Source organism: Lissotriton helveticus, chromosome 8 (assembly GCF_964261635.1).
Source record: "Lissotriton helveticus chromosome 8, aLisHel1.1, whole genome shotgun sequence".
NCBI lineage: Eukaryota > Metazoa > Chordata > Amphibia > Caudata > Salamandridae > Lissotriton > Lissotriton helveticus.
Window position 1 is genome coordinate 1646999924 of NC_136069.1, and position 576716 is coordinate 1647576639.

Genomic DNA, 576716 nt, shown 5'->3' on the forward strand with positions numbered 1-576716 from the left:
AAGCCAGGCAGAGTGCTCAGGCCTGCTCCCAGTTTGCCTTGCTTTCATCCATTATGCCCAGGGGTACTCAGTGGTTCATGGACCAAGTCTTTCTGTGGGGTGTCTTGAATTTAAACATCATTGAGGGCATGGATGGCATTGGATTGTGCTGATTTTTGTCTGTTTTTCGACTTTTTTGGGTGTTGTTGGGGCCTGGGCATGTGGGTGGGTGCCATTTTGAGGCCTGGTCCAGGCAGGGCCTGTCCATGTGGTGGGGGTCAGGGGGCCATTTTGAAGCCAGGCAGTGTGCTCAGGCCTGCACCCAGCCTGCCCTGCTTTCACCCATTATGCCCAGGGGTAGTGAGTGTTGCGTGGACCAAGTCTTTCTGTGGGGTGTCTTGAATTTAAACATCATTGAGGGCATGGATGGCATTGGATTGTGGTGATTTTTGTGTGGTTTTCGACTTTTTTGGGTGTTGTTGGGGCCTGACCATGTGGGAGGGGGCCATTTTGAGGCATGGTCCAGGCAGGGCCTGGCCAAGTGGCTGGGGGACAAGGGGGCCAGGCAGTGTGCTTTGAGCCATAGGCCTGCACCCAGCCTGCCCTGCTTTTACCCATTATGCCCAGTGGTAGTGAGTGGTGCATGGACCAAGTCTTTCTGTGGGGTGTCTTGAATTTAAACATCATTGAGGGCATGGATGGTATTGGATTGTGGTGATTTATGTGTGTTTTTTGACTTTTTGGAGTGTTGTTGGGGCCTGCCCATGTGGGTGGGGGCCATTTTGAGGCCTAGTCCAGGCAGGGCCTGGCCATGTGGCTGGGGGACAAGGGGCCATTTTGAAGCCAGGCAGTGTGCTTTGAGCCATAGGCCTGCACCCAGTCTGCCCTGCTTTCACCCATTATGCCCAGGGGTAGTGAGTGGTGCATGGACCAAGTCTTTCTGTGGGGTGTCTTGAATTTAAAAATCATTGAGGGCATGGATGGCAGTGGATTGTGCTGATTTTTGTGTGTTTTCCGACTTTTTTGGGTGTTGTTGGGGCCTGGCCATGTGGGTGGAGGCCATTTTGAGGCCTGGTCCAGGCAGGGCCAGGCCATGTGGTGGGGGTCAAGGGGCCATTTTGAAGCCAGGCAGTGTGCTTTGAGCCATAGGCCTGCACCCAGCCTGCCCTGCTTTCACCCATTATGCCCAGGGTAGTGAGTGGTGCACGTACCAAGTCTTTCTGTGGGGTGTCTTGAATTTAAACATCATTGAGGGCATGGATGGCATTGGATTGTGCTGATTTTTGTGTGTTTTTCGACTTTTTTGGGTGTTGTTGGGGCCTGGCCATGTGGGTGGGGGCCATTTTGAAGCCTGGTCCAGGCAGGGCCTGGCCATGTGGTGGGGGTCAAGGGGCCATTTTGAAGCCAGGCAGTGTGCTCAGGCCTGCACACAGTTTGCCTTTCTTTCATCCATTATGCCCAGGGGTACTCAGTGGTCCATGGACCAAGTCTTTCTGTGGGGTGTCTTGAATTTAAACATCATTGAGGGCATGGATGGCATTGGATTGTGGTGATTTCTTGTGTGTTTTTTTACTTTTTGGGGTGTTGTTCGCGCCTGGCCATGTGGGTGGGGGTCATTTTGAGGCCTGGTCCAGGAAGGGCCTGGCCATGTGGCTGGGGGACAAGGGGCCATTTAGAAGCCAGGCAGTGTGCTTTGAGCCATAGGCCTGCACCCAGCCTGCCCTGCGTTCACCCATTATGCCCAGGGGTAGTGAGTGGTTCATAGACTAAGTCTTTCTGTGGGGTGTCTTGAATTTAAACATCATTGAGGACATGGATGGCATTGGATTGTGGTGATTTTTGTGTGTTTTTCGACTTTTTGGGGTGTTGTTGGGGCCTGGCCATGTGGGTGGGGGCCGTTTTGAGACCTGGTCCAGGCAGGGCCTGGCCATGTGGCTGGGGGACAAGGGGCCATTTTGAAGCCAGGCAGTGTGCTTTGAGCCATAGGCCTGCACCCAGCCTGCCCTGCTTTCACCCATTATGCCCAGGGGTAGTGAGTGGTGCGTGGACCAAGTCTTTCTGTGGGGTGTCTTGAATTTAAACATCATTGAGGGCATGGATGGCATTGGATTGTGCTGATTTCTGTGTGTTTTTTCAATTTTTTGGGTGTTGTTGGGGCCTGGCCATATGGGTGGGTGCCATTTTGAGGCCAGGTCAAGGCAGGGCCTGGCCATGTGGTGGGGGTCAAGGGGCCATATTGAAGCCAGGCAGTGTGCTCAGGCCTGCACCCATCTTGCCTTGCTTTCATCCATTATGCCCAGGTGTACTCAGTGGTCCATGGACCACGTCTTTCTGTGGGGTGGCTTGAATTTAAACATCATTGAGGGCATGGATGGCATTGGATTGTGGTGATTTTTGTCTGTTTTTCGACTTTTTGGGATGTTGTTGGGGCCTGGCCATGTGGGTGGGGGCCATTTTGAGGCCTGGTCCAGGCAGGGCCAGGCAATGTGGTGGGGGTCAAGGGGCCATTTTAAAGCCAGGCAGTGTGCTTTGAGCCATAGGCCTGCACCCAGCCTGCCCTGCTTTCACCCATTATGCCCAGGGGTAGTGAGTGGTGCACGGACCAAGTCTTTCTGTGGGGTGTCTTGAATTTAAAAATCATTGAGGACATGGATGGCATTGGATTGTGCTGATGTTTGTGTGCTTTCCGACTTTTTTGGGTGTTGTTGGGGCCTGGCCATGTGGGTGGAGGCCATTTTGAGGCCTGGTCCAGGTAGGGCCAGGCCATGTGGTGGGGGTCAAAGGGCAATTTTGAAGCCAGGCAGTGTGCTTTGAGCCATAGGCCTGCACCCAGCCTGCCATGCTTTCACCCATTATGCCCAAGGGTAGTGAGTGGTGCACGGACCAAGTCTTTCTGTGGGGTGTCTTGAATTTAAACATCATTGAGGGCATGGGTGGCATTGGATTGTGCTGATTTTTGTGTGTTTTTCGACTTCTTTGGGTGTTGTTGGGACCTGGCCATGTGGGTGGGGGCCATTTTGAAGCATGGTCCAGGCAGGGCCTGGCCATGTGGTGGGGGTCAAGGGGCCATTTTGAAGCCAGGCAGTGTGCTCAGGCCTGCGCCCAGTTTGCCTTTCTTTTATCCATTATGCCCAGGGGTACTCAGTGGTCCATGGACCAAGTCTTTCTGTGGGGTGTCTTGAATTTAAACATCATTGAGGGCATGGATGGCATTGGATTGCGGTGATTGTTGTGTGTTTTTTTACTTTTTGGGGTGTTGTTGGGGCCTGGCCATGTGGGTGGGGGTCATTTTGAGGCCTGGTCCAGGAAGGGCCTGGCCATGTGGCTGGGGGACAAGGGGCCATTTTGAAGCCAGGCAGTGTGCTTTGGGCCATAGGCCTGCACCCAGCCTGCCCTGCTTTCACCCATTATGCCCAGGGGTAGTGAGTGGTTCATGGACCAAGTCTTTCTGTGGGGTGTCTTGAATTTAAACATCATTGAGGGCATGGATGGCATTGGATTGTGGTGATTTCTGTGTGTTTTTCGACTTTTTAGGGTGTTGTTGGGGCCTGGCAATGTGGGTGGGGGCCATTTTGAGACCTGGTCCAGGCAGGGCCTGGCCATGTGGCTGAGGGACAAGGGGACATTTTGAAGCCAGGCAGTGTGCTTTGAGCCATAGGCCTGCACCCAGCCTGCCCTGCTTTCACCCATTATGCCCAGGAGTAGTGAGTGGTGCATGGACAAAGTCTTTCTGTGGGGTGTCTTGAATTTAAACATCATTGAGGGCATGGATTTCATTGGATTGTTCTAATTTTTGTGTGTTTTTCGTCTTTTTTGAGTGTTTTTGGGGCCTGGCCATGTGGGTGGGGTCCATTTTGAGGCCTGGTCCAGTCAGGGCCTCACCATGTGGTGGGGGTCAAGGGGGCATTTTGAAGCCAGGCAGTGTGCTTTGAGCCATAGGCCTGCACCCAGCCTCCCTGCTTTCACCCGTTATGCCCAGGGGTAGTGAGTGGTGCATGGACCAAGTCTTTCTGTGGGGTGTCTTGAATTTAAACATCATTGAGGTCATGGATGGCATTGGATTGTGCTGATTTCTGTGTGTTTTTCGACTTTTTAGGGTGTTGTTGGGGCCTGGCAATGTGGGTGGGGGCCATTTTGAGACCTGGCCCAGGCAGGGCCTGGCCATGTGGCTGAGGGACAAGGGGACATTTTGAAGCCAGGCAGTGTGCTTTGAGCCATAGGCCTGCACCCAGCCTGCCCTGCTTTCACCCATTATGCCCAGGGGTAGTGAGTGGTGCATGGACCAAGTCTTTCTGTGGGGTGTCTTGAATTTAAACATCATTGAGGGCATGGATGGCATTGGATTGTGCTGATTTCTGTGTGTTTTTTCAATTTTTTGGGTGTTGTTTGGGCCTGGCCATATGGGTGGGTGCCATTTTGAGGCCAGGTCCAGGCAGGGCCTGGCCATGTGGTGGGGGTCAAGGGGCCATATTGAAGCCAGGCAGTGTGCTCAGGCCTGCACCCATCTTGCCTTGCTTTCATCCATTATGCCCAGGTGTACTCAGTGGTCCATGGACCACGTCTTTCTGTGGGGTGGCTTGAATTTAAACATCATTGAGGGCATGGATGGCATTGGATTGTGGTGATTTTTGTCTGTTTTTCGACTTTTTGGGATGTTGTTGGGGCCTGGCCATGTGGGTGGGGGCCATTTTGAGGCCTGGTCCAGGCAGGGCCAGGCCATGTGGTGGGGGTCAAGGGGCCATTTTAAAGCCAGGCAGTGTGCTTTGAGCCATAGGCCTGCACCCAGCCTGCCCTGCTTTCACCCATTATGCCCAGGGGTAGTGAGTGGTGCACGGACCAAGTCTTTCTGTGGGGTGTCTTGAATTTAAAAATCATTGAGGACATGGATGGCATTGGATTGTGCTGATGTTTGTGTGCTTTCCGACTTTTTTGGGTGTTGTTGGGGCCTGGCCATGTGGGTGGAGGCCATTTTGAGGCCTGGTCCAGGTAGGGCCAGGCCATGTGGTGGGGGTCAAGGGGCCATTTTGAAGCCAGGCAGTGTGCTTTGAGCCATAGGCCTGCACCCAGCCTGCCATGCTTTCACCCATTATGCCCAGGGGTAGTGAGTGGTGCACGGACCAAGTCTTTCTGTGGGGTGTCTTGAATTTAAACATCATTGAGGGCATGGGTGGCATTGGATTGTGCTGATTTTTGTGTGTTTTTCGACTTCTTTGGGTGTTGTTGGGACCTGGCCATGTGGGTGGGGGCCATTTTGAAGCATGGTCCAGGCAGGGCCTGGCCATGTGGTGGAGGTCAAGGGGCCATTTTGAAGCCAGGCAGTGTGCTCAGGCCTGCGCCCAGTTTGCCTTTCTTTTATCCATTATGCCCAGGGGTACTCAGTGGTCCATGGACCAAGTCTTTCTGTGGGGTGTCTTGAATTTAAACATCATTGAGGGCATGGATGGCATTGGATTGCGGTGATTTTTGTGTGTTTTTTTACTTTTTGGGGTGTTGTTGGGGCCTGGCCATGTGGGTGGGGGTCATTTTGAGGCCTGGTCCAGGAAGGGCCTGGCCATGTGGCTGGGGGACAAGGGGCCATTTTGAAGCCAGGCAGTGTGCTTTGGGCCATAGGCCTGCACCCAGCCTGCCCTGCTTTCACCCATTATGCCCAGGGGTAGTGAGTGGTTCATGGACCAAGTCTTTCTGTGGGGTGTCTTGAATTTAAACATCATTGAGGGCATGGATGGCATTGGATTGTGGTGATTTCTGTGTGTTTTTCGACTTTTTAGGGTGTTGTTGGGGCCTGGCAATGTGGGTGGGGGCCATTTTGAGACTTGGTCCAGGCAGGGCCTGGCCATGTGGCTGAGGGACAAGGGGACATTTTGAAGCCAGGCAGTGTGCTTTGAGCCATAGGCCTGCACCCAGCCTGCCCTGCTTTCACCCATTATGCCCAGGAGTAGTGAGTGGTGCATGGACAAAGTCTTTCTGTGGGGTGTCTTGAATTTAAACATCATTGAGGGCATGGATTTCATTGGATTGTTCTAATTTTTGTGTGTTTTTCGTCTTTTTTGAGTGTTTTTGGGGCCTGGCCATGTGGGTGGGGTCCATTTTGAGGCCTGGTCCAGGCAGGGCCTGGCCATGTGGTGGGGGTCAAGGGGGCATTTTGAAGCCAGGCAGTGTGCTTTGAGCCATAGGCCTGCACCCAGCCTCCCTGCTTTCACCCGTTATGCCCAGCGGTAGTGAGTGGTGCATGGACCAAGTCTTTCTGTGGGGTGTCTTGAATTTAAACATCATTGAGGTCATGGATGGCATTGGATTGTGCTGATTTCTGTGTGTTTTTCGACTTTTTAGGGTGTTGTTGGGGCCTGGCAATGTGGGTGGGGGCCATTTTGAGACCTGGCCCAGGCAGGGCCTGGCCATGTGGCTGAGGGACAAGGGGACATTTTGAAGCCAGGCAGTGTGCTTTGAGCCATAGGCCTGCACCCAGCCTGCCCTGCTTTCACCCATTATGCCCAGGGGTAGTGAGTGGTGCATGGACCAAGTCTTTCTGTGGGGTGTCTTGAATTTAAACATCATTGAGGGCATGGATGGCATTGGATTGTGCTGATTTTTGTTTTTTTTTTTTACTTTTTTGGGTGTTGTTGGGGCCTGGCCATGTGGGTGGGTGCCATTTTGAGGCCTGGTCCAGCCAGGGCCTGGCCATGTGGTGGGAGTCAAGGGGCCATTTTGAAGCCAGGCCGTGTGCTCAGGCCTGCACCCAGCTTGCCTTGCTTTTATCTATTATGCCCAGGTGTACTCAGTGGTCCATGGACCAAGTCTTTCTGTGGGGTGCCTTGAATTTAAACATCATTGAGGGCATGGATGGCATTGGATTGTGGGGATTTTTGTGTGTTTTTCGACTTTTTGGGATGTTGTTGGGGCCAGGCCATGTGGGTGGGGGCCATTTCGAGGCCTGGTCCAGGCAGGGCCTGGCCATGTGTCTGGGGGACAAGGGGCCATTTTGAAGCCAGGCAGTGTGCTTTGAGCTATAGACCTGCACCCAGCCTGCCCTGCTTTCACCCATTATGCCCAGGGGTAGTGAGTGGTGCACGGACCAAGTCTTTCTGTGGGGTGTCTTGAATTTAAACATCATTGAGCGCATGGGTGGCATTGGATTGTGCTGATTTTTGTGTGTTTTTCGACTTTTTTGGGTGTTGTTGGGACCTGGCCATGTGGGTGGGGGCCATTTTGAAGCATGGTCCAGGCAGGGCCTGGCCATGTGGTGCGGGTCAAGGGGCCATTTTGAAGCCAGGCAGTGTGCTCAGGCCTGCACCCAGTTTGCCTTTCTTTCATCCATTATGCCCAGGGGTACTCAGGAGTCCATGGACCAAGTCTTTCTGTGGGGTGTCTTGAATTTAAACATCATTGAGGGCATGGATGGCATTGGATTGTGGTGATTTTTGTGTTTTTTTTTTACTTTTTGGGGTGTTGTTGGGGCCTGGCCATGTGGGCGGGGGTCATTTTGAGGCCTGGTCCAGGAAGGGCCTGGCCATGTGGCTGGGGGACAAGGGGCCATTTTGAAGCCAGGCAGTGTGCTTTGGGCCATAGGCCTGCACCCAGCCTGCCCTGCTTTCACCCATTATGCCCAGGGGTAGTGAGTGGTTCATGGACCAATTCTTTCTGTGGGGTGTCTTGAAGGTAAACATCATTGAGGGCATGGATGGCATTGGATTGTGCTGATTTTTGTCTGTTTTTTTACTTTTTAGGGTGTTGTTGGGGCCTGGCAATGTGGGTGGGGGCCATTTTGAGACCTTGTCCAGGCAGGGCCTGGCCATGTGGCTGGAGGACAAGGGGACATTTTGAAGCCAGGCAGTGTGCTTTGAGCCATAGGCCTGCACCCAGCCTGCCCTGCTTTCACCCATTATGCCCAGGAGTAGTGAGTGGTGCATGGACAAAGTCTTTCTGTGGGGTGTCTTGAATTTAAACATCATTGAGGGCATGGATTTCATTGGATTGTTCTAATTTTTGTGTGTTTTTCGTCTTTTTTGAGTGTTTTTGGGGCCTGGCCATGTGGGTGGGGTCCATTTTGAGGCCTGGTCCAGGCAGGGCCTGGCCATGTGGTGGGGGTCAAGGGGCCATTTTGAAGCCAGGCAGTGTGCTTTCAGCCATAGGCCTGCACCCAGCCTCCCTGCTTTCACCCGTTATGCCCAGGGGTAGTGAGTGGTGCATGGACCAAGTCTTTCTGTCGGGTGTCTTGAATTTAAACATCATTGAGGGCATGGATGGCATTGGATTGTGCTGATTTTTGTGTGGTTTTTTTTACTTTTTTGGGTGTTGTTGGGGCCTGGCCATGTGGGTGGGTGCCATTTTGAGGCCTGGTCCAGGCAGGGCCTGGCCATGTGGTGGGGGTCAAGGGGCCATTTTGAAGCCAGGCAGTGTGCTCAGGCCTGCACCCAGCTTGCCTTGCTTTCATCCATTATGCCCAGGTGTACTCAGTGGTCCATGGACCAAGTCTTTCTGTGGGGTGCCTTGAATTTAAACATCACTGAGGGCATGGATAGCATTGGATTGTGGTGATTTTTGTGTGTTTTTCGACTTTTTGGGATGTTGTTGGGGCCAGGCCATGTGGGTGGGGGCCATTTCGAGACCTGGTCCAGGCAGGGCCTGGCCATGTGGCTGGGGGACAAGGGGCCATTTTGAAGCCAGTGTGCAGTGTGCTTTGAGCTATAGGCCTTCACCCAGCCTGCCCTGCTTTCACCCATTATGCCCAGGGGTAGTGAGTGGTGCATGGACCAAGGCTTTGTGTGGGGCCTTTTGAATTTAAACATCATTGAGGGCATGGATGGCATTGGATTGTGCTGATTTTTGTGTGTTTTTCGACTTTTTGGGGTGTTTAACTGATGTTCCTCTGGCTTCCTTTGCTTTTAGGTGCACAAGAGAACCACCAGTGCCAGGAAGAAGTCCTGCAGCGGTGTGTGCAGCACAAAGTCACGTGACGTCACGTGTGGCCACAGACAACTCTGCAACTGTGGCCTGCTGTTCTGACATCTGAAGAAGATGGGCCCAAAGAAAGGTGGCCGTAGCTCCTCTACAAAGAAAGTTGCCAGTGCCACTGCCAGTAAGAAGGAGCAGAAGAAGCAAGTGGTGCCACTTACCAAGGAGACTGGTGTCCCCACTGACACTTTTTTGGGGAAAAAAAAACAACGCCTGCAGCAGCGGGGTCCACCTGGTACCAAGCTGGGAGCAGCACCTCCACTTCATTAGGCTCAGTGCCACCACGCAAGGTTAGGTCCAAGCCCATCAGTGCTGCAGAGGCAGCCACTGTCATTGCTCAATGACCGTCGACCAGTGATGTTGGCTCATCACAAGAAAGTAGCACCCAATCAACGCAGGGTGTAACTCAGCTGCCGAGTGTTCAACAACCACAGCCGCAACGACAACCACAGGTGCAACTAGTACAAGCACAAGTACATGGGCAAGGAGAGGCGCAAGTACATGCGCAAGGAGAGGCGCAAGGAGAGGCGCAAGGAGAGGTGCATGGAGAGTCGCATGGAGAGGCGCATGGAGCAGAGCAACTAGAGATGCATGGAGCGGCACAACTGCCCACAATGCTTGTTCCTCCAGAAGTAGGGGCACTTCAGGAAATCGAGATTCAAGCAAAGGTATTATCCGAAGAAGCCATTCCTCCTGAGGATGATCCATTGTCTTCCAGATCCCCAGCAACAAAAAGGTCAAGATGGGCTACTACAAGTTCTTCTTCAAGCCCCCTTCTTTCTGATGATCTTGTTCTTGATTGGAACCCACCAATGCAGTCTGAGAGGGAGGCACGCCATGAGCCGACAAAGGTAGCTAAGCCTAAAAGGAAGGTACCCGCAAGGCTTTCAGTTATGGGTGATGACGACGAACAAGAAGTGGTGTATTATTCTGCTGATGATGAACAGTCTGACGACAACCCAGTCATCACAGTCGTCACTCCAGCCCCAGCGGGCATGCAGCAGACAGACATTTTTACCCTATCCCGAATGGCTGCTGAGCGGGATGTGGGCGGCATGGCACTGGTACCACCACCAACACAGTTAACTACAACCTCAACACGACCTACAGCTTCCATATTTTCTCGTCAGAAGGGCCAGAATGGACCTCCATCTAGCTCGACCTCCATTACCTCAAGTACTGGTGCTGTAAGTGCACAACAGAGTCAAATTCAGCCACGCCCATCCTCCACTTCATCTGACTTGAAACTGAAAGTAGCACCTCCACCACCAGCAGACATTTCCAGTCCCCAGTTTGGGACTTCTTTAGTGTTAGCAAAAAGGCAGAAAACATGGTCGTTTGTTTGATTTGTAAAACAGTAGTTAGTCGGGGTAAGCTTGGTACCAACTATGGTACCGGAGGCCAGAGAGGTCATCTCCAAAAACACCACACTATCCAGTGGGAGGCACACCGAAGGACGATCCGGGAACGGGAAGCCAAAAGTAGAACTGATCCAAATGTATCCATTCACATTGCATCTGATGATGACAAGGGGCTGATCGTGCAGGGGGGAAGTCAAGAACCGACCGACATTTTTTCTGGTACACCCAGTACCCCTGGCAGCAGCACTGCAGTGGTAGCGCCCACACCCTCTACCCCTGCAACATGTATGAGGCACACTAAGAGTCTGGGAGAGACATCAATGCAAAAAAGTACATCAATGAGCCTAACTGATTTGAAGAAGTCTGCATCATCATCATCACGTAAAACGGTCCAGACCACCATTAGCAGAATGTTTTGTTCGGATGCGCCATTTGAACGCAACCACCCAACGGCACGTCTGTATAACGCAAAGCTGGCTAAAAAGATAGCGTTGGACCTTCTCCCTCTTTCTTTCGTGGAACGGGTGGGTTTTCGAGAATTTGTTGCAACAGTCTGCCCTAAATGGAAGGTTCCTAGCCAGTCCTATTTTTCCAGAGTTGCTGTTCCAGCACTACATGAAGATGTGCTGGAGGTGATTGGCGCAGCTATTCAGAAGAGTGCTGTTCACACTATTCACCTGACAACAGTCATGTGGACCAGTTGCCAAGCCCTTGATTACATGTGCATCACTGCACACTGGGTCTCTTTTGCAGGGGTTAAAGACACGTTAAAAGCAGGTGTTGACACAGACACAGTTTTTCAAGCTACTCGGAAACATGCAACAGTAGCCATGTTTGCCATGGAGACAACTCATACTGTACCTAACCTTTTAGATGAGTTTGACAGGAAGGTCTATGAATGGCTGCATCCAAGACATCGCATGATTGGTTATGTTTCCACGGATAATGGCAGTAATATAGTTAAGGCCATGTCTGATGGTGGCTATTTCAGAGTGCGGTGTTTGGCGCACAGTATTAATATTGTTGTGCAAGATTTCTTGAAAAAAGAAATCACAGTCAGCAAGTTACTGACCACCTGCTGAAGAATCTGCACATATTTCAGCCATTCTTTTAAGGCTCGGAAGAAGCTGATGAGCATGCAACATGAACATAGACTGCCAGTCAAAGGACTCATCCAGGAGGTGGCAACACGTTGGAACTCAACCTTTACATGCTTGAGCATCTGTCTGAGCAGTGGGGGTTAATCAATGAGTATGTCTAAAAACTGGGTTCTACTATGAAAGACATGAGGCTAGAGTTGGAGGAATGCAAGCTAGTTGCAAGCCTGACAGACATGCTTCGTCCTTTTGAGGTCTTCACGAGTGAAGTCAGCAGGGAGGACTGTTCTTTGGGCAAAGCTATCCTATTGTTGCGCATGCTAGAGCACCAACTGAAGGGGGTGTCTTCAACGTTCCGAGATGATGCTGAAAAGCAAGACGCATTTCATTTGGCAGAGAAGTTATTAAGCCGCTTAGTTGACAATGAAAGGCTTAAAAAAATGCATACAGAACAACATTTGTGCCACTATTCTGGATCCACGGTACAAAAAGGCAGTGGCCAGCAAAGCATTCATTCCTTTTAATGAAGAATATGTTTCAAAGTAAAAACATTGGCTAGCTCGGTCAGCCACTCGGTTAGAAAAAGAGCGGCAGAATATTGAAGGAGCCGGCAGAAGTACTACTGAAGCAGCAGGCCATCCGGCGTCAAATTTCACTTCTGAATCTGTGGCCGAAGGGAGTCACTTTCCCTCACAGCCGTTAACGACACCAGCAACCGTATCATCATCCTCACCTGCACCAGGCCCAGCCATAATATTGTCTGAAGCGGATTGGCTAACTCATCAAGGGTTTGCTCGTTCCAGTGATGCAAAGGCCACAGATGGTACGCAAAGTGGAGCAGCCCTGGAGAACCTTGAGTCGATGGTGCAGGCCTATCTGGATGACCCAACAGAGGTCTTTGTTAATCAGAACCCATTGCTGTATTGGTATAGGAAAAGGCCTCTATGGGGACTGATCACCAACCTGGCTCTAAATTATTTGTCTTGCCCACTTGCATGCATGTCTTCTGAACGTGTTTTCAGTGCTGCTGGTGCCATTGTAACTTCAAAAAGGACCCGCCTCTCTGCCAAAATGTGGAGAGGTTAACACTGATCAAGATGAATCAGCATTTCATACCACCAGATTACAAAATACGTGAATGTACGCAGGAAGAAGAGGACACAGACTTAGGTGACGGAAGTTCTTCTCTGTTAGCTGACCTACTCCCTTCTCAATTCATAGAGTTTGAGGATGAGCTCTACTTCCCTGACACCGAGGCCTGAAAATGACATCCTTCTTTTTCGTCCTAATTCACTTTTATTCCTGTGTGTCTTTCTTTGTTTTGCAACTTTTACCACAACAAAACTCTAATCACCTAATCACAACAAGTCCATCAGCAGCACTATGTTCATCTTATATCCTTACTGATTTGAAGGTGCCGCAGTCTGCATTCCTGAGGTTCACAAGTTCACGACTCAATCATGCTCCTCTATCCTCCTCCTCCAAACTCCCCCTATCCATTTCCCTCAAGGCAGATAGCTGGATTACGCAGAATAAAGAAACTTTGTCTTCGAAGACGAGTCCCCTCAAGTGGGACTGGAATTAATGACTACATGCTTGCTGATTGCTGACCGTTACTTCTGAAATTGACAGGAGAGGCTGCCCTGTGGGCCCTCACTTTCAGAAGAAGATGCGGACAAAAAGTGGAACAGGTAATGAATAATGAGAAGTAGATGGCATGCAGTGGACAGCAATGGCTGTCTGGCTCTGATGAAAGCAATTGCTGTTTGTTTGTTGTGCATGACATGAATCATATGTCTTCTGTTAATATTTAATCTTTTACACACTAAATGTAACTTAAGTCTACTCTGCTTTTTATACCTTGTTTAATTCAAATTGTACTTCAACTGCAGGGGCCACTACGTTGCATTTTCCAATATGCAAAATGTCCTAGGACTTACTGTTTGCCAATATACCATGATGATTGATTACATAATATATCTTTTTTCTTTATAATCACTCACTGGGATGGATGGATCATCAGCGTAGGTTTACGGAAGAACTATGGCCAATTTGTGAGTGGCAAAGAGGTAAACCAGTCTGCAACAACTACTACAGCAGAACTACATGTCTGTCTAGTTGTGCTATGGAGTGGTCGAGGCAGTGCAGTGTTTTTATGCCAGGCAGAGTCCAGACAGCAGTTCATGTAAAATTGGGGCTATGTGGCTTGCTGCATACAATTAGATATGCTTTGTCTGTCTGTGACAAAGAGCCTAGGTATGCTATATCAGGTTGCTTCACTCAGTGGTGCCTGCCTTGACCTTCTGCATGGCCCTGCCACAAGCATGGACCAAAAATACGTTCCGCTAGCGAAATTTGCTGTTTTTCTGCGGCAAATTCGCAATGATCTCTTTGCTTATATGATGGATGACTTTAGGTGCTTTGTTGTGATAGATTGAGTGAACAACAGCGATAGTCCGCCCATGATTAACACAGCAGAAAGAAAATTATGAACATAGGGAGTGAGTGTGGTAACCATAATTGCCGGAGGAAGGGACTTGACTTGATATAATTGTCAACTATACAATACATACACAATATATGCTGTGCTTGTGAAGTAAACTACTGTACTGTTACTTTAGGCAAGGGAGAGTTTCTGAACAATCGCAACTTGTAGTATTTGGATTTCCTTTGCTCTACTACTCTGGCACGAACATGCTGTTCGAACAAAGTAACACTGTTCATGCACTGAGCGTCTGCTCTACATACACCTCTGCTATGTATGAGGAAGAAGATACCATCCAGGCTTCCAAAGTAAACGTCTATCATTCTTCTTAATGTCTCAACTGTAACAACTTTACTTTTTCTCAACAACCAAATAACACCCTTTTCATTTTATTTGGTAAACCACCGTCTTGACTTGCATTTGAGTTTCACCCAAATGATATATTGCAATGCACAACACACATGAATTTTCTGATTCACCCACACAGGCAGTCATTTTTTCTTTCTCCTCCGACTATCCTTGCTTCAAGCAGTCATGCATCCGATTCCTTCCTATCAGACACCTCTGCCTGCATTGAAAAACACGTATCATTCTTTACAGTCATAAATATTACGACTCGCTCGTCCTTCCATTGACCCTAAGTTCTTTCCCTTTTCGTTCATCACATCCCTCAAGTTCATCTGATATGACTTGGCTTCACGATAAAAGTTTCCCAGCTTATTTGAAGTCAAATAGAGGGGGCCATTGCTTACTCGAGAACTACCGCCGCTAATGCTATTGCTAAGTCAAGGATGACTGTCTTCTCCGTGATTGGCTAAAATATAGTTCTAAATTAGTAACTGTTCTTAACAGTACAGTGTACTTGTAGTAGTGTAGTAGTGTACTGTCTACTGTCATCATACACTCCTTTGCGAGCCTACTCTAAAATGTCAATAAGTAAGGAGTATAATAATAACTTAGCAACGTCCACCACTGCTGAGCCATCACCCTCAGCTCCTCCTGGTGGCACTTGTGGCGCCGCCGCATCCGCCCCTCGAGTGGACCCTGCTGGCCCCAGCTGACCCCGCATCTGATGTTGTAACGTCTAGAAAATACAAGTCATATTTTTAGATGCTATACACCACCCCCTATATCGTCTTGTAATGGAAGAGAAAATGTTAAACCGTTTTTAATTATTGGGACTGAAAAGAAGTCACGATTTTGGGGAGGGTGTTAACTTATATGCTTAGCCATAACATGCAACTCTTTTTGGCACAACTGATGAATGCCTTGCTCTTTAACATGCAACATTTTTATAATTACAGACAGAACCAACTACTCCTCATCACCACCAGGAGGACTTGAAGTTACAACAAGGTGAGGGCTCCCGAGTCCCGCACAGTTACTTCTGACTGAGGTATGTAGAAAGTCAAACTGCACCTATCATCAACAATGTCCTATTTCTCTTGTCCATACTTCTGTATGTGCAGAATAGTCCCTGAAACACTAGCGGTAAGGTATGTGCTACTATCAAATCAAAAAGCCAACTACTAGCTTATTCTTGGTGGACATTGACATTTTGTTGTTGGAAATTGTCAAAGCACGAACATTAAGAAGACTGGAATAGACGGCAAGGGCAACCCAGAGGACTGCACTGAGTGCCTCTAGAGCTATTGCTGGATCAGAGTTGTGTTTAACACCGTTTGCCGACTGGGCAAGCTTAGCTACCTACACAGACTGACTCATAATAATAGTAATAGTAGTAGCACAGAGAGTGATGGTAAAGAGGCAGGATAAGATTGTAGAAAAAGTCTACAAGAAGATCAAAGACTATTTTGTAAAAAATAGAATTAGAAAACAGTTTGGAATGAATAGGAGCTGTAAAAGTTAGGGAATCATAATTATATTAACAACAGAACAACTTACTGGGGCCAGCAGAAGAGCCTGCAGAGGACCGTTCCTGCCCACTCTGTTCCGCCGGAGTCTGGGGTGTTGCTGTCTTCTTGCCCCTGGGAGGTGCTGATGATCATGAAGTAAACACAAACATGGATGATTGTTTTTTTGAAATATTTGATTTCTTTGACCACAATCTAAAATGATCTTGGTGAAACAAATTAGCAACAATTGCACTACATGTATAGACCTATCTGATCTGGTCAACTAGGAGGATACTAGTACAGTATTGCTGGATTCGCAGACCGTGTACTTGGAAAGTTATGTAAATCACTAACTAAACCACCAACAAAAAGGTTCTACTACGACTGCCAGCACTCAGCAGCTCGCGACGTGACAGACACAGTCCGTCATCATGATTGCAGACCACTGAAAAATGTCCTACTACTAATAACAAGTCATAATATACTCAACCTATCAAACCATCACTATCTCTTCTTCTTAGTGGCAGCAGGAGTACAAAGGAAGGACTAGACTTGAGTCTCTCTAGCATGACGCAGTTCTGTAAAGTAATACACTCATACATATTCAGGCCAAATGAGCACAAAGTTGCAAACAAGTAAGCATAGTAGCAACGCCACTGAGGATGTGATGGAGCGAGATAGAAAACAGAATTCTGTTTAAACTCGTGAAGTCACATTTTCATAACATAAATAATAATATTAACGTTTTGTGGTTTGTTTTGCTAATACAACCTAGATTAAACTTTACACATGGGGTTGGTAACATGTGTGCTCATAAACGTGCATAAATGTTGCATCTTTTTGTTCGTGCAAGAATAATAAAATAATTTGTCGTTTTCGTTTTTGTCATACTAAACTGCAGCAGATTTTAAAAGAGCATGTGCTTATTTTGCTTTCCTTGTCTATGTGATGTCATTTCCACTATTCTAGGTGCACATAAGGTTTCATGGATTCATGAAGACTGGTAGATATAAAATGCTGCTTATATGTTGCTTGGTGCTAGGTAAGGTTAGACTAATTGGGTGGGTTAATCAATTAGTAAATGAAGGGTGGATACAGAATAAATGACAATTCTTTCATTAATACATTCCTTGTGTTTGTTTTATACTAGAAAATTAAGTTGCCTGCTTTTGGGCCTAGTTTGCTCGAGTTTGCTAAACGATGAATTTAATTCTGCAAGGAGCACGAGATGTCTCTGAGAAAGAAAAAAAACTTTCCATCAAAGTTGCATTCATTCAGCAAAGATGATGTGCTGTCATTATTCTGGCGGACGTGGCCAAGGTCAGAAACCGGTAGAAAAGACTTTTGCTATGTTGGCATCCGCGGAAGTGCAATGGAGTCAGTATGAATCCTTGTTCTAAAATGTTGCAAACCAAGGATGTGTTGGAACTCGAACAAGAAAGACAATGGTCCAAAAGAATATGACCGAATGGAAGTTTTGAAATGTAGGTGACATGTCACTTGTCACCCTTCGTCCAATAAGATCTCGTCATTTGCAGAAAATTTTCCTTTACTTAGATTAGCTAGCATAGAAAGGTATAAAAAGTCCATGCCCTGGGGATGGGCTGGCTGCTGCTTTCTGACTTTCCGATGAGGGCGTTATGCTGATGGACATTGCGTGGAGCACGTAAGAACCCTCAAAGAACTTTACTTTATTTCCATTCTCAAAATGTCATCAACAGATAGTGCTTGCCATCCGACAATACTATTCCTGATCATATCTGCAATTTCTGGTTTTAAACCATAAACAAATCTGTAGACGAAATGACTCATATCTTTTTCATCTAATTTTTCATAGCCACTGTATTGTTTAAAAATCAACAGTAACCTTTCATAAAACGAATGAACTGATTCTTTTGTTTCCTGATTTGTTCTTTCTATTTTAACCCAATCAACTTCTTTTGGTGGAATTTTGTTTTTCATCCAAACAATCACTTTTTCATAAAAATCCATTACAAGAGGATTTGGAGCACCTGTTTCCTTAACCCTCTCAGGTTCCGTTTTTGGCCAGCTTATGGATATTTTACATTCTGTCCAAAGATCTGATGGGACAACTATGTCAAAAAATCCATCCAGATCAATCCACAGAACTTTTGAGACTTTGATAAATCTATCCACTTGCCTATACCACTCCACTGGCTTTTCCCTCAGTTTTGGAAAATCATTTGTGAACAGTAGTATGTCCTGTCTTGACCATGGGACATGAACATATCCTCCACCTGCAATCTCTCTCATTGGAAATTGTTTTGACAATTTTTCCAATTTCTCATCTTCCTTCTTTTTAGTCAATTTTACTCTCCATTTATTCAGTTCTCCTAGTTTTTTAATGTACACAATCAGATCCTTTATGTGCATTATTCTTCCCATTGAGTTTAAACTTTCAATGTCACTTTCTGAAAAGTCTAATCTGTAATGTTTTGCAAAATTCTTCTGCCTGCTCACATCAATTTCAAGTTCAGCTGCCAGTTCTTCCAACTGATCATATTTATTCTTCGTTTTCCATTGCATACTCTTGCAAATGAACAGTAGTTCATCATCTCGATAATAATTTAGACTGTCAGGACCAATGGTGCCAATTATTAATTCCTCAATATTTGCTTTTAGTTTTGCGACATCAAGTTTAGGTTTGGTCACTCTAACTTCAGGACTCTCAGCATCAGATTCTGCACCCATCGGTGTTTTTGGAGATAAATCCTCATTAAAAGTTAAATCAGGCATTCTAGATTTTGAAGAGTTTATTTCAGATAAATCTGAATAAAATTTCTCAGCAACCTTTTGGATTTCTGTATTTAAAGGAACAGTTAACCCTGACTTATTAGTTTCTCTATGCTCAAAAACAGGCTGAACAGGACCAATAGTTACTGGAACTGTCACAGCTTCCATGCTTTTTGTTATTTGTCGAATTAATTCTTCTTTTGATCTTAAATACTCAGAAGAATCAACAGTCTCAACATTTCTTGTTTCTCTTACATAATTTTTTGGAGCTTCCCTTGCTCTTGGAGTCGCTGAAAAATATCTACCCTCATTACGGACATTTTCAAATTCTGGTCTTTTTGGAGTCTCAACAATTTCACAATTATTTGGATAGAGTCTCGGAGCTTCATTCATTGGAGGTGCACTCGGTGAAGTTTCAGTAGAAACCACCGGGGTAGACCATGACCTAGGAGGTCTGAAAGGCTGATTCCTTTTATCTGTAGTGTATATTTCTTCTAAAACTGCATCTTCCGATTCACTTTCCAAAGGAGCACTATTTCTTTTTTCAGTTTCTTTTCCAGTAGGAGACCCTGAAACCATTTCTCTAATTACAAAAAGTCCCTCACTCATGTTTCCCTGTCTCCACATTCGCATCCTGTCTTCATGTGTCTCTCTCTTCCAAATTGGAGGTTTAGAAGATCTTTTAATTCCACTTGCTTCCCTTTGTAATTGGTACATTTCATCTTCCCACTCAACTAAAGCCTCAAATTGAGTTGGTCTCGGCTTGGGTTTAAGAGCATTCATTTTCTCTCACAAATTTCTCAAAACCTTTACATTAAATGAACCATCATCAGGCCAGACTAAAACACCATCATCCTTTGTATATTGTTTCCAAGCGTCAAACCACAATACCGTATGATAACCATATTCACCTTCCATATACGCTGCAGGTGTTTTATACTTATGAAGTAATTTACCGCCTCGCGTTTCAATTTTCTTGTCAGGCGATATAAAATTTTTAAGTTTCTGAAACAACGTTGGCTTTTTCTCAACGTGTATAAAATGATAACTCATCTTTACGAGCTATTTCCAATTAATAAAATCGTTTGTAAAATATTTCCGGGATGTTCCGCTAAAACAACCAATCCGTGCGCGAAACACACCAACAAGCCAATGAGGGTTGAGCTACGTCAATTTTCTGCTCAACTAATCAAAATGAAGATTTTCTGAGGAACCAATCGGCTTACAGTTCGTCAGAGACTCAAGAACCAATCAGAGCACGGCTTGTGACGTATGTCACCCAATCCCAGCGCGGCTCTGTGACGTACACAGTAGCTGCGGTTTCTCACTTCTCACTCCTTGCGCTTACCCCTCCTTCACAAAATCTTTTCACAGCGCCATTTTGAAAACACTTTTTCTGTTAAAATTAATCTTTAACAATGACAATAAAGACTCATCTGACTGTTTCTCTAATTAGGATAGTTTGCATGCATTCAAGTATTCACAACCTGGAATAGTCGACGCTATTCTCATAGAATAATTTTCACTCGTCAGTAGAGCAACTTTTACTCTACCCTTCTATCGAGTAAAATATGAACTCATTTCCCTCTGAACCCACAACTAAGTGACTGTTCGAAAGTTCCACTTGAACATACCTTACAAAACAATCACGCACTTTCACACGGAAAAATTCCCTAATTTCAAACACACATGAAATCCGTACAGGACTCTCACCTGTTTATAGAAATCATGTACCGTTAGCAAAATAATGCCGTTATCCGTACAGGACTCTCACCTGTTTCTAGATATAAAATATGTACCCTTACAGGACTCTCACCTGTTTATAGGTAAACATATACCGACGTTACTCTACCCTTCACTCAAGCTCGAATATAACTAATACTCTTATCACAGTGAGTTTTACAACAGGCGCTTTGTCCCTATTCTCATGCTGCTCTAATTTCTTAGAAAACCCTCACTATACAAGATTCACGCCTAGCCCTAAAACTGTGTTGCACGACCACAACAACTGTGTTGCACGACCACAACACGTGATACACGACGATATCACTTGTGATACACGACGATATCACAAACAGATCAGATGTCTTGCGTGACTACCTTCTCATCACACAATCTGTACCGGTACAATTTACACATAGCACGAAAACTAACTCAACATATGTTAAACATCGATCCTATTTCTATACCATAACATATCAATAACACCTTAGTTACCCCTAGCAACGCCTTGGTTACCCTTAGCAACCATCAATTTCTGCTACCAGAAGAGTATCGAAAAGCAGAAGTTAAGCTCTGAAGTAAGGAACAGAAGTCCAGATTCTGGGAAGTTGGAGGTAATTGAAGAGGAGGAGGAAGACGAATTGCCGAGTACCAGTGCTGGAAGACAAAGTGTTCCTGAAGGAGTGAAACTGCCGAATAGAGAAGTTCCTGAGTCAATAATTGAAGTTTCAGACAGTGATACTGGAGAAAGTGATGTGGATGCTGAAAACAGAAGTCCAAAGAAAAGATCTTGGAAGTCTGAGTTGAAAACTTCAGAACCAAAGAAAAGGTTTGTGAAGAAAGCAGATTACTGGCCTGGTGGAAGATTGAGAGTTAGGTTGATAAAGAAACCGAAGGACCAGGTGGAAGAAATCAGTAGTCAAAAGGATTCTGAGAAGGAAGTTGGAGTTGGAAGGAAAATTGAAGTTATAACGAGAAAAGGGAAGAGGATTGTAAGGCCAAATCAAAAGTACAAATCGCCTGAGTGGACTTATCTAGTAATTCCACCTGTTATTGATATTTACGATAGTAGTCAAGAAGAAGAAGAAATTGAAGAAATCAGTGACAATGATTAGAGTACAGAAATTTTAATTGGGTTTTAGTTTTGGCAAAAGGCTGAAGAAATCTTGTTAGGTGACACAAGGTCGAAGAAAAGTTGTTTAGTTGAAGAAAATTCACTTGTGACATAAGGTCGAAGAAATACTGTTAGGGTACTTTTAAAAAAAAAACAAAAAAAAAAAAAAATATTTTAAAAGGGGGGTGTAAATAAATAATTCTTTTATTCTTTTAGTTAAATTTTAAAATAGTTTTGTTGAATTTTTTCTTTTTAAGGCAAAACTAATCAAAGATGCCTTACGTTATGGAACAAAGTACTTCGAGATGTTCCATTTTTAGGAGATGCTGTAAGATGACTCTGGTGTGTCTGCTCATTGTAATTCTGCTCTGGGTAGTTTTAGCTGTTATTATTCCATTTGAATATAACAAAGATTCTCACAAAGTTAACATGACAAGCAAAGCTTCAGTTAGTCAAAACAAAATTAGTGCAACTGGCAAAGTTATTGATCATCAGCCTAATATTCATCAGGATAATTCTATTAGTGATTTTTCAAGCAATACATTCACTAAGCTTTTGAGTGAATACGTCAAGGTAATGGACGCAAAAGACTGCTATGTCTGTGTCAAGTTACCGGCTTCCGTTTCTGAGGGAGTGACATACAATATGCTTCCTCTTACATATGGTGTAACGTGCAGTGTGTTAGCTAGTCTGTTCTATCAGACTGGACGCTTAGAATACTATTATTCAGATTTTGACGAGATTTTTGCTAATTTAAAAATTGAAGGTGCTTTGAATAAGCATAAGAGAGCCAAACAGATGAGGGAATTTTTCCTTGTTACTAATGAACTTACCTATGAGTACGCTTACAAAAATAATTTAACTTGCAAATTAAGTGCTGAGGGAAAGAAGTTTTTGAACCTGGTTGAAGAAAGGAGAGCAATTTACAAAAGAAATGAGATAGTCAAGCAGACTGAATCCAGGTTCTGGCAGAAAGAAGATGGGAAGGTTAATGGCAGAATGCTTGATAATGTTGCAATTCACATAGACAAACCAGTTAGTGGTAAGCTTTGTATTAGAAGAGACAATACACTTTTTGATAACTACTTTGTGGGTGCGAGTAATTGTGAAGATACTTATCAGATGATGGGAGGTTGGGGATTCAAAGGTGGAAAGGATCCAATTTTCCCTGGGATATATTTTGTGTGTGGTGACAAAGCTTATTATAACCTTCCGGACCATTGGTACGGAACCTGTTATGTTGGGATTGTGTTTCCTAAGATATTTCATGTTGACAGAGATTCAGAGGGTTTGTTTAAAATTCATAACCATGTAAATAGAGTTAAAAGAGAATCTTTTACAGAAGTGATGGGAGATATTTTTCAAGCAGTAATACCTATTGTGGGTATTACCCTGAACTCAGGTAGGATCAGAAAATTGTCCACAATTGTTGACAGATTGTCAACAGACACAGCTGATGGTTTCCAATTAGTGAACGTTGAGGTCATTGCAATTAGATCCATGGTAATTCAAGATCGCCTTGCTTTAGACATACTCCTGGCAAAAGAGGGAGGAGTCTGTGGCATATTACATGTGCAACATTGTTGCACCTATATCCCTGATGAAAGTAAGAACCTTGAGATGTACATTAAAAACATCACAGAGATGCATTCAGAAATAATTCCGTTAGAAGAAGAAGATTTTTCAGAAAAACTTTCAAAAAGATTCCAATCAATCAAAAATTGGTTTCATGACATTGGAAGTTCAGTTCTTGGCAAGATATTGGCACCTTTGATTGTGATAATATTCATTTTTATTTTGACAAAAATTGGTTGTTTGTTGCATAAGAGAAAGAGACAAATGAAAGAGAAGAAAAGAATTTATAAACTCAAAAAGGAAGAGGAGAGGGAGATTGAGTTGCAGGAATTACACCGAGCTCGTTACGATAATTGTAAGGATTTTGCAGAAACAGACTTTTAGAAATACTGACACAAATGAATTTGAATCATTTTCCAGACAAGTTTAAATTTCCAAATTTTGGGTGATGGTGTGGTGATTTGTTAATCACCAGATGAGGGAGTTGATGGAGCGAGATAGAAAACAGAATTCTGTTTAAACTCGTGAAGTCACATTTCCATAACATAAATAATAATATTAACGTTTTGTGGTTTGTTTTGCTGATACAACCTAGATTAAACTTTACACATGGGGTTGGTAACATGTGTGCTCATAAACGTGCATAAATGTTGCATCTTTTTGTTCGTGCAAGAATAATAAAATAATTTGACGTTTTCGTTTTTGTCATACTAAACTGCAGCAGATTTTAAAAGAGCATGTGCTTATTTTGCTTTCCTTGTCTATGTGATGTCATTTCCACTATTCTAGGTGCACATAAGGTTTCATGGATTCATGAAGACTGGTAGATATAAAATGCTGCTTATATGTTGCTTGGTGCTAGGTAACGTTAGACTAATTGGGTGGGTTAATCAATTAGTAAATGAAGGGTGGATACAGAATAAATGACAATTCTTACATTAATACTTTCCTTGTGTTTGTTTTATACTAGAAAATTAAGTTGCCTGCTTTTGGGCCTAGTTTGCTCGAGTTTGCTAAACGATGAATTTAATTCTGCAAGGAGCACGAGATGTCTCTGAGAAAGAAAAAAAACTTTCCATCAAAGTTGCATTCATTCAGCAAAGATGATGTGCTGTCATTATTCTGGCGGACGTGGCCAAGGTCAGAAACCGGTAGAAAAGACTTTTGCTATGTTGGCATCCGCGGAAGTGCAATGGAGTCAGTATGAATCCTTGTTCTAAAATGTTGCAAACCAAGGATGTGTTGGAACTCGTACAAGAAAGACAATGGTCCCAAAGAATATGACCGAATGGAAGTTTTGAAATGTAGGTGACATGTCACTTGTCACCCTTCGTCCAATAAGATCTCGTCATTTGCAGAAAATTTTCCTTTACTTAGATTAGCTAGCATAGAAAGTTATATAAAAAGTCCATGCCCTGGGGATGGGCTGGCTGCTGCTTTCTGACTTTCCGATGAGGGCGTTATGCTGATGGACATTGCGTGGAGCACGTAAGAACCCTCAAAGAACTTTACTTTATTTCCATTTTATTTAGCTCAGTTAGGGACTTAGGTTTTAGAAATGCTAAACTTATATCTCTTTGCTTAAACTGTATTTTTCATGATACCTTGCAAATATGCTTACTATATTGCTAATAAAATTGCATTTATAAATTTATATTTTGACTTAACTACAATTAGTTAATAAAATCTTACTTTTGAAACAAGCTGGTCTTGGTTATTCAGAAGCGTAGGTTACTATTTAGCTAGATGCCATCGCCATGGTGGTCATTTAAATAGTTAGGTTTTGTTCTAATGACGTCAACATTTACTGCGGTTGTATATAATGTGTATATAGAGTTGTAAATAAGGTGTATATAGATTTAATTTGATCACCTGATTCAGTAGGTCAAATATGTCATGTTTGATTAATGGGTCCATGAGTTAGAATAGTATTTTACGTAACCGGTTATAGAGTTGGGTAGCGTTGGTTATGGCATATTTCCTATAGGCCGCTGGATCAGATGCGAGCACCTGCAATCACAGAAGCTATTTAAACATTATTTTACCTGCAATGTAATCGAATAGGCAGCATTCTTGCTCTTCGTGAAAAACATATATTAGCAATACAACACAGAGCAGAAGAAAACAAAGTAGTTATTAAAGAGCTACTCACCAAGGCCAGGGTTCTCCATGCCTAGCAGGTCGAGCAGGACCTGCTCCCGGTCGAGGACGTCGGCCCACCGGTGCGTCGCTTGGTCATAGGTGCGCCGGACCCCCGACTCCCTACGCATGGCCCGGCACACCTTATCCCATCGCTGGCGGCGCTCCCGGAGGCCATACCCTTGACCGGGCCTGCCCCCTGCTGCCACGGTATTAGGGAGGTGGCGCAGAACAAAAAATATAGGAGCGGCCACCTTCACCGCAGAGAAAATCTCCCTGGCCACTACATCCTCCCCCCTCAATCGCCCGCATGGGAGCCGGTACGGGGTGCAGGACCCTTCCCGTTGCTCTTCCCGGCTCCCTTTGCCAGGGTCCTGGACAGCTGAAAAAAAAAATAGGAAAGAATAGGAAAAAAGTAAAGAAAAGAAAAGAGTTAAAAAGAGTAGCTTTAAAAAGTAACCAAAAGTAGAAAAAAACACAAAATATAGATGTAGAAAACGAGAGGGCTAGATAATGAGTAAAAAAGATTAAAAAAAAGTTCAAAGAAACAAAGGATTGCAAAGATTAGGGGAGGATTGAAAAAGCATGCCCAGAACCATAGCAATGAATGAAAAACAAGATGGCCGCGCCCATTTAGGACTGCGTGGGTAAGTTTGCGCGATATTTCCCCCGCGAGCACGCAAAAACACATGCGAACACATAATCACGCCCCGTGCACAACGTGAGCATGCAAATAGCGACCGAAAACAGAAATACGCAACACCAACAAGATGGCCGCGCCCATGTACAACCGCATGGGTAACTTCGCGGTCGATGCGCTGCAAGCGTCCTGCAAACACGCAAAAAGCCACGCAAACATGCAAATAGACCCACCAACGTGCAAAAAATAATCCGCTAATTTGCACGAATTCGCGGATTTTGCAGATTGCGAATTCGCTTTCGCATGAATTCGCGCACATTTCGCCCATGTTCTGGCACCGTCTCACTCTCCTCCCCTACTTATTCTGCGATCATCAGCATGGTCATGTCTGCCCTATTTTGAAAGGGTTGCAATCTGCTGAAATGGAATACCATCTTTGGAATGCTGGGTGTGCCATGGTCTACCCAGTAAGTAACTTCACCCTTGTTCTCCAGAATGGGGTAGGGCCAGTCTATTTGTCCTATGGGGCCCTTGGAGACAAAGGCTTTAACACCCACACCAACTGTCCTGGATTGTTCTCAATCATAGTAGCCTTCTGGTCATACTAAAGCTTTATAAGCTCTTGCCTGGCCACCACTTTACCACTTGCACTCTTCATATAGTCTGCCATGTAGGACTGAAGGACTCGCACATAATCCAGATATCTGGTCTGGGGTGTTTAAGAGACATCTACCACGCTTCTCTAACCAAACTCAATGTCCCTCTTACAAGACGGCCAAACAGTAACTCACAGGGGCTAAATCTAACCCTTCAGTGGCACCTCTCTTTAAGCAAACAGCAGACATGGGGGGAGAACATACCATCTCCTCCTTTGTCAGATAAACTCATGATCATGCCCTTCAGGGTCTTATTGAATTTCTCCACCAGACCATTGGTCTGGGATGATGTGGGGTGGGGAATTTTTAAGTAACACCACATTCGTCTCACATCGCCTTAAGGTAGCCAGACACAAAATGAGCCCCCTTGTCTGAGACAACTCCATTGGAAAAGCCCTCTATGGTTAAGATACCAAATAGGGCTCTGCCACTGTGGTAGCAGTGACCATCACCATTGTTATTTCTTCTGGGTGTTTGGTGGCTACCACCAAGATATATCTGTACCATAGGCAGTTGGTGGATCTAGGGGACCAACAATGTCACCCTCTAAAAGGGAGTCCTAACCAATGGTGGAGGCATCAAGGGAGCCTTTGGCTGTCTCCCTGTCTTGTGACTGGCTTGACTGGTGACAAAGGCAAAAACAACAGGTGATGGACAGAATGCAGAACAATGCCATACATTCACCCCAGTACAGAGATCTGGGCCTAGATCAGTCTTCACCCTGTGCCCCATGGGAACAGTTCAGCCCGAAGTGCCAAGCCAGGTCCTCCCTGGACTGGAAACAAGCATCCAAGGACGGGTTTTGGGCTTTCAGCCCTCCTCAGCCTGGGTAGCTTGATTCCAGTGGCATGGAGAGCACGGGACTCACGTCTGAGGATACACGTCCCACTCGGGGTGACAATTGCAAAAACAACAGGTGATGGACAGAATGTAGAACAATGCCATACATTCACCCCAGTGCAGAGATCTGGGCCTAGATCCATCGTTTTTTTGCTCACCATGCCATTCCAGTCTGAACCCAGCCATATGCAAATCAGTCTTGACCCTGTGCCCCATGGGAACAGTCCAGCCCAAACTGCCAAGCCAGGTCCTCCCTGGACTGGAAACAAGCATCCAAGGACCGGTTTCGGGCTTTCAGCCCTCCTCAGCCTGGATAGCTTGATTTCAGAGGCATGGAGAGCACGGGACTCACGTCTGAGCATACCCGTCCCACTCGGGGTGACAATTGCAAAAACAACAGGTGATGGACAGAATGCAGAACAATGCCATACATTCACCCCAGTACAGAGATCTGGGCCTAGATCCATGAATGATGTAATATGTGACGTCATCAGCAGTGCATTGCAGGGGAGCGAGTTATAGTTAGCTCAACTAACTATAACAGCAGAATTTCAATGGTTTTGTATGAGTGAAATGTCAAACTAACTATAACGTCCCTGAAAACGATGTTTTTTTCAGTGAATTTCAATTGGTATTTAAATGCTAATTTCTAATTATAATCTTCTTGAAACCGATAGTTTTTTCAGTGATTTTAAATTATCACTCCATTCTAATCCTAGTGAAAGCAGCCAATATCCCCAGTTATCCAAGAATAGCTTCCACAAAAAAAATTGCCACAAATGAAAGCATCAATTAAAGGTAATAATATGCAGAATAGACATTCCCATGTAAAAATAACACAAAAACACCACTTTCCGATATTTTCAACAAGCAGCCAAATCTGGGGTCCGATCCAAAAACAGGCAATAAGCCGTGTTTGCTGTAGGAATCTAAGATTTGCCTTTTACTGGTGTAAACCAGGATGTCTACCTACAATGTGAAAGGGAGCCCAGCCCAGTATCACATCTGAAGACCAACATATGTCATTGAGTTACTGATCATGCAGCTCAGACACCCATGAAGGCCACAACACCCACTGCCACCAGCCTCAGGACATCCCCCCCGGACCACCGCCCTCCCTACTACCACCGAGGCAGCGCAGATCAGGACAGCGGACCATCCAAAAATGGCATGGTCCCTCAGCCACACAATACTTGAATGTTGGCAGATATGGCAACCAAGTATGTTGTTGTATTTCTATCTAGGACCCTAATTCGATATTCCCAATTTATGCCCTTGTATGGCTATAATAAATAATATCCTTATAAAGGCATAAGAAACATATCCATATTTAGTCCTAGCCCACCGAGTCCAAATTAAACAAGGCTACTTCCCCAGACTCCTAGAAAGTACAACGCGTTCTTTAAACAAACCAAACCTCCAGCAACCTGAGAATTCCCCATGCTTCTGTTTTGATTTGTCCTAGAACTCCTGCGAGTCCTAAAAGAATGGCCAGTTCTTAGTGACATCTTTTATTGACGTCTTATGTCCAACCTTACGTCAAACCCGGCACCTTTCAGGTATAAATATACCAACGTTGCCTTAAGCAAAGACACAGTGGTTTGGAGCAGAGCGGCTATCTACTTGCCCGAGAGCCCAGCTGATGCGAGAGCCCACGGACGCCGCCCCTCCCTTTTGACGTACTGAGAAAGACGCTGTCTTTTTCTCCAGCCAAGAAAATCCAGCTCCGGTGTTTCCAGCCGCCCTCGCGGGTTGCTGGGATATCGAGTCCTGAGTGAGAGATACCAGACCTCCTGCATTCTATTACCCAGGTACGGAGCTGACTAAACCCTTAAAGAGAATTCTTGATTCAGATTCTTGGCAAAACCAACTTAACTTAAACTGCTACTTACTTACTCCTTCCCACGTATTAGGTTTAGGTCAGGTACACCGGGGTAGGCTTATTTAGAAGCACCAGTTGAGTACGTTAGTCAATGTTTTTATGTATGTATATATTTTATCTATTTTAAAGTATCATATGGCTAAGAAACCATATCAATGCTGTGACAGTATTATTTTATAATACTCCTTTTACTGTACGCACTTTACTTTACTATAAGTATTGCAATTGTGGCAATTCATTTCTCTTGCATGAGAAAGAAGACTGCTCAATAAATAACACCTTTTATTGAAAACGCCCGTCTCTCTATTTCTCTGCACTCTGGTGAAACTAAGTATGCACGATTGACTGAGTACACTAGCTGTCTATTGTTTTCACACGACTCTAGAGATACACTCTTATTCTGAGGAAGCAAAGTTGTCATGTTATATGGTTGTCAGAAGCTAATCCCTTCTTGTCTATCCAGGGAAGTTAAACTCCTCCTTGTTTATTCGAGAACGTTTCTAGTGACCTCTGAGCTAGCTGGCAAAACTAATTAAGTCTAATGTAGTCAGTAGAGACCTAGTCGACCTCAGTCCTACGTCTACACTGCTGTTTATATTATTCCAATGCGCAGAGCCTATTGAGAATATAGGAACTACACTACAATGTGTGAAGGACGCAACTCACCCATCAATAATAATAATGCACACTATACCATGTGTAACGGTGATGTGCTGGACATACCTCAATATGCAGAGCACAGACATCTCCATGTGTACATATACTGCTGGTGCTTGTATTGTTGTAGACAATAGATGCAACCATGTTACCTCAGGCAGTGGGGAAGATCTCGCTTATGTAGCTGTGTTGTCCTCCCCTGGAAGCGGAAGTGCAGTGGGCTGGTCCAATGTACACCACTCAAGCGTAGGAGTATGAATAAGTAAGTTGGGTCTCTGGGCGTAGTTCGCTTCTGTGAAGGCCAACGAGTCTGCCAGAGCAGCGGGTCTCACCCTGCCACATGGCTGCCGCCATGACCGTGGGCCTCCTCGACACAGGCCCCCTGTGAACCCAGCGGTACAGCACCGCTGACTTATGTCTGTACAGACTACTACCTTTGATCTACACTGCGGACAGCAGGCCTCACAATTCAGCTGGAGTAGCGATTGCAGATGATGTAGTCCAGTATGCAAAACACATTGCTCCCAGTGCTGCCACCGGACCACGTATCATCGCAGGATGCACACACACTGAATGCTTTAGGTGCCACTAACTCACTGCACCATAAGTGAATGCCATGTGGCCTTTATTAAGGCAGAAATCAATTGACAAAAGATATTGCTCCCCGTGCGCCCCCCCGGACAACGCATTATCGCAGGGTACATACACGCTGAGCACCAAAGGTACTACTATCTCAGTGCACCAGAAGTCAGTGCCACATGGCCTTATTAAGGCAGAATTCAATAGACACAAGACAGTACTCTGAGTGCGGCCCCCACGGACCACGCATCATCGCAGAGTATACATGGTGAGCGCCAAAGGTACTACTAACTCAGTGCACCATAAGTCATCACCACGTTGCCTTATTAAGGTAGAATTCAATAGACACAAGACATTGCCCCGAGTGCAGCCCCCCCGACCACGCATCATCGCAGGGTACTCTCACGCTGAGCGCCAAAGGTACTACTAACTCAGTGCGCCATGTGGCCTTATTAAGGCAGAATTCAATAGACAAAAGACATTGAAAACAGAGAGGATCACGTTTGGAAATAGATTTCATACTAAGTCAAACCAGGTTCAGAAAATTGTAAAAAACATTGGTAAATTCTGAAAACAGGGGGTGACAATATACCCATGCCACTATTTGCATTCAAGAGAGGACAAAATATAAAGGACCAACTTGTACATACAAGACCTAAAAACAGAACACCGAGACAAGTTGGCACCCTGTGGGGCCTCCCACCGGTAGAAGGCCACCATCCTTGTGGCATGTGTTCTGCCTGTCCTCAAACTTGTAAATCGACGATGGTGGACATTGGCACAAATAGACCGTGGCAGCAGCGGAAATTTACGAATTGTAATAGTGAGAACATCATATATCTCATTACATGTCCATGCCGCAAAAGGTAAGTTGGCATGACCACGAGAAAAATAAAGATTCGAATCTCCGAACATAAGAGCACTGTACGATGTCGCAAACAAGTGACACGGTTGACATCGCACTTCTTGGAGGTCAGCCATGGTCCAGATGATTTTATTTGGACAGTCCTTGAACAGCCCACCATTCCTGTTTTGTGTTCCGATGAGAGCAAATTCCTGTTTAAGCTCAAACAAAAGTGGGTTTACAAGCTAAAGAGTGACAAAGATGGTTTGAATGAACCTATACCTTGGATGGACTATAGTTACAAGGACCAGTTGTTCAATGTGTTTGTACATCATCATTTCATTTGATGAGTGTTATGAACAGATCCCCCTGACGAAGATCGAGAAGGGTCATGTCATATAAATGCTGATGCTTTTAATGGTTGTACTTCCTGATTTGTGGTAATGAATTTGTTGCTGTCACCTTACACAATCTTGGTGTCACGCCTGCCAGCTCTCCAGAGAACACGCAGACAACGCAAGGCCAATCCAAGATGGCCACGCGATACTGCGCATGTGCGAGGGGATCGGGCAGGACACTAAAGCCTGACCTCCCCGCTACTCGGAGCTTCGCGCTCTAGTTTCTCATCGCTAAGTGCGGCGCGTCACTTCCGCCTCACCCCGTCTCGTTCACTTTGTTTCCTGTCATGGTTCATGATTGTTCGGATCCACGTTCGTAGCCTAATTTCCAACCTGTTGCTTGCAGTACTATATTTGCGCTATATGCTGAAGCGCTTCTGTGCTTTCCAGAGCCTCGTTGATTTAGAGGCTTATACTCGGTATTCCGCCTTGCCCTTCTTGCGGTATTTTACGAGTCCCCCTTTTTGTTTGAAGCACTATTGTCCCCTGTGCCGGCAGTCTTCTCTCCAAGTTCCTGTTGGGGGCCCCTTGCCTACACTCTTGCGGATCCGCCTTTTGGCCGGACTACGGTTCCGCCAGACGGCCGGCCTTGCGGGGTGTGGGTTTCTGGTGCCTACTGTTGAATTCTGGGAGTTGTGGTCCGCCTGGTGGAACATTCCCTTTACTGATTTGAGTTTGCTGGATTTCCTGGATGCTGGCATTCGTTACAGTGCAGGGGAAAAGATGACCTGGTAACGCGCTTATAGCGCACTCTTATCATTTAAAACATTTCCTCTGTAAGGGTTTTGTTGATCCTTATGCATTTGCTTACTGCTTTTCCAGACACAATATATGCGGTGAATCTATATGTTCTATTATTCAACCACGTGGTTCAGCCCGTTGTATTTCAGGGGTAAGACAAGAACTGGACTATATCATTTCTCATGGGCGTTTATTATACCCTGTAGTTACATGCTTTCATCCATAACAGGCATCCCGTGGTACTTAGACACTGTGATTCAGATTGATCCTTAGAAACCCCGGTTCCCCCTTGTCTTTACCAGGTAATAGGCAATATTTATAGAGTATAATAAGAAATGCTTGTTGCTTGTTGTTGTACTAATTAACCATTCCTTTTAGCACCAGCTTCCTCCAGAGAGAGACCTGTCCAAGAAGTCCAGTGTTTCTTCCCCCTCTTACCTTGTTGTGTTCCCTCCTTTCCCTCCAGAACACCATTGCGTTCTAGTGTTTGATAGCCGCAATAGGTGTGGGGGGGACGGGTTGGGTTAGACTTCGGTTCCTGGCACTCCTGCGGAAACTGCCTTGGCTCCTTACACTTGGTGATACTTCTCTAATTTTTGTATTAGACTAGTTTCCTTGCCCTCAGGTTAACTAGACAAGGATGACCCAGGGTATGACCCTCAAATAAGCAGTCCTAAATAAGCTCTTCTACTGGCTTCTTATGTGGTTTGATGGCTGAGACATATTGGTTCTAATGCTGATTGACAGCGAGCGGTTGGTGCTCCTTTTACGACTTTGCTTGTCTCGCCAACTGCCCATATCAAACTATAAAGTTAATACGAGAATTTAGACATCTTTTCTCTTATATACCATCGTTTGTATATGTAAAATAAAAAACACATATACCTCGGGGTTGTCTATTTTCATATAAATTTCATTGCATCTTGACATTTATCTAATAATAAGAGTAACCTTTTGCGTCTATAAGTATTATTCGGTGCTTCTAACAGTCGAGAGTCATCGGTATCGACACCTTTACCTTTCAAAGCACGCATGGTGATGTGGACTACATTTCCCTTACACTTTTAGATTACGTGGCCAAATATCGAAATGCCTTAGATCACGTGACGAATCACCAGGACTCACTGATGCATTCAAATATAACATTCAAGAAAATGTATGACTAAATGCCCGCATTTCATGACAGAATTTAAGAATTTAAGATTGGTTCTGACAAATGTGGGCGCGTCATTAGATTTATTTCCTTCAGACTACAATTCCCATTAACGCATGATTGGCTCACGTGTCCGGAAATGTTTTCACAAATTTGCCACTCACAAGCCGTTCGGTGCCTCCCCAGTCAGCGCAGACGGACGCTGCGAGACACCGACGGACAGGTATGAGCTGCAGCCGCTTTTTGTTTAGTTACACGACCCCCAACATCTATGGGTACTCCGGGTAGCTTTGGCGGTCAGCCGTTTTATATATGAGCTTTGTACCGGGCTTTGGAAATACTACGCACTGGTGGTAGTTAGAACGCTGACTTAGTTCTGTAAGATCGGAGTGTCTTGGGCACATTGCATATACAGGACATAGTACAAATGATGCCTTGTGATTAGTTCTGTACAAGGCACATGTTTTTATTGTGGTACAGAGATTTAAGAGTACAGATGCACGGAGTGTTTTGTACCAGAGAGGAGTCTGACATTTAGCTTTTGCTAATTGAAATTGTGTGACTCGTTTCGTGGAATATTCTTTGAATAAACATGTTTCCAATGGAATCAGCCTAGACGGGGATTCACTAAATCATTGTTTTAAAAAAATATATATATATCGAGCTCAGTTAAGGGCATCGCCAGGGTAATTTCAATTTTTGGACTTAATGAATTATTGAATGTCTTTAGGTTGTTTCTAATTAGAGCGGTGCTCCTCTATACCTGAGCTGCAGCCAGGTGGGGTGAAGCGCTATCCTCACAACGATTTGGTGAGTGTTTATTTAGATTTATAACAATGACCATTTGACTAATTTGGAAATGGCATATTTATCACATCGCAATGTATTGTGATGTGTTTTTAATGTGTTTTATTTTCTCCTCACTTCTTTACCTCGGACATGACGCTACAACAGGATTGTGGTGGATTATTTAGCCTGTAATTTCAGGTGATATGAGTCTCTTTTTTTCTTGTTACTATTTCACTATACAGCAGTAGCAACAACCTAGGTCCTGACTGTAAAAGGTGAGGCAGGTTTCAGTCGATAAATAACTAAGTATTGCCCGGCGTTAATCGCCTCTTATACCATTCGAAATTATCAAACAAAGAGGCAGGCGCTGGAGACTGGAAGGCAGGAAACAGAGGTTTATTCCGACGGAGCAGAACACGTCAACTCAGACAACAGGGTATCTTCTCGAGGTGCTCTAACCGCATCTCTGAGGCCTGGCCTCTTATACACAAGTTTATGACTTTATTGCATGAAACACATTCCTGTCAATGCTTTGAAGTACGGAAAGACATCTTTGAAATCCCCGCTTCATGCCCGTTCCCACACACATTTACAGTAGAAGTCCCCACCCCGATCTCAGCAGGTGATGACTGTCGCGCAGCTGGATATTCCGCCGATTCCCGGAATGTGTGCGGCTGATCGGATCTCACGGGGTGGGGGGTTTCGATTAGTCTTAGATCCTTTGAAGAGGGGCAGTTGCCTACTGTATGGGCAATAAACTGCATCCGCAGGGCTAGGTGACGGCCTGGGATCGGGGCCTGGGATCGGGCCGGACAATCGGGCACAGAGGATGGGGGTCCATCAAAGGATGTGTGCATCAAAGGGACGGAGGGAGTTGTTGGCCGTGTACGGGATGTGGTTCCGAGGCAGGGTCGCCCTGAAAGAGGTGGTTTATGGCCCGAGCGTGTGAGAGCGGGGGCTGTCAATGCGCGGGGAATGTTTGCGAGGTCGAGAGAGAAAGAGAGAAAGACGCGCTGGCTATCGGCAGTGGGCAGAGAGGCCATGGCATTCAAAATGGCTGCTGTTTACGCGCACATATGAGCCTGAAAGGGACAAGATGCCGCCGATAATGTTTAAGTCGCAGTCTAGATTTTAACAGTCCTCCCTTTTCAACATATCTAGCCAGCTTGTCAGTCTATGTTGATCCCCATCATGCTACGGATCTCTACATCATACAATGCTCTCATGCGTTCAGTTTCAAAGTCCAGAGTCTTAGGGCAGATGCAGTGGGCGCAAAGTGAGCACAGGGGTGGCAAGCCTTGAATACCCAGGCAGAATCCACATATTACAATAATCGGTATCAAGATGATCATGAACAACCTCCACCCCCAGTCTTTTACAGTATTCCAAAACCAACTCCCAAGCGACCATTCTTCTTGTTCCTGATGAACTTCTGAGGAGAGTCTATGGAGATGTTCAATTGCCTTGTAGACTGAGGGCGAATTGTCTGGTATGAAGGTGCAGCAGCTGGACCCGATGATACGGCATGCTCCTCCACGATCCGCTAGAACCACATCCAGAACAAGGAGTTCTGAAGGGCCACCAGGCGGACCGCCTGGAGCTCGGCTGTATTGTTTGTGAGGATGCCAGCTGTAATGTTCATTATCGTTTCGACTGCCTGGGTCAAATGTCGGATGGCACGGCTGTTCGCCATCGGGCCCCAGAGAGGAACAAGTCCCTTTATTGCATCCAGGAATTGTGCTCCGGTAGAGTCGGCTTGTTCAATGTCTCTCACTCGTTTTTGTCGGTGATGGTTTGCTGGAGCCACATAGGTGGGAGGAAGGATGAAGGCAATGTAGCAGCTACCTCTCCAACCCTTTGGGAGCCAAGTGTAGGCTTTTGTACCACAGACAAAGTACATGTTCGGAGAGGTGACGAAAGAGGGTGGATCTGTTGAGTCCAAAGTTCTAGTGATGCGGCAAGTGCTGTGGCCCACCAACTGCGTCCCGAGACCTTCCATGAATACAAGGCCCAAGATGTTGACGACAGATAGGGCTACAGTCAGGGTGGCAGCTGCTCGTTTTTGGAGGTAAGAGAAGGTGGGTCTGGCTGGGTTGTTGAACACCTGCATTTCAATCCGTTCTTCGGCCGGAATGTCGATGTGAACGGCGGTATTGGTTGTCAGCGGGCAGAAGGGAGCAGCAGTTCTTCCCGTTTTGTTCAGCCAGACTCCATTATAAAAGTGCGACATGGTTTTTCCAGAGGTGGCATTATCTCTGTAACTCTCTTGCAAGAGGATCAGCCAAGCAAGGCAGGAACCATGGACAGAGAAAGGTGAAGGGATGAAGGGGATGGAATGTCCAGTGGCATGTGGCAACAGCCCACAGATCCAGCAATTTGTGGCATTGGTGGCAAGGTTGTGTTGATGTAGCAACTGCACGAAAGAGTTGTTCCAAAACTCCTTACGTCTCTCTCGGAGTTGAGGTGAAAGAGAGATCAAATGGTGTTCTTTCATGGTGGTAGGCTGTGCAGTGGTTAGAAATACCTCACGAGCTGGTGCACTTTCTTCCACGATCCAGAGGGTGGTCACGAGGAGGAGGCAAAAGAGAAGGGTGATAAAGAGTGCAATAGTCTTTGCGCTGTGTAACCTGTCAGTCTTTGGGTTTCTGTAGTGGGTCTTTGGATATCCGGTTGCTTCCGTCATCTTCGTGTCGGGCGCTTCCATCATTTTCAAGGGGCTCGGTAGCGGGCAGAACCACAAACTTCGTTTGGCTTCTCTCCTGGCAGCCTTAGTAGTGTTTGGCCACCGCTCTGAGAATTGTAACTTAGTCATTGGTCTGCTTAGCCGAAGCTCCCTCCTTTCGTCGCAGGTTATACCCCTCTCTGGATGGCACAGTGGGATCAGGAAATTCTGCTAATTCAAGTGTCTCTGTATCAGGGTAACAGCTCAGGGATGGTCGGTCTTTGTTCAGGAGCTCTTCTTGGGTAGCCACGTCTTCGGTCGTCATCAGTGTTGAGGAGATTTTCTTGCAGTGGTGTGCGTGCATCCAATTCCGTTTCCCTTCCACTCGAAGAGCTGTTCGGGTGGTGATCAAGACTTGCCAGGGGCCTGTCCACCGAGGTTCCAGACTCTTTGCTCGCTGGAAATTCCGGATTAAGACGAAATCACCGGGTTGGATGTCGTGTCCGAGGCCCCTGGAAGTGTCGGGGATGGCCTGCAGCACCTGTTGATGGATAATAGACAGTGTTTTAGTCAAATTGTAAAGATAGTCAGACATGAGGATGTCTGGGACGTCATGAATGGAGGTCGGTTTCGGTGCAGACCAGATGCTCATAGGCCTGCCAAAAACGACCTCGTAAGGGGTCAAGTGGTGTTTGGTGGGGGTGGAATGCATTGACAGCAATGCCAATGGGAGAGTGTCTGGCCATTTCAGTCCTGTGGTGGCCACTATCTTTGCTAGTTTGAGCTTCAGTGTGGCATTATGTCGCTCAACCAGCCCAGCAGATTGGGGGTGGAAGACTGCGTGGAACATTTGTTATACACCCAACCCCTTCAAGATGAGTTGGATGACCTCGGCTACGAAGTGGGGGCCATTGTCGCTCCACAAAATTCGACAAAGGCCGTAGCGAGGGAAGAATTCTTTCAGTAGGACCTTCGCAGTAGCAATGGCACTGTTGGCGCGAGTTGGATAGGCTTCCACCCACTTGCTAAATGCGCACACGCCAGCAAGTACATATTTCAAGACCTTGGCATCTTTCTAGTTGGATGTAGTCCATCTGCAGGACTTCAAATGGATGATTGGGGACCCCAAACCCTCCCCGGGGTACGACAGTTCCTTTCCCAGGGTTGTGTTGCAGGCATATCAGGCATTGTTGGACTAGGCGTTTGGCTGAGTCTGTGATCTTGTCATTGTGCCAAACTTTGGAGACAAGTTCGGCCATAGGGGCAGATCCTATATGTGCAGGGGAGTGTGCCATGGTCAGTATGGGGATCAAGTATGAGTTGGGCAGCAACCATTTGTTCGTGTCTTTTGTCCGCCAGCAGCCTTCATCGTCTTTCAGTCCCACCCGTGCCCATTCAGTCAGTTCATGGGGTGAGCTCGCCATCTGGATGTCCCTAATAGTTTCCCTAGCGTCCTTCCATTTTTCTGTTTGTGACCTGGTCACATATATGCGTGTCGTTGTCCTATTCTCAGCTGTGGCCTGGGCAGTGATGTCGGCCAGTGCATTCCCCTGCCCAATGATGTCCGTAACCTTTTTGTGTGCCTGGCACTTGATTACAGCCAGTTGTTTGGGGAGGAGGACTGCTTCAGTCAGAGCGGAGACTAGATCTCCGTGTAGGATAGGTGTGCAGTGTGAGGTCAGGAATCCCCTCTCCTTCCACAAGAGCCCAAAATTATGAACCACCCCGAAGGCGTACTGGCTGTCTGTGTAAATGTTCACTGTTGACCCGGTTGCTAGGATACATGCTCGTGTGAGGGCAATCACTTCCGCTGCCTGTGCAGAACGTTGTGTGATGCGGGCTGTCTCAACTACAGTTCGGGCTGTGGTAACTGCATAAGCGGCTGAGGTAGTGCCATCGGGGAGTTTGATACAGGAGCCATCTACCCATAGCTCTCCATCAGGATCTGGAAAAGCAGTATCTCGGAGATCAACTCTGCTCCGGGTCTGTTCGTCCGTGAGGGTCACACAGTCATGTATCGGGGGCACGTTGGGGTCGTTCTCAGGTAGGGGCAACAAAGTGGCTGGATTCAGTGTGGTGCATCTTTTCAGAGTGATATGGGGTGCAAGCAGAGTCAGTTCGTACCCAGTCAGTCGTGCACTAGTCAGATGCTGCGTCTTAGTCTGGTTTAGGAGGGTGTCAACCGCATGGGGCACTAACACTGTAAGGGAATTCGAGAGTACGATCCCCTCACTCTGTCGGATAGAGATAGCCGCGGCAGCTACAGCTCGAAGGCAGGCAGGCAAAGCTCTGGCTACAGGGTCAAGAGTGGCAGAGAAGTAGCACATGGGCGGTGCTTGGGGCCAATGGACTGAGTCAGGACAGACAAAGCGCACCCCTCCCTTTCGTGAGTGTAGAGGGAGAAGGGCTTTGTGTAATCAGGGGTTCCTAAGACTGGTGCGGAACAAAGGGCGTCTCGTAGTTCTTTGAAGGAGGATTGGCACTCGGGGGTCCAAGGGAGCGGGAATGGGACATCTTTAGCCAGCAGGGAAAGTAGCGGTTTCACAATGAGGCTGAAATTTGGTAACCACTATCGACAGAAGGAGGTGAGGCCTACTAGGGAGCGGACTTGTTTCTGTGTCTTAGGGACAGGGGTGTCTAGGATGGTCTGAATTCGGTCGGGCGTAAGCTTCCTCCCGTCTTTGGACAAGAGGTGGCCTAGGTAAGTGACCTGGGGTTGGCAGAATTGTGACTTCTTTTTGGAGACCTTGTGGCCATTCTCCGCGAGGAAGTGCAGGAGTTGGATGGTGGCAGTGACTGCAAGTGAAGTGGTGTCGGCCGCCAAAAGGATATCATCGACGTACTGTATCAACACCACTCCATCCGGTAACTGGACTGCGACAAGCTGTCTCTTGAGGGCCTGGCTGTAGATGCTGGGACTTTCAGTGTAGCCTTGGGGTGCTCTACAAAATCTATATGAGCGGGATTTTAGGGTGAAGCCGAAAAGGTAGCGGCTGTCTGGGTGGATAAGGATGGAGAAGAAGGCGTTCTTGAGGTCGATCACCGTGAAGGTGGTAGCAGTGGAAGGAGTCAGAGTCAGAATGGTGGTGATGTCTGAGACTACGGGGTACTGAGGTACAACTACTTTCTTGATCTCTCGCAGGTCGATGATGAAGCGGTACGCTTTTTCATCTCCCTCACCCTGCTTCTTTACAATGGGTAGGATAGGGCTGTTGCAAACATTGCCAACTACTTCCTCTTCCACTCCTGCATCTATCAGGGACTGGATGATCTTTACCAATGCCTTCTTGCCCTCAGGCGATATCCGATATTGTGGAAGTTTCGGGAGCACTGCGTCCTGTCGAACAGTTATGTGTACCGGGTCTATCATCATGCGTCCTACGTCCGAATCAGTCTTTGCCCATAGGTACAGAGGTAGAGTGTCGAGTAGGGACAAGTCAGCGTCAGTGATGGAAAACATGCGTGGAGTGGGACAGGATCTGAGCAGAGTCGGGTTGTCGTACAGAATGACTCGAACCCCATCATGTGAACACCTAATAGTAGCTCGGAAATGCTTCAATAAGTCAAGTCCCATAATAGCATCGGGGGTGTTGGATGAAAGTAAAAACATGGTGTCAGTGGTGTTATTTTCCAAGTCAAAGGAGATCATTGCGGACAAGGTGTTAGTGGAGGGCGTTCCATCAAAACCTATCGATGTTACATGTGAGCCAGACAAGGGTGCCCTCGGAATCAGTCGTTTAGATAACGCGCTGCGTGTTGCGCCAGTGTCTACCAAAAATGGAGACTTCGTACCCAGGACCTTAGCGGTGACATAAGGACCTTGCTGGTCAACATGGAGCTCGACTGGATCCCTCCCTTGCCCTTGGCGGTCCTATGCGAAGTCGCGGGCATTGTCGTAGTCAGACTGTTGGTACTGGTTCTGCCGGGGACGGTCAAACGTATTCGGTCTGCCTGGCCTGTCGTTGTTGGTGTCGTTAGTGTTCCCTAGTCCCTGTCCTCTATTTCTTGGTTCGCTTGCTACGTCTCTCATGTCCCTATTTTTGATTGCTTCTAGCCGGACCGGACACTGGGATTTCCAATGACCAAATCCTTTGCAAAACGCACACTGGTTCTCGTCGATGTCTGTTCGTGGAGTGTAGGGTGCGGGTGTACGGTCTCTAGGGGGTGGATTTCTAGGAGCATTCGATTGGTAGCTTCCTTTGTACTGTTCTCTTCCACTAGTCACCCCTTGCAACTGAGCAATCATCACCCTTTCCTTCAGGTCCTTTTTTTTTTTCTCAGTCACCCTATCGTTCTCATTCTTTTGATGCTCGTAGTACTGGGCCATCTGAAGGATAGCCGCGGGTTTGGAGGCTGCCCAGCTACTCTCGCTAGTCTGTAGTTTCTGTGAGACCTCCTGCGACAGACCTTTGACATAATTCTGGACAAACAGATAATGTCCGGTTGCAGTGGTCATGTCCTGGCCGCTGTAATCGGAGAACACCGTTTCAAACCGGGAAAAATATTCTGATACGTCTTCCTGGGGTTTCTGGCGGCAGGCCGTTACTATCGACCAATCCACTTTCTTTTCCGGGATCAGGGTTTTCAATTTCTGGACGATCTTGTCTGGGAGGTCCAGAATCGATTTTAAAGGTTTCTGCCCAGGCTCTCGTTGCCTATCTATGCCATCGAGTTGTGACCAGGTATGTCCGAACAGCTCAAGGTGGTCGACTTTCCGGATTTGCTTCCACACATCAGCTGGCAGGCATAGCCCGAAAAACAAATCGATGTCCGCTAGGGTCATAATCGTCGAACCCAAGGCTGTGCCTAATTCAGTATAAAAGGCGGTGGGGTTCTTTCGTAAATCAGGCAAAGATTTTCGGAACGTCAAAATGTCTTGCCGATCCCATGGTTGGTAGACCCAGTTATAAACAACTCTCCCTCTAGAATCTTGGTGGTTAATGTCATCATGTGTTCCCTGTCCTCTTGGGGGAACCCAGTAGGGAGCGGCCTCCTTTATAGGCATCATTGTATTAGCTTTTTCTGTTTGGGGTTTGGTCGCTACAGGAGTCGCAGCGCTAGTTTCTGGTCTCTGTTCAGTGAGGTGGCGGAAGACTTCAAGCGTACGCATGATGAGGTTCGTCACATCACACTCGCCTTCATCCCCAATGTCAACTTTCCTATAGAGAGTCATTAACCTCTCAGGACCTTCATCTTGGTACCGATCCTCCTAGGCATTGAGGGTGTGATAACAAAGTCACACAACAAAGTGTCGTCTGTGGCTATTGGCATATGAAGTGTACATATCTGTTACGTATTCCTCGCTCTCTTTTCGTTCCACCAGTGTCTTCACTATCTTATCGATCCCTATTCGTTTATCTTTGCTCAACCAGTTCATTCTAGTGTAATCTTTCCTTCTAGTTTCAGGGTCATCTAGTGCTACTGCTTGTGCTGCATTGAGTACAAAGGGTTTGTCCGGCGCGGAGGCCGTGAGGACCGAGGTCTTGGCACTATTCTCACCCGTACTTGCGGGCTGCGGGTGTTGTACTAAGGTTTGGGAAGGGGCGTATGGGGGAGGCATGTAGATGATTGGGGGACCTAGTAATAAATCATCGTTCGCTCGTTGTTTCGAGGGTATCTCAGGGTAGAGCATAGAGGGTGTCCTGACGGGACACTGGCCCGATGTTTCGGACTCTTGCTTCTGTTTGACTTTCTCCCTCTCCTTTATCTCTTCCTCTAACTTTCTGGCAGCTAGGTGAGCTGCTTTTCGTAGCTCTTTCTCTAATTTGACTTCGTTTCTCTTTTTCCGTTGTTCTGCTTCTTTGCGCCACATGCCGAGGCTGTCGAGCATAGTGGGCGTTGCCTTATTGTTACGAAGGGCTGTTTCCAACACGTTTACTTTATCATCATCAAAGGATCCTATCAGTGGCCACTGACTTTCCTGATCCTTTCTTGTATATTTATGCCATAGTTTACTATAAGCTATGGCGACTAGTCCGTATTTAGTGAACATGTCCTTATTAGGGGTGCCTTCCAGTGGAGCTGGATGGTTCATCTCTAATAAGCGGTCCGGGTTGAACCAACTACTAATCAGTGGGGAGAAGATAGGCATGACAGATTACAGAGGGGGACAAAGGGCCGCACTACCTATCTTTTCACTACTTGCAAAGACTAGACAGAATATTTCTATTCTACGTTATTTGCAAACAGAGAATACCTCAAAAAGAACCAGCTTTGAACAACCAATGTTCGAACAATCAATCAGTCAGTGGGGAGAAAAATAGGCACGACAGATTACAGCGGGGGACAAAGGTCCGCGTTACCTACCCTTCACTATCTGCAAAGGGAGAGAGAATATTTCTATTCTCCCCCGTTTGCAGGCAGAGAATATCTCAAAAACAATCAGAGAGCAATACTAGTATTTTCAGACAGTCAGACAATTATTTCGCAATTTGTCGTGTTTACACGACCTTACCCGGACCGCAAGGATGGTTTCTCGTCTTCCGCTTCCAGCGCCCGCTCGTCCCCTATTCTCCGTAATCGCTGCGGCACTCCTGATGGTTCCCAGTCAGGACCGTAGATCACTCGAGAGAGGTCTGTTCGGAACCGGTGAAGTTCAGATGATCGGCTGCCAGACGAGGGTCTATCGGGCAGGTGCACTTCCCGATCGTTGCAGTCGTTCACTCTGTCGTCAGGACCTCTCCCACTGGATCCACGTGTCGCTGATGGGCCCCATGTTTGGGTCGCCAATTGTAAAAGGTGAGGCAGGTTTCAGTCGATAAATAACCAAGTATTGCCCGGCGTTAATCGCCTCTTATACCATTCGAAATTATCAAACAAAGAGGCAGGCACTGGGGACTGGAAGGCAGGAAACAGAGGTTTATTCCGACGGAGCAGAACACGTCAACTCAGACAACAGGGTATCTTCTCGAGGTGCTCTAACCGCATCTCTGAGGCCTGGCCTCATATACACAAGTTTATGACTTTATTGTATGAAACACATTCCTTTCAATGCTTTGAAGTACGGAAAGACATCTTTGAAATCCCCGCTTCATGCCCGTTCCCACACACATTTACAGTAGAAGTCCCCACCCCGATCTCAGCAGGTGATGACTGTCGTGCAGCTGGATATTCCGCCGATTCCCGGAATGTGTGCGGCTGATCGGATCTCACGGGGTGGGGGGGTTTCGATTAGTCTTAGATCCTTTGAAGAGGGGCAGCTGCCTACTGTATGGGCAATAAACTGCATCCGCAGGGCTAGGTGACGGCCTGGGATCGGGGCCTGGGATCGGGCCGGACAATCGGGCACAGAGGATGGGGGTCCATCAAAGGATGTGTGCATCAAAGGGACGGAGGGAGGGGTTGGCCGGGTACGGGATGTGGTTCCGAGGCAGGGTCACGCTGAAAGAGGTGGTTTATGGCCCGAGCGTGTGAGAGCGGGGGCTGTCAATGCGCGGGGAATGTTTGCGAGGTCAAGAGAGAAAGACGCGCTGGCTATCGGCAGTGGGCAGAGAGGCCATGGCATTCAAAATGGCTGCTGTTTACGCGCACATATGAGCCTGAAAGGGACAAGATGGCGCCGATAATGTTTAAGTCGCAGTCTAGATTTTAACATGACGAAAGCATAGGCACATAAGCCTTTTATGCAGAAACATGTTGACCTTTATTACTGAACAGATATTTTGTTAAATCTGTTGTTCCTTTTTCACTTAGTTTTAGACTTGGACGAGCTGAGAGAAAACATTAAAGATAAGACTTCTACCCAGCTCTATCCAATTTTATCATATCACCACTGGGTTGTCACAGTCACTATTACACCTTTAGACTGTGGACATATTTACTCCTGGGTAAGGAGTCCCCAGATGATGTAAAAAGGGTGGTACAGATCGGCAACTGATGGGTAAACTTCATCTGCCCTTGGGGTTTCTTAGCCCTCATGTATTGAATTTTGCACAATTGAGCACTGGGGTTCCACACAAATTTCATTAATACAAAAAATGGGTTTTGATCGAGGATAAATTGTGAGTTGAGTTTGTTTCCTTTTGTTGACCACTAGATACTTGTTGTTGTTGATGATACCTTTTGTGTGCCACCTAGCTACTGGCGTTTCCAAAATCTTAATAGGGACATTTGGGTCTTTACATTCCAGGCAGTTAGCCCTACCTCCATTCTGATTGCTTGAATCATGGTACTATTTGGTAAAGACAGTAGCATTTTAAAAATCTTTCCTTCTTCATGATACCACTCCCTTTTGCCACTCAAATAGAGCACTTCTGTCTCATACAGAACTTGCGGGGGATCATAGCTTCAAATGCATTTAACATGGGTCTATGTGACATGTCGCTGTATTCTTTATTACGTTTTTTCAGGCCACAGACTGACGAGAAGGCTTTTGCAGCTTGTGCCTCCAAATGGGTGCCCCACTTCATTGCACTATCAAACCAAAGGCCTAGGTATTTATATTCACTTACTATTTCTAATTTATCTTGTCCTAAAAACAATTAAAATTTTACTTTTAGATCTCTTCCCAAATTCTAAGACCTTTGTTTTTTCCATATTAACGGTTAAAAGCTTTTTATCAAAGGAATTTTTAAAACATTTGTTTTGGAGTCCCATTTCAGTTTGGTCAAGGATCACAAGGTCGTCAGCATATAAAAGACAAGGCACTTTATTTCTATTCATACACGGACTTGCACTTCTTTGTATTTCTAGCGCTGCTGGGAGATCTGCTAGAAAAATTGAAAAAAGCAGGGGTGCCAAAATGCACCCCTATGTCTAAGGCCATTCTTTACCGGTATTTTCTGAGTTAGTGACCCCTTTGTATCTCTAATTAATTGGGTCTATTTGCCACTGTGCAGCTCTTTTAAAATATTCAGATTACCCTCCGGTATTCCATATTTTTCCAGGACTTCCCAGAGGCTATTACGGTCCATAGAATCAAAAGCCGCCCGGAAATCGACAAAGCAGCAGAACAGTTTACCATTTTGCTCTATCGATTTCCTGGGCAATGCCCATAGGGCAAAGCAATGGTCTATAGTCGAGTGACTAATAATTGCACCCTTCAAATTTGTGGAAACCTTCCCTAGTTCTAAGATTACTAAAAACATCTTAGAGAAGAATTCTGCCCACCAGGTCTGATTTGAGTTTATTATCAGGGCTGGTAGGTTGTCTGGGCCTGCTGCTCTTGTTAAGTTCAAAGTCCTTTTTGTACTAAGCACATTAACTATTGAGCAATCTGAGTTTAAGTTCTCTACTAGGCCTCTCCAATCCCTTGATCTCTCCTCTCCAATTTCCTTCCCCAGGGAATACAATTCCTGTAGGTAATCTTCCCAGGCCCCCTCTTCCACTACACAGTTCATTGGGGTAACAGAAGGTTCTGTAGCTGATTTTATTAGCATCCAGAACTGACAGATATTCTTAGATTCTAGTGCCTCCAATACTTTTCCCCAGCTTGTTTCTTTATGGGCCCTTTTAGCATTACTGAGTAGTGAGGTATATTCTCTCTTTATTTTTGCGAGATTTTCAGCCCTAGCCTGGTAAATATTTTTGTGTAGACTACACACTTCTCTCCTTAGTTCTCTTTTCTTATTTAAGCAATCTATATTAAACCAATTTCCTTGTTTGGCCTGCATCCTTTCTTTATCCGTGGGTGCCCTTGCATCTTTTCTTAATTCTATACTTATACATTTAGCTACTTGATCTATTTTATCAACATACCATGATAATTTTTGGCAGCTCACAAATCCTAGCTTAATGCTTCATTGCAGTCTAGTTAACCTATCTATAAATACATCGATAACTGAGTAGTTATCCGCTTTGGATAATCCATCTCTTGTAAGATGACTTTGTCGCAGACAGCCTCTGGGGATATTACCAACTCTAATTTTATTAAATTATGGTCACTACATTCTGAAGGGCTAATCCTAAAATCTGTTACTAGTTCAAAGTTCCATGTCAGCATGAAATTGTAATCAACAGGGCAATTTTGAGTTCCATATTTGAATGTTTTCTTTGCCGGGCAGTCTTGAGCTAGCCTGGCATTTAAGCAGAAAAGACTTTTTGACGCTAGATAATTTCCCAGCTTAGCAGCATCAGTCGGTATTATATTTTCAGAAAACACTGCTTTTCTATGTCATATGTATCCAAAATTTCTGTGTACTGAAGATCTAACAATTTCGGGTTTAATTTCTGGCTAAGATCTCCCACCAGCAACATTAAATCAGTCCCATACTTATCACACAATGAATCCAAATCATTCTTAAAATGTCCCAGTTCGACCCCATATTCTTCCTGTGAGCCCCATTGCATGAAAACATTTAGGATCAACATATTTTCAAATTTTTTGTCGGCAAACGTTGTCAATATCCTACAGCCCAAAAGCCACTTACACGTCACAAGTAACTGGGATACCATAATCACTAAGTTTGTAGATAGTAAAATCAATAAGCCACCTGCAGCGCAGCCAGAACTAGATTTTATTGCTGGACTATGGATTTGTCGAAACCCTTCAACTACAGGGGGCTTTCCACAAAGCCAGGTCTCTTGTATACAGATGAGCTTGTTGTTTTTCGTGAGATTTTTAAAAGAATTCCTGCTTTAGCTGTGTTCCAAGACCATTTATAGTCCAAGAGACCAATTTTATGCCATGTAGCTGCCCCGTTACCTATTCCACATCACTCAGTGGCCCGTTACATTTGGTTCCCTCCATATAACGCTGAGAAGGGCCTGCAGGGTTTGTGCTATAGCTCCAGTTCTTCCAGGCTTTCATCAGGCCTGAGTTATTTATTACTATATTGAAGTTTTCGAACACTTGGTCCACTTCCCTTCCTGGTAGCTTCTCTTGTCTCTTTCCCAGACCCGCATGGAAATGTAGGAAGGTTTTCTGTTGCGGAGCATTATATTCTGGTACAACCTCTTCTTTGGGCACTAGCCTGATCCCTTCTTTACGTATCTCCTTCTCTGCATTTATTATTGCCATTTTAACCAGGTCAGAATAGAGCTGTACCCTAGTAAACTCCTTACCATCACAAGATGCTTGGAATCCCACCTGCCGAAGATCTTTAGATCCAATTCCTTTTAGATTTGGGCAGTGGGCAAATGAGTTAAGAAGGTGGGATCTATTTAGATAAGAACTCTTTTTCATTTTTTTCCCACTCTGAAGTGCTGGGTTTTTCAGAACCGGTAACCCATCGGTGCCAGGGACAACACCCAAAGACTTCGGGTACTTCCTGTTTCAGACTACAGAAACTCAGAGTCTTCTAGGTGAAGTCAAAGATCGAATTTATTGCCTGCAACCAAGTAACAGGTATCCTAGAAGTACAACACGGTGTATATTCTCAGGAGACTGCTCAAACTTACAAAACCAGCCTTCTCTTTTTATACAAAATATTCAGCTTTAGGCAAACATTCTTTAAATTTCAGTTGACCATTCACATGTTTTCACTACAAAGGAAAAGCAGAGTCATGATGACAAGCCCATATTTCAGTGTGTTCAGCTCACAATAAATTATCCGGCAAGGCCCAGTATTTTCATCAGATATCGACAGACCCCCAATAAAAACGGGCACCTCCTCCTCGTAAAGCAAGTCATAAAGTAGGAAACAGGGACAGGTGTGTGCAAGATTAGGCGTGGTTTGTGTGCGATGAAAAGGTTTATGACATGTTGTGCCTTGATGCTATCTCGTTCGGCCACTGGGAGAGGAACTGACCAAACAGGTTTGGCTTTGGGCAGTGGAGTCAGCTTGCCCAGGTCACAGAGAAGCATGGAAAGGTGTACGTGTCCTTCAGAATCGTGTTTAACCTTTAGTCATCTGCCTATGTGAGGGCAACTCACAAAATGGCTGCCATACACAAAATGGAAGCCGAGGGTTCAGGACGAAAACTATGATTTCAGAGTGAAATCGTCACTCGGTCATGACGAAAATGCTTGTGCATAGTTTACTAGCCATTCTCGGTCTTCTGATATCAAATTCGTCATGTTACGATGATGTCTGTAACACGGGTCCAGAATTTTCAGTACCACAGACCCTCCTTTTGCCCTTACACAGGCAATAAACCTATACTCACGCTAATCTGAGTCCAGGTCTATGTTCCTAAAGTCATTGAGATGTTGCTGTAGCATCATCCTATTACTTAGCTCGTCCCTTGATACAGGTTTCCTTACACACGATGTAGCACAGAGGCCACATATTGCAGGAGCACACTGTACGCACAGACAGAACAGGAAAAGGATGGCTAAGATCACCCCAACGACCATCAGAATTTTCCATCTCCAGGCGGATATCAGTTCCCAGAACCATCCCATCAACGACCAGTCTCCTTTATCCACATGAATAGATTCGGAAATCTTGTGCAGTTTGGAGATGGCCTGGTACACTGTTGGAGCGTTATCTGGAATGAAAACACAGCAACTCGATTGGATCAATTTGCATACCCCACCTCGGTCTGCAAGTATGACGTCTAACGCGACCCTGTTCTGTAGGGTCATAAGACGATCCGACTGGAGCTTAGCAGTCAGGTTACTAAGGGCACCAGCAGTTTCAATTACGGTGGATTCAACCACCCTTTTCAATTGCCTTATGTTCCTGCTGTTAACCATTGGTCCCCAGAACGGCAGAAAACCCTTTACGAAGTCCCCAAAGTCTTGTCCTGCAGTGTCTTCTTTACTGAAGACACCTCTAACTATCCTTGTCTTATGGTAATCTGCCGCAGCTGTGTAGGTGGGAGGCAACAGGAACGAAACAAAACATGTGCCCGAGAAGTCAGGGGGCAACCATGTATAGGCTCTATCATGGCAGATGAAATAGGTACCCTTAGCTGCTAGGAATGAAGGGGAAGTCTGAGACGCAAACACATATGTTTCAGTACAGATACTCTTCCCCAGCTGAGCTCTGGGATTCTTGCCAGTACCTTGCAGACATAAGTGACCCTGATGGGGTACAATCCAAATCGGGGAAGATCTCTTAGCTTGCTGTTTCTCACTCAAAGTAGCTCCATATCCGGTCACGTTCCATCCTATATATACTAGTGTCTCATCACTCGGGATAGTCTCGTATGAAATATCTTCCTTAATCATGTCTACTATCCCTTTAACTAGAGCACTATTCTTAGGATTGTCTGTTACGGAGCGTAGGGGGTAGACTTCATGTGCGTAGATGAACATCGTTCTGTATGCCCACACAGAACCATTATGGCTGAATGGCAGGACCAGATAAGGAATACCTTTATCCGTGGTGTGAGGCATAAGACCACACACCCAACAGTTAGTTGTGTTCATTACTAGTTGGTGTTGGTGCAAAAGCTGAACGAAGGAGTTATTAATAAACTCTAATCTCCTAGCGGATTCATGTTCAGGAAGTGGTTGAAAAGAATGTGAGGAAACAGTAGGAGGAGGTATGGGTGATGTAGTGGGTACACAAATGTCACTTGAAACGAGAATAAAGCATATCCTATAAAAAACATCATTACACTTAATAACATGAAAATACATTGTATCAAAAAAGCTTTTCTTGGTCATCATTCTACATATTCTGGTTTTAAAGTTCGTAGTATTGGCAGGTCTCTCCATCTCGAAAAACTCCATCCTCTCTAAAATGCTGCTCGCGATGGTTGGGTGTTCTATGCTAAGGAATGCTTCTGTCAGTCCAGGGCAACTCCCTTAGACCAACCAGAACTGTCGACCTAACGTCTTCAGCTGCACCCCAAAGACTTTGGGCAACCGCGACCCTACAGCGGAACCCGGATGGTGGTTCGAAAAACAAAAATAAAAAAGTTTCTCAGATGGGAGAGCTGCACTTTCAAAAATAGCAAAGAAAAGGCAATTTTTATTAGTTCATAATTCTCGGCCTCAGACTATATCTTTTCTTTCCCGGTATTGTCTGGTCTCGGAAAAGGAGTTCAGGTTCACTCGTGTCCAATCGAATTGATGGTGGTACAGTCTGTTGCAAAGGTACCCTCTTGCAGTGTACACCGTGGATCCAGTGCTTCTTTCCTTCCACTCGAACAGCTGATCTCGTTGACCAAAGGACGAGGTGTGGGCCGGTCCACCGGGGCTGGTCGTTCTTTGTTCGCTGAAAGTTTTTCACCAGCACCCAGGATCCAAGGACGATTGGATGTCCTGGAGTTTCAGAGACCTGAGGCAGAGTATCGTGAACCTGTTGGTGTAAAACACGCAATTTAGCCGTCAATTCATATAAATAGTCAAGCAGTACAGGGTGTTCGATTTCACTGAATTTTGTCGGCCTTGGCACTCCCCATATATTGGCCGGGCGGCCAAATACTATCTCGTATGGACTAAGTCCCACTCGCGAATGCACAGTCATTCTGGTTGATAGGAGTGCTAAAGGCAGAGCGTCAGGCCATTTAAGACCAGAGCTCGTGTGAATTTTGGCCAGTTTAAGTTTTAACGTGCCATTGTAGCATTCTACTAGTCCAGCTGATTGGGGGTGATTTGCAGCGTGAAATTTCTGTTGGATGCCTAGCCCTTCACATACTTTCTTCATCACTTGACTCACAAATTCACTTCCATTGTCGCTCCAGACCATTCTCGGCATTCCAAATCTAGGGAAGAATTATTACACAAGGGATTTAGCTGTGGATAAGGCAGTATTGTCTTTTAGGGGGTATGCTTCTATCCATCTTGAAAAGGCACAGACAACAACGAGTACGTATTTCAAATTGTTGCACCTTTCCATGTGGATGAAATCTAGCTGCAAAACCTCGAACGGATACGTAGGAGGCGCAAAATGACCAGCTGGAGTTGGGGTTCCCCTACCAGGATTGTATTTCAGACACACCATGCAATTCTTGACAACGTTCTCTGCACTCTTAAGGATTCCAGCATTTTGCCATACTGGGGCCAACAACTTACAAATCCTTTTCACACTGATATGAGCCATTCCATGAGCCATTGTAACGACTGCAAGCACATACGCATCGGGTAACAACCATCTCTGATGCTGTGACAATTCAATCCAGCAACCATTTGCATCCAGTTTACCCGTACTTTCTCTCCACACACTCAACTCTTTCTCTGTAGCTTCAGCTTAAATAGACTTCACACTCTCTATCGTATCTTCACACATTCCAACGTCACCAATCCATCTTGCAGGGCCCGCAACATACATTTGACTCATCACATTCCTCGCTGTTTCTTTTGCGACTTCTTCAGCAAATGCATTACCACGACCAACATCATCCGTCACCTTCTTATGTGCACGGCATTTCACAATCGCGACTTGCAACGGCAACGTAAGTGACTCAAGGAGCTCATTCACCAACTGACCATGCTGTATCTTAGCTCCATGCGAAGTCAGAAATCCACGTTCTTTCCACAATCGTCCAAAACTGTGAGCCACACCAAACGCATACTGGCTGTCGGTATAGATGGTCACTTTCATTCCTTTCGACAACACACATGCTCTCTTAAGTGCAATCAACTCTGCTGCTTGAGCTGAATTATGTGGGATACGTGCAGTTTAAACAATCGTATGCAAAGTTGTAACAGCATATGCTGCAGTCGTGTCACCATTCGGAAGCTTGAAGCATGAACCATCCACCCATAAGGTACCATCACACTTTACAAGAGGAGTGTCCCTCAAATCTATCCTCCCTTTCGTTTCTTCTTCTGTTCTGAGAAAACAATCATGCTGTTCTGAAGCATCTAACTCTGCTACAATTGGCAACAACGTAGCTGGGTTAAGCGTGTTGCATCTTTTTATGTGTACATGACTTGCTAAAAGTGTCAACTCGTAACCTGACAACCGAGCACTAGTTAAGTGCTGTGTCTTGGTCCTGTTTAACAACGTGTCTACTGCATGTGGAACCATCACAATCAATGTATTATTCATCACTAAACCAGAAGACTGTTGAATAGAAACAGCTGCTGCTGCTGTGGCTCTTAAACAACTCGGCAATGCTTTAGCTACCGGATCCAAAGTCGACGAAAAATACGCACATGGACGCTGCTTGTCTCCGAACAACTGTGTCAACACCGACAATGCACAACCTTCTTTCTCATGGACATACAATGTAAAGGGCTTACTGTAGTCGGGGGTACCCAACACAGGAGCCGAACATAATGCATCGCGCAATTCAGAAAAACTTTTCTGACACTCTTCAGACCATGGAATGGGATTCGGTGTATCTTTACAAGTTAATGTTACCAAAGGTTTTGCCAGCAAAGAAAAATTTGGTATCCATTGTCTGCAGTATGATGTAATACCTAGGAAAGCACACACTTCTCTCTGTGTCCTTGGCACACTCAATTTCGCTATTGCTTGAATTCTTTCTGGGGTCAGTTTCCTTCCCTCCTTCGATAAGAGATGACCTAAGTAGGTCACTTCCTGTCGACAATATTGCAATTTAGAGAGAGACACTTTGTGATACAAATCAGACAAATGACGCAACAACGACAACGTGGCTTCTTTACAGATCTCTCTAGTATCTGCAGCAATAAGCAAATCATCAACGTACAGGATAAGGGTAGCGCCATCAGGTAAAACAATCGTATCAAGCTGTGTTTTTAAAGCCTGACTATATATCGATGGACTTTCACAGTAGGCCTGAGGAGCGCGTTTGAAGCGGAAGCTCCGTCCTCCTAAACTGAAGCCAAAAATATCCCTACTCTCCTCTGCAATCGGGATGCTGAAGAAAGCATTCTTCAAGTCAATCACCGAGAACCATGTTGCAGAAGCTGGAATCATAGTCAGTAGGGCAGTGATATCTGGAACAACTGGAAATTGTGGCACAACTATCTTATTGACCTCTTTAAGATCAATCACGAATCTGTACACAGGTGGCTGAGTAGGGTCAGTATGCTTCAAAACAGGCAGAACCGGACTATTGCAAACGTTACCTCTTGTCTCTTCAATTACATCTTTTGCAATCAAATCGTAAATGATCGCTAGCAACGCTTTTTCACCTTCACTAGAAATCTTGTATTGGGGAATTCGTGGCATTTTAACATCGGCTTTCAATGTCACAACATATGTCACAATGTATTTCCAAAAGACCCACATCATTAGGACCAGTAGCCCAAAGAGCCAGGAAGAGATGACAATTCTGTCGGAAGTTTGTCCTTCGATAAATACATTAGAGAAACCACTTTCTTACCCAGTGTAAGTTGTAGTCCCGAGGGAGAACAGTACAAAGTCGCATACAATCTTTTCAACAGATCCAATCCCAACAAGTTCTCACCACAACCTGTCATTAGAATAAGGGGTGCTTCGAATTCGCAAGGACCAACAGAAAGGGAAATAGGACTAGAAACTGGGTTCCTAACCGGGGCACCAGAAAAACCTACTGAAACAATCGTTTCGCCAGACAAAGGTGCGCCAGGGAGTTTAGAGTGCATAATAGAACTCTTTGTAGCACCAGTATCCAACAGAAAAGGCTCTGACACACCTGATGTAATCACCTCAACATAAGGCCCACTCTGATCTACTGGAACTGAAACAACTCCCCCTCTTTGTCTACGGCTGTCCTAGCAATCATTACCTTCCATATTTTCATCTTCTGCATAGTAGTCATCAGCATAGTAGTGAGCCGTCCTACCAGACGCGTTATTCTGCTGATCAAAACTATTCATTGAATTTTGAGGTGGAAGGGAACGTGTGTTCTGGGGAAAATTTCCACGTCCTCTACCTCTAGGCGCTTGTTGAACACCACGACCTCTTACACCAGAAGCACCATTTTTACACTGTAACAAGACAGGACAACTATACTTGAAATGACCCGCTTCCTTACAATACAAACACTGATTGGGACCTACAGGAACACGTGGTTGAGTATACTCGACTCTTTGCGGATCCTCTGATAATATTGAGGTTGCTGATAGTTATTCTGACCACCACCACCTCGTGGCGGATACGCTTGCTGTAACAGAACCTTCGTCTTTAACTCTTTAGTTTTCTTCTCTGCTCTATCTTTCTCATCTTTATCTCAATTTTCATAATACTGTGCGGTAGCCAATATCTGTGCTGAAGAGGAAACGGCCCAAGAACTCTCTGAATCCTTTAACTTCTTACATAACTCGGGAAGCAAATTATGTACGAACTTGTCAACGAACAACCGTTGACCACCGTCTGTACTCATATCTTGACCACTGTGGTCGACAAACGTTTCTTCAAAACCTGGTGAAGAAATCTGACACTGTTTCATCTTTCTTCTGCTTACACGCAGACAGTTTATCCCAATTCACACGCATCGCAGGCATTAAAGTTTTCATGTAATTAATGATCCTACCAGTGAGATCTGCTACTAAAGGCTCGGGTTTAGCACCACCAACTTGTCGGCCATCTGCAGCAGTAATATTAGCCCATGAGTCACCTAACTCTTGATCATGATCTGCATGGCGAATCTTTCCCCATAAAGGCTGCGGAACAACATTCCCAAAAAACATATCGATATTGGCTAAATTCATGATGCACCAACCTGCAGTCTGCGATAACTCCTTGTAATACCCTGCAGGATTTTTACGGGGATCAGGCAATGTCTGTTTAAGAGCCAAGACTTCAGCTCGCTTCCATGGAACATGTACCCAAACACGCTGAAAATAAAATGGAATAGCATCAATATGAAGAGCGGCATCAGCATGCACTGCTTCCTTCCATACCGGAGGAACTTCTCTCATAGGGTACTGTCTTACCTTCTTCTTAACAGAGGAATCAAACTCAAACAAGGACCGAGAAACACCTTCAGTCCTGAGCGACAACAACGTCGCAACTGCTTTCTTAACATCTGAACCCACAATCGTGCCTTTTGAAAACTCGAACCGTACACGACTCAACTCGGGCGGATTAGGCTCCAAATCATTATCCTCTAAATCCTCACACAGAAAAACACACATTTTCTCAAAAACGTATCTCTGCTTTGGTGCTTCCCACTGATGGAAGACATCCATAACAGACTCTAGGTCATAACCCGTTGAGTCAGTAACCCATTTACGTGCCAAATAATTCAACGTTTCCTTCTCCCTAGAATCAGGCAGTTGGCTACGCAACTGTGTACGCTCTAAGGTAGGGGGCGTACTTGTCGCCCCAAAGAAAGGATGTAGAAGACTAGTGACAGTGCTAGTCACTCTTTGTCGAACAGAGGGAGAAGTGGATGAAAAGACAAGCGGAAAAGCAGGGTGAGGGAAGGCAGGTGCAGAGGCAGTGTCAGAAGGAATACCAGAAATTGGAGTCGATATAGTAGTCAAAGTTGTAGGAAGTAAAGGTAAAGCAGATGTCAAAGTCGGTGGCCCTTGAGGAGGCTGCACCGGAGGAATAGGAGCCACCTGGAGAACAGCTGGTGGCTGTGGAGGAGCAGGAGGCACAACAACTAAAGGTTGCGCAACTAAAGGTTGCGGAGGTGCCGTAGCATTCTGCGCATAGGGGGTGGCGAACTCAATAAATGCGACATTAGGGGTTCTTTTTCAAGTTCTTTTGCTGCGTCTTGCTGAGGAGGCGGAAAAATTGGATAGCATTTATCGATTACCATTTTACGTTGCCTGTGCAACTGCTCACTCATCTGTTCCTCTTCATTATCTTTAAACTGCATAGCAGCCTGCATTATCGAGATACCCCTTTTCTCTCTTATTTCTCTTCGCTAATTTAATTTCCCTCTGTTTGGCTTCCTTACGCCATAGGCGGAAAGAGTCAAACATCGCCAGCCGGGCTTTCTTCTTGAAAAGTTTGACCTCGAGGTTATCTAGTATTTCCGTGTCAAAGCTACCATATTGGGGCCATTTTAAAACACCATCCTTTCTGGTGTATAGGATCCATGCTTCATTGTATGTGATGGGGCCTACTCCATGTTTCACATACAATTCATAGGTTGGAGTTCCAATCGGAGGAACCGGACACGAGTCCTCCAATCGGGAATCCCTATTATTACAACCAAGACAAAACAAATTTCAAAGTCTGCTATGACCAGGCATCTTCGCTCTCTAGTCTAGCTTCAAACTTCAAAGGATTATCGAATACGATATTCTCGTGAATACACGAGTCCTTCGGATTTGGTACTTGCAAGTTGCAAATCAAAGATCCCGAAGGGATACCCAAACTAAGAACCAAACTAAGGACTGGGAGACGCTCCACTTATACTTAACTGAGGTATCGATGACGTCACCAGAAGACTTGTCTATCGTTTCGCTCTACCAAACGTCAAGGGTCCAAAACAGGGCGATAGTCAGGGCAGCAGTCCTTCGTAGCCGTCGGGAAGCGGGGAACCTCGCAGCAAACACTTTTGGACCACGTCGATATGCAGGGGTCGATGAAGTGGCGGCCTTCCTCCAGAATTTTCACACGAAGCTCCTCACGAACCTCAGGCTTGGACCGGTACCGCTGAAATCGCTCCACGTTGGGCGCCAACTGAAGTGCTGGGTTTTTCAGAACCGGTACCGAACCGGTAACCCAGCGGTGCCAGGTACAACACCAAAAGACTTCGGGTACTTCCTATTTCAGACTACAGAAACTCAGAGTCTTCTAGGTGAAGTCAAAGATCGAATTTATTGGCTGCAACCAAGTAACAGGTATCCTAGAAGTACAACACGGTGTATATTCTCAGGAGACTGCTCAAACTTACAAAGCCAGCCTTCTCTTTTTGTACAAAATATTCAGCTTTAGGCAAACATTCTTTAAATTTCAGTTGACCATTCACATGTTTTCACTACAAAGGAAAAGCAGAGTCATGATGACAAGCCGATATTTCAGTTTGGTCAGCCCACAATAAATTATCCGGCAAGGCCCAGTATTTTCATCAGACCCCCAATAAAAATGGGCACCTCCTCCTCGTAAAGCAAGTCATAAAGTAGGAATCAGGGACAGGTGTGTGCAAGATTAGGCGTGATTTGTGTGCGATGAAAAGGTTTATGACATGTTGTGCCTTGATGCTATCTCGTTCGGCCACTGGGAGAGGAACTGACCAAACAGGTTTGGCCTTGGGCAGTGGAGTCAGCTTGCCCAGGTCACAGAGAAGCATGGAAAGGTGTACGTGTCCTTCAGAATCGTGTTTAACATTTAGTCATCTGCCTATGTGAGGGCAACTCACAAAATGGCTGTCGTACACAAAATGGAAGCCGAGGGTTCAGGACGAAAACTATGATTTAAGAGTGAAATCGTCACTCGGGCATGACGAAAATGCTTGTGCATAATGTACTAGCCATTCTCGGTCTTCTGATATCAAATTCGTCATGTTACGATGATGTCTGTAACACGGGTCCAGAATTTTCAGTACCACAACTCCTTCCCATTTTCACTTGTTTGAGGAAAAGCCACTTAATCCCCTTATCCTCCTCTCCTTCCAGTCTAGGTCCCCTCAGTGGCAGTTGAGTATTATTTCTAGCCCCTTCCTCCAAGCTAATAACTTATCTTTAGGGGAAACCATAAGACCAGGTTTTCTTGCTACCTTGAGAGGCATATGATTTATATTTTTTAACTTCTTATCCTGGTGGTTTTGCTTCCTATTACAGATCTCCTTTTTTACTAGCATCCCTGCTGATTTCTCTGCACTTATTCTTCTTGTTTCTCCCTCCATTTTAAGGGGTTCAAACTTATGTACTTGTTCAAGTACTCCTATTACTTCCTTTTGCTCCCTTCTCTTTTTCATTGCTCTTGATTTACCCTTTCCTTGTGCATCACTTCCTACCAATCTCACTCGTTTTGACAAACCATAACTTATATAATCACCCCTTTTTTTACCAACATCGGCCATCTTGAAACATAAACTTCATGATTGGTAGTTGGTGATTCATCATCATGGTTAGCCATCAGGGGATCAACATTTCCAACATTCTCCTCCGCTTCCCTCACTGGGGCTATAATTACAGGGTCCGAGACAGGTCTTTTTTGCCCCCTAATGCCATGTAATTCTCCCTCAGTTTTGAAGAGGTGCATTTTCTGAGTTTTTAAAATGTCATGGTTTAACATAGTCACTTCCAACAAGCTATGGAGTAATTTTTGCAGCATTAACATTAACTCCAGCATTGAAAAAGCAGGGGGTTCCGAAGATTCCATATTTATCTCTAAGGATTGATTTTCACCGTTAGTATCGCCAATATTGTCCATATGCAGGGGTCCCTTGGCTCCGTGTAAAACTGGACTTTCTATTCCATTTAATCTTCCATCTGAGGTTTGGGCTACTACTTCTTTTTGCCTTAAACCCGGGGTTTCTGCTTCATCGGACATCTGTAATAACAGTTGCGGAGATGAGGAAAGTCGAGGTGACATTATTGCCCCCTTATGTCCTATCAACGACTGTACCGATTGATTAGCCAGATTTACAGAGTCTACCGTGCATTCATCAAAGATTATGGAGGAGCCCCCTTTCCATGATTCATCCCCTTCTTCTCTAGCCGGGGATTTAGCGGGGGGAAAAGACCCTTTTAAAGTGCTTTCCCACAAAGTCTTTGAGGGAGTTTGTTGCTGTACCTCCGTTACTTCCTGCTTGTGGTGGTTCCGTAGAGACATTTCCTTTTTTCCTTTGTACATTTTTAGATTTTGGCTCTGGCCCTGGGCAAATCAGATTCTCCCCTGAGATTTTTTGCTCTCCTGCAGTAGCCTTTTCTTTCTGTACTGGTCCCAATGCACTTTTATTTCTCCGAGGGGCCATTTAAACACTTTGGATTATACTTTTCATACAGTTTTAATAATCACGCAGTATTATCCCCAAGACCTACCCCCAGTTTATCAAACACCGTCCTCAGGACGGGGGGGGGCGGGGGAGGGGGGTGATAACCACTTAATGTTAGAAGATAAAAAAAAGTGTAATTTGCCTTAAGCTTGTACTTATACCACGCACCGTGCCCCTCTTAACCCTAATTTCCAGTACGGCAAACAGTAAACAGAGTTCCTCCTTAAGCACCCTCACTAAATAGCTACTGCGAGATTGGTGCAGGAATAGGATTATGTGGAGTTAAATTGAGTCAAATTGAGCCTCTTCCTCCTACTTGCTCCTATCACGCTGTTGTCACTTCCCCTCAGCTGCGCTTGAGCCACGCACTCTCCTCTCCCCCTCCCACCTTACTTCATGCCCACTGAGCTACCGCCTCCCTGGGCAGGCGCTCAAGCCAGGGCTCACTCTGCGCTCGAATAGCTCGATGTTCGGGCTTCTTTGGGGGAGAGAGGGTGGGCAGCGGCAGCAGGTAGCAGGCAGGGCGCCCTCTCTTCAAATGGAGGATAAAAAGCACTCACCGAGGATTTCTTTGGCAGACACACATGGCAGCTCCGAACTCCAGATGTCAGCTCCAGGCTCAGGCGCTCGCTCTTGCCTTGCCTCGTCAATCTGCTGCAACAGCAACAGCACGTCACGGGTCACGGAGTCACAGTCTCAGGGCAGGTGTGTTGGGGTGATATTTTTGGCAGCTGCCAGGTTTTAGGGCTCGGGTGGGGAGTCAGGGTAGTTTTAAGGGCTGCAGCGAGGTAGATTGCAGGGCTGGGATATCAGGTGCTAGGGTGTACGTCAGTCGGCTGGGGTGTGCATTTTACTGTGCATATTCCTTTAGCAATCATGCCTTTACAATGAGATTTCTTGTAAAGGCATGCATGGTAAAGACAAAGTCATGGTTCAGACCAAGTTGTTTAGGCATGTGTGGTTAAGGCCTGCATGTTTGTATTGATCCAGCGCTCTGAATGAAAAACTGTCTCACCAACGCTACCTATGACCACAATACTCACCATTAATCATGAATCACTTACAAAGGCCCATAAAGCAACGAGACAATCTTTGAGCAACTGAATCATGTGACCTAATTAATCAGAACTATTCACAAACTATTTACATATTTATATACAACTGCAGTTTAACTTTTCTTACCATGGTTTTTAAATATATATCATTTTAATTAGGCCACTAAGGCGAATGGATCAACTAATGGAAACTAGACCATGAATAAACAAGACCAGCTTGTCTTTTCAAATCTAAATTCATTAACTTTATTATTTCAAGTTAAAGCATTTACGATAATAAATCTTTATTTTATAAGTAAATAAGAAAGCAGCATTTTAATAAGGAAATGATTTATTAGACTGACATTCTCAAGGCAAACTCAGAAAGCATGACTATTAGCAAAATAACAGTTTCCATTCCCTAAATCTATTTCCCTGACTATTCTCACTTCACCTAGAAAGGAAAAATCAATTAAAGTCTGCTGTCCTTACATGAGCCAGAAGTCCGACAGCATGTCACGTCAATCAGGAATCGGAAAGTGAGAAGCGCCCTCCTGCATAATATCAGGTTTTATACCTTTCTGTCTAGCTAAACTTTCTACATTTTACATACTTTCTTAGAAATCCAGACTTCTTATTGGCTGTTTTATGTCAGTCCACGATAATGTAGTTAGGTCATCTCCATTTCTAGACCAAATTCAGGCTTTTACATAAGCCCTATTGTCCTTTGCTTTTGTGTCATTCAACTTCCTCAAAAGAGATACTTTTCTCTCAAGTTACAGTCTATGACTTCCTAACCTTGGCAGTCACATTGGTTTCCTGTCCTGGAGCCTTTTTCTCCAAGAGCACATTCAGCACAACTAATAAGCTGCTTTTTCTGTCAAAGATGTCAACTTGGTAAAAGTCTCCACATCTGCGCATGTGCAAGGCTCCACTCTGGACAAGTTTTCGCAACTGCATCTCTGTCAGCCATTTCTTTGCTTCAATCTTAGGCCTCACTTGGAAACTATTATTCAAACAAACACAAGACATCAATTAATTAAAGAATTGAGACCCATTCTGTTACCCACCCCCTTTGCTAATTTAAAAACCCGTTAATTTATGTTACCTAGCTGAGCACACAAAAGCAGCGTTTATATTTAACTTTCTTCTTTTGGACTGCAAGAATTCTTCACGAGCTTTTGTCACAGAAAAGACATAACATAAGCACACAAATAAGCACATGCCATTTATTAAACAGCGGCATTTAATACTGACAAAGACAATAGACAAGGTTAGTTTATTATTTAATTCGCGTTTGCAACATAGAGCACATTAGTTAATCCCGCGTGTTCTGATAAATGCATTTTAAAACTAAGTTGATTAATAATTTCACCACATGCTTGTTAATTCAGTTACATTTATTATGGGAGATTAACTTTGCAAGTTTGAACAAAATTTTGTTCATCACCTTGCTCCATCAGTATCATGCAACTTCTCTGTTGGCGCTCGGCTGCAGTTTGAGTGTCGATGCTGGCAGAGAGGATAGGAATGGGCTTTATCTTGCAGATACAGCGCATTCCTGCCCTTTTCTTTTGAGGTAGGACAGTGCATCTAGAAGCCTTGCGTTGCTGCCCTAAGCCAAAATATTTTAAATATGGCCCTGGATCTTTCTACTGTGAACTCAGGTAAGGTGGCTAGTCAAAGTGACCTTTCTCCATTTCAACATTCACAGTGCCAAGATGAACAATATACGTTTTCTAGACAATGACATCATAATTTGCAATGTAGTTTCAGGGTACATTTTTCTACTGTGCGATATTTGACATGAGGAACAAAGTTCACCATTTTAAGTATGAACACTAGGAAACAGTCTCAATTACTCATGTTAAACTTAATAAGGTTTAATATGCTATTTACAAATCTGGTGCATAGCTTTGGGAATCCTAATTAAACGTAGCTGATGAATGCAAGTCTAATGACAATTAGTGCATTTCAGAATGTATAAAACACTGAGGAGCTTTACAATTATCAGCCAGTGAGCAACTTCTTGTAGCTGAAGACCAACGTTTGAGTGCCGCACTTCCATCTCACCTACATACATTGTGGGTGAGTTCTGCAAACTTGTCTGTTTATTTATTAACATACCATGAATCAGATTTACTATGAGTGGTTGCAAAAAGCAATCACAAATTGCTTCCCAACTTTTCCCAACTGCTACTTTTTTACTAGTAATTTGTTGGCTATAAAATATAACAAATCACGACCTGACTAATTGATATTCTTTGGCAGATCACAATTTGCAACTCCCTGTGATTGACTACTATCACTGGGATGGTGGCCTTCAAGGGACAATACACCACAGTCACTGTCCCTGTGACTGTATTTCAAAATGGAAAGATTGTTTTTTAAAGCAACCTGACCAGGACTGTTTTAAAAAAAAAAAACAACATAAAACAGATATGTTCTGTTTTAAAAATTCAATGAGAGCAGGCAGTCATCCTCTGGATCTCCACGAACCCCCCCCCCCGAAGCTTTCCCCTATATTCCTTTCATATTGGAAGCCTGTACTATTCAACCGGAATTACCATCATAAATGAGTTAGTTAAGTTGCTGAATCATAATCTGGAAGGTACACCTCTACCATCCCCTTCATCTGCGATTCGAGAAAGATTTTCTAAATCACAAAATGTGCTCAGTGCATGTGTGAATGTGTTTTTCCATTCACAAAGACTGTATTTGACCTAAATGGAGGGTTTGCAACTGCAAACACCATCTGTGCATCTCACTCCATTAAAGTTCCTTAAATGACTTGTTCATAGCGAGTGGAGTTTGAGTCATATTTAGTTGAGTGCAGAAGTCTCTAGGAATCGGAGCAAGATTTAAGGAATCCATATACCACGAGACAACATATTTTTCTAATACTGTCTTGGAAAGATGCCCACGAAAAGAGGGGCAGCATGTGTTTTCATTCAGCGCTTTAGCCTGCTGAAGCATCAGAGTGCTGCAGATTCCTCAACTACCTTCTTTATGGTTTTTCATAGGTTTGATGGATTATAATAAAGAATTATTTAGTTAGCCTGTGAGGCATGTGATATAATGGGGTCTGTGGCATAAAAAAAGAATATACATATATTTTTTTGAGAAATGTATTCATGCCTTTGGTACTGACCTTTGTCTAAATATGCTCTGTGATGGAAAAACATGGTCAGAGCTAAGCATGATGTTACTATTATATATTAACAATATATTAATTAGTACATATGGACAATCCTGCTCTCTCCCTTTCATGCAGTTCAGTTGAACAAGTTGCCTTGTTGCGTCACAGTGCGTGATAGGTTAGTAAATCCAGTCCGCATCGCTGCTAGAGCGATTCCCCTGCTGTGCTGGACAGCAATAAAAACGGGTGTGGTCATGACCGTCATGAGCACAGGAGCACTGTACTGCATGACGAGCTGAGTTCGTCATGAGCATGGAAGGGGTTCCTGTCATTATATTCCCTTCAACAGTGTGCAAGAACTGGTCGATCGGCTGTACTCAGTTTGCTGGTGAATTTCCCACCCACCTATCGTTGTGAGTTTGACCTGCAGCTCACTTACAAATGGCTGCAGCACCCTCTCTGTCCAGAGTGGTCTCATTGTGGCCGAAGCCCTGTCACTTGAAAGTGTGTCATCTGCAGGTGCTTGTGGGTGGCTGCATGGCATTATGAGGCTCTGCATTGTCAGGGAAGTGAAAAGAACTCTGCTGCGTCACCAGTGAAGTCCTGCATTGCTACGTAACCAACAACAAGGCATTCTAGAATGTTCCTCAGTTTGATGATGTCATTTGGGTTTGTAAAATACTATGAGATCATTCACTGGATGAACTCTATGAGTCTGAGGTTCTGCATGTTTTACAGATCCAATGTCACCGCTTTATTTGTGCCTGCACTGAGAACATCCTTAAAAAGGTTGAAAAGCTCGGTGTGTTGAGCGCCTGATTTAGGAGTTCGTGTGTAACATTTAAGTCATTAAGTCATTTCCAGTATGAATACATTGAACACAAATGTTTACTTTAACAAGCTTAACCAACAATTTAAGTGCAAATATGTACTATGCTCTGTATATGTTTTGTATTCTGAAATATCAAATGTATGGCTTTTGTCATGACATTAGTGCAGTTGTTTGACAACCTACAATTAACTGTAAATGGCATTATACATTTTTTTATAGCATTTTCATTTGCGTTTTTGAAAATACATTGCAAAATAAACTATGCTCCTACAGGCATTAGCTTACAATTAAGCCACCGTTACAAGACATGCAGGTGTGCAGATCATGGGCTGCACCCTTATAAAATTCTTACACATTTTCCTAAAAATATATAAAATAAATTAGTTTATTTAGAGATACGATCGTACCTTTAAACAAATTGGTGTATTTAAATCTGAGCTGTCTGTCCCAGGCTGCCTGCCCTGCCTCGCTCTGCAGCAGGATACGGAAGCCAGGGAGTAAATCAACTTTCTGCAATGTGACACAGGACGCTGGACTAAAGCCCTTCATTGCCACTGCTTCATTGCCTTCGTGGTCTAGGGTGGTGTGTCCTGTAGACCAGTGATCAGGGTTTCCAGGCAAGGATCTCACCCTTTCCCATTTGTCACACTGTGGGACTGGATTCAAGCACCTGTGATTTGACGCTTTCTCCTCGGTAATGCTGTTATAATGCTAATATTGAGTCATGTATGTTGTGCTGAGATGCCTGATCATGCTAACCTCCCCCGCTGTGTCACCCCACCCCTGGCTGCAGGCTGCTAGCCCCTTTAGAAGTGGAGCTGGTGTATTGTTCCACTGCAAAAATGATCCAGAAAATGAGTATAGTTTTTGTTCACTTCGATGTTGATACAAATATCCAAGTCAATAGCAAAGGGAGAAATATGTTCTTATAGTAAAGACAGTAACATGCTGAATGACATTAAAACTGGCCTCATCTTCATGCCGTTAACATTAATGCAAAAAACATGGATTTATTTCAGAACAATGAATGTTGAAAATATTAAGGTAATGCATGTCAGCAACTTATTTTTTCTTTTATTTACACGTTTACTTAATCTTGCGTTCGCCGATAGTGTCACTTATTTCATCATGTTGTATTTCTGAATGTTTTAAATCATCTTGGGCCAGATGGATGACCCTTCCAATTCCGTTTTTTTGCGACTCTCAATATGTGACTTGCAAAATGGAATGTTCATCAGTATCCCAGACACTGTTTGCAAAACCCAATGGGGTTGCACTCGACCTGTCTCATTAATATTCATAAAGCAAGTCTCAATTTGCGACCCCATTGCGAATGGCCAGCACTCAGGGATGGTGGCCTGTCAGTGACTGCTTTTTAAATAAAGCAGTTTTTTTATTTTTTAAAGGGGACAACTTCCCATTTGCGAGTGGATTACCATCATTTTTTTAACTAGTAGGTAAACTGCAAGTGTTTTGTGACCGCAATTGCAGTCGCAAAACAATCGGACATAGAAGCGTAACCCGGTATTAGAAAGGGACGCCCTTGGCACACTCATTCCTAATAGGGCGTCTCCAACCCTATTTTGCGAGTCGGTAATATGGTAGCGAGTTGCAAAATATGGTTTGTAAATTGCACAGACCTATTTTGCAGTTACAAACTGGTCGATTTCCAGTTCCCGGTCATACATCTGGCCCCTTCTTATTCCTATATAGTGCGTACTTTGAGTCAAACCTGGTTTTTATGAGGAGTTTTGACTGTCTCTGAGGGTGAAAGCAAAGCAAAGTGTCTGTCAGTAAGTAAACCTCTCTGTAGAGTACATGGAACAATGGTCATGTAGTCCATTTGCAATTGGAATTCTGTGTAAATGTATGTGAGGGGGTACAGAGATGTCAAAATATTTACAAGGTAAATAGAAAAGGAAATAAAGTGCCTAAATGTGCATGAGTAAACGTATATTCGGGGGTGGTGAAGTGAGGGAGATGCAAGGAAGTGCTTTTGGGGGAGTGTGAAAAGAGGGTACTGAAGTGGAAAGAGACAAGGTTGAAGATTTGAAGAAGGACAAGATGTGCAGAGAAAGAGGGTATACATATCTAACATAAAGCACACATACATGAAGGCCACAGGCCTCAAGCATAATAATTCAGTCTCAAACTTTCCGAATTGAAATGAAATTAAATGAAAATTATATTTGTAAAGTGCTTTACTACCCTTGGGTGTCTAGGCTCTAGTGCTTCTAGATGAAACAGAGCAGATCTAGAAAAATGAATTTCTAGATGGTGAATAGCCACGTTTTTAAGGCTTTGCGGAAAGAGAGCAAGTCTGGCTTGCATTTTAGGTCGGCTGGAATCGAGTTCCAAAGTTAGCTGTACAGGGGATTAAGGACCACCGCATTTGGCTTTCTTGAATCTAGGAACCCCCAGATTAAGAGCAGCTGCTGGCCTAAGTGTTCTGCTGGGGATGTACCACTGGAATCTTTGTTTAATATATTTAGGTCCCATATCATGTGAAGCCTTAAAGGCAATTCAGAGGACTTTAAAATCGCTTCGTTTTGGACAGGAAGACAATGTGGCTGGGCTAGTCCCTTCGCCACAGATTGATACTTGAGAATTCCTAAGATCAGGCGCATGGCGGTATGCTCGAGAACCTTGAAGCTTATATAAGCCTTTCTTCTGGATGTTGGTAAATAAAGCACTGCAATAATCCAACTATGACAGGATAAGTGTGGTGACCACTTGAAACATTTCCTGTGGTAAATATTTAACTTAAATAGCTAACAGTCATAGACAAGGTCAATCATATTCCCTTTTACGGCGGCACTGTACAATTTAAGCATTACAGTAAACGTTGAAAATAATATTATGCAGCAGTTTTTATTGTGTTTAATATTTCAAGACTATACGTTCCCACTGATTTATTATCTTTGAGATCCTGAAATATTTTTTCTGACTTATGTTGGACTTTGGGTTCTGTCATGTCTATTGTAGACACCATGGTATGCACCATTCTACTCGGGTGCCCTTTCTTTAACAAATTCACAGTCACGCTAGTACTATACCCTGCACGTTGGGTGGTGACTTGACTCTTTGTAAATCTTCTCCAATGGTAGTTTTAAATATTGTACTTCTTAATAGAATGTTATTATTATCTTCTTGGCTTGCAGCCCTGAAGAAGTCAAATGGCATGATATGAATGCCAGACGAAACACGTGTTGGCTGCTACAATTACAATATTGACTGATGGGAGAAGTATGAAATAAAATTGGAACTATGCTGTAACCAACAACATACCTCGGTGTCTCAGTTGGAGTGACTCTTGTCTTAATGGATGAAATTTGGATATAATCAGTCAATCGGAAAGTCTTGGACAATTAATTGAGAATTGGATTGATACTTTTTTGTTATATATATATTGTGGATATTTCGAGTGCTCAGCAAGGAATTGTTTAGACTGAAATATTTTCTATACATTATGGTTTTCGCCATGTGTGTGTTGTGTAAACAATTTCTCCTAATTGAGTAAGGGTCTAGGCTTTTGCCACCTAAGTATTCATTCACCCACTCTGTCACTGAGACCTCCTTCCACCACTGCAGCTTTTTACGAAACAGGCTGGGAGAACACCAAGATGGGATCCCAAGAAGGGGTATCTTTGTCACTTGGTGCGTTATGCCTCGATTTGTGGACTGCTCCTGTGTGGAGCAAATCGCTATAAGTCTTCTTATGCAGTTAAAGCATTTAAATGGTTGTCGAGAGTGTGGTTCCAAGATGTCAATGGTTTTTCCAACAAGAACTGGCTGAAAGGGAGTGAATCATTTTGCCACTCTTTGTATGTAGGATGCTGATGTCAGTAATTCTAATGGGCAACTAAGCTATTAATAAGTGACCATGTGTTATGATTCTGGGGTTATCTCATTTGTTTTTGTGCCATTTATCCTATATACTGATATTTATTTTGGGCCCACCAAGCAAGAACTGACACTCCAGATGCATAGCTAAACTTCTTCTGAACTAAAATCCCCAATAGTATGCCTTTTTATATTGGTGGTAGTCACTAGTTTCATAATTGACACTTATAATGATTTTAGTATAAACATCACACATAGGAATGCAAAACCAGTTTATCTTATGTGGAATTAAGAATTTGAGTTGCTTTAAATAGCTTATCTAATTATTCAGTGATTGAGACCAATTGACTAGTGTCCCAATGAGAACACATACAAATGCCGTAACATTCCTCTTAGAGGATCTGTCTGACCTTAAAGGCATTCCTAGATTAGGGTAAACATGGGCCAGATGTTTGGTTGATGTTTGCAGTCGCAAGCGGGAAATCTGCCTTTAGACCGCAAAAATGGGCCTTGGCATGCACCAGCGCTATTTAGCGAGTCGGCGACTCACAAAATAGCGCTTGAGACTCTCGCTATTAGGAAGGGGCCTCCCTTCCCAATAGCAAGTCACAATGGAATGTACCATTGTTTTGCGACAACCTGCCTGCTCGTAAAGAATGAAATATAAAAGTTTATTTTTTCTTATTTAAATGCATCTCGTTTTCCTTTAGGGAGAATGGGATGCATTTTTTTTAAAACTGCGTTATCAAAAAAGCAGTCACAGACATGGTGGCCTACTGACCCCAGCGGGGCACCATCTCCGTGAGTGTTGGCTGTTCCTAATGGGGTCGCCAATAGCACCTGCCTCATGAATAATAATGAGGGAGGCACTTTGCTACCCCATTAGGAATGGCTAACAGTGTCTGAGACACTGTTGTAAATTGCATTTTGCGAGTTGCAAATTGCGGGTCGCAAAGCGGCGCAATTTGCAAGTCGCAAAATGTTAGGGTCATACATTTGGCCCTATGCCTCTACCAAGACTTAGCGATATTGTGTGCATTAGAGGTCACACCTCCTCATTTCTCTATTTAGTTCAAACTGGAGTCATTTGCTATAGTGCTTTGAGGGTGCTATTGATGTCCTGAGGTGCACATATTTCCTTGACTTTTAAAGTAAAACTGACCGTTTGTCAGTACTGGAAATAGCGCTACCTGAAACAAACACTCAAAGGTTTTTCCTCACAGCACTTTGTGATAAAACAGTGTGTGGACTACCAAAGGTACTACCAAGAACTGAGTATTTAGTGCCTGTAATGAAAGACAACAAAAATGCAAAGCGTCCCCCTAGGAATTGTTTCACAACTATTTAAATTTTCTAATCAGTCACAAAAGTGATCATACATTAACCAATGCAAGGGAATTACAGTTTTGTACTGTTATTTATTATTATTATTTATGGATGCAACATGGCAACACAAATACTAGTAGATTTGCAGACCTAATTCCAAGTAGTATATAACACCTTTTGCTTTTTGTATGGGGAATCAAAACACCATACATAACAGAACTTTCAAATCATAATACATCAATTTAAAGATCATGCAAGATTCATGTATGAGCAAAATGACATTGGGCGTCGACGTTTCGGTCCACCGTCGGTCTACACAATCCACAGGACAATCATCAGGACGAAAAAGTGGCACATATATATCAGTCACTTCCAGCCGGAAGTTGATAAGCTCCAAAGGACACAAATGTCCCAAAGTAGATTTGCTGAATAGAGTTCATCATCTACATTTCATAATTCAGACCAGTATCCTGTATCAATAGCAGGACTCTTGTTAAGCGTATTAATCACTTAGTTCAGGAACCCATGACGTTAGCTTCCCAATCACCCGACTCGAAAGGTCCGAGTGTAATGGAAGACAACATAAGCCTTTATAGTGCCACGCTGGACTCGTTCTCATGTACAACACTTGATAGAAATGAAGAAGATAAACTTTCCACCCTGACTGAATTTAAAAAGACAGTGTCCTGGAGTTAGAAACTGAGTTTCTGTTTAACACAGGGCGACTAAGGTACACACAAGAAGTTTTCCTGTGCTAACCCTCTGGTAGCTTGGCACAGAGCAGTCAGGTTACACTAAAGAGGCAATATGTAAAGTTTCTGTGCAACAATACACACACTAACACAATGAAAACACCACAGGTGACTCCACTCCAGGTTAGATAATTAGACAATAATGTTATTAATCAATCAAGACTAAAACATTAAACATTCATTAAGAAGAATTTGATAAATAAATCTCAGATGAATAAAAGTGTCAGCTGTGCTTAGAAGCAATATGACGCTTATTGGGAGTTATCTGGTTGTGCTGGACTGGGGCACTACTTCTGTTCCTGCAACAGGGTTGATGAGTCGGTTCTGCTGTATAGTGACTGGAGATGCGTCAATTTCTCTGGAGCAAGTATATGGGTCCACTTCCAGTGGACCAGGCACTGGAGCAGGTTCTGAGACTGTGATGTCACTGAGTCTTAAGAAACTGGAGGCAAGCCAACAAGCCCTTGTAGTTCACTCTGGATTCAAGGCAGAGACCAGCTCTCCCTCAGCAGGGTCAGAGGCAGCAAGGCAGCACAACATATAAGCAATCCTGCAACGCCAGCATTCCACCAGAGTGATAGTCCTTGTAGCAGCACAGCACCCCTTCTGACAGAGGTTCTTTACATGTCCAAAAGTGTTTGATTTGGTGGGGCAACAGACCTAGTACTTATACCCAGTGGTGCCGTTGAGGTGGCTTCAAAGAAGGGTTTTTGAAGTGCACAGAAGTCCTTTCTTCCAAGCCCTGGCTCCAGACTATCTGTAGGGAATATTTAGTCCTCCATGTATGCTGCAGGCACACAGAGCTTTTAGAGCAGAGAAATGCCAACTTTCCAAAAGTTTGAAAAGACTAGGGAGTTAGGCCCTTCGGGAATTTGGTCTAGGCTGAGCCATATATCATCAATAAACAAAACAATTGACTGTACCACTACTATTTTAAGCTCACATTATTCTCGCTTATTGGTCAAACACACCTGATTCTTGTTTGTACCGGTATTTTATTTATAACATTTGCTTTGACATTTTTAAAAAGTTAATGTATACCAACATTTATATATGAAAAGGAAAAAAATTATCTATTTTGTGTAGCATTTGCAGACACATGTACAATTATTTACAACACTAACTGAAATCCACATTATCAATGAGACATACTCCACATAGTACATTATAAGTACAAAAAAACAAAGTTTTTTACACAAGAAAAAGACTTTACACAATAACACATTTTTTACACACAAAAAACATTAATTACTTATCATGAATTATCACTGAATAAATCAACATCCAAATGACAACAACTTTTGCAATTTGACCAAAGAACCTCAAATTTTCCTAAAGCCAAAGATTATTTTCCTTATACTGTTATACTTATACTTTGTTGTGCCAACGCGTTTCGAATCTAGAGAACCAAATACCCATATTGTTATCAGGGCTTCCTTGGTTTTCTGGGTGTAGTGCAAACAAATCTTCTTTTGTTTGAACTTCGAATGATAATTCCAGGCTCTACTCACATTCTAACATGCCTTTGTGTTTTATTCTGCTGGATTTGCATCAAATTGTTGAGGGCGCTTTATATAATCCTCAGATTTGTTATCTCCTTTACCGAGCTTTAGACCACTGTTTAGTTTTTCGAATTTGGCTTTCTTCCTTAAACTGTGTACCTTACAGGTTGTCGTGCTACGCGCATTCGACTTATGGCCACCTATTTCCAGCGCGTTTAATTATCTTTAACACGTTTCCCTTTCTGATAACGCTCCACGGAGAGTTCTCAAAAGCGCCGCTGGTGCTCGTAGTTTTTTCGTACTTCATTTCCTGCATCTCGGATTTCACAGCAATGTATCGGCTTCTCAAAGGATTAAGGCCGACCAAAAGTGGCATTTCTAAAATAGTATTGTTAAATCCAACTTTACAAGTAAAGAGGATCTATCATTACCATTCCAAATATATAAAAAATGAAATAGCTACTCCTTCTCAATCAGGACTTACAGCTTAAAAGTGTAATACTGAATTCCCAGTGTTAACCTATAGAAAGACCAGGCCTCACAGTTTCGAAAAATGAATATGTTTTTCACTACCATGACATGCTAAACTTTAAAAGCTATTTTAAAAAAAAGTTTTATATAGCACAAACTTCGCCCAAATTGGCTATCAGAGCACTTTACATAGCATCAGTTGCATCACAAGAGGACACATTCATTTTTTGTGAGGCACAGGGAGATTAAGTGAGTTGCCCAGAATCAAGGGGATGTTCAGCCTCATTGCCGAGACTCGAACCCAGTTCCCTAGATTTGAGGTCAACCACCCTAGTGTTAGGCCAACTCCTCTCCCCACATCTCCTACCTTTTACAGCACCCTGCCCTGTGAGCCACCTACGGCCTTCCTTAGGGGGGACATGTGTCATACAACATGAGTTTAAGGCATGTAAAGAGGTTTTAAGTGGCAAGTCGAAATGGCAGTAAACTGCAAATACAGGCCCTCCAGTGACAGGTCTGACACAAGTTTGAACGGCTACTTGTGTGGGTGGTACAATCAGTGTAGCATTTAATTAACAGGCTTTGGGTACATGCTATACCACTCAATTGAATTAAAAATACCAATTATTAATAAACCAATGTTACCATGTTTAGTGGAGAAGCACAAGCACATTAGTACTGGTCAGCAGTGGCAAAGTGCTCAGAGTCGTAAGTCAAACAAAATGAATCAGCAAAAAGAGGAAGTAAGCAGGCAAAAAGTTTGAGGAAAGACCACCCTTTGGCTGACAGGTCTAACACCTGGCTTCTGCTTGCAGAATGCTTTTCAAACCCTAGAAGTGCATGAGGGGTAAAAAGCCAGGAAGTAGGGGAGACATCAGCCCCCACAGAAGCGCTCACATGTTCATATCCTTATGGAGGTGGTGAAGAACTATGGACAGATTTAACAAATGTAGATGGTCCCATAGATGCAGTCAGCAAGTGCACAGAAGTAAGTAGAATTAATGCACAAGATTTCACAAAAACTAGGTAGCACTGCAACTCTGTCAAATCATACTAATACATCATATTAAGTCCTTTCATTTGTAACATTCAAATTAAATACACATTTATAAAATAGCACATGGTCTAGAATTGTATATGAGACCTGTTGATCTGCTCCACATACATTACGTTAGGATTGACAGCAGGTCGTATCCAAACTCAATAAAGTCTTCAAAATGAGTGCTTCTAAGGGAAAGAACCAATACTGTCTGACATCCATTGACATTTATTTCTTACAGATGTGATAAGCTTAGGAAAATGCTCTGAATGAAATCACATTTTCTTAGAAAAAGTTCTTGATTTGGGGTTTCTCTCATCACCGAAGAATAGCTTGTTTCCTGACCAAAGGCAAGCCTTCAGCCTCAGCTTGGTGGACAGATTTATCATTCTTCTTCAAAGACTAAACCTTCTTGACTCACCCTAGTTTCTAACTCTAGCAGACCACGTACATGTATACACTAGCTTCACCTTCGTCATTGGGCCAGCTGAAGAACCACCCATAGATCCTCTCATTGACATCAGGTGAGGAGTTATTTACTGTTACTTTTGAACCAGTAGATTTAAATATTTCCTCAGGCTTCTTCATTTACTGAAGCATAAGGCTGTCGCCTGCGGACTTTGGGCTGTGAATAAGAGATCCACTTCCCAAGTTTTTTGTCATGGTCAGTGGCATAGGTGGCAAGCCCATTTCTGCCGGCCACCAGATGCGGATGCCGGCGGAAGAGCCTTGCCGAAGAACAACACTCCTGTCTTCTCTGCATTAGGTTTAAGTTTATTATTATTCATCCACTGGGCGATGTATCTCCGGCAATCCTTAAACCTAGAGAAGGAGTCCACCGACTGGTCCATAAAAGAAAACATCAGCTGGGTGTTGTTGGCGTATGATATTGCCTTCACACACCAGTTAGCTATAAGCATGTACAGAGGAGCCAGATATATGTTAAAAAGAAGTGGGCTCAAGGCCGACCCTTGTGGTATCCCACACCATAGTTGTTTGGGTTCCGACTGGTAGGGTTGAAGGGCGGCCTCCTGCATGCGATTTGTATGAAAGGACTTCAGCCAGGTGAGTACAACTCCTCCAATTCATGTTGCATGGAGTCTCTGTACGAGGATTAGGTAGTCCACCATGTCGACGCTGCGGATAGGTCCAACAGCACCAGCATAGGTAATGCTCCCACATCCACAGTCATTCTTACTGACTCTGCCACTTCCAACAGTGCAGTTTTGTTACTGAAGCCAGTCCGAAATCCAGACTGGGTCTCATGTAAAATATTGTGGCTGTCAATAAAGTTAGCTACCTAACACTGTACCATTTTTTGCAAGCATTTTTAAGTTTGGGCGATAGTTGTTTATTTCCTCTGGATCTACATTGGGTTTATTCCTGAGGGGGAGTAACACTGCATGTTTCTATGTATCGGGGAAGATACCTGTAGCAAGTGATGAGTTCCATAAATGAATCAAGGCATGGTTTGCTGAGTGGGCCAAAACCTTCCACAGATTAGCTGTGCATGGGTCCTCAGGGGATCCTGACCTACATCTCAAGATTTCTGTCAGAGATTCCTGAGGGGAAATAGGAAGGAATTCCGAGAAGTGTATTCGGACACACAACTACCACTCTTTTCAGTTTTTTCTGTCTCTACCGCTATCGTGAATGTATTGTAAACCTTCTAAATTTTACTATCGAAGAAGTCTGATAGCTTTGCACACAGAGAAGGGGACGGTTGTATATTGGTATATGGTGCTCCAGTTTCAGTCTGCACTTTGAGATATGATTATCCAACGGAAAATGCTCTATGAGAGTGACCCCAAGATACAAATTGTATGTACCTGCTCAACGGAAATTCCTGCTAATGTTGGGTTGGTTATGGTTGTCAAGTGAGGGTTAAGCACCATATATTTCATTTCTCTACATTGATTTCTAAACCTTTAAGCTTGTAGAAACTACTAAACCGGTCTAACATATGCTGTATCCCCATCCGGGATTAGGACAGGAGGAGCATATCATCTGAAAACATTACTGCTGGCAACATCATATTAGCTAGTCTTAGGGCATCACTCTGACTAAGATAAACTATCAGGTCATTGACATACAGTGTAAATAGGGTTGGGGCAAGAACACAGCCCTTCCTCACCCCTCTATTGACAAGGAAAGGCTCTGTTACTTCAACCAACTGCCCTAAACCTTATGATCATTGCAAGCAGGTAATCCAAGACCCCCATCTTAGCTAACACTAGCCATAATGTGGCCTTGTGGATCAAATCAAAAGCCCAAAATTGGTCTAAAAAACACATAAAAATGGCCTCCCTCAAGGACCATGTTTTTCCAAATGTATGGTGGTACAATGCATTCTGTTGGAATGCATGCCTTTATCACACAATAATGAATATGACTTTGCCACACATGCTTTTACAATGCATTTCATTGTGAAGGCATGTGAGTTAAAGGCCTATATGTGATAAAGGTTTTCCCTGACCTCTGCTCTCAAACTAGTCCCTGGCACCAATCCAGCCCTTGTTAAAAATCCTAACCCCTGCCCTGAGCTCTAATTGTACATCGGTAGTGCACCCACCGGCCCCAGCCCTATTTAAATATACCTGACCATTGTCCTGACCCCTGAAACTAGACTCCAGCCTGAGCTCCCCACCCCAGGCCCTTTTAAAAAATACCTAACCCCTGCCTGAACCCTAAAATCGGACCCCACCACCTCCAGGATCTTTTTAGTAAAAACACTCCTAGTCAAAAGACCTAAAGCTGTGCCCCCTCTCCAGGCCCAAACATCTTTAGCTCTACTAGAGTATGAGGCAGCTCTTCTTAGGCGACAGTGCAGGTGCTCCCTATGTTAAATTGTTGTACTAATTGGTGACTCCATGATTGGGTTATTTGATTGTCTTGTCAGACCCTTGTACAGTGCACCATGTGTGCTCTGGGCTTGTAAATCAAATGCTGCTAGTGGGCTTGCAATTGCAAACACAACAATGATGGACAGAATGTGGATCAATGTCACACATTCACCCCAGTCCAAAGATCTGGGCCCAAATCCATCGTTTTTCCAATCCACACCACCCTGGGTTAGACAATGGCGATATGCAAATCAGCGCTGACCCTGTGCCCCATGGGAACAGTCCAGTCCGAACTACAAAAGCCATGTCCTTCCCAGAACGGAATCAAGCATCCGAGGACCGGCCCGGTTTCGAGGTAACACCTCTCATCAGCCCGGCTAGCTTGACTCCAGTGGTGTGGAGTGCCTGGGACTCACGTCTGAGCATCCCCAGTACACTTAGAGCGGTAATTGCAAACACAACAATGATGGACAGAATGTGGATCAATGTCACACATTCACCCCAGTCCAAAGATCTGGGCCCAAATCCATCGTTTTTCCAATCCACACCACCCTGGGTTAGACAATGGCGATATGCAAATCAGCGCTGACCCTGTGCCCCATGGGAACAGTCCAGTCCGAACTACAAAAGCCATGTCCTTCCCACACCACTGGAGTCAAGCTAGCCGGGCTGATGAGAGGTGTTACCTCGAAACCGGGCCGGTCCTCGGATGCTTGATTCCGTTCTGGGAAGGACATGGCTTTTGTAGTTCGGACTGGACTGGTCCCATGGGGCACAGGGTCAGCGCTGATTTGCATATCGCCATTGTCTAACCCAGGGTGGTGTGGAGTGGAAAAACGATGGATTTGGACCCAGGTCTTTGGACTGGGGTGAATGTGTGACATTGATCCACATTCTGTCCATCACTGTTGTGTTTGCAATTACCGCTAGTGGGCTTGCAGCACTGGTTGTGCCACACACAGAAGCAGCTTGTAAAGTGTATCTCAGTCCTGCCATTGCAGAGCGTCTAGTACAAGTACCTGTGCAGTCTACAACTGCCATGTGGACTTGGTAAGTGCACGCACTTGCCAGTTCCTAAACCTTCCCTTTTCTTCATATCAGACACCCCTAAGGTAGGGCCAAGTGCAGGGTGCATTGTAAGTATAAGGTATGCCATGCCCTGATGTGTGTGGCATGTCCTAATAGTGAATTATAGCCATTTGCGTTTTTCACTATTGCAAGGCTACCTGTTCCCCGTAGGCCGGAATAGGCAGTTTGCTTTTAACATCTTATAATGCTAACTGACTCAGGGAACTAGGTAGAAATTCGCGTTTAGGGGCCCATTAGGATGACGGACGGACTTTGTCCGCCCGCCATCCCATCGTAGAAAGGGACCACCCGCCAAAGGGGCGGGGGTCCCGTTGGGGAAATTAGGATGCCCCCCCCACAGTGGCGGGCGCATCCTGTATTGTTAACATTGCGGCGGGCGGTGCTGAAAGCACCGCCTGCTGCAATGCTAAGAATACATGCTGTGCATTTCAAAGCACAAGGTGACAGGCACCGCGTGGTGCCTGCCACGTTGTTCTTTGAAATGCAGGGGGGTACCATAGGAACCCCCCATGTGCACCCCCACCCCCTGGAATTCCTGGGGGCCCGCAACTGGCCTCGCATTTAGCCTCCACATGCCTTTCCGTGGCGGCAACGCCGCCACGGAAAGGCAATCCCCAGCACACATTTTAAGATGGCTGTCACCGCCACCATATTGCAGCCTTTTCTGCCCCGGTCGCAAGGCGACCGGGGCAGAAATGCGTCTGAAGGTCTTTCCGTTCGCCGCGGACCCCCCAGCCATAATAATATGGCGGGGGATCATTCCAGCAAGGATAGCGGGCGGATGGCCCCCACCAGGCTGGGGGTGGCTACTGCCGGCCTGGCGGGGGCGATCCGCACACCATGCTAATGGACCCCTTAGTGTGCCTGAACTCAGAATGATAAAATACATATTTTAGTGAAGTTGGTTTTAACATTCTGTGTTGGAAAATACCACTTTTAGAAAGTAGGTATTTTCTTGCCTAACTATCCAAGCCTGCCTCTGCTAGGTTGTGTATTCCTTGTCTGGAGATTGGGTTACAGGGGCTGGGGGATTCCACTACAAAACCAAAGGGGACGATGGACGGAGTGTTGAACATTGCAAGCACTCACCCCCAGTCAATTGATCTGTTTTCAATCCATCATCATTGTTTAGCTCACTCCGCCACCCCAGTTCAGACATGGCTATATGCAAATCAGTCTGACCATGTTCCTCATGGGAACAGGCCAGCCCTAACTGCCAAGCCATGTCTTCCCTGGACCGGAAACAAGCATCCTGGGACCTGTTTCTGGCTAATCAGCCATCATCAGCCAGGCTGGCTTGAATCCAGTGGCAAAGTGAGCAAGGGACCCACGTCTGGTCATACCCTGCCAACTTAGGGGGAACAAAGCAAAACAAAAGGGGATGATGGACAGAGTGTTGAACATTGCAAGCACTCCCCCCAGTCAACTGATCTGGGTTTAATCCATGGAAACTATGGAATTTGGCCCATCAACTGTTGTTTTTGCTTTTGTCACCCCGAGTGGGACGGTTATGCTCAGACATGAGTCCCGTGCTCTCCATGCCACTGGAATCAAGCTATCCTGGTTGATGAGGGCTGAAAGCCCAAAACCGGTCCTCGGATGCATGTTTCCAGTCCACGGAGGACCTGGCTTGGCAGCTCAGGCTGGACTGTTCCCAGAGGCACAGGGTCAAGACAGATTTGCATATGGCTAGGTTCAAACTGGAATGGCATCGTGAGCAAAAAAACAATAGATTTAGGCCCAGATCTCTGTACTGGAGTGAATGTATGAAAGTTTTCTGCATTCTGTCGATCAACTGTTGTTTTTGCATTTGTCACCTCAATTGGGACGGGTGTGCTCAGAAGTGAGTACCGTGCTCTCCATGCCACCGGAATCAAGCTATCCTGACGGATGAGGAAAGCCCGAAACTGGTCCTAGGATGCTTGTTTCCAGTCCAGGGAGGTCCTGGCTTGGCAGTTCGGGCTGGACTGTTCCCATGAGGCACAGGGTCAATACTGATTTGCATATGGCTAGGTTCAAACTGGAATGGAATGGTGAGCAAAAAAATGATGGATTTAGGCCCAGATCTCTGTACTGGGGTGAATGTATGACTCTGTTCAGCATTCTGTCCATCAACTGTTGTTTTTTGCTTTTTCAAACCTGGCGGGCATTCCACGAGACAGGGCGAGTCAGCACAAGGCTGAATAGAGAGATCTGCATCTAGATGGGTGGAAGGAGTTGCACCTGGGACCTTAATAGGGATGTTCTTTCCCTCCACAATGCTGGCTCCACCTCCTGTGGTTTGTCTCATGTCCCTGGCCTACATAACCCAGAGTTGGTAGTGCCCATCTGGTGTGGAGAATGCTGACCTCTCTTTGGCCCCATCAGTCAAGGCAATCTGCCAGTACCCAGTCGTCAAATCAAACGTGCTGAGGTACCGTGCTGCCTCTAACCAATCAATGAGCTCATCAGCTCTGGGGATGGGGTGTGCATGAATTGAGTCCTCAGTAGTCTACACAGAACAAGAGCTCGTGAGTGGCACCAGGCACAGCAGCATTTGGGGGCCAAGACCACTGGGCTGACCCAAGGACTGTTGGAGGACTCAATCAGCCCTAAGAAAAACATATTGGAGACCTCCTTCTTGATGTAAGCTCTGACCATTTCAGTCACTCTGTAAGCCTTGTGCTTCACAGGAGGACTGTCCCCAGTGTCCACATCATGGACGCGCCACTCAGTGACACCAGGAACCAGGGAAAACAAATCAGAGAATTGCCCCAACAGTTGGCGACAATCTTGCTGCTGTTCAGGGGTCAGTGTGGCAGAGAGGCTCATAACATCCACTGACCCATCTTGCTCTGTTGCAGACAGGAGGTCAGGAAGAGGCTCGGTCCCCTCCTCCATTCCATCATCTGTCACTAGGAGCATGCCTACTTCAGACCTTTCTAAGTGGGGCTTTAGGCGGTTAACATGCAGGACCCGCAAAGGGTTTCTAGGAGACCGCAAGTTCACCAAATAGGCGACTTCACTCTTGCGTTCCACCACCTCAAATGGTCCGGTCCACATGTCCTGGAGCGCACAAGGCTGCACAGGGAAGTGACCCAAACTTTCTGTCCAGGTTGAAGCTCAATCAGAGTGGCATTCTGATCGTACCACCGCTTCCTTTCCTCCTGGCTGGCTTCCATGTTTGCCTAAGCGAGTTATCTGAATCAACGAGTCTGGTTCCATAAGGCCAGCATGTAACTGTATACATCCTGAGGAGGTTTCCTGGGAGATTGCTCCCAGCCTTCCTTGACCAGACTCAAAGGTCCTCTTAGCGGGTGTCCACACAGCAGTTCAAAGGGGCTGAACCCTGGGGGCTTGTGTGGCACCACACAGTAAGCAAAAAGAAGGCAAGGCAAGAGGACATCCCATTTATGCTCATAGGTTCCTCAAGACTAAGAATCATGCCTTTAAAGGTCCGGTTGAATCTCTCAACCAGCCCATTACCTTTGGGGTGGTAAGGATTGGTGAACTTGTATGTAACACCACACTCCTTCCACAGGGACTTCATATAATGAGATATGAAGTTGGTACCACGGTTCAAATCCACCTCTCTGGAACCCCCTCAAGAGAAAATCGGTGCACGTCTCACCACAGGGACCGTCACTGTCCTAAGCTGGATGGCTTCCAGGTACCGGGTAGCATGGTCTACCAAGACCAGGATAAACCTGTTTCCCATGGCTGTCTTGGGGTCCAGTGGCCCCACAATGTCAATGCCCAGGGACTACAGGGAAAGGCTGGAGAGGAGCCTTTTGCTTCCTTCCACTTTTTCCACTTGCCTGGCAAGTTTGACATGTCCTACAATGAGTGTCGGAACTTGTCCTCATCCGGGGCCAATACAAGTGGGTAACAAGCATTTCAAAGGTCTTGTCCTGCCCCAGATGTCCAGCTAAAGGCACATCATGAGCCAAACCCAGTAGGAAGGCTCTGAAGTGCTGGGGTACCACCAGCACATGGACTGACCCAGGCTCAGCAGCCTTAGACTCGCTATACAGGAGGTCATTCTCCCAGTAGATCCAATGTGATCCAGACTGATCACCTGCTGCCTGGTTTGTGGCCTGTCACTGCAAACCCTCAAGAGAAGGGCACTTCCTCTATTCTGCACAAAATTCCTCCATGGTGGGTCCTTCTTCTTGCTGCCAATGGGTCAGCTCAGGTAGGTCCACCAGTTCAGCAATTTGTTCCCCTGTGTGTTCCAGGGCATTCCCCTCAAGGTCTGCCTCCTCCTGGACCGTGGGAACAATGGGGGCTAGTTTCCCGTGCCCGACCTCTTCTCTTTAAGGCAGGTACCTGGGCCATACTTGCAGGCTCCAGGATCTCTTGCACACCCTTACTGGCTGCCATAGACCATGTGGTCACACACGCCCACTCAGGCAGCCCCGACATCTCCAAATGAGCCTTCTTCTCCACCTTATCCCAAGGGGAGCTTTCCAAATCATTGCCCTACAGACAATCAACAGGCATTGGTGGCCTCACAGCTCCTTGAAGAGTACCAGAGACCCCCCCACCCCCACTCAAAGGGAACATGAGCCTCATTGCAGCGGCTCTCTCTGTTGTCAGCGGCAACAACTGGGAAGAATGCATTGGGGACCACCTGCTCTTCAGTCACCAAGTGATACCTGACAGCTGCCACACTGGCTCCGGTGTCTCTAAGAACCTCCACTCAATGGCCATTGATGGTCACCCACTGCCTGTATTTTTTAGTGTTGTGTTGTCTTTATGGTCTTGTGATTAGTCTATATAAAGAATACTTATTTTTATAAAACCGGTGTTGTGTCCATCTGCAGTGTTTTCACTGTATTACTGTATGTGTTCACAAATGCTTAACACACTGCCTCTGAGAAAAGCCTGTCTGCTCGTGCCAAGCTACCAATGGGTGAGCAGGGGTTATCCAGTAGTGTAACCCCCTTTCCCTGACTTAGAAGTAAGGGTCCCTATTTGGTCAAATGTGTATACAATTGCCAACGAGGGACCCCCAGTTCTAACACGTGTGCTCTACAAATCCTTGATTGATTCATTCATTAATTGACCAGCATATGCCCATACCGGTATACACCTGTTACAACGCATTTTTTACTCCGCACTACCATTACAACGCGACTTTTACTCCGCATACCGTTACAACGCATTGCGCTGGGGGGCGCTGTAGGATAGGGAATAAGTTTAATTTTCTATCCAACACCTTCCCTAGTGTCCACGGGGACTGGTGTTGGAATAGAAAATTATACTTACCACTATCCAGCGCCCCAAGGCGCTATGCGTTGTAACGGTATGCGGAGTAAAAGTCGCGTTGTAATGGTCTGCGGAGTAATAGTATGCGTTATAACGTCATACATCCGCCCATACCACCATTGCAACATATATGCCTTCATCATTCATACCTTAACAATGTTAATTTGTTGTAAAGGCATGCATAGTAAAGGCATATGCGTTGTAAAAACATGTGTTGTAATGGCTATGTGTGGTAACAGTGCAAGAACAGTAATGCATGTGTGGTAAAAGTACTGCATGCTTACATCTGAGTTGTAATGGCTATTCCACTGCTTTTCCAAAATAACATCTAGAGCAGGAATACCTGTTCGATAGTAGAAGGGCCATCACAGAAACCAGCCGAAGCTGGGTGAGTATGTCATTGTCCCCCAACCGGTCTTGTAGTCTGTCTAAAATAATTATGAAAAACAGCTTTTGAGTACAGTCAATAATGCTGATAGGCTTATAGTAAGCAGGTGAGACAGCAGAGCCCTTTTTGTAGATAGGGACGATCTGTGCTCCTAGCTAAGATGTTGGAGTGCGGGTCCCAACAATAATGAAGTTAAGGTATAGTTTGAAATGTGGGCAATAAACATCAATCTCACATAGAAACAAATCAATCCATAGTGATTTTCTGTGCACAACCATCTTAATGTGTGCACATATTACTGGACATGTAATAATCAAGTACTCTAGACAGGCTTTAGGTTTTTTGATGCTGTATACTTTAGATCCCAGCTCAACATATGTATGGAAATATTCGCCCACTGAGTCTCCCGTTAAGTATAAACCTGAAAAATGATCTATCCAGTCAGTGGCTGCAATAATATACTCTATCGGGCAGTAACCCTCCTTATTCCCCGAAGCTACTATCTTCCACAAAGTACATTGGTCACCCTCTTTTGCAGCAACCAATCAGTTCTTATCCTGCCTTCGGTCCCACTCCTTTTTTGCTTCTGAAATACTGTTCCTGTGTGCCTCCCTCCTTAGTGAAATCAGACTTTTGTACTGGTATTTTATGGAAATAATTAGGTCTGACTTAGCAGCTCTATATTATCGATTAAATTAGGTGGGTGAAATACTCCTGCCAACCACAGGTTTACTTTCCCTAGTAAAAATATTCCACAAGTCCTCAAACAAAAGCTTATGGGAGTCCCATATCAACACCAGAGGGGACGCGCTTGGTGCTAGAGTCAAATCCAAACTAAGCAAGAATTTCCGGGTTGCCTCCAATACCCTGTAAATCGAATCAACTAGCTTTGGTGATTGTGCCAAAGTGCACCATTTACCCTAGAAAACAATTGCAACCTGCTATTCAAGAGGATCAGCAGGGAGCCATACTGCAAAACGACTTGGATACTGGGGACACTGTGGTACTTATACTACTTGATTTGAGTGCCGCTTTTGACACAGTATCTCACACCGTGTTACTGAAAGCCTTGCAATCACCGGGTGTTGTTGGTTCTGCACTCAATTGGATTGTTGATTTTTTGGCAGACCGTTCGTTCAAGGTCTTTTCTCCCACGGCCACTTCTAAAACCCACTTATCACCTTATGGGGTACCTCAGGCCTCCGTTCCCAGCCCTTTATTGTTTAATGTTTATGCCAGGACTCTGGCGGCTATTGCTGAAGATGCTGGGTTGTCTCTATTCTCCTAAGCCGACGACACCCAGATAATCTACTCTCTTTCTGCTGAAAGGGCGTGTAAGTCATCATCTCTACAGTCTGGGTTGAGGAATATGGCATGTTGGATGCAAGCCAACTTGCCTAAGCTTAACGGCGAAAAGACAGAAGTGTTGATATTAAGGAAGAATAGAGGGCCCGATTCACAGAACTAACTTAAGACAAAATCCTAAACTTACTACTTTTGGTATTCAAAGAATGCACTTACTACTTTTGGTATTCAGAGAATGCACTTACTACATTTGGTATACAATTGCTCTTGGTCTGACACATTTGGCCTCTGCCCAATGTCCCAAGGAAAAAATATTGGTGTCATTGTGGACAACTCTCTTTCATTGGCCCTCAGATCAATAGAACGGTGTCCACCTGCTTCAGGACCATCAGTACTCTTAGGAACATTTTGCAATCTATTTCCTTCTCTTCTCGAAAGCAGGCAGTCATTGCCCTAGTGTTTTCTAGGCTAGATTGTTGTAATGCCCTCTATCTAGTACATAATGCTGGAGAAAGACTGGTGATGGACCTTCCTAAATACCACACAGTCTCATCCACTGTTAGTGAGTTACAATGGCTTCCTTAAAAACAGGGAATCCTGTTTAAGACTTTCTTTCTTACTCACAAGGCTTTCTACACTCTAGGTTCAGAAGATATTAAAGGTCTCTTCTGTCGTTATGTCCCTACCAAGCTGCTAAGATCAGCAAATAAAAATCTGTTGGTAGTCCCCAGGTTTAAGAGCGTCATATGCGGAGCAGAGCCATCTCTGTCGCTGCCACAAGGCTCTGGATTTCCCTCCCCGCTGTAATTTTGGGACAAGAGTCTCTCTCTCTTTTCTGCAAGGCTCTAAATACCTGGCTCTTCACCAGTCTATCAGTATGAGCCCCACAGGTACCATTGTATGAAGGCCCTTCCGCCGCGCCTTGACACCTCCGGGCAATGTTTGCGTTTTACAAGGCTAATATTCATTCATTCAGATATAAAAATAGGGCCGTCAGGCCCACTCTTCAGTTCACTTTCTGGACCTTCTTGGCTGCACTTGTAAGAACTACTTTGCTGCCTGGAGCCTGCCTTGAACCATGAGAGGACAGTAAGCATGAGCGTAAAATCCGTTCCGCTCGCGGATTTTGCGGATTTTCGGCAAATTCGCAATCCGCGAACTCTCGCGAACTTGCCGAAAATTCGTAAAATCCGTGCGAAGCGGATTTTTTGCTTGGTCGTACTTGCCAACTAGAATACTATACAATTTCGCGGGAGTAAACACTTGCGAACTTGTGAACACGTAGATGCGGCGGGCAGCGACAATCTCGCAAAATCAGGCAGCATAAACCTTGAAAATTATGATTTTTATCAGAATAACTCCTCAGGTTGACATTTGCCTGCACTTTTTCTTTGCAAGGAGTCCATTTTGAGGGGGGGGGGAAGGAAGTGCCCCACAGTCTCCAACTTCCTGTTCCTGTCCAGCAGGCTCCTCCCACTGCTTTCTTCATGTGCTGGTCACTTTGATTTGGATCTTGACCTGGAAAGATTACTTTTTGTGGATGCTGCTGGATCTTTTCCAATCTACAAGAGGTAGTGACAGAAGCTCCCACCCCTATGGGATGGACGGATCACCATCTTATTACACTGAGAGTTCCGGCACCTCAACGTCAGATTAAACCTGAATCCTCACAGCGTCTAAAAAGACCCTGGCACAAACTCTCCCCCCTCGCCTTACATGAAACTCTGGGAGAATTCCAATACGATGCTAACCAGAATATAGACGCGACCTATACCTCGTTTACCAACTGGATCAGTAATGGCCTCGACACTCTCATTCCGGCTAAACTGACTAAAGGGCGCAACACACCCTCTAACCCGTGGTACGACGACACCCTTAGGGCTATGCGCAAGGAGTGTAAAAAAGCCGAACGCCGATGGAGGAAACACTATGACAACCAGGATAAGACAAATTATCTATCCACCCTTAAAACCTACCATAAAGCTATTAGATCATCCCGTGCTTCTTTTTACTCCAACAAAATAAACTCCAACGCGAACCCTTCTAAAATCATATTCAAATTAGTGAAAGAGCTTCAAAACCCTAGGGCACCCCCACCAAAAATCTCTTCTCATGAGCAATGTGAGCAGCTCGCTGTATATTTCATTGAAAAAGTCCAGAAAATTTATGCGACCTTCCCACAGACCGCTCCTCTCTATGAAGTCCCTAAGACCACAGCCCCTCACATCTTACCTCTGTCCCAAATTTCTGCCATCACTGCAGCAGACCTGCTCAGACTAGGAAAGAAAGTGAAGTCCGGCTCCCCAGCTGACCCCATGAGTCCTTCTCATTTCCTGGACTCGATGGACTTTTTTCTATCCCCCTTGCTGAAAATTCTCAACCTTTCCTTCTCTACAGGACTTGTGCCCATAGCCTGGAAACAAGCATGGGTTTCACCGATAATTAAGAAACCTTCCCTCGACCCCTCTAAACCAGAAAACTTCCGGCCTATATCCCTTCTTCCCTGGGTCTCCAAAATAGCTGAAACACATGCTAATAACATCCTATCGAAACATGTGGAAAGTCATGGAATCTTGGACCCCTCCCAAAATGGCTTCCGTGCAGGTCATAGTACGGAGTCTGCCCTGCTAGCCACTACGGAGCATCTCCGGGCGATTCTAGATGCCGGTCATAGTGCTGCGCTGATTCTTCTTGACCTCAGCGCAGCCTTTGACACGGTATCCCACGACATCCTTCTGAAACGTCTGGAGACAACCGGTGTGACTGGCCTCGCTCTTGCATGGTTCCAATCCTTCCTTAAGGATAGATCCTTCAAGGTCTCGGCTCCTCCTTTTCTCTCTAAACCCCATCCCATCGCTCAAGGTGTCCCCCAGGGATCAGCGTTGAGCCCCTCACTCTTTAATCTATACGTCCAGCCACTCACGGACGTGGCTAGAGAGTGGGGACTCACGCTGGTCTCTTACGCTGATGACACCCAGCTGGTGGTCACCCTCTCGGAAAGCCCGTCTCTCGCAGCATCCAGGTTTAAAGAGGGTATGACTGCAGTGGCCCGCTGGATGACGGACAACCACCTCCAACTCAATGCCGGAAAAACCGAGGTTCTCCTCCTAGGCCGGAACAACAGCCTCTGGAACGAGCACTGGTGGCCGTCATCCCTAGGCGCCACTCCACTCCCCAAAAACTGTGTCAAAAACCTGGGAGTCTGGGTGGATGCCAACCTGGGCTTCCAATCCCACACTAAAAAGGTGGCAGCCACCTGTATAGGCCTTTTAAGAAATCTCAGACCCATACTTGGGCTCTTCGATTCTAAGGCCCGCCAGCTTATCATCCAGGCCACCATTTTATCGCGCCTGGACTATGTCAACGTTCTCCTTCTAGGAGCCAACAAAGCGGAAACAGCAAGGTTCCAACGCATTCAAAATGCGGCAGCGAGAACGCTGGTTGGACTCCCACGCAGATGCTCAGCCAGAGCTACCATCCGTAAGCTCCATTGGCTGCCGGTGGAACACCGAGTTAAATTCAAGGCCTTAGCCACAATCTTTAAAATCGTCAAACAAGGAAACCCCCCTCTACTTCGTAGCCTTGTCCAACCTTACGTTCCTGGTCGTGCTTTGCGCTCTACCAATCAACTCCTTCTCACAATCCCCAGGATTCGACTCTGTCGATCTGGAGGCCGCTCCTTTAGCGTCCTTGGCCCTAAACTATGGAATGATCTCCCCTTTAGCATTCGTTCCATAGACTCCCTCCCAGCCTTCCGTAAGGCAATCAAGACTCACCTATTCCCCACTTCCTAGTCTCCTCCCCCTCCCCCCCTTTTCCTCTGTTTGCGCGCCTGTCTCTTAGCGCCGGGACACCCCTTTGCCGGGGTAGCTGTTGCGCTTCACCAAATCTAGAAATGAAATGAAATGAAATGAAAAAATATTTGGATTTTTGCAAAACTGAAAGCACTCAGCAGGTGCAAAAGTTCAATCTTATCATTAGTAACCATTCCTTGTAGTGCTTCCTGAGGGGCCCCTTCAGAGTTCAGTTGCCTACTTGCAACTATTCTATGACCCTGCTCTGACCCTCACAGCAGGCTCAGAGAATACCTACAAGTAGGCCACAAAGGTCCTGTGAAAAAAAAATGCACCTTAACAGAAAGCAAATTACAGATAAGGAAGCAGGTGCCAGCCAGACTGAAAGTTTAAATTCAGTGACACATTAATCAACCCCAAATTAATTCATGTCAGTTGAAGCAGGGCAGGTGTGCTTGCTTTTTTTCACCCCCATAATCTACAGTGATAAACCAACCAGAGGGTGGCAGTGATGTACCAGAGGGTGGCATGAGTGTACCAGAGGGTGGCAGTGGTGAAACAGAGGGTGCTGTGAACCTGTGATGATGAACCAGATGTAGAAACAACATAGTCGCGGCCGTTGCGAGCCGACAAGTAAGTTCGCAATTGCGAACTGGTACACAACCCTCACGAACTGGCAGAAACCCTTGTGAACACAAAAAAAAAAATCCGCAAATTCGTGAGAGTTCGCGGATTTTGCGGATTGCGAATCCGTAAATACGCAAGTTCGCGGATTGCCAATTCGCAAAATCCGCCCATGCTTAGAGGACAGTCCTGATGTTTGAGCCCTGTATCTTCACCTGAACCCAGGTCTACTAGAGTACTCAAAGGACGTGTTTGAAGGCCTTCCATACAGAGCAACAGAGACAGAAAAGGCTCAGATAATCTTGGCCACACACCTGGACTTAGCCCATATAAGTCCTGAACCTGAAGTGGTGTTCCACCAGTCCTGGACACTTGATTGTGGTGCTAAAGGTGTCCAGATAGCTAAATTCCAAAACATAGCAAAAACTTGTCATGAGGCCTGAGGTAAGACCAGGGCCAATCTGTTTGTCGATCTGCCTAAAGATCCTTGCTGGGCGGCCTGACTTCATGGCTGCTCCCCCTACGTTCTTTTTCACAGAAGCAAATCCTATTCAGTGATCCTTCTCCACTGTAACTTCAATGGATGCAGGGTGTGAGCGAGGGTAAAGGAGACGGAGCACAGGTGCCTGTAAGGTTGGTGAACGTTCAGGCAGTGGTTGTTGTATGCTGGTTCTTGGTCATGGAGGGCCTTTTAAGCAGATTCTCAGTGTTCGTCCTGTGTGGTAGGATGCAATCCATTTGAGGGTGTCTTCTTGGATCCCGATGTGGTGTGGTGGGATACAGTGTCGAACACTGCCAACAGGATGAGGAAGATCAAGGCCTATGTGTCTCCCAGGTCAAGTACGGTTCTAATGCCATCAGTGACCACAATCAGGTTGGTCTCGTGCTGTGGAAAAGTCAACAGTAATTGAACAAAATAAGTCTGAACTTAAACTAACTGACTTACAGGTGACATAATCTCAACTACAGGCAGCATGATGAGCACAAAAACAGATTACATGTAACAGAATAGTATGGCAGAGTCTGGGAGACCTACTGAGACAGTGCTGGTGGAGCGGATCAGGGATCTGCTAAATGGGTTTGCGCTGCAGCCTCCATTAAGTAGGTCCTGAGAGGGGGGCAGGGCGCTGGGTGGCAGGAGTGACGGTCGGGCAGGAAAGGAGCAAGTTTAATTGTGAGCTGGATCTTAAATAATAGTGAGGTACTGGAAATGAAAAGTCAACAGAAACTGAACAGATAAGGCTGAACTTAAACTGATTAACTTACAGGATTCAGAAGCTCAATTACAGGCAGCGGCGAAGGATAGTAAATGAAAAGTCAACATAGATTGAACAAAATAAGTCTGAACTTAAACTAACTGACTTAGAGGAGACATAAACTCAATTACAGGCAGCACAATGAGCACAATAACAGATTACAGGCAGCAGAATATTGTGGCAGACTCCAGGAGACTTGCTGAGTCAATGCTGGAGGAGTGGATCAGAGATCTCCTTAATGGGGTCGACCTGTGTCCTCCATCAAGTAGATCCCAGAGGGGGCGCAGTGCTGGGTGACACTGGTGTGGAAAACAGGTGGGACAGAAGCAAGTTGTGTGGTAGGTTGTATTCTAAATAACGGTGCAGTCCAGGAAATGAAAAGTCGATAGACATTAAACAAATATGGCTCAACTTAAACTCACTAATTTATAGGAAACAAAAACTCACTTACAGGCAGCGATGCGCAACAGAAAACGAAAACGCAAATGTAATCGAACTAAATAAGTCTGAACTTTAACTGACTAACAGGTGACAGAGACTTCATTACACGCACAGTGAGCACAATAACAAATTACAGGCAGCTGAATATTAAGGCAGAGTGTAAGAGATCCTTTAGGTGCTAGTTTTTACTACAACCATGAAAAATTCATAACTCCGGTTCTACTGATTGGATTTTTGTCATTTTGTTGTCAAATTATTTACTAAAATGTACCCTTTTTTAAGAATTGGTGTGGATTTTTTACTTGTCTTCTGTTTTCACTTTATTACTGTTTGAGTGCTGCATAAATACTTTAAACATTACCTCTACATTAACCCTGACTGCTTTTTGTACCAAGCTACCCTGGGATTGTGGCTGTTTTTTAACAAATGGTTCACAACCCAGTTAAACACCAACCCAATTATAAGACACAATTGAACTGATAACAATATTAAAAATCATACTTTAATCAATTTTCCAAAACAAATGAGGTTGATAAAAAGGATTTAAGTGGGTACTAGGGGAGAACAGAGACTAGAAATGTTTCATCTAGGTCTTCAGCTGTTTTAGAGTTCAGAATGGAGGTACAATGCTTTGAAAATGTCGTCAATGATGTAGGGTCAGGTAGTAGCTTCCAGGCAAACCGAGACACAGGGAAACCAATCAAAAAACTAAAGGATTTGTTAAATATGTGGGAGAGTTGTAAGTATTCATTGATACATGAGTTAGGTGTGTATTGTAAACCTAGTTGAAACCAGTAGCACAATGTACATGGTCAAAGGCAAAGATACAGTCAATTAGTGATATGAGGGGTAGCCAGATTATGAGAGTGGATGTGGATTGTTACCCTGTATTGATGTGGTGTTGTTTAATAAGGTGTGTCTTCAAATCTTTCTGAAATTGAAGCATGGCAAGGCAGGCAAGACGACCACTGCAAGGGACACATACCCACTTTTAAGCCCCTGGCCAAGGTGGAGGGAGGTACTTATATTAGATCCTCCCCACCTTGGGGAAGCCAGTCACTATGAAACAACATCTACACTTCGCACCAATGCCACTTTATTTTGTAATTCTCAAAACATTCACAAACATAGGGAGCGATAAAAGATAATAGCACCCTTCTGTCCTTAGGGAAGGCAGCGAGGGAATGAACTAGCGCCCCTCATTGTTGCAATGAAGGGCATTTGTTTTTCTAAGAAATAGCAATTACAGCAGAAATAGCATGTTTCATATTGAAATTCTAATTTCTCAACATAAGGATGTAGAGAGTGACGGAAAGTGATAGTTTGGAAAGGGTTCAAAGACTCATAGGTAGAGCTAGAGTAGCATGAAGACAGAAAGAGAGACATGAAACAGGGAACTGGGACAGAGGAACTCAGAGAGAGGAACAGAACAAAGTCAGATCGACACAGATATAATCCAGAGAATAAATAAACTGAGACAGGGTGAAAGTAACATAGACAGTGACAAGGTCAAGGAAACTGCAGGAAAGAAAGGAACAGAGAAAGAGGAAGAGAGACAGGGACAGGTGAGCAAGAACAGCGAGACAGGGACAGAAGCAGAACTACTGGGAAAGTGGTACCAGGAAGAACCAAAGGAAACGTGACAGAGTACAGGACTTGAAAACAGGAATAGAGCAACATATATATATATATTAGGATATTTGTACTGTATTATTAATCAGCATTTAGGCTGTATGGATGATTTCAATGTTTGGAAAATTTGATTGGCGACATTTGCACATGGCTCTATGATTACTTAGAAATGTGCAATTTGCACCTATCAGTCATTTTGACGCATATGTTTACAAAAATTATTTGCGTATTTGCACATATTTATTGGTGGTACTTATGTCAAATCGAGCGATATTTGCACATGGATCTATGTTTACCAAGAAATGCCTCATTTGCACATATTAGTCATTATGACGTATATGTTTACAAATATTTGGCGGAATTTGCACATATTTATCAGTTGTATTTATACAGAAATTGAGCTACATTTGCACATTGATCTATGTTGCCAACAGCAATTCTATTCGTACAGTTTTGATTTTTGAACAGTGTATGTTTATAAATGAGTGCATGATCTGCACTTCTTGTCGGTATTTATAGAGTAATTGGAGGAGGGACCCTATAAGTTTCTTTTTTGAAATTGTGGCTTTTAAAGAAATTTTGCATTTAAGCATGTAATTTTGACTTTGATACATTTAGTCTTTTATTGTTTGCCATTTGCACGATATCATATCTTAATAACTACTAGCTGTACCCTGCCACACGTTGCTGTGGCTCAGGCTGGTTAAATTGAAGAGAAAGCAAAGAGTAAGTGCACATTTCTAATACGTTTAATTTCACAATGCTTGTGGGCCCACAATATGTTTTTGTGACTATTGGCATGTTGTGTATATATAAACACGGGCTAATGTTGCAAAGTGAACCAACTCCTCCCCGCTCCCTCCACCCACTTCACGGTCTGCCATGCTGACACCAGCTGTTCATCCTAATATATGTAGACTATTGTCTCCATTCATCCTTTCTGAATGTTACAAAGTGAACCAACTCCTCCCCGCTCCCTCCACCCACTTCACGGTCTGCCATGCTGACACCAGCTGTTCATCCTAATATATGTAGACTATTGTCTCCATGCATCCTTTCTGAATGTTACAAAGTGAACCAACTCCTCCCCCCTCCCTCCACCCACTTCCCGGTCTGCCATCCTGACACCAACTGTCCATCCATACTAATATAATAAAGAGAGAGCCCAAACCTTTGAGGCGGGTAATCTCAGGAACAACAGCACCAATCACAACACCCAGTACAGCAATGGAAAGGGCAGTTGCAGCAGAAGGACATAGGCTATGCAGACGCCCACCATACACATTTAAAAGGTAAAAGAACCATGCCAGCAAAGTAGTCCCTTGTGGGCGTGTCTGTGTTGTGCTGTGGGCGTGTGCTGGGGGCGTGCCAAATGCTAGGGGCGTGTGATACGTTCCGCCCTTCATGCCATGTCTCATATCGTGTGCTAATCCCACCCTGCTCCCTTTAAATACCCCTGCACCCCATAATCATAACCCACCCTTACTCATTAAAATACCCCAACACTCTTAAACACTAACCCATCTTAACCCTATAAATATACCCTGCACCCCAAAACCCAAACCTATCCCTAAACCCTAAAAATACCCCTGTACCCCAAAACCCAAACCTAGCCCTGAACCCTATAAATACCCCTGTACCTCAAAACACAAACCTACCCCTGCACCCTAAAAATACCCCTGTACCCCAAAACCCAAACCTAGCCCTGAACCCTAAAAATACCACTGTACCCCAAAACCCAAACCTACCCCTGAACCCTAATATACCCCTGTACCCCAAAACCAAGACCTAGCCCTGAACCATTAAAACAACCCTGAACCCCAAAAGTCAAACCTACCACATAACCCTAAAAATACCCCTGTACCCCAAAACCCAAACCTAGCCCTGAACCCTTAACACACCCCTGTACCCCAAAACCCAAACCTAACCCTGAACCCTAAAAATAACCCTGTACCCTAAAACCCATACCTATCCCTAAACCCTAAAACTAGCCCTGTACCCCATAACCCAAAACTATATGTGAACCCTTAAAATACCCAAACACCCCAAAACATATACCTCAGTACCCCAAAACATATACCCCTATACCCATACTTACCTTATCCAAAGATTTAAAAAAACATGCTTTTACCATTCATGCAATTACAACGAATTTCGTTATAAATGTATGCGTGGTAAAAGCATATAAAATGTAATGCCATGCGTTATAATGGCATTGCGGAGTCATGGTACTTTCGTAATGAAAGTATGCAGAGTGATGGTATGCAGAAAGAAAGTTGCGGAATAATGGGTGTTTACCCTCCCCCGGTAAGCACGTTGGTGGCACGGCGGCCCACATCTCCAGCAACATACTCATATTTTTTCACCACCCATTTGAAAAATGCACAGGTCTCTCTCATTGATGGCCAGCACCGACATACACTTTTAGACACACCTCTCGCCACAAGTTCTAGAATTGCGAACTTTAGAGCTGGGGAGCTACGTTCGAATCTCGGCATCAGCTCAACATCCTGTGATTCCAGGCAAATCGCTTTGTCTCCCAGTGCCTACCATAAATGAATGTGTTCTTCTGTAATGTAAATTGTGCTCATGCTATGTTGTCGAGTTCGCGCTATATAATATTGCAAGAAAAAATAAAGTAGGGTAACTCGAGTTCACACACTACTGAACGCGCACTCTTAAGTGCATCAGCAGTGCACTGTGAATCGGAGGGCTTCACAGGCCTGTCACAGATAAGAAATGCTATCTAAACGAAATCCTACAAAACAATATACTACTGGCCGGCAGCAATTCATACCCGGACAACGTCGGGACCGGCTGCTAGTCCTAATATATGTAGACTATTGTCTCTATGCGTCCCTTGTAGTTGTTGCACAGCAACAAAAGCGATAGGGTTTGTTCATCCTTTTGATTAAAAACACGCGCCTATTCGAATGCAACGTTGTGTATATATAAATACATGCTAATGTTGCAAAGTGAACCAACTCCTCCCCCTCCCTCCACCCACTTCCTGGTCTGCCATCCTGACGCCAACTGTCCATCCTAATATATGTAGACTATTGTCTCTCTGCGTCCATTCTTAATGTTGCAAAGTAAACCAACTCCTCCCCCCTCCCTTCACCCACTTCCCGGTCTGTTCATCCTGACACCAACTGTCCATCCTAATATATGTAGACTATTGCCTCTATGCGTCCCTTGTAGTTTTTGCGCAGCAACCAAATTCTTTAGGGTCTGTTCTTCCTTTCGATTAAAAACATGCGCGTATTGGACACGCGCGTATTTTAATACCACGTTGTGTATATATAAACACACGCTTATTCGAATCCCACGTTGTGTCAAAATTTCAAATCAATCGTTGAAGAACTTTTGGAGATTTAAGATTTTGAACAAACGAACATTGACTTTTTTATGTGTCTGTTCGGGCTTTCGATTAAAAACACGCATGTATTTGACACGCGCGTATTGGAATCCAACGTTGTGTATGTAAAAACACGCCCCTATTCGAATCCAATGTTGTGTAAAAATTTCAAAGCAATCAGTGAAGAACTTTCGGAGATTTGCGGTTTTGAACAAACAAACATTTACATTTTTATTTATATTGAAGAAGATGTCATGTTTTAAGATGATTGGGAAAACAGACTGACCAATGCTTGACACAGGTATTTTACGCATAGTATTTTGTCTATGTTGGTCTTAACACTTGCTGTGCACTCAGCATATTTAAAAATATGGCGGGCCGAATTTGGCTATCTGTAAGCAGGTGCATTTTGCCCGAAACGCGTCAGATTGCAGCGCTGTAAAAAAAATCTTACCAGTGCCTTATATCTGGGATTCGTGTTGTCTCTAGTCGCCTGCTTGTGCGAGGAAGTGCAGAGAAGGCATGTTTGGTGTATATATATACTACTAATGTACTAGTTGTCGTGCATGTAAATTTGGTCTCAATGTAACTCATTACTCCACTCCATTTAATTCATGCGAGGTACCCATTAGAGGAAACTTCAACTGCAAAACAGAATTTGCAGTATATGTTCTCACATGCACCTGTGGCTTAAATTATGTCGGAAGTACAAGGCTTCAGGTGCATGTGAAAATATTAAAACATCTAAGAGCCATACTCCATAGTGATCCTAATTATCCAGTGGCTCGTCACTTTAAAGATTTTCATAACAAAGATGTGACTTACCTAAAATACTATGTGATAGGAGCTATTCCTAAACTCAAAAGAGGAGGTAACCGCGAGCGTTTATTAAGACAACTTGAGACCAAAATGATTTTAGAGTTCGACAGCAAATGGCCAAATGGATTGAACAATACAGCGGAATTGCATAGCTTTTTATAATAATTTTAATTTTGTATAATATTTTATATTGTTTTAAGCTATGTAATTCAATTAACTCTTAGCTGATTCGCAAATACCTAGCCACATAATACATTTGTGTATTTGTTGGTTTTGCCCTACATACTACATTTCACAAATATATGATATCCCAATAAATAGGTTCCCTAATATTGAGGTTAATAAAATGTAGATAGTATAACAGGGGGACAATACTATGCAATATTAATGTGAGTGTCATAACTTCTCTGGCTTTTATGATATGTGTATATATATATATATATATATATATATATATATATATACATATTTATTTATTTATTTATATATATGTAAATATTTATATCTGTGTACTACGTTCATGCAACCATAATGTCTTTACTTTGATATCAACTTGTATATAATATGAAATGAAATTTTATGGAAATGTTATTGTCTTTCACTTTTTTATACAACATAATAGTTTGTAAATATTCTCACTTTTTAAAAATCTTTTTCATCAATATTGCTGTTTTGATGAATTTTAGAAGCTTATTTATATGATTTTAGCAAATCCATTTCAGGGCTCTGATATGGATTATTGTTATAAATATCGATGCACTTCTTGAATCAAACAGTTATTTATATCACTTCTTCTTCTTTGCACAATATTTGCACAAATTTGCACAGCTTTCTGCACTTTAAAATGGGTTGCTGGTTTGCTCAGTTTTGCACTTTGTTTGATTATATAATACAATATATATTACCTACTGGCGGTCGCCAGTAGGTAGTTATAGTTAGGATTGATTTCCATAGGGAAATCGCAACATTCTATTGGGAATAACTTTGGCGCCGGTTGAGGAATTTACCTGAATTTTTCAGCAACTTTGCCTCGCGGCGCTCCGGTCCTTCTCTGAAAGTTTGGGGGGGATTCGTCAAGCGGGGGCTGAGATAAAAGGGGGGTCCCAAAACGTGTTTTCCCCATGTTAATTTTCATAGGGCGGTCGGTCGCACTTTTAGCTCGAACGGCTGAATGGATTTTCACCAAACTTGGCAAAATTGTAGGGACTGGTAGCCCGATGTGCCTTTGCTATGTCTCAAGATATGTGCTCCAGAGGATTTTGAGTAATTTAGGTTCAAAAAAATTTATATATCTATAGCCGCGCCCTGGTACGCGCACCGGGGAGCGCTCCGGGCGCGCCACGCGACTTGCGTACAGAAAGCTGATTGGCTCTCGGGTGTCTGTAAACATTCTAAACAGTCCGGAGCGGCCGCCATCTTGTGTCTCGGTAGGATCGAGACACAAGAGGTGGTAAAAACAAAGGGGGAAATAACCAAAAGGGGGCAGGGTAGACCCTCCCTGACCCCCTAGGTTTGATGTGGGGGCCATAAAAGGGTCCCTCGGGTAAAAAAATGTTTTTTTAATTTTTTTCGGTTTTCGCGGGGGGGAGCGCCCAGTACGCGCACCGGGGAGCGTACCACAGGGAAAACCCAGTGAAAGAGTAAAATAATAATTTAAAGTGCTTAGAGGTAGGGTAGCTCTGAATAGAGTTGTTGTGTTGTGTGGGTGATTTAAGTACCAACATGTAGGTACCAATGCAGAGTCTTAAATTCAATGTACACCTTTTTTTATGTAGATATCTAGCATGTTGTTATAGAAGTTATTGTGGTATATGGAATCCATACCATAGTCTGTCAGGAAAGCAGAAACATATATTGGAAAATACCAAGGCAGTTTGAGGAAAAAGTGCCATCAATTGTTCAAAGGTGTCCTTTAAAAGCATTTCCAGACCTACCCCAGTCAAAGTGCCTAAGTCATTTCCACCACAGTGCAGAATTATGAGGTTAGGGTGTGGCAAATGCAAAAAGGTTTTCACCAATGGTATCAATTGGTGACATCTCAATCCTCTCTGGCCAATCCATTTAATGTTCACATTTGGTAAATCAAGGTTGTGAAAATGTCTGGTAGCTCCATACCTTTGAGCCCAGTGGATATAGCTATGTCCAATAATCCAGACAGAATACATGGTAGAGGAGGTTCTGGTGCAGTCAGATGAAGCGTAGGAATAAAATGGCAGTTGGAACAGTAGGAGTTTGCAAAAAAAAAAACCTGTGGAGTTTCAGTGCTCTTGAATCACAAGCAATGATTGGTAGATTGAGATAGTTGAAAACTGTAAGTTAGGGTGCATGGTTGTGTTCTGTGTAAGAAGTAATTTGAATGGTTAAAAAAAAAGTCATTTTAAGAAACATTGCACCAGATAACCTGGTGTATTCACAGGTCAAACATCCTTGCTGAGGTGATTTGCAACATTGTAGAATAAACTTTTAAACCTGAGAGCTCAGTGAGGAGGGAGTTGCTATGGTAACAGGCAGAAAGGGCTGAGGGGGGGAAGGGTGTTGGTTTGAAAATACAGAGGGAAGAGTTTTGATTGGTTACCATGAGCAATATGTGGGTAGAATTAGAGGTTTTCTGTGCCATTAATGGTTGCAGTGCCTGGAGAATATACCTTTTGCTCTGCTAAAGAAATATTGGTGTGTGTATCTGACACTGTTGTGAATCTCCTAAAGCATTTGTAAAGGTGAGTTATGATTCATTTTGATAGAGAGTTCAGATTAAGAAGCACATAGGACCTGTGTTGTGTTCCTAAAATGGTAATTGAAAAACGATTTTAGTGCAAATCAATGGGTTTTAGTAGTGAAAATGAATGCTTATATATGAAGCACATAGGACCTGTGTTGTGTTCCTAAAATGGTAATTGAAATACGATTTTAGTGCAAATCAATGGGTTTTAGTAGTGAAAATGAATGCTTGTATATAGGATCTGTGCAGTGTTTCTAAAATGTTAATTGAAAAACGATTTTAGTGCAAAACAATGGGTTTTAGTAGTGAAAATGAATGCTTGTAAATAGGATCTGTGCTCTGTTCATAACATATTAAATAAAAAACGATTTTAGGGTAAAGTAATGGCTTTCAGTAGTGAAAATGAATCCTTGTACATAGGACCTGTGTTCTGTACATGCGTCACTTTTTAAATATGGCGCAAAAAGGTACATGTTTTATGCCGCCGATCCGTCACAAAAAGTGACGCATTAGCAGTGCAAAACTGACGCAGGGCCTCATAAATGAGGGTCATCTTTTTTTGCACACTACTCCAGTTTAGTCCTGTCCATTGCACTCTTGGACACAAGCCTCACCTTTTGTGCTCCCCTGGACAGGCTTCATCTCATCTGTACTCCTGCTTAGGTGTCAGAATCCTATCACATGGGGAAAGCCCTATGTGAAAGCGTTTGCCTCAGTCTTATCCCTGCTGTCATGCAGGTGCAAGATTTTGACGTAACAGTGTCCTAAAAGTGACGCAGTGAAATCTCATATATTTCACTGCGTCATTATTACGAGGCTTTTTGTGGACAAATGACCCCTCTGTGTACATTACACTTGAAAGAGGTATAATGTGGCGCAGAGGTTTAAAAAATTTACGCATCTACCTACAGGGAGCGTACCGGGGAGCGTAGCATAGGGAAAATCCCGTTCATTCACTGCGTCACCTCTACGACCCTTTCTTGCGTCAATATACCCATTTTGCATACATTACATCTGACGTAGGTATAATGTGGCGCAGGGGTTTACAAAGTGACGCATCTACCTAGATGCGTCACTTTGTAAATATGACTGAATAAGGTGCATTTTTAACAGTACTGGTGCATCACAAAAAGTGACGCACCGGTGGCGTAAAAGTGACGCATGGCCTCATAAATCAGGCCTTCAGTCTTCTACTCATGCGTCATATTAAATATATGACGTATTATGTCGCAAGTACTTTTAGATACGTCAGTATTTCAGACGTATCTGTAAGCGCAAAAGTGATGCATTGCTGGAGTCTGTCACAAAAATGATGCAACTCCAGGAATGCATCCTTTCACATGGGGCCAGGCCCCATGTGAAAGGGCCTGCATCAGTCTTACGCCTGCTGTGAAACAGGCGCAAGATTTGGACGCAACAGCGTCATAAAAGTGACGTAGTGATATCTCATAGATTTTACTGCGTCACCTCTACGACCCTTTCTTGCGTCAATACGTCCCTTTTGCATACATTACACCTGACATAGGTATAATGTAGCGCAGGGGTTTACAAAGTGAAGCATCTACCTAGATGTGTCACTTTGTAAATATGACTGAATAAGGTGCATTTTTAATAGCACTGGTGCGTCACAAAAAGTGACGCACCGGTGGCGTAAAAGTGACGCATGGCCTCATAAATGAGGCCTTCAGTTTTCTACTCATGCGTCATATTAAATATATGACGTATTATGTCGCAAGTACTTTTAGATATATCAGTATTTCAGACGTATCTGTAAGCGCAAAAGTGATGCATTGCTGGAGAGTGTCACAAAAATGATGCAACTCCAGCAATGCATCTTTTTTTATCCTTCCACACCCCCGTTCCTTTTCTACATTTTGTTTGAATAACCACATTCCCCATGTTCACTCTCCTTTTCCTTACTTTCGTTCCCAACACTCACCTTCTTTCAGTCCCCCTACTTCACTTCCTTTCTCCTCTCATACTTTTCTGTTCTTTCTTACTCATTTTCCTTTCATTTATCAATGCACTCCACTTCACTTACTCTTTTTCATTTTTTTAAGAATATAGCTCTTTGATGAGAATTGGAGGTAGTTCTGAAAATAACTTTTTTTTTTCTTCTTTTCTTTTTTTAGAACTACAACAAAAACAGGGAATGGAAACTGCTCAACAGGAGCAAAAAAAAAAAAAAAAATAAAAATTAGGGCTGGTAACGGCAGTGATGGTTCTCCAATGCTCGAACCATGAGCAGAACACTTTGCTCCCCACAGGAAATTAGCTGATCACAGTATCTGCATTTAAGGGCGCCTTTGTTAAATGCAGGCTGAATGTTCAGAACCTGCTCTTGTGATCTGCCCCTCACCGATGGTGTTCGTCCTCCGGTTGATGTAGAGGCCCCATCACTGGGAACCTTTTGTGCCAGAGCCCTGACACTTTCCCGGGCAAAATTCTGGGGGTGCCTTCTCTCCACATGGCAAATCATTGTGGAGTTTCCAAAAGAATATTTTTTATTGGGGTTACCCCGTGACAGGACTGTGTGACAGATCCTGCACTCCACTTTTGGAGCATTTACCTTCTTCTGGTCATGAGGTATGGAAAAAAAATTCCAGATGAAATGTTCTTTGTATTTTGGCTGAGGAGGCTCTTCATCGATGAATTCATTGGAGTCATCTTCACTGCTGGATGGTCTGGCAGCCATGATAATCCAAGATATCCAACAAAGAACCGACAGCAAAACAGGCAGGTCTTTCAGTCACAAAAGTGAAAGAAGAAGTGAAGGAAATGGGTGGGGATTTCATTCTTTATAAAAAAAATGTTAGCAACCAAGGAAAAGTGTTATTTTCAGGTCACATGACCCGACGCGCTTACGCTACGCGCCCCGGGGTGCGCCCGTAGTCGCGCTCCGGGGCGCGCCCGCCAGCGCTTATCGTAAGCGCATCAAAACGTTGCGCGATCGAATGCGCTCGTGTGATTCCGGGTGCGCTTACGCTGTGCGTCATATGACGCATCATGCGTATACACGATACGTCACGATGTTGTTTTCGTTCGCAAAAATAGCGCTAACGGGGCGCTCCCCGGTACGCGCCCCGGGGCAAAAAATTTTTTTTAAAAATAAATAAATTACATAATTATACAATATAAAATTCATTATAAAAAATATTACTTTTCATACCTATAGAGATTTGCTTTTTAAAAACCAATGAAATTCACTGAAAAAACCATAGGTTTCACACCAGTTATAGTTAGGAATTAGCATTTAATAAACCTATTAAATTCACTGCAAAAACATAGGTTTTACACCAGTTATAGTTAGCTGGAAGTTTTACTCGCATAAAACCATTGAAATTCACACGTTATAGTTAGTTGGACTCACTATAACTTGCGCGTGCAATGCACTGCTGATGACGTCACATATTACATCACTCATGACATGGTCAGTGACATCACTCATGACATCACTGATGACACCATCCTGTGAATGTGTGTCTTTTTAAAAACATAAATATGTGTTATATATGTATATGTAAAAGTTGATGGAAGAATAAATGTTTAAATAAGTGTTTACATGGATGTTTTTCGAAAAAAAAAATTGATTGGTTAACTGGTTTATTAAGTGTATCTTCGTGAATACATATATTAGAGAGTAATGTTTAAATATTTAAATATATGTATTAGTGTTTCATAAGTGGGTGCATGGGTTGGTGAGTAGCTACATGTGTATGTATATGGGTTATTAGATGTTTTTTAGTATCAGTATGAGTGTCTGTATGGTTTGGTGGTAGATGCATGAATCACTGACTCTCTGTATCTGTTTCGAAGACAGCATATGTGCAGGACTATATGGGTGAATGAGTGTGTATATGTGTGTGTTAGTAAGTGAATGACTGTCTCACTAGTGTCTTTACCAGTAACTACATATGTTTTAATCTAGTATATGTGAATATTTATGTACATAAGTGAGTATATGTGAGAGTTAGAGATTGTAAGAGTTCCTGTTTAAATAAGTATGTTTTTCTATAAGTGATTGTTTAAGAGAGTAAGTATGTGTAAGTTTCCATAGAAGTAAGGTGGTAGTGTGTGTATAGATAGCTATATATGCAAATAAATAGATGTTCAATAGTTTACTTGCATGTGTGAGTATGTGTGAGAGTAACTTTTGTATGACCCGCTACCTCGAAGACAACAACATCCTAGACCCTTCCCAATCCGGTTTCCGCAGCAACCACAGCACCGAGACCGCCCTCATCACCGCCAAAGGCAAAGAAAATTGTACTTAGTCCTCAGATTTTGTGACAAAAAGCATTCCTTGATATTTGTGTCGACTACAGCCTTAGATCTACACTGTGGACAGCTGAGTTCACAACTTGAATTCAGCTTTGCATCTACACTACAGACAGCATTGAAGTTAGCCTTGATTTATGTAAGGTAGAGACAATGGTACTCTATGTACTCAGACTTTGTAAAAATAAGTGACAAAAATGATTTGTCGGTATCTGTGCTGACTACTGCCTTCGAACTACAGTGCGGTCAGTAGAGTTTAGAACTTGATACCAGTTTCGCATCAGCACTACAGACAACGTTGAATTCAGTCCCGATTTATTTAAGGCAAAGACAATTGTACTCAGTCCTCAGATTTTGTGACAAAAAGCATTCCTCGATGTTTGTGTCGACTTCTGCCTTAGATCTACACTGCGGAAAGCAAGGTTCACAACTTGAATTCAGCTTTGCATCTACACTACGGACAGTAGGGAATTCAGCCTTGATTTATTTAATGCAGAAACATTTGTACTGTATGTGTTCAGATTTTGTTAAAATAATTGACAGGGTTCACAACTTGAATTCAGCTTTGGATTTATACTACGGACAGCATGAAATTCAGCCTTGATTTTTTTAAGGTAGATATATTTGTACTTTATGTCCTCAGATTTTGTTAAAGGATACGACAAAAATATTTTCTTGATGTCTGTGCTGACAACTGCCTTTGATCTACATTGTGAGGGCTCATGATTCAGGTGGAATGATGATTGCACATGACACATTCCAGTAGGCAAGAGACATTGTACCAGTGCGACTCGCCCGAACCACGAATCACCACAGGGTGCGCACACGCTGAGTTCTTCAGGTACCACTAACTCACTGCACCACAAATCATCTCCCTATGGCCTTATTAAAGCAGAATTCACTAGACAAATAACATTGCTCTCAGTGTGGTTTGCCCAGACCACTCATCATCGCAGGTTACGTACATGCTCAGTACCAAAGGTATTACTAACTCAGTGCACCATAATTCGTCGCCACGTGGCCGTATTCAGGCAGAATTCAACAGACAAAAGACATTGGTCCGAATGCGGCCCCCCGGACCATGTATTATCGCAGGGTATGTACAAGCTCAGCGCCAAAGGTATTACTAACTCAGTGCACCACTAATCATCACAAAGAAGAGTGAACAGTTTTATATCAGCAATGAGGCATACTATCACTTTTTAATGGAATTCATGCAGAACTCAATCAACAAAAGACATCACTCCAATTACTGGGCCTCCCCCCTGACCACTCATCATCGCAGCATACGAACACGCTAAGCGCCAAAGGTACAACAAACTCAGTGCACTAAATATCATCGCCACGTGGCCTTACTAAGGCAGAATTCACAAGACAAAAAACATTACTATCATTAGGGTCTGCCTGGACCACACATCATCGCAGGCTCCACAGACCCTTGTTGTTTCAGGTGCCACTAACTCAGTGCACCACTTATCATAACTGGCTGCACACACGCTAAATTACCAATACTGTGCAGCACTACTCAACCCACCTGGCCGTGAGTTCTTGCTAACCGATGCCTCCTGCCTACACTGCTGTCATCAGAGCTCACAATTAAATAGACTGTTGATTCGTCATTTGCAGAGTACAATACCAAACTAAGTATAACACCTATCAAAAGCTATACAATATCCCTTTAGTATGCTTCCTTCAAAAACGTGTTTTATATCACTTATAGATTTAGTTGAATAATAACATTCACACTGCAAGTGCAAAGGCACACTTAATGACAGTCTACACTGCAGACAGCACAGGTCACAGTTTGAACTATAATGTCCCTGCAAACATACATATTTTGACAATGTATTCCATACATGTTTCATCTGGTATTTCAATCGTGATTACACATGATGCAGTCCAGCCTATAATCTACACTGCGGACAGCAGGGTTTACAACTTGAATGCATCTACACTACAGACAGTAGGGAATTCAGCCTTGATTTACTTAATGCAGAGACAATTATACTGTAAGTATTCGGATTTTGTTACAATAAGTGAAAAAATGCATTCTTCTATAACTGGGCTAACTACTGCCTTCCATGTACACTGCGGACAGTAGGGTTCACAACTTGAATTCAGCTTTGGATCTACACTACAGACAGCATTAAATTCAGCCTCGATTTATTTAAGGCAGAGACAAAAAATACTCCTGTGGCACTGCTAGTATGCGCAAGCACCTTCAATCCCTGCATCCCGTGAACTATGCTCACAAAGAATGTAGAAGACTGTACCAAAATGTACCTCTACCACCTGCAATACCAAATACCTCTGGGGCATCACCTTCAACATTGCCACCAGACATACTTCCCCATTTTGTGAAAGTTAGGATGCACTGCGTGAAGTGCAATTGTTTAATTTGTTATGGGGAGCAATCAGTACCTTTTTTGCAGAGCAATTGATAACCATCGATGGTAGTTTTTTTCCCCTCAAAGTTCATGCAGTCCAGTATGCAACAGTCAATGCTTTCAGTACAGCCTGTTCAGACCAAGCATCAACGCATGGTGAGCACACGCTAAACACCAGACATACCACTAACTCAGTACACCATAAAAATTTGCCACGTGACCTTTGATAAGTCAAAATTCAGTAGTTAAACATTACTCCCAGTGCGGCCTGTTCGATTTTTGTTTTACCATATTTATATAGCACAAACTCTACCCAAAACTATATCAGCAATTTACATGAGCACTGTATTTACAGTAAATTGTCAGTCACGCGTAGATTATGTCATTTCTCTACAATAACAGGATGTGGACGCGTCTCCGAGCCTCGAACACTGATTTCCAGCACCAAGTTCAACAGTATACCCGAATGACCACATACGTATATATATTAGCTGCCTTCATGTGCCAAAAAGTGCAACCTAAAGCTTTCATAGCCCTGTATTACTGCAACTACAACACTCCACTGAATGTACAACACACATTCATATTCGCAGAAATGCGTCATATCCACCATCTTTTATGTGTGCAACTATGGATGAATATAGGATTAGTGATTCCCCGTACCTGACTTGTTGGCCATGTTGTGGGACTGTACAGACATAATGACACATTTACGTGTAAGACCCGGGTGACGGCAGCACTACAACACAGACATCCGAATCACTTTATTTCTCATATAGCTCACTATGGACCCACGCCCATAGCTCCGGAAATATCGTTCACAGCCTCGCGCAGCACTGCCATATGTCAGTCCAGCCCACTCCGCTTACGCTTCCAGGACAAAACAACAATGCTTCATGGCCCAGATTTGCATTGTAGTGATTTCTTAGTTCCAGGTCTAGTTGTCAGAATGGCACACACTCACTCTCTCATGGCTGGTATACACCCACACCACACCCATCCAGCACATGCGTCACAACACACGTGACCCTACCAGTAAAAAAGACGGGCGCACATGCTCTACGCCATTTTAGAGTTGCATCCATCGCAAGCTCTGTGATGGCCCGTCCTGGTGGTTCGGACGCCGCATGTAGGCCTGAACTACCAAACAGGGGGGCCCACTATCACGTGCGTGGCCTCCTTGGTCACTGAGTTATTGGTACCGCAAGGACTGAGCAGGTGAGGAACCTGCGATGAAGATAGGTGCACGAGTATGTCCTTTGCCATAGTGATATCAAGACTCAGCACCAAATGTGAGACTTCTTGGTGGCAGAGAGGGACTGCATGATGTAGAACGTACCCTGTCCACAAAAAGGTGAGCAGTGAGGCCTGGGTGAGCAGCGGAGGGAGTAGATGGGGTGTAGCAGACTGGATACAGAAAGGTGATGCAGCGATTTAGGCGTACGCACTCCTATATACCATATCATATTGCATTTGTATTTTTTTTTCAATAGCAGGAAAGTTTTTATAGTCGGTCAAAAGTCCGTCCCTTGTGATAATTAAAACCACGTGGATCACTGCGCACCACTTGTTTTCTATAACCAGATTGAAAACATTACTACTCTACTAATTCTTCATAAATCGAAGCCCATTAAACAAGTTGGAACTGTACAAATAGTTGTATTTTTAATGCGGGAGGTAAGGTGTGTGAAAGGGCAATGTTGTTCTACTCCACATTAACACCTTGGATGCTAGGCTGATTCCTCTCCTATGCTGACATTTACAGAATCCCATTGTTCATGACAAGGTCAGCTCGTCATAAGCACAGCTCCAGTGTACTGCATGACAAGCTGACCTTGTCATTAGCATGGAAGTTTAAGATAGTAACAATTACCAATCATAACATTTTCTCTTACTAACTTTTAGATGTAGAGCTTCAAGGTGCACTATGTCCCGGCGTGTGGTGGAAGACACATACCGGTGACAGAAAGGTGAGCTGCGAATATTCTTTTCAGTCAGTCTCTCACTTCTTCTCTTTTGATAAAGAAATGAGGCACAAGCTTATCTTCCTTTTTATCTAACAGGTTGTGTTTCACAAATTGCCATTCCCCCTCCTCAACACCTCCAAAGCTCAACATTTGAGTATTCTGCGATGATGCATGGCCATCGTAACAACGGATAAGACGGCTGCTTCATCACCTGGTGGACCCTCTTTGAATCACGCCAATGGCACAATGTGAGCAAAGTAGCTTGTTTCTGAAGCAACGAGAAGTCACCTGTGGGCAGAGAGACTGGATAGTGTGCAGCAAGTTGACTGCGTATGATTGTACAATTACCTCCGGGCAGTGGGAGTGGATAGGTTGCCACAATGTGGCTGCACAAGAAAGGTAACTCACCTCCGGACACTGGGAGTCAATGGGGTGCAACAGTCTGGGTACGCAGTAGTGAGAACTCACCGCTATGCAAAAGAGCGCACAGACACCTCCTTGCAGTAGAAGTTGATATAATACAGTATCCTGAGTGTCCAAAGGCATAACACAGAAATATACGTGTGCAGTTGCATGTACTCTGCTATTACTAACTCTATACTATCTTTCACATCACTAAACTTGAGGGTGAACTATGAACTGGCACGTGCTTGGACGCACAATGGAGGCAAAAAGGTGAGCTACGAAGATTTTCTCCAGTATCAACACTACCTCTCCTGCTCCATCTATTACTTTCTCTCTCTCACACTTTCAATGTCATTTTTTTCTCTCTTTCTCTCTCTCCCTCTCTCTTATATTGTTTCTCTTTTTAAATTATGGACTCTGCTGTCCACTCTGCATATAAATAAATCAAGGCTGAATTTAATACAGTCTATAGTATAGAACCAAAGCAGACTTCAAGTACTGAGCTCTGCTGAAAACGGTGTTTCCAAAAGGTAAGCAGAGCGGCCTAGATACACAATGCCACCAATTAAATGTGCTACAAATAAATGATATTGTCCTGCATAATGACGTGATCTCTCACCTAATTCTGTCTCATCTCTGAATCATTTTAAAGACCTGCTGGACCATACTGCAGATCTCACCCAGCAGGCACTTCCCTACAGACACTTCTTCAGCTCGGGCCTATGAGAGGGGTGGGATGTTTCAGGCACACTGCACACGTGCGAATAAGCAATATTGTCAAGGTAGATATATTTGTACTTTATGTCCTCCGATTTTGTTAAAGGATACGACAAAAATATTTTCTTGATGTCTGTGCTGACAACTGCCTTTGATCTACATTGTGAGGGCTCATGATTCAGGTGGAATGATGATTGCACATGACACATTCCAGTAGGCAAGAGACATTGTACCAGTGCGACTCGCCCGAACCACGAATCACCACAGGGTGCGCACACGCTGAGTTCTTCAGGTACCACTAACTCACTGCACCACAAATCATCTCCCTATGGCCTTATTAAAGCAGAATTCACTAGACAAATAACATTGCTCTCAGTGCGGTTTGCCCAGACCACTCATCATCGCAGGTTACGTACATGCTCAGTACCAAAGGTATTACTAACTCAGTGCACCATAATTCGTCGCCACGTGGCCGTATTCAGGCAGAATTCAACAGACAAAAGACATTGGTCTGAATGCGGCCCCCCGGACCATGCATTATCGCAGGGTATGTACAAGCTCAGCGCCAAAGGTATTACTAACTCAGTGCACCACTAATCATCACAAAGAAGAGTGAACAGTTTTATATCAGCAATGAGGCATACTATCACTTTTTAATGGAATTCATGCAGAATTCAATCAACAAAAGACATCACTCCAATTACTGGGCCTCCCCCCTGACCACTCATCATCGCAGCATACGAACACGCTAAGCGCCAAAGGTACAACAAACTCAGTGCGCTAAATACCATCGCCACGTGGCCTTACTAAGGCAGAATTCACAAGACAAAAAACATTACTATCATTAGGGTCTGCCTGGACCACACATCATCGCAGGCTCCACAGACCCTTGTTGTTTCAGGTGCCACTAACTCAGTGCACCACTTATCATAACTGGCTGCACACACGCTAAATTACCAATACTGTGCAGCACTACTCAACCCACCTGGCCGTGAGTTCTTGCTAACCGATGCCTCCTGCCTACACTGCTGTCATCAGAGCTCACAATTAAATAGACTGTTGATTCGTTATTTGCAGAGTACAATACCAAACTAAGTATAACACCTATCAAAAGCTATACAATATCCCTTTAGTATGCTTCCTTCAAAAACGTGTTTTATATCACTTATAGATTTAGTTGAATATTAAAATTCACACTGCAAGTGCAAAGGCACACTTAATGACAGTCTACACTGCAGACAGCACAGGTCACAGTTTGAACTATAATGTCCCTGCAAACATACATATTTTGACAATGTATTCCATACATGTTTCATCTGGTATTTCAATCGTGATTACACATGATGCAGTCCAGCCTATAATCTACACTGCGGACAGCAGGGTTTACAACTTGAATGCATCTACACTACAGACAGTAGGGAATTCAGCCATGATTTACTTAATGCAGAGACAATTATACTGTAAGTATTCAGATTTTGTTACAATAAGTGAAAAAATGCATTCTTCTATAACTGGGCTAACTACTGCCTTCCATGTACACTGCGGACAGTAGGGTTCACAACTTGAATTCAGCTTTGGATCTACACTACAGACAGCATTAAATTCAGCCTCGATTTATTTAAGGCAGAGACAAAAAATACTCCTGTGGCACTGCTAGTATGCGCAAGCACCTTCAATCCCTGCATCCCGTGAACTATGCTCACAAAGAATGTAGAAGACTGTACCAAAATGTACCTCTACCACCTGCAATACCAAATACCTCTGGGGCATCACCTTCAACATCGCCACCAGACATACTTCCCCATTTTGTGAAAGTTAGGATGCACTGCGTGAAGTGCAATTGTTTAATTTGTTATGGGGAGCAATCAGTACCTTTTTTGCAGAGCAATTGATAACCATCGATGGTAGTTTTTTTCCCCTCAAAGTTCATGCAGTCCAGTATGCAACAGTCAATGCTTTCAGTACAGCCTGTTCAGACCACGCATCAACGCATGGTGAGCACACGCTAAACACCAGACATACCACTAACTCAGTACACCATAAAAATTTGCCACGTGACCTTTGATAAGTCAAAATTCAGTAGTTAAACATTACTCCCAGTGCGGCCTGTTCGATTTTTGTTTTATTTATTTATTTATTTTATTTTAGGTTTTTATAGAGCGCGTAGTCACCCTCGAGTATCCCAGCGCTGAAACCTCGTACTCCTACAGGGGGGGGGGCAAGGGAAACTTCAAGTAGATCGAGGAAAGAGGAGGGTTTTGAGGGACTTCCTAAGTCTTAGGAGGTTAGGTTCCGCTCTAAGGCTCGGGGGAAGAGCGTTCCATTTTCTGGCCGTGTTTACCGAGAATCTGCGACCGCCAAAGCGGGCTTTCTTCACCCTAGGGACAACGATAAGGTTTCCCTGTTCAGACCGGAGCGCTCTCGGTGGTCTGTAAGGGGTGATCCACGTGCTCAGAATGGGGGGGCCGGCGTTGTGCAGGGTCTTGTGGGCTAGGCAGAGGGCCTTGAATGCGACTCTCTCCCTCACAGGGAGCCAATGAAGTTTTCTCAACGCTGGTTTGGCCGATGTTCTTGATGGGGTGTTTGTGAGCAGGCGGGCTGCGGCATTTTGGGTTTTTTGTAAGATCTGGTAGGTGGCTTCCGGCGCACCGAGGTAAATAGCGTTGCTGTAGTCTAGCCTTGCTAGCACTAGACCTTGAATTAGCAGGAGACGAGACTGGAATGGTAGTAGGGGAAGTACCTTTCTGCATGATCTCAGAAGCCCGTAGCAGATGCCGGCAGTTTTCCTCGCCTGAGTTCTGAAGGTGAGGTCTGTCTCCAACCACACTCCCAGACTCTTGACCTCTGTTTTGGGGGAGGGGGGTCACCCATACAGGCGGGCCAGATGTCAGGTGGGAGACTCAAGGTTTTGTGGCCAAGGAGCAGGATCTCTGTTTTTGACCCGTTGAGCTTTAGGTCAGAGTCGCTCATCCATTGGTGGACGGTGGAGAGACAGTCACGCAGGTTGGAGGGTTTTAGCTTGGGGTGTGAGAGAGTCACCACCAGCTGGGTGTCGTCAGCATAGCTGACGATCGTGACTCCGAATGGGGCGACCAGCTCCTCCAGTGGGGCCATATACACGTTGAAAAGCGTGGGGCTCAGTGAAGAGCCCTGTGGCACTCCACACCGGAGGGGGATTGGGGGGGAGCGGGTTTCTCCTTCCCAAACTTGGAAGGAGCGTTGAGAGAGGAAGGATGTAAGCCATCTCAGCGCACTGTCTTGTATGCCTGTGTTGTCTAGGCGCTGGGCTAGGACCTGATGGTTGACAGTATCGAATGCCACGCTGAGGTCCAGGAGGACCACTGCCACTGATCCTCCTGTGTCAATGATTTCCCTCGCTTTTTCTACGGCCGCTAGGAGGGCGGTGTCTGTCCCCTGACCTGGTCTGAAGCCGGTTTGGGAGTTTTTTAAGAGAAGGTTTGCCTCCAAGAAGTGGGACAGCTGTTTATTTGCAAGTTTCTCTGCGACCTTCCCTATCCAGGGGAGGAGCGAGATGGGTCTGTAGTTGGACAAGTCCGTGGGGTCTAGTGATGGCTTCTTCAATATACCTTTGACCACGGCCTCCTTCCAGCTTTGGGGGACTTCTCCTTGGGTAAACGAGGTGTTGATTAGGGCCGTGAGTCTAGCTACAATAGTCCGGGCGATGTTTTTTGTGAACCGAACGGGCACTGAGTCGCTGGGAGCGCCACTTTTCGTGGCTGCTAGGGTGGTTGCCACTTCTTCTTCCGTAAAAGGTCCGAATGAAGCTAAACTGGGGAGTTCGGAGGAGTCGGTGGGATTTTTTGACGTGAGGGTACAATCCTTTGCTAATCCGCGGGTGGCCTGATTGGTGACGGGTAGGGAGGAAAGGATTTTCTTTATTTTATTATCAAAGAAATTAGCCAAGTTGGCGCATTTCTCCTCGGCTGCTTTAGGGTCCAGGGATATCTGCGGGGGAGCTGGGACATGGAGAAGCTCTTTAAGGATGGAAAAAGTCTCCTTCGCAGAACACGCGGAGTTCTTTATTTTTTCCTCAAAGAAGGAGCTTTTTACGCTGTGGAGGGCTTGTTTGTATGCCTTCATGGCTGTTTGGTAGGCGTTTTTGTTCGTCGCCGTTTTATTTTTTCTCCAAGTCCGCTCCGTCTTTTTGCACTCCTTCCTGAGGATGTTCAGGGCTGGAGTGTACCAAGGGGCATGGTTAATCCTTTTTACATGCTTGAGGGCGCATGTTAGTGGGGCGAGGCTGTCTAGGGGGTTGGTGAGCCAGCTGTTGAACTCCCTATCGGCGGTGTTAGGGTCAATGGAAAGGGGACCGTCGGATTCCCTCAGCTTCACTTCCCATTCTTCTGGTCTTAGCTTGTTCCAACGTCTGGTTAGAATCTTGGTTTTCTGTTTAGGAACCGTGGCGGGCTGAAAGGGCCAGTGCATGGGGACCAGAAAGTGGTCGGTCCATGGAAGAGGGGTAGGATCTTGTGTTTGAAGATTTTTAATGTTAGAGAAGACTGGGTCTAGGAGATGCCCTTTCTCGTGCGTGGGTTTCGAGTTCAGGAGCAGGAGGTCAGCTGACATGAGGTCTGCTTGGAGATTGACGGCCGTGTTGTCTGCCTTGTCTAGAAAGTGAAGATTCAAGTCCCCTAGAAGGAGGAAGTTGGGCGTTTCTAGAGTTTTTAAAAGGATGTGGTCCATCAGCGTGCTAGGGAAATCACCTGTCGCGCCTGGTGGTCGATATACCAGCAGACCCGACAGTGAAGTGGTGGGGGAGATCTGGAGGGAGAAATTCCCGTTTTCACAGTCCTTTACCGTGCCCTCGTTGATCTTGCAGCTGAAATTGCTTTTATAGAGAATGGCGAGCCCGCCACCTCTTCCAACTGGTCTATCGAGGCAACAGATTTGATAGCCGGGGGGGGTTGCGTTGACCAGGTCCGAACCGTTGCTGGGGGTCAGCCAGGTTTCGGTTAAGAATAGGGCATCTAGCGAGAGGGTTTGAGTGAGGAGGTTGATCTCGTGCGAGTGTTTTGCTAGCGACCTGCAATTCAGAAGGCCCAGTCGAAGCATATGGCAAGGTTCCGTGGCTTTGTGGGTGTCGCAAAGGGGACATCCTGTGAACGGGGTGTCATCCTTGAGAATGAGGTCGCACTGAGGGTTTTTCTTAGTGTTCCAAAGGCGGAGGGTATCCGGAGAGTAGAATAGGTGGGACTGTGATTTGGGCATAGTGACTGGTCCTAGGGCCGGCTGGGCCCGGACGGGCCCAGACGGGCTTGCCTTTGGCGCGCTTTCGGCGCGCCCGCTGCGCCCGTCCGCTGCGCGTCCGGTGATTGCACATTTTTTATGGGTGGGGAAGGGGCGGGTGGGCGTGGCCTCGGGGTAGGCGTGGCCTGACTACCTCGCCGTCAATGGCGGCACAATTGTTTGTCTCCGCTTCCTACGTTGCAGCGAAAGGGTCGCTGTTCAGGGCTTCAATCGCCTGTGTTCCGTGAAGGCAGGGGGTGAGTGAAGTTTAAAAATGCAAAGAATGCGCAAGGTGAAAATACAAGAATACAATTTTAAAAACAAGAGGTCTCCCGGCTTTCCGCCTCAGGAGAATTACAAGGTCTGCTTGGTAGCGCTGAAGGCAGCGTATTTATACTGTGGAGGGCGGGTGGGCGTGGCCTCGGGGTAGGCGTGGCCTGACTACCTCGCCGTCAATGGCGGCACAATTGTTTGTCTCCGCTTCCTACGTTGCAGCGAAAGGGTCGCTGTTCAGGGCTTCAATCACCTGTGTTCCGTGAAGGCAGGGGGTGAGTGAAGTTTAAAAATGCAAAGAATGCGCAAGGTGAAAATACAAGAATACAATTTTAAAAACAAGAGGTCTCCCGGCTTTCCGCCTCAGGAGAATTACAAGGTCTGCTTGGTAGCGCTGAAGGCAGCGTATTTATACTGTGGAGGGCGGGTGGGCGTGGCCTCGGGGTAGGCGTGGCCTGACTACCTCGCCGTCAATGGCGGCACAATTGTTTGTCTCCGCTTCCTACGTTGCAGCGAAAGGGTCGCTGTTCAGGGCTTCAATCGCCTGTGTTCCGTGAAGGCAGGGGGTGAGTGAAGTTTAAAAATGCAAAGAATGCGCAAGGTGAAAATACAAGAATACAATTTTAAAAACAAGAGGTCTCCCGGCTTTCCGCCTCAGGAGAATTACAAGGTCTGCTTTATAGCGCTGAAGGCAGCGTATTTATACTGTGGAGGGCGGGTGGGCGTGGCCTCGGGGTAGGCGTGGCCTGACTACCTCGCCGTCAATGGCGGCACAATTGTTTGTCTCCGCTTCCTACGTTGCAGCGAAAGGGTCGCTGTTCAGGGCTTCAATCGCCTGTGTTCCGTGAAGGCAGGGGGTGAGTGAAGTTTAAAAATGCAAAGGATGCGCAAGGTGAAAATACAAGAATACAATTTTAAAAACAAGAGGTCTCCCGGCTTTCCGCCTCAGGAGAATTACAAGGTCTGCTTGGTAGCGCTGAAGGCAGCGTATTTATACTGTGGAGGGCGGGTGGGCGTGGCCTCGGGGTAGGCGTGGCCTGACTACCTCGCCGTCAATGGCGGCACAATTGTTTGTCTCCGCTTCCTACGTTGCAGCGAAAGGGTCGCTGTTCAGGGCTTCAATCGCCTGTGTTCCGTGAAGGCAGGGGGTGAGTGAAGTTTAAAAATGCAAAGAATGCGCAAGGTGAAAATACAAGAATACAATTTTAAAAACAAGAGGTCTCCCGGCTTTCCGCCTCAGGAGAATTACAAGGTCTGCTTGGTAGCGCTGAAGGCAGCGTATTTATACTGTGGAGGGCGGGTGGGCGTGGCCTCGGGGTAGGCGTGGCCTGACTACCTCGCCGTCAATGGCGGCACAATTGTTTGTCTCCGCTTCCTACGTTGCAGCGAAAGGGTCGCTGTTCAGGGCTTCAATCGCCTGTGTTCCGTGAAGGCAGGGGGAGAGTGAAGTTTAAAAATGCAAAGAATGCGCAAGGTGTAAATACAAGAATACAATTTTAAAAACAAGAGGTCTCCCGGCTTTCCGCCTCAGGAGAATTACAAGAATTTATATAGCACAAACTCTACCCAAAACTATATCAGCAATTTACATGAGCACTGTATTTACAGTAAATTGTCAGTCACGCGTAGATTAAGTCATTTCTCTACAATAACAGGATGTGGACGCGTCCCCGAGCCTCGAACACTGATTTCCAGCACCAAGTTCAACAGTATACCCGAATGACCACATACGTATATATATTAGCTGCCTTCATGTGCCAAAAAGTGCAACCTAAAGCTTTCATAGCCCTGTATTACTGCAACTACAACACTCTACTGAATGTACAACACACATTCATATTCGCAGAAATGCGTCATGTCCACCATCTTTTATGTGTGCAACTATGGATGAATATAGGATTAGTGATTCCCCGTACCTGACTTGTTGGCCATGTTGTGGGACTGTACAGACATAATGACACATTTACGTGTAAGACCCGGGTGACGGCAGCACTACAACACAGACATCCGAATCACTTTATTTCTCATATAGCTCACTATGGACCCACGCCCATAGCTCCGGAATTATCGTTCACAGCCTCGCGCAGCACTGCCATATGTCAGTCCAGCCCACTCCGCTTACACTTCCAGGACAAAACAACAATGCTTCATGGCCCAGATTTGCATTGTAGTGATTTCTTAGTTCCAGGTCTAGTTGTCAGAATGGCACACACTCACTCTCTCATGGCTGGTATACACCCACACCACACCCATCCAGCACATGCGTCACAACACACGTGACGCTACCAGTAAAAAAGACTGGCGCACATGCTCTACGCCATTTTAGAGTTGCATCCATCGCAAGCTCTGTGATGGCCCGTCCTGGTGGTTCGGACGCCGCATGTAGGCCTGAACTACCAAACAGGGGGGCCCACTATCACGTGCGTGGCCTCCTTGGTCACTGAGTTAGTGGTACCGCAAGGACTGAGCAGGTGAGGAACCTGCGATGAAGATAGGTGCACGAGTATGTCCTTTGCCATAGTGATATCAAGACTCAGCACCAAATGTGAGACTTCTTGGTGGCAGAGAGGGACTGTATGATGTAGAACGTACCCTGTCCACAAAAAGGTGAGCAGTGAGGCCTGGGTGCGCAGCGGAGGGAGTAGATGGGGTGTAGCAGACTGGATACAGAAAGGTGATGCAGCGATTTAGGCGTACGCACTCCTATATACCATATCATATTGCATAGTGCGTCCCTTGTGATAATTAAAACCACGTGGATCACTGCGCACCACTTGTTTTCTATAACCAGATTGAAAACATTACTACTCTACTAATTCTTCATAAATCGAAGCCCATTAAACAAGTTGGAACTGTACAAATAGTTGTATTTTTAATGCGGGAGGTAAGGTGTGTGAAAGGGCAATGTTGTTCTACTCCACATTAACACCTTGGATGCTAGGCTGATTCCTCTCCTATGCTGACATTTACAGAATCCCATTGTTCATGACAAGGTCAGCTCGTCATAAGCACAGCTCCAGTGTACTGCATGACGAGCTGACCTTGTCATTAGCATGGAAGTTTAAGATAGTAACAATTACCAATCATAACATTTTCTCTTACTAACTTTTAGATGTAGAGCTTCAAGGTGCACTATGTCCCGGCGTGTGGTGGAAGACACATACCGGTGACAGAAAGGTGAGCTGCGAATATTCTTTTCAGTCAGTCTCTCACTTCTTCTCTTTTGATAAAGAAATGAGGCACAAGCTTATCTTCCTTTTTATCTAACAGGTTGTGTTTCACAAATTGCCGTTCCCCCTCCTCAACACCTCCAAAGCTCAACATTTGAGTATTCTGCGATGATGCATGGCCATCGTAACAACGGATAAGACGGCTGCTTCATCACCTGGTGGACCCTCTTTGAATCACGCCAATGGCACAAGGTGAGCAAAGTAGCTTGTTTCTGAAGCAACGAGAAGTCACCTGTGGGCAGAGAGACTGGATAGTGTGCAGCAAGTTGACTGCGTATGATTGTACAATTTCCTCCGGGCAGTGGGAGTGGATAGGTTGCCACAATGTGGCTGCACAAGAAAGGGAACTCACCTCCGGACACTGGGAGTCAATGGGGTGCAACAGTCTGGGTACGCAGTAGTGAGAACTCACCGCTATGCAAAAGAGCACACAGACACCTCCTTGCAGTAGAAGTTGATATAATACAGTATCCTGAGTGTCCAAAGGCATAACACAGAAATATACGTGTGCAGTTGCATGTACTCTGCTATTACTAACTCTGTACTATCTTTCACATCACTAAACTTGAGGGTGAACTATGAACTGGCACGTGCTTGGACGCACAATGGAGGCAAAAAGGTGAGCTACGAAGATTTTCTCCAGTATCAACACTACCTCTCCTGCTCCATCTATTACTTTCTCTCTCTCACACTTTCAATGTCATTTTTTTCTCTCTTTCTCTCTCTCCCTCTCTCTTATATTGTTTCTCTTTTTAAATTATGGACTCTGTTGTCCACTCTGCATATAAATAAATCAAGGCTGAATTTAATACAGTCTATAGTATAGAACCAAAGCAGACTTCAAGTACTGAGCTCTGCTGAAAACGGTGTTTCCAAAAGGTAAGCAGAGCGGCCTAGATACACAATGCCTCCAATTAAATGTGCTACAAATAAATGATATTGTCCTGCATAATGACGTGATCTCTCACCTAATTCTGTCTCATCTCTGAATCATTTTAAAGACCTGCTGGACCATACTGCAGATCTCACCCAGCAGGCACTTCCCTACAGACACTTCTTCAGCTCGGGCCTATGAGAGGGGTGGGATGTATCAGGCACACTGCACACGTGCGAATAAGCAATATTGTCAAGTGTTATGTTAATTTGTGATCTTTGACCTCACTCAGTCACATCTCTGTCTCATTTTAAATACCATCTATACCATGAAATAGGCCTAAGCCTTCAAGCAGCGCTACCCTACAGACTCCTGTTGAGTGTGATTCTGTTGGAGGGGTAGGGTGCACTACCCTGAGTGTGCATGTGAGAAAAAACGATCTGGCCTTTCATAAAGATGTAATCTCTCACCTCATTCAATCACATTGATCTAATGTTAAAGACTTTTGTTCATTTTTGTTTTGCAGGTTACCTACGCTCCTACCATTGGAGTCCCTCTCAAATTTCGTTAATTATACTGTTATGTTAAAGGTGCGTTTCTATTTATTGTTTTAATAAAAGTTAATTTAAAAAAAAACTGAGTACATACGTCTTCTTTTTCTGTCAACATTTCACTAATATTTAGTGTGATATTCATATGCTTAGAGAAGATTTAAAAATTAAAAAGTAGAAATGATGTTTATAACTAGAAGTATAATACTGAGGCTAACTCTTTACCAGCTCTTTAACAGAGTCTGTAGCTGCGATTAACGGTTCCTATGGAAAATTTTAAAAAGTCCAGCACACTTGCTGTTTGGATTAGCAACATTGCATGGTGAAGATGTGACCTGTGTGCTCAGTTAAGTGTTTCATGAACTGTGTCTATGGTAACAGGCAGTAAGCAGTTTGCGGGTAGGGTTGAAAGATACTGGCTGTACAGAAGCCGTTATATTTACCTAGGATCTTCTACATGACAGGGGGGAAAGCACAGAACACTATGTACATTACGGGGAGACGACAGAACACTATTGGGCCTATGCATCAACAATCGGTAAAACAAATCCTTATTTGTGATAAATAAGGAATCGCAAATAAGGATTCGTTTTCCGCGATGCATCAACATATTCGGTATTTATCACTGAATCGCTAAAATATACCGATACCACGATAGCGAGAGTGCAAAATAAAGATTAGCAAATACCGAATTAGCAAATACCGAATCGGTATTTGCGAGTACGGTATTAGCGGATTCTCAAAAAAAGAGTCACATTGGAAGCAGGTTGATGACATCACGGAAGTCATCCAGCCCATGCTTCATTCAGTGCCCTGAGGAGCTCAGAGGAGGAGGCAGAGCACAGGAGCTGAGGTGAGAAACACTTATCCCACAAACCAGCAACACCACTCCAATCCAGGATGCAGAAGGATGCACCCCAAAACACAGACATGCCCAGAAAGATGAAAAGGAAGTTGTCTGACAAGGAACTGGAACTTCGGACTGAGGGGGTGAGCAGCAAGCATGACAGGCTCTTTGGTAAGCTGTCACTAAAGGTGCCTGAGGTGGAGAAGCACAAGATCTGGCTGCGCATCAAGGAGAGGGTGAATGCGGTTGGAGTGTAGCACAGCAGCATAGACGACCTGAAGAAGAGGTGGTATAACCTCAGAAAAAGGGCAAAGGAGAGGATTGCTGAAAGGGTGAATGATGCAGCTGCCACAGGAGGGGGGACATCCACAGTTCCTTCCAACACTGCCCTTAAGGACCTCATCGAGGGTACCATTGAGCCTGAGGCAGTAGTGGGGGTCACCCAATTTGACACTTCCGGCGCTGCACCAGAAGAACAAGGTAATAGGCATGCCTGTGCTTATAGGCAGCGTGTTGTCTACCCATGTCCATCCCCCCAGGCCAATCACAGTTCTCAGGTAGAAGTGCCTAACGCATATACCCTCACCCAAGTGTTGCATCATGGGAGTTGTAGTCATGTCATCCATGTGTGTATGAATGATCCCCAATGTAAAAGAAATGAGACCAGCAGCACAGGGCCAACAGTCTGTCCAAATATGTAATTCATGAGTCAAAAGTATGGAAAATGATTAACATTTACATTCAGAAAAAATTATAACAATGCACTGTTTCACACACAGATGCATCACCCCTGGACTCTGATGACAGCGAACGCCTCATCATATCAGAAACACTGGCAGAGACCAATGGAGAGACTCCGCAGGGAGGTCATTTCATAACACCACCACCACCCCCACCATCATCACCACCACGGACAACACCACCAAGATGTAGGGCAATTGCCCCCTCCCTGCAGGTGATGGAGATGGAGCAGAGGACAGCAGCCACAAATGTTCCACAACAGTCAATTGTCACACCGCCAGCTCAAACACCAGCACGTGTCCGAGTCAGATAGCGGCGCAGGCCCCTGTGAAGACTTGCAGAGGATCTGAAGATCCTGCACACGGCTATGGTGTGGTTGAGTCACAGGTGCTGCGTGTTCAGCGCCTGCACGGGAGACACATGGGAGCAATTAACATTAACATGACAAAATTGGCTAGCAAAATGAGCACCATGACAGGCGCTGTGCGTGAAATGACAACAGCAGCTGCTGAGGGTAACATAGACATCAAACTGTGCCTACATGAGCTATCCCGTGCCGTCCTAGCAGGGCAACACAGCGAGCGCAGGAAGCATCGCCAGACCATGCTCCGTTCCAATGCATCCATTAGGGCCATCACAAAGCTCTGCAACTGCACAGCTGTACTTTCACGGAGATCTGTGTCACTGCAGGTCGACCTGGGCCATTACTGTGGTGATGTGGCCAAGGCCTTGAGCCTAGTGACCACTGCAGTGGAGCATCTGCATCCTGGGACTTTTAGTGCCAGCAATTTGGGAGTGGAGGAGGGGAGTGAGGTGGCATCAAGCGTCAGCAGCGTCTCTGTGCTGGATCCCAGAGATAGGAGGCGCAGTTGGCGCAGCTCCACAGCCACTGACACACAGCGTGGTGATGTGGAGGAGTCATGCAACAGGAGGCTGGGGGTACGTGGAAGGTGCAAATAGCCATGACCTACCAGCTATTGGCCATGTTGCTGTAACCATGGGCTACCTACATTACTTCAAGATACTCCCGTGATGACAACGGATATGTATCGTTAACAATGTTTTGAGTCTGCGTCATGTAGACGTATCCTTCATATTCACCTGACAAGTGCTCATGTGTATTAAACATTTGCACACCATATTATGCAGTGATGGCTCATTCTTACCTGTCTCTGAAGTGATGTTGTGTGATGTATGTCTGCCTCCTTTGACCTTCAGCTGTGTTAGGCATGTGTGCCTGTCGATGTTGTGGGGGGGTTGCTGTGCATGAAAGTTGTCATCTCCGTCCACCTCTATTGGTATCCCCCTTTTTGAGTCAATCTTGTGCAGCATGGCACACACCGCTATTATCCGGCAGCAGATTACGGGCCATACTGCAATGCACCTCCTGTCGTGTGTAGGATCCAGAAGCAACTCTCAGGATGTCAAAGGTTCGCTCTACCACATTCCTGGTACTGATCATTTTAACGCTGTCCTTGTTAAATAGGCCCCCAATATCACGAGAAATACAGCGATAATTTATGTTCGCAAGTGAAAAGCTTGTTAATATAAGTCTGTGGACTTAACATCTCAATCCACCTTGCATATTAAACATGCTTAAGTCTACTTCAGAACGGATGTTAGGATCCAACATAAACCGCAATTACCAAGAGTTTTGCTATCGGTCCTCAAATCCAGGGGCGCCTTGTAAATACAACTCTGTTGTCATACCTCCCTCTTCCATGTTATATTGTCATAGGAACACCTACCTTGCCACTGGGAATGTCTACATTGCAACTCATTGGAGATACGAGGCGAGCCGTTAGCAAACCGGCTGCTAACATGCGTCAAAGCCCAGTAAATAGAGGATATCATTTTCACAGCATTTTTGGCTTTTTAAAAAAAATTGCGGCAAATGGCACTCGATAATATGTCCTCAAATTTGCTATGACAGACCGGGAACCTGGAATCCCGCCCTGCCATAGCAAACAGCACTGTTCCTGGGGTAGGCACCCCAAGACACATTAGGAGCCGCTCCTGGGGGGTGGTGTTCCCCAAGGGGTTTCGAATGCTCCTGAATGGAGACCACGAGGCCCCCTCCCAAAATATAAAAAGACCCTAGAGTTGGTAATCCCAGGGCTTAGATGGACCTTTGAACTCCCTCACCCATTTATTTTATAGCACCAAGGAATGGCAGTCCCCAGGTTACAGGGCCCCACTGAACCCCTATCAAAAATATTATTTTAGACCCCGGGATTTGGCCCTCCCAAGTAGCTAATTTTTAAGGCAGATCCATGCACTCAGCGCACATTTTTCTGTTTTAAAAAAAAAAAGAAATTGGGGGGCCCTAGGGGTCTTGGTGGGACCCCCTAAGCAGGTCTAGAGGGTCAAAATATTTAAAAGTTTTGAACACTTGTTCCACTAATTTCTAGATTCTCGCTTCTACCGAGGCACAAAATGGCTGCCAACACTTCCTTGTTTCGAATGTTGACAACCACTTGACAGCCAACTAGCATTCAGCAGTGTGATCGGGACGCTGTGCTTAGAGTGCACGCCGGATACGTGGATCCACCGAGGCCATAGTTATATATATACTTTTAATTGTAATTTTCTAAGGAACTACTGAATGGATTTACACCATTTAAGCAAAAGGCACTAGTCTGAAACAAGGACTACCCCTTTGCCAAATGTGGTGTAATTCCATTCAGCAGTTCCAGCTGTAGCCGCCATGAACGGTTCCATTGGAAAATTGCATGGGGAAAACACATTTTGGACCCCCTTTTTTCTCGGCCCCGCTTCACAAATCACCCCGAGACTTTCAGGATAGGACTGGACCGGTACAACCCCACCAATTTTGAAAATATTGCGAAGATTCGTCAACCGGTGCCAAAGGTATTCCAAATAGAATGTTGCGGATTTCCTATGGAAAATAGGTCCTAACTATAACTACCTACTGGTGACCGCCAGTAGGTAATATATATCCCCTTACTCTGAACACTTAGCACACTAGGGAACCAAACTAGTGTCCGTATTGACAAAATTCCTGCCCCTGTCACATATACTTTTCCCAACACCTTGAAAACTTCACCCCTCCCAAATGCCTCCTCTCGCTCCAGAAGATTTAAGGATTATCTGTCATCAAGTGCGATCCTTGATCCACTCATATCCTATTCCCTCCCTCTTGGCCCTGACAAGTCCCTACGAGGTCAAATCTAAACTATCCATGCTAACCCTGACAGAGAACCTGTCTACAATCCCAGTACTATAAACAGCGAAAACGTCAAGTGGGTTATCATCCTCCAGACCCCTACATCCCAATTGACTGACCAACTGAAATGCGTACTTCTCAATTGGAGATCAGCTAGTAAACAAGCCACCGATATCTATCGTCTCATCCTGACTAACGAATTTGATATCATTATCCCCACAGAAACTTGGCTAAATTGTTCTTCCTCGCCTACCCATGACCTTCTAGTCTCACCTAGTTATGACATAATTTGTATGAACAGATGCTTGAAACAGGGTGGAGGAATAGCCTGCATACACAGAAACACACTATTGGTCTCACAATAAGAAACCCCCACTCCGATTGCCTGTGAATATCCATGCATCGCCATATCATGCAAAACCCACCACGTCTGTGAAATACTTACATTCTAGCAGCCCCCGGGAGACAATCTTCCCTTAATTGAGCACTTAATGGAAATCATCTCTTCCAATGACTACCCTCTAGTGTCCCAAATCTTTCTGGGAGACTTTAACTTACACCGGTCTAACCCATATGATCATGTAGTGATTTGTCTCAAATCCTTCCTTTTGGATCAAGAACTGTCACAATTCTGTGATAGCTCAACTCACAACAAGGATGAAACTCTGAACCTCATAATAGCTAAAGGTAACACCATCTCACTGGATACCATTACCCCCATGCAATTGGTCTGACCGATACTGCACCCTCTTCTTCCGCAACAGGAAGGTGTCAGTAAAGGGGATTCAACCTATGAAAACGGAGCAATGGAAAAGGAACCTCCGAAATATAAACACTAAAGAACTACCTAATCATTGTAAAAAAAGACTTGTCTCCCCAAGCAGACTTCAAGGATGTTCATATCCTCACTGATTTTTATAATTCCTCTATTTCTGGTGTCATAGATGCCGTAAACCCTTTGCAGCATAAAAATGCCACCTAGAAAATTTCCAAACCTTGATTCAACTTCAACTTAAACTTGGAACGCCGTAAACTGAGGGCAGCCAAAAGATCATGGAGATCCATCCCATCCACCAAGCATTTGAACCTTTTTAGAGCTAGTTGGATGAGAGGCAACATATATATACACACAGTTGTACACATTCAATAATACAATGCTAGTTTTGTGCTGTTTCCTATCTTTTATTTCCAGATGTACTTGGTATGCAATTGATGGGACCAGCCAACACGTTTCGCCCAAACATGGGCTTCTTCAGGGCTTTAGTAGCATACAATGTGGGCATAATTTAGAATGTTTGAAAAAGACCACATAGATATGTTACATATGTAACAGCAAAATTTAAGCAAACACCAAAGACACATAGACAAGATGAGAAGTTAGCGCACAGATAGTACAGGTAACATACCTTATACGAGAATGATTCTCAGAAAGAGCAAGATACCTGCAGATAAATAAGTAATACCATAAGCCAGAGGAGGCAATCTAATGGTAATTCTTAGTGCACTGCATATTGAACCCTAGTGGAGTGATCACAGTAGTGTATTTATTAGCTAAGACAAGGGCGAGTATTAGTCATGTGATAATCAACTTTAGAAGAATAGAGAATACGCATTATTCACGGAGGAACACTTTCATTGCCGCAAGGTGAATACTTGCTATAAAAACAGAGTACTAACAACAAAGTTACGTGATGATGTGCATCTACGGCGCCCCTTATCAAGGGTGTGCTGTTTTGAAGAACATAATATATAGAAAGAGCACCAAAGTGCACCATCGTGAGGCGAGTACTTTTAGGCAGCATGGTATGCAGCAAACAACATTGCAACAAAAGAGGAGCACGCGCATTAACGCAAGGTGAATATTTACTAAAAAAGTAGACTAATAACTACAGATATCAAAATTACGATGTGCATCCATGTGTCCGTTGTCAAGGGTGTGCCTTTACAAAAAAATATGTTCATAAAAACGGGCGCCAAAGGATTAACAACATGAGGCAAGTAATATTAGGCAGCATGGTATGCGGCAAACGAGATTTAAACAAAAATGGTATGACATGAATTAATAAGCCTAAAAGTCCATTAGATGCGATGCACATGGAAACCAGCACGGCCCACAATAAGCCTTACTGTATTTCAAAAGCAGTTGCAAAATAAAACAGAGCCGTGGCCGGAACGCGTCCTGCAGCCAGCGGGTCTAGTGAAAGCTTCAAATGCTGGCCCGCGTTTATAAAGTGCCGGCAAACTCGGCTGTACACGGAAGGACTACAACCTCACTTCCGGGTTAAGCCCGGACCACGTGTATACCAGTAGCTAATGAGCAAGTAAATGGGCGACTAGAATGCGAGTGAATGTGAAAATCAAGTGAATGCGTGACTAGACTGCGCAAAACGAGGTAGTAAATGCGTTACTTCCGGGGTGTGAATAATTACGGACGGCTAGAGCACGTAATGCTCTGTGATGAGAATAATAAACTTTTCAAGAAAAAAAGAACGAGAACCCGGCTTCCAATGCAAATGCGTGATTGGGGTATGGTTCGAACTCGGACCGAAAGAGAGACAACACCCGTAACCGAAAATGATGTGTTACCAAGAAGGATGTGTTGTGCTTTCAACATGCAATAGTATGAGCGCAAAAGCAAAGAGGACAGAGACCACCGCTAACCAATTACAAATGCAATTACTAGTGCATAAAATTCACTAAGTGATCTGTAGAAAAGAAAGGGAACAGTGCAGAAAGGGAGAGAACAGAAAAGAACAGCATTTTAAGATGTATAGATCATATAAACATAAATGCAGCATTTGGAAGCGGTGTACAAATAAAAATATGTGCGGCAATATAGTTACAGTGCCTCTCCCCATATTAAAAAATGCCTCAAACAAATAATGGCAGAAAGTTAAAAATACTCTCAAAACAGCTGCAAATCAAATTAGAGAGTGCATTATGCAAGTCAAGAGAAACACAAGAATAGTTGAGACACACATTCAGAATGTACAACATTGTACTGAAAAAGAGTTCAATCATGAAGGTTAAATGACAACGAACCACATGTTAATACTCTCAGACCAGCTGCAAAACAAATTGAAGAGAGCATACTGCAAAATAAATCAAGAGAAACTCAGAAATAGTTGAGACACACATGAACTCACATGTTCAATCATGAGGGTCAAATGACAAAGAGCCACATGTTAATGGAGAAGACCCTCAGAGTTGTATAGCAGCCAAGAAGATAGAATGACAGCAAGCCACAATTTACATATAACACTACAATGAGCGGCACAGATTTACTATCTGGTACTATTGAGATGAGATGAATGGAATCGGTCATTTGGTGTACTATATAGGTAAAATTGATAGCACCAGGCACAGTAACAGACAGACAGTAACAGACAAATGGGTCTGTAAACAGATTTGGCAATTATAGTTATAAAAAAAAGTGCATCTCCCTGTCTTCATTGAGACCCAGAATTGAGGAGAGTAATGTACATATCCATCTGGCTTCTAGTTGTTTCAGTGTCAGTGCCCTGTTCCCGCCTCGTTGGTTGTTCCTAAAAGTGTCTATGCCATGGAAATGGAAACATGCCCTATCCACACCCCTCAAGCAATCGAGTGATGCAATGGCGTAAGATGTGCCCCCATTGAGTGCAGCTCTGCGGTATTCCTGAATGCGATTTTTTAGTTGCATGGTTGTGCTCCCGACATAGATCTTCTCACAACCACAGATGATGACATAAACAACAAAACTGGTCAGACAGTTAATGAATTGTCGAATACTGTGTTGAGTGTTTGTGTTGTATCTGAATGTCGTGGTTCTGCTGCAACCGAGTTGGCAGATGTTGCAAGTGCTACATGTTTAAAAGCCCTTGGGTTTTGTTAGCCAGCTTCGTTGTTGGGGAGCCCTCGGTAAGGTGTAGCTGGGGCAAAGAACATCTCTCATAGTTTTGCTTCTTCTAAAGGTCATTGAGGATCGATCAGAGATCATGTGGTTGGCCCCTATGTACCCATTTAAGCAATGCCCAGTGTTTGGCCAATGATTTAAAGACTTCGTGATTTAGTGTGGAATAGGTGGTAATAAACAAGAGTCTCTGGGCTTCTTGGTCCCGTTTCTTATTTCCCTTTCTTAAGATCTCTTCTCTTTTAATGGTCTTGACCCTGTTGTTAGCTACCTTGAGTGTGTGTGAATCATACCCTCTTCTCTTGAGTCTATCAGTAGCTATGCTGGACTGTAAAGTGAAGTTAGCCTCCTCACTGCAGTTTTTATGAATTTCTAGCAGCTCACCAAAGGGACGGTGGATGGGTGCTGGTGTAGTGTAAGATACTGTTGACAGCTGTTTCTTTCCTATGAAGTGTGCTATGAATGGCCTTACCCTGTACATATAGTTCCAAATCAATGAATTGTTTCTTTGTTTGAGACATTTGTAAGGTAAAAGAGACATTGAGAGTGTTATTGTTCAGAGAATTGAAGTAATCTTTCAATTCCGAGCCAAAGCCTGTCCAGATGATGATGACATCATCAATATAGCGACCCCAGAATTTGACATGTCTTGTCCATTCTGAGGCCGCTCTGGACCCCGCATGGGTACGCTCCACCCACCCCATAAATAGGTTGGCGTATGATTGCGCACATTTAGTTCCCATGGCGGTCCCCTGCTGCTGTTTGTACCATATGGTGTTAAACATGAAGAAGTTATTGTCAAGAATGAGGTCTATCATATCTTGTAACATCTGGTTGTGATCATGTAGGCTGGCATGTCTGGTGGAGAGATAGAAGTCCACCGCCTGATCCCCAAGGTCTCTTTTGATACAGGTATACAAGGATTCTACATGCAGGGTGGCAAACCACATATTATCCTCTCAATCTAAGTCAATGAGTTTGTTGAGTAAGTCTGTACTGTCCCTGATGTATGATGGTAAGTTGGTGACTTGTGGTTGCAAGAAGATATCCACAAACTTAGCAAGGGCCTCATTTATTGAACCAATTCCCGAGATAATTGGTCACCCTGGAGGGAAAGGCATGTTTTTGTGTATCTTCGGGATAAGATATATGCACGGATACCTGAGGTTACTGATGGACATATATTTTTGCTCTGTGTCACATAGGAGACCAACCTCTCAGCTATCAGGAATTCTTACAACAAAAAAATCAAGACTGCTAAAGCCAATTTCTTCAGATCCCAACCTAATCAAGCTAACAAGCTCCCTAAGAAACTTTTTGAACTCATTAAATAACAATCTTTCAAGGCACCCAACTGCCATGACCTTGGTGACGGCTCTAGATAAATCAATCTCTTTCTCAGCCCCGTACACTAACTTGTTTCAGGTCCAGGGAGGACCTGGATTGGCTGTTCGGTCTGGACTGTTCCCATGAGGCACAGTATCAACACTGATTTGCATATGGCTAGGTCCAAACTGGGGTGGTGTAGTGGGCAAAAAACAATGGATTAGACCCAGATCTCTTGACTGAGGGAGAATGTTTGAATCATTCAGCATTCCATCCATCGTTTTTTGCAGATACACTTTCCACCCTAAGTGGGATGGGTATGCCCAGACATGGGTCCCTTGCTCACTGTGCCACTGGATTCAAGCTAGCCTGGCTGATAAAGGGTGAAATACCCTGAAACCGGTCCCAGGAGGCTTGTTTCTGGTCCATGGAGGACCTGGCTTGGCAGTTCGGTCTGGACTGTTCCCAGGAGGCACAGGGTCAAGACTGATTTGCATATGGCTAGTTCCAAACTAGGGTGGCGTAGTGGGAAAAAGAATAATGGATTTGACCAAGATCTCTTGACTGGGGGAGAATGTTTGAATCATTCAGCATTCCGTCCATCATTTGTTGCAGTTACACTTTTTGCAATAAGTGGGATGGGTATGTCCAGACGTGGGTGTCTTGCTCACTGTGCCACTAGATTCAAGCTAGCTTGGCTGATGAAGGGTGACATACCTTGAAACCGTTCCCAGGATGATGGTTTCCAGTCCAGGGAGGACCTGACTTGGCAGTTCGGTCTGTACTGTCGCCATGAGGCACAGGGTCAAGACTGATTTGCATATGGCTAGTTCCAAACTAGGGTGGCGCGGTGGGCTAAAGAACGATGGATTTGACCCAGATCTCTTGACGGGGGAGAGTGTTTGAATCATTCAGCCTTCCGTCCATCATTTGTTGTAGTTACACTTAACCCCTTTACAGCATAAACATACCTCTTACAAAATTTCCAAACCTTGGTTCAAATGCAACCTAAACTCATAACGCAATAAATTGAGGGTAGCCGAAAGATCATGGAGATCCATGCCATCCACCAAACATTTAAACCTTTTTATTTTTTTATTTTATTGCAGAGTTTTATATAGCGCGAACTAGACCCAAACCGAATCAGGTATTACAGCGCTTTACATCGCACCAGTTACGTTACATGTTACGTTACATGAGGACACACATTCATTTTTAGGCACGGAGAGATTAAGTGATATGCCCAGAATCACAGGAGGTTTTTGGCGTCGTTACCGGACTCGAACCCAGTTCTCCAGGTCTGAGGTTGAGCCCCCTAACCTTGTTAGAGCTATCAGGAATTCTTACAACAAAAAAATTCAAGACTGCTAAAGTCAACTTCTTCAGATCCCAACTTAATCAAGCTTACAACTGCCCTAAGATACTTTCTGAACTCATTAAACAACAATCGGTCAAGGCACCAAGCCGCCGTGACCTTGGTGACGGCTCTCCTACATGTGATGATTTAGCTGCCTTCTTCTCCCACAAAACAAATAGCATCAATATAGACATTGAATCAAATAGCGCTCTTCTTTCAATAATTTAAAACTATAGCCCCATCTACCCACCAAGAGCCACTCAACCAGCCTAGTTTAAGCCTCAAAAACAATGCATCTGGGCATACATTTACTCACCTCAGTGGAAGTGACATCTATAACACTCATCTAGCAATCAGTCTATCTAACCACTTCTTCCACCTCCCATCTTCAAGGAAATAAATGCCTCCATCCTCTCCTTATGGTCCAAGATCGTCACTGCTTTACTAGTGCAAGGCATGATGCCAAACTGTCTAAAAGCAGCCCAGGCTTCCCCCATTCTAAAAAACATAATGCAGACAACTTCAATCTGAAGAACTTTTATCCCATTTCCAACACCCCCATTCTGGCAAAACTTCTTGAAAAATGCTCACACATCGAGAAATTCCAATTGTTGGATCATCATCAATATGGTTTAAGGAGAGGGCACAAAAATAAAAAATAAAAAAAAGGAATCACCCATCAACAATCTCTCACCAAGTCATCAACCAACTTGCATACAAACACACCACAAACAAACCTCTAACCACATATGGCCACACATTTTATTAGTTGGTGCCAAACAAGATTCATAACTTCACAGGCAAAAGGAAACATGGACAGAGGGCCAGATTCACAAAAGTAATCTGAGACAAAATCATAGTTTTTTTACTTTCAGTATTCACAAAGGGCATTTAGGAGTAGTAAAGTTAGGATTTTGTCTCAGTTAAAATCCTAACTTTACTACTCCTAATTGCCCTTTGTGAATACCGAAAGTCGTAAAGGTAGGATTTTGTCTCAGATTACTTTTGTGAATTGTGCCCTACGTTTTTCAACCTGTTAAGTATCTGCTTTCCACAGTATTATAGTGATAGCAAACGGATGTGAAGTAAACCAGGCAGAAATTGTTTTCATGCATCTTTAGCCCACTCTCTGTGCTAATCCAATTCTTTCCAAGTTATTAATGTAAGGTGGAATGTGTCCAAGGATGCCTCGATGTCTAGAATCCTAGAACTGAGTGGGTAGACATACTTTTGAAACTATCAATCAATCAATCAATCAAATATTTGTAGAGCGCGCTACATACCTGTGAGGGTCTCAAGGAGCTGAGAGGGGGCTGCAGCTACTCGAAGAGCCAGGTCTTGAGCAGTCGTCTGAAGGTCAGCAGGTCCTCGGTCTGATGTAGGCCGGTAGGGAGAGTGTTCCAGGTCTTGGCGGCGAGGTAGGAGAAGGATCTGCCAACGATGGTGGTTTTCCGGATGCGTTGAACTGTGGCGAGGATGAGGTTGGCTGAGCGGAGGCTGCGGGTGGGAGTGTAGAAGCTGAGTCAACCGTTAAGGTATGCTGGTTCGGCATTGTGTAGCGCTTTGTGTGCATGGATGAGGAGTTTGAAGGTGATCCTCTTGTTTACGGGGAGCCAATGCAGGTCTCTCAGGTGGGGTGTGATGTGGTTGCGTCGGGGGACGTCTAGGACCAGTCGTGCGTAGGCGTTCTGGATGCGTTGGAGCCGTTTCAGGAGCTTGGTTGTTGTTCCTGCGTAGAGGGCATTCCCGTAATCCAGTCTGTTGGTGACGAGGGCCTGGGTGACGGTTTTCCTCATGTCGGAGGGGATCCACTTGAAAATCCTGCGGAGCATACGGAGGGTGTTGAAGCAGGAAGTGGAGACAGCGTTGACCTGCTTAGACCTGGAGAGGGCAGAGTCGAGGATGACCCCCATATTGCGTGCGTGGTCGGTGGGTTCTGGGGGTGTTCCTAGCGATGTTGGCCACCAGGAGTCGTCTCTGACTGAGGGGGTAGAGCCAAGGATGAGGTCCTCCATCTTGTCTGAATTCAGCTTCAGTCTGCTCTCCTTCATCCATTCGGCGATGGCCTTCATTCCTCTGTGGAGGTTGGTTTTGGTGGTGCGGGGGTCTTTGGTGAGGGAGATGATCAGCTGTGTGTCGTCGGCATAGGAAATGATGTTGAGGCTGTGCTGTCTGGCGACGTGGGCGAGTGGTGCCATGTAGATGTTGAACAGTGTCGGGCTGAGGGATGACTAAGTTTAAAATGCTAGGAAAGACTGTCCTAAGTTCCCTAAAGATTACTTCAAAATCTGCTACAGGCTTTGCCACACAAGGAACTCCATGATAATGAGCCCTAGATCTGTTCGAAGTTATGTGCAGTGTGGTAACTACAAACAAAAAGGGATACACTGTTCCACAGAAAGGGACAAGAAATTGGAGTAACCAGGCGGAAAAGATACGGTAGGAGGGGGGAAGGGGGGAATCCCCCTTTCAGAACAAAAACCCTCACACACCCAGCAAGCTAGGTGTCATACTTCATCATCTGGGTTCTGCTCCTCGTCAGACTGGCGCTGCAATGTCTGACGGGCACCCGTAAAGGGGCTCTTTATCGGAGATCTTTTGTTCCTGCCAGTTGGTGCATGTGGGTATGAGGGTGTTAGGTGGAGTGTAGACGTGAAGTGGTGCAAGATTAAAAAAGGTTGGTGAGTCCACGACAATTGTATTGGTGTGGTACACTACCTTGATAAAAACAGTGAGGTGACAGAGCACGCTGGTGCGAAGATCCAGTGGTGTCTATCTTACCTAAAGGTCGACATGGACATGTTTCATGCTTATGAAGCAATTCGTCAGGACCTACAATTAAAATTAGAAATGAGTTCTACACAGTCGGGAAGGGGAATACTACCTTCCTCTGGAAGTAGGACTACAGGCCGGATGGTCCTGCTCAGTCCAAATGGGACCTAAGAAAGGGCGACAAAAGGGAAAACAGTAAACCCATAGGAACGCACTTATAGAAGACTTAGGTCACAACCGCCTGGTATACACTATCTTTGGCTCCATGTCGGGGTGTGTGGATACCCCAGCCTATGCCGTGAAATACATAGAAGTATAAGAGTGATAAAAACAATGCTGCAGAAAATGGGAGACTTAAGCAGAGGCTCAGGAATCTTGCTACGAGTAACCGTGTCACAAGAGTGCACTCCGATGTAAATACTGTGCCAACAGATTAAAATGGGAGTTAAAATTAACATCCTGTATTACAATGCCTCACCCTATTGAGACCGACAATGGCTTCTCCGGTCTTCTCTGGCAATATGGCACCAGTAGTTGGTACCCTGGAGTGAAAGGGAAGACAATGTCAGGAAGAGCAGTAACGGGGATCCACAAACTAGTTAGCAGGCCTCCGGATCAGGGGCCAAACTGTGAGACCCATGCCGCGGCTCAATTATTTTCACAAGCCTCTAGTCAGGAGACTGACGGATCACTCGCCAGCCATGTGTTCCTGGGGGACGCGCGCGGCCACGGGATTCCCACGCCACACGTCCCCACCGATCTGGAAAGGTCAGTGAACCGGCGGCGCCGGGCCCCCCGTAGGCCGCACTGCCTACCCCAGGCGCATCACAGGAGACGATAGTTCCCTGGTCATGCTGTATGGATCGAATAAAGGAGGCCCGCACATTGGAAGTACTCAGAATGGCACCCAGGATGCTGAGAGCCTACGATTGAAAAAGCTCCTTGAGTGAGATCAGCCATAGTGGAGCCTCTTACCTGTCCGTAGAACGGATCGCGCGTAACAGTGTGGTGACTGTAATTCACTTGTCATATGGCGAACATATCATCCACCATGTTCTGGCAGCAGTTAAATGTGTCAAGCAGGCCATAGACAAGTCCAAGAGTTTCTCCTCACAATGAAACAATTTGAAAGTCTGCTTGCCTTGTGAAGTAGTGGCCCATAGAAGATATGTCTAAATATAGTAATTGAAAGGTATATTCTAGGGAAGCTCTACATTAGTCAATTTCTCAATACTTCATTTTTGTATGTTACATGGTCAAGGAAGCTGGCAAACATAGTCCTGCCAGAGACGGGCACTGGGGGCAGTAATATCAACTCTCCTGCCTTTTTCCATGCTTAGAGCAGCATTAACAACTCAGTTGAGTCTTCGTTCTTGTTGCATGAACGCAGTCAGAAAAATACCAATCATGCAGCCTTGGAAAGTTCTCCACAGCAGATGGACAGCAGATCTACTTAGGCGCTAGACTTTTGACTTTAAAGTAAACAACCTGTGCATTCTACATTGCCAACTTTATCAGGTGGTCAAACAACTTGTGGTATATGGCTGAATACCTTGTCACTCTTATCCAATCCACCCATATACTTGTTGTTATCAAGTGTACAGATGGGTTTGTGAACTTTAGCCAACTGACCACAAACAGCAATGGGAGAAATGCTCTCACCATGGACCACATACATATTCAGCCTATCAGAAATTTTCACAGCAATCAGTTATTTGGAAAGCAATGCAAAGCTTTTGCCTTTGTGGAGCTCCTTGTAAACAGTTTATTTAAGGAGTCTTTTGCAGTAACAGTGAACTGTACAACTTGCCACTGTTATCCACATAAAGGATATAACATTTATGAAGGAGTGATTGGCCAAACTCCCATACAAACCCTGCCATGATACCAAGGGGGTCATTAGGATGGTGGGCGGACTTTGCCCACCCTCCATCCTCCCGGGGGTTGGGACCGCATTGCCGCCACGGAAAGGCATCAGATTGGGCCCATACTAATATGGCTAGCGGTGTCAAACAGACACCTCCACCATATTAAACCTTTTCCGCGGCGGACGGTATTTCCATCCGTCGCGGACCCCCAGCCATCCTAATGTGGCGGGGGGTCATTTCAGTGCGGATGGTGGGTGGATTGCCCCCACCAGGCCGGCGGAGGCTACCGCCAACCTGGCGGGGACAATCCGCCCGAGATGCGCACTGAAATGACCAACCACAATCATTAGGATGGCTGGGGGGTCCGCGGTGTGGAAGGAGCACCCTAAAGGATTTAGAGTAAATAATTTCTCTGTATACATTCTCAGGCTGCATACATTATCAAAAGTACTCTCACAGCATATACATTTTGATGCCATAACATCTTCTTTTACTCTGCATGTACTACCTGATTAGTAGAAACAGTTTGTACAGTATTAAGGACTTATCAATGGCTACATACTTTCTAGGAGTTTAAATCTCTGGAAACCTGCCAGATAAAAATTCCATGACGGGCCAAATTATGAACAACCTGTTGGTGGCTCCAGAGCAATGCAGAAGAAGTATAATTGAATATAGTATATGCTGCAACGGCAAAAACCTAACTGCAGTCATGATCGGCATGAAGCTCGATGTTACCCAAACCATGTGAGTAGACCAGGTGGACGGTATGCTTAGTTTCTGCACTATCCCTATTTTGATCATGATGCCCAGAAATGTTTTCAAAGTAAACACAAAGGGATGATAGACAGAGAGCTGAAACTTTCCAGGCACTCACCCCCAGTGGCCGATCTGTGTTAAATCCATCAAGTCCCCAGTGAAGTGGGAGTCCATAGGCGTGCCCTAGAATGAGGCCAGAGAGTGCCCCATGTGCCCTTGGGAACTGTTTTGCTGGTGCAAAACATGTCAGTATTGTCTTTACATCCAGTATTTGCAGTGAAAAGGGGAGTGTAGAGCTTCACTAAATCGGGGGGATGCCACTGCACTTAGCTACTCTCTGGTTTGCTACCTGGCTACTGTAGCTCTGCTACACAGATTGTGCTTGTGGAGGGACATCACAACTGCCATGACCATGTTTTTTTAAATCACTGGCAGACAAGTCATCAGATAGCACTCTGTCGACTGCAATATCGCTTTCATATTCTGCTTCTTTTTCCTTTTCTTCTTATGCTATTGCAATATCTGCTCCTGCCTCAACCCTGCCTCAAGCTGCCAAACCATCTTTAGAGCTAGACTGGAGCCTTGGCAGTTGTCTCCATTGAATATCTTAAACCTGTCTTAAACCTCCCTTCTGAAATACTTTATCATATATAGAAGGCAGATTTATGCAAAAAAATGGGTGGGTGGGAGTGTATGTGAGAATGTGAGAGAAGCAAAATGGAAAATCAAAATAGCACTTTGCTTATTTATGCAGCAATGTGAAGATCTCCAAAGACACAAAAAAAGACAACAAAACATGATGCAATGCAGAGAGAAAAGTTGTTTCACTGTGTCACTAGGGGAGGGCATAACTGTGCCATATCTTCCAAAAACTGTGCAGGTCTGCTCTCTGCATATTCTGGTGCACTGTGCGCAATACTGTGCCAACGCAGACATCCTTGAGCCATAGTGCAAGGGTGTCAGTATCATTGTCCGGATAGTTTTTGTGCAAGAAAGGGCCTATTCCAGGATTAACAAAATACCCCATTGAGGCCTTTTCCTCTATGTATGGGTGCTGCATATTTAAAGACAAAAGAGCAAGGAGAAGATATTTCTCCTTGTTATGCCATTCTCAGGGAGGAAATGGGTTTTGGCACAAATCCATGTCTAGACGTTTTTATAGATACAGCTTTGTGTCAAAAACCATGGGTGGACACGCAGGAAAACGTAGGAATCACCCATGAAATGCCTGCAATACAAAAAGTGAACCATTGCATCACAATGCACTGTGTAGCCATTTTATTTTACAAAGCAACACAAATAGCCATTTGCTTTGCTCTGTAAAATCCGTGCAAGGATATTCCATCAGGAATACATTATAAAAGTAATGCGAAAATGAAGCACAATTGCTGAAATTCTGTCCATTACTTATTTTAGTGAAACCAAAAGCCATAACTAAAAAGTAGCATCACATTGTTTTGAATTTGAAAATACAAGCTGAACATGTTTTTTGTACAGTAAAGAAGGCAACGGTAGTGTTAATACCAGGGAAATCAACATTAGCAACATGCCCTTTATAATTGTGCCATACACTCCAAGGTGAACTACTGAATTAGAGCCATTTTTCCCCGTGGCAGTCCAATCATGCCGCAGAGGATACCAAACTTTTTTTAAATAAATGTTGCCCTCTGGGGTATTGGCTAGTGTTAGACCTGGCACCATTGTTGTGGGTCTCCCTTCCCTTTTTTGCTGTTGCCTCATGTGGCGACCCTCCGAATAGCACAATGGGAGTACTACATGTCCATTAGACTGTTTTGCTGGGAGGATTGTGATGGCTAGCAACAATAGCAAGGAGATCTTTGCCATTGTTAAGAGCTTCTTATCACCATGTGCGGAGCAAAGGACTCTTCCGGTCTCTCAACAATGGTGCGAGGAGCTGTCCACCTTCTTTGTCGATAAGAAATCAAGGATTCATGACAGTGTGGGCTCACATTGCAGTGAATTGGAGATCCCTTTGGTGGTGTCTTCCCCCATTTCCAGCGCTCCTACCCCTTGGTTCACATCATTTACGCCTGCTGTTGAGTCCGACATTCTGGCCATTCTTAGATCTCTTAAGTCTGGCTTGCCTACTGATCCCTGCCCGGCTCCTGTATTAGCTGGGGTGGCCGAGGAGGTTTGCCCTGAAGTAGAGTTGATTGTCAATCTCTCCCTTCAGACTGCCACGGTTCCCGTGCGATGGAAAAAGGCTAAACTGTTACCCCTTCTCAAGAAACCTTTGCTGGACCCCTTGGATCCAGCAAATTATCGGACCATTTCTCTTTTACCAGCCTTGGCCAAGGTTTGTGAGAAGGTGGTTTTTCGGCAGCTCGAGACCTTTGTCGAATCATCGGGTGCTTTACACCCAGCCCAGTCTGGGTTTAGAGCTGCTTATCGCACGGAGAACGCTTTGGTGGAGATGCCGGAGGCGATCAGGGAGTGCCTGGATGGGGGCGGCAGGGCGGCCCTGATTTTACTTGACATCTCTGCCACCTTCGATACGGTGCCACACCAGTTGCTCCTTGCCCGGTTATATTCTATCCGCATTACGGGCCTGACTTGGGAGTAGGTCAAATCTTTTCTGGATGCTCGGACGCAGCAGGGTTGCATGGCTCCTTGTTTATCCTCTGTCAGGAAACTCTCTACGGGGGTGCCACAGGGCTCTACTCTGAGCCCTCTGCTTTTCAATGTTTATTTGACCCCTTTGATTTATCTGGCAGAGGAGCTTTAAGCAAAAATTATAGCGTTTGCGGACGACACCCAGTTGTTATTTATCTGGAGGGGCTCAAATCTGGACACTAACATCGCCCAGACGTGCCTAGATTCCGTATTTCATTGCCTTGCCCAGTCCTCTTTGAAGTGCAATAAGGATAAATCAGAGGTACTCTTGTATGGCCAGTTCCCTCCGGCCTTCAGACATTCTCTGTGGCCCCCCGATTTCCCTTCCCTTAACTCTGAGGGAGGCCCGGCAAAGAACTTAGGGGAATGCTTCAGTGAGGATCTCCGGTTCGCTGACCATGTCAAAAAACTGACTGGTGTCTCCTTTGGCACCCTCAAGGCCCTTAGAAAGATCTTTCCCTTGCTCCCTAGAGAGGCCAAAGAGATGGTAGCCTGTGCTTTGATTCTCCCCCGTCTTGATTATGCCAATGCTCTGTTCATTGGCATTCCTGGGTATTTGCTGAAAAAACTCCAAATTAATCAGAATGCTGTAGCCAGACTCCTTTTTAACATCTCTAGGAGATCTAGTGATCTGCACTGGTTGCCTGTGGCCCAGCGAGTACAATTTAAAGCCCTTACCCCTGCGCACAGGGCCCTTCATGTCCACGGTCCTATGTATCTCAGGAGGCGTTTCGCTCTGTATGTACCCAATCTATTTCTGTAGTCTGCTTCTTTACATCAGATGTTAATTCGGACTTTCTGCAGAGCCCGCTTGGGAGGCCAGTCTCTCTCTGGTAAAACAGCAGCGGCCTGAAATTCGCTCCCCGCGGATCTTCAGCTCACTCAAGACTTCCAACTCTTTAAAAAACGCTTAAAGACGCATCTGTTCAGTCAGCTCCTCTAATTGGTTTCCATCTGCTCCACCCTAGTTCACTCCCGCGCCAGGACACCCCACAGTATTAGTGCGCGCTACAAGTTCTTTATAACATATAACATAACATCTGTTTTTGCTGGTTTTAGATGCTTTGGGCACTGTGCTACTGCTATTCAGTGCCACAGTGCAAGTGCTCCCTATGGTAAATTGATGTACGGATTAGTGACTCCATGATTGGCTGGTTTGTTTACTTGTCAGACCCTAGTACAGTGCACTGCGTGTGCCCAGGGCTGGAAAATAAGCTGCTGTTGGTGAGCTTGCAGCACTGGTTGTTCCACCCACAGAAGCAGCATGTAAAGTGTGTCTCAGGCCTGCCATTGCAGAGCCTGTGTGCAGGTTGGTACTGCCTTGTTGACTGGGCAAGTGCACCCATTTGCTAGTCCCTAAACCTTCCCTTTTCTGCATATAATTCACCCCTATGGTAGGCCCAAGGGCAGGGTGCATTGTAGGTAAAAGGTAGGACATGCCCTGATGTGTGTGGCATGCCCTGATAGTGAATTACAGCCATTTTCGTTTTTCACTATTTCAAGGCTGTTTCCCTTAGGCCAGAATGGGCAGTTTGATTATATCATCTTATAATCCTAACTGACTCAGGGAACTAGGTAGAAATTTGAGTTTAGTATGCCTGAACTTAGAACGATAAAATACATCTTTTAGTGAAGTTGGTTTTAACATTCTGTGTTTGATAATACCACTTTTAGAAAGTAGGTATTTGCTTTGCTAACTGTCCAAGCCTGCCTCTGCTAGTTGTGTATCCCTTGTATGGAGTTCGAGTGACAGGGGCTGGGCGATTCAAGGACACAGGGTGAGTCAGCACAGGGCTGAATACAGCTATCTGCATGTAGATGGGTAGGAGGAGTTGCACCTGGGTCTAAATAGAGCTGTGCCTGCCTTCCACAATGCTGGCTCCACCTCCTGTGGAGCGTCTGATGTCTCTGGCCCACACTGTCAAAGGAAAGAAGGAGTCTTGTCAACAAAGTACTCCAGGACTGCACAGAACTGGTTTGGACTGGGCACAGGACTCTCTGCCTTTAGAGGATAACCGATTTGCTAGTATAAATATGGGGACCCAGAACTTTAGATCACTTTTGGGAAACAAGAAGAACCTTTGCAAACTGAAGCAGGAGACTATCCCTAAGCTGAGTGCTATTTGCGGGATTGGCCTGCAGTGGTTGCCTAACTGCCAAAGAAAGGAGAAAGGCAACCCCACTGGAAGCAATGGAGAGTACTCACATGCTTCTGTCCTCTGCGGCTTGTGGGTGTTTGTGGCATAAGTGCATCTCGCAGCATGCTGATGTAACAGATGGGTGGAAGCAGAAGCTCTCTCACTTCATTCTTACCCATGGGATTTAAAAAAGGATGCAGGCACCAAAGGTTGCTTTTAAACCCTCCCTAGGCTCAGCCATCAGCTGCATTAAAAAGATAGTGGAGGCATCGACTGACTCCTGCACTAAACGGGTGAGCTGTGGATATATAAAGGCTTAAGAGGAAGGTAGATTCTAGCATACTGATGGAATTCAACAATAACTCAGACACCTGCTTCATTTTATTTGGTATTTTTTCAAGTCATGTGAAATGCAAGAGTAAAACCGAGGGCTCCCAAGGACTAATGAAAGATAGGATCATGTTTAACCTGACTAAGTGACTGTTCTGTGAAATCTTGTTATGTTACTCGTTATTTTATTATTCCAAGTATGTATGTTTGATGTGTTATCTTATTTTTATTTGCTATGTGCTTACAGTTGTGGAGGTCAATTTTCATACTGTAGCCCACTCTATAAAATGTAAAAGTGACTGGGGATTCTAGGTTAGCAACCTCAATACTGTAATCCTTCAATTCTTGACATTAAATGAATTTCTTATGGAAATAATTACATGTGAGGTCAGATGAGTCAGTGTCGCACTTTTTTTCAAATGGTTTCTCTATTTTGGGGAGCATTCCATATATGACAATCATGAATTATAATAGTATATTCAGGTTTCAAGCTGAGTTCAGGATCTGACACATTTACTTTGCCTAAACTCAGCACCTCGGTTTACACTAACAATTTTTTGCTAAACAACAATTCCTTAAAAAACAAATCAGTGGTTATGTGAACGTTAACTGGAGCTTGATTTGTTATCCTTTGCTGCAAAGAAAGATATAATAAATGTGTTGGTGAATATCTACAATCATATATTTCAATACTTGCTCAGTAAGAGTCATAATTCAGATGTGTAAGACTAATGTTTTTCAAATGACAACCTTTTTGTATCTAAAATGGAGTTGTGTCTAATGAATGCACCTTCATGTCACTTTCTTTTTCAGAGCTTGAGATCATGCTGGTGGCCACAGTGTTTTTGGGCATCAACTCAACTGACGACCAGGTCACAGAATTCATCCTATATGGCTTTCCGGGTTTCGAGCAATGGCAGCACTGGTTGTCTATTCCTCTGGTTCTTCTTCTTCTATTAGGAGTAATCGGCAATGTAACAATTATAATACCAATATACAGAGAGCAGAGTCTTCATGAGCCAATGTGTTACTTCCTCTGTATGCTCTCTGTTTTTGATCTGGCTTTAAGCATGGTCGTCGCACCTAAGGTTCTAGCCATCCTTTGGTTTAATGCACGCTCAATTAACAGGGCAGGATGCTTCACTCAAAAGTTCTTTGCTCATGTGTTTTTATCGATTGAGTCGGGTATCCTTGTTGCCATGGGCTTTGACCGCTTCTGTGCAATCTGCAATCCACTGAGGTATACTACAATTCTCAATAACAAGCTTGTTGTCACATTTATGGTGGGAATCACTGTGAGGTCCATCTCCGTTGTGTTGCCAGAGGCCATTCTTTCTGCCCGGTTAAATTATTGCTCTAACTACATTATCAAATACCCCTATTGTAACACTATAGCTGTATTAAAGCTAGCCTGTGAGGACACAAGGTTGAATAGAGTGTACCAAATGGCCGCAGGTAATTCACTGCTAGTGACAGACTTGATGTTGATCTTCTTGTCCTACAGCCTGATCCTGCATGCAGTGTTGAAGCTCAAAGCAAAAGGAGCAATTATCAAAGCTTTGGGAACATGTGGCTCCCACCTCATAGTTGTTTTCATTTTATATTCAATTATAATTGTGTTAGCAATTTCACACACCTCAACCAATGAAATCATGGCCCGCAATGCAGTCATCCTTAATGTGTTCATCTTCAATGTGCCACCAGCCTTGAATCCTATTGTATATGGGGTTAAAAACAAAGACATCAACCTTGGCATCAGAAAGCAGTTCAGATGTTAATGTAGATCTAGATTTAGTATGTTTTTTTGTCAGGGTTGCATCAGGTATACTTGTTACCATAGCTTTTGACAGCTTCTTTGCAATCTGCAGTCCTCTGAGGTATAGCACAATTCTCAGTAACAAGCTGATGCTCACATTTGTGGTGGACATCACTATGAGGTCTGTGTTCGTCATGCTGCTGATGCCTTTGCTTGATGCCCGGGTTAAATTACTGATCAAAGGACATTGTCATATATCTCTTTTGTAACAATCTGGCTGTAACAAAAATAGCCTGTGATAACATATGCTTGAATACAGTGTACACAAATGGTCTTGTGTAATTCAGTGCTAGCCATAGACCTTAAGTTCATCATCTTCTCATACTGTCTGATCTAGACCTGGGTGGCAAACTTTGCTCCGTTCACGGAGTTTGCGGAGTTTTCTGCACTTTTTCACGGAGTGCAGAAAATTCCGCTTCGCGATGTGCAGCAAAGTTTTTTTCCCCCACACGCAAATGCTAAGTTTGCGGGTGCGAGCTGTTGCTCGGGTAGAATTTTTACCCGAGCAGCAGGAATATCAGCACAAACTGCAGTTCGCACTGCACTCCCCCACTCGCTGAACTTCGCTGAGTTTTTTTGTAACTTCGTGGAGTTCGGCGTAGCAAAACTCCATGAACTACGCCCAGGCCTAGTCTGATCCTGAGTGCCGTGTTGATTGTCAATAAGCAAGGAGCAATTACCAAGGCTTTTGGAACATGTAGCTCCCACCGCATAATTGTTTTAATTTTATTAACAATGATAATTGTATTAGCAATTAAGCACTCCTCAGAAAGTGAAATTATGGCCCACAAGGCAGCTATCCTCAATGTATTCCTTTTCAATGTGCAACCAGCCTTGAATCCATTTGTACACAGGTTTAGAAACAAAGACATCAACTTTTGCATAAGAAAACATTTCAGCTGTGTATGTAGGCCTAGGTTTAATATGATTTTGTGTCAGGTTTCAAGACTTTTGTGGCACAGCCCCAATGCTAAAATCAATATCGGCATTTACTAAGCCATGCAAAGCTAGTTTGTGTGGCTCTGTGTGGTTTAGTAAATAAAAAGTAATTGTATACAGCACAGTGCTGCCTTTAGTTACTTTGCATCATGTGGGTAATACATGGGTGGAGCATTGTACAATGATCCACTCATATATTTTGAGACAAACCCATACTTGCAAAGACTTGTAAACCTGGGTTTGTGCCAATATGGTGCACCTACACGACAGAGGCATAGCAAGGAGAACTAATTGTATTTCTCTGTGTAAATTCTGCCTACACAGGCTCCTTTGCACCTTGGTACAAGTGTGCATGCTTCGGAGCTAGGATGCACTGTGTGTGCCAGCACTAGGAGACAGCAGAAATGCTCCATATCTGTGTACGTATGGAGGATTTCTGCTCACTGCCTTTCATGCATCCCTTGCTGCACTGTGTTACATGAAATAGTAGTTAAGGGCACCCTAGTCAATATATCCATCCATGGAAGTTACATGCCTATTGATTCCGATAGATTTATTGTTTTGGCACAAGTGTGATTCTGATAGGGCTCCCCTCATGTTGGCCACAGGAAGACCCTAATACTGCAGCTAACTCCTAGGAATTTGACAATGAAATTTAGTTCTGAAAGAGTCACTTGACATGATTGTTGTTTTGGGTCAATCCAGTGTCATAAGAGACGCTGATCCACACTTAAGGGTAATCAGTTTTATAAACAGGTTTCTGGCAGGGTAGGGTAGGGTGATTAGAAATATGTATAATATTATGTAATTTGGATAACATTGTTCAATCTTCATGCAGAATGTGCTCCACAAATTTAATTTTCAAAACGTGCCTCAAACATTTATCGTTTGGTTGATATTGGAAAGTTATAGATGGTACTGTTTATTCTACACCTACATCTATATAAGCCTCTTGAGTACAATAAACAATGCACAGTTTCCTGAAGCTAAATTTCCGTTCATTTTTATTGTAATTGTGTTAGAATGTTTTGTCGGTACGCTTTAAAAATGGGAGAGTAAGCCGTAGAGCAGTTGTTAATTCGATGATTTTGTTCAGCTGAAAACCTTGACCAAATTGCACAAATGACTACTTGATGAATTTACAATGATGTCTAGTTCTCAGAAATGTATTTTTTTCTGGTTTCACCTATCAATGTCATACCTACTTTACCAACATCTTGCTAGCATGTAGAAACCTCAAAATAGTAATTATCAACTACTCCATTCTAACATGCAAAAATAATGACAACATATATTTTTTCATTCTCTGCTTGTTTTAGAAAGTGGGTAAAGAGAAATGTTAACAAAACCAATCTTTCAGTGATGCTGTTTTATGGAAAGAAAACCTCACACCATCTTACACAGCATATTTTCTGAATTTTGACTAGTTTTTCAGACCACTCCAAGGGGCATCAAAGACTCTGCATACAGTTTTATAATTCCCAAGATCTGAATAAAAAAGAAAGAAAATGTGGTCTGTAATATCATTTATGTTATCAATTATGCAGAGTTTAGCGTCTAGTATTCCAACCCACCACAAATAGGATTACCACTTATGGAGTGGATCTTAGCACTTTAGTTGTTTTCCTGATTGAGAAAGACAAGGAAAGTTAAAGTGGAGAGGAGATGCTTTTTAATCTAGCTTTCCTTCCAGATATGATGACTTCCATTCCATCCTAATATCATTAAAGCCAGAAGTGGTTCATTCATGATTTAAAGCCATTCATGCAGGTAAAGAGGATATCATATGAATCAAGAGCCTCAGTTGAGTTGACAATAGAAACACTGATGTACCATTAGATTGAGCAGAACAGTGAGTAGAAGAACTCTAGATTAACACGATAAGCAATTTGACCTGGAAAGACATAGGACCATTTAAGGGTGGTCTTAGGTTGGTTTACAAGATATTTTTAGTGTTGGAAAGTGGATAAATAGTAGGTGGGGGAATTCACCTTCAGCCAATTATTATGCTACAATTACTAATAGGTCCAATCAAATATCAATACATTAATCCTTGCTCAACCTTTGTAGCTTAGCAGTTGACCATTAAGGCTTAATTTTGTAGTGTGGTTTAAGGCCTACTGTGCATGCATGTTATGTTAGCATGGCTTGTTAGAAGTTTAAACGCCATTTTACATTTTTGCTGCTTTGCCCACAACACTGCATTGGCTGTTTTTGCAAGTTAAGCTTTCACGAAGGTCTAACACATGAGAAAAGGTTTTTGTTCTCGACTTCCCTAGACTTTGATCATGCCCATAGTCTGCACAGTTAGTGCTGAACACGTCAAGGTTATGAAAACATGAATGCTGTTTTTCGGCATGTTCGAGTAACGTTTTTTAGACACAACAATTTGGCAGCTGCAAGCCAAGTGAGATTCTGGCGCCTTTATTATACACACACTCGCCATGATTATACACACTTGGAAGATTCCAGGGATGCAGAGAGACTTGCTGATCCAGATGTAATTCACCCTTACTGAGCGGACAGGTAATGAGGTCCCACCAATATTAAGCCCAAGAGACCTTCTGTGGTTTTTAATACATAGTTCATATATTGGGAGGGTGTTTAAACTAGGCGCTATAGGACCTATTTACGCTAGCATTATAATATGCTTTCTCCTTTTGTGTTTTATGGAATTGTAACCATGCTGATCATATTATTGTTAATCATATGTCTGCTCATGTTGGCTAAAATACTGCGTATGAGATCATGTTGTTAAAATAAATATTTTAACCTTACCGTGTCTCTTCTTTACTCCTGTTGTGGACTGGTATAAGAGTATAACAAAAGAGTGTTCTCACTTCCCACCATTCCTGAGATTGCACTAAGTCGAATGTTCTAAGTTGTCTAATCATTGGTTGCTTTGCTATAGGACGAAGAGCTAATGTGACAATGAGGCTAGCTGGTTGGGGTTCTCTGGGTTTCTGGCACACCACAATTCACTAATGTTCTGGGTCTCTGTGCACTGTTCTGTGTAGGAACAGAATCCTTGCTACAATTTAGGAGACAGATAAGTGTAAAGCCTTTAAAATAAACACAACGGTAAATAGGTAAAAGACTCAGCACAATAAAAATCTCACACCAATTTATAGAAATCGAGAATATTTTTATCTTTAAAACAACACCAAAATGACAATTATCTATTGTAGGGAACCGGAGATTTGAATTTTTAACGTTTACATAAAAAAATGTGCTTTTTTAGCGCCAAAAAGCTAAAAGTGCCACTCATGGACATTTGGTCACACTGGACTAGGTCAATGTTTTAAGCTGACCACGATGGACAGTGGGTTGGACAGGTTGAGCACTAGGTCCTGGTCAAAGGATTACCTTCAGACATAGTCTTTTATTTATTTGAGCTTTCCGATCATCGACAGACTTGTCGGCGGGTTCTCATGCTTCTCGGTACCAAAGTTCAATTCGACAATGGTGGCCTGCTGTAGCTCAATGCTCAAGAGAGCTTCTGGAAGTGTTTGTCCTCGACTTCGATAGCGAGCAGCTCCAGTGCTCTTAGCATGACAATCCAGTGCTGTCAGGCTCATTGAAGATTCTACAATGGCAGCTTTACTCTTGATGTTGAGCCGGCTTCCTCCTGGAGCTTTTCGGCAACATTTTGAGATCTTGCTTGTTGTTGATTTCCCTGGGGGAAAATAAGGGTCCAGTGGCACCATCCAAGAATTCAGAGTCTGGATTGCCACTTGGTGGCTACGACTTAATTTCCCACAATGAACCTACACAGTCCAGGAAAAATCCTGTTGCCACTGGCCATCTAGTGTGATCCTGTCTTTGGCTTTGCTATTAACTTCTTCCATCTCTGTTGCTGATCAGGAAGTCCAGACGTTTTCCTTGGAGTCAGCCACATTCCTTTCATTTTGAGGAGCCTTGTAAGTACTGCAGGTGCAATCTTTATAAAGTGCAGCAGTCAGCCGAGGGGATCAAGGCGCTAGAGATCAGGGGTCCATACCCTGGAATTTAGAGCGGGCTAAACACTTCCGCAAGCTGCTAGACGGTAAAGAGCCAACTTTTTAGAGCCTTTCTAAAGGGGAGCAGAGGGGGATGGATCTAAGAGCAAAGGGCAGGGAGTTCCAGAGCTTACTAGCTGCCACTGAATATGCTCTGTCCCGCCATTTCTTCTTCTTAGTTCTAGGTACCACCAGTTGCATTTGGAGGGAGGAGCTCAATGGGCTGGTAGAGTAATGCCACTTGAACATAGTCTTCAATGTCAACGGATAGGAAGCATGCAACAACTTAAGGACCATACAGAGTGATTTGAAGCTTATGTGTTGTTCAATGGGGAGCGAGTGCAGGACCTCCAGTCCCTTCCTGGCAGATTGTTCCCTAGGAATGTCCAAAATTACCCTTGCCAATGCATTCTGCATTACCTGTAGTTTGTGCTGCAGGTTCTTGTTTGCGGACAGGTATAATGTATTACAATTATCCAGTCTGGACATTACTAAGGGCAGTGCAACCTGGATCCGAGCTGGTCGCTGGATAAAAGGAAATATTTTTTTTTACATCCTTATAAATCAGGAGCATGTTGAGACGGTACAATCCATTTGGATGTTAAAGTTAAGCTCGGTATCCAGCAGGACTCCGAGGTTCTTAGCCTTTCTGCTCGGGGTAGGACAGCATCCCTTGGACTGAGGCCAGCAACTGCTATTCCACTTGGATGGCCCTGATCCAAATATCATCACTTCGGTTTTATCACCATTAAGCTTCAAAATATTAGTTGACATCCATTCTGTCATTCCGGTCATACATCCAAGAATATGTTCTGAACACGCGCTTGGCCTTTTAGGGATCGTAACCATAATCTGCGTGTCATCTGCATATAACACCACCTCCAATCCAAATGAGTGAAAGCCTTCTATGGTGCAGTCCAATCAATCAATCAGGTTTGGTAAAGCAAAGCTACTCACCCATGACGGTCTCAAGGCACTAGGGGGAAGGGGGGTGGCTCCGTTGAGTGCTGGAGTTGTCCGAAGAGCCAGGTCTTGAGGTCCTTCCTAAACTTGAGCAGTGGAAGGACAGGCCAGAGGTGGACAGGGAGGTCATTCCCGGCCTTGCTTGTGGGGTAGGAGGAGGACTTTCCTCACGTTCTGGTCTTATATAGATGCGTGGGATAGTGGCCAGAGAGAGGTCAGCTGATTGGAGGTGTCTTTTGGGTGCGTGTAAGGTCAGTCGTTTTTTTAGGTATGCTGGTCCATAGTGGTGGAGGGCCTTGTATGCGTGAGTGAGGAGCTAGAAGGTTATTCTTTTTTCAATGGGAAGCCAGTGGAGATCACGGAGGTGTTGGGCGATGTGGTTGTGACAGGGGATTTCCAGGGTCAGTTTTGCTGCGGCATTCTGGTCGGTCTGGAGTTTGTGAAGTAGTTTCTTTTTTGATTCTGGCATAGAGAGCGTTGCCGTAGTCCAGTCTGTCACTGATGAGGGGGTGTGTGCCCTTTTTACTGGATTCGGAGAGGATGCAGAAGGTGTTGAAGCAGGTTGAGGAGATGGTGTAGATCTGGCAGTTCATCATGAGCGATGATTCTAGTATGATGCAGAGATTTTGTGCATGATCTGTCGGGTGGGTTGGATTTCTGAGGGGGCCACCAAGGTATCATCCCACGCACTGGGGGAAGAGCCAAGGATGAGGACTTCTGTTTCTCTGAGTTGAGTTTCAGGCAGCTCTTCTTCATCCAGGTGATGACAGCTGTCATCCCTTCTTGGAAATTGTGTCTGGTGATGTTGGGATCTTTGGTGAGGGAGAGGATGAGCTGGGTGTCATTGGCATAGGAGACAATGTTGAACCCATGGTTTCTGATGATGGTCACTAAGGGGGCCATGCAGATGTTGAATAGGGTGTGGCTGAGGGAGGATCCCTGTTGTACTCCACATCTGGTGTCTTTTGGTTCCAAGAGGTAGAGCTGGAGTCTGACTCATAGAGTTCTGCCTGTGAGAAATGACAATATCCAGTCAAAGGCCTTCCTGTGGGTGCTGGCGACGTGGAGCCTGGTGGCTAGTGTGTGGTGGGAGACAGTGTCGAAGGCACCTGAGAGGTCCAGGAGGATAGGGGCTGACATTTGGCCCCGGTCTACGAGGGAGAAGAGCCGATATCATCGGTGGCAGCGAGTAGGGCAGTCTCTGTGCTGCGGTTGATGCAGAATTCAGATTAAGAGATGTCCAGGTATTTTTTGGCTTCGATGAAGTTTGCTAGCTGGGTGTTTATGGCCTTATAGATGACCTTGGCTGCAAATGGAAGCAGGGATATGGGCCTGAAGTTCTTGAGGTCCGTCAGGTCTGCGGATGGTTCAGTTAGCATGGGGTTGAGTTTGGCATGTTTCCAGTCATTGGGGAATATGGTGGTTATGAGGGAGAAGTTGATCGTCCTGTGTAGTTTGGGTGCAATGGCTGTGGCAGGTCTGTGGAAGATGTGCAGTGGGCAGGGGTCTGAGAGTGCTCCAGAGTGGATGCTCTTCATGGTCTTTAAGGTGTCTTCTGTCATGAGCAGGGATGAAGTGAGCAGGGTCTTTTGGGTGGCGTGGCTGGGAGTAGTAGCTGGAGTGGTGTGGAGGTGGCGGTTGTCGAAGTTGTCATATATAAGCATGGGCGTAAAATCCGCTCCGATCGCGGATTTTTCGGATTTTCGGCAAATTCGCAATCCGCGAACTCTCGCGAATTTGTCGAAAATCCGTGAATCCGCTCGCGGTGGATTTTTTGCTTGGTTGCGGCGCGCGGCGTGGTGCACGGCGTTCACTTTCCGTCATTTTAGCGTTTGCCGAGTTGTTTTTCTTTGCGAGTGACGCGCCATTTTAGATCTTGCTGCGTGTTCCCGCGGGAGTTTGTCGCCCGCGAATACGTACTCGCGGCTTGCCACCTTGCACAGCACACCTCGCGAGAGTTCGCAATTGCGAACACGTAGTTGCGGCGGAAAGGAACAATCTCGCACTTGCGAAATAGAGATTTTGCAATTTCGCACAAGAAAATCACCAGCAAACAGGATAAACCTTCAGAAAATTATGATTTTTATCAGAATCACTCCTCAGGTTGACATTTGCATGGCCTTTTTTTTTGCAAGGAGTCCATTTTGGGGGGGGGAGGAAGGAAGTGCCCCACAGACTCCAACTTCCTGTTCCTGTCCAGCAGGCTCCTCCCAGTGCTTTGTCCATCTCCTGGTCACTTTCATTTGGATCTGGAGCTGGAAGGATTACTTTTTGTGGGTGCTGCTGGATATTTGGATTTGAGGCCTTTTTGACTGTCTTTGGATCACTTTTGGATTAGAAATCAACTTTCACAAGTAAGTTTGTTTGGGGCATTACAGTTGCTGCAAGTACAATTTTGGAACTTTTTCAGAAAATTAAATAAATTATATTGTGGGTAGCCACAGTATCCAGTAGGACCAGGGTTGGTTATGGGTGCATGATACAACTGTTTTGTTGAATTTAAACACCATTGAGGCCATGGATGGGCTGGGATTGTGCAGATTTTATTGTTTTTTGTCGTTTTTTTGGGCCTGCTGGTGTGGCCCTTTGCCCAGGGGTGGTGAGTGTTGCATGGGCCTAGTCTTTCTGTGGGGTGTCTTCTTGAATTTAAACATAATTGAGGCCATGGATGGGCTAGGATTGTGCTTATTTTATTGTTTTTTGTCGTTTTTGGGGGGCTGCTGGTGTGGCCTTTTGCTTGCCCAGGGGTGGTGGTGGTGCATGGACTGAGTGTGCCTGTGGTGTGGTCTCACTCTCTTTGATGTAAACATCATGGATGGCATTGGATTGTGGTGATTTCTGGCTGTTTTTCTGTTTTTTTGGGGTGTACTGTTGATGTGGTCTGGCCATGTGGGTGGTGGTGGTGGCCATCTTGAGTGCTGGCTGGTACAGGCAACATGTGCTTGGGGTGTAAGGGGGCCATTTTGAGGAGAGGCAGTGTCTGAGGCCTGCACTTATTTTGCCTACTTTTCATCCCTTATGCCCAGGGGTAGTGAGTGTTGCATGGGCCTAGTGTTTCTGAGGGGTGTCTTCTTGAATTTAAACACCATTGAGGCCATGGATGGGCTGGGATTGTGCAGATTTTATTGTTTTTTGTCGTTTTTTTGGGCCTGCTGGTGTGGCCCTTTGCCCAGGGGTGGTGAGTGTTGCATGGGCCTAGTCTTTCTGTGGGGTGTCTTCTTGAATTTAAACACCATTGAGGCCATGGATGGGCTGGGATTGTGCAGATTTTATTGGTTTTTGTCGTTTTTTTGGGCCTGCTGGTGTGGCCCTTTGCCCAGGGGTGGTGAGTGTTGCATGGGCCTAGTCTTTCTGCGGGGTGTCTTCTTGAATTTAAACATAATTGAGGCCATGGATGGGCTGGGATTGTGCTAATTTTATTGTTTTTTGTCGTTTTTGGGGGGCTGCTGGTGTGGCCTTTTGCTTGCCCAGGGGTGGTGGTGGTGCATGGACTGAGTGTGCCTGTGGTGTGGTCTCACTCTCTTTGATGTAAACATCATGGATGGCATTGGATTGTGGTGATTTCTGGCTGTTTTTCTGTTTTTTGGGGGTGTACTGTTGATGTGGACTGGCCATGTGGGTGGTGGTGGTGGCCATCTTGAGTGCTGGCTGGTACAGGCAACATGTGCTTGGGGTGTAAGGGGGCCATTTTGAGGAGAGGCAGTGTCTGAGGCCTGCACTTATTTTGCCTACTTTTCATCCCTTATGCCCAGGGGTAGTGAGTGTTGCATGGGCCTAGTGTTTCTGAGGGGTGTCTTCTTGAATTTAAACACCATTGAGGCCATGGATGGGCTGGGATTGTGCAGATTTTATTGTTTTTAGTCGTTTTTCTGGGCCTGCTGGTGTGGCCCTTTGCCCAGGGGTGGTGAGTGTTGCATGGGCCTAGTCTTTCTGTGGGGTGTCTTCTTGAATTTAAACATAATTGAGGCCATGGATGGGTTGGGATTGTGCTTATTTTATTGTTTTTTGTCGTTTTTGGGGGGCTGCTGGTGTGGCCTTTTGCTTGCCCAGGGGTGGTGGTGGTGCATGGACTGAGTGTGCCTGTGGTGTGGTCTCACTCTCTTTGATGTAAACATCATGGATGGCATTGGATTGTGGTGATTTCTGGCTGTTTTTCTGTTTTTTGGGGGTGTACTGTTGATGTGGACTGGCCATGTGGGTGGTGGTGGTGGCCATCTTGAGTGCTGGCTGGTACAGGCAACATGTGCTTGGGGTGTAAGGGGGCCATTTTGAGGAGAGGCAGTGTCTGAGGCCTGCACTTATTTTGCCTACTTTTCATCCCTTATGCCCAGGGGTAGTGAGTGTTGCATGGGCCTAGTGTTTCTGAGGGGTGTCTTCTTGAATTTAAACACCATTGAGGCCATGGATGGGCTGGGATTGTGCAGATTTTATTGTTTTTTGTCGTTTTTTTGGGCCTGCTGGTGTGGCCCTTTGCCCAGGGGTGGTGAGTGTTGCATGGGCCTAGTCTTTCTGTGGGGTGTCTTCTTGAATTTAAACACCATTGAGGCCATGGATGGGCTGGGATTGTGCAGATTTTATTGGTTTTTGTCGTTTTTTTGGGCCTGCTGGTGTGGCCCTTTGCCCAGGGGTGGTGAGTGTTGCATGGGCCTAGTCTTTCTGTGGGGTGTCTTCTTGAATTTAAACATAATTGAGGCCATGGATGGGCTGGGATTGTGCTTATTTTATTGTTTTTTGTCGTTTTTGGGGGGCTGCTGGTGTGGCCTTTTGCTTGCCCAGGGGTGGTGGTGGTGCATGGACTGAGTGTGCCTGTGGTGTGGTCTCACTCTCTTTGATGTAAACATCATGGATGGCATTGGATTGTGGTGATTTCTGGCTGTTTTTCTGTTTTTTGGGGGTGTACTGTTGATGTGGACTGGCCATGTGGGTGGTGGTGGTGGCCATCTTGAGTGCTGGCTGGTACAGGCAACATGTGCTTGGGGTGTAAGGGGGCCATTTTGAGGAGAGGCAGTGTCTGAGGCCTGCACTTATTTTGCCTACTTTTCATCCCTTATGCCCAGGGGTAGTGAGTGTTGCATACTTGCATGTCCCTAGTCTTTCTGTGGGGTGTCTTCAATGTAAACATCATGGATGGCATGGGATTGTGCTCATTTTTCTGTGTTTTGTCGATTTTTTGGGGTGTATAACTGAACTGATGTTCCTCTGTCTTCCATTGCTTTTAGGTGCACAAGAAGACTCAATAGAACCACCAGTGCCAGGAAGAAGTCCTGCAGCGGTGTGTGCAGCATAACGTCACGCGACGTCACGTCACTCTGGACACAGAACCCTCTGCAACTCGTGCAACTGCTGCCTGCTGACCTGCTCTGAAGAAGATGGCCCCAAAAAAAGTAACCCGTAGCTCCTCTAGCAAGAAAGGTGCCAGTAAGGAGCAGAAGAAGCAAGTTACCAAGGACACTGGTGTGCCGCCCGCCCCTTTTTTTGGGAGTAAAAAAAAAAGTATGCCTGCAGCAGCTGCAGCGGGATCTGCTGGGGACCAAGCTGGCAGCAGCACCCCCGCTCCATTGGGCTCAGTGCCACCACCACCACCACGACAACTTAAGTCCAAGCCCTTGAGTGCTGCAGAGGCAGCCAGTATACTTCTTCAATCACCATCGACCAGTGATGTTGGCTCATCGCAAGAAAGCAGCAGCAATGTCCCTCAATCAACACAGGTTGTTGTAGCTCATCTGACGAGTGTTGAACAACCACAGCCGCAACAACAATCACATGTGCAAGTACAAGCCCAAGTACATGTGGAAGGAGAGGCAGCGCAAGGAGATGCGCAAGCAGAGGTGCATGGAGGGTCACAACAAGTGCCCACAATAGTTGTTCCTCCCGAAGTAGGGGCACATCAGGAAATCGACAATCAAGGCGAGGTATCATTTGAGGAAGCCACTCCTCCTGATGATCCTTCATTGTCTTCCACACCCCTAGCAAGGAAGAGATCAAGGGTGGTGTCTACATCCTCTTCAAGCACACCTCCTTCTGATGATACGGATCAAACTTGGGAACAAACAAAGGTAGTTAAGCGTAAAAGGAAGCTCGTCCAAAGTCTCAGAGTTATGGAGTGTGATGAGTCTCAACAAGAAGTGGCGGATACTGCTGCTGATGAAGACTCTGCCAACGACGACCCAGTCATCATAAAGGTCACTGCAGCCCCAGCGGGCATGCAGCAAACAGACATTTTGACCCTAGCCCGAAGAGCTGCTGAGCGTGATGATGATGTTGTCGATGAGGAGGCAGTGGAAACACCACAATCATTGGAGTTAAGTAGTACACCAACTCGTCCCGCTTCCATATTTCTTTCTGGCAAGAAGAGACCTCCGTCAATCTCGACCTTAATTAGTGGCGGTGAAAGTGCAAAACGTACAAAAGTTGGGCAATCCACATCCTCCACTTCATCTGGCATTAGCTTCATGACCACCACCACCAGTATCGCCGCCTCCTCCATGTCCCACAGACACTTCAAGTCCCCAGTTTGGGACTTCTTTACTGTTTGTCCAAAAAATCAAAAGTTTGCCATTTGTACCATTTGTAAGCAAGCAGTTAGTCGTGGTAAGCCAGGTACCAACTATGGTACCGGAGGCCAGAGAGGTCATCTTAGGAGACAGCACACTGTCAAATGGTTTGCGCACCTAGATGCGATCAAGAAAGGCCAAATTCAAGGAAACGTTGATGTTTCATCTGATGATGACGAGCAGGAAGAAGACGTGTCAAACACTTCCCTTACACCCAGTACCCCTGTCAGCAGCACACCCAATGTGAGGCACACTAAGAGTGTTGGAGCGAGTGAGACACCAACGCACAAAAGTTCACCAGCGAGCAAAATTGGGTCAACGAAGTCATTATCAGCCCGTAAATGCTTGGTCCAGGGCAACATTAGAACAATGCTTACTTCAGACGTGCCATATGAACGCAACCACCCACTGACGCGTCTGTATAACACTAAGCTGGCTAAAATGCTAGCTGTGGACCTTCTACCTTTTTCTTTTGTAGAAGCGGTAGGTTTTCTTGAATTAGTGGCAACGCTCTGCCCTAAATGGAAGGTTCCGAGCCGGTTCTATTTTGCCAGAGTTGCGGTTCCAGCACTACATGAAGATGTGCTGCAGGCGATTGGGGCAGCTTTGCAGAAGAGTGCTGTTCACACAATACATCTGACAACAGACATGTGGACCAGTGGCCCAGGCGATGATTACATGTGCATCACTGCACACTGGGTCTCTTTTTCAGGTGTTATAGCAAAGCTAAACGCAGGTGTTGACCCGGACCAAGTTTTCAAAGCTGCTCGGAAACATGCAACACTAGCCATGTTTGGCTTGGAGAAAAGTCACACAGCAGAAAACCTTTTGGAAGAGTTTGACAAAAAGGTCTTGACAATGCTATCCCCCCTAAAACGCAAGATTGGTTATGTTTCCACGGATAATGGCGCCAATGTAGTTAAGGCCATGTTGAAGGGTGACCATGTTAGAGTGCCGTGTTTGGCGCACTGTATCAACCTGGTAGTTCAAAAATTCTTGAGTGATAAAGAGAGTCCAGCGTTCGAGGTAATGGCCACCTGCCGCAAAATGTGCAACCATTTCAGCCATTCTTTTAAGGCCCGGAAGCATCTGCGGAGACTGCTACTTGAACGTGGAATGCCAGTGAAAGCACTCATCCAGGAGGTGGCAACACGTTGGAACTCAACCTTCTACATGCTTGAGCGTCTGTATGAGCAGTATACGGTACTCGATCACTATTTCTTGACAGAGGCTACATCTCAGAAGGAGGACCTGCGGATGAGTAAGGCGCAATGGGCCATAGTTAAAAGCCTGACAGACATGCTTCGTCCTTTTGAGTTCTTCACGCGTGCAGTCAGCCAGGAGGACTGTAATTTGGGAAAAGCTATCCCATTGTTGTGCATACTGGAGCACCAACTGATGGCGGTTTCTTCTGAGTTTCAAAAAGATGAAAAAAAAAAACCCATTTCATTTTGTCTGAGAAAATATTACATCGCCTACGTGGTGATGAACGTCTTAAAAACATCAACTCAGATCAGCATTACATTTGTGCTACTATTCTGGATCCACGCTACAAAAAGGCGCTGGCAGACAACGCATTCTTTCCTTTCGCTGATGCAGATGTTCAAAAGTACAAACATTGGTTAGCCTGGTCAGCCAAGAGGTTTGAAAAAGAACGGCAGGTTATTGAAGGAGAAGCCAGTACATCAGCATCAGCATCAGCAGGCCATCCGCAGTCACAAGAATCCACTTCTGCACCTGTGGCTGGGGCACAAGTGACCTCTCAGCCGTTAAAGACACCGGCAACTGGATCATCTGCACCACACACAATGACAACACTAACAGTGGCTGGGGAGGAGGATTGGCTAAGTTTGATGGGGTATGGTTCTCGAAAAAATGTCACAGGCACAGCAAAAAGTAAGCAAAGTGGAGGAACAGTTGATGACCTTGAGTCGATGGTGCAGGACTATCTGAATGACTCAACAGTGGTCTTTCTTAATGAGGAGCCATTGCAGTATTGGCATGGCAAAAAACAATTGTGGCCACAGCTCTACAACCTGGCTATAAACTATTTGTCTTGCCCACTCGCAAGTGTGTCTTCTGAACGTGTTTTCAGTGCTGCTGGTGGCATTGTAACTCCCAAACGGAGCCGCCTCTCGCCCAAAAATGTGGAGCGGCTGACAATGATCAAGATGAATCAGCACCTCATACCACCAGATTACAAAGTACGAGAAAGCACGCCGCATGAAGACGAGGAGGACAGCAACGTAGATGAGGGGATTTTTTATCTGTTCGGTGCCACTGACCTCATCCAGCCTGAATTCGCAGAGTATGATGACGAAATCTTGTTCTTATTCCCTGACACCGAGCCCTGAAAATGAGACAATCAATCAAGAACTTTCTTTTTCGTCCTTATTCACTTTTATTCCTGTGTGCTTTGTGTCTCTCTTTCTTTGTTTTGCACAGTTAATTTAATTCAAACTTTAATCACCTAATCCCAAAAACAAGACCATCATCAGAACTGTCTTCACTTGTTTGCTTATTGATTTGAAGGTGCCGCAGTCTACATTCCTCAGGTTCACAAGTTCTGAAGAACATGCTCCTCTATCCTCCTCCTCCAGACTGCGATTTCCCTCCAAGCAGAGTGCTGGATTACGCACAATGAAGAAAGACTCAGCACTTGTGGGGGTGTTGTACTTCTTTGCGGGTGAGTTGACGGTTTTGGGCCCATTGCTGTGAAGCTCTAATAATGGACAAAAGTGTTTTGGACCAAATATGAGGTGGAAATTTCTTGCCGTTTTTGCTGACTTGCTTGCCTTTGAGGTGCTCTTTGGCGGGGTTCCGGGGGTTTGTGTGTAATTTTTGGTGTCTGTCGAAGCACTGCTGCGACAGTCTAATCTTGATTGCATTTGCTTTTCAGGAAATCCGTGGTGGAAAACAGGAGTTATGATGATTGATGATGATGACGACCTAGCTGCACAGCGCCGCGTTTGGACCGAAGGCCGAGAGACATTGTAAGTATGAGATTTAGCTTTTCCGCTGTTTGGGGGTGTTGTGTCGGGTGTTTTTTTGCGGGTGGGTTGGCGGGTCTTGCCTGGGGCATTCCTGGGAAGGTCTAATACCGGATACAAGTGTTTTGGACAAAATCCATAAGGAACAGCCTTTTTTTTGCCATTTCTTCAGACATCTTGCTCAATGTAGCGTTTTGGGGGGCTTCCTGCTGTTCGTGGGTGGGTTGCGGCCGGGGTCTCTGTCGAAGCACTGCTGCGACAGTCTAATCTTGATTGCATTTGCTTTTCAGGAAATCCGTGGTGGAAAACAGGAGTTATGATGATTGATGATGACCTAGCTGCACAGCGCGTTACTTTGGACCGAAGGCCGAGAGATATTGTAAGTATGAGATTTAGCTTTTTCGCTGTTTGGGGGTGTTGTCGCGTGTTTTTTTGCGGGTGGGTTGGCGGGTCTTGGCTGGGGCATTCCTGGGAAGGTCTAATGCCGGATAGAAGTGTTTTGGACAAAATCCTTAAGGAAAAGCCTTTTTTTTGCCATTTCTTCAGACATCTTGCTCAATGTAGCGTTTTGGGTTGCTTCCTGCTGTTCGTGGGTGGGTTGCGGCCGGGGTCTCTGTCGAAGCACTGCTGCGACAGTCTAATCTTGATTGCATTTGCTTTTCAGGAAATCCGTGGTGGAAAACAGGAGTTATGATGATTGATGATGATGACGACCTAGCTGCACAGCGCCGCGTTTGGACCGAAGGCCGAGAGACATTGTAAGTATGAGATTTAGCTTTTTCGCTGTTTGGTGGTGTTGTGTCGGGTGTTTTTTTGCGGGTGGGTTGGCGGGTCTTGCCTGGGGCATTCCTGGGAAGGTCTAATACCGGCTAGAAGTTTGTTGGACAAAATCCATAAGGAAACACCAGTTTTGGCACTTTTTGTAAGTTAGGGTTCGTTAGGGTTAGCCCTAGCAGCAGGATTGCATGTGTTTAGGGGGGTTCTATTGCAACGCGGTTCTGTTGTTGTAGAGCACTGTTGGAGCGATGCTGGCTATGGATACTTTTGCTTGCAGGCAAGTGGTTTGAATACAATCCACGGTCTGTATTTGGGTCTACTGTTACTTTCAAAGTACGTTTTGTAACCATTTTTCTGCTAGGCATCGTTTTTGGAGATATGATTGGGTTCTTCTACATTTTTGCGACTGGCTTTAGTAAGGGTCTTGGTGGGAGCATTGCTGGGAAGGTCAAATTTTGTTCTAAAACACAGTAGTACACCCACCTTGAGGGGAAAGATCCGCTATAATATTTTGGCCATACTTATTGATCCTTAAAAAGGTGACTCAGACAGAGCACGCAATTTCAAAAATATTGTACTGTCTATTAGGGAAATCAAAGTGTCACTTTTTGAACCACACAGCGTACATACCTTTTATTTATTTATCAGTGGTATTGTAATAGCACTTCCTGTTTTCCGTTCAATAATTACAGGCCGGGTTTCAGTCAACATCCGCCAGGCAGGCAGTGGACAGGGTGTCTCTTCTGTCAGTGGTCACCACCACATTGATGGACGAAGCGTCAGCTGGAATGGAGGAGTGCCGCCAATAAGAGGAATTGTTTGCTGCATGCAACTTACTTACCAATTTCAACAGGACAACTCCAACAACATACGCAATACAGATACAGTATCCATTGTTGTCTTTTATTCTATGAGTGTGACTGCATGTGCTTACCTTTAGTTTGTAACCAAAGATTGTCTGTAAACTCTGTATCTTCAATTATTGTTTGTCCATGCTCTGCTTTTTTTTTCTTCTCTCAACAAAACCTACCCAAAAAGAAACCCCCATTCCCATCCATTTTACAAACCCTAACCCTCTTCCCCCGGGCTGTGTTGTTTTGCTTGATGTCTGACTAAAATGACATCAATAATTCCACACACTTGCTGGGGAGGATAAGGTGATAGCAGCAACAGGCTGGTGAAGGAATACGAGGATATCTTCTAGACTTACTCAGCTTCAGTACTATATCTTCTAGTAGTAGTAGCCAATGTCAAATAAATTCAACGCAAGTACTAGTTATACTTGCAATACTTTACCATTTGTTAGGCTACATTATGGCACTGTTCTAGTGTACTGTCACCTGCTATTTTCTCGATCGTACCGTAACCGTTGTAATGCTACAGTAAGGAGTACAAACAAGGTTTCGTTTTCTTTTTTTCCATAGGCATGCAACTGCCACTGTGTCACACCACTAGTACCACCGCAATGAGGAAATGTCACCCGCCCAGGAATGACAACGTTAATCCCCATTTCACCTGGAGCCAGCCCTGGGCCTAGCCCTAATTTCTAACACAAATTACAGGTAAGATAAGCGTTTGGTGGGAGGTAGTATAATGGAGTATTATTTCGGAGTAGACAAGAGATTGACGGTTGTACTACTAAAGTCCTACGACTGTTCAGGAAAACAAAGTTACTGTTACACCCCCGCCCCCCACCCACCAGACTGAAAAGCAGTAAAAAACAGGTATGGTCAGATAAAGTTGAAAAATATATTTATTTATCCCTAACAAAATAATCTCCCTCACCCACCCTAACCCCAACGATTGTCTCTGAAACGTCCCAAAACGATCCCAACTCCCAAATCCCACCCCCCAAAAGTCTATAAAAAAAGGGCAAGGGACACTCCACTACTGGAGGGTGCTGGTGCTGGTGCATGATGCGGCATGGGCATCATACTCCTTGCGGAGGGTGGCAAGCTCGGAGCGGAGGCCCTTAACCAAGGTCTTATACCTCAGGACCTCCTGCTCCAGGTTGGACATGCGGACTCGTAGGCGGCGTTGGCGTTCCTTGCAGCTCCTGTGGGGGGCAGCTGGTATTTCGGTTGCTTGGCGGTGGCGGTCGGCTTTCTTAGCCCGGCTCGGTCCCGCTGGCTTAGTCACGGAGGAGGATGCAGTGGTCACAGTCGAAGATGTTGCCCCGCTCGACTGCGTGTCCTCCTCCTCCTCCAGGGCCACCAGCCGCCGATACTCGGCGACTGTGGCCTCCAGCCTCCGTTGCCGGGCCAATCTAGCCTGCTCCCTCCTTGTTGTTGATTTGGAAGGAGCAACTATATGAAGAAAGAAAGACATAGTCTGTAACCAATGCTCCTTATTAATAACACAAAGTGATTGAGCCGAAAGTTGGGTCACAGAGTACAAGTAGCAAATTGAAAGCACAGTACATAACTATTGAGGACAGTATCTATGTAACCTCCCACTTCTGCATCCTTGCTCTAACAGTATTGGTAGTTTAATGAACTAATTCTACGACCACTATGGACTTCCATTACAGTCGACTATGACAGTACACCAGTCTTATTCTTCTTCTTCTCTCTTGTTTAGGGAAATGGGTACGTTATCTTATGCAAGCCGGCAGAATGACATGGACACAGCACAGTGAAGTTGCACCCGAGAAAAAAAGTTGCACACCATGATGATGGAGACAGACTTGCGTTACTGTACCGGTCCAGTACATGCAGGTGGTGAAGCTATTACTTTTCTATTACGGGTGGCACTGAGAATACTCTGTTACAAGGGCTACTGCTTAATTAATTTACCTTTCACCCTACAGTGCAAATGAGTACTAGAAAAGGAAACTGAAGAAGCTAACTAATTTGATTATCTATCACTTCACATGGGACGTATTTAATGACAGATGAGATGACTTTAGGTGCTTTGCTTAATATTGAGTGAACAGTGATACACCCACACATGAATGACGTACTACAAGTAAACTAAAGTTATTAAGAGAGGTACGGAGTGTCCACCGTAATAACCAGATATATGCTGTGAATGCAAACGCAATACAAAGTACTGCTACTATTCATGGTAGTATTGGACACATTTACAATTTCTTTTCCTTGCCTTCCCTGCACTGGGACGGACGTGCGGGTGCGGTGGTACATGCTCTTCAAGGTAACACTTACTTCACCTGGCGACCATCTACTCTCTCTAGATACACATGTGCTATGTAAGAGTCAGAGAATACCATGCTCCAGGCATCCATTCAGTCAAAGTATACGCACACATACAGTTTCTGTTTCACCCACCCAGGCTGCTGTCCTTCCACCCATCCTTGCTTCATCATTGACCCAGCCATGCACCATACCATATTCTTTCCTTCCCAGCCACCTCTGGGTCCAAGCAAACACATATCGTTCTTCTTTGCCAGCCATCATACAAGTTCGCGTCCCACTTACTTACACCCTTCTTTCGCTTTTCGTTCATCCCATCCATCACGTTCGTCTAAGAACTTATTGGGATTCTTCTCACCAAAAACTTCACAGCTAAGTCGAAGTACATTTCGAGGAGGCTACTACCTGGTTGATTTGTAATTGTAATACACCCGTGCAGAAAGCACACTATGCAGTCTTCAATCTCAATAAGTAAGGAATATATAGCTTACCTGTTTCCGCCACCACCGTTTGATCCCCCACAGGAACGGCCACCAGCTCTTCTAACGCCGCCTCCTCCCCAGAGGCCTCCGAGTCCAAGTCCAACACAGCCACCTCCGCGCTGGCCCCGTCACCAGATGTTACACCTACAAAGTACATTTAAGAATGTTAGAATACACCACTCACTACTATATAATATTTGGTCTAGGAGAAATGTTAAAAAAACAGAATACAATGTAATAATTTGTGACTGTCTACTCCATAGTAAAAATGTCCCATTTTCCAGGGAAGGCTGTTGTCTTGCTTCACTTTTATGCACAACTGATGAATGCTTGCTTTTGATTTTTAACACGCACCACTTTTTCTCCTAACAGACAGAAGCTTGACTCCTGAGTCCTAAGAACACGACCAGGATCAAGTTCAAACTAGGTGAGAGTTCGGCTCGACCACAAGAAATGTGTCCAATTAATCGTCAGCACTAACCACTTTTCCGTTTACAGTTAAATAGTTTTATGACAAAGTAGATTTTAATAAATGTGTTTACTTTTAATAAAGCTTTTACACTTAAATAGACTCTGTGGTTTTTGTTCCTCTAGACTAGAGTGGATGAGCTAAAGGTTTTGGAATTTTTGCAAGCATGAGTGCCTCTGACACTTCTTGACTGTGCTGTGACTCCGTAGTACTACTCTCTTGTCCTGCGTACGATAATCTAGAGATCATTGGGGATCTATAATCGGTGACTTCGGGAGCTGAATGACTCTGCCACACTATCTAGTCAGTAAGGAGACAGTGCATAGAGGTATTGCTGAATATAATGGGAGTCCAATGGAATTGCCAAATGTCCAATCTTAGTTAGCTACACAGACAGACTAATAGGAATAGTCTAGTAATACCACAGGGAGTCATATTCGAGGCAGGATACGAATTTATATCCAGTCTACAAGAAGATCAAAGACGATTTAGAAAAAATCGAATGAGGAACGCTAGGAAAAAATATGTACTGTTTATTAAAATGTAAACTTACTGGGGCCAGCAAAGGAGCCCTCGCCTGCCCGATCCTGGCCTGCATCCTCAGCACCCTCCTCCTGTGTCCTCTTGCCCTTGGGGGGAGCTGATGTACAACATGAAAGAAAGAAAAACCAGAAAACATGGATGAGATTTTTCAACCAAATCAAACATTTCAAAAGAACAATAACAACATATTTTGGAAAAATAGCAAATAGATAGACAACTATTCCACGGGATCTATCTCATGTGGTATACTACGTTATTCGTATTGCCTGATTTGCGGAACGTTGACTTAGAAAGTTCCTATGTAACTCAATAAACAGACTACTAAAGAGGTTTGCCTAGGCCTGGCACTGCAGGCAGCAGTGCGCAACACGTGACAGACAAAGTCCATCCTGCTTGCAGATCAGTGAATACTCAAACTATCAATCCACCCGCCACCACCGCCACTATTTCTTCTGATAGCCATGTGACTGTCTAAAGGAAGGACTGGACTTCAGTCTGTTGGGGCTGATTTATAAGTCCCTTGCGGAAGTTGCGGCTGATTTTCCTCCATTGTTGCGTGCCTTTTCTGACGCAGCGGCAGAACAAAAGACTCGCCATGGTGTTGGTGCGGCGTATATATAAAAAAAAAAAACACATATGGGCATATGGGCGATGCATCACGTTGTAAAGCCCTGCGCCATCAGGGGGCGTTCCGGCGCAAGGGAGGGCGTACCTGCGCAGGAACGAATCCTAAAAGTGGCTGAGGGAAATCTACAAGATGTCAATCAGTCATTTTTAGGACAATGATGCATGACTCAAACCCTGCGCGCTTGAAGCCGACGTACGGCTTGATGCAGCATTGGGGAGATAGGGTACCCCAGAGCATTGCTGGAGCTGCGCCATCGTTGGCACGCAACTCCAGCAATGCGCTGCCTTTACGGCACAGATGCGTAAGGCTTCTGTGACGTTTTGGGCCAATGGGTGGTGGTGGCATGGCACACAATTACTGCCGCATCCCTGCTACTTTGCAGGGATGCGCCGGTAATTGAAAATATGACCCTTACTGTCTAGCATTACGCAGTTCTTTTCTTTACAGTACAGTCATACATAATTTCTCAGGCCAATGAAATGCTTCTGAACACAACATACAAAACAAAGAAGCATAGTAGCAAGCAAGGCTACTGAGAAGGAGAGCAGTGCACCTGAAAATGAAATGCATAGAAGATTTTGAAATATAATTTACCTCAATGTAATCGGCAGCATTATTGCTCTTGGTAAAGAACAAAGATTTGCAAATAACAGAGCAGGATAAAACAGAGTAGTAAATGTACTACTACTACTACTCACCAAGCCCGGGGACCTCTACGCCGAGCGCGTCCAGCAAGTCCCGCTCCCGGTCCATGACATCGGTCCAGCGGTGGGTGGCCTGGTTATATGTGCGCCGGACCCCAGAGATCTTGTACATGGCCCGGCACACCTTCTCCCACCGCTGGCGGCGCTCCCGGATGCCATAGCCGGTCGCGATCTTGCCGCCTCCCAGGATCGTCTTGGGGAGGCGGCGCTGGACGTGGAAGATCAGTGCCGCCACTTCCTCCGCGCTGAAGATCTCCCTCGGGACCACTTGCTCCCCCCTTAAACGTCCGCACGGGAGCCGGGCACGGGGTGCGGGACCCTTCCCCTTCTCAGGGTGCTTCCCGGCTCCCTTTACCATGGTCTGGGCAGAAATAAACTTAAATGATAAAGAAGAAATAGAATAGTGAAGAAGAAAAGAAAAGAGTTTAAAAAAGTAGTTTAAAAGTAAATAAAAGCTGCAGAAAACACAAAAATATAGAGCTAGAAAAATAGAGGGTTAGATAATAAGTAAAATTAGATCAAAAAAACTTCAAACAAGCAAAGGATGGCAGAGATTGAGAGAGGATACAGAAAGCATGCCCAGAACCATAGCAATGAATGAGAAACAAGATGGCCGCGCCCGTTCACGACCGCGTGGGTAAGTTCGCGCGAGATTTTCCTTGCGAGTACGCGCGAAATTGTACTAGCGAGCAGCACACTTTGCGAGGTTACACATAGCGGGCGGAAACGGAATTACGTCACGCCAACAAGATGGCCGCGCCCGTGTACGACCGATAGGGTAACTTGGCAAACGAATAGCTAGAAGCGCCTCGCGAACACGTGCAAGATCACGCGAACATACACGTCGCAACAAAAACAATTTTGTATTCGCACGTATTCGCGGCTTCCGAAATCGATCTCGCACGGATTCGCGCCCCAAAAAACGCGCGAAATTGCAAAAAAAACGATTTTAGCTAAAATGAAAGCAATGAGCAGGTGCAAAAGTTCAAACTTAACATTAGTAACATTCAAGGTAGTGCTTCCTGATGGGCCCCTCCAGAGTTTGCAACTATTCTATGACCCTGCTATGACCCAAACAGCAGGCTCATAGAATAGCACCATAAAGGTCCTGTAAAAAAAAAATTTCACTGCAACAAAAAGCAAATTACAGATAAGGAAGGAAGCAGGTGCCAGCCAGACTGGAACTTTCAAAATTACTGACACATTAATGAAACACAAATTAATTGATGGCAGTTGAAGAAGGGCAGGTGTGCTTGCTTTTTTCAACCACCATAATCTACAGTGATAAATAAACCTAATAGGTGCCAGTGAGGATGTACTAGAGGGTGGCATGGGTGTCCCAGAGGGTGGCAGTGGTGAAACAGAGGGTGCTGTGAACCTGTGATGATAAACCAGACGTAGAAACAACATAGTCGCGGCCGTTGCAAGCCGAAAAGTAAGTTCGCAATTGCGAACTTGTCCCAAAATCGGCGCGAACACGCGCCAACACAAAAAACGGAAAAATCCGCAAATCCGCTAGAGTTCGCGGATCTTCGCGGATTGCGAATCCGTAAATCCGCAATTTCGCGTACGCGAGATCCGCTAGATCCGCCCATGCTTAGTCATATATCATCCTAATCTTGAGGTGACAAAACGTGCTAAGTCTATTGGCAGATGTCTTGAGAGGGTGGGACATCTGTTGTTTTGCTGCAGGGTTTGGCAAATTCTTTGATGATGGAGAAGTGTTCTTTGGTTTTGTAAGCATTGGCGAGGATTCAGTTTTGGAGGAATTTCTTCTTTGTGTATTTGATGAGTTGGTTGTGTGCTGTGGTGGCTGCTCTGTAGGTGGTGCATGTTTCTAGGATTTTGTTGTTTGTCCAAGTCATCGACAGGAGAGCTTGGATTCTTGTAGTGCAGGAGTGAACTTGCTTGCTTTCTTGATGTATCATACTGTGGATTTATTGAGGTGGATGAGTGTGTTGATGCAGTTTGTGATCTAGCTCTAGAGGTAGCGTGCCCCGGCGTTAGCGTCTGATGTCATCGGTGGATGGTTGCTGATGAAGTCTGAGGTGAGATGGTCTTTGGTGACTTTGTTCCAGCTTCTACTAGGAGGCAGCGGGCCTGCTTGTATATGGTGAGTTTTCTGAAGAGAGAACTGGATGCAGTGATTGTCGTTCCAGAGGAGTTCCATGGTTTCGCTGTAGGAGATGCTGTTTCCTTCTGTGAAGACAGGGTTGAGTGTGTGTACCATTGCCTTTGGGATGCGATGGCAAGTTGCTTCATTCCTATGTTAGCAAGGTTCTTTGGGAGGGCGGTGGTGTTGGGGTCATCATGGTTGTCCAGACGGAAGTTTAGGTCTCCAAGTAGGATATAGTCTGTGGAGGCGAGGACGTTGGGTGCAATAAGGTCGGCAATGGTGTTGGTCAAGGGAGCGCAGGGATGGGCTTCCTGTACATGGATGTTTCACAAAGAGTAGTTTTTGGTTTGGTCTGTATTTAGAGATGCTCCATGAGAGTCGTAGTGTCATTCAGGCTGGTAGTTGTCACGCAGAAGTTGCTGTTGAGGATGATGGCGATTCCTCCTCCTAGGCAGGTGGGGTAGTCTTCCTGCAGGATCTTGTATCCGTCGGGAATGACTGTGGCAATGTCAGGTGCTGAGTTGACGTTGATCCAGGCTTCTTTGAGGATTGAGACATTGGACATTTGGGTTTTGAGGAGGTCCCAGATTTCTATGGCAGCCAGCACTTATTGGTGGAGTTGCACTGCAGGAGAGCAGCCAAACTGACCAGGTCAGTGGCCTACATCAAGTCCAAGGGTCTAGGAGAGCAGTCTTTCTTCTGCTGATATTCCAGACAGTGTTCGGAGGAGCTCCTGCATCTCTCCCATATTTATCCTGCATTCTGGATGTGCAAGGGGGAGGGACACTAAAACCAATAGGGGTAAAGTTACCTCCCTCTGCAATGGCCACTGCCTGCAAAGTGTGGCATAATTGGGACCCAGAAGGCACTGCTATCCAAAAAGCAAAATGGAGAAAATCTCTCCTTGCTGTGTGTGCCTGTGTAACCCAGCCCAAAGGTGTTGCTAACAACTGACTATACTCCTCTTCAATGCCCTCTCCTAATCTAATCAGGGGAGCTCCCATCCGGCCGGTGGTCAAGGAAGTGGTGTCTGGCCTGGGTCATATGACATCTGTTCTCCTGACTTTAAAGTTTAGCTTATTTCCCTAGCCCACTTCTTCTCCCTGGCTTCTCCAGGAAGCAATCTCCTTCAACCAAATGGTTGTTTTGTTTCAGCCCCAGGCCTCTCCAGAACTATGCAGGAATCAGCTTTATTCAGGCTGTCAAAGGTTGGTCAATCAGAAGAGGCTGAAACAGGGTTCCTTTATGTAATATCGGGATAGTAAGTTTTAAAACGTGTTTCCTGTAATAGTTACAATAAATCTAACCATGGCAAGTTGCTGGATTTAATGTGATCATTAATTTGATAGTTTGCTGGCTAGCTTCGAAGCAAAGACAGACTTTATTAAGTTCAATAAGGCCTTCCACATGTTAGCCAATAGGGCTAGCAGCACTACAATAAGGAAAAACAACATTGGCTGTTTTTCCTTACTAGTGCACATAAAACATATTTTATATTATCTGTGCTTTTTCTAACTATGCACTCTACCATTGGGGCATATAGGGCAGACCTTAAGGGTGACTTATAAGTAATAAAAAGGTTGTTTTGGAAGTTATTTTAATCCCAAAGTTGGATGTATACATAGTTTTATTTTAAAACAAGACTGCAAGGCATACATGGATTTAAAATGACATCACACACAGCAGTAGTGTATACTTATGTACATTCATCCCACTGGGGTCTCTAAACCTAGATGTTCTAACATACAGTAGGGACAGGTTTTCTTTGCTAATTAGAATTATACTAATTACTATATACTTTTAGAGGACAGAACGCTGGCCATAAGCCTGTTTAGCAGAACCCAGGGCACTTTAAGAGTCAGTAACTACCAGCACCAGTCAAAAAAATGGAGGTGATCAGGGCAAAAATAATTACTTTTCTACATGCCGCCACATGAAAGGTGATGGGCAACTAACTTAAAACCTAGAGGTCCTCATCATTTAGGTCTGTGTTCCAATGTGAAGTATATACCCTGTAGGGAAATGGACAAAGCCAACACAAGGAGATGATGGACGGAGCGCTAAAACATTCCAGACACTCATCCACAGTCACAGATCTCGGTTAAATCCATCATTGTTGTTTAGCTCACTTCACCACCCCAGTTCAGACTCAAGCCTGGTCGTCACTGGACAGGAAACAAGCATCCTGAGATGAGTTTTGGGGTAAAACCCCTCATCAGCCAGGCTAGCATGAATCCAGTGACAAAGTGAACACAGGACCCACATCTGGGCATACCCTGCCATTTTAGGGGTGAAAAAAGCAAACACAAGTAGAAGATGGGCAGAGCACTGAAACTTTTCAGACACCCACCCCCAGTCACCTGGTCAGACTACCTGTGAAACTTAATTTTGACATGTAGTCTGCCACCAGTGTCAATTCCATGGACACACCAAGTGGTCAGAAAGAACAGCCCAGTAACCAGCTCCAAAACGTGTCTGCAGCCTTTCTGCTGCTGGTCTGTCAACTTGGGTTAGAGTATTACTACCTCCACATACCCCTCTTGCGCATTGGTGTCGAGGTGTTTTGGCATCGTCTCACTCTCCTCCTCTACTTATTCTGCGATCACAGCATGGTCATGTCTGCCCTGTCTTGAGTGTGCCAAGGTCCACCCAGTAAGTAACCTCACCTTGTTCTCCAGAAAGGGTTGGACCAGTCTATTTGTCCTGTGAGGCCCTTGTATCCAAAGGCTTTAACACCCACACCAACTGTCCTGGATGGTTCTCAATCATAGTAGCCTTCTGGTCACGCCAAAGCTTAATGATCTCTTGTCTGGCCTCCACTTACTACTTGCACTCTTTATATAGTCTGCCATGTAGGACTGAAGGTCTCGCACATAATCCAGACATCTGGTCTGGGATCTTACAGAGACGTCTCCCAAGCTTCTCTAACCAAACTCAATGGCCCTCATACAAAACGGCCAAACAGTAACTCACAGGGGCTAAATCCAACCCTTCTGTGGTACCTCTATTTAAGCAAACAGCATGGGGGGAGAACATACCATCTCTTCCTAAGTTTGTCAAATAAACTCATAAGCATGCCCTTCAGGGTCTTATTGAATCTCTCCACCAGACCATTGGTCTGAGATTATATGGGGTGGGGAATTTATAAGTAACACCACATTCGTCTCACATCGCCTTATGGTAGCCAGACACAAAATGAGTCCCCTTATCTGAGAAAACTCCTTTGGGGAAGCCCACTTTGGTTAAGACACCAAGTAGGGCTCTGCCACTGTGGTAGCAGTGACCATCACCACTGTTATTTCTTCTGAGTTTTTAGTGGCTACCACCAAGATATATCTGTTCCCAGAGGCAGTTGGTAGATCTAGGGGACCAACAATGTCAATATTCACCCTCTAAAAGGGAGCCCTAACCAGTGGCAGAGGCATCAAGGGAGCCTTTGGCTTGCTCCCTGCCTTGTGACTGTCTTGACTGCTGCCACAGGAGCAGCAAAACAGCTTTACCTTGTCAGACCTAAGGGCCAATAGAGCTGGTTGACCATTCCATTCTAGATCTTGGGCTATATGAAATGTTCAGCTAAGGAGATTGTCATGAACCAATCTGTGGATAAATGTTCTGTTCTTCTTTGGGACCACCACTCTAATCGTTGCCCCTGATTTGCGGTCTTTGGCCTCACTATAGAGGACTCCATACTATCAATACTGACATTACCTTTCTCTTGCCTGGAGGAAGTCTGCCTTACAGTGGTGGCAGGTGGTTGAAAATGGTGGTGGTGGTCATCCACTGCCTTTGGTCAGCCACATATTCCCTCATCGACATTAAGCTATCCACCCAACTTGTGTATACCCAGCCACTCACATTTACTCAGCCACTCAGTCAACCCCTGCAATCCCTGACTCATCCATTTACACAAATGCACACAGCCTCACCCATCCAGTATCCAGCAGTTTCAGTAATAACATTTACACTTGAATATGTTTTTTAAATGTTTGTTTTATTTGACCTGGTGATTACATCTGTTTATTGTAGTCACATGTAGTCATTAATCTGCAGAAGAAATAAAATGAGCAGCACTCGCATGATAATGAACTGAAACCATTGCTGCCTTTGAGATACACAAGCTCCTAGAGAGGCAGGGAAGTACTGGATGGGAGAGCTGAGAGAACAGATTTTTCGTAGTTTCTGTAAATAGAATGAGTTCCAACTTACTCGTGTGTGCTCATCGTCCTTGGCATATTTACGGCTTGAGTTCATATAAGATCACACACTCTTGTCTCCTAGACATGCACTGAATCAATGCTATTTTTTGAGCTATATTCCTCTGCCACAACTCTTTCCTGCTTCCTGGGATGCTCACATGCTCTTAATAAAATGTGACCTCAGGTAAAATGCTTTTAAACCCGTCCATTTCCATTTCATCATAGAGTTGGATGTAGTCAATAAGGCTGGCTGATTACACCCCACCTTTTGAGCTAATTGGAACGGGTGGAGTATTAGTAGCTGAGTAACATGCAGTCTTTTGAAGCCTGGGCTGGATAGAAAAATTCTCAAAGCTGTTTTCTATCAGCGCTCTTGGTGAAGGAGGCGATAAGTCAGGAACATTGCTGCATTACGTGAAAACATAAGGACTGTGAGTGATCAAACCCTTTCAGCCCTGCTGTGCAGCTTCAGTCATATACTTGCACAGGGAAATATGGCTTTTGAAAGTGTAAGAGTGAAGGAAACTGTTGTGAATAAAATGTTTTATTTTCAAAATGTATTTAAATAACTTCTTTATAGGAGAGAGCACAACATGGGTGATGTACAGCCCCTTAGTCCTTAAACATCGGCTGCCCCTGCTGCCTTAGGCCCTCAAGAGTGGGACAATCGCTTTGTCACTGGCAAATCTCCTCTATGGCGGTCCACTGGCTGCCTGCATCTCTGCCAAATCAGGCAAATCTTACAGTGGTGGAATCCAATCCCCCCTTCTGGTACCAGATTCTCCCGCTCAGGGTTGAATTCCTTCTAAACATCTTGAGGTACTTGGGCTGGCTCACCAGATACTTTGCAATTTCTCTTGCTCTTGGAGACTTGCCGCATTGTTCCAGTGTCCAAGTGGTCATTACTCCCCCGATGTGCAGCCAGAGCACTTGTCCTAACAAAAACCCACTCACGGAGGTCCAGTGTCTGAGAATGGCCTGCCTTTTCCCCCTGACAACTCAGAAGCGTCAAGAGTATTCCCCAGTAGACACTCCACTGGGGGAGGCAGAAGACACAACTTAATGTTATGTATTTTAGTATTTATTTTGTATGTATGTGTTGTATGTTTTTTTGTATGAGAATTGTTTGTATTTTAATATATGTGTTAAATGTTTTGTAGTTATTTTCTTTTTATTTGACTTCTGCGTTTTTATTTTCATAGCAGGATGTGGGTTTATAGGGGAGTAGGGTGGGAAGTAATTTATTTATATTAAATGTATTGATTATTTATTTATTTATTCATATTTCTTTAATTGAGATGTTATAACGTTAAATGTGTAAATTAATTAATGAATGATTTGATAAAAAAAATGGTTGATAATTAATTTAAATGAATGAATTGGTAATTAATTATGATAATTGTGTACATAATTTTAAATTTTTTATAGGTGTTAAGAGTGGGAAGTAATTTATTTTTAATTGATGAATTAATAATTGGCTGTTAATTATTTTTAATTAATTGATTGCTAATTATTTATGGTAATTGAGTAATTCATTCTAGGTGTGTGTTGTGGTTTTTATTGGTGTTAAGGGTGGAAAGTAATGTCATTTTAATTGATGAATTAATAGTTGGATGTTAAATAATTAATTGGTTATTAATTATGGTAATTGTGTAATTAATTTTAGGTGTTTGCTCTGGTGTTTTTAGGAGGAAAGGGGGACAGTCATTTGTATTTAACTCATTAATATATAGTATATCATTAATGTTAACTATTTAGTTTGTATTTTGGGTTTTTGTTTAAATTGTTGTTTGTTCTTTTTACTTTTAAAGGGGTAAAGGGTGGGTATTAAATACATTTTGATTACTTTACTATTAGCTGTTAAAAATAATAGTTTTTAGTTTATAAATACGTTTTTATTTTATATTATTTTTTTAGAGTTTAATTGAGATGTGTGTTGTGAATATCACAGTGTTATAGTGTGGTAGTCAATTAATGGTTATGCACTTCTTTATTAATAATAGTTTTTTAAATTGATTATTAATTATGTAAATTGTTGAGAAAAAATAATTAGAAATGTTGAAGAGTTTTGTTAATGGTGTGGTTTTATAGGGTAGGTAATATAATAAATGCATTTATGTATTAGTTAACATTTGTTTGTAAATATTTTGAAGTTTAAAACAATTTTTATTTTATACATTTATTATTTTATATTATATAGTATTTATTGTTTTTTCACGTTATTACCATTATACCATTTTACTATTACTATTATTATTAAATGTGTATATAATTTACTATATTTTATTTTTATTTTCTAAATATTGTTTATTTTTTATGAGTTTTTATAATTTGTAATGTTTTTTTGCTTTAACTGTTTGAGTTTGAATAGCATTTTGAGTCTCTTTGCTATCCAACACTTTCCATACCGTTGCACTCACTGGAGCGGGAATAATAACTCTTACCCCTCCACTATCTAACACTTTTACTACTGTTGCACTCACTAGAGTGGGAAGAGACATTTTTACCTCTCAACTATCCAACACTTTCCCTACTGTTGCATTCACTGGAGTGGGGATATAAATTGTTACCCTTCTGCTACCTAACAGTTATTCTACTGTTGCATTCATTGGAGTGGGAATAGCAATTGTTACCCCTCCACGGTCCAACACTTTTACTACTGTTGCACGATTTGGAGTGGTAATAGTAGTTTTTTCCCCTCCCCTATCCAAAATTTTCCCTACTGTTGGTCTCACTGGAGTAGGAATAGTCTTTTTTACCCCTCTGCTATCCAACACTTTCCAGACTGTTTTTTTTTTTAAGCTTGGGTGGAGGTCGCACAAATATAAGTCCAAAACTAGCAAGGTATTTTTTTGAAAGTCCTTTTCTTTATTTATACAAAAATGTATTGAGTGCAATAGTCCATTGATTTCATTATATACAAGAAAAAGTTGATCAGCCAACGCGTTTCTCTCCCGTACAGGGAGCTTCCTCAGGGCTGAAAGTCAAACATAAACATACATAATATAAGTCACACATATAAAAAGACACATGTATCAAGTGTGTACTATCAGGGTAAAAACATACAGGACCATAGTTACAATGCAGAGCAGAGCACAACTTAATCCATATTGTCATCCTTAATAGGTAATTCTATCAACATATCAATGTACATCTATACCACATTTTTCTATTGTAGTTACTTTCTCCCTGTATTCTCAATCTAGCCAATAGGGGAGTAAAAAAGAGATACAGGGGACGTGCAAAAAAAGGGGGGAGGCAGAAAAGAAGGAAAGAGAGTGTATATAATAGGACATATAATAAAATAAGATTGAATCAAAATGGGAAAGAAGGGGAATGGACAATAACAAAAATTACTTTTTATTCCATTTTTTTCCATTTTTATTTTTAATATTTGCCAGATAAAGGCATAGGTCACCTATTTCCTAATGGGGAATTAGTCTCAATTTGATATTGTACCAGTTTAACCCCTTCGATGCTCATGACGGAACGGTTCCGTCATGAGCGTCGGTTGGCCTGTGCTCATGACGGAACCGTTCCGTCATGAGCCGTTAGGCTTATTAGAACTTCAGCACAGCGCAAAAATTCGCGCCGCGCTGAAGGTGTTAACAATTGAACTGCTATTAAAGACGAGATTTTAAATGTCACTTTCCAGACTGTTGCGCTCACTGGAGTGGGAATATATATTTTTTCAGCTGCTAGCCAACACTTTCAGTACTGTTGCTCTCACTGGAGTGGGAATAGTAATTGTTACCCCTCTGCTATCCAACACTTTCCTTACTGTTGCACTCACTGGAGTGGGAATAGTAATTGTTACCTCTCTGGTATTGGTGTCTCTATTCTTTCAAAATTGTAGTCTGTATTTTAGAATGGGTGTATCAAAGGTTTTATTAAGGTATGAGGAGGTGCATCAGAGTTTCACGTGGATGATGTCATCAGTGATGTCATTTGAGATGTCATCAGTGATGTCATTGGTGATGCCACTGACCATGTCATGAATGATGTAATATGTGACGTCATCAGCAGTGCATTGCAGGGGAGTGAGTTATAGTTAACTCAACTAACTATAACAGCAGAATTGCAATAGTTTTGTATGAGTGAACTGTTCAACTAACTATACCGTCCCTGCAACCTATGTTTTTTTTTGTGAATTTCAAAGGTTTTTTAAATGCTACTTTGTAACTATACCGTCCCTGAAACCTATGGTTTTTTCAGTGAATTTCAATAGTTTTTATAAATGCTATTTTTTAGTTATAATCTTCTTTAAACCTTTAGTTTTTTCAGTGATTTTAAATTATCACTCCATTCTCAACCTAGTGAAAACAGCCAATATCCCCAGTTTTCCAGCAATAGCTTCCACAAAAAAATCACCACAAATGAGAGCAGTAACTAACAGTAAATTATGCAGAGTAGACGTTTCTGTGAAAAAGAACACAAAAACACTACTTCCCAATATTTTCAACGAGCAGCTAAATCTGGGGTGTGATCCTAAAACAGGCAATAAGCAGTGTTCGCAGTATGAATCTATCATTTGCCTTTTACTGGTGTAAACCAGGACAACTACATGTAATGTTAAAGGGGGCCCAGCCCAGAATCACACCTGAAGACCAACATATGTCATTGAGTTACTGATCATCCAGCTCAGACACCCATGAAGGCCACAATACCCACTGCCACCAGCCTCAGGACATCCCCCTGGACCACCCCACTCCCTACTACCACCGAGCCAGCACAGATCAGGACAGTGGACCTTCCAAAAATGGCATGGTCACTTAGCCACACAATACTTGAATGTTGGCAGATATGGCAACCAAGTATGTTTTAAGGACGCAACTCACCCATCAATAATAATAATGCACACAATATCAAGTGTATCGGTGATGTGCTGGACAAATCTCGCTATTCAGAGCACAGACATCCCCATGTGTACATATACTTCTGTGCTTATAGTGTTGTGGACAATAGATGCAACCATGTTACCTCAGGCAGATCTCGGTCATGTAGCTCTGTTGTCCCCCCTGGAAGCAGAAGTGCAGTGGGCTGGTCCAACGTACACCACTCCAGCGCAGGAGTATGAATAAATAAGCTGGGGCTCTGGGCATGGTTTACTTGTGAAGGTCAATGAGTCTGCCAGAGCGGCGGGCCTCACCCTGCCACATGGCTGCCGCCATGACCGTGGGCATCCTTGACACAGGACCCCTGTGAACCCAGCGGCACAGCACTGCAGACTTATGTCTGTACAGACTACTGCCTTCTATCTCCACTGCGGACAGCAGGCCTCACAATTCAGATGGAGTAGCGAATGCAGATGACGTAGTCCAGTACGCAAGACACATTGCTCCCAGTGAGGCCCAGCTGGACCACGCATCATCGTAGGGTGCACACACGCTGAGTGCTTCAGGTGCCTCTAACTCACTGCACCATAAGTCATCGCCATGTGGCCTTATAAAGGCAGAATTCAATAGACAAAAGATATTGCTCCCAGTGCGGCCACCCCAATAACACATGGCTCAGCTATTGAACTATGCTGGGCCAAACAAATAACATAAATATACAAATAGCATAATACAGTGTGTTTGCTTCAAGGAGGGCCGCCACTACTGCACATAATGCCTCTATTGTAGTCACAGAGGATCCGGTAGCTCAACGGAGCCCGGGGGTATACATTTGAGCGTTCACATTTAATATAACAGATCGCCTTAGGTCACAGACTATATTAGTGCAAACCATTGATAAGACTATCAAATCCAAACAGCGAGACATAGTCTGGGAGCATGGGCCCAATATGCTAATGTGCAACAAATGATGCATCCAACGTTCTACGAAAGATTCTGGTTAAGTCATAGGAGGTGGGGAGTAGACAAAGGATACAGATAGGATCAGTAGTTCCACCACAATGTGTGTGTGGTACTGTTGCAGCAGTAGCCAAAGTGAGGTGATCATGCAAGCCTCGTTATTCATCTGCCAAGTCATCAACAGTCAGAGGCGTCACCGAGGGAAACAAGTTGATACTATGTTCAGAGTCCGATTGTATGGTGCTGTTCTCCGATGATCGCGTGTATTTAACAAGGACCCCCTGAAGATACGGATACCATAGTTCCAAGGCCAGGGAATAAAGGTTTGTGACAAAAAACAACCTAGGCAACTATACTAAAACAATGTAATAGACATATGGACAAATGGCTACAAATTATTAAGAAAATATCTGTTTTATTATAAATTCCGCAAGGACACAGCATGTAACATGATTAAAAAGAAAACAATGAACATGTATAAAAATATTTATCACATAAAGTAAATTAAAAAATTCATACATTCGAGACAATTATTGTAAACATATACTGAACAAATTAAGAGACTAAAAGTGGCAAGTTAGGGTCTCAAGACTTATGTGTTAAATATTTTTATACATGTTCATTGTTTTCTTTTTAATCATGTTACATGCTGTGTCCTTGCGGAATTTATAATAAAACAGATATTTTCTTAATAATTTGTAGCCATTTGTCCATATGTCTATTACATTGTTTTAGTATAGTTGCCTAGGTTGTTTTTTGTCAAAAAGCTGTTCTCCGATGAGTCAGTCACAATCTTAAGGTTGTCGTCACAAAAGGAGTTAGCTACTGCCAGCGCCTCGGACCTGCCAGACATCACTTGTTCGTGGGTAGGGCCAGTGTTGGCTGAGCCGTGCTTGGAGGCTAGACGAGGACCGCAGCCCTTCGTTCCTGTGTGATTGTGACGTACAGAGCCTGACGATTCTCCTTGGCTCGAGTCAAAGTTTATCACCTCCAACGATTACTCTGCATCATTCGGGCTGTAGGTTTTCCGGTCATGCATAATTTTTTAACTAGGCCGGAAACAGTAAGGCATATTTGAGTTGGGCTGGTCGCACTTTTTCTTCACCGCTTGGAAGGAAGAGCGCTGGTGCTGTGGCACTACTGTATAGTCACGGTGGAGCGAGATTCAATTATTTTCAAACTGGATCTGTGTTCGTTCTCTTGCTTTTTGTAATAGAACATCTAGGTCTCTGTAGTTCAGTATTTTAACAATTAAGGGTCACAGAGGTGCCCCCTCACGAGGCGCCCCAGTAGGAATTCGATGAGCCCTCACACACAAAAGTATGGCGACAAGCCCTCCATGGCCACGTGTTCTCCGAACCAGGCCTCCATGAAATCAGCAGCTTTGGGACCTTCGCTTCGCTCTGGAAGGCGTATGACGTCTATATTATTCCATCGGTTCCTGCCTTCTGCATCTTCAATCCTGTCCTGTAGTCCGTGAACTAGTTGTTTGAGGTCCGTGATCAGTTTAGTGTGTTCTGTGACTCTGGGTTCTATGCCCGCCAGGGTCATTTCATGTGCATGGTTTGTGTTGGCGAGCTTTGCATGGTCTGCCCAGAGAAGTGTAAAACCAGTTGTAAGGGTTCCGATCTGTTGTTCTATAGGTTTACAATAGTCTCTGACTTCCTGTAGGATCAGGTCAAGTTTATCAGGGGGAGCCTTGAGGGTCCCGGAGGAGGAGGAGGTGCCGGGAGAGAGGGGTCTGTCAGTAGTTACCGGCACATCCGTGGAGCCCCCTGTAATGGGATTATTGTCCATAGTCTTCCCTTTAGCCTCCCCATGGCGCCCACAAATGCACACCGAATGTGCGCTGTACAAGCATTGCGGTGGACAGAGGGGCACCATGCAGTGTGACTCGAGCCCAATCAGTGCGTACCACAGAGCGACTGTACCAGTGGATGTGCGACCTATCCACAAGAGGGCCGAGAGCACAGGGAATTTTGTCTTAGTATGTCGATAACAGATGTAGCTGTTGTCGTCCCGGCCCAGTACACCGTGGGGCATTTCAGACAGAATAAACCCTGATGCACCGCCACTCAGCCAATACCTTCACACGTACTTCTTCCCAGCACACAGGTCCACGTATTGAGCGGAGGCTCACGACAACAGATTCCACACAGTTCCAGCTGCAGATCAGTGGCAGGCACGAGCAGGGTAAGGGGGAAGGCTCCCAGGTCAACCAAGTACTATGCGCCTCCCATCGCATCCAGAACTATGGAGGTAGTCAGACATGTCATCCATCAGCATGGCCCCCCTCACCATCCAGGGGTCCCCAGAGTGTGCTCCAGTAAGTTGCCCAGCGTGACCCACGGGTCACAAACACCCCCACACCCCCTTCACAGACACTCCAGGGAGGCAGCACAGTCCATCTGTGCACAGTGCTGGCCAAGTACAGGACACGTGTGGTTAAATGCAGGATCTTATCACCATGTCCACAACGCACTCTGTAGGTAAGCAGGGGGGTGCTCAGCATGCCCAGTACATGGCGCAATACAGCAGCACTCACCTGGGGGCCCAGGGTCCGTGTCCTCAAAAGGTATCCAGGCTGTTTACGATCCAGTCTGAGCCCCCGATGATGCAGCCACTCCCGCCCACGCTCCACTCCAGCAGACACGCAGGGGTCCAGCAGTTGGATTAGGCCTCAGCCACACGGGGCGGCACCGTCAGAGGCAGGCAAAAGTCACTCAGCCACGGTCCCCCCGGCCTCGGGGGCGAGCAGGTTGCAGCAGCCCCTAGGAGCTACAGGCCTGGGGCCGCGTTCGGACCACCGCTCTGGGGCTACGGCTCGGGCCACCAGTGACTCAGGAGCTGCCCCGCGATCAGGCCTCCAGTTGGCCCTGGCAACACCACCCATCCAGGAGAGCGCTAAGAGTAGTCTGTGGCAATTTATTTATTTATTTATGCGTTTTTATATAGCGCAGACTTTACCCGAAGGCGTCAGAGCGCTTCACAATAGGAACAGAAAATTACAAATGAACAAAAATTACAAAAGCAGACAATAAGTTACATGAGGTAAAAGTGACAATTGTGAGCAAACAAAATACATGAGGTAGTAAACAGTGCAATACAGGAGGAAAGAGTGACAAGTGTGCAGGTTACAAGAGAAAACAAAGTACAATTAGAGGTATAATACTGCAATATATGCTAGACACAGAGGCACAAGAACAAACGTTACGTAGGCAATGGTGGCACTTGTGCAAGTATCAAAAACAAACAACATGTGAGAGGTAGCAAACAGTGTGTTACAAGAGAAAAGTGATGTGTGCAAGTTACAAAAGGGTACCATACACAGGTACAAGTATAATACTGCAAAAAATGGTAAACACTCAAACAACAAGAACACACTGGGAAGGCATTTCCATAGTCATGGAGAATAGTTTTCAGTGATGGGAGGTCTTCCTTCAGATAATACAGAGGGCGTGAATTACTTTAGGGGGTGTTTTTGGAGGTGGAGAACTTTGAGGTCCGTTTTGAAGACCTGGGAGGAGGTGGTGGTCCGGAGCTGAGGCGGAAGTGAGTTCCATATATCTCACCGCGTTGCCTGAAAAGGATTGGACCATCGATCTTTCCTTCTTGAAAGTGGGAGGTTCAAGCAGTAGATTTTCCGCATTACGTGAAGGTCTAGAGCCTCCAGAGAGTTTCAGCTTGTTCGCCAGGTAGCGAGGAGAGGAGGAGTGCAAGGCTTTGTGGGTAATACAGGCAGTCTTGTAGATAGCTCTAGCCTCAATGGGAAGCCAGCGGATGGTGGATAACATCGGTGTGATGTGGTCGCTTCTTTTGGCCCCATAAATGAAACGAGCTGCTGAATGGAGAACAGATCTAAGGGGGGCAAGTGGGATTTGGGGAGGCCAGTAAGAAGAGAATCGCAGTAGTCCAGTCTGGAGAGGACCAGCGATTGCACCAGGGTTTTAAGGTCCTGCTCCGGGAAAAAGCGACTAATTCCCCAAAGAAGGCACAATTGGTATCGAGCAGACTTTGCAATGGAATTGATGTGGGAGATTAGATTGAGTTTTTTGTCGAGTATGACACCAGGGGATTTTGCGCTGTCAACAATGATGGCCTTATTGTTAAGTAGATTCATCTGATCCATCCATGATTGAACCGGGGGAGGAGAGAGTGAGGAGGAGAGGAGGAGGAATTCAGTTTTGAAGGGATTCAGAATCAGTTGATGAGTTGACATCCAGTTTTGAATGGAATCGAGAGTGGAGCTTAGGATGGAGAGATCGTGAGTAGAGGCGACCTTGAGGTAGATTTGAGTGTCATCTGCATAGTGATGATAGTGGATCCTGGATTTACTTATGAGATTTCCCAGTGGTTCTAAATAGAGATTGAACAAAGTGGGTGCAAGTATAGAGCCTTGCGGAACACCTTGACCTACCGCCACAGGAGATGAAAGTCTGTTCCCTATTTTGATCATTTGGGATCTATCTGAGAGGAAGGAGGCAAACCATCTAAGCACAGTGCCCTCTAAGCCCATTCTCTGTTGAAGAGTGTTGAGGAGGGTGTTGTGATTGACAGTGTCAAAGGCTGCATAAAGGTCAAGGAGAATTAGAAGACAGGACCCCCCCGAATCGAGTATCCTCAGCGCGTCATCAACCACTTGCAGTAGGGCTGTTTCAGTGCTGCAGTTTTGGATGAAGCCGGACTGACAATTGTCAAGAAGATCATTCTCCTTGATATGACGAGAGAGTTGTTTCGCTACACATCTTTCTGTGATCTTTGCAAGAAAGGGTAGATTACTGATGGGGCGGAAGTTGTTGAGGTCTTTCGCATCAGCAGTGGGTTTTTTAAGCAGAGGGGTGACCTGCCAAATTTTGAAGGAGACAGGAAGGGAGCCTTGACAAAGGGAGAGGTCGACCAGAGTGGTCCAAAAGGAAAGGGAATGGGTGTAGAAGTCAATGGCAATGGCACTGGGGATGGGGTCCAGAGAATGGTTGGAGGGCTTTGTTTTGCGGATGCACTTGAGGAGGTCATCTTCAGAGATGGGGTCAAAGTTCTGCCAAATGGCTGAGGATTTGCACTCCTCTGGAGGGGTAGGATGAGCGGCCTGATCCTCAAGTGATTTCACTTTTTCATCGAAGAATATAGCGAATTACGCTGCTTGCTTTGTAGAATCCTCCAACTTGGAGGTTGGGGGGGAGCAGTTAGGAATCTTGATGAGATCGAATAGTTTTTTGGGTCTATTTTTGGCTGAGTCAAGAAGGGTTTTGAAGTGCAATGCTTTCCCAAGGAAGATGTGCTTGTGGTACTTGGATCTTGCTGAGCGAAGCGTGGCCAAATTATCTGTGGAGGGCACTTGCCTCCATTGTTTCTCCAGGAGTCTTAGCTGCTTCCTTTCTTCATGGAGGGATTTGTTAAACCAAGGAGCTGAGGGAGTGGGCCTTATCTTTTTGCTTTTGAGTGGAGCGACGTTATTGATTTCGGCTGCAAGGACTGTGAGGCATTGGGAGGTGAGTTCGTCAACATCTAGGTTCGGGTCTAGCCTTGGAAGTGATAACAAAGCTGATTCACAGAGGGGTCCGACATCAATATTTTTCGCATCACGGAACCAGGAGGTAGCCCTCTTAGGTTAACCAAGGGTTATAGAGTGTGATAGGTGAAGAGAGAATGGGATGAGGAGGTTGTCAGACCAGTCTACTTGAATGGGAGTAGTGATAGAGACTAGAGCATGCCTGCTTTAGAAATAACAAGGTCCAGGATTGAGCCCTTAGAGTGTGTTGGTTCTGTGCAGTGTTGGATAAGATCATTTGCAGAGAGGAAGGTGGCCAGCGAGTTCGCCAAAGAGTCATGCGGTATGCCCCAGTGGAGATTGAAGTCACCCACGAAGGTCTGATTGTCACTTTGCGAATATTGGTTCGCTGATGAAGTCAGTGAGTTCCTCCATAAATAAAGGGCCACTACCAGGCGGGCGGTAAATGACATGGGATCTGAGGGGTGAGCGGTGGTGCAATTGAAGCTCAAGAGAAAGGCATTCAATGGTGTGGAAGGAGCTGATAGGAGAAGCCTTAAGTTGAAGGGAGTTTCTAAAGATGACTGCAACACCTCCCCCAATGTTGTCAGTTCTGTCATTCCTAAAGATCGAATAGCCTGTGGGTAATAGGAGATCAAACATAGAGTGAGAGGTATCTTTGAACCAGGTCTCTGTGAGGAAGAGCATGTCAATATTGTGAAAGGTGATGATATCGGAGATTTCAAGTTTGTGTTTTACTGCAGATCTGCAGTTGTGGAGCAGACGGCGCAGCTCTGTCAAGACTATTTTGGTGATGGGGGCACTTGGGCTCTGAAGGGTGATCGGGATATTGTACTTATGCAGGGGTGCTCGGGAGGGTTTAGGTGGATGCCTGGTTCTGACAGAGGAGATTGTCGGAATAGTGTAGATAGTAGGGTTACTAGGGGATGCAGGTTGAAGAAGGGTAGCCTTTAAGGGCTTGTGTGAGTTAACGAAGGTTGCGGACGACAGGTTGAGCTTGGCTGTATTGGGGTGAGTGGGCGGGGTGCATCTCATTGGAAGTTGGGAAGGGGTAGAGGTGCATGGAGCGGTGGAAATCTTGGAGCTTAAAAGTGAAATGGCAGCTACAAACTGGGAGATGGAGGAGATAAGAGAGTCTAGCTTATTTTCCAGAGAGAGTAAGGCAGAGCATGGAAGGTTGGGTGGCTCGATGGAAACAGGAGGGGGTGGAATTGGTGGTGAAAAGCAGGGAGAGGTGGGGGACAGGAGGTGAGTTGGGGTATGGGGTTCAAGAGTGGGGAGAGGTGGAGGTTGAGAGCGGGAGTTGGTGAATCGGAGGTGAAGGGAGAGTTGTCTTTGTTGGCGTTGCAATAGGGAGAGGAATTCAGGACATATTTAGGGGGAGATGGGTGCGGAACAAGGCGGTAAGGTGTAAGGAGAGAGGAGGACTGTGTGGAGTCATGGGAATGTAGGAGGTTTGGGAGGAAAAGAGGCGAGGTGGTTGTAGAGGTTCTGTCAGCTAGGAGAGGTGGCTGTGAGGGAACGGGCATCTGGTAGAGTGAGGGGGGTTGAGAGAAAGGGGAGTTGAGGAAAGGAAGTGGTTCTGCTGGGCCCGAGGGAGGGAAATGGAAAGGGTTACCAAGGGAGGAAAGGGAGTGGTACAGCATTGCTGAAGGAGTGGGAGGGATGAGAGAGATGCAGTGGGTTTGTGGAGAAATCGGGGTAAATAACGAGGGGAGGAGGGGGTAGAAAAGAGGGGGGAGGGAGGAATAAGGGGAGCATAGGGAAAGTTAACTGTGGGAGAAGGTTCGAGGAGAGGTGGACTAAAAAGGGGAGTGACAGGAAGTAATATGGGGGAGGAGAAGAGATTGGAGAACCGGGATGGTGCAGAATGGACGAGGAACGTATTAGCTAGAGGTAAGGCTGAAGTGATGCGGGGAGGGGTAAACTGTGAGGGGGAGGAATAGTAGAGGAGGTCATAGGGGAGGGGGAGCGAAGAGGGCCTACCTGTGCTTCTTGAGAGTGCAGCCCATTGGAGTGTAGGGGGGTCAGGGGAGGAAAGAGGGAGTAATGGGTGGAGCTAGAGGGAGAGTCAGGGGGAAACCCGGTCGCAGAGAAGGGGAGTAGAGAGGGAAAGAGGTGGTCAAAGAGCGAGAGACAGGTGTCTTTGCCTTGGATCATGACAGTACCATTGTTATAGAGTGAGATAGTGAGGTGGCCGTTGAAACACGCAGAGGGGGAAATTTTTAGTTGTTTCCCATGAGGGATAGAGGAGGAGGAAGTGACGTTAAGGGAATTGTATAAGCTGGTGGACCAAGAGGGGGTGTCGTGAGTGAAGAAAATTAAGTCGTTTTTGAGCCTCCCAAAGCGGGAATCCGGGAAATGTTGAATAGTGTTATGCGTCAAACGTTTTATTGCAGCTTTCGTTTGGTTGGGAGGATAATTGATTTTGTAGCAATTACTTCCATCCTTGACTCGAGTTGTGATCATGTTGGGAAAGTGAGGCGGAGGAGGGTAGGGGGAAATGAGAAGGGTGTCACTAGGAGTGCGCCAGAGAGGAGAAGTAAAAGGGCAAAGAGGGGGCACATATTCCAGACGCTGGGTGAAAATATCAGAACTAATGTGCCGTCCGGGAAGTGACGTGGGTATTTGTTGGGCCTTTCATCTAGGAATACATGATGCCACCTGGCACTAGATACTATTTACAAGGGAATCGTTTACATATGATAGGACCAACTGGACCACTTTCAGAACCTTCACAAAGCAAATATAGTTGAAGTAGAACAGAATATAAATGAACACCCAGTGACCATTGGTGAACACTGTACTTAACACCAGCCTGTTAACAGAACCACATTTGGCACCAACCGCATTGTACGCCCATGATCTCAACCGACTACTATTGGACCCTAAGCTCCTGAGAATCACTAACGTTAGGGTGGAGCAAAATCTGACTAGCAAAATCTAAATATGTACAACAACCTCGTCATCTTAAGACCACCTGTAGAGGAATTCAAAACAGTGTGCGTAAATCATATTACATGAAAAACAATTCCTAATTCCACATATACGTACAAGGGCCTGGTGCCCTACAAACCTTGCAGTCTCCCTGGCCAACTGGCCCTGAATCCATAGTGTCAATGTCGCTGCCAATGCAGCAGGATTCCTAACTCAATTAGAACTGTCCCCAAGGATAAAGTTGCCTAAATGGCACTACTAGCCGCGCATCTGTAAAAAGGCCTAAACGGTGCAGCTGGCACTACTTGCAGCGCAGCTGTAAAAAGGCCTAAACGGTGCAGCTGGCACTACTTGCTGCGCAGCTGTAAAAAGGCCTAAACGGTGCAGCTGGCACTACTTGCTGCGCAGCTGTAAAGGGCCTAAACGGTGCAGCTGGCACTACTTGCTGCGCAGCTGTAAGGCCTAAACGGTGTAGCTGGCACTACTTGCTGTGCAGCTGTAGCTTAAGTATTTCATGAGCGCCTCTTCCAATGGTTTATTAGGAAATTAAATTAAAATTGCACTGTAAGATGTATCATTTAACCCAAATTCCACAAGCGTTGCAGTGAAAGACGCCAAAACGCTGGAGAAAGTCAGGTGTGTTACTTTGCTTGCCGGCTTGGTGCATTTGAGGGGTGAATAAATTTGAATTTTACCACTTTCGACAATTTGCTTTTGAAGCAGAAGGCTGGGCTGGAGGGAGTGAAATTTGGGAGACAAAAACACAGTTTGAGGTGACCTTGAACAACAATCTGAAAGGAAACCGAGAGGGATGGAAAAACCCACTGGAAGGGGGGGGCGGCCTGGGGCAGTGGTGGGGTCCTTCCCCTTTTGGTGATCCCTTCTCTTGAGCTTTCGTCCAATATCGTTTTTCCCGAGTTTCGTTTTCTTCCTCACGTGGCCAATTTTCGTTTCTCCTTCTTCTCCCTGTTATCACTGGGGGTGGGGGAGGGGTGGGAGCGGTGCACATCTCCTAGGCTGCTACTAACGTGGGTCGTCTATAAAGCGCCTACAGCAGCGCTTGCTGTGACAGAGGTGTCAGCGGGGGGGCATCGCGCACAAATGGATAAACGTCACTCGGGGAGAGGGCTGCTTCTGTGTCTGTCCGAACCAGGGGCTGGGCTCACTCCATGCCCTGGCAGAAATCATGGGCCCGCAGGGGCGCTGCGCCCACCAAGCTCCCTACTCCGAGCGGGGTCCCTGGTGAGCTGTAATCCAAGCAGTTATCCTTGCGCTGGGGCTTCCAGACGCTTGACAGATTCCTTGTTGAGCGGCGAGAGTGGGCAAACGTCCAGAGAAGCACTCACAGGGGGTTGTGACAGCGGGCACCACGCCGCGCTGCCCCCAATCACGTTTATGAAGGGTGTCCTCCATGCACAGTGTGAGGGACCGTCTCCACTGGAAGTGCGCACCTCCCAGTAGGGCACAACACTTGGTGTCTCCCACAGCACTCGAGCACCGCCGCACTCCACTGCTCCGTGTCTTCGTGTGCAGTCAATCCCAGTCGCCTGTCAGACACTACCTCCAGGCACGGCGCGGATTCCATGGGTTGAGACCAGAGACGCCCCAGCCCACATGAGAAGCAGCACAGCAGTATCGGCGGCGGCAAGGCAGTCAGGCTGCAGAGGTGGTGGACCCCCGATGAAGTGGCACGCCAGCCAATCCCCAGCTCCGATCAAGGTCGGATCAGCGGTCTCTCATCGCAGGCACTTGATGGCTGTAGGGCTGCCACGAGAGCTCAGGTACTAGGCCTGTGACCGGCGATACTTCAGGATCCGCAGGGCCTGGAGCCTCACAGAACCGCGTCTGCCATCTTAGGCGGTTAGCCATGCCCCCCACCTCCTTGATATATTGATGGTTGATATTTTGACTAGAAAGTATTCATAACACATTACTGTGGAGACACTATTAGGTGCAAGACAGCCCAGTGAGGTGATAGCTGTCACACTCGCCTATCTGACTTCAGACCCTCACTCTGGGCCTACCTCTTTGTTGTATACAAGCTTCAGGGCACACACAGGATTATTGTGTGAACGGGGTGGTGGTCAAACCACTGTATCTTGCAACTGTGAACTCAGGTAGAGGCTATTTAAAGTTATCTTTCTCGGTCTCAACATTTACAGGGCAAATATGATGAACAATATTATTTTTCTAGACAGTGGCATCACAATTTACAATGTAGATGAAGGGTCTATTTTTCTCACGTGCAAAATTTGATTTCTGGAACAAAGATCACCATTTTGTGTATGATCACTAGGAAACAATCTCAGTTACTCATTTTGAAATTAATAAGGTTAAATATACATTTTACAAATCTAGGATATAGCTTTGGGATTACACTAATTAGAACTGGCTAATGAATGCAGGTCTGGTGATAATTAGCACATTTAAGAATGTAATAAATACTGCAGAGCTTAAACATTATCTGTGAATGGGCAACTTTTTGTAGCTGAAGGCCATCCTGAGAGTGCCGCACTTCTATTCTTACTACAGAAATTTTGGGTGAGTTCTGCAAACTTGTCTGTTTATTTATTAAGACACCATGAGCCAAATATACAATAATAGTGGTTGCAAGAAGCAAATGCAATTGATCTTACCAACTTTTCACAACGGCTACTTTTTTATTATAAAATGTTGGTTAAAAAAATAACAAATCACAGGGGTTAAAGAACGACCTGCATACGTATTTTTCTTTGGCAGATCACAATTCGCAACCCCCTGTGATGGAGTACAGTCACTGGAATGGTGGCCCTCGAGGGATAGTGCGCCACTGTCCCGGTGATTGTATTTCAACATTAAAAGATTTCTTTTTAAAACGTTCCAAACCTGGACTACTTTGTTAGAAAAAGAAAAATAAACAAATAGTTAGCCTTTTTTTTAAAAACGTCAATGAGATCAGGCAATCTCCTCTGGACGTTTACCCAATGGAGTCTGTGGCAATACAACATAAATGTATATATTTGTTCAACAAATGCAAAATGCATTACATCCTCAGCTTGCCTTAGGTGCTGACCTTTGTCTAAATATGTTCAGTTAAGGAAGAACACAGTCAGAGTTAATCATAATGTTCCCATTGGAATACCTGTTTATGATAGGATGCTATACACTTGGGCTCAGATTAAATAATCTTCTGCATCGTGGTTGCAGCACGTTTTATGGTGCAGTCACAGCACAAAACGCTAGTTGATATTTACAAAGCCTTGGGTGGCTTTGTAAAAACAGCATAAAAACTCAACGAGGGCTGATCCAATAAGGTCTGATACATGGGGTGGGATCAATATCACAACTGCCCATCTATAGTGTACCCCACACGGCCAATGATAAGCAACAATTTGAAAAACCACAACATGCACATTAATCCAGTGTGTTAGAGAATGTATCTCATTTCATATTTCATCGCCTGACTCTTGATTAAATTTTCCGATTTATATGATAATCTTATCCCTTTGGTACAAGACAACATGAATATGTACAACAAATAACACAAATCTGCATCAATCAAACGATACATGAAACGAATTTGCAAGCTGTGTGCAGATCCAGCCATTACTCAATGTTCGTGTTGCTTCTGTTAAAGAGAGCAGTGCTCCTGGAGCTGCTGGAGTCTTGGCGGCACTCGCAGCAGGCTTTGGTTCCGTGTGTATCCTGGCGCCTAGACAGACAGACATGGCGCTACCCTCACTATCCTTATATGTGATTCCGATTAGACATTTTTGGATTAAACCGGGTGTTGGTGGGAAATGTAGTTAACAAAGCCCCGTAGCTAATATGTTATATAAAGCCTCATAGCAAAGCGGGGAAGGAATATACTCTGACGCCTTATTGGAACTGTTATGGGAAATTGTGCAGCAGGATGTATAAAGGTTACAGGAAGTTACTTTTGGGGCATACATACAGATACCCTGCAAATCCTGTTCAGGAATAGACACATAACATCGGATAAATATAATAAACATTTTAGAAAACAGTCGAAAGCTCTGACTGTTCATTCAGACTGCCTCTCCGCGTGCCAAATACGAGTCTTCCCCATTTTTAGATTGCACTTGTTGCAGTACAGTCCCTTTTAAATCTCCCACATCATGATTCCTTTCTAAGACAAAATTGTGTCAGTGGCTTCGTCATATTTCGACACCGTATCCATGATTTGTGTCGACTAATTCTTTGGCAGAATACTTTATTAGTTTTGCCCACATATGCCTTTCCACGTGGACATTTTACACCTTAAATCACAATTTTGGATTTGCAATTAATAAATTCCTTATGCTGAATGGAAATGTTGTTATACACAAACGCTGTTCCTTCTATAGTAGACACACACTCCACACTTATGGTGCCCCATAACTGGTGGTGAACCCGTAGCTGTTCATAAAAATGTTTGTGGACATTAGATCTCTGTGTTAGAATGGAGAAGTTTGTCTCTGAGGTTTTTATTTCTCTTAAGTGCAAATAGTCTCATCTCACTCACAGGATTAAGAAAGGAAACAACTCGCCAGTGCTTTCGTATTGTCTTTTGACATCTGATGTAGCAGTGTTAAAAGTGGTAACACATACTAGACAGTCTGTCGTTTGTTTTTTCTTTGGTTCTAGTAGCGCGTCTCTCAGGGTAGGGAGGAGTACTGTCCATCTTGCAGCTTTTGGATCAGCCTATTGGCATTGTCAAAGTAGTTCAATTTCTTAATGCAATTCCTTCGGAAATGAAGAAATTGACTATAAGTTAGATTGTCCTTTAAGTTAAGTTGATGATGCCTTTTATAGTGAAGGAAAGTATTCCTATCAGTCTCTTTTGTATGTAAGGTGGTATAGATCCTACCCTCTTCATGGTTGATTGTAAGATCCAGGAAATTAATAGCCTCTTTGCTCCATTGTGGGGTGAATTTGATGTCATTTGTGAGGTTACTTAACCCCCTAGAGTTGATGGACTTCAAAGCGCTATATCATAAAAACATCAACATAAAAAAACACACACACATTTGTCCTCATATCTGACCATAAACATCACTGCCAGCTAAGGGGCAAATAGACATCCAATTGCGTCCCTTTAACCTGCATATAACATGTTTTATTAAAGCAGAAGAAATTCCATTTTAGGCATATGTACAACAGTTCTAACATAAACCATGTTGGATAGCAGTGAGGCCTTTGCCTGGCTTCTAGGAAACATGATATGGCTTCAGGTCCTGCATCTTGAGGGATATTTGTGTACAGGCTTGAGATGACACATGTCACAAATGCATCAACTTGAGGGTCAAACATCATCTGGTCAGTGGTATTTTTTAGATAACTGTATGTCTGGAAACAACTTTTTAAAAACACGTCCACGAAACTTACAAAATTGAGTAATTGCTGGATCTGGACACAACCTTGTAAAATCATTTCATGTTTTGTTTGATTGATGTTGATTTGTGTTATTTGTTGTACATATTCATATTGTCTGGACCAAACGAGTAAGATCATCATATAAATCGGAAAATATAACCGAGTCAGGTGATGAAATATGAAATGAGCTAAATTCTCTAACACACTGGATTAATGTGCATGTTGTGTTTTTTCAATTGTTGCTTATCAATGGCTGTGTGGGGTACTCTATAGATTGTGCTTTGTAAAAACAGCAGCGCCTTGTGTTGTATTGAGTTACACTGCAGCCTTGGGTAGGTCTGGAGAATGGGCATTCCCATACCTCCACCCATTTATTTTGATGCAAACCAGTTTTACTAAATGAAATAGACCTGCATGTGCCCCAAAATGCTGCATTTACCTGAGATAGGTGTAACAAAAAGAAATAACTTAATTTCTACTTGTTAGTTCCTCTTTCCAAGTGTGCTGTAATCTGCAGTACAACTGTGAATATGACAATGTAACAATTAGAGCTCAAATGAAAATACAATTTAGTATACGTCGACATTACTGATTCATCCAAATTAAAATACATTCCAATGAGTTTCACTCATGTCTTTCATCCTTTTGGAGCTGTGTTTTTCTGACTGACTGAACAAGGCAGGAGTTCTCTTAACATTTTCTATATCTAACTTCACTGGTGAAAGTAAGTGGACTCAGTGTGGGATTATAGTATTTTGGAGCAGAAGAATATTATTAGACAATCACTGTCAGGTTGGAACATAAAATAACTCCCTGAAACCTGTAAACAATATAATCTGTTTTTTAGCAGTCCAAATAAGTGTGAGTGTTTTTCTGTCATATATTGAGAACATGGCACTATTCATGCCAGAATTGTAGGATGAAACATACTTTTGTGCACTGGCACCTGGGATCAAAACATATACCCACTGGGAAGGACATAGCGGGCAGAGCAAAACAATGAACCAATTACCTTTATCACTTACATGAATGAGGCTTCAAGGTAAATATAATATTAGGGATCATGGAGTAAAAATAGATGCTAAAACCAGAAACAGGTGTAGACATATTACAAATCTGCACACCGCATATGTACACTAATTGGTCACATAAAACAGATGCATGACTTTCTTTTTCAATGCACGCCCTTCCTACACAATTTTCACATACACAGGCATCTAATGCACTGTAAACTCCCATGAAAGAAGGTCTTAATCCAAAACGCTGCAACAAGTCTCTGGCATTTTCCCATGATGCATTTTGAATAAATCCTACTATGCAATATAAATTATTTGTTTGCTGAACCCAATAAGCTGGTATAGAAGTATATTATAGCCAAAACAGTTATATAATACATATGCACACTCTGTGAGTATTTGAGCTTTCTGGTGTGGAACATGAGCTCATGTACTTTGTAGAATCAGTCAGACAGGGGTGAAAATCCAATGCGTGCACAATATTTGGGAACCTACAATTCCCATGAAAACCTGCTTTCTTCTTCCTTATCACTGCTGTATCAGTGGGAAAATGACCAAGGCCCAGATTCTCGAAGCCCTTGTGTTGCCATTGTTGTACGCAAGGTGGTGCAAGGACTTCAACGAGATGTAGTAAGCCACGCACGGCCCACCTTGTGTGGCCCTTCCTGGCTTAGTAAATCTAGAGTAATGCAAGTCGCTGCTTTGCGCTACTTTGTGCTGGGAAGGTGTTATATCGGTGGAGAGTGGGTTTCCCAATGATCCACCTATGCTTTTTAATGCATTTCCAGATGTATTAAGACAAGTAAAACTTGGAATGCATCGAGATTGTGTGCCATCCAAGTAGAGGCAAAACGAGGAGAAATATCTTTATTTCTCCTCATTTTTTCCCTCTTTCTATGTGTGCTGTATTCTGAAACAAACATAGAGTAAAAACGTTCTAGGGATTGTGTTTTGGTGGGAAGGTGTTCCTTTCTGCTCAAAAACAATCCTGCCTGTAACACAAGGGTGCCTGCGTCTGCACTAGACAGCACAGAGTACAACAGCGCAGAGGGCAGGAATGAGGCATAAATGAGTAAATATTGAACATTTCTGCTCTCTCCCTTTCAAGCAGCACAGCAAGTTGTCTTGCAGTGTTTGATGGTGTGAAAGGTTTGTAAATCTGTCCCAAACATGCCCAGAATTTGGAAGCATGGCAATCAGGTTTTCATTGAAAGATGGCTGAGATATCCCTGTAACCAAAGGCCATTGACCCTTGACATCAGCTAAAACCTTCACTAAATGAGGTGCGGGGGTGTACATTTCTACATGTTTGCATTTCAACATTATTTTATCTAACAAGTAAACCATGTTTCTTTTTCTAATCAAAACACCTTCAATTCCTGCTCTGATATGTCCAGTAAGGAAATTATTCGCTTTCATTTATGCTGCCTACGATGATCTCCTTGCCACATTAATGTCATTAATGACAGACTGACTACTATTGGTCCACTCATATGTGTCCTTCTCCTGATATGATAACTGCCAACCAAGGCTTTTACTCTGAATTTCCCATTAGTTCATTGGAGAGATACTGGAGCCAGAATTGATGATTAAGGTAAATCACAGTTTCAATATTGGGGAATAATCTCCAAGACCCAGAATTCCCAGCTTCCTTTACACTGACATTTAGTAGCTGCTCTGGGAAGGTGGTATGTATCCACAGGGGGGATAGTGTGGGTTGAGGGAATGACAGGATGTTGGTAGGTTGTTTGTGGGTGGAAAGGATGTGGTATCATTAGGGGGAGCATTGTCTGCCACCATGGTGTTAGAGAGTTTGCACAGAGGTCTGGCTGTTACTCTGCCTCAACTGCCTGTCCCTCTTTCTTTCTGCGTTTTTACTGGGTTTACATCCGCACCCAGTAAAACCAGGTTGGTATTTCCAGACCTGGTAATATCGGTTCCCGAAACACTGAACCAGTCATAACTGCTTGGCTCAGTTTCCCTAAGAAAGATGAGTGGCAGAATTCAAGCCAGAGTTTCCCAGAATTACTCTAGGGGCCTGATTATGAGCCAAAGTATTATTTATCACCCAAGATAAATAACACCTATTATCAATTCCTAGGGAATAACATGCAGATTCTGATGTTTAACTGACCGAAATCAACATGATACAGTAAATACCATATGTTTCTCCCTGTAAGGTTTTGGCAGGTTTGACCTGCCACAATTATTGAAGGTTGAGTTGTATAACACATCCAAAAATTATGAAATGCTTTAAATACCTTCAAACTCGTAATTAGGGTGCTTGAGTAAACCTGAGTTTACAAATGGGCTGGAATATTACCAGGAACTCCTACTCAGGCCATAGGTGGAATGCCACAAATCATAATGAATTTTCAAGTCCTAAACTAATTGTGACTACCTTAAAAATGTACATCATTTCATTGCTTCCACATTACATCCTATTATTTTATGTTTATTTACAGAATATCAGTCACAGGGAAAAAGGATGGATGTCACTCTACCATCATTTTAACTTTTGGCCAGTATGAAGGCCACTCACAAGTACATAACTGTTAACCTGCTTTTCTTTTTATGGAGCTTCAATACCAGCTTAAGTTGCTTCAGTGAAGGTCTTAAATCCTAACCCAAATTGTTTGATATATAGACTTTTACCCAGAAGTCCTCCATCACTAAACATTCCCACCAATAATGCCACATATTTGTGGAGATTTCTTATTAACAAAATATTTGAAATAGCTTTATGTACTTGATGTGAATGATTGGCATTAAGGCCTTTGTAGCAAACCATTATGATGTCTGCATTACATGACAGTGACTTGGTTACACTATAATCTCTCTATCAATCTAATGGCCTTTGGTGTAGTTCTAACAACTCAGTTAGTCTGCATTCTCCAGAATGACATCTGAGGTTCAAAAGCTGTACACAGGTCTGAAAAACACGTACCTATTCTCATAGTGCACATAATATCCTGTCTACTTTTAATATTTTAGACATGTAAAGATGCCTGGGTGATAATGTGTTTATGCCCGTAATGAAACCATCATATGTAGGAGAATGACCTCAGTGAATATGCCATATATCAGAGAAAGAAACACAAATCAATCACTTTGTATGCTCCCATATAAATGTCCAGGAATTTCAAGGTAGGTAAAGTCTTGTCCCCACTTCAGCATGAATGATGGTCTTCTTAGAAACATTGCTACACCAAATCTAGAGTGCCTAAAGGGGTTTTTTTTACACTGGAGAAATATACGTGAATGGCCTCCTGCTTCTGTGTTTGACATGAATGCCTCATATAGACGCAATGTTGGGCTTAGCACAACCCACATCATTTCTGTGACCTAGGCATGTGGACAAACAGTAGCCTTTGAACCTAAGACAATATATAATGTGTAATCAAAGCAGGGGCAAACAACCTTTAGCCATATATTGCAATTTTAAGGTAGCCAGATTACACCAAATAGTGGCATCAGAATACTTTGAAATGGTGAACATATTTTAGCAACTATGATAGATGATCTTAACCAGGGCCACAATTCTGATTCGAGACATGATGCTAATTTAAAGTTTCCTTTCCAAAGTCGTCATTCTGCTCCCTCAATTATAGGTGGGCAACCAGAGAGTTTCCACCGACAGAAACATTTGACCAATATGCCCGCCCACCTATTACTGGTGTGGCAGCCATCACTAGATCTCCCTCCCCAGGACCACCATGTCTCATATACATCATTAAGCACTGGGAGAAAACACCTGCCTGCTTAGGCCATTGTTTGTTTTACACAAACAAACCCATTCTCTGAGAGCTTCTCCATGTAAAAGAATTAGAAATCGACTAAAAGCAACACAGTGGCCACAACATTTTGCTGAGTCAAGATTGGAACCCCCAGTGTGTTGGATCCAATGTAGGCTTAATGATCCCTACCAAACAGACAGAGATCTCTAAATCAGAATCAGGTAGACCGTCCTCTACTGGAGGATTGAAGGCCCAAATCTCTGGTGCACTAGTGTGCTCACCACTCTACTGCTCTTTTTGAATGGCCCCTATTCTCAGGACCTTTTGTGAATATCATCCTCTTTGTAAACACTGCATTTTTTTTTCTAAGTGGCATTTGAAACAGTAAATGGTAACTTCATTCTAGTGTGTGACAAAGTCCTTGGGCAGTGGGTAAGTGAAAAGCGTGAAAACATGTATCTATTCAATGCCTTACTCTGTTGAGGCATTCGTGTACCAACATTTGACTTGCCTTTCATAAATGAACAAGATTTCATCGACATATAGGCAATATATTGTCTACTTGATCTTTTACTTGCACTCCTCTATCTCCAAATATCTTACCCATACTGCATAGCACAAGTTCTGTGTCAAGTCCCCATACATGTCAGTCATCTCTATGCTATGCCCTGGTTCAATGTACAGTAGAGCAGCCCTCCAACTGAATTATTATTTATTATTTATTTTATTTTATTATTTAGAAGTTTTCTATAGCGCTAACAAGACCCGAAGGTATCAGAGCGCTTCACAGTAGAGGGCATGAAAAAGAGAACAACATGAAACAAACCCAATAAAAGCAATCGGCGAGAGACAATTTGGAAAGAAGAAAAGTTTTGGACAGCAGGGCTTCTCAGTACTGGATTCAACAATACCGCATGGATTCTGAGACGTTTGCAGCTCCAAGTTATCCATAACCAAGGGAGCGGATAAGGCACAAGGATTTAAGTTGGCTCTTGAATTCTGCATAGGACGGTAGAGTTCTGATGTGCGGGGGGATGGCGTTCCATATTTTGGGGGCATTTCCTGAGAAAGAGCAGTCCGCAGTTCTCTTCCTTCTGGTTTTTGGTAGGATGAGCAGCAGGGAATTAGAGCTTTTTAAATTTCTGGCTTGGCCTGCTTTTTTGAGCTTGTTAGCCAGGTATTCCGGTTTGCCGGTGTGGAGGGCCTTGTGGGTTAGGCAGGCCGTTCTGAAGGTACTTCGCATTTCCACAGGGAGCCATTCGAGTTCTTTGAGAGCCGGGGAGATGTGGTCATATTTTTTGCAGCCTGTGATCATTCTCGCTGCCGCGTGAAGTGTTGTTTTTAGTGGAGCCAGGTGCGATTTGGGGATGCCTGTTAGAATTGAGTTCCCATAGTCCAGTCTTGATAGAACTAGAGATTGCGTGGCTAGTTTGAGGTCCTTGTTGGGAATGTAAGGTTTAATTTTGTTCAAAAGTCTGAGGTTGAAGAATGCGCTTTTCGCCGAGTTCTTAATGTGGTTTGTCAGGGTTAGTTTGGGGTCTAAGGTGAAGCCCAGGGATTTAACGAGTCGGCTAGCGTGAGGTTACCTTTGAGAGCATCAATCAACTTTAGCCACTCTGTGATTTGAGGGTTATCTTCTTTGTTTGAGATGAGGAGTGTTTCTGTCTTGTCAGGGTTGAGTTTCAAGTGATTCTTTGTCAGCCAGTCTTGAACTTCATTTAGGACATCGTTGAGTCTCTGGATGTCTTTGAGAGAGGAGGTTTCCAGGTAAATCTGCGTGTCATCCGCGTAGAGGTGGAAGTGGATGTTGACGTTCCTGAGTAACTTGGCGAGTGGTTCCATGTAGATGTTAAAGAGCTGGGGGGAGAGCACTGATCCTTGAGGGACACCCTTGTTGACTTGCTGGGTAACGGAGGTGAAGTTCTTGATTTTTATTAGTTGCGAACGGTTGTGTAAAAAGGAGGAAAACCACTTGAGAACTACCTCGCCAAGGCCGGCTCTTTCTTGAAGAGTCATGATGAGTAGCTTGTGGTCCACCGTGTCAAACGCTGCTGAGAGATCAAGGAGTATGAGGAGGCAGCACTTGTCAGCGTCAAGAGATCCATGGATGTCGTCTATGATGTTCAGCATCGCGGTTTCAGTGCTGCGGCCTTGTCTGAAGCCAGATTGGAGGGGGTCCAGGAGATTGATGTTGTCCAGATGTTGCGTCAGTTGCAGGAGTACACAGCGTTTAAGTGTTTTCGAGAGTAAAGGGAGGTTGGATATCGGTCTGAAATTGTTCAAGTCAGTTGAGTCGAGACCGGGTTTTTTCAGAAGAGGAGTGACTTGTCCCATTTTTAGACAATCGGGGACCACACCGCTTTGTAAGGAGCTGTTTATGATTCTTCCCCAGATGGGCGCTAAGGAAAGCTTCATTTGTTTGATTAAAGATGGGGGAATGGGGTCTGAGATGTGTGCCGAAGGTTTGGAGGTCGAGATCAGCGCGATTATCTCGGTTTCCTGGACGGGGCGAAAGCTTAGCCAGGGGGAGGGAAAGGAGTCGGATGGGCGATTTGTGTAAGTAGCAAAAATAACTCTGCAGATGACATCTTTGCAATGTTTCAGTATGGCAAATACCTTCTGAATATCTACATTAACAATTATGTATTATGCAAAAGCCACATCAACGTGTTGTATATTTGATATTTTTTGTACTCTCTCAAAAGACTATGCAGATATCATTTTTCCCTAACAACATTTGAGAAATAGATAAAACATTTTGGCTGTGCAAGTGTAGGGGATTAGTAGGTGCACTCTCTCCATCTTTAGAAAGAGTATTCTTTGGTCAGGCTACCCATAGATTGCAACCACTGCTAAGTGCCTGCCTTCCATGTGTGATCTGTCTAGCCCATGGTATGTTAAGCAATTTGAAGTCTCTAGCCCATGGGTCATCAAACTAGGGCGTAAGCATGGGCGCATCTAGCGGATCTCGCGTACGCGAACTTGCGGATTTACGGATTCGCAATCCGCGAAGATCCGCGAACTCTAGCGGATTTTCACGTTTTTTGTGTTGGCGCGTGTTCGCGGCGATTTTGGGACAAGTTCGCAATTGCGAACTTACTTTTCGGCTCGCAACGGCCGCGACTATGTTGTTTCTACGTCTGGTTTATCATCACAGGTTCACAGCACCCTCTGTTTCACCACTGCCACCCTCTGGGACACCCATGCCACCCTCTGGTACATCCTCACTGCCACCCATTAGGTTTATTTATCACTGTAGATTATGGTGGTTGAAAAAAGCAAGCACACCTGCCCTTCTTCAACTGCCATCAATTAATTTGTGTTTCATTAATGTGTCAGTAATTTTGAAAGTTCCAGTCTGGCTGGCACCTGCTTCCTTCCTTATCTGTAATTTGCTTTTTGTTGCAGTGAAAAAATTTTTTCACAGGACCTTTATGGTCTACTTGTAGCTATTCTATGAGCCTGCTGTTTGGGTCATAGCAGGGTCATAGAATAGTTGCAAACTCTGGAGGGGCCCATCAGGAAGCACTACCTTGAATGTTACTAATGTTAAGTTTGAACTTTTGCACCTGCTCATTGCTTTCAGTTTAGCTAAAATCGTTTTTTTCTGCAATTTCGCGCATTTTTTGGGGCGCGAATCCGTGCGAGATCGATTTCGGAAGCAGCGAATACGTGCGAATACAAAATTGTTTTTTTTGCAAAGTGTATGTTCGCGTGATCTTGCGCGTGTTCGCGAGGCGCTTCTAGCTATACGTTTGCCAAGTTACCCTATCGGTCGTACACGGGCGCGGCCATCTTGTTGGCGTGACGTAATTCCGTTTCCGCCCGCTATGTGTAATCTCGCAAAGTGTGCTGCTCGCTAGTACAATTTCGCGCGTACTCGCAAGGAAAATCTCGCGCGAACTTACCCACGCGGTCGTGAACGGGCGCGGCCATCTTGTTTCTCATTCATTGCTATGGTTCGGGGCATGCTTTCTCTATCCTCTCTCAATCTCTGCCATCCTTTGCTTGTTTGAAGTTTTTTTGATCTAATTTTACTTATTATCTATCCCTCTATTTTTCTAGCTCTATATTTTTGTGTTTTCTGCAGCTTTTAGTTACTTTTAAACTACTTTTTTAAACTCTTTTCTTTTTTTCTTCACTATTCTATTTCTTGTTTATCATTTAACTCTATTTCTGCCCAGACCATGGTAAAGGGAGCCGGGAAGCACCCTGAGAAGGGGAAGGGTCCCGCACCCCGTGCCCGGCTCCCGTGCGGGCGTTTAAGGGGGGAGCAAGTGGTCCCGAGGGAGATCTTCAGCGCGGAGGAAGTGGCGGCACTGATCTTCCACGTCCAGCGCCGCCTCCCCAAGACGATCCTGGGAGGCGGCAAGATCGCGACTGGCTATGGCATCCGGGAGCGTCGCAAGCGGTGGGAGAAGGTGTGCCGGGCCATGTACAAGATCTCTGGGGTCCGGCGCACATATAACCAGGCCACCCACCGCTGGACCGATGTCATGGACCGGGAGCGGGACTTGCTGGACGCGCTCGGCGTAGAGGTCCCCGGGCTTGGTGAGTAGTAGTAGTAGTACATTTACTACTCTGTTTTATCCTGCTCTGTTATTTGCAAATCTTTGTTCTTTACCAAGAGCAATAATGCTGCCGATTACATTGAGGTAAATTATATTTCAAAATCTTCTATGCATTTCAGGTGCACTGCTCTCCTTCTCAGTAGCCTTGCTTGCTACTATGCTTCTTTGTTTTGTATGTTGTGTTCAGAAGCATTTCATTGGCCTGAGAAATTATGTATGAGTGTAGTGTAAAGAAAAGAACTGCATAATGCTAGACAGTAAGGGTCATATTTTCAATTACCGGCGCATCCCTGCAAAGTAGCAGGGATGCGGCAGTAATTGTGTGCCATGCCACCACCACCCATTGGCCCAAAACGTCACAGAAGCCTTACGCATCTGTGCCGTAAAGGCAGCGCATTGCTGGAGTTGCGTGCCAACAATGGCGCAGCTCCAGCAATGCTCTGGGGTACCCTATCTCCCCAATGCTGCATCAAGCTGTACGTCGGCTTCAAGCGCGCAGGGTTTGAGTCATGCATCATTGTCCTAAAAGTGACTGATTGACATCTTGTAGATTTCCCTCAGCCACTTTTAGGATTCGTTCCTGCGCAGGTACGCCCTCCCTTGCGCCGGAACGCCCCCTGATGGCGCAGGGCTTTACAACGTGATGCATCGCCCATATGCCCATATGTGGTTTTTTTTAATATATACGCCGCACCAACACCATGGCGAGTCTTTTGTTCTGCCGCTTTGTCACAAAAGGCACGCAACAATGGAGGAAAATGAGCCGCAACTTCCGCAAGGGACTTCTAAATCAGCCCCAACAGACTGAAGTCCAGTCCTTCCTTTAGACACATGGCTATAAGAAGAAATAGTGGCGGTGGTGGCGGGTGGATTGATAGTTTGAGTATTCACTGATCTGCAAGCAGGATGGACTTTGTCTGTCACTTCGCGTGCTGCGCACTGATGCCTGCAGTGCCAGGCCTAGGCAAACCTCTTTAGTAGTCTGTTTATTGAGTTACATAGGAACTTTCTAAGTCAACGTTCCGCAAATCAGGCAATACGAATAACGTAGTATACCACATGAGATAGATCCCGTGGAATAGTGGTCTATCTATTTGCTATTTTTCCAAAATATTTTGTTATTGTTCTTTTGAAATGTTTGATTTGGTTGAAAAATCTCATCCATGTTTTCTGGTTTTTCTTTCTTTCATGTTGTACATCAGCTCCCCCCAAGGGCAAGAGGACACAGGAGGAGGGTGCTGAGGATGCAGGCCAGGATCGGGCAGGCGAGGGCTCCTTTGCTGGCCCCAGTAAGTTTACATTTTAATAAACAGTACCTATTTTTTCCTAGCGTTCCTCATTCGATTTTTTCTAAATCGTCTTTGATCTTCTTGTAGACTGGATATAAATTCTTATCCTGCCTCGAATATGACTCCCTGTGGTATTACTAGACTATTCTTATTAGTCTGTCTGTGTAGCTAACTAAGATTGGACATTTGGCAATTCCATTGGACTCCCATTATATTCAGCAATACCTCTATGCACTGTCTCCTTACTGACTAGATAGTGTGGCAGAGTCATTCAGCTCCCGAAGTCACCGATTATAGATCCCCAATGATCTCTAGATTATCGTACGCAGGACAAGAGAGTAGTACGGAGTCACAGCACAGTCAAGAAGTGTCAGAGGCACTCATGCTTGCAAAAATTCCAAAACCTTTAGCTCATCCACTCTAGTCTAGAGGAAAAAAAAACACAGAGTCTATTTAAGTTTAAAAGCTTTATTAAAAGTAAACACATTTATTAAAATCTACTTTGTCATAAAACTATTTAACTGAAAACGGAAAAGTGGTTAGTGCTGACGATTAATTGGACACATTTCTTGTGGTCGAGCCGAGCTCTCACCTTGTTTGAACTTGATCCTGGTCGTGTTCTTAGGAGTCAAGCTTCTGTCTGTTAGGAGAAAAAGTGGTGCGTGTTAAAAATCAAAAGCAAGCATTCATCAGTTGTGCATAAAAGTGCAGCAAGACAACAGCCTTCCCTGGAAAATGGGACATTTTTACTATGGAGTAGACAGTCACAAATTATTACATTGTATTCTGTTTTTTTAACATTTCTCCTAGACCAAATATTATATAGTAGTGAGTGGTGTTGTATTCTAACATTCTTAAATGTACTTTGTAGGTGTAACATCTGGTGACGGGGCCAGCGCGGAGGTGGCTGTGTTGGGCGAGGACTCGGAGGCCTCTGGGGAGGAGGCGGTGCAAGAGCCGGCGGACGGTCCTGTGGGGGATCAAACGGTGGTGGCGGAAACAGGTAAGCTATATATTCCTTACTTATTGAGATTGAAGACTGCATAGTGTGCTTTCTGCACGGGTGTATTACAATTACAAATCAACCAGGTAGTAGCCTCCTCGAAATGTACTTCGACTTAGCTGTGAAGTTTTTGGTGAGAAGAATCCCAATAAGTTCTTAGACGAACGTGATGGATGGGATGAACGAAAAGCGAAAGAAGGGTGTAAGTAAGTGGGACGCGAACTTGTATGATGGCTGGCAAAGAAGAACGATATGTGTTTGCTTGGCCCCCGAGGTGGCTGGGAAGGAAAGAATATGGTATGGTGCATGGCTGGGTCAATGATGAAGCAAGGATGGGTGGAAGGACAGCAGCCTGGGTGGGTGAAACAGAAACTGTATGTGTGCGTATACTTTGACTGAATGGATGCCTGGAGCATGGTATTCTCTGACTCTTAGATAGCACATGTGTATCTAGAGAGAGTAGATGGTCGCCAGGTGAAGTAAGTGTTACCTTGAAGAGCATGTACCACCGCACCCGCACGTCCGTTCCAGTGCAGGGAAGGCAAGGAAAAGAAATTGTAAATGTGTCCAATACTACCATGAATAGTAGCAGTACTTTGTATTGCGTTTGCAATCACAGCATATATCTGGTTATTACGGTGGACACTCCGTACCTCTCTTAATAACTTTAGTTTACTTGTAGTACGTCATTCATGTGTGGGTGTATCACTGTTCACTCAATATTAAGCAAAGCACCTAAAGTCATCTCATCTGTCATTAAATACGTCCCATGTGAAGTGATAGATAATCAAATTAGTTAGCTTCTTCATTTTCCTTTTCTAGTACTCATTTGCACTGTAGGGTGAAAGGTAAATTAATTAAGCAGTAGCCCTTGTAACAGAGTATTCTCAGTGCCACCCGTAATAGAAAAGTAATAGCTTCACCACCTGCATGTACTGGACCGGTACAGTAACGCAAGTCTGTCTCACTCATCATGGTGTGCAACTTTTTTTCTCGGGTGCAGTTCACTGTGCTGTCCATGTCATTCTGCCGGCTTGCATAAGATAACGTACCAATTTCCCTAAACAAGAGAGAAGAAGAAGAATAAGACTGGTGTACTGTCATAGTCGACTGTAATGGAAGTCCATAGTGGTCGTAGAATTTGTTCATTAAACTACCACTAATGTTAGAGCAAGGATGCAGAAGTGGGAGGTTACATAGATACTGTCCTCAATAGTTATGTACTGTGCTTTCAATTTGCTACTTGTACTCTGTGACCCAACTTTCGGCTCAATCACTTTGTGTTATTAATAAGGAGCATTGGTTACAGACTATGTCTTTCTTTCTTCATATAGTTGCTCCTTCCAAATCAACAACAAGGAGGGAGCAGGCTAGATTGGCCCGGCAACGGAGGCTGGAGGCCACAGTCGCCAAATATCGGCGGCTGGTGGCCCTGGAGGAGGAGGAGGACACGCAGTCGAGCGGGGCAACAACGACATCCTCGACTGTGACCACTGCATCCTCCTCCGTGACTAAGCCAGCGGGACCGAGCCGGGCTAAGAAAGACGACCGCCACCGCCAAGCAACCGAAATACCAGCTGCCCCCCACAGGAGCTGCAAGGACCGCCAACGCCGCCTACGAGTCCGCATGTCCAACCTGGAGCAGGAGGTCCTCAAGTATAAGAACTTGGTTAAGGGCCTCCGCTCCGAGCTTGCCACCCTCCGCAAGGAGTATGATGCCCATGCCGCATCATGCACCAGCACCAGCACCCTCCAGTAGTGGAGTGTCCCTTGCCCTTTTTTTATAGACTTTTGGGGGGTGGGATTTGGGAGTTGGGATCGTTTTGGGACGTTTCAAAGACAATCGTTGGGGTTAGGGTGGGTGAGGGAGATTATTTTGTTAGGGCTAAATAAATATATTTTTAAACTTTATCTGACCATACCTGTTTTTTACTGCTTTTCAGTCTGGTGGGTGGGGGGCGGGGGTGTAACAGTAACTTTGTTTTCCTGAACAGTCGTAGGACTTTAGTAGTACAACCGTCAATCTCTTGTCTACTCCGAAATAATACTCCATTATACTACCTCCCACCAAACGCTTATCTTACCTGTAATTTGTGTTAGAAATTAGGGCTAGGCCCAGGGCTGGCTCCAGGTGAAATGGGGATTAACGTTGTCAATCCTGGGCGGGTGACATTTCCTCATTGCGGTGGTACTAGTGGTGTGACACAGTGGCAGTTGCATGCCTATGGAAAAAAAGAAAACGAAACCTTGTTTGTCCTCCTTACTGTAGCATTACAACGGTTACGGTACGATCGAGAAAATAGCAGGTGACAGTACACTAGAACAGTGCCATAATGTAGCCTAACAAATGGTAAAGTATTTGCCTGCAAGTATAACTAGTACTTGCGTTGAATTTATTTGACATTGGCTACTACTACTAGAAGATATAGTACTGAAGCTGAGTAAGTCTAGTAGATATCCTCATATTCCTTCACCAGCCTGTTGCTATGACCTTATCCTCCCCAGCAAGTGTGTGGAATTATTGATGTCATTTTAGTCAGACATCAAGCAAAACAACACAGCCCGGGGGAAGAGGGTTAGGGTTTGTAAAATGGATGGGAATGGGGGTTTCTTTTTGGGTAGGTTTTGTTGAGAGAAGAAAAAAAAAAGCAGAGCATGGACAAACAATAATTGAAGATACAGACAATCTTTGGTTACAAACTAAAGGTAAGCACATGCAGTCACACTCATAGAATAAAAGACAACAATGGATACTGTATCTGTATTGCGTATGTTGTTGGAGTTGTCCTGTTGAATTTGGTAAGTAAGTTGCATGCAGCAAACAATTCCTCTTATTGGCGGCACTCCTCCATTCCAGCTGACGCTTCGTCCATCAATGTGGTGACAGAAGACACCCTGTCCACTGCCTGCCTGGCGGATGTTGACTGAAACCCGGCCTGTAATTATTGAACGGAAAACAGGAAGTGCTATTACAATACCACTGATAAATAAATAAAAGGTATGTACGCTGTGTGGTTCAAAAAGTGACACTTTGATTTCCCTAATAGACAGTACAATATTTTTGAAATTGCGTGCTCTGTCTGAGTCACCTTTTTAAGGATCAATAAGTATGGCCAAAATATTATAGCGGATCTTTCCCCTCAAGGTAGGTGTACTACTGTGTTTTAGAACAAAATTTGACCTTCCCAGCAATGCTCCCACCAAGACCCTTACTAAAGCCAGTCGCAAAAATGTAGAAGAACCCCAATCATATCTCCAAAAACGATGCCTAGCAGAAAAATGGTTAAAAAACGTACTTTGAAAGTAACAGTAGGCCCAAATACAGACCGTGGATTGTATTCAAACCACTTGCAAGCAAGCAAAAGTATCCATAGCCAGCATCGCTCCAACAGTGCTCTACAACAATAGAACTGCGTTGCAATAGAACCCCCCGAAACACATGCAATCCTGCTGCTAGGCCTAACCCTAATGAACCCTAACTTACAAAAAGTGCCAAAACTTGTGTTTCCTTATGGATTTTGTCCAACAAACTTCTAGCCGGTATTAGACCTTCCCAGGAATGCCCCAGGCAAGACCCGCCAACCCACCCGCAAAAAAACACCCGACACAACACCCCCAAACAGCGAAAAAGCTAAATCTCATACTTACAATGTCTCTCGGCCTTCGGTCCAAACGCGGCGCTGTGCAGCTTGGTCATCATCATCATCAATCATCATAACTCCTGTTTTCCACCACGGATTTCCTGAAAAGCAAATACAATCAAGATTAGACTGTCGCAGCAGTGCTTCGACAGAGACCCCGGCCGCAACCCACCCACGAACAGCAGGAAGCCCCCCAAAACGCTACATTGAGCAAGATGTCAGAAGAAATAGCAAAAAAAAGGCTGTTCCTTATGGATTTTGTCCAAAACACTTCTATCCGGTATTAGACCTTCCCAGGAATGCCCCAGGCAAGACCCGCCAACCCACCCGCAAAAAAACACCCGACAACACCCCCAAACAGCGAAAAAGCTAAATCTCATACTTACAATGTCTCTCGGCCTTCGGTCCAAACGCGGCGCTGTGCAGCTAGGTCATCATCATCATCAATCATCATAACTCCTGTTTTCCACCACGGATTTCCTGAAAAGCAAATGCAATCAAGATTAGACTGTCGCAGCAGTGCTTCGACAGAGACCCCGGCCGCAACCCACCCACGAACAGCAGGAAGCCCCCCAAAACGCTACATTGAACAAGATGTCAGAAGAAATAGCAAAAAAAAGGCTGTTCCTTATGGATTTTGTCCAAAACACTTCTATCCGGTATTAGACCTTCCCAGGAATGCCCCAGGCAAGACCCGCCAACCCACCCGCAAAAAACCACCCGACAACACCCCCAAACAGCGAAAAAGCTAAATCTCATACTTACAATATCTCTCGGCCTTCGTTCCAAATGCGGCGCTGTTCAGCTAGGTCATCATCATCAATCATCATAACTCCTGTTTTCCACCACGGATTTCCTGAAAAGCAAATGCAATCAAGATTAGACTGTCGCAGCAGTGCTTCGACAGACACCAAAAATTACCCACAAACACCCGGAACCCCGCCAAAGAGCACCTCAAAGGCAAGCAAGTCAACAAAAACGGCAAGAAATTTCCACCTCATATTTGGTCCAAAACACTTTTGTCCATTATTAGAGCTTCACAGCAATGGGCCCAAATCCGTCAACTCACCCGCAAAGAAGTACAACACCCCCACAAGTGCTGAGTCTTTCTTCATTGCAGTGAAGTAGTGTGGCTCACTGGTTAGAGGCGGCAGACCCGAGAGCAGAGGACGGCCCGGGACCAGGGTTCGATTCCCGGCGCGGCAGGTTTCTGGACCAGGGTCAGCAGACTTGATAATTCTCTCGCCTCGGTGCCCACTCTGATCAGCGTTCACACTCGGCAACTCTGGGCATTAGCTTGCCTCATCTTCACTAACGGCCCCACCAGACCGCCGGGGATGCCTGGTCTCACCCTGGAGATACCCATTAAGGGACCATCTCTCAGGGAAGCCAGGAAGGGTTTCGCAGCGGTCGAAGCGCCTTGGGACCCTACGGGTAAGTAGTGCGCTATATAAATGCCTATACATTTACATTTACATTTACATTCATTGGGCGTAATCCAGCACTCTGCTTGGAGGGAAATCGCAGTCTGGAGGAGGAGGATAGAGGAGCATGTTCTTCAGAACTTGTGAACCTGAGGAATGTAGACTGCGGCACCTTCAAATCAATAAGCAAACAAGTGAAGACAGTTCTGATGATGGTCTTGTTTTTGGGATTAGGTGATTAAAGTTTGAATTAAATTAACTGTGCAAAACAAAGAAAGAGAGACACAAAGCACACAGGAATAAAAGTGAATAAGGACGAAAAAGAAAGTTCTTGATTGATTGTCTCATTTTCAGGGCTCGGTGTCAGGGAATAAGAACAAGATTTCGTCATCATACTCTGCGAATTCAGGCTGGATGAGGTCAGTGCCACCGAACAGAGAAAAAATCCCCTCATCTACGTTGCTGTCCTCCTCGTCTTCATGCGGCGTGCTTTCTCGTACTTTGTAATCTGGTGGTATGAGGTGCTGATTCATCTTGATCATTGTCAGCCGCTCCACATTTTTGGGCGAGAGGCGGCTCCGTTTGGGAGTTTCAATGCCACCAGCAGCACTGAAAACACGTTCAGAAGACACACTTGCGAGTGGGCAAGACAAATAGTTTATAGCCAGGTTGAAGAGCTGTGGCCACAATTGTTTTTTGCCATGCCAATACTGCAATGGCTCATCATTAAGGAAGACCTCTGTTGAGTCATTCAGATAGTCCTGCACCATCGACTCAAGGTCATCAACGGTTCCTCAACTTTGCTTACTTTTTGCTGTGCCTGTGACATTTTTTCGAGAACCATACCCCATCAAACTTAGCCAATCCTCCTCCGCAGCCACTGTTAGTGTTGTCATTGTGTGTGGTGCAGATGATCCAGTTGCCGGTGTCTTTAACGGCTGAGAGGTCACTTGTGCCCCAGCCACAGGTGCAGAAGTGGATTCTTGTGACTGCGGATGGCCTGCTGATGCTGATGCTGATGTACTGGCTTCTCCTTCAATAACCTGCCGTTCTTTTTCAAACCTCTTGGCTGACCAGGCTAACCAATGTTTGTACTTTTGAACATCTGCATCAGCAAAAGGAAAGAATGCTTCGCCTGCCAGCGCCTTTTTGTAGCGTGGATCCAGAATAGTAGCACAAATGTAATGCTGATCTGACTTGATGTTTTGAAGACGTTCATCACCACGTAGGCGATCTAATAATTTCTCAGATAAAATGAAATGTTTTTTTTTTTTTCATCTTTTTCAAACTCAGAAGACACCGCCTTCAGTTGGTGCTCCAGCATGCACAACAATGGGATAGCTTTTCCCAAATTACAGTCCTCCTGGCTGACTGCACGCGTGAAGAACTCAAAAGGACGAAGCATGTCTGTCAGGCTTTTAACTATGTCCCATTGCGCCGCACTCATCCGCAGGTCCTCCTTCTGAGATGTAGCCTCTGTGAAGAAATAGTGATCGAGTACCGTATACTGCTCATACAGACGCTCAAGCATGTAGAAGGTTGAGTTCCAACGTGTTGCCACCTCCTGGATGAGTGCTTTCACTGGCATTCTACGTTGAAGTAGCAGTCTCCGCAGATGCTTCCGGGCCTTAAAAGAATGGCTGAAATGGTTGCACATTTTGCGGCAGGTGGCCATTACCTCGAACGCTGGACTCTGTTTATCACTCAAGAATTTTTGAACTACCAGGTTGATACAGTGCGCCAAACACGGCACTCTAACATGGTCACCCATGAACATGGCCTTAACTACATTGGCGCCATTATCCGTGGAAACATAACCAATCTTGCGTTTTAGGGGGGATAGCATTGTCAAGACCTTTTTGTTAAACTCTTCCAAAAGGTTTTCTGCTGTGTGACTTTTCTCCAAGCCAAACATGGCTAGTGTTGCATGTTTCCGAGCAGCTTTGAAGACTTGGTCCGGGTCAACACCTGCGTTTAGCTTTGCTTTAACACCTGAAAAAGAGACCCAGTGTGCAGTGATGCACATGTAATCATCGCCTGGGCCACTGGTCCACATGTCTGTTGTCAGATGTATTGTGTGAACAGCACTCTTCTGCAAAGCTGCCCCAATCGCCTGCAGCACATCTTCATGTAGTGCTGGAACCGCAACTCTGGCAAAATAGAACCGGCTCGGAACCTTCCATTTAGGGCAGAGCGTTGCCACTAATTCAAGAAAACCTACCGCTTCTACAAAAGAAAAAGGTAGAAGGTCCACAGCTAGCATTTTAGCCAGCTTAGTGTTATACAGACGCGTCAGTGGGTGGTTGCGTTCATATGGCACGTGTGAAGTAAGCATTGTTCTAATGTTGCCCTGGACCAAGCATTTACGGGCTGATAATTACTTCGTTGACCCAATTTTGCTCGCTGGTGAACTTTTGTGCGTTGGTGTCTCACTCGCTCCAACACTCTTAGTGTGCCTCACATTGGGTGTGCTGCTGACAGGGGTACTGGGTGTAAGGGAAGTCTTTGACACGTCTTCTTCCTCCTCGTCATCATCAGATGAAACATCAACGTTTCCTTGAATTTGCCCTTTCTTGATCGCATCTAGGTGCGCAAACCATCTGACAGTGTGCTTTCTCTCAAGATGACCTCTCTGGCCGCCGGTACCATAGTTGGTACCTGACTTACCACGACTAACTGCAAGCTTACAAAGGGTACAAATGGCAAACTTTGGATTTTTTGGACAAACAGTAAAGAAGTCCCAAACTGGGGACTTGAAGTGTCTGTGGGACCTGGAGGAGGCGGCGATACTGGTGGTGGTGGTCATGAAGCTAATGCCAGATGAAGTGGAGGATCTGGATTGCCCAACTTTTGTACGTTTTGCACTTTCACCGCCACTAATTAAGGTCGAGGTTGACGGAGGTCTCTTCTTGCCAGAAAGAAATATGGAAGCGGGACGAGTTGGTGTACTACTTAACTCCAATGATTGTGGTGTTTCCACTGCCTCCTCATCGACAACATCATCATCATCATCATCACGCGCAGCAGCTCTTCGGGCTAGGGTCAAAATGTCTGTTTGCTGCATGCCCGCTGGGGCTGCAGTGACCTTTATGATGACTGGGTCGTCGTTGGCAGAGTCTTCATCAGCAGCAGTATCCGCCACTTCTTGTTGAGCCTCATCACACTCCATAACTCTGAGACTTTGGACGAGCTTCCTTTTACGCTTAACTACCTTTGTTGGATCATGGTGTGCCTCACTCTCAGACGGCTGTGGTGCTGGTTCCCAAGTTTGATCCGTATCATCAGAAGGAGGTGTGCTTGAAGAGGATGTAGACACCACCCTTGATCTCTTCCTTGCTAGGGGTGCGGAAGACAATGAAGGATCATCAGGAGGAGTGGCTTCCTCAAATGATACCTCGCCTTGATTGTCGATTTCCTGATGTGCCCCTACTTCGGGAGGAACAACTATTGTGGGCACTTGTTGTGACCCTCCATGCACCTCTGCTTGCGCATCTCCTTGCGCTGCCTCTCCTTCCACATGTACTTGGGATTGTACTTGCACATGTGATTGTTGTTGCGGCTGTGGTTGTTCAACACTCGTCAGATGAGCTACAACAACCTGTGTTGATTGAGGGACATTGCTGCTGCTTTCTTGCGATGAGCCAACATCACTGGTCGATGGTGATTGAAGAAGTATACTGGCTGCCTCTGCAGCACTCAAGGGCTTGGACTTAAGTTGGCGTGGTGGTGGTGGTGGCACTGAGCCCAATGGAGCGGGGGTGCTGCTGCCAGCTTGGTCCCCAGCAGATCCCGCTGCAGCTGCTGCAGGCATACTTTTTTTTTTACTCCCAAAAAAAGGGGCGGGCGGCACACCAGTGTCCTTGGTAACTTGCTTCTTCTGCTCCTTACTGGCACCTTTCTTGCTAGAGGAGCTACGGGTTACTTTTTTTGGGGCCATCTTCTTCAGAGCAGGTCAGCAGGCAGCAGTTGCACGAGTTGCAGAGGGTTCTGTGTCCAGACGTGACGTCGCGTGACGTTATGCTGCACACACCGCTGCAGGACTTCTTCCTGGCACTGGTGGTTCTATTGAGTCTTCTTGTGCACCTAAAAGCAATGGAAGACAGAGGAACATCAGTTCAGTTATACACCCCAAAAAATCGACAAAACACAGAAAAATGAGCACAATCCCATGCCATCCATGATGTTTACATTGAAGACACCCCACAGAAAGACTAGGGACATGCAAGTATGCAACACTCACTACCCCTGGGCATAAGGGATGAAAAGTAGGCAAAATAAGTGCAGGCCTCAGACACTGCCTCTCCTCAAAATGGCCCCCTTACACCCCAAGCACATGTTGCCTGTACCAGCCAGCACTCAAGATGGCCACCACCACCACCCACATGGCCAGTCCACATCAACAGTACACCCCCAAAAAACCGAAAAACAGCCAGAAATCACCACAATCCAATGCCATCCATGATGTTTACATCAAAGAGAGTGAGACCACACCACAGGCACACTCAGTCCATGCACCACCACCACCCCTGGGCAAGCAAAAGGCCACACCAGCAGCCCCCCAAAAACGACAAAAAACAATAAAATAAGCACAATCCCAGCCCATCCATGGCCTCAATTATGTTTAAATTCAAGAAGACACCCCACAGAAAGACTAGGCCCATGCAACACTCACCACCCCTGGGCAAAGGGCCACACCAGCAGGCCCAAAAAAACGACAAAAAACAATAAAATCTGCACAATCCCAGCCCATCCATGGCCTCAATGGTGTTTAAATTCAAGAAGACACCCCTCAGAAACACTAGGCCCATGCAACACTCACTACCCCTGGGCATAAGGGATGAAAAGTAGGCAAAATAAGTGCAGGCCTCAGACACTGCCTCTCCTCAAAATGGCCCCCTTACACCCCAAGCACATGTTGCCTGTACCAGCCAGCACTCAAGATGGCCACCACCACCACCCACATGGCCAGTCCACATCAACAGTACACCCCCAAAAAACAGAAAAACAGCCAGAAATCACCACAATCCAATGCCATCCATGATGTTTACATCAAAGAGAGTGAGACCACACCACAGGCACACTCAGTCCATGCACCACCACCACCCCTGGGCAAGCAAAAGGCCACACCAGCAGCCCCCCAAAAACGACAAAAAACAATAAAATAAGCACAATCCCAGCCCATCCATGGCCTCAATTATGTTTAAATTCAAGAAGACACCCCACAGAAAGACTAGGCCCATGCAACACTCACCACCCCTGGGCAAAGGGCCACACCAGCAGGCCCAAAAAAACGACAAAAAACAATAAAACCTGCACAATCCCAGCCCATCCATGGCCTCAATGGTGTTTAAATTCAAGAAGACACCCCTCAGAAACACTAGGCCCATGCAACACTCACTACCCCTGGGCATAAGGGATGAAAAGTAGGCAAAATAAGTGCAGGCCTCAGACACTGCCTCTCCTCAAAATGGCCCCCTTACACCCCAAGCACATGTTGCCTGTACCAGCCAGCACTCAAGATGGCCACCACCACCACCCATATGGCCAGTCCACATCAACAGTACACCCCCAAAAAACAGAAAAACAGCCAGAAATCACCACAATCCAATGCCATCCATGATGTTTACATCAAAGAGAGTGAGACCACACCACAGGCACACTCAGTCCATGCACCACCACCACCCCTGGGCAAGCAAAAGGCCACACCAGCAGCCCCCCCAAAAACGACAAAAAACAATAAAATAAGCACAATCCCAGCCCATCCATGGCCTCAATTATGTTTAAATTCAAGAAGACACCCCACAGAAAGACTAGGCCCATGCAACACTCACCACCCCTGGGCAAAGGGCCACACCAGCAGGCCCAAAAAAACAACAAAAAACAATAAAATCTGCACAATCCCAGCCCATCCATGGCCTCAATGGTGTGTAAATTCAAGAAGACACCCCTCAGAAACACTAGGCCCATGCAACACTCACTACCCCTGGGCATAAGGGATGAAAAGTAGGCAAAATAAGTGCAGGCCTCAGACACTGCCTCTCCTCAAAATGGCCCCCTTACACCCCAAGCACATGTTGCCTGTACCAGCCAGCACTCAAGATGGCCACCACCACCACCCACATGGCCAGTCCACATCAACAGTACACCCACAAAAAACAGAAAAACAGCCAGAAATCACCACAATCCAATGCCATCCATGATGTTTACATCAAAGAGAGTGAGACCACACCACAGGCACACTCAGTCCATGCACCACCACCACCCCTGGGCAAGCAAAAGGCCACACCAGCAGCCCCCCAAAAACGACAAAAAACAATAAAATAAGCACAATCCCAGCCCATCCATGGCCTCAATTATGTTTAAATTCAAGAAGACACCCCACAGAAAGACTAGGCCCATGCAACACTCACCACCCCTGGGCAAAGGGCCACACCAGCAGGCCCAAAAAAACGACAAAAAACAATAAAATCTGCACAATCCCAGCCCATCCATGGCCTCAATGGTGTTTAAATTCAAGAAGACACCCCTCAGAAACACTAGGCCCATGCAACACTCACTACCCCTGGGCATAAGGGATGAAAAGTAGGCAAAATAAGTGCAGGCCTCAGACACTGCCTCTCCTCAAAATGGCCCCCTTACACCCCAAGCACATGTTGCCTGTACCAGCCAGCACTCAAGATGGCCACCACCACCACCCACATGGCCAGTCCACATCAACAGTACACCCCCAAAAAACAGAAAAACAGCCAGAAATCACCACATTCCAATGCCATCCATGATGTTTACATCAAAGAGAGTGAGACCACACCACAGGCACACTCAGTCCATGCACCACCACCACCCCATGGCAAGCAAAAGGCCACACCAGCAGCCCCCCAAAAACGACAAAAAACAATAAAATAAGCACAATCCCAGCCCATCCATGGCCTCAATTATGTTTAAATTCAAGAAGACACCCCACAGAAAGACTAGGCCCATGCAACACTCACCACCCCTGGGCAAAGGGCCACACCAGCAGGCCCAAAAAAACGACAAAAAACAATAAAATCTGCACAATCCCAGCCCATCCATGGCCTCAATGGTGTTTAAATTCAACAAAACAGTTGTATCATGCACCCATAACCAACCCTGGTCCTACTGGATACTGTGGCTACCCACAATATAATTTATTTAATTTTCTGAAAAAGTTCCAAAATTGTACTTGCAGCAACTGTAATGCCCCAAACAAACTTACTTGTGAAAGTTGATTTCTAATCCAAAAGTGATCCAAAGACAGTCAAAAAGGCCTCAAATCCAAATATCCAGCAGCACCCACAAAAAGTAATCCTTCCAGCTCCAGATCCAAATGAAAGTGACCAGGAGATGGACAAAGCACTGGGAGGAGCCTGCTGGACAGGAACAGGAAGTTGGAGACTGTGGGGCACTTCCTTCCTCCCCCCCCCCCCAAAATGGACTCCTTGCAAAAAAAAAGGCCATGCAAATGTCAACCTGAGGAGTGATTCTGATAAAAATCATAATTTTCTGAAGGTTTATCCTGTTTGCTGGTGATTTTCTTGTGCGAAATTGCAAAATCTCTATTTCGCAAGTGCGAGATTGTTCCTTTCCGCCGCAACTACGTGTTCGCAATTGCGAACTCTCGCGAGGTGTGCTGTGCAAGGTGGCAAGCCGCGAGTACGTATTCGCGGGCGACAAACTCCCGCGGGAACACGCAGCAAGATCTAAAATGGCGCGTCACTCGCAAAGAAAAACAACTCGGCAAACGCTAAAATGACGGAAAGTGAACGCCGTGCACCACGCCGCGCGCCGCAACCAAGCAAAAAATCCGCCGCGAGCGGATTCACGGATTTTCGACAAATTCGCGAGCGTTCGCGGATTGCGAATTTGCCGAAAATCCGAAAAATCCGCGAGCGGAGCGGATTTTACGCCCATGCTTAGGCGTAGCCCTTCTAGAGGAGCTACAAGTGATTCAAGGGGGGGCGCCGAGCTCTGGTCAAAAGAAGCATTATGCTGATAACAGTGCTTTGTTTTCACTAGAAAAGCATGAGCAGCAATGAGCCGTTCTGTAATGTTGTAACAAACTACAGGAGTTTAACCCTTAAACCACGTTGAGATTAGGGTAGGTACATGAGAATCAACAAACAATATCTCAACTGGTATTATTCGGTAAGACAATTAGAACATGTATGCATCAAGCATTACGTGAATGGAGACAAGGAGACTCAAAGAGTAATTTTTAGAAAGGTGCTCAAGGCATCATATAATTAAAGAGAACAATAAATACAGTTGTAGCAGCACTGTATGAAAGCAATTATAAAACAACCCGAATTGTACTTGGTTCTCTAAGTGTGTAGGTGACACAAGAAGTGGTCTCGCAAGTGACAATTGTGATCAGCAAGAACGGCGCAAGGTGAAAAGATGCTTGTATATTTACAGTGTATTACATAAACAATGTGGCTCAGAACAATGGTTTGTAATATGGTTTTTCAAGGATTAGCAGAGCCTTGCTGCCGAGCGGTCGGCAGCAAGGCTCTTTCCGCTCTGTAATGTGCCATCACTAACATTTTGCCATTTTTATCCTGGCTAGGAGTAGGTGCCAAAACTAAGGGAAAGGACTCCAGAAATTGTTCAACCACCAACCCCATTTCTAATAACACTATGGATACTGTTACACGTTAGTAAGGCCTTCCTGACCGGAATAGTATGTTTGGCAATCATGTATTTGAGAGCATTTTTTAAACTGTAACAGATCTAGACATATTTAACCATTGCGAGCTTAATAGAATAATTGTGTAAATTGTTTTCGGGGGGGCCACAATTGTTTTTTCACTGGGTGGTCACGACATTATAAAGTTTGAAGACCACTGCTCTAGCATATGTGAGCAATGCATGAAGAAAATCATGAGCAATTCCTGCCCCAGATACACATCTGTATGCCGTAAAATTTAGTACCATGTTGACCCCAGGTGGAATGTTGAGTCAAACCAAGGGGCCACTTTCAAATGGAAACAATTAGCAACAAACTAAAGGTTGATTTCTGTCCTTCTTTGAGAGGTCACCAGTTCCAAACTGCGCTTATTTCATCAGTCTTTATCACTCGTCTTTTGTTCTGGGACCTGAAGTTCTTTTACTAAATACATCTATTTCTTCACATTGCAAAACATTGTTCAGCACTCATTCCGTCTTTGGGAAATTTAAATGTGAATATGTTTCCAGACCATTCTTAATGTCATGTAAATGTCTAAGGGCCAGATGTAGGTAATCCCCAATTACCGATTCTTAAATACCAAATCATGCCGATTCGGTATTTAAGAACTGGCAATCGGGATGTAGGTATATTTACCGAATCAATTACCGAATCGGTAGGATTCGGTAATTACCGAATCGGTATTTACCGATTCGGTAATTGCCATTGATTCCCATGGGCCTTGAGGCCCATAGGAATCAAATTATAAAATTAATCAAATTATAAAATTATAAAATTATAAAATTGTCATCACTATGAAATTCTGTTAGGCCAGAGTTTAAATAGGAAGAGTCATTTTTGTTTTTCCATTAACTTTGGTGCCATTTGGCAACTCTTCAAAAACATGTATTAAAAAAATTATCTACTCCAACTTCCAACTAGAGAGTTTGAGGGTGATCAGTGAAGCAGAGTCACCATTGGCCACTCTTCAGTCCACCCTCAACTACAGGGGCACTCCTCCTGGAGGTCATAACCGGCCTAAAGTAAGTAAAGGAAGCCCAGGGGGACATTAAAAGAAGAGCTGAACTTTTGGAGGGGCATTTTCATTTGGATGACTGAGCCTCGTGTGGGTAGTATGAGTGGGGACTGTTCGGATAGGGGTACATTTTTTATTTGTTTTGTGGGTCCCTTATGTTTAGGGTTTAGAATAGCTAGGGAAGGGATCAGAGTTTGGGATTCATATTTTTTGAGTTTATAGAGGGGTGTGGGTGCTTGGTTTTATTTTGTATAAAATAAATATTTTTCATTGGTAACATAATAATAATAATAACAACAATAATAATAGTAATAATATTTGCTGTTGGTGGTATACTCATTTCAAAGAATCCTTGTGCGTTCTCAGGTGATTTTGCCGTGTGAAAAATGCTGACCCCCTGCTAGGATTTGATGAAACATCTTTGAGAGAAAACATGCATCCATGATTCTCTCATAGAAGTTAAACAAGGTGCTACAAAAGCTGATATACAAGCACATTTTCAATACATTTACAAGGTCTTACTCTGCCATGTGAGAATAAAATCTAATATTCTGAGTAAAACATGATCTTCCAATAACAGAGGCAGCCTCTCAGTCGGTTCATCAGTGTTCTATTGCAGTTTTCCACACTGTTCAAACAACAAGGCCAACAGCCTGGTCTGGTTGCTCAGTGGACTAATGTGCCCACAGGAGGCCCTGTGTTTGACCTCATGGTCACAGGTACAAATCCCAGCAGGTCCACTCAGGTTTTCATCCATTTAAAGGTTGATGAAGTGAGTACCATTGGGTAACAAACATGTTTTTCAGCACCAAGACGCCTAAGGGTGAGCACGTGCTTTACAAATACACATGTTATGTTAACAACTAGAGTGCTCACGTTCTGTGGCAGGCCTTTCCTGAGTAGCAGATTGAAGTCAATGAGCCTTGAGATATCAATGCAGGCATGAAACTATGTACTTTCCTTTACCCCCTAATACGCCCTTGCCCCCTTAGTCCATACCTTCATCGTCTGTTACATTGCTGCCATGACCCTCCTGCCTTCACTGGTCATCAGCCTGCTGCCCATGCTTCTCATTAGCTCTTGTTAAAGCGACAGCTGATAAACAGGCAGTTAGGTGGCAATCTGCTGCTTGTGTAGAAAGTACATGTTTCAGTGTGCATATCAGAAGGTTTTACTGAAATGGATGAGGAAGATATTTAAGAATTAGAAAATATCTCCTAATTTTTGTTTTTTATAGCCCTAACCATACTTTCTATGAGAGAATGGCCCCTTCATTTTGTTCAACGTTTTTAAAGCCTTGAGTCTAGCAAGATGTCTTCAGCAGTGCCAAAACCTTTGTTTAAACACTGTATGGGGCTGCAGTAGAACACTGGGGAATCAACTTGCAAGCTGCTGCTGGAAGTACACATTTTACTCAGCATGCAACACTTTATTCTCACAAGGCTGAGGAATATATATAGAATGATAGATAGGTAACTGAATTACTGGGATGTTTTTCACCAACGGGTTCTGAGCGACGTCAAATAGTCAACAAGAGTGAAGTTTTTGGGGGGAGTTTGGGGGAGCACGATTTCGACCCGAAGGTATCAGAATGCTTTACATGAACACCAGTTGTGTTACAGACAGACGCATTCACTTTGGGGGAATTACGCTATTTCCCCAGAATTACAGGACGTTAAGTGTATCTGCTGAAACACTGACCCGGTTCCCCAGCTTCAAGGTGAACCTCTCTTGCCATTAAGACACATCCGCTTGAGTTGTCTATGATGTCACTCAAAACCTTGAGGAAATAAAATCATGTTTGATGTTAGGTATGGCCCTTCCTGTATACCAGCCTCCATCAGGATGCCACACTGAACCTGCTACAAACATCTCTGGAAGCGACCACTTGAAACTACAACATACCTAGGGCATTTATCCTACAATGTGCCAATGTATCCCTCAAAGACAACTTCTTTGCGTTCAAGGGCGACCGTTTGTTACAAAACATGCAGCACCTCGATGGCAGCATCTTTGCACCAAGCATGGCCGGTTCATATGTGTTTGATTTTGAAAAGAAACAACCTTAACCGAGACATGCCCTTTAAAGAAAACATCAAAGTTTACAAGAGATGCATTGATGACATATTCATGGTTTGGGAGGGCCAAGATGAGACTCTATAAACATTCCTCACTTGGATCAATAGGCATGATCAGAATTCTCCCACACTGTGGATAGGAAAACCATCACGTTCCTTGATTTAGACATCACAGCAGAGAGGGGACATTTAAGAATGAAGACCCACTGCAAATCCACAGCCAGTAACTCACTGCTCCGGTTCAACAGCTTCCACCCGAGGCCACTATGCGAAAATCTGACCATTTGAACAGTACCTACACTTTGCTGGAACTGTAGTGACATCACAGACTACAAATAACAAGCGACCTCCCGGACGTCAAAATTAAAAGAACGTGGGTACCATGAAAAAGTAGTCCGCAATGCCAAAAAACATGCCAGAAACCAGAATAGAGAAGAATTACTGAAAGTAATGGTACGGGCACCATCCCCTATACCATTCACATGTGTGACTACGTATAACACCATCTCGAATCAGGTATCAAAGATCACACAAAAACATTGGAGAATTTTGGGAACAGGGAAACTCAATTGGGAAAAAGCTATGTTTTCCTATAAAAGAGCACAGAGCTTCAAGGACAACTTAGGCTCTAACCATCCATGAGCAAAGGAACACCCCACACGAACGGTCCTAAAAGCATTGGGTTACCCAACGTGACTGGTCCTTGTCCCTGTGGAAACTACAGTGTATGCCAGCTGACTAAATCAGTGAAATGTCAAAATTTAGAACCTGGTAAAACATGACAGATAATCAAACACACCAATTGCAACTCCAGCAACGTGATCTATTTGATCACTTGCCCTTGGGGTCTCCGATAAGTCGGCATTACTACTCGAAAAATCAAAGTCCGCATTTGTGAACACCGTAGCAACACAGATGCAAACGGAGCACAACCAGGATGACAGACCACTACCTTGAAACAACGACTTAAGTTGGATGGTAATTGAACAGCTGGATACCAACATCCCTAATCTCCATAACCAACTCCTTGAAAAGGAACAACACTGGGTATACCGCTTGTCCACCAATAAGAAGGGCCTCAATGATAACATACCTTGGAATGCACTCAATAATCTCTATAAAGCTTGTGGCAACACCATACAGACATGCATGACGTACCTGGTGTTACATACATTAAATTGTATGCCTTGCAAGCCCATTTCAGCTATGGGAAATGAACTAGACTTACCACTCTATTTCGATCACCTCTGACCTTTCACCACCAATTATATCCCAGGTCGCAGCAGCCACAGATGACCGATTTTCAGTTTTTTGTTCACCCAATGTCACTTCCAGATATGTAAGACATAGTAATCCATTCACTGGAGAGCAATTGCCAACATTGCCAGATTGATCCCGTGTCTGTTACACCATCACTCCCAGGTCGGCTAGCCCACTCGCTGGAGAGCAATTTCTAAGATTGCAAGACTGACTCCCGTGTCTGTCACACAATATTAATAATTATTATTTTTTCCATAACTGAGAACAAAATTCTCTTCCTGATTTGTGGCTTATTTTTAATATCTACCAAGGCCCAAATTCCATCAGCCTCTGATAATATGCGTGGTTTCTGCATAGTGCACCTGTTTGTAAATGCAAGCCACACCTCTGCTTGCCGTGATAGTAAATTCACACCCGCTCTAGTGCTCCCCATGGATGCACGCCGCCACGCGGGTCCCGTGACTTATGTGTAGGGTGCGGCCACTCCCCCGACCATTGGGGAGATAAGGATACACACCTGCGCGCAGGGCGTGGTCACTCCCCTGACTTCAGGCAATACAGCTTTAAACAACAGAATGTCACTGTACTTCGATACCATCAGGATCCCGAGTAGGACCGCAGTAGGTATCAAGGACGGGTGGACATCCTTAACGAAGTGCGTACTCTAACGGCCACATGCATCAACCTATTTAGGAAGTGCAAACGGTGCGAATCGGTAAATTTGTCCGTTTGCGATTCCTAAATAAGTTTTTGGGATGCATCATACATTTTTGAGAAAATCGCTATTTTTAGCGATTTCTAAAAATGCGATTGCTTTTAAGGAATCGCAAATTTGCGATTCCTTAAAAGCAATGCATGATTGTTTTTCAAACTTGCGAATTAGCAATTAGGGGGTGCAAATTACCACGAGGTTGAACCTCGTGGTAATTTGCGAAAAGTTATGAAAATGCTCAAAAATGAATTTTTTAAACTTTCATGTTACAGACACACATGTCCTTAGGACATGTGTGTGTTTGTGAAACATGCACTTTAAAATACATTTCAGGGGTGCAGGGGGGGTCCTTTGGACCCCCCTCTACACCCTTGGAATGCATTAACAAATTGTGAATCGCATTTTCAAATTCGCAATTTGTAACTGCCTTCCCATTGACTCCTATGGGCCTTTTGGCCCATAGGAATCAATGGGAATTGCGAAATCGCTATTTAGAATTCGCATAATCCTTGTGATTCAGTAAAAATTGCGATTTTCACCGAATCGCAAAAATGATGCGAATAAATTAATGCATCCCATTTTGCGATTCCTTATTTGCGATTCCCTATTTTTCGCAAATAAGGAATCGCAAAATGTCCCGAGGATGCATGTGGCCGTAAGCTCCTTCTGAGATTTCCTATTGTCCTTATTTTCCTACGACCAATCCCGTGACCGGAGGGCTCATTCTTTTCATATTTCTCTTGCCCGCGGTGTGTGAGTACAGGCGTATGCCCCCTCTTGGATCAGTTTGAGCTACTTAACCTCTGTTTCCCTTGTCAGCAACATTTTTTACCCTTTTTTGCTTTTTATAATCAAGTGCCTAGTTATGATATATCTAATTCCTAACAACTGCAGCAACCTTCAAGTTAGGGCTTAATAGGCAAATGTTTTACCTACTTGCACTCTGATGCATGTAACAATAGGTCACTACGTGTTTGTTTGGCCTGACTCTCACCGGGGTCAGCTGCCATCCCTTGTGTATATCTCTTCACAAGGTGGCATGCTCGTGTGTACTACCCAGTTTGTGTGAATATGCATACTAAAAGTGCATTCATGCATGCCCGTGTGTGAAGGTGTGTAGAGTAGATCACCACCTCGATCTGGATGGCTGCACTTGAATGATGACCGCCAGCATAAATTCACAGTCCACAGCGGGTGCCTGCACCTCCACCATTACACCCGATTTTATGTTTTCTTTGTAAGGTCCTTTTTTCATGTTGTGCTTGGTTGTTCAAGATAAAATTCCTGACGGTGGGAACCATAAGTACGGTAACTTCACTGAATCACAGCACACCTTAAAATGTGTGCTGATTTTCACATTTTGATCACTTGATTCGGTCCTGAAGAAAGCCTCTGCACCCTTGACGAGGCTGAACCATGTCGACCACTTAAAGTGAGATAAGGAAGACTAATTTTATCTTTCCAGTATCCCCACTCTTTTTTAACCATGCCCCAGAAACTCAAGAATAAAGGTAGTTATTGCGTATTCTAGAGGTACTTTTAAAACACTTCCAGCACCCCCTGTTTTCGCGCACTCACCTCAAAAAACAAAACCCGCCCGCTGTAGTTCAGGCGTCGCAGCACAGCTGGGTTGCACTCGGCAGCCTAGCTGGGAACAAAATGACTAAGCATACCACCAACTAGGTTGGTGGGTTGGGGTTCTTTTAAAAAAACAACAGCTTTTTTTCATTCCTGTGTATGACAGTTTGCCATCCTTATATTTGGATCCCCTACTGGGTCCGTCAAAGTTGTTGTTTATTATCATGCATTTCTATTTGTACCCATAATCAATCTAACTGCAGCATTCAGGGAGGCCCATAGTGGGGCCAGGGTATATTTGGGGAGGCCACAGACAATGGCACTGCCATAGTCTAGCCTCAGCAAAACAAGTGCTTGATCCACCTTCTTGTATTCATCTTGTGGGAGGAATGGTTTGAGAATCCTAAGTATCCTCATCTGGTGGTTAGCACCCTTGCAAGCTTTACTAATATCATACTTCATGTTCAAGTGCATGTTCAGGGTGATTCCGAGAGATGTGGCTGAGTCAATAATATGAGGAGAGCAGTTGAAGGCGGTGAGGAATGTCATCCAGTGTCTATCTTGGGGGTGTGACTAGGCAGAGATATGAGAAGGAAATCCATTTTGGAGGTGTTGAGCAGGAGGTGGTTCTCCATTAACCAGTTTTGAGTATTCGGCAGGGTAGAATTCAGTGCAGTGAAATCTTCAGAAGAGGTGATTTTCAGGTAAAGTTGCATGTCATCTGCATACATGTCAAAAAGGGTGTCTGTGAAATTTAGTGCATTTGCTGATGGTTCCATGAATATGTTAAAGAGTATGGGAGATAAGACAGACCCTTGTGGGGACCCCCATGGAAACTGTAGAGGGCTGGGATAAGGAATGATTCACGTTGATTCTTTGGGCTCTGTTGTGCAGGAAGGATGAAGACCATTGCAATACCAGATTGGAAATGCCCATCCTGTGCTCAAGAATGGATAAGAGGATGTAGTGATTAACAGTGTCAAATACAGAAGAAAGGTCAAGGAGGATCCAGAGGCAGGATTCGTGATGTGACACAGTGTTGAAGGCTGCTAATAAATTCAGCAACACCAGCAGCACAGCCTGATTGTTGCCAAGAGAATTTCTGATGTAATCTATTACCACCATCAGAGCTGACTCAGTACTGTGCATAGGTCTAAAACCGGACTATGAAGGGTCCAGGCAGCCACACGTCTCTATGTGATCTGTAAGTTTCTTATTGATATAACCATCCAATAGTTTGTTCATCAAGAAGGAAGATGGGTTGATAGTTTGACAAATTGGATGCTGGGAGGTTCACCTTCTTGCGGATTGTGATTACCTGTGCGTTCTTCCGCTCGCGTGTAAGTTGACCTTCACTCATTGATAGAATTAATATCGAGCAGATGGATGGGGCTAGCAGCATAGAAAGAAGCGAGGAAATTCTTGCTGAAAAAAAGGCATTATCCTTAGAAGATGGGGGGGCACATGGATATTTCTTTCGAGATGCCAGTAGCTCCAGTAAATGTATTAATATCAGGTTGATTTTTTCTTCAAAATGGTTAGCGATATCATCACATGATGTTTGGAAGGGGTGTAGTTGGCACTGGCAATGGGGTTAGTGAAGGATTTAAGAACTTTGTAGAGTTCTTTGGTAGAGTTCCCTGCCTGACTAAGTTGGGAGGTGATGTGAGGTTTCTGATCTTTTTTTATATTCTTATGATAGAGCGCTAGTGCAATTTTGTAGGTTTCCTTCTTGTTCAGGGAATTATACTATCGCCAATGTATCTCCAATTGTTTGCACCTTGCCTTCTCCTTGCGCAGTTCAGGTGAGTACCAAGATGCATTCCGTCACTGAGTGTCTTTGTATTATTGTTTTAAAGGGGCAAGGATGTCAGTAGCTGATTTTGGAGCACTATGATAGTCGTCTAATCTTAAATTAATATCTCCCGACTCCTATACCATGGGGGCCATAAACTCTTTCCTGAAGGGGTCCCGAGTAATTTTGTGCCACTGTCTCCTAAAACTATGAGTGGTCTTGTTGGGGGTAAAAGCCATCTGAGTGCCAAAGATCTGAAAAGTCAATCAGGGAGTGGTCAGACCATACAACCGAGCGGTTAGCCTCGGTGTGGAGGCAGGAGGAGTTAGTCAGAATAAGATCCAGCGTGGCCCTCAGAATGGGTGGACCCATCATTAATCTTTTCCAGGCCTAGAGAGGACAAATCTGAAAGGAACTGAACAGAATCTGTATTAAAGCTATTTTTGCTATGAATAATAAAAACACCTAATAGAACAAAACGTTTAAAGGAAATAGTGTAGATGGCAATCTGTTGCATTAATTTGAGAGTGAAGTCAGAAAGGGGTGCTGGGAGCAATACACAAGGGTGTCTTCACAACAATCATTGGGCGAGAGTTCCATTTTAAAAATGCAGACCTGTCTCTTATCTTCCAAGCAATTATCAATCATGGATACTTTCAAAGATTCTTTGTAGATAATCGCAATGACTCCCACCATTCTAGCCTCCCTGTCAATCCTTAGAATGCGGTACTTCTCAAGGAGAACCAAGGCAATGGAGGTGGTGGCAGATTTAAGCCATGTCTCGGTAAGGAATCCAAGATCTGTGGATTCCGAGATAAGCTTGTCCCCTAGTTCAATATCATGGTTAGGCAAAGATCTCACATTGCCCAAAAAACACTTCCAGGAATGTGCAGGATTGAGGGGAGGAATGTTAGACTTATCTAATGCAAAATGTAGCTGAACTGTGTGAGGAAAGGACTGGGTTTTTGCCTCCTGCTTCAATGTAAGACTCTGAAAATTCCAATGTATACAGGCAAATGGGCCTTCAAGAGTGCGAAAGGCACTAACCTAGTCACAGAAGTCCAAGGCGCCTAACTTACTTCCAAAAAGTCTAACCTCTGTAAGTCACTTAGCCATGTACAACCATCTCAGTGATGTGTCAATGACTGGAGCAAAAGATGCAGGGGTCCAGGCTCCTGGTGACGGCTGGGCGCGGACCAACGCAGATGGGTATGCCTTTGGAGCTCCGGCGGGGCGCCCATTGCACGTCAGCAGTGCTATGCTGTTTAGGTACAAGACCAAAAGAGCATGTAGACTGCCAACTCCTGCAGCCCAGTCAAAACCAGAAGTGGAGGTTTGCTCATTCTTGCTCTCTCTCTCCACTCAAACGTAGATTCCAGTGGTGAAAAAAGATACTGCGTAACAACATAAGTCAGTCCACTCAGAAACAGATGAGGCTTCCTCAGATGAGGAGCTCAGGTGAGAAAGATTGGCTAGGAAACTTAACTTAGAAACTCAGTTCCTGGAAATAGAAAGGCAAAGGAAAGAGATGGGCCTAGGGCCTATGTCTGGTGGCAGCATACAAATAAGTAGAGTGAAGGTTCTTATGACTCAAAACTCCCCCACTGAGTTTGTCTATGAATATGCAAATGGTTATGGCATCATCACATGATTCACTGCATTTGAGAGAGCCAGTGTAGCCAGAAAAGTAGCTAGAAAAATCAGGGTCTCTCTCTTGTGGGTACTGATCTCAGGAAAGTGCAGGGGTGGTTTCCTGATACTGAATGAGAAAGAAGCTGAGTGCTATGACCTCATGTAGGACACCCTGATTGAGGTCTTTGGACTCACAACTGAACAATAAAGAATAAGATTCAGGGAGACTCGAAAAACCCAAAGTCAGTCCTGAGAGGAATTTGTTGACTTTCAGTAAAAGCACTAGGTGTTTGGTTAATAGGTGAAAATGTGAAAATGTGAACAACAATGAAGGGTTTACCATTCAATTATGAAGGAGCATCTTTTAAGTAATTGTTACAAAGAGAAGTTACATCAGCATCGGGTAGACCTAGGTCCACTCTCTACTCTGGAGTTGGGGAAGAAGGCAGACCATTGGGTCATAACGAGGGTGACTAAAACTACCACTGGTAGGGGTGACCAAAAGAAAGAGGCCAAAAAGATACCCCAAGGGAAATATGGAGACGTAAAAGACAAAAAAAGAAATGAGTCTTCTTCACGGCCCCTAAAATCTGTTCAGGAGGGTGGGCCCAGAAACTCTTCATAGTCCAAGGTTGGGTACCAGGGAAAAACTATGATACCAAAAAGGCTTAGTTTCATGACTGTAAGGCCCTTACACACCAAACTGGAGACCCTAGCTGTAAAACAAGTATGCCTCTAGCACACCTGCAGTAAATTCACATGTGAGTCTCCAGATGGGATCGCAGGTGAGCCCTGCCCATGTCAAGGTGTTCAGTGAGGCAACTCTAGTCTCAGAGGGAGGGATGGATGCAGCTACCCTGGCTGTCTGGCCCAGCAACCTGTAGAGAGACAGACAAGAGCCAAATATCGATGGGATTAGGGTGTAAGCCCTGAGGGACACTGGTGCCAGCATCACCATTGTGACGGAGCAACTGGCATCCCCAAATCTATATCTCCTTGGAAAGATTGATACAGTCCTCAACACTGCTAATCAGGCTAATGAGAATCCAATGACTTTGGTGACCTTAGATTGGGGAGGTGAAACTGGCCTCAAAAGGGTAGTTGTGCTCTGCTATCCCTGTACAGTGTCTGCTTTGAAATGAGTCCTCAGCATGAGCTGAGGTCAAAACGAAAACCCATGCAGCAAATTCCGGAAAACCTGAATGGTTGTGTGTAAAAACAAGAACACAGAGTGTTGGATACTGAAATTAGGTACCAGCTTACAAGAGAAAGGGCAACAAGTCAGTCTGGGAAGCCAGCTTCAATTCAGACACAGATCAAGTTCCCTCTCCTCAGGGAGAAAACGTGTCAGCGCCAGAGGGAACTGAGCCCCAGGAGCTTCAGCCTTACACGGCGGAGCTCTTAGGCCCAGTGGAACCCTCTACAGAGGACCCGTGCCAGGAGCAGAGAACCTGTCCCACTCTTGAAAGCCTGAAGCAGCAGTCTGATGATCAGGAAAAGGGAAAAGTCAGTGCTTCCCACAGGACCTATTGTGAGAAGGAACTCCTATACACTGAGGCCAGAGACCCCACACCTGGTGCCACTACCTCTGCTACGCCTGCTGCCAAGGCTCTCTTTTGAGTACCAAACCAGGCAGGTGGCAGGCGCCTGTTTTGGAGTCCTGAAAGTCCTCCGCAAAACCCTGGATATGCTACCGACGGCTGCCAGGAAGACAATGGTCCATGCCCTAGTAACATCGCGCCTGGATTATGGTAACATTCTTTATCTGGGGGCCACGGCAAAGTGTATGCTCCATCTTCAGGGGGTGCAGAACGCAGCAGCATGTCTGGTTCTTATGCGCCCGAGGAGGGCTTCGGCAAAGGTTGCGCGGGCTGCACTCTACTGGCTGCCGATAAGGGAGAGAGTCCTGTTTGAGGCAATGTGTGTTTGCCCCCGCATCCTGCAGGGGACTGCCCCCTTCTATTTGTCGGAGCTACTCACCCCCTATGGTCCTACTCGCCAACTAAGATCATGTGGGATGGGTTTGGTGTGTGTTCCTGCGACCAAGAGAGTCAGGATGGGTGGACGCTCGTTCCGCCTGTTGGCTGTCCAGCACTGGAACAAACTTCCCGAGCACCTCCGGATGGAGGATCGAGAGAGCTTTTTGAGGAAAGATTTGAAGACTTATGTTTTCCCCCGGGATAATTAGGAAGAAGGCGGTCGGGTGGATTTCTTGCAGTGACACCGCAGCGCGGGGACACACTGGCCGAGTGTAACCATGCACTTTATAAAAGTTTTAGTTTAGTTTTTAGTTTAGTTTATTTTATTTGCATAGTTAATCAAAACCATTGCAATAAAAAATCAAAATATAAAATTAAACTGCATGCTTGATAAAAACAGCGTATCGTAATCACAATTTCTCAATTCATTTTAAAATCTCAAAGATGCATCCTATTAAATTTGCCTTTAAAATAGGTACAATTTTGTTTTATAATGTGGTCTAAAAACATTTTGGATTCAAGTTATGTCATTTTCTTTTCCAGTGCCTTCATACTTCCTGTTAAATTGGCCTTGGCAATAGATACAGTTTTGTTTTATAGTGCTGTCTGAAAAACATTTAAAATTCAATTTTTGGCATTTTCTTTTCAACTGCCTTCATAAATTTCACAAAACTGCTGTTCAACTGTGGGTCCTGGGATGCAAAGCAGGGGATAACTGCCTTCCTTCGTGAGCGTATCCCTCGTTGATTGAAGTGGTGTTTCAGCAGATGTTTTCGTTCATCCAACAGTTTATCACAGGAGCATAACAAATGCAGCATATCCTCCGGCACTAAACCACATAACCGGCAGAGGGAGCCTGCTTTGTCTTTTAGCCACTGTGGGAAGTGTAGAATGCAGGGTAGCAGGCCCAACCTATACCTTAAAAAACACATTTTAGTGGTTTTAGCGTAACCTACCCAAAGTAACTCTGTGCTGCTAGTGCTGAGTAAGAGTTCAGGGTCATCCAGCCAGGTGTTCTTTTTGAAAGGGCTGCCTTATCTTCAACCCACGATAGATGTTTGATTGTTTTCTTGACCAGATTTTTGAGCGTTGTATGATTTGTTGAGGTATCCCAAAGATGCTTTAAGCCCGTATTTGCCAGGCTGCTTTTAAGATACTTGGCAGCTGGTGAGGAAGGGTGTTGCTCTAGCTCCATCGATAGATACTCATTTAGGGTTCCTTGTTTGAATTTCCTTACTTTGTCCCAGACAGTAATGTGGGCCCCCTGTCTTGCCAGGAGCTGTTGTTGAACACCGAACTCTAACCTAATTTGTGCTGGGGAGGTTCGTTTAGGCGGACTAAAAATAATTCTGTATGCAGCTATAATTGTGTTGTCGAGGAACTTTGCGTCTCTACCTCTTAGTACCTCACTCCCATAGGTGATTGTTGACAGGAGTTTAGCACGAATTACTTGTACTAGAGGTAGAAGGGAGGGCCCAGAGAGTTTGCTGTTTAATGTTTTTAAAGAGATTGACAGAGCAAGCCCTTTACCTCTGATGCTCGTTTTCTGTGCAGTAAACTGTCTGCTGTTGTCAATCTTTACTCCTAGGTGTTTGTACACCGACACATCATCAATTTGTGTGTTGTTCCAATACCACAACATCGATTTTTTTCTTGTTCATACTGATAGACATTGACTGTGTTTTCTCCAAGTTTATAGTCCGCTCATTTGCATCAGAATAGCCATGTGTTGTATTCACAAGGTGTTGTAGCCCTACCTTTGTGTGACTTATTAGGAATATATCGTCTGTGTATAAAAGACACAGTAATTGGAGCCCTCCAAGCTTAGGGGCATGAGAGTTTCAGCTGTTTAGGATTGGTACAAGATCTCCTAAAACAGATTAAATAGTGTGGGAGCCAAGACGCATCCCTGTTTGAGGCCTTTATTGGTTTGTATGCGCCTTGACAGGAGTGATCCATCCCCCAGCTTTATCTGAACCCAGGTCTCTGTATGAAGGTTAATCAGCAGGTCTAGCTGAGACCTCGGTATCCCCCAACCATTCAGTTTGGACCATAAAATGTTCCCATTTATATGGTCAAAGGCAGCCTTGTAGTCTATAAAACAGAAATGGATGGGTATTTTGTTTGATTCGGCCTGGTCTATTAACATACCCAACTAATTTGGCGAAACCTGTCTGGTTGACCGGAATTAATGATTTCTCTGCGGCCCATGCCTGTAATTCATCCAAGAGTATACCTGAAAAATACTTTTCCTCGTTATCAATTAGGGCCACCAATCGGTAATTTTGTGGGAGAACCTTGTCTCCTGCCTTAAAAATTGGAGAGATAATAGAGCCCTTCCAGGAGCCTGGCAGGCTGTTGAAATATCTGATTTCCAAAAAAAGGGGGTTGAGTGCCGCTGCCCAACCATTTGCATCTTGTTTGTAAAGAATGGGCGGGGTTCCATTCGGTCCAGGGGCTCCCTCTCTTCTTCCTTTCTTGATTTGGCGCTTGATAATGCTTTGTAAACTTGTCAGTTTGTCAGTTAAAACTGGATTCTGACCATCTTGGATGCTGGTGCACTTTTGGGGTGGCTGTGCTTTATATTCTATAAAATTAGCCATCACACGATCTGGTTTTAACCCAGGTTGTTACACGTAACCTGATTGAAGTGATTTCCAAGATAGCTTGCCCAAGCTTCTTCTGTGATATTGGATGAAATATTGGATGAAACTCCATCATGCATCGGTCTTAAGAAGGAGTTTATGGTTTTCCAAAATTTTGCCCCATCACTCCGTTTGGTGTCAGAGTGTAGTCTTGCCCATATGTTATCCTCAACAGATCTATTAGCTTCCAATTTTAGTTTTTTCAGCGTTGCTTTCAGTTTCCGTAAATGATCGTGCTTCCCTATATCCATGGGGTTCTGCTGAAGTTCTCTCATCATGTGGTCAATTGATTTTTTTGTGCCCCTGATTTTCTCTTTATACTCTCGCGTAAACTGTTCCATGCTGCCGCGTCCCAGTTTGACATATGTCTTAGGTCTTTTAGCTTAGATGGACATTGTTTTTGAGAATTGTTCCCATTTCGCAATTTCACTAGATCCAGTACCGGCCCAGAAGTGCTGTTTTTCCCTTCCTATTATGGTTTCATCAGTTGCTGCCGAGTATTTGATTTTTTTTTAAGTTAATAGTATAGACCGACTCTTTTGGTGCTGTGGGTAACTCAAATTTGGGCTTCACAATCTTCAGGGTGATTTCTTGGGGACAGTGGTCACTGTCTGTTTTTTCACCTATCTGAAATGAGGTTGTGTATTGAAAAAAAGGTCACGAGATGAAGGTGTAATCCAGTATAGAACTGGTTCTTGTCGAGTGAAATGTTGTGGCCGGGGGGCTATCTCCGGCAAACCTTCCATTTAGTGCTCTGATGTTGAAATGTTCCAGATCTTCTAATATCTGTTTTTCTAGTTTTGTTTGTTTGGATACTTGTGGCTTACCTTGTGATGGAATATCCCAAGTTGAATTTTGAATTATGATCTCATCATCTGATGTAGTTCCCATGAGGTTGAGATTAAAGTCCCCGGTGAGCACGAGGTTTGTTGTTGGTCTTTCCCTTATGCACTGTTCCAGGAAGTTACATAATTCCTTGGCTGCCTTTGTTTTCTTTTTAGGATGGACATAGGCGTTTGTCAAGTAAAGTCAGTTTCAATATTTCCTGGTTTTAATTGCAACAAAGGAAAGTTTACTGCCAATGACGCTAAAGAAGATGGTCCAACTATTTAGAAATCGCAAAATGGTATGTATCAAGAAATTAGCTATTTTTTAGCGATTCCTTAAAATTCCTTAATTGCGATTAGCAAATTGCTAATCGCAATTAAGGAATAATTTTCCATTCATTTCTATGGGCCAGGAGGCCCATAGGAATGAAGGGGAAATTTGCGATTCGCAATTTGCTAATCGCAAATATTTTCAAGGTTGCAGGGGTGTCCAAAGGACACCCTGTTGCACCCCTGAAATCTGCATGGGTGCACATGTCTGTGCGTCACATGGCACTTTGAAAAATGAAAAAAAAAATATTGTGGAAGGAATTCGCAACTTACCACGAACTAGAAGTTGGTGGTAATTTGCGATTCCTTAAGGCCAATTTGCGAAAAATGTTGCCTTCTTACATTGCATTTAAGGAATCGCAGAATTTGCGATTCCTTAAATGCAATCGCAAAATAAGGAATTGCAAAATTTGCGATTCCTTATTTTGCTAGCAAATTCCCTTGATACATACTATTAGGCCAAATTGCATTCGCAAACCGAATTTCGGCGTTTGCGAAGTCAATTTGGCTTCATACATATGGCCCATAGACTCAACTCCTCGTCTTACTAGTATTTTTGCCTGATTGGCATTAAGTTCCTTCGCATCACTTGTTATTTGACCGGGTATATGTTGATTTGGTACAGATAGTTTAGCCAGTTGGTGGTTCTCTCCGAGCCAAGGGGGGTAGCACGTGGATTCCGTGTTTTTTGCGGGTGCTGATATTTCTTCTCTCTGATTAGCCCATGTGTATACGATGGAGTCACTTGAGTGATGGTAGCCAGTTGGCTGTCCGTAATTGGTTTGCTCTTTTGTAGCATTTTCGGCTCCAGTTTATTCCTAGAACTTTTACCCGGAATGTGTTCTTGTTTGATTGCTTGAATGGGATTAGAACAAGTCATCGTGTTACTCTTTAGTAGTCGATTCTGATCGAGTTCAGGAGATGCTTTACTGTCCCCGGGTGGCTGGGGGCATATAATTGACCTGTCTTGTAATGGGGTTCTCCCAAAGAGATGCATAAATCCTATGCGGTTAGAATTTGTTTTCTGTTTTCTGCCTTTACGTATTTTTGCTCGTCTTTCTTTAGCGTTCATTTTTTGGTCTGTGTTGACTTCTGCCAAGGCTTCTGGTAGTAGAGCACCTAACGTTCCAGTTTCACTGGCCTCTGTTCTTTTAGGCGTATGGGATAGGATGTTTTTTGTTTTGGAATATCCTTGCTTATTAGTTTCCAGTGTTTCTTGAGACTTTTGTTTCTTTTCGAAAAAGGCCATCAGAATGTTGGATTTGTAGACACTGTGGGGGCCTTTTAAGTTGTATTCACAGATCGCTCAGTATTGCTGGAAGTGAAGACAGTTTATCAATAATTGGGCCGCATCCACATCCGCCTCTGTCGCTCCTGTTTACGTCTTGTGATTGATCAAGCTTGTTTTGAAGAAGTGTGTTTAATGTGCCCAGATTCCCATCGATGGCAACCACAAATACAGCCAATGTGTCTAATAGCGTTAATTGAGTGTCCATCTTGTCTGATTGGTATTGAAGGGCCTCTACCAGGAGTTGTATTGTTTTTACCAGACTGGGCCAAGCACTTTCGTGCTTTGTAATTTTTGGGGTTTCTTCTTGGCTTCCTGGAGTTGTTGTAGCGTTTTGGACTCCCTTAGGTGCGACCAGCCCCTCCGCTTGTTGTTCCGGAATACCTTCAGTTGTCTTGATCAGTGTATTTGCAATCAGCCCGCTTCTGCTCTTATCTTGGGAGTATGCTGCAAGGAGATCTTCCCACTCTTTCTTTCCCAGGTATGAGGATATTTCTATCACCTCTGAAGAAGGAGTTGTTGGCCTGTCTGCTTTGTCTATCTTTCTTCCAAACCTCGACGTTGTATTATAGTCAATCCCTTGTGCATTATGTGGTGTAGCTAGAGCTGCCAAAGAGAGTTCTTTTTCTTCCCGGTGCTCCTTTGCGGCCACGTCCTTATTTTTGGTATCGTTGAAGTGCTTTGTTGCCTCTTGACTTCTTTGTTCACAGATCATCAATGCGTCAGTTGCGATGCGCGTACTAATTGTGTTTTCCTCACAAAGATGACTGCTGATCCCAGCAGTATCGCAGATGTTTGTTTGACTGTCTTCTAATTTGTCTACTGACAGCTCTATTGCATCGTTGGGCCTGTGTACTTGAATAAGGTTGGTTTCTATTACAACTTTTCTTCCAACTTTTTTCCCAATGGTTCTAGTATCCTGGGTCATCCAGCTTTTGTTATGCTGAGGGGTTGATGTTATTTGCGGTAAGCTTCTAGCTATCGGGCTAGGGCTTTCCTTGATGTTGTTGTTACTCTGTACACCAATGAGCTGTAACGGCTGCAATGGTTCGAGAGGTGACTGAAGGTCTGGCAATTCATTAGTGTTTGAAAGTAAGGTGCCCCCAGCGTTTTTTAAGAAGAAGAACTTTGTGTAAATTTTAGGCTGGAACAAGGTTTGGAAGTTTTTTGTTTTGTTGTTATTTTCTGTTGTTAATGTTTGCTCGCTTCTTGAGCTGTTTGTATCTGATTTGCCCGTTGTTAAGTCAATTAGGGAGCAGTCGCTCTGTATTTCTGGCCTGGTTTTACAAGGTGGTTCATCCCTGGTCCCGTCCAGCATTTTGGAGGTTCTTTTGCGTTTTTTTAAGCCCCCTTTTCTCGTCGGACCTCCTCGGACGCACCCTGACCTCATGCTGCGCTAGGCAGACCTTGGGATGGCAAGGTCTGAAGGACCAGTGGTTAGAAGACAGCCAAGATGTTACACAGATGCCCACACAAGTTGTTGTGCCCCTTTGCCCTAGCCGTTTCGCTACTGCTGCCGCTGCTGCTCCCCAAGAAAACCACAGCAACCACTGTATCCAAGGTTATCACAGAGAGCCAAGAGAGATAAGCTAGACTGCTGTCAGAAACCTGGAGGCTACTCTGAGGCGCAACACAGCTGCGTGTGGCTGCATGTGGCTCTGTTTTTGCTTGGGAAGAAATGTTTAGCGGCTCAGGCTCCGGCCGTGTTTAAGCAGTGTTTTTGGGCTGTGCCCGGCCACATGAGTAATGTTTGGTGGCTCCAGCCACAGGGTAATTAGACCGGCGGCTCTGGCCACGTCAGAAAGAGTCTCAGCGGCTCCAGTAGCACAAGAAGCTGTCTCGCAACTGCTCCGGGCGCAAGGAAAGATGCCCAGCGGCTCGGCTGCTAAAAGACAAACAGGGGCACTGGCCGCACCGAAAAGTCAGCCAGCGGGTCCAGCCGCACCATAAATATAAATGTGCTTAATATTATTATATTATGTCTACAAGAGTGGTAGTGCCTCAGTAGATTAGAGACTTTCTCCTAACATTGGCCAATGAAAGTTACCTAGCTGGGCATCTTGGCCAGACAAAAACTTGGAGATGGTTAGTCAACCATTTCTACTGGCCAGAAATTCCAAAAAGGTGATGGAATTTAGCAACTCATGTGCCACCTGTCAAGCCATTGGTACGAGAGGTGGCCATATAAATTCCCCTTTAAATCCTGTTCCAGTGGTTGGGGTACCCTTTAAGAGGTTTGTATTCCACATTGTTGACCGCCTTGACCTTCAAACAGCAGCAGGGAGACAATTTGGAAATTCCCCAAAGGACCACCACTGCCCCTGCAATGGCGAATGCTCTCCTTGGAAATTTTACCAGGGATGGGTTTCCTAAGGAGGTAGTATCAGACTGAGGTACAAACACAATGTCTGTATACTTAAAACACATGTGGAATGAGTGTGGGGTGAACTATAGGTTCCCTATACCATACCATCCTCAGACAGATGGGTTTGTTGAAATTATTAAAAATACACTAAAAGGTGTGATTGGTGCGTTCCATGAACAACTCAGAAGGATAAGGGATGTCTAACTACCATGCCTGCTTTTTTGCTTACACAGAGGTGCCACAATCGGGAGTATGGTTATCCCTATTTGAACTTGTCAGTTAGTCAGTCAAAATAGCTTTATTCAAGATAAACTCATAAAAGCAAGAACAAAACATCCATAATTCAAACAGAATTACAAAATTACATGATTCTAAGTAAAAATGTGCATAGTTAAAATGATTAATTAAAGAAAACAAGTTCAAGCAAATGGAAGAATTAGAAATTCAATTTGATAAATTACAATAAATAAAGTATTTAATATAAAGATAAAAGTAATAAAATCAATTTATAGACAGTCAATACATGGTCAAGCTCGATCATTTATCTTTGTTATTCTAAAACAATCAATTGTCCCCGATTTGAGTTTTGCCTTAGCACCCACACCAATCCCAAGTATTTGGTTACCGCTATTGAGATAAATGGCAGGGTACTGGTACATATCAGCCTTTCGGCTTCAGAGCTTGTATTAGTACTCAGTAACTTGCACATTGGTGTAAGCCAGACACGCCTTGGGGTTACATAAGCAGGGCAGATAAAAAGAAAGTGTGCAAGAGTTTCCTTTTGGTTCCCACAAGCCTGGCACATGTTAGTACTTGTGTCAGACCACCTAAAGGTTAATTAATGCCTTCATGGGTAATGAACCAGCTCTAAGCTGAAAGTAGAGCGTCCTGTCCCCAGGCTTGGTAATAGTATCCCAGATGGATTCAAACCTGGGTGCAAGTTTTGCCCCCAGGAAAACCCCCGCCATGGTGGATGAGTCAGTATCGCTCCAGGCCTGATAAGCAGTCTGTTCCCAGTATTTTTCCTTCAATAGATTCTTGGACAGGAATGAGGCTTACGCTGGGTTATCCCATAGCATTTGCATGCCTAGAGCTACCAAACAATGGGCCCGATTCACAGAATGAACTTAAGATTCAATCCTAAACTTACTACTATTTTGGTATTCACAGAATGCACTTACTACTTTTTGCATTCACAGAATGAACTTACTACTTTTGGTATTCACAGAAGTTAGGATTTTTTCTTAAGTTTGTCTTAAGACAGACTTAAGACAAATTTAAGACAGACTTAAGACAGACTTAAGTTAGGATTTTGTCTTAAGTCTGTCTTAAGTCTGTCTTAAGTCTGTCTTAAATTTGTCTTAGGACAAACTTAAGACAAAATCTTAACTTCTGTGAATACCAAAAGTAGTAAGTGCATTTTGTGAATATCAAAATAGTAGTAAGTTTAGTATTGAGTCTTAAGTTCATTCTGTGAATCGGGCCCTGTTTCTAAGATGACTAAGCCACCGAATCTTGTGGAAGGAATCTGATTTTATGACATCTATAAACATTGCAGCATATGTGGAAAGCTCAGGTGTCGACCACAGCCTGCGCCAGTATAAAATAGGGCGTAGCTTGGCGACATCGCAATAGCTTTCTTGCCCAAGTCGTATCATAACGGCAGTAAGGGTGTACTCTGAGGGAGACTAATGATGTTGCGGAGGAACTTATTTTCAGAGAGTGTCAGTGGTGCCATCTTCTCAAACCCCCATAATTCTGCGCCATATAGCACGGAGCTAACAGCTTTGGATTCGTAGACTTGAAGGACAGGCTTGATTGGTTTAGTCAGTGACTTTTTGTGCTCCAAGCTTAAAGCTCCTGCAATTTGCCGATGTTTAAGAGCAGCTATATCTATATGATGATCTCATTTAAGATCCTTTCCCAAGTGGACACCCAAATAAGTAAAATCCTTGAACAGTTCGAGTGGTTTCCCGTTCATATAAACTTTCCCCTTAAAAGTAGGATGCAGATTTAAAGTCATCAATTTGGTTTTGGTCACGTTAACTTCTAGGCCTCGCGCAGAGCAGAACTCTTCAAAAATTACTAGGGCGCTCTGGAGGCCACTTGAAGTTTTAGAAATAATTAGCGTGTCATCCGCAAACATTAAAATCGGAACCTTTACACCAGCTAGCGTAGGGCATCTGTATTTACTGGTGACAAACAATCAACTATTCCATTAATGTACAAAAAGAATAGGGTTGGGGCAATGGCGCAGCCTTTCCTTACACCACGCTCAACCGGAAATTGGGTGGTGACCCTGCCCTTGCCTCCCCATTGGATTTTGGCATAGCTGGCCTCGTGTAGCCTCATTACCATAGTTAAAATCTCATCAGAGAGACCTAATTTCTTTAGTGTCACCCATAGCTGTGCACGGGGAACACAGCTACAAATGCTACATGCAGGTCGACAAAGGCAGCATAAAGGCTGCCTTTGCGCAGGGTCACAATCTTCCAATGAAGAAGAGTAAAATGAAAGACTTGATTGATGGTAATGATATATTTGCGGAAACCCGCTTGAAAGGGGGACAGTACATTGTTCTCCCTGATCCAGTCTAAAATTTTATTCAGGGTCATCCTCCCGATTATCTTTTGAATTGTATCTATCAGACTGGTAGGTCTGTAGTTTCCAGGTTGTGTCTTATCGCCCTTTTTATACACTGGAATTATCACCGCCCCTTTCCAGGAAGCCGGGACCAGGGCATCTTGCACTGTAGCATTTGCCAGCAACTGTATGTATCTGCCCCCCCCCAAGTCTTCTCATAAAGAAAGACATCGGTGGGGACGCCATCTGGCCCCAGAGCTCTACCTCCTGCCACAGCATTAAGAGCTATTAAAACATCATTGCTGCTAAAAGCATCATCTTTATAAAATACAAATCTTAAATCTTCCATTTGATTTTCTGAAGGGTTGCGCGCATACTGTGGTCTAAAATAATTAACCCACCCTTCCTGTGAAACATAGTTTTCAGGATGTTCAGATGGGCCCCCTCAACCCCACTTAATAATATTCCAGAATAATCTGGAATTATTTTTGTCACTTGCTTCTTTGAGCTCCTGCCATCAGAGCTCATCCCATAAACTCTTGGCTTTGAGGATAGCTCTTTTGTACTCCTTTCTGCCTAGGTGGACAGCATCCAAATTGCCAGCCCTGATAGCGTTGCCCAAGGCGATTCTAGCTCTCCTACAATCATCATTGTACCACCTTAACGGTTTCGGGGGAGCTAAATTCTTAGTTTTGGTGGGCACTAGGAAATGAGCACTAATACACTTGAACAGGCTGTCATGAATTGGAGTTACACAACTCAGGTTAGTTCCAGGGGTATTTACATGTTCTAGGGCCAGCAAAGCACTATCAACCTCCTCAGCTATTTTATTCTAGACCTCCAGCTTGGAAACTACGTGTGACCAATTAAGACACCGCATATCATTGGTAGAAACAATATTTGGGGGACAAAGCTCAACCCGATCAGCCTGAGGTTGGTCCCACTTTCACCAGTCATGAGTGACACACAGGAGGTTATGGTCACTTTCCATGCAGTCTTTAACCATCATATCAGCGATCGTATGCCAGAGCTTCAGGCTACAAAGGACATAATCAATTCTGCTTTTGCCCATTATTAAATGTATCAGTCCCAGACCTATCTTTCTGAGTCCTGCCAATGAGTGCCCTAAGTCCCCTTTCATAGGAGACCGTGTTAATCTGAATGACTACCTCTGTCCACTTCTTAACAGGCTCAAGTTCTACTTTGGGTACCCCCCAATGACTATCTTTGTCACCAGCAAGGTGCCAGTCGGGAGCTACCAAGGGCTCAAAGGTTGAGTTTATATCACCTGCAACAATAACATTACTGTCTAGTGAGTGGAGCTCAATGAGGGAGTCCAGGGCCGCTATGACCAGGGCCGCTATGACCTGGGACTTACCCCCTCGAACCCCCCTCACATAAACATTAAGAACATCCCATGGGGCCCAAGTCCAATCTTAAAACTTGAATATCATTACTCGCTGAGGATAATTCTTTGATAGTTAAGGGGAGTTGTTGTCGCACCCAAATGGTTAACCCACCCACTGGGCGCCGCTTGACCCCTTTAATTGCAGGAACAAAAAAGTATAAATAGACAGGGCAAACATGTGGTTGAGATAACCAGTTCTCCTGGAAAAGACAGACATCAAAATCACTAAAGAATGTTAACCATTCCGGTGATGATGTTTTAGTGCCCAGGCCTGCTATATTCCATGAAATTAGTGCCCCCCCCTTGAGATCACAACCTGTAGGTAGTGAAATATTGACATCATTCATAGGATTTACCCTAGACCGACTATTTGATCCTGGATTAAGGGGAATACTTGACTGTATTACACTGGAGAACCTACTCTGGCTAGAAACAGTAGAGGGGCATGTATTATCACTTAGCAAACAGTCAGCCTAGAATTTGGGCAATCGCCAGGGGAGCAACCGGACCCTTTGCAAGATATAATTTCAGTGTTGTAAACAACCATATCAACATTACCAGTTTGGTCCTCTGCACTAAACTGGTCATTGGTCTTTTATCGAAGATATTTGTTTCAATATCAGGTCCTCCCCTGACAAGGTCCCCTACCAGACAGAGTTATGGCAAGAACATCTGGGAGTCAGTCAATGTTTTCCAGACCAGAGCCTCCAGTATTATCCCGCGGTTTCTGCCCAAAAAATAAGTAGTCCTGGGGAATTGAAGGAAGTTTCCTCCGCTGGATACAGGAATGGGCTGGTGGGCTGGTTCTGAATTCCAGAGCAAATACGTTTTCGGCAAGTGACTCTGTCCGTAAAGTCAATTCAATACAGACATATTGGTCAGTATCAGAGGTTAGCCTAGTTGCCTTGCTGATGTCATCCCTAATTACTGATCGTCAACCTCTGACCAACCTGTTACTTTCATAAGCAAGAGGCTTCTAGCCAGAGACCAGCATTGGAGTGCCGTAGAGAGGGAAGCCTTTGCCTTGTTTGGTCCCTGAAGAAGCTGAGACCATACCTGTTTGGTTCTCACCTTTTTGTCAAAACTGACCTCAGAAAACTCAGATAGCTCTTGAAGATGAAAGACGAAAACTCAAATTATAAGGTGGTCCATATCCCTACAGGGAAAGGACTTTACGGTGGAACACAGACCTGGGATTGACAATGCCAGTGCACATGACCTATCCAGGTTCTTCCACTTAGAAGATGAAGACTCTCTACGGAAAGGTTTGTCTCCTCCTCTTTCGCCTGGAGGGGTCATGTAGGAAAGTGCCTCTTTTGACATTGTTAGCGCCCACTTTGTGCTTGATGAATTATGTGATTTCGAACTATAAATGCACTGGCTCCCTGCTAACCAGATTTCTAGTCCCAGATCTCTTTCCTAAACACTGTACTAAGTATGGGCGAAATTTGCGAATTCGCGGTACGCAAATTCATGAGAAAGCGAATTCGCAAATTTGTGCAAATTTGCCAAATGTTTTGGGGCATGCTCGCGGGGCGCTTTGCGTGTTCGAGGGGCTCTTGCAGCGCACTGACCGTGAAGTTACCCATGCGGTCGTACATGGGCGCGGCCCTCTTGTTCACGTTGCATATTTCTGTTTCCGGGCGCGAGTTGCATGTTTGCGTTGTGCGCGGGGCGCAATTCTGTGGTCGCGAGTGTTTTTGCTCGCTCGCGGCGGAACTATCGCGCGAACTTACCCGCGTGGTCCTCAATGGGCGCGGCCATCTTGTTTTTCATTCATTGCTATGGTTCTTGGCATGCTTTTTCAATCCTCCCGTAATCTTTGCAATCCTTTGTTTCTTTGAACTTTTTTAAAATCTTTTTTACTCATTATCTATCCCTATATTTCTCTACATCTATATTTTGTGTTTTTTTCAACTTTTTGTTACTTTAAAAACTACTTTTTTTACCTCTTTTATTTTATTCACTTTTTCCCTATTCTTTCCTATTTTTTATTTACTTTCCAGTCCAGGACCATGGCAAAGGGAGCAGGGAAGAACAGTGACACCAAGGGAAGGGGTCCCGCACCCCATACCCGGCTCCCTTGGGGGCGATTGAGGGGGGAGCAAGTAGTAGCCCGGGAGATCTTCAGCGCGGTGGAGGTGGCCGCACTGATTTTTTATGTCCGGCGCCACCTCCCCAAGACCGTCGCAGCAGGCGGCAGGCCCAGTGCCGGGTACGGGCTCCGGGATTATCAAAAGCTGTGGGGGAAGGTGTGCCGGGCCATGTATCAGCAGACTGGGGTGCGTCGCACCTACAGCCAGGCGACGCACCGGTGGTCCGACGTCCTGGACCAGGAACATGACCTGCTCGACCTGCTAGGCTCCGCGATCCCTGGGCTTGGTGAGTATTAGTAGCTATTTAATCACTACTCTGTTTTCTCGTGCTCTATGTTATCATGTTGCAAATGTTTGTTTTTTCCGAAGAGCAAGAATGCTGCCGATTACATTGTAGGTAAATTATGTTTCAAAATCTTCTGTGATTGCATTGCAGGTACACTGCTCACCTGATCACTGGCGGGGCTACTATGCTTACTTGTTTTCAATTTTTTGCTCATATGGCCTCAGTGATTATGTATGAGTGCACTTTACAGAACTGCTACATTGCAGGTAAATTATGTTTCAAAAGCTTCTGTGATTGCAGGTGCTCGCCTGCTCAGTGGCGGTGCTACTATGCTTACTTGTTTTCAATTTTGTGCTCATTTGGCCTGGGTGATGATTATGTATCAGTGTACTTTACAGAACTGCGTAATGCTAGAAGACATTAGAAACTCAAGTCCAGTCCTTCCTTTGTACTCCTGCCACTAAGTAGAGATAGTGGTGGTGGTCATGACGGACTGTGTCTGTCACTTTGCGTGCTGCGGAGTGCTGCCTGCCAGTCCTAGTAGAAGTAACCTTTTGTAGTTGGTTTAGTGAGTTACATAACTTTCCAAGTAGACGGTCCGCGAATCCAGGAATACTATATCCTAAGTGGAACACATCAGATATGGGTCAATAAATTTAGTGCAATTGTTGTCTTTTTCCCCGAAATAATTTGTTATTGTTTTTTTTAAATGTTTGTTTTGGTTGACAACAATCATCCATGTTTGTGTCTTTCTTTCATGTTGTTCATCAGCTCCCCCCAGGGGCAAGTGGACAGAGGAGGAGGTAGCGGCGCCAGCAGCAAAGGAACAGGAAGGCCAGGATAGGTTCGCCGATGGCTCCTCTGCTGGCCCCAGTAAGTTTTCCTGTTAATATTATTAATTATACTTCCCTATCTTTTACAGCACCTATTTATTCCGAACCTTCCACATGATTCTATTTTTTCCTAAATCGTCTTTGATCTTCTTGTAGACTGTTTCTAAATTCTTATCCTGCCTCTACTATGACTCTCTGTGCTACTACTAGATTATTATTAGTCTGTCTGTGTAGCTAGCTAAGCTTGCACAGTTGGCAAAAGGTGTTAAACAAAACTCCTATCCAGCAATAGCTCTAGGCACTGAGTGCAGTCCTCTGGGTTGTCCATGATGTCTATTGAAGTCTTCTAAATGTTTATGCTTTGACAATTCCCAACAAGAAAATGTCAATGTCTACCAAGAATAAGATAATAGTTTACTTTTTGATTGGATAGGAGGACAATCCATACTACTACTGTTGCAGGGACTATTCTGTACAAACAGAACTATGCACAAGACATAAGGCATCGGGTATAAATTAAAATAGGTGCAGTTAGACTTTCCACATACCTCAGTCATAACAGAAGTTGAACCCTCAATCTCCTTACTGACTAGCTAGTGTTTCAGAGTCAATATTTAGCTCCCGAATGCAGCGATGATTGATCCCCAATGATTATATAACCCAGGACAAAAGACTACGGAGTCAGAGTCCCGACCTCTCTGAGCCACGGACTCATTCTTGCAAATTGCAAACCCTTTCGCTCACTCACTCATGACCAAAAACCACAGAGTCTATGTAAGTTTTAAAGCTTTATTAAAAGTAAAAACATTTATTAAAATCAACTTCATCATATAAGATAAACGGTGAAGGATTCAAAACTGAAAAGTGGCTGATTTCACACATTAATTGTGGGAGAGCCCTCACCTGGTTGGAACTTCAAGTCTTCTTTGTGGGGATGAATCGTTGCTGACTCCATCCAAGTGATGATGATCTGATCTTGCTCTTGTTCTTAGTAGGGAAGCTTCTGTCTGTTATGAGAAAAATGGTGCGTGTAAAAAGCAAGCATTCGTCAATTGTGCCAAAAAGTGTAGCAAGACATATTACGGCGAAGCATCAATAAAAACACCCTTCCCTGAAGAAAGGGAAATTTGTAGTTTAGAGACTAGAGAGTCACAAATTATTAAATTTGTTTATGTAGTACTAGTAACATTTTTTCATTCCTAGACAAAATAGGGAGTGGTGTATATGGCATCTAAGAATATGAAATGTATTTTCTAGGCGGACCATCGGCGCAGCCATCCACTGGTGCCGGGGCCAGCGCGGAGGTGGGCACTCCTGGGGTGGAGGCGGTGCAACAGCCATCGGTAACTGCTGTGGGGGATGCCACACGAGTGGCGGGCAGTGGTAAGCTATTATATTCCTTATTTATTGAGATTGCAGAGTGCAGAGTGTCCTCTCTGCACGGGTGTATATGTTGTACAGTACAAGTACACTTTACTGTTAAGAAGACTTACAAATTTAGAACTAAGTTTTTGTCAACCAGGTAGAAGACATTCACCCTTGACTTCGCATTAGCAATAGCATTAGCGGCAGGAGTGGACGAGTAACCAAAGGCCTCCTCTAAATTTGACTTCAACTCAGCTGTGAAAGTTTTATCGAGAAGCCAAGTCAGATCAGAGATGAACTTGATGGATGGAATGAACGAAAAGGGAAAGAAGGGTGTAAGGAAGGATTAGCGAGTTGAAAGTAATGACTGGCAAAGAATGATAGGTGCTTTTGAATGCTGCCCGAGGTGGCTGGGAATATGATGCATGGCTGGTTGAAGGCTGAAGCAAGGATGGGTGGAAGGAGAAAGGGAAGAGGACTGCCTGGGTGGGAGAAACAGAAACTGTATGTGTGCGCAATATATCCTTTGGTTCAAATTCAAATGCAAGTCAAGCACAGATGCATGGCTGGCGGTTTCCAAAATAAAATAAAAAGTTATTTTTTCCGTGAGAAAAACTAAGGTTTGTCCAGTTGAGACATTAAGAAGAATGATTGACATTTACTTTGAATGGATGGATGCCTGGATCATGGTACTATCTTACTCATAGATAGCATAGGTGTATGTAGACAGAGTAGACAGTCATTGGATGAAGTATGTGTTACTTTGAAGAGCATGTAACACCGTACCCGCACGTCCGTTCCAGTGTAGCAAAGGCGAGGAAAAGAAGTTGTAATTTTTCAGAATACTATCATGACTAGTAACAGTAGTTTGCAAGCACAGCATATGTCCTGCGATTATGGGGGCCAATCACTACCTCTGTTACTAATTTTATTACAACTCTGTCATTCATGTGTGGCCTATCAGTGTTCACTCAATAAAAAACAAAGCACCTAAAGTCATCCTATTTGTAAGCAAATATCCTGTGAAGGGATAGATAATCATATTATTTATCTTCTTCATTTTCCTTTTCTAGTAGTCATTGGCACTGCAGGGTGAAAGTTAAATTAATTAAGCAGTAGCCCTTGTAACAGAGTATGGCCAGTGCCACCCGTAATTGAAAAGTAAGAGCTTCACCACCTGCATGTACTAGAGTGGTACAGTAACGCAAGTCTGTGTCATCATGGCTTGCGTCTGTTTTTCTCGGGTGCAAGTTGACTACGCTGGCATTATGTCGGCTTCCATAAGTTTACGTACCAATTTCGCTAAACAAGAGAGAAGAAGAAGAAGAAGAAGACTGGTGTACTGTCTGAGTCTAATGTAGTGAGTCCATAAAGTGCTAGTAGAATTTATTCCTGAAACTCCCACTAATGTTAGAGCAGAGGCCGACAAAGTGGAAGGTTAGATAGATACAGGCCACAAATGTTATGTACTGTGCTTGCAAGTTGCTAGTGCTACTGTGACACAACTTTCTGCTGAATTATTTTGTGTTAATCTTAAAGAGCATTGGTTACAATATGTTTTTCTTTCTTGATATAGATGCTCCTTCCAAACTAACATGGAAGGAGCTGGCTAGACGGGCCCGGCAAAGGATGCTGGAGGCGGTTGTCGCCGAATATCGGCGGCTGGTGGCCCAGGAGGAGGACACGCAGTCTCAGTCCACAACATCCACCACGACAGCTGCATCCTCCTCTGCGCACCCTGGGTCGGCCAGTTAGCGCAAGCCTCCAGCGGTACGGAGCCGTGGTACCGCAGCCACCCGCAACCGCCAAGCAGCCAAAAAATCAGCTGCCCCCCACAGCAGGTGCAAGGCACGCATCCACCGCCTAACCCTCAGGGTGTCCAACCTTGAGCAGGAGTTGGAGAGAGTTAAAACCCTGCTCAAGAACCTCCGAAGGGAGCAACCGGACCACCTGGGCAAAGGACACCGCCGGCGGCAGTAGAGGAGGAGAGACTGTCCCTTGCCCCTTCTTTAAAGACTTTTGGGGGGGTGGGAATCGGGAGTTGGGTTTTTTGGACTTTGGGGACTTTTTATTTCACTGACATTCTTTGGGGTTAGGGAGGGGGATGGGTCGGGTCTTGCGGGATAGTTTATTTTTGTTAGGGATAAAAATTATTATTTACTTTCAACTTAAACATAGCATACGCATTTTTACTGTTTTGGTGGGGAGGCGGGGGGGGGGTTAACTGTACGTTTGTTTTCCTGAAACTTAACTGGCTGCTTGATTCAAATTGTCTAAGTAATCGCCCAAATGTTTACAAAAGTAAGTGCCACTCACAGATTTAGTAAATTCAATTGTCCTACTACTTTACTAGTACTACCGTCAGTCTCTCCTCTCTCCTCCTACTCCATTATTCTTCCTCCCCCCAAAGGCTTATCTTTTGTGATTCGTGTTTGAGAATAGGGCTAGGCACAGGGCTGGCTGCATGGCAAATGGCGATTAAGCTTGGCAATCCTGGGCGGATGACATGGCATCGTTGTGGTGGTAGTAGTGGTATTACACAGTGGCAGTAGCAGCATATGAAAAAAAAGAAAATGAAACCTTGAGTGGCCTGAGTGGAGAATTAGAACAGTACGATAGATAGCACAGTACACAAGAACAGTGCCATAATTTAGCCAAACAAACGCTAAAGTATTCAAAGTATAACTACTAGTTGCGTGGATTTTGGCATTGGCTACTATAAGAAATAGTACTGAAGGTGAAGGACACAGCAGCGTAATCATTTGCCACGTGTAGGAGGAGGATGTTCTTGATGATCAATCCAGTTGATGGCGCCCATAAAAATCAGATTTGATTTGCAAATAGTCATGGGTCTGTGTCAAGCTAAGAATATTTCCTCGGATTCCTTCACCAGCCTTGAAATTGATTTTCTGTTGCTTTGACCTTATCCTCCCCAGCAAGTGTGTGGAATTATTGTTGTCATTTAGTAACACCTCAATGAAAACCACACAGCCCGGGAGAAGAGGGTTAGGGTTTGAAAATTGGATGGGAATGGGGTTTTTTGGGAAAGGTTTGTGGAAAGAGGAAAAAAAAACACAGCATGGACAAACAACAAATGAAGATAAACAAATCTTTGCATACGAAGATATCCATAAATCTTTTAAGGGACATAAAGGAAGTGCATGCACTACTGCATGCATGAAGTTGATTGCTAAATGGATGGTTAGGTTACTTAAACTAACTAGTACTTTCTACAACTTACTAACTATGAAGAAACAATGTGACAGTACAGGGCTGCAGTAATTACGCCATTTCACTTGCCTATCTACCCTCAGAGAGAATAAACAACACTTAGTACATGAAATTACTTTTAAAAATAGCAAAGAAAAACGTATACAATGGCTGGAGGGATGAATTTGAAGCAGAGAGCAAACAAATGCACGGAGTCACACTCATAAAAGTTCACAACAATAACATTATTTAAAAGATAAGGAGAAGTGAAGAGTATACTGTAACTGTATGTTGTAGTTGTCCTGTTGAATTTAGGAAGTTGCGTGCATCCAGCCATTCCTCCTATTCGCGGTACTCCTCCATTCCATCTGACGCTCTGGCGATCAATCTTGGTGACCAGACACACTGTCCACTGCCTGCCTGGCGGATGCGGAATTGCGGATCGCTAATGGTAAGCCTGAGTTCATTGTTTTTCCAATCGCACAGGGTAAAAGCCGGCCTGTAATTGTTGATGGAAAAACAGGAAGTGATATTAAAACACCACGGAGAAAAAAAATATAAGGTACGCTGTGTTGTGCAAAAATAACACTTTCAGTTTCACAGAGGCAACAGTATTACATACAAGCATCATTTCGAAAGTGCGTACTCTGAGACTCCTTTTCAAGGATAGTAATTAGTAAGTATGGGCAAATTGTGCGGATCTGCAGTCCGCGAATTTGTGCGAAATCGCAAAAAAAAGGCGAATTTGTGGATTTTCCCGCAAACTTGCGGATTTTTTTGCGATTTGCATAACTATTACTGGAGTACTTTCTACTGGCTAATCCAGTAAGTGCTACCTCGTCGGGTAAATGTGTAGTGTTTTCCTACACTACAGCTGCGTAAAGTGCCAGAATGCGATAACGCATTACCGGCAATGTTAGCCTAGGGGCCGAAATGCACCTTAGAAACAGGGACAAATTCCCCTTTCCCCTCAACCTAGGACCAAACTGCTACTTTAGAACAAAATTAGACCTTCCCAGCAGTGCTCCCGGGCCCCTAAACCCAGTCTCAAAAATCTACAACACCCCCAAGTAGCCCCCCAAAAACATGCAATACTGCTACCTCGTAGAGGCCTAAGTTAAAATTGTGCCAAAACGCACTCTGAAACTAGGACCAAAACACCCCTTTTCCACCATGAATTTTCTTCAAACCACTTGCAATCAAAATTAGACCTTCCCAGCAATGCTCCCAGACCCCTACACCCACTCCCAAAAATATAGAACACCCCCAAGTAGCCCCCCAAAAACCTGCAATACTGCGACCTTGTAGGCCTCCAATGTAAGCCAATGGCAATAGTGCACCTGAGAAATAGGGCCAAATTCCCCTTTCCCCTCAACCTAGGACCAAACTGCTATTTTAGAACAAAATTAGACCTTCCCAGCAGTGCTCCCAGACCCCTAAACCCACTCCCAAAAATCTAAAACACCCCCAAGTAGCCCCCCAAAAACATGCAATACTGCGACCTTGTAGGGCTCCAATGTAAGCCAATGGCAAAATTGCACCTCAGAAACAGGGCCAAATTCCCTTTCCCCTGAACATAGGACCAAACTGCTATTTTAGAACAAAATTAGACCTTCCCAGCAGTGCTCCCAGACCCCTAACCCAGTCCCAACAATCTACAACACCCCCAAGTAGCCCCCCAAAAACATGCAATACTGCTACCTCGCAGAGGCCTAAGTTAAAATCGTGCCAAAACGCACTCTGAAACTAGGCCCAAAAGACCCTTTTTCCACCATGGATTTTCTTCAAACCACTTGCAATCAAAATTAGACCTTCCCAGCAATGCTCCCAGACCCCTAAACCCACTCCCAAAAATCTAGAACACCCCAAGTAGCCCCCCAAAAACATGCAATACTGCGACCTTGTAGGCCTCCAATTTAAGCCAATGGCAAAATTGCACCTCAGAAACAGGGCCAAATTCCCCTTTCCCCTCAACCTAGGACCAAACTGCTATTTTAGAACAAAATTAGACCTTCCCAGCAGTGCTCCCAGACCCCTAAATCCAGTCCCAAAAGAAGATATTTGTTTCAATATCAGGTCCTCCCCTGACAAGGTCCCCTACCAGACAGAGTTATGGCAAGAACATCTGGGAGTCAGTCAATGTTTTCCAGACCATAGCCTCCAGTATTATCCCGCGGTTTCTGCCAAAAAATGAGTAGTCCTGGGGAATTGAAGGAAGTTTCCTCCGCTGGATACAGGAATGGGCTGGTGGGCTGGTTCTGAATTCCAGAGCAAATACGTTTTCGGCAAGTGACTCTGTCCGTAAAGTCAATTCAATACAGACATATTGGTCAGTATCAGAGGTTAGCCTAGTTGCCTTGCTGATGTCATCCTCCGCTGGATACAGGAATGGGCTGGTGGGCTGGTTCTGAATTCCAGAGCAAATACGTTTTCGGCAAGTGACTCTGTCCGTAAAGTCAATTCAATACAGACATATTGGTCAGTATCAGAGGTTAGCCTAGTTGCCTTGCTGATGTCATCCCTAATTACTGATCGGCAACCTCTGACCAACCTGTTACTTTCATAAGCAAGAGGCTTCTAGCCAGAGACCAGCATTGGAGTGCCGTAGAGAGGGAAGCCTTTGCCTTGTTTGGTCCCTGAAGAAGCTGAGACCATACCTGTTTGGTTCTCACCTTTTTGTCAAAATTTACCTCTGAAAACTCGGATAGCTCTTGAAGATGAAAGACGAAAACTCAAATTATTAGGTGGTCCATATCCCTACAGGGAAAGGACTTTACGGTGGAACACGGACCTGGGATTGACAATGTCAGTGCACATGACCTATCCAGGTTCTTCCACTTAGAAGATGAAGACTCTCTACGGAAAGGTTTGTCTCCTCCTCTTTCGCCTGGAGGGGTCATGTAGGAAAGTGCCTCTTTTGACATTGTTAGCGCCCACTTTTTGCTTGATGAATTATGTGATTTCGAACTATAAATGCACTGGCTCCCTGCTAACCAGATTTCTAGTCCCAGATCTCTTTCCTAAACACTGTACTAAATATGGGCGAAATTTGCGAATTCGCGGTACGCAAATTCATGAGAAAGCGAATTCGCAAATTTGTGCGAATTTGCCAAATTTTTTGGGGCGTGCTCGCGGGGCGCTTTGCGAGTTCGCAGGGCTCTTGCAGCGCACCGACCGCGAAGTTACCCATGCGGTCGTACATGGGCGCGGCCATCTGGTTCGCATTGCGTATTTCTGTTTCCGGGCGCGAGTTGCATGCTCGCGTTGTGCGTGGGGCACAATTACGTGGTCGCGAGTGTTTTTGCTCACTTGCGCCGGAACTATCGCGCAAACTTACCCACGCGGTCCTCAATGGGCGCGGCCATCTTGTTTTTCATTCATTGCTATGGTTCTTGGCATGCTTTTTCAATCCTCCTGTAATCTTTGCAATCCTTTGTTTCTTTGAACTTTTTTTTAATCTTTTTTACTCATTATCTATCCCTCTATTTCTCTACATCTATATTTTGTGTTTTTTTCAACTTTTTGTTACTTTTTTTACCTCTTTTATTTTATTCACTTTTTCCCTATTCTTTCCTATTTTTTATTTAACTTTCCAGTCCAGGACCATGGCAAAGGGAGCCGGGAAGAACAGTGACACCAAGGGAAGGGGTCCCGCACCCCATACCCGGCTCCCTTGGGGGCGATTGAGGGGGGAGCAAGTAGTAGCCCGGGAGATCTTCAGCGCGGTGGAGGTGGCCGCACTGATTTTTTAATGTCCAGCGCCACCTCCCCAAGACCGTCGCAGCAGGAGGCAGGCCCAGTGCAGGGTACGGGCTCCGGGAGTATCAAAAGCTGTGGGGGAAGGTGTGCCGGGCCATGTATCGGCAGACTGGGGTTCGTCGCACCTACAGCCAGGCGACGCACCGGTGGTCCGACGTCCTGGACCAGGAACATGTCCTGCTCGACCTGCTAGGCGCCGCGATCCCTGGGCTTGGTGAGTACTAGTAGCTATTTAATCACTACTCTGTTTTCTCCTGCTCTATGTTATCATATTGCAAATGTTTTTTTTTTTTCGAAGAGCAAGAATGCTGCCGATTACATTGTAGGTAAATTATGTTTCAAAATCTTCTGTGATTGCATTGCAGGTACACTGCTCACCTGCTCACTGGCGGGGCTACTATGCTTACTTGTTTTAAATTTTTTGCTCATTTGGCCTCAGTGATTATGTATGAGTGTACTTTACAGAACTGCCACATTGCAGGTAAATTATGTTTCAAAAGCGTCTGTGATTGCAGGTGCTCGCCTGCTCAGTGGCGGTGCTACTATGCTTACTTGTTCTCAATTTTGTGCTCCTTTGGCCTGGGTGATGATTATGTATCAGTGTACTTTACAGAACTGCGTAATGCTAGACTACATTAGAGACTCAAGTCCAGTCCTTCCTTTGTACTCCTGCCACTAAGTAGCGATAGTGGTGGTGGTCATGATGGACTGTGTCTGTCACTTTGCGTGCTGCGGAGTGGTGCCTGCCAGTCCTAGTAGAAGTAACCTTTTGTAGTTGGTTTAGTGAGTTACATAACTTTCCAAGTAGACGGTCCGCGAATCCAGGAATACTATATCCTAAGTGGAACACATCAGATATGGGTCAATAAATTTAGTGCAATTGTTGTCTTTTTCCCCGAAATAATTTGTTATTGTTTTTTTTAAATGTTTCATTTGGTTGACAACAATCATCCATGTTTGTGTCTTTCTTTCATGTTGTACATCAGCTCCCCCCAGGGGCAAGTGGACAGGGGAGGAGGTAGCGGCGCCAGCAGAATAGGAACAGGAAGGCCAGGATAGGTTCGCCGAGGGCTCCTCTGCTGGCCCCAGTAAGTTTTCCTGTTAATATTATTAATTATACTTCCCTATCTTTTACAGCACCTATTTATTCTGAACGTTCCTCATAATTCTATTTTTTCCTAAATTGTCTTTGATCTTCTTGTAGACTGTTTCTAAATTCTTATCCTGCCTCTAATATGACTCTCTGTGCTACTACTAGATTATTATTAGTCTGTCTGTGTAGCTAGCCAAGCTTGCACAGTTGGCAAAAGGTGTTAAACAAAACTCCTATTGAGCAATAGCTCTAGGCACTGAGTGCAGTCCTCTGGGTTGTCCATAATGTCTATTGAAGTCTTCTAAAAGTTTATGCTTTGACAATTCCCACAAGAAAATGTCAATGGCCACCAAGAATAAGATAATAGTTTACTTTTTGATTGGATAGGAGGACAATCCATACTTCTACTGTTCCAGGGACTATTCTGTACAAACAGAACTATGCACAAGAAATAGGGCATCGGGTATAAATTAAAATAGGCGCAGTTAGACTTTCCACATACCTCAGTCATAACAGAAGTTGAACCCCCAATCTCCTTACTGACTAGCTAGTGTGTCAGAGTCATTATTTAGCTCCCGAATGCAATGATGATTGATCCCCAATGATTATATAACCCAGGACAAAAGACTACGGAGTCAGAGTCCCGACCTCTCTGAGCCACGGACTCATGCTTGTAAATTGCAAACCCTTTCGCTCACTCACTCATGACCAAAAACCACAGAGTCTATGTAAGTTTTAAAGCTTTATTAAAAGTAAAAACATTTATTAAAATCAACTTCATCATATAAGATAAACAGTGAAGGATTCAAAACTGAAAAGTGGCTGATTTCACACATTAATTGTGGGAGAGCCCTCACCTGGTTGGAACTTCAAGTCTTCTTTGTGGGGATGAATCGTTGCTGACTCCATCCAAGTGATGATGATCTGATCTTGCTCTTGTTCTCAGTAGGGAAGCTTCTGTCTGTTATGAGAAAAATGGTGCATGTAAAAAGCAAGCATTCATCAGTTGTGCCAAAAAGTGTAGCAAGACATATTACGGCTAAGCATAAATAAAAGACACCCTTCCCTGAAGAAAGGGAAATTTGTAGTTTAGAGACTAGAGAGTCACAAATTATTAAATTTGTTTATGTAGTACTAGTAATTTTTTTTCATTCCTAGACAAAATAGGGAGTGGTGTATATGGCATCTAAGAATATGAAATGTATTTTCTAGGCGGACCATCGGCGCAGCCATCCACCGGTGCCGGGGCCAGCGCGGAGGTGGGCACTCCTGGGGTGGAGGGGGTGCAACAGCCATCGGTAACTGCTGTGGGGGATGCCACGCGAGTGGCGGGCAGTGGTAAGCTATTATATTCCTTACTTATTGAGATTGCAGAGTGCAGAGTGTGCTCTCTGCACGGGTGTATATCTTGTACAGTACAAGTACACTTTACTGTTAAGAAGACTTACAAATTTAGAACTAAGTTTTTGTCAACCAGGTAGAAGACATTCACCCTTGACTTCGAATTAGCAATAGCATTAGCAGCAGGAGTGGACGAGTAACCAATGGCCTCCTCTAAATTTGACTTCAACTCAGCTGTGAAAGTTTTATCGAGAAGCCAAGTCAGATCAGAGATGAACTTGATGGATGGAATGAACGAAAAGGGAAAGAAGGGTGTAAGGAAGGATGAGCGAGTTGAAAGTAATGACTGGCAAAGAATGATAGGTGCTTTTGAATGCTGCCCGAGGTGGCTGGGAATATGATGCATGGCTGGTTGAAGGCTGAAGCAAGGATGGGTAGATGGAGAAAGGGAAGAGGACTGCCTGGGTGGGAGAAACAGAAACTGTATGTGTGCGCAATATATCCTTTTGGTTCAAATTCAAATGCAAGTCAAGCACAGATGCATGGCTGGCGGTTTCCAAAATAAAATAAAAAGGTATTTTTTCTGTGAGAAAAAATAAGGTTTGTCCAGTTGAGACATTAAGAAGTATGATTGACATTTACTTTGAATGGATGGATGCCTGGATCATGGTACTATCTTACTCATAGATAGCATAGGTGTATGTAGACAGAGTAGACAGTCACTGGATGAAGTAAGTGTTACTTTGAAGAGCATGTCACACCGCACCCGCACGTCCGTTCCAGTGTAGCAAAGGCGAGGAAAAGAAGTTGTAATTTTTCAGAATACTATCATGACTAGTAACAGTAGTTTGCAAGCACAGCATATATCCTGCGATTATGGGGACCACTCACTACCTCTGTTACTAATTTTATTACAACTCTGTCATTCATGTGTGGCCTATCAGTGTTCACTCAATAAAAAACAAAGCACCTAAAGTCATCCTATATGTAAGCAAATATCCTGTGAAGGGATAGATAATCATAATATTTATCTTCTTCATTTTCCTTTTCTAGTAGTCATTGGCACTGCAGGGTGAAAGTTAAATTAATTAAGCAGTAGCCCTTGTAGCAGAGTATGGCCAGTGCCACCCGTAATAGAAAAGTAAGAGCTTCACCACCTGCATGTACTAGAGTGGTACAGTAACGCAAGTCTGTGTCATCATGGCTTGCGTCTGTTTTTCTCGGGTGCAAGTTGACTACGCTGGCATTATGTCGGCTTCCATAAGTTTACGTACCAATTTCGCTAAACAAGAGAGAAGAAGAAGAAGAAGAAGAAGACTGGTGTACTGTCTGAGTCTAATGTAGTGAGTCCATATAGTGCTAGTAGAATTTATTCCTGAAACTCCCACTAATGTTAGAGCAGAGGCCGACGAAGTGGGAGGTTAGATAGATACAGGCCACAAATGTTATGTACTGTGCTTGCAAGTTGCTAGTGCTACTGTGACACAACTTTCTGCTGAATTATTTTGTGTTAATCTTAAAGAGCATTGGTTACAGTATGTTTTTCTTTCTTGATATAGATGCTCCTTCCAAACTAACATGGAAGGAGCTGGCTAGACGGGCCCGGCAAAGGATGCTGGAGGTGGTTGTCGCCGAATATCGGCGGCTGGTGGCCCAGGAGGAGGACACGCAGTCTCAGTCCACAACATCCACCACGACAGCTGCATCCTCCTCTGCGCACCCTGGGTCGGCCAGTTAGCGCAAGCCTCCAGCGGTACGGAGCCGTGGTACCGCAGCCACCCGCAACCGCCAAGCAGCCAAAGAATCAGCTGCCCCCCACAGCAGGTGCAAGGCACGCATCCACCGCCTAACCCTCAGGGTGTCCAACCTTGAGCAGGAGTTGGAGAGAGTTAAAACCCTGCTCAAGAACCTCCGCAGGGAGCAACCGGACCACCTGGGCAAAGGACACCGCCGGCGGCAGTAGAGGAGGAGAGACTGTCCCTTGCCCCTTCTTTAAAGACTTTTGGGGGGGTGGGAATTGGGAGTTGGGTTTTTTGGACTTTGGGGACTTTTTATTTCACGGACATTCTTTGGGGTTAGGGAGGGGGATGAGTCGGGTCTTGCGGGATAGTTTATTTTTGTTAGGGATAAAAATTATTATTTACTTTCAACTTAAACATATCATACGCATTTTTACTGTTTTGCTGGGGAGGCGGGGGGGGTTAACTGTACGTTTGTTTTCCTGAAACTTAACTGGCTGCTTGATTCAAATTGTCTAAGTAATCGCCCAAATGTTTACAAAAGTAAGTGCCACTCACAGATTTAGTAAATTCAATTGTCCTACTACTTTACTAGTACTACCGTCAGTCTCTCCTCTCTCCTCCTACTCCATTATTCTTCCTCCCCCCAAAGGCTTATCTTTTGTGATTCGTGTTTGAGAATAGGGCTAGGCACAGGGCTGGCTGCATGGCAAATGGCGATTAAGGTTGGCAATCCTGGGCGGATGACATGGCATCGTTGTGGTGGTAGTAGTGGTATTACACAGTGGCAGTAGCAGCATATGAAAAAAAAGAAAATGAAACCTTGAGTGGCCTGAGTGGAGCATTAGAACAGTACGATAGATAGCACAGTACACAAGAACAGTGCCATAATTTAGCCTAACAAACGCTAAATTATTCAAAGTATAACTACTAGTTGCGTGGATTTTGGCATTGGCTACTATAAGAAATAGTACTAAAGGTGAAGGACACAGCAGCGTAATCATTTGCCACGTGTAGGAGGAGGATGTTGTTGATGATCAATCCAGTTGATGGCGCCCATAAAAATCAGATTTGATTTGCAAATAGTCATGGGTCTGTGTCAAGCTAAGAATATTTCCTCAGATTCCTTCACCAGCCATGAAATTGATTTTCTGTTGCTCTGACCTTATCCTCCCCAGCAAGTGTGTGGAATTATTGTTGTCATTTAGTTACACCTCAATGAAAACCACACAGCCCGGGAGAAGAGGGTTAGGGTTTGAAAATTGGATGGGAATGGGGTTTTTTGGGAAAGTTTTGTGGAAAGAGGAAAAAAAAACACAGCATGGACAAACAACAAATGAAGATAAACAAATCTTTGGATACGAAGATATCCATACATCTTTTAAGGGACATAAAGAAATTGCGTGCACTACTGCATGCATGAAATTGATTGCTAAATGGATGGTTAGGTTACTTAAACTAACTAGTACTTTCTACAACTTACTAACTATGAAGAAACAATGTGACAGTACAGGGCTGCAGTAATTACGCCATTTCACTTGCCTATCTACTCTCAGAGAGAATAAACAACACTTAGTACATGAAATTACTTTTAAAAATAGCAAAGAAAAACGTATACAATGGCTGGAGGGATGAATTTGAAGCAGAGAGCAAACAAATGCACGGAGTCACACTCATAGAAGTTCACAACAATAACTTTATTTAAAAGATAAGGAGAAGTGAAGAGTATACTGTTACTGTATGTTGTAGTTGTCCTGTTGAATTTGGGAAGTTGCGTGCATCCAGCCATTCCTCTTATTCGCGGTACTCCTCCATTCCATCTGACGCTCTGTCGATCAATCTTGGTGACCAGACACACTGTCCACTGCCTGCCTGGCGGATGCGGAATTGCGGAGCGCTAATGGTAAGCCTGAGTTCATTGTTTTTCCAATCGCACAGGGTAAAAGCCGGCCTGTAATTGTTGATGGAAAAACAGGAAGTGATATTAAAACACCACGGAGAAAAAAATATAAGGTACGCTGTGTTGTGCAAAAATAACACTTTCAGTTTCACAGGGGCAACAGTATTACATACAAGCATCATTTCGAAAGTGTGTACTCTGAGACTCCTTTTCAAGGATAGTAATTAGTAAGTATGGGAAAATTTTGCGGATCTGCGGTCCGCAAATTTGTGCGAAATTGCAAAAAAAAGGCGAATTTGTGGATTTTCCCGCAAACTCGCGGATTTTTTTGCGATTTGCATAACTATTACTGGAGTACTTTTTACTGGCTAAACCAGTAAGTGCCACCTCGTCGGGTAAATGTGTAGTGTTTTCCTACACTACCGCTGCGTAAAGTGCCAGAATGCGATAACGCATTACCGGCAATGTGGGCCTAGGGGCCCAAATGCACCTTACAAACAGGGACAAATTCCCCTTTCCCCTCAACCTAGGACCAAACTGCTATTTTAGAACTAAATTAGACGTTGCCAGCTGTGCTCCCAGACCCCTAAACCCAGTCTCAAAAATCTACAACACCCCCAAGTAGCCCCCCAAAAATATGCAATACTGCTACCTCGCAGGGGCCTAAGTTAAAATCGTGCCAGAACGCACTCTGAAACCACTTGCAATCAAAATTAGACCTTCCCAGCAATGCTCCCAGACCCCTACACCCACTCCCAAAAATATAGAACACCCCCAATTAGCCCCCCAAAAACCTGCAATACTGCGACCTTGTAGGCCTCCAATGTAAGCCAATGACAATAGAGCACCTGAGAAATAGGGCCAAATTCCCCTTTCCCCTCAACCTAGGACCAAACTGCTAATTTAGAACAAAATTAGACATTTCCAGCAGTGCTCCCAGACCCCTAAACCCACTCCCAAAATCTAAAACACCCCCAAGTAGCCCCCCAAAAACATGCAATACTGCGACCTTGTAGGCCTCCAATGTAAGCCAATGGCAAAATTGCACCTCAGAAACAGGGCCAAATTCCCTTTCCCCTAAACCTAGGACCAAACTGCTATTTTAGAACAAAATTAGACCTTCCCAGCAGTGCTCCCAGACCCCTAACCCAGTCCCAACAATCTACAACACCCCCAAGTAGCCCCCCAAAAACATGCAATACTGCTACCTCGCAGAGGCCTAAGTTAAAATCGTGCCAAAACACACTCTGAAACTAGGCCCAAAACACCCTTTTTCCACCATGGATTTTCTTCAAACCACTTGCATCCAAAATTAGACCTTCCCAGCAATGCTCCCAGACCCCTAAACCCACTCCCAAAAATCTAGAACACCCCCAAGTAGCCCCCCAAAAACATGCAATACTGCGACCTTTTAGGCCTCCAATTTAAGCCAATGGCAAAATTGCACCTCAGAAACAGGGCCAAATTCCCCTTTCCCCTCAACCTAGGACCAAACTGCTATTTTAGAACAAAATTAGACCTTCCCAGCAGTGCTCCCAGACCCCTAAATCCAGTCCCAAAAATCTACAACACCCCCAAATAGCCCCCCAAAAACATGCAATACTGCTACCTCGCAGAGGCCTCAGTTAAAATCGTACCAAAACGCACTCGGAAATTAGGCCCAAAACACCCCTTTTCCACCATGGATTTTCTTCAAACCACTTGCAATCAAAAGTAGACAATCCTAACTCTCTTCCCAGCTAAGCAAATCCACTAAAAACCACCTACAACATACACCAATGGCACCCTGAAAACACGCAATAATCGAAAATTAACATGGGCGCCAGTTTCCCTTTCTCGACTTTGCCTAAACACACCCTTCCCATCAATCGATTCCTCCCAAATTTCCTGCACAACCACCAATTCCCGCTCCCTACCATTCACATAAGCCCTGTTCCCCTACCCCAACTGGAACACCCCATACACACTTTCTCCTTGCGCCCCCAAACCCCCATTGGATAACATGGCAAATCGCGCCTTGACAAAAAATTGCTGTTTTCAGCACTTCCACTACTTTAATCCTCTTGAAACTTACCAGGACACATGTTCCAGCAATTCCCAAGAATCTCAGCAAGGCAGAACAAAATCTATCCACTGGAAGGTGTACGACTTTTCACCCAAACACACGCGCCCGCAAAACACCAAAAAAGGCCAAAATGCGGCCAATTCTGGACCAAAAAACGCCAAACCCCCCCAAAACCTTGCCAACATCATTATTAACGAGCCTGCATTGGGCCCTGAGCCCTAGACTCCATGGGAACCCTTCCAAATTCAACCCAAAAACCCTAGTAAACTGCACTGAACCCCCCAAAACAGCCCTAAACCCTAAAAAACACCCAATTTCCCTCAAACATAGCCCTCAACCCTACACTGAGCTGGCCTAAAAAAAAAAAGTCCGCCCGCTCGCGAAATTGCGAATTTTCGGCAATTTGGCGAGATTCGCCGATTGTGCAAATGCTGAAAATCCTCAAATTTCGAAAGCGGAACAGAATTTTTGGTCCATGCTTAGTAATTAGCACACAGCAGGCCCGGTCCATGCAGACGGTCAAGGCAGGCACCACTGAGTGAAGCAACCTCATGTAGCATACCTAGGCTCTTTGACACAGTCAGACAAAGCATATCTAATTGTACGCAGCAAGCCACATAGCCCCAATTTTACATGAACTGCTGTCAGGCCTGGCATAACAACACTACACTGGCGCGACCACTCCATACCACGACTAGACAGACATGTAGTTCTGCTGTAGTAGGTGTTGTTGACTGGTTTACCTGTTAGCCACTCACAAATTGGACATAGTTCTTCCGTAAACCGACGATGATGATCCAAAAAAGCGAAAAACACACAAAAATCACCCCAATCCAATGCCATCCATGTCCTAAATGATGTTTAAATTCAAGACACCCCACAGAAAGACTTGGTCCATGCACCACTGAGTACCCCTGGGCATAATGGATGAAAGCAAGGCATACTGGGTACAGCAGGCCTATGGCACAAAGCACACTGCCTGGCTTCAAAATGGCCCCTTGACCCCTACCCACATGGCCAGGCCCTGCCTGGACCAGGCCTCAAAATGGCCCCCACCCACATGGCCAGGCCCCACCAACACCCCAAAAAAGCGAAAAACATACAAAAATCACTGTAATCCAACACCATCCATGCCATAAATGATGGTTAAATTCAAGCACCCCACAGAAAGGCTTGGTCCATGCACCACTGACTACCACTGGGCCTACTGGGCTTTACACGCACCCCAAAATAAATAAAAAAATCCACATATAACAGTGAGCTAATCAATTCCATGACATAAATGATATTTAAGTTCTACAAAAGTCACAGAAACAGTTTGATCATGCACCCATGAATAACCCTGGGCCTACTGGATACTGTGCCTACCCAGAATATATATTTTTTAAAGTTGTGAAAAAGTTTAAAAATTGTATTTGCAGCAAGTGCAATGCCCCAAACAAACAACACCAATTTACTTGTAAAATCTCAAATCCAAAAGTAATCCAAAAGTGATCCAAACAAAAAGTGCTCAAATCCAAATATCCAACAGCAGCCACAAAAAGTAATCCATCCAGCTCCAGATCCAAATGAAAAGTGAGCAGGACATGGACAAAGCAGTGGGAGGAGCCTGCTGGACAGGAACAGGAAGTTAGAGACTCTGGGGCACTTCCTGCCTCTCCCACTCCCCCCAAAAATGGACTCCTTGCAAAAAAAAGTACAGCCAAATGTCAATCTAGGGACTTATTGTGATCCAAATCATCATTTTCAGAAGGTTTATGCTGCCTGCGGTACATTTCTTGTGCAGAGTTGCAATTTTTGCAAGTTCGGGAACACGAGCTGTTCAAATCGCCCGCCGGATGTCAGCTGCGCATTGCATTTACGTGTTCGCGGGCCTTTATGACATGGTCGCGTTCTTAAACTCTCGCAGTGCAAGATGGCGGGCCGCTATGCCCTACTCGCGGTGGAAAAGTCTCACGCGACCACGCAGCAAGTTCCAAAATGGCGCAGCGCATGTAAACTGGGAGGAAAAACAACTCGGGGAACTCGGAATCACTGTAAGTCAACGCCGGGCACGCGATATTGTAATTTTGAAGCGCTACCAAGCAAAAAAATTCGCTAGCTTGCGAATTGAGTTTTTGTTGACAATTTCGCGCAAAATTGCCAAAAATCAACAAATTCCGCGAGCGGAACGGATTTTACGCCAATACCTACACTGTGCAACATTTGTCACAACTCCAACTACCCCTGTAAGTCCCTAGTAACTGGTACCCCTGGTACCTAGGGCAAGGGTATTGGAGAGGGTCTACTGGAGATGCAGCATGTATTATGCCACCCCAGGGACCTCTCACCAAAACTATGCATACTGCCATTGCAGACTGCATGTCTTGGTACAGAGAAATCGGAAGAGTCGACATGGCACACAGCCCTGTGTGACATGCCCCCAACAGACAGCATATGGTATAGTTAAGTCACCCCTACTGCAGACCTTTAGCTCTAAGGCAGGGTGCACTATATCCTATGTGTGGGCATACCAGCATGAGTAGATATGCCACTACAATGTCCAGTTTATTCTGAGATATTGTAAGTGAATAGGGAAGCCATAAAGAGTACATGGGCTGGATACGTGTCAACATGAGTGTCTGAGCTCCATGATGGCTTCACTGTTTTTTAAGAGGTTTCATTTCAAACATCTTGTATTAATAAATCCTCACACCTCCTCCGGGACAGGGTGGCCTTCCTGATCAGGAAGCTTCAAAAGCGATGCTGCCTTTGAAATTCAACTAAGGACCCTCCAGATAGTGGGGGAGACCAAGATCCCTTTCTTGCTCCACCTTTGGCAGAAGGGAAGGTGGGAAAATGTGTTATATTAAGAGGAGGGTCCACACTTAGCTTGCACCACCCACAGGGCGGAGCAGGTGAGGTTAACCCCTCTCCTGAAATTGCACCATCTTGGGATAGTGGAGGAAAAACCTACCAGTGCTAAGGTAGTGCCCCTTCCCCCGGTAAGTGGTCACTAGAGGGTGTAGACACCCTAAAGGTAGGTAGCCCATTGGCTACTATCTAACTTCTCTTGTAATGCCCCTAAATCCAGTATTTGGGCCACACCCCAAGACCTGAACATGAGATGTGAGGAACAAGAGCAGGAAAAAGACGTAGATTGATGGCCTCCTGCAGAAGACATTGGTGCTAGACCCTGCCTTCTGCATGAAAGACTTGACAATTGTGGTGTGCTGTCTTGTCCTGTGACTGTGCGACCTCCAAGAATCCTAGAGTTCCTTGAGCCTTCAAGAAATCACCAAGAAGCTCCCTTTGAATGAAGGTACCACTCCCCTGCATACCACAGGAACCACTACTGTGAAGTCCATTTTGTCAACTTGCAGCTCTCAACAACCTCGACCCAGCACACGAGCTCCAAAATTTACAACAGCAGCTTCAGAGGGTCAAATCTGTCTCCCCACCAAATTGGGAAACCACAGGACCTACCAATACCTGGGGTACTGGAACCCCAAAGACAACCACTGAGAAGAAGTATAATCCACACCACTCCAGAAGCAAGTACCCATTGAGGGACATTGAGGACCCTGAGATCCACTTCTTGAGTGGCCCAGCAGTCCGAATATCCCCTCTCCAATTTTCCCACTCCTGACCGCAAAGACTTCTACATGCATAACGCCCGGCTGACCTTACTGCTCTGCACCCGGCCCCACCAGACCCGATAACGACAAACCAGCTGTTCTCCCATGCTCCTGTGGCCTTTGAGACCTCCTACTTCCATTAGGACCCATTAGACTTACCGGTAAGTCCTACTGTGCAGTGTGTTTTCAAGTGTCCCACTTTGTCTTTGCGCACCAGCTTCTAAGACCATCCGCACTCTGCTCCCGGCCAAACAAGGATGCTCCCGAACTTCTCCTGCTGGATCTTTGGACCTGGTCCTGACATTGACCTAAAACAAGAAGGTCATCTCCATGAAATCATTGCCTGATTTTATATCCATTTATCTGCTTTTTCCCGATTGTTTCCAATGGTGCGTAATTGCGCACAAAAGTGATATATTTTCGGAACATTGACATATTGTAATTTTTCAAGTACTTACCTTAGAATTGTGCTCTTATCCTTAAAAATTACTTACAAATCTATACAATTTGAATAAATTGGTTTGGGATTACTCTTGAGTGTGTGCCTCATTTATTGCCTCTGTGAGTATAACAAATGCTTAGCACTACCCTCTGATAAACCTAACTGCTTGTCCACACTACTACAAAAAGTGTATTTCGGTTTAGAACACTATATAGAGAATTAGCTTCCTACAGGTGGTCTGACAGTAAACAACATATGCATTGTACATTGCCACCTGGATCAGGTGGTTAAACACCTTATTATACCACATACAAGTTTTACAACTACTGTTATATGTCTGAAGTACCTTGTCATTCTTTTCCACTCCACACATGTACTTGTTGTTATCAAGTATACAGATGGGCTTGTTAACGGAAGCCAATTGATCCCAAACCATAACCGGAGAAGTGCTTATATCATGGAACGCAGTGAGCATATACACATTCCACCTATCAGAGAATTGGATTGCAAGCAGATACTTGGAAAGCAATGCACACCTTTGGTATTTGAGAAGCGTCTCACAAACAAGCTCCTACAGGAATCCTCTGCAGTAACATCAAATTGTACCACATTCCACAGTTGTCCACATAAAGTTTCAACTTTTATGATGGAGTGATTGGAGAATCTCAATACAATCTCTGCTTTGATACCTAGTGTGGAATGGGCAACCTACAGGATATAGAGAGGAGCCTTTCTCTCAGACTGTATACATAACCGGTAGGGCACTCCAATTTCATTACATTTTGATGCCTTATGCTCTTTAACTCCGCACGTACTTCCTCAATACTAGTCACCATTTGGACAGGATTAAGGACTCTTCAATGGCTTTATTATTTCTAGGAGTATAAATCACTAGACACTTGTGGGACAAATATTCCATGACAGGCCAAAGTTTAAACAATCATTATCTGAATGGCCCCGAGGACAATAGGAAGAATTATCATTGTAATGTAGCATACGCTGTAACAGCAAAAAACTATCTCTATTCATGACTGGTGTGAAGCTAGATGCTACCAATCAATCAATCAATCAATCAATCAGAACATTTGTATAGCGCACTACTCACCCGGAGGGTCTCAAGGCGCTGGGGGGCGGGGGACCGCTACTGCTCGAACAGCCAGGTCTTGAGCTGCTTCCTGAAGGCGAGGTGGTCCTGGGTCAGGCGGAGGTGGGTCGGAAGGGAGTTCCAAGTCTTGGCGGCCAGGTAGGAGAAGGCCCTTCCTCCTGTGGTGGCTCTTCGGATGCGGGGGACGGCGGCGAGGGCGTGGCTGGTCGATCGAAGCTGGCGCGTGGGAGCGTAGAAGTTGAGGCGGCTGTTGAGGTATCCTGGTCCTTGGTTGTGTAAGGCTTTGTGTGCGTGGGTGAGGAGCCGGAAGGTGATTCTCTTGTTGACCGGGAGCCAGTGCAGGTCTCTCAGGTGTCCGGAGATGTGGCTGCAGCGGGGGATGTCCAGGATGAGTCGTGCTGAGGTGTTCTGGATCCGCTGAAGTCTCTTCTGGAGTTTGGCGGTGGTACCGGCGTAGAGGGAGTTGCCGTAGTCCAGACGGCTGGTGACGAGGGCCTGGGTGACCGTCTTCCTGGTCTCGGTGGGGATCCATCGGAAGATCTTGCGTAGCATTCGCAGGATGTTGAAGCACGACGAGGAGACGGCGTTGACTTGTCTGGTCATGGAGAGGGAGGAGTCCAGGATGAAGCCCAGGTTGCATGCGTGGTCAGTTGGTTTGGGTGCGCTGCCCAGGGCAGGGGGCCACCAGGAGTCGTCCCAGGCGGAGGGTGAGGATCCCAGGATGAGGACTTCAGTCTTGTCCGAGTTCAGTTTCAGGCGGCTGTTCGACATCCATTTGGCTACGACTGTCATCCCTTCGTGCAGGTTGGCTCTGGCGGTGGCGGGGTCGTTGGTGAGGGAGAGGATCAGCTGGGTGTCGTCTGCGTAGGAGATGATGTTCAGGTTGTGCTGGCGTGCGATGGCTGCGAGGGGGCTCATGTAGACGTTGAAGAGAGTTGGGCTGAGCGAGGAGCCTTGAGGAACGCCGCAGATGACTTCGGTGGCCTCCGATCTGAACGGGGGGAGGCGGACTCTCTGTGTCCTTCCGGCGAGGAAGGAGGTGATCCACTCCAGTGCCTTCTCCTGGATTCCGACGTTGCTGAGGCGCTGTACTAGGGTGCGGTGGCAGACAGTGTCGAAGGCCGCGGAGAGGTCCAGGAGGATGAGGGCCGCTGTTTCTCCGTTGTCGAGCAGGGCTCGGATGTCATCTGTAGCTGCGATCAGGGCGGTCTCGGTGCTGTGGTTGGCCCGGAAGCCAGACTGTGAGGGGTCAAGGGAGCCGTTCGTCTCGAGGAAGGCGGCCAGTTGCTTGTTGACGGTCTTCTCGATGACTTTGGCCGGAAACGGGAGCAGCGAGATGGGGCGGTAGTTCTTGAGGTCGGTAGGGTCTGCTGATGGTTTCTTGAGTAGAGCGCTGAGTTCGGCGTGCTTCCAGCTCTCCGGGAAGGTGGCGATGTCGAAGGAGGTGTTGATGATGTCCCGCAGGTGGGGTGCGATGACAGCGTCGGCCTTGTTGAAGACGTGGTGAGGGCAGGGGTCGGTCGGAGATCCGGAGTGGATGGAATTCATCGTGCGGATGGTGTCTTCGGTGCTGATCGGGGTCCAGGCGCGGAGGGTGGTGGTGGGGGGCGGCGGTTCGGTCGTGGCGTGCGTTGGTTGAGTGCTGAAGCTGTTGTGTATGTCCGCGATCTTGTTGTGGAAGTAGGAGGCGAGGGAGTTGCAGAGGTCTTGCGAAGGGGTGATGTCGTTGTTTCCTGCGTTGGGGTTGGAGAGCTCTTTCACGATGTTGAAGAGTTCCTTGCTGTTGTGTGCGTTGTTGTCCAGTCGTTCCTTGAATGCGGTTTTCTTGGTGGCGCGGATCAGCTGGTGGTGTTTTCGGGTGGCGAGCTTGAGGGCAGTCATGTTGTCCGGTGTTGGGTCTCTGCGCCAGGTTTTCTCGAGTGCTCTGCAGTTCTTCTTGGAGCTCTTGAGTTCGTCGTTAAACCATGGGGCTTTCTTGCTGCCGGGTCTGCTCGGCTGGGTCTTCAGAGGGGCGAGGTCGTCTGCGCAGTCGCTGATCCATTTCGTGAGGTTGGTGGCCGCTTGGCTGGGGTTCGTTGTGCTGGTGGGAGGGTTCTTGCTCAGGGAAGTAGTGAGCTGGTCTGCAGTGATCTTGTTCCAGCTTCTGCGGGGAGCCTGTTGCTGGTGATGGTGGAGCGTGGTCCTTTTGTAGCTGAAATGGACGCAGCTGTGGTCCGTCCATTGGAGTCCCGTGGCGTGGCTGAAGGCGATGTCCTTGCTGGAGGAGAAGATCGGGTCGAGTGTGTGTCCGGCGTAGTGGGTGGGGGTGGTCACCAGTTGCTTGAGTCCGAGGTTGGCGAGGTTGTCCAGCAGGGTGGTGGTGTTGCGGTCGTTGTTGTTCTCCAGGTGGAAGTTGAGGTCTCCGAGGAGGATGTAGTCGGCTGAGGGGAGGGCGAGCGGGCTGACGAAGTCGGCGATGTCCTCGCTGAATTGTGTGCGTGGTCCCGGGGGTCTGTAGATGAGGGTGCCTCTGAGGGTGGTCTTGGGGTTGACGTGGATCTGAAAGTGCAGGTGTTCGGCGGGTGCGAGGGTGTCGTCGGTGTTGGTCGTGATGCGGATGGTGTTCCTGTTGATGATGGCGATGCCTCCTCCTGTCTGGTTGACGCGGTCCCTCCGGATGATCTTGTAGCCGTCCGGGATGACGATGGCGATGTCGGGCGCTGAGGAGGCGTTCATCCAGGTTTCCGTGAGGAAGGCGACGTCCGGAGATGTGGTGTCGAGCAGGTTCCAAAGCTCGACGGCGTGTCTGTGGACGGAGCGGGTGTTGAGCAGGATGCACTTCAGGTGGGTGCTGCTGGAGTTCGGCTTGGTGGGTGCTGGTGTGGCATGGGTCCGGTTGCAGGTGAACTTGCAGGAGTGGCAGCTGAAGGGTCCGTGGGTGCGTCTCGGTGTGGCTCGGTAGCATCCCGGGGTTCGGCCGGTGTTGAGAGCGTTGAGTTCGGTGGAGTCATAGGTTCGTCTGGTCAGCTTCCGGTGGTGGGGGCCAGGGGTCCTGGCGCTGGGCGCGGTCCAGGCGCGGACGGGCGTAGACGGGCTTACCTTTGGCGCTCATTCGGTGCTCCCGCTGCGCGCGTCCGCTGCGCGGTCGCTCTGGGGGCGTCATAAGAAGGGGGACGTGAGGGCGGGTCAGCTGGGCGGCGGGAGCGACTCGTCCAATGGGCCGGTGGTGGGCGGGGCCTGGGCGAGCAGCGGCGGGAACGGGCGAGCGGCCGGCTCTGCAGTGGCTGGGCCGCTCGTGGGACCAGGGGGGCGTCTGCGGCGGCGGGAAATGCGGCTAGGCAGGCTGGCAAGGCTGGCAGGCAGGCTGGAGCAGGAGGCGGCAGGAAGAGCAAGGGGGTGACCCGGCCTGGTGAGAGGCTACCAAAATTATGTGAGTAAACCAGGAGGACAGTATGCTTGGTTTGTGCACTCTCCCCATTTTGAGCATACGACCCAGACATTTCTTCAAGGCCCCATTGAAGCGGGAGTCCACTGGCGTGCCCTAGTATGAGGGCTGAGAGGGCCTACATGCATCCTCAAAAACTGTTTGGCACAATAATTTGTTTGGTGAAGGAAGTCAACAACATTGGTGTATTGACTGTACATCCAGTGTTTGCAGTGAACAGGGGGGTTTGAGGCTGCACCAAACATGCTTGCTCTCTGAGTTGGTCTACCCGGCTATTGTCTCTCCGCTGCACAGATTGGGCTTGTGAAGGGACATCAGAACTGTCATGACTATTGTCTTCAGAATAACTGGAAGACAAGTCATTGGCTGGAACTTTGTCGACTACAAAATTGATCCCAGATTATGCTCCATTTTAATTTCCCTTATATACTGTCTCAATATCTGATCCTGCCTTAAAGCAGCCCTCCATCACTAGAGCTGGAGAATTGGTAACTGTCACTCGGTTTACTGACTTAAACCTGTCACATACCTTTCTCCAGAAATGCTTTATCCTATGCAGAAGGCAGATAAATGCATTAAACAATGGGTGGGTGGAAGCATCTCGGGAAGCTTTGGGAAAGGTTCTCTGCCTCTCAGTATTCTAAATGGGCTATAGCCCGTACCTGTAGGTGTGATCCTGAATGCCCAAATAGTCTTAAACAATTCCTTCCTCCAATCTTTGTTGACACTAATGGCACTTTGAATACTCCCCATGAAAACCCTGTTGAAACGTTCAACTATACTGTTCCCGGCAGGATGATATATGGGAGTTTTTTTCCCACAATTGCCATTCCTAGTTAAAAAACTGTTGAATTTCCCTGCAAAAAATTGAGTGTCATTGTCAGTCAGGATATATTTAGGAATACCTTCCCTCAGGAATATATTCTCCAAACAATCAACAATAGTGTTGCATTCAATGTTATCAATTAAAATGACCTCAGGCCATTTAGAAAAGTTATCAACAATGACAAGAAGAAACCAAGGTCTACCATCTGAATCAGACACTGGACCTAGTAAATCAACACTCAACTAATCACAAGGACCATGGGGAATACTCCTTTTCCCTAGGGAAGGTCTAAGTAAAACTTGGGATTTGTCAGCATTGGAGCAAACTACACATGATGTAACCATAGTTTCTATATATTTGGCTATGTTAAGCCACCAATACCAAAGCTTAACTCTCTTCTTCAATTTCACTATTCCAAGATGCCCATCGTGAAAAATGTCCAAAATTCTCTTCCTCAACAATTCAGGAACCTCTCCCCTCGCAAAATCACCTCATTATCATCCACAGAAAGTTCCTCTCTGATTTCCCAAAAACCTTTGTGAGCAACCAATAAGTCCTTCTTACAAGGCCAACCATTACGTATGAAAGTTTTAACCACTTGAAGTAAAGAATCATTACTATAAGCTTCCACCCATTCCTCCTTTGAGATGGCATTGGTATCCAAGTCGTGAGGACACTAGTATCAGAAATGCATGCAACACTAAAATCATCCCACTCATTCTCAATTTTGTCCAAAATGGGTAAGGGTGCCCTACTCAAAAAATGTGCAACCAGATTCTCCTTGCCAGGTAAGTAAATAACATTATATACATAATCCAACAAACGCAGGGTCATCCTGGCAATTCTGGGCGTGGCTTTCTTTAACCCTTCAGAAGTAAGAATTTTCAAGAGGGGTTTATGGTCCGTCCTGATCGTAAACTGGGTACCCCTACTGAATTGCTTGAATTTCTCTGCAGCCCATACAGTAGCCAGCATTTCCTCTTCAATCACAGAAAACTTACACTCTGAAGGAGTAAGGGCTCTAGAAGCAAAGGACACAATGTTTTCAGTACTGTTGTCATTAACCTGAGAAAGCACCATTCCTAATCCTTTCCCGCTAGCACCAGTAGTCACCATGCTTTGGGCCAATGGATCAAAAACTTTCAGCGGAACAACGTGGCACAATTCATCTTTGATAGACACAAACTCTTTTTGAAGATCTGGGTTCCACACAAACTCCTGTCTGATTTTTAATAAATTCCTCAAATTATGAATTTTAGAAGAAAAATTCTTAATGAACTTAGAATAAAACTCAATCAATCCTAAAAAGGACCTGAGTTCTTCCTTCGAGGTTGGAGAGGGTGCTTCCTTAATAGCTTTGATTAACTCAATTTTCGGTAGAATTCCTGTACCCCCTACTTCATGGCCAAGGTAAGTAACAGAGCTCATGGCAAACCTACACTTTTTTAACTCTGCTGTTAACCCATAATCTGAAAGCTTCCCTAGAACTAAGTCTAGTTTCTTATCATGTTCACATCTGTCTCGACCCATCACAAGAATATCATCCTGGAAGTACGTGACCCCTTTGATGCCCTTAAATATCTTATACATCAACCTTTGGAAGACAGCTGCGGCTGACGCTTATCCAAAGAGCATACGTACAAATCTATAACACGCAAAGGGGGTTATAAACGCCGTCAAATTCTTACTTCCAGGATGTAGTCAAATTTGGTGATAGGCCGAGGTTAAATCGATCGTGGAAAACCACTTAATTCCTTGTGACTGAGCTAGTAGTTCATCTATCCTAGGGAGTGGAAACTTATCGACCACAATACTTTGATTAAGATCCCTTAAATCGATGCAGAGACGGAGCCGGCCATCGGATTTCCTGGCCACGACCAATGGGGCCAACCATTCGCTACACTCCACAGGCTCAATTATGCCTTCCCCTTCCAAGGAATCCAATTCAGCCTAGACTTCATCTCTAACAGCCAAGGGAATATTCCTAGCTCTATGCGAAATTGGAACTGCCCCATCTTTAAGACTGATCTTATGCACAAAACCATTAAGTTTCCCTACCTTACCTGAAAATACACTAGGAAACTTAATGTTAAGTGCATCAATAACAGACTGTTTTTGGTCTTGAAGCAACAAGACTTGATCCCTCCTATTCGGATCAAGTATGATGCCTAAGGCACCCTGATCCCTCCAGTCTAAAACTGAAGGGCCCTTCTCGGCTACATACAGTTTGCCAGAAGCTGATCTCCCTTTGAATTCAAAGTTTACAATGGTAAAACCCACCATGGGAATTTCGTCCCCAGTAAATGTGACAGGATGAATGTCAGTGGGCTCTAACACTTTGTTTATAACTTGTTGAAACTTTTCTTCCCATATGTTCTTTTGAATGATTATACACGGAGACCCAGAGTCCGCAATGATCTCCAAAGACCCCCCTATCAATAACTATATTACAACGAGGTTTCTTCGAGAATTGAGACTCTACCCCTAAAACAATGTTATCATGCATATCTTCACCGTCAATACACAAGACACCATCTTCATTCACAAATACGTTATCATCCATGTCATCATTCCCATTGTCCCAAAAACCCATGACTTGTTTTGCCCAGACTTATTGAGTCTCCTCCTGCACATTTTTGCAAAGTGACCAGCAACTCCACAAAACGTTCATTTGGATTTCCAAGCTGGACAACTATTGTCTTTGGCATAGTGACCCTTATTGACACATCTAAAGCATGTAGGTACTCTATCACCTAAACGTCTATCATGAGGTAAGGATTTAGGTTTAAGGGGATCTTTCAAATTAGGTTTCTTATTCTCTACTTTCTGGTTGCCAGACACCTTACCTACCACTTCACTCTCTTTCTTTAAGGCTGCTTTGGCACACCTCTTAGACATTTCTGCCTTTTCTTTATCAAGGCAGTAACTTCAGATAGTGGAGATTCCCCCACCACCCAGAGTTTCTCTTGAATACCATCATAAGCAGAATGCATTCCAAGTTGATCTCTGATGAAATCATCATGCAAATTACCACATTTACAAGTAATCGCTAATTTTTTTAGGGCAGCAACATAGTCCTCAACAGTTTCATTGGTTCCTTGTTTCCTCTGGAAGAATGTAAACCTGTCAATGCCTACAAAAACTGTGGGGTGGTAATGCAAATCAAGATCCTCCAATGCTTCAAGAAAGACATCGGTGCTACTGGCTCTGACTTTCTTCTCCATTTGATAGTAAACACGTAAACCCTCAGGACCCAGATTGTGTAGAAGTAACTTTTTCTTCCTTGCTGCAGAATAAGAGTCTTCACTCTCCTCCTCTAAAACTGAAATATAGTTAAAAAAATAGTCTTTCCACTCTGGCCATTTTAAAAAAGGCTCACCTGGATGTGCTAAGAATGGAATTGGAGCAGTAATACCAGAATTAGTAGTGCTCATATTAAACTAATCCCAGTTACAGTGAAAGAGAGAAAGAGATAAGAAATGAAATAATTGCGAGGAACAACAATTAATAAAGAATACTAAGCAATGTATCCAATGAATACACAGTAGTAGCCCTCAACTGTTCCGAACACTGAAAAAGAAAATCCAATGTAGAAAGGTAAAAAAAAATTAATACCAATGTCTAACGTTGCTCGCTTTGTCCTGAAATGCCTCCGCGTGGAAAGAAGATCACGGTGAAACGCGTGATTCGCAGTAGCAAAGATGTGCGTGTCACCGCTCAGTTTATCCAGAAATGCCTCGATATAGGAAGCAGATCGCGATGACAGGCGTGATACGCGGTTGCAAAGGTGTGCGTATCACCGCGAGGTTCGTAACAGGCAGGCCACAAAATGGCGGCACGCAATGTGCTGCGCGCTGACGTAAGAGCGTAAGGACGTATGGGCGGTGACTAGGCTCCAAGGAACACAGGTCTCGGGGAGAAGCTCTGCGTTCTACACACACGCTGAGCACTCATGAGAACACAGCAGAGTTCTAGGGAGCCCTCTCGCGCCTCCAACAGACATCCAAGCTCAAAGTAAGTAAAATGGGAAACAGTACCTTAAAACTATGAATTCATAGTGAGCGCCAAGTATAGGCACAAGTCTGAAGGTCACAATAATTCCCAGTCTTCACAGCAGATGCGAGCAAACGAAGGGAAAAAAAAATAATTCCTCTGACTCTGCCTGTTCAAACGAGGAAGGTGGAGGTTCGAGTAGGTAGATAGTATCCCAAAACGTCGCCAAAATTGTAGAGATGACTAGTACAGGAATCGAGTTGTAAGAAGATTTAATGGAGGAACAGGCAGGTACATCCACCTCAGAGCATAGCCAGCATACAACGGACTCTGAGTGTAACATTCCAGAACCAGTGGCATCCGGTTACTAAGAAACAGGTAACCTAGATACCACACCTCCACTAGCTCCCTTTCAAGAAGAGAGTAACCTTCAAGCTACTCACCCATGCCTACAAATCCCTCCACAACATCGGACCCAAATACTCAACGAAAGAGTCTCCTTCCACATACACAAAATGAACCTCTGCTCCGTCAACCTCGCCATGGCAGAGACCCCATGCATCCGCAGAACCAGAGCAGGTCGAACAGCCTTCTACCACGTTGCAGCAAAGACCTGGAACGAGCTCCCAGGCAACATCAGATGCTCCCCCACTCTGCACACCTTCAGAAAGAGCCTCAAGACCTGGCTCTTCGACTGATCCAGAGCTGCATCCCCCCAGCGCCTTGAGACTCTCACAGTCTTTATAAACCCCTGATTGATCTATTGATCATCCAAAAATGATGTAGGTCTGCCCTCTGCATGTTCTGGTGTACTGTGTGCAACCTTGTGCTAATGCAGACTCCCTTGAGCCGTAGTGCAAGGCTGTCAGCAACATGGTCAGGATAATTTTTGTGCAGGAAAGACCCCCGTCCTGCATAAAAAAATACCATTTGAGGGCTTTTCCTATATGAATGTGTGCTGAAAAATGCCAAGAGGAAAGAAGAAGGAGAAGATGTTTCTTCTTCTTACGCCATCCTGAGGGAGGAGACGTGCTTTGGCACAAATCAATGTCTAGAAGTCTTTATAGATATGTTGTCTGTCAAAAATCAATAGTTGATGCACGGAAAGCACAAGAATGACTCATAGCCTCCCTGATGCAAGGCAGCACAATGCACTGTGTACTTTTTTGGTAAAAAGCATTGCTGTGTAAAATCTCTGCAATGATTTTTGCATCAGGTGTACGAGAAAAACGTCAGACAAACATGATGCAAAATTGTTGAAAGGCTGCCCCTTATTTATTTTAGTTAAAACAAGGGCAACGTCTAAAAAGTAGCCTCCGTTTCAATATTGGGGTAGTTGTGAATTTGAAAATACAAGCTGTATTGGTGTTTTCATTGTACGGAAGTGTGCATGCATGTGTGATCGGTGCAGATGTTTGCATTAATTTCAGGGAAATCAACACCAACAACATCATACTGGCACCACATACTCTCTGGTGGTTTAGTGGATTAGGGCCATTTTCCCCTGGAAAGTCCAATCATGCCCCACAGGGAAAAACAAATATCTTTTCAATAAATGTTGGCATACGCGGAACCCACTAGTCTCCGGTGGGCCGACTCCCCAGAAAGAGTGTCCTATAGGGCAATATGGCAATAGCGATGGGCTGCTCTGATATGTCAGTATGTCTCTGATATTACCACACACGTTGCCTCCAGTAAGCACTAATGTGCACGGTATTCCATACTTTACAAAACACTTCTACAGCATGTCTTGATAAGTTCACAAAAATCCCTGATTTGTAAATGAGACCCTCCTTATTTGCCTTTAGAAATATATATAGTATACTCAATGGGGTTAAGGCAAGTCTTGGGAGGGTTGACGCCCAGAATGTCTGCTCGCCATTTGTTTTCTCCTGGTGGACGCAGTCATGCCAGTCAAAAGAATAAAACAAATATTTTTTGCAAAAAACAATGTCATCAAGGGGGGGTTGGCCCACACCCTGGGGTCCAACTCCCATTAAATACAATATCCCTGGTGACCCAGTAGATTTCCCCAGAGTCTAGTGTTTTACTGCTGTTTTATAGCATGTCCGCAATCCACCAGCAAGAAACAGAGTCATCCCTGAAAGGGATGACTCTGTGCTCTATAAAGATCTCTGTCTCAAAGGTGAGGAGGCTGTTTTCAGCCTGAAACTACACTAGAGGCAATGGAGAAAACTCACCCGCTTCTGTCCTCAGTGGCTTTTCTGGGTTTGTGGCATCAGTGCACCCCACACCATGCTGACATCACAGATGAGCTGAAGCAGAAGCGTTTAATTTCATCCTCACGCTTGGGATGTAAAAAAGGAAACCTCCAATGAAATCATTGAAGGTTGCTTTTAAGCCCTCCCCAGCTTCAGCCATCAGCTGCATTGGAAGGCACTGCGGTCCTCGACTGACACCTGCAGTAAACGGGTCTGCTCTGGTTATATCGATGGAAAAAACAACAGCAGAACCCTGTTTTTCTGGTACTTTTCACGTCTTCATATGAAATGCGAGAGTAAAACCGAGGGCTCCCAAGGTTTAGTGAAAGAAAGAATTGTGTTTAACCTGAGCAGGTGACTGTTCCATGTCATCTTGTTATATCACTAATTCATTTATTATTCGAAGTGTGTATATTTGTTGTGCTACCTTATCTTTACCCATTATGGGCCATATGTAGGTAAATCAAGAATACTGAATCCTTAATACCGATTTTTACCGAATCGGTATTAAGAATTCGGTAAACGCGATGTAGAAAAAAAAGCGGTAAACATTACCGATTTGTTAAAATTCGGTAATAAATACCGAATGTGAACGAATCGGTAAAAAAATAAAAATACCGAAAGACAAATACCGAATCGGACTTACAGAATACTTTACCGATTCGGTAAATACCGAATCGGTAATTCAAGAATTCGTAATTCGTGGAATCAGCCAATCCTGTATCACCCAATTACCTCCCAAACAGGAAGTGGCCACACCCAGGCAGGTGCACAGGACCTGGAGCTCACTGTGAGGAAGGCAGGTGAGCTGAGGAGCCAGCAGCAACACGGCCTCACAGCTACAAGCAAGAAATTGAAAAACAAGATATCAAGTATTGAAATGGCAAGCCAGGACAGGGAGAAGGAGGGAGGTGATAGGAAAAAAAACCTGAAGTTCAGTGACAAGGAGCTGGAGGTACTGATCCAGGATGTCAGCCAAGACCATCACAAGCGTTTGGAGCCCAAGTCCCACCAAGTGCGGGAGTCACAGAAGAGGCAAATCTGGAGTGCCATTCGGGACAAAATCAATGCCATAGGTGTGACCCAGCGCACCATAGAGGACATCAGGAAGAGGTGGTACGACCTCAGGAAGACAGCAAAACTAAGGATGGCAGAGAGACAGAGGCAGGCTGGCAAAACAGGTGGAGGCAACAACCGAGCCCCAGCACCAACACCACTGGAACTGATGGTGGAGTCCACCATCCAGCCGGAGATTGTGAGTGGCGTGGGAGACACAGACAGCTCCGCCAGAGCAGCAAGAAAACAAGGTAAGAAGCATGCCCAGCATGCTGTGCTACCCCCTCCCCAACCCCAATCCCCATAGTGGCATAACACCATGTCTTACTGATTACCTGCAATGCATTATGAGTGATGTAGTCAGAGTGGACTTATGTATAGGACAGTCAGGCTAGCAAACACAATAGCATGGTAAAGTAATTGGCTACTTCAGGACAATCACTGTGCTCTGTAGGCATGATGTTTAATGTAATTCCATTGCAGACAGAGCAGCGAGTATATCTACATTTGTGTCATTACAGGCGATTCATCTCGCACTGCAGCAGAGGGCAGCAGAGCTAACTCAGCCAGGCCAGAGGGCAGGCAACATGAGGATGACAGCATGCCTGCAGGGACCACAAGCTCGGCGCTATCACAGCCATCAAATCCCCCACCACAGCCAGCACCACAGCGCCAGGGAAGTCCGCAATCTCCTCTCACCCAGTCCCCACTGCGACGATCACCAACACCACCACCACCACCACAGTCAGGCAGGAGGCATGCCGTGGCCACCCTCCAGCAGATGGAGGAGTCGTCAGAGGAGGGCACAGTGGGCGAACAAAGTCCAATACGTGAGAGATCCAACAGGGAGAGGGCTGGTACTCCATTTGAGGGCGCCCACATTTGATCCAGATGCCGCAGGGCAAGGCCGGACAGTCCAGAAGCATCCGAGCAGGGTGAAAGTGTGTTTTCTGGACTGGAAGGCAACATGCTGAAGGTCCAGCGCCTGCAATGGAGGGAGATGAAATCGATCCACAGGGAGGTGGCACACATGAACAAGCACATGCACAGGATGGAAAAGGGCATCAGTGCAATGGGAGAAAACATGTGTGCCGGAATGGAGAGAGTAGCAACCTCTGTGGACAACCTCTGCAGCCAGCTGGAGCAGGACCGTCTTGGCAGGCGCAGGGAGAGGCAGAGGCTCCAGGCCTATGCCAAGTCCGTGAACCGGCTGGCCACTGTAACATCACTGATGTGTCGCAGGTCCATCGCCATGCAGGAGGAGATGGCACATTGCAGCAGGGATGGTGTCTATGACCTCAGCTTTAGAGCTCCTGCAAAATGCTAAGGCAGCCACAATGGAAGGGGGGGGGACAGTGGGGAGGATACCAGCCGTGGTAGCATTACGCCCTCACCCACCGAGTGCAGGAGGCGCAGTGAACGCCACGGGGCTGCACAGGAACAGTCCAACACACCAGACAGTGTTGATAGGGAATGTGCACGTGCAGCGCGTGGATGCAGGAAGTAGAGACCTATGCCTGTTGTCATACATGAGATGGGTGATGTAACCCAAGTCCCATTGGACATTGATCACAATACTGGAGGTGTGCTTAACATGTAACTGTTACTGGCTCTGTCTCGTTACTCACTCAGAAATAGTTTGACGTAATCTCTGCCCGTCTCTGTCTACCATCATGTTCAATTGCAACACCAGCTGTGCAGGGCTCTGGCTGAGGGTTGTCCTCGTCCTCTGAGTCAGTTAGTTCCACTGCTGTTCCTTTTTTTGTGGCCAGATTGTGTAGCATTGCACATGTAGCAATTATCTTACAACATTTGATGGGGCTGTACAGACGTGCATCTCCAGTTTTGTGGAGGCAATGGAATCTGCTTTTGAGCAATCCAAATGTGCGCTCCACCACGTTGCGTGTGCTCCTATGTGCCACATTGTATCTCCTCTCCCTTGGGGTGGTTGGGTTGAGATATGGTGTGAGTAGATAAGGCCGGAGGGCATATGCGCTGTCACCTATGTACAGAAGAAAGTGGCATTAATTTGTGTGACCAACAGCTTGAGCCAGGGTGTACATCAGGGTGTGTCACATTGACTTACCTAGTAGGTATCCGTCTCCAAATTCACCAGCAAGCAGACGTGTATGGATGCCACTGTTCCGGAAGATGTACGAGTCGTGGCTACTCCCGGGGAATTTGGCCACGATGTCAGTTATAATGTACTTGGCATTACATATCACCTGCACATTGATGGAGTGGGTGGATTTGCGGTTTCTGTAGATGTATCCACATGCTGCAGGTGGGCAGATGGGTATATGGGTCCCATCGATGCAGCCAATTAGGTGTGGGAACTGCTCAAGTTGGTAGAACTCAAACTTGGTCCTCTGCAGCTCCACCTGTGTACTGGGGAAGGTAATGTAATGTTCCATTCTGTCCATCATGGCATCCAGGAAGGTGTTGAGAAAACGGGATAGACAGCTCTGTGACACACCACCCACTGCGGGTATCACACCCTGAAAACTTCCTGATGCAAGGAGGTGCAGGCAACAGAGTACCTGGACATGGATGGGGATTGCGTGGCCCCTTGGTGTCTGATGCTCCAGATAGGGTTTTAGGTCCCGTATTAGGTCAAGGATGGTATCTGGGTGCAGTCTGTACCTCTCATGGATTTCTGGTTCAGTCAATTGGAACAATGTGATGCGCAGTCTGTACACCTGCTCTTCCCGTCTCCAGATCCTCACTTCTGCTGCTCTCAAGCGTAGCCGCCTTGCTATGAGGTAGATGGCCGGCCGTGTGTTCACACAGATGCATTTTGTGCCTGTTTTTCTGCACTGCACCTGATTACCACCTGCTCTGGAAAAGTGGTAAATACCGATTCGTTATTACCGAATTTGGTCATATTCGGTAATAACGAGGTTTGCTATATCGCATTTTTGGGTTTTTACCGATTCGTTTTTTCCGATTCGGTATTCATTGTTTCGGTATTCTCCAATCGGTAAATAAGTAATCGGTAATTTTTTACCGATTCGTTATTATCGATTCAATTCGGTATTACGTACATCTCACATGGCTAAATACCGGTCGGTAACGCCGAAAACGACCCATTTTCGGTGTTACCGACCGGTATTTGGCCACCTACATATGGCCCTATGTGTTTACAGTTGTGGAGGTCAGTTAATTGTGCCCCTCTCTTTTAGACCTATAAAATGTCAAAGTCACAGCAGATTCAACGTTAACAATCTCAATCCTATTATTTTTGTTCATTTCTTGCCATTCAAGTATTTTACAATGGAACGAATTATGTGGGGCATATTATCAACAAATAGCGATATTTATCGCTAAGTAGGGTTAGCGGCAATTTTTTTATCGCCGCGCATCACAGGATTTTATCGCTGAGATAACGTGCTATTAGCAACGTTTATCTCAAAAGCGATAAAATTCTCGTCGATAGCGGCAAAATCTGTGAATATCGCTGAGAATACAGCAATATTCACGCATTATCGCTAACAGGGTCTTAGCCATTATATCCACCTCCCATTGGATATAATGGCTACGAACTGGTCTGAGAAGGTGTTAGTTTTTGGAGATATTCCTGCTTAGCGCGAATATTTCCATCGCTACGCCTGTGTTGGTAATAGGCGATAGCGATGTTAGCGACTGCTTTCAGTAGCTAACAAGTTGGGTACGCCCACTTTGCATGTCATTAGCGATAAATATCACTGACATGCAAGGCTGGCCCCAAACCGCTCGCTATCGCCTACAAGCTGTCGCTAACTGCTGTTAGCGACAGCTTGCTAATAGGGCGATAGTATTATCCCCGCTTAGCTGCCAAAAACGGCCGCTAAACCGGCAAAAATTGCCTATGGCCCCCCTTGATAATATGCCCTTATGTGTGAGGTCAGATGAGTCAGTGTCACACATTTTTGTAGTTGGTTTCTCTATTATGGGGGCATTGCATGTATGATAATAATAAATTATAATAGGATATTCAACTTTCGAGTTGAGTTCTTGACCTGGAATATTTAGGTAGCTCACAAACAGCTTGTCATTGCATGATAACAATTTTTTTGTTAATTGTTAAACAACCATTCATTAACAAACACGTCAGTGGTTATGTGTTGTTTGAGTGAATTTTGATTGTATATCCTGCACTGCAAAGAAGGACATAATATATAGTTTATTTGTGAATAGCTAGCATGGTATATTTTAAATTTTGCTCAGTAGGAGTCATAATCTAGATTAATAAAACTGATTTAGATTAATAAGACTGATCTTTTTCAGATAACAAACATTTTGCATCTAAAATTGAGTTTTATCTACAGACTGTGCCTTCATGTCTCACTTTCTTTTTTAGATCTTGAGATCATGGTGGCGGCCGGTAATAACTCAACTGCTCGGCAGATCACAGAATTCATTCTATATGGCTTTCCAGGTTTCGAGCATTGGCAGCAGTCATTCTCCATTCCTCTGGCTCTTTTCTTCCTCATTGGAGTAATCAGCAATGTAACACTCATAGTAACAATATGCAGGGAGCAAAGTCTTCATGGACCAATGTGTTACTTCCTCTGTATACTCTCCATCGTTGATGGGGCATTCTGCCTGGTCATTGGACCACAAATTCTAGCCCTCATTTGGTTTAATGTACATTCAATTAGCCTGACTGGATGCGTCGCTCAAATGTTCTTTATTCACACGCTCTTCGCGATTGAGTCGGGTATACTTGTTGCCATGGCTTTTGACCGCTTCAATGCAATCTGCAATCCTCTGAGGTATACAACAATTCTCAATAACAAGAAGGTGGTCACATTTTTGCTGGGAATCACTGGGAGGTCATTGGCCTTCACGGTGCCAGGATTCTACCTTATTGCCCGATTAGACTATTGCTCTGACAATATCGTTAAATACCCATATTGTAACAATTTGGCTGTAACAAAACTAGCCTGTAATGACATAACCCCGAATAGCATATTCCAAATGGTTGCAATTAATTCACTGCTAGTGACAGACCTGATGTTGATCTTCTTGTCCTACAGCTTGATCCTGCGTGCAGTGTTGAAGCTTAATACAAAAGGAGCCATTAAGAAGGCTTTGGGAACATGCAGCTCCCACCTTCTAGTTGTTTTAATTTTATATTCAATTTTAATTGTGTTAGCAATTACACACACCTCAAAAAATGAAACCATGGGCCAGAATGCAGTCGTCCTTAATGTTTTTGTCTTCAATTTGCCACCAGCCTTGAATCCAATTATATATGGGATTAGAAACAAAGACATCAACCTTGGCATCAGAAAGCAGTTCAGGTGTGCATGTAGATCTAGATTTAGAATTAATTTGTGTCAGGGTTGCGTCACTTTTGTGGCTTAGCTCCAATTCAAAATCATTTTCAGCCACTTTGCGTGTCTTTGCGTGGTACAGTAAATACAAAGTAATGTGACATAGAGAATTGTGCTAACTTTTGTTACTTTGCATTGAGCAGACGTTGCATTGGTGGAACATGGGCGTTCACAAGCATCCACCAATACATTTGGACACAACCTCAGATTTACGAAGACTTCTGAACCTGTGTTTGTGCCAAAAGGGTGTCCCTACCCACGGAGGCATAACAAGGAGAAATATCTATATTTCTCCATGTTACTTTCGCTTTCTATGTGTACTGCTTTCTGTAACACTCATAGAAAGATAAATATGACTCTAAGGTTTTGTTTTGTGCAGTAAGGTGTCCCTTTCAATAGTGCTAACTTGTGTTACTTTGCATTGAGCAGACGTTGCATGGGTGGAACATGGACGTTCACATGCATCCACCAATACATTTGGACACAACCTCAGATTTACGAAGACTTCTGAACCTGTGTTTGTGCCAAAAGGGTGTCCCTACCCACGGAGGCATAACAAGGAGAAATATCTATATTTCTCCATGTTACTTTCCCTTTCTATGTGTACTCATAGAAAGATAAAAGTGAGGTGTCCCTTCCAGCACAAAAACAATCCTGCCTATAACCCAGACTCCCTTGCAACATGACACAAAGGTGCCTGCATTTGCGCTAGACTGTACTGTGTATCCCAATGGTAGGAGACAGCAGAACTGCTCCATATCTTAGTACATATCGAGTATTTCTACTCTCTCCCTTATGTGCATCCCTTGTTGCGCTTCATAAAATAATAGTAAATGGGCCCCTTAGTCAATTCATCTATCCATTGAAGATACATGCCTATGGATTCTGTTAGATCTATTGCTTTGGAACATGTCTGATCTGGGTAGGCATGCCTTATCTTCACAGCAGGCAAAGCCAAGTACTGCAGCTAACTCCTAAGCATTGCACTTTGAAAGTTAGCCCTGAGAGAATTACTTTTGTTGTTTTGGCTCATTCCTGTCTCATGTGAGATGCCGATTCACACAAGTGCTATCTAAAGATTTGTGACAGGGTAGGATTGGGTGACAAAACATGTATATTATTAGATTATCTTCTTGTAAGTGAACATCCACAAAAAATGTAATTTCAAAAACTCCCACAGACAACCATGGAACTGATGATGGTGGAAATCTATAGATAGTACTGTTTATATTTTTACCTACCTCTATATCAGCCTCTTAAGTACAATAAAAAATGCCTAGTTTTCCTGATGCCTAGTTACATTTTTGTAATTGTGTTATAGTATTTAGTCCATACACTGTGAAAAAACAAAGCACGCACACTGTAAAAAAAACTGTATTAAGGTAGTGACAGATTTTTGAATTCAGTGAATTTACTTTGGGGAAAACCTTGACCAATCTAAACAAATGACGGGTTGATAAATTTAAAATGACGTCTATTTCTCAGAAATGTCAATCTTTCAGGTTTCATCTATTGGTTTTGTACTTCTTTGCCAAGATATTGCTTGCATGTAGAAATCTCAAAATAGGAAATATAAACTACTGCATTCTAAAGTGCAAATATAATGGCAACAATATATTTTTTTCATTCTCTGGGTGGTCTAGTAAGTCGGTAAAGAGAAATGTTAGCAAAAGGAATCTTTCAGTGAGAATTTTTTTTAAAGAAAACAAAACACCTTCTTGAACAGCACTTTTTTCGAATGTTTACTAGTTTTTCAACCCACTCCTGGGTGTATCAAATGACCAAGACCGGAATCAAAAAGAAAGAAAATATGGACTGTAATATCATTTGTGTAATGCAATTATGAAGAGTTGTGTGTCTAGTGTTCCCCCCTACCACAAATTGGATTGGGCTCCTGGCACTTTAGTTGTTTTCCTCATTGGAAAGGACAGGGAAGGTTAAAGAGCAGTGGACATGTTTTTAACCTAGCTTTCCTCCCAGTTATGATGGCTTCCATTCCACCCTAATATCATTATTATCAGAAGTGGCTCATTCATGATTAATTGCCATTGTGCAGGTAAGCAGGATATCATATTTAGGAAAAATTGTTTCACAAATGCATAATATTGGAATAAAATTCACTGCAAGATGCCAATCAAGAGCTTCAGGTCTCTTTGCAAGAAGTGATAGATAAAATAAAACACTGATGTACACTCATATTGGGCAGAATGGAGATTAGAAGAGATCTAGATGAACATAATAAGCTATTTGACCTGAAACGTCATAGGACCATCAAAAGGTGATCCTTTGTTTGTTTAAAAGAGAGTGTTAGTGAAGGAAAGTGGACTATTAGTAGGCAGTGGTATTTACCTTCAGCTAATAATAATACCACAATCACTAATAGGTCCAGTAAAGTCTCAATAAAGTAAACGTTGCTCAACCCTTTGTAGCTTAGCAGATGAGCACTCAGGCTTAACTAAGAAGAAGAATATGTGTAACACATTTAATATCAGCAAAACAGTAAGTAAGTAAATAACACAACAAAACAAAAATCAATTTATAAACATAGAAAACTAAATTATTTTATCTTTAAAACCAAACTAAAATGACAAACGACAATTGTAGGGCACTGGAAATTAGATTTATTTAAAGAATATATAAAAAATTGTTCAATCTAGTCCCAAAAAGCTTAAAGCGCCACTCGCAGACATTTTGTCACAATGTACCCGGACACAGTCAAAGTCCAACTGCGATAAAGGGCAGGTCAGATAGACTGAGTCTTAGTTCCCTGTTGAAAGTTTACCTTCGATTTAAAGGTCTGATTTAGATCTTAGCGGTACTATCATCATCTCTCTGTGGCAGCGGTTCCAAGTACTCTGTCGAGCTGATGGCGGTCCACCAACCGTATTTAGATGTTGCGGCAATAGACTGGTTCCTACCATGGTTTCTATGCTGGCTAACAGTCCTCTATCGTCGTCAGGCCGGCAGGCTTGCCCCAAGCCAATTTAGATGTTCCCATTGTCCTGGGGGTGTTGTTGTAGCATAGTCCTGACGGAGTGGGACCCTGCTGGTGTAAAGACAAGTAAGTACTACTTATTGGTATCTCAGTACACATATATATGTTCTGAATGTGTCATAATGCATAAGTAGGCAATGTGTAATGCCCATATCTCACATACAGCATAGCATACCAACAACATGCACATACTATTGTATGTACACCCATAGTCACCACAAGCACAACACCCACACCAACCAACTCCAAAAACATATCTTTTATGTGTCAATATAGGTGTGTAAATTTTACCACAATAAGTGGTAAAATGTACAGTCCTGCACGACACATAAAAAAATGTGCATGTAAGAGCAGTGTAAAAATACACAAGCCAAAATCTAATGTTAGCCTATGATTCCTAATGAGACAAGTGACTCAGAAGCCTACCTTAGATTCCTGCAACAACGGGGTGGCTGTGCATCAAGGTTAAGTGGTAGCAGCACAAGAAGGAACCCAAAAAACAGTAGGTTTTCACCTCTTTTTCGCCTCTTTTTCATCATTTCAGGCAACCAGAGCTTGTAGGTTTTCCCGCCACAATTGCCTCGATGTAAAGGCACATCATAATTGAGAGGGTATTGGTAGGTCGCCCTCCAACAGCCGCTTCTTCCTCTGACGCGGGAGAAACATTCTGGTGGAGGAGGCATGACTGCCGCAGTCTTTGCCCCAAGGACCCACCAACATCTACATTCAGCAGGAGGAATGCCCTGCTGGTGGGTTGGAAGACTACTGAAAAAGTGAAGGAGGGATGAGTTCCGCCAACATCTAAATCATGTCTTTATCATTTATTTTTGGGAACTTTTCTCTTGTTGACATGCTCTGCAAAGGGCCCTTGGGCTTCTCAGATATGAAGTTTGATTCGACGAGGGCAGCCTACTGCAGCGCGATGACTCAGTGAGCTTTTTGGAAGTCTATGTCCTCAATGCCAACAGTCAGAAGTTCCAGAGCTTTCAGAGGGACAAACCACTTAGTCAGGCTGATTTGTAATTTGTCTACGATGGCCTCACTCTCGAAGTTGAGCCGGTCACCACCTTGAGCTTTTTTGCAAACCTTTGCAAAAAGTTCCCAAACATTGAGATCTTGTTTCTTGTTGATCCCTTTGGGGGAAATAAGGGTCCAGGAGCACCAGCCAAGGTTTAGACACTCTGGATTGCTTCTTGGTAACCTGGACTCAATTTCCGACAATGCACAAGCACAGTATAGGAAATATCCAGTTGCAACTGGTCAGCTGGGGTGACCCCCTGTTTGATTTGGCTGGTGACTTTTTCCAGCTGTGTTGTACCTGTTTCTGATCAGGGAGTCCACTTATTTTCCTTGGAGTCGGGCACAGTCCCTTCTTTCTTCACTATAGTAAGTTCTAAAACTGCTTTCCTGTAATAGCTACGTCAAGTTGTTTGATTTAATGTGACTATTAATATGATGCTTTGAGGGATATTGCTAGTTAGCTCCAAAGCAAAGATAGACTTTATTAAGATTAATAAAGCCTTGGGGCTAGCAGCATTACAATAGGGAAAAATGACGTTGGCTGTTTTTCCATACTAGGGCATATAAACCATATTTTACAGTGTCCCTGCTTTTTTATAACTACGCACTGTACCTTTGGGGAACCTAGGGCAGACCTTAGAGTGACTTATAAGTAGGCTTGGGTGGTAAATTCCATTCCACTTGTGGAATTTTCGAAATTTGGGTAATTTCGCGTTCTGAGGAGAGGGGAATTGCCACAAATTCCACGATCTGCGAGCACGCTAACAGCATTCGCAGAGAGAAAAAAAGCATTGCAAATGGACGGTACAAGCAATTCCGCATATTCGTGGAACTTTTGCGTGCTCGTGGAGATTTTTTACTGTTTCGCAGAGCTTTGCATTGCGCGACTACGCAAATTCAGCCCACCTCCACTTATAAGTAATAAAAAAGTACTACGGGTCTTTGGAAGTACTTTTAATTCTATAGTCGAATTTTGACAGAGTTTTATTTTAAAACCAACCTGCAAGGCAGGCCTGGCTTTAAAATGACACCAGTCACCAAATCAGTGCACACTTTGGTGTACTAAGTCCACTGGGGGTCTTTAAACCTACATGCCCTACCATAAAGTAGGCACTTACAGATAGGTTGTCTTTGCCAATTAGATTTATACCAAGTACCATATATATTAGAGTACACAGCACTGGCCATGGGCCATTTACTACCAGCATAAGTCAATAAATTGGGGTGCTCATGGCATAAAGGGTGGCTTTCTAACAGTCAGCTACATCTGTTAATATTGATTTAATTACCTTTGTTTTAAACTGTTTTCAAACAACATTTTCAAGAATCTTGTTTGCACTTAGAATGCTAGTGATGCATCTGTAGTTTCTGAGCCAAGAAGTGAACAGTTCAGAGGGATAGAAACATGACTACTTGTTTCAATGAACTTGGTGCATACTCTTGTAGAGCAAAATTATGAAAAGGTGTGAAATGTGTAACTGAAAGAGAATACAGCCAGAGAATAGTTAAAGCCGGGCAAATGTCCCTGCGAGCCCCATTAGAACCAACATATTATGCTCATTTGAGTGGTGATCAAAAAAGCATTGTTGGAAAAGGAGCATTTAAGATGGAATGAAAAAGGAATACTGTGCCCTGAAAGCTGTGGAAAGGACCTTTTTTATCATCTGAACATTTGAAGGACAATCAGGTTAGGCACACATCTAGATGCCTCTCATGATTGTATTAATTTTGTTCTAGAAACTCATAGTATATTGTAATAGAAAAGGGTAAGCACTTTGGTACAAAATGACCTAAAATGAGCTGAATGTTTTGTGGACACTTGAGATTTGAATTTGGCGGAACTCCCTTTGACATTTGTTAAGTATGTAATATATTCTGTTTTCTCTGTTAAACTGCTGAACTAAAGGAGCTCAATGATAACTGAGACAAGTTGTTGAATTCTCCAATTTTAACAATTATGCATTTTATAATATATTTACATTCATATATTTTACTTAATATATTTGTTACATAATATATATTTTAAATGTTAAATTACTAATGGACTTTTTATATTATTTGCTAAAGTTATTTTAATATTACAAGCCTTTTCATGAATGTAAGTATTTGAAATGACTAGTGTCATATTTATTATACATATATTTTGAAAAATGTATTACTTAATGTCAATATTTTGGTCCACATTAGTTTTGTAGTTAATATTCGTAAACTTTACATGTTATGTATGTAAAGCCCGGCCCTTGAGTTGTTTTCTGTGATAACTTTGTTTTACTACAGTTATACTTTGAATGTCCAGTTCTGAATATAATTTTCTCAAAAGGCTCTTGTATAATTGTTGTGAAACCTGAGTGGAAATTTCTAGTGGTAGACATGTTGTAATCTTTAGAGATAAATCAAGAAGGCATGGCAGGACCCTTGCTGTTTATTCACTTGACAAGTTGATATCATCTGTCTAACCCAAGTCAGTTTTGGGCATTCATCAGGACTATGTTTTTTTTGTACCCTGCACTCACTGTACTACTGTGTGTTATCTACCATCTAGATGAGTGCAAAGATGTTTAAAATAATGCCTACATTAGTTTCACACTGCCTCTAGATGCAGACCTGTGAAAATCATAATAATGAAGAACAATATATATATATTTTTAAATCACTGGACCTGAATCACAACGTTAAACATACACTTATGTGTATGTTCATGTTGTTTTGACACTCACAAAGGTATGTTATCAGTAGTGTCTTTATGGCAGCGGAGTCTTGGCACGCAAAAAGAAAGCAATGTTTTATCTTCATATGTGCATAGACTCCACAGTCGTAAAGCTACTACTAGTAAAATAAAATTGCAAATAGCAAACAATTTCAAACGTACACAGAAATTGAAGTTTAGCTATGTGAATCAAGATCAAAACATCTCCTTCTCAATTGAATTCATGGGTCCAGATTTATTGCCTTTCCATCACACAAGGCAACGCAAGCCCTTCAATCTGATTTACTATGCCAGACAGAGCCACAATGTCATGTCATGTATGTGTGTGGCATAGTAAATCTGGAGTAATGTAAGGCAGCACAAGTTGCTGCCTTCTATTGCTCTGCATTGGGATGATGTGCAATGTGTGGAGTTCCCATGCAGCTACCCATGGTTTTTGGTACATTCCCATATTTACTTACATTAGTAAACCTAGGAAAGCATCAACATGCTACCCCTTTCAGATGATGTGTAATGAGGAGAAATATCTTTTCTCTCCTTGTTATCTTTTGTTTCTATGTGTCCAACAATCCTGCCTGTAATGCAGGGACCCTTGCACCACACTACAAGTTTGTCTGCATGGGTGCTAGGGTGAGCAGGAATGCACTAAATCTTAGTAAATGTAGTACATTCCCGCCCCATCCATTTGCCTCAGAGCAGCACAGCAAGTTGTATTGCTCTGTTGCATCAAATCTTCATAAATCTGCCCCCTGGGGAGTTGTCAAGCACAACCATATGTTTTTCCTAAGATATTAGTAAAGCTACTTCAAGAAAACATCTGTTCACATTGAAGACCACATATTGCCCAGTACAAACTGATGCATTTCTAAAAACCATTACTCCTACAAAGTGTTCTATCGTGCAGTGTTTACATGTGTTTATTGTCTACATGGTAAACAGCAAGTGTAATCCTTTTTTCCATGTGCATAGAGCTCAATTTAGTGTGTATTATTTCTTAGTTTTATTATTTTGCCCACCTCCACTCACTAGCCATCCACAGCACAAATATGGCATAATCATTTAAATATTGAAAAGGCAACATCAATAGTGTTTTACACAGTGCTTAATATTGTTCCTAGTTCGCATATCTTAAGAAGGCAGTCCATATCATGTTCCAGTCGTTGCAAGGATGAAAGAAATAAATCATTTGATCACACAGTTAAAGTCCTTTATTTATTCACATACTATGTATCCAAAGTAAGCACAACAGTCTCTGCATGTGCTTTCTTAAATGGCAGAAACCTTAGGGCAAACATTCTGAACTAAAAATTAGTGAAATTCTAGAGCATCACATTTTCTTGAGAACCTATTCTCCTGGCTTAAATGCACAAATATTTTGATAGAAAGATTAAGCAGGGTTCTAGAGCAACAGAGTTTCTTTAGAGTCCATCATCTTGGCTTATATGTGTTTCATCGTCTTTAGCCAAGGTACATGCCAATGACTACACCACACATGGAGATTAATATTACACATCTTTAGTTGCCTGTGTGTCTCTTTTAAATAAATTGTTTCCCAAAATATTTATGTATGTCCAATTTATAATTCTTCAATTAATCTTCAAAGCGCTCAAACTGTTTGACCTGAACGCATCATTGGAAGCAGATAAGTGTCACCATGAATGTCCAAGATCAGCATTAACGATGTAGTGGCAACAACAGTCACAGAGGTTCCAAAACCAGTCTCATCTGCAAAATCTGGATGTGATGAATGAGGAGTCAAATGCCGCAAATGTGAAGAGTCTCTTGTAAAAGAGTTCTCAGAGGGCTGAGCAGTCACCATATGTCCCTTTATGGACACAACTTAAAATGGTTCAGCATCGAATGGAGCATACAACTTTCTCTTCTGCTTCTAAAGGGTGAGAACTCAATCACCTTTTTTAAAGATGAGGTTCTTTGCATGTCGTCTTCTGTCAGCATACGCTTTCATCTTCAATCAAATCAATCAAGTGTTTGCTAAGCGTGACTACTGACCCGTAAGGGTCTCAAGGTGCTGGGGGTTGGGGGGGTCCCCGGTTCCAGTCCATCAAGGAGGGGGTCTGTCAAAGAGCCAGGTTTTGAGGTTTCTTGTGACGATTGGGAGCGATGTTATCTGTCTAAGTCTGAGCGGAAGGTTGTTCCAGGCTCTGGCCACGCGGAAGGAGAAGCAGTGTCCTCCCAATCTGGCTTTTCTGGTGCGGGGGAACACGGCGTAGGAGAGATTGGCTGATCGTAGGGTCCTTTGGGGTGTGTGGAATTTGAGTCGCCTGTTCAGGTATGCTGGTCCGGTGTCGTGGAGGGCCTTGTGAGCGTGGGTTAGCATCTTGAAGGTGACTCTAGCTTCGATGGGGAGCTAGTAGATGTGGCAGTGTCTTGGCAGGTTGAGGGCCAGTTTTGCGGTGCCGTTTTGAAGGTTCTGTAGCTTGTGGGTGAGGTTTTCGTTTATTTTGGCATAGAGTGCGTTGCTGTAGTCGAGCCTGCTGGTGACCAGGGCGTGAGTGACAGTCTTTCTGTGTTCGAGGGGGATCCATTTGAAGGTCTCACGTAGGAGGAGGAGGGTGTGGAAGCAGGAGGACAAGACAGAGTTGATCTGGTGGTCCCTTTTGAGCTCTGAGTCCAGGAAGATTCCCAGGTTGTATGCGTGGTCCATGGAGGCGGGCGGGATTTCGAGGGCAGGGGGCCACCAGGTGTTGTTCCAGGCATCTGCGTTTGGGCCCATGATGAGTACTTCCATTTTGTTGCTGTTTAGTTGTAGGCAGCTATTTTTCATCCATTTGGCTATGGCTTCCATGCCTTCTTGAAAGTTGTCAGGCGGTGTTGGGTTCATTGGATAGGGGGAGGATGAGTTGGGTGTCGTCTGCGTATGACACAATCCTGTGTCTATAGGTTCTGAGGATGGGGCGAGTGGAGCCATGTAGAGGTTGAAGAGCTTAGGGCTGAGGGAGGACCCCTGGGGGACTCCGCAGGTGGTAGGTGTAGGGTCCGAGAGGACAGGGGGGAGTCTGACCCACTGCATTCTGCCGAAGTGGACGGAGCGGATCCAGTTGAGAGCCTTGTCTTGGATCCCTGCAACATGGAGTCTACGTATTAGGGTGCAGTGAGAGACTGTGTTGCACGCCGCTGAGAGGTCAAGGAGGATGAGCGCTGCTGTTTGTCCTTTGTCAGTAAGGTACGGATGTCATCTGTTGCGGCGAGGAGGGCGGTTTCCGTAATGTGGTTTCTTCTGAAGCCAGATTGGGAGGAGTTGAGAATGTTGTGCTCTTCGATGAATGTGGCGAGTTGGCTATTGATGGCTTTCTTGATGACTTTGGCTGGGAACAAGAGCAGGGAGATGGGTCTGTAGTTTTTGAGGTCGGTGGGGTCCACTGAGGGTTTCTTCAGGAGGGTGTTGATCTCTCCGTGTTTCCAATCACCAGGGAATAAGGTGGTTGCCAGGGAGCGGTTGTTGGTGTGGCAGAGCTTGGGTGCGATGGTGTCGGCGGCTCTGTTGAAAATGTGGTGGGAGAAGGGGTCCGTGGGGGCCCCAGAGTGGATTGACTACTTTGTCTTCAGTGTGTCTTCAGTGTTGAGGGCTGTCCAGTTGATCGACAACTGGCTTCAGGGTGGCGTGGGTGGTTGGTGAGGGTTCAGTGTGTTGGTTGTCTTTGTCAAAGTTGTCATAGATGCTCTTGATTTTGTGGTAGAAAAAGGTGCTGAGTTTGTCACAGAGGTCTTGTGAGGGAGGGATGTCGGTGATCTCGCTGGTGGGTTAGACAAACTCCTTGATGATGTTGAAGAGTTCTTTGCTGTTATGTGCATAAGTGGAGATTCTGTCTTCAATCGCTATTTTCCTAATTTTTCTGATGAGTTGGTGGTGGGCGTTGTTGGCAGCTCTTAAGTTGTTGTGGGCTTCTGTGTATTTGGTGTTCCTCCAGGCCTTTTCGAGGTGGCGGCAAGTGCGTCTTGTCTCTCGAAGTTCGGTGGTGAAACATCTTGCTTTCTTGGCGTGGGTGTTCTTGTTTTTCTTGAGGGGTGCTATGGTGTTGGTGCTGTCGGAGATCCATCTGTGCAGGGTTCAGGCTGGGGTATTGGGTCGTCGTTTTCCACAATGGTTGGGGTAGAGTTGCTGAGTGATGAGGTTAGCTGATCGTCAGTGATTCTGGTCCAGTTTCTTCGTGGGAGCAGATGCTGGTGTCTGTGGATGGTGGGTGATCTGAAGGTGAAGTGGATGGTAGTTCAGTGGTGTGGCTTAAGGTGATGGCGTTTCCAGTTGTGAAGAGGGGGTTGAGGGTGTGTCCTGCTGAGTGCTTGGTTGGGTCACGATCTGGCGGAGTCCAATGTTGTGGAGGTTTTCCAGGAGGGATGTTGTGCTGGGCTACAGTTGGTTGTCGAGGTGGAAGATGAGGTCTCCCAGTAGGGTATAGTTAGTGGACGCAATGGCATGAATGGCGAAAAGTCTGCGGGGTCCAGGGAGTCGGTAGATGAGGGTTCCTCGGAGGGTGGAGGTAGGGCTGGCCAGTATCTTGAAGTGAAGGTGTTCCATCAGGTGTGTGGGCTCTTTGGGGAGTGCGCTCAGGCAGAGGGTGGATTTGTGGACAATGGCAAATCCTCTTCCCGGGTGGGTGGGGTGGTCCTTCCTGGAGATCATGTATCCTTGGGGAATGGCGATGGCGATGTCCAGTCCTGAGGTGGTGGTAGTCCAGGTTTCGGTAAAGAATGCTATATCTGGTGTGGTGCTGTCGAGGAAGTCCCAGATTTCGGTGGCGTGTTTGTGGAGGGATCGGAACATGAGGAGGATGCATTGCAGGGTCTTGGGTTCCGTTTTGTTCTTGCGGGCAGCATGTGCTGGGTCCGTGGTCTTGGCGGTGCTGCAGGTTTGCTGGCAGCTGTGACAGCTAAAGGGTCCATGGGTGTCAGCTGGTGATGCTAGCTTGCAGTTGCTGCGGAGTGGGTTGAGAGCGTGGAGTGCCACTAGGTCGTAGTGCTGGTGGTGCAGAGATTCAGGGTTCCTGCTGCTGGTCGCAGTCAGGTCGCGGACGGGCGCAGACATGCTTGCCTTTGGTGCCCTAGCAGTGCGGCTGCTGCACGCTGCACAGCGGCTACCATTAAGTAGATGTCGGGGGCTGGACAGCAGGGAGGCGGGAGAGGGGAGGGGAGCTGGATTGGACCAGTTGCACTGGTCGTGCTTGGGCAAAATCTGGATGTGATCAATGAGGAGTCAAATGCCGCAAATGTGAAGAGTCTCTTGTAAAAGAGTTCTCAGAGGGCTGAGCAGTCACCATATGTCCCTTTATGGACACAACTTAAAATGGTTCAGCATCGAATGGAGCATACAACTTTCTCTTCTGCTTCTAAAGGGTGAGAACTCAATCACCTTTTTTAAAGATGAGGTTCTTTGCATGTCGTCTTCTGTCAGCATACGCTTTCATCTTCAATCAAATCAATCAAGTGTTTGCTAAGCGTGACTACTCACCCGTAAGGGTCTCAAGGTGCTGGGGGTTGGGGGGGTCACTGGTTCCAGTCCATCAAGGAGGGGGTCTGTCAAAGAGCCAGGTTTTGAGGTTTCTTGTGACGATTGGGAGCGATGTTATCTGTCTAAGTCTGAGCGGAAGGTTGTTCCAGGCTCTGGCCGCGCGGAAGGAGAAGCAGTGCCCTCCCAATCTGGCTTTTCTGGTGCGGGGGACCACGGCGTAGGAGAGATGGGCTGATCGTAGGGTCCTTTGGGGTGTGTGGAATTTGAGTCGCCTGTTCAGGTATGCTGGTCCGGTGTCGTGGAGGGCCTTGTGAGCGTGGGTTAGCATCTTGAAGGTGACTCTAGCTTCGATGGGAGCTAGTAGATGTGGCAGTGTCTTGGCAGGTTGAGGGCCAGTTTTGCGGTGCCGTTTTGAAGGTTCTGTAGCTTGTGGGTGAGGTTTTAGTTTATTCTGGCATAGAGTGCGTTGCTGTAGTCGAGCCTGCTGGTGACCAGGGCGTGAGTGACAGTCTTTCTGTGTACGAGGGGGATCCATTTGAAGGTCTCACGTAGGAGGAGGAGGGTGTGGAAGCAGGAGGACAAGACAGAGTTGATCTGGTGGTCCCTTTTGAGCTCTGAGTTCAGGAAGATTCCCAGGTTGTATGGGTGGTCCATGGAGGCGGGCGGGATTTCGAGGGCAGGGGGCCACCAGGTGTTGTTCCAGGCATCTGTGTTTGGGTCCATGATGAGTACTTCCGTTTTGTTGCTGTTTAGTTGTAGGCAGCTATTTTTCATCCATTTGGCTATGGCTTCCATGCCTTCTTGAAAGTTGTCAGGCGGTGTTGGGTTCATTGGATAGGGGGAGGATGAGTTGGGTGTCGTCTGCGTATGACACAATCCTGTGTCTATAGGTTCTGAGAATGGGGCGAGTGGAGCCATGTAGAGGTTGAAGAGCTTAGGGCTGAGGGAGGACCCCTGGGGGACTCCGCAGGTGGTAGGTGTAGGGTCCGAGAGGACAGGGGGGAGTCTGACCCACAGCATTCTGCCGGAGTGGAAGGAGCGGATCCAGTTGAGAGCCTTGTCTTGGATCCCTGCAACATGGAGTCTACGTATTAGTGTGCAGTGAGAGACCGTGTTGCACGCCGCTGAGAGGTCAAGGAGGATGAGCGCTGCTGTTTGTCCTTTGTCAGTAAGGTACGGATGTCATCTGTTGCGGCGAGGAGGGCGGTTTCCGTAATGTGGTTTCTTCTGAAGCCAGATTGGGAGGAGTCGAGAATTTTGTGCTCTTCGATGAATGTGGCGAGTTGGCTATTGATGGCTTTCTTGATGACTTTGGCTGGGAACAAGAGCAGGGAGATGGGTCTGTAGTTTTTGAGGTCGGTGGGGTCCACTGAGGGTTTCTTCAGGAGGGTGTTCATCTCAGCGTGTTTCCAATCACCAGGGAACAAGGTGGTTGCCAGGGAGCTGTTGTTGGTGTGGCAGAGCTTGGGTGCGATGGTGTCGGCGGCTCTGTTGAAAATGTGGTGGGAGAAGGGGTCCGTGGGGGCCCCAGAGTGGATTGACTACTTTGTCTTCAGTGTGTGTTGAGGGCTGTCCAGTTGTCGATCACTGGCTTCAGGGTGGCGTGGGTGGTTGGTGAGGGCTCAGTGTGTTGGTTGTCTTTGTCAAAATTGTCATAGATGCTCTTGATTTTGTGGTAGAAAAAGGTGCTGAGTTTGTCACAGAGGTCTTGTGAGGGAGGGATGTCGGTGATCTCGCTGGTGGGTTAGACAAACTCCTTGATGATGTTGAAGAGTTCTTTGCTGTTATGTGCATGAGTGGAGATTCTGTCTTCAATCGCTATTTTCCTAATTTTTCTGATGAGTTGGTGGTGGGCGTTGTTGGCAGCTCTTAAGTTGTTGTGGGCTTCTGTGTATTTGTTGTTCCTCTAGGCCTTTTCGAGGCGGCGGCAAGTGCGTCTGGTCTCTCGAAGTTCGGTGGTGAAACATCTTGCTTTCTTGGCGTGGGTGTTCTTGTTTTTCTTGAGGGGTGCTATGGTGTTGGCGCTGTCGGAGATCCATCTGTGCAGGGTTCAGGCTGGGGTGTTGGGTCGTCGTTTTCCACAATGGTTGGGGTAGAGTTGCTGAGTGATGAGGTTAGCTGATCGTCAGTGATTCTGGTCCAGTTTCTTCGTGGGAGCAGATGCTGGTGTCTGTGGATGGTGGGTGATCTGAAGGTGAAGTGGATGGTAGTTCAGTGGTGTGGCTTAAGGTGATGGCGTTTCCAGTTGTGAAGAGGGGGTTGAGGGTGTGTCCTGCTGAGTGCTTGGTTGGGTCACGATCTGGCGGAGTCCAATGTTGTGGAGGTTTTCCAGGAGGGATGTTGTGCTGGGCTACAGTTGGTTGTCGAGGTGGAAGTTGAGGTCTCCCAGTAGGGTATAGTTAGTGGACGCAATGGCATGAATGGCGAAAAGTCTGCGGGGTCCAGGGAGTCAGTAGATGAGGGTTCCTCGGAGGGTGGAGGTAGGGCTGGCCAGTATCTTGAAGTGAAGGTGTTTCATCAGGTGTGTGGGCTCTTTGGGGAGTGCGCTCAGGCAGAGGGTGGATTTGTGGACAATGGCAAATCCTCTTCCCGGGTGGGTGGGGCGGTCCTTCCTGGAGATCATGTATCCTTGGAGAATGGCGATGGCGATGTCCAGTCCTGAGGTGGTGTTGGTCCAGGTTTCGGTAAAGAATGCTACATCTGGTGTGGTGCTGTCGAGGAAGTCCCAGATTTCGGTGGCGTGTTTGTGGAGGGATCGGAACATGAGGAGGATGCATTGCAGGGTCTTGGGTTCCGTTTTGTTCTTGCGGGCAGCATGTGCTGGGTCCGTGGTCTTGGCGGTGCTGCAGGTTTGCTGGCAGCTGTGACAGCTAAAGGGTCCGTGGGTGTCAGCTGGAGATGCTAGCTTGCAGTTGCTGCGGAGTGGGTTGAGAGCGTGGAGTGCCACTGGGTCGTAGCGCTGGTGGTGCAGAGATTCAGGGTTCCTGCTGCTGGTCGCAGTCAGGTCGCGGACGGGCGCAGACATGCTTGCCTTTGGTGCCCTAGCAGTGCGGCTGCTGCACGCTGCACAGTGGCTACCATTAAGTAGATGTCGGGGGCTGGACAGCAGGGAGGCGGGAGAGGGGAGGGGAGCTGGATTGGACCAGTTGCACTGGTCGTGCTTGGGCAGAGGTGCCACAGGGGCAGCAGTGGTGGGGAAAAACAGGCTGAAAAAGGCAAAAGGAAAAGACAAAAAGAGAGAGAAAAGTGCAAATAAGGCAGCAAAAGTGCAAGAAAGAGCGGAGGAAAGACCCAGCGGACATAGAAGGAGAGTGAAAGGGGGAGATTGAGATGTGGGTAAAAACTAGTAAAAAACTGAGGGAAGACACAGAAGGAGAGTGAAGGAGGAGCATGAAATGAGGGGAAAATGACACAAAATGAAGTAATGACTCAGAAGGAGATTGAAGGGGGAGATAGAAGTGAGGGGAAAAAAAGAATGAAAAAGGAGGGAAAAAGCAGAGCGAGACAATGGAGACAGAGGTCCGGTCCACTGGACCACCAGGGATGAGGCGCAGGTGAAACCTGCAGGTGGAGGAGGGCCTCAAAGACCAACACTTGAGAGTGAAGGGTCTCGGGGGAATGCCTCACTTAATGGTGGAGCTGCGAGGGAGGGAGAGAAATTTCACTGACAATGATTCAGTGGTCTTGCTTGCCTGTACCCACAGCGGCTGCCATTAAGTAGGGGTCATGGAGTGGTGGACAGCTGGGAGGCGGGAATGGGAGGAGAGCTGTATTGGGCAGGTTGCACTGCTCATGCAGCAGGGAAAAACGGGCAGAAAAAGGCAAAGGGAAAAAGGCAAAAAGAGAGAAAAGCACATATAAGGCAGGAAAACTGCAAGAAAAAGTATTGTTGGTAGAGGGGGTGAAAGGCTGAGAATATGAGCATATGAGTATATGAGAATATGAGTACATCAGTACGAGTAAACAATATAAACACACACCACTAACTGCATATTGTTGAAATATGGCAATTTTTATTTTGACCTAAAACTGAGATATAACAATAGGTCACTTAAAGCTTTATTTTTTTCACTTTTCTTCATTCTTATCCCTTTTATTTTTCTTTATCTTGTTGTTTTAGTCACATCCCATCAATCATATTATTTTCAGCACGTGGAATGCGTTTTTTTTCACGAGAATGGCGAGTGTAGATTCATACACTCATTGTCCGATAAAGTTTTTTTCGATTGACTAAAGATGGCCGCCGGTGTTCTATAGGATCATTAGTCCGTTGTTTGTGTTATTCACTTCAGACGCTTGTTGTCGGAAGTTAACAGGAGTTCCAGTCCGTTGTTTATGTTTGCCTCTACATGTTAATATGCCCGCCGTCGAAGGTTAGTTTCACTCAGCAGTATCCAAATGGGAGAAGTTGTTACAACGAGAGAGCTTTGAATTTGAGGTACGCGTTTTTTACGAAGGGGTAACATGCATTGGGGTTAGTCATTTTTGACACAGGTAGTGTTCTGAGTATTTCCTTCTTCTTGTCATCATAGCCGACAGAGAATTGAATGACCGCTGTTGGAAGTTGGTTACACTTAGCAGTTCTCAGACGTGAGGAGGTCTTTACAACGTGATAGTCCGTAAATCAAGGTATGTAGACTTAGCGCATGGATTATGTGGCATAGTGAGCCGTGTCAGATCCCGCAGTGTTTTGAGTATGTGTTTGGTATTGCCGGCGCAAGAGAGACGTATGCTTGATCGTTTTCATCAAAAAATAAAACACACCGGGGAGGAGCAGCTATAATCCAGGTATTTAACGGGTCTCATTACAGTTATTAGGGTTTTTATTCAGGATCACGGTTTGCAAGTTTTAGAGAGGATTACGTTTGCTTTCAGCACTATCCAATTACTTTCAAAGGCAAGAGTTTCTTTTACAGTCAAGGAGAGATTCAGTGCGTTTATTGAGAACTTTTCAACATAAATAGCGTTCAGTCATAAAATGTGAGAGCAAGGAAATAGTGGTGTTTTATGCATATTATATCATTCCAGATAACTGGTTTTCGGACACTTGAACGCGCCAAAGTGGTTTTTCAAAGGAAGGTCATTTAGTCAACAACATCAACTGACACATGTCATTGTAAGCTTACTTTCACTTATTTTTTTTTATCTTTTCTTTTTCTTTTTCTTTGGTCTCTTCATTAGTTCACCACACATTTCGCACAAACACCTGTGGGGTAATGGATTACTTTGCTTATTTGTAATTTACCAACAGTGTTGTTTTTTTTTGTTTTTTTTTAAAGTTTGTGTGCTGAATAATGGTTAAAGCAGATGTTTGCATGTTTATTTCCACATGGCCCCTGACGAAGGGATCATTCCCGAAATGCATTGGGATCGGAAGAGATTTTGATTTTATTTCAAACATTTCCGTATCAAATAGGGTTTTTGTTTGGATAGGAAATATTATGTCTAGTTCAGAGCATTGAGAAACATTATTCAATTATTGTTGTTTTTTTTGCAACATGTGTAAATAGAGTTTAGAAAAGATGAATGAGTCAAAATACATTGAATGAATTAAACAAGAATTATGTAATCAGCATTATGTGAATAGTTACATTCGACAGATGGAGTTCTGTCATTAGCTGTGCGGTCAGGGTTGGGTGACCGTGGTCAACTGAGAGTGTAGATTCTTAGCTATATTACTGCCATTGTCCGTGGAAGCAAAACAAATGTTAAGCCCTCTCAGTCACAGCCATCCAAAGTCCTTAGTGTTAAAGTCTTCCAAAATGTTTGCAGCAGTATGGGATTTCTCCATGGCATACTTGGCTACCTTTGCGTGCTTCTGAGCACCATAAAAAATCTCAGCTGTTTTAATACCAGCAGATATCTTTTCTTTAACCCCCACAAAAGAGATCCGGTGTGTAGTGTGGCACATGTAATCAGTGGCTTGGCAACTGCACCACATGTCTGTCATCAGGTGGATAGTGTGAAAATCACTCTGCTGCAAAGCTTGTAAAAGTAATTCAAGCATGTTGTGATGTAGCGATGAAACCGCAACTCTGACCAAATAAGAACATCTGGTAACCTTGCATTTTGGGCAGTGAGCTGCCACAAATTCAAGAAAACCCACCTCTTCCACAATTTGAAATATGGAGAAAGTCCAGCACTAACATTTTAGCCAGCTTCATGTTGTACAAACGTGCCATTGGGTCGTTGCGTTCATACTGCCCCTCCGGCCTAAACATGCAGAGAATGTTAGCCTGGATTGTTTCCTTTTCTGGTGCCACTGATGCAGTGACTTCTTAGCAGACTTTGGTAGGCTAAATGTTCTTTTCGGTGTAGCAGTCACTGTACTATCTTGACTTGGTGTTTCAACCTAATTCGTATGCCATTGTGATGTTGCTAATGATGATGTGGGTGGTGCCACTGCACAGCTGGGGACAGGGCTGCTTTGTGTACTGGAAAAAATATCTTCCTCTTCTTTGCCTTCCACCGTGATTCCCTGCTCAGCCTTTCACCCCCTCTACCAACAATACTTTTTTGGCAGCTAAGCTGCACCTCCTACTGGATCAAGTGGTGTTTTCTCAGGTGGGTTCTTTCACCTTTGGTACCATAGTTTATACCAAGCTCGACCAAAGGAACATATAGCAATGTTCACCTCCTTCATGCTACCCAAAAAGAAGTCCCAAACTATGCGGGTCAACTTTCTGATGCTGCTCGTGCCACTTGCAATGTTGGATGAACTGTTGGGTGGGCTTGACGTTTGACTTTCTTCGGGAACTACTTCTGCTGAGGTGGTTGTGGTGGATGTAGGTCGCTGCTGGGACTTTGCAAATAGGGCAGCTGGAGGCGATGTTGATGGTATCTGTGTTGGTGGTTTCTGTGGTGCCACATTACTCACAGCAATTTGGGATTAGGGGTGGGCGGAATTTGCCTAGTTGCGCTATGCAAAATTCTGCGAAACAGTAAGAAATCTCTGCGAACACGCAGAAATTCCGCGAACACGTGAAATTGCTTGTTCTCAATGCTTTTTTCCTGTTCGCGATCGCTGTTTGCGTGCTCGGGGGAAATATCTCGCGAACATGCATTTTGATAACTCGAACAAGCAAAAAATTCCGTGAAGCCGCAGAACATAGAATTTCAGGCAATTTTTCGTTCTCCGCAGAACCCGAAATTACCCAAATTTCGCTAGCGGAGCGGTATTTACCGCCCAGGCCTATTTGGGATGGGGAATTGATGGTCTCCACTGGGGCGGAGCTAACATCCATGATGACAGGCTTGTCATCATCCTCTTCTTCTACATCTACCTCTGTAACTTTAAGGCTTTCAGGAACCTTCCTTTTGCATTACTCTTAGACTTAGACAGGATCCAAGTGGTGTCTAGATCATCAGAAAGGGGGCTTGGAAAAGAAATTGATGGACAAAACCTCCTTTTTCATGCTGGGGATCTGGAGTACAATGGATCTTCTGAAAGAGTGGCTTGCTCTTCTTCCTCAGCAGGAATCTTGATCTCCTGAACTGCCCCTACTTTGGGAGGTACTAATATTGGTGGTTGTGGCTGTTGTTGTCCATTTATCTGAGTTTCCTGCATTGATTGGTACTACTTTGCGATAACGATAAGTCAATTTCATCATCACTGCTTGTTTGCATTGCTGTGATTAACTCTGAGACAGACATGGGCTTGGGCCTAGTACGGTTGGGTGGGTCTGCTGATGCAGGAGTACTGGTTCTAACCTGCTCCCCAGACACCGCTGTTGCAGGTGCAACTTTTGGTTTCCCAAAAAAGGTTTTGGGGGACATAGCGGTGGTGGTAATTGACTTCTTCTCACTGGCAACTTTCTTGGTGCTGATACATCTCTTCTTTTGGGCCATCTTGAAGTGGTCAGTTAGAAGCAGCACTTACCTTCACACAAGTTGAAGAGATGTCTGTGGTCGCACGTCAGTCATGTTGTGTGCGGGCCTTGTGTCTGGCAGTACTATGGATGACATATCCTCCTACTCTTGTGCACCTTAAAGCAAAGAAGCAAGAAGAATATCAGTGAAACTTGGCATTGTTGTAGTTCAAATACTAGCACAAACAAATATATAATATAATTTAGTCTGTGTGGTCACATTTGTTACCTCAGTTACAAAAATAAATTAATTATACAGTGTAACCATTTGTGAGATTTTGACAACAACATAAGTTTTCATGGCAAACGGCTACTGTGCAGCACACTCAAGAAGGATAAGAAAGAAGTACAGCAACAACCAAATACTGGGAAGAGGAGTTGGCCTAACGGCTAGGGTGGTCATCCTACAATCTGGGGAATTGGGTTAAAATCTCGGCAATGAAGCTGAACATACTGTGATTCTGGGCAAATCACTTAATCTCCCTGTGCCTAACCAAAAAATAAATGTGTCCTCACATAATGCAACTGGTGCTATGTCAAATGCTCTGATACCTGATTCGGGTCAAGTTCGCGCTATATAAAATTCTGTAACAAAAAAATGCAAATGTAACGGTTTGCTTTTTGTGCAATCCCTATACTGTTGTGCACATTATATATCAGACATGGGGTTAATGGTTAATTGATGCCAAATCGTGTTACTTATGAAACTGAAAAAAAACTATGGAAACAAATTAAAAAAAAAACTGAAAGAATTGAAATTATAAAACAGAAAAAAGTATGCTCATTAAAAGGAAAAAAGAAATTAAAATAAACAAAAATAAATAAATACATAAATAATTATAAATAAATACAAAATAACAATTACCCTGACCCGTAATCTTCTATTATCTCATTGATCAACCATCCATGAAAGCATATGGCAAAGGGCACACTGGCTTTCATGTTATTTTCTAGATGATATGCAGCGTGAAGAGTGAGCCTCGCTGCGTTTCTATGGTGCATATCTGTAAATAGACATGATGTAAGTACAGATTTTATGCTGAAGACCACACCATAGTATAACAGACTGTATAATTTTCCATGAATCTGAATACTCGAGTATGTAGTCCTGTTTGGGATTTATTTCGTTGTTAACAGGGGTAGCATGAGAGAATATATTTCTCTTTTTTAAACGTAAATGTCTGACTGAGAAATGTCTCTTCTTGAGTTTAGAATAAGGCTTGAGACCTAGCATGACCAAAGTTTGGCCAAGTTTAAAAACCCGTTGATAGGGGTCTATATGAAATAATAAGCTCCCAATCAGTTTTTTTTTTTCCCATACGTTTCTAGGGATGTTACAGACACACTGCAAATGAGGAAACATTGAGACGATTGCAATGATGTTGGTAAAATGAATTATTGATATTGATCAAACATATAATCAATGTATGTTTTTTGTTGAATGTTACTTTATTTCAGGTTGGGCTCCGGTTGATTTACCGTGAGTACTTGACGACACGGTACAAAACCGTACGTTTTTTTACAAAAAGAGAAAAACGTTACTAATTATATTTTTTTCTTTTTCACATTAATATCCTCACGGTGTGGACGTGCCTTAGCGTGTACGGACCCCCGGGGGATTACACACTTATGGTCCTGATGAAAGCTGCGCCGTAAAAGGCATTTTTGACAGCAGAAACATGTTGACCTCGTTTTTCAGGAAACAGTGATTGTTATAAAAAATATCACAGTCTCCTCACTTGTTTTTATGTGACCAGCAGACCGACGAATAACGTTTTTGAAGCACTGTTGAGCTCTTTTAATTTCTCACTTAATTCACTGAGCACACACCACTGACATCACTATCAACCTGCTCCGCTGCAATCGCAGGCGGTGAAGCACACGGGGGGAGATATTCGGTCTCCCCCGTGGGAACCCCATGATGAAGCATGTCATCACTAGGGTGAGTGAGGGTTCTTTTTACAAATAGTGTTACTCTTTTTACTAATAGAGTTTGTCTGTCTCTTTGTTTAGTTTATTTGTTTTCTCACTAGCACGCAGGGATTTAACTGACAGTCACTCTTTTGTTGTTGAAATACACTGGCTGAAATCACAATATGGCTGCCAGCCAGTACCACATGGTATATCATCATCAACAACAAGCAAGAAGAAGGCATTTGATAACAAAGAGAAGACAGGAAGACCTATGGAAAAAGCATACTGGCTTGCTCCCTTCACAAAATGGCCAGGTCACAACAAGAATCAATAGGCCAAGGGGAACAAAGGGAAGACATGCAGGCCTATGGCAAAAGCACACTGATTGCCTTCACAAAATGGCCAACAGCCACCTGGTCACAATAGCAGCAAGCAGGAGGCCTGGAAAACAATGAAAACAGGCAGGCCTATGGACACAGACTTTACAAAATGGCCCCAGGACACATACGGGGAACAAAGGCAAATGATGGCCTACTTTTGCAATGCAAACACACCCACACACTGGCCAGACATAGGAAGCATGCTAAACAACAACACATCTTTAATGCAACAATGCCAAAAAAGAAAATCCATAGGGCTAAACAGGTTTGCAAGTTACAAGCACACACATCCAACAAGGGCATTACAACACATGAAAAAAAGATGAAATACCACAAAAAAACACTTTTGTATTTCAATCCAATGCCATCCATGACATAAAGTATGTTTAAATACAACAGAGACCACAGAAACAGTTGTTCCATGTACCTATGAGTATCCCTGGGCCTAGTGGCTAAAAGGCCGATTGGAAGACTACTGGGCTGTCTAGTGAATTAAATCAATATTGCAAATGGATTTCAAAACATGGAAAAAATATAGTGAACTGTTTAACATGTTTCCTTTATAAAAGAGAAATAAATAGTTTCAAAGAAACAACAAGGCCCCTTCTGAAACTACAGGCTACCCACCAGATTGCCAGGTTAATTAAAATCATTGCAAAACAAGATCGACCAGTCAAGTAGCATAAATACATAATATTGTAATGTGACTAAAATTATGTTAAAATACCAAAAAGCATATACAATTCATTCTACATAGCTTCTAAAAACATGTTCTTTTGATAATCTGCTGTCACCAAATTCTCAAAACAATTCATTTATGAACACTGATTAAAAGGTAGTAAGGAATCATAAAATGCTGCAGTTCAAACACCTTCAGTATCTCGTTTGTAAAATGTTTAAGTATGTGTGCAAAGTAAAGTAATGTAATCAAAGAGTTTGATTTATCCTTAAAGTGTGTTTTGGGGGTCATGTCCAAAGGTACACTCTATCCATCACGTCAGGTTCTTTTAAAAGTGTGAGGATTACTAGGTCAACATTTTTCCACTATGCCCGTACATGTTTTGAATCTCGCGTTGGGGGTGGGAGGGTTACCTTGCAGGGACAAAAAGTATCACAATGTCAGCGTGTTCTGACTCCAGATTAATGGAAGATGCTGCAGAAGTGAAGATCACTGAGCAGGAAGGTAGGCAGACATGAGATATGTGCCAGAGAATATTCCTGACAGTGGCAGAGATGACACAGCTTTGTCAAAGGTATGTAACCACCTTAGCCAATGATCGAGTGTCAATATATTGCCAAAGCAAAGTCTTATAGTAATTCTCTGTCAGATATGGCTTCAGTGCTAGGTGCTTATAGGTGTTGATGGACATCCAAGCATGGCGAAATGACTCTTTATCAGCAATGAACAAGATGGGAATTACTTCTTTATTGAGAACATGTTTAAACAGGTTAATTGTTAAATTTTGGTCCCATGGAGATTCTGCTTTGAGCATTGATACGTCATCTTTTAATGCAGTTGCCCAGGCGTCCTTGGATAGATCTGTGTTAATTTCTTCCCAGATTAGGTCCATGAGGGTCTCGGTGTCTGCTCTGTGCAGCTCAAAGGTTTACAGAAGCCATGACTTATCGACCAGCTCTTGCTCAATAAGCCCTAATTCAAGCCTTATGTGGGACTGTGAGGCATCTGCTGGAAGGACATAAAGGATGTAGAAATGCACCCTTCAGAAACAAGGTCAGTTTATTCAGGAAAGCTTTGGGAACTCAGGTCAATGTTGGAATTAGTTTGGCCTTTTACACATATATATATATATTATATAATAATTATATATTAATTATATAATATATGTATCTAATTAAAAAATATATAAAAAATTGTAAATATATTAAAAATTAAATATATATATATATATATATATATAATTATTATATATATATATAATTATATATTATATAATAATGGCGTTTGCTGTGATGGGCAGGACTTCCTGGAAGAATGCTAGTTTGGGCTTCAGGGTGCTCAAATGCTAAAGGTGAGAGGCGAGCTCCCAGATATTTGTATGAGCACAGTTCAAGGGCCATGAACCCTTTTTGAAGATGCATTTCCCAAAACTGAGGATATTCATCTTTTCCAGTTTGACCATCATTTAATTTCCCCTGAAACATATATCCAGGAAGTCAACTAGTCTCTGAAGGCTGATGCCAGTTTGGCTCAACATGTGACATCATCTGCATACTGCAAGTTGGAGATCACCTGTTAGGATAGTTATGGGGAATGTGCGTCTGCTTGATTTAGTCAGGTTAACAAGTCCGCCAGAAATAAATTAAAAAGAAGTGGGGCTATGACACATACTGAAAACAAATGTAAACGTTTCATATATATTTATTAACACAATAATACCAGTGTGTTCTAGGTCCTGCTTACCTATTTGGGCAACCTGGAACAGTCCAAATTATAAAAATTTTTGGAGTCTGATGGTTAGTAGGTTTTGGTGATACTGTAATTTGCCATCACTCGTAGGGGCACGCTGAAATGGCCTCTTGATGAATGTTGGTGCCCTGGAACTTATTTCTTATTAATTAAGCCTGCACACTTTGTTATATGTTGGAATGGAAACCTGCTAGACTTTCCCATGTGAAAGGAATACTGGACCTCACCTCACTCGGCACCATCTCAAGTTAGTTTCAATGAGGCTCCGATGGAGAGAGTGGGGCCTCATTGAAACTAACTTGAGCTGGTGCCGAGTGAGGTGAGGTCCAGTCCTAGACAAGTAGTGATACCAAAAAGCATCACGCTTGTACTAAGGATTTGAGAATCTACAACAGAATAAATACTGTATGTATGAACCCTTTTTCAATGTTGCAGTGACATATGTTTAGGTCCTGACGAAAGCCAGGGAGATTTATCCTAGTGGCTGAAACATGTTGACCACCGAGACAGTGATTAACTTCTAACTGTCTCTCTTTTTCACTTGCACTTTGTTTTTAATTGGAAGACTTCACATAGTGAGCAACAAAGGAATATTTGTATTGCATAGCTCTGAAGTTTATCCTTTTTAATTCGTCTTCTTTTGTTCTTTGCACTGCTTTCATTCACAAAAATTTCATAAACAAGCAAAATAATCCCTTTTGCACTTATCTTTCCCTTGTGAGAATCCACAAGAGGATACAATTGAACCTTCTCACTACTCCCTAATGATCAAGGGAGATTGGGGGACAATTACTTTGGGAACCCAGATGATGACACTGGGCACTTAAACTTGTAAAGATGAGATACCAAACATCCTGAGGTGGTTCTTGCCTGCCTTTTCATTTCTGTTTTCTGCATACTTTTGTTTTCTCACTCTTTTAAGATAAGGCACATAATAATGCTAGGCGTTCTTAGACTCAATTTCTGAGCCACGCGGCACACTAGACCACAGATTCTATTTGTTGTTGATATAATAGGAAAGGGGATTGAATCCTGTTTGGCCTTTAATATTTTCCCTTGGACCCTTTATTTTGTGGTTTTCATTTTTTGACAATTCCCATATTCTTGAGAGTAGGATTTTATTGATTGTGATAAATAGCAACTAGCTCTCTGCAGCACTCATAACCAGGACTTAAATCAAGAAGTGCATGCAGCAAAAAGGACATCTCTAGCTGGTATGTTGCTATGCCAACAATTAAACCTAACTCATATTCTTAAATAGATGGGCCTCAACTTCAAATGTAAGATCTCATTCAGACAGAATGTATTTTAGATTCTTGAGCTTTAGAAAGTGGCATTTGGTATTTAAAAGGACATGTCTTGCCTATTGGAAAGCCAACAGGTTTAGTTGTAGAAGAAATTTAGAAGGAATACCAATACTACTTAGGGCTTTGGACCAGCGAGGCTATTATCCAATCCAAATGTTCATGCAAGAAGAAGAATTTCTGTCTTGAGTTCATTGAATTCCGGAGTTTCCATTCCTTTGTTCAACAGAATACTGAGTGAGGAGATGGATTCAGGCAAGTACCATTTTATGTTATATACTGCATAACATGTGGATGACATTGTAATGTCTGACATTGTGAAGTACAGGGTTAATCAGTTCATTAAGTGTTGATGAGTGGAAATTCAATCAAAAGACCAACTTGAGCTGTATACTTTAGATAAATGTTGCATTTTGTAGTTTTGATGATAACCTGCATAAATTCATATATTTTGTCAAATAGTCAGAGCAGTTCCTTCTGGCAAAATCAAAAAAGGTTAGAGGAAGGTGTAAATGCCAGTGCATGTTAACCAGAACCAATGACGGCATGTCTGGGATTAGACTTTAGGAAATAAAAGGAATACTAAATCATGGGTTGCGTAAGCATGATTGATTCCTGTGGTTCATTAGCGCCGGGACGCCTCTTTAATCGGGCAGCTGTTGCGCTTTATCAAAATGTTAACATAACATAACATAACATTATCAACTGGTGCATGACATGATTACATGGCACAGCCAGCATATGTTTCGGGAGCACAGTCCAGCTTTTAATCAACAAGAAGAAGGGACATAGCGCAACGGGGGATGCTCATAGATGGAGTCGTGGAGATCTGCAACCACTGACAGTCACTTTCCCTCTGCGCTGTCCCATGGAGTGTATTTGGAGCAAGCTTCCGGATGTTGCAAGAATACCAGAGATGCCCAGCTACATTTGGCATTTTATGACTCTTTATCTATGTAGAGGTTTGGTTGTGTTGTTTTTCACTGCATGTGCTAATATACATTTTACTGCCAACATTATGTCATTAAATATTCTTATTAAATATATTGCATTGTCTGTGTGTGTTGTTGCTCATTATGAGGCATCCTTATTCATTTTTATCTGGTAAACAACAGTTTGGGTGGTTGCGACAACCAGTCCAATTCACCAATTTAGAAGACCTAGATTTCATCAGCAACGAGATGGACAGAGAAACTGAATTCATTGAGAATAGATTTCCAAATATCTTAAAGTAAAAATGAAAGAGGATGAAATGTGCCAGCATGGAGGTCCGAGGCAGGCTGCATGGTATGCAAGCAGTTTAGGAGATGGATTATGCAATTTGCATTCATCAAGAGCAAACTGAGATGTACGAGTCAAACTATTTAAGAACAGTCCCATTAATGCCTATTTTTCCTATATGTGTGTTATCTAAGTTTTCAGAAACTTCTGCAAGATTCAGTAGGCTGAAATGACAGGTCTGCCCTTCATAGAAAATATGGACATTTGAGTCAATTACTGCTTCAGTGCTCATTTAGGGTCAAGTACAAAAAGGTGAGAAGGTTTTCTGAGGAAGTCACCACCCACCTCCACACTGACTCCACCCATTACCTGAATCGCATCAGGCAAAGCTGTGTTTAATAGCTGATCTGATTTTCAGTAGGCGGTAAAAATGTGAGGACTGTCACCAATGTGGGAGGTTTGGAAGATTGTTCTCTAAGAAAATGTTGAAAAACAAGGGTGTATTGGTCATTTTACAGCACAATTTCCACCTGAGTTTCCTAAAAAGCCATAGACTACTAAACCACATTTTGAACTGGCCCTCAAGAGAACCACCAGGACTTTCATTGTAAGAAAATTAAATTTAAACAGTGAAATGAAGCAGAAGATTAATAAATGTACATTTTATAGCTAGTCACAGAGTACATCATCTTTAGGAATATGTAAATGTAAATGTGGGTGTACTTGTAAAGCGCACTGCGACTCCATGGAGTATCCTGGCGCTGAAAGACCGCTGGGGAACCCATCTTGGTTTTCCCTGTGAGATGGTCTCTTTCTGGGTATCTCCAAGGTGAAACCAGGCATCTCCGGCATCTGTGGGGGGCCGTTGTAGAGATGAGGCAAGCTTAATGCCCAGAGTTGCAGAGTGTGTTCCCTGGTTAGAGTAGGCACCGAGGCAAGAATTATCGAGTCCGTTTTGACCCTGGTCCACGACCCTGCCGCGTCGGGAATTGAACCCTGGTCCCAGGCCGTTCTCTGCTTACGGGTCTGCCGCCTTTAACCAGTGAGCCACACCACTCCACAAACACCAGTACATGGTGAAATGATCAACAAGTGAATCAGACATGAGTCAAAGTGTGAGTGTAATGAAGAAGTTCAAAACTAAACAGTTAAAATAAGTACCAATTTGCATGATAAAGCCTAATGTCTTGATCGCTGGGGTATACCAAAAAGTTATGGATGGATAGAATGCTTGAATTAATCTGCACTGTTACTTACTCTGTGCTACATCCCATTCCATTTTTATCTTGCATTCACTGCCACCTCAGTTTGGACCCAGTCACATGCAAATCAGTAGGTACCCTGCTCAAACAGGAAAACCCAACACCAGAACAGAGGCAACCAAGCCCCAAATCAAGATTTGCTTGGCTTTGCAAAGGCTTTTATTCCAAACATAATGCAAGCTAGCACATAGCTCTGCCTTCCGTTATCTTTCATGAGGATGTTATGTTATGTTATGATAGAAAATGTGTTACCCTAGGGTATCCTGGCGCTAGCTACGGTTGTCCTAATACTACATACTTCATATTTTGAACCCAGTTATAGGTCAAACAGTCATGTTTTAAGGCCTTCCTGGAGACCAAGAAATCATTATAATTTCTAAGATGCAGAGGGTGGTTATTCCAAGCCTTTGCTGCACCAGCAACAAAACGTTTGCCTACTGGAATTGTTGTTGCAGATGATCAGGACCTCTACCTTGTAGGGCTCTAAAGATTAAACAGAGGGATTTGAACTGCACACATTTCCTTACGGGCAGCCTGTGTAGTCTTTTGATTTCACAAGAGATCGGTGCAAATTTCGGGGTACCAGTAAGGATGATTTAACTGGGTGGAACATGGTTCTTCTCATGCATCCATTCATCAATTTTGATGCAAATCCATATTATTTAAAGTCAGCAAACATGAGCCTACCCGAGGCTGGCATAAAAAGGCATAACTAGGAGAAATATCTTTAGATCTCCTCATTACTTTCTCTTTGCATAAGTGGTGCACTATACAGCACATATACAAAGAGGAATAAGGATCTAAGAATAGTTATTTTTATAGAAAGATATCCATTTGTCTTTCACTATCTTGCATCAAGACAATATTAGTCAGAGGTACAGCTAAAACCAGCATGCGCCGCACATGGTTGGCTTTGGCAGGTCATAACACACTCTGGCCATTGCCACCGCTATCTTTTTAGCTGAACAGTAAATATTCAGATGGAGATGGGGCACTAGAGCAGGGACATGGCCCTCAGGCTTGGCAGGTCACAAGTGCTTTGCAGAACATGGAAACTACCCATATCCCAGCAACTGGTGATAAAGGTGGAGGTGAAAGTGCAGAGACTTCAAACCTTATTAAGTCTCTCAGACACTGCTGCCATTAATGTGTGGCACATGGAAATATGTGTCTGCTACTCCTACATCTCCTCACACTGCAAATGGAAGTACTCGTAGATACAGGAAGAAGCATTAAGGAATTATGTTTTCCTTAAAACCGATTTGTGTTTATTTGTCTTCAAAATTTGGAACAAACATTTTCTAGTTTCCGAAAAGTCAATTTTTATTGATTGTTAGAATAAAAAAAAAATTAAACTGATTACTAATCACAATAAACGATATATCATGTTTCATAGCCCTGCAACACTTTTACTATGTTTTTCATTAACAATGCTAGCTTTATACTGACCTTAAAAGTAATGTGTAGTTATGTCTGCAGTGTGACTCTGCCGTCACCAACACAAAAATCAGAATATGAATCAATTTCAACATTGGTAGGTCCCTACTTATTGCTACATTAAGTAGCATATTATATGTGGCTATTAATTTGCAGCATATGTCTGGTTTATACTGCAGTGATCCCCAACATTTGTGAAGACACCTAAAGATCATTTTAAGAATCCTAAATGTGCATTCTATTACAGAACATCTGCACTTGTATACTCATGACTTTAGAGCATAAGCACTGTCACCTAAAATAATACATTAAAATGTGTTTGATAAATTTAAATACACAGGCTACACATATTTGCAAAGTATTATCCCCTTGGCTCCCATGGGCGTAGTGGTTGGCATGCTGAGAGCGTAGCCATTACGCCATGCACCCACCCTTGGGGGAAGCACTGGCTCTCCCCTATGGGATGCCCATTCCCACCCCTCAACCTGGAATGGCAGCCACCTCTGCAATCTGATGACGTTGGCGTGCTCAAGGTTTGTTGACTTCATCATATGCTGCCAGGGACGCACTGGAAGCCATTTACTTCCAGTGCATCCTGGAACAGGATGTTTCCAAGGTACGTCCTTCTCCCAGGGGGGTTGGTGGGGGAAAAACAGACACAGGTGAAAAGAAAGTGTTTTTCCTTTCCCCTGTGCCTGTTTTGAATGGATTCCTGCTGCACAATCGCGGGTGATTCCCTCGATCGTGAAGCAGGAATCCATCCACTGGACCTCCAGGGATTCTTCTTCATGTTTTTTGGGTAGCAGCCCCTTAGGCAAAGGTCACACCCTGGGGGATATTTTTTATGTGTTTTTTGACCCATTTCTTCGACCGGTCTGCCCACGGACGTGGGGGGGTCATAACCCAGTAGTCCCAGGCCCAGGGATCAACCAATTAGGCAAGGGTTGCTTCCCTGGGGCAACATCTTTTCCTATGCCCCCCCTTTGGTATCATTTTACTCAGGAGATCAAGGGGAACGCTAGGTGGCAGAAAATGTGTGCTGGCACGGTGATCCCACACAAACATGTGTGGAAAATATGATTGTTTACCTAAATATGATGGTTACAGGCGATTCTAGGTAAGAAAATGTTGGGGATCCACACAAGCCACACCACTCTGGACTCCCCCAGCTGTCCAGGTTTCAGAAATGTCTGGGTATGGCAGGTGTCCCTAGATGGCAGCTGAGCCTGGGTCCAAAAACACATCTTGCAAAACGAGGTTGTTTTGTGCTAGATAATTTTTATGTCTTTACAACACGTTTTCCCTGTCACGTTCACTTGACCCACCCACACAACTGAGGTAGTATTTTTATTGGGAGACCTGGGGGAATGCTGGGCAGCAGAAAATGTGTGCCAGTGTGGTGATCCCACAACTTTCCCACATAGAAATGCGAGGAAAATGTGTTTTGTTTAGTTAAATTTAAAGTTTGGAGGGGATTCGGCATAAGAAAAGATATCTATTTTCTAGAAATGTCTTGGTTTGATTGGTTTCCCTAGATGGCCGCCGAGCCTTTGTGATTGATAATTTTGATGTCTCCTTAATAGGTTTTGGGCCCTTCACTGTTGCGGGCACTTGCCCACCCACACAAGTGAGGTACCATTTTTATTGGGATACCTAGGGAAATGCTGGGTGGTAGGAAATCTGTTCTGGTGCGGTGAAACCACAACCTTCATAAACAAACATGTGAGGAAAATGTTATTTTCTAGGCAAAATTTGAGGTTAGCAATGGATTCTGGGTAAGAAAACATTGGGGCATCCATGCAAGCCACGCTTCCCTGGACCCCCCAGGTGTCTAGTCTTTAGAAATGGCTGGGCTTGGTAGATTTTCCTAGATGGTTGCCAAGTCCAGGTCCAAAAATGCAGGTTATCCCCTTGCAAATTCAGTTCATTTTTATGATAGATAATTTTGATATCTCCACAATACTTTTTGCGTCCTTCCCTGTCGCGGACACTAGTGTTGTGTATGGATTTAGATTCCTTACGAATTTCCCGATTCATGCCCTTATATAGGTACAATTCACATTGCCCTATAGGCATAGAAATCCAGTCCAGTCCTTATTAAGGCATAGTCCATGCTACCCAAATGCAGGCATTGCTACTTACATCTGTTCATCTACGTCACAACAAGTTCTTGGAAAACCAGACTCTTAAGCTTTAGGGACTTTCCTGGATATCGATTTCTCCAAGAACTCATTTATTAAGCATGAACATCTATTCCTTAGGGGTTCATTCATGACGTTCATATGCCCAACTTTTACGTCAAAGCTGGCATTCCTAAACACCTTTAAGGTATAAATATACCTTCACTTGCTATGGCAAGGCACGGTGTGGTTCGGCTACCTACTTGCATGACCTGCCTTGCCACATCAAGTCATGAAGGTAGTCATCTCCCCAACTGATGCACTGACCAGACGGTGTCATCCTCCTTCCCGAGAATCCAGCTCCAGTGTTTCTGACTCACCTTGTGGGCTGTTAGAGAATCAAGTCCCGGGAACGAGATACCAACCTCTCTCATTCTAAGGTATGGAGCTGATTAAGGAGACCCTGGGAAATGCTGGGCGGTAGGAAATCTGTGGTGGTGTGGTGATCCCACTACTTTCCCACCCAAAAATGTGAGGAAAAAGTGATTTTATAGGCTAAAGTTGAGGTTAGCCATGGACTCTGGGTAGGAAAACATTGGGGGATCCACACAATCACACCTCCCTGGACTCCCCAGGTATTCAGTCTTTAGACATTTCTGGGTTTGGTAGATTTCCCTAGATGACAGCCAAGCCCGGGACCAAAAATGTAAGTCACCCCCTTGGAAATTCAGGTCATTTTGTGATACATAATTTTGATGTCTCCACAATATGTTTTGGGCCCTTCCCTGTCATGGGCACTAGACTTACACACACAAGTGAGGTGCCAATTTTATTGATAGACTTGGGGAAATGCCGGATGGATAAACATTAGTGACTTCTGGCAGATTCCAGAACTTTCCAAAACAAAAGCATTAGGAAAATATGAACGTTTGAAGTTTGCAAGGCATTCTGGGTACACAAATGTGGTGAGAGCCATGTAAGTTAGCCTAACTTGAATACTCATAGGTATCTAGTTTTAAAAAAATGACAGGTTTGCTAGGTTTCCCTAGATGGCATCTGTGCTAGGGCCCAAAATCCACAGATAGACACATTCTGCAAAAAAAGGGTCAGTTTTCAGTGGAAAAATGTGATGTGTCCACAATGTGTTTTGGGACACTTCCTGTCAAAAGGCACTCGGCCTACCCACACAAGTAAGGTACCATTTTTATCGGGAGACTTGCGGAAATGCTGGTTGGGTGGATGTTTGTGGCTCCCTGCAGAATTCAGAACTTTCCATCATGGAAATGTGATGAAAATATGTTTTTTGGGGAAACATTCTGAGGCTTGCAGGGGATTATGGGGCACCGGACCTAGTGAGAGCTACACAGGTCACCCCATCCTGGATTCCCCTGAGTGTCTTAATTTGTCAAAAATGTACAGGTTTGCTAGGTTTCCTTGGGTGCTGGTTGTGCTGTGGCCCAAAATCCACAGTTAGCCAATTGTCAGAAGAAAAATGTAATGTGTCCACTTTGTTTTATGTCCCGTCTCCTCTTGCCGGCACTAGTCCTAGCCACACAAATCAGGTACCAGTTGTATCTGGAGAAATGGGGAAATGCTGGGTGTGTGGGAGTTTGTGGCTCTCTACAGATTCCAGAACTTTCCACTACAGAAATGTGAGCAAAATTTGTTTTTAAACAAGTTTGAGGTTTGCATGGAATTCTGGGTAATAGAACCTGGTGAGAGCCATCCCATCATGGAGTGCCCTGGGTGTCTAGGTTTACAAACATGTACATATTTGCTAGGTTTCCCCAGGTGCTTTCTGAGAAGGAAATCCACAGCTATGCATAATGCCCAAAAAGGGCCGTTTTTAATGGAAAAATGTGATGCAGTCAAGTTGCTTGGGCCAGTTCCTGTTGATGGAGCTGTAATTTCTTCTGGTACTTTCTCAATGCAAAACCCTCATGCTACCTCTAATTTACCGCTCAAAAGGTGTTGGGCCCTTCACACCATGTATTACCTTCAGGAGATTTTAAATAATCATGAACAGTAAAAACTGCAATTCTTATTCAAGCCAATAAAGGGAGTTGTTGAGTGTTTTAAAGGGTTTTATTTTCTAGTCAAAAGTTAAGTTTTTCTCTGACCCTTTATTCATTAGTAAAATATCAATCAGGTTACAGAATTTGGAAAACAGGAAAAATAGAATTAATACAGAACATATTAGTCTGCATATAAGCATCACACTTAGAAAAGCAAATGTGGCGCAAAATATCATTCAAAATTCTTAAAGAGTTTCTAGGAAAAATAGTCTTGCAAAGCTAATCAATAATTAAATAGTTGGCAAAAATCTCCCATTAAGAGAAATAAATGCATAAGTCAAAAAAATCTTTTCAGACCTAATTAATTAGTCAAAGCATAAACTTAAAGTTTAGCATCTAAATCTAAAGAGCCTTTCTATCTGTTGCTGCTCTGTGCATCTCTGTGTCTAAAGAGCAAAAAGGAGGGAGACAGCCCGCCCTTCACCAGACCTCAAAGGAATGTGGCCTGCAGTGCCAAGATATGACGTGGAAGCAAGAAACCTCCCCCTGACTCTCCTCGGACGCACCTCCCCTTCAGCAATCTCCCGGGGCGATTATATATATATATATTCACTGAAAAAACCATAGGTTATAGACCATATATAGTTAGGAATTAGCATTTACAAAACCTTGAAAATTCACTGAAAAAACCATAGGTTACAGACCATATATAGTTAGGAATTAGCATTTAAAAAACCTTATTTTACTCACACAAAACCATTGAAATTCCATATATAGTTAGTTGTACTAACTATATATCGCGCACCCGCAATCCACTGCTGATCATGTCACATATTACATCATTCATGACATGGTCAGTGACATCACTGATGACATCACTGATGACATCTCAAATGACATCACTGATGACATCACTGATGACATCTCACTGATGACATCACTGATGACATCTCAAATGACATCACTGATGACATCACTGATAACATCTCAAATGACATCACTGATAACATCTCAAATGACATCACTGATGACATCTCATTTGACATCAATGGTCACATCACTGATGATATCATTCATGTGACAATACAATGCATCTCCTCACACTTTAATATAACCTCTGTTACACCCAGTGTTAAATACAGAATATATTTTTTTAAACAATTGACACACCAATACTAGTTACTACATACGCACTCACTGATTCCTACGTCTACACACACATTCACTCATTCACCCATACAATCATTCATACATACAATCACTCATCTTTACAACACTATCATATGCACTCATACACCCTATACAGACACTCACACTCTACCACTCATCCTTGGAGTTACTCACACACCTAGTCAGTCCTGTAAAGAATCAATCACACTTCCATTTTCTAATCTATACAGTTAAACATAGAGTACCTTACATTTTCAAACATATTCTAACACATACTTACTCTCTTATAAATCATTGATACAAGAACACATTGATCTGCACAGAGTCACACATCTCCCAGCCAGCCACACACACACTCAGTCTCCCATACAAATACTTGGACAATCAATCAATAACCCATATAGTTACTCATATAGCTACTGATCAACACATGCAGCAGTTTACAGAATACCAGACATAATGATGCACAAATTAAGACAGTTTAGTCACTAACCTATGCATTCAGTGAGACACATTTAATCACTCACTCATACAGTCAGTCACGCACCTACTAAAACCTTCATTCAGACACTTATACATCCACTCATTTAGTTGTGATGTGATGTCATCAGTGATGTCATTTGAGATGTCATCAGTGATGTCATCAGTGATGTCATTTGAGATGTCATCAGTGATGTCATCAGTGATGTCACTGACCATGTCATGAATGATGTAATATGTGACATGATCAGCAGTGGATTGCGGGTGCGCGATATATAGTTAGTACAACTAACTATATATGGAATTTCAATGGTTTTGTGTGAGTAAAATAAGGTTTTTTAAATGCTAATTCCTAACTATATATGGTCTATAACCTATGGTTTTTTCAGTGAATTTCATTGGTTTTTTAAAAGCTAATATCTATAGCTGTAAAATGTATTCTTCTTTAAATCCAAAAATATATTTTATGTGTTTATTAATAATTTTTTAAAATATTTTTTTTGTTTCGCTCCCGGTCCGCGAACCGGGAAGCTTCCCGTTAGCTCAATTTGATTCCGCGACCCGGTCCGCGAACCGGTAAGAAATCAACATAGTGACGGTATCGCGTTGCCGCGTAATGCGTCTTATGACGTACTGCGTTAGCGCACCCGGAAGTGCCCCGGGGCGCGGACCGAGGCGCGAAACGCAGCTCCCAGGAAGCGATCCGCGGCGCGAAAGCGCGACGTATCGCGTTGCCGCGAAATGCGTCTTGTGACGTATCGCGTTAGCGCACCCGGAAGTGTCCCGGGGCGCGTACCGAGGCGCGAAGCGGAGCGACCCGGAAGCTAACCGGGGAGCGTTCCGCAGCGCGTAACATGAGCGTGAGAGGTCATGTGACTTGTTAATAAAACTTTTCATTGGTTCATTTCACTTTTGGTTTCATAATGATGGAAGGCTAGGTCAGGTGACTTAAAAATAACACTTTTCATTGGTTGAGAAGCATTGTTTTTTCCCAAATGATGAAAACCCCTCCTTCTTTCCTCACTCTGACTTTCATCATTGTGAGAGGAAGACCTATTTTGCTTGTTGGAAAATGGCTTCATTGGTAGCTTCAGCTGGTGGACCCCCACCACCACCACCACCTCCTCATGGGAAGAGAGGACCACCTCCCCAGGTCCTTACCAACACTGAGGAGGAAGAGGAAGAAATGGATGAGGAGGGAGAAGAACCACAATTTTTAGAAGAGTTGCCCCGGGTTTCCAGAAAGAAAGCCAGTTTCATCTGGCAGTTTTTTTCAATACCTCGTGGCCAAAAAAAAGTCAACGCGAGGTATGTCACCTGCCTGATATGCAAGGAACAATTGTCCAGAGGGACGGACAAAAAATATAGCTTTGGAAATCACACAATGCACAGGCACATGACGAGGAAACATCCCCTAAATTACAGCCGGGCGGAATTAAGGGATATGCACGACAATCCAAGACCAACTCCTGTGGCCAGACCAACAATACCGGTTTCTCTAACACCAGAAGAGGCACGGGAAACGGTGCCAAATATTCAAGAAAATTTTGGGCACATGATTCACTTATGTATGCACTGTCGTGCATTATTAGCTTGTGGCAACATGAGCATCAATGCACTGAACCTGGCGTATGAACACCATGATTGCCCTAACCGCCCCCAGTAATTTTTTTTTGCTCCTGTTGAGCCCTTTTCAACGCCTGTTTTTTGTTGTTTCCCCCCCCCAAAAAAAAACCAAAAAAAATATAAAATCGTTCAAAAAATACAAAAAAAACAAAAAATGTTCAAAAAAAAAAAAAAAAATATAAAACAACAAAAATATAAAAAAAAAGTTCTTTTCAGAACTACCTTCCCTTTCCAAAAAAATTGCTAGAATGTTTAGCACTCTGGCAAGCTCTATTTCTTTTGGTTCGCTTCCGGGTTAGCTTCCCGGTACGCGGACCGGGAGCTAACCAAAAAATTTTTTTTAAAAAAAAAGTGTAAGTGTAAGTGTAAGGAAAGGAAACAGAGAGTGATGTTAAAAGAAAGCCAGCTATAGGGAGTAAAGAAGAGATACTGTTTAATAGATCTATTTACCGAAGAAAAGACAGAAGAGGGTATAATTGTGAAAAACAAAATAGATAACGAAGTGAAAGAAAAAAAAAGAGAGTATAACATTAACAAAGAAGAGTTTCTTGGAGAATGTGAGTGAATGTTCAAAATAAGATTAAAACATGAGGAATAACAGAGAGAAAAAATAGAAAACAGAAAACAAAAAATAACAGAAAAAGATTAATTGGAACAGCAAAGAAATGTAATTAACATAGAGCCATATCATCAACATAGGCAATACAAGTTTTGCAGCTTTTATTGGCAGAAATGTGTCGCTAAAGCTGCTTTTGTGGCAGAAAACTGCCACTAAAACCACTTTTGCACCAGTTTTCTGCCAATAAAAAGAGCAATAATTTTATTGGCTGTGTTCATAATATTCCCCTTAGTGTGCTTCAACTACACAGAGAAAGCATTATGAACAAGTAGTGATAGAGTGATCAGTCAAAGACACTAAGAGTAATAGAGACGCAGTGAGTGAACAAGAGTGAGGAACTATGAGAAGAGAGGGACTGAGAAAAAGAGTGGAAGGAGTTGAGTAAGTAGGTAATAGAGAAAGGAATGAGGGAAGTAGCAAAGGCAGGAAACTGAGGGTTAAAGAAATGAAGCAGTGGAACTAATAGTAGTTAAATGTGATAGAAATGTAACGAAAACAGTACAAAATATTTACCTTATAATTGTCGTTAAATTACTCACTTTTTGTTTTTATACTTTCAATCTGTGAAAGAGAGAACAAACATTTGAAAAATATTAAAAAATGTATTTAAAAATTAGAAAAGACAAGGGAAAAGATTGAAGGACAAACAGTTTTTCAACAACTTTGACACTTACAGAAGCTTCTGCTTCTCCAGGCCCCCTACACAGTCCTAAAGATATACATTTTAAACTAACAGTATCTTGATGCAGATGAAGTGAGGCCTATCTTAAAACATGGTGCATCTTTTGCATTGCTGTTGTTTCAGAAAAGTGTCGCAAGACACTAAAATTTTAAATAATTGCTTCAGGATGCCAATAAGATGTCTACTATCCAGAGGTTTGTTTAAGGTAAGGCCTACTCAGGGTTGCAGATGAGATTTACACTTGTTGAAGAGTACAGAGGAGATAATACATGTGAAGGTCTACCAATGAAGTGAGTCATGTCCACTGCACTCTTCAACAAAGTCCAAATCTCCTATGTTTCCCTGGACAGACCTAAACCTGATCTGCACAATGTGATTCATAATGATAGGAAACACAGGTGATGTAATTGAAATACGTGCAATTTATTTTGCTCATTTCACAATCACATCACTTGTGTTTCCTTTGCTTAGGTATCTCATTGTGCAGATGTAGTCTAGCATATGAAAGAATACGCAGAAGTGCAGCACTGCATGCAACAACTTTGACACTTACAGAAGCCTCACCTTCTCCATGCCTCCTACACAGTTCTACATATACATCATAAATGCAAACAGTACAGAATTAATTATACATGTTAAATGGTTTATTTTTGCTGTTCTCAGAATGTATCAAATTTCACTAAAAACAGTGACTTGAAGGTATTCATCATGTAACAGCGGGGAAAAAAAAACACAATCAAAATGATTGTGTTTAAAAAACCCATACAACATCAGAAATCAAAATTCAGAACTCCTTAAAGTTAACTTACTTTCCATGACGTCCAAGGATGTCCTATGAACAGCTTACACTCTTTTGTGCTGTTATTACTTTCAGCCCGCCACTTTCTGAAAGAAAATCTCCATCGTTTTTAAAAACACATTACATGCAATAAATGACTTCTTGCTCTCTACCACAATTTTCCACAAGGCCAAATCTGGTCAGAGCCATTTATAACTCTTGGATTTCTTGTAAGCCAATCCCGTCATTTGGCATTTCCGCAACTTTCAGAATTAAAATGTTGAAGATCATTTTCACAATCCTGGAATAGTAATATCTTCCCCTTCTTGCTCAGTCATGTTCTACATTTCCTATGACACTGATACTGCTTACTATGAAGCAGACTTACACTACCTCTATGACTACTACAATTATTTAATTCTCTACATCACTTTTAATCACAAAGCAATGTAAAACAGTAGACAGCATTGCAGACTTACATTCCCTCTACTCCATGTTTTGATTGGCTGCTTCAATTAGCTTATAAAAAGAAACAGTTTTTCTGAACTCATTCAAAGTGCACGTATTTCTCCATGACGTCCAGTCCTATGGTTAGAAGTTATGTCTCTGAACTACACTTATCCTCAAGGCCAAATTGTGTAGGAGCCATTAGAACTTCTTGAAATTCCACAGAGCACATCCCGAGATTATTTCCCTAAAATTTTGGTTTTAAAAACACCAGGTAAGAGTTTTTAAGGTCATACGGCAATTTTTTTTTTTAAATTAAAACAGAATCATTGCAGAATGACCAGCCATTTCTAGACTTTAAATAAGCTGTGTAATGTCCTGATGTTATTGAAGGGCCGTCATGATATATAATTGCTGCAGTTACAAAAGTCCTTCCTGATATTGACAACTGCGAAGCTACAAAATTTTTAATTAAAGTTGTCAATTTTGTTCCATCAGGCCTACATCGTTGGAACATTAAAATGACATACTGGCCATATGTTCGTATAAATAATGTGGACATCATTTCAGATTTACATTGGCTACACTCCATGTTGTGATCAGCTGCTTTTACTAGCTTATTAAAGGAGACTGATTTACTGTCTGGCAAAGTTAAATATATAAATCTTTCTGAGTCTACACTAGTAGTACTTGATACCATACAGTTCTCGCAGTCATGCTGCCATTGATAAGAAAGCCCAAACAGCTGATCTACATCTACACCTTCAGCATGTAATACATCAAGCATATACATTAAAAACTCCTGACAATCTTGCTGACTATTTTGAGAGAATTGTGTTTGGCCTGAACATCTGTCTAACAGATTTCGAATTTCAGACACACTTTCTATGTTTCTTCTATCAGTGCTACATTTCTCTAACACAGAATTTAACAAACTGCAAAATCTTTGATCAGAATTGACCACAATCTCTTCTTTTACATTTTCTAGAGAAAACAAAACATTAACCACTACATTAGCATAGCAGTTGACACCAGAACTGTTTTCAAACTGAAAACCAACAACATCTTCAACAGAATCCTTTTTGTTTCTGCTTGTAATTTTAGGTTCATTGACTTTTTGTCTTTTTGCTACAACCTCCCCAGTATTGTTCTCATTTCTTCGTTTCCGGCCTACCACACGTTTCTCAAACAAAGGATACTGAGGCAAATGTGGCGCATACTCTCTTCTTAACCTATTGTATTCCTTAACACAATCTAGATCCGCACAAATGTTTGTGACATCACACTCAATCAAGTACAATCCCGATAAAGTTCTAACTCGTGACAATGCCACATATGCCATACCCTCCTTGAACACAGAACTGCCAATATTCACCAATGCACTGTCTACACTTAAACCTTGCGATTTATGAATTGTCACCGCATATGCCAAGCAAACAGGAAACTGCTTACGGCGAACATATAAGTCTTTTACAAGCAAAAATCTAGCAGAACAACGACCAATTAGCTGTACTTCCTCAATGCCATCAAATTTAATTTTTAAAAATTCAATTCCATCTCTATTTCTGTATTTCACAAAATCAACAACATTACCCATTGATCCATTTACCAGACCTCTTTCAACATGTAAATTTCTTCTTAAAATTATACGGCAGTTCAAGCACACATTCAGAGTCTTTTCAAAACCTGCAGTTTTAGATATACTCTTCTCTAATGAATCCAATTTTGTTTTCAGATTCTCAGACAAAATAATTGTTGATCCCATATGCTCTACTCTATCAATAGCTTCCAGTTTCACAATCTCTTGCTTTTCTAAATGCAACATTTTGTTGTTAAATTTGGCACATTCTGCAAGAGTTGGCATCAAACATATTCCAGATTTCTTCTCAGTAATTTTCTGAAAAATATTCTCAGGCACAACATCTTGTTCTGGATATAAATTTGACAGTAATCGTGCATGTAAAGCTTCTTTCCCATGCTCGGTCACTTTTCCAATTCTAACATCTTGTAGAATAGTCTTGTAAACTTCATCCTTCGCCTGACGCATATTTTCATGCAGTTCAGCATAATTGAAGTTTAACCATATATTGACGTTGCCAATGCTGCCTAGGCACTTCCTGGTATCTTCATGCGTGAGCATTTTGAACACAGGTTGCCCTTTCACTGGTGTCAGCTGCAGAAGATCTCCGAAAACAATGATGTGTTTGCCACCAAATAACACATCATACTCTGTTTTGAGAACTTCTTGCATCCTCAAATGCACAAAGGCAAGCATGACATTGGAAACCATGCTTACTTCGTCAATGATAAGAAGTTTCATTTTCCTCAAGATTCTTGAAACTTCAAAACAAGCATCTCCAGATAGCTTGTGATATTGTAATTTGTTGTCATGCTCCACTGGCAGCATCAGTAAACGATGTAAAGTAATCCCTTTAATATTATGTGCTGCCAGTCCAGTTGGAGCAGTGACAACACAAGACAGCGATGACTCTGTCCTTTCCTGCAAATAGCATGAAATTGCTTTAATGAGGAAACTTTTTCCAGTTCCCGCTTCTCCACTCACGTACAGTCGGACAGGCTTCAACGACGTACATGAGCACTCTTTCTTGTCATGACTTAATCCATGATCAATTTGCATGGTAGCTTCGTCATATATTTTCCTCTGCTCAACGTTGAGTTGTCTTTCCAACTCTTCTAAGTTAACCGCATCCTCTTGAGCATGTGCCATGGCTCTTTCCACTTCATTCATAGCAGTGGCAGCTTCATTTTCAATAACAGGTCCTCCTAGTGGATCCTGACTCAATGAAGCAGAACTCTGACTGTCCTGAGAACTGTCTCTGGCAATCTCGGCTGCAATCGTTGCTTCCTGCTCAATTTCCGCATTCAACATTTCTACATATTTGGGAAAAGCAGGACATTCTATGGTCTCCTTGGCGGCATTGAAAGAGTCTTCGTAACAGAGGAAATCTCCAAGCAGTTCCTCTTCTGCACGCCAAGGCTTGAAAAGTTGCAAAAGTGCTAAATAGAAAAACTCCTTTTTTTCAGGAGATTCGCCACTCAATTTTTGATGGTTTACCAAGTGGCATTTTCTTTGCTTGACCAGACATCCCTCACTTCCTATTACAGCATACACTCCTTTCTCAGTATCTTCTTTGATGTTCCTCTTGAATATGTAATTTTGAAGAACCTCATACAGACAAACATTGTCGAGGTGAATGCTTCGATTTGGATAATATGTATCCAACATGTTGGTCTTCAAAATGTCGGTACTGTTTGGCTCCTTTTTGCCGCCAAATACTCATTTTCCCGCACAGGTTTGAGAACTCGATTAAGCGTTGCAGCAAGACCAAGACTCGCCCAAACGATACTCCTGGACTTGGCATAGAGACTTGCTGAAGACAACCGGTCAGAACATTCGTACGCTCCGATTTCTCGATGCGACAACATCTTCAGACTGAAACTGTACAACTTCTTGCTGAGGCTCTTTTCATGGGAAATGTCCTCCCACATATCCTTCAATTCTGTCTTCTCTTTTTTGGTGATGTAAGACGTCACATACCGAGCCACAGCCATACAGTTATCAGCCACAAACTGTATATCCATGTTAGCATTCCACATGGACAAAATCACCGGGTTGTAGTCGTTGATGTACTTGGACTCTTCGTTCCTCTTCAAATTGTAAGTGATTTTAGGTGATTTCTTCATGACATTGTGTCGCAGCGAAGACATCAAACTATTTACTCTTCCTTTAGAAATCACCGGTCGTGGAAAGCCGAAACGACATTTAGTGTAGAACTTGTCCTTGTTTCGGAATTTACGACGGCAGTACTTTCCACATCGATGGCTTTGGAAACGCAGAACTTTTTCTCTTAGGCTTTTCTTCTCCTTTGCGTTTGGAACAGCACACGTAGAATACTGTTGGATGAAACTCATCACTGAGTCTTCTGGATCCGTTCCAAATTTAGGTGCATCCTTGATCCACAGCAACATATGTATATGAGGAGCACCTCTTGCTTGGTACTCCTTTCTCCAGAAGAAATCCAACACCTCTCCAAGAGGTGGATTCTTCTTATTCATGATGAAAGACATCATAGCTTCAAATCTATGATTGAAGTACCTACATACATTGACTGGATCCAAAGAGCACAGTTCTCCGGGTGTCTTGAATTCGATGTTATCTACGTTAGCATTTGCCTCTCGTAGAAATTCAAGTAAGTCTTCCCAGCCATACTCGGCACAGCTCAGAGTGAGGAACCATGTGGGAGTTCCTAAGTTCCTCAGCATACATTTTAAATCACCATGACGACAGTACCAGTACTCATTAGTACCACGCTGACACGCCATGAGATTAATCAGGTGAGAATCCAAAATACTGTCTTGGACATTGACTTTATCCATAAAGTCACTTGCCGAGATGTTTTGCATGTGTATACCACTTTTCAAGATGTGGTTCACTGCATATGACAGTCCAGACAGATCGCTTTCAAACAGGAGATGAAACAAATAAGGAATGCATTGTCGAAACCTAGCATCTCCTGCATACAATCGCAAAGTCCGGTATTCAGAAGCAGGAATTTGATGAGGTCGCTCATCATATCTTCCTCCGTGACCTGTTGGAAAAAGCTGTGGGAAACACCGAGCTTCCAAACTTTCCTCCCAAACACTAATGGGACTCCCTTTGGCTTGTTTCATTTGAAACAACTCAATAGCATTCCCCATGACTTCCTTGGAATGCAAAGGATGAACACTATAATGTTCATATATTTCTTCACTAGTAGAGGGTTCTACTTTCTCAATTTGACCAGCACACAAATCGCTATCCTCTTCCTCACTTACTTCCTCTTCTGCAACATATACATTCTTATAGTATTTATTATTTTTTTTCAAATACAATGTTGCCTTTTTAACTTTCCTAACATCTACTAAATCTTGCCATATTTTCTTATTCTTTGTCAGAACCCCATTAACTAAGATAACCAGAGGTTCCTCTTCCACTTTTTCTACTCCAATTGTGTTAATGTTTTTCTTCAAATCTAGAGGCAAATAAATAACTCTTCCCTTTAATCCTCTCTGTAAATCTGATGGAGGCAATTTCCCTGTCTTTGGCTCCATTCTTACAATAGCCTGAAAGGGATGGATACTTTGAATCAAAATAGATTCATAAGTATTTAAATCCTTCAATTCAGAAGGAATCTCAACCAATTCCAGATTATTATGAACTGCTCTAGCAGGCATCTGGTTTTGATTTAATTTGCAACAACAATAACTACACACACGTTGATGCAATCCCAAATCAAAACAATTTTCTACCATCAAGTATGTTGCGAAATCCTTCCATTCACTATTATTTTCCCTTTCACTTTTTGCATATAAATCCACTAACTTAGTCTGATTCTTATAATAAGTGCGTCGACAACACACACAAGTGAAATTAGGCCTCTCACTTGATTTCACCTCAAACGTCGCAATTTCCCTCTGGAAATTATCTGTACTGGAAACCTGTACACTATCTTCCACATGACCCTCTTCTTCTTGCTCAATTTCAACATTCTCCTCTTTACTTCCAAAGTAACAAAACTCAATTTCTTCACATATATTCTTCACATCTATTTCAGAACCATGCAAAAGAGCAGCGCATAATTGTTTAAGCATAATTGCTGGACTCTTAGCATAATACAACATTCTAACTAATTTCCTCACTTTATTATGATGCACTGCTAGCATCCTGAAATGATGAAAAACACTCTGGCATACTCTCCTGGAAAGACAAGCCAGTGAATGACCATGCAAACCTGTCACTTCTCTTACTCTGCAAGGATCTAATTCTTGCAACAACCTTATTTTTTGCTTCAAACTTTTCTTATTAAATGACCGTACAAAATCACAAAGCAAATTGATGGAATCCTGTCGCACACTGCAAATACTACTACACTTCCAGGTGTACACAGGACCCTTAGCACGTCTTCCTAAAACCTCATTACCTAACACCTCTTCTGCCTCTGTTGTCACAAGTTTTTCTTTTTCAACTGGACAACCATCTTTCACTTCATAAGCACGACCACTGGTGGCAACTGCATGCACCAAATCATTATCCTGGAAATAACTCTCCTCATTAAAAAATGCCTCACAGCTTGAACTATGCATCCATTCTCCAGAAAAAACTTCACAAAAATTACTACGATTAACTATTCTCTTCCATCTACTATTTCTTTTGAAATCATAAATTGCCTTGTTTAGCTTCCTAATTCTATTGATTATCAAAATAAATAACTTACGTTTAATTTCAAATGCCTGATCAATAACTTTCTCAACTTTTTTTTTTCTCTTATAAAAAACCAATTTCTGTTGACCTTTCTTAATATTTTTTAACAAATTGCCAATTATCCTGTTGCGGAACATTCGTTTACGAATCTCCCTAAACTGTTGTTTCCTTCTACTATCATGCACAGAGTTATCTCTTGCTCTAGCACTAACATTTTTGATTGGCCTTTCCTTTCCATTTGAATTCCTTCTCGTTTTATGGACTGAAACATTTTCTGTAGTAATATTTTTTTTACTACACATATTTCTTATGAAATATTTTGTGCTCTTACCCGGTGCTTTCTTCGTGACTTGACAAATCTTTTTGTTAGAGGACTGCTGCTTATTTTCTTTCACCTGCTGTCTTTGACGTTTTGCAGCCTTTCTCTGTCTTTCTATTGTTGGCATGGTGAAATCTTGAAATGATCTGCAGTTGAATCTGTGGTAAAATATAATAAAAAATGTTATTAACCATTATTACCAAACAGTAAAACAATAACAGTGATCAAAAACTTAACACACTACTTGACATTTTAAATAGAAGATTTTTTAGTCCTTCCAAATTTACAATACAGAAATATCAGAAAAGAAATGACATTTATATTTATGTTACCTATGCTATTTTATATGTGAATCTGATCTAATTTTATGAGCATATTTTAATATTTTATTGAAGACACTACACATAATCTGCTTTTGAAGGTGTCTTTATTTTTAAATTAAACGGTTTACCTTTTTACTTTTTATTAATTATAAATTTTAAAAATAAATGTTTATATTTCCATAGGCTCAAGCAGGTCAGCTTCCCATCCTATGTCATATAATTCGGACAAATCTGCATCCTCATCACGCTCTTCTTCATCCTCAGGATTTAAATCATCCAAGGGATCAACATCCACTGATGTTTCAATTACAAGTTCAATGATGAGGTCAAAATCAACTGATTGCAGATTGTCGCTCATGTTGAGGTTGTCTTTATCTTTAAAGAAAGATAACAACAATGAGATGTTGCAGAGTAAGAGACAAATCTCAGAGATTATAATAGTAAAATTGTTTAACAAGAGTAATATTTTGCAGCTATTATTTAGCCATGTCCAACAATGCTGAGCAGGTGAAGACTATGTCTAAATTTTCAGTGAACAGGACTCATCTCTTCTTAACCTTGGATAAGCCTCACCGACTCTGTGTGTCCTGCACATACTTAAATGTAAAGGGGCAGATTTATGTTAAATGGCACATCCCCAGGCATGCACCAGTTAACGTGCACCACTACTCTGCCACCCATGGTGTGCCGTATTTACAATCAGATAGGAGAAAGCTTCGTCAAGACCCTGCGCCTGCTTTAAGCAGGCATAGGTCTTGACGCAACATTGTGGAGATGGGGCACCCCTGAGCCTTGCTTGAGCTGCATCGCACTTGCGATACAACTCCAGCAATCACTACCTTTACAGCACAGATACGTCACGCATCTGTGTCATTTTTGCCCCATGATGCCCCGCATTCTAAATGCAGCACACCATGGGTGGCGGAACAGCGGCGCAGGATGACTGACACATCACTGGTGATGCACCAGTCATCATAAATCTATCCCTAAGCTTCTTATCTTGTTACAGATGAACCGCCATATGTAGCATGAAACTATTTTGCATTTCCTAAATAGTGAATTTTAAGGAATAAATAGCAATTCTTTACCATTCCTAATTTGCAATGAGCAAATTGCTAATTGCAAGTTACCCATTCATTTCCATGGGCTAGGAGGCTCATAGGAATGAAGGTTTAATTTGCGATTAGCAATTTGCTCATCACAAATTAGGAATTTTTCCAAGGGTGCAGGGGTGTCTCAAGAACACCCTGCTGCACCCCTGAAAAAGAAATTTGGGGGCATATGGCACACATACATGCCCTAAGGGCATGTATTGGCGTCATATGGGACCTTTTGTTTTTTTGAAAAAAAGCTTTTTGAAAAGAATTAACAAATTACCACCAATTTACCACAATAGTTTCCAAATCCTTAATGTCATTTTTTACATATTTTTTGTTTGATACATTGCATTTAAGTAGTCACAAAATTTGCAAATCCTTCAGTGCAATTGCAAAATAAGGAATAGCAAATTTTGCTACTCCTTATTTTGCATCAAACTTGTTTGATACATACCATTTGTCTAATTAACATTCGCAAAGGCCGAAATTCGTAGAATTTTGATCTTTGCGAATGCTAATTAGCTTGATACATATGGCCCCAAGTGAGGCCTGTCTTGCGACATGGTGCATCTTTTGCATCACTGCTGCATCGGTTTCATGTGATACGTTTTTTTTACACCATGACATATCTGCCTAAATGCATAAATTTGTAATGTTGTCGCCTCATAGCAAATCTTTTGCACCGCCGCTGCATCATAAAAGTGACGCACAGTGGCACAAAAGAGGCATACACCTATCATAAATCTGTCCCTAGCATTTTAAATGATTAATCCAGGATGACGATAAAGTGTGGCCTATCCAGAGGTTTGTTTAAGGTGAGGCCTACTCAGGATTGCAGATTAAAGTTACGCTTGATGAAGAATACAGAGGAGATAATACATGTAAAGGCCTACCAATGAAGTAAGTAATGTGCACTTTATTGCGCCAGTCATCATAAATGTATCCCTAAGCTTCTTATCTTGTTACAGATGAACCACCATATGTACCATCAAACTATTTTGCATTTCCTAAATAGCAAATTTTAAGGAATAAATAGCAATTCTTTACCATTCCTAATTTGCAATGAGCAAATTGCTAATTGCAAATTAGCACCGCCGCTGCATCATAAAAGTGACGCACAGTGGCACAAAAGAGGCATACACCTATCATAAATCTGTCCCTAGCATTTTAAATGATTAATCCAGGATGACAATAAGGTGTGCCCTATCCAAAGGTTTGTTTAAGGTGAGGCCTACTCAGGATTGCAGATTAAAGTTACGCTTGATGAAGAATACAGAGGAGATAATACATGTAAAGGCCTACCAATGAAGTAAGTAATGTCCACTTTATTGCGCCAGTCATCATAAATGTATCCCTAAGCTTCTTATCTTGTTACAGATGAACCACCATATGTACCATCAAACTATTTTGCATTTCCTAAATAGCAAATTTTAAGGAATAAATAGCAATTCTTTACCATTCCTAATTTGCAATGAGCAAATTGCTAATTGCAAATTACCCATTCATTTCCATGGGCTAGGAGGCTCATAGGAATGAAGGTTGCAATTTGCGATTAGCAATTAGCTCATCACAAAATAGGAATTTTTTCAAGCGTGCAGGGGTATCTCAAGAACACCCTGCTGCACCCCTGAAAAAGAAATTTGGGGGCATATGGCACACATACATGCCCTAAGGGCATGTATGGGCGTCATATGGGACCTTTTGTTTTTTGGAAAAAAATGCTTTTTGAAAAGAATTCGCAAATTACCACAAACTAGAAGTTGGTGGTAGTTTCCAAATCCTTAATATCATTTTTTACATATTTTTTGTTTGATACATTGCATTTAAGGAATCGCAAAATTTGCAAATCCTTCAGTGCAATCGCAAAATAAGGAATAGCAAATTTTAAATTAAGGACATTTTAAGTCATTTCCACATGTGCAGTGTTTTCAAATTATGATTTGAAAATCGTTTTTGGGGAAAAATAATGGTTTGCAAATTTATGACAAGGACATAATGGTGTATGCTTCTCTATAAGGCATTTCAGTGTCTCTGACGTCATTTTTCCCATATTACATTATAAGACCTTTCCCCATGGAGCACATTCCTTGTAAATATGCTCCCACCTGTGCATGGCGAATTTAGATTTTGACTGTTTGAGTCACATAGCCATGTTAAAAGTGACCCAAAAAAATTGCAAACGTTTTAAAAAAACACATTCATGTGTCTTAAGGACATTTTAAGTCATTTCCCCATGGACAGTGTTTTCTAAGTGGCGCAAAAGAGGCATACACCTATCATAAATCTGTCCCTAGCATTTTAAATGATTAATTCAGGATGACAATAAGATGTGGCCTATCCAGAGGTTTGTTTAAGGTGAGGCCTACTCAGGATTGCAGATTAAAGTTACACTTGATGAAGAATACAGAGGACATAATACATGTAAAGCTCTACCAATGAAGTAAGTGATGTCCACTTCATTGCGCCAGTCATCATAAATGTATCCCTAAGCTTCTTATCTTGTTAGACATCAACCGCCATATGTATCATATAACTATTTTGCATTTCCAAAATAGCGAATTTTAAGGAATAAATAGCGATTCTTTACCATTCCAAATTTGCGATGAGCAAATTGCTAATTGCAAATTACCCATTCATTTCCATGGGCTAGGAGGCTCATAGGAATGAAGGTGCAATTTGCGATTAACAATTAGCTCATCACAAAATAGGAATTTTTCCAAAGGTGCAGGGGTGTCTCAATAACACCCTGCTGCACCGCTGAAAAAGAAATTTGGGGGCATATGGCGCACATACATTTTAACAACATTCCTTTACCTCAAAAACGATTTTCAAATCATAATTTCAAAACACTGCACATGGGAAAATTACTTAAAATGTCCTTAAGACACATAAAAGCGTTTTTTGATTGCCTTTGCAGCATGTTTGTATCACTTTTAACATGGCTATGTAACACAAACATTCAAAATCTAAATTTGCCATGCACAGGTGGGAGCATATTTACAAGCAATTTGCGCCACAGAGAAAGGTCTTACATTAAAATGGGAATAATACCATAAGGGACAGTCAATTGCCTTATAAAGAAGCATACACCATTATGTCCTTGTCATAAATTTAAAAACAATTCCTTTTCCCCAAAAACGATTTTCAAATCATAATTTCAAAACACTGCACATGGGAAAATGACTTAAAATGTCCTTAAGACACATGAAAGCGTTTTTTGATTGCCTTTCCAGCATGGTTGGGTCACTTTTAACATGGCTATGTAACACAAACATTTAAAATCTAAATTTACCATGCACAGGTGGGAGCATATTTACAAGCAATTTGCGCCACAGAGAAAGGTCTTACATTAAAATGGGAAAAATAACATCAGGGACAGTCAATTGCCTTATAAAGAAGCATACACCATTATGTCCTTGTCATAAATTTAAAAACAATTCCTTTTCCCCAAAAACGATTTTCAAATCATAATTTCAAAACACTGCACATGGGAAAATGACTTAAAATGTCCTTAAGACACATGAAAGCGTTTTTTGATTGCCTTTCCAGCATGGTTGGGTCACTTTTAACATGGCTATGTAACACAAACATTCAAAATCTAAATTTTCCATGCACAGGTGGGAGCATATTTACAAGCAATTTGCGCCACATAATTCATAATTTTCTCCTTAAAGCACACTATTCTCTATCTAAATTAAAGAAATATTTTCTCACCTTAGCAAATACTTTGAGTTTGAAAACAGTCTCAGAAACACACCAATTTGTCTTCAGCAGAGCAAAAGGTATGCACTCCAGAGTCTGCAGCTATCAAAAGCACAGAAATGCTGTAATTCTTCACACATATCTCTCATGTCACCCAATCAAAAGTCTTCCCTCACTTTTTTTCAAATGAAAACCCATCCCCCCTCTGCCCTTTCTGCCTTTTCTGCATGGCAACCACCTCTTGGAAGACTTCTGGTGTTTGCAAGTTCACACAACAATGTTGCAATTGAACTCTGAACTCTCAGTGCACCTGCATATCCAGTGCATTCTTTCATTTAATGATTTTTTATTGACCACTCAAAATACATCTTTCAAAGAACACATCCGTGCACCCTAACTTTCTGTTTTCAGCAATCAAAATCCACCAATCACTGTTACTGCTTCATGAACACAGAAACTCCACAGTTTTTTTTCATTTTACACTCTCATTTTTTCAACTGCCATTTCATTGCCACACTTCATCTGACTGCAGGAGAACCTTCTCTCACCATGTTTTCTGTCTGGATTGTTGGACATAGTTATATTCACTGGGCTCAAAGGTACGTTGAAAACAGGAATTTACCTAACCTCAATTTACAAGATGTGGAAATTAAGTGGTTTGGCCACAGAGGATTAAAATGTCACCAATTGATACCATTGGTGAAAACCTTTATGCATTTGCCCAAACCTGACCTGTTAATTGTGCACTGTGGAGGTAATGACTTGGGCACTTTGACTGGTGTAGGTCTGGAAATGCTTTTAAAGGACACCTTTGAGCAATTAATGGCACTTTTTCCTCAGACTGCCTTGGTATATTCAAATATATGCCAAAGACAGAAATGGAGGTGGTCAAACCAATTTTGTCCACAAATTGAGAAGTCGAGGAAGCATGTAAACAAATCTGTTTCAGCTTACATGAGAGACCATGGAATGGGCTCCCTGTACAACAATAACTTGCGTTACTACATGCAAGATATCTACAGAGGAGATGGAGTTCACTTCTCAGATGAGAGCAACAGAATTTTCACTCTGAATTTAAGAATGTGCATTGGTACCTACTTATAAGTACCTAAATGTACCATAAACCCAAAAGCTCTTCTCAGAGCTACCCTACATCTAATCACTCACAATTATTATTTTACTCTAATATTTTTCACTAATTTTCAACAAAGTACGCTCCCTGGGGCGCTACCCGGTACGCGAACCGGGAGCTAACCTCGCGAAATTTTTAAAAAAAATGTTTTTTTTTCGCACATATAAGCCTCCTCAGCCACCCTCACAAAACCTAGGGGGTCAAGATAACTCTACCGTGCCCCCTTCTACCCATTCTGAACATTATTTGCCCTCCATCTTGTATCTTAATTCGACCGAAACACAAAATGGTGGACTCCCGGAACGCTTAAGGTCCACGAACCGAGGCGCTCAACGGTTCGCGTACCGGGTCGCTCCCTGGGAAGCGCACCATCAAAAAAGGTGGGAAAGTAGTTCACAGAAAAGCCACTGGAGACAATTTCACCAAATATAGATTAGCTCATACTACATACCAATCCCTACCATTTTCACAAATTTGATTGGAATTCCATTGAGCCATTTAGCCTATAGACCTCTCTAAATACCCTGAGGTAAATTACTTCACAAAACACATCTGAAGTTTTGGAATTGACAACCAATGAAAATGTTACTTTCATTTTCTACTTTTTTTACCTGACATTTCATTGGTTATATACCTCAATATATATAAAGGAAGAGAAGAAAACACAGCCATTTTGACTACTACTTCTTGGTGTACATTTCAATAGTATTTTCACTAATTCCTTCAACTTCTTTCTAAAGGTAAGTTTTTATTTTTAAAACTGAAGTATATTGTGCACTATAAGTTAATATGGTAAACTTTTTCTGATAGTTATATACTATCCCTCTGTAGTAGTTATAGATTTAGATAGACTTCTCTGTTATAGTTATGGATGGAGTTAGGCTTCTCTTGTATAATTATGAATTTACTTACGTTAAATCACATACACTTTTTTATATTCCTACTTCCACTCTGATACTATACACTGCCCAAAGATAAATTCACTGATAAAAACTGCCTATCTAAAATTAATCCCAACAGTGCCCTATCTCTACTAATATATATTTTTTTAATCTAAATTTCAGGCAAAATGGAAGGCGAACAGAAAGTTGAATTTCAAATTGTCCTGCAAGAGAGCAGCCAAGAAATCATTGATGAAAATGATATTGAATTTTTCGATGAAACTTGGGACAATGAACTACTGCAATGTGTACAAGCAGTAGATAACCTCCTTGCAAATGAGGACATTTTACACCCTCAGAGACTACAATGTATATTCCATGATAATTATGAAATTTCTGACAATGAAATGTTAGAAAGTTTAATAAATTATGAAACACAATCACAATAAAAAAAAATGCTTAAAAAATAAAGAAAATAAAAAATAATCAACAAAACAAACAATCAATTAACATACAGCATTTGAAAAGTCTATCATTCATTTTTCATTGTAGTACGCTGCCCAGAACGCTTCCCGGTTCGCGGACCGGGCGCTACCCACGCAAAAAAACAAAAATTTTTTTTTATTTTTTTTGCCCCGCGGGGCCCTTTTAAAGCCTCCACATTAAACCTAGGGGGTCAGGGAGGATCTACTATGCCCCCTTATGGTTATTTCCCCCTTTGTTTTGGCCTCCTCTTGTCTCTCGATCCTACCGAGAGACAAGATGGCGGCCGCTCCGGACTGTTTAGAATGTTGACAGACACAGGAGAACCAATCAGCTTCGCTACGCGAAGTTCTGGTACGCGCCCCGGTCCGCGAACCGGGGAGCTGCCCGGTCCGCTGTTACAGATATATATCTTTTTTTAAACGTTAATTTCTCAAAATCCACTGGAGCACATATATTGAGACCTACAAAAGGCACATCGGGCTACCAGTCCCTACAATTTTGCCAAGTTTCATGCAAATCCATTCAGCCGTTCGGGCTAAAAGTGAGGCCAACCGCCCTATGGAAAACTCAATGTTAAAAACACGTTTTGGGACCCCCCTTTTTTCTCGGCCCCCCTTGGACGAACCCCCCCCCAAATTTTTAGGGGCTGCTCAGAAACAAAATGTTCCATTTTCCAGAAAACTTCAGCCAATTCCGTCCACAAACGCCAAAGTTATTAGACATAGAATTTTCAAAAATCCCATAGGGAAAAAATCCTAACTATATATACCTACTGGCGACCGCCAGTAGGTAATATATATATATATATATAAACCATAGGTTTCACACATGTTATAGTTAGCTGGACATTTCACTCATACAAAACCATTGAAATTCCTCCGTTATAGTTAATTCAGCTGACTATAACTCGCGTGCCCGCAATGCACTGCTGATGACATCACATATTACATGACATGGTCAGTGACATCACTCATGACATCACTGATGACATCTCAAATGACATCACTGATTACATCACTGATGACATCATCCAGTGAATGTGTGTCTTTCTGAAAAATAAATATGTTTTATATATGTATTTCTAAAGGTCGATGAAATAAAGAAATGTGTAAATAAGTGTCTAAATGGATGTTTTTTTTGTAAAAGTGATTGTATAACTGACTTATTAAGTGTATCTTAGTGAACACATGTATTAGCGAGTAATGTTTAAATATGTAAATATCTGTATCAGTGTCTCACTTTGTGTATAAGTGGCTGTATGGGTTGGTGACTATCTACATGAGTGTCGATATGGGTTATTAGTTGGTTTTTAGAGTATCAGTATGAGTGTCTGTATGGTTTGGTGGGGGGTATTACTTACCGCATAGATGCATGAATGGGTGACTCAATGTTTGTATGTGTTTTGAAGACAGCATGTGTGCAGGACTGTATGGGTGGATGAGTGTGTGTATGAGTGTGTTAGTGAGTGAATCACTGTCTCAATAGTATCTTTATGAGTAACTACATATGTGTTAAACTAGTATATGTGAGTATTGATGTATATAAGTCAGTATATGTGAGAGCGAGAGATTGTCAGAGTTCCCGTATAAATAAGTATGTGTTTCTATAAGTGATTGTTTAAGAGCACAATTTATGTGCACGATTCTGTAGAAGTAAGTGTAGTGGTGGGTGTATAGCTGTATATGCAAGTAAATGGATGTTTATTTGAATGTGTGAGTTTGTGTGTGAGTAACTCTATAGATAAGTGTTGGTGTGTAATAAGATGTATAGGTGTAAGAGTACATATGATGAGTGAGTACATGTATGAGTGCCTATATAGAACTGTTAGTGAATGACTGGATGTGTGTGTAGATTTTTGAATTACTGAATAGGTTGTTCTAACTGGAATTGGTGTCTCCATTTTTTTGAAAATGTTAGTTTCTATTTTTGAATGTGTGTATCAAGGGTTATATTACGCTGAGTGGAGGTCTGCTACTCTTTCACAAGGATGATGTCATCAGTGATGTCATTTGAGATGTCATCAGTGATGTCATCAGTGATGTCACTGACCATATCATGAGTGATGTAATATGTGACGTCATCAGCAGTGCATTGCGGGCGCGCGTGTTATAGTTAGCTGAATTAACTATAACGGGGGAATTTCAATGGTTTTGTATGAGTGAAATGTCCAGCTGACTATAACATGTGTGAAACCTATAGTTTTTTCAGTGAATTTCTAAGGTTTTTTAAATGCTAATTCCTAACTATAACGTGTGGGAAACCTATGGTTTTTTTCAGTGAATTTCTAAGGTTTTTTAAATGCTAATTTTTAACTATAACATGGCTGAAACCTATTGTTTTTTCAGTGAATTTCTATGGTTTTTTAAATGCTAATTTTTAACTATAACGTGGCTGAAACCTATGGTTGTTTCAGTGAATTTCAAAGGTTTTGTAAATAATAATTTTTAAATGTATTAATTGTTATTTTTTTTATACTGATTTACTACATTATTTTAAACTATTTATTTTTAGATATTTTATTTTTTTAATTACATTACATATTTTTAATATAAATTGAACAAAAATGTTTTAAGAATATTGAAATTGTAATATATATTTTTTTATTTTATATTTTTTAAATTTATATATAATTTATATATATTTTATATAGCAGGCAATGATATCCTATGGAAGGAAATTCAAGTTAATGGTAAGTTCAGTTAAATTTACTTTTCAGGAATAGTAGTGAGCTAGATTGGGGAATTAATTCCTCTTCAATCCTGAGGTCCCCTGTGAGCCAACTATCCCACCAGGTACCTCCAGTATGCGCCAGGCGCTGTGTTGCAGAGAGGTGTTCAAAGGGCACGCCCCCTTTTTACAACACTCTGCAACACAGCTTTGTGGCGCTTACTGGAGATAACTGTTGGACTAGTTGCCTCCTAGGGGACCTCTGAGTTGAACAGGAACTCACATCACCTCAAGCCCCGCCCCCTACCTTCACCACTCTGCTAACATACCCTGTAGAGTGTTCTAAGTTGGGGGATTAAGTCCCTTTGCATACTGGGGGTCCCTTGGGGCCAACTAGCCCACCGGGAACCTCCAGTATGCGCCAGGAGGCGGCGTTGCAGAGATGTGTAATGAGCCCACGCCCCTTTTTACACCTCTCTGCAACGCAGCCCCGGGCGCGTTTGCAGAGGGGGAACTAATTCCCCTTGCATACTGAGGGTCCCTGGAGGTCAACTAGCCCACCAGGAATCTCCAGTATGCGCCAGGGGGCTGCATTGCAGAGAGGTGTAATGAAGCCACGCCCCTTTTACACCTCTCTGCAACGCAGCCCCCGGGCGCATTTGCACAGGGGGAACTAATTCCCCCTGCATACTGGGGGTCCATGGGGGCCAACCAGCCCACCTGGAACCTACAGTATGCGCCAGGGGCTGCGTTGCTTTGCCCTGGGGGTTGGTGGTCCCCGGGGCAGTGTGGGGGGGATTGGGGCCCCCCCACACTTCTTTTTCACTATGCCCCCAGGATTTGGTCCCCCCGGGGGGTAATTTGAAAAAAGCAGACCGGTTTAAAAAAATTTAGGGGGGGGACTTGGGGGTCCTTGTGGGACCACCTGAGCAGGCCTATGTGGTCAGTGTGTTTCTACCCTGCCCCCTTTTTGCGTTCTACATGTTTGTTTTTCTGCTTTCTTATGCCTCGGTCTACCAAGCACAAGATGGCTGCCAACACTTCCTGGTTTGGAGTGTTCACAGCCAATGAGCATGCAGCTTGTGCTCGAAAAGGTACGCGTAGGTACACATACAGTACTCGTACGGTACTCGTACGAACGCTCACCCCGCGATTTTTGTCAAAAAAAATATTTGTTTTTTGCCTTGGGGGTCCTTGTGGGACCCCCGGAGCAGGCCTAGGGGGTCAGGGTGTTTCTACCCTGCCCCCTTTTTGCGTTCTACATATTTGTTTTTCTGCTTTCTTGTGCCTCAGTCTACCGAGGCACAAGATGGCTGCCAACACTTCCTGGTTTGGAGTGTTGACAGACAGTTGACAGCCAATCAGCATGCAGCTTGTGCTCGGAAAGGTACGCATACGTACGCGTACAGTACGCGGACCTGTACGCCTACAGAACGCTTACGGCAAACGCCTAAAGAAATACTTATGATTTCACTTATGATTTTCTCAGGAACTACTGAATGGATTTACACCATTTAACAAAAAGCGTGATCTGCGAACCGAACTCTACCTTTTTGCCAAATTTGGTGTAAATCCGTTCAGCCGTTCGGGCTGTAGCCCTGGCTAAAGGTCCTATGGAAAATTGCATGGGGAAAACACGTTTTGGGACCCCCTTTTTTCTCGGCCCCCGCTGCACGAAACATCCCGTAACTTTCAGGGAAGGAGCGGAGCGGAGCAGGCCATTTTCTTCGAGAAATTCGCGAAGATTCGTCCACCGGCGCCAAAGTTATTCCAAATAGAATGTTGCAGATTTCCTATGGAAACTAGGTTTTAACTATAACTACCTACTGGCGACTGCCAGTAGGTTTTATATATATGTATATATATATATATATATATATATATATATATATATATATATATTGAAACACGAACACTGCCTGTTCTGTCGAACTCCATTGACGGGTGCCTCCTTCGTGCAGGGCAGCATGCACGTATTTATTCACCACAAAATTGTCCCCTTGTAAGGAACAGAACGGAGCACACTGTGGGGGTTCTGAAATTTCTTTATTACTCTCAGCATGACGCGTTTCGTCATCTCGACTCATCAGATGCTGTTTGGTAACATGAGAAATTGACGTTTTTTTCAGTCATTTAAAAGCCTAGGTTGGGCTCCTCCCACCAAGTGTTCGGCCCGATGAGAATACATAACTGTTTGTGGCCGCCATCTTTGAGTGTCTGTTTCTTGTAGTAATCCCACAGTTTATTAGGTTACTAGCGATGTTGGTTCTTCAATTTTAGCTTTTGTTTCTCGCTTTGGGAAAGTAACTCGCCTCTCAGATGTTTTCATCACACTTGGTAGTTTATGAGCCTCACAATCCGCTTTTCTACCCACTCGTCGGTCGCTGCGGAATTGTATCTGGGAAAGCCGGTTTAAGTAATCGGTTTGCCATTGTTTTCGTCGCAATCCATTGTGGCAGATACTGTCCATTGTAGCGGCGGTTCTGACAGAAAATTATCTTGAGATTGAAACACGAACACTGCCTGTTCTGTCGAACTCCATTGACGGGTGCCTCCTTCGTGCAGGGCAGCATGCACGTATTTATTCACCACAAAATTGTCCCCTTGTAAGGAACAGAACGGAGCACACTGTGGGGGTTCTGAAATTTCTTTATTACTCTCAGCATGACGCGTTTCGTCATCTCGACTCATCAGATGCTGTTTGGTAACATGAGAAATTGACGTTTTTTTCAGTCATTTAAAAGCCTAGGTTGGGCTCCTCCCACCAAGTGTTCGGCCCGATGAGAATACATAACTGTTTGTGGCCGCCATCTTTGAGTGTCTGTTTCTTGTAGTAATCCCACAGTTTATTAGGTTACTAGCAATGTTGGTTCTTCAATTTTAGCTTTTGTTTCTCGCTTTGGGAAAGTAACTCGCCTCTCAGATGTTTTCATCACACTTGGTAGTTTATGAGCCTCACAATCCGCTTTTCTACCCACTCGTCGGTCGCTGCGGAATTGTATCTGGGAAAGCCGGTTTAAGTAATCGGTTTGCCATTGTTTTCGTCGCAATCCATTGTGGCAGATACTGTCCATTGTAGCGGCGGTTCTGACAGAAAATTATCTTGAGATTGAAACACGAACACTGCCTGTTCTGTCGAACTCCATTGACGGGTGCCTCCTTCGTGCAGGGCAGCATGCACGTATTTATTCACCACAAAATTGTCCCCTTGTAAGGAACAGAACGGAGCACACTGTGGGGGTTCTGAAATTTCTTTATTACTCTCAGCATGACGCGTTTCGTCATCTCGACTCATCAGAGGCTGTTTGGTAACATGAGAAATTGACGTTTTTTTCAGTCATTTAAAAGCCTAGGTTGGGCTCCTCCCACCAAGTGTTCGGCCCGATGAGAATACATAACTGTTTGTGGCCGCCATCTTTGAGTGTCTGTTTCTTGTAGTAATCCCACAGTTTATTAGGTTACTAGCGACGTTGGTTCTTCAATTTTAGCTTTTGTTTCTCGCTTTGGGAAAGTAACTCGCCTCTCAGATGTTTTCATCACACTTGGTAGTTTATGAGCCTCACAATCCGCTTTTCTACCCACTCGTCGGTCGCTGCGGAATTGTATCTGGGAAAGCCGGTTTAAGTAATCGGTTTGCCATTGTTTTCGTCGCAATCCATTGTGGCAGATACTGTCCATTGTAGCGGCGGTTATGACAGAAAATTATCTTGAGATTGAAACACGAACACTGCCTGTTCTGTCGAACTCCATTGACGGGTGCCTCCTTAGTGCAGGGCAGCATGCACGTATTTATTCACCACAAAATTGTCCCCTTGTAAGGAACAGAACGGAGCACACTGTGGGGGTTCTGAAATTTCTTTATTACTCTCAGCATGACGCGTTTCGTCATCTCGACTCATCAGATGCTGTTTGGTAACATGAGAAATTGACGTTTTTTTCAGTCATTTAAAAGCCTAGGTTGGGCTCCTCCCACCAAGTGTTCGGCCCGATGAGAATACATAACTGTTTGTGGCCGCCATCTTTGAGTGTCTGTTTCTTGTAGTAATCCCACAGTTTATTAGGTTACTAGCGATGTTGGTTCTTCAATTTTAGCTTTTGTTTCTCGCTTTGGGAAAGTAACTCGCCTCTCAGATGTTTTCATCACACTTGGTAGTTTATGAGCCTCACAATCCGCTTTTCTACCCACTCGTCGGTCGCTGCGGAATTGTATCTGGGAAAGCCGGTTTAAGTAATCGGTTTGCCATTGTTTTCGTCGCAATCCATTGTGGCAGATACTGTCCATTGTAGCGGCGGTTCTGACAGAAAATTATCTTGAGATTGAAACACGAACACTGCCTGTTCTGTCGAACTCCATTGACGGGTGCCTCCTTCGTGCAGGGCAGCATGCACGTATTTATTCACCACAAAATTGTCCCCTTGTAAGGAACAGAACGGAGCACACTGTGGGGGTTCTGAAATTTCTTTATTACTCTCAGCATGACGCGTTTCGTCATCTCGACTCATCAGATGCTGTTTGGTAACATGAGAAATTGACGTTTTTTTCAGTCATTTAAAAGCCTAGGTTGGGCTCCTCCCACCAAGTGTTCGGCCCGATGAGAATACATAACTGTTTGTGGCCGCCATCTTTGAGTGTCTGTTTCTTGTAGTAATCCCACAGTTTATTAGGTTACTAGCGATGTTGGTTCTTCAATTTTAGCTTTTGTTTCTCGCTTTGGGAAAGTAACTCGCCTCTCAGATGTTTTCATCACACTTGGTAGTTTATGAGCCTCACAATCCGCTTTTCTACCCACTCGTCGGTCGCTGCGGAATTGTATCTGGGAAAGACGGTTTAAGTAATCGGTTTGCCATTGTTTTCGTCGCAATCCATTGTGGCAGATACTGTCCATTGTAGCGGCGGTTCTGACAGAAAATTATCTTGAGATTGAAACACGAACACTGTCTGTTCTGTCGAACTCCATTGACGGGTGCCTCCTTCGTGCAGGGCAGCATGCACGTATTTATTCACCACAAAATTGTCCCCTTGTAAGGAACAGAACGGAGCACACTGTGGGGGTTCTGAAATTTCTTTATTACTCTCAGCATGACGCGTTTCGTCATCTCGACTCATCAGATGCTGTTTGGTAACATGAGAAATTGACGTTTTTTTCAGTCATTTAAAAGCCTAGGTTGGGCTCCTCCCACCAAGTGTTCGGCCCGATGAGAATACATAATTGTTTGTGGCCGTCATCTTTGAGTGTCTGTTTCTTGTAGTAATCCCACAGTTTATTAGGTTACTAGCGATGTTGGTTCTTCAATTTTAGCTTTTGTTTCTCGCTTTGGGAAAGTAACTCGCCTCTCAGATGTTTTCATCACACTTGGTAGTTTATGAGCCTCACAATCCGCTTTTCTACCCACTCGTCGGTCGCTGCGGAATTGTATCTGGGAAAGCCGGTTTAAGTAATCGGTTTGCCATTGTTTTCGTCGCAATCCATTGTGGCAGATACTGTCCATTGTAGCGGCGGTTCTGACAGAAAATTATCTTGAGATTGAAACACGAACACTGCCTGTTCTGTCGAACTCCATTGACGGGTGCCTCCTTCGTGCAGGGCAGCATGCACGTATTTATTCACCACAAAATTGTCCCCTTGTAAGGAACAGAACGGAGCACACTGTGGGGGTTCTGAAATTTCTTTATTACTCTCAGCATGACGCGTTTCGTCATCTCGACTCATCAGATGCTGTTTGGTAACATGAGAAATTGACGTTTTTTTCAGTCATTTAAAAGCCTAGGTTGGGCTCCTCCCACCAAGTGTTCGGCCCGATGAGAATACATAACTGTTTGTGGCCGCCATCTTTGAGTGTCTGTTTCTTGTAGTAATCCCACAGTTTATTAGGTTACTAGCGATGTTGGTTCTTCAATTTTAGCTTTTGTTTCTCGCTTTGGGAAAGTAACTCGCCTCTCAGATGTTTTCATCACACTTGGTAGTTTATGAGCCTCACAATCCGCTTTTCTACCCACTCGTCGGTCGCTGCGGAATTGTATCTGGGAAAGCCGGTTTAAGTAATCGGTTTGCCATTGTTTTCGTCGCAATCCATTGTGGCAGATACTGTCCATTGTAGCGGCGGTTCTGACAGAAAATTATCTTGAGATTGAAACACGAACACTGCCTGTTCTGTCGAACTCCATTGACGGGTGTCTCCTTCGTGCAGGGCAGCATGCACGTATTTATTCACCACAAAATTGTCCCCTTGTAAGGAACAGAACGGAGCACACTGTGGGGGTTCTGAAATTTCTTTATTACTCTCAGCATGACGCGTTTCGTCATCTCGACTCATCAGATGCTGTTTGGTAACATGAGAAATTGACGTTTTTTTCAGTCATTTAAAAGCCTAGGTTGGGCTCCTCCCACCAAGTGTTCGGCCCGATGAGAATACATAACTGTTTGTGGCCGCCATCTTTGAGTGTCTGTTTCTTGTAGTAATCCCACAGTTTATTAGGTTACTAGCGATGTTGGTTCTTCAATTTTAGCTTTTGTTTCTCGCTTTGGGAAAGTAACTCGCCTCTCAGATGTTTTCATCACACTTGGTAGTTTATGAGCCTCACAATCCGCTTTTCTACCCACTCGTCGGTCGCTGCGGAATTGTATCTGGGAAAGCCGGTTTAAGTAATCGGTTTGCCATTGTTTTCGTCGCAATCCATTGTGGCAGATACTGTCCATTGTAGCGGCGGTTCTGACAGAAAATTATCTTGAGATTGAAACACGAACACTGCCTGTTCTGTCGAACTCCATTGACGGGTGCCTCCTTCGTGCAGGGCAGCATGCACGTATTTATTCACCACAAAATTGTCCCCTTGTAAGGAACAGAACGGAGCACACTGTGGGGGTTCTGAAATTTCTTTATTACTCTCAGCATGACGCGTTTCGTCATCTCGACTCATCAGATGCTGTTTGGTAACATGAGAAATTGACGTTTTTTTCAGTCATTTAAAAGCCTAGGTTGGGCTCCTCCCACCAAGTGTTCGGCCCGATGAGAATACATAACTGTTTGTGGCCGCCATCTTTGAGTGTCTGTTTCTTGTAGTAATCCCACAGTTTATTAGGTTACTAGCGATGTTGGTTCTTCAATTTTAGCTTTTGTTTCTCGCTTTGGGAAAGTAACTCGCCTCTCAGATGTTTTCATCACACTTGGTAGTTTATGAGCCTCACAATCCGCTTTTCTACCCACTCGTCGGTCGCTGCGGAATTGTATCTGGGAAAGACGGTTTAAGTAATCGGTTTGCCATTGTTTTCGTCGCAATCCATTGTGGCAGATACTGTCCATTGTAGCGGCGGTTCTGACAGAAAATTATCTTGAGATTGAAACACGAACACTGTCTGTTCTGTCGAACTCCATTGACGGGTGCCTCCTTCGTGCAGGGCAGCATGCACGTATTTATTCACCACAAAATTGTCCCCTTGTAAGGAACAGAACGGAGCACACTGTGGGGGTTCTGAAATTTCTTTATTACTCTCAGCATGACGCGTTTCGTCATCTCGACTCATCAGATGCTGTTTGGTAACATGAGAAATTGACGTTTTTTTCAGTCATTTAAAAGCCTAGGTTGGGCTCCTCCCACCAAGTGTTCGGCCCGATGAGAATACATAATTGTTTGTGGCCGTCATCTTTGAGTGTCTGTTTCTTGTAGTAATCCCACAGTTTATTAGGTTACTAGCGATGTTGGTTCTTCAATTTTAGCTTTTGTTTCTCGCTTTGGGAAAGTAACTCGCCTCTCAGATGTTTTCATCACACTTGGTAGTTTATGAGCCTCACAATCCGCTTTTCTACCCACTCGTCGGTCGCTGCGGAATTGTATCTGGGAAAGCCGGTTTAAGTAATCGGTTTGCCATTGTTTTCGTCGCAATCCATTGTGGCAGATACTGTCCATTGTAGCGGCGGTTCTGACAGAAAATTATCTTGAGATTGAAACACGAACACTGCCTGTTCTGTCGAACTCCATTGACGGGTGCCTCCTTCGTGCAGGGCAGCATGCACGTATTTATTCACCACAAAATTGTCCCCTTGTAAGGAACAGAACGGAGCACACTGTGGGGGTTCTGAAATTTCTTTATTACTCTCAGCATGACGCGTTTCGTCATCTCGACTCATCAGATGCTGTTTGGTAACATGAGAAATTGACGTTTTTTTCAGTCATTTAAAAGCCTAGGTTGGGCTCCTCCCACCAAGTGTTCGGCCCGATGAGAATACATAACTGTTTGTGGCCGCCATCTTTGAGTGTCTGTTTCTTGTAGTAATCCCACAGTTTATTAGGTTACTAGCGATGTTGGTTCTTCAATTTTAGCTTTTGTTTCTCGCTTTGGGAAAGTAACTCGCCTCTCAGATGTTTTCATCACACTTGGTAGTTTATGAGCCTCACAATCCGCTTTTCTACCCACTCGTCGGTCGCTGCGGAATTGTATCTGGGAAAGCCGGTTTAAGTAATCGGTTTGCCATTGTTTTCGTCGCAATCCATTGTGGCAGATACTGTCCATTGTAGCGGCGGTTCTGACAGAAAATTATCTTGAGATTGAAACACGAACACTGCCTGTTCTGTCGAACTCCATTGACGGGTGTCTCCTTCGTGCAGGGCAGCATGCACGTATTTATTCACCACAAAATTGTCCCCTTGTAAGGAACAGAACGGAGCACACTGTGGGGGTTCTGAAATTTCTTTATTACTCTCAGCATGACGCGTTTCGTCATCTCGACTCATCAGATGCTGTTTGGTAACATGAGAAATTGACGTTTTTTTCAGTCATTTAAAAGCCTAGGTTGGGCTCCTCCCACCAAGTGTTCGGCCCGATGAGAATACATAACTGTTTGTGGCCGCCATCTTTGAGTGTCTGTTTCTTGTAGTAATCCCACAGTTTATTAGGTTACTAGCGATGTTGGTTCTTCAATTTTAGCTTTTGTTTCTCGCTTTGGGAAAGTAACTCGCCTCTCAGATGTTTTCATCACACTTGGTAGTTTATGAGCCTCACAATCCGCTTTTCTACCCACTCGTCGGTCGCTGCGGAATTGTATCTGGGAAAGCCGGTTTAAGTAATCGGTTTGCCATTGTTTTCGTCGCAATCCATTGTGGCAGATACTGTCCATTGTAGCGGCGGTTCTGACAGAAAATTATCTTGAGATTGAAACACGAACACTGCCTGTTCTGTCGAACTCCATTGACGGGTGCCTCCTTCGTGCAGGGCAGCATGCACGTATTTATTCACCACAAAATTGTCCCCTTGTAAGGAACAGAACGGAGCACACTGTGGGGGTTCTGAAATTTCTTTATTACTCTCAGCATGACGCGTTTCGTCATCTCGACTCATCAGATGCTGTTTGGTAACATGAGAAATTGACGTTTTTTTCAGTCATTTAAAAGCCTAGGTTGGGCTCCTCCCACCAAGTGTTCTGTCAGAACTGCCGCTACAATGGACAGTATCTGCCACAATGGATTGCGACGAAAACAATGGCAAACCGATTACTTAAACCGGCTTTCCCAGATACAATTCCGCAGCGACCGACGAGTGGGTAGAAAAGCGGATTGTGAGGCTCATAAACTACCAAGTGTGATGAAAACATCTGAGAGGCGAGTTACTTTCCCAAAGCGAGAAACAAAAGCTAAAATTGAAGAACCAACATCGCTAGTAACCTAATAAACTGTGGGATTACTACAAGAAACAGACACTCAAAGATGGCGGCCACAAACAGTTATGTATTCTCATCGGGCCGAACACTTGGTGGGAGGAGCCCAACCTAGGCTTTTAAATGACTGAAAAAAACATCAATTTCTCATGTTACCAAACAGCATCTGATGAGTCGAGATGACGAAACGCGTCATGCTGAGAGTAATAAAGAAATTTCAGAACCCCCACAGTGTGCTCCGTTCTGTTCCTTACAAGGGGACAATTTTGTGGTGAATAAATACGTGCATGCTGCCCTGCACGAAGGAGGCACCCGTCAATGGAGTTCGACAGAACAGGCAGTGTTCGTGTTTCAATCTCAAGATTATTTTCTGTCAGAACCGCCGCTACAATGGACAGTATCTGCCACAATGGATTGCGACGAAAACAATGGCAAACCGATTACTTAAACCGGCTTTCCCAGATACAATTCCGCAGCGACCGACGAGTGGGTAGAAAAGCGGATTGTGAGGCTCATAAACTACCAAGTGTGATGAAAACATCTGAGAGGCGAGTTACTTTCCCAAAGCGAGAAACAAAAGCTAAAATTGAAGAACCAACATCGCTAGTAACCTAATAAACTGTGGGATTACTACAAGAAACAGACACTCAAAGATGGCGGCCACAAACAGTTATGTATTCTCATCGGGCCGAACACTTGGTGGGAGGAGCCCAACCTAGGCTTTTAAATGACTGAAAAAAACGTCAATTTCTCATGTTACCAAACAGCATCTGATGAGTCGAGATGACGAAACGCGTCATGCTGAGAGTAATAAAGAAATTTCAGAACCCCCACAGTGTGCTCCGTTCTGTTCCTTACAAGGGGACAATTTTGTGGTGAATAAATACGTGCATGCTGCCCTGCACGAAGGAGGCACGCGTCAATGGAGTTCGACAGAACAGGCAGTGTTCGTGTTTCAATCTCAAGATAATTTTCTGTCAGAACCGCCGCTACAATGGACAGTATCTGCCACAATGGATTGCGACGAAAACAATGGCAAACCGATTACTTAAACCGGCTTTCCCAGATACAATTCCGCAGCGACCGACGAGTGGGTAGAAAAGCGGATTGTGAGGCTCATAAACTACCAAGTGTGATGAAAACATCTGAGAGGCGAGTTACTTTCCCAAAGCGAGAAACAAAAGCTAAAATTGAAGAACCAACATCGCTAGTAACCTAATAAACTGTGGGATTACTACAAGAAACAGACACTCAAAGATGGCGGCCACAAACAGTTATGTATTCTCATCGGGCCGAACACTTGGTGGGAGGAGCCCAACCTAGGCTTTTAAATGACTGAAAAAAACGTCAATTTCTCATGTTACCAAACAGCATCTGATGAGTCGAGATGACGAAACGCGTCATGCTGAGAGTAATAAAGAAATTTCAGAACCCCCACAGTGTGCTCCGTTCTGTTCCTTACAAGGGGACAATTTTGTGGTGAATAAATACGTGCATGCTGCCCTGCACGAAGGAGGCACCCGTCAATGGAGTTCGACAGAACAGGCAGTGTTCGTGTTTCAATCTCAAGATAATTTTCTGTCAGAACCGCCACTACAATGGACAGTATCTGCCACAATGGATTGCGACGAAAACAATGGCAAACCGATTACTTAAACCGGCTTTCCCAAATACAATTCCGCAGCGACCGACGAGTGGGTAGAAAAGCGGATTGTGAGGCTCATAAACTACCAAGTGTGATGAAAACATCTGAGAGGCGAGTTACTTTCCCAAAGCGAGAAACAAAAGCTAAAATTGAAGAACCAACATCGCTAGTAACCTAATAAACTGTGGGATTACTACAAGAAACAGACACTCAAAGATGGCGGCCACAAACAGTTATGTATTCTCATCGGGCCGAACACTTGGTGGGAGGAGCCCAACCTAGGCTTTTAAATGACTGAAAAAAACATCAATTTCTCATGTTACCAAACAGCATCTGATGAGTCGAGATGACGAAACGCGTCATGCTGAGAGTAATAAAGAAATTTCAGAACCCCCACAGTGTGCTCCGTTCTGTTCCTTACAAGGGGACAATTTTGTGGTGAATAAATACGTGCATGCTGCCCTGCACGAAGGAGGCACCCGTCAATGGAGTTCGACAGAACAGGCAGTGTTCGTGTTTCAATCTCAAGATTATTTTCTGTCAGAACCGCCGCTACAATGGACAGTATCTGCCACAATGGATTGCGACGAAAACAATGGCAAACCGATTACTTAAACCGGCTTTCCCAGATACAATTCCGCAGCGACCGACGAGTGGGTAGAAAAGCGGATTGTGAGGCTCATAAACTACCAAGTGTGATGAAAACATCTGAGAGGCGAGTTACTTTCCCAAAGCGAGAAACAAAAGCTAAAATTGAAGAACCAACATCGCTAGTAACCTAATAAACTGTGGGATTACTACAAGAAACAGACACTCAAAGATGGCGGCCACAAACAGTTATGTATTCTCATCGGGCCGAACACTTGGTGGGAGGAGCCCAACCTAGGCTTTTAAATGACTGAAAAAAACGTCAATTTCTCATGTTACCAAACAGCATCTGATGAGTCGAGATGACGAAACGCGTCATGCTGAGAGTAATAAAGAAATTTCAGAACCCCCACAGTGTGCTCCGTTCTGTTCCTTACAAGGGGACAATTTTGTGGTGAATAAATACGTGCATGCTGCCCTGCACGAAGGAGGCACGCGTCAATGGAGTTCGACAGAACAGGCAGTGTTCGTGTTTCAATCTCAAGATAATTTTCTGTCAGAACCGCCGCTACAATGGACAGTATCTGCCACAATGGATTGCGACGAAAACAATGGCAAACCGATTACTTAAACCGGCTTTCCCAGATACAATTCCGCAGCGACCGACGAGTGGGTAGAAAAGCGGATTGTGAGGCTCATAAACTACCAAGTGTGATGAAAACATCTGAGAGGCGAGTTACTTTCCCAAAGCGAGAAACAAAAGCTAAAATTGAAGAACCAACATCGCTAGTAACCTAATAAACTGTGGGATTACTACAAGAAACAGACACTCAAAGATGGCGGCCACAAACAGTTATGTATTCTCATCGGGCCGAACACTTGGTGGGAGGAGCCCAACCTAGGCTTTTAAATGACTGAAAAAAACGTCAATTTCTCATGTTACCAAACAGCATCTGATGAGTCGAGATGACGAAACGCGTCATGCTGAGAGTAATAAAGAAATTTCAGAACCCCCACAGTGTGCTCCGTTCTGTTCCTTACAAGGGGACAATTTTGTGGTGAATAAATACGTGCATGCTGCCCTGCACGAAGGAGGCACCCGTCAATGGAGTTCGACAGAACAGGCAGTGTTCGTGTTTCAATCTCAAGATAATTTTCTGTCAGAACCGCCGCTACAATGGACAGTATCTGCCACAATGGATTGCGACGAAAACAATGGCAAACCGATTACTTAAACCGGCTTTCCCAAATACAATTCCGCAGCGACCGACGAGTGGGTAGAAAAGCGGATTGTGAGGCTCATAAACTACCAAGTGTGATGAAAACATCTGAGAAGCGAGTTACTTTCCCAAAGCGAGAAACAAAAGCTAAAATTGAAGAACCAACATCGCTAGTAACCTAATAAACTGTGGGATTACTACAAGAAACAGACACTCAAAGATGGCGGCCACAAACAGTTATGTATTCTCATCGGGCCGAACACTTGGTGGGAGGAGCCCAACCTAGGCTTTTAAATGACTGAAAAAAACGTCAATTTCTCATGTTACCAAACAGCATCTGATGAGTCGAGATGACGAAACGCGTCATGCTGAGAGTAATAAAGAAATTTCAGAACCCCCACAGTGTGCTCCGTTCTGTTCCTTACAAGGGGACAATTTTGTGGTGAATAAATACGTGCATGCTGCCCTGCACGAAGGAGGCACCCGTCAATGGAGTTCGACAGAACAGGCAGTGTTCGTGTTTCAATCTCAAGATAATTTTCTGTCAGAACCGCCGCTACAATGGACAGTATCTGCCACAATGGATTGCGACGAAAACAATGGCAAACCGATTACTTAAACCGGCTTTCCCAGATACAATTCCGCAGCGACCGACGAGTGGGTAGAAAAGCGGATTGTGAGGCTCATAAACTACCAAGTGTGATGAAAACATCTGAGAGGCGAGTTACTTTCCCAAAGCGAGAAACAAAAGCTAAAATTGAAGAACCAACATCGCTAGTAACCTAATAAACTGTGGGATTACTACAAGAAACAGACACTCAAAGATGGCGGCCACAAACAGTTATGTATTCTCATCGGGCTGAACACTTGGTGGGAGGAGCCCAACCTAGGCTTTTAAATGACTGAAAAAAACGTCAATTTCTCATGTTACCAAACAGCATCTGATGAGTCGAGATGACGAAACGCGTCATGCTGAGAGTAATAAAGAAATTTCAGAACCCCCACAGTGTGCTCCGTTCTGTTCCTTACAAGGGGACAATTTTGTGGTGAATATATATATATATATATATATATATATATATATATATATATATATATATATATATATATATATATATATATAATATTTTTTTTGTCTATATGTATATATGTATATATGGTTCTGGAGTGAGGTAAAGTAAAAACGTTTACATACCTATATATACTTACCTCCTTGATGGTTGATATTATAACTACAAAATATTTGTAGCACAATATTCTGCTGACAATTAGATGGAATATCGGCCTGTCCTGCTTACTGTAATAAATATTGCTTCCACATCTGTCACTCACCTACAGCCCATTGCGGTGATAGTTGTCACATTCTGGCAAGGAGTGTACACATAGTTCACCCATCTGACTTCAAAGCCTCACACCGGGCCTACCTCCGAGTCATTAACAAGCTGCAGTGCACACACATGATGATTGTATGAACTGAGGTGGTGGTCAAAACACTGGATCTGGCTACATTGAACTCAGGGGGGGGTGGCTATTCAAAGTGAACTTTCTCTGTAAAAACATTAACAGCGCAAAGATAAAGAATATTCTTATTTCAGACAGTGGTATCACAATTTGCAATTTAGATGAAGGGTCTATTTTTCTCATGTGCGAAATTTGATATTGGGAGCAAAGATTACCATTTTATGCATACTCACTAGGAAACAGTCTCAATTACTCACTAAGGTTAAACATACATTTTACTAATCCAGGACATAGTTTTGGGAATACACTAATTGGAACTGGCTAATGAATGCAGGTCTGGTGATAATTAGCACATTTAAGAATGTATTAAATACTGCAGAGCTTAAAAATGATCTGTTAGTGAGCAACTTCTTGTAGCTGAAGGCCAACCTTTGGGTGTTGTGCTTCTATTCCTACTACAGCAATTTTGGGTGAGTTCTGCAAGCTTGTCTTTTTATTTATTAAAACACCATGAGCCAAATATACAATAATAGTGGTTGCAAGAAGCAAATTCAATTTAGCTTACTAACTTTTCACAACTGCTCCTTTTTCATAGTAAAAGATTGGTTAAAAAGAAATCACAGGGGTTGAAGAACGACCTGCATAATTAATATTCTTTGGCAGATCACAGTTTGCAACCCCCAGTACAATCACTAGAATGGTGGCCCTCAAGGGATAGTACGCCACTGTCCCTGTGGTTGTATTTCAAAACGTAAAGTTTTTTTTTTTAAAGCAGTCCAAACTTGGACTACTCTGTTAAAAAACTAAAACTAACAAATAGTTACCCTTTTTTTTAAAACAAAACTCCAGTCAGATCAGAGAATCATCCTCTGGACTTTTACCAAATGGGATCTGTGGCAATACAACATAATTGTATATATTTGTTCAACAAATGAAAAATGCAATAAATCATCAGCTTGCCTTAGGTGCTGAGCTTTGTGTAAATATATTCAGTGATGGCAGAACTCAGCCAGAGCTAAGCCTAATGTTCTCATTGAAATACACATGTGGGTTGATGTGTTTATGATAGGATGCTACACACTTGGTACCCGATTTACTCATATTCTTCATCGTAGTTGCAGCACTTTTTTAGTGCAGTCACAGCACAAAATGCTAGTTGATATTTGCAAATCCTACTTGAAGCTTTGTAAAAACAGCAGCACCTTTTGTTGTATTGTGTTACAATGCATCGGGTAGGTGCTACAAATGTGGAGAATGGCCGTTCCCATGCCTCCACCCATTTATTTTGATGCAAACTCAGTTTTACTAAATGCAGTAAACCTGGATGTGCCCTAAAATGCTGTGCCTAACCGAAAGAGGTGTAACAAGGAGAGGAGAAACATCTTCATTTCTCTTTGTTAGCTCCTCTTTCCAAGTGTGATGCAATCTGCAGTAGAACTGTGAGTCTGACAATGTAACAACCAGAGCTCAAATTAAAATACAATTTAGTATACATCAACATAACAGATTCGTTCAAATTAAAATACATTCTAATGAGTTTCCCCAATGTTTGTCATGCTTTAGGAGCTGTGTTTTTCTGACTGACAAGGCAACAGTTCTCTTAAAATGTTCTACATTTAACTTCACTGGTGAAAGTAATTGCACTCAGTGTAGGATTATAGTACTTTTGAGCAGAAGAAGATTATTAGACAATCTTTCTCAGGTTTTAGCATAAAATAACTCTCTGAAACCTGCAAACAATATAGCAGTCCAAATGAGTTCAAGAGTGTTTTTGTTATATATTTACAGCATGGCACTTTTCCTCCCAGAGTTTTAGGATGAAGCATAGGTGTGTGCACCTGGGGTCAAATTATATACCCACTAGGAAGGACATAAGGAGCACAGCAAAACAATGAACCAATTACCTTTATCACTTACATTACATGAATGAGGCTATAAGGTGCATATAATATATGGGATCATGGAGTAAAAATAGATGCTAAAACCAGAAACAGGTGCAGACATTCTACAAAACTGCACACAACACATGTACATTAATAGGTGACGTAACACAGATGCATGATTTTCTTTTTCAATGCACGCCCTTCCCACAAAATCTTCACATACACAGGAAACTAATTCAATACAAACACCCTGAAAGACGGTTATAATCCAAAACTCTGCAACAAGTCTCTCGCATTTTCCCATGATCACTGTTTCTACTGTGCTCTATAAATGATTTGTTTGGGGAACATCCTTTACGATGCAACTATTACCCCGCACTACCATTACAACGCGGGGATTACAACAAAAGTCGTTACAGCGACTTTCGCTAGAGGGCGCTGTTGGATAGGGAATAGTTTAATTTTCTATCCAACACCTTCCCTACTATCAACGGGGACTGGAGTTGGAATCGAAAATTAAACTATTCCACTATCCAGCGCCCCCCAACGCAAGTAGTTGTAATGACTTGCGTTGTAATCCCCGCATTGTATAGGCATGCGGGGTAAAAGCATGCGTTGTACTGACATACAACCGATTTTTTTGCTGAACCCAGGAAGCTGGGAAAGAAGTATCTTATTGCTAAAACATTATGTAATACATATGCACATTTTGTGAGTATACGAGCATTCTGGTGTGGAACATCAGCTTACGTACATTGTCAGAAAGGTGTAAAATCCAATGCACGCACAACATTTGGGAACCTACAATTCGCATGAAAACCTGCTTTCTCCTTCCTCATCACTGCTGCATCAGTGTGAAAATAACCAAGACACACATTCTTGAAACCCTTGCGTTGCCAATGTTATATGCAAGGTGGTACCAGGCAGCATAAGGGCTTCAGTGAGATGTACTAGACCACGCAAGGCCACCTTTCCTGGCCCAGCACGACTTAGTGAACCTAGAGTAGTGCAAGGTAGTGTAAGTCGCTGCTTTGCAATACTATGTGCAGGGAATGTTATATGGGGTCAGAGTGGGTTTCCCAATTATCACAGATTTATTAAGATACGTAAAAATGGTATGCCTTCCCAATAGAGGCAAAACAAAGAAAGAAGAGAAAAAGTAGGAGAAATACAGATGTTTCTCCTACTTTTTCTCTTCTTTCTTTGTGTGCTGTATTTTAAAGCAAACATAGCGTAAAATCCTTCTAGGGAGTGTTTTTTGGAGGGAAGGTGCTCCTTCCTGCTCAAAAACAATCCTGCCTGTAACACAAGGGTGCCTGTGCTGGTACTAGACAGCAGAGAGTACACCAGTGCAAAGAGAGAGCAGGAATGAGCCAAACATTTGTAAATATGGAGCATTGATGTTCTCTCACTTTGAAGCAGCACAGCAGGTTGTCTTGCTGTGTTTAATTGCGTGAAATGTTTTTAAATCTGTCCCCAAAATTCCCAGAATGTGGAATCATGGCAATTCGGGCTTAATTGAAAGATGGCTGAGATGTCCCTGTGACCAAAGGCCATTGACCCTTGTTATCAGCTAAATCCTTCACCAAAGGAAGTATGGTGCTGTGTAAACCTCTACAAAGTTTGCATTTCAAGGTTATTTAATCAATCAAGTAACACATATTATCTTTCTAATCACAACACCTGCAATGCCTGCTTTAACAGGTCCTGTACGGAAATTCTTTGCCAACATACATGCTGCTTATGATGATTTCCTTGCCAGATTTCTGGGATCACTGCTAGACTCACTACTATTTGCCCAATCATATGTGTCCTTCTCCTTATATGATACCTCCCAACATAGGCTCTTACTCTGAATTACTCATTTCCTCATTGGGGAGATATTGGAGCCGGAATTAATGATTCAGGTGAATCACACTTTCAGCACTGGGGAATAATCTCCAAGACCCAGAATTACCCGGTTACTTTACACTGGTTTTCACCGGATTCTGGGACATTAACGCTGACACTTAGCACCTGCTCTGGGAAGGTAGTATATATCTGCAGGGGGGACAGTGTGGGCTGAGGTTCTGGCACAGGATGTAGGTAGGTTGTTTCTGGGTGGAAAGAGTGAGGTATCTTTACAGGAAGCATTGTCTTCCCCCCATGGTGCTAGAGGTCAGGCTGTGCCTCTGCCTCAACTGCCTGTCCCTCTTCCATTCTGCGGTTTTACTGGGTATACATCTGCACCCAGTAATACATACCTGGTATTTTCAAACCTCATAATATTGGTTCTGGGAACACTGAACCAGTAGTAATTGCTTGGCACGGTATTCTTAAGAAAAATTATTGGCAGAATTCTAGCCAGAGTTTCTCAAAGTTTCTTTAGGGGCCTCATTAGGAGCGAAGGCATTTTTTATCAGCCATTGTAAATAACAATACCATGGGGTACGTTATTTATCGGTGTGATAAATAACACCTATTATGAATTTCTAGGGAATAGCATGCAGAGTTTGCTGTTTAATGCACAAAAATCCGCATAATACATTAAATACTGCATGTTTTTCCCTGTTAAATTGACCCTTTGAAATTATTGAAGGTTGAGTTGTGTAACACATACGATAATTTTCAAATGCGTTAAATATCTTCAAACTCATAACTAGGGCCTTTGAGTAAACTGGAGTTTACGCATGGGCTGGAATATTACCAGGAACCATAATGAATTTTCAAGTCTTACAGTAGTTGTGACTACCGTAAACATGTACATCATTTCATTGCTTCCACATTTCATCCTATTATGTTATGTTCATTAACAAACCATTTATAGGTAAAGAGGATGGATGTCACTCTATCACTATTTTAACTTTTGACCACTATGAAGGTCTTAAATCCCAACCCAAATTGTTTGTAATATAGGCAATCACTATTACCCAGAAGGGCTCCATCACTAAACATTCCCATCATTAATGCCAGAAGTTTGTTTAGATTACATAATAACAAAATATTTGAATTATCTGTATGTACTGGATATGATTCATTGGCATTAAGGCCTTTTTAGCAAACTGATATGAAGTCTACATTACATGATGCTGCCTTTGTTACACTATAATCTCTCTATCAATCTAATTGCCATTGGTGTAGTTCTAACAACTAAGTTAATCTGTATTCTCCACAATGACATCTGAGGTTCAAAAGCTGTATACAGTAGTTAAAGGGACACGAGTGAACGGACGTGGGAGTCTGTATCAAAGGAGATCTACGCTCCATTACCGTGGATATGATAACGCGAATCCCACACGCCGGATTTGGGAGCGTAGATCTCCTTTGATATGATCTCACACATCCGTTCACTCGTGTCCTTTTAACTATTGGGACGCCAGGAAGGACCACCTTCAACTTTTTCTACATTACCTTTGATTAACCTGTGTCGCAACCAGGTCGGAATTATCACCGGTACAGAGATTTCCATAACTTTTTGCCAACCATACAGCCCTGAAGAGTCACAACTGTACCACGCTGTGACGAAACACATGTCAGCTGGTTTGTTCTTTCTGTATTGATCTGGATTGATATAAAAATCCCTATTAATGATTCTCCTGATGTCGACCTACATAATTTTGGCAAGAAAAGATATTTAAATGTTGGTTTTTACACTAAAACCTCCATCCTTATACGTGTGCACAGGACTTTGTTCTATATTCACTGTGTCGGTCTTGACATACACCCTTGCAGGGGTTCTTTTGTTTGGGTTTGTTCCCCCTGACCTGTCAGCACCGTGCATATTCATTCGCATCCTAGACTCCTTGCATAATTGCCAGTGCGCTACTTCTTCCTATCCTCAATCTAAACCCTTCACCAATACAAGCAAAAGCTGTATACAGGTCTGAACAACATTTCCTTAGACTGTTAGTGCCTATCTACTTTACTTACTTAAGTCTCTACTTAAGTCTACTTAAATATGCTTATTTGAAAAAGTTCTAACGCCCGCAGCAAGTCCATCATATGTATGAGAATGATCTCAGTGATTATGCCATAAATCAGAGAAAGAAACAAAGTTCAGTCACCTTATATGTTCATGTAAATGTCCATGAATTTCAAGGTAGGTAAGTTTTTGTCCCCACTTCACCATGTGTGAAAGGCCTCCTGCTTCTGTGTTTGACATGGGTACCTTATATAGAGGCAATGTTGGGCTTACCAAAACCTACATCATTCCTGTGGCCTAAGACTGTGGACAAACAGTAGCCACTGTACCTACGGCAAGATAAAATGTGTAATCAAAGCAGGGACAACCACCTTTTAGCCATATATTGCCATTTTGAGGTAGCCAGATTTTACAAAACAGTGACATCAGTATACTTTGAAATGGCAAACATCTTGTAGCAACTATGATAGGTAATCTTAACCAGTGCCACAATTCCGACTAGAGGCATGGGGCTAATTTAGGGGCGCCTTACCAAAGTCATGGTTCTCCTGCCTCAATTGCAGGTGGGCACACAGAGGGCTTTCACCAACAGTAAAATGTGACTTAGCTGCTCACCCACCTATTACGGGTGTGACAGCCATCACTAGATCTCCCTGTCCAGGACCACTATTCACATATACATCATTAAGCACAGGGGGGAAACTTCTGCATTCTCAGGCCATTGCTTGTTTTTACACAAACAAACTCATTCTTCGAGAGCTACTCCATGAAAAACAAAGAGAAATGAACTTAAGGCAACACAGTGCCGCAAAGCATTTTACTGAGCCTAGAATGGAAAGCCCTGTGTGTTAGATCAAATGTAGGCTTAATGAACCCTACCAGACAGGTGGAGATTTCTAAATCAGGTTGACAGTCTAAAGGATTGGAGGCGTGAATCTCTGTTGCACTAGTATGCTCACCACTCTATTGCTCTTTTTGAATGGTCACTATTCTCAGGACATTTTTTGTGAATATTCATCCTCTTTGTAAACATGACATTTTTGTTTCTAAGTGGCAGTTGAAACAGTAAAAGGTAACTTCATCCTAGTGTGTGATAAAGTGCTTGGGTAGTGGTTAAGAAAAAAGCGTGAAAACGTGTATCTATTCAATTCCATACCCTATTGCAGCATTGGTGTACCAACCTTTCATTTGCCTTGCATACAGAAAAAAGCTTTTATACGCACATAGCAATATATCATGTACTTTTACTTGCACTCCTCTGTTTACAAATATCTTACCTATACTGCATAGCTATTGTCAATGTGACTATTAAGAGCAATAGGAGTACCCTGTGGCAAGTCCCCCTACATGTCAGTCATCTCTATGAAATACCCTGGTTCAATGAACAGTTCAAATAACAAAACAAATTCCATTTAGGCAATGTTTCAGTATGGCCATTACCTTCTGAATATCTGCACTAACAGTCAACTATTATGCAAAAGCCACATCAACATGTTGTATATATAATATTTGTGTTCTCTCTCAAATAACTATCAGGATATCATTTTTCAATAACAACATTTGAGAACTTGATAAATCATTCTGGCTGGGCAAGTGCAGGGGAATGATCAGTGCTCTGTCTCCATCTTCAGAAAGAACACTAATTGGTGCTGATAGCAGTGCCTTGTTTTCAGTAGAAAAAAATATGAGTGGCAGTAAGCCGCTCTGTATTGTGCCATCATTAACATCTTTTACCATTTTAATTCTGCCTAGGACAAGGTGTCAAAAGGGAAGGGACTCCAAATAATCTTCAAAACCTCCAACCTCATTTCTAATAATCACACAGTGGATACTGTAAGACATTAGTAAGGCCTGCCTAACTAGGATAGTATGTTTGGGAATCTTGTTTTTGTTAGCATTTTTAAATTGGTGTCAAAACTTAACTGCAAAGTCTAGACATATTTTAACATTGCAAATGTAATACAATAATTGTGAACTATCTTGTTGGGGGAATGATTTTGTTTTCACTGGGGGTAGTGGCATTAAAAGGCTTGAAGACCATTGCTCTAGCCCAAGCGAGAAATGTATGAAGAAAATCATGGACAATTCCTGCTACAACTACACATCTGTATGATGTACAATTTAGTACCATGTTGATCCCAGGTGGAATGTTGAGTCAAACCAAGGTGCCACTTTCAAATGGAAAAAATTAGCAAAAATCAAAAGGTGGTTTCTGCCCCTCTGAGAGGTTACTAGTTACAAACCGCACTTATTTCATCAGTCTTTATCACTCTTCTTTAGCTCGGGGACCTGGTACTTATTAACTTTATTTCCTCACATTACAAAACATTGTTCTGCACTCATTCACAGGCACATCCATCTTTGGGAATTATTAATTGTGAATATGTTTCTGGCCATGCTAAATGTAATGTAAATTTCTATAAACCTTAAAAATATCAATTGAATAAACAGGTAAAGCCCCTCACCTCCATACCAACTTTACCCTACATTGTGATGCACATTCCTCAGCCTTAGGTCAAACACGCCCTGGAATAATTTGGGCACAAAGTCCCCCATTCATAACACCACTTTCTTAGTGTCATTCAGGAACTGAAGTGAGGTCTACTATTTTGTGGATTTCGGTCCTGTCACTCAGTCAGAGCCAGCACCACTCATGAAATATGCGCGACCCACCAGTCACAGCTGTGACTGATGTATCTCCTTCACATCATAGGTCAAGATAAAATGAGGCAGGGATCAAGCTACTCACCAAAGCATATCTTACCGACAGCTTCACTTCCTAAACCCATGCACAAACAAAAATCAAGAATGCCATAGTATTGGTTTATAGCTCTCCGTGGCAAAAAATTAAACTCAGAGCTTGCAACTGTCTTTTCGCAACTTCAACTGTGGGAGCAAAGCTCACAGATTGTTTCACTTTCAAACTCCTCTTGATTTAATAATTGTTCACCTTACTTTTTAGTGTCCATTCAAAAGTCTGACTCCAAGTGTATTGTATTCCAACTGTAAGACAGCTTCCCTTCTTTACTTTCTTTGTGATTGTATAGGAATCATTTGTAGAAGACTCTGGTGTTTGTTTTTGGGTGGGTTGCCCTGTGTGCTCTACCCATCAGTTTTTATTTTACCACTTGACAATTAGGGAAAAGTGTAGATGAATACATTCAAGATATTCTCAAGATTCCTCTACTCCTTATATATGGGAAAGACATGCTGTTTTTTCTTCGGCGATGCTTGATGGATCAGCACAAAAACTTCCATGAAAAAGTCAAAGTGGCTAAACAGCTTTTTAGAAAGTTTTATGCAAATATGTCAACAGTGCCAAAGACGGTAACAAAATATCTTGGTTAAGTAAACTCTGACTTCACAATAACTACTGCCACCAGAGAGGGTGAGTGAAAGAGAGAGAGAGAGAGATAGAGAGAGAGAAGCATAGAACACCAGATACAATAAAAAGCTAGAAAAGCAGAGGTAAGAAAGGAAAAGGGTCGTGGGGTGCATTAAACAAAATATAGCTAGAGAGCGGCAGAGAACTAAACAACCCTTCGAGGATGGGGAGGCACAAAGAGTAAATAGGAAGGGAGTGGGTGTGGGAATTTATCCCATATTTAAATTAGGAGTGGTAAACAATTGCGGAGGTACAGGGAAGAGGGGAAAATGTGTGACACAACACATTTAAGGACAAGAGGTGAATAGATATAGCTCAAGGGGAAAAGCCACCCTGATGTTTGGCACTGACCAGGTTGAGTTCATCAATCTGGTGAATGCCTTTTTATTGAAAAAACTGTCAACAGTGTTTCTGTCATACATGAAGTAGACTTCTCCAGAAATCCACATATAACTATGTACATTTGATTTAGAACGTGAGAACAGACAAAACATCCAACTATAAGGCTATATTCACAAATAAGTCACCAACCACTGAACCCATGTGAAAGTTCATGTATACAATAGGAAGCTGGGCAGAATGTTAGTGCTTAACCTCCACCCGTTTTAATTTGTGAAAGGAAAGGTTTTTCTGTTTTAATTTGTGGTGACTCTTTGCCCAAAATTAAAGGTTCTAAGCTGGACCTATTTTTCTGCTGTGGTTTTGCCAGTGCTGCACCATTAAGTGTTGCAACTGGTTTGTTAAGCTATGAAAGACAATGATGTGCAGTACATCTGTCTGATGACGGATATCTGAACCAGTTCTTAAGCACATGACTACATGTGCATCACTGCACATCGGATCTCCTTGTAGGGAGTAAAACAATGGCCACCTGCTGGCCTGACCCCGATGATGCTGTTTGGGCAATCAACAGCATGCAACGGTTGTGATATTCACATTGAGAAATCACAAAGAGCTACAAAATATTGGAGACATTTTATACCAAAGAATACAAATGGCTTCAGCCAGGAGGTCTCAGCAAGGGATTCATTGCCACTGACAATGACAGTAATATTGTCAAAGCCAAGGCTGATGGGCGATATTTCAGAGATCATCCTTTAGCATATTGCATAAAGTAATTGTGAGGAACTTCTTAAAAAAGAAATAGTCAACAAACCACTAACCTGTAGCAGAATTTATATAATTTGTTTTCACCCTTTCGAAGTCCAGAAGCAGTTGAGTATCAACAGTGTGCTAATAGTCCCTATACAAGCCCTAATTGATGAGGCACCAAGACATTGGAGCGCCACCTATTACATGCTTCAATGCCTTTTTGAACAGTATCAAACCTAATATGTACTCAAAAAGGGGTGCACGAATGGGGGCTAGTGTGGTGCCTGGCCCAAATGCTACTGTTTTTTGAGATGATGACCCAGGATGTCAGCAAGGGGGACAGTGCCATGATCTTTGATCAACAGCCTATTTTTTATTTGCATTCAAATCAAAGGCTTTAGGAATCAGGTGTGTACTCCAAAGAGTATACAGGAGCCACAATATCGGATCCACTGTACAAAAAAGTGCTGATCACTTTAATTCCTTTCTTAAGATTGGATGCCTCAATTTACAATAATTAAATAGTTTGAATGCAGGTGATTTGACATGAGAAACATTGCAAATGTGAGGCCATGGCAGGAGTGAGGTGTAGCCTTCAACCTCCTGAGAGGTCAGGGGTATTAGCTTAGAGCTTGCCAAATGCATGTTGTCACAACTGCTGTAGTATTACAGCCGTATTACCTAACACCAATACTGGCTACAAGTAAACCGAGAACAACAACAAACTCTTCAATTCCAAAACCCGCAAAGATTTCATATTGCAGGACTTAAATCAACTGCACAGGGACAGGCAATGCAGGCAGTGAATGGCATCACCAATTGCATTTGAGAATATGGTTCAAGGCTATCTGCTTGACCCAACAGAATTGACGTCAGGAGCCATTGACCTGTTGGCATGGGTCTAGAGAACAGTGGCTAGAACCCAGCATGCTGGTAATAACATATCCAGCATGCCCAGTAGCCAGTAGGTCTTTGGAGCATGTGTACTGTACGGTTGGGAAATTTTCCCCGTTAGAAGGACCAGTCTCTCTTCTCATAAACATGGAGAGATTGACGATGACTGATGAATAAAGAATTTAATCCCCAAAATGATCAAACTCCAAAAGACCCATCTGTAGACGAGAGCATATGGTTTGACATCAAAACCATGGTGAGTGATCATCCTCCGGATGACCCTCTGACTTTGAGGACAAACTCTACTTTATATATAGCACAACAACAGATATGACTGCTTAACAAATTTATATATTTGGTCAGTGGATGTGCGACTTATGCCAGATATTGTAAATAGGCTGAAATGGACCAGTGTGTAATGCACAGATAGTCAATCAAGGATGAGACAGCAATTTGTGGGTATGCCTCACAGACCGGTAACAGATAAGGAAGATTTATTCAGCCTTTGGCTCAACAGTAGACTTTGCAAAAAACAAGAGTATCATAGTTTGCAACGGAAGCCTCCATTTTATAAGATAATTCCTTCTGTCCCTTCCACCTATATCATGTGTTTAAATTCCTGTGCTGGGCTGCCTGTGAAGATTCAAAAGACTGCACTGCATACATGTATGATCTGTTGAATAGGAAAAAGAAAAGGCATTTGATCTGATTCAGTAAGGTAACTTACAATTTAGAGTAACTTTGCTATTATTCAATATTCACAAACTCTGAGTGTAAGTTACTGCAAAATGAAAAAATTATGGTAACTACAGCACTACACATGGCCATCCATACTGCAAAACCCTCCCACAGAAAATAATGACAGTAGAACTTAAAATGTAACCCTATAGGAAGTTACGTTAAATGTTTTGAAATAGTTAACATATTAATAAATATCAATACATGTTATAAATTGAAGTAAGTTGTCGTCCACCAGCAAATCCGGCCAAGAAAAGACGAGGCAAAACCCAGTAATGGTGCATGGTAATTTTATTGTGCTAAACACCAATCCGCCATGACGCGTTTCGGCCTCATGAGGCCTTGATCACATGACAGCGTCATAGGGGCAGATTACCCATTTTAAAGTGCAACGTACCAATTGTTTCCTAAACATAGAAAACATACTCGCACACAAGTCACATATTGTGGACTGAATACAGATAGGAGTCAAACAATGCCAAATATGAGGCAGTTTACACTCCTAACTTTGCACATTCATTCAAAATTCAAAGGTATCAGCAATTCAGAATAATTATAAAACACATAAATATATAAATATATTTAAAAATATAAATGCTCCAATTCATTGCTGAAAACCAAAAGTCATCCATAAAATTGTATTGTAGAAAACGGCTAAAAGTGTACTAAAATTTACCACTAAGCCAGATTCATTTAAATAGACAACATGGATGCTTAATCGTATTTCCTTCCATCTGATTGGGAAATGGATTGAATAAAGCCCAAGTGGGCAAATCAATGTAAATGTGCAAGATACTGCTGTGCAAGTCATATCATTTGAATAATGGCAAGGAAAGAATAAGTGCTACAAGTGATAAAATATAAGACAAGTGACAGTAAAATCTCCAAACTATATACTCAGGTGTGGAAAACAGCGATTCAATATATTTACATCAGTACTCATACTTAAAGTTCATAATTTCTGTTTAAGTGCTAATTCTACTTTTTATTATAAATAAGTAAAATAATCTTCGCTTGCATTGAGACCATTCGGCATTTTGGCATCGAGCATTATGATATATCGTGTTTCTAACTTGCGCAATTGGGATTCACGGTCCCCTCCCCTCCTCTGAGGGGGTACTGTATCGATGACATAATATCGCAGCTCAGTGGCATTCTTACCATGACACTCCTCAAAGTGACGTGCCATGGGGTACGCCGCATCCGCATTGGTGATGGCCCTTAGGTGTTGCAGGATCCGTTTGTACACCTGTGGTCTGGTACTTCCCATGTACCGCAGACCACAGGGACATTCCAACACGTATATGGCGTATTCCGTCCTGCAGGTCAACTTTTGTTTGATCTTAACAGGATTCATGTTAAACGGTGTCACGTAGTCTGTCTTGCTCACACCGTTCCTGCAAGCCTTGCAGGTTGAGCATTTCAGAAAGCCCCTGCTGCTGTTTAGCCACGAGCCCTTAGTTCGAACTTCGGGGCTGCTAGAAACAAGACTATACTTCATGGATCTTGCTTTTTTATATGTTATGCTCTGTGTTCCAGTAACCAATTTACCAACAACCGGGTTGCTAGTTATGAGTGACCAGTTGCGTTTCACAATCTTGTGCATAACCTGATGTTTGTTACTGAAGCCAAAGATAATTCGTGTCTCACTGGCTGCTGCAAGTTTTGGATTGTTTTCACTTGGGACAACAGGGGTCAAAAGTTGCAATCTATCTTGGGAGTTGGCTCTATTCATTGCCCTGTCTATGATTCCAGTTTGATACCCTCTACTGATGAACCTAGCTTTACATTCCAACTGTGCCAACCTGTATTCTCTGTCGCTACTGCAAATTCTCCTGATACGGAGCATCTCCCCATACGGGATGCTCCGTATCAGATGCGCCGGGTGATGATTGGCAGCATGCAGGATGGTATTTCCTGCTGTTGGCTTGCGGTAGAGCCTTGTCTCTAAGTTGCCATTGTTGACATAAATCTCAACATCCAGAAAGACAATGGAGGTTGCGCTGATGCTACTAGTGAACTCTAGATTAAGATTGTTCACGTTAAGCTCATTAATGAACTCAGCAGCATCACTTTCTGACCCGTCCCAAATTAGGAAAAGGTCATCTATATACCTTAACCATTGTTTAACTTTTGAATTTAGGATGTCGCCAAAATTAGGTATGAGGACCTGCTCCTCCCAGTAGCCCATGTGCAGACAGGCATAACTGGGAGAGAAGCAGGCCCCCATAGCTATTCCTCTAGTCTGCTGGAATAGCTGGTTAGAAAACAAAAAGAAATTGTTGTCAAGGCACATGTTAATCATCGAGACAATCATTCTGGAATGTTCATAAAAACAGGCTGGCCTTCTGTTAAGAAAATGCTGGACTGCCTTAATGCCATCCTTGTGAAAAATACTTGTGTACAAGGATGTTACATCCAATGAAACAAGTAGGTAACTAGATTCCCATTTGAAAGTAGATAACTTCCTGAGCACATCCCCTGTGTCCTGGACAAAGGAAGGCAAACTCTTGACATGCTCCTGCAAGAAATAATCAACATACTTGCTTACATTTTCAAGGATACTATTCCGAGCGGAAATAATAGGTCTGCCTGGGGGTTTGAGAATGTCTTTATGAATTTTTGGGATAAAGTATATTACAGGTGTTGTCGGATATTCATTTTTCAGGAACTTATACTCATCCATGGTTAGTAGACCCAAGCTCCTCCAGGCCATTAATTTAGAATAAATGTCGTTATTTGCCAACTGGACCTCATTTGCAGTAGACATTTGAAAAAGGTCTATAGCCAAGTAGTACAGATTCTTTTTTAGATTTTAATATTCGAATGTTTAGGTATATTAACATATATCGTCCAACTGTAGAAAGACACTTCAAAAAAATTTATTTATCTGATATTAAATTTTATTAATGATTTGTGTTTTACATACGAAAAATGTTTATATATCTTTTTGTTGATTTTTTGTATATTTCTCTTTTTTTGTCACATTAGCAATTTATGAAGAACAATACAGTGTTAAAGTGATTGATATTATACATAAAATTCGTGTATTTACATATTTATCTAAATTCAGGAAAAATTTAAAAAACATGAACACAGACGATAGAAGACATAATCAAAAAACTAAAAGAATTCAGCAATTGAGTTGAAGGCAATACGGTAGATAACACTACGCGCGTTTCGGCTCTTGGGCCTTCTTCAGGTGACCGTCTATTGCTAGCAGGGCAAATTGATAGACCCAGACTGGATGTATGGCAGCAGTGAATTCAGAACAGCTGCAGAATGGAGGAGTTGTTCAGGTATAAGGATACGGGATATATCAGGACAAATAGGTAGACCCAGACTGGATGTATGGCAGCAGTGAAAATAGAACAGCCGCAGAATCGAAAAGTTGTTCAGGTATAAAGATACGGGATATCTGAATGTTTACGTCTTCATATGTCGTAAACGTAGTTGGCAAAGAAGCATAGCAGTGATTCTATATCGTCTTTGGTAGTCTGTGGGTGAGCTTAAGAGTGATGATCTGTTATATTTCAAACATAGTGAGCCTGGCCATTGTTTTAGCGGTATTGGCAACAAGACTTGTAATTATGATTCTCGTGTTTTCCAGGAGTTCGGATCTGATATAGGTGTACTGATTGTTGCAGAAACCGTAACTGAGGGTAGTTAGTTGGTAGCGAGGAACTCCCGGTATTCTTACATCGGCTGTGTGTGAGCAAGGCAGTCGGGTTTAAAAGCTTTTAAACCCGACTGCCTTGCTCACTCACCCTCAGTTACGGTTTCTGCAACAATCAGTACACCTATATCAGATCCGAACTCCTGGAAAACACGAGAATCAAAATTACAAGTCTTGTTGCCAATACCGCTAAAACAATGGCCAGGCTCACTATGTTTGAAATATAACAGATCATCACTCTTAAGCTCACCCACAGACTACCAAAGACGATATAGAATCACTGCTATGCTTCTTTGCCAACTACGTTTACGACATATGAAGACGTAAACATTCAGATATCCCGTATCTTTATACCTGAACAACTTTTCGATTCTGCGGCTGTTCTATTTTCACTGCTGCCATACATCCAGTCTGGGTCTACCTATTTGTCCTGATATATCCCGTATCCTTATACCTGAACAACTCCTCCATTCTGCAGCTGTTCTGAATTCACTGCTGCCATACATCCAGTCTGGGTCTATCAATTTGCCCTGCTAGCAATAGACGGTCACCTGAAGAAGGCCCAAGAGCCGAAACGTGCGTAGTGTTATCTACCGTATTGCCTTCAACTCAATTGCTGAATTCTTTTAGTTTTTTGATTATGTCTTCTATCGTCTGTGTTCATGTTTTTTAAATTTTTCCTGAATTTAGATAAATATGTAAATACACGAATTTTATGTATAATATCAATCACTTTAACACTGTATTGTTCTTCATAAATTGCTAATGTGACAAAAAAAGAGAAATATAAAAAAAATCAACAAAAAGATATATAAACATTTTTCGTATGTAAAACACAAATCATTAATAAAATGTAATATCAGATAAATAAATTTTTTTGAAGTGTCTTTCTACAGTTGGACGATATATGTTAATATACCTAAACATTCGAATATTAAAATCTAAAAAAGAATCTGTACTACTTGGCTATAGACCTTTTTCAAATGTCTTGTTTCTTCCCTATGTATAGCAAGTAGAACTATAATATATAGGGGTCCCCTTTTTCCAAAATACCTCATTTGCAGTAGCCCTTCCATAGCATTCTCGATCATTTAACTGGCCTAGTGCTACCTCCGTGTACATTTTGCGAGGCCACAGCACTATATTTCCGCCTTTGTCCGATTGCCGGATGATGACGTTGTAACAATAAATGCAATTAATTACGTTAAATAATTATTAATGCACATCTAAAAATTAGTTTTTTCCTTCAGTTGGATTCCTGTTTTTTATATTCAAACTTCTGGAAAAAAATATTTGATTTAATATATTTCCATTAATCAAAGTTCTAATTCATTTAATAGTGATGTAGCCTTTTTTATTCTGCTCTATATTTAAAGTCAAAATATACAACATATTTACACACATATTTAACATAACACATGTTTAATATTTATTTTTGAGGTAAATAATTTATTTTTACATTTTCCAGATACTTTACCATGGTGAGACTCCATGGGCGGGGCTGGAGTTATAAGTAAAAACTAAAAAGCTTATGTAATTTTTAAATAAATGTTACAAATATTTATATTTAATATTTATGTTGTTGTCCTGCACCCAGGGCAGACAATAGCAGAAGGATGCAGTTGCTCCATCCATGTGTATTCAGTATAATTTTTCTTTTTTTAATAACTCTCGTTTTCATTGTGTATTGTGTGTGATACATTTATTGTCCTCTACAATAAGGGTGTCAATTTCATCCGTGGGAAAATTCTTTTGTGGTGTTGAGTCACTCTTGCTGGTCTCATCCTCTATGGTGTACTCTGTTCCCATGCTTTGGACATTTTCTATGCTGATGCAAGTCTGTGTGGATTCTTCACTCTAATATGCTCACTATTTTTCCCAGTGTGTGCCATCACTAAGGATTTTTGTTTTCCTTTTACCTTTGGTGCAGATTGGCAAACCTTCAAAAACAGTTACTAAAAAATTATCTTCTGAAACTCACAACTGGACAGTTTGGGGGCGATCAGTGTAGTGGGAACATATCAGCTACTCTTCAATCCACCCTCAACTACAGTGGCACTCATCCTGGAGGTCATAACTGTTCTAAAGTTAGCAAAGGAAGCTCAGAGGGACATTATAAAAATAGTTGAACTTTTGAAGGGGTATTTCCATTTGGTTGACTGAGCCTAGTGTGAGTGGTATTAGTGGGATTGTTCAGATAGGGGTACATTTTATTGTTGTTTTATTGGTCCCATGTGTTTATGGATCGGAACAGCTAAGGAAGGGATCGGAATTTAGGATTAATTTTTTAAGAGTTTATAGAGGAGAGTGGGTGCATGTTTTTTTGTATAAAATCAATATTTTTAGTTGGTAACATAGTTATAATAATAATAACAACTGTAATAAGAACACTAATATTAATAATATGTGCTGTTGGTGGTATACTCTTTTCATAGAATCTTAGTGATTTCTCAGGTGATTTTGCCGTTTGAAAAATGCTGACCCCCTGCTAGGATTTGATGAGCCATGTTTGAGAAAAAAACATTATGTATTAATGTTTCTCTCATAGAAGTTAAACTAGGTGCTACAAAAGCTGAAATATGAGCACATTTTCAATATATTTACAAGATCTTCTTCTGCCACATGAGAATAAAATCTAATATTCTGAGTAAAACATGATCTTCCAAAACCAGCAGCAGCCTGTCAGTCAATTCTCCAGTTTTCTATTGCAGTTCTCACACAGTTCTAACAACCAGGTCAATAGCCTGGTCTTCTGGCTCAGTGGACTAATGCGTCCACAGCAGGTCCACTCAGCATTTCATCCATATAAGGTTGTTAAAATGAGTACCATTGGGTAACAATAAACATCTGCTATACAGCACCAAGATACCTAAGGGTGAACGCATGCTTAACAAATACTCATGAAATGTTAACAACTAGAGCGCCCACATTTTGTAACATGTGGCATACTTTTAGCCATCTAAGTAGAATTAAGCTACAAAATATAAAGCATTTCCAGTGAAAATGAATAAAATGAGCAGCTTTTGTCATAGAAAAGATAGTTAGTGCTGTAGAAAGATCACGTTCGATAGAATGCCTTTTTTATCCATTTTGGTAAACATTCTGACATGCAGAGTTAAACAGTTTTTTTTCACCACCAGCAACAGACTCTCAGTTAACTCCCTAGTAATCAAGTATAGCATCACAACAGCATTCACAGGAACAATTAGAGTGCTAATATTTTTTTTTATTCACGACAAAAAGTAAGGCAATATTGAACACCATCTTGCAGGATTAGAAGATATTGAATTCCAAACCTTTGCTGAGGAGCATGTTGAAGTCAATGTGCCTTGAGATGTTAATGCATTGATGAACCCATGCACTTTCCTTCACCTCCTTGTATGCCCTTCTCTTCATTGTCTGTTATATTGCTGCCTGACCCTCCTGCCATCAGTGCTTGGCCAGCTTGCTTTCCTTGCCTCTCATTAGTTCTTGGTAAGGTACAGTTGATAACCAGGGAGTTAGGTGGAAATCTGCTGCCTATGTTGAAAGTACATGGTCAGTGTGCATATCAGAATGCTTCACTGAAATGGATGAGTCAGAGATTTTAGAGCTTTTGAAAAAGTGTATCTTAATGTTGTATTATATAACCCTAACCATACTTTCTATGAGAAAACGACCCCCTCATTTTGTTTAACGATTTACAGGTTTGAGTCTATCAAGATGTCTTCAGGAGAGCCAAAAGTTTGGTCAAACACTCTGGGAGGCTGCAGTAGAACACTGGGGAATCAACTTTCAGGCTGCTGCTCGGAGTACAAGTTTTTCTCAGCATGTCACACTTTATTCTCATATGACTGAGAAAGATATATAGATTTATAGATAGTTAACTGAATTACTGGGATGTTTTTCACCGAATGGGTTCCGAGTGACGTTAAATAGTCAACAAGAGTGAAGGTTTTTTGGGGAGTTTTAACTAGCACAATTTTGACCCAAAGGTATCAGAGCTCTTTACCTGAGCACCAGTTGTATTACAAACAGACATATTCATTTTGTTAGGCCCAGGGATATTAAGTGAGTAGCCCAGAATCACCGGATGTTGAGTGTATCTGCTGAGACAGGAATCTGGTTCCCCAGCTTCAAGGTACCTGAAATAAAAAACATTCCAGTAATTCACTTTTTATCCATCTATAATGTTACTTCAAGTATGACTCCAAAATCATCCACCCCTGCTTTCAAATGCTGCACAGGAAAAGAGGAGTAATGGATGAGTCAACCATAACAAAGTCTCTCTGCTCCCTCTCCAAAATGTAAAACCTAAATACTTTATTTGCTCTCCTTAAGTAGATCCCGTCACCTTCCCTGCCTCCCTTCTCCCTCTTGCAGCTGTGTTTTCTGTTTTAGTGAAAGCAGACAAACAGTGCTATGCGTACAGGCTCTCAAAGAGCCCTGTCACCCTGGACTGGTAATGCCTTTATAAAGTAGCAACAGTGGGTAACAAGTTTTGTTATCAACTGTTGCTACATCATAGCAGTGATTTATGACATTTAGGAACAGAAATAAACACTAGTGAATCTCTTCTAGAGCAATACATAACAATGTGATTAACCCCTTCTCTGCGGGGGTAATTCCCCCGCTGTGCTGGGGGGTGGGGGGTGCCCACAGCTCCCCGGTGCTGATGACGAGCTCAGCTCGTAATCAGCTACAGTGCTCGTGTGCTGATGAAGAGCCGAGCTCGTCACGGCCACGCCCGTTCCTTAGAACGATCAGCACAGCAGGGGAATTATCCCCGCGTGTCAGCGTTCCAACGGCCATGGCGAGCTCAGCACTCGAGCACCGTGGCTAATGACCAGCTGAGCTCCTCATCAGCATGGGAGGGGTTAATGAGCATATCTTTTTCAAGCTTCTGAAGTACCTTCCACAACCTCTATGAGAAGATCATGAGAGAAAAGAGTTTTCTCTTAGACATGCTTCATCAACAATTTACACAGGCTAAAATCACCTTGGAATACAGCGAATTACTAAAATTGGTATGATGCCACCAAGAAATTATTTATATTATGACTGAAATATGTTATTTCTTTTATATGTGCTAAATTTGTGACACTCAAAAATAGGCTTTCTCTGCAATGTATTCTATTGGGATCATGTCCCAGAGTTCCAGACTCCTCCAATGGCTGCCACAACATGGTAACGTTGGCTTACACCTGCTTGTCATATTTAATTTACCTGTAAGTATTTAGCAAAGTAGTACTGTATGTACCCAGGGCCTGTAAATTGAATAATACTAGAGGGCTGGCATCACTGGCTGTGCCACCTATTTTAGTAGCCTTTTAAACAGGTGTACAACCTTTACAACACAACTTTTACAACGCACTACCATTAAAATGAAACATTTACAACGCAACATCCATTACAACGCATGCATTTACAACGCAGTAATTACAACGCATGACACTACAACGCACACCACTACAACGCATGTCATTACAACGCAGTCATTACAACGCATACCATTACAACACATAGTACCCCTACACTATCCAACACTTACCCTACTGTTGCACCCCCTGGAGTTAGAATAGTAATTATTACCCCTACACTATCCAATACTTACCTTAAATGCAAAGTAATGTTCTGCGTTGTAATGGTATGCGTTGTAAAGGTAGTATGCGATGTAATGGAATGCGTTGTAAAGGTAGTTCTTAAAAATTCGTTGTAAATGCATGCGTTGTAATGGAATGCGTTGTAATGGATGTTGCGTTGTAAAAAATGCGTTGTAAAGGTAGGCGTTGTAAAAGTATGCGTTGTAACATCATACATCCTTTTAAACATGTATGAGGCATGCCACTACAGAGCCTGTGTGTGTGGTTTTAGACTGCCATTTTGACCTAGCAAAATAAAACTTTTGCTAGTCCCAAACCATCCTTTTTATTAAAAGTCACACCTATGGTATGTCCTGGACAGCCCAGTAAGCAGGGGGCAATGTATTAAAAAAGTAGGACATATACATTTTAACTTTTACCAAACCTGGTAATGAAAAGCTCTTACGTATGCTTTTCTCTACTGCAAGGCCTTTCTCTCCCACAACTTCTATGAGAGAATCATGAATGCATAGAGTTGCCTTATAACGTTGTATATGTGTACTTTCAAAATAGGAAGGGATGACCAGTTAATGTATGGTGTCACTGGTGGGTTTTAAATTGCAATTCTGAAAATGCCACTTTTTGAAAGATAGAATGTTGTTTACTTATGACCAGATATATCACGCCTTTTGCATTTTCAAACAGTGCAAATCAGTAAATGTGGCCATTTGTGAAGGCAAAGTAAACTGTGGTGATACAAAAACTGTGTTCACTGTGCAATTTTCGGTACTACCAATATTTGCAATTCCCTAAAATAGCAACAACAAATAGGGAATCACTGTTAAATTCAGCATTTTGCATGTGCACTTTACCACCAACAATGGTATTATATTTGAGCAAACAGAGGAGGAAATCTTTGAGAAGAATAGATTAAATTCTGCCCTTATTTTAGATTTCATGTTTGAACTTCATCCACAACTGCAGCAACACACTTATAGGACCAATTCAATTCTCAACCATGTGCAGGTGTTATGTTCCCAACACTCTTTAACCTCAAGAAGCTACCATGGTGTGGAAGCTGCAGCAGGAGGGTTTCCCAAAGCACAGTTTCACGTTTTTTCATGCATTTCTGGATGCAATCCTAAGGTAAATTAATGATTATATCAGAATTCCAAAACACAGCATAGAAATTGCAGTTTACGAAATTGAATTGTTAACAGTTAACCCACTTCCCAAGTCATTGGCTGGGATATGTTTCAATATGTCCACCATCAGAAAATGAATACATCTTCAGAAATTGGCAGAATACCCATTCACATAACATTCAAGTGGAATGCAATACCTCTAGTATTATAACTGATATATTGACCAGATTTCCAGGTAGTACTCTTGATTCTTTCATATATTGTCATAGTATAATTTACACACGGTTTCTTGGTGGTGAATAATATGTACTAGGTAAATCTTCATAGAACTGTTCAGTATATAGTAGAGCTCTATTCCTATTTGTCAGTACATATTTTTTTTTAATTGTGTCATTGTAGGAGACAGTCTATGTGCTTTGTGCTTGTTTATTTTAACACCCTATTTGAACCCTGCTTTTGCAAGTGTACAAGGCTACAATGCTGAACATAAAACAGCATCTAATGTGGACTTTTGGCCTGCTGAAAAGTCACCTTAGAAGTCTCCACAAGAACAGTAGAGTATTACAGTACAGGCCAGAGTTGGGGCTGGGGTTTGTTACAGACCTACTGAAATCCGCCCCTGTAATCTGTTGGATTAAAACCTGGCTTAACCAGGAAATCTCCCTAAACCACCTGATTCTCAAGGACTGCCTTGCTCTGGATAAAGCCCACAAGATCCCATGGCTGGCCTATATTAAGGTTATGTTCACAAAATTAGGCAGACCAGAGCTCTTCCATTCTCCAGATTGTATAAAAAGAGAAGATGTTAGGGAGATTAAAACTGCCCTGTTAAATGTATTCACTGTTGAGCGGGAGGCAATGGAGATGGAGAAACCACTTGTACGAAGAAACTATGCACTAATAACTGCCCCTGGACTTGAACCTTATCTCACTTTGGTAACAAAACCATTTCATCGGTTTCTTTTAACTAGATTCCGTTTTAACTTAATACATGTTATGCTTGGTTCCTTTTCTAATTGGGACACACCAGAAAAGGCTAAACCCTGTGACTGTGACAATTTCTCAATACAGGACACGCAACACTTCATGATGTTTTGCGACCACTACGTAGAAATTAGGAAAAAATATTTGTTGCCGATTCTGAGGGAGGCGGGTTTCCTCCAGGTGAGGCCCGCTCTCTTGTTTTTGCAACTCCTATCTAGCGCACGTGTCATTTTTCATGTAACAAGTTATCTGGTAGCGTGTGTCCGTATTAACAAAAATCGTCGTAGGTTACAGGGTATTCCCCTCTAGCATAGGAATTAATTGCACATTGGCTGTTTTTTAATGTAATACTGAGAAATATTTTAAGTGTGTTTTAAAACATGTGTAATTTAAATATATATTTATGTTATATTTGTACCCAATGGACTGCTGCTGTTTACTCCCTGTGATGTATTTGTATTTATGTCTTTTTTTGATTTTTATTAATCGAATAAAAGTATTTTGACTGACTGACTGACTACAGTACAGGCCAGAAATCTGCTGCAAAATTGTCACAGCATGTACCATACTCGACAACATCTAGGAGCATACTCCTGACCCTGTCAGATTCAGAGACGGATTAAGTACTTCCAGTCCCACAACTTTAACCTGCATATGGAAAAAGTGCAACAGAAGGCAGATAATGAAGTGCAGAGATTGCACCTAATTACTTTTAAAGTAAGTAAGTTAAGAAAACACATTCAGGATTGCATTTGTCCATGTTCGTGTTTATTCCGCTACTTTAGGTTAAAGGTTTTTTTCATATCATACCACACTATGAAATGCATCTTCTGTGTCAAGGTAAAATTGTCAACTCAGGCATTACAAATGTAAAAAAAAATCTACTTTTTTCTCCTTGGCCTTTCTGTGTGCTGTGCACTCTGCCTTGTTGAGCCCTCTTTCGCTGCAACTACAACACCTATTTCTATTTGCAGAGGCAGCAATATTACTTAGGCTGGAGAGCTCTCAATGTCCCCCTCCACCTGCTGAGATCTGTACTTTTTGCATGTGTACAGTCGCATTGGTGACTTGCACTTGATCTGGTGCTACAGCTCCACTGTAATGTGGCATCTACAATTGCATGGAGGCTGCACGTCAAGACAATGTTGTAGATGCATTTGTAAGGCTATGGATGAATCTAGTAAAACCACCCAATCTTTCTATTAGTTGATGATGGAGCCGTCAGTGTGTTACATGATCTTACTGCAAGACTGTGCATTGTTCCTTTATGGCATTTGTCAGCCTTTGACATTTTCTGCAGCTGTTTTTTGCCCCACCTTAATTGTTGTTTTTAGCTGCTTGATGCCACATACGATTTTATTAAGTGGCACCAACTGCCTGGTTTTAATGACTTAATGACCTTGAATTGCAAGTGCTGCACTGTTAACATACACACCTCCAGACCAAAAAATACAGCTGTAGTGTCAACTTCCTCAAAGGCATGTTTTAAACCAAATCTATGCCTTTTTGAGGGCATTGATTTGGCCTAATAAGGGACTGACAGCTTTGGATGGATCTTACATCAGTTGCAGGTGTACTCATATCTGTTGCGGCACTATAATTTCTTCCACAAAATCAGGGAGTGGAGACACTGTTGCTCTGCTTTTGGGTGGTGCGGGTGTTGTGGGTGTTGGCTGCATAATGTTTTCAGGCTGTATCTCTGGCCAAGTGACCTGATTTTCCTCCCGTTCAGTTCTCCTGCAATTGTTGCAGGTAGTTCTGTTAGATATATGATAAACAGTTTTGATCAAAATGTGTTTTGTGATAAATCATTTTATGTAAGATTTATGTCAATAATTATGTACAACTATTATAGTGTTAGTTCATGTAATTTGCTAGGTCACTTTTTAAAGAGCCACAAAATGCTTCATTTGTTAGCTTCAATTTACCATTTGAACTCCAAATTCCATAATGCATCGGCGAGGAAATGAAATCATTTGGCCTGGAGTGTTTTTTATTAAAGGTAACTCAGATTTCCACATTTTATAACTTCACACCTTATTCATTTTATAAGTAACAACATACAAATATTACATTTGCTGGACTTGGGTGTGGCAGGGGTATCAATGTCAGTGACCTCCAACAGTAGTTTTGTGCTGCAACATAACCTCAATCACATCCTCCAGAGGGCTAGGTGGGGGCCGAGTGGACAGTCGTCTGTCTGTTTGCAGTGACTCAGCAAGTCTGTTTGCCACCCATTATTTGGTACATGTACGAAAATCATACCAGTGCTTGAATATTTTTTCAAGTGAGCACTGTGTGACACCAACCACACTGATCTTCACCTGGATGTACTTCCAGATTTAATGCTTTTCACTTTCTGGAACGTGCAGGCAGCTTTTACCAAACAACTTGTCATGGCACTGGATGTACTTCTTAGTGAGGACCTCAAGTTATTTCTCTCTGATTTTTAGCTTTGTATTGCACCCTCTTTTATTCTATTCTTGGCATTGTCATTAGTGGTCATGCTGGCCAATATGCTTATAATACACCTCCACACAAGCTCAAAGTTGCCCTGCTGCCACAGTCTGCACTCTCCAATGGAGCTGGGTTCTTAAAACTTCTTCATTGTAATTTCACCATGCTGCTCCAGAAAGCGCCATTCACAATTTTGCGATTACCTATTTTTTTTCTCCTACTAAGGGGACCGCAATTTGGTAATCTCAAAATGAAGAATGCAAATCCTAAAGAATAACAGAATTTATGTTGCATCCTTAAATACATTGGAAACTGAGATTTCCAAACAGTGATTCAGTAAAAATCGTTATTTGGTAATCACAATTCTTCATAATTAATGCATATGTTCCTTAGTGCCTGTAGCCTGCCTCTGCTCAACTGAATGGGTGTAGCTGACAGCTGTGATTTATGTAGTCCTCCTAGACATCCACACACAATGGGGAGTGTAGGTGTGCCTGGATGGGCCATTACTGGCCAAATGGGATGGGTAGCTGGGCACAGCCACACTTACATCTGAATAGGCTGTATCTTGCCTCCACACAAATGATCTATACCCACCTGGCAGGGCAGGAAAGGCACACTGTCTGGGGATTTCAGAGGAAAAACCTCTAGAAGTGTCTCCCCCACTAAAACAAAAACATCTGGGTATAAATATCAGACCTCAGAAACCAACACTTCTATACACTTTGGGGCCTGTGGATGCTCTGCCAAGAAGTAGGATTACTATGCTGCTACGAGGATTGCCACTCTTCTGGGCTGCTGCTCTACAGGAACTGCTGCCCTGCCGTGCTATCCTGCTGCCTGCAGGCCTCTTCCATGGGAAACTGGACTTGCAACTTCCTCTTGAAATCAGGATCACAGAGTGACTAAAAGGGCTAGTCAGCTGTTCTCCTAATCTGAGCCTCAGGGACATAAAACACTCCCCAATAGCTCCTGGATCCACCTTCAGTGAGTTCCTGGCCCCACAAGTGGTTCCTCACATTTCCTGAACACTTGGTTTGGCTACAAGTCTCTGAAAATTAAGCGTTTGGTCTCCTTGTGGCCACAAATGGACCAGTTCACACTGGAACTGTGCCGCTCACACCAGAACTGCACCACTCACACCAACCTTCAGCATGAGCAACCGCCAGCCCATCTCTTCACACAGCAGCATCAACAGCCTACAGGGGACTGCCAAGGTGAAGCTCAAACATGCCCATCCACGAAGCCTGGCCTGCTTTTTACATCATGCCCTCCGTAGCCTGCAGTGCTCTGCTTGCGACCCTTCCAACATGAACGGAACTCTCTTTAAAACCAAAGCTGGACTAATCGAGGACTGTATTCAACTCATGCTCCTGCGCAGTTGGCCTGAACCTTTGACTTTGACCTGGTCCAGCTAAAACATATAGCAGTGGTTGGTGCTTTTTGCTTTTAGGTTCTATATTGCAGTTACTGTAAGCAAATAAAAGATAGAAATTCACTGGAAACAATAAAGATTAAAGTTGTGTTATAATTTACAAGTGTTACCATAACACAATAAATAATGTAAATAGTAAAAAATTCACTGAAGTCAACCAGATATAATTTTCTGAGAGTACTATAGCTTGCACCCCCACCAAGAACTGCCTCTGAGCTCACATTTTTCATCAAACATGGAATTTTAGGTGACATCATTGTTCACACTACCTATGACATCCCAAATAACATTTAATGATATAAAATGTGAGTGGCACGAGCGATAGTGAGCTTAGTAAATTAAATATGTTGAGTATTTTTTTGCTTTAGAACAATATGTTTCCTATTGCTACAAGAATAAGTTTGGATTCAGATGTCGTTCGGAAGGCCTCCGAATCAGATTTGGCTTTACTGGATCCGGTTTGTAGCCCTTGTTTACGACAGAATCATACACCGATCCGAAGGACCAACTATGATCCGAAAGTTCAGGTACGCGCTGACTGAATAATTTCCGGGATCCAAATCTGTCCACACAACTTGTACACTGATGAAATGTGCCACACGATGGAGGCGGATTCTGTCAGAAGCGTAGTTTGGGGGTCCGTAGCAGGCCCCACATCACCCGGGTTCCTCCGTTAGGTCTCCCCAATCCAAGTATGCACAGTGTGGCGGTGACCATGGGGGGTCCGCCACAGGGTGTATGCTTTTCCCCACGCGACCCTTTTTGGCTATGGGAGCTTGTGTACGCTTCTGTTTGTAGGCTCCCATGGAGTTCAATGGAAGTCCGAGCGAACCAGTCTGTATTCATATGGATGCATGGTAGTCGGACTCACGTAGCACGTTTCATTCGGAAAGCCCTCCAGATCCGAGCTTTATGGAGGGCTTTCCAGATGGGATCGGAATCGGGCCTTCAATATAACTGCACTTTAATCTTGTTTTTTTCTGTGAATTTCTATATTTTTAGCATAAGCTAGAATCTAAATACCATACCTAACTGTAATATGACGTTATCCTTAGTTTTTTTGTGAATGTTTGTTTTTTAATAAAAGTATGATGGTAGTGGAGGTGCAGTGTGATTTGTATTTAATAATCTATAGAAAAGGGAATTTTTTTAGGACAGAGGTAAATGTGAAATAGGATTGGTTACTCAAGTAGCAGATTTATTTGCCTGTAAATCATGAAATGCGCTTTATTATTTTTGTAGATAGTATAATTAAGCCACTGCAAATTTTTCTTTTCACCGTTTAGCTCCACCAAAGAAGAGAAGGGCCACAGCCAGGAGCTCTTCTTCCAGGGCCAAGCTAGATGCCATGGCTGTCCTCACCACAGCAGCATTTCCTCACAGTACAGGTCAATCACAGTTAGTGTTTTCTTTACTCTGTGGTGCGTCTGAAGTCCCTGGCCCACACTGTCAAAGGAAAGAAGGAGTCATGTAAAGAGAGTGCTCAAGGACTGACCAGAACTGGTTTGGACTAGGCAAAGGCCCTACTGCCCTCAGAGGACAAAGGATTTTGGGGTATAAGTATTGGGACCCTGATCCCAAGAAATTAGATCACTTTTGGACAACAAGAAGAAACCTTTGCTGAGGAGAGGAACCTGAAGAAACTGAGGAGAGACTATCCCTAATCTGAAGTGCTGCTTGGGGGATTGGCCTGCAGTGGTTGCATGACTGCCAAAAAGAGGATAAAGGAACTTTGTGTGCTTTATTCAACTTGTGAAGGATCTCCAAGGGCTTGAGAAAAGAGCTTGCCTCCTGCTAAAGTCTCAGGGACAACAGACTTCAACCGTTTCGGGCCTTCTGAGGGACTGCATGTTCCGAGGAGCTGGAAGCGCGATTCAAGAGGAAGAAGCGTGTCGCCTTCGCAGCCACTGCCCCCGGCATCAAGGAGATGATGCCGCTGTAGCTGTTGTATTTCACCGCATCACAAATAAAAACGTCTTGCAAACTCGAATAAGCATGTCGCTATCGCAGCCGCTGCCGTCTTATCACAGAGATGACTAGCTGTCGCATTGCACCGCATCACAAGAAGCGCCTTGCATCCACGGAGAAGCGTGCCTCTGTTACAGCCGCTGTTGTCGCATCACGGAACAAGGGTGTTGCCGCTGCAGTTGTCGCATCGAACGGAAGCGTCTCGCATCATCGGCGAAGAGTGTCACCGCCAAACCGCTGTCATCGCATCACGGAACAAGGGTGTCGCCGCTGCAGCTGACGCATCGAGCCGAGACCTCTCGAAACTTTAGAGGAGCATGTCGCATCATGAAGGAAGCTGCATCTTTGATTCTTTGCACTGGATCTTTACCGCATCACCATCCCTGCAACACTTTTGTTGTAGAAGCGTTACGCATCGTAAAGTACATTGACTCAAAGTGTTGCATTTTAAGATCTAAAGAGAACTAAGCTAATTCTACCATTTTAGGTACAGTATTGTGGATTTTTGTTGTTTGTGGTCTTGTGTTAAATCTATATATAGAATACTTATGTTTAATATACAACTGGTGTGGCATCCATCCATAGTGTTGTCTCTTGATTACTGTATGGTGTGTGGGAAGGTGCGGGCCAAGCAAAAGAAAATTAAGGTAGATGGCCTCACAATTGGATGTACAAAATCCTTTACCTACCTGGGGGTATTGCTTGACGGTTCAGGCCTGTGGGGGGCAGCCATAAAGACCAGGGCCCTGCTATTTAAACGTTCTATAGCGGCCCTCATGAATTTTGCGAAAGAGCTGGGCAAAAGACCACCGAAAATCCTCCTTAAAATCTATATGGCCAAGTGTAGGAGTATTGCCCTATATGGGGCTGGTATCTGGGGGATCCAGAACGCACCGACTCTTCAAATAGTCGAAAACTGTTTCTTAAAATATTTATTAGCACTGCCTCAAGGAGTGGCAACATTTAACTGCCATGCAGAGTTAGGTCTGGAACATATTTCCGATCTTATTAAACTTCAACCAATATTACTCTGGCATAGGGTGTGGACGACGGAAGTGAAATATTGAGAAGTTCAGGTGAACTCTTGAAATGTTCGGTCATCCAACACCAAGAGACCCTGATATGCCAGTGGATTCAACCCTATCTATCCATCTGCACTGTGGGCTTTGACCGCTTTATATTAACGCGGTTTAGGTTTGAGCTATTCTTCCGCCTGGTAACCTTTCCTCTAAGAAACGACTGGTCATGGAACTTGGCACCCTGTACCTGTGACAATATGTCGATAAAATCTACTTTCCATCTGATCCTATTTTGTAAATATTACAATGTTGAACGTAGAAGGTAGATTAGACGATATTTGAGACAGGGCCAATGGCGACAATGTAGACCAGCGTATTTAAGTCTATTGCAATTAGGGAGTGAGAAATGTATTATGGTTATGATTGGCTTCCTAAAAAGTATTTTGAAGAAACGGAAATTAATGATGTTAACTGATTGATGATCTAACTGAGATAATTAGTGTATATATTATGAACTGCTTTATATTATCGATGTACTAATTTAGTCCTTTTTTTAAATTAACAGTTTTTATTGGATGATGAGTGAGTGTTTTAATGGAATGTGTATTTGTACTGTGAAGCTTTTATGATTTTATACTTCGTTTAAATCGAATAAAGCATTTCTGAATCTGAATCTGATTACTGTATGTGTTCACAAATGCTTTACACACTGCCTCTGAGATAAGCCTGTCGGCTTGTGCCAAGCTACCAAGGGGGTGAGCAGGGGTTATTTTAGGAGTGTACCCCCTTACCCTGACTAGAGGCAAGGGTCCCTATGTGTCACAAGTACCTACCTGTGCCAACTAGAGACCCCCAAATCTAACAGTTATGGATCCAGGATCAGAAAAATAATTAAAATGGCGGGTGAGCAACAGAGCTAGATCCTGACAGAAACCTTTACAGATCTGTGGAGAATAGCCATCAGGCCCAGATGATTTTATCAGCTCCAAGAGGGCAATGGTGGAGTTTAACTCCTCAATCCAGATGATGCTCTAAGAGTCGTGGAGTGAAAGATGGGTTACCGGAGTCGCCCTAGGTATCCTGGAATATCATCAACAGGGCAGCCAGAAGCTTTGTATAGTGTACTGTAGAAGTCTTGGAAGACTGCTATGATTTGGGCATCTCTGCAGACATGAGTGGACATCGGTGCCCGAGGTGTTATGTATCATTCTGATAGTGTCCTTATGGGCTTTGGCCTGAATTTGTTGGGCTATCATATGACCAAAGCAGTTGCTCCCTAGATAAAATATATGTTTTAGTCATGCCATAATGTATTTTGCCCTATCATGGTCCAGGCACTTGAGGATAAGGTACACCTTTTCCAAATCCCTCCAATCCCTCTGGAGCCTATGAATTTATGTATGGCTACCAGCACCAACACCTTCTGCTCTAGATTCAGTCTTTTCTCTCCCAAGCTTTGATTATGGGTTGTCAAAATAGCAATCTGTCTTCCCTGAGCTACTAGCTTCAACATCTCCCATAAAGAGGCCATTGGTGTCTCTCTGGTATCATTGTTGCAGAGGATGTCGGTGATAAGCTTTCGCTGCACTTCTACTGTGGATTTGGGGTGGAGGAGGCTATCCCTTAGCCCCCAGTGAGAGGAGCAACATTAGTACTGATTCACATGTAGCATTAGGGAGAGGGAAACATGACCAGACAAAGACATGGGGCAATGTAGACCTCTTGCACGAGGGCTTGGATCGCAGGGGAAACTAGTTAGTGGTTGATGTGGGCATGTTTTACGAGCTGTGGAATTGTATGTGTAGTCCCACAAGTGAGTATGGGCCAGGCAAGAACCATCCACCATCGGATTGGCCTAAGCATTGGCTGGATCAAGTCAGGTCAGTATCCATAACTATGTTCAATTCCCCTCCCACCAATACAGCAGTTACAGGGGGTTGCGACACTGATGTAAGGGCTTCTTTGGTAAACATCTCCTGGTATTCGTTGAGTGCATAAATGGAAGCAAGTTTAATGTGAAGGTTACACTTCTGCTCCACAACATTGTATCAGAACTATAACATTAGAGAACCCCAGGTGGGATTTGATCCAGTGGGACGGGCAAGGCTTCTGTAGTTGAACTTATGCAGCTAACCTCCGTGTGGAAGGGTAGACCATGGCACTTTGCAAGTGGCGTAGTTATAAAGTGAGGATAGAGTCAGAGATCATGCAGTTGATTTGTTGGTTTCAGATGCCAGACTGTCCAGAATTGCTTGGCCATCCTGGGTGTTTTTTCAGACCAGGACAAGGGTGTTTCTTTCGTTTATCAGCTTTTGGCAATTGCGGTACCTACGGGGGGTAGCTCTGGGGAGAACCAGCCATATAAAGGGTAGGAGAGACTGCTGGCAGATCCAGAATATAGCAAGCCTCCCTTAGTGTCTTTGTTTGATAGAGTTGGTCCTCCCATCAAAAAACAAGCCTGAAGGGGTTCCCCCATCCATAGGACACCTCCTTGGCACAAAATAACTCAGTGACCGGCTTGCAGTTCCTGCAGCACTGGAGGACGAAAAACAAGATGGCTGTGGAAATAGACAGGTTGCTTGGCCCTTGCTTCCTTCGTGAGGTCTTCTTTGATCTGAAAGTCATGTACGCATGCCGGGATGTCCAGTGGCTTTGTTTTAGAGCTTCTAGGGTGGCTGACTTGATGTACCCTGTCCACTCTCACTCTGATTTATTGTACAATCCCAGGATTGATCACAACAGTGCTGTATGTATCCCTGGATGTCAGAGCTCTTGGAGCCCACAGAGAACCCCTTGAGGTGGACGTTATTATGGCAGGATCTATTCTCAAGGTCCCATACCAGGGCCCATAGTTTGTTGTGTTGCTCATGAAGAAGGATGATCTCCGGCCACAGCATTTGCCAATTTATTATCTTCCAGGGAGGAGACCTCTCACCCGTCAAGGACAGGTCAAACAGGAAAGCCAGGAAGGCCTGGGTCACTTGAACCTGCTTTGAGTCTGCAGCTTCATCCGCATCTTCATGTGGAGGCTGCTGTGAGGCACTAAATTGTCCCTGGAATTGGTAAGTGTAGAGCGGTTGAGCATGTCCTGCACTGCCTCGTAATGTTTGTCTTTTGCTGCTGCCATGACCTGATGCGTTGGGAATGGGTTAGGAGTTTTCGATCTTCATGCTGAAATGGCCTTCTAGATTAGCCTCCAAGCAGGCATCCCCAAGGTCAAACCAACCCACCGGCAGTCTCCTGAGAGAGCTTGAGACATATGGGGGGCTACCCCCACAGCTGAAAGGGACTCCGATTGTATAGATAGAGAACCACCTTGATCACTATGCTGCAATCAAAGCACCTCTGTAGGCAAGAGCAGCTTTCCAAAGGGGTCCGGGCAGTCAAAACATTATATGAGAGAGGCTGTCTGTAGTTGTTTTCTCCTGGACATCGCAACCTGCAGCTGTAGATGGTCTGGGTGGCGGAACAGTAGAGATACGTCTTACTTCACAGTCATCGTCGCCACACCCCAGGCACAATTTTTTTAAGCCTCTCATGTTTGACATAATCGTCTTGATTGAATTCATGTAAAGGGCTAGTCAACATCTAAGGCTTAATTTTTTTGCTCTCAAATATTTAGTACCAGCCTGTCTCATCCTGCACAGCCATTCTCTGTTCCCCACACACGTGCTTATTGTGTTGCCTCCTCTGCTGTGGACTTATCTCTGTCCAATAAAACTCAAATCCCAACCCATCCTCAGCTCAAAAATTAATAACAATCTACAAGGTTATTCTAAGTTTATCTCTTTACACATAAAGCTTGAACCTTTCTATGTAAGCGAACAACTGATACTGCATTCCAATTACTTTTCCTGGCACACTCTTTCTTTCCAAAAATTATCAACACCCCAATAACATGTCATAAAAACAACATCATCAACGTTAACCTCTTCTGTGCAGAGTAGGAGCATACCAGTCTATTCTGCCAGTGATGCCGGACTGACAACACATGCACCCCTGAGGTTGAATCAAATATTGTCATTCTTTTGATTGAGAGGTGAAGTACAGCTTTTTTTTTCTTTTCCACCTTTCTTTCCCTTATGTTGTGCCACTGCCTTTCGGACCTCTCTCGGTTTATTTGTGTTTCGTTTTCTTATTTTTCAACCTGAAAGCTCTAGTTTTATCTATGTTGGCCACTGACCTCAATTTTAACAGACGTTGTTTTACGCTGAGAATCCCGTCTGAGTTCACTACCTCACAATATTGTGTGCGCTCCTTTTCTTCCTGTTGGGATCTTCCTTTGTTGCTCATCTTTTTCACCTCTGAATGGGACACCCTAGTTCGACTCATCACCGGTGTCTCCATCATCCATCCAGCTAGTTTCACACCAGCTTTGGGCGACTCAAAGAAGTGGATTTTGAAGTTCACTTTTACCTTTAATTTGGAAGGGTACAGAACCATGTGCTTCCAGACCTCTTTCCGCATATGCTACTTCACTGCCTCAAAGATTCTTCTGTCACCTTCAACTTGGGTCTTATTGTTGGATACATCTGAATGTGCCTCCAATTTTCCATAACCTTTTCACCAACATATACCTTTGCTGGGATTCTAATATATAGGCCCCTTTGGAAAGTTTTTAGATAGGCTACCTGATTTCCTGGCCAGTACTCTGGGAAAAAAAACATATCACCATAGTAGCCGACCTAAATCCACACTCTGAGGATCAGAACCTCCCCAGTGTCAAAATGCTGCAGCTAGATCTTGAGGGTGTTTAAGTTTCCCAGTTGGTCAAGTCGGCCACACACATCTAGGGCCACATATTTGACCTAGTACTATCAATTTACCCTAATCTCTAAGTTGCCCCGCCAATACCAGCACCCTGCTTCGATCACCACCTCATCCTATCCAAACTTGACAATAGAGCAAGGGGTAAGGTACAGCTTCCTCCCTCAGTAGATACGAAGAAAAGAAACTGGGCCAAGTTGAATACAGAGACCATGGGGGAATGTCCCAGCTGCTGTGACTACACTGGACACCAAGACACATGACAAAGCTGAAGAAGCTTACTTCAGTTGAGAAAATCGGATACACAATCACTGGATAAAATAGCCTCCAAAATTACTTTTAAAATCCAGAACCAACATGGCATCATGGTTTAACCCCCAACTACTTTCCCTAAAGAAAAACTGCAAAAAAATCAAAAGGAGGAAAACATACAATCCAGAACTTAAAGGCAAGTATAAGGTGGCTATCAGACTATATCAAAGAAGCACAGGCTAAATTATTTGAGTTAAAAATTAGCCAGCCACAGAACTCCTCAAAGGAATTGGTCCTAGTAGTCAAGGCCCTAACCTCCCCAGCGCACGACTCACATCCGAATGAGGCCTCGGAAAAGAGATGTTAATATCTAGCCACCTACTTTCTCACAAAAGTCATACACATCTATAGCTCTTTCATGAGCGGGCAAGAAATACCCCCAAGGCAGGAAAGAGATTAGGCACAGACTGCCAACCCGCATACCATTACCAGCTTACCCCCTGTCTACATAGAGGATGTGAAACTATTATTGGATAAGGTGAAATTAGGCTCGCCACTAGACCCTAGCCTGGTGAATATTCTTTAAAAAGTCACAAAGATCCTGCTTCCAACACTAATTAAAATCATGAACCTCTCTCTTGAGTTGGATATGGTACCAGGGGCATGGAAGCATGCTTTATCATTAGACATCTGCTGAAGAAGCTCAATTTACACCCAACTCAATTAGGAAACTATCATCCCATTTCAATGCTGCCATTTGTTGTAAAGCAGTTGCAAAAACATGTAAATGGGGTGCTAACAGAGTTCTTGGAAACTAAGCAATCTCTCCACCCCATGCAGATGGGATTTCGCGCTAGGCACACAACAGAATCAGCACTAGTATTAACAGTGGTAGAGGAGGGGGAGGAGCTACACTAGCAACCAAGATGGCAGCTCCGTCTCCTGACAGATGATCATGTCATTCATCCTGTGTCTACGCCCGACCTCCGTGTGGGTGAACCGGTGTACAACCGAAGGTACAATCCCGAAACTTTTACCGGCTTGGTAGACGGAGTTACGTCGTGTTTCAATCTGCGGCCTAGCCCAACTGGAAAGCCGGGGCCTCGAGTGCTGGCCCTGCCGGGTTACAGTTGAACAACATCGGCCGTGGAAGTCAGCCAGGGTCGGGTCAATCGCTGTGGAGGTTGTTTTTGCCCGAATTGATGGCGGTCATTCTGGTTGGTTAACATCGAAGGAGTGGCGACGCGACACAATCGAGGCTGTGGGCGGAGGTCCCTGTCCCCGGGACCCGGTTTGCCACCCGCCGGTGTCCGGTAAGTCGGGGTCTTCGCTCGCGGCAGCAGAAAGCAGATAGCTGCTGGAGTACTGATAAGTCGCCCTCCGCTGCCTTCCGTTCTGCTCTCGCCTTTCCTCCGGAGAGACCGGGCTCTCTGTGGAAAGTGATTATGATCGATACTGAGTGAGATGAGATGGGCCGGACGGAGTCTGAGCCATCGCTGAGGACGGTACTGGCGGCCATTGGGGCGCTTCATTCACATGTGGATGCCCTTGTTCACAAAATAATAGCAGTTACACTTGAGACTGGGCGAGTGAGACTGGACTCTGCTCCATCGCAAGAGCTGACACTAGCTAACACTCCCACGATGGTCATTTTCACTAAGGACGAGGACCCTGTGCAGCAAGTGATCTTGGAACCCCCGGTCAGAGTATTGGATGATCGCGAGCCTTGTGTCTCCAAATGGAATGCTAAGCCTGACATCGTTGCTGACTGTGGGTGAATTGATCGCTGTTCCCTTCCCGGAGACCCCTGTTGATAACTGTATTCTGATCGAGACGACATCTATTCCCTCCCTGGTGGTTACATTGCGGCTTTGGTGGAAGCAATCCTGGAACAATACGTCGGAGAGGGAGGCTTTTCGTTCGGAAGAGGTTCTCAAAGACTTACTAAATTTGCATTGTTTCGGACTGCAGTTTTTTTAACGCTTTTCGAACTTTGACTATCCTGTTGATGCGGTGTGTCGACCGGGATGGGCTCGCACGTTAGATCGGAGGGGCCAAGGCTGAGACTGAAAGACCGGATTTGATATTGTGGCCTTACTAGATGAGGGATTTGCTGTAGAGGTCCTTACGGGAGGTTGGACGGTATCTCACAACTTCCCCTGATTTGTTTTTCTGAGTTTCTGTAACCAATCTTGTCACCATTGTAGGGGTTGTTGTTTCTGGCAGGGGGAGGGGGGACCGGGAGCCCATTTGGAAATGCCCTCCTCCATTTTCTACTTTTAGATTTAGTTAGATGGGGCGACAGGCACACTGCTAGTTGGGGTTAGGCGGAAGCCATATGCAGGGGTGCAGGGTGGGGGGAGTTTATTTTTTCTGTTGTATTGTCTTCGTTTTCGTCTTTATGTTAACATCCTGCTCATATCCCGATAATGGGTGCCTTCCTGATGGGTTATTTGCTTGGTGGGTAAGTGGGTCCTGGGGGTGGTATCGTCTGTACAGATTTCAGCACTGTTTTGCTTTTGAACTGCTGCATACGAGTCGCGATCATAGTTTAGTCCACTGCTTTACTGTACTATACTCTCCTGCCACTCAAAATTGCTCTACTCATGATAATCCTTTTCTTAGGGGTGGCGGGCTTGTGAATAATGTTGATTGGTTGGACTTATATTTGTCGTACTTTATGCAGCTGCGCGCCAGTAATATCTCCTGACTCAATTTATGCCCTGGTGGAAAGCCGTCTATTTTGCCATATATGTGTATATTTGTTGTTGTGTATTCCGTAATGTAAGGCACCTGTCGTTGGTTTTTTCTTGTTTTTCAATTAATAAAAAGATTTATAAAAAAAAAACAGTGGTAGAGGAACTTCAACACAGTGGACCACCATATTCTGCGAAACAGACTGGTGGACCTTGGTGCCCAAGGTAATACTCTACAGTGGCCGGCGTTGTTTTTGGAAGACAGAACTTTTCAAGTTATGGAAAACAAACTCCTCTCCATAAAGATGCATCTGGCTCTATCAGTACCGCAGGGATCCTCGCTGAGTCCCACACTGTTTAATGTCTATATGGAACAACTAGCAGAGATAGCGCAAGAGTTTGATGTCTCTCTGACGTCCTACGCTGATGACACCCAGCTGGTGATTTCCCTAGATCCCAGATCCAACATGTTTAGCTCCCTGAATGGAAAAGGCGGTAGGCTGGATGACAAACAGCTGCCTAAAATTGAACAGGGATAAAACAGAGCTGATGGTCCTTGGGAGCAAGGCAGTCTCCAGGCCTTCAATCAGCTGGCCCAACTGCCTAGATAGCCCACGTATTCTGAAGGAGTCTATCAAAAATCCTGGTTTCTGGCTCGACAAGGATCCTACAATGGTGATCCAAGCCAAGAAACTAGGAAGCACATGTTTTAGACTCCTGAGAATACTCTCCACATTTCTGGAGCATATTCCAATACAGCTCAGAAAGAAAGTAGTTCACTCCCTGGTCAAGTCACGTCTGGACTACAGAAACTCACTTTTCTTAGGGGCATCAAATTATGTAACTAATAGACTTCAGGTGGTCCAGAACGTAGCAGCAAGGCTGCTGTGTAAGGTCCTAATCCAGAAATCAGCCAGAAAGCATCTCGAAGTACTCTACTGGCTCCTGATGGATGCCGGAACCACATTCAAGGCACTCTGCATGACACACAGAACTCTTCACACCATGGGCCAAAAAATAGTTGGAAACCAGTTGGCCCTCTATGTCCCAAACAGGAGCCTAAGTTCTGGCTCTGAACGACTGACAAAAAGTAAGAAAGTAAGAGAATCAGGAGAGACAGGTGTGGAGACGCATCAGTTCCTTAATCTTTGGGGCATAGGCTACAATTCAACTTGCAGTCCAGTGGGGAGGATAGCACCGCCACTTGCTTCTGGCAGCTGTTTCCTAGTACCGGCAGTCTCATCAGTGTTTTTACTCAGCTTCTACTCCTCCTGTGACTTTGCTAAAAGTGGGCAAGCCCCTATCATCACTCACTGCTCAGTGCTAGGCCCTAATGCCAAAAAAGCACCACTATCCGTGGGCCTCCCCCACGCTGCGGGCCTCTTTGCTCACTCATTCAGGCAATAAATATAGGCCTCCGACAGTCCTCATTCCGTATGCAGACCACATGGGTGCCATATTCAGGTCAGTTCTACAGCTGCTAAGAAACCACCAAAATGTGTTTCTCACTGTTAGTCAATCCCGGCTACTTTGATAGTCGCCATGCACCCTTCAGCTCTTCTCTAGGAAAGGGCTCTGACTCCGACCAAGGTCACATCACTGTTAAACTCTGCTCTGCATCACTTCAGAGTGCAGCATCTCCTCCCAATCTGAGCAGAGTGCAGCAACTGCCTTTTTGTCTGAACTGGGGTGGCAGAGTGGGCTAAAGAACGGTGATGGATTAAACCCAGATCTTTTGACTGGGTGTGAGTGTTTGATTGATTCAGATGCTCCGTCCATCACCAGCCCCTTTTGTACCACTTTTGGCCGCCATAAATGTGGCAGGGTATGCTCAGACGGGAGTCCCTTGCTCACTTTGCCACTGGATTCAAGCAAGCAGGGCTGAAGACGGCTGGAATGCCAGAAACCGGTCCTCGGAAGCTTGTTTCCGGTCCAGGGAAGGCATGGCTTGGCAGTTCGGGCTGGACTGTTCCCATGAGGCACAGGGTCAGAATGATTTGCATATAGCCATGTCTGAACTGGGGTGGCAGAGTGGGCTAAAGAACGGTGATGGATTAAACCCAGATCTCTTGACTGGGTGTGAGTGTTTGATTGATTCAGATGCTCCGTCCATCAATACCCCCTTTTGTACCGCTTTTGGCCACCATAAGTGTGGCAGGGTATGCTCAGACGTGAGTCCCTTGCTCACTTTGCCACTGGATTCAAGCAAGCTGGGCTGAAGACGGCTGGAATGCCAGAAACCGGTCCTCGGAAGCTTGTTTCCAGTCCAGGGAAGGCATGGCTTGACAGTTCGGGCTGGACTGTTCCCATGAGGCACAGGGTCAGACTGATTTGCATATAGCCATGTCTGAACTGGGGTGGCAGAGTGGGCTAAAGAACGGTGATGGATTAAACCCAGATCTTTTGACTGGGTGTGAGTGTTTGATTGATTCAGATGCTCCGTCCATCACCACCCCCTTTTGTATCACTTCAGAGTGCAGCATCTCCTCCCAATCTGAGCAGAGTGCAGCAACTGCCTTCTTGTGATTGGAAACTCAAGTCCAAATGTTTTGACCAGCATGAAAGGGCCAAGCAGCTCATGCATTATTGCTTCTATGGCTTTCCCTAATCAAAAATTAACATGGTATATAGTGGGAATCAATCAAACATATTTTATACCACAGTGAAACATTACTTATCATGAGAACATCAGTATGCTGTGTATCAAACAGTTTATTCACTTTATTGTAGTGTAGTATTCCTCACTTTGCATACTAAGTTTCTAGAGCACTTGTTAACAGAAAAAGAAAAATAATGAAATCATCATAAATCCCAACATAAAATCCCAACTTAAGCTCAATCTGTCTTGTCTTCAGTCTTCCTTGTGTATTAATAACTTCTGGTTGCACTCATCAGTTTATGTGCAATCCACATAGGAGTTAGTCCTTAAATGGTGTCACATTAATGGGCAATCCAGCAGTTAACCGGTTTATATTTATGTCCATATAATGGTTTTGTCATTAGAATTTAGACAAATTCTCCCCAAAATACTGTCTGTCAACACGCTTCGGCCCCTCTTTATTTTAGGCCTCTTAAGGACTTGGGAAGATAGAGGTACATTGTAATAAAAAAGTTCATACAGTCAATTAAGAACTCCATATTGCCTTCACATAGCCTCACACCTAGTGTGCAAAACCAGGTTAGACACGTAGGGCCATATTTAGAAGACAATGGCTCAGGGCTGTGCAACAAGCAATTTTGCTGTGCCGAGCCGTGTCACTGTCGAAAGTACAGAAATGTGCACCCTGCGTGTTACATAGATGATGTGGTAATGATTTGGTTGGGCACTGAGGATGAGCTCAAGGAATTTGGTATTTGGCTAAACAACAGAACAAGGGACATCCAATTCACCATGTCCTACAACAATGAAGCAATCAACTTCTTGGACCTCACGTTTCGAGTGGGGGAGGGTCTCCTGCACTGTGACTTATACCGTAAACCAACAGAAAGAAATACACTCCTTAAATATCAATCACACATCCACGCAGCCTAAGGGACAACTTACCATATGGTAAATACCTCAGGCTCGGGAGGAATTGCACACACAGGGTGGACTTCTTCAGAGAAACCGATATCCTGATGAATCACTTGGAAGAAAAATGCTATCGTACAGGATTACTCAAATGGGCCCGAAAATGAGCTTGGTATTGCATGCGAGACCAGCTACTACACATAAAAGACAAAAAGACAAATACTGAAAATCTTGTCTGTGGGGATCTGTGTTCGAGTCTCGGTAACGACTCCAAAACCTCCTGTGATTCTGGGCAAATCGCATAATCTCCCCGTGCCTAAAATGAATGTGTGGTCGTCCTCATGTAACGTAACTGGTACTATGTAAAGCGCTCTGATACCTGATTCGGTTCGTGTCTAGTTCTAGTTAGATTGTCAAAAAGTATTGGAATCTGGTTGCCAATGAACTTAACACCACAGAAGATCCAGTATTTGCTTTCAAGAGGGGCAGGAACATCAAGGACAGTGTAGTCAAAGCTTACCTCGAGCCACCAATGCAATCTGATCTGAGGAGCCAAGAGGGTCTACCGCCAATAACTGGACATTACAAGTGTAGACAATGCAAAGCATGCCCTCTGACCATTGAGGGTGCAACCTTTAGTCACAACAATCGAACACACAATCTACCATTGTTCACCAACTGCAACAGTACAAATGTGGTGTACGTCATCCGCTGTCCAGGTAACTTACTATACATAGGGCAGACCACACAGAAGGCAAAAGCAAGAATACTACAACACATTAGCAGAGTGGAATGTAAGGTGCAGGGAGCCCATCTAGTTGAGCACTTCACCAGTATCACCCCCTAGAGAGCATCAGATGGAGGGTAGTTGAGAAAATCTGCCCTCATCCCAGAGGTGGGTCTGTTGCTGTGACCCTAAACCTGAAGGAGTGTAGATGGATTCATTCCCTAAACTCAGTGGCAGACGGTCTCAATGAGCATGAGGAGACGGCAAAACAAATGGGCAAACTGTAGCATACTTTATCAATACACCTCCAGTTTACTTAATCAACCTTAATCACCCTTGGTGGTATGACTCGTTAATGCTATCCTTGCCGCGGTTGAAAAGCAACTGCACTGTCCTCTGCCCTTTGAATGTCTGTCTTCTATACATCGGAGAGTTCCACCCACGCACACTGTACTGAAAATGCAAGTCACCCTTTAAATATGTTCAAATGTTCCACCCTGGGTGTTTCAGAAGCAATTGTCACTGTGCCACATCATCTGGATGGTGGCAATGCAATTGAATGTTTTCCAACAAATGTTAAATTGCTCTTGGCCCTGTATTTAAATGTATTCAAACAAATGTTTAACTGCTCTTGACACCGTGTTTGCATTGTACCTTTTATGTGCATGGGGCTGCTCTTAACACTCTGTTCTTGGCACTGTGTTTACACTGCACTTTTAATGTGCAATAGATGCTCGTACCAGTCTGTATGTTCCATCACCGACACTGTTATGCTAATTGCTTATGACGCGAGGAGGCACGCTGAGTCTTTCTCTTTAATCGATTAGGCAGACCCGTTCTGTTGCCTAGTAACCTGATCAAAACCAACAGTTGATGGACAGAATGCAGAACAATGTCATACATTCACCCCAGTATAGAGATCCGGGACTAAATCCATTTTTTTATTTCCACACCACCCCAGTTCAGACATGGCCATATGCAAATCAGCCTTGACCCTGTGCCTCATGGGAACAATCCAGCCCGAACAGCCAAACCATGTCTGTCCTGGACCGGAATTAAGCATCCTAGGACCGGTTTCTGGCTATCAGCCGTCATCAACCAGGATAGCTTGACTCCAGTGGTGTAGAGAGCATGGGACTCACGTATGACCATACGCATCCCACTCGGGGTGACAAATGCAAAAACAACAGTTGATGGACAGAATGCAGAACAATGTCATACATTCCCCCCAGTACAGAGATCTGGGCCTAAATCCATCGTTTTTTTAGCACTCCACATCACCCCAGTTCAGACATGGCCATATGCAAACCAGCCTTGACCCTGTGCCTCATGAGAACAGTCCAGCCCGAACAGACAAGCCATGTCTTTCCTGGACCGGAATCAAGCATCCTAGGACCAGTTTCTGGCTATCAGCCGTCATCAGCCAGGATAGCTTGACTCCAGTGGTGTAGAGAGCATGGGACACACGTCTGACCATACCCATCCCACTCGGGGTGACAAATGCAAAAACAAAAGTTGATGGACAGAATGCAGAACAATGTCATACATTCACCCCAGTACAGAGATCTGGGCCTAAATCCATCGTTTTTGTGCACTCCACACCACCCCAGTTCAGACATGGCCATATGCAAATCAGCCTTGACCCTGTGCCTCATCGGAAAAGTCCAGCCCGAACAGCCAAGCCATGTCTTTCCTGGACCGGAATCAAGCATCCTAGGACTGGTTTCTTGCTATAACCCGTCATCAGCCAGGATAGCTTGACTCCAGTGGTGTGGAGAGCATGGGACTCACGTCTAAGCATACCCATCCCACTCGGGGTAACAAATGCAAAAACAAAAGTTGATGGACAGAATGCAGAACAATGTCATACATTCACCCCAGTACAGAGATCTGGGCCTAAATCCATCGTTTTTTTGCACTCCACACCACCCCAGTTAAGACATGGCCATATGCAAATCAGCCTTGACCCTGTGCCTCATGGGAACAGTCCAGCCCAAACAGCCAAGCCATGTCTTTTCTGGACCGGAATCAAGTATCCTAGGACTCGTTTCTGGCTATCAGCCATCATCAGCCAGGATAGCTTGACTACAGTGGTGTGGAGAGCATGAGACTCACGTCTGAGCATACCCATCCCACTCGGGGTGACAAATTCAAAAACTACAGCTGATGGACAGAATGCAGACCAATGTCATACATTCACTCCAGTACAGAGATCTGGGCCTAAATCCATCGTTTTTTTGCACTCCACACCACCCCAGTTAAGACATGGCCATATGCAGATCAGCCTTGACCCTGTGCCTCATGGGAACAGTCCAGCCTGAACAGCCAAGCCATGTCTTTCCTGGACCGGAATCAAGTATCCTAGGACTCGTTTCTGGCTATCAGCCGTCATCAGCCAGAATAGCTTGACTCCAGTGGTGTGGAGAGCATGGGACTCACGTCTGAGCATACCCATCCCACTCGGGGTGACAAATTCAAAAACTACAGCTGATGGACAGAATGCAGACCAATGTCATACATTCACTCCAGTACAGAGATCTGGGCCTAAATCCATCGTTTTTTTGCACTCCACCCCACCCCAGTTAAGACATGGCCATATGCAGATCAGCCTTGACCCTGTGCCTCATGGGAACAGTCCAGCCTGAACAGCCAAGCCATGTCTTTCCTGGACCGGAATCAAGTATCCTAGGACTCGTTTCTGGCTATCAGCCGTCATCAGCCAGAATAGCTTGACTCCAGTGGTGTGGAGAGCATGGGACTCACGTCTGAGCATACCCATCCCACTCAGGGTGACAAATTCAAAAACAGCAGTTGATGGACAGAATGCAGAACAATGTCATACATTCACTCCAGTACAGAGATCTGGGCCTAAATCCATCGTTTTTTTGCACTCCACACCACCCCAGTTAAGACATGGCCATATTTAAATCAGCCTTGACCCTGTGCCTCATGGGAACAGTCCAGCCCGAACAGCCAAGCCATGTCTTTCCTGGACCGGAATCAAGTATCCTAGGACTCGTTTCTGGCTATCAGCCGTCATCAGTCAGGATAGCTTGACTCCAGTGGTGTGGAGAGCATGGGACTCACGTCTGAGCATACCCATCCCACTCGGGGTGACAAATTCAAAAACAACAGTTGATGGACAGAATGCAGAACAATGTCATACATTCACTCCAGTACAGAGATCTGGGCCTAAATCCATAATTTTTTTGCACTCCACACCACCCCAGTTCAAACATGGCAATATGCAAATCAGCCTTGACCCTGTGCCTCATGGGAACAGTCCAGCCCGAACAGCCAAGCCATGTCTTTCCTGGACCGGAATCAAGCATCCTAGGACCGGTTTCTGGCTATCAGCCGTCATCAGCCAGCGTAGCTTGACTCCAGTGGTGTGGAGAGCATGGGACTCACGTCTGAGCATACCCATCCCACTCGGGGTGACAAATTCAAAAACAACAGTTGATGGACAGAATGCAGAACAATGTCATACATTCACTCCAGTACAGAGATCTGGGCCTAAATCCATCGTTTTTTTGCACTCCACACCACCCCAGTTAAGACATGGCCATATGTAAATCAGCCTTGACCCTGTGCCTCATGGGAACAGTCCAGCCCGAACAGCCAAGCCATGTCTTTCCTGGACCGAAATCAAGTATCCTAGGACTCGTTTCTGGCTATCAGCCGTCATCAGCCAGGATAGCTTGACTCCAGTGGTGTGGAGAGCATGGGACTCACGTCTGAGCATACCCATCCCTCTCGGGGTGACAAATTCAAAAACAACAGTTGATGGACAGAATGCAGAACAATGTCATACATTCACTCCAGTACAGAGATCTGGGCCTAAATCCATCGTTTTTTTGCACTCCACACCACCCCAGTTCAAACATGGCAATATGCAAATCAGCCTTGACCCTGTGCCTCATGGGAACAGTCCAGCCCGAACAGCCAAGCCATGTCTTTCCTGGACCGGAATCAAGCATCCTAGGACCGGTTTCTGGCTATCAGCCGTCATCAGCCAGGGTAGCTTGACTCCAGTGGTGTGGAGAGCATGGGACTCACGTCTGAACATACCAATCCCAATCGGGGTGACAAATGCAAAAACAGCTGTTGATGGACAGAATGCAGAACAATGTCATACATTCACCCCAGTACAGAGATCTGGGCCTAAATCCATTGTTTTTGTGCACTCCACACCACCCCAGTACAGACATGGCCATTTGCAAATCAGCCTTGACCCTGTGCCTCATCGGAACAGTCCAGCCCGAACAGCCATGCCATGTCTTTCCTGGACCGGAATCAAGCATCCTAGGACTGGTGTCTGGCTATCAGCCGTCATCAGCCAGGATAGCTTGACTCCAGTGGAGTGGAGAGCATGGGACTCACGTCTGAGCATACCCATCCCACTCGGAGTGACAAATGCAAAATCAACAGTTGATGGACAGAATTCAGAAAATTCAGGGTATGCTCAGACGTGAGTCCCTTGCTCACGTTGCCACTGGATTCAAGCAAACCTGGCTAAAGACGGCTGTAATGCCAGAAACCGGTCCTAGGAAGCTTGAATCCGGTCCAGGGAAGGCATGGCTTGGCAGTTTGGGCTGGACTGTTCCCATGAGGCACAGGGTCAGACTGATTTGCATATGGCTTTGTCTGAACTGGAGTGGCAGAGTGGGCTAAAGAACGGTGATGGATTAAACCCAGATCTTTTGACTGGGTGTTAGTGTTTGATTGGTTCAGATGCTCCGTCCATCACCACCCCCTTTTGTACCGCTTTGTTTGCCATAAGTTGGCAGGGTATGCTCAGACGTGAGTCCCTTGCTCATGTTGCCACTGGATTCAAGCAAGCCTGGCTGAAGACGGCTGTAATGCCAAAAACCGGTCCTAGGAAGCTTGAATCTGGTCCAGGGAAGGCTTGGCTTGGCAGTTCGGGCTGGACTGTTCCCATGAGGCACAGGGTCAGACTGATTTGCATATGGCCATGTCTGAACTGGGGTGGCATAGTGGGCTAAAGAACGGTGATTAATTAAACCCAGATCTGGTGACTAGGTGTGAGTGTTTGATTGGTTCAGATGCTCCGTCCATTACCACCCCCTTTTTTACCACTTTGTTGGCCATAAGTTGGCAGGGTATGCTCAGACGTGAATCCCTTGCTTACGTTGCCACTGGATTAAAGCAAGCCTGGCTGAAGACGGCTTTAATGCCAGAAACTGGTTCTAGGAAGCTTGAATCCGGTCCAGGGAAGGCATGGCTTGGCAGTTCGGGCTGGACTGTTCCCATGAGGCACAGGGTGAGACTGATTTGCATAAGGCCATGACTGAACTGGGATGGCAGAGTGGGCTAAAGAACGGTGATGGATTAAACCCAGATCTGTTGACTGGGTGTGAGTGTTTGATTATTTCAGATGCTCCGTCCATCACCACCCACATTTTTACCGCTTTGTTTGCCATAAGTTGGCAGGGTATGCGCAGACGTGAGTCCCTTGCTCATGTTGCCACTGGATTCAAGCAAGCCTGGCTGAAGACAGCTGTAATGCCAGAAACCGGTCCTAGGAAGCTTGAATCCGGTCCAGGGAAGGCATGGTTTGGCAGTACGGGCTGGACAGTTTCCATGAGGCACAGGGTCAGACTGATTTGCATATGGCCATGTCTGAACTGGGGTGGCAGAGTGGGCTAAAGAACGGTAATGGATTAAACCCAGATCTGTTGACTGGGTGTAAGTGTTTGATTTGCTCAAACGCCCCGCCCATCATCCCCTTTTGTATCGCTTTGTTTGCCTTAAGTTGGCAGGGTATGCTCAGACATGAGTCCCTTGCTCACTTTGCCACTGGATTCAAGATAGCCTGGCTGATGAGGGTTATGAACCCAAAACTGGTCCGAGGAGGCTTGTTTCCGGTCCAGGGAAGACATGGCTTGGCAGTTTGGGCTGGACTGTTCCCATGAGGCACAGGGTCAGACTGATTTGCATAAGGCCATGTCTGAACTGGGGTGGCAGAGTGGGCTAAAGAACGGTCATGGATTAAACCCAGATATGTTGACTGGGTGTGAGTGTTTTATTGGTTCAGATGCTTCGTCTATCACCACCCACTTTTGTACCGCTTTGTTCGCCATAAGTTGGCAGGGTATGCTCAGACGTGAGTCCCTTGCTCATGTTACCACTGGATTCAAGCAAGCCTGGCTGAAGACGGCTGTAATGCCAGAAACCGGTCCCAGGAAGCTTGAATCCGGTCCAGGGAAGGCATGGCTTGGCAGTTCGGGCTGGACTGTTCCCATCAGGCACAGGGTCAGACTGATTTGCATATGGCCATGTCTAAACTGGGGTGGCAGAGTGGGCTAAAGAACGGTAATGGATTAAACCCAGATCTGTTGACTGGGTGTGAGTGTTTGATTTGCTCAAACGCTCCGTCAATCATCCCCTTTTGTATCGCTTTGTTCGCCCTAAGTTGGCAGGGTATGCTCAGACATGAGTCCCTTGCTCATTTTGCCACTGGATTCAAGATAGCCTGGCTGATGAGTGTTATGAACCCGAAACTGGTCCCAGGATGCTTGTTTCCGGTCCAGGGAAGACATGGCTTGGCAGTTCGGGCTGGACTGTTCCCATGATGCACAGGGTCAGACTGATTTGCACATGGCCATGTCTGAACTGGGGTGGTGGAGTGAGCTAAAGAATGGTGATGGATTAAACCCAGATCAGTTGACTGGGGGCGAGTGTTTGATTTGCTCAAACGCTCCGTCCATCATCCCCTTTTGTATCGCTTTGGTCTTAAACATGACATAAAAATCCATAACATTTTTATAAATTGGTAATGGGTTCATTCTTGAGTGTGTGCCTCATTTACTGCCACTGTGAGTCCAACAAATGCTTAGCTCTACCTGGATTGTTCGCCTACTCTACCACAAAAAGAGTGTTAGTATTATCTAATTTAACCTCGGTGTACCTGTAAGGTAGCCACTGGACACTGTACCGTGTGTTTCTTTTTAGAACACTATATATAGAGCTAGCTTCCTACAGGTGGTCTGACAGTAAACAACATATGCATTGTACATTGCTGACTGGACCAGGTGGTTAAACAACTTCTTTTACCTTACACAAGTATTACAACTAGTGCTATATATCTGAAGTACCTTGTCATTCTTATCCACTCTACTCATGTACTTGTTGTTATCAAGTAAACAGATGAGCTTTTGAGCTTAGGCCAATTGACCGCAAACCACAACAGTAGAAGTACTTACATTATGGACTGCAGTGAACAAGTATACATTCCACCTATCAGAGATTTTGACTGCAAGCAGTTACATGGAAAGCAATGCAGAGCTTTGGTATTTGTGAATCTTCTTACAAACAAGATCGTACGGGAATCCTTTGGAGTAACATTGAACTGTACCACTGTAGCGATATCGCTGTCGAGGGGGCTACGACCATACCATCCTCGTAGTCTCCGCTGTTCACCTGTCTGACATGATATGAGGGTAAACATCCGGAAAACTACAGCTACCAGCATGCCAAGGGACAAGACACATGGAGGCTCAGGGCGGAACTTACTAAAGCACCTTGTTCGCGATGGGAAGGTGCTTGTCAATCAACCTGTTTCTGTAGGAATGGCAGATGGTGTTCCCCGCCGGATTTCAGCTTGAGGATTGCAGCCGTTGCTGTCCTGGACACTTTATTGAATACCGTTTTTGGAATCGAGTCAGGTACTTTAGCGGAAGGAGTGCGGGCTCGCCTCCTCCGCGTCCGCCTCATTTCTGTGCATAGTTTTAGAAAGGAAAAGCCGCGGTGCAGTTTAATCGCGCTATTCCGCGTTTAAATCGCATTCGGCGGGTGAGAAGGGTTATTGCCTCTGAACGCATCTAATGACTAAGAGGCGTTCTGTGTAATTTCCTTTCAGCAGTATCCAGGGGGAGTTGCCTTGTTTAATTTCATTCTGTGGTGACCTCTTGCCGCATTTCCTGTTTATACCGGTCACTCTTTCTTGAACGCTGCTGCTTCAGTTATTCCTGTTATTCATTCTTTGTGCTCGATCACCAGAGGAACAGTCCATTAGAACTGGCGTTGTGCCTTTTTAACAACGCTATCACACTTGGAAAATAACTCTTCCTGGGTGTATTTAATCTTATGGTGACATTGATTCTTCACGTTTCCCAGCAGCAAGTACAGACTGCGCATTTTTGTATAAACCGAACCAACTAAAGAACCATTTGAGTTGGACTACTATACCCTTGTTTTTTACTTTTTGTTTTGGGACACAAGGGACAGGATCTACCTTGTCTAGCTGTAAGACTTTCTGGTAAGGAGTGAGAAGACGTTGTGAACTTAGCTATAGATATTCAGAAGAGACCAGGTGTTACATCTTCTGCTTTGTCATCCCCTTATGCAGTGTGGACGTCCTTCCTGGTACCTAGCAGTTCTTTTGACCAGACCTTGAGGGAACCACAGAACCCACAGCTAGTTTCTTATTTTATCCACTTCCCTTTTCCCGGGGCACGAGTCCACGCAGAGGGTTTACAGACTCCTTTGTTGGGGGTCGTGTCTAGGAGGAATTGGGGGGCCTATCTTCAGACATCGTCTCCCCTGGTCACAAGGACAAGGTTAGTGGCATTTATATATTCTTGAGCTACTGGCAATCCCGACAGATTGACAAGCCCAAGTATACACGCCCGGCCTAGACGATGGACATCAATGTCGTGTTGGCCTCCGTGGTGGAAAGCTTGGCAGCTTTGCAGCAAGAGGTACACACTTCAAGAACTGAGAACCAGGTACTACATAAGGAAGTAGGCACATTGCGGAGAGAGGTAGCAGGACTAACACGTAGAGGTACTGGAGGGGTTCCCTATATCAAACCGGCCACACTGCCTCCTCCTGTTTCTACCACTCACACTCCCTCTGTAGGAGCAGAAGGGGGTGGGTTCTTTGTGCCTCCTCCTACCACAGTTCCCCCTACTGACCCTGTCCACACAGTACATGTCTTACAAAACATGGGAATAGCATTGGCACCCCCTGAACAATTCTTTGGGGATCCCAGGAAGTTTGAGACCTTTCTAAACCAGTGCAGACTACATTTTTTATGTAAACCTGGGGTGGTTCATGATGACCCAGCAAAAACGGCATTTATGATGTCATATATGGGTGGCAACGCGGCGAGCCGGACAGTTCCTTTATTGGAGAGAAATGACCCTGTGTTGCACAGCTTTCCTAATTTTTATTTGGAATTACGGAAACTTTTTGATAGGAAATCCCATATGATGACCCTTGACAGGGAACTGTTAACACTACGTCAAGGCTCCCAAGACCTGTTGACCTACATTACGTCTTTCAATAGACAAGTGGTCGAAACTGACTGGCCTCCGGATAAACAAATTACTCTGTTCTATCAAGGATTGAGAGGAGAGCTCAAAGACGTGCTGGCACAAGTGGTACAGCTTCCTAATACCTGCAAAGAACTTATAGATTTGACTGTCCAGTTGGACCACAGACTCCTTGAACGAAAAGGGGATAGAAACAGGGGAGATGGTCGGTATGTTTATCCCAGTTTCAAAAGCCCCATTGAAGACCGTCCCAAAGCAGCAGAAGGAACCGACCCTATGCAAATAGCAGGCATCTGCGGTCCCCTTTCATAGGAGGAAAAGGAGAAAAGACGAAGGTTGAAACAATGTCTGTATTGTGGTAAAGGAGGACATTTCATTAAGGAATGCAGAGCCAGAAATGCACTACCCGGACACCCTTTCGTGCCTCGTGTTCAGGCAATCGTACAGACAGGAGAACCGGCGGAAAACTAAAGAACCCAAATCAGGAAGAGGTCTCTGCCTTGGGTTACCAACCTTCAACGATCTCTCCAGTGCTTGCCAATACGCTACATCCGGCTGTCGCACACATGAACCTCAAAGTCACGCTATGGGTAACTTCCCATGACGCATTGGATATAGACGCATTGCTTGATTCCGGTGCCACAGGGAATTATATCGATCAAGAATACGCCATGCAAATTGGAATCGTCTGCGAAAAGAAGGAAAAACCTGAACTGGTGAAGGCAGTCGACGGAACCGTTCTGTCCTCCGGTCCTGTGTCTTATCATACATGTTCCTTGTTGATGCAGTCCATCCAAAATCATCAGGAATACATCCAGTTCGATCTTATCGACGCACCTCAATTTAGGCTCATCTTGGGAATGCCGTGGTTGACCCTTCACGATCCGAAAGTCAATTGGGTGGCACGTACCATTACTCTGTCATCTGACTATTGCAAGGAACATTGCAATCGAGATGTTCCTGTTAACAACACCGCTGGCATAACGCCTTCAGTGTGTCTGGCGATGGAAAGTTCCCAAGAACACTATTGTTGTGCTACCATCCTTCCTGAGGAGTACAACGAATATCTCCCTGTGTTCGATCAACAAAAGGCTACCACCCTGCCTCCACATCGGGTATATGACTGCCGTATTGAACTGGTGCCCGGAGCAGACATCCCCTGCAGTCGAGTCTATGCCTTGACCGAGAAGGAAACACAGTACTTAAAGACCTACATTGAGGAAAATCTTGCAACTGGCTTCATTAGACACTCAACATCACCAGCCTCATCCCCTATGTTTTTCATTCCCAAAAAGGATTGCGCCGAATTAAGACCTTGCATCGATTATAGAGCCATAAATCGTGTGACAATCAAGAATCGATACCCTCTCCCCTTAATACCCGTGCTGATGGACCAACTGAAAGGAGCCCGTTATTTTACCAAACTCGATCTTCGCGGAGCGTATCATTTGGTCCGGGTCCAAAAAGGGGACGAGTGGAAAACGGCGTTTCGAACAAACTTTGGGTTGTTCGAATATAGGGTGATGCCCTTTGGGCTGTGTAACGCCCCTGCCACGTTTCAAGTTTTTTATCGACGAGGTGCTGCGAGGATGTCTGGAAACCTTTTACGTCGTATATATAGACGACATTCTGGTTTACTCTTCTACCCTTTCGGAGCATGTAACCCATGTGAAAACTGTGCTTGGCAAATTACAGCAAAATTCGCTTTATGCAAAACTTGAGAAATGCCTGTTCCACGCTCAGGAAGTCTCCTTCCTTGGTTACGTAATCAATGCACAAGGCTTTCAAATGGACACGAATAAAGACGATACCATCACTAATTGGAACACCCCTCGGAATGTCAAATCGGTGCAGAGCTTCCTCGGCTTCGCGAATTACTATAGGCGATTCATTAAGGATTTCTCTAAAATAATACATCCGATCTCCAGCCTTTTGAGGAAGAATACCCCCTTTGTTTGGAGCGAGGAGGCAGCTAAATCGTTCCAGTTCCTAAAGAAGCAGTTTACCCAGGCTCCAATCCTTCGTCATCCTGATCCGCAAATGCCTTTTATACTTGAAGCGGATGCATCTCAAAATGCTGTGGGAGGCGTGCTATCCCGAAGACATCCTGTGACGGGCCAAGTACATCAAGTTGCCTTTTTCTCGAAAAAACGTACGCCTTACGAGATTAATTATACCATCTCAGACAAAGAGCTCCTTGCTATAAAAAGAGCATGTGAAGAATGGCGTCATTATCTCATGGGTGCGGTGCACACCGTAGAAATCTACACGGATCACAGAAATCTACTGTTTCTGAAGAACGCCAAGGCACTTACCCCACGGCAATTACGGTGGACATTGTTATTTTCTGACTTTGATTTTATCATCAAGTATAAACCTGAGCCGCAAAACGGGAAAGCGGATGCCCTTTCCCACATAGGAGAAGCATACGAACAGCGAGAATACGATGACATCGAGCCTCCTTTCATATTAATGGAAATGGGCGATCCGACCCCATCGGTAGCCCTACTGTCCTCACAGGACTTCTTGGAAGAAGTGAGGATTGCTCTAGCAGATACAAACGTGCAGGAATGGGTCCAGGAAGAACCCGAGCATCGTGCCGAAAAAGATGATCTTGCCTATCATGGCACTGCTTTATTTATTGCGACAGAGGCATTGCGACAGCAAGTGTTAGCATGGACCCACGATTCTATGCTGGATGGACATATGGGAACATATAAAACCATTGCCAGTGTGGAACGTTCCTTTTTGTGGCCCCGAATACGAGATGATGTGCGACACTACATTAAGAACTGTGCAATCTGTGCACAAGGAAAGGCTACCCATGCAAAACCTGTGGGACTCCTCAGACCTTTGCCTATTGCTCCACATTCCTGGCATTAGCTATCTATGGACTTCCTAGTCGAGATGCCACCCTGTGACGAGAAGACCGTGATCCTGGTTGTTGTTCACCACCTGACAAAAATGGGGCATTTTGTACCGCTGACAGGATTGCCCACAGCTGCGGAACTGGCAGGGGTGTTTATCCAGCACATTGTACGGGCTCATGGTATCCCTTGTGTTCTGATAACCGACAGGGGGACTCAGTTCACGTCTCGGTTCTGGAGGGCTCTCTGTAAGACACTGAACATTGATGCACGTCTCTCCTCCAGCTACCATCCCCAAACAGATGGTAAAACTGAACGTCTGAACCAGACGCTGGAACAGTACCTCCGATGCTTCACTCTGCAAAATAATATGGACTGGACTACATTGTTATGGATGGCGGAATTCGCCTATGACAACGCTGTGCACACAACTCTGGGTTGTTCACCTTTTTTTTGACTCCATGGCTACCACCCCAACGCTCTCCCATTTGATTGGCCTGTTCGCTCTCCTGTACCCAGTATTCATGAACATCATGCACATCTCCGAGCGGTGCTTATATCCGCAAAACACAATCTGGCCAATGCTCAGTCCACACAGAAACGTTTTGCCGACAAGAAAACAACCCCAGAACCAGCCTACAGGGTGGGGGATAAGGTATGGCTATCCACAAAAAATCTCCATATAAAAGGGGTTACCAGACTGAAACCGAAATATGTGGGTCCGTAAAGTATAGTTGAGGTCATCAACCCTGTGGCAATGAAACTCTCACTTCCTGGTTCTTGGCAGATCCATCCTGTTTTTCATGTTTCCCTGCTCAAACCTTGTCCTCCCGGTATGAGACTGCCTGAGAAACCCCTTCCTGTTGAGGTAGATGGACAGGAGGAATATGAGGTGCAGACAGTCCTTGACTCCCGAATGGTTAGAGGAAGGGTCCAGTATCTGGTGGATTGGAAAGGCTATGGACCCGAGGAAAGGACATGGGAACCTGTGGACAACCTACATTGTCCTGAGCTGGTGGATCTCTTCCATGCACTGCATCCGGGTAAACCTGGTCGACCGCCGGGTTGGCAGTCCTCTAAAGGGGGTTCTGTAGCGATATCGCTGTCGAGGGGGCTACGACCATACCATCCTCATGGTCTCCGCTGTTCCCCTGTTCGACATGATATGAGGGTAAAATCCGGAAAACTACAGCTACCAGCATGCCAAGGGACAAGACACATGGAGGCTCAGGGCAGAACTTACTAAAGCCCCTCCTTCGCGATGGGAAGGTGCTTGTCAATCAACCTGTTTCTGTGGGAATGGCGGATGGTGTTCCCCGCCGGATTTCAGCTTGAAGATTGCAGCCGTTGCTGTCCTGGACACTTTATTGAATACCGTTTTTGGAATCGAGTCAGGTACTTTAGCGGAAGGAGTGCGGGCTCGCCTCCTCCGCGTCTGCCTCGTTTCTGTGCATAGTTTTAGAAAGGAAAAGCCGCGGTGCAGTTTAATCGCAGTATTTCCGCATTTACATCGCTTTCGGTGGGTGAGAAGGGTTATTGCCTCTGAACGCGTCTGATGACTAAGAGGCGTTCTGTGTAATTTCCTTTCAGCAGTATCCAGGGGGAGTTGCCTTGTTTAATTTCATTCTGTTGGTGACCTCTTACCGCATTTCCTGTTTATACCGGTTACTCTTTCTTGAACGCTGCTGCTCCAGTTATTCCTGTTATTCATTCTTTGTGCTCGATCACCAGAGGAACAGTCCATTAGAACTGGCGTTGTGCCTTTTTAACAACGCTATCACACTTGGAAAATAACTCTTCCTGGGTGTATTTAATCTTATGGTGGCATTGAGATTCTTCACGTTTTCCAGCAGCATGTACAGACTGCGCATTTTTGTATAAACCGAACCAACTAAAGAAGCATTTGAGTTGGACTACTATACCCTTGTTTTTTACTTTTTGTTTTGGGACACAAGGGACAGGATCTACCTTGTCTAGCTGTAAGACATTCTGGTAAGGAGTGAGAAGACGTTGTGAACTTAGCTATAGATATTCAGAAGAGAACAGGTGTTACATCTTTTGCTTTGTCATCCCCTTATGCAGTGTGGACGTCCTTCCTGGTACCTAGCTTTTCTTTTGACCAGACCTTGAGAGAACCACAGAACCCACAGCTAGTTTCTTATTTTATCCACTTCCCTTTTCCCCGGGGCACGAGTTCACGCAGAGCGTTTACAGACTTCTTTGTTGGGGGTCGTGTCTAGGAGGAATTGGGGGGCCTATCTTCAGACATCGTCTCCGCTGGTCACAAGGACAAGGTTAGTGACAAGGTTAGTGGCATTTATATATTCTTGAGCTACTGGCAATCCCAACAACCTCATGCCATAGTTGTCCACATAAGGTTATAACGTTTATGAAGGAGTGATTGGTCAAGCTCCAATACAATCTCTGCTTTGATACATTGGGTCCGATTATGATGTAGCCTGTTGGTCGGAGCCCTTCCGGGCCGCATCTAGGTTTAATTTCCTACTGCCGCATTACAATGCTGGTGGTCAGAAATTAAACCGGAATGTCATCCTGGCTGGTTCTGACAGGTTAAAGGAGCCCGTTGACCAGACGGTGGCTGGCCCATAATCCCAAAAGTCCGCCTTTCTGCCCTTGTGAGTGCGATACTCGGTCTCCAACATGCTTTCCATGTCAGGCTTTTGGACATGGAAAGCCTGTTGCAGAACGAATATGGGGCCCCTAGCAGGGCCCCCTTCTGTTTGTGGCCTCCTGCTCGGGGCTAATCCTTGCACCGTGTGAGTACCTGCCACATGGTGTAGGGTTGAACACAGACTCCCTTCCTGAATTGGAGCTTGTGTTACAGCCAGTTTAAGGCCGTAACACAAGCTCCCATAGAGGAATGGCAGTAAGCGACTGAACACTGTTGGGTCACTTAATAATGAGATGGTCGGGACTGCCGACCGGAGGTTTTTGAGACAGTGTTGGGCAGACTGGAGTCTGGCCCCCTAGCGTGGAATGGGCAGCCTCCAGGATATAAAGTTGAGTCTTTCTTGCAAGCTGTATAAATATCCAGTAAGGCTCTCCCATTTCATTACATTTTGATGCCATATGCTCTGTAACTCTGTAAGTACTTCCTCAAAACCAGTCACCATTTGTACAACATTAGGGACGCTTCAATGGTGTTATCCTTTCTAGTAGTATACATCTCTGGACACTTGTGAGATAAATATTCCATGACAGGCTAAATTTTGAAAAACCTGCCATGGGAAAATCAGAAGAATAATCATTGGTTAGTGATTCTACTGATGTAGGTTTAGGGTTTTGGATTGATTCTTGGGGCTGGGCTTTCTATTGGACATAGAGTTTACGGTTTCCTGTATGATTGGCCGCTGGGCCTAGGGTTTGGACGAGGGCCGGGGTTAGGCTTTATATTGGACGTAGGGTTTAGGGTTTCCTGAAGGATTAGCTGCAGAGACCAGGGTTGGGAATAGGGCTGGGTTTAGGCTTTCTATTGGACTTAGCGCTTAGGGTTTTGTGTCTGATGGCTGCTGGGATTTGGGCTGTGACAGGGGCTGCAGTGAGGGCAGAGACTAGGGCTGGGGCTATGTTTTTTATTGGACGCAGGGCTTAGGGTTTTGCACTTGGTTGGCTGCTGGGATGAGAGCTGTGATTGGCTGTAAGAGGCTGGTGTCCTATTGGTTCTAGGGCTTAGGGCTAGTTTTGAGACTGGTTAGGGCTAGGGATTCCATTGGCTGATTACTAGGCCTATTTAAGGGCAGAATTCAGGGCGTCTCAGCCCCGGCATCAAGGCTAAGGGCAGAGAAGACAAGGGCAGTGGCCTGTTTGAGCTTGTTCAAGACTAAATGAGACTAGGGCCAGAAATACTGCCTAATCATACACTCACCAGCACCCACCTCACACCACCACATCCACAACCCGAGTAACACACTCACACCAAATGTACTCCACTCATTTACTACAAACTAATCCTATGCACAATTAAGTGTCTCAGTACCCATTTCTAAACCACATAAATCACACTTATACAACCTTCTATCCCAGCTACCCCACATTCCCACCATCACCTACAAACAGTACACAACTCTATCCTATACCACTAACCAATCCACTCATCACTAATACAACCCAAAATCATATCATCCTTAACTATATCCCATCTAGACACACACTCCCTGCTCTAATTACTCCTAACAGATGCCATGTTGTCTCTAACAAACCTTCCATCATTTATCCAACCGACATCCTCTTCTTCTTTCTACCACAATAACAAAACAACACAACACTTACATTGCACCACACGTATTACCTCTTGCAGCAAACAAGTCTAAGACAAACACTCTTAACTACTTCATCCCTTCTTACTCACAGCATACACTCTACTCACAAACACATCACAACCCCCTTTACCTTACTACTCCGACTCACAAACAAAACTATACAAACAAATCCATCTCATAAAATAAATAAGTCAGCACCTCATTTTACTACGCCATAAAAACAAAACATATCAGGCATAGGAGCACAGCAAAATCTCTCAAGCGCTACACCATCACAAAATACAAACATACAACCCACCTTTCAAACTACACTAATGAAGAAACTCCAAAGCCAATCAAGCTTTCTGTCTTCCACCACACCTAACACAGATATAGCACCACAGAACTCTTTTCTAACCACCTCTCATTAATTGGACAATTTAGAACATTCACACATGACCCGCATCCTGCACCATCACCCTAACTCATACACCTTTCGGCCTAAACACACAATCAAACAATATAAGCAATAAGCCAAACTTCACAACTTTGATTCTCCAGGTCTACTGCACAACAAGGTTACACCAAAAAAACACCACAGTGCACCAACTCACTCTCAAACACTGTCTCCACCACCTACACACACAGATCCATCAAAATGCCTTCTTAGCCGGCTGGATGAGGAACATGATACAGAACAGCTACACTGTTGCTCTACTCATACAGCTAATACCATCACTAAGGGCACACCTGCTGCAAACCCACAAAATACTGCTCATTCTTCCACAAAACAGCGTCACACTATCGCCAATGCAAATTCTCTAAACTGTCTACTGATAAATGGTTGATCGCTCTCTACAAACAGACATCACATCTATGACCTTCTCACTGATGCAAAACCAGATCTACTATTCATTACTGAGTCATGGTTGGGAGATGATATGGCTCCAGTCCTGCATGACTTGCAAAATTGCATAGACAAAAAAATAGGTGGCCTAGCTGTTGTTTTCAGGCAAACATTTCATATCGCTAAAGTTGACAACGTCTTCATAAAAAATTATGAGGACCTTTTCACCAGATGCAATCCTACACCATGTTCCTCCTGTAACTTCCTAGTCCTTTACAGACCTCCACATAGCAATGCAACATTCTCAGACATGCTTCTAGACACGGTTTTAAACCTCAGAAGATTATACTCCAACCTATGCATTTCAGGTGACCTCAACATTTGGTTGACAAACCCAATATGGTCCATTTGAAAGCAATCATCGCTGGCCCAGACACACTGAACTTGCATCTGATCATCAACACACCCACACACAATGTTGGATACATCCTAGATGTCATTTTTGCTAATACTTTCGAACTATAGCTCCTGTCACATGGTCAGACCACCATTTGCTTACTTTCCAGCATAAAACAACACAAAGCGAGGCACCTTGCGGGAATTCACCTGTCGACTGTGAAACAAACCTAATTTAGAACACTTAGAAACACACCTAACTTCCAGTACAGAAATAGAAACAATAAATTCTGCTAAAAAACAAATGGCTGCAGGAAGCTTTTGATATCCTGAAACCATTAAAATCCACACAACAGAACAAAGGAAAACTAGCACCTTGGAGAAATGCCAACCAAGAGAACTTCACCGGCAGAAAATGTAGAGATTATACATGTCAGAGAAATGATACTATTCAGACAGTATTCAAAACACTAAGGGCCATATGTAGGTAAATTGCCAATACCGAATCCTTAATACCGATTCATACCGAATCGGTATTAAGAATGAGGTAAACGTGATGTAGGTAAAAATTCGTTAAACATTACCGATTCGTTGCAAATCGGTATTAAATACCGATTGTGAACTGATCGGTAATAAAAATACATACCGAAAGGCTATTACCGAATCTGTGTTACCAAATCCACACCCAAAATCGGAATTACCGATTCGGTAATTCAAAAAATAGCGTTTTGGTGAATCAGCCAATCCTGATACACCCATTTACTTCCCAAACAGGAAGTTGCCACACCCAGCCAGGTGCACAGGGCCTGGAGCTCACTGTGAGGCAGGCAGGCAGGCAGGAGAGCTGAGGAGCCAGCACCACCACTACCCCAGTGAGGCAGGAGGCATGCCGTGAACACCCTCCAGCAGATGGAGGCGTCGGAGGAGGAGGGCAGCCAGCGCGCACAAAGTCCTATCGTAGAGAGATCCAACAGGGAGCGGGTTGGTTCTGCATCCGAGGGTGCGAACATCTCATCACGACGCCGCAGGGCAAGGCCAGACAGTCCAGTGGCATTTGAGCAGGGTGACAGTGTGTTTGCTGGACTGGAAGGCAACATGCTGAAGGTCCAGCGCCTGCAATAGAGGGAGATGAAGTCATTACACAGGGAGGTGGCAAACATTAACAGACATATGCACAAGATGGAGAAGGGTATCAGTGCCATGGGGGAGAATATGTCTGCAGGGATGGAGAGGGTAGCAACCTCGGTGGACAACCTATGCAGCCAGCTGGAGCAGGACCGTGTTGGCATGCGCCGGGAGAGACAGAGACTCCAGGACTATACCAAGTCGGTGAACCGGCTGGCCACTACGACATCACTGATGTGTCGCCGGTCCATCGCCATGCAGGAGGAGATGGCGCATTGCAGCAGGGATGTGGCCAGGGGGATGGTGTCCATGACCTCAGTGCTAGAGCTCATGCAGAATGCTAAGGCCTCAAATATGGAAGGGGGGGGACAGTGAGGAGGCTACCAGCCGTGGTAGCATTACACCCTCACCCACCGAGTGCAGGAGGCGTAGTGGACGTAATGTCCCAGCACAGGGACGGTCCAACTCACAAGTCTGTGTCGATGGGGAACATGCACGTGCAGCACGGGGACGCAAGAAGTGAAGGACACTGGCTGTCCACATGCATGTGATGGGTGATGTAACCCATGTCCAATTGGACAATTCTCACAATGCTGGAGGTGTGCCAAATAAACACCTCTACATGTAATTTGAAATGCCTCAGTTTCGTTACTCACTCAGAAATAGTGTGATGTAATCTCTGCCCGTCTATGTCTCCCATCATGTTCAATAGCAGCACCAGCCGCGCTGGGCTCTGGCTGAGGGTTGTCCTCGTCCTCGTCCTCTGACTCAGTTAGTTCCACTGCTGTTCCTTTTTTAGTGGCCAGATTGTGTAGCATTGCACACGTAGCAATGATCTTGCAACATTTGATGGGGCTGTACAGACGCGCACCTCCTGTTTTGTGGAGGCAACGGAATCTGCTTTTGAGCAAACCAAAAGTGCGCTCCACCACGTTGCGTGTGCTCCTATGTGCCACATTGTATCTCCTCTCCCTTCGGGTGGTTGGGTTCAGATATGGTGTGAGGATATACGGCCGGAGGGCATATGCGCTGTCACCTATGATGAGAAGTAAGTGGCATTGATTGGTGTGACCAACAGCTTGTGCCAGGGTGTACATCAGGGTGTGTGACATTTACTTACCAAGTATGTATCCGTCGGCAAATTCACCAGCAAGCAGACGTGTATGTATGCCACTGTTCCTGAAGATGTAAGCATCGTGGGTACTCCCGGGGTATTTTGCCACAATGTCTGTTATTATGTGTTTGGCATTGCAGATCACCTGCACATTGATTGAGTGGGTGGATTTGCGGTTCCTGTAAATGTATTCACTTGCTGCAGGTGGGCAGATGGGAATGTGGGTCCCATCGATGCAGCCGATCACGTGGGGGAAGTGGGCAAGTTGATAGAACTCCAGCTTGGTTCTCTGCAGCTCCGCCTGCGTGCTGGGGAAGGATATGTAATGTTCCATTCTGTCCATCATGGCGTCTAGGAAGGTGTTGAAGAACCGGGATAGGCAGCTCTGTGATACTCCACCCACTGCTGCTATCACACCCTGGAAACTTCCTGATGCAAGGAGGTGCAGGCAGCAGAGTACCTGGACATGGGTGGGGATTGCGTGGGCCCTTGGCGTCTGATGCTCCAGATAGGGTCTTAGGTCCCGTATTAGCTCCAGGATGGTTTGTGGGTGCAATCTGTATCTCTCGTGTATTTCTGCGTCTGTCAACTGGAACAGAGTGATGCGTACTCTGTACACCTGCTCCTCACGTCTCCAGATCCTCATTCCTGCTACTCTCAGGCGTAGCCGCCTTGCTATGAGATAGAGGCCTGCCATTGTGTTCACACTGATGCATTTTGGGTCTGTTTATATAGACTCCTCCTGATTACCACATGCTCCTGAAACGTGGTAATTAACGATTCGTTATTACCGATTTTGGCCAATATCGGTATTACCGGGGTTTGCTACATAGCATATTTGGGGTTTTTACCGATTCGTTTATACCGATTCGGTATTCATTGTTTCGGTAATTCCAAGTCGGTAACTTATGGTTTTTACCGATTCGTTATTATCGAATCTATTCGGTATTACCGACATCTCACATGGCTAAATTTTTGTCGGTAACACCGAAAATGACCCTTTTTCAGTGTTACCGATCGGTATTTGGCCACCTACATATGGCACTAAATGTGCAAATAAAACATTCTATAAAATACTCAATTAATTTCGTAAACCAAATTGCCTAGAAGGAACTAATGCCAAAGAAGACATGTTGGACTCATATTTAAAACGAACACAGATACCAGCACGGCCCCTTTTAAAAAACAACAATCCACAAATACTCTAAACCAGCCTCTCTGTTCCTTCCAAAACATTTCACAAGATGAATTTATTAACCTGGTCAAAGCAAGCAGGTCTGCTGGCAGACCTTCTGACCCGTGTCCACGGCAAACCTTTAAGACAATTCTTCTAAAAACCTCTGCTGCCAATCCTGTAAGACGAATCATCCACAATTCCTTAACTACTGAAATATTTCTAGAAGAACACCAAAAGTCATACATATATCCATTACTGAAGAAAACAAACTTGGACCCGCTGAACCCTGACAAAAACAGACTGATTACAAATAGACTTTTCCTAGGCAAACTGATAGAATGAGCAGCGTTCGTCCAGTTGTCACAATTCCTTGAAGATAATGTCACAGTTTCAGACTTCATTTCTCTTGCAATGCTTTATCCTATACAGAAGGCAGATGTATGCATTAAACAATAGGAGGTTGGAAGCATCTGATATGTGTGAAAGAAGCAAAATGGAAAATCAAAAAACTTAGGCTATCAATGCAGTGATCTGACGCCCCCCTCTACAGAACTTCTCCAAAGAAAAAGACAAAAAAATGAAGACAGCCAAGTTGCTGCGCTGTGTTACATGGAGGAAGCAGACCTGTGCCATATCTTCCTAAAAAATGATTCAGGTCTGCTCTCTGTGTGATCTTGTGCACTGTGTGCAACCGTGTGCTAATGCAGGCACACTTGTGCCGTAGTGCAAGGGCGTCAGCAACATGGTCAGGATAGTATTTGTGCAGGAAACATCTTTTTCCTGCATATGATATAATCGTTGAGGACTCTTCCTATATGAATGTGTGCAAAATTCAAAGAGGAAATAACAAGGAGAAGATGTTTCTCCTTGTTACGCCATCCTGACGGATGAGATGTGTTTTGGCGCAATCATTGACTAGAAGTCATTATAGATATGTTTTTTTGTCAAACATCAATGGTTGTTGCATGGGAAAGCCCAAATATCATTCATAGAATACCTCCCTGTTGCATAGTGATTCAAGGCCGCATAATGCGCTGTGTAACTTTTTTTTTTTTTACAAAGCAATACAAATAGCCTTTTGTACTGCTTTGTAAGATCCCTACACGGATTTTACTTCAGGTATATGTGAAAAAAGGCATGCAAACATGATGCAAATTTGTTGAAAGTGTGCCCCTTGTTTGTATTTGTTAACACAGGGTCAACACCTAAAAAGTAGCCTCCATTTCAATATTGGGGTAGTTCTGAATTTGAAAATACAAGCTATATAAGTGTTTTGTATAGTATACAAGCGTGCATGCATGTGTATTATGTGAAGGCAACGTTTGCAGCAATATCAGGGCACAACACACTCTCTGGTGGTTTAGTGGACTGGGGCCATTTTATTTCCCCTGGGTGGCTCAATCATGCCTCATAGGGGAAAACAAATATGTTTTAAATAAATTATGGCATAAGTGGGGTTCCACGAGTGTCTCTGGAAGGCCGACTCCCCAGAAAGAGTGAGCATCTAGGTAAGACTGGCCTATAGGACAATATGGCAATAGCGAAGGGCTGGTCTGATATGTCAGTATGTCTCTGATATTACCTCACACTTTGCCCCCAGCAAGCACTAATGTGCACGGTCTTCCATATTTGACAAAACACTTCTACAGCATGTCCTAATAAGTTCAAAAGATCCCTGATGTGTAATGTGACCCGCCTTATTTGATATTTAAAAGAAATATATGTCTTCAATGCAGTCAGCACAATTCTGGGGAGGGATGACACCCAGAATGTCTGTTCGCCATTTTGTTTTCTCCTGGGGGGAGCACTCATGACAGTCAATGAGGATAAAACAAGCATTTTTTGCGAAACCATGTCCTCGAGGCGGTTTGGCATACAACCTGGGGTCTAACCCCCAATAAATACAATATCCCTGGTGATCCAGTAGATTTCCCTGAAATCCAGTGTTTTCATGCTGTTGGTTTATAGCGTGTCCGCAATCCACGAGCAAGAAACAGTTTGCGGAGGCATCACTGAAAGGGACGACTCTGTGCTTTATAAAGATCTCAGTCTCAAAGTTGAGGAGGCTGTTTTCAGCCTGAAACCACACTAGAAGCAATGGAGAGAACTCACCTGCTTCTATTCTCCGTGGCTGGTGGGGATTTGTGGCACCAGTGCACCCGACACCATGCCATGGCCGGCTTTAGGCATGTGCAAGCTGTGCACCTGCACAGGGCCACCAAACCCCAGGGGCCACCACGCCAATACATATCCTTAAAACATTAATCCTCTGAAAATGGATACATATTTGCGTGGTGGCCCCTGGCAGGGATTTGGCGGCCTCCGGCTCTGTTCCACTTCTAAACACCCTGACCCCCTCCCCTCTTTACTGGCCGGTGCGCTCTGCTCCTCCCAGACCCCCTCTTCCGGGCCCCCTACCTACGCTCCCTGCCCAGGGCCACCATGAGCCTAGAGCCGGCCCTGACCATGCTGATGTCACACTTGGGTTAAAGCAGAAACCATTCCACTTCATCCTCACTCAGCTTTCAATGCAAACACTGAAGTTTGCTTTCAAATCCTCAATTGGAAGGCAGTGCAGTCCTTGGCGGACGTCTGCACTAAACGGGTCTGCTCTGGTGATATCAAAGATTATCAATAGGATAGATTTAGGCATATCAATGGAAAACAGAAACACCAGGCACCTGTTTTATTCATCTGGTATTGATGTGAAATGTGAGAGTAAAACCGAGGGCTCCAAAAAAATTGTGTTTAACCTGAGCAGGTGACTGTTCCATGTCTTCTTGTTAAGTCACTAGTTTATTTATTATTCCAAGTACTAGCTGTGCCCGGCCACGCGTTGCTGTGGGTCAGTCTGGTTAAATGGAAGAGAAAGAAAAGAGTGAGCGCACGTTTCTAATATGTTTAATTTCACAATGCTTGTGGGTATACAATATGCTTTTGTGACTATTGTCTGTATGCGTCCCTTGTAGTTGTTGCGCAGCAAGCAAATCAATAGGGTCTGTTCAGCCTTTCGATTAAAAACAAGCGCGTATTGTACACAAGCGTTTTTGAATTCAACTTGTGTATATATAAACACGCGCTAATGTTGCAAAGTGAACCAACTCCTCCCCCCTCCCTCCTCCCACTTCCCGGTCTGCCATGCTGACACCAACTGTCCATCCTAATATATGTAGACTATTGTCTCTATGCGTCCTTACTTAATGTGGCAAAGTGAACCAACTCCTCCCCCCTTCCTCCACCCACTTCCCGGTCTGCCGTCCTGACACCAACTGTTCATCCTAATATATGTAGATTATTGTCTCTAAGCGTCCCTTGTATTTGTTGCGCAGCAACCAAATCAATAGGGTCTGTTCGGCCTTTCGATTAAAACCATGCGCGTATTGGACATGCGCATATTTGAATCCGACGTTGTGTATATATATAAACACGTGCTAATGTTGCAAAGTGAACCGACTCTTCTCCCCTCCCTCCACCCACTTCCCGGTCAGCCATCCTGACACCAACTGTCTATCCTAATATATGTAGACTGTTGTCTCTATGTGTCCCTTATAGTCCCTTATAGTTGTTGCGCAGCAAACAAGTCAATAGGGTCTGTGGTGTATATATAAACACGCGCTTAATCGAATCCAACATTGTGTCAAAATTTCAAAGCAATCGGTGAAGAACTTTCTGAGATTTAAGATTTTGAACAAACAAACATTGACATTTGTATGTGTCTGTTCGAGCTTTCGATAAAAAACCCACGCGTATTCAACACGCGCCTCTTCAAATCCAACGTTGTGTATATAAAAACACGCACATATTCGAATCCAACGTTGTGTCCAAATTTCAAAGCAATCAGTGAAGAACTTCCGGAGATTTGCAATTTTTTACAAACAAACATTTACATTTTTATTTATATAGATATGTAATGTTGGATACTTGTAAAGCGCACTGTTACTCTACCCGAGTGTCCTGGCGCTGTAGACCGCTGGGGAACCCGTCCTGGTTTTCCCTGTGAGATGGTCCCTTTCTGGGTATCTCCAGGGTGAAACCAGGCATCCCCGGCGTCTGTGGGGGGCCGTTGTAGAGATGAGGCAAGCTTAATGCCCAGAGTTACCGAGTGTGTTCCCTGGTTAGAGTAGGCACTGAGGCGAGAATTATCGAGTCCGTTGACCCTGGTCCAAGACCCTGCCACGTCAGGAATTGAACCCTGGTCCCGGGCCGTTCTCTGCTTACAGGTCTGCCGCCTCTAACCAGTGAGCCACACCTCTCCATATATAGATATAGATGTATGTTTGGTGTGCTACCTTATCTTTACCCATTATATTTTTTAAGGTGTGGAGGTCAGTTTTCATACTGTGCCCACTTTTGCACAGCTATAAAATTCAAAAGTGACAGGAGATTTAAGGTTAACACTCTATGCTATTATTATTGTTAATGTCTTACCATTCAAGTAATTTACTATGGAAAGAATAAGGTGTGAGGTCAGATGAGTCCTTGTGACATATTTTTGTAAATGGTTTCTCTTTAATGGGGGCATTGCATATATGTCAATACAAATCATAATAGAATATTCAACTTTGGAGTTGAGTTTGAGTTGAGTTATGTATCATAACAACTTTCTGTTAATTGTTAAACAACTATTCATAACCAAACAGGACAATGGTTGTGTGATGTTTAAGTGAAACTTAATTTTATGTCCTGTACTGCAAAGAAGGACATAATTTATTTTTATTTGTGAATAACTAGATTCATATATGTTATATTTTGCTTAGTAGGGGGTCATAATTTATATTATGAATAAGACTGATTTAAATTAATACAATTGATGTTTTTCAAATAACAAATATCTAAAATAGAGTTATGCTAACAGACTGTGCTTCATGTCTCAGTTTCTTTTTCAGAGCTTGATATCATGCTGGTGGCCACAGGGTTCTTGAGCATCAACTCAACCACTGAGCAAGTCACAGAATTCATCCTTTATGGCTTTCCGGGTTTCGAGCATTGGCAGAAATGGTTCTCTGTTCCTCTGGTTCTTTTCCTCCTCTTGGGAGTAATTGGCAATGTAACACTCATAATAACAATATGCAGGGAGCAGAGTCTTCATGGACCAATGTGTTACTTCCTCTGTATACTCTCCATCATTGATGGAGGTCTCAGCATGCTCATTACACCTCAGATTTTAGCTCTCCTTTGGTTTGACGCACACTCAATTAGCCTGACAGGATGCTTCACTCAAATGGTCTTTATTCACTTGCTCTTCGCAATTGAGTCGGGTATACTTGTTGCCATGGCTTTTGACCGCTTCTGTGCGATCTTCAATCCTTTGAGGTATACTACAATTCTCAATAGCAATATGGTGGTCATATTTGTGGTGGGAATCACTGTGAGGTCAGTGTCCCTCACGGTGCCAGGGTACTTCCTTAATGCCCAATTACATTTTTGCTCTGACTATATTGTTAAATACCCCTACTGTAACAATTTGGCTGTAACAAAACTAGCCTGTAATGACATAAGCTTGACTAGCATGTACCAAATGGTTGGGGTTAATTCACTGCTCGTGACAGACCTGATGTTGATCTTCTTGTCCTACTGCCTGATCCTGCATGCGGTGTTGAAGCTCAATGCAGGAGGAGCGATCATCAAGGCTTTGGGAACATGTGGCTCCCACCTCATAGGTGTTTTCCTTTTATATTCAGTTATAATTGTGTTAGCAATTACACACACATCAAAAAATGAAATAATGACCCACAATGCAGTCATTCTCAATGTATTTGTCTTCAATGTGCCACCAGCCTTGAATCCTATTATATATGGGATTAGAAACAAAGACATCAACCTTGGCATCAGAAAGACGTTCAGATGTGTATGTAGATCTAGATTTAGTATGATTTTGTGTCAAGGTTGCATCACTTTTGTGGCCAAGCCCCAACGCACAATAATCTTCGGTCACTTTGCTTGTCTTGGCATGGTTCAGTAAATACAGAGTATTGCGACATAGCTAACTTTTGTTACTTTGCATTGGGTAGGCATTACTTGGGTGGAGCATTGATGTTCACATACAACCACCAAAATATTTGGACACAGACCCAGATTTCTGAAGATTTGTAAACTTGTGTTTGTGCCAAAAGGTGAGCCTACCCAACAGGCATAACAAGGAGAAATATCTATATTTCTCCATGTTACTTCCTCTTTCTATGTGTGCTGCATTCTGAAACACACATAGAAAGAGGTATATGCCTCTAAGGATTTGTTTGTGCAGTAAGGTGTCCCTTTCAGCACAAAAGCAACCCTGCCTATAACACAGGCTCCCTTGCATCATGACACAAAGGTACCTGCATTGACGCGCCACTGTACTGTGTGTGCCAACTGTAGAAGACCGCAGAACTGCTCCATATCTTTGTACATATGGAGTATTATGCTCTCTTCCTTTCATACATCCTTATTGTCTTGTGTGAAATAATAATAAATGGGGCCCTTAGTCAATGTTTCTACCCATGGAAGTTACATGCCTATGGATTCCGTTAGATCTATTGCTTAGGAACATGTGTGATCTTGGTAAGGCTCCCCTCAAGTTTGCTGCAGGCTAGCGCAAGTACTGCAGCTTACTCCTAGGCATTGCACTTTGAAATTTAGTCCTGAAAGAGTTACTTATTTTTATTTGACTCATTCCTGTCTCATGTAAGATGCTGATTCACACAAGTGATATAGACATATTTGTGGCAGGGTAGGGGGGTTGATAAAACACATATATTATTAGATAACCCTGTTCAATTGTTCTTGTTAGTGAACATCTACAAGAAATGCAATTTCACCAACTACCTCAAATAATCATGGTACTGATGATGGTGATAAGCTATAGATGGAAGTGTTTAAATGTTTACCCACATCTTTACCAGCCTATTGAGTACACTTAAAAATACCTAGTTTTCCTGATGCCTAATTACATTTTTGTAATTGTGATATACTATTTATTCAATACACTGTAAAAAGACAAAGCAGGTACACTGTAAAAAAGAGTTTTTCAATCCACTGAATTTGTTAAGGGGAAAACCTTGACCAAGCTACACAAATGACTGTGTGATGAATTTAAAATGTTGTCTAGTTCTCAGAAATGCCTATTTTTCGGGTTTCTCCAATTGGTTTTGTACCTACTTTACCAGGATATTGCTAGGAATGATAAACTACAACATTCATTCTCTAAGTGTTTTAGAAAGTAGGTAAAGAGAAATGTTAGCAAAATTCATATTTCAGTGATGCTATTTTTTTAAAACGAAAACAATACACCTTCTTGAACATTACTTTTTGAATGTTGACTAGTTTGTCACCCCACTACTGGGTTCATCAACGATTCTGTATACATTTTTCATGACCAAGATCTGAATCAAAAAGATAGCAAATATGAGCTGCATTTTCATTTGTGGAATACAATTATGCAGGGATTAGCATCTAGTGTTCTTACCCACCACAAATAGGATTAGTATTTAAGGAGGGGACTTAGCACTTTAGTTATTTTCCCTATTGAAAAGTACGGGGAAAGTTAAAGAGGAGATGATTTCCCCCAGATATGATGACTTCTGTTCCATCCCAATATAAATAAAGCCAGATGTGGCTCATTAATGATTTGTTGTAAATGTTCAGGTAAGCAGAATGTCATATTTATGAAAAAGTGTTTGACAAAGGCACAATATTGAAATAGAATTGATTGCAAGATGGCAATCAAGAGATTCAGGTCTCTTTGCAAGATGTGATTGATAAAGGAAAACACTGATGTACAGAATGGAGAGAAGAAGAACACCAGATTTACATAGTTAGCTGTTTGACCTTAAAAGGCATAGGACTGTTGAAGAGAGGTCCTTTGTTTATTTAGAAGAGATTGTTAATGTGTTAATGTGAAAGTGGATTATTAGTAGGTGGTGGTATTTACCTTCAGCTAATAATAATACCCCAATCTCTATTAGGTCCTGTCAAGTCTTAATAAATCAAACCTTGCTCAAGCCTTTGTAGTTTAGCAGATGTTCAGGTAGGCTTAACTTAGGAGGCAATATGTGTAAAGCATTTAATATCACCAAATCAGTAAGTAAGAGACACAACACAATTAATATGACACCAATTTATAAAGACATAAAATGAAATATTTTGGGCCAGATGTAGGTAGCCCTTTACCGGTCGGTAACGGCCGAAAATCGGTATTTTTGGCCGTTACCGACCGGTTTTGAGCAATTGAAATGTAGGAAAGCGAATATCGGCAGATTCTGTACATTTACCGAATCGGTAAAGTTACCGAATCGGAAAAATTACTGAATCGGTAAATTTACCGAATCGCAACGGTTTGCAATTCGGTAAATTTACCGAATCGGTAAAGTTACCGAATCGGTAAAATACCGAATCGGTAAATAAGAAGTGGTAAAAATGAATATTGAGATGTAGGGAAGCTCTTAAATACAGAATATGCTTGAAATTCGGTATTTAAGTGTTGGTATTTACCATGGATTGAAATCAGGTGGTAACCAGGTGCAACCTATAAAAATGGACCCAAAATGCAATTCTACTTGCACAATGGCGGCATTTTATGTCATTGCAAGACGGCTATGGCTACAGGAGGAAGGAGAGAGGGAATGGCAGAGAGAGGAGCAGGTCTACAGACAGAGGATCACCCTGTTCATGCTCACAGAGGCAGAGATACTCCAGAGGTACGGGTTGGCCCCCGACACCATCACGGAACTCATCAGGTACCTCCACCCACTGTTGGAGCATACTACCCCAAGGGCACACGCTATTCTACCCCACGTGCAGGTGTTGTGCAGCCTACACCTGCTTGCATCTGGGAGCTACCAGAGTGTGGTTGCTGCGGTAGGTGGGGTGACCCAGAGCAGCCTGTCAAGGTTTTTCCACAAATTCCTTGACGCCATGTTACAGAGGATGGAACATTATATATCTTTTAATGCAACCCATGCTGAACTGGTCCAAACCAAATCAGAATTTTACCAGATGGCACGCTTCCCCAATATAATTGGCTGCATTGATGGCACGCACATTCCGATTTGTCCCCCTGCTGCCACAGAATATATATACTGGAATAGGAAGTCAACGCACACCATCAATGTGCAGGTGATTTGCAATGCAAAGTGCGCCATCACTGACCTTGTGGCAAAATTCCCTGGGAGTACCCACGACTCCTATATATTTCAAAACAGCGGCATCTATGCACGGCTGACTGCAGGGGAATTTGGAGAAGGATACCTCCTAGGTGAGACACAGTGTGCGACCCCCATAACACCTATTGCAGTAAGACGTACAAGTATGCATGTGAGTAATGTATTCCCATTTCCTTTTAGGAGACAGTGCACATGCCCTCCGCTCCTTCATACTCACCCCCTACCTCAACCCCTCAACACCCAGCCAAAAGAGATATAACCAGGCCCACAAGAGCACAAGGAATGTCGTTGAGCGTACGTTTGGTATCTGTAAAAGCCGGTTCAGATGCTTGCACAAGAGCGGAGGTGCAAGGCAGTATACCCCCATCACCTGCTGTAAGATCATTGCTGCGTGTGCAATGTTGCACAACCTTGCTGTGAAGAAGGGTACTGAGGTGGAGTTGTCAGACTACGAGGATCATGACGATGACATTGCTGTGCCAGAAACACAACCTGCTGGAGCGTCAACACCAAGTGATGGCAGATACAGACGTGAGGAGATTTCACACAACTATTTCTGAGTAAGTAATGAGACACAGACAGGTTGTGTATGAGAACAACGCAATTTAATGTTGCCACAACCTTCAAGCACTGAAGTGCAACAAAATAAACATTATAAACTTGGGGACTGTATGTCCCGGGTTACTGCACCCATGACCGGCAATGTCACTTGCGCCCGCGCTTCCCTGAGCCACTGGGATGTTGGTCGCTGCTTTCAGCATGCCCTGCAGCCTCAGCTGGGTGCCTGCTACTCCGCCGTGGTTCCACTCCAGCGCTTGCCATGCTGCTGCGGCTACTACTGTCCTCTGCCTCTGCCACATCCAGGGCAGGATTCTGTGCAGTGTGTGAAATCAGCATAGCCTCTAGTGCACTAGAGATTCTGGCCATGCCCCTGGTTACCTCAGCCGTGTTATGTGTCAGGCTCTCCAGCATATTAATGCCTCTACGGCATAGCTGTGATGTGGCAGTGGCCAGACGATTAATGGCCGTATTGTGGACCCGGGCCTCCCTGCGCCTTGTGTGTTCCAGGCTGTCTAGTTTGGAGCAGAGCTTGTCAATGGAGTTGCTCATCTGCTGCCTCCCTGCTGCAATGTCCGCATTTGTCTTTGCAACCTCCTTATTAGACTCAACGATGTCTCTGATGCCCTTTCCCATGTCTCCTATTTGGTCATTCAGGACTCGGAATTGGCGATGGCAGGCTTGAATGGATTTTCCCTGCATCCGTTGTATGCGCACCATGCTCCCCTGAAGCCCACGGAACACAGTGCCATCTCCACGTCCACCTGCACTTCTGGGTCTGCGTTGCCTTCTGCGCGAGGTGACTGGCTCACTGGTGGACTGCAGTGCAGCAGGACTCATATCTACAGTGTCTGGAGCCTCACCCTATGCTGCCTCCATACTGGTAGTGGGGCCACGACATGCCTCCTGGCTGGTGGGGTTGCAGGAGCGGACAGGAACAGTGATGGGGAGGTTTCTGGTGAGAACACCAATGGAGGGGATTGTGAAAGGTGTGGGGAGTGCAGCAACTCTGGGGTCTGTAGTGTGTCTTCTTCATGGGCACTGACAGTGGTGTCACCCTACTCCTGCGAGGCTTGTACTTGGCTTGGCCCTGCTTCATCACTCGCCTCCCTCGCTGGTGCAGTCCCTTCTGTCTCTGTGGGTTGACTGCCTGATTTTGCCCCTAGGTATAAATAAGCGTATATCAACTGAGTGATACTGTATCACAGTCACTACAATAAATGCTTTACACATTTCACTTGCATTCATCTGCATTACTTTTAGAGACTTGCTGATGTCTGCGCAGTTACACATGGAATTACATTGGCTGACTACATTTCCCATAATGCATTGATCCTGTATAGTGCTGGCAGTACTGGACTGGGGTTGGCTTGTGCACAAAGGGTAAAGGGAAGCAGGTTGGTATGGGGTGTCATGCTGCGCTTGCGTCTTACCTTTTTTGTTGCTCTGGCTGAGTTGTCGACATCTCCAAGTCCCAGGACGCTGTCTGCCTCGATGGTTGAGGCCACCAACTCCTCCAGGTCTGTCAGGGGGGGCGCAGGGTTCCTTCCTCCACCGGTGACACCAGCCTGCTTGTGTATTTCAGACATCTTCTTTTTGGTGAGGCTCCTGATGTCATAAAAGCGTTTTTTCAGATCCTCAATATTCCTGCTTATGACTCCCACTGCATTGACTTTTTCTGCAATTGCCTGCCACATTTTACGTTTTGCAGACTCAGGAACAGTGAGGGAGTGCCTGCCAAATAGTTGCCTGTGCACTCTCACAACCTCCTCCACCAGTACCTGCAGCTCCATGCTGCTGAACTTAATTTTTCTCTTTCTCTCTGCCTTCTGACTCTCACTGCTGCTTGCCATTTTTCTTGTGGTAAACTTTTAAAAAAACTCTCCCTGCTGCTCTGTGTCTCTGCTCAGCTCTGACTGCCTCTCCAGAACCTTCTAATTAGTTGCTGCTGCCTGGGTAGCCACTTCCTGGTAGGGAGGGGGAGGGTGGTAGCACCTGATTGGCTGTTTTCCTAAGTTTCACTTTTGCTTGCTTTCCGATTCGGAATTTACCGATTCGGTATTTACCGATTCGGTATTTACCGAATCGATATTTCCAATGCATTCCTATGGGCCTTTAAATACCAATTCGGTAAATTCCAAAAGTCCAATACCGAATTTTACCGATTCGGTAAAAAATACAGATTTTTTCCCTACATCTCATTTACCTATTTTGAATACCGAACCGGTAAAACTCGTAATTTAAGAATCGGTAAATGACATTTACCTACATCTGGCCCTTTATCTTTAAAACACACTAAATAACAATCATCGAATGTAGGAAACTGGAATTTTCTTTAAAGATTATATGAAAATTTTTGCATTCTAGCATCAAAAAGCTTAACGCACACACTTGTGGCCATCTGGTCACGTTGGACCAGTACACAGTCAAACTTTTAGGCCAGCTGCGATAAAATAGGGGTTGGATAAGTTGAGCGTTAGTTCCCAGTCAAAACTTTACCTTCGGAATAAGGGCCTGATGTAGATCTTGGTGGTACTACCATCGTCTCACCTCAGAAGTGGTTCTAAGTGCTCCGTCGATCTGACGGCGGTACACCAACTGTATTTAGATGTTGCTGCAAGAAGCTGGTTCCTGCCATGGTCTTCTATTCTGGATAAAAGTACTCCATCGCCAAGCCAATTTAGATGTTCCCATTGTGTGGCGGTGTGCTGAAAGCGAAGTCCTGCTGAAGTTGGGCCCTGCAGGTGTGGAGACAGGTAAGTACTTCTTATCCTCAACTCAATATACACGTATTTGTTGTGAATGTGTCATTCCCATTTCCAAGCATATAGCATAGCACGCAAATACCATGCACACACTATTGTTTGTACATCCACAGTCACCAAAAGCACTACACCCACACCCACCACCATCAAAATATATTTGTTTATGTGTCAATACAGGTGTGTACCTTCTACCACAATAAGTCATAAGATGTACAGTCCTGCATGACATATTAAAACATTTGCATGTAAGAGTAATGTAAAAATACACGAGGCAAAAGCTAATGTTAACACATTATTCATAGTGAGAGAGCGACACAGAAGCCTACCTTAGATCCCGGCAATAAGGTGGTGGCAGAGCATCATGGTCAAGTGCTAGCAGCACGAGAAGAACCTGGAAGATGGGGTTCAAGACAGAAATGTAAATGTGAACCTTAAAAAAAGGAATTTTTCATCTCTTTTGCAACATTTAGGCCAACCGAAGCTTGTAGGTTTCCCCCCTACAATTTCCTCGATGGAAAAGCACATCATAATTGGGATAATCTTGCTCGGACTCCCTCCGATAACTGCTTCTTCCTCTGATGCCATTGATGCGGGTGGAGGCGGGACTGCAACAGTCTTCCCTCCACGGACCGCCAACATCTAAATTGAGCAGGTGGATAGCCATTCTGCCGGATGAGAACACTGATGAAAAAGCAAGAGAGGGATGAGTTCTACCAACATTTATATCAGGCCTTTAGTCCTTTGTTTCTGGAGCTTTTCTCTTGTCAACAGGCTTGGCAAAGAGTCCTTGGATTTCTCTGATCTAAAGTTTGATTTGACGATGGCAAACTGCTGTAGTGCGATGACTGAGTGAGCTTTTTGATGTCTAAGTCCTCAATGCTGACAGTGAGATGCTCTGGAATTTTCAGAGGGACAAACCAGTGCAGTCAGGCTAATTTGCGATTTGTGGACTATGGCTTGACTGTCGAAGTTGATTCACTCACCTCCTTGAGTTTTTCTGAAAACCTTTGCAGAAAGTGCCCAATCTTTGAACTCTTGGTTCCTGTTGATTCCTTTGGGGAAAAATAATAGTCCAGTTGCACCAGCCAAGGCTTAGAGACTCTGGATTGCTTTTTGGTGACTTGGACTCAAATTCCCACAATGCACCTGCACAGAGTAGAAAATATCCAGTTGCAATTTTTTGGCTTGACAGGTGACGTCTTCCACCTGTTTTGTGCCTGTTGCAGATCAGGGAGACCACTCCTTTTCCTTGGAGCCAGACACAGTCATTTCTCTGTGGAACCTTGTGCAGCAGGTGCAGTCTTTCCAAGTGTGAGCCTTCTAAGGTGCCATCTAAAGAGTCCACATGGCAGTACTTCTTCTAATGTCCCAGGTAGTGTTCTGAGGAGCTTCTGCAGCTCTCCCACATTTATTTCCCTTTCAGAACTGGCAAAAGAAGGACAACCTAACCAATAGGGGTTAAGTTACCTCCCACTGCTATGACCACTGCCTGTGAAGTGTGGCATATTTTTAGCCCGGAATACACTGTTCTCTAAAAATCATAATGGAGAAAATATCTACTCCATGTGTGTGTCTGTGTACCCAAACCCAAAGGTGTTGCTAACAACTGACTACACTCCCCTTCCAGCCCCATTTCTAATCTAATTAGGGGCCCCCATTTGGCTGGGGATCCAGGAATTGGAGGTTGGCCTGGATCCTATGAAATCTGTTCTCTGATCCTTGACCAGTAGCTTATCTCCACATCCCCCTTCATCACCCTGGATTCTCTAGCAAGCAAATCAACTCCTACCAAATGGATGTATTATTTCAGCCCCAGGCCTCTTCACATCTACTCAGGGAGTAGCTCGGCTCATCCTGTCAAAGGGTGGTCAATCGAAGAGGCTGCTACAGCGCTGCTTTAGGTAACTTCAGGATAGAAAGTTCTAAAACTGCTTTCCTGTAATAGTTACAATAAATCTAACTTTAGCAAATTGTTTGATTTAATGTGAGCATTAACTTTATGCTTTGAGGGCTATTGCTAGCCCACTCCTAAGCAAAGATAGGCTTTATTAAGTGCAACAAAGTCTTCCACATGTTAGCTTATGGTGCTAGCAGCACTACAATAAGGAAAAATGACAATGGCTTATTTTACTTACTAGGGCATGTAAAGCATTTTATGTATTGAGCCTGTTTTTATGCACCTTACCCTTGGGGAACCGAGGGAAGACCTTAGGGGTGACTTATAAGTAACAAATATGTATTTATGGTCGTTGGAAGTACTTTTAATTCCATAGTTTAATTCAGACATGGTTTTATTTTAAAACCAGGCTGCAAGGGGGACCTCACTTCAAAATGACTCCAGACACCACAGCAGTGCGCACTTTAGTGCATTAAGTCCACTGGGGGACTCTAAACCTACATGCCTTACCATATACTATACAGGCGGCCGTGGCAACTACAGGTATGAGTGGTGGGGCAGTGGAGCCAGGTGAGTTGGGTTTTCAAGAGACCACCACGAGAGAAAATTAATTATTTGTTTAACTTTCCCTCATGGTTATCCATCAAAATCCCCCCTCACCTGGCTCCACCCCTCACCGCTCTTACGTGCAGCAACCGCAGCTGCTTACAGGTAGGTTGTCTTTCACAATAAGAATCATACCATTACCATATATAATTAGAGGCCAGAGCAGTGGCCCCAGGCTTGGTTAGAACAGCACAGGGAACTTTCAGAGTCAGTAACCATCAGTATCAGTCAATAAATTGGGGTGATCTGGGCAAAATGGATGACTTTCCAACAGTCAGCTATATCTGTTAATAACTGTTTTCCAACAATGTTTTCAAGAATTTTGTTTGTTCTAAGAAAGCTAATAATGCTGCTGTAGTTTCTGAAACAAGACGGCAACTGATCAAAGGGAGAGAAACATGGCTACTTGTTTCAATGGACCTGGTGTACAAATTATGAAAAGGTGTAATATGTGTAGCTTAATGAGCATACTGCCACTGACTAGTTAAAGCCAGGCAATGGACCCTAACCCAAATCTGCCAGTGCGAGGCACTTTTGGATGAACAAACTAATTCCATATGAGTGGTGATCAAAAAAGCTTATTTGGAAAAAGAAAATTTAAGATGTAAGGAAAAAGGAATAATGTGTCCTGAAAGCTATGGAAAGGACCATTTCTATCATCTGAACATTTGAAGGGCAATCAGGATAGGCAAACATCAGAGTGACTCTCATTATTGCATTTATTATGTTCTAGTAGCTCATAGGATCTTGTAATAGAGAAGGGTTAAGCACTTTGGTAGAGAAGGACCTAAAGTAAGCTAAATGTGATGTGAGCACTTGGGATTTTACTTTGGCAGAACTCACTTTGACATTTGTTATATCAAAAAATCTGTTCTGTTATCCCTGTTAAACTGTTGAACTAAATGAGTTCAATGATAACTGAGACAAGTTATTGAATTCTATAATTTTAACAATTTTGTGTTTTATAATTTATATAAACTAATATATTTTATTTAATACAATTATTACATAATATATGTATTTCTAAAGTTTAATTAATAATAGAGTTTTTATATTATTTGATAAAGTTATTTTATAATTACAAGCCTTTACATGAATGTGAGTATGTGAAATGACTAGTGTCATATTTACACGTTTATATTATACCTATTTTTGGAAAATGTCATTTATCTTTCTAAAAAGTAATTTAGTTTTCTAAAAGTTATAATAATATTAATTACATTGTATACACGTATCTATTTAGGGGCCGATTCCGATTCGGAAAAAAATGCTCCGAATAGCGTTTTCTTGCATCTACTCATGGTTTTTGGCACATTTCCATATTTCCTAACATTTGTAAACCTGGGAAACTATTAAAATGGTACTCCTTCCAGGTGACGTGTAATGAGGATAAATATATTTATTTCTCCTTGCTATCCTTTCTTTCTATGTGTGCTGCATACTAAACTGTTGGTGGTTTAGTGAGGAGAAGAACAATGATGGCTTAAACCAAGATCTGTGACTGGGGGTGAGAGTCTGAAAAGTTACAGCAGTCCACCCATCATCTTATTGTATTTACTATGTTCAACCTAAGTGGGCAGGGAATGCCTAGACGTTGTTCCCTTTTTCACTTTGTCACTGGATTCAACCTAGCCTGGCTGATGATGGGTGAAACCCCAAAACCAGTCCCAGGATGCTTGTTTCTGGTCCAGGAAGGATCTGGCCTGGCAGTTCGGGTGGACTGTTCCCATGAGGAACAGGGTCAAGACTGATTTGCATGAGTTGGCGTAGTGAGCAGAAGAACGATGATAGGTTAAACCCAGGTCTGTGACTGGGGGTGAATGTCTGAAAAGTCTGAACACTCCATACATCATTTTATTGTGTTTGTTACCTCCACGGACTATCCATTCACTGCACACATATGACATAATGAATTCAATGTTTAAGAGGCAACCTCAGTAGTCTTTTCACACAGTACTTAATAATGTTCCTAGTTCTCGGATCTTAAGAAGACAGTCCATATCATGTTTCGGTCACAAGGATGAAGGAAGTCAATCATTTGATGCCACAGTTAAACTTTATTTTTTCACATAATGCTTTTTCTTTTATCCACAGTAGACACAACAGATTATTTGGAGAGCACATTCTCTGGTCTTTACATGTGTTACGTAAAATAGCACAAATCCTTAGGGCAAACATTCTGATGTAAAAATAATTGGAATTCTTGAGCATCACATTTTCTTGAGAACCAATTCTCCTGGCTAGAAAGCACAAATATTTTGAAAAAAAGATTAAGTATTGTTCTTGAGCAACAGACTTTCTTGAGAGTCCCTTATCTTGACTCATATGTGTAGTATCCTCTCCAACCTAGGTACATGCCAATATCTACACCGCACAAGGAGATTAATATTACATGTCTTTAATCCCCTGTGTGTCTCTATTAAAAACAAAATTCAAATCTTTTACAAACTATTTAAGTATATACAATTTATAGTTCTTCAATCAATCATTGTGTCGCTTGAACTGTTAGACCTGGTTGCATCATTGGAAGCTGGGAACTATCACCGTGAATGTCCAAGCTCAGCAATGACAATGTTGGGGCAACAGCAGTCACAAAACTCATTCTGAAACTGTTAAGAGTCTCTCATAACAGATTTCCCAGAGCACTGGTCATCCACTATATGTCCCTTTGTTGACAGAACGTGAAATGACTCAGCATCGAATGGAGCAACAGATTTTCTCTTCCGCATCTAAAGTGTTAGAACCAATGTTCCCTCTAATTTTTTTTCTCTGTTTGCTGTAGTGTAACGTCTATGTATGTGCGCTGGAACCAAGGCTATGTGCGCCAGTAACCAGACAGCACGTGTGGGTGCAGCGCCAAATATAACTCCAAACTTTTGCTTAAAAGAGTGAAAAGACGGTGCATTTCCTCACATACAGATCCACATGAACGGTGTTAAGGTAGGTTTGAAACCATCCCACAAAGCAATATGAAACCTTGGCAGCTATGTTGTTGCATTTCTTTTAATAGAGATGGGCTGTGGCGTGATTGTGTGCATTTGTTCAAGTTTTCTTGTTAATTTCAGCTCATGATGGGCACTGCAACATGAAAACTTTAACAAATGCAGGAAAAATAAAATTATAATAAAGTTATTATAATTTTACTTTTCGCAGTTTCAGGGCTGGGTTAGGGTATGGCCACATCAGGCTTTCGACGAAAGCAGTTTAATGCTAGTTTCCGCATCACCGCATTAAAATGCATTAGTCACTTATTCCAGCGCCCCTCTTACAATACTGAAATTGAGGGACACTGTCAATGAGGCAGCACCAGCACGCTAAAATTGTCTAACATATATGAGCATGCAACTGCACCTTCAAATTTGAAATGCTATGCGTCAGAGATAGAATATTCATGAACAGTGCTGAGCAGGGAGGCCAGAATTTAACAGATCAATTAGCAGTGCCCAAATCAGCCTTCATGTGAGTCTACTCTGGGGTTACCAGCCATCACATGGGTGATCTATGGAACGGATCTTGCCTGCTGTTTTCCCACAATCACACCACCCTTTTGATGACCGGAAGCACACACATGCTTTGAAGATTGGACAAGCCGGTGGGGGGTAGCTTTGTTTTTCCTTCCCGCACCCCCCCCCAGCAGTGAAGTCACATTACCTGAGCCTCTTGCGCAGGACGTTACAGTTTACAGCCTGCTGGGCCCATTCCCTCCTAAGCCCCAGCATCAGCATGGACAGAGATTGTTGACAAAACAGTCAACTTCTCAGCCCCTGCCATGCCCTCGGAACATGTGTACTTTTGAGAACCGGAGGCACAGTATTGGTCTTGTCACTTGATCCCGGGACTTGATTGTCGTCAGAGCGGCTTACAAGTGTTTCTGTGCCTCTGCCGGTCCCACAGTGTTTATGTGCGACCGGCAGAGGTAGGAGGCGTTTTTAAAAATCAGCTTAGAATTCATATTTTCAGACATTCTGTTTGTATGATCTGGGTTTAAAGCAATAATCACTTATATACTTCAAAACACTTTGTTTAGGAAATAATCTGCTTTGCAACACTTTTCGAATCATTGTCGTTTAAATAGTCTCACAGTCAATGAACCTTGCTTTACCTCTCAAAAAGACTAATATTTTTCTTGGAAAATGGACTTTGGGCAATTCACGTTGTTACCCAACCCCAGCTACCACCTTCTCCACAAGGATGGGGTGCCACAGTCTTGCTGCTTTGCCACATCATAGCTGCTGCTGAGGGCACATCATTTCAGGGGTAAAGAATTAGGTTTTCAGGCAAAGGGAATGGGGTTGGTAATTCAAAGTGTCCGTGATTCAGGACCCCATGAGTAAAAAGTAGAGCTTTCATTAGAATACTTTACAAGCTGCACAGAGAAGGGAATTAAACATCTTTCAGCAATAGAATGAAAATGCAGCTCTGCCGGGGTTTTCTCCCCTCACTGCCAAACAAATTATTTTCATCCTATTCCCTTACTTTTTCGACTCCAAGCACAAACATTTTTTTCTAGTGACCCTGCCCAATCATGTTGATTCACCTCATGTACTCTATCTCAGTCATTCTAGTAGCAAGATGATCATTAACCCTCAAAGTAGTCTCCTTGCTTCCTAAAAGCACCACACATGCAGTGGTTGAAGTGGCCCCTACTTCTTTAATTTGATACATTCAATTCCCCTGCTATTTTATTTTAAACATGCGTCACAGGATGGCATGTGTTTTTTGCAATTTTCACCCCGAGTGGGCTGGGTATGCTCAGACGTGAGTCCCAGGCTCTCCACACCAGTGGAGTCAAGCTATCCAGGCTGATGAAGGCTGATAGCCAGAAACCGGTCCTTGGATGCTTGATTCCGGTCTGGGAAAGACATGGCTTGGTAGTTCGGACTGGACTGTTCCCATGAGGCACAGGGTCAGAGCTGATTTGCATATAGCCAGTGTCTAACCGAGGGTGGTGTGGAGTACAAAAAAACTTTGAATTTAGGCCCATATCCTTGTACAGGGGTGAATGTATGACATTGTTCTACATTCTGTCCATCAACTGTGTTTTTTGCAATTTTCACCCCGAGTGGGCTGGGCATGCTCAGACGTGAGTGCCAGGCTCTCCACACCACTGGAGTCTAGCTATCCAGGCTGATGAAGGCTGATAGCCAGAAACCGGTCCTTGGATGCTTGATTCCGGTCTGGGAAAGACATGGCTTGGTAGTTCGGACTGGACTGTTCCCATGAGGCACAGGGTCAGAGCTGATTTGCATATAGCCAGTGTCTAACCCAGGGTGGTGTGGAGTACAAAAAAACTATGAATTTAGGCCCATATCCTTGTACAGGGGTGAATGTATGACATTGTTCTACATTCTGTCCATCAACTGTTTTTTTACAATTTTCACCCCGAGTGGGCTGGGTATGCTCAGACATGAGTCCCAGGCTCTCCACACCACTGGAGTCAAGCTATCCAGGCTGATGAAGGCTGATAGCCAGAAACCGGTCCTTGTATGCTTGATTCCGGTCTAGGAAAGACATGGCCGGGTAGTTCGGACTGGACTGTTCCCATGAGGCACAGGGTCAGAGCTGATTTGCATATAGCCAGTGTCTAACCCAGGGTGGTGTCGAGTGCAAAAAAACGATGGATTTAGGCCCAGATCCTTGTACTGGGGTAAATGTATGACATTATTCTACATTCTGTCCATCAACTGTCTTTTTTGCAATTTTCACCCCGAGTGGGCTGGGTATGCTCAGACGTGAGTCCCAGGCTCTCCACACCACTGGAGTCAAGCTATCCAGGCTGATGAAGGCTGATAGCCAGAAACCGGTCCTTGGATGCTTGATTCCGGTCTGGGAAAGACTTGGCTTGGTAGTTCGGACTGGACTGTTCCCATGAGGCACAGGGTCAGAGCTGATTTGCATGTAGCCAGTGTCTAACCCAGCGTGGTGTGGAGTGCAAAAAAACGATGTATTTAGGCCCAGATCCTTGTACTGGGGTGAATGTATGACATTGTTCTACATTCTGTCGATCAACTGTTTTTTTGCAATTTTCACCCCGAGTGGGCTGGGTATGCTCAGACGTGAGTCCCAGGCTCTCCACACCACTGGAGTCAAGCTATCCAGGCTGATGAAGGCTGATAGCCAGAAATCGGTCCTTGGATGCTTGATTCCGGTCTGGGAAAGACATGGCTTGGTAGTTCGGACTGGACTGTTCCCATGAGGCACAGGGTCAGAGCTGATTTGCATATAGCCAGTGTCTAACCCAGGGTGGTGTGGAGTACAAAAAAACTATGAATTTAGGCCCATATCCTTGTACAGGGGTGAATGTATGACATTGTTCTACATTCTGTCCATCAACTGTGTTTTTTGCAATTTTCACCCCGAGTGGGCTGGGTATGCTCAGACGTGAGTGCCAGGCTCTCCACACCACTGGAGTCTAGCTATCCAGGCTGATTAAGGCTGATAGCCAGAAACCGGTCCTTGGATGCTTGATTCCGGTCTGGGAAAGACATGGCTTGGTAGTTCGGACTGGATTTTTCCCATGAGGCACAGGGTCAGAGCTGATTTGAATATAGCCAGTGTCTAACCCAGGGTGGTGTGGAGTGCAAAAATTCGATGGATTTAGGCCCAGATCCTTGTACTGGGGTGAATGTATGACATTGTTCTACATTCTGTCCATCAACTGTTTTTTTACAATTTTCACCCTGAGTGGGTTGGGTATGCTCAGGCGTGAGTCCCAGGCTCTCCACACCACTGGAGTCAAGCTATCAAGGCTGATGAAGGCTGATAGCCAGAAACCGGTCCTTGTATGCTTGATTCCGGTCTGGGAAAGACATGGCTGGGTAGTTCGGACTGGACTGTTCCCATGAGGCACAGGGTCAGAGCTGATTTGCATATAGCCAGTGTCTAACCGAGGGTCATTTTCGGTCCCTTTAATGACATATAACGGAGTCAATCACCAACAAAATGAACTAGTGAACTGCAGGACCACAAACGTGATATATATGATTCAGTGCCCTTGTCAAAAAGCATATATTGGCGAAACCTCCAGAGAAATAAGAGTGCGGCTCAATGAGCATAAATCCGCCATCAGATCCAAACGGGCAAATGCCCCTTTGGCTGAACACTGGGAAACCATGAAACACAGTGTAGAAGACCTTAGATGGTGCATCATTGAAGTAGTTAAACTAAACAACAGAGGAGGTGATATGGACACGAAAAGAAGAAAAAGAGAACAATACTATATGTCCAAATTCAATACATTTAAAAATGGATTGAACAGCAAGGAGGAATGGGACAGGATTATCTAACCCAGGAATTGGGCTTAAAAAGTCTGATGCTGCTTAGACTGGAAACAAATGGGAACAGGTTAAAACAAGGGCGAGAGATATGATCCAAATAATTAGGCATTCCTTATGATCCGAATTTTTGCTAAGAATAAATAATTGGACAGCCTTAGATAGGCGCCCCAAGTAATTTCCCCCAACCAACATACGACTTAAAGAATTTAAAGAGCTAAAAGATACGAAAAGCATAGCCCAAATAAATAACAAGGCCTGAAGGAAACTAACAAATCAAATAGAACAGGGACTTGCAGTCTGAATAATACTAATACTGAGCAGAAATAGATATACTTGAATACCCTTCAAAGATGGCCGCCATATTTTACTAGAGGAATTTCGTTTTCCGTTCTTAATAAACGACAGAACAAAACGAGTAGGTGACAATTATAGTAATATCACTGTGGCGAACTAGACGAGAAGGACCATTGATAAACAAAGGGACTTTACTGTAAATAGTAAAGAAAAAAAGCGGAAGCAAACTCGAAGTAGCAATGACATTTTTAACATCTTTAAGATGGCCGCCACTTTCAACCTAAGGAATATCTTTCTTTCCGCCCAAAAGTGTATCCAAAGAAGCGGAAGGTGCTAATTTAGTCCAAACCCACTGTGGTGTATTACATAACGTTGATAACATTGAGTTTCACGTACAAAGTGTGAATGTAAATGTAAACAAACCAGAAATAAGAAATGATTAAAAGGTATGATGAGGATCAAAAAGGAATACAAAGATGGCCGCCGTAGTGGACGACAGAATCGAGCCTGTCTCCAAAGTAATCACAGGTGTAATGATTTGATCTAAAGTGACCCATTGCGAGGCGGATATAAGAACGAGACCAGCCAGTGCAGTTCAAACCCTTTCAGCAAGACGGTCACGGTAAACGCCCGGAAAACGCGGAGGAAAACCGATTCAAGTAAGTAAAACTCCCGAGATAAGAACTAAGTCCCGAATAGTGTTCCGCTAAGGAATAAACAGAACTGACCCGTAAATACCACCAAAACCGGTATCTTTTTAATTTTCACAGAGAGAAAAGAATCCCTCCTGTGGTCCAAAGAAAATTTTCGCCACAAAACAAGAGCGAGCTTCCTGGGCTTTAAAAGAGATATTTCCAGGTGAGAATAATTGCCGTGCAAGTAGGGAAACAAGAGATAAAAAGCCCTGCTTAAGAGCCAGAGTAAAACTTCCAACTGTGTTTCTTGGTTTCTCTTAAAGACCAGAAATTAAAATCCTACCGGCACTACTGGGCAAGTAAAGAAAGACCGTCCTCTGCATAAGACCCGCCTGAAAAGAATCGCAGGTATTTACTATTTACGGCAGGGAACTAAATATAAAAAATAGGCATTTAACTGAGAATGTAAACAAGGTATTATGAATGACTAATACAAGGTGTCTTCCGATAGGCAGGCACTATGAGTTCATAAACCAACGGAGGAGCAGAAGAATACCAATACTGACCCACTCCATCCATGAACAAACGTACTATAGAAAGGTAAAGAACCAAGTAATAAGGCACATAGAGATTAACCAGATAGAGGACTCTATAGAAATCTAATGATCTGGTTTATATTTATCAATCATTGTACAGAAACGAAGATAGTCCAAAGATCGCCAATGCCCTAGAAAAAAGCGACAGACCTAGTAACAACCTAACTGAAGGTATGTTTCAGATCAACATATTAAATTAAAACAATAGCCATAACATCCATATGACTGTGTTGATTAGGTGATATCTAAAGTCATACAGGTATCCCCCAAAAACTGGTTCAGGAATAACGAGCACGAAAGGATGAAAGGGTGAGACCAAACGAAGGTTGAGGGATTCACAAATATTGAATAGGCTTGTTTATTTAAATAAAGCGACCATACAATCACAGAACTTTTGTGAAAGAATCTGTTCAAATATCTATAATAGATAAAGTGCTAACGCTTGTACTGTTGAGACTAAACGAAATAAATATAGGATTGAGAACGTATAGCGTCCCAACATAGGAATATCACAGTTTAACTCTGTTCTGCCACTGACTTAATATTTTGAATGTTAACATATGATTTTTCTGTGTTTTTAAATTCATAGTGATTTTAACTTACACACTGTCCTGAAGAAGGTGACGACACAATATCACCGAAACGCCGCGTCGACAATCTGTTTGTGTGATAAATCTTGTTGGTTCTGATAAAAAAAAATTAAAAAAATGTTTTTTGTATTTATGCAATTGTAAAATGTTATATGAAGTGTTTTTAATATATTTTTATGAATAAATGTATGCCGTTGTGGTGTTGAACAGAGATAAATAAAAATAATTTTTTACACAATTCACATTAGAGTGTTTATAATCTTATCTATTCTAAAGGAAATGATGTGTATTAAGGTAGATTGCAATAGCTGTAAATTTGTCGATCCCTCTACAACCTTGATGTAGTGGTTGGCTCACCCATAGCACTTTTCTGTGACTCCCCAGAGACATAAGTCTCTTTCTCCAGACTACTTCAAAAGGGAATTTGTATTTTGTTTGCCCTATATTCAACCCCTTCCCTTTTCACAAAGGGTTTCTCCTTCTTAATTGTAAGTTACAATAGCACTGATTTGCATATAGCCAGTGTCTAACCCAGCGTGGTGTGGAGTGCAAAAAAAGATGTATTTAGGCCCAGATCCTTGCACTGGGGTGAATGTATGACATTGTTCTACATTCTGTCGATCAACTGTTTTTTTGCAATTTTCACCCCGAGTGGGCTGGGTATGCTCAGACGTGAGTCCCAGGCTCTCCACACCACTGGAGTCAAGCTATCCAGGCTGATGAAGGCTGATAGCCAGAAATCGGTCCTTGGATGCTTGATTCCGGTCTGGGAAAGACATGGCTTGGTAGTTCGGACTGGACTGTTCCCATGAGGCACAGGGTCAGAGCTGATTTGCATATAGCCAGTGTCTAACCCAGGGTGGTGTGGAGTACAAAAAAACTATGAATTTAGGCCCATATCCTTGTACAGGGGTGAATGTATGACATTGTTCTACATTCTGTCCATCAACTGTGTTTTTTGCAATTTTCACCCCGAGTGGGCTGGGTATGCTCAGACGTGAGTGCCAGGCTCTCCACACCACTGGAGTCTAGCTATCCAGGCTGATTAAGGCTGATAGTCAGAAACCAGTCCTTGGATGCTTGATTCCGGTCTGGGAAAGACATGGCTTGGTAGTTCGGACTGGACTGTTCCCATGAGGCACAGGGTCAGAGCTGATTTGCATATAGCCAGTGTCTAACCCAGGGTGGTGTGGAGTACAAAAAAACTATGAATTTAGGCCCATATCCTTGTACAGGGGTGAATGTATGACATTGTTCTACATTCTGTCCATCAACTGTGTTTTTTGCAATTTTCACCCCGAGTGGGCTGGGTATGCTCAGACGTGAGTGCCAGGCCCTCCACACCACTGGAGTCTAGCTATCCAGGCTGATGAAGGCTGATAGCCAGAAACCGGTCCTTGGATGCTTGATTCTGGTTTGGGAAAGACATGGCTTGGTAGTTAGGACTGGACTTTTCCCATGAGGCACAGGGTCAGAGCTGATTTGCATATAGCCAGTGTCTAACCCAGGGTGGTGTGGAGTGCAAAAAATCGATGGATTTAGGCCCAGATCTTTGTACTGGGGTGAATGTATGACATTGTTCAACATTCTGTCCATCAACTGTGTTTTTTGCAGTTTTCACCCCGAGTGGGCTGGGTATGCTCAGACATGAGTCCCAGGCTCTCCACACCACTGGAGTCTAGCTATACAGGCTGATGAAGGCTGATAGCCAGAAATCGGTCCTTGGATGCCTGATTCCGGTCTGGGAATGACATGGCTTGGTAGTTCGGACTGGACTGTTCCCATGAGGCACAGGGTCAGAGCTGATTTGCATATAGCCCGTGTCTAACCCAGGGTGGTGTGAAGTGCAAAAAAACGATGTATTTAGGCCCAGATCCTTGTACTGGGGTGAATGTATGACATTGTTCTACATTCTGTCCATCAACTGTTTTTTTGCAATTTTCACCTCGAGTGGGCTGGGTATGTGCAGATGTGAGTCCCAGGCTCTCCACACCACTGGAGTCAAGCTATCCAGGCTGATTAAGGCTGATAGCCAGAAACCGGTCCTTGGATGCTTAATTCCGGTCTGGGAAAGACATGGCTTGGTAGTTCGGACTGGACTGTTCCCATGAGGCACAGGGTCAGAGCTGATTTGCATATAGCCAGTATCTAACCCAGGGTGGTCTGGAGTGCAAAAAAACTATGGACTTAGGCCCAGATCCTTGTACAGGGGTGAATGTATGACATTGTTCTACATTCTGTCCATCAACTGTGTTTTTTGCAATTTTCACCCCGAGTCGGCTGGGTATGCTCAGACGTGAGTCCCAGGCTCTCCACACCACTGGAATCTAGCTATCCAGGCTGATGAAGGCTGATAGCCAGAAACCGGTCCTTGGATGCTTGGTTCCGGTCTGGGAAAGACATGGCTTGGTAGTTCGGACTGGACTTTTCCCATGAGGCACAGGGTCAGAGCTGATTTGCATATAGCCAGTGTCTAACCCAGGGTGGTGTGGAGTGCAAAAAAACCATGTATTTAGGCCCAGATCCTTGTACTGGGGTGAATGTATGACATTGTTCTACATTCTGTCCATCAACTGTTTTTTTGCAATTTTCACCCCCGAGTGGGCTGGGTATGCTCAGACGTGAGTCCCAGGATCACCACACCACTGGAGTCAAGCTATCCTGGCTGATGAAAGCTAATAGACAGAAACCGGTCCTTGGATGCTTGATTCCGGTCTGGGAAAGACATGGCATGGTAGTTCGGACTGAACTGTTCCCATGAGGCACAGGGTCAGAGCTGATTTGCATATAGCCAGTGTCTAACCCAGGGTGGTGTGGAGTGCAAAAAAATGATGGATTTAGGCAGATCCTTGTACTGGGGTGAATGTATGACATTGTTCTACATTCTGTCCATCAACTGTTTTTTTGTAATTTTCACCCCGAGTGGGCTGGGTATGCTCAGACGTGATTCCCAGGCTCTCCACACCACTGGAGTCAAGCTATCCAGGCTGCTGAAGGCTGATAGCCAGAAACCGGTCCTTGGATGCTTGATTCCGGTCTGGGAAAGACATGGCTTGGTAGATCGGACTGGACTGTTCCCATGAGGCACAGGGTCAGAGCTGATTTGCATACAGCCAGTGTCTAACCCAGGGTGGCGTGGAGTACAAAAAAACTATGAATTTAGGCCCATATCCTTGTACAGGGGTGAATGTATGACATTGTTCTACATTCTGTCCATCAACTGTGTTTTTTGCAATTTTCACCCCGACTGGGCTGGGTATGCTCAGACGTGAGTGCCAGGCTCTCCACACCACTGGAGTCCAGCTATCCAGACTGATGAAGGCTGATAGCCAGAAACCGGTCCTTGGATCCTTGATTCCGGTCTGGGAAAGACATGGCTTGGTAGTTAGGACTGCACTGTTCCCATGAGGCACAGGGTCAGAGCTGATTTGCATATAGCCAGTGTCTAACCCAGGGTGGTGTGGAGTGCAAAAAAACAATGTATTTAGGCCCAGATCCTTGTACTGGGGTGAATGTATGACATTGTCCTACATTCTGGTCATCAACTGTGTTTTTTGCAATTTTCACCCCGAGTGGGCTGGGTATGCTCAGACGTGAGTCCCAGGCTCTCCACACCACTGGAGTCAAGCTATCCAGTCTGATGAAGGCTGATAGCCAGAAACCGGTCCTTGGATGCTTGGTTCCGGTCTGGGAAAGACATGGCTTGGTAGTTCGGACTGGACTTTTCCCATGAGGCACAGGGTCAGAGCTGATTTGCATATAGCCAGTGTCTAACCCAGGGTGGTGTGGAGTGCAAAAAAACCATGTATTTAGGCCCAGATCCTTGTACTGGGGTGAATGTATGACATTGTTCTACATTCTGTCCATCAACTGTTTTTTTGCAATTTTCACCCCGAGTGGGCTGGGTATGCTCAGATGTGAGTCCCAGGATCACCACACCACTGGAGTCAAGCTATCCTGGCTGATGAAGGCTAATAGACAGAAACCGGTCCTTGGATGCTTGATTCCGGTCTGGGAAAGACATGGCATGGTAGTTCGGACTGAACTGTTCCCATGAGGCACAGGGTCAGAGCTGATTTGCATATAGCCAGTGTCTAACCCAGGGTGGTGTGGAGTGCAAAAAAATGATGGATTTAGGCAGATCCTTGTACTGGGGTGAATGTATGACATTGTTCTACATTCTGTCCATCAACTGTTTTTTTGTAATTTTCACCCCGAGTGGGCTGGGTATGCTCAGACGTGATTCCCAGGCTCTCCACATCACTGGAGTCAAGCTATCCAGGCTGCTGAAGGCTGATAGCCAGAAACCGGTCCTTGGATGCTTGATTCCGGTCTGGGAAAGACATGGCTTGGTAGTTAGGACTGGACTGTTCCCATGAGGCACAGGGTCAGAGCTGATTTGCATACAGCCAGTGTCTAACCCAGGGTGGCGTGGAGTACAAAAAAACTATGAATTTAGGCCCATATCCTTGTACAGGGGTGAATGTATGACATTGTTCTACATTCTGTCCATCAACTGTGTTTTTTGCAATTTTCACCCCGAGTGGGCTGGGTATGCTCAGACGTGAGTGCCAGGCTCTCCACACCACTGGAGTCTAGCTATCCAGACTGATGAAGGCTGATAGCCAGAAACCGGTCCTTGGATCCTTGATTCCGGTCTGGGAAAGACATGGCTTGGTAGTTAGGACTGGACTTTTCCCATGAGGCACAGGGTCAGAGCTGATTTGCATATAGCCAGTGTCTAACCCAGGGTGGTGTGGAGTGCAAAAAATCGATGGATTTAGGCCCAGATCCTTGTACTGGGGTGAATGTATGACATTGTTCTACATTCTGTCCATCAACTGTTTTTTTACAATTTTCACCCCGAGTGGGCTTGGTATGCTCAGACGTGAGTCCCAGGCTCTCCACACCATTGGAGTCAAGCTATCCAGGCTGATGAAGGCTGATAGCCAGAAACCGGTCCTTGTATGCTTGATTCCGGTCTGGGAAAGACATGGCTGGGTAGTTCGAACTGCACTGTTCCCATGAGGCACAGGGTCAGAGCTGATTTGCATATAGCCAGTGTCTAACCCAGGGTGGTGTGGAGTGCAAAAAAACGATGTATTTAGGCCCAGATCCTTGTACTGGGGTGAATGTATGACATTGTCCTACATTCTGGTCATCAACTGTGTTTTTTGCAATTTTCACCCCGAGTGGGCTGGGTATGCTCAGACGTGAGTCCCAGGCTCTCCACACCACTGGAGTCAAGCTATCCAGTCTGATGAAGGCTGATAGCCAGAAACCGGTCCTTGGATACTTGATTCCGGTCTGGGAAAGACTTGGCTTGGTAGTTCGGACTGGACTGTTACCATGAGGCACAGGGTCGGAGCTGATTTGCATATAGCCAGTGTCTAACCCAGGGTGGTGTGGAGTGCAAAAAACCGATGTATTTAGGCCCAAATCCTTGTACTGGGGTGAATGTATGACATTGTTCTACATTCTGTCCATCAACTGTTTTTTTGCAATTTTCACCCCGAGTGGGCTGGGTATGCTCAGACGTGAGTCCCAGGCTCTCCACACCACTGGAGTCAAGCTATCCTGGCTGATGAAGGCTAATAGACAGAAACCGGTCCTTGGATGCTTGATTCCGGTCTGGGAAAGACATGGCATGGTAGTTCGGACTGAACTGTTCCCATGAGGCACAGGGTCAGAGCTGATTTGCATATAGCCAGTGTCTAACCCAGGGTGGTGTGGAGTGCAAAAAAATGATGGATTTAGGCAGATCCTTGTACTGGGGGTGAATGTATGACATTGTTCTACATTCTGTCCATCAACTGTTTTTTTGTAATTTTCACCCCGAGTGGGCTGGGTATGCTCAGACATGATTCCCAGGCTCTCCACACCACTGGAGTCAACCTATCCAGGCTGCTGAAGTCTGATAGCCAGAAACCGGTCCTTGGATGCTTGATTCCGGTCTGGGAAAGACATGGCTTGGTAGTTCGGACTGGACTGTTCCCATGAGGCACAGGGTCAGAGCTGATTTGCATATAGCCAGTGTCTAACCCAGGGTGGCATGGAGTACAAAAAACTATGAATTTAGGCCCATATCCTTGTACAGGGGTGAATGTATGACATTGTTCTACATTCTGTCCATCAACTGTGTTTTTTGCAATTTTCACCCCGAGTGGGCTGGGTATGCTCAGACGTGAGTGCCAGGCTCTCCACACCACTGGAGTCTAGCTATCCAGACTGATGAAGGCTGATAGCCAGAAACCGGTCCTTGGATCCTTGATTCCGGTCTGGGAAAGACATGGCTTGGTAGTTAGGACTGGACTTTTCCAATGAGGCACAGGGTCAGAGCTGATTTGCATATAGCCAGTGTCTAACCCAGGGTGGTGTGGAGTGCAAAAAATCGATGGATTTAGGCCCAGATCCTTGTACTGGGGTGAATGTATGACATTGTTCTACATTCTGTCCATCAACTGTTTTTTTACAATTTTCACCCCGAGTGGGCTTGGTATGCTCAGACGTGAGTCCCAGGCTCTCCACACCATTGGAGTCAAGCTATCCAGGCTGAGGAAGGCTGATAGCCTGAAACCGGTCCTTGTATGCTTGATTCCGGTCTGGGAAAGACATGGCTGGGTAGTTCGAACTGGACTGTTCCCATGAGGCACAGGGTCAGTGCTGATTTGCATATAGACAGTGTCTAACCCAGGGTGGTGTGGAGTACAAAAAAAAATGGATTTAGGCCCAGATCCTTGTACTGGGGTGAATGTATGACATTGTCCTACATTCTGTCCATCAACTGTGTTTTTTGCAATTTTCACCCCGGGTGGGCTGGGTATGCTCAGACGTGAGTCCCAGGCTCTCCACACCACTGGAGTCAAGCAATCCTGGCTGATGAAGGCTAATAGACAGAAACCGGTCCTTGGATGCTTGATTCCGGTCTGGGAAAGACATGGCATGGTAGTTCGGACTGAACTGTTCCCATGAGGCACAGGGTCAGAACTGATTTGCATATAGCCAGTGTCTAACCCAGGGTGGTGTGGAGTGCAAAAAAATGATGGATTTAGGCAGATCCTTGTACTGGGGGTGAATGTATGACATTGTTCTACATTCTGTCCATCAACTGTTTTTTTGTAATTTTCACCCCGAGTGGGCTGGGTATGCTCAGACATGATTCCCAGCCTCTCCACACCACTGGAGTCAACCTATCCAGGCTGCTGAAGTCTGATAGCCAGAAACCGGTCCTTGGATGCTTGATTCCGGTCTGGGAAAGACATGGCTTGGTAGTTCGGACTGGACTGTTCCCATGAGGCACAGGGTCAGAGCTGATTTGCATATAGCCAGTGTCTAACCCAGGGTGGCATGGAGTACAAAAAAACTATGAATTTAGGCCCATATCCTTGTACAGGGGTGAATGTATGACATTGTTCTACATTCTGTCCATCAACTGTGTTTTTTGCAATTTTCACCCCGAGTGGGCTGGGTATGCTCAGACGTGAGTGCCAGGCTCTCCACACCACTGGAGTCTAGCTATCCAGACTGATGAAGGCTGATAGCCAGAAACCGGTCCTTGGATCCTTGATTCCGGTCTGGGAAAGACATGGCTTGGTAGTTAGGACTGGACTTTTCCAATGAGGCACAGGGTCAGAGCTGATTTGCATATAGCCAGTGTCTAACCCAGGGTGGTGTGGAGTGCAAAAAATCGATGGATTTAGGCCCAGATCCTTGTACTGGGGTGAATGTATGACATTGTTCTACATTCTGTCCATCAACTGTTTTTTTACAATTTTCACCCCGAGTGGGCTTGGTATGCTCAGACGTGAGTCCCAGGCTCTCCACACCATTGGAGTCAAGCTATCCAGGCTGAGGAAGGCTGATAGCCTGAAACCGGTCCTTGTATGCTTGATTCCGGTCTGGGAAAGACATGGCTGGGTAGTTCGAACTGGACTGTTCCCATGAGGCACAGGGTCAGAGCTGATTTGCATATAGACAGTGTCTAACCCAGGGTGGTGTGGAGTACAAAAAAAAATGGATTTAGGCCCAGATCCTTGTACTGGGGTGAATGTATGACATTGTCCTACATTCTGTCCATCAACTGTGTTTTTTGCAATTTTCACCCCGGGTGGGCTGGGTATGCTCAGACGTGAGTCCCAGGCTCTCCACACCACTGGAGTCAAGCTATCCAGGCTGATGAAGGCTGATAGCCAGAAACCGGTCCTTGGATGCTTGATTCCGGTCTGGGAAAGACTTGGCTTGGTAGTTCGGACTGGACTGTTACCATGAGGCACAGGGTCGGAGCTGATTTGCATATAGCCAGTGTCTAACCCAGGGTGGTGTGGAGTGCAAAGAAACAATGGATTTAGGCCCAGATCCTTGTACTGGGGTGAATGTATGACATTGTTCTACATTCTGTTCATCAACTGTGTTTTTTGCAATTTTCACCCCGAGTGGGCTGGGTATGCTCAGACGTGAGTCCCAGGCTCTCCACACCACTGGAGTCAAGCTATCCAGGCTGATGAAGGCTGATAGCCAGAAACCGGTCCTTGGATGCTTAATTCCGGTCTGGGAAAGACATGGCTTGGTAGTTCGGACTGGACTGTTCTTATGAGGCACAGGGTCAGAGCTGATTTGCATACAGCCAGTGTCTAACCCAGGGTGGTGTGGAGTGCACAAAAACGATGTATTTAGGCCAAGATCCTTGTACTGGGGTGAATGTATGACATTGTTCTACATTCTGTCCATCAACTGTGTTTTTTGCAATTTTCACCCCCAATGGGCTGGGTATGCTCAGACGTGAGTCCCAGGCTCTCCACACCACTGGAGTCTAGCTATCCAGGCTGATGAAGGCTGATAGCCAGAAACCGGTCCTTGGATGCTTGATTCCGGTCTGGGAAAGACATGGCTTGGTAGTTCAGACTGGACTGTTCCCATGAGGCACAGGGTCAGAGCTGATTTGCATACAGCCAGTGTCTAACCCAGGGTAGTGTGGAGTGCAAAAAAACGATGTATTGAGGCCCAGATCCTTGTACTGGGGTGAATGTATGACATTGTTCTACATTCTGTCCATCAACTGTGTTTTTTGCAATTTTCACCCCGAATGGGCTGGGTATGCTCAGACGTGAGTCCCAGGCTCTCCACACCACTGGAGTCTAGCTATCCAGGCTGATGAAGGCTGATAGCCAGAAACCGGTCCTTGGATGCTTGATTCCGGTCTGGAAAAGACATGGCTTGGTAGTTCGGACTGGACTGTTCCCATGAGGCACAGGGTTAGAGCTGATTTGCGTTATTGCCCGTGTCTAACCCAGGGTGATGTGGAGTGCAAAAAAACGACGGATTTAGGCCCAGATCCTTGTACTGGGGTAAATGTATGACATTGTTCTACATTCTGTCCATCAACTGTTTTTTGCAATTTTCACCCCGAGTGGGCTGGGTATGCTCAGACGTGAGTCCCATGCTCTCCTCACCACTGGAGTCAAGATATCCGGGCTGATGAAGGCTGATAGCCAGAAACTGGTCCTTGGATGCTTGATTCCGGTCTGGGAAAGACATGGCATGGTAGTTCGGACTGAACTGTTCCCATGAGGCACAGGGTCAGAACTGATTTGCATATAGCCAGTGTCTAACCCAGGGTGGTGTGGAGTGCAAAAAAATGATGGATTTAGGCAGATCCTTGTACTGGGGGTGAATGTATGACATTGTTCTACATTCTGTCCATCAACTGTTTTTTTGTAATTTTCACCCCGAGTGGGCTGGGTATGCTCAGACATGATTCCCAGGCTCTCCACACCACTGGAGTCAACCTATCCAGGCTGCTGAAGTCTGATAGCCAGAAACCGGTCCTTGGATGCTTGATTCCGGTCTGGGAAAGACATGGCTTGGTAGTTCGGACTGGACTGTTCCCATGAGGCACAGGGTCAGAGCTGATTTGCATATAGCCAGTGTCTAACCCAGGGTGGCATGGAGTACAAAAAAACTATGAATTTAGGCCCATATCCTTGTACAGGGGTGAATGTATGACATTGTTCTACATTCTGTCCATCAACTGTGTTTTTTGCAATTTTCACCCCGAGTGGGCTGGGTATGCTCAGACGTGAGTGCCAGGCTCTCCACACCACTGGAGTCTAGCTATCCAGACTGATGAAGGCTGATAGCCAGAAACCGGTCCTTGGATCCTTGATTCCGGTCTGGGAAAGACATGGCTTGGTAGTTAGGACTGGACTTTTCCAATGAGGCACAGGGTCAGAGCTGATTTGCATATAGCCAGTGTCTAACCCAGGGTGGTGTGGAGTGCAAAAAATCGATGGATTTAGGCCCAGATCCTTGTACTGGGGTGAATGTATGACATTGTTCTACATTCTGTCCATCAACTGTTTTTTTACAATTTTCACCCCGAGTGGGCTTGGTATGCTCAGACGTGAGTCCCAGGCTCTCCACACCATTGGAGTCAAGCTATCCAGGCTGAGGAAGGCTGATAGCCTGAAACCGGTCCTTGTATGCTTGATTCCGGTCTGGGAAAGAGATGGCTGGGTAGTTCGAACTGGACTGTTCCCATGAGGCACAGGGTCAGAGCTGATTTGCATATAGACAGTGTCTAACCCAGGGTGGTGTGGAGTACAAAAAAAAATGGATTTAGGCCCAGATCCTTGTACTGGGGTGAATGTATGACATTGTCCTACATTCTGTCCATCAACTGTGTTTTTTGCAATTTTCACCCCGGGTGGGCTGGGTATGCTCAGACGTGAGTCCCAGGCTCTCCACACCACTGGAGTCAAGCTATCCAGGCTGATGAAGGCTGATAGCCAGAAACCGGTCCTTGGATGCTTGATTCCGGTCTGGGAAAGACTTGGCTTGGTAGTTCGGACTGGACTGTTACCATGAGGCACAGGGTCGGAGCTGATTTGCATATAGCCAGTGTCTAACCCAGGGTGGTGTGGAGTGCAAAGAAACAATGGATTTAGGCCCAGATCCTTGTACTGGGGTGAATGTATGACATTGTTCTACATTCTGTTCATCAACTGTGTTTTTTGCAATTTTCACCCGAGTGGGCTGGGTATGCTCAGACGTGAGTCCCAGGCTCTCCACACCACTGGAGTCAAGCTATCCAGGCTGATGAAGGCTGATAGCCAGAAACCGGTCCTTGGATGCTTAATTCCGGTCTGGGAAAGACATGGCTTGGTAGTTCGGACTGGACTGTTCTTATGAGGCACAGGGTCAGAGCTGATTTGCATACAGCCAGTGTCTAACCCAGGGTGGTGTGGAGTGCACAAAAACGATGTATTTAGGCCAAGATCCTTGTACTGGGGTGAATGTATGACATTGTTCTACATTCTGTCCATCAACTGTGTTTTTTGCAATTTTCACCCCGAATGGGCTGGGTATGCTCAGACGTGAGTCCCAGGCTCTCCACACCACTGGAGTCTAGCTATCCAGGCTGATGAAGGCTGATAGCCAGAAACCGGTCCTTGGATGCTTGATTCCGGTCTGGGAAAGACATGGCTTGGTAGTTCAGACTGGACTGTTCCCATGAGGCACAGGGTCAGAGCTGATTTGCATACAGCCAGTGTCTAACCCAGGGTAGTGTGGAGTGCAAAAAAACGATGTATTGAGGCCCAGATCCTTGTACTGGGGTGAATGTATGACATTGTTCTACATTCTGTCCATCAACTGTGTTTTTTGCAATTTTCACCCCGAATGGGCTGGGTATGCTCAGACGTGAGTCCCAGGCTCTCCACACCACTGGAGTCTAGCTATCCAGGCTGATGAAGGCTGATAGCCAGAAACCGGTCCTTGGATGCTTGATTCCGGTCTGGAAAAGACATGGCTTGGTAGTTCGGACTGGACTGTTCCCATGAGGCACAGGGTTAGAGCTGATTTGCGTTATTGCCCGTGTCTAACCCAGGGTGATGTGGAGTGCAAAAAAACGACGGATTTAGGCCCAGATCCTTGTACTGGGGTAAATGTATGACATTGTTCTACATTCTGTCCATCAACTGTTTTTTGCAATTTTCACCCCGAGTGGGCTGGGTATGCTCAGACGTGAGTCCCATGCTCTCCTCACCACTGGAGTCAAGATATCCGGGCTGATGAAGGCTGATAGCCAGAAACTGGTCCTTGGATGCTTGATTCCGGTCTGGGAAAGACATGGCTTGGTAGTTCGGACTGGACTGTTCCCATGAGGCACAGGATCAGAGCTGATTTGCATATAGCCAGTGTCTAACCCAGGGTGGTGTGGAGTGCAAAAAAACGATGTATTTATGCCCAGATCCTTGTACTGGGGTGAATGTATGACATTGTTCTACTTTCTGTCCATCAACTGTGTTTTTTGCAATTTTCACCCCGAGTGGGCTGGGTATGCTCAGACATGAGTCCCAGGCTCTCCACACCACTGGAGTCAAGCTATCCTGGCTGATGAAGGCTAATAGACAGAAACCGGTCCTTGGATGCTTGATTCCGGTCTGGGAAAGACATGGCATGGTAGTTCGGACTGAACTGTTCCCATGAGGCACAGGGTCAGAGCTGATTTGCATATAGCCAGTGTCTAACCCAGGGTGGTGTGGAGTGCAAAAAAATGATGGATTTAGGCAGATCCTTGTACTGGGGGTGAATGTATGACATTGTTCTACATTCTGTCCATCAACTGTTTTTTTGTAATTTTCACCCCGAGTGGGCTGGGTATGCTCAGACATGATTCCCAGGCTCTCCACACCACTGGAGTCAACCTATCCAGGCTGCTGAAGTCTGATAGCCAGAAACCGGTCCTTGGATGCTTGATTCCGGTCTGGGAAAGACATGGCTTGGTAGTTCGGACTGGACTGTTCCCATGAGGCACAGGGTCAGAGCTGATTTGCATATAGCCAGTGTCTAACCCAGGGTGGCATGGAGTACAAAAAAACTATGAATTTAGGCCCATATCCTTGTACAGGGGTGAATGTATGACATTGTTCTACATTCTGTCCATCAACTGTGTTTTTTGCAATTTTCACCCCGAGTGGGCTGGGTATGCTCAGACGTGAGTGCCAGGCTCTCCACACCACTGGAGTCTAGCTATCCAGACTGATGAAGGCTGATAGCCAGAAACCGGTCCTTGGATCCTTGATTCCGGTCTGGGAAAGACATGGCTTGGTAGTTAGGACTGGACTTTTCCAATGAGGCACAGGGTCAGAGCTGATTTGCATATAGCCAGTGTCTAACCCAGGGTGGTGTGGAGTGCAAAAAATCGATGGATTTAGGCCCAGATCCTTGTACTGGGGTGAATGTATGACATTGTTCTACATTCTGTCCATCAACTGTTTTTTTACAATTTTCACCCCGAGTGGGCTTGGTATGCTCAGACGTGAGTCCCAGGCTCTCCACACCATTGGAGTCAAGCTATCCAGGCTGAGGAAGGCTGATAGCCTGAAACCGGTCCTTGTATGCTTGATTCCGGTCTGGGAAAGACATGGCTGGGTAGTTCGAACTGGACTGTTCCCATGAGGCACAGGGTCAGAGCTGATTTGCATATAGACTGTGTCTAACCCAGGGTGGTGTGGAGTACAAAAAAAAATGGATTTAGGCCCAGATCCTTGTACTGGGGTGAATGTATGACATTGTCCTACATTCTGTCCATCAACTGTGTTTTTTGCAATTTTCACCCCGGGTGGGCTGGGTATGCTCAGACGTGAGTCCCAGGCTCTCCACACCACTGGAGTCAAGCTATCCAGGCTGATGAAGGCTGATAGCCAGAAACCGGTCCTTGGATGCTTGATTCCGGTCTGGGAAAGACTTGGCTTGGTAGTTCGGACTGGACTGTTACCATGAGGCACAGGGTCGGAGCTGATTTGCATATAGACAGTGTCTAACCCAGGGTGGTGTGGAGTGCAAAGAAACGATGGATTTAGGCCCAGATCCTTGTACTGGGGTGAATGTATGACATTGTTCTACATTCTGTTCATCAACTGTGTTTTTTGCAATTTTCACCCCGAGTGGGCTGGGTATGCTCAGACGTGAGTCCCAGGCTCTCCACACCACTGGAGTCAAGCTATCCAGGCTGATGAAGGCTGATAGCCAGAAACCGGTCCTTGGATGCTTAATTCCGGTCTGGGAAAGACATGGCTTGGTAGTTCGGACTGGACTGTTCTTATGAGGCACAGGGTCAGAGCTGATTTGCATACAGCCAGTGTCTAACCCAGGGTGGTGTGGAGTGCACAAAAACGATGTATTTAGGCCAAGATCCTTGTACTGGGGTGAATGTATGACATTGTTCTACATTCTGTCCATCAACTGTGTTTTTTGCAATTTTCACCCCGAATGGGCTGGGTATGCTCAGACGTGAGTCCCAGGCTCTCCACACCACTGGAGTCTAGCTATCCAGGCTGATGAAGGCTGATAGCCAGAAACCGGTCCTTGGATGCTTGATTCCGGTCTGGGAAAGACATGGCTTGGTAGTTCAGACTGGACTGTTCCCATGAGGCACAGGGTCAGAGCTGATTTGCATACAGCCAGTCTCTAACCCAGGGTAGTGTGGAGTGCAAAAAAACGATGTATTGAGGCCCAGATCCTTGTACTGGGGTGAATGTATGACATTGTTCTACATTCTGTCCATCAACTGTGTTTTTTGCAATTTTCACCCCGAATGGGCTGGGTATGCTCAGACGTGAGTCCCAGGCTCTCCACACCACTGGAGTCTAGCTATCCAGGCTGATGAAGGCTGATAGCCAGAAACCGGTCCTTGGATGCTTGATTCCGGTCTGGAAAAGACATGGCTTGGTAGTTCGGACTGGACTGTTCCCATGAGGCACAGGGTTAGAGCTGATTTGCGTTATTGCCCGTGTCTAACCCAGGGTGATGTGGAGTGCAAAAAAACGACGGATTTAGGCCCAGATCCTTGTACTGTGGTAAATGTATGACATTGTTCTACATTCTGTCCATCAACTGTTTTTTGCAATTTTCACCCCGAGTGGGCTGGGTATGCTCAGACGTGAGTCCCATGCTCTCCTCACCACTGGAGTCAAGATATCCAGGCTGATGAAGGCTGATAGCCAGAAACTGGTCCTTGGATGCTTGATTCCGGTCTGGGAAAGACATGGCTTGGTAGTTCGGACTGGACTGTTCCCATGAGGCACAGGATCAGAGCTGATTTGCATATAGCCAGTGTCTAACCCAGGGTGGTGTGGAGTGCAAAAAAACGATGTATTTATGCCCAGATCCTTGTACTGGGGTGAATGTATGACATTGTTCTACTTTCTGTCCATCAACTGTGTTTTTTGCAATTTTCACCCCGAGTGGGCTGGGTATGCTCAGACATGAGTCCCAGGCTCTCCACACCTTTGGAGTCAAGCTATCCAGGCTGATGAAGGCTGATAGCCAGAAACCGGTCCTTGGATGCTTGATTCCGGTCTGGGAATGACATGGCTTGGTAGTTCGGACTGGACTGTTCCCATGAGGCACAGGGTTAGAGCTGATTTGCATATAGCCAGTGTCTAACCAAGGGTGGTGTGGAGTGCAAAAAAACAATGTATTTAGGCCCAGATCCTTGTACTGGGGTGAATGTATGACATTGTTCTACATTCTGTCCATCAACTGTGTTTTTTGCAATTTTCACCCCGAGTGGGCTGGGTATGCTCAGACGTGAGTCCCAGGCTCTCCACACCACTGGAGTCTAGCTATCCAGGCTGATGAAGGCTGATAGCCAGAAACCGGTCCTTGGATGCTTGATTCTGGTCTGGGAATGAGTGGCTTGGTAGTTCGGACTGGACTGTTCCCATGAGGCACAGGGTCAGAGCTGATTTGAATATAGCCCGTGTCTAACCCAGGGTGGTGTGGAGTGCAAAAAAACAATGTATTTAGGCCCAGATCCTTGTACTGGGGAGAATGTATGACATTGTTCTACATTCTGTCCATCAACTGTGTTTTTTAAAATTTTCACCGCGAGTGGGCTGGGTATGCTCAGACGTGAGTCCCAGGCTCTCCACACCACTGGAGTCTAGCTATCCAGGCTGATGAAGGCTGATAGCCAGAAACCGGTCCTTGGATGCTTGATTCTGGTCTGGGAATGACATGGCTTGGTAGTACGGACTGGACTGTTCCCATGAGGCACAGGGTTAGAGCTGATTTGAATATAGCCCGTGTCTAACCCAGGGTGGTGTGGAGTGCAAAAAAATCGATGGATTTAGGCCCAGATCCTTGTACTGGGGTAAATGTATGACATTGTTCTACATTCTGTCCATCAACTGTGTTTTTTGCAACTTTCACCCGAGTGGGATGGGTATGCTCAGACGTGAGTCCCAGGCTCTCCACACCACTGGAGTCAAGCTATTCAGGCTGATGAAGGCTGATAGCCAGAAACCGGTCCTTGGATGCTTGATTCCGGTCAAGGAAAGACATGGCTTGGTAGTTCGGACTGGACTGTTCCCATGAGGCACAGGGTCAGAGCTGATTTGCATATAGCCAGTGTCTAACCAAGGGTGGTGTGGAGTGCAAAAAAACAATGTATTTAGGCCCAGATCCTTGTACTGGGGTGAATGTATGACATTGTTCTACATTCTGTCCATCAACTGTGTTTTTTGCAATTTTCACCCCGAGTGGGCTGGGTATGCTCAGACGTGAGTCCCAGGCTCTCCACACCACTGGAGTCTAGCTATCCAGGCTGATGAAGGCTGATAGCCAGAAACCGGTCCTTGGATGCTTGATTCTGGTCTGGGAATGAGTGGCTTGGTAGTACGGACTGGACTGTTCCCATGAGGCACAGGGTCAGAGCTGATTTGAATATAGCCCGTGTCTAACCCAGGGTGGTGTGGAGTGCAAAAAAACAATGTATTTAGGCCCAGATCCTTGTACTGGGGAGAATGTATGACATTGTTCTACATTCTGTCCATCAACTGTGTTTTTTAAAATTTTCACCGCGAGTGGGCTGGGTATGCTCAGACGTGAGTCCCAGGCTCTCCACACCACTGGAGTCTAGCTATCCAGGCTGATGAAGGCTGATAGCCAGAAACCGGTCCTTGGATGCTTGATTCTGGTCTGGGAATGACATGGCTTGGTAGTTCGGACTGGACTGTTCCCATGAGGCACAGGGTTAGAGCTGATTTGAATATAGCCCGTGTCTAACCCAGGGTGGTGTGGAGTGCAAAAAAATCGATGGATTTAGGCCCAGATCCTTGTACTGGGGTAAATGTATGACATTGTTCTACATTCTGTCCATCAACTGTGTTTTTTGCAACTTTCACCCGAGTGGGATGGGTATGCTCAGACGTGAGTCCCAGGCTCTCCACACCACTGGAGTCAAGCTATTCAGGCTGATGAAGGCTGATAGCCAGAAACCGGTCCTTGGATGCTTGATTCCGGTCAAGGAAAGACATGGCTTGGTAGTTCGGACTGGACTGTTCCCATGAGGCACAGGGTCAGAGCTGATTTGCATATAGTCAGTGTCTAACCCAGGGTGGTGTGGAGTGCAAAAGAACGATGGATTTAGCCCCAGATCCTTGTACTGGGGTGAATGTATGACATTGTTCTACTTTCTGTCCATCAACTGTGTTTTTTGCAATTTTCACCACGAGTGGGCTGGGTATGCTCAGACGTGAGTCCCAGGCTCTCCACACCACTGGAGTCAAGCTATCCAGGATGATGAAGGCTGATAGCCAGAAATCGGTCCTTGGATGCTTGATTCCGGTCTGGGAATGACATGGCTTGGTAGTTCGGACTGGACTGTTCCCATGAGGCACAGGGTCGGAGCTGATTTGCATATATTGCCAGTGTCTAACCCAGGGTGGTGTGAAGTGCAAAAAAGGTGTATTTAGGCCCAGATCCTTGTACTGGGGTGAATGTATGACATTGTTCTACATTCTGTCCATCAACTGTGTTTTTTGCAATTTTCACCCCGAGTGGGCTGGGTATGCTCAGACGTGAGTCCCAGGCTCTCCACGCCACTGGAGTCAAGCTATCCAGGCTGATGAAGACTGTTAGCCAGAAACCGGTCCTTGGATGCTTGATTCCGGTCTGGGAAAGACATGGCTTGGTAGTTCGGATTGGACTGTTCCCATGAGGCACAGGGTTAGAGCTGATTTGCATATAGCCCGTGTCTAACCCAGGGGGGGGTGGAGTGCAAAAAAACTATGGATTTAGGCCCAGATCCTTGTACTGGGGTAAATGTATGACATTGTTCTACATTCTGTCCATCAACTGTTTTTTTGCAATTTTCACTCCGAGTGGGCTGGGTATGCTCAGACGTGAGTCCCAGGCTCTCCACACCACTGGAGTCAAGCTATCCAGGCTGATGAAGGCTGATAGCCAGAAACCGGTCCTTGGATGCTTAATTCCAGTCTGGGAAAGACATGGCTTGGTAGTTCGGACTGGACTGTTCTTATGAGGCACAGGGTCAGAGCTGATTTGCATACAGCCAGTGTCTAACCCAGGGTGGTGTGGAGTGCAAAAAAATGATGTATTTAGGCCCAGATCCTTGTACTGGGGTGAATGTATGACATTGTTCTACATTCTGTCCATCAACTGTGTTTTTTGCAATTTTCACCCCGAATGGGCTGGGTATGCTCAGACGTGAGTCCCAGGCTCTCCACACCACTGGAGTCTAGCTATCCAGGCTGATGAAGGCTGATAGCCAGAAACCGGTCCTTGGATGCTTGATTCCGATCTGGGAAAGACATGGCTTGGTAGTTCGGACTGGACTGTTCCCATGAGGCACAGGGTCAGAGCTGATTTGCATACAGCCAGTGTCTAACCCAGGGTGGTGTGGAGTGCAAAAAAACGATGTATTTAGGCCCAGATCCTTGTACTGGGGTGAATGTATGACATTGTTCTACATTCTGTCCATCAACTGTGTTTTTTGCAATTTTCACCCCGAATGGGCTGGGTATGCTCAGACGTGAGTCCCAGGCTCTCCACACCACTGGAGTCTAGCTATCCAGGCTGATGAAGGCTGATAGTCAGAAACCGGTCCTTGGATGCTTGATTCCGGTCTGGGAAAGACATGGCTTGGTAGTTCGGACTGGACTGTTCCCATGAGGCACAGGGTCAGAGCTGATTTGCATGTAGCCAGTGTCTAACCCAGGGTGGTGTGAAGTGCAAAAAAACAATGTATTTAGGCCCAGATCCTTGTACTGGGGAGAATGTATGACATTGTTCTACATTCTGTCCATCAACTGTGTTTTTTAAAACTTTCACCGCGAGTGGGCTGGGTATGCTCAGACGTGAGTCCCAGGCTCTACACACCACTGGAGTCTAGCTATCCAGGCTGATGAAGGCTGATAGCCAGAAACCGGTCCTTGGATGCTTGATTCTGGTCTGGGAATGACATGGCTTGGTAGTTCGGACTGGACTGTTCCCATGAGGCACAGGGTTAGAGCTGATTTGAATATAGCCCGTGTCTAACACAGGGTGGTGTGGAGTGCAAAAAAATTGATGGATTTAGGCCCAGATCCTTGTACTGGGGTAAATGTATGACATTGTTCTACATTCTGTCCATCAACTGTGTTTTTTGCAACTTTCACCCGAGTGGGCTGGGTATGCTCAGACGTGAGTCCTAGGCTCTCCACACCGCTGGAGTCAAGCTATCCAGGCTGATGAAGGCTGATAGCCAGAAACCGGTCCTTGGATGCTTAATTCCGGTCTGGGAAAGACATGGCTTGGTAGTTCGGACTGGACTGTTCCCATGAGGCACAGGGTCAGAGCTGATTTGCATATAGCCAGTGTCTAACCCAGGGTGGTGTGGAGTGCAAAAAAAGATGGATTTAGGCCCAGATCCTTGTACTGGGGTGAATGTATGACATTGTTCTACATTCTGTCCATCAACTTTTTTTTGCAATGTTCACCCGAGTGGGCTGGGTATGCTCAGACGTGAGTCCCAGGCTCTCCACACCACTGGAGTCAAGCTATTCAGGCTGATGAAGGCTGATAGCCAGAAACCGGTCCTTGGATGCTTGATTCCGGTCAAGGAAAGACATGGCTTGGTAGTTCGGACTGGACTGTTCCCATGAGGCACAGGGTCAGAGCTGATTTGCATATAGTCAGTGTCTAACCCAGGGTGGTGTGGAGTGCAAAAAAACGATGGATTTAGCCCCAGATCCTTGTACTGGGGTGAATGTATGTCATTGTTCTACTTTCTGTCCATCAACTGTGTTTTTTGCAATTTTCACCACGAGTGGGCTGGGTATGCTCAGACGTGAGTCCCAGGCTCTCCACACCACTGGAGTCAAGCTATCCAGGATGATGAAGGCTGATAGCCAGAAATCGGTCCTTGGATGCTTGATTCCGGTCTGAGAATGACATGGCTTGGTAGTTCGGACTGGACTGTTCCCATGAGGCACAGGGTCAGAGCTGATTTGCATATATTGCCAGTGTCTAACCCAGGGTGGTGTGAAGTGCAAAAAAAGGTGTATTTAAGCCCAGATCCTTGTACTGGGGTGAATGTATGACATTGTTCTACATTCTGTCCATCAACTGTGTTTTTTGCAATTTTCACCCCGAGTGGGCTGGGTATGCTCAGACGTGAGTCCCAGGCTCTCCACACCACTGGAGTCAAGCTATCCAGGCTGATGAAGACTGTTAGCCAGAAACCGGTCTTTGGATGCTTGATTCCGGTCTGGGAAAGACATGGCTTGGTAGTTCGGATTGGACTGTTCCCATGAGGCACAGGGTTAGAGCTGATTTGCATATAGCCCGTGTCTAACCCGGGGGGGGTGGAGTGCAAAAAAACTATGGATTTAGGCCCAGATCCTTGTACTGGGGTTAATGTATGACATTGTTCTACATTCTGTCCATCAACTGTTTTTTTGCAATTTTCACCCCGAGTGGGCTGGGTATGCTCAGACGTGAGTCCCAGGCTCTCCACACCACTGGAGTCAAGCTATCCAGGCTGATGAAGGCTGATAGCCAGAAACCGGTCCTTGGATGCTTAATTCCGGTCTGGGAAAGACATGGCTTGGTAGTTCGGACTGGACTGTTCTTATGAGGCACAGGGTCAGAGCTGATTTGCATACAGCCAGTGTCTAACCCAGGGTGGTGTGGAGTGCACAAAAACGATGTATTTAGGCCCAGATCCTTGTACTGGGGTGAATGTATGACATTGTTCTACATTCTGTCCATCAACTGTGTTTTTTGCAATTTTCACCCCGAATGGGCTGGGTATGCTCAGACGTGAGTCCCAGGCTCTCCACACCACTGGAGTCTAGCTATCCAGGCTGATGAAGGCTGATAGCCAGAAACCGGTCCTTGGATGCTTGATTCCGGTCTGGGAAAGACATGGCTTGGTAGTTCGGACTGGACTGTTCCCATGAGGCACAGGGTCAGAGCTGATTTGCATACAGCCAGTGTCTAACCCAGGGTAGTGTGGAGTGCAAAAAAACGATGTATTTAGGCCCAGATCCTTGTACTGGGGTGAATGTATGACATTGTTCTACATTCTGTCCATCAACTGTGTTTTTTGCAATTTTCACCCCGAATGGGCTGGGTATGCTCAGACGTGAGTCCCAGGCTCTCCACACCACTGGAGTCTAGCTATCCAGGCTGATGAAGGCTGATAGCCAGAAACCGGTCCGTGGATGCTTGATTCCGGTCTGGGAAAGACATGGCTTGGTAGTTCGGACTGGACTGTTCCCATGAGGCACAGGGTTAGAGCTGATTTGCGTTATTGCCCGTGTCTAACCCAGGGTGATGTGGAGTGCAAAAAAACGACGGATTTAGGCCCAGATCCTTGTACTGGGGTGAATATATGACATTGTTCTACTTTCTGTCCATCAACTGTGTTTTTTGCAATTTTCACCCCGAGTGGGCTGGGTATGCTCAGACATGAGTCCCAGGCTCTCCACACCACTGGAGTCAAGCTATCCAGGCTGATGAAGGCTGATAGCCAGAAACCGGTCCTTGGATGCTTGATTCCGGTCTGGGAATGACATGGCTTGGTAGTTCGGACTGGACTGTTCCCATGAGGCACAGGGTCAGAGCTGATTTGCATATAGCCAGTGTCTAACCCAGGGTGGTGTGGAGTGCAAAAAAACAATGTATTTAGGCCCAGATCCTTGTACTGGGGTGAATGTATGACATTGTTCTACATTCTGTCCATCAACTGTGTTTTTAGCAATTTTCACCCCGAGTGGGCTGGGTATGCTCAGACGTGAGTCCCAGGCTCTCCACACCACTGGAGTCTAGCTATCCATGCTGATGAAGGCTGATAGCCAGAAACCGGTCCTTGGATGCTTTATTCTGGTCTGGGAATGAGTGGCTTGGTAGTTCGGACTGGACTGTTCCCATGAGGCACAGGGTCAGAGCTGATTTGAATATAGCCCGTGTCTAACCCAGGGTGGTGTGGAGTGCAAAAAAACAATGTATTTAGGCCCAGATCCTTGTACTGGGGAGAATGTATGACATTGTTCTACATTCTGTCCATCAACTGTGTTTTTTAAAATTTTCACCGCGAGTGGGCTGGGTATGCTCAGACGTGAGTCCCAGGCTCTCCACACCACTAGAGTCTAGCTATCCAGGCTGATGAAGGCTGATAGCCAGAAACCGGTCCTTGGATGCTTGATTCTGGTCTGGGAATGACATGGCTTGGTAGTTCGGACTGGACTGTTCCCATGAGGCACAGGGTTAGAGCTGATTTGAATATAGCCCGTGTCTAACCCAGGGTGGTGTGGAGTGCAAAAAAATCGATGGATTTAGGCCCAGATCCTTGTACTGGGGTAAATGTATGACATTGTTCTACATTCTGTCCATCAACTGTGTTTTTTGCAACTTTCACCCGAGTGGGCTGGGTATGCTCAGACGTGAGTCCCAGGCTCTCCACACCGCTGGAGTCAAGCTATCCAGGCTGATGAAGGCTGATAGCCAGAAACCGGTCCTTGGATGCTTAATTCCGGTCTGGGAAAGACATGGCTTGGTAGTTCGGACTGGACTGTTCCCATGAGGCACAGGGTCAGAGCTGATTTGCATATAGCCAGTGTCTAACCCAGGGTGGTGTGGAGTGCAAAAAAAGATGGATTTAGGCCCAGATCCTTGTACTGGGGTGAATGTATGACATTGTTCTACATTCTGTCCATCAACTTTTTTTTGCAATGTTCACCCGAGTGGGCTGGGTATGCTCAGACGTGAGTCCCAGGCTCTCCACACCACTGGAGTCAAGCTATTCAGGCTGATGAAGGCTGATAGCCAGAAACCGGTCCTTGGATGCTTGATTCCGGTCAAGGAAAGACATGGCTTGGTAGTTCGGACTGGACTGTTCCCATGAGGCACAGTGTCAGAGCTGATTTGCATATATTGCCAGTGTCTAACCCAGGGTGGTGTGAAGTGCAAAAAAAGGTGTATTTAGGCCCAGATCCTTGTACTGGGGTGAATGTATGACATTGTTCTACTTTCTGTCCATCAACTGTGTTTTTTGCAATTTTCACCCCGAGTGGGCTGGGTATGCTCAGACATGAGTCCCAGGCTCTCCACACCACTGAAGTCAAGCTATCCAGGCTGATGAAGGCTGATAGCCAGAAACCGGTTCTTGGATGCTTGATTCCGGTCTGGGAATGACATGGCTTGGTAGTTCGGACTGGACTGTTCCCATGAGGCACAGGGTTAGAGCTGATCTGCATATAGCCAGTGTCTAACCCAGGGTGGTGTGGAGTGCAAAAAAATGATGTATTTAGGCCCAGATCCTTGTACTGGGGTGAATGTATGACATTGTTCTACATTCTGTCCATCAACTGTGTTTTTTGCAATTTTCACCCCGAGTGGGCTGGGTATGCTCAGACGTGAGTCCCAGGCTCTCCACACCACTGGAGTCTAGCTATCCAGGCTGATGAAGGCTGATAGCCAGAAACCGGTCCTTGGATGCTTGATTCTGGTCTGGGAATGAGTGGCTTGGTAGTTCGGACTGGACTGTTCCCATGAGGCACAGGGTCAGAGCTGATTTGCATATCGCCAGTGTCTAACCCAGGGTGGTGTGAAGTGCAAAAAAACAATGTATTTAGGCCCAGATCCTTGTACTGGGGTGAATGTTTGACATTGTTCTACATTCTGTCCATCAACTGTGTTTTTTGCAATTTTCACCCCGAGTGGGCTGGGTATGCTCAGACGTGAGTCCCAGGCTCTCCACACCACTGGAGTCAAGCTATCCAGGCTGATGAAGTCTGATAGCCAGAAACCGGTCCTTGGATGTTTGATTCCGGTCTGGGAAAGACATGGCTTGGTAGTTCAGACTGGACTGTTCCCATGAGGCACAGGGTTAGAGCTGATTTGCATATCTCCCGTGTCTAACCCAGGGTGGTGTGGAGTGCAAAAAAACGACGGATGTAGGCCCAGAACCTTGTACTGGGGTAAATGTATGACATTGTTCTACATTCTGTCCATCAACTGTTTTTTTGCAATTTTCACCCCGAGTGGGCTGGGTATGCTCAGACGTGAGTCCCATGCTCTCCACACCACTGGAGTCTAGCTATCCAGGCTGATGAAGGCTGATAGCCAGAAACCGGTCCTTGGATGCTTGATTCCGGTCTGGGAAAGACATGGCTTGGTAGTTCGGACTGGACTGTTCCCATGAGGCACAGGGTTAGAGCTGATTTGAATATAGCCCGTGTCTAACCCAGGGTGGTGTGGAGTGCAAAAAAATCGATGGATTTAGGCCCAGATCCTTGTACTGGGGTAAATGTATGACATTGTTCTACATTCTGTCCATCAACTCTGTTTTTTGCAACTTTCACCCGAGTGGGCTGGGTATGCTCAGACGTGAGTCCCAGGCTCTCCACACCGCTGGAGTCAAGCTATCCAGGCTGATGAAGGCTGATAGCCAGAAACCGGTCCTTGGATGCTTAATTCCGGTCTGGGAAAGACATGGCTTGGTAGTTCGGACTGGACTGTTCCCATGAGGCACAGGGTCAGAGCTGATTTGCATATAGCCAGTGTCTAACCCAGGGTGGTGTAGAGTGCAAAAAAAGATGGATTTAGGCCCAGATCCTTGTACTGGGGTGAATGTATGACATTGTTCTACATTCTGTCCATCAACTTTTTTTTGCAATGTTCACCTGAGTGGGCTGGGTATGCTCAGACGTGAGTCCCAGGCTCTCCACACCACTGGAGTCAAGCTATTCAGGCTGATGAAGGCTGATAGCCAGAAACCGGTCCTTGGATGCTTGATTCCGGTCAAGGAAAGACATGGCTTGGTAGTTCGGACTGGACTGTTCCCATGAGGCACAGGGTCAGAGCTGATTTGCATATAGTCAGTGTCTAACCCAGGGTGGTGTGGAGTGCAAAACAACGATGGATTTAGCCCCAGATCCTTGTACTGGGGTGAATGTATGACATTGTTCTACTTTCTGTCCATCAACTGTGTTTTTTGCAATTTTCACCACGAGTGGGCTGGGTATGCTCAGACGTGAGTCCCAGGCTCTCCACACCACTGGAGTCAAGCTATCCAGGATGATGAAGGCTGATAGCCAGAAATCGGTCCTTGGATGCTTGATTCCGGTCTGGGAATGACATGGCTTGGTAGTTCGGACTGGACTGTTCCCATGAGGCACAGGGTCAGAGCTGATTTGCATATATTGCCAGTGTCTAACCCAGGGTGGTGTGAAGTGCAAAAAAGGTGTATTTAGGCCCAGATCCTTGTACTGGGGTGAATGTATGACATTGTTCTACATTCTGTCCATCAACTGTGTTTTTTGCAATTTTCACCCCGAGTGGGCTGGGTATGCTCAGACGTGAGTCCCAGGCTCTCCACACCACTGGAGTCAAGCTATCCAGGCTGAAGAAGACTGTTAGCCAGAAACCGGTCCTTGGATGCTTGATTCCGGTCTGGGAAAGACATGGCTTGGTAGTTCGGATTGGACTGTTCCCATGAGGCACAGGGTTAGAGCTGATTTGCATATAGCCCGTGTCTAACACAGGGGGGGGGGGTGGAGTGCAAAAAAACTATGGATTTAGGCCCAGATCCTTGTACTGGGGTAAATGTATGACATTGTTCTACATTCTGTCCATCAACTGTTTTTTTGCAATTTTCACCCCGAGTGGGCTGGGTATGCTCAGACGTGAGTCCCAGGCTCTCCACACCACTGGAGTCAAGCTATCCAGGCTGATGAAGGCTGATAACCAGAAACCGGTCCTTGGATGCTTGATTCCAGTCTGGGAAAGACATGGCTTGGTAGTTCGGACTGGACTGTTCTTATGAGGCACAGGGTCAGAGCTGATTTGCATACAGCCAGTGTCTAACCCAGGGTGGTGTGGAGTGCAAAAAAACGATGTATTTAGGCCCAGATCCTTGTACTCGGGTGAATGTATGACATTGTTCTACATTCTGTCCATCAACTGTGTTTTTTGCAATTTTCACCCCGAATGGGCTGGGTATGCTCAGGCGTGAGTCCCAGGCTCTCCACACCACTGGAGTCTAGCTATCCAGGCTGATGAAGGCTGATAGCCAGAAACCGGTCCTTGGATGCTTGATTCTGGACTGGGAATGAGTGGCTTGGTAGTTCGGACTGGACTGTTCCCATGAGGCACAGGGTTAGAGTTGATTTGCATATAGCCCGTGTCTAACCCAGGGTGGTGTGGAGTGCAAAAAAACGACGGATTTAGGCCCAGAACCTTGTACTGGGGTAAATGTATGACATTGTTCTACATTCTGTCCATCAACTGTTTTTTTGCAATTTTCACCCCGAGTGGGCTGGGTATGCTCAGACGTGAGTCCCATGCTCTCCACACCACTGGAGTCTAGCTATCCAGGCTGATGAAGGCTGATAGCCAGAAATCGGTCCTTGGATGCTTGATTCCGGTCTGGGAAAGACATGGCTTGGTAGTTTGGACTGGACTGTTCCCATGAGGCACAGAGTCAGAGCTGATTTGCATATAGCCAGTGTCTAACCCAGGGTGGTGTGGAGTGCAAAAAAAGATGGATTTAGGCCCAGATCCTTGTACTGGGGTGAATGTATGACATTGTTCTACATTCTGTCCATCAACTTTTTTTTGCAATGTTCACCCGAGTGGGCTGGGTATGCTCAGACGTGAGTCCCAGGCTCTCCACACCACTGGAGTCAAGCTATTCAGGCTGATGAAGGCTGATAGCCAGAAACCGGTCCTTGGATGCTTGATTCCGGTCAAGGAAAGACATGGCTTGGTAGTTCGGACTGGACTGTTCCCATGAGGCACAGGGTCAGAGCTGATTTGCATATAGTCAGTGTCTAACCCAGGGTGGTGTGGAGTGCAAAAAAACGATGGATTTAGCCCCAGATCCTTGTACTGGGGTGAATATATGTCATTGTTCTACTTTCTGTCCATCAACTGTGTTTTTTGCAATTTTCACCACGAGTGGGCTGGGTATGCTCAGACGTGAGTCCCAGGCTCTCCACACCACTGGAGTCAAGCTATCCAGGATGATGAAGGCTGATAGCCAGAAATCGGTCCTTGGATGCTTGATTCCGGTCTGAGAATGACATGGCTTGGTAGTTCGGACTGGACTGTTCCCATGAGGCACAGGGTCAGAGCTGATTTGCATATATTGCCAGTGTCTAACCCAGGGTGGTGTGAAGTGCAAAAAAAGGTGTATTTAAGCCCAGATCCTTGTACTGGGGTGAATGTATGACATTGTTCTACATTCTGTCCATCAACTGTGTTTTTTGCAATTTTCACCCCGAGTGGGCTGGGTATGCTCAGACGTGAGTCCCAGGCTCTCCACACCACTGGAGTCAAGCTATCCAGGCTGATGAAGACTGTTAGCCAGAAACCGGTCTTTGGATGCTTGATTCCGGTCTGGGAAAGACATGGCTTGGTAGTTCGGATTGGACTGTTCCCATGAGGCACAGGGTTAGAGCTGATTTGCATATAGCCCGTGTCTAACCCGGGGGGGGTGGAGTGCAAAAAAACTATGGATTTAGGCCCAGATCCTTGTACTGGGGTTAATGTATGACATTGTTCTACATTCTGTCCATCAACTGTTTTTTTGCAATTTTCACCCCGAGTGGGCTGGGTATGCTCAGACGTGAGTCCCAGGCTCTCCACACTACTGGAGTCAAGCTATCCAGGCTGATGAAGGCTGATAGCCAGAAACCGGTCCTTGGATGCTTAATTCCGGTCTGGGAAAGACATGGCTTGGTAGTTCGGACTGGACTGTTCTTATGAGGCACAGGGTCAGAGCTGATTTGCATACAGCCAGTGTCTAACCCAGGGTGGTGTGGAGTGCACAAAAACGATGTATTTAGGCCCAGATCCTTGTACTGGGGTGAATGTATGACATTGTTCTACATTCTGTCCATCAACTGTGTTTTTTGCAATTTTCACCCCGAATGGGCTGGGTATGCTCAGACGTGAGTCCCAGGCTCTCCACACCACTGGAGTCTAGCTATCCAGGCTGATGAAGGCTGATAGCCAGAAACCGGTCCTTGGATGCTTGATTCCGGTCTGGGAAAGACATGGCTTGGTAGTTCGGACTGGACTGTTCCCATGAGGCACAGGGTCAGAGCTGATTTGCATACAGCCAGTGTCTAACCCAGGGTAGTGTGGAGTGCAAAAAAACGATGTATTTAGGCCCAGATCCTTGTACTGGGGTGAATGTATGACATTGTTCTACATTCTGTCCATCAACTGTGTTTTTTGCAATTTTCACCCCGAATGGGCTGGGTATGCTCAGACGTGAGTCCCAGGCTCTCCACACCACTGGAGTCTAGCTATCCAGGCTGATGAAGGCTGATAGCCAGAAACCGGTCCGTGGATGCTTGATTCCGGTCTGGGAAAGACATGGCTTGGTAGTTCGGACTGGACTGTTCCCATGAGGCACAGGGTTAGAGCTGATTTGCGTTATTGCCCGTGTCTAACCCAGGGTGATGTGGAGTGCAAAAAAACGACGGATTTAGGCCCAGATCCTTGTACTGGGGTGAATATATGACATTGTTCTACTTTCTGTCCATCAACTGTGTTTTTTGCAATTTTCACCCCGAGTGGGCTGGGTATGCTCAGACATGAGTCCCAGGCTCTCCACACCACTGGAGTCAAGCTATCCAGGCTGATGAAGGCTGATAGCCAGAAACCGGTCCTTGGATGCTTGATTCCGGTCTGGGAATGACATGGCTTGGTAGTTCGGACTGGACTGTTCCCATGAGGCACAGGGTCAGAGCTGATTTGCATATAGCCAGTGTCTAACCCAGGGTGGTGTGGAGTGCAAAAAAACAATGTATTTAGGCCCAGATCCTTGTACTGGGGTGAATGTATGACATTGTTCTACATTCTGTCCATCAACTGTGTTTTTAGCAATTTTCACCCCGAGTGGGCTGGGTATGCTCAGACGTGAGTCCCAGGCTCTCCACACCACTGGAGTCTAGCTATCCATGCTGATGAAGGCTGATAGCCAGAAACCGGTCCTTGGATGCTTTATTCTGGTCTGGGAATGAGTGGCTTGGTAGTTCGGACTGGACTGTTCCCATGAGGCACAGGGTCAGAGCTGATTTGAATATAGCCCGTGTCTAACCCAGGGTGGTGTGGAGTGCAAAAAAACAATGTATTTAGGCCCAGATCCTTGTACTGGGGAGAATGTATGACATTGTTCTACATTCTGTCCATCAACTGTGTTTTTTAAAATTTTCACCGCGAGTGGGCTGGGTATGCTCAGACGTGAGTCCCAGGCTCTCCACACCACTAGAGTCTAGCTATCCAGGCTGATGAAGGCTGATAGCCAGAAACCGGTCCTTGGATGCTTGATTCTGGTCTGGGAATGACATGGCTTGGTAGTTCGGACTGGACTGTTCCCATGAGGCACAGGGTTAGAGCTGATTTGAATATAGCCCGTGTCTAACCCAGGGTGGTGTGGAGTGCAAAAAAATCGATGGATTTAGGCCCAGATCCTTGTACTGGGGTAAATGTATGACATTGTTCTACATTCTGTCCATCAACTGTGTTTTTTGCAACTTTCACCCGAGTGGGCTGGGTATGCTCAGACGTGAGTCCCAGGCTCTCCACACCGCTGGAGTCAAGCTATCCAGGCTGATGAAGGCTGATAGCCAGAAACCGGTCCTTGGATGCTTAATTCCGGTCTGGGAAAGACATGGCTTGGTAGTTCGGACTGGACTGTTCCCATGAGGCACAGGGTCAGAGCTGATTTGCATATAGCCAGTGTCTAACCCAGGGTGGTGTGGAGTGCAAAAAAAGATGGATTTAGGCCCAGATCCTTGTACTGGGGTGAATGTATGACATTGTTCTACATTCTGTCCATCAACTTTTTTTTGCAATGTTCACCCGAGTGGGCTGGGTATGCTCAGACGTGAGTCCCAGGCTCTCCACACCACTGGAGTCAAGCTATTCAGGCTGATGAAGGCTGATAGCCAGAAACCGGTCCTTGGATGCTTGATTCCGGTCAAGGAAAGACATGGCTTGGTAGTTCGGACTGGACTGTTCCCATGAGGCACAGTGTCAGAGCTGATTTGCATATATTGCCAGTGTCTAACCCAGGGTGGTGTGAAGTGCAAAAAAAGGTGTATTTAGGCCCAGATCCTTGTACTGGGGTGAATGTATGACATTGTTCTACTTTCTGTCCATCAACTGTGTTTTTTGCAATTTTCACCCCGAGTGGGCTGGGTATGCTCAGACATGAGTCCCAGGCTCTCCACACCACTGGAGTCAAGCTATCCAGGCTGATGAAGGCTGATAGCCAGAAACCGGTCCTTGGATGCTTGATTCCGGTCTGGGAATGACATGGCTTGGTAGTTCGGACTGGACTGTTCCCATGAGGCACAGGGTTAGAGCTGATCTGCATATAGCCAGTGTCTAACCCAGGGTGGTGTGGAGTGCAAAAAAATGATGTATTTAGGCCCAGATCCTTGTACTGGGGTGAATGTATGACATTGTTCTACATTCTGTCCATCAACTGTGTTTTTTGCAATTTTCACCCCGAGTGGGCTGGGTATGCTCAGACGTGAGTCCCAGGCTCTCCACACCACTGGAGTCTAGCTATCCAGGCTGATGAAGGCTGATAGCCAGAAACCGGTCCTTGGATGCTTGATTCTGGTCTGGGAATGAGTGGCTTGGTAGTTCGGACTGGACTGTTCCCATGAGGCACAGGGTCAGAGCTGATTTGCATATCGCCAGTGTCTAACCCAGGGTGGTGTGAAGTGCAAAAAAACAATGTATTTAGGCCCAGATCCTTGTACTGGGGTGAATGTATGACATTGTTCTACATTCTGTCCATCAACTGTGTTTTTTGCAATTTTCACCCCGAGTGGGCTGGGTATGCTCAGACGTGAGTCCCAGGCTCTCCACACCACTGGAGTCAAGCTATCCAGGCTGATGAAGTCTGATAGCCAGAAACCGGTCCTTGGATGTTTGATTCCGGTCTGGGAAAGACATGGCTTGGTAGTTCAGACTGGACTGTTCCCATGAGGCACAGGGTTAGAGCTGATTTGCATATCTCCCGTGTCTAACCCAGGGTGGTGTGGAGTGCAAAAAAACGACGGATGTAGGCCCAGAACCTTGTACTGGGGTAAATGTATGACATTGTTCTACATTCTGTCCATCAACTGTTTTTTTGCAATTTTCACCCCGAGTGGGCTGGGTATGCTCAGACGTGAGTCCCATGCTCTCCACACCACTGGAGTCTAGCTATCCAGGCTGATGAAGGCTGATAGCCAGAAACCGGTCCTTGGATGCTTGATTCCGGTCTGGGAAAGACATGGCTTGGTAGTTCGGACTGGACTGTTCCCATGAGGCACAGGGTTAGAGCTGATTTGAATATAGCCCGTGTCTAACCCAGGGTGGTGTGGAGTGCAAAAAAATCGATGGATTTAGGCCCAGATCCTTGTACTGGGGTAAATGTATGACATTGTTCTACATTCTGTCCATCAACTCTGTTTTTTGCAACTTTCACCCGAGTGGGCTGGGTATGCTCAGACGTGAGTCCCAGGCTCTCCACACCGCTGGAGTCAAGCTATCCAGGCTGATGAAGGCTGATAGCCAGAAACCGGTCCTTGGATGCTTAATTCCGGTCTGGGAAAGACATGGCTTGGTAGTTCGGACTGGACTGTTCCCATGAGGCACAGGGTCAGAGCTGATTTGCATATAGCCAGTGTCTAACCCAGGGTGGTGTAGAGTGCAAAAAAAGATGGATTTAGGCCCAGATCCTTGTACTGGGGTGAATGTATGACATTGTTCTACATTCTGTCCATCAACTTTTTTTTGCAATGTTCACCTGAGTGGGCTGGGTATGCTCAGACGTGAGTCCCAGGCTCTCCACACCACTGGAGTCAAGCTATTCAGGCTGATGAAGGCTGATAGCCAGAAACCGGTCCTTGGATGCTTGATTCCGGTCAAGGAAAGACATGGCTTGGTAGTTCGGACTGGACTGTTCCCATGAGGCACAGGGTCAGAGCTGATTTGCATATAGTCAGTGTCTAACCCAGGGTGGTGTGGAGTGCAAAACAACGATGGATTTAGCCCCAGATCCTTGTACTGGGGTGAATGTATGACATTGTTCTACTTTCTGTCCATCAACTGTGTTTTTTGCAATTTTCACCACGAGTGGGCTGGGTATGCTCAGACGTGAGTCCCAGGCTCTCCACACCACTGGAGTCAAGCTATCCAGGATGATGAAGGCTGATAGCCAGAAATCGGTCCTTGGATGCTTGATTCCGGTCTGGGAATGACATGGCTTGGTAGTTCGGACTGGACTGTTCCCATGAGGCACAGGGTCAGAGCTGATTTGCATATATTGCCAGTGTCTAACCCAGGGTGGTGTGAAGTGCAAAAAAGGTGTATTTAGGCCCAGATCCTTGTACTGGGGTGAATGTATGACATTGTTCTACATTCTGTCCATCAACTGTGTTTTTTGCAATTTTCACCCCGAGTGGGCTGGGTATGCTCAGACGTGAGTCCCAGGCTCTCCACACCACTGGAGTCAAGCTATCCAGGCTGAAGAAGACTGTTAGCCAGAAACCGGTCCTTGGATGCTTGATTCCGGTCTGGGAAAGACATGGCTTGGTAGTTCGGATTGGACTGTTCCCATGAGGCACAGGGTTAGAGCTGATTTGCATATAGCCCGTGTCTAACACAGGGGGGGGGGGGTGGAGTGCAAAAAAACTATGGATTTAGGCCCAGATCCTTGTACTGGGGTAAATGTATGACATTGTTCTACATTCTGTCCATCAACTGTTTTTTTGCAATTTTCACCCCGAGTGGGCTGGGTATGCTCAGACGTGAGTCCCAGGCTCTCCACACCACTGGAGTCAAGCTATCCAGGCTGATGAAGGCTGATAACCAGAAACCGGTCCTTGGATGCTTGATTCCAGTCTGGGAAAGACATGGCTTGGTAGTTCGGACTGGACTGTTCTTATGAGGCACAGGGTCAGAGCTGATTTGCATACAGCCAGTGTCTAACCCAGGGTGGTGTGGAGTGCAAAAAAACGATGTATTTAGGCCCAGATCCTTGTACTGGGGTGAATGTATGACATTGTTCTACATTCTGTCCATCAACTGTGTTTTTTGCAATTTTCACCCCGAATGGGCTGGGTATGCTCAGGCGTGAGTCCCAGGCTCTCCACACCACTGGAGTCTAGCTATCCAGGCTGATGAAGGCTGATAGCCAGAAACCGGTCCTTGGATGCTTGATTCTGGACTGGGAATGAGTGGCTTGGTAGTTCGGACTGGACTGTTCCCATGAGGCACAGGGTTAGAGTTGATTTGCATATAGCCCGTGTCTAACCCAGGGTGGTGTGGAGTGCAAAAAAACGACGGATTTAGGCCCAGAACCTTGTACTGGGGTAAATGTATGACATTGTTCTACATTCTGTCCATCAACTGTTTTTTTGCAATTTTCACCCCGAGTGGGCTGGGTATGCTCAGACGTGAGTCCCATGCTCTCCACACCACTGGAGTCTAGCTATCCAGGCTGATGAAGGCTGATAGCCAGAAATCGGTCCTTGGATGCTTGATTCCGGTCTGGGAAAGACATGGCTTGGTAGTTTGGACTGGACTGTTCCCATGAGGCACAGAGTCAGAGCTGATTTGCATATAGCCAGTGTCTAACCCAGGGTGGTGTGGAGTGCAAAAAAACGATGTATTTAGGCCCAGATCCTTGTACTGGGGTGAATGTATGACATTGTTCTACTTTCTGTCCATCAACTGTGTTTTTTGCAATTTTCACCCCGAGTGGGCTGGGTATGCTCAGACGTGAGTCCCAGGCTCTCCACACCACTGGAGTCAAGCTATCCAGGCTGATGAAGGCTGATAGCCAGAAACCGGTCCTTGGATGCTTGATTCCGGTCTGGGAATGACATGGCTTGGTAGTTCGGACTGGACTGTTCCCATGAGGCTCAGGGTTAGAGCTGATTTGCATATAGCCAGTGTCTAACCCAGGGTGGTGTGTAGTGCAAAAAAACGATGTATTTAGGCCCAGATCCTTGTACTGGGGTGAATGTATGACATTGTTCTACATTCTGTCCATCAACTGTGTTTTTTGCAATTTTCACCCCGAGTGGGCTGGGTATGCTCAGACGTGAGTCCCAGGCTCTCCACACCACTGGAGTCAAGCTATCCAGGCTGATGAAGGCTGATAGCCAGAAACCGGTCCTTGGATGCTTAATTCCAGTCTGGGAAAGACATGGCTTGGTAGTTCGGACTGGACTGTTCTTATGAGGCACAGGGTCAGAGCTGATTTGCATACAGCCAGTGTCTAACCCAGGGTGGTGTGGAGTGCAAAAAAACGATGTATTTAGGCCCAGATCCTTGTACTGAGTTGAATGTATGACATTGTTCTACATTCTGTCCATCAACTGTGTTTTTGTAATTTTCACCCCGAATGGGCTGGGTATGCTCAGACGTGAGTCCCAGGCTCTCCACACCACTGGAGTCTAGCTATCCAGGCTGATGAAGGCTGATAGCCAGAAACCGGTCCTTGGATGCTTGATTCCGGTCTGGGAAAGACATGGCTTGGTAGTTCGGACTGGACTGTTCCCATGAGGCACAAGGTCAGAGCTGATGTGCATACAGCCAGTGTCTAACCCAGGGTGGTGTGGAGTGCAAAAAAACGATGTATTTAGGCCCAGATCCTTGTACTGGGGTGAATGTATGACATTGTTCTACATTCTGTCCATCAACTGTGTTTTTTGCAATTTTCACCCCGAATGGGCTGGGTATGCTCAGACGTGAGTCCCAGGCTCTCCACACCACTGGAGTCTAGCTATCCAGGCTGATGAAGGCTGATAGCCAGAAACCGGTCCTTGGATGCTTGATTCCGGTCTGGGAAAGACATGGCTTGGTAGTTCGGACTGGACTGTTCCCATGAGGCACAGGGTTAGAGCTGATTTGAATATAGCCCGTGTCTAACCCAGGGTGGTGTGGAGTGCAAAAAAATCGATGGATTTAGGCCCAGATCCTTGTACTGGGGTAAATGTATGACATTGTTCTACATTCTGTCCATCAACTGTGTTTTTTGCAACTTTCACCCGAGTGGGCTGGGTATGCTCAGACGTGAGTCCCAGGCTCTCCACACCGCTGGAGTCAAGCTATCCAGGCTGATGAAGGCTGATAGCCAGAAACCGGTCCTTGGATGCTTGATTCCGGTCAAGGAAAGACATGGCTTGGTAGTTCGGACTGGACTGTTCCCATGAGGCACAGGGTCAGAGCTGATTTGCATATAGTCAGTGTCTAACCCAGGGTGGTGTGGAGTGCAAAAAAACGATGGATTTAGCCCCAGATCCTAGTACTGGGGTGAATGTATGACATTGTTCTACTTTCTGTCCATCAACTGTGTTTTTTGCAATTTTCACCACGAGTGGGCTGGGTATGCTCAGACGTGAGTCCCAGGCTCTCCACACCACTGGAGTCAAGCTATCCAGGATGATGAAGGCTGATAGCCAGAAATCGGTCCTTGGATGCTTGATTCCGGTCTGGGAATGACATGGCTTGGTAGTTCGGACTGGACTGTTCCCATGAGGCACAGGGTCAGAGCTGATTTGCATATATTGCCAGTGTCTAACCCAGGGTGGTGTGAAGTGCAAAAAAGGTGTATTTAGGCCCAGATCCTTGTACTGGGGTGAATGTATGACATTGTTCTACATTCTGTCCATCAACTGTGTTTTTTGCAATTTTCACCCGAGTGGGCTGGGTATGCTCAGACGTGAGTCCCAGGCTCTCCACACCACTGGAGTCAAGCTATCCAGGCTGATGAAGACTGTTAGCCAGGAACCGGTCCTTGGATGCTTGATTCCGGTCTGGGAAAGACATGGCTTGGTAGTTCGGATTGGACTGTTCCCATGAGGCACAGGGTTAGAGCTGATTTGCATATAGCCCGTGTCTAACCCAGGGGGGGGTGGAGTGCAAAAAAACTATGGATTTAGGCCCAGATCCTTGTACTGGGGTAAATGTATGACATTGTTCTACATTCTGTCCATCAACTGTTTTTTTATGCAATTTTCACCCCGAGTGGGCTGGGTATGCTCAGACGTGAGTCCCAGGCTCTCCACACCACTGGAGTCAAGCTATCCAGGCTGATGAAGGCTGATAGCCAGAAACCGGTCCTTGGATGCTTAATTCCAGTCTGGGAAAGACATGGCTTGGTAGTTCGGACTGGACTGTTCTTATGAGGCACAGGGTCAGAGCTGATTTGCATACAGCCAGTGTCTAACCCAGGGTGGTGTGGAGTGCAAAAAAACGATGTATTTAGGCCCATATCCTTGTACTGGGTTTAATGTATGACATTGTTCTACATTCTGTCCATCAACTGTGTTTTTTGCAATTTTCACCCCGAATGGGCTGGGTATGCTCAGACGTGAGTCCCAGGCTCTCCACACCACTGGAGTCTAGCTATCCAGGCTGATGAAGGCTGATAGCCAGAAACCGGTCCTTGGATGCTTGATTCCGGTCTGGGAAAGACATGGCTTGGTAGTTCGGACTGGACTGTTCTTATGAGGCACAGGGTCAGAGCTGATTTGCATACAGCCAGTGTCTAACCCAGGGTGGTGTGGAGTGCAAAAAAACGATGTATTTAGGCCCAGATCCTTGTACTGGGGTGAATGTATGACATTGTTCTACATTCTGTCCATCAACTGTGTTTTTTGCAATTTTCACCCCGAATGGGCTGGGTATGCTCAGACGTGAGTCCCAGGCTCTCCACACCACTGGAGTCTAGCTATCCAGGCTGATGAAGACTGTTAGCCAGGAACCGGTCCTTGGATGCTTGATTCCGGTCTGGGAAAGACATGTCTTGGTAGTTCGGATTGGACTGTTCCCATGAGGCACAGGGTTAGAGCTGATTTGCATATAGCCCGTGTCTAACCCAGGGGGGGGTGGAGTGCAAAAAAACTATGGATTTAGGCCCAGATCCTTGTACTGGGGTAAATGTATGACATTGTTCTACATTCTGTCCATCAACTGTTTTTTTATGCAATTTTCACCCCGAGTGGGCTGGGTATGCTCAGACGTGAGTCCCAGGCTCTCCACACCACTGGAGTCAAGCTATCCAGGCTGATGAAGGCTGATAGCCAGAAACCGGTCCTTGGATGCTTAATTCCAGTCTGGGAAAGACATGGCTTGGTAGTTCGGACTGGACTGTTCTTATGAGGCACAGGGTCAGAGCTGATTTGCATACAGCCAGTGTCTAACCCAGGGTGGTGTGGAGTGCAAAAAAACGATGTATTTAGGCCCATATCCTTGTACTGGGTTTAATGTATGACATTGTTCTACATTCTGTCCATCAACTGTGTTTTTTGCAATTTTCACCCCGAATGGGCTGGGTATGCTCAGACGTGAGTCCCAGGCTCTCCACACCACTGGAGTCTAGCTATCCAGGCTGATGAAGGCTGATAGCCAGAAACCGGTCCTTGGATGCTTGATTCCGGTCTGGGAAAGACATGGCTTGGTAGTTCGGACTGGACTGTTCTTATGAGGCACAGGGTCAGAGCTGATTTGCATACAGCCAGTGTCTAACCCAGGGTGGTGTGGAGTGCAAAAAAACGATGTATTTAGGCCCAGATCCTTGTACTGGGGTGAATGTATGACATTGTTCTACATTCTGTCCATCAACTGTGTTTTTTGCAATTTTCACCCCGAATGGGCTGGGTATGCTCAGACGTGAGTCCCAGGCTCTCCACACCACTGGAGTCTAGCTATCCAGGCTGATAAAGGCTGATAGCCAGAAACCGGTCCTTGGATGCTTGATTCCGGTCTGGGAAAGACATGGCTTGGTAGTTCGGACTGGACTGTTCCCATGAGGCACAGGGTCAGAGCTGATTTGCATACAGCCAGTGTCTAACCCAGGGTGGTGTGGAGTGCAAAAAAACGATGTATTTAGGCCCAGATCCTTGTACTGGGGTGAATGTATGACATTGTTCTACATTCTGTCCATCAACTGTGTTTTTTGCAATTTTCACCCCGAATGGGCTGGGTATGCTCAGACGTGAGTCCCAGGCTCTCCACACCACTGGAGTCTAGCTATCCAGGCTGATGAAGGCTGATAGCCAGAAACCGGTCCTTGGATGCTTGATTCCGGTCTGGGAAAGACATGGCTTGGTAGTTCGGACTGGACTGTTCCCATGAGGCACAGGGTTAGAGCTGATTTGCGTTATTGCCCGTGTCTAACCCAGGGTGATGTGGAGTGCAAAAAAACGACGGATTTAGGCCCAGATCCTTGTACTGGGGTAAATGTATGACATTGTTCTACATTCTGTCCATCAACTGTTTTTTTGCAATTGTCACCCCGAGTGGGCTGGGTATGCTCAGACGTGAGTCCCATGCTCTCCACACCACTGGAGTCAAGATATCCAGGCTGATGAAGGCTGATAGCCAGAAACTGGTCCTTGGATGCTTGATTCCGGTCTGGGAAGGACATGGCTTGGTAGTTCGGACTGGACTGTTCCCATGAGGCAGAGGGTCAGAGCTGATTTGCATATAGCCAGTGTCTAACCCAGGGTGGTGTGGAGTGCAAAAAAACGATGTATTTAGGCCCAGATCATTGTACTGGGGTGAATGTATGACATTGTTCTACTTTCTGTCCATCAACTGTGTTTTTTGCAATTTTCACCCCGAGTGGGCTGGGTATGCTCAGACATGAGTCCCAGGCTCTCTACACCACTGGAGTCAAGCTATCCAGGCTGATGAAGGCTGATAGCCAGAAACCGGTCCTTGGATGCTTGATTCCGGTCTGGGAATGACATGGATTGCTAGTTCGGACTGGACTGTTCCCATGAGGCACAGGGTTAGAGTTGATTTGCATATAGCCAGTGTCTAACCCAGGGTGATGTGGAGTGCAAAAAAACGATGTATTTAGGCCCAGATCCTTGTACTGGGGTGAATGTATGACATTGTTCTACATTCTGTCCATCAACTGTTTTTTTGCAATTTTCACCCCGAGTGGGCTGGGTATGCTCAGACGTGAGTCCCATGCTCTCCACACCACTGGAGTCTAGCTATCCAGGCTGATGAAGGCTGATAGCCAGAAACCGGTCCTTGGATGCTTGATTCCAGTCTGGGAAAGACATGGCTTGGTAGTTTGGACTGGACTGTTCCCATGAGGCACAGAGTCAGAGCTGATTTGCATATAGCCAGTGTCTAACCCAGGGTGGTGTGGAGTGCAAAAAAACGATGTATTTAGGCCCAGATCCTTGTACTGGGGTGAATGTATGACATTGTTCTACTTTCTGTCCATCAACTGTGTTTTTTGAAATTTTCACTCCGAGTGGGCTGGGTATGCTCAGACGTGAGTCCCAGGCTCTCCACACCACTGGAGTCAAGCTATCCAGGCTGATAAAGGCTGATAGCCAGAAACCGGTCCTTGGATGCTTGATTCCGGTCTGGGAATGACATGGCTTGGTAGTTCGGACTGGACTGTTCCCATGAGGCTCAGGGTTAGAGCTGATTTTCATATAGCCAGTGTCTAACCCAGGGTGGTGTGTAGTGCAAAAAAACGATGTATTTAGGCCCAGATCCTTGTACTGGGGTGAATGTATGACATTGTTCTACATTCTGTCCATCAACTGTGTTTTTTGCAATTTTCACCCCGAGTGGGCTGGGTATGCTCAGACGTGAGTCCCAGGCTCTCCACACCACTGGAGTCAAGCTATCCAGGCTGATAGCCAGAAACCGGTCCTTGGATGCTTGATTCCGGTCTGGGAATGACATGGCTTGGTAGTTCGGACTGGACTGTTCCCATGAGGCTCAGGGTTAGAGCTGATTTGCATATAGCCAGTGTCTAACCCAGGGTGGTGTGTAGTGCAAAAAAACGATGTATTTAGGCCCAGATCCTTGTACTGGGGTGAATGTATGACATTGTTCTACATTCTGTCCATCAACTGTGTTTTTTGCAATTTTCACCCCGAGTGGGCTGGGTATGCTCAGACGTGAGTCCCAGGCTCTCCACACCACTGGAGTCTAGCTATCCAGGCTGATGAAGGCTGAGAGCCAGAAACCGGTCCTTGGATGCTTGATTCTGGACTGGGAATGAGTGGCTTGGTAGTTCGGACTGGACTGTTCCCATGAGGCACAGGGTTAGAGTTGATTTGCATATAGCCCGTGTCTAACCCAGGGTGGTGTGGAGTGCAAAAAAACGATGGATTTAGGCCCAGATCCTTGTACTGGGGTAAATGTATGACATTGTTCTACATTCTGTCCATCAACTGTTTTTTTGCAATTTTCACCCCGAGTGGGCTGGGTATGCTCAGACGTGAGTCCCAGGCTCTCCACACCACTGGAGTCAAGCTATCAAGGCAGACGGGTCCTGGCTTCAGGCGGGAGCGGACGTTGGTGCGCTTGCTAAGGTGCAACTAAGAGAGACGCCATTGGGACAAGTACTGTTTCTCGACCCTTAAGCAATGAATGCCACAAGAAAGAAATAAAGCGGCTGGGAAGGCACACCCGTGCGAAGGTGGAGAATACACGCAAGACGTCACCTACACAATGAATCCCTCACGAGTAGTTGAGAACTCAAGACAAGCGGTGCATCGGTACAGCGATACGGGCAAAGTTAAGAGAGACAGCCCTTCCCATTGAGAAGCCCCTGAATACACCATTCCCACAGCGAATCGAATTACAGATTAAACAAAAGGCCCTGATGAGAGTTTGGGAACCTTGGTGGCCCCAACTCGAAACGCGTCGGCTTATCAACAGGAACATACTAGCATATTAGATATACATAGGACTTTGTGAACAACTTCCTAATGTTCCTGGGCATTTGATGAATCATTAAGTTCAAAAAATCATTAAGTGAAAACAATGATGGAAATGTGAAATGTTGTCGTAATGTTGTCGTTAAGATGTGTGTTGTTTATGTAATGAATATAATTTCGCTTTTTGTATGGGAAACCTTGGTAAACGCTAAATCCTGTGTAGCAGTTTGGACGCTAGAGCCACTCACCGCCAAACCGCCGGAGTACTACCAATCCACCCCCGCCTCCCGCCGCACGACTCCCGCTGGTCCAGGGAGACTGCCGCCGAGCGGAGAGCGGGGGCCTGGGGAACTACATCCCCCAAGAAGCCCTGCGCCAGCACCACCTGTAAGGAGCGCCAGGAGGCGCATAAAGCCGCGCCTACCCTGCAGAGCGGGGGAAACCTTGGTAAACGCTAAATCCTGTGTAGCAGTTTGGACGCTAGAGCCACTCACCGCCAAACCGCCGGAGTACTACAGATCCACCCCCGCCTCCCGCCGCACGACTCCCGCTGGTCCAGGGAGACTGCTGCCGAGCGGAGAGCGGGGGCCTGGGGAACTACATCCCCCAAGAAACCCTGCGCCAGCACCACCTGTAAGGAGCGCCAGGAGGCGCATAAAGCCGCGCCTACCCTGCAGAGCGGGGGAAACCTTGGTAAACGCTAAATCCTGTGTAGCAGTTTGGACGCTAGAGCCACTCACCGCCAAACCGCCGGAGTACTACAGATCCACCCCCGCCTCCCGCCGCACGACTCCCGCTGGTCCAGGGAGACTGCCGCCGAGCGGAGAGCGGGGACCTGGGGAACTACATCCCCCAAGAAGCCCTGCGCCAGCACCACCTGTAAGGAGCGCCAGGAGGCGCATAAAGCCGCGCCTACCCTCCCTCGCGGGACGCCGGGCGAAGCCCGGGCCAAGGGCGGGCCCGTTTCAGCCAGTTCCAGCCTGAACCAGGCTGGGCTGGGCCACCCCTCTGTCACCCTACCTCCAGGGACACACCCTACAAGGTACTGTTCACTATTTATCAACGTCGGCCATTTGACTGTTCAATTGGGATTTCCATATCGTAACAACCATGACTAGGGGAACAAGAAGTAAAACTGCCTCTAAAGCTGCCTCATTTACCGGCCCTATTGACTTATTCATCTCTAAAACCCATGAGGCCATTAACCAAAATATTGCAGTATTAGAACGACGGGTCTCACAGGACCTTGCGATCGACAGGAGATCCTCTCTGGGACCCATAGCGACTGCCTTAACACCTTTGCCATCACTTACCCCGATCCCTATTCTAATACAATCAGGCACCACAGTACAAGTACATACCATCCCTAGTGCTGTGGACTTGTCAGCCACCAATCTGTCATCGGAAATGGATTTAACGGAGAACCTTGAGACAACTCCTGATCTAGAACATATTTTATCTGATAATCCGTCTCAAGATCTAGCTCAGGATAACAAGTTAAGAGGGGCCAGAGAAGGCGCTGTTTCGAAACAGCCCGACAATCACATGAAGGGGAGTTCCAAATTAAATCCCAATTTCATCAGACCTAATAATGGGCCTAATGTCCAACCTTCTAAAACTGTCCTCCCAAGTAATAACTTTGTTGCATTGGTTCCATCCACCCCACAAGGTTCAAAGCTGGGCAACATAAATAACTTGGAAGGTGAACCCAGCCGGCATGATAGTGATCTATCACAACAACTTCTTGCTAGCTTTGGGGATTTATTAAAACATCATCTCCAACCCCTAGAGAAGAGTATCATGGCAATAGAAAAACAACTTGCCATTCTCCTTTCTAAAGTATCCAACCAGTCTGGGATGTGTACTATTAAATCGGGAGGGGTTCCACCTGCAACTAGCCTGGGGTCCACTCCGGTCAATCCATCCAGCTCTCTGGTTGGATCTATAGCACAGGTGAAAAATTACGAGATTCAAACTACCACCTTAGCCCCTGTCTCGAATAAGAGTGTACCTCCCAAATCTAATGTTACATGTATATTGCAACCTACATCTCAACCCCTAACAATAAGTTTACAAACCCCTACTCAACCCCCCCCTACAGTTATACCACCAGCTGCTATTGCATCTCAGTCTCACATAACCAGTTTACAAAACTCTATCCAACCTTCCCCTGTTGTTATATCATCAGTTGCTAATACCACCACAACACAGGGGTCTCTGCAACCACATCAAGCGAAACCAATAATTTCACAAAAATCCAATCCTACAGACGTTAAGAGGGGGACCAGGCCCAAACGTCCGGTACATCTCCCACCGGAGGTTTCTCCTTTCACGGTAATCCTAACGGGAGTCCCGGAACTCCCACCAGGTACCGATGAACCTTCCTGGTCCCTTCTGAACAAAATTCTTCAATGGCTTAGCATAAATAGGCCCTTACAGTCTGCTAACACCTGTAGAATCTCTTCTGTTCGTAGGGTTTCATGGGTGGGGTCGAGCCCAAAGAGCATTCAGGGGGATTGCGTCATTGTTACTTGTGTTGACGCATCCTCGGTGAATCATATCTGTTCCTGGCCAGAACTGGAGAAGAAAGGAGGAATTGACACCCAGAGGCTCTCGTTTTTCTATCCTCCATTATTTAACTTTTATGCTCCAACACCAGCTACCAATTGGGTTATTCCTCATGAACAGCCGTGTCAGGCGAAGTCTTCCTCAGGGTCTGTCGTGAAGTAATAAGGACCCACCTCTCGATACCTCCAATTCCGAATGTAGTAAATACACAGAATCTTGGAGTGATCAAGCGGGGGGGGGAAAAGGGAATTAGGAAGGGAACAGCAGGGAAGAAGATCTGAAAAGGAAAAGTTAGCAACACACTCTTCTTGTTGAAAGTCTGTTTCTTGACCTTTAACCCCAAACCGGGTTTTTACATTAATACAAGACAATAAACTTATTATCATTAGTTTTCAAAAGGTTTCTTGTAATTCAAAGCATTACACAATTTCCTATTCACAAATCCGTTTATTCCTCTGGTTGCGAATAGCGACAGATTCTTCCCTCAAAAGAATTAGAATTATGCTTTAGTAAATTGTCTCCTTTACCAAAGTTGTAGGGATTAAATAACATATCACAAAGTTACATGTTTTCAAATACTCAGAAAAAACCTCCTTTACGCAAATTATCTCAATTCTGAATTGCGCCAAAAATCACAATATTACCCCTTGTGAATACGCAACACAATAAGCTTTGCACTACACGTATATCCTGTAACAACCATTGCCTGCAATGAGAAACATTACGAGTGCCAAGCAGAACATGAATGAAGAGCCAAAGATCTTGTGTAATCAAACACTTAATTAGTATTTAGAAAATACCTTAAACATTAATCAGGAATTTTACCATTTAGTTTAATAAAGCGCAATTTACTCTGATTTTCTTCTGCCTACCTGCAGAGCACGACCTACTCTGCTTTCTGTGAAGGTCTCTGTCCTCTCTGGACTCACAGCATGGTTAAACTCCCAAAGGATCAGCAAAACGGAAGGAAACTGGAACTGACACACCCCCTGGATCGATCTCCGAAAGCCTCCGGTGATTTCTTCCTCCAAAACGCTGGATCTGCCAAAAACAAGATGAGGAGAAAGGAGAGCCCACAGCCACTCCCCAGAATCGTCCAGAATAGTGAGCACAGAAGGCAGGGCGCGGTCGCGTAAGCTAGCGTGCTTACGGCGCTCACGCATGCGACCAGTCTACTAAACCTCACGCATTAGGCGGACATGCCAAACCTCACGCATTAGGCGGAAAAGCATAAAACAGCATTTTAAGGACAGGCAGCCTGCACAGACATGCTAACAGGGATGCAGGATAGACGCACAAGCAGGTCTAGCACACACCAGCCACCAACGCCCTCCCAAGGACGACTGATGCATCTTGCCACACGGGCACCCCCGAACGCTGAGTGGGGCGGGCCCTAGACCGCAAGCCACCCTAGCCCTGACAGTACTCCCCCCTCCCAAGAGCGGTCTAGGGCCCGGCTTCAGAGGGTGAAGGAGGTGGAAACGGCGTAACAAGCGAGGGGCATGAACATTGACAGCCGGCTCCCAGGAATCATTCTCAGCACCGTACCCCTTCCAGGAAACAAGATACCACAACCTGGAGCCCCGACGCTTAGAATCCAAAATGTTCTGCACCTCATATTCCCAATTGCCATGAACTAAAATTGGTGCTGGACGGGGGGCCAGGTTCTGATTAGCAGGCTTAAGAAGGGAAGTATGAAAGACCGGATGAATGCGCAGGGACCTGGGCAACAACAGTTTGAATGTCACAGGGTTCACCTGACGCAGGACTGGATAAGGACCAATGAACTTAGGTTGAAACATACTCTTATGTTTAAAGTTCAAGTTCTTTGTGGAGAGCCAAACTTTGTCTCCAGGGGCATACTCAGGACCTGAACGATGTCTTTTATCATACTGCTCTTTATACTTTCTTTTGCTTTGTAATAAGCGATCTTGGATCTGACGATGAATAGTCTGCATAAGTTGCACAGAGTCTCTAACTGCCGGCACACCACTCCCATCATTGGGTAGAGTCAATGGAATGGTGTTAGGTACATAGCCGTAAAGAGCCTCAAACGGAGAGGATCCGGTTGAGGAATGAGGCGAAGTATTGTATGCAAACTCAGCGTTCCAAAGTAAATCTAACCAAGATTTCTTAGAGTCCGTAACATAACATCTCAAGTATTGCTTCAAAGTTTGGTTCAGTCTTTCAGTCTGCCCATCAGTTTGAGGATGATAACTTGTGGACATATTGGAAGTAATCTGTAGATCTTTACACCATTGTTGCCAGAATTTGGAAGAAAACTGAGAACCACGATCTGAAAGCAAAACTGAAGGCAAGCCATGTAAGCGCACCACATGTTGCAAGAATAACTGCGCTAATTGACCAGCAGTAGGTAATTGCTTACAAGCAATGAAATGTGCATATTTGGTTAAACTGTCCACAACCACTAGAATCACAGATTGATTGGTGGCAAGTCAGTAATGAAATCCAATGAAATATGTTTCCATGGTTCAGTTGGTGTTGGTAAAACCTGCAAAAAACCTTTTGGTTTCGTGTGATCGGATTTAAATCTCGCGCAGACTTCACAATCATTAGCCATCTTCATTACATCCTTCTGCAGCGTAGGCCACCAAAACATCTTTTGTATTTTCTCCACAGTCTTTCTGGGGCCTGGATGTCCTGCCATAGGATGTGAATGTAACCAGTTGAACACAGTTTCCTGTAATTTCAAAGAGGGCAGATATACTTGTTTTCCATGGAAAGGTATTCCTTCTTTGATAGTTTGATCTTTTTCGGGGTTCAACCATAGTTTCCACTGAGAAGGAGGAAAACTTTCATGAATATTCTCCAGAAACTGATCGGCTGAGAGCACACATATTACCTTGCCAGGATCGATTATAGGTTGTGGAGTCCCTTCAAAGCGATGCAAAGAAGAGTCTTTTCTGGACAAGGCATCAGCTTTCTTATTGTCTTGTCCTGGGCGAAAAGTTACTATGAAATCATACTCGGCAAAGAACATCATCCAACGGAGTTGTCGCGGGGTTAACATTCTAGCTGAACTCATGAACTGTAGATTTCTATGATCTGTATAAACTGTTACAGTAAATTTCGCTCCCATTATGTAGTGTCTCCATTCTTTGAAGGCCTCGAGTATAGCAAGCAATTCTTTTTCAGCTATAACATAGTTTTGCTCTGCGGGATTTAGTTTTCGAGACATGTAAGCAACTGGATGCATTTGACCAGTAGTGTGATGCCTTTGAGAGAGAATGGCTGCAATGGCTACATCAGAAGCGTCAGCTTCAACGATGAAAGGTTCTTCTACGTTGGGATGCATGAGAACGGGTGCTTCAGTAAAGGCCTTTTTTAGCTTCTGGAACGCATTTTCAGCTTCTGAGGTCCATTCAAATTTCACCTTCTTCCTCAACAAACGTGTAATAGGAGCCACCACAGCAGAAAAGTGATCAATGAAGCGCCGGTAAAAATTCGCAAAGCCCTAGAAGCATTGTATGTCTCGAACTGATGTCGGAGTAGGCCATTCAGCAACTGCTTTAATCTTTCTGTCAGTCATTTTCATTCCAGTTGGTGTGAGGAGAACTCCCAAAAATTCAACTTCTCGAACATGAAAATCACACTTAGATAGTTTACAATACAAGTTGTGAGACTGAAGAGTGCTCAAAACCTTTTTGACGTGGACTTCATGTTGAGCTTCAGAATCGGAATAAATCAAAATATCGTCTATATAGACGATAACAAAAAGATCCAAAAATTCTTTCAAAGCATCATTCAGAAAAAACTGGAAAGCCGCTGGTGCATTGCACAGCCCGAATGGCATTACCATGTATTCAAACAATCCATATCGAGTTTTGAAAGCAGTCTTCCATTCATCACCTTGCCTGATACGAACCAAATGGTAGGCCCCTCTAAGGTCCAATTTGGTGTAAATTTCGGCCTTTTTAACTTGGTCCAACAGTACGGGGATGAGTGGTAATGGATATTTTTTTTTGATAGTGATTTTATTCAACGCCCTATAGTCGATACAGGTTCTTAATTCTCCATTTGCTTTTGGGATGAAGAACAACGGAGATGCTGCCGGGGACTTGGAGGGGCGGATGAAACCATTCTCTAAATATTGATCAAGATACTGTCTTAAATGTTGGTTCTCTTTTTCAGACAGAGCATAGATGCGGCAATTTGGGACACTAGAACCTGGTACGAGATCAATTTGACAGTCATAGCTACGATGAGGAGGAAGGAGGGCTGCCTTAGCTTCACTGAAAACCTCTGCGTATTCCTTGTACATTTTAGGTAAAAGTGTTTCTTTTTCTTCTGCTGTGGCCAATTGACTTAAAGTTGGTTTTGAGGTGTTTAGACAAGAAGAATGGCAAAAATCAGACAGGAAAACCAGTTCTCTCTTCCGCCAATCTATGGTTGGATTATGTAAACAAAGCCAAGGCATTCCAAGAATGAAACCATATTGAGGTGCTTGAATAACATCAAATTGAAGCTCTTCCTTATGTAATTGCTGCTTAGCATCTTCACAGAACATAATGACTTTAGAAGTTTGCATGGTTACTGGCCCTCCAGCTAATATTTTTCCATCCACAGCTTGGACAATTTCTGGAGTCTCTTTTTGTTCACAGATGATTCCCAGGCGTTGGGCAGTTTCTAAGTCCACAAAATTGCCTGTAGCCCCAGAATCAACTAACACTTCCATTTGGCATGTTTCCCGAATTAACCTGATTTGCACTGCTAATCTAAAATGTGCTTTGTAGTTAGAGACACATGAATTCACAGAAGGGAAGGCAATGGTTCCCAAGAGATCTCCCTTCAAACATCTTGGGCCAGCTAGTTTTCCGACTTTTGTTCTGTTTTTTTCCAGAGCTGCTGATTTACTAGGATTAGGAAATCTTCCTTTAGGTTTAGTTAGGCAGTCCTTTACGAAATGACCTTTTCGTCCGCAATAAAGACATTGACCATTTTTACGTCGACTATCCTTTTCTTCTTTAGACAAAGGTTGTCTTAAAGTCCCAATTTCCATAGGTTCAGCCCCAGCTTCAGAGTTTGCGAATTGAGGTCTGGATTTAGTTTCTGATCTCCAAGTAGGTTTGTCTATTATTTTTTTTTTATCAGATCTTCGTTCAGAGAGTCTATGATCTAAACGCAGAGTCAGATTAATCAACTCAGAACACACTGTTGGTTGAGGGTCTATTTGCGCCAAAACATCTTTTAGATCATCTTTCAAACCCTGATAAAAAAGAGCTGCCCTTTTTTCCTCTGGCCAGGAAGTTTCGGCAATCAGTCTGTTGAAGTGTGATAAATAAGAGACAAGGTCCCTGTTTCCTTGTTTTAACTGAAGCAACTCTCGATCTGCTGATAAGGTCACAGTTCGTCGATCGAAAACCTTTTCAAATTCTTCCACAAAACGTTTCCAATTATATAACAAAGTGTCATCTTGTCTGACCAAAGGAACTGCCCAGTTTGCGGCATCTCCGGTCAAATAAGAAATCAAGAACGCAATCTTAGACTGAGGGGTTGGAAACGCAGCTGGTCTACAAGCAAAATGTAATTCAATTTGGGTCAAAAAGATTTGCACCTTGGAGGAATCCCCAGAAAATCGTTCAGGAGCTGCAAGAGGAATCTGGGGAGGAACAGTGACTGCTATGTTTGTAGTTCCCCTACCAGCACCAGTTTCCTGTACATCTTCGGGAAGAGGAGTACTCTGTAGTTGAATATTATCTACCTTAGCCGCTAACAAGGCGGTTGCATTCATTGTTTCTTTTAAATCTGCTTGCATACGCATGAGGGCCGACATTAAATCATTAATGGTAGTCATTATGACTTCACGTACAGACCAGGAGGAATAAAATTCGTGGGCTCACTATTCTGTCAGGCGAAGTCTTCCTCAGGGTCTGTCGTGAAGTAATAAGGACCCACCTCTCGATACCTCCAATTCCGAATGTAGTAAATACACAGAATCTTGGAGTGATCAAGCGGGGGGGAAAAGGGAATTAGGAAGGGAACAGCAGGGAAGGAGATCTGAAAAGGAAAAGTTAGCAACACACTCTTCTTGTTGAAAGTCTGTTTCTTGACCTTTAACCCCAAACCGGGTTTTTACATTAATACAAGACAATAAACTTATTATCATTAGTTTTCAAAAGGTTTCTTGTAATTCAAAGCATTACACAATTTCCTATTCACAAATCCGTTTATTCCTCTGGTTGCGAATAGCGACAGATTCTTCCCTCAAAAGAATTAGAATTATGCTTTAGTAAATTGTCTCCTTTACCAAAGTTGTAGGGATTAAATAACATATCACAAAGTTACATGTTTTCAAATACTCAGAAAAAACCTCCTTTACGCAAATTATCTCAATTCTGAATTGCGCCAAAAATCACAATATTACCCCTTGTGAATACGCAACACAATAAGCTTTGCACTACACGTATATCCTGTAACAACCATTGCCTGCAATGAGAATTAATTAGTATTTAGAAAATACCTTAAACATTAATCAGGAATTTTACCATTTAGTTTAATAAAGCGCAATTTACTCTGATTTTCTTCTGCCTACCTGCAGAGCACGACCTACTCTGCTTTCTGTGAAGGTCTCTGTCCTCTCTGGACTCACAGGATGGTTAAACTCCCAAAGGATCAGCAAAACGGAAGGAAACTGGAACTGACACACCCCCTGGATCGATCTCCGAAAGCCTCCGGTGATTTCTTCCTCCAAAACGCTGGATCTGCCAAAAACAAGATGAGGAGAAAGGAGAGCCCACAGCCACTCCCCAGAATCGTCCAGAATAGTGAGCACAGAAGGCAGGGCGCGGTCGCGTAAGCTAGCGTGCTTACGGCGCTCACGCATGCGACCAGTCTACTAAACCTCACGCATTAGGCGGACATGCCAAACCTCACGCATTAGGCGGAAAAGCATAAAACAGCATTTTAAGGACAGGCAGCCTGCACAGACATGCTAACAGGGATGCAGGATAGACGCACAAGCAGGCCTAGCACACACCAGCCACCAACGCCCTCCCAAGGACGACTGATGCATCTTGCCACACGGGCACCCCCGAACGCTGAGTGGGGCGGGCCCTAGACCGCAAGCCACCCTAGCCCTGACAGCCGTGGAACTATGGAGGTCCTTGGTTGACACAAAAGAATAGGAATAGGGACTGGCCATCGCGCCCCTGGTACCCTAATAAAGGTCACCCTGTGGGGAACGGATGGCAAGGCATTCCCACCAGTAACAGGTATGACTGCCTGGAGATGGTTGACTGACATAGTGCTCCTCTTCCTCCTAGTCAATCTGTCACCATTCAGTCAGGTTTAGCTCATGATTGTCAGTTACCCGTAAAGATAAGAGCTTCTGTTCACTACGGCCCCTCGCGGCGGGATGCCTGGCTTTCACCTTGTGGACACCCTGCTGGGGTATCTCACAGGGGAATACCAGGACGGGTTCCCTAAGCAAGCGCCGAGATGCCTACGGGTAGTCGTGCGCTATACAAGAGCGTAATCATTTCATCATCATTTCATTCCCTGTCCGCCGGTCTGCACATCCTTTGCTGGTCTGGCGGACCGTCAATTAACTATGGAAATAGAGAGAAGTCCTACAGATTCCTCCTCCCCTCATAACTTCATTAGTACTACTTCAATTACATACATGTGTAAAGGACCTGATAGCGATAGTCCTGATGCTTGTACATCTACCGACGCACCCAGACTAGGCCCAGATATTAACTTCCAGGAAGATAGTCCAACCTCACCTTGTGTAATCCAGCCAGAGTCGGCTATTGTTGTCGACACTGGTAAGCCTGTTGGACTTTCTCTTATTTCCTGGAATATTGCTGGCATTGCCAGTAAAATAGGTTTACCCTTTTGGACCAGGTTTATTGGGGAGGGATTAGACCTAATCCTCCTCCAGGAAACGTGGTGTTTGGACCACATCAATATTGAAGGGTACACATCCCACTGCCTTAAAGCTACTAAATCCAGCTCGGGCAGGGCCAAGGGGGGCCTCCTGTTGCTTTTGTCTAACAAGCTGTGTAATTGTACAGTTAGAAGTAGTACGATAGTTGGGACCCACAGCCAGGTAGTAAGGGTGGAGTGCAGTAAGGGTATTGACTTAGTTGTAGTAAATTTCTACAACAATATCTTTGATGCCACTAGAGGAGATATCTTACCACCTCTTGAAAAGGAAATCGCCAGGGCTATGGGCATTTCGAAAAGAAAGGCAGAGGTTATCTGGGCAGGGGATTTCAACTTACAGCCCTGCTATTTGTCCAATGGGAATATTTGTGGTTTTGGAGCGGCTATGTGCAGTCATTGGGGGGGGGCCGGGAGAGAGGGAGGATTTTCTCCACTTCCCACACTGCAGTTACGGCTCTACATTAAACAACATGCTAGTTACACTAGACCTGACCCTGTTAAACTGTAACCAAAACAATCAGGCAATTACCTGCCCTACCTTTACAGGAAGGGACGCGGGGTCATTTATAGATCATATTCTTTTGTCTAGTAGTGGAGACTTTACTAACTTATATGTAAATGAAGAAAGTCTCAGTGATCATAACAGCATTCGGGTTACCCTCCTAGGGCATGGTACCCCATCAACTTCAGGAGAAAAGTGCTCTACCGACCTAGTACCTATCAGACCGAAGGGTCTAAGGATTAGATGGACTGGAATTAATTCCAAGGCCAAGCAGAAGGAGGTCCTAACCAGCTGTAAACACCAAATTAGTTCCTGTTTAGATAAAGAAAGTGACCCTGGTTGCTTACTACTACACTTTGTTTCCATTAATAGCATTATTGATGGTATTTTTACTAAGGCCCCGACATCCAATAGTGGTCTGAAGCAGGGGTGGTTTGACAAACCCTGTATACTTGCCCTTCGAGAACTCAAGAACGCTTTAGGTACCAAACCACGTGATAACGAGGGAATAAAACACCTCAGGTCCAGCTATAAAACAGCAATTAATAACAGGAAAAAGGTTTTACAGACTGAGGCTTGGGATAAGCTAAAAGAAGCTGCCGAGACCAAAAACTGCAAACTTTATTGGGAAACAATTAATAGTCCTTTTCTCAATAAAGAAGATGTCCCAGAATTAACATCATATGTTGCATGCAGCGATTGGGTCAGTCACTTTTCTAAAATCTTCAACCCAGAAGGGTTACCCCTTGAGTCACTGTCTCCTGAGACTACCTCTTGGCTACCTCTCCCTTTGGGAATAACATTAGAAGAAAGCCATGAAGGAGTCTCCAACAGCAAAGGAGGCAAGGACCCTGGCCCTGATGGGGTCCCGCTGGACCTATACAAAGATGAACCAGATTTGTGGGTCCCCATCCTGGTGAGGATATTCAATTGCGCGGCAGAAACTAATTTCCCTCCTTCTTGGGGTCAATCAGTCATTATTCCCCTACACAAGAAAGGTAACAAATCAGAGGCTTCCAATTATCGGCCAATTTCCTTGTTGGACGCCTCTGTAAAGGTAATGAGTAGGATTTTGCTTAAAAGGCTAGAAAACTGGGCAACTGATTCGAATATTTTAACCAGAGTCCAATATGGTTTCCGGAAAGGCATGGGCACATTGGATCAATGTGTAAATCTGGACCTTTTAATTAACAAATACACTGTGGCCAAAAATGGCAACCTCTTTTTATGTTTTGCTGATTTGAGCAGCGCGTTTGATTTAGTTAACCATGCTATTCTTTGGGAGGTTTTGCTAGAAGCAGGGGCACCGAGGGAAATTGTCCATTTCTTAGCTAGACTTTATGAAAAACTCTCCTGTAAAGTCCGCTATGGCACCCTAGGCGAATGCACCCCCTTTTTTAAAGTCTCACGGGGCATACGCCAGGGATGTGTTTTGGCCCCTCTTTTATTTTCCCTCTTCATTAATGGTGTTGACCGTACCTTGGTTGACATCCCAGCAGACGCTCCCTTGATTGGAGGAAAACCTGTCCCACTTTTACTTTATGCGGACGACGCTGTTCTTTTATCTCGTACACAGATTGGCCTCCAGCGTTTAATTGATAGTTTTATGCAGTTTATCCAAAATAGGAGGCTTCGAGTGAATAAATCCAAGACGTATGTTATGTCATGCGGCCAGGCAGCAAAACAGTCAAAGCATACCTTCTTTCTGGATAAAGATAAATTGACACATGTTAAATCCTTTTGCTATTTGGGAATCACATACAACAATAGTGGGACTTGGACCTCTGAATTTGACTCCATTAGATTAAAAATGCTGCGGTCCACCAGCAGCATTTTTCGATTTGCTTCTAAACTTGGCTCAAGAAGCATCCCAGACATGATGAATATATATAATGTTTGTTGTGTCTCTTCTGCTCTGTACGGGGCAGGTGTATGGGGCCATAGTGAGGGCACATCCCTACAAAAGGATGAAAACAAGTTTTTAAGGAGGTTGTTATGTGTCCCCCCCTCCGCCTCTGTCCAACTGATCCACGAAGAGGTCGGGGTCGAGTTTATTTCTGACTTAGCAGCAGTTCGGCCACTTTTATTGTGGCGTTCTATCTGGGCTAAGCCAGAGACTCGATTCACTCAAGATATTATCCTTGACTGTATAGGTTTGGACCACTCTTCACGTATACAGTGGTTGAGATACATTCACCGCTGGTATCTTCTTCTTTTTAATATTGATGTGTTTCTTGAGCCAGAAGAGGTAGTCTCTATTCCCAAAAAGGAAATTAAGACAACGTTTCTAAACTTCCAAAAGGCAGAGCGAGACAAAATATTTGGTAATTTAACCACTGTAAAATTTTACAAGGATCTGAATTTAACCACGGGGTTTCAACCCTACCTTGTGTACGTGACTCGTCCCTCCCACCAATATGTATTAACTCGTGTCAGACTGGGTATTGTTCACCATCTGGTGGCATTCCCAAACCAGAAAGCTAGATCTGAGACACTCTGCCCGTGTGACAGTACTTCTCGCCAGAGTTGTTGCCATTTTCTACTTTTCTGTAAATTTTTTCATTTCCTTAGGGTAAAATACCTTAAACCGATTTTTATAAAGTATAATACCCGTACCACAAAAACTGCATTGACACTATTATCCTCACTGGAGAATGAGGATATTTGTTTCTTTTTGGCCACTTATATTTTGAAGTGTACAGCTGCCAGGAAAAGTATTGTACTGTAAAATCTTTTATACTTACCTGTCTGTACCCATGTTATACAGCTGCCAGGAATTGTATTATGCTGCTATTACCTTTTACATTCCTGTCTGTATATATATGTTTTCCAAGTTTTATAACAATTTTTGTAATTAAGGAATAATTTTACTCGTTGATGTCCACAGTATGTACTGTACGGTCTCCCCTTTCTTTTACCTTTAAATTATTCCCATGTTAGTCCAAAGGTCCAGAATAATTTTACCGGAATCATTTTACCGGAAAGTACAGCTGCCAGGAAATTGCTTATCAAGTAAATCCTTTCGATTTCCTGTCTGTACATTTATGAATGTTTTGTATTGTCGTACTAGTTTGTTGATTTTAAAAAGGAAAAAATTAACTTTTAACTGTTGCACACTAGCCTTTTACACATTTCCTACTCCTTTTTTTCTTATTTGTGTCTATATGGTGATTCAATATTATAAATTATGTATTTTTATTATGCTTGTATGATTTGTATGTACAAATCGAATAAAAGCTTTTGAACTTGAACTTGTATGAAATATGTATATACATCTAGTGAGTTAGTTAGGTATGTCAGTGTATCTGTTTATCTGTGCTTGAATACACGTATGAAATTCTTTCAAAAATAAAAAGTAATGGGTACAAATTGAGGTACCGGATCGACCAAAAATAAGTATTGGTGAGGTCTATATTTAAATGATCATGTTTTACTAAATAAGAGGGGCGCAGGCATTGTGTTGTTGCGTTTATTCATGAATGGTCCAGCCCGCCCTCATCCCGCTAAGGACCTAACTCCTTTTGGTTTCTAAATCAAGGCTGATGAAGGCTGATAGCCAGAAACCGGTCCTTGGATGCTTGATTCCGGTCTGGGAAAGACATGGCTTGGTAGTTCGGACTGGACTGTTCCCATGAGGCACAGGGTCAGAGCTGATTTGCATATAGCCCGTGTCTAACCCAGGGTGGTGTGGAGTGCAAAAAAACGATGTATTTAGGCCCAGATCCTTGTACTGGGGTGAATGTATGACATTGTTCTACATTCTGTCCATCAACTGTTTTTTTGCAATTTTCACCCCGAGTGGGCTGGGTATGCTCAGACATGAGTCACATGCTCTCCACACCACTGGAGTCAAGCTATCCAGGCTGATGAAGGCTGATAGCCAGAAACCGGTCCTTGGATGCTTGATTCCGGTCTGGGAAAGACATGGCTTGGTAGTTCGGACTGGACTGTTCTTATGAGGCACAGGGTCAGAGCTGATTTGCATACAGCCAGTGTCTAACCCAGGGTGGTGTGGAGTGCAAAAAAATGATGGATTTAGGCCCAGATCCTTGTACTGGGGTGAACGTATGACATTGTTCTACATTCTGTCCATCAACTGTGGTTTTTGCAATTTTCACTACGAGTGGGCTGGGTATGCTCAGACGTGAGTCCCAGGCTCTCCACACCACTGGAGTCTAGCTATCCAGGCTGATGAAGGCTGATAGCCAGAAACGGGTTCTTGGATGCTTGATTCCGGTCTGGGAAAGACTTGGCTTGGTAGTTCGGACTGGACTGTTCCCATGAGGCACAGGGTCAGAACTGATTTGCATATAGCCAGTGTCTAACCCAGGGTGGTGTGGAGTGCAAAAAAACGATGGATTTAGGCCCAGATCCTTGTACTGGGGTAAATGTATGACATTGTTCTACATTCTGTCCATCAACTGTTTTTTTTGCAATTTTCACCCGAGAGGGCTGGGTATGCTCAGACGTGAGTCCCAGGCTCTCCACACCACTGGAGTCAAGCTATCCAGGCTGATGAAGGCTGATAGGCAGAAACCGGTCCTTGGATGCTTGATTCCGGTCTGGGAAAGACATGGCTTGGTAGTTCGGACTGGACTGTTCTTATGAGGCACAGGGTCAGAGCTGATTTGCATACAGCCAGTGTCTAACCCAGGGTGGTGTGAAGTGCAAAAAAACAATGTATTTAGGCCCAGATCCTTGTACTGGGGAGAATGTATGACATTGTTCTACATTCTGTCCATCAACTGTGTTTTTTAAAATTTTCACCGCGAGTGGGCTGGGTATGCTCAGACGTGAGTCCCAGGCTCTCCACACCACTGGAGTCTAGCTATCCAGGCTGATGAAGGCTGATAGCCAGAAACCGGTCCTTGGATGCTTGATTCTGGTCTGGGAATGACATGGCTTGGTAGTTCGGACTGGACTGTTCCCATGAGGCACAGGGTTAGAGCTGATTTGAATATAGCCCGTGTCTAACCCAGGGTGGTGTGGAGTGCAAAAAAGATCGATGGATTAAGGCCCAGATCCTTGTACTGGGGTAAATGTATGACATTGTTCTACATTCTGTCCATCAACTGTGTTTTTTGCAACTTTCACCCGAGTGGGCTGGGTATGCTCAGACGTGAGTCCCAGGCTCTCCACACCGCTGGAGTCAAGCTATCCAGGCTGATGAAGGCTGATAGCCAGAAACCGGTCCCTGGATGTTTAATTCCGGTCTGGGAAAGACATGGCTTGGTAGTTCGGACTGGACTGTTCCCATGAGGCACAGGGTCAGAGCTGATTTGCATATAGCCAGTGTCTAACCCAGGGTGGTGTGGAGTGCAAAAAAAGATGGATTTAGGCCCAGATCCTTGTACTGGGGTGAATGTATGACATTGTTCTACATTCTGTCCATCAACTTTTTTTTGCAATGTTCACCCGAGTGGGCTGGGTATGATCAGACGTGAGTCCCAGGCTCTCCACACCACTGGAGTCAAGCTATTCAGGCTGATGAAGGCTGATAGCCAGAAACCGGTCCTTGGATGCTTGATTCCGGTCAAGGAAAGACATGGCTTGGTAGTTCGGACTGGACTGTTCCCATGAGGCACAGGGTCAGAGCTGATTTGCATATAGTCAGTGTCTAACCCAGGGTGGTGTGGAGTGCAAAAAAACGATGGATTTAGCCCCAGATCCTTGTACTGGGGTGAATGTATGACATTGTTCTACTTTCTGTCCATCAACTGTGTTTTTTGCAATTTTCACCACGAGTGGGCTGGGTATGCTCAGACGTGAGTCCCAGGCTCTCCACACCACTGGAGTCAAGCTATCCAGGATGATGAAGGCTGATAGCCAGAAATCGGTCCTTGGATGCTTGATTCCGGTCTGGGAATGACATGGCTTGGTAGTTCGGACTGGACTGTTCCCATGAGGCACAGGGTCAGAGCTGATTTGCATATATTGCCAGTGTCTAACCCAGGGTGGTGTGAAGTGCAAAAAAAGGTGTATTTAGGCCCAGATCCTTGTACTGGGGTGAATGTATGACATTGTTCTACATTCTGTCCATCAACTGTGTTTTTTGCAATTTTCACCCCGAGTGGGCTGGGTATGCTCAGACGTGAGTCCCAGGCTCTCCACACCACTGGAGTCAAGCTATCCAGGCTGATGAAGACTGTTAGCCAGAAACCGGTCCTTGGATGCTTGATTCCGGTCTGGGAAAGACATGGCTTGGTAGTTCGGATTGGACTGTTCCCATGAGGCACAGGGTTAGAGCTGATTTGCATATAGCCCGTGTCTAACCCAGGGGGGGTGGAGTGCAAAAAAACTATGGATTTAGGCCCAGATCCTTGTACTGGGGTAAATGTATGACATTGTTCTACATTCTGTCCATCAACTGTTTTTTTGCAATTTTCACCCCGAGTGGGCTGGGTATGCTCAGACGTGAGTCCCAGGCTCTCCACACCACTGGAGTCAAGCTATCCAGGCTGATGAAGGCTGATAGCCAGAAACCGGTCCTTGGATGCTTAATTCCGGTCTGGGAAAGACATGGCTTGGTAGTTCGGACTGGACTGTTCTTATGAGGCACAGGGTCAGAGCTGATTTGCATACAGCCAGTGTCTAACCCAGGGTGGTGTGGAGTGCAAAAAAACGATGTATTTAGGCCCAGATCCTTGTACTGGGGTGAATGTATGACATTGTTCTACATTCTGTCCATCAACTGTGTTTTTTGCAATTTTCACCCCGAATGGGCTGGGTATGCTCAGACGTGAGTCCCAGGCTCTCCACACCACTGGAGTCTAGCTATCCAGGCTGATGAAGGCTGATAGCCAGAAACCGGTCCTTGGATGCTTGATTCCGGTCTGGGAAAGACATGGCTTGGTAGTTCGGACTGGACTGTTCCCATGAGGCACAGGGTCAGAGCTGATGTGCATACAGCCAGTGTCTAACCCAGGGTGGTGTGGAGTGCAAAAAAACGATGTATTTAGGCCCAGATCCTTGTACTGGGGTGAATGTATGACATTGTTCTACATTCTGTCCATCAACTGTGTTTTTTGCAATTTTCACCCCGAATGGGCTGGGTATGCTCAGACGTGAGTCCCAGGCTCTCCACACCACTGGAGTCTAGCTATCCAGGCTGATGAAGGCTGATAGCCAGAAACCGGTCCTTGGATGCTTGATTCCGGTCTGGGAAAGACATGGCTTGGTAGTTCGGACTGGACTGTTCCCATGAGGCACAGGGTTAGAGCTGATTTGCGTTATTGCCCGTGTCTAACCCAGGGTGATGTGGAGTGCAAAAAAACGACGGATTTAGGCCCAGATCCTTGTACTGGGGTAAATGTATGACATTGTTCTACATTCTGTCCATCAACTGTTTTTTTGCAATTTTCATCCCGAGTGGGCTGGGTATGCTCAGACGTGAGTCCCATGCTCTCCACACCACTGGAGTCAAGATATCCAGGCTGATGAACGCTGATAGCCAGAAACTGGTCCTTGGATGCTTGATTCCGGTCTGGGAAAGACATGGCTTGGTAGTTCGGACTGGACTGTTCCCATGAGGCACAGGGTCAGAGCTGATTTGCATATAGCCAGTGTCTAACCCAGGGTGGTGTGGAGTGCAAAAAAACGATGTATTTAGGCCCAGATCCTTGTACTGGGGTGAATGTATGACATTTTTCTACATTCTGTCCATCAACTGTGTTTTTTGCAATTTTTACCCCGAGTGGGCTGGGTATGCTCAGACGTGAGTCCCAGGCTCTCCACACCACTGGAGTCAAGCTATCCAGGCTGATGAAATCTGATAGCCAGAAACCGGTCCTTGGATGTTTGATTCCGGTCTGGGAAAGACATGGCTTGGTAGTTCGGACTGGACTATTCCCATGAGACACAGGGTTAGAGCTGATTTGCATATCTCCCGTGTCTAACCCAGGGTGGTGTGGAGTGCAAAAAAACCGATGGATTTAGGCCCAGAACCTTGTACTGGGGTAAATGTATGACATTGTTCTACATTCTGTCCATCAACTGTTTTTTTGCAATTTTCACCCCGAGTGGGCTGGGTATGCTCAGACGTGAGTCCCATGCTCTCCACACCACTGGAGTCTAGCTATCCAGGCTGATGAAGGCTGATAGCCAGAAACCGGTCCTTGGATGCTTGATTCCGGTCTGGGAAAGACATGGCTTGGTAGTTTGGACTGGACTGTTCCCATGAGGCACAGAGTCAGAGCTGATTTGCATATAGCCAGTGTCTAACCCAGGGTGGTGTGGAGTGCAAAAAAACGATGCATTTAGGCCCAGATCCTTGTACTGGGGTGAATGTATGACATTGTTCTACTTTCTGTCCATCAACTGTGTTTTTTGCAATTTTCACCCCGAGTGGGCTGGGTATGCTCAGACGTGAGTCCCAGGCTCTCCACACCACTGGAGTCAAGCTATCCAGGCTGATGAAGGCTGATAGCCAGAAACCTGTCCTTGGATGCTTGATTCCGGTCTGGGAATGACATGGCTTGGTAGTTCGGACTGGACTGTTCCCATGAGGCTCAGGGTTAGAGCTGATTTGCATATAGCCCGTGTCTAACCCAGGGTGGTGTGGAGTGCAAAAAAACGATGGATTTAGGCCCAGATCCTTGTACTGGGGTAAATGTATGATATTGTTCTACATTCTGTCCATCAACTGTTTTTTTGCAATTTTCACCCCGAGTGGGCTGGGTATGCTCAGACGTGAGTCCCAGGCTCTCCACACCACTGGAGTCAAGCTATCAAGGCAGACGGGTCCTGGCTTCAGGCGGGAGCAGACGTTGGTGCGCTTGCTAAGGTGCAACTAAGAGAGACGCCATTGGGACAAGTACTGTTTCTCGACCCTTAAGCAATGAATGCCACAAGAAAGAAATAAAGCGGCTGGGAAGGCACACCCGTGCGAAGGTGGAGAATACACGCAAGACGTCACCTACACAATTAATCCCTCACGAGTAGTTGAGAACTCAAGACAAGCGGTGCATCGGTACAGCGATACGGGCAAAGTTAAGAGAGACAGCCCTTCCCATTGAGAAGCCCCTGAATACACCATTCCCACAGCGAATCGAATTACAGATTAATCAAAAGGCCCTGATGAGAGTTTGGGAACCTTGGTGGCCCCAACTCGAAACGCGTCGGCTTATCAACAGGAACATACTAGCATATTAGATATACATAGGACTTTGTGAACAACTTCCTAATGTTCCTGGGCATTTGATGAATCATTAAGTTCAAAAAATCATTAAGTGAAAAAAATGATGGAAATGTGAAATGTTGTCGTAATGTTGTCATTAAGATGTGTGTTGTTTATGTAATGAATATAATTTCGCTTTTTGTATGAAATATGTATATACATCTAGTGAGTTAGTTAGGTATGTCAGTGTATCTGTTTATCTGTGCTTGAATACACGTATGAAATTCTTTCAAAAATAAAAAGTAAAGGGTACAAATTGAGGTACCGGATCGACCAAAAATAAGTATTGGTGAGGTCTATATTTAAATGATCATGTTTTACTAAATAAGAGGGGCGCAGGCATTGTGTTGTTGCGTTTATTCATGAATGGTCCAGCCCGCCCTCATCCCGCTAAGGACCTAACTCCTTTTGGTTTCTAAATCAAGGCTGATGAAGGCTGATAGCCAGAAACCGGTCCTTGGATGCTTGATTCCGGTCTGGGAAAGACATGGCTTGGTAGTTCGGACTGGACTGTTCCCATGAGGCACAGGGTCAGAGCTGATTTGCATATAGCCCGTGTCTAACCCAGGGTGGTGTGGAGTGCAAAAAAACGATGTATTTAGGCCCAGATCCTTATACTGGGGTAAATGTATGACATTGTTCTACATTCTGTCCATCAACTGTTTTTTTGCAATTTTCACCCCGAGTGGGCTGGGTATGCTCAGACGTGAGTCCCATGCTCTCCACACCACTGGAGTCAAGCTATCCAGGCTGATGAAGGCTGATAGCCAGAAACCGGTCCTTGGATGCTTGATTCCGGTCTGGGAAAGACATGGCTTGGTAGTTCGGACCGGACTGTTCTTATGAGGCACAGGGTCAGAGCTGATTTGCATATATTGCCAGTGTCTAACCCAGGGTGGTGTGAAGTGCAAAAAAACGATGTATTTAGGCCCAGATCCTTGTACTGGGGTGAATGTATGACATTTTTCTACATTCTGTCCATCAACTGTGTTTTTTGCAATTTTTACCCCGAGTGGGCTGGGTATGCTCAGACGTGAGTCCCAGGCTCTCCACACCACTGGAGTCAAGCTATCCAGGCTGATGAAATCTGATAGCCAGAAACCGGTCCTTGGATGTTTGATTCCGGTCTGGGAAAGACATGGCTTGGTAGTTCGGACTGGACTATTCCCATGAGACACAGGGTTAGAGCTGATTTGCATATCTCCCGTGTCTAACCCAGGGTGGTGTGGAGTGCAAAAAAACCGACGGATTTAGGCCCAGAACCTTGTACTGGGGTAAATGTATGACATTGTTCTACATTCTGTCCATCAACTGTTTTTTTGCAATTTTCACCCCGAGTGGGCTGGGTATGCTCAGACGTGAGTCCCATGCTCTCCACACCACTGGAGTCTAGCTATCCAGGCTGATGAAGGCTGATAGCCAGAAACCGGTCCTTGGATGCTTGATTCCGGTCTGGGAAAGACATGGCTTGGTAGTTTGGACTGGACTGTTCCCATGAGGCACAGAGTCAGAGCTGATTTGCATATAGCCAGTGTCTAACCCAGGGTGGTGTGGAGTGCAAAAAAACGATGCATTTAGGCCCAGATCCTTGTACTGGGGTGAATGTATGACATTGTTCTACTTTCTGTCCATCAACTGTGTTTTTTGCAATTTTCACCCCGAGTGGGCTGGGTATGCTCAGACGTGAGTCCCAGGCTCTCCACACCACTGGAGTCAAGCTATCCAGGCTGATGAAGGCTGATAGCCAGAAACCTGTCCTTGGATGCTTGATTCCGGTCTGGGAATGACATGGCTTGGTAGTTCGGACTGGACTGTTCCCATGAGGCTCAGGGTTAGAGCTGATTTGCATATAGCCCGTGTCTAACCCAGGGTGGTGTGGAGTGCAAAAAAACGATGGATTTAGGCCCAGATCCTTGTACTGGGGTAAATGTATGATATTGTTCTACATTCTGTCCATCAACTGTTTTTTTGCAATTTTCACCCCGAGTGGGCTGGGTATGCTCAGACGTGAGTCCCAGGCTCTCCACACCACTGGAGTCAAGCTATCAAGGCAGACGGGTCCTGGCTTCAGGCGGGAGCAGACGTTGGTGCGCTTGCTAAGGTGCAACTAAGAGAGACGCCATTGGGACAAGTACTGTTTCTCGACCCTTAAGCAATGAATGCCACAAGAAAGAAATAAAGCGGCTGGGAAGGCACACCCGTGCGAAGGTGGAGAATACACGCAAGACGTCACCTACACAATTAATCCCTCACGAGTAGTTGAGAACTCAAGACAAGCGGTGCATCGGTACAGCGATACGGGCAAAGTTAAGAGAGACAGCCCTTCCCATTGAGAAGCCCCTGAATACACCATTCCCACAGCGAATCGAATTACAGATTAATCAAAAGGCCCTGATGAGAGTTTGGGAACCTTGGTGGCCCCAACTCGAAACGCGTCGGCTTATCAACAGGAACATACTAGCATATTAGATATACATAGGACTTTGTGAACAACTTCCTAATGTTCCTGGGCATTTGATGAATCATTAAGTTCAAAAAATCATTAAGTGAAAAAAATGATGGAAATGTGAAATGTTGTCGTAATGTTGTCGTTAAGATGTGTGTTGTTTATGTAATGAATATAATTTCGCTTTTTGTATGAAATATGTATATACATCTAGTGAGTTAGTTAGGTATGTCAGTGTATCTGTTTATCTGTGCTTGAATACACGTATGAAATTCTTTCAAAAATAAAAAGTAAAGGGTACAAATTGAGGTACCGGATCGACCAAAAATAAGTATTGGTGAGGTCTATATTTAAATGATCATGTTTTACTAAATAAGAGGGGCGCAGGCATTGTGTTGTTGCGTTTATTCATGAATGGTCCAGCCCGCCCTCATCCCGCTAAGGACCTAACTCCTTTTGGTTTCTAAATCAAGGCTGATGAAGGCTGATAGCCAGAAACCGGTCCTTGGATGCTTGATTCCGGTCTGGGAAAGACATGGCTTGGTAGTTCGGACTGGACTGTTCCCATGAGGCACAGGGTCAGAGCTGATTTGCATATAGCCCGTGTCTAACCCAGGGTGGTGTGGAGTGCAAAAAAACGATGTATTTAGGCCCAGATCCTTGTACTGGGGTAAATGTATGACATTGTTCTACATTCTGTCCATCAACTGTTTTTTTGCAATTTTCACCCCAAGTGGGCTGGGTATGCTCAGACGTGAGTCCCATGCTCTCCACACCACTGGAGTCAAGCTATCCAGGCTGATGAAGGCTGATAGCCAGAAACCGGTCCTTGGATGCTTGATTCCGGTCTGGGAAAGACATGGCTTGGTAGTTCGGACCGGACTGTTCTTATGAGGCACAGGGTCAGAGCTGATTTGCATACAGCCAGTGTCTAACCCAGGGTGGTGTGGAGTGCAAAAAAATGATGGATTTAGGCCCAGATCCTTGTACTGGGGTGAACGTATGACATTGTTCTACATTCTGTCCATCAACTGTGTTTTTTGCAATTTTCACCACGAGTGGGCTGGGTATGCTCAGACGTGAGTCCCAGGCTCTCCACACCACTGGAGTCTAGCTATCCAGGCTGATGAAGGCTGATAGCCAGAAACCGGTTCTTGGATGCTTGATTCCGGTCTGGGAAAGACTTGGCTTGGTAGTTCGGACTGGACTGTTCCCATGAGGCACAGGGTCAGAACTGATTTTCATATAGCCAGTGTCTAACCCAGGGTGGGGTGGAGTGCAAAAAAATGATGGATTTAGGCCCATATCCTTGTACTGGGGTAAATGTATGACATTGTTCTACATTCTGTCCATCAACTGTTTTTTTGCAATTTTCACCCCGAGTGGGCTGGGTATGCTCAGACGTGAGTCCCAGGCTCTCCACACCACTGGAGTCAAGCTATCCAGGCTGATGAAGGCTGATAGGCAGAAACCGGTCCTTGGATGCTTGATTCCGGTCTGGGAAAGACATGGCTTGGTAGTTCGGACTGGACTGTTCTTATGAGGCACAGGGTCAGAGCTGATTTGCATACAGCCAGTGTCTAACCCGGGGTGGTGTGGAGTGCAAAAAAATGATGGATTTAGGCCCAGATCCTTGTACTGGGGTGAACGTATGACATTGTTCTACATTCTGTCCATCAACTGTGTTTTTTGCAATTTTCACCCCGAGTGGGCTGGGTATGCTCAGACGTGAGTCCCAGGCTCTCCACACCACTGGAGTCTAGCTATCCAGGCTGCTGAAGGCTGATATCCAGAAACCGGTACTTGGATGCTTGATTCTGGTCTGGGAATGACATGGCTTGGTAGTTCGGACTGGACTGTTCCCATGAGGCACAGGGTCAGAGCTGATTTGCATGTAGCCAGTGTCTAACCCAGGGTGGTGTGAAGTGCAAAAAAACAATGTATTTAGGCCCAGATCCTTGTACTGGGGAGAATGTATGACATTGTTCTACATTCTGTCCATCAACTGTGTTTTTTGCAATTTTCACCCCGAGTGGGCTGGGTATGCTCAGACATGAGTCCCAGGCTCTCCACACCACTGGAGTCTAGCTATTCAGGCTGATGAAGGCTGATATCCAGAAACCGGTACTTGGATGCTTGATTCTGGTCTGGGAATGACATGGCTTGGTAGTTCGGACTGGACTGTTCCCATGAAGCACAGGGTTAGAGCTGATTTAAATATAGCCCGTGTCTAACCCAGGGTGGTGTGGAGTGCAAAAAAATCGATGGATTTAGGCCCAGATCCTTGTACTGGGGTAAATGTATGACATTGTTCTACATTCTGTCCATCAACTGTGTTTTTTGCAACTTTCACCCGAGTGGGCTGGGTATGCTCAGACGTGAGTCCCAGGCTCTCCACACCGCTGGAGTCAAGCTATCCAGGCTGATGAAGGCTGATAGCCAGAAACCGGTCCTTGGATGCTTAATTCCGGTCTGGGAAAGACATGGCTTGGTAGTTCGGACTGGACTGTTCCCATGAGGCATAGGGTCTGAGCTGATTTGCATATAGCCAGTGTCTAACCCAGGGTGGTGTGGAGTGCAAAAAAAGATGGATTTAGGCCCAGATCCTTGTACTGGGGTGAATGTATGACATTGTTCTACATTCTGTCCATCAACTTTTTTTTGCAATGTTCACCCGAGTGGGCTGGGTATGCTCAGACGTGAGTCCCAGGCTCTCCACACCACTGGAGTCAAGCTATTCAGGCTGATGAAGGCTGATAGCCAGAAACCGGTACTTGGATGCTTGATTCCGGTCAAGGAAAGACATGGCTTGGTAGTTCGGACTGGACTGTTCCCATGAGGCACAGGGTCAGAGCTGATTTGCATATAGTCAGTGTCTAACCCAGGGTGGTGTGGAGTGCAAAAAACGATGGATTTAGCCCCAGATCCTTGCACTTGGGTGAATGTGTGACATTGTTCTACATTCTGTCCATCAATTCTGTTTTTTGCAATTTTTACCCCGAGTGGGCTGGGTATGCTCAGACGTGAGTCCCAGGCTCTCCACACCACTGGAGTCAAGCTATCCAGGCTGATGAAGGCTGATAGCCAGAAACCGGTCCTTGGATGCTTGATTCCGGTCTGGGAAAGACATAGCTTGGTAGTCTGGACTGGACTGTTCTCATGAGGCACAGGGTCAGAGCTGATTTGCATATAGGCAGTGTCTAACCCAGGGTGGTGTGGAGTGCAAAAAAACGATGGATTTAGGCCCAGATCCTTGTACTGGGGTGAATGTATGACATTGATCTACATTCTGTCCATCAACTGTGTTTTTTGCAATAAATAGCCAAGGCCCACAGATCAGGCTCGGTGTTCGTGGCAGTTTGGGGCGGGGCAAGTAGAGAAGGTAAAGAATTCTTTCTCTTCCTTCTTGCCCAGAGAAGACAAGGACAGTGTCCACTTCGGCTGTGCGGCTGGCCAAAGCACTCATTGATTTCTGAATAATTAATGTAAAAGCGTTAAGGTAACCATGCGGTTCCTGCTTACATTTCACATGGTTTACTTAAACTTGCATTCCCTGTGAGTGTTTGCTTTTTCCATGATGTTGTTACTTTTTTTCTTAGGCAGCATATTACTTGAATTGTGTCGCATCCAGGAGTTTATAGCAGGGCACAATTGGGTTGTAGCTGAAGGCAGCGCAAATGTCTCTCAATGGGGCAGTATGGTGTTCAGTGGAGGAGAGGATGTGTCACCATCGTAAGAGCTGCTGAGTTTGGAACTGGGGAACCAGGTTCAGCCTTCATTACCAATCCACCAGACCACTCTCTTGAAGGAGCACATTACCTTGCTAGAACCTAGAAGCCCAGGTGTCTTAGCACCAGCATGTGGACCCCAAAAGTGGCAATTGTGGGTTAACCTTAAAGGCCTGTCAACCACAATCCATACTGAAGTTCACCCTCAGTCGTGCGGGCAGGCCTATGAAGCAGCACACCCTAGTGCGACAGTCACCGAGGTCACAGGACTCTTGAGCAAGGTAGCTCTATGGCAGTGCGATCGCACCGGGCGCTGACTTTGTTTGGGGTGACATGCTTGCAAGTATATTATGTTTCTAAAAACACTTGCTGCCTCCTTCCTGGCCTCCAGCAATTCTAGGCAACAATATTAAATGTCATGATAACTTGTGTCAAGTGGAAGTTTTGACTAATGGAAAGGTAGCACAGAGGGCTAATTTGCCTGCTGCAAAGAACATGTACTATCCAGATCACAAAGAGCACATCATGTAAATGGGTCAGTGGGTTACTGCTCTTGTCAGTGAGATCCTTTTGCTACTTGCAGTTTATAAGTCAAAATCCCTGCCTTTTAGGAGACCCTCCCTGATAGGGCCAGCTCTGTTCTGCAAGGCTTGCCCTGATAACCTTGAATAATTCATCGACATATTGTTTTAAATATTGTTTCTCTTTAATTTAGTTGTGATGTGCATGAAAGTCTATTACAAAGATTTTGCAGCAAAATGCTGTTGTTTCTCTTTAATTTAGTTGTGATGTGCATGAAAGTCTATTACAAAGATTTTGCAGCAAAATGCTGTGTTTTTTTCATGCAACATCCATAAATAAAGATTAATTTAGATCAAAACAGGAATTCAGATATGAAAAGTGGGTGGGTGTCACAAAGATCATTTGCAGTAATGTAAGTGAGCTGCTGCTGTGCTACAATATTGAAAACACTCACCACTATCCATGAACATTAGATGTAACAATTTTAGAATTAGATGAGTGTGGCTGCGCACTGTCAGTGACCTGGCCTAAGAGGGCATGACAAAGCTGAAACTGGATCATAATTCAAAACTGTTCTGAATCCGGCCCCCTAAAACCTATCGGCCCGGGACCCCCAAAATCGTTAAAATGCTCCTGCACCTGGAAGCAAATGCTGCATTATATCTTAATAGAGCGCAGCTGTGGGGTGATTGTGCGCCTTTATTAACGTTTTCCATGTTAATGGCAGCACCCTTCATGAGCTGCAATTAACATGAAAACTTTAAAAATGGCACACAATCACCCCGCCGCCCAGCTCTATTAAGAGAAGAAATGCAGCAAGTCTACAAATACAGTGTGTGCTTTTAGGTGATTCTAAAAACACAAGCTGAGTTTGGTGCTGCATTTCTTTTGTTTTCTACAGTGTGGTTGCCGGGCCGATTGTGTGCTTTTGTTTAAAAGCATTCATGTTAATCGCAGCTCCTGACGGGCTCTGCAATGAACACGAATACTTAAACAAAAGCACACAATGAACTCCGCAGCCGCACCCTAGAAAACAAAAGAAATTTAGCAAGTGCTCCTGCTAAATTCCACTGCAAGTTTGAAATGCCCGTTTTTCGCGCTGCAGCGGTGGTACCAACGCTCTTGGGGATGTGTGTGCGTGCCACACACAACGCACTGCACGCTCGGGTGTACCGAGGTGCGTACGTGCACAGGCCCGCACCTTCGAGGGAACACTGGTGAGAACTTAATCTCCTTTTTTAAAGACGAGGTTCTTTGCATGTCGACTTCTCTCTGAATAAGCTTTCCACTTAATTTCTGAACCAAGTTCTTTTTGTGAGTTTCAGTCACACTTCTTTTGCTCTGGTTGGACAATTGAGGCAACGTGGTTGTCATTTCTGTCCTGGACTTTCACCTGTGGTCAAGTGATGTGTTAAACAATAAACTCTTAATGTAGAGCTTAATACGGTATATAGCTCATTCACGGTCCATTTTGGGCACTACCACTAAGGGAGAAACCCATGGCGTTGGACTAGTAGAACGCTCAATGATATCATGTTTAAGCTTCTTTTTTTAAAATGAAAAGCAATTCACATATGTCATTCAGTGAATGGACTGATGTCCTTATTAATAGGCAACGTTATTTTCATAGTCTTAAGCTTTCATAAACCATGGAATGACAAAGGGAACTGACTTACTGTTTCGTGGTGAGTATTCATGTTGTAGTTCACGGAAATCATTCACTTATCAGCATCAGTACTGAACCTGAGTAGACAGGAACTTGATGCTGTTTCTTGAAACACATGGATGGGTGCTTACAACTTCGTTTTGTGTTTCATAAAAACTATAATCAAACCTTTTAATGGCTTTGACACAACCCACGTATATACTTTAGATTTCCATGGTGTGTGCTGTGGTAATGGAGATAATTCATTGTATTTCTCCTAAGGCATAATGTTTATTAATGCACCACTGTTGATGATGAAAGATTTTAAATAACCATTTACTTTTAATGTAATCTTGGACAATGTTTGAATGACTTTGCTGCTTTGGCATGTTGAAATTTCGTTGATTGACATTTTTCTTTATATTCGCCCAGTCCAATATTAGCACACTTTTCTGAGGTACACATCAACACGGCACACAACCATCTTCTTCACTTTCACTTAATATTGACACAGAAGAACTGTTTGACAATGATTTAGAGGACGATTGACTTCATTTGGTGTCGATTTGTCTCAACTGATGTTACAGCTTGGCCTTGTAGGTGTGCCTTAAACATTGCTTCCGGAACATTCGGGGAGTCATTTTGTGTTCAAGCCGTGATGCATTGCTATTTCCTGCAATTTGGAAGCCATTACAAAATGGTTTCCCTTCCCACGGTCTTTGCATACCTGCCCAATGGTGGATATTTACCTTTGTGTGGAAAAAAAATCCCCACCTAAAACACCACTTCTTTCAACGTGCACACGTCACTTTGTGTCCTTCAGTCTTTTGTTTGGTTTAGTTTTCACACTCATGACAGCTTCACTAGGGGTACATCTGGCCTCCATGTAAGCAGCTGGTTGATCAGCATGTTTTTCAGCTAGGCAACCATTAACACTCTCTCCAGACTAAGATTTATCTCCTCATTTGTTGTCGAAATGAATCTGACAGGCATTAATTGATAACTCTGAGAAGCATTGCTACTTCATCATTAAATTCATTGACCTTACAGTGTTTGATGAGTGTTGAAAGACTCTCCACAAATTCATTGGTGGTTTTAACAGCTTACTGGCATTCTTGACTTGCAAATTAACATTTGCAAGTGGATTAAACGTATGTGGCTTCTTCGTCCATTTGTGGCATTTTCTTTATGCCTTCTTTTACACCATCAAGGTAAGATTTTTCAGAAAATGTATAATTTTTTGCTATTGGTTTCAATAGGAGCGTTTATGAAATCATCAAATGTCTCCAACCATGCTGTCCATCTATGTCTAGTCGTTTGATTGTTGGCAGTATTGAGAGGTATTGGTGGATTCAGTAAGGCAATAGTGTTGTAGACAAGTATGAAAAATACGGATGTGGGAAATAACAATGTTTCTGACACTGTTTGATATTCACTGTGAGCTTGCTTGTGCGAACCATCTTTGGGGCCTTGCAACATGCTTGCTTTAGGGGTCATCTTTGATACTATCAGAAAAAGTGACTTTCTTCTTGGTGTCCATCAGAAAAACAACTTTTCACTATTCCAAACACCTTGCTCGACTCAGACTCGCCTATGGCTTACAGAGTTGTTCTGAACCCCACTCAACAGCTTAGGCGGCACACCACATCAGGTATGTGCTGCTCCATAAGCATAGCCTTGGACATTTCTCCGGGACCCACTTCACTGAATGCTATGTTATGATGACTCTCATTAATGGGTTTGGTAAGTCAATTATTTATTTTCTAAATTTCAGTTTGCATTTTCTGACACTTGGCTGTTCTCCGCCTTGCTGTTTTTTTGTTTGCAGCATTATTTTGGAATTTGTGATTACCAATATCTGTTCTTTGAAAATCTGGTTGTATTCACCTTTAGCATTAATGTTTCATATAACATATGACTTTATATTGCATGGAAGTGTGGTACCTTTCTTTTTGGCATGACTAGCATGTTCTCAGCCATTGATGTGCAGATATTTTGCAATGATTTAGTTATCTTCAACTGCTTTACAGTGGCTAGAGCTGCAGTTTGACTCCACATGCATTAAACAGCAATTTCTTACTTCGACGATGGCACATGTGGCACGCACAAGCAGTTTGCTTTATACTACTGAAAACTCTCTGGGAAAAGCACTGTTGATCGGTAGTCAGACAAAATATCGATGGTATAGAATATCGATGTGCCATAATATCGACAGACAGAATATCGAGATTAAGGTATGTATGTTAGTAATATCGAAATTTTGTTGTTTAGTGTTATGTATTTTATTTTGTTGTTTATATGTTTGCTAAATATGTTTAGAAATGTATGTTTGAAAATTTGTAATTTTGTTAACATTTTGCGTTTTAGTATTAGAGCGGGTTGTGGGTTTATAGGGGAATAGTGTGGGAAGTAATTTACTAATAATTAATTAATTAATATATGTTTGTAAATATTTTTAATTAATAATTAATTGGTAATTAATTAATATTAATTAGTTAATTAATTAATATATGTTTGTAAATATTTTTAAATAATAATTATTGGTACTTAATTAATATTAATTAGTTAATTAATTAATATAAATTTGTACATATTTTTATTTAACAATTAATTGGTAATTAATTAATATTAATTAGTTAATTAATTAATATAATTGTGTACATATTTTTCATTAATTATTAATTGGTAATTAATTATTATTAATTAGTTAATTACATTAATTAGATTCATTTTTTAATATATATAATTTTTTGTTATTGTTAATTAATTATTTGGGAAAAATAATATTAATTAGTAAATTAAATTAATTATAGCTAATGTGCTAATATATTTACTTTATTGTTATTGTTAATTAATAATTAATTGGTAATTAAATAATGTTAATTAATTTTGGGTAAAGGAGTATTTTTAGGGTTCAGGGTCAGTTTTCAGTTCTTGGGTAAAGGGGTATTTTTGGGGTTCAGGGTCAGTTTTCAGTTCTTGGGTAAAGGGGTATTTTTAGGGTTCAGGGTCAGTTTTCAGTTTTTGGGTAAAGGGGTATTTTTAGGGTTCAGGGTCAGTTTTCAGTTCTTGGGTAAAGGGGTATTTTTGGGGTTCAGGGTCAGTTTTCAGTTTTTGGGTAAAGGGGTATTTTTAGGGTTCAGGGTCAGTTTTCAGTTTTTGGGTAAAGGGGTATTTTAGGGTTCAGGGTCAGTTTTCAGTTTTTGGGTAAAGGGGTATTTTTAGGGTTCAGGGTCAGTTTTCAGTTTTTGGGTAAAGGGGTATTTTTAGGGTTCAGGGTCAGTTTTCAGTTCTTGGGTAAAGGGGTATTTTTAGGGTTCAGGGTCAGTTTTCAGTTTTTGGGTAAAGGGGTATTTTTAGGGTTCAGGGTGAGTTTTGGGTTTTTGGGGTACAGGGGTATTTTTAGGGTTCAGGGTCAGTTTTCAGTTTTTGGGTAAAGGGGTATTTTTAGGGTTCAGGGTCAGTTTTCAGTTCTTGGGTAAAGGGGTATTTTTAGGGTTCAGGGTCAGTTTTCAGTTTTTGGGTAAAGGGGTATTTTTAGGGTTCAGGGTCAGTTTTGGGTTTTTGGGGTACAGGGGTATTTTTAGGGTTCAGGGTCAGTTTTGGGTTTTTGGGGTACAGGCGTACAGGGTAAAAATAAAATAAATGTAAATTTAATTTAAATCAATTAAATTAAATAAAAAAAAATTACATTAAATTATTAAGTTTTTAATTTATTTTAAATGTATATGTATTACTTTTAATTTTTTAATTATGTTTTAATGTTTTTATTAATATTTGTTAAATTATATGTATTTTAACATTATTTTTACATTATTAAGGGTAACCCCTTCAGTGCTAATGACAAGGGTAACTCATCATGGAGTTTCCATTGATTTCAATGGAAAACTAGCATAAATCCCTGACATGCCTTAGCATCCAAACGATATTTTTAATTTCGATATTTTTGTACTACAATATTATTTTTTCGATATTTTTGTACTTACCTTTATGAAGATAGGATCCCGATATTATTGTCCTCGATATTTTTGTTGCGATATTTTTGTATTGCGATATTTTTGTGGTCGATATTATGTCATACATTCCTGTTGATCTTTGGGATACCTATCCCCTATCCCACGACTGGTAGTAGCATCCTCTTCAGTCTTGGTACTTGCCATTGACCGTGTTCCACACAGAGCTTGGTATTACAAGTCTTTATTTTCTGCATGTAACTGCTTACTAAACATTCTAAACCAGCCTTCATTGCATTCTGGTCTAACACTTATGTCCCAGCTCTATTGAGACCAACAGGAGCCAAACAGGTTCCGTCATTGTTAACTTACACAATACTACAATATGTACTTAATAAATTGTATGATCAACCTGTGTGGTCTCTGGTGTGCAAATATACAGGAACTGATCAAGCATATTCTGGATGATTTGGAGAAAAAGAGGACATATTAGTTCCTAGGAATTACTAAGGGTATCAATAAAGTGAATGAAAATGCTTACCTTAAGTTGCTGGTGGCACATCATTCACTGAAGGGCGCTAGGATTGACTCATAGAATTTAGAGAAGGATCTGAAATTACGCTCCTTATTATTTTTCTTCCAAAGTCTTCAGTGGAATTGCTGAAGCCCTAATCAAATTGTTGTACGTTCCACAATGAATTATGGCACTGTGAAGGATTGTAGATTGATATTTTCAAAATTGTGACCAAAATTTAAGGGTGATAATATAGAATATGGTTTGTGTACATAACCAAAAAGCAGAAACTTTTACCATCCTTTACTGTAATTTAAGGGATAGGTGATTCATTTAGATGAGGGTACCCACACAGAAACCTATAAAATTAATAGTTGATTTTTCGCCTGCAAGTGGTATTCATTTAAACTCTAGGTGGTTGACATGCCCTGGGCAGTAAATGTTCCATCTTGAATATAAAAGTCTCCAATCCTGATGGTGAATCTACCACCCAATCTAGGCAACTTTTGTGCCATCATATCTGGTAAATATTGGTGAATGTAATGTTGAGAAAAACATGCTGTTCATATGAGTTATAGTACTGTGAAGGAGACTGTTCATCTGTCAGTGTAAAATACATAAGTAAGGTATGCACCAACTGGTTCTATGTTCAGTCCACAGTGGAGTCTACACATAAGGTATAATAATATGCAAGGTATAGACTCTGTAGTTAGTCTTACCATAAGCTGACATTTTTTCAAAAGTACAGACTCAACCACTGGGATTCTGAGTGCCTATGTGAACCATGGCAGGTATGGCATGTTTACACACAGTTTGAAATTTACAGCTCACACTGCCAGTACGTCTACAGCACATATCACCCATATAGTATGCAATAGACTTTTTGGACGTGAGCCCCACAAGAATATTAACTAATTAAGCACAGGCTACATTGTAAAGAATTTAAATGACATCTTAAGGTGTTTAATAATCTTCATCTGGCCCCTTTCTTCCTGTGAGAAGGCACCACATCTCTCCCAAAAACCTTAAATTTGTCCTCAGTATTATTGTTCAGAACTGGTACCCTCATTTCTATTAGCATCACTATTGTTTGTCTGTACATTTTTGATGCTCTTACTGTAAATATGTGGGGTCACAAGTTCAGGTGCATTCCATTTATATTCCTCAATGTGTGTGAATGTGTCCCTCTATGTATTGGTCTATCCTTCTATGTGAATTAATGTTTCCCAATACATTCAAACTTGTCTGCTTATTTATGAAGACACCATGTGCCAAATGTACAATAATAGTGGTTGCAGGAAGCAAATGCAATTTAGCTTACCAACCCTTCACAACTGCTCCTTTTTTTATAATAAAAGTTTGGTTACAAAAATAACAAATAACAGAGGTTGAAGAAAGACCTGCATAATTAATATTCTTTGGCAGATCACAATTTGCAACCCCCTGTGATTGAGTAAAATCACTGAGATGGTGGCATGTAAGGGTATAGTATGCCACTGTCCCTGTGGTTTTATTTCAAAATTAAAAGATTTTTTTTTCAAGCAGCCCAGACCTGGCCTACTTTGTTAAAAACAAAAACAAATAAATAGCCTTTTTTTGAAAAAAAACTTCAGTGAGGTCAGGCAATCATCCTCTGGGCCTGTACCTACTGGGGTCTGTGGCAATACAACTTAAATGTATATATATTTGTTCAACAAATGAAAAATGCATTAAGTCCTCAGCTTGCCTTATGTGCTGAGCTTTGTCTAATTATGCTCAGTGATGGGAGAACACAGTCAGAGCTAAGCATAATGGCCCCATTGGAATAAACATGTGTGTTGATGTTTTTATAAAAGAATGCTATAAACTTTGGTTCATATTTGCTAATATTCTCCATCGTGGTCTCAGCACTTTTTCGGTGCAGTCACAGCACAAAATGCAAGCTGATATTTGCGGAGCCTTGTGTGGCTTTGTGAAATCAGCAGCACCTTGTGTTGTACTGTACTGCATCGAGTAGGTGCTGCATGTGTGGAGAATGGCCATCCCCATGTCTCCACCCATTTATTTTGATGCAAACCCAGTTTTACTAAATTCACTAAACCTGGATGTGCCCCAGAATGCTGTGTCCACCCGATAGAGGTGCAGCAAAAAGAAATACATTAATGTCTCCATGTTAGTTCCTCTATCCAAGTCTGCTGCAATCTGCAGTAGAACCATGAGCCTGGCAATGTAACTATTAGAGCTCAAATTAAAATACAAATTAGTATATATCAACATAACAGATTCATCCAAATTAAAATAAATTCTAATTAGTTTCACCCATGTCTGTCTCATTTTGGAGCTGTGTTGTTCTGACTGACGGACTGAACAAGGCAGGAGTTCTCTTTGTACATTTTCTACATCTAACTTCACTGTTGAAAGTAAGTGGACTCAGTGTGGGATTACAGTATTTTGGTACAGAAGGAGATGGTAAACATCACTTACAATGAAACCTTTACAATGCACTACCATTACAACGCGGTCATTACAACGCAAACCATTACAACGCATTGCGCTGGGGGGCGCTCTAGGATAGGGAATATATTTAATTTACTATCCAACACCTTCCCTACTATCCACGGGGACTGGAGTTGGAATAGTAAATTAAATAAATCACTATCCAGCTCCTAAAAGCACTATGCGTTGTAAAGGTTTGCGATGTAAAAACCGCGTTATAAAGGCAGGCGTTGTAATAGCCTGCGTTGTAATGTCATACATCCGAAGGAGATTATCAGACAATCTTTCTCATGTTGAAGCATAACATGACTCTCCGAAACCTGCAAGCAATGCAATCTGTTTTAAGCAGTCCAAATGATTGTAAGAGTGTTTCTTGTCATATGTTTAGAGCATGGCAAATTTCATGCCAGAGTTTTAGGATGAAGCATGCATGTGTGCACAGGAACCTGGATTCAAAAATATACCTCCTATGAGGGACGTAGCGAGCAGAGCAAAACAGTGACCCAATTGCCTTTATCACGTATATGTATGAGGCTTTAAGGTGAATATAATATAAGGGGTCATTGAGTAAAAAATAGATGCTATAACCAGAAACAGGTGCTGACATTCTACAAAACTGTACACAACACATGTACACTAATAGGTCACATAAAACAGATGCATGACTTTCTTTTTCAATGCACTCCCTTCTCACAAACCTTCACATGCACAGTTAACTAATGCATTACAACTGCCCATGAAAGAAGGTCTTAATTTAAAACTCTGCAACAAGTCTCTCGCATTTTCCCATGATGCCTGTTATATAAATTCGACTGTTCAAAATAAATGTTTTGTTTGCTCAACCCAAGAAGCTGTTATGGAAGTATATTATTGCTAAAACAGTTGCATAATACAAATGCACATTTTGGGAGTATTTGAGCTTTCTGGTGTGGAACATCAGCTCATGTATTTTGCAGAATCAGTCAGACAGGGGTTAAATCCAATGCACGCACAACATTTGGGAACCTACGATTCCCATGAAAACCTGCTTTCTCCTTCCTAATCACTGCTGTATCAGTGGGAAAATAGCCAAGGCACAGGTTGTTGGAGCCCTTGTGTTGCTCCTGTTGTATGCAAGGTGGTGCAAGGCTTAAGGGCTTGTGAGATGTACTTGCATGGCTCTGCATGGCTTAATAAATCTAGTAAATCTAGAGTAGTGCAAGAAAGTGAAAGTCTCTGCTTTGTGTTACTATGGGCTGGGAGGTTGTTATATGGGGTCAAGGTGAGTTTCCCAGTTATTCACCCATGCTTTGTAATGCATTCCTGGATTTACTAAGAGAAGAAAACCTGGGAATGCATCACCATTGTACGCCTACCCAAAAGAGGCAAAGCTAAGGGAAATATATGTATTTCTCCTCCTTTTTTCCCTCTTTCAATGTGTGCAGCATTCTGAAATAAAAACCTTCTAGGGATTGTATTTTGGTGGGGAGGTGCTCCTTTCTGCACAAAAACAGTTCTGCCTGTAACACAAGGGTGCCTGCATTGGTGCTAGACAGCACAGAGTATGCCAGTGCAAAGAAATTGCTAGAATGAGCCATAGATGAGTAAATATTGAGCAGTTCTGCTCTCTCCCTTTGAAGCAGCACAGCAAGTTGCTCCTGCTCTGTTTAATTGCATTACAGGTTTGTAAATCTGCCACAAAATTTCCCAGAATGTGGAAGCATGGTAATCAGAGCTTAAATAAAATCTGCATGGCAAAGATATCCCTGTGACCAAAGATGATTAACCCTTGATATCAGCTAAAGCCTTCACCAAAGGAAGTACGGTGGTGTGTACATTTCTACAAAGTTTGCATTTCAATGTTATTTCATCAAACAAGTAAAACATATTTATTTTTCTAATCAGAAAACCTGTAATGCCTGCTCTGACGTCCAGAAAGGGAATTATTTGCCAACGTATATGCTGCTTATGATGACACTCTTGTCACATTACTGCGATCTCTGTCAGACTGACTACTATTGGCCCGATCAAATGTGCCATTCTCCTGATATGATAACTTCCAACAAAGGCTCTTACTCTGAATTTCCCATTAGTTTATTGGAGAGATACTGGAGCCAGAATTATTGATTCAGGTGAATTACAGTTTCAGTATAATAATAATAATAATCCACATTTGTAAAGCGCACAATCACCCGTTAGGGTCTCTAGGCGCTGGGGGCCGTTGGGAAGATTAAGCAAGCTATTGCCCAGAGTCACATGGTGCTGGGCTAATCTGCCGCCGGGGATCGAACCGTGATCCCCAGATTCCAGCGTCAGTCGCCCTAGCCGCGGCGCCACACCTCTTCCTCAATTGGAGAATAATGTCCAATAACCACAATTACCAGGTTCCTTTACACAGGTTTTCTCCTGATTCAGAGGACATTAACACTGACATTTAGCACCTGCTCTGGGAAGGTGGTATATATCTACAGGGGGGACAGTGTGGGTTGAGGGTCTGGCGCAGGATGTAGGTAGGCTGTTTGTGGGTTGCGAGGCTGTGGTATCTTTGAGGGGAGCATTGTCTGCCTCCCGATATGGTCCTAATGAGGTTGCACGGAGGTCTGGCTGGCTGTGCCTCTGCCTCAACTGCTTGTCCCTCTTCCTTTCTGCGGTTTTACTGGGATTACATCTGCATCCAGAAATACCAGGTTGGTATTTTCAGACCTGGTAATTTCGGTGCTGGAAACAGTGAACCAGTCATAATTGCTTGGCAGGGTATCACTAAGAAAGTTGAGTGCCAGAATTCTAGCCAGAGGTTCTCAGAATAACTCTAGGGACCTGATTATCAACTAAGGCGTTATTTATCCACCTTGAAAAATACCAATTGCATGGGGTACTTATCTATCAGGTGCAATAAATAACAATTATTATGAATTCCTGGGGAATAACATGCAGATTCTACTGTTTAACTTACCAAAATCAACATGATACAGTAAATACCATCTGTTTTTCCCTGTTACATTTTGGCAGATTTGACCTGCCCAAAATATTAATGGTTGAGTTGTTTAACGCAACCGATAATTGTCAAATGCATTAAATACCTTAACACTTGTTATTAGGGCCTGTGAGTAAACTGGAGTTTGCACATGGGCTAGAATATTATCAAGAACTCCTAATCAGGCCACTGGTGGAATACCTTGAATCATAATGAATTTTTAAGTCTTAAACTAGTGGTGAATGCCCTAAAACTGTATAATATTTCATTGCTTCCACATTACATCTTATTATTTTATGTTTATGAAAGCATCCTGCTTCTATGTTTGACACAAGGTCCTCATATAGAGGCAATGTTGGGCTCGGCTCAACCTACATCATTCCTATGACATAGGACTGTGGACAACCATTAGCCACTGTCCCTAAAGCAAGATTTAATGTTAATTCAAAACTAGGATAACCATCTTTTAGCCATTTATTGCAAGTTTAAGGTTGCCATATTTCACAAGATATCAGAATACTTTGAAATGATGAACATTTTGTGGCAACTATGATGGATGACCTTAACCAGTGCCTCAATTCTGACTAGAGACAAGGGGCTAATTTAGAGTTAACTTTCCAAAGTTGTTGTTCGGCTCCCTGAATTGCAGGTGGGGAAACAGAGGGTTTTCAGCAATAGAAAAAATTAACCTAGCTGCCCACTCACCTATTACGGGTGTGGCGGCCATCACTAGATCTCCCTGTCAAGTAGTACTAAGCCTCATGTGCATCAGGAAGCACAGGGAGAAACCTTCTGCTTGCTCAGGCCATTGTTTGTTTTACACAAACAAACTGAAGCTCTGAGAGCTTCTCTATGTAAAATAAACAGAAATGGACTGAAGGTAACACAGTCCTCCACAGCTTTGTGCTGAGCCTATTATGGAACCCACAGTGTTTGTGATCTAATGTAGGCTTCATGATCCCTACCAAACAGACAGAGATCTCTAAATCAGGAAGACCGTCCTTTGCCAGAGGATTAGAGGTGTAAATTTCTGCTGGAAGAGTGTGCTCTCCACTCTGCTGCTCTTTTTGAATGGTCACTATTCTCAGGACGCTTTGTGATTATGTATCCTCTTTGTAAACATGACATTTCTGTTTCTAAGTGGCATTTAAAACAGTCAAGGGCAACTTCCTTCTAGTGTTTGATAACGTTCTTGGACAGTGGGTTCAGGTATAGCATGAAAACATGTATCTTTTCAATTCCTTACCCTGGTGCAGCATTGGTGTATCAACCTTTGATTCGCCTTGCAAACAAAAACAAGCTATCATCCACGTATAGCAATGTTTCATCTAATTGAACTTTTACTTGCACTCTTTTATCTACAAATATCTAACTTATACTGCATAGCCAAAGTTCTATTGTCAATGTGACTATTAGGAGCAATAGGAGTTTCCTGTGACAAGTCCCCGTACATGTCAGTCAACTCTATGATATACCCTGGTTCAATGTACAGTAGAGCAGCCCTCCAACTGATCTGTGTAAGTAGCAAAGATAACTCTGCAGATTCCATCATTACAATTGTTCAATATGGCCAATACCTTCTGAATATCGACCCTAAGATTCATGCATTGTGCAAAAGCCACATAAACATTTTGTTTATATAATATTTTTTGTCCTCCCTCAAAGGATTATCCGGATATCATGTTTCACTAACAACATTTGAGAACTAGACACATCACTATGGCTTTGTAAGTGCAGGGGAATGATAGGTGCGCTCTCTCCATCTGAAAGAGTACTCATTTGTTAGCACATATATTGCAACCACTTCTCGTTGCCTGTCTTGCATGCTTGATCTGTCTATCCCCTGATGTGTGAAGCAAATTAAAGTCTCTATGGCCGGAGTCTTCAAACTGGGGTTTGGCCCCCTAGAGGGGATCAATTTGATGCCAGGGGGGGCACCAGGATGTGATCAAAAGAAGCATTATGCTGATTAGGTGCTTTGTTTTCAGTGGAATAAACAAGAAAATCAGTAAGCTGCTCTGTAATGTGCCATCACTAACATCTTTCGCCATTTTTATCCCGGGTAGGAGAAGGTGTCAAAAGGGAAGGGACTCCAAATATTCTTCAAAACCCCCACCCTCATTTCTAGTAATCAGACTGCGGATACTCTTACCAGAATACTATGTTTGGCAATCATGTATTTGATTGCTTTTTTTAAATGGTAACATTACATAACTGCAATGTTAAAATAAGTCTAGACTTATTCAATCATTGCCAGGTAAATAGAACAATTGTGAAAATGTTGTGGGGTTCTAGCTCAGGCGAGAAATGTATGAAGAACATTATGGACAATGTATGCAACACCTACACATCGGTATGGCATACAATTTAGCACCTCGATGATCCTATGTGGAGTGTTGAGTAAAACCAATGTGTCACTTTCAAATGAAAACAATTAGCAAAAAACAAAAGTGGCTTTCTGGGCTTGTTTCATCAGCCTTTATCACTCTTCTTTAGCTCTGGTACTTAATAAGTCTCTTTCCTCACATTACAAAACATTGTTCTGCACTCATTGACAGACACACCCGTCTTTGGGAAATTAAAATATGAATATTTTTTTAGACCACGCTAAGTGTAATGTAATGCCTAGAAACCTTAAACATCTCATTTGAATAAACAGGTAAAGCCCCTCACCTCCATACCAACTTTACTCTACAGTGTGATGCACATTCCTCAACCGTAGGTTACATAAGCCCAGGTGTAATTTGTAAACAGAGCCCCCACCAATTACATGACTTTCTTAGTGTCATTCGGAAACTGAAGTGAACTCTACTGTTGTGTGGAGTTCAGTCCTGTCACTCAGTCGGAGCAAGCACCACTCATGCAATATGGGAGACACACCAGTCACAGCATGTGACTGGTGTGTCTCCAACATATCATAAGTAAGATAAAGGGAGGCAGGGATCAAGCTAGTCACCAAGGCATAACAGGGAAAAAGCAAAAACGAGTAGAAATAAAGCATTTTTCCTCGTTTCGCCAAAGTTAAGACCTGGTTTTCACTGGTCTTAATTTTAGCGCTGCCTCCTATTTATGTCACCCTTGCAAATAAGGGGCAGCGTCAAAAACAATGGGTGTTGTGGTGGAACGCCAACCGCAACACCCACTTTCACGCTAAGCATAGCATGAAAGGAGGCCTTATTTAGAATGCAGTGTTAAACCACTTTGAGTTGCTTAACACTGCCTTGTACATAAAGCAAAGCCCCTATCGCCACATCAACATCCTACAAAGTTGTGTTCCTGTGGCAATAGGGGCTTGTACATATACCCCAGAATGTTTCTCTTTTAAATTCCTCTTGATTAAAAAAAATGTCACCTTAGTTTTTAGTGTCCACTCCAAAGTCTGACTATAAGTGTATTGTATTCAAACTGTAAGGTAGCTTTCCTTCTTTACTGACATTCTAACTATTTCGTTGTGCTTGTATAATGATCATTTGTAGAAGACATTCTGGTGTTAGTTTTTGGGTGGGTTGCCTTGTGTACTCTACCCATCAGTATTTATTTTACCACTTGGAAATTAGTGAAAGGTGTGGTGTAATGCTTTCAGAATATTCTCAAGATTCCTCTACTCCTTTATTGGAAAGAGAGGCTGATTTCTCTTGGGAGATGCTGGATGGATCAGCAAAAAAACTTCCATGAAAGAGTCAAATTGGCTAAACTGTTTTTTAGGAACTTTTATGCAGATATGACAACAGTGTTAAAAAATGTCTTTGTTATGTAAACTCAATATATATTTCCCCCCCGAGAGAGTGAGTGAAAGAGAGAGAGAGAGAGAGAGAGAGAGAAGCATAGAGAGAAGCATAGTACCATAGATAAAATAACAAGCTAGATAACAAAGGTAAGAATGGAAATGGGAGATGGGGTGCATTCAACAAATGATTGTTAGGTGGGGCAGAGAGCTAAACAACAACCCTTTGAGGATGGGGAGCCATAAGGAGGAAGTAGGAAGGGAGTGGGTATAATTTTTTTTTCCCAAAATGAAATAAAGAAGTGGTAAAAATGGAGGAGGTACAGGGAAGAGGGGCATATGTGTGACACAGAATATTAAAGGAAAAAAGGTGAATAGATGTAGCTCAAGGGAAAAGGCCAAATAGATTTTTTTTCTCTACAAGGGTACTGACCAAGTTTATTTAATCAACCTGGTGAATGGCTTCTTATTGCAAAAATGTTCTACAGGGTTTCTGTCATACACGCAATAGACTTCTCCAGAAATCCACATACAGCCATGTGCATTTGTGTTGGATCATGCAAACATGGCACTTTGTTGAATAGGCAGTTGTGGATCTTAACTCCAGGTTCCACTTAACCACCTTCAAATGTATGAATTCATAATTTAACAAAACCGGATAACCTCATTTAGATAAGTTATAGTAATAACACCCTTGTCCTAATGAAAATGCATTACATACCCCTTCCAATTTCATCCAGGCATAGTCATGTTTAATTGTTGAGTTTACATTCACTGAACAAGTATTCTAGGGAATTTCATCCAAGAGAAACAATGACCTATTGTAAAGAATGATTAGTACTTTAAGTTACAGAAAACCATAGAGGGGCTTATTTAAAATCCCCTTGCGCTACCTCTGCCTCACTTTTTTTTGGCACACTGGCAGGACATTTTGCTGCCCCATATTTACAAGGACATGAAAAGCCACCCTGTGTGGCTGTTTCTGTCCTTGTAAATAAGGCCCCTTTACAAACAGCACTTTGCATGAAAGGGGCATTCCATGGTTGTTGCTGTGGGTGTTTCCATGCAACACCCAAGGTAGCTGACACATTTCCAGATTCATAAAGAAATGATAAACCTGGAAATGTGTCAGAATGCTAACCCACCCAAGGGGTGGCGTAGCAAGTCACAACGAGTAGAAAAGTGTATATTTCCCCCTGTTTTTTTTTGTCTTTTAAAGGGTGCTGAATTCTGCAGCAGGCATAGGAAGAGGAAATCACCTCTTTTTTGTGATAGTTGTTGTGCAGGAAGGTCCCACTTAGTGCAAGGAAACAACCTCCCCACAATGTAGGCACCCTTGCACCATGGCACAAGGGTGCATGTGTGGCGCATGGCAGCTGATTGTGCGCCTGTGCAGGGGAACACATAGGGATGCTTCATATTCTTGTAAATATGACATATCCATGTGTTTTGAAAGTGCCACAGTGTGGCGCAGCCAAAGGGTTTGCTGTGCCGTGCTAGTGCACTTTCTTGTAAATAAAGCCCAGAATGCTTTAACAGGTGCATGGCAATAAAACATACCATAAACAAGTTGCCATTGTAACTGAAGACCTAGCTATGATGGAGTATCCCTTTAAAAGGATGATTTCTCTCACCCTCCATAGGTGGCATGCTTCATCATTAGGAACCTCCTCATACGGTGATGTCTAGTCACGGCACAGGCTACAACCCCCTCAATAAGAGGGAGAAACTCAGGGATGTTTTTGTGTAAAGAGAAGTATACTAAATACCACACTGATGACCTACAAATCATGTACCCCTTACCCAAATCATCAATGGATGTTTGCAATCTTGGCATTCTCATTGACCTATTCTTGGAGCTACAAGTAGTAAAGTGTTGAGTATCTACTTCTGCCTCATTTAACTGCTCAAATGGATTCAGGCTTTTGTTAATTAGGAACATCATATTGCTGTAGTCAAAGCCTTGAAAGAATTATGTATGGACTGCAGTAATTCAAATTTATAACAAGGCTGCAGAGGGTTCAGAAACTAATGCATGACTCTTTACCAGTAGCAGAAGTGTGAATCTTTATTGGTAACCCATTTTGAACTTTTCGAACTGACTGCCTATTACAGAATGAATCTCAATAAAATCTCTCATTATCACCCATCAAACAATCCAATAAGTTTCTTCCAATGTTTAAACCTCACATTTTACCTTTCTAGGTCACAATGTATAGTGCTATCTACTAACCAATAGTTCTTGCAAATCCATAAGACCAAAGATTTACTTTTTGGTGACAGTTTTTTCCTTGGATGCAGCAAAGACTTTTAATTAACTTTAATTTTAACGATATGCTCTTCTTCAGTACCAAGAATGTTTTATGTCATTATTTTTCGAGATCTGTCAAAACGTGCTGTTAAATCTAGAGCTCCTAGAAACGTTGGTGAATGATGGGTTCAACAGAATGCATGAAGATCAGAACACAAACAATTTTTTTTTTAATTTCAACTCTCTCCTGTTCCAAGAACACATATCCAAATGTTATACATTTATTCGCCACTGGATGGTGCTGAATACCCTCATGGTTAACCTATCAAAAGATGAGCTCCTATATTTTCTTTCTACAGTCACACAAGGCTCTCTGTACTTTCATCCTCTTCCCTTCTGATTTGATAATCATTGGCAGCTCTACCAGAAACATTGGCATTCTATGCAACGCTTGTGCTCTTGGAATCCTTCTCCACCAATGGAGCAACAACAGCTTATCATCAATTTTTAACAGTGGTTTCACTGTTTGGGGCCTGGTCTTATTTTTTTTATATACCTTTCACATTCCCACTGCTGTATTATTATTGGCTTTTAAAAACATCATGTTAGGAGCATGAGATGGCCTTGTATTCATGCAAAATGTACTTATTTTTGTCTGCTAGCTAAGGTCTTGGTTACTCCTAGAGTTCAGGCTCATGTAGCTAGAAACATATTTCTATAAGACCCTCTGACTTTGAGGACACACTCTACTTTCTATATAACAAAAAAAGATATAACTGCTTAAAAAATTGAATATATTTGGTCATGCAATTTTGTCTTTTAGCTATTGTAACTAGGCTGAAATGGCCCAGGGTGCAATGCACAGAGAGTCAATCAAGGAGGACAAAGCAATTGTTGGGTGGGCCTGATTGAGTGGTTAGAGATAAGTAAGACTTATTAAGCCTTTGGCTCAACAGTAGACTTAGCAAAAAACAATATTTTGAAAAAAACAATAGTATCATACTTTATAAAGGAAGCCTCCGTTTTATAATATTATCCCTTCTATCTCTACCATGTGTTTAATTTCCGTGTGGTGTTGCCAATGAAGATTCAAAAGATTGCACTGCCTAAATGTATGACCTGTTGAACAAGAAAAAGAAATGGCATTAGATCTGATTCAGTAAGGTAACTTGAGTAAGTTTGCGACTTTTAGATAGGCACAAACTTTAGGTGTAAGTTAATTCTAAATTAAAAGAATTGTAGTACCTACAGCACTAAACATGGTCATACACTTATACTGCAAAACACTCCCACAGAAAATAATGTAGGAAGAACTTCAAATATAACCCCATAGGAAGTTATGTTAAATGTTTTAAAATAGATACCATAAAAATAAATATACATTAGTTGAAAAAATATATTACAACAGTATGCATGTATTATTTAATTATAAAATAGTTTAGTTGCCTATTTGCCATCAATCAAAGTTCAAATTAATGTAATACTGATTTGGCCTTTTCTAATCTGCTCTACATTTAGGATCCAAATGTACAACACATTTACAAAAATATTTAACATATACAATATATTTAATATTTGTTTTTGAGGTAATTTGTTAATCTTTCATTTACTTTACCATGGGGAGACTCCATGGGCAGGATGGGGTGAAGCTCTCTGCATCTGTAAGTTATAATGAAAAACTAAAAAGCGTATTTAATTTTAAAATAAAACAAATGTTGTAAATTATTTAGATTCAGTATTTATGTAAATTTTCCTGCTCTGCTTTTCATCCCTACACCCAAGGCAGAGAATAACAGAAGAATGCAGTTGCTCAATGTATTTGTATGCAGTATATATTTTTTTCTTATAACTCTTTTTTTTAATTGTGTATTGTGTGTAGTGAATTCCATTTCCTCTACAACAAGGGCACTTATTACATCCATGGAACATTTCTTCTCTTTTTGTCAATTCTTTTGTCGTGTTTAATCACGCTTGCTGACAACACCCTCTACAGTCTACTCTACTCCCCAGCTTTGGTCATTTTGCTTGCTGATGCAAGTCTGTGTGGATTCTTCACTCTAATATGTTCAATATCATTCCCAGTGATTGCCATAACTCTGAATTTCTGATAGGTCAGAGTTTAAATAGGAACATTTTTTTTTAAATTAACTTTGGTGCAGTTTGGCAAATATTCAAAAACATTTAATAAATTATCTTTTCCCTATTTGTCTAGTATTCAGGAATGTGGAGGTTTGGTCGGAAACATTTAATATGTCCATGTCATTTTCTGCCATGTCTTATTGTGGGCGGTAATCTCACCCACACAAGTGAGATACCATTGTTATTACAAGGTGTAGGGGGACATGTGTGGCTCCCTGATATTCCAGATGTTTCCTTCTCAGAAATGTGAGAAAATTGACATTTTGGAACACTTTTCTGATTTACAAGCCTTCTGAGTAGAGGCCCATGCATGTCATACCACCCTTGACTCACCAGGGCTTTCAATTTACAGACTTCTCTAAGTTTGATAGGTGTCCCTAGGTTGTGGCTGATCATGGGCTCAAAGTCCACATACCCACACTAGAAAAAATAAATTGGTTTTCAACCGGAAAAAGCTAGCCCCACCTACAAGAATCAGATTTCTTTTTTATGTGAGCACATGTGGGAATGCTATGTGGTTGGCAATTGTGAATCACCACAACATCACCATAACATCCTGTTGAACTAGCTCTCTGATACTGGTGTGAAGGGCTCAGCATGGAAACTGCTACATTGAATCTTTCCTACAGGTCTCAGACTGTAGACCTAGACGGTAACATCTTTGATCCATTCTTGCTTCCCTGCGGGGTACCACAGGGCTCGGCTCTGAGCCCTACACTCTTTAATATCTATGTGGCACCCCTTGCCAGTATCATCAGGTCGTTTGGTTTCCAGCTCACCTCCTACGCTGACGACACACAAATTGTGTTGTCGCTGACAGAGGGAGCAGAATGGGAGGCTGGGGATCGGTTCCACAACTGTATGAGCTCTATTTCCACCTGGATATTGTCCAATTGTTGAAAACTCAACTCAGCGAAAACTGAGTTGCTAAAAGTTGGCAATAATCCACGGGTCTGGACACCGGACTGGTGGCCGGAGGATCTGGGATCCTGTCCAATGCCTTCAAAGAAAGCCAAGAATTTAGGCGTTATGGTGGATAACAAACTCACCATGGGAGACCAAGAGAATCAAGTGACCTCAGCATGTTTCCTGGTCCTCAGTATAATTTAAAAAATTAAGTTTTTCCTGTCGGCAAGCAACCTAAGGCCGGTGATTACTGCACGAATGATGTCACGTCTGGACGATTGCAACAGTCTCTATCTTAATGTTCAAAAACCTGCCTACATTTAAGATCTCCTCGTGGCAAGATCTACATTGACCCGAGGCCCCCCGAGGACTTTTCCCTGACCGGTAAAGCCGATTTTCGGGCTGACGCCGGCAGGTTACAACGGGCGCCATCTTGGGGAGGAAGGAGGGAAGAGGTAGCGGTCCAGTTGTTGGACGCTACCCAATGCATTAGGTATTTAACCTCGCCCTCCCGCCCTAAATCAGATTGATTTCTGCTCACCCTTGAGGCAAAATAGCCGGGGGCTCTTCTCACTATCCCTTTATTTTTCTTTTAACGAATTAAGGTTAAAGAAATTGTTTGCAGCATTGATTTTAAAACTGTGTTTATATTTTAACAAGTCCGTTTTTAGCTGCCTACATTTAAGATCTCCTCGTGGCAAGATCTACATTGACCCGAGGCCCCCCGAGGACTTTTCCCTGACCGGTAAAGCCGATTTTCGGGCTGACGCCGGCAGGTTACAACGGGCGCCATCTTGGGGAGGAAGGAGGGAAGAGGTAGCGGTCCAGTTGTTGGACGCTACCCAATGCATTAGGTATTTAACCTCGCCCTCCCGCCCTAAATCAGATTGATTTCTGCTCACCCTTGAGGCAAAATAGCCGGGGGCTCTTCTCACTATCCCTTTATTTTTCTTTTAACGAATTAAGGTTAAAGAAATTGTTTGCAGCATTGATTTTAAAACTGTGTTTATATTTTAACAAGTCCGTTTTTAGCTGCCTACATTTAAGATCTCCTCGTGGCAAGATCTACATTGACCCGAGGCCCCCCGAGGACTTTTCCCTGACCGGTAAAGCCGATTTTCGGGCTGACGCCGGCAGGTTACAACGGGCGCCATCTTGGGGAGGAAGGAGGGAAGAGGTAGCGGTCCAGTTGCTAGGACGCTCCTACTCCGCCCCTAACTGGATATAAAGATGATAACTTCCCGTCCGCGCAGTGGACGGGCGCAGCGGGCGCGCCGGCGGCGCGCCGAAGGCGCGCCAAAGGCAAGCCCGTCTGCGCCCGTCCGCGGCAGTCCGGGGCATGGGGCCAGGACCCCTGCCCATTCCACCCAAACTGCCATTACTAACAGGACACATATTAGGTACACTGCCAATGAACTGCTTGCCATACGCCCCAAGATTAATGAGTGCTGCTGCCACACTATGTGCGTAGACTCTCCCACCATGTATTGCGCGTCCTGCCATTTCGCCATAAAAACTGGAAAGGAGGGTAAGCCAATAGGGAATACTCTGAAAATGGCACTACTTAATTGTAGATCCCTCAAAAAACATAGATTAGAGATACATGACTTGGTGTCAGACGGGGATCTCGATGTACTTTTCTTAACAGAGACATGGCTGGACATAACCTCGACCCCAGAAACCTTAGAGGCGGTCCCGGTAGGATATAGCCTGCTCAGAATCGATAGAGTAAAGCAGATAGGAGGAGGACTAGCCATAGTACATAAGAGCGGCCTACATTGTACTCTAGAGAAAGTTACTCTATCAAATAGCGAGAGTGGTTTTTTTTCTATAAAGACTAGGCCTAAGAATAGTATTAATGGACTTTTAATATATAGGCCGCCGGGTAAATCCTCTGATTTCATCACTCAGCTGACTGAATTAATAACGCCACATGTCCTTCGGCATAGGAAATGCCTCATCCTGGGAGACCTTAATTTTCATTTTGAAGATTTGAAATGTAGAGAGGCACAGGCCGTGATAGAAGCCCTGAACTGTCTATCACTCACATTGCAATCACTATCCCCATCCCATCAACTTGGCCATCTTTTAGAACCTGTATTTGCTAGCTGGGAAGGTCTTAAAATGAATACCCCGCTACAGATTACATGGTCTGATCATTTTGTCATCCCCTTTGAGGTACAAAATGTTCTTGAGGAATATAACACGACTAACTCGAATGTGCTCAACTCCAATCCCATGAATCGCAGAGACTGGAAGAGCTTTTCAGAAGAAAAGTTTAAATCTGCCCTTGGGAGGGAACCTCCCCTCTCCAGTGACTCCCTACTCACGGCATGGGAAGAATATGAAAAATGGATGTCCAGTGCTCTGGATACAGTAGCACCGTGGACTTCTAAACCCTCTATTAGAAAGACTCAAACGGCCCCATGGTTCTCTAAAGAACTCAAGGAAGCGAAAGCCAAATGTAAGAACATCGAACGAGGATGGAGGAAAAACTATGATCCAGAGGACAAATTAAAATATAAAAATGAATTGAAAATTTATCACAAACTCATTAGAGCAGCCAAAGGTGTGTATTACAAAGAACGTATTGAAAATGCTAAAAATCCCACTAAGGAATTGTTTTCAATATACAAAGAGCTCACGGTGCCCACCAGACTTGAGGCTCGAGACACATACTCTAATGAGTTATGTGAGGAGATTGCAGACTTCTTTGTGAAAAAGGTAGATTTAATACACGATACTTTCTCTAATAGCCCCCATGACCACCACTCAACCGTGACTAAGGTTCCCGACACCAAGCCTCAGCTGACAACCTTTACAGTCCCTAAGAGATCTGACTTGCTCTCGATTATGAGGGGAATACACTCTGGATCCCCCCTGGATGTGATCTTCCCTAAGCGATGCACGGGAGTCCTTGATGACATGGCCGAGCAGATTGAACAGCTCATTGCTCTCTCTTTTCAGGAGTGCCATGTGCTGGATGCCTGGAAAACCGCTCAGGTTATACCCCTGAAAAAGAAAGCAAATATTCAGATCTCTCAACTGCAAAACCTCCGTCCGATATCTCTTCTCCCCTATTGTGGGAAAGTTGTGGAGAAGGTTGTGAATAAGCAACTTATGCAATTCATTGAAGAGAACTCCTGCCTCCACTCAACCCAGTCAGGTTTTAGAGCAGGTTATTCAACCGAATCTGCGGTTCTGTTTTCTACAGAACGTTTAAGACAGCTTGTTGACGGAGGGCAGACAGCAGCGTTGGTGTTATTAGATCTCAGTGCAGCATTTGACACCGTGCTGCACTCAACGCTGCTGTCACGTCTATTAGATATGGGAATTGAGGGTCCAGCCTTGGAATGGGTAAGATCCTTCCTGGATAACAGGAGTTTCCAGGTACATTGCCCTCCCTATAAGTCATCCCCCCGCAAGTTAAGGCATGGGGTTCCACAGGGCTCAAGTTTGAGCCCCACGCTGTTCAATATTTATATGGAGCCTTTGGCACATATTGTGGAATCCTATGGTGTGGATATCGTCACATACGCTGACGATACCCAACTAATAATTCAACTTGCCAATAACCAACCTGAGGAAGCCATTAATTTTACCAACTGCATGCGGGCAGTTGCTGGGTGGATGAATAACAATTGCCTCTGCCTCAATGGCGAAAAAACTGAGCTACTAGTGATCGGTAAATCGTCATCTACCTGGTCACAGGTCTGGTGGCCGACGGAACTAGGGCCTATCCCCCACCCAGCAGAGGCTGTAAGAAACCTGGGAATTATGATTGATGCGGAGTTGTCCTTCAAGCAACAAATCAATAAAATCACTGGTAAATGCTTTGGAATTCTTAAAACCCTCCGCAAAGTTCTCGACCTGCTCCCCTTTGGTGTCAGGAAGAAACTTACCCACGCCCTGGTCACGCCGCATCTGGACTACGGCAATGCCCTTCTCCTTGGCCTGAGTAAAAAAGGCATTCAACAACTGCAATGTGTCCAAAATGCCGCCGCCCGTTTAGTATTAAACCTTCCTCGTAGGGCATCTGGCACAACGGCATTACGCAAACTCCACTGGCTCCCTATCGTGGAGCGGATTAAATTTAAGGCACTATGTATGGCTCACCGCATTGCCCACGAAAAAGGCCCCAAATACTTGCAAAGACTCCTTATCATCCACCGCCCTTCTCGTAATCTTAGATCCGCTGGAGCGATGCTATTCAAAATCCCCCGTATCTATAAGTCCAGAATGGGAGGTAGCTCATTCCGCTTCTTGGCAAGCAAGCACTGGAATGGCCTCCCCCTGAACCTTCGGATGGAACCCTCCGAAACAAGATTTAGACAGAATCTAAAAACTCATCTTTTTCCAAAGTAAGTGTATTCAGACATGTTGAGAACTTACTGCATCTTGGGTGTTAGCTTCAGTTGGGAGCAGCAGTCTTTCAGCGCGGGGACACACCGTCTCTGGTGTAACCAGGCGCTTAAGAAATGGCCTTATTATTATTATTATTATTAAAAACAACATATCAACAGGTTGCAATTGGTCCAGATCACGGCAGCGAGATTACTGACGGGAACACCCAGGTTCGCCTCAGTTAAAGGAGAACTCAAGAAACTGCACTGGCTCCCAGTTCCACCAAGATCACGCTTTAAGGCACTTTGTGTCATCTTTAAGGCGGTTAATGGGTTTGGCCTGGAGTTCCTTAAATCCAAACTCCGGCTCCAAATCAGTTCAAACCTCTACCTTTAAGAAAACTAAATGGGGAGGCCAAAACCTTTTCCACTGTGCCTCTAAAGCATAGAATGTACTCCCGTTCCATCTTAGAAATGTCCCAGATCTCATTTCTTTCCGCAAGGGTTTAAAAACATGTTTTTTCTCTCAATAAACAGCTCGATGCTCCCCACGTTACCAGTACTTAGCGCAAGGACACCCTTGGGTAGCAGTGCACTCTATAAGTATAAATAACATAACATAACAGATTGCAGAATATTCCATAACAAAATGTAAATAATGTGATCTTGGCCATTTATGCTACCTTTACCGTTTGCATGACAGTTTGAGAAAGTGAGAGAGATTAATGGAAATTACACTACCCTGGATACTTCTGGGTGTTCAGTTCTAAAAAATGTGAGGGAGTATCACTGTTTCACCTCTTACAGAGGTTTGTTTTCGAACCTATGACATTTCTGGTTTCAAAAGTCAAATACTGATGACAATTTCAGAATACTGAAACCATGACTAATGAAGGTAAACTGGAAATCCATTTAAAGTCACCAACCACTTTATGGTCTATTCACATGCCTTTCATACACTGCACACAACCACTATCCAGGGGCCCGGTCAACACAGCATTACACTCACATCTGCATACTGCCACTTCTCACCAAGTCATTTACCAACCTGTATACAAACACACCACACGCAAACCTCTACACATATATGGCCAGACATGTTGTTGGTTGTTGCCTCAACAAGTATCACAACTTAACAAATAAAAAGAAACATTGACTACATTTTTACTACCTGTCAATTATCTTCCTTGTGCAATATTATAGTGATAATCGAACGGATGCCAAGTGAACCTTTACTCATTGCTCACATGAGTAAAGGTTCACTTGGCATCCATTCCATAAGTATCAGGAAGAAACGTCTTTCACACATCTTTGCTAAATCCAGCTCCTTCCACTTTCTCAATGTGAGTTGGGATGTGTTCAAGGATGCCTCGGGCCTAGATTCCTCGAGCTGAGTAAGCATATATACCTTTGAATCTAAGGTAAACATGCTCATGGAGACTGTCCCATGTCCCAAGTCCCCTAAAGAGCACTTCAAAATCGGCTACAGGGTTTGCTGCACATGGTACTCAGTGACATCAGTGTTTATGTTCTGTCCACAATAGTGCCCTTGTCATATGGAGTACATAACATCTGCCAAGTTCTGGCTGCAGATAAGGTGTCAAGCAGGCAAAAGGCAAGTCCAAGAGTTTTTCAGCACAAAGAAACAATTTGATAGACTGCTTGCCTAGTGAAGTATTTGCCAATAGAAGGTACGTATGAATGAAAAGCTATTAAAATTTATATATTCAAGGGCAACTCGACATCACTAAATTGTCTAATACTTTACTTTTAAATGGTATAGAGTCAAGCAAATTGAATTACATGTCCTGGTTGGGATGGACACTGGGGGCAGTAATATAAATATTCCTTCCTCTTTCCTTGCTTATAGCAGATACTTCAACAACAACATAGTTGAGTCTTCCTCCTTGTCTTTCTCAGGAGCGCAGTTGGCAAAGTACCAATTCTGCATTCTTGCAAAGTTTGATTTTGATGATGGTCGTTCAACTGAAAGTTATCGGTCTGTGGTGGTGTTGGAAAGTGTCTCTTCTGAAAGGGTTAGCCCCCACTGTTTGCCTGATGTAATTTGGAACTGTAAGTGCACTGGGTCCCTGCTAACCAGCTTACCAGTGCCAGATCTCGTAGTAACACAATTGGCACAACTTCAGCTCCCCTGTTAATTCCTAGTAAATGGTACCCCTGCTACCAAGGGTTTGGGTACTGGAGAGGGTCTGCTGGGGCTGCACCATGTATTAGGCCACACCAGGGACCCCTCACCAAGGCTGTGTATCTAGGTGCAGAGATACCCGAAGAGTAGATATGGTCGAGAGCCCTGTGTGCAATTCCCCCATGTACTGCAGAAGCCACTACTACTGTACTGTGGATGCACTATGTCCTATGTGTGGGCATACCAGCATGAGCAAATATGCCCCTACAATGTCCAGTCTATTCTGAGATATTATAAAGTGAACAGGGAAGACATAAAGAGTACAAGGGCGGGCTACTTATGAACACGAATTTCCTAGCTCCAGAAAGGTTTTACTGATTTCTAAGATGTTTGGGAACAAACATCTTGTATTAATTAATCTTCCCTGTTGTCAGTGGTGAATATATTAATAAATTCACAAAGGAGACCATTTTAGGGAATCCTCTGAAAACCTACCAGGCACTGCTTGCCACTACCAGACATTTATCTGACCTCATGGAGTGTGTGCCCGTGCTCTCACTGGACAGAGACAAAGCCTTCTCTGGCAGAGGTGCTTCACACCTCCTCCAGGACAGGATGGCCTTCCTGAGCTGGAAGCTTGAAAAGCAATGCAGCCTTTGAAATCCATTCTATGAACCTCCAGATAGTAGGGCAGACCAAGCCCTTTTTTCTGTTACACTTTTGGCAGGAGTAAAGGTGGGAAAATTAGGCAGATTAGAAAGAGGGTCCAAACTTAGCTTGCACCACCCCTAGGGTGAAGCCTGCAACGTGAACCCCTCTCCTGAAATTCCGCCACCTTGAGATGGTGAAGTAACAACCTACCAAGGCTAGGGTAGTGCCCCTTCACTCTGGAAGTGTTCACTAGAGGGTGCAGACACCCTAAAGGTAGATAGCCCATTGACTACGACCAGTCTCCTCTTGTAATGCCCCTAAATTCAGTATTTAGGCCACACTTTGAGACCTGAACGTGAGATTTGATGGACAAGAAAAGGAAAAGGGCAAGGAATAGCTTTTGCACGTAAACGGGTGCCCTCCTGCAGAAGAAGGTGGTGACAAACCCTGCCTGCTGAGTGAAAGACAATTGTGTTGTGCTAAATCATTCTGTGACTGTGAGGCCTCCAAGACTCCTAGAGCTCCACCAGCCTTCAGGAAATCACTCTTGGAGGGGGAACAGCGTTTACAACGCAACTTTTACAACAAAGTACCTTTACGACGCAACCATTACAACACAACTTTTACAACGACTTGTGCTGGGGGACGCTCTGGGATAGGGAATAGTTTTAATTTACTATCCAACACCTTCCCTACTATCCACTGGAACTGGAGTTGGAATATTAAATTAAACTATTCACTATCCAGTGCCCCCCAACGCAAGTCGTTGTGACGACTTGCGTTGTAAAACTTGCGTCATAAAGGCATGCGTTGTAAAAGCATGCGTTGTAATGACGTACATCCCCATTGGAGTGTAGGCATCACTCCTGTGCATACCACAGGAACCAACCCAGTGAAATCCAGTTTGTTGACTTGCTGCTCCTCGATGATCTTGACTCAGCACTGAACTCCGGAGGGAGCTCCAGAGGGTCAAATCTGTCTCCTCAACAAATGTGGAGACACCGGGACCTACCCGAGCTGCAGCGGACTAATACCTGGGATTCTGGAACCCCCAACTGCAAACACTGAGAAGAAGAGTCTACAGCAGACTACAATGATTCCAGAAGCAAGCACCCATCAAGGGACACCAATTCCCCTGAGATCCCCTTCCTGATTGGCCAAGCTGTCCTGAGATCCCTTCTCAAATTTGTCTGCTCCTAATCTTACTACTCTGCACCTTATGCCACCGGGCCTGATAACAATGAAACAGCTGTTCTCCCATGCTCATGTGGCCTTTGCAACCTCCTTCTTCCATTGGGACCCATTGGTCTTATCTATAAGTCCTCCTGTGAAGTGTGCTTTCTAGTAACTCCCTTTGTCTTTTCGCAACAGCTTCTAAGACCCTCAGCACTCTGCTCACGGCCAAACTGGAATGCTCTCGAACTTCTCCTGCTGGAACTTTGTACTGGTCATGACATCAACCTAAAACAAGAAGGTGAACTTCGTGAAATCATGGTCTGATTTTGTATCAATTTTTCTGCTTTTCCCCTGTTGTATTCAATGGTGCACAATTTTGCACAAAAGTGATATATTTTCCAAAAGTACTTTGAACTGTGTTTTTGGTCTTACAAATTACATGAAAATTGATCAGGTACCGCCATACCCCCTCTTGAAAGAGAGGGTATGGCGGTACCTGATTTTTTACTTTATTATGTTACATGTTTTTTTTTTTTTAAATGAGGGTACTGATCACAGGGGAGACCGCTGCTAATATTGCTATTGCTCCAACAATTTTTGAAATTTATTGAACTGGATGGAAGTTATTACAAACGAACATGATTTAAAGTCCTGATCAGTGCATTTAAAGTGTGGAAATTGATCTTCAAATCGAATGTAATGGGGAAGATCTCATATTGCACCCCTTTTAAGGCATTAGGTTACTACTAGGAATATTTGCGGATGGCATCTCTTTAGGCTGGCAGAGGAAGGGGGTTAGATATTTAGGTGATTTGTACTCAGACAATGGGATTTACAAAGCTTTTGATGAATTAAGGACTCAATTTAGTTTTCCTACAACCTATTTTTTTTAATTGTTGCAAATTAGAGATTTTTTAGCTCAAACTAATGCTTTTATGTGATCTAATGTGGTGGTAGAAGGAGTTAGAAGGCAGGTCAAAATTGGAGTTTTATATCAACTGCTGCTTGCGGACAGCCCAGATGACCTTGACAAAGTTAGTTCTAAATGGTCCACAGCATTGGGAGAAACTGACATTGAAGTTGAAGACATGCTTATAACTGCTAGAGAAACATTAATGTCTGCAAATTTAAAAGCTCAATTTTTTAAGACCTTATTTTATTTATATTACACCCGGCACGAATGGCTAAATGGGGGGGGGTGTATGAATGGATGTGCTTTTGGTGTGTGGAGGATAATGCTGACAGTGTTCATATTTTTTTTAGTTGTAATAAATTGTATAGTTTTATTGCGGATATAGATATTTTTTTGTCATTAGTTATTAATATGCCCTTGATTATTACTCCTGCTATGATGCTATTGGGGAAAATCAACACAAGTAGATCAAAGGATGCACTACATCAATATAGATATTTGGGTTTTTTTCTATGACGGTAGCCCCCCTGTGTATAGCAACTGAATGGTTGCAGGAAAATCCACCTGCATTTCAACATTGGCGAGCAAAAATGTATAATCTATATACGTTGGAATGGGGCTTATTTTCGGTTCAGGGCTCTAGGAAGCGATTGATGGGCTTAAAAATATGGGGAGCCTTTCAAGACCATTACAAGGTTTAACTTTATCAAACGGAATGAATTGAGTCAATAATGATGTGTTAGTTATTAGTTTTCATTTCTTTCCCCTCCTCTCCCTTTGGGTTGTGATGGATGATTATGATCTAAGCTGCTTTTTTTATGTCATGCTATGTATATATTTATTTATTCATACGTATTCTTTCTGTACCTATGGTTCATGAATTATAATGAATGTATGTATGGTGTCGCTGTGAAACTATAAATAAAAAGAAGAAGAAAAAAATAATGATATATTTTTTTTTTATTTGTCTCAGGTTTATTCTTGAGTGTGTGCCTCATGTATTGCCACTGTGAATATAACAAATGCTTAGCACGACCCTCTGATAATCCTAACTGCTCGCCCATACTACCAAAAAAAGAGAATAAGTATTATATAATTTAGTCACTGTGTAACAGTAAGGGATCCACTGGACTCTCTTCACAGTGTACACTATATAGAAAGCCAGCTTCCTACAGGTGGTTGACAGAAAACAACATATGCATTGTACATTGGCAACTGGAGCAGGTGGTTAAACAACTTCTTATACCACACACAAGATTTAAAACTACTGTTATATGTCTGATTTATCTTGTCATTCTTATCCACTCTGCCCATGAACTTGTTGTTATCAAGTATAGAGATGGGTTTGTGAACTTAGGCCAATTTACTACAAACCACAACAAGGGAAATGCTTACATCATGGACCATAGTGAGCACATACACATCCCACCTATCAGGGAATTTGACTGCAAACAGTTACTTGGAAAGCAATGCAAAGCTTTGATATTTATGTAGCTTTTTACAAACAAGCTACCACATGCCACAGTTGTTCACATAATGTTTATAGCCTTTAAGAAGCACTGATTGGACAAGCTCCAAAACAATCTCTGCCTTGATATCTAGTGTGGAATGGGCAACTTACAGGATATAGAGTGGAGTCCTTATCTCAGGACGTATCCATAACCAGTAAGGATCTCCCATTTCATTACATGTTGATGCCACATGCTCTTTAACTCTCTAAGTACTTCCGAAACACCAGTCACTGTTTGTACAGGATTAAGGACTCTTTAATGGCTTTATTCTTTCTAGGAGTATAAACCTCTAGACACTTATGAGCCAAATATTCCAAGACCGGCCACATTTTAAATGACCTGTCATGGTCTGCATGGCCCCCAGGATAAGTAGAAATGTAGCTTGTACTGCAACAGCACAAAAATGATCACTATTCATGACTAGTGTGTAGCTGGATGTTACCCAACTCTGTGAGTAGGACAGTATTCTTGGTTTGTGCACTCTCCCCATTTTCAGCGTAGGACCCAGAAATTTCTTAAAGCCCCCAGTAAAGTGAGAGTCTATTGCCATGTCCTTGAAAGAGGCCAGAGAGAGCCTACATGTGCCCTCAGAAACGGTTTGGCACACGACTTTATTTAGTGCATAATTTCCTGAAGGAAGTCATCACCCTGAAAGAGATGGACATATGCAAAAGACAAAACAATTGATGTATTGACTCCACATCCAGTGTTTGCATTGGATAGGGGAGTTTGGAGCTGCACTAAATTTGAGGGCTGCCACTTAATATACCTGCTCTCTGAGTTGGTCTACCCGGCTATTGTCTCTCCGATGCACAAATTGCGCTAAAGAACTTCGGCAATGGCACTTTAATAAAAGACAAAAAAACAATGAAGACAGTCAAGTTGCTACGCTGTGTTACACGCAGAGAGCAGAACTGTGTCATATATTCCCAAAAATGTTGCAAGTCAGCTCTTTGAATTTTCTGGAGGACTGTGTACAACCATGTGCTAATGGAGGCACCCTTGAACCGTACAGCAAGGGTTTCAGCAACATGATCAGGATACTATTTGTGTAGGAGAGAGCCCTTTCCTGCATAAAAATACCCATTGAGGCCTTTTTCTATATGAATGTGTGCTGCAAAATGAAGAGGAAAGAAATAAAAAAGTGAAGATTTTTCCCTTTGTTACGCCATCCTGTGGAAGGTGACATGCTTTGGCACACATCAATGTTGAGAAGTCTTTATAGATATGCTTTTTGTCAAAAAACAATGGTTGATGCACAGGAATGACCAATAATAACAAATGGAAAGCCTCTATGATGCAAAGTAATGCAAGGCAGCACAATGCGCCATGTAACCTTCAATTTTTTAGAAAGCAATGCACATAGTCATTTCAAAATTTGATCAATTCTGAATTTGAAAATACAAGCTGTATAGGTATTTTGTTAGGTATAGAAGTGTGCATGATGTGTGTTTGGTGCAGGCAACATTTGCAGCAATATCAGGCAAATCAACACTAACAACATCATATAGGCACAACACACTCTCTGACTCTCTGATGGTTTTGTGGATTAGGGCCATTTTTTCCCCTGGCTGTTCAATCACACACCACAGGAAAAAAAAATGTTTTTGATATAAATATTGGCCTATGTCGGGTTCACTAGTGTCTCTAGAGGGCTGACTCCCCAGAAGGAATGAGCATCTAGGTCAGACTGGCCGATTGGGCAATATACTGGAACAAACTTGGGCAACCCAATATACCCTTGAAAGCTTGGGTATTTCAAAATCAGACGAGACCCGATCCATGACGATTTTCTCCATTTGGCAAAATCACACCAAAGCATTTCATTACCCTGCCTAGATGCCAGGACTGAAAACTTTGCTATGTGGGTATCTAATACCTTGTTATACGTAAATCGTTACGAGTGTACCATATACCAAATTGACTTGATGAAATCGATCTCCTTACAAGTCTCAATACCATCAGATTATATTTGTGCTATCATCCAGGGTCTTCAGTTCACAATATGAAAATCTTATCCTGAAGATGGTATAAGAGATGAGAACAAATAGACCGAAACGTGGACAAGCTCACCTAGTTCCACATACAAATGAATTGCTAACCAATGTTCATGGTATCTTCCACAGTGTCATCCATGCTGTTAAAGATTTGGAATAGGTGTCAACATTGTGAAAATAACCACTCTGTAAAGAAGTGATCTCTTGCACTTTTGTATAATGGTGATTTGCTTTTTTGTACCCTTAATGACATTTTCTATATACATTTATATATTTCAAAAAAGTATACAACTTTTTGTTTTTTTGGTTTATTTGTAGATACATTTACATTGCAGATTAGTAGATTGAGGTCACTAACTAGCACTTTGAATAAATATAAAATAATGAAGATTTAGCGAAAAATGTATTCCCCTATAGGGCAATATGGCAATAGCGAAGGACTGGTCTGATATATCAGTATGTCTCTGATATTACCACACACGTTGCCTCTAGCAAGCACAAATGCAAGCTGTCTTCCATACCTTAAAATACTTCTACAGGATGTCTTCAAAAAGTAATTAGACCCGCCTTATTTGACTTTGTAAAAAAGAAATTGTCCTCAACAGGGTCGAAGCAAGTACGGGGAGGGATGATGCCCAGAATGTCTGCTTGCCATCTTGTTTTTTCCTGGGGGACACAATCACTGAATTCAAGGAGATAAAACAATTTTTTTGCAAAAAACAATGTCCCCAAGGGGGGTTGGCCTACACCGGGTGTCCACCCCCAATAAATACAATGTCCTTGGTGATCCAGTAGATTTCCCTGGAGTCCAGTGTTTTCCTGCTGTTGGATTATAGTGGGTCTGCAATCCACAAGCAATAAAGTCTTTGCGGAGGCATCACTGAAAGGGACACCTTTACACTTTGCAAAGATCTCTGCCTCAAATGTGAGGAGGCTTTTTTCAGCCTGAAACCTCATCAGAAGCAATGGAGAGAACTCACCTGCTTCTGTCCTCTGCGGCTGGTGGGAATTTGTGGCATCAGTGCACCCTGCACCATGCTAATGTCACAGATGGGCTAAGGCGGAAGCGATTCTGCTTCATCCACACCCTTGGAATTTAATAAAGGATTCTTCCAATGATAACACTGAAGTTTGTTTTTAAACCCTCCCTAGCTTGAGCCGTCAAGCTGCATTGGAAGGCAATGAAGGCCTCAAAAGATGCCTGCGGTAAACTGGTCTGCACTGGTTATATCAAGTCTTAGAAAGAAGACAGAGTCAAAACAATGGAAAACAACAACAACAGACACCTGTTCTATTTATCTGGTACTTTTTCAAGTCTTCATGTGACATGCGTGAGTAAAACTGAGGGTTCCAAGGATTAGTGAAATATAGGATCTTGTTTACCTGACCACGTGACTGTTCCATGACACCTTGTTACTTCACCAGTACATTTAATATTCCAAGTACAAATTTATGGTGTGCTACCTTATCTTTACCCATTATATGTGTACAGTTTTGGATGTCAATTTCCATACTATGCCCCACACTTGCACAGCTGTAAAATTCCAAAGTGACAGAAGATTCAAAGTTAACACTCTCAATAACATTATTATTGGTCATTTCTAGTAAATTAGTATTTAAAGAATGATGTATGATGTCAGATGAGTCTGTATCACACATGTTTTGTAATTGGTTTCTCTATTATGGGGGCATTGCATCTATGACAATAATAAATTATAATGGGATATTCAACTTTTGGGCTAAGGTCTGGATACGGATCGCGCATATTTAGGTTGCCTACGACCAGCGCAATATTGTATGATTTAAAAAGTTTGTTAAACAACCATCCATTACAAAACAAGTCAATGGGTATGTGATGTTTAAGTGAAACATGAGTTTATATTGTTTACTGCAAAGAACAACATAATATATTGTATTTGCGATTAACTAAAATCATGTATATACAATTTTGCTCAGAAGGAGTCATAATTTACATTAATAAGACTGATTTAGATTAATAAAACAGATGTTTTTCAGATACCAACCTTTTTTCATCTAAAATAGAGTTATGTCTACAGACAGTCTTCATTCTCACTTTCTTTTACAGAGCTTGAGATCATGCTGATGACCAAGAGGTTTTTGAGAATCAACTCAACCGCAGAGCAGGTCACAGAATTCATCCTATATGGCTTTCCAGGTTTCGAGCATTGGCAGCAGTGGTTGCCCGTTCCTCTGGCTCTTTTCCTCCTCTTAGGAGTAATTGGCAATGTAACACTCATAATAACAATATACAGGGAGCAGAGTCTTCATGGACCAATGTGTTACTTCCTCTGTATGCTTTCCATTGTTGATGGGGCTGTATGCATGGTCATTACACCTCAAATTCTAGCCCTCCTTTGGTTTGATGCACACTCAATTAGCCTGACAGGATGCTTCACTCAAATGTTCTTTACTCACATGCTCCTCGCGATTGAGTCAGGTATACTTGTTGCCATGGCTTTTGACCGCTTCTGTGCAATCTTCAATCCTTTGAGGTATACTACAATTCTCAATAACAAGCTGGTGGTCACATTTGTGGTGGGAATCATTGTGAGGTCTGTGACCCTCACAGTGCCAGTGCCTTTTCTTGCTGCCCGGTTAAACTATTGCTCCAACTATATGGTCAAATATCCTTTTTGTAACAATTTGGCTGTAACAAAACTAGCCTGTGAGGACACAAGCTTGACTAGCATGTACGAAATGGTCGGGGTTAATTCACTGCTCGTGACAGACCTGATGTTGATCATCTTGTCCTACAGCCTGATCCTTCGTGCTGTGTTGAAGCTCAATGCAAGAGGAGCAATTATCAAGGCTTTGGGAACGTGTAGCTCCCACCTCATAGTTGTTTTCATTTTATATTCAATTATAATTGTGTTAGCAATTACACACACCTCAAAAAATGAAACCATGACCCACAAGGCAGTCATCCTCAATGTATTTGTCTTCAGTGTGCCACCAGCTTTGAATCCTATAATATATGGTATTAGAAACAAAGACATTAACCTTGGCATCAGAAAGCAGTTCAGATGTGTATGTAGATCCAGATCAACTATGATTTTGTGTCAGGGTTGCGTCACTTTTGTGGTGCAGCCCCAACGCAGAATCATTTTTGCCCGCTTTGCTTGTCTTTCCATGGTTCAGTTAATACAAATTATTGCGAAATAGCGAATAGTGCCATCTTTTGTTACTTTGCATTGGGTAGGCGTCACATGGGTGGAGCATGGATATTCACATACGTCTGCCAATATATTTGAACACAAACCCAGATTTCTGAAGATTTGTAAACTTGTGTTTGTGCCAAAAGGGTGCGCCTATCCGACAGGCATAACAAGGAGAAATAACTATATTTCTCCATTTTACCACCCCTTTCTATGTGTGCTGCATTCTGAAACACACATAGAAAGAGGGATATGCCTCTAAGGATTGTTTTGTGCAGTAAAGTATTCCTTCCAGCATAACAATAATCCTGCCTATATGTTCCATGCCACAAAGCTGCTTGCATGAGCGCTAGACTGTACTGTGTGTTCCAACAGTAGGAGAGAGCAGAACTGCTCCATATCTTTATACATATGGAGTATCTCTGCATTCTCCCTTTCATGCATCCTTGCGTGAAATAATAGTAAATGGCCCGAATGGTCAAAATATCTATTCAAGGAAGTTACATGTCGATGGATTGAGTTAGATTTGTGACAGGGTAGGATGGGGTGATAAAACATATAGATTATTAGAGTACCTTGTTCAATTCTTCTTGTAAGTGAACATCCACAAAAAAGGAAATTTCTAAAAATCCCTCAAACAATCATGGTACTGATGATGGTGGAAAGCTGTAAATGGGACTGTTGAAATATTTACCCAGATCTATATCAATATCTTGAGTTTAATTAATAATGCCTCGTTGTCCTGATGCCTAATTACATTTTTGTAATTGTGTATTAATATTTGGTCAATACACTGTGAAAAAACTAAGTAGGTACACTGTAAAAAGCAGTGAAAGTAGTGGTGTGGCTCACTGGTTAAAGGCAGCAGACCCGTAAGCAGAGAACAACCCGGGACCAGGGTTAAATTTCTGACGCGGCAGGGTCGTGGACCAGGGTCAAAACGGACTCGATAATTCTTGCCTCGGTGCCTACTCTAACCAGGGAACACACTCGGCAACTCTGGGCATTAAGCTTGCCTCATCTCTACAACGGCCCCCCACAGACGCCGGGGATGCCTGGTTTCACCTTGGAGATACCCAGAAAGGGACCATCTCACAGGGAAAACCCGGACGGGTTCCCCAGCTGTCTTCAGCACCAGGATACTCCATGGAGTCGCAGTGCGCTTTACAAGTACACCCACAATGCAGTGAATTTTTTTAGGGGAAAGCTTGAACAATCTACACAAATGACAGCTTGATGTATTTAAAATGACTTCTAGTTCTCAGAAATGGCTATCTTTCTGGTTTAATTTATCGGTTTTGAACCTACTTTACAAGGATATTGCTAGCATGTAGAAATCTCATCATAGGAATTAAAAACTACTGCGTTCTAAAGTGCCAAAATAATGCCCAAATGCCTTTTTTATTCTTTACGGGCCAGATATTCGACTTAAAATTGCATGTGCAATGGTTTTGCGACCCGTTTGCGCATGCAATTTTAGTCTGGGCCATGTACTCACTATTTTGTGAGTCGCAAATAATTTGTGACTCGCAAAATAGTGTATTGTGTCTCGCTATTTGGAAGGGGCTTTCCCTTTCTAATAGCGCTTACAAGCTATGTATGGATGTTTTGCAACCCCAATTGCGGTTGCAAAACACTCGCAAATTACCTCCCTGTTCAAGATGGTGGTAATACAGTTGCAAATTGGGAGGGGTCCCCAGGGAATCCCCTTCCCCTTTGTGACTAGCTCTAAAAATATTATAAGGAAAATGGGATGCATTTTAAAAAAAAAACTGCTTTATTGCACTGCAGTCCCAGACATGGTGGTCTGCCGAGCCCAGCAGGCCACCATCCCTGGGAGGGCCAGCCATTCCCAGTGGGCTCGCAAATTGTGAGTGGCTCATAAATATTCATGAGCCTAGCAGTTTAAACTCCATTGGGAATTGCAAACAGTGTCTGAGACACTATTGTACATTGGATTTAGCGCCTCGCAATTTGTTCTGGTCCTTAGTGTTTTAATAAATAGGCAAAGAAAAATGTTAGCAAAACCATCTTTCAGTGATGCTATTTAAAAACAAAAAGAATACCACACACCTTGAGCAGCACTTTTTTCGAATGTTGACTAGTTTTTCAGCCCACTGCTGGGTGCATCACAGTCCCGCATACATTTTTAATGATTAAGATCTGAATCAAAAAGAAAACAAATATGGAATACAATTATGAAGGGTTAAGAGTCTTGTGTTCTAACCCCCCTCACTAATTGGATTAGCACTTGAGATGGGTCTCTTAGCACTTTAGTTGTTTTCCTGATTAAAAATGACAAGGGAAGTTAAAGAGGAGGGAAAGGGCCATATTATCAAGAACGGCGATAACATTATCACCGCTTTAGCAGCAGGAAACTGCTGCTAAAGCAGAGATAAGGGGCTTGAAATATGCCCTTGTGAATTCCCATAGAAGCCCAGGTTCTGGTGTGAACCTGGGCTTCTATGTGAATTCACAAAGGCATATTATCAAGCCCCTTATCGCCGCATTAGCTGCAGTTTCCTGATGCTAAAGCGGCGATAATGTTATCGGTATTCTTGATAATATGGCCCGAAATCTTTTTAAACTAACTTTCCTCCCACATATGATGACTTCCATCCCATCCTAAAATCATTAAAGCCAGAAGTGACTCATTCATGGTTTAATGCCAATGTGCAGGTAAACAGGATGTTCTTGATAATATCGCCCGAAATCTTTTTAAACTAACTTTCCTCCCACATATGATGACTTCCATCCCATCCTAAAATCATTAAAGCCAGAAGTGGCTCATTCATGGTTTAATGCCAATGTGCAGGTAAACATGATTTTAGATTTATGAAATGTGTTTGACACAGGCATAATATGTGAATAGAATTCAGTGCAAGATGCCAATCAAGAGCTTTAGGCCTCTTTACAAGAAGTCATCGATAAAGGAAAACAGTGATGTACACTCATGTTGGGCATAGTGACCTATTTGTCCTGAAAAGTGATAGGACCATCAAAAGGTGATCAGTTGTTTATTTACAATAGTTTGTCAGTGAAGGTAAGTGGATTATTAGTAGGGGTGGTATTTACCTGCAGCTAATAACACAAACACAATCACTAATAGGTCCAGTCAAGTCTCAGTAAATTAAACCTTGCCCAGCACTTTGTAGCTTAGCAGATGAGCAGTCAGGCTTAACATAGAAGATGAATATGTGCAAAGCATTTAATATCACCAAAGCAGTAAGTAAGTAAATGACACAATACAATACAAATCTGACACCAATTTAAAAACATAGAAAAATAAATGTTTTTATCTTTAAAACCACACCAAAATAACAAACATCCAATGTAGGGAACTGGACATTCGAATTTTAAGATAATGTAAATAATTATGCATTCTAGCACCAAAAAGCGTAAAGCGATGCTCTTGGCCATCTGGTCACGCTGGACCGGAACACTGTCATATTTTATAGGCCAACTCCGATGAAGCACGGGTCGGACAGGCTGAGTGTTAGTTCTAGTTGCAAAGTTTACCTTCGAATTAAGGGCCTGATTTAGATCTTGGTGGTGCAACCATCATCTCGCCACTGCAGTGGTCTCAAGTACTCCGGCAAGCTGACGGCGGTTAGCCCACCGTATTTAGATGTTGCAGCAACTGATTGGTTCCTGCCGTGGTCTACTATGCTGGCTAACTGTACTCCATTGCTGTCAGGCCGGCAGGCTTGCACCAAGCCAATTTAGATCTTCCCATTGCTCTGAGGTGTCCTGGCAGCAGAGCCCTGACAATATGGGCCCCTGCTGGGTTAGGGGCATGTAAGAACTACTTATCCTTATCTCACTACACTTTTTTATGTTGTGAGTGTGTGATAATGTATATCTAGACATTGTGTAATTCCCATTTCTCACATATAACATAACACACTAACAACATGCACACACTATTTATTGTATGTACACCCACAGTCACCATGAGTACAACACCCACACCCACCACCACAAAAATATATTTTTTAATGTGTCAATACAGGCGTGCACATTTTTCCACAATAAGTGGTAAGATGTACAGTCCTGCATAACAGTGTGCGTGTAAGAGCAATGTAAAATTACACAATGCAAAGCTAATGTTTACACGCAATTCATAGTGAGACAAGTGACATAGAAGCCTACCTTAGATTCTGGCAACAACAGTGAGGGGGAGCGTCATGATCAAGTGGTAGCAGCACAAAAGGACCTGAGCGATGGGATTCAAGACAGTAAGTTTTTACCTCTTTTTCATCATTTCCGCAAACTCGATCTTGCAGGTATCCCCGACACAATTGCCTCAATGGAAAGGCACATCATAATTGTGATCATCTTGTTGGGACTCCCTCCGACAGCTGCTTCTTACTCTGATGACATAGACGCAGGAGAATCATTCTGGTGGAGGAGGCGGGATTGTGACAGTCTTCCCTCTAAGGACGAGCCAGCATCGAAGTTGAGCAGGTGGAAAAGCGAAGGAGGGAGACGTTCTGTCAACATCTACATGAGGTCTTTATTCCTTTATTTCTTGGGGCTTTTCTCCTGTTGAGAGGCTCGGCAAAGGGTCCTTGGGCTTCTCGGATCAGAAGTTCGATTTGATGATGGTGGTCTACTGCAGTGCGATGACTCAGTGAACTTTTGGAAGTCTATGTCCTCAACGGCGACAATGAGATGCTCCAGAGCTGTCAGAGGGACAAACTAGCCTCCTAGAGCTGTTCTGAAAACCTTTGCTGATAGTTCCCAAACTTTGAGATCTTGCTTATTGTTGATTTGTTTTGTGAAAAATAAGGGTCTGGTGGTACCAGCAAAGGTTTAGACACGCTGAATTGCTTTTTGGTGACTTTGACTCAAATTCCTACAATGCACCTGCACTGTCTAGGAAATATCCAGTTGCAACTGGTCAGCTTGAGTGAGCCTCTCTTTGACTTGGCCGGTGACTTGTTCTAGCTGTGTTAAACCTGTTTCTGATTATGGAGTTCACTTATTTTCCTTGAAGTCAGGCACAGTCCTGTCTTTGTAGAGCCTTGTGCAGCAGGTGCCGTCTTTCTGAGTGCAATGGTGCTATGGTGCCGTCCCAGGGTCCAGCATGACAGTCCTTCTTCTGAAGTTCCAGGTAGTGTTCTGAGGAGCTTCTGCAGCTCTCCCACATTTATTCTCTATTCTGGACTGGCAAGAGGGGGTGCAACTGAACCAATAAGGGTTAAGTTACCTCCCACTGCTATGACATCTTCCATCCAAGTGTGGCATATTTTCAACTTGGAATGTACTGTTCTCCAAAACTCAAAATGGAGAAAATCTCTCTTTACTATGTGTGTCAACATAACCAACCCCAAAGGTGTGGTTAACAACTAACTACACTCCCATTCAAGCCCCTCTTTGAATCTAATTAGTGGGTTCCCATCTGGCTGGGATCCAGGAAGTGGGGATTGGCCTGCATCCTATGACATCTGTTCTCTTGTCTGTTAAGTCCAGCTTGTCTCCCAGCCCCCTTCCTCACCCTAGCTTCTCCAGGAAGCAAATCACCTCCTACCAAATGGATGTATTTGTTCAGTCCCAGGCCTCTGCACACCTACCCAGGGAGTATCTTGACTCAGGCTGTCAAAAGGTGGTCAGTCAGGAGAGGCTGCTACATGGCTGCTTTAGGTAACTTCAGGATAGTAAGTTCTACATCTGCTTTCCTGCAATAGTTTAATTAAATCCTACGTTGGCAAGTTGTTTGATTTAATGTGAGCATTATGTGATGCTATGAGGGATATTGCTAGCTAGCTCCAAAGCAAAGATAGACTGTATTAAGTTTAATAAAGCTGTCCCCATGTTAGCCTACGGATCTAGCAGCACTACAATAGGGAAAAACAACATTGATTGTTTTACCTTACTATACATCCTTACTAGGATGTATAAACCATCTTTTATATTGTCCCTGCTTTTTTATGACTATGCACAGTACCCTTGGGGAACATAGGGCATACCTTAGGGGTGACTTATAAGTAATAAAAAAGGTATTTATGGTCTTTGTTAGTACTTTTAATTCCATAGTCAAATTCGGACAGAGTTTTATTTTTTAAAAAGCCTGCAAGGCAGACCTGGTTTTAAAATGACACTTGTCACAACAGCAGTGCACACTTTAAGTCCACTGGGGATCTCTAAACCTACATGCCTTACCATATACTAGGGAAGTACAGGTAGGTCATCTTTGCCAATTAGAATTATCCCAATTACTATAAATATTCAGAGGATAGACCACTAGTCCTGGGCCTTTTTAGCAGAGCGAGGGGCACTTTTAGAATCAGTAACCACCAGCATCGTCAATAAGTTGGGGTGGTCAGGGCGAAAAGGATGACTTTCTAACATTCAGCTACATCTGTTTACACAAATTAAATTATCTTTGTAATAAACTGTTTTCAAACAATGTTTTCAAGAACCTTATTTGTACTAAGAATACTAGCGATGCTTCTGTAGTTTCTGAACCAAGAAGTGAAATGATCTAAGGGAGAGACACATGACTACTTGTTTATAGATCATCTACTGGTCTCAACAAACATTGTCTCCTTATGTTCCACATCCCGGGTAGAAGATTTATTATTAAGTGATCACCATTGTATTACAATGACTTTAGCTGTATGGGGCAATAGATGCCCAGTAATACAAACATGGATTGGTAATATAACCCCATGTAGATCCAATGGTACCAGGATAAAATGGAAAGGGGTCACCCCGGATAAGGTATTAAAAAATATTATTACAGTTGGTTACACTGAGATTATGGAAAGTCTGGAAGCTAATGTCGAATCAGCCCAGATTTTAAGGATTTTTTGTAAAATCAATGGGTTTATTAATAATATTATGATTAGGACGTCTAACAAGAAATTGACTCAGAATAGAGGATGGTTTAACCATGCATGTACTCACTCTCTGAATCAGTTAAAACATGCACTGTCTAGTAGGAGTAGGGATATGGTGCTTGTTAAGAACTTAAGATTGACCTATAAATTGAAACTTAATTAGAGAAAGAGAGAGCTCCAGAGGGAGGCCTGGGACAAATTAACACTAGCTGTGGAAACATCCAACAGACAGTTGTTCTGGGAAACAGTTAACTTGCCTTTCTTAAAAAATGAGGAGGTCCCTGAAATGACATCAAATGTCAGCAGTGAGGCATGGGTCGCACATTTCTCTTTATTCATTAACCGTGGAAATGTAATTACAAAGGATTCCGGGGATTCAGGCATCTGGCCAATTTTACCACTAAATATCACATTAAAGGAGGTAGAACAAGGTATTAACAGCAGCAAGGGAGGGAAAGCACCTGACCCGGATGGTGTTCCAATAGATGTTTACAAACCCATACCTGCTCTCTGGGGCCCCATATTAAATAGAGTTTTTAATGTCGCTGTAATGGAAGGAGCCCCTTCCACATGGGGTGAATCAATAATTATTCCCATATTTAAGAAAGGGGATAGATCCGAAGCAAAAAATTATCGGCCGATTTCTCTCTTAGACTCATCAATCAAAATTATGAGCAGGGTCCTAATATTTAGGTTAGAGGAGTGGTCGAGGAAAATGGGATTTTAACATAGTCCCAATACGGTTTTAGGAAAGGGTGAGGAACCCTCTAGCAGTGGATTAATCTGGATGTAATCATAGGAAAATATACATGTGCAAAGTAAGGGTCCCTTTTCCTATGCTGATCTAAGCAGCGCATTTGATTTATTGGATCATGCCTTGTTATGGCCGATCTTACTAGGTCTTGGTGCCCCAGAGCCCATTATCTTTTTCTTGGCAAGGCTTTATGAAAAATTATTGATATCTGTGCGGTATGGCCAAGGGGGCGAGTGTACCCCCAAATTTGAAGTTAAATTGAGCATCCGGCAAGGCTGCATCCTTGCTTCATTGCTTTTTACACTCTTTATTACTAGAATTACTTTATTAGAATACTAGGCTGAAACAGGGGGTGCCTCAGGGGTCCAGCTTTAGCCCCACCCTCTTCAATCCCTACGTAACACCAGTAGCAGCGATTACAGAAAGTGGTATCTTACGCCGACGACACCCAACTTGTTGTATCTCTTGCTCAATCAGATGAGACAGCAGCCAGTAACTTTTCGACATGCTTACAGGAAGTAGCTGCCAGGATGGCTAATAACTGTTTGAAATTAAATGGAAGTAAGACGGAAGTGCTGGTTGTGGGGAAAGCACTGTCGGTGTGGACATCGGCATGGTGGCGCAGGTGCTGGGGCCTCAACCTATTCCCTGTGAACAAGTCAGGAACTTGGGTATCTTGCTAGACAGCAAAATCTCCTTTGAGAATCAAACAAGGCGTGTGGCAGGACACTGTTTTGGCATTTTGAGGAGTATGCGGAAGACACTTGATCTCCGGCCAGGAAATCCCTTGACCATGCCCTTATTACATCTAGGCTGGACTATGGGAATGCCCTGTACCTGGGAGCTAATATCAGGTGTATCACTCGGCTACAGCGCATACAAAATGCGGCTGCCCAAATGGTTTTGATGTTGCCCAAAAGAGCGTCATCTAAGAAAGCATTAGAATTATTGCATTGGTTACCTATTAAAGAACGGATGCTCTTTAAAACCCTGTCGATTAGTCGTCGCATTATTCAAGGGAAAGGGCCCTCTTATCTTCTTGATCTGCTGACCCCCTATACTCCATTGTGCCAATTGAGATGCAGTGGGACAGGGCTGGTTAAGGTCCCTAAGAGCTGAAGTGCCTGGATGGATGGGATCTCTTTCCGTGTTCAGGCAGCTCAACACTGGATTAGACTCCCACCCAGACTGCGACTGGAGACTTCTGAACGTATGTTTCGGAAACAACTGAAAACTCATCTCTTCCCCTCAGGGTAGAGTGGGAGGAGGTTCGTATATGAGGAGATGAAGAGAGGGACAGTCTCGATTAACTGTTGCTACCCGCACCATAGCGCGCGGACACACTGGCATTAGTGTGACCAGGCGCTTTAGAAATGTTCCTATTATTATTATTATTATTATTAATGTAGTGGACGCAGAGCTTAAACTTGTAAAATCGGAAGCACCCCAGGTGGAGGGTCAAGATGTGCCGGTTCTGATTTATGCGGATAATGCTGTACTTTTATCGAGAACTCCTATAGGACTACAGGGGTTAATAGATAAGTTTGTTGATTTTCCTAAGGGTACAAAACTGCAGATTAATAAGACCAAAATTCTTCTATGATTTGTGGCTCGAGGCCCAGGAAAATCAAATCCTTTTTTGTAGAAGGACAGAAAATACAAACAGTAGATAAGTTCTGTTACTTAGGGATAACTTTTTTCTGTAACGGTAAATGGTCGCAGGAAATGATGAATGTTAGGTCCAAAATGGTAAAAAGGGTGCACGGGGTTTTTAGGTTTGCTGCCAAAATCGAGGACCGTAGAATTAAAGATATGGTGCATATTTACCAGTCCAGATGAACCTCAATTGCACTTTATGGTGCGGGGGTATGGGGCCATTACCATCATGATGACTTGCAAACAGAGGGAAATACGTTTCTTAAAAAGTTGCTCTGTTTGCCCACTTCTGCATCTTCTTATCTTATACATAGTGAAGTGGGGATTAATTACCTGGCAGATCTAATTATGTTAAGACCATTACTGTTATGGAGATCTACATGGTTGAAAGAAGAGACTACATTTAACAGAAACATTATTAAAGATTGTTTCCAATTAAATAATTGTTTAAAGATTCCTTGGCTCAACTATATAGTACAAACCTTCAAAGACCTATTTAATATAAATATCTTGGAAAAGCCCAATGAGTAATAGAAATTTTCAAGATTGAACTGAAAAATACATTTTTGCGGGAGAAAAATTGTGACCGTAAAAAAAGGAGTGTGCTTTTGATAGCTTGCCAGTTCTATTACTCCCATTTGGAAACTGAGACGTTCCAGGATTATTTGTGCCAGGTAACCAGGTCATCACATCGATTTGTTCTTACAAGAATGAGATTAGGCCTTGTTCACCATTTGATAGCATTTCCTAGTGTCAAAAAGTATCCTGCTTCCCGTGCCCATGTGACGGACATACTGAACAGAGCACTTTGCACTTTCTCCTCATTTGTAACTTGTATGTGAACCTCTGTATTGCTTTCCTTAAACCTTTGTTTAAAAAATACTGCACTTTAACTACGAATGCTGCTATGAGTTTGCTGTTCACCATGCAAGAGCCTAATATCTGTTTTTATACTGCAAATCATATTTTAAAATCAATTAATTTAAGGAAAAGTATGATGTTTTAAAAGTACACTATTAGTCAAGAATGTATTCCATTGATATAACGATTTGTTTAGGCTTAATCATGTTTTAATATGTGCTTTTATGGTTGTTTTTATATCAACTGAATGAAGCTTATTGAATTGACTACTTGTTTCAATGGACCTGGTGCACACTGTAGTAGAGCAAATTTATGGAAAGGTGTAAAACATGTAGCTGAATGACATATAACCAGAGAATAGTTAAAGCCAGGCAGAGAACCCTAACATGAATATGTCCCTGTGAGCCACATGAGGATAAGCAAATCTATAATTGTAACAAATATATGTTGTATAAGGTATATACATTAATATATTTTAAGTAATACAAATATTACATAACATATGTATCCTAAATGTTAAATTAACAATAGATTTGATATATTATTTGATAAAGTTATTCTAAAATTACAAGCCTTTTTATGACTGTGAGTATTTGAAATGACTAGCGTCATATTTACATGTTTTAATTATACATGTATTTTGAAAATGTGTTACATTTTTCAAAACAGTAATTTACTTTTCAAAAGTTACAATAATGTTAATTACAATTTATACACTTATCTACTTAATATCGAAGTTTTGGTCCATGTTAGTTTTGTAGTCAAAATTCTTTCACTTTACATGTTATGTATGTATAATTTTGGTCAAACCTGAATGGAACAATCTAGCTGGTAGGCATGTTTGAGACTTTAGAGATAAATAAAAAAGGAATGGCAGGACCCTGCACGTCTACTCAATTGGCATTTTCTATCATCTGTATAACATAAGTTGGTTTTAGGCATTCATTAGCACTATGCTCTTTTTGTACCCTGCACAAACTGTACTACTGTGTGTTATCTACTATCTATATGTATGCAAAGATGTTTAAAATAATGACTACACTAGTTGCACACTGCATCTGGATGCAGACCCGTGAAAATCATAATGATGAATAGCATTTTTTTTTTAAACTATCATTGGACTCGATTCACAAAGGTAAACTTACACTTTTGTGTAAGTTTATGTTTTTTTGCAACTCACAAACGTATTTTATGAGTACTATTTTTATGACAGTGAAGTCTTGGCACTTAAAAACCTCTCTGGAATAATCCATGGAGTGACCAACAAAGTGCAAACCAGATAATACCTTTATACCATCTTTGAAAAGTTCATTCTAATTATAGTTACAGCCTCACCATACGCTTACCGTTGCAAGGCCAACGCTTCCTTTGTAGGTAATGCAAGGGGATATGTACTGCCCAATTGTCCTTGTAAGCCTGGGCTGTGTGTGCCCACATGTTTTAAATTTCACACGCACTGGAGTTTTAGGGTGCCACCGTGAGCACAAAACAAAACTGAATGGTCTGTATTGTTTTCTATTTTTTTATCAGATTTCACAGTTGGCATTAGTGAGATGAATTTAGTTAGAGCTGTTGTGTTTGCAGTTACAGATTTGTATCTAATTGCTTTGATTATTTATTTTTCGTATAAAAAAACATGATGGCAGTGTGTGCGGACTGGTGCTTGATTGGCTGTGTGTGTGGGCTGGCTTTTGGCTTGCAGTGTGCGTGGACTGGCATTTGGCAAGCGATGTGCATTGACTAGAGTTTGGCTGGCAATGTGTGTTGGCTGGTGCTTGGCTTGTGGTATACATGGACTGGTGCTAGGCTGGTGATGTGTAAAGGGCTGGCGCTTAGCTAGCAGTGTGAATGGAGTGGTGTTTAACTAACTTGCTGTGTGTGGACATGCACTTGGCTGGTGATATGTGTGGACTGGCACTTGGCTGCCTGTGTGCATGGACTAGCATTTAGCTGGCTGTGTACACATACTGCTAGCCAAATGCCACTGTACACATTCTGTCCATCGCCAGCAGGAATGATTGCTCCGTCAGCCATGTGGGAGCATGATATTGATGGGCCCTTGAATGGCACTGTCTGTTGATTTTAGCGTTGTATTGTGTTGGGCCTGTGGCTGATTGCGTGAATGCCCTTGTGAGTGTCATGTATGAAAGGTGTGAGAATAGTCTGTAATGAGGTTGGGGCCTTGTTGCTGCTTTCCAGCTCAAAAGCTGTGAGTCAATGGTTCATTGTTTTGACTGTTCAATTATTAATAGTGTAGTTCATTTTTGGGAATTCTCGTGTTAATGAAATATCAATTTTGAACCTTTCATTCACCCTCATACCAACTCCAACCAATATGTGTTTACTTGAAGAAGAGATGGTTGTGCAGTGATATTTGTCTTTTCTGTCTTTCTCTGCCCTGGTGTACATTGTCTATAGGGAAAATTTAAAAACTCTAGATTGTTCATAAACTGAACACCCAGGGGAGTACAGGGTTGTGTGCTTCTCGAGGATTCAAACACGTTTTCTTACTCACAGTGCCCTGCAAACTTAAAAATATGACTAAAGTAACTCGTTTTCCTTGCATTACTGCACCATATTCTTCAAAGATCAGAAAAAAAACACACATTTCCTACCACCCAGCGTTCCCCCAGGTCTCCTGATAAAAATACTACCGCACTTCTGTGGGTATACCAAGTGCCGGTGATCCAGCGGCCTATAGGAAATATGTCATAAGCTACGCTACCCAACTTCACAATAATCACCATTAAATATAAATCAATCACAAGGCCTATAACTAACATGACATATATTGACCAACTGAATCATGTGACCTAATTAACTTATTTCAAAATATATACATTTATATACAACCGTGGTAAATAAATTCATCATATTTTACAAAACCCTACAAATTAATTAAGCTACTGTGGCGATAAGATCTTGCTAATGGTAACCTAAACTCATGAAATAACAAGACCAGCTTGAATTCCAAAGTAAGATTTTATTAACTATTTGTTTAATAAATGCATTAGAAATCTTTATTAAAGCATTTTTATTAGGATTGTTGCAAATGATTATATCGGTTTCAGGTAAATCAAAAATTATTATTAAAACAAAAAATAACAGTTTGGCATTTTTCAAAGTCCGAAGTCCCTAACTATATTGCTATATTAAAGAATAAAAGAGTAAGTCTTTTGAGGACTCTTACGTGCTCCAAGGAATGTTCGTCTGCACGATATCCTCATCAAAGGTCAGCAAGAAGCAACCCTCTCTCTTCCACGGGGAAGAGTTTTTATACCTTTCTATGCTAAGCTAATCTAAGTAAAAGTATATTTTTCTGCTGAAATCGGAGTCCCATTGGCTGTCAAGTGACACCATCGTGTTGTGGTATATAAATAAATAATACCGGATCTAGGTTTGACTGGACATAGCAATAACAGATAGCTCAATAAATAAGAGTCAAGATTCGAGGTAGTAGGAGTTTGCAGGTTTAATACAGCATAAAGGACAGGAATAGGACAACCTGCACGGAAACAGGATGGCAGGGCCCTGCAGGGGGGACAGGATTGGACTGGCGTATAGGCGTAACATTTAATAACAGTACACAAGCATATATACTAAAACAGTTGCATTACAGTGAATACAGTAGGCGGAGCAGTGGGTGTGGTCAATAGCAGTCGCGAAAGATAAGGGTGAAAGTGGGTGTAACAAGAGGCGTATACATGGACATGTGATGTAAACGTAACAGAATATGTCATAAATGGGGCGGAAACATGGAGGGGGCTACCTAAGGAGCCGGGACCTCTGACCTAATGGTGCGCGCAAACTGACAATGACGTGTTACTAGGAGAAGCTGGGGGCTATGAACTCTGCGCTAGGAGTAGAGACTGAAGTCTGGAGAGTCAGGGCGACATGTACCTAAACCCTATCTAGTATCTAATGTTTAGAGGACATGTTGATATAAACTAAGAGTCAGGAGGGGAGAGGCTAACAGACTCTAAGACTGGAGCATGCATTATTCTACATGTAGTGCGTGTTGAGGAATATTAAATGACCATAAATACAGTATTTCTCTTACATGGAGACGTAAAGGCTAGACAATGACGGAAACTATTGATGCGATTCAGTAGCTTAGGAATGCAGAGAAGGAGGGCTGGACTGATAACTAGAATCATAACATACTCTTGGCAGACTCGTAGGCAGAGCCAGGCCGAGCCGGGCACTGCGAGGCAGGAAGTAAGTGAAGGGTCGAGGATACAGGTGGGGGCTGTATCGCTCCTCAGCGAGGGTTCAGGAGACAGGAGCTGAATCTGGTGTCCGGGCCCTTTTGAGGCCTAGAAACGGGGACTTTTCAATGAAATAACGTGCACACTGAGAAACGTGGCAACGTAACTTTACATAGGCCTAATACTCGTAGCTTTCACGAGAACTGGAAACTAGCATACTAGAGATGGACACAACTGTAATTGCGTCTTTAATCAAACATGGGGAATACATATGCATATTAATCATGCACACATAACATAAGATGGGGGACACGTAGGGACACAGAACATGGCAAAATTTACTTTTCCACATTCCCTCCTTGTCACTACGTTTCCATCAGGAAACATCAATATTCATGATACCCTCTATCATTTCATACAGTATCATTTGCTCGTCTCGAATTGTCTTGGAACTGGATTTAGAACGGGACTTGGGGCTAGGAATGCAAGAGGTAGCACAAATGCCGCAAATCGCAGGGCCACATTGTAAACAGAGGCAGCAACTGAATATGATCGCTACTGCAATACCCAGAAATGACAATACTTTCCATCCCCAGGCGGAAATTATATTCCAGAACCAACCGGACCATGTCCAGGTGCCTGGATCTTGGTGTAACATATGGGCAATATTATGGAGTCTGGTAATAGCTGAATAAACAGACGGTGCGTTATTAGGAATGAAAATGCAGCAACTAGATCCGATGACTCTACATGCCCCGCCCCTATCGGCCAGTATGACGTCAAGGACGAGACGATTCTGGAGCACGACAATTCTCATAAAGGATTGCTCTTCGGTTAAGTTACCTAGAGCAGAAGTAGTCTCAATCACTACTGCTTCAAGGGTTCTCGTTAATCTACGTATCAGTTTACTATTCACGACAGTACCTAAATAGGGGAAGACACCTTTATTGATATCTATGTATTGTTCTAGAGCAGTTTCAGTATAATCGACAATCGGGAGGTCTCTTTTGTGTCTAGTATGTACTAGGTGGGAATTCCTATGATAGTCAGGTGGGGCTAGAAAAACTGGTGGCAGTAGGAAGGCAATGTAACAGGTTCCTTCCCAATCGAGGGGCAGACGAACATATGCGGTCTGACCACAAACAAAATAAGAATGACGTGAAGCTTTGAAAATAGATTTCCTACTGTCACTATACTTGACAATAGTAGTACAATCACTATGGCCTACATGTACGGAACCATTATTTCGGACACATAATTCACCTTTGACTGGTAATACTGACATAGCAGGTAAGTCTGGAGTAGTATCAGACTGAACATTCAGGACCATAAAATTCGAAGAATAATTACCTAAATTATAAACTTCATTTTCTAGATCTAACCCTGTTCTGTGGGGCAGACCTTGCTTGCCTGGGAAACATGTACTGTTAAGAAAAGACATATCTGTTGAGGATGACGTTAACGTGGACCATGCTCCACATGAACCGTTATGTGAAAATGGATAAGGAAAAAGTGGCAGAACTCCCTTCGGTGTCTGGAAAGGGGGGAGTCGACCACACACCCAACAATTAGTGGCATTGCTGGTCTGGTGTGAATAATGTAACATGCGGATAAAGGAATTATTACGCATAACAAGACGATATGAGAGTTCATGAGGGGGTAGATCACTAAACGTGTGCTCTACGGTAGTATTAGCAGACTTATTTACATTAGAAACTGGAAAACACAAATAAAATGCATAACTTGTGCAGGTAATCATAAGGCTGAGATATAGCAGAAAACATAAAATAATAGTGCAACTTTTAGAGTTCTCACTAACTCTCTCTCTGTGGGGGTCTATTATATACATGTCAGAAACCGGTCTAACCGTTTCACCTAGGGGAGGACTTAGACAATCAAACTGGCTGACTTATTTTACTAGACCTTAATTTTTTCTTATACTCCTGCTGCGGAGTTTTCTCTAACAGGGAGGAATCTGTATCACTGTCTTTTGCGGGACAGTCCTTAAGAATAGTACTTTGGCAATCTTTGAAATCCTCGGAAATGTTCTTTGAAACAGTCTTTAGTCCATAAAATTTTTTCACATGAGACAGGTGGACCCAGCCCTTCCTGCCTTCCAGCTTGATGGCAGTACGGGTGGCCAGGAGGACCTGCTTGGGCTCCTTCCAGCGGGGCTCCAGCGGACTTGAACGATCAAAGTTCCTTACAAGAACCAAACTTCCAGGAACGATTTCATGCGGTGCCACCTCGGTATTGTCTGGAAATGCGGCGGCAACCTGTGAACGACAAGAGTGTAGGGCAGACATCAAGGAAGCTAGGTAATCTGTCAGCATATTACTTGAAACATCGGTAATACTTCGGGGTCTAGGTGTACCCCACATATTAGGGGGGCGGCCGAATACGACCTCGTACGGGGACAGACCTGATCTGGAATGTGCGACCATGCGCATATAAAACAGAGCGACTGGCAGAGATACTAACCAGTCCACACCTTTCTCTTTACATATTTTGGCAATGCGGATTTTCAGGGTCTGGTTATGTCTCTCTACGAGACCGGCTGCTTCAGGATGGCGTACACAATGGAACTTCCACTGGTACCCTAACAAAAGGGAAATATGTTTCATGAGCTCAGATGAGAATGGCTGGCCGTTATCAGAATATACGACCCTAGGGAGTCCATAGCGGGGGAAGAATTCACGAACCAACTGCTTGGCAGTGGTCGTGGCTGTGTAATCTGGGACTGGATATGCTTCTGTCCACCTGGACAAAGCGCATACAACTACAAGGACATACTTGAAACCTCGACATCGCTCCATCTGAATATAATCCATTTGGAGGACTTCAAAAGGGTGGTCAGGGGGCTGGAATCCACCTTGTTCCACCGGGACACTTTTACCTGGATTAAACTGGCAACATATCATACAGGTACGGACTTTCTGCTTGGCTGCAGCTCGTAAATGCTTGTTGAACCAAATATTCTGGATACTATCTATCATAGCTTTTTCTCCTAAATGTGCTGGACTATGTGCGGTATTGATAATGACTTGAACCATAGAGTCGGGGAGAAACCATGTGGCTTTACCCTTCGTTACCCATCCCTGATCTGTCTGGACCCCTCCTTGTTCGGACCATTTCTTGATTTCATCGGGAGTAGCATGTAACTGGATATCTATGACATCTTGAGTGGGGTCCTTAACTGTCATACAGGTAGTCAGATCTGGAGTATGTGTCTGTGTCGGATTAACTGACATGTCTGGAGTCTGTGCTGTAAGCTTGGCTGTGCGATCTGCTAGATCATTACCTTGAGAAATAGTGTCAGTAACTTTCGTATGTGCTTTGCATTTCATGATAGCAATAGATGTCGGTAAGTGTATGGCATCTAACAGAGCTTGAATAAGGAGACCATGCTGAATCTTGGTTCCATGAGAAGTCATGAAACCTCTCGCCTGCCAGAGCACTCCAAAGTCGTGTACAACTCCAAATGCGTAGCGTGAATCTGTGTAAACATTAACTTTCAGGTTCTTAGCATATATGCAGGCTTGGGTCAGAGCAACTAGCTCTGCTGCTTGAGCAGACAGGGTATCAATACGATGTGTTTCTATAACTTCAGTGTCTGTAGTCACTGCATACGCGGCTACTAGTTCTCCTGTACTTGTTCTCATACATGAACCATCCACATAAAGTGTCAGTTCGGGATCTGGTAATGGAATATCTGTCAGATCTTGTCTTGGCTTAGTCATAGTGTTAACTACTTCCACACAGTCGTGTGTGGCAGGATTCGAATTAACTGACGGTAACAGTGTAGCAGGATTTAGAACGTTGCAGCGTCTGATTTCTATGTGTGGCTGGAACAGTGTCAGTTCATAACCTGTTAAACGTGCAATTGTCAAGTGCTGAGTCTGTGTTCGGTTTAAAAGAACTTCCACGGAGTGTGGAACTTGTACTGTCAAGGAATGTCCTAATACTATGGAATCACTTTGTCTGATAGCTAGTGCTGTGGCTGCAACTGACTTGAGGCACGCAGGCAGAGCCTGGGCTACAGGATCTAGTGTGCTCGAAAAATAAGCACAAGGCTTGTACTGTCCTGCTTGATCTTGTGTGAGAACAGATAATGCTGTACCTTCACGTTCAGTGACGAAAAGTGTAAAAGGCTTACTGTAGTTCGGTGTAGCTAGAACTGGAGCTTGGCATAAAGCTTTCTTTAACTCATTGAAACTAAGTGTATGTTCAGATGTCCAAGGGAGGACAGTCGATACGGCTGCCTCCTGTGTCGTTAACTGTATCAGTGGCTTGGCTAAGAATGCATACTGAGGAATCCATTGTCTGCAATAAGAAGTAAGGCCGATAAAAGCACGTACCTCCTTCTGGGTCTTGGGCTGAGGAAGACTCGCTATTAACTGGATACGGTCAGGTGTCAACTGCCTACCCCTCTTGGACAGTAAGTGGCCTAAATAGATCACTTGCTGGACACAGAATTGAAGCTTCGAAGGGGACACCTTGTGCCCCATCTCTGCTAGGAAATACAAGACTGTAAGTGATGCTCGCTCGCAAGCACGTTCAGTACAGAGCTACTACAATATCATTGAGACGGCTTTTCACGACTAGTCACAGTTGTCTCGGCAGCCGTTCACAGCGCAGCACGCTAACAGGTCACTCTCCCATTTACCGACCCCTTTTTTCCACGTATCCCAGACGCCAAATCATATCGACACCCCTCATTTGGCGCCTGCCCTTTAATCAAAAGGCACTTCCCGGCCATTTTTTCACTACAGTTCTGTTGCCACACACGCAATAGATATGTTAACAACCACTCAAGTGACATACTGGTATGATTCCACACGTGGATATTATGATTGTCCGAATAATCCTGAATGTCTATGTTATATGTGGTACAATCTATTTTGTCTACCCCTGTGTGTGACCCCTCCTGTTCTTTGTTTCCCTGTTTTTGCAGGTTTTTTCAAAATTGAACAAACGCACTTTTTTTCACGAGATCCCTATTTAAGATCTCTTAATTGAACTAGGGCAGGACGCTCCTTAGCGCGGGCGGACCACCCAGTTCAAATCACCTACGGTCCTGACGAAAACCCTTGAAATCCATGTTTGGGTTGAAACATGTAGACCTTTTTAAACATTAATTTTGTATATTCACATTCACATAGCACACTTTTGCTATTTTTATATATTTTAACACAACTTCTGACACCGAAGCCTTCCTAATTAGGCAAAGGTGCCACACTTTATTTTTAATAAGGGTTCAAGCGCTCAAGAATAAATCTTGAAGTGAGTAGTGTTGGCCCTTTTTAATACACAATTTTGATAGTCTTGTACACATAAAAACGAAACCAGCTCCACTGTAATCAGGTGTCGCAGCACACCCTGTAGGCACTCGGCCTATGGGGTGGGACCCCGATGATGAAGCATGTCACCAACCAGGTTGGTGAGTGAGGGGTCTTCTATAAGGATATGCTTTATCCAGTAACAGGTTGGGGCAAAATGTGCTAGCCAGAGCACTATTGCTCATGATTAGAGAGTTACTTCTCTCTCTACCCACGAGGGGTTACTCCTCTATTGTTTTTTCAGATTAATTGGGGGACCAGGAGTTCCCGCCTCACATAGTGCCTAGCATTATTAATTTCCCTCCCTCTCTCCATTGTTGTGAAGATTTAGGCAGCGCGCAGCTGCGAGAGTTATATAAAACATATTAGACACCACACTACACTTGCCAATAACCCACCGGCAATATGGCCGAAAACCAGGGTCTTTCATATACCACTGCAGAGGTCGATGAGATCATGAGTGACCTATCTGTGTTCGCAGATACAAATATAGCACAAAGCATTTCAACAACTAAAGATTGGGAGAAACTTACAGAGATGAAGAGAAATAGAATCAGGACCATCTTACATGGAACAATCCTAAAAGAATACCTGAGTAACAGCATGGCTCCAAAAGGGCTACTGGTTTCAAATGCACCTCGCATTTTTCTTGAAGACGAAGCCTTTCGTAAAGACTGGGCGGCCATAGCATGGCACTGCACACACGATTGGATCGTCTTGATATTAAAGACAGCCTTAAGACTGTCCGAAAAAATACAAGTCGAGATCCAGGTGACAGAAAGCCACATGAAGACCACGATTACAGGCTTTAAGAAAAAGCTGGAAGAATTAAACAAGGAAATGACAGACTATAAAGATAACTTAACCCAGCAAAAAGTGCAAAAATTCCAGAAGGATCTAAAGAAATTTTCCTATACCAAGACATACCCATACTCCGACCCAGATTTTACCCCTCAATCAAAAGGAGAAGACACTTCAGATGCCTCCAGTAATGCTTCGAGCAATACTTCCAATTCAAGTACAAACTCTGGAGGAAGTAACCCCAAACCAAGAGGGAGAGGACGGGGTAGAGGACAAGGGAACTGGTCACATTATGCACCTGTACCAATGCAAGGACCACCCGATCCTTATTATCATCCACAAAATATGCCAATGTACGGCTGGCAACCACCCTTCCAGCAGCCGTTTTTCCAACCAAACCCCTACACCCCCCCTTTTTTATACCGGGGCGGAAGGGGAAGGGGAAAGCGAAGAAACCAAAACCAGGGAGCTCAAGTACATTGGGCAGCGGAAGATCCGAGCACGAATCAGAACAAGCCCAAGCCGCAACAAGCAGGACCAAGCCACCGGAGAACCTAATAACCAATCTCGCAACTAGACCGCTAAGCACAGCCGAAGAATCAGTGTTGAATAAAGGCTTAGGTTTCGTACCGACAGCGAATCTGGATAAGTTCAGACTTCACTGCGAACTATCGTCTTTTTTTCGTAAACTCAGATTAAAAGCCTTTTTCGAAAAAAGGCCAATCTCTGAGGAGAATCCAGATCCTAATGAAACAGGCCTGAGAAACAAAGCCACTTTCAACCCTCCACCACACTTAATACCGGTGGAAGTTTCCACATTCGAGCAGGCTGTTTTCAATGACATTGAGAATACGAAACCCAAGAAACAATTCATGAACCTGACTAATCAGGAAAGGGTTGCCCTCGACACCCTGCGGAACTGTGACACAATCGTGATAAAACCTGCAGATAAGGGTGGAGGAATTGTTGTGCAAGACCGCACAGCTTACCAAACCGAATGTCTTCGACTTCTAGCAGATGACAACAGCTATCGGAGACTACCAGTGGATCCGACTGAGGATTTGAAAAGCGAGATAACATCGCTAGTGGAATATGGAGAAACAGAGGGATATATATCTAAACAGGAGGCAAATTTCCTTTGCAACAGCGAAGGGAAAATCCCCTATTTCTATACCCTCCCCAAAATACACAAAAACCGAACACCACCACCAGGTAGACCAATTGTCTCGGGTTTGGGATCAGTTCTCGAACCATTATCACAATTTTGCGATGTTTTTTTCAAAGCCATGGTACAGAGAACCAGCACATACTTACAGGATACAAAGAGTCTCTTACAAATTCTCGATCAACTCACTGTGGAGAATGACACCATCCTGGTGAGTTTTGACATCGAGAGCTTGTACACCAGCATCCCTCAAGATGCTACGCTGGAAGTACTAGAAAGAGCTCTAGAGAAAGAAACATGGACATCAAGAACCCCCAAAAAATTCATTCTCGAGTGTGCTAGGCTAGCACTGAAAAGGAATTATTTTGAGTTCGAGGGCCAAATATTCCTACAGACGGGTGGGACATCCATGGGCAGTTCTTTTGCTCCGAGCATAGCGGGTCTGTATGTTTTTGACTTTGAAGAAAAATACATTCTTAGCGATACAAACCCCTATAGCTCCAATCTGCTAATATGGCGCAGGTACATCGATGATGTGCTAACCATTTGGAAAGGCTCAGAGGAATCACTAACCTCCTTTTTCAATTGGATAAACACTCGAGACAATCACTTAAAGTTTACATATGAAAAAAACAGTGACACTTTGGTCTTCCTAGATGTAAAAATCACAAAAAAAGATGGGAAACTGACTACTATTACCCATTACAAACCTACTGCTAAAAATAATCTCCTCCGTTTCGAAAGCTTCCACCCCAGACCCCTACGTGAAAACCTACCATACGGGCAATACCTGAGGATCCGTAGGAACTGTAGCGAACTGGATGACTACAAGAGTCAAGCCAAAGATCTTTCTCAGAAACTCCAAAACCGTGGTTACCCAAACAGAATCCTCCAGAAGAGCCAGAAGCGAGCCCGAAATCAGCCTCGCGCAGCGCTTTTGGAACCAAAGGAAAGGACCTCGGAAGAGATCCCTTTAACATGTGTGACTACATATAACACTATATCCAATGATGTGTCAAGAATAGTAAAAAAACACTGGAATATTCTGAATACAGGAAACCTAAGATGGAACAAACCGCTATTCTCCTTCAGAAGAGCGCGAAGCATAAAGGATGCCGTAGTAAACACCAGACCTCTTGTAGTACAACACAAGAAAGAAACACAAACTAACCTATGGGGTCTACCCAAGGTAACTGGTCACTACAAATGCGGAAGTTGCAGTGTCTGTCCTTTTACAACAAATACAAAAACACTACTGTTGGAACCAAACAAAGTATGGATAATTAGAGGACAGACTAATTGCAACAGCGAGAATGTCATCTACAGACTGACATGCCCATGCGAATTACACTATGTAGGAATGACCAGTAGAAAAATAAAACTCCGCATAGGAGAGCACAGAAGCACCATTAGGTGCAAGAAGACAAATACAAAACTTACTGAACATTTTTTGTCGCAGGGTCACACTGCAGATGACATAAAATGGACAATAATTGAACAAGTACAACCAGGCACAAGCCTAGACAAACGCCTATATGAGAAGGAACAGAGGTGGGTCTATCGACTTTCCACGCACAAAACCGGTTTAAACGACAATATTCCGTGGAACAATGTGCTGACATAAGGGAATATATCAGTCTAGACCTCACCAGACAGAGTTCTCACATAATCATCTTGTTTTACCAAAGTCCCCGTATAAAGGGCGTTTTTTTCCCGTGTCCTGAAAGTATTCTCTGTGTAACACTCAATTGAAAATATTGCCTTTGACTCCCATATATGTGCTTAGAAAAACTATAACAAATATATCTGAACCATGGCTCAGCAGACTCGAGCGCTGTCCGCTCGTGATCACTGCACTGTTACCATAGCAATGTACACATTGCTTTACCCAGGCCAGTCCTACAACAATGTTCACTAAAAATTCTGATTGGCCAACACCTTACCACGTGCTCACCACACGTGACCCGGCCACGCCCAACAAGGAAGTGTTCACATTACCGGCAAACAGACACCGGAGACACTCCACGGGGCACGCCGAGCAAGAACCAAGTAGGTTTATCGGTCTGATGAACAGAAGCGACAAGTAAGTACACTTTGAGGGACCGCTAAGCGGGAACGATCGCTTGTAGTATTCACTACTCTGTCTTGGGACAACTCGATTGTCAAATGCGCTTTATCAATAGCGCTGACACTGGAAACTTGTTTTTCACTTACAGGAGACGGAATCCTGTCTACTTGGTTACGCTGGTGCCCATGAAGCGAGAGTCTCGCTTTCAAGCGTAAGCACCAAATAACCAGCTACTACAATATCATTGAGACGGCTTTTCACGACGAGTCACAGTTGTCTCGGCAGCCGTTCACAGCGCAGCACGCTAACAGGTCACTCTCCCATTTACCGACCCCTTTTTTCCACTTATCCCAGACGCCAAATCATATCGACACCCCTCATTTGGCGCCTGCCCTTTAATCAAAAGGCACTTCCCGGCCATTTTTTCACTACAGTTCTGTTGCCACACACGCAATAGATATGTTAACAACCACTCAAGTGACATACTGGTATGATTCCACACGTGGATATTATGATTGTCCGAATAATCCTGAATGTCTATGTTATATGTGGTACAATCTATTTTGTCTACCCCTGTGTGTGACCCCTCCTGTTCTTTGTTTCCCTGTTTTTGCAGGTTTTTTCAAAATTGAACAAACGCACTTTTTTTCACGAGATCCCTATTTAAGATCTCTTAATTGAACTAGGGCAGGACGCTCCTTAGCGCGGGCGGACCACCCAGTTCAAATCACCTACGGTCCTGACGAAAACCCTTGAAATCCATGTTTGGGTTGAAACATGTAGACCTTTTTAAACATTAATTTTGTATATTCACATTCACATAGCACACTTTTGCTATTTTTATATATTTTAACACGACTTCTGACACCGAAGCCTTCCTAATTAGGCAAAGGTGCCACACTTTATTTTTAATAAGGGTTCAAGCGCTCAAGAATAAATCTTGAAGTGAGTAGTGTTGGCCCTTTTTAATACACAATTTTGATAGTCTTGTACACATAAAAACGAAACCAGCTCCACTGTAATCAGGTGTCGCAGCACACCCTGTAGGCACTCGGCCTATGGGGTGGGACCCCGATGATGAAGCATGTCACCAACCAGGTTGGTGAGTGAGGGGTCTTCTATAAGGATATGCTTTATCCAGTAACAGGTTGGGGCAAAATGTGCTAGCCAGAGCACTATTGCTCATGATTAGAGAGTTACTTCTCTCTCTACCCACGAGGGGTTACTCCTCTATTGTTTTTTCAGATTAATTGGGGGACCAGGAGTTCCCGCCTCACATAGTGCCTAGCATTATTAATTTCCCTCCCTCTCTCCATTGTTGTGAAAAATCAGTAGATCATCGACATACTGGAGCAGGGCAGTGTCAGTTGGCATGTGAATATTGTCTAGTTGTCTCTTAAGTGCTTGACTATAAATACTAGGGCTTTCTGTGAAACCTTGAGGAGCTCGTGTAAATTGGTAGCTCCTTCCATTTAAACAAAATCCGAAAAGAAACTGGCTGTCTGGATGAATGGGGACACTGAAAAACGCGTTCTTGAGGTCTATGACTGAAAAAAATGTGGCTTCGGAATCAATGGCTGTCAATAGGGAAGAGATATCTGGGACAACTGGGTACTGGGGAATAATACATTTATTCAGTTCTCGAAGATCAATCACTAATCGATATACTGGGGGTGCATTTGGATCAGTACGTTTCATGACTGGAATGATCGGAGAATTACATACATTGGAGTCAGTTTCTACAACTACTCCTTGAGCGATGAGCTCGTCAATAATTTTGGATAAGGCTGTTACAGCCTCAGGTGGCAATCTGTACTGTCTGATTCGTGGTAACACTACACCTGGTTTGAGAGTCACACGATGGGGTGTGATTTGCATATAACTTACATCAGTTGGACCTTGCGCCCATAGATGCTGCGGAACATTGGACAATCTCGGATCAAAATCTCGTAATACATAGTGACCCTTGAAGTCACGTAGAAACAGTCGTATTCCTTCTGGGGAGCAGCAAATAACTGCACCTAATTCTTTCAGTGTCTTAATACCTAACAGATTTTCTGGACATGACTTCGTAAGTAACAGATCAGTAGTGCGGGACAATGGACCTACTTCTAGAGTAACTGGCTTTGATATCTCATTTACAATAGGCTTTCCTGAAAATCCAAGGGAAACATTTCTAGAGTCTGAGAGCGGAGCCCCTGGAACTTCGGCGTGACTGATGGTCGTCCTACTTGCCCCTGTATCAATCAGAAACTTTCTGTCTTTCCCTAATACTTGACTGTGAACATAGGGACCTTCTTGATCTACAGGAATCTCGATGAGAGGCAAGCCTACCTCCCTCTCTAGGCTGTTTCATGAATATGGCTGATACTCTGGATACTCGGACTGTGCATACTGGTACATCTGCTGAGTAACATGCTGTGTTGCAGCAATAGGCTGCGGTGCTGGAACTGTCTGTTGTGCATTCTGTGGCTGAGAAGTCTGTGAAACTTGTTCTTGTCTAGGCGGACGTGGTCTTTCTTTAGTCTTACCGGTAGCTATGTTGTGTTTCAGAACTGCACACTCGTTTATATAGTGACCTGGCTGTTTACAATAATTGCAGGTCCCTTTAACGGGAACTGCAGGATGACTGGCTTGATTCGGACCCCTCTTCTGACTGTCTTGTGGAACAGATTGTGCAACTAGTACTTTCATTTTCGTGTCTTTCATACGTTTTCTTTCATGATCTTGCTCTTCTCTGATTCTATTCTGGTGATACTGAAGCATCTGTAACATTTGGGACGGGGTACTAGCTTGCCAGGTACTTTCGACTTTCAAAACTCGGTTCTTAACTTGTGGACTTGAATTCTCGACTAATTTAGTAACAAAGAGATGAGGGTATGACTCGCTACTTGTCTTGAGGCCACTGTTTATACTAAAGCATTTCTCAAATCTAGAATAAAAATCACTAGTGTCTTCGTCTTGTTTCTGTTTACAGGCTGAGATTGCATCCCAGTCTTCCTTTTTAGTTGCTAATAACCTTGGCAAAACTTGTATTAACAATTCAGGTAATTCTTTACATTTCTCTCCAAGACCAGTACCTGGTACTCGTATCTTATCTTCAGCTTCTAGAGCTGCCCAATCGATCTTTTTCTCTCCCACCTCCCATTCCTTTTCCTTGAGTTTTTCATATACCCCTGCGGGCAACAGGACTTTTAACATTTTAATTATATCTGGATACGTGTATTCTCCCATACGGAGCATGTCTTTTAATTCTCGGTGGAACCCTGCTGGATCTTTGTCATGACAGGGAATTAATTTCTTCATCTCTAAGAGTTCCATCTTTGTAATTGGGGTGTAAACAAACACTCGTTGCATTTCACCATCTGCTGTCCTAACTGGGTGTACTTCTCGTAACGGATTCTGTCTGTCTATGTAAGAGGGTTTACTTTCTGGGGGTGAGACATGAACAAAATGCGGGTTCAGGAACGTCCTATATTTGTGGCGCTGTTCTAGAATGACACTAATTAAATCGGTACCTAGACCTTTCCATCTATACTGGAGTAACTCGTTCAGGACATCATGTAACGGACCTGGATCAGAATGTTGACCCTCATACAGAGTAATGAGGTGCTGGATCATATACATACCCACCAGTCGTTGCTCGGCTGGGGGCAGTTTCAGAAACATTTGTGCCACTATTTCATCTGGAAAAGTGGTAGAATCAGTAATCCATTGGACTGCTGATCGGGCTAGTTCTTGTTCATGCATAGTACTTAACTCACTGTAACCGATTCGTGATTTCAGAATGTGATCGGTAGCTTGAAATACTTGTTCTAGAGAACCTCGTTCTGGTGTTGTATGAGGAACTGTTTTCTTGTAGTCTAGACGTGAATGTCGGTCGGAAAGTCTAGTTCTACCTACATACGCTATTCTGGTGGGATTCTCGTCGTCTACCTCTTCAGTAGAAGAGTCATTCTCTTTCTCGTTTACTAGTGCTTCTTTGCGTTTCTCGTGTAACCTTATTATTTCTTTACGAATTTTCTTGTACATACTCTCTATACTACTGATGGTTCTGTGCTTACCCTCGGCTATATTATCACTCCACCTTGTCAGGATTCTCATTTCGGCCGGATCTTTAGTCGGAGAATCTTGTTCTCTTATTAAACAATTAATCAGAAACTTTAATAACATGAGCTGGATCTCAGCTTTCCTTTGAGACATGGCTTCGCCAATACTTTCTGGATCATCCCCTGTACGGATGAAACGATAAATTCTGTCTAGATCTTCTTTCATATTCGGTAGGGTGTCCAAATACCCGGTCACCCGTCTTACACGGATGGAATATATAACTGTACTATCATCACCTGCAACTGGATCATAGCGGCATTCAGTAAGGGCTCGTCGGATTTCTGCAACGGACTTATATTTGGGCGTACGCTGTAACGCACGTTCATGTAACTCGACTAACGTTACACGTTGGTGTGGCGGCGGGGTACCAGGAGGACCTCCTCCTGCGGCCCCTAAACTAGAATCGTCGACTGATACTCTTCGTGCTGGCGCGGTGGGAAATTGTAATGTGGGCTGGACCGGGGGTACCGTAGCAGGTACTCCGGTGACTGGAGGAGCAGGATTTACATTATTTACAGGAGCTGGCGGAACAGGATTTGCATATTCTGGGACTGTGTCGTCCAAATAGGACGAAATAAAAATATCAGCTGCGGTCGGTTTGTGACGTAGCTTGATCGGAACTAATGGTGGCGGAAAATTACTGGATGCCTCCGGGGTTGCTTTTGGCAAGCCCTCGGCAAGAAGAGGATACATACCCTTAATGAGGGCATTCCTCTGTCTGTCCGACTGTTCGGTTTTAACTCGTTCACCTATCTCGATTAATTCCCTTTCTTGGGCTCGTTCTAAGGATTCTCTACTTAGTTCTGACTTTCTGATTTCTTTTTCGGCTCTTTTATGAGATTCTTTGCGCCATAACTCGATGGCATCTTTCTGTGACTGTCTGGCTTTCTTTTTCCATAATGCTTCTTCTACTCGCATGATGCACTCGGCATCCCACGTACCTGATACGGGCCATCTATACTTTTCCTCTAACTCTTTGGTGTACTCCACCCATAAATCTAGATATAATATGGCACTTATGCCATGCTTCTGATACATAAAATGACCTGGACTGTCCCTAGGCGGGACAGGAACTGCTGCTTCTAACAGACCTTTTCTAGTTTTCAACTGACGTAGTTTAGAAAATAGCGGCATGACTGAACTGTAATCTAGACACAATACAATACACAATGAACACGATAATTACACCACTTTCATACCACGACATTAAAAATACATGAAGAACATTTAAAATAACAGTTCGAACAGAATACTACCTGGAATACTGAAAACAGAATACATGAATTTCTCGAGAACAGAACTGACTAGAACAGAAACTAGATGCACTGCTAAAACAGTACGAAACTTACCGGTCTCATAAAGAGACACGTCAGGACCCGCATCCACCGAAGTGGACACTTCGTTTTGGGTCTGTGTACCACCAAACCCCACGGACCAGAGACAATTAGATTGACCCTGTCTAGATACTACCCCAGCAACGGTACTCACCGGGCAGCAAGAACGGAAGGCCTCGGACTGGACTGGACTGCTTCGACGCCGGACGGACGAACTTCAGACTTCTGTTACGGGTGGGCCTCCGGATACCTCGGACCTTGGACTCTCGGCTTGGGCTCTGGTCGGGACTCGCCGCGTTCCTCCACCGCCTCGTCTGGATGCTGGACCGCAACCTCCGTCTCCTCCGTGGGCCTGAGGGATACTTGAAGCAGAAATATCTGCACGTGCACGGTATGGTTCCGTCACGGCTGCAGAGGGTCAGGGGGCCGGCGTGGCTTCACCGGCGCGTGGGGAAAGGGCAAGTCCCTGTTCGGGCGCCATTATGTGGTATATAAATAAATAATACAGGATCTAGGTTTGACTGGACATAGCAATAACAGATAGCTCAATAAATAAGAGTCAAGATTCGAGGTAGTAGGAGTTTGCAGGTTTAATACAGCATAAAGGACAGGAATAGGACAACCTGCACGGAAACAGGATGGCAGGGCCCTGCAGGGGGGACAGGATTGGACTGGCGTATAGGCGTAACATTTAATAACAGTACACAAGCATATATACTAAAACAGTTGCATTACAGTGAATACAGTAGGCGGAGCAGTGGGTGTGGTCAATAGCAGTCGCGAAAGATAAGGGTGAAAGTGGGTGTAACAAGAGGCGTATACATGGACATGTGATGTAAACGTAACAGAATATGTCATAAATGGGGCGGAAACATGGAGGGGGCTACCTAAGGAGCCGGGACCTCTGACCTAATGGTGCGCACAAACTGACAATGACGTGTTACTAGGAGAAGCTGGGGGCTATGAACTCTGCGCTAGGAGTAGAGACTGAAGTCTGGAGAGTCAGGGCGACATGTACCTAAACCCTATCTAGTATCTAATGTTTAGAGGACATGTTGATATAAACTAAGAGTCAGGAGGGGAGAGGCTAACAGACTCTAAGACTGGAGCATGCATTATTCTACATGTAGTGCGTGTTGAGGAATATTAAATGACCATAAATACAGTATTTCTCTTACATGGAGACGTAAAGGCTAGACAATGACGGAAACTATTGATGCGATTCAGTAGCTTAGGAATGCAGAGAAGGAGGGCTGGACTGATAACTAGAATCATAACATACTCTTGGCAGACTCGTAGGCAGAGCCAGGCCGAGCCGGGCACTGCGAGGCAGGAAGTAAGTGAAGGGTCGAGGATACAGGTGGGGGCTGTATCGCTCCTCAGCGAGGGTTCAGGAGACAGGAGCTGAATCTGGTGTCCGGGCCCTTTTGAGGCCTAGAAACGGGGACTTTTCAATGAAATAACGTGCACACTGAGAAACGTGGCAACGTAACTTTACATAGGCCTAATACTCGTAGCTTTCACGAGAACTGGAAACTAGCATACTAGAGATGGACACAACTGTAATTGCGTCTTTAATCAAACATGGGGAATACATATGCATATTAATCATGCACACATAACATAAGATGGGGGACACGTAGGGACACAGAACATGGCAAAATGTACTTTTCCACAGTGTCATTCCATTTTTTAGAACATCAGTTCCGTCACTTTCTTAGAGTCCATTGTCTCTAGTTTTCGAACAACGAGGCTTCCTCCAGTTTTGCAACATTAACCGAAAGAGAGTCATAGCTTCCTCGGATATGATATTGTCACACACTCCTCTGCCGGTTCCTGGCCTTGGCCTTGCTTGACTAAGAAACAGTCAGCTCATCACGTTCATGACAAATTGTTTCAGCAGAAGACATTTTTCCATCATGTACTCTCTTTAGCTCCGAGCAGAATTTTAGCAAACATGAATGTACTAGGCCCAGATCCACCTTTACGAAAACTATTATATAAACAAACACAAAAGAATAATTAATGCAAGAAATACAGTTTGTTCTGTTGCCACCCACCATTTAATGATTAACCCATTAGTCTAAATTACCTAGCTGAAGCACACAAATAAAGCAGCATTTATATCTACCATTCTTCATTTAATCCAGCAGGATTCTTTAAGCACCTGTAAAGTATAAGATGACACCACATAGACAAAAAGCTAAATAAGCACATGCCATTTTTTTAACACCTTCAATGCTAAGGCTTTTCCCGCTGGGTGCTGATACTCCAGATTTCCCATTGTTCATGACAAGGCCAGCTCGTCATAAGCACAGCTCCAGTAAACTGCATGACGAGCTGGCCTTGTCATTAGCATGGAAGTGGTTAAAACAGCTGCTATTAGTCATGACACAACAATAGACAAGTTTAATTTATTATTTTCCACATATAGAAAGATGCAACATAATGCACGTTTATGAGCACACATGTTAGTAACCCTTGTGTTTTCTCGTGTATGTAACTTTTAAAACTAGGTTGAATTAATACACATACAGCACAAATTGTTAGTATAATTAATTCAGTTATGGAAGTGTGACTTCACGAGCTGAAATAAAAACATTTTTGAAACTCGCTCCATCACCGGCATCAGGGAAGGACCCAAAATATATTGTAGATGCGTAAAATTCATCAATCACCATTCATCCTGGTTTTGCAAGGGGGGGACCAGCTTGGTCTCAGGCTTGGCTGTCTTCTAGGGAAATCTGCCAAGCCTATACATTTCTGAAAAATGGACACAGAGGGAATTCTAGCGAGGTGTGGCTGCGTGGATCTCTCAACATTTTCTACCCAGCATCCTCTACAAACCTCAAATGTAGCTAAAAATCAAATTGTCCTATCATTTCGGTGTGGGAAAGCTGTGAGATCACTGGCCAGGCACTGATTTCCAACCACCCGGCGTTTCCTTGGGTCTCCCAATAAAAATGCTACCTTACTTGTGTGGATGTGCCAAACACCTGTGACAGGGAAGGGCCCGAAATGAATTCTGAAGACATCAAAATTAGTTATCACAAATTGACCTGGATTTGCAAGGGGGTAACCTGCAATTATGGTCCTGGGCTTGGAGGCCATCTAGGGAAACCTGTTAAACCCAGACC